The following is a 576,716-nucleotide window of genomic DNA, read 5'->3' on the forward strand; positions in this document are numbered from 1 at the left end:
TTAATTCATTTAGATTCAGCGAAATTGAATTGAGATATAATACTTAAAAAAATATATAAATTACATTCTAACCGAAAAAAATCCTAATGAAAGCTGAAACTTTTTAGATCTTTTTCCCTTAATTATTACATTTATAATAAGAAAAAATAAATCACAGCTAATGGTGTATACTATAGATACTAATATTCTTTTAGGATTCGCTCGTGGAATTGTATGCATGTATGAATCAAACGAAGGATCTATTCTCCGACGTATCGAAGCATGCGGCGGAGGACCTTGGGGTGTCTTGAACGTTTGCTGGGTACCCATCGGTATGGGCGTGTGTACTACAGCAGTCGTTGCCGATACTGGTGGATCCGTTTGGTTACTCCGATTCACTAGAACTCTTGGCATACGCGGCACAAAAGTCTCTTGCTTGTTTTCTGGAGCTCGTGGCGAGGTATGATTATATTTTTGTAAATCAAACAATTCAAGGAATTGACATCTTAATATGTTAAAGGTATGCGCTGTGGTGCCGTTGACTGAAGGTTCGGATAGATGGGGAGGAGTATTGGCATTAGCTACTCTATCACGCGTCGTTGTCGTATGGGGAGTCGGAGGCATCGGCGGATCTAGGCCTCGTGCTGGATGTCAAGCGTCTCTCGTGGGGCCTTCTGATAGCTTACCTCTTCTTGCTTGGCAACCAATAGTCATGGACGCCATAGACACGCCTAAAAGACAACGGAGTCCTGTGATACTCTGCTCCGCTAGGGGCCACACAATCCAGTTTCATCAAGTAGAAACTCATTGAATTATTAGTGTTTAAATACACACTTTATTTAAACTACATTATAGATAAAATGGGGATCATCAGGCCCTAAAATGTCTCCGATGAAATCGCCGAAAACTTTGACGAATAAGGTGACTGCAGTACGATGGTTGGGTGCTAGAAGACTAGCTATTCTTGATTCAAGAGAAACGTTATATTTATGGGAGACCGGCGCCAATGCGATAGTCGACTATCTGGATCTGTCAAATACTCAATTGGTTTATGCAAATGCTCATTTCAAGGTAATATATATCGGTTATTAATCCACGTTTTTTGAGGAGATGTAATTTAAAGATCTGTTTAGGGAGTGGCAACTGGCGGTAAAGTCTCAGAGGCTTTAGCTTGTGCCGGAACAGGCGCTTTAGGAGGATCCTTAACTAACGAATGCATCACTGGTGCTTTATTGCTATTGGGACGAACTGGATTGACTCGTATCACGGCGAGAACGACGTTAGCAGCCGCACATCATCACGCCGATATGGGTCGATGGGTTCAAGCTATAGAAACAATAGTGTACCGTTATAAAGTAAGAAAAAACAAAGTCAAACTGTAGATTGCTTAGCATAATTTTTAATTATTATGCTTATGTTTTAGTCTTTGGAAGGTTTTTCTAATCTACAATGTTGCTTAACCCAACGCACCAAATCACTATTCTCTCGTTTGGCTGAAAATCCTGTACATCTCACTGATCAAACTGTAGCTTCAGCAATTATCGACGCCTGTGTTCAGATAGAAGCTCTGTAAGTTAATCATGACATCTTAAAAAGTATTGTATGTGGAAATTGCTATTAAGTTTTGATGTATTCATGACTATGAAATCTAAATTAAAAGGATTTATGACAAGGACATATCCTTTCGCCGATTATACTTTTAACTTTATGGAGAGTTATAAGTGGCAAAAGCACGCAGTAAAAAAAAAACATAATCTTAAAATACAGGTCTCTAAAGTGTCTCCATCAACTTTGGATCTTTGGACTTTGTAGGCCCTTATTTATCGACTCATTAGTGACTAGCGCTACATTACGTTTCTCAGCCGTGACAGTGATTCACGTCTAAACTTCAACCTGGACTGTCTCAAATACGGCAGTGTTTACGCATCTGGTATCAGTATTTTTTGATGGAGATTGAAGAAAAAAATAAGAGATGCTGTTTCAATCGCGATCCCCATACCCCTGAGTGTCTTCATAGAAGAGCATACTTTTACCCCACTCTAAATCAGAATATGACAACTCACAGAGTTAGAATTTTGAAAGAATAATATTTAGTTTTGGTCAACTTTGTTGTTCTGTTAGAAGATAATAAAGAAAGTGTGTTTTACAGTGATGTTTTATGGGGACACATATGGGATGCATTAATGGCTGCTCGATGCCAAGAAATTTTCGTTCTGGTTGCCTGTAAAAAAGCATCCGAAGGCCTACTTCCATGGATCACTCCAGCGGCTTGTCAACAACTAGTTAATCAAATGAAAGTGGACGATCCGCAGCTTCTTGAAAAAGCATTACTCAATATTCCGATCAAATGTATGGATATTCATCAAGTATGTATTGTTCATATATTATATAAACAATTATTTATTCCTAAGAATATTTTAAATAAATTATTTTTAGGTTTTAAGTGAATGTCAAAAATTGAAGTTATGGTCTGCTTGGGTTCGTGTCACAGCCGCCACAGCTCCGGACGATCCTGCCTTGCCATTGAGAGACTTGCTTCCTCTAATTGGAGAGCATTGTCGAGATACGGATCACTCGTGTCCTGGTGATGTTTTATTGTTATATACTGCTGATTGTTTCGCTGGAAGGTTATTCCCGATGGGCTCAGTGTCGATCACGGATCGTCCGCATATCGGTCAAGAGGTAATCGTTAAATGTTATATAAAAAAAATAACAATGTTGCTATAAAACATACATACATAGGTATTGAGATGTCTGCTGTATGATCCCGTCGAAGAATCAGAGGCAGTGACTGTGCGACTTCCACATCTCCGAGCGCTTCTAATGCATGACATGGGATCGGCTCTTCGAATGTTGGAAATATCATTTTCTGTGGGTCCTTTCATTGGACCTTTGGGAAAGCAAAAGAGGCTTGCAATGGGACTTGCTTTGCATAACGTACTCGATACGTCGGAATCTGAACAATTTACTGTAAGCATATATTAATATATCAATTTAAATTAAAAAATTATATTAATGCTAATAAATTTGTTTAAAGGATGAAGAGATAGCCGAAGTTGTATCGTTTACATGTAATCGATTGATAAATGGTACTTTACCAGCAGACATTACACTCATAAATCATTTAAAAAAACATTTTTCGAGGGAATGTGAGAGTGCGAAAGCCAATAAACTGATGGAAACGTCTTGGCTTAATCTGCTGCATTCTAATAGTAATGTCACAAATCATTTGCCACACAGTGAGATGTTAGAAATGGCTAAAAAGCGAAACTGTTTGAAGATCATACGTTTTTTAAAAGAGAAAATGAGCAATTTTGAAGGCATATTAGAGACGTACGTAAACGATACTGAATCTGAAAATGAAATGTTTGGGTATCTAGAAAAGCACGCTGCTAACGAAGAAAGGATGATAGCGAAGCAAATAGTCTCTTTCGGAAAGACGATCGCCACACAATGGCCCGAGCACACGGCGCAGTTTTTATTGAACAATTTTCCTGAACTTATACCTAAAATATTAGCAACTTTAGAGCATGAAGCACCGGCGTTAGCTTTTACTGACTTTATTTATAAACAAGAAGCTTTGACCACGGACCTTGCATCAAAACATTTAGAGTTGTTATGCATTTTAGAACCTAAGTCTGTTTCCATGTTTTTGAACGATGCTCCGACAACTTTACTACCTGATATGGCTCTGAAGCTAGTTAGAAAGCATGGCATCACATACGCTGAACCTAAATGTTTGGAGTTAACTGGTGACTTAGCTAATGCTTTAAACATTGCCATAAAATTAATGATAGACGCTAATAATAAAGAAGATAGAGATCAATTAACTGAAGCAGCTTATGCTTTATGTATTAGAGCAGCTAAATTATCGGGACCTGAAGAAGCACAAGAGTTCTGGAGGCAATTAATAGAAACGATATCTAGTTTACCGGAACCGCCTCCTCCGCCATTACCTGCACTTTTATTGGAAGGAGCTTCTTATCATTTACCACTGCCTTGGCTTGTTGCCAAGCTATGCAGTCATGGAGGTAATACTGGAGCGCTAAAAAACGCATTGATTAATCTATTAGAAACTACAAGAGATAATGCCGAAGCGATGGCTGCCGCAACAAGACTCACTGGGACCGAACTGCACACAGCGTTAGCCAAATCTTTACGAGGCAGAAAAGCACTTCCTATCACGTCGACTCTCTGTGGATATTGCCACCATCCATTGCATTCTCATTCTTTGACTCGTGTCTATTGGTGCGGGCATGCTTTCCATTTAGATTGCGATCCAGTGTCAGATCAATGTGGTAAATGCGGTAAATCGGCTGTGGAAATTCGTAGCATTCCCAAAAAACCACAAACGGCACAAAATGAACCGCCACAAGCATTTCCATTGTGGATAATGGCACCTCCAAGACCTGATTTAGAAGGTGTAATTTAATTATAATATGTATAAGTATAATTGAGATTTCTTAAATATTCTTTTTAAAGTTATATGAATAGTCAAGATTGATGTTAAAGGTTACTATTTGAGATTTTGTGTTTTCCTTTATAACACCAAAAATAATTTATAACTCAATGCTATGTTTTGTAACATAAACCGTTATTGATTTTGGCAACTGATAAGAAATTTGTTTATTGTATTTATCATGACTTTATGATACATTGTAAATATGCAAAGTATAAATTGTAACTTATATTTATTTTAAATTGTGTATAATACAAATGTGTATAGCAACATATAATATACTTTACATTATTTTAAAGTACACTCTGCAATCAAACTATTATTAAACGTCCATAGTTACGATTAACTATTATATTGTAGTAAAATTAAAAATATTGTTGATGTAATAATCAAAATAATTAAAATATTTTATTTAATGTTTATTGCTGTAATTGTAAAAATATTATTTATTCGAAATATAAAATTGATTTATATTAAATTTATTTTTTCAATATTAACTTGCAGGTTATTTATTTACATAAAATAAAATAATGCCTTGAATTATATTTTTTATTGCTGTCAGGATTGTTATTTTAATTACTGATCTAGTGATGAAGTTTAAGCAAATCTGCCAATATTAATATTTCTTAACTTTATTTTGTATATTTTATTTTTGAGCTATGTTTTTCAAAACCTATCAGCTTTTTAAAGTTGCTATTTTTGTCGATGCTGAAAAATGCATGCACACGCATTAAAGTGTCGAACTGGATTGTAATTACAATCCAGTTCACAATTGTGATAGGCAAAATTACAATATAATTCTAGAATTTTTCCATAGCCCTCGCTAACGTCTAGGTTTCGTCGGCTATTGGCGATAACAGTGTCGATCTCACACTACTGTTTTTTATCTCTCGTGTTTTCAACACAACTCGTTGTTATAAACATCAACGCTACATAATTCAAGCAATTGGAAGCGAAATGCAGAGAGAAAGACCGCCGACTGTAAAATAATTTTAAAGCTTTGATCAGAAAGGTTTAACTCTTGTCCAGCTCGTTGTTTCAGTGGATTTATTTAAAATTGTTTAACTGATAATTTTGGACATTTTCGCGAAAAGGCTGAATCGGGACCTGGGTACTTGTTAATTATATCGGCGCCAAGCTCAGAAAGCAATGGTTATGAACGTTTGTTCTGTATAACGTATGTGAAAGTCGCCGACAACATTTTTTCTAAATAAAAATATTTTTATATATATTTCTTTATATTTCATTATGGCCGAAACTTGGCGACACTTAGGTAACACTGGACTCTCTTGGTTTTTCGACGTCGACGAGCTTACACGCCGCTAGTGCAAGCCCCGCGCTTTGATCACTTGTAAATAACATGTAACAACTTCGTACCACAATAAAATACTACTGCGGGTGCCCAATCTGCGTAATTGCCACCCGTCACCATCCCGTCACCAAATACGATTTTAAGTTTATTAAATTATATTGGTTTGCGCGTGTTTATTCTTCAAACAACAAGTATCCGTTTATCGACGACACTGATAAATGTTTGTTGGATATTTGTGGAATAAACACGCGCATGTTTTAAATTTTAAAACGTATTTTATAGCATGTCTGTAGCAACCTGGTGTCGATATAATTAACAAGCCTGAGCTCAGTATATATTAATAATTTATTCTATAATTAATTTAGTTTTTTAATAAATTTTGGACAGTTGGATTAAAAATAAATAAAAGTTATTTTTGTATATGGCAACTTTTGCACTGTCATGCTGGCGATATCTTTCAGTTGACACTTGGCCTCGAGCTGTCGTAGCGTTCTGTAGTTTTTAAAAATAAAAACATGAATGCAAAAGTTTCTTATTTTTTAGTGCTTATTACAATCGTAGGATATTCAAAAGTTGAAAGTTTATCAAAACTTAAAAATGCCCAGGTAATATATTTGTTGCATATGTTATTAGCTTAAAGTTCAATAAGTAAATATTTAACGCACCCAATTTTTTTTATTATATTTATATTTTTTTGTATTATTTATTTTATTTTATATGATTCAATGTGCTATTTTTATTATTTAGCAATCGCATCGATATGCAGAGTTATCGGAAAGCGAAACGAACGCATTAGCTTTGAAATCGAACATTAACGAATTCAATCGCGTGTTGAGCAAAATTTTAGTGCCGAGAGTTGTCGGAACGCCTCAGCATAAAAAAGTAGCCAATTTTATCTCGAAAGAGCTGAAAAGTCTAGGATGGCATGTCGAAAGAGATCAATTTAAGGATATAACACCAACATTTGGTGAATTGCAGTTCGAGAACATCATAGCTAAATTAAATCCCAACGCTGACCGATTTTTGGTATTGGCTTGCCATTATGATAGTAAATATATGAGAGAGTATAATTTTGTCGGTAAGTTACAAATAAATTATTATTATAAGACCTTATGTGTATTTACACAATATTATATCAGGTGCTACCGACTCTGCCGTTCCTTGCTCGATGATGTTAAACTTGGCCAAAGTGATGCAAAGCGAACTGAACAGCATTAAAGATAAAGATGATGTTAGTTTGTCGCTTGTGTTCTTTGATGGAGAAGAGGCATTTAGATCGTGGAGCGCCACTGATTCTATTTACGGAGCTAGGAACTTAGCCGCCAAATGGGAGAATATGGAATACCTAACAAAAGACAATGAAATTACAAATCATTTGAACAGAATTGTAAGAACACATAAAACCTTACATCATTAACATTGATTTATTTTAATGTATTTTTGTTTATTAGGATATATTAATGTTATTGGATTTGATTGGAGAACCGAATCCCAAATTTTACAGTTATTTCGCTGAAACTCAACCGTGGTACGGACGATTAGTGGATATTGAAGGTCGATTAGCCGATATGGGAAGACTGAAGAATTATAATTCAAAATACTTTGAATCGTTTAATATAGGAGCACATATTGAAGACGATCATTTACCATTCATGAAGAGAGGTATTTTCTATCAAAATATGTACATACATGACATATTAATTAAAAACGTATTTTTTAGGTACACCAATATTGCACATTATACCAACGCCGTTTCCTAAAAATTGGCACAAATCTACAGATAATCGTTTAGCATTGGATATGGATACTATTGAAAATTTAAATAAAATCTTCCGAGTGTTTGTAGCTGAATATTTACATATAAAAACATGACTAGAACCGGATAATGATGGCTCGGATCTAAACGATGAACTTTGATATTCTCTAAATACTCGAATTGTGAAAAATTTCAATAAGACATGTGCAATGAACTTTAAATAATAGATAAAATTTACAACTTGATTTAAATCGAAAAAATAATATATTAGTCGATTATGTAATATGACAATAACATATTTAGATGAACATTCAATAATAAATATAATTTTCAAGTAAAAATTAATGTAAATATATTTGTGTACGAATTTGAATTGAGTTTAGATTATTTTAGGCTTTGTTGTGTATAATAAAGACACTTTTTATGTAAAATTGTTATGTACATATTATCATATTTGTGCAAATTATTGTAATTATAAGTTTAACATAATCTATATATGTATATAAAAAGAATATTCCGACCTTGTATAAAATATAATATAAAACTAGTCTGATTTTGACAAAATGTAAAATACAAATTCCAATGTGATATGTAAATAACAAATTTATTTTTAAAGAAAAATTTATCTTTGGGAACATATTTATGGTAGTCTTTTAAGCATTTGAGTCTTAAAAAGTAATGCAATTTATTGGCGGTTATGAACTTTAAAAATATGCATAGCATATTATATCACAGAGAATGAAAATTTACTTAATTTTGAATAAGCGATTATAATACTATATCTATGTATTATATAAAGGTGTTGGCTTGTGAGCTTTTGTGTGTAAATAAATTTTAGCTAAAAAATAAATTCACATATATTTGTGTACAAATTATGTTTGTCATTGTTGTCCTCTTAATAAAAAATATAATTTTCATGGAGTTACCTATTGTTAACCGCAAAAAACGATAGCATAAAGCCATGACCTCGTGTATCGCATTTATTAGTTTTACTGAAGCAGACAAAAAAAATTAGGTTACAGTCAGGCTATTATTTTACTTTTTATAAACATTATCACAATTTGATTTATTAACTGAATGCGCCAAGAAATAATGTTATAATACTTTAAAATGCGAATAAAGTATTATTATTTCATAATGATATTTCTTAAATGTTGATGAGTAAAATAGTAAAATGTTGATTCAAAATAAATCAATTGCAGTTGTTAAAAAATATGTTTTGTTGAGTCCAATGAAAATATGGTCAATAAGTTGAGAATATTATCTTAGATGATTCAAAAATCAATTTATTTTTTATATTACATTCCTATTATTTTTTATGTTACATTCTTGATAAATAAGTATTTTTATTACTATTTTTATTCATATTACCAGATGATTGCTATTATGCTATGGTTTTTCGTTTAAACATCAATGAAAAATAAATAAAATTAGAATAAATAAACCGTGTTTTAAATTTATCATCCTATATATGTAGGTGCTCGAAAATATTGCAATTTACTAAAAAAGATACTTAATATCCGCACAATTGTTTTATTACGCGTAAGAATAATATTGTTGTATTTTATAAAATCAGTAATATTATCCTGCGATAACCACCAAAAGACGTGTAACTTTACAAAAGCTGTCGTATTGGCAAGTACTGTGTTGCCGAATCTTCAGCTGTTACGCAAAAACGTTCTTATAAGAAAGACAAAAAAATACCAAATCATCGCAATTGCTCCAAGATAGACAGAACCATAATACCTTTTCTATCTCGACCAGTGTATATAAGACACCTTCATTCGGAATACACTTTCATCAGGAATTATAAAGTGCTTTTATCAGATACTTCCAAATTGGGACACACAAGTGCATATGCGGACTCGCTTCCCACTTCATGTCAACCCGATCTTCAGAGACTAGAGGATTATACGAGTACATCAGGTATCTAAATAGTAATTAAACAAAATGTATGGGATACAAAAATTATAATAATTTATAATTCAAATAACTGCTTTTAATAAAAAAAAATAAACGCACGATAACATCAAAAATAAATATTAAAAATTATAAATTTTAAAACCATTAAGGGAGTAAAAATAACAATTATTAAAAAAATAATCAAAGTGAACAAAATTTTTTTATCAAATGCATTGTTTAAAAATAGTATTTATATAATAGTACTAGTAAAATGTACCTGGAATTAAGATTAACGCAAATAAACATGTGATTAGTTCGATAGAACGGTTCAGTTATATTTACATACATAGGTCTGAAGGCGGATCTTCAGAAAGAATAGACATATGAAAAAAAAACTTTGCTTCTTTTGGGATCAATTTTCTAATAGACTAGTTATAAAAATACTAATCATAGTTTGAATTTATAAACTGAGTAAATTTTGGGGTGTGTGAGTGCCTATGTTTTAAGCAGGATCTTAAAGTTTAACTGTTGTTTTATATTACGTATAAATTAAATTAAGTTTTTTAGTATCCTATACTCATAGTTTTGTAAAAATATATACAGCCATGGCCATAATAATGGGGCACTCTTTAAAATGGCGTGTATCTCTTTACAAGTGCATAGACTGAATTTGTCGTTTTTAATTGCTCGCAAAATATTAAAAACTTAATTTACTCAAAAATTTCTAAAGCAATGATTTTTTTAAAATAATCATACTTTTATAAATATGTTTTTTTAATTTTTGCGACCCCTGGTGTAGTACACGTGCATCGATGCGTAGCACCCAAAGTCAAATATATAACGGAAGCGTATGGTCTGGGGTTGCATGGCATTAGCAGGGGTAAGAAACTTGTACACTTGCGAAGGTAGTATGAATAGTGACATTTATATTTCAATGTTGGAATCTACTTTAATGGATTATTAGTGGAAAATATTTCCAAGAACAGATTACGCTACCATCCGATTCCAGCAAGAAAACGCTCCATGCTCTACTTCGCGAAAAAGCAGGAGATGGTTTGCGTCAAAGGGTTTGACGCGTTTATAATGGTGTCACAGTCAACAGACCTAAATACTAAAGAGCATTTAAAGGCAAAATTAAAAGGAGAGCTTGCCCAACACAACTGCAAATCCAAAATTGAGCTGTGAGAAAAATTGCAGATGAAATGGAAAAAATTGTCTCAGTCCATCTGCAAGTCATTAATTGACAATATGGCAAAAGGGTTGCAACTGTAATTAAAGTTAATTAGATGGGCTTACTAAATATTAAAAATATGCTTAAAATAAACCCTTTAACCTCCCTACCCATACAAACGTACGTGATACGTTTGTATGGCTATTATAAAAACAATTATATATAAGATTATTCGGCGACATCTTATGTTGAGTATCTCTGACTTGCAAAGGATACAAAAAAGGGTCATAAATGAGTATATTGTGTAAATTTTTCTGTTATATTGTAAACAAGTATTGTTATGGCGAAATGTTTTTTTTACCTACTTTTTGAATAATAACCCAAAGGTAGGACGTTTTGATCAGATTTTTAATTGTATTTTCACAATTTTTTGGGATATAACACATTTATTGGGGTGCCCCATTATTATGGCCAAACCTGTTTATATATATATACATTAGACGCGGGTGGACCGCATGCCCTTATCTCTCACTCACTCCCGTCACTTAACCCTTTAGGTGCGGCAGGTGTTTTTTAATAAGTCTGCGAAAAATGACAATAATCCATGCAAAAAAAAAGTGTTTATTTTGATTATTTTTATGATAATTTATTATTTAATACATGTTACTTAACCTATATCCATCTACATTTTATTTATTATTTGAGATAAAAGGGGGGGGGGAAATATAAAATTAGTAACGTAATGACAAAAAAAAATGTTGCAATATATGTATATCCTATAATTAAGTCATGACAGAGAAATGTATTGCATATAAATAATGCTACTAACAAAGATTTTTTTAATATTTGTGAGACACTGTATACAAAAACATTACAAAAAATAGTTAATAAAAAATAATACTGATTGGTAAGGCGAGACGTTTTTTATGGCCGTGACTATATATCGTTCCGCCGCACTCAAGAGGCATAAAGTATCGGAACGATATATCGTTCCACCGCACTCAAAGGGTTAACACGCGATCGATCGGAAGGGAAAGTATCTCACCGCTCGCGCCTGATGTATATAGGTATATATATATCTATATATATATATATATATATATATATATATATATATATATATATATATATATATCAGTGGCGTGCCATCCATACATGCGGTAGATTCAAAACGTCAACAGCATTCACGGTTGATCGATTATAAATACGATCATATGTAACGGCTGTCGCTCGCCATCAACCGTACATGCTGTTGACGTTTTGAATCTACCACATCTATGGACGGCATGCCACTGGTATATGTATATATTATTATCTTTAAACGTGGTTTATTACGTAACTAAAAATTACGTTAGATGCTAGATTTTTAAAAAATATTTTATTTCTCCTAAAACTAGAAAATAAAACACACAGTCCAACTAGATGCGATTTATTCAACATATCAACAAGGAATGTTTATATTTACATAAATATATTTCAATTAATTTACATAAAGGCTAGATAAATTTACATACTTTAAAATATTTTCTGAACTCACAAAGCTATTGAATCAACGCAATAGAAACAAAGCGTTTACGACATAATATACACAATGTCTGTAAATTAACAAAATGGACGTCAACAATTTCATGTTAAAAATAATTTGGAATTTTACTACTTTTATAAATATCATAACCAACAGTTAATCGCAACAATAAATGGATTGACACGCATTTTAATCAATATATGTATATATTTTTTTCTAATTTTATTTTTAAATAGAACAATTAACATTCATATTTATTAATTTCATTTAACACTTAACAACTACAAATGTGATTTTTTAAATATATATATATTTAGTTTCAAAAGCGTTTTCTTCGTGGAAAGAAATAAGCATCGTAATACATAATACTGATTTTAAATAATATATGAAACATATTGTGCATATTGTCTTTAAAAATTTTTCCATTTATATTACATATGTATGTTTGTAAAAGTTAAACATAATGCAGAACATTTATAACGGTTATACAACAAATATTATTTTATATTATTGAATCCGTACACATATAAAAATTACATATAGCTTTCCGCTAATATTATTGCAGTTAACGCAACAGTGAAACAATTTCATTCAGTCACACATTTAAACGATCAGTGAAATTAATAATTGATTGTTGTAGGATTATAAATATCAACACAGTATTTAGAATGGCTAATTTGTAATGACAATTATTATATAATATACAACAAAATAAATATATAATGTACTGTTTATGGTAATTTACATTTGCTCATTGTATCTTTCAAATTATACATTATTGTACGGGACACTCGGTAATTATCATTAAACTTTCGAATCGATCATATCGACGTTCAATTTATAATACACGTACGGGTAATAGTCTGCCTGGCCGAATCCCATTCCGGTCATATCGACGGCCTGAAAGCAATAGCAAAGTATACAAGTGAGTTAATTGATAATGATTATACGTAATTGAATGTTGATAATGTAAAGGCGGTTACGTCTTGTGCTGAATGACCGCCGCCATGATGAGCGGAAGCATCGAGGTGCTGGTAGAGAATTTGCAATGTATCACGAAGTTTCTTCGACGTCTTTTTGTTCGGAAGTAGCAGCATCGCTTGGAAGTTTACGGGCAACCCAAATCTATGATTCATTAAAAATAATATTACAAATTAGAACACACATTATTGTTTAATATTGTCGTCATAAAATCAATAATTAAAATTTGTTTTAAAAAAATAAGCTTTCGAGTTTAGCTCTGTTTAATTTCTATCATATTTCCTTTCTTGCATTAGCAAGGATTTAACGGTTGTGAATGTTGATTCATTTTCTACTTAGAATTTTATAAAAAAATCGGACCCGGTGCTAATTATTGTTGCAGTCCCCACTTTGCATTAAAATAAATTGAATTAAAGATGGATATTTTAAAAATAAACATCATTTTACTGTAATAAATTTAGATTGTTATATATAAATAAAGTTTGTAAAGCTTTAGTGTGTATTTTTGACAATAAATTAAAATAAAACTGTGTCTTATTTTTGAAGAAACACGACAATTAAATATCAATGTTTTAAAAAAATATTTAAGTTGTTTTTTTATTAAAAAAAAACCCGATTGTTTTATCCATTATCTTTCTTTATTATAATTATTATTTAATTGGCATAAAACATACTTTATTGATATTTAAAATTGAATTCACAACATTTCGATTACAATGTCCTTGAATAATTAATTATCAAAATTACATTAACACCATTTAGAATGTGTAAAAGCAATAATAAATAATTGGATAGTATTTCGATTTTATCTATGTATTCTGTTCTAGCATGAAAGATTGATAGTTTGTATTTAGTAAATCAAGTGCATAAATCTAAAGGGTCAGTTTTCATTATCATGTATTATCTTTCTATTTATATAAAACGTATTTTGACTTTTACGATACTTGAACCAGAACTTCCCCGAAGCCACAACTCACTACATCTATTACAATCTATGTACAAACCTGAGAACAGATTCTACGAAGACTCGTAAGGCTTTAACATGAATCCAGGCGCAGAAACATTCAGAGAAATTCACCTTCAACCATCTTACAAGAGGACCCTAAAAACAGAAAAATTGTAATTATTAAAAAAGATCCTCTAGTATTTAGATCAATCGTTACACATTTTCTTGGTTGATTTTTAGAAACCGATTGTAGTGTACAAGGTTAAAGATGATATATCGCAAAAGCTCGTTAATCTTTTAACCCTTTGCTTGCCGAAATATGATATATCAGCTTTTACTACTTGAGCGAAAATTGTCAGATTCTACGTCATCATTGAATTTTTTTTTAATCGGTTGTAAGGCACTTGCTTTAGGGGATAAATTACATTTTTTCATTCGATATAATAATATAATATTTTCACAAAACTCAGCAAAGAAAGAGTTAATGATATTTATTTAATGTAAATCTTCAATTGCAACATAACACTCATCAGCTCAATGCGTTACAATAATGTAAACACAATCAACAACTACTAAGTAAATAGTGAGACACCTATTTTGTTAATTATAAACTATTAATACAGCTTAGAATCAATAGATGTTACTATGCAGAATTAAGCTCAATTTTATGTAAATTATTTATTCGCGAGATTTGGAAAATCTAGGAAATCTTAATATGTGATAATCAATTGAAATTATAATTATATAAACCATTAATTCCGACCTAACTTTACAATTACAAAAGGAGTGCAAGAAGAGGATGTCTTATCACTGATTGTATTTTATTTAGAAAAATCAATTAATCCGAGAGTTAGAGATATGGATTCTATGATAATAGGAATACAGGGTTCAAAACATTTTAGAAACTAATACAAACAAAGCTATGTCGATTCAATTGAGAGATAAGTATTGTCGGCAGGTTTGGTAGAACCTTCCTAAGAAAGAATTCTTGGTAACAGAAAATAAATATGTTTCAATAGAATGAAGATAGAAAATTTTTTTTAATAAACCGCTTAGAAGACCATGACAATAGTCAATTGCCGGATTGAACTTATAGAAGCTTAGGACCGATGTAGTCTGATTGAGGCTTTAAATTAAAATAAAAACGCTCATACGAATTGCTTCTTTTTGTCAGTGAGGAGTTTGGTGATTTCGTTCTTGCCGGCTACCAATTCTTCTTCATTGTACGTGAAATCACGAACAACAAACTTCTTTTCTCTTGCGTGAAGTTTAAACTCTTCTACAACCTATTTAATAAATAAAATTGTTTTAACACATAATGTAATTTTCATAATACAAATATATAAAAGCACAACCTTCTTAAAAAGACTGACGGTGTATAAACCGTAGTCGTTATCCTGATGGATTAGCTGAGTGGACCTCGGAACGATCATATCGGTGATTTTCTCGTAGTTGACATTCCAATCAGTAGTCATTTGCCTATAAAATATAATACATCAGCAAACAAAATAACAATTTCATCAAAAATATATTATAAAAATAAATCATACTTGGGAACAATCACCAACAATGTTGTCAGATATTCACTGTCCAAGATGAAGTGCTCTTTCTTGACCAAATCGGCCAGATTGCGCGTCAGAAGACTTCCACTGAAGATATCAAGATACATTTATACATTATATTTAAAACTAAAGTATTTTAAAGTGTAATAGTTACGTTTGCTTCTTCTCCATGATCTCAAGGTTGCTCTTGAGGCTGTTGTAAGCCGATGATTTAGTCTTCAAGTCAGAATCGATCTGACCGACCTGTTTACATACATTTTATTTAATTATGTCGCATATTTATTGATACAATCACTGATTAATTTTAAAGCTACTTGTTTGCTGATAATGTCGGCGATGTTCCTCAAACTTTGCTTGATGGGATACTTTGCCATGTCCCATTGGAAGCGAGTGATGTACATTGGTAAATCACCTGAAAAACAACCACTTTAATATTTAGGCAAGTTATTATTATTTGCATGTTTATTTAAGATTCACGTGTGAACATAACTAGCAATAATTGTAACGTTGAATATATAAATTGCTTGTGGATATTTATATATGTACAATAGTAAAAGCGAGTGAAATAAATAAAATTAAAAGCAACTTAAAATATAAAATAAAATCATAATATATAATACATAATATAGAGGCAAAAAAACAGTATTTTTTAATTGACAATTGTAAAAGGGTACAAAAATGTTGGTCCACTTGTATGTAATAACATAAATAATAAAAACAATAATGTGTATGTAAATAATTTATAAAGATAATAAAATCATATTTTTATATAAATTTCCTGAAATACATAAATATGATAAGATTATACATTTTTTTTAAATATAAGTAGAGTTCATTTAACATTTTTTTTTAAATATATTTAATATAAAAATAAATTTAAAACCATGATATAGAGGCAAGTGTGTGCAAATGACATAAAAAGCCTTTACAATATTCAGTAAAATAATAATAAAAATTAAGCACAAGAACAAGTTCAACGAGTGGTCATTCTAGCAAATGAAAATTACATAAATACGTATTTACATACATACATAGATATAATACGTTGCTATACACAAAACATTTGTAAATATAATATATATATATAGACAATGACAAGTTTAGCGAAAATATCAGCAATTCCCAACCATCATTAATATAATATTTATAGTTATTAATGTTAATTAACGACCGTAAAAATATAACATAGTTTGTCTTATAAGATACAAAAATAACTAAGGATTAACTAATATAAAATAGGGTTGAGAAGAACCTTATATTTATAATAAAGCATATTGTTTTTCACATCATAAAGAAAAGTGCTCTGGTTATATCAGATATTGGATTAGAACTTCCAACTTAGAAGTGAATAAAAAAATTAAACGTAAAGACAATTAGAACACAATAGAAAGTTGTGTGGAAAATAATTTTTTTAATGAGAATTTCAATGAAATAGTTGAAGAAAAAACTTTCAGTTTTCTGGTTGAGTTTCAGCATTTCCTGAATTCAAGTGGATTACCACAGTAACTAACTAACTAACCCTCAAGATTGATAGTTCTATTATGCGCAAAGGAATTTAGATCCACGAAAACTAGAGGGCGACGATTTTGATTAGAACATTTAAAAATGAAAATTTACTTATTCCCAGATTTCTAGTGATTCAAGTGGAGCTGGCAGATGAAAATAATTAAAACATTTATGGTCAAGATTTAAAGGATACTAAGTAACTACAAACAAATCACAGACACAACTAGGAACAAAGGTGACAAAGAATATATAAAAAAATTTCATTAAAATAAAACCTTTAAGAAAACATATAGAAAGAGTACATAATGACTGTTGAGAGCAAAACAGCTGTTCACAAATGATCAAATTTACATCATTGGGTATATTGTAATCGGTTATTATTTTCCAAACAACTCAACATAGATTAAAGTGAGACATAAACCGTATCCAATAGTGATATAACTCGATCAGCACTCTCTTATTTACATTTGAGCAAACGTTCACTCCATGCACCTGGTTCGAGTGGAAACGTCGGCGGCACTGCGTGCAGGTCTTCCGGCCAGTGACTGGGCGATCCGTGGCCGCTGCTGCCCGGCGTGAATAAGCTCGACGTATCCTCCATGTTCTCCTGCAGGTCCCTGTCTCTTTCGCCGCAGTGACTTCCGAACGCGGAATCGCTCACTGCCGGACTCGGCGGCGTGATCAGCGACTCGAAACTCGAATTGTCATCGGAGGAAGCGGCCGCCCGGTCGAGCGGCTCGATTCCTCCGCAGCAAAACGTTTGTCACATGTGCCGTCTCTTCCTAGATATTGCTTTTAAAGCAGGATTCACCGCGTTCAGCTCCAACGAGTATTGTTTCCTGACTTGCGTTAACTTGGCGTTAAAAGCTTCGCCGGCTGAGGGTAGTTTTATATAACATGTTCGTCAATACAAAAAAACAGTGATATTTAAAATTGAATCATATCGCACGTATGTAAACATGGACACAAATGATGGTGAGACCTTGACGTAACATAATTTTTCTTATCTAATATAATAAATAGATATTAATGATTGTTGAGAATGCTAAATACATTAAGATGTTTGCCAAAATGATTGTTGAATACTGAAGAGAATGAATATAACCACTATAGATCTGTTCATATCACAGTTTTAAATAAATCGTATGAAATCTAAAATATGTACACATTTCTGATTATGGTATACTTACTGTTGTTAGCCAGCAAGTTCTCGTGAAGCTTATCACGCTGATCTTCCAAAACCTAAAAGTACATAAATGTGATTTAAAATTAATCACTCGAATTTTAAACAGATTTTAGCTTATATTTTTATTAAATATGTATGACATTTAAAATCTGGCAACAACTTTTTCGTTTTTATTATCTATTAGGTTTGATTTTTTGTTAATATATAATATTAAATTGAATAATTGACACTCACCTCGCCCAAGTATTGGGCCACTTTTCTGGTGATTCCCTCGACAAATCCATCGAGCTTTCCCAAATCATCAGACAGACCCACTAACTGATCGAGTGTTCCGACCTAAAATTTTACATAAGATTTGAATTATATCGACTAATACCTTTCAACAAAATAAGTTTTTTTAGATATCTACCTTAAGATCGGGGATCTGAAACTTGTAGTTCATACTCAAGTTGTTCTGTTTGGTGGCATTGTTGAGACTCTCCCAGGTCTGCTGACAGGTCTTATTACCCGGGGCGCTGATCAACCAGTATTCAGAGGTCATCTCGAGAGCTGTCTGCAATCGATACGAATCAAATATTAATAGAGAACGCGAGCTACACTGAAATTAGCGAGCGTTAAACGATAATCGAAGGACAACGAAGGGAATCGATTTGTACAAATGTCAGATTGCGGGGTGAAACGGACGGCGTCGGGTGGAAGGGTGGTTTTACGCGATGATTTTGGACAGTGTCGTATGGGACGAAGAGGACGCGGAAGGGCGGAGACCTGTCAGCCGCGAGAAACCAGCCGCTGTCACGCGCCGCCCGTCTCACGTGACGCAGTGCCGCTAGTAGCGCCGCGATCTGTCAGCTGATCGCAATCGACAATGGAACTGCGATCTAGTCTATGGCCGCTAAATCATTTATTTTCACTCTTAGACACGATATTACTGCTATTATGGCCAATTGCCAGTACAAAATGTATGTTTAAAAATAACTTAACTATGAATTACTATTAAAACATTATTATAAGTATTACGGCATTAATGTCTCACAAAAAAATAAAATCTCAATTTGTAAAACAGTAATCGTCCAATAAACAATTATATCCCATATGATAACTAATTACAATTTATTACAAAATTATCACATTCCAGTCTGTTCAGTCGGTAGTAAATATTGTTACACCACGGAGCAGCAGGGCGAAAAGTATGACGCGCGCGATCCAAAGGAATGGCTAAGGGAGGGGACGAGCGTCATGGTCAGATGGTAACAGGGTGGAATAGATTGGTGCTCGGCGTAGAAGACGGACGTCATTTTGGCACTGCGGCTTAAGCGACAGAACTACAACGAGACTCGACGAAAATTACATATAATAATATATTATAAATTACATTAAATATACATAAATTTATTTATATTTCGCAGTCATATTTTCGTTTTTCAGAAGTTTGCTCTTAAAAAGTACTACCTTATTTGCCTCATACATTCATATTCTCGATTATTGTATATAATTCCAAAATACTGAACATAAGACATAAAATGCCATCTCTTAGTAGTAGTCTCAGTTTTGGTTTGGAGGGCGATTTATTTGCTTACTCTGAAACTAAGTGCAATATTGGAAGCACCGCTGAGGTGGGAACAGATACACTTAGTTTGGTGACACGATTGATGAATGACTGCCGGTCGGTGCTCTCTGAGCATATGATATAACATATAATACAATCAATTATAAATCAATTTTGTATAGCGGCTAATCTGCGTCTCATTGCCAATCTGGCAACCGCCTATTCACTAAATAGCTTCATGTTTCATGTTTAAAATATTAGTAATCAAGGTTACGACACTATATGCGATATAAAAATATTGGCTTACAAAACCGCAGTCTTGTTCCCTGTAATGTTCATACTTTAAATTCAGTCGTAAATAATGCTGTGAAAATTTGTGCAAATATATATATTTTGTATTATTTAGGAAGATATATATTTTTCTGCTACTATATATCGATTGTATATTTTAAAAAAAGCTATTTCAAACTCAGCACTAAAATATCTTAGTGAGACAAATTCAACACTCAAACGCATTAGTTGGACGACTATAAATATTGAATCTAAAATTATCGAAAAAAATCTAAAGGATTTTTTCCTAATTACGTTTAAATAATGCCATTTTATTAATATTTTTTAAGATATGCATATATATATATATATATATATATATATATATATATATATATATATATATATATATATATATATATATATATATATATATATATATATATATATATATATATATATATATATATATATATATATAATTCCTATTATTCAATAAAATAGATAACCACGTAATTTATACCCCATAGACAATTACTTAAGATAACAATTTTAGAATAAAAAATTTAAATTCATTAAATAAATAGCAAATATATATATATACAGACAAGGGGTAATATCGAAAAATCAATAATGGCAGAGTTGCCATCGTTTTTTAAAAAAATTAAGATTCGACAACAGTGGAAGTGTTAAACTTTTATATTTATAATGCCAAAGTGCCGAATTAAAAATATGGCTTAGAAAGTAGCGAAATTTAATTTTATTATAAATAGTAATTTTGGGAGGGTTAAATAACCCCTTCAATGTAGGGGTTCTTTACATTGTGGTATTGGCGCATGCTTTCTGGATATAAGTACTAGCGCGGGGCTCTCAGGACTTCACAGAGTTATCAATAGTATATAAATTTATAATTTTGTTATTACCGGGTTTTAATTATAGATTATTGTTATTTTATTTATTAACCAATTTAATTGGTTTGTGGCAGCACTATCAAAGTGTTACATTTGTTAAAAATTAAAGATTATTTACACATGGAAAGTATTTTTGTGAAAACACGTGATCGAGAATTTCATAAATTAATGTTTAATAAACATTTTAACGATATTTAACACTTTGGCTATACCAAAACGTTAGTAATTATCTATCAATGTTCTTAAGTTTTTTATTCAAATCTTACTTTAATTATTAATTTTGCCATTTTAACCCCAAAATTGTGTTTTCAAGTATGGCTTGCTCTTCTGACACGTCCCCAAAAAAATGTGCGGAAATGAAGAGCTTATTATTGAACACTAAACATTCCCAAATGAAAATTGCTGCCATTGCAGGTTTTTAAAAGTCTGTGATTAACAGGATTAAGAAAAAAATCGACCAAAACTTGCCCTTAGAATTGGATCGCGTTGAGAAATGTAGCAGAAAGCAAGTCCCTACACCTCGTATTGACCGCAAAATCAGAGATGCCTGTCTCTAAAATTGCAAAGAGAGTGCGGCCCGTCTTACCTCGACGGTCAACGAAAAAGGCATCAGTCTCCAAAAGAACAGTCCAGAGGAGATTAGCTCAGGGGAACCTCATGTGTCATCGTACATCTAAAATACTTCGCCTCACGGTAGCTATGAGGAAAAAGCGACTGGAATGAGCCAAAACACATAAACACGACTAATCGGCTAACTATCATTTTAGTGGTTTTATAGCTTTTAAAAATTCCAATTTAGTGAATATGGTATTTTTTCAGGTGTGCTTGTATGACAAGTTCACGACGACGACGCCCAGGCGGGAAATTTTATTCGAACTGTCTTATGGAGACGGACAAACACAATCTCAGTATTATGGTGTGTTCAGACATCTTCTCCAAGGGAATGGGGTGCCTCCACATAGTGCAAGGGACTATGAGACAGGACATGTGGAAAATCGGTTTCTGCTTCAATTCGTAGAATGGTTCCCTGGTAGATAGGAGTATAAGTTTACGCTCGACTCCGCACTTTGCATAAAGCCAGGAGTGTCACTGCATTACTGGCTGAGAAAAACGTGCAGTTTTTGCATTGTGTGCCTTTTTCATGAAAGCTCACGAAGAGGAGGGAGGGGGCAAGGGGGTGATTATAAACAGCAGCTCATCGAAACCGGGTGTGGCATCACTCTCCTGAGCTAAGGCAAAATGCAAAAATGTGCATTGAGAGTATGCCACGACGTGTACATGCTGTAATTGCGGCAAATGGCAGTATTTTTTTTTACTTTTTATGCGATAATGTTTAAATATAATTAAATAAAAAAATGAATGCAGATGAATAACGAATATAGTGTTAAAATATTCCCAATTAAATGTTTTCAATAATAAATAATGATTTCTGTGCCTTATTAAGCTGTTAATATTAAAATACTTACATTAAGTAAATATTTTTTTAAAAAATATTCAATAATCATTCGTGAATATTTTATGTAATAAAGAAGCAAATTTGAATAATGCATCAATATTAACATGTAACTGTACTAAAACAGTTACGCTGTGAATAATCTCTCTCCATATTTTTCTCTAAATCTTTGAGAAAATAACTGCTTTTTCTGCTTAATAAAAAAAAACATTAATATCATGGAAGGCGTTAGGTACAATATTTTTTGTATAAGTATTGTGACAATTTAAAAAAAAATTGTCGAAAAATATTTGGAATAGGACTTAAGCCGTCCCCTTATCCGGACAGCTTACAGCGTGTAGTTTTTATACCTACCATCCGCTAATACTTAAGTTTATTTTAAACAATATTTCAAAACGTTACAATGTATTTTTATATTTAAAACACTAATTGTAGTCGGATTATATTCTATCAATTAAATTGATTTTATAAATTAATATAATTCTGTGTCTGTGACGTAACGTAAGGGGAAGGGAGTTGGGGGAGGGCATAATATGATACATTGTGACATTGGGAGAGGAGGTTAAAGTTCATGAAAACCCTGCGACATCATTTTTGAATTACCGCATAAGAATTAATGATTTGCTTTATAAAAAAGTAATATTCTAATATTTTTTTTTTAATTAAATAATAATTATTCATTTAACTGTGTATTAGAATTTTATTAAGTTATTGCAACTCACTAGAATCTTATTAGAATAGGATTTGTTGTTAATATTTTATTATTTATTACTCAAGTATTATACAACTATATGTACTTCAATATTATGAATCGTGTTTTATCTATCATATTTTATAAAATCGTGTAATTTTCTTATCATGCTCTTGTTAAAAGTATTGAGTTGCAATTTTTTGTGTATGGCAGCACCATAAATTGAAGAAAATCATAATATGACATAACAATTTCGGGTTTATTTATAAATTTGCGAAGTACGCTGCCAAATAAAAATACTATTATACACAATACGCACGTAGATGAATATTATTATTACTACCTATAAGAAATATATGTCCAAATAAATTAAATAAAGAGTTTATCTAACGAACATTGCTCACCTATCATGTGCAAATGCAATCATATCATCAGCATTGTTAAGCACGCAGTGCACTGTCCACCGTTTCATTATATAAATTCCGTTTATAATTCAATTTTGCACATGTAATAAAAATATTTTTATTTTAAAATTAGTTTTTAATTTTTATTTCAAATCAATAGCTTCTTAGTAGAAGCGGCTATAATTTCGTGTTTTTTTTATTTAGTTTTTATATTTGAATGTCAAGTTTTTAAGTAAATCCACTGTTACAATAACAATAATTTTAACTTTATTAAAATAATAAATATGGTTTAAATGAAGTTTTAAATAGATATTTATAAAAACTCGATAAAATATATTGTGACGTGGTTTTGTCGTCGTCAAATGTTCCACGTCATCGAATGTGTAAATCAAGCTTTACTTTTTCGCGTCCCTATATAAATTTCATCTACGCCTATCTCAACCACATTTGCTTTTGGTCTGTGGAGCTGAATCGAAGCTAATATTATAATATAATATTTATAATAGAGCATAACAATGGAAGCACTTCAAGTAATATCACCACATTTAACAGAAGATTTTTTAAGTCTACATCTTTCCAAGTGGTTCAATCAGGAAGTCCAGTATTCCAAACATGAAGTAAGATTTGTTTAATGTGTTCAATTTTTGTTATATAAATTTTAATCAACTCTTTTTTCTAGTTTGGTGAAGGCACCGGTAAAGGCGATTCTTACCTCAGCGATGTATATCGCATAACGTTCCACGGTAGAATCGTCTCCCCGACGAAAGGCGAGAATCCCAACGTTTCAATCAGAGTAATCGTTAAAACACTTCCGAGTAACATAGCGAGAAGGAAGACGTTCAGATCGACTGATTTTTTTAGCAACGAAATTAGTTTCTATGTTAACGTCTTGCCGAAGCTCATGGAGTTTCAAGCGACTAAAGATGTAACGGAACCGTTCAACTATTGTCCGAAATTATTTGCTGCAATAGCGGACGGCCAGAGTGACTTTTTAGCATTGGAAGATTTGTCTGTTTATAATTACGGATCTGCAGCGAGACAAGAAGGCATCGATTACGACCATGCTAAAGTTATATTGGAATGTTTCGCTAAATTCCATGCAATTTCATTCGCTTATAAAAATCAGCGGCCCCAAGAATTCGAAGAATTGAGCACGAAAGTATTTGAAGTGTACTATGATGAAAAGTATTGGGGTTGGTATCAAAAGTTTTGGAGGAGCTTATGTGCGTGCGTAATCGATGCCGTTGAAAAAGAATATCCCAACTCGATATACGTAGATAAGATTAAGGAATTCGCCAAGGATGAAACGTTTTTTAATTCTATCAAAGCAGCTCAAGCCGGCGATAAAACTGCCGTGTTTAGTCACGGCGATTCTTGGACGCCGAACTTCTTATTCAGATATAAACCAGACTGTAACGTTCCCGATGCTGCTAAAATGATTGACTTCCAACTTACGAGATGTGCTTCGCCTATATTGGACATCGGATTCTTTATATACGCTTGTTCAACACAGGAATTAAGGAAAGACTATTATCACAAAATGCTGAAATATTATCATGATATATTGACAAAGCAAATAAAAGAATTGGGCAGCGATCCTGAAAAAGTATATCCTTGGTCCTTGTTCATGGAAGAAGTTAAGAAATATTCATATTTTGGATTAGCGTTCTGTATGGAATCAACACCGACGATTATCCTCGATCCTGAAGATGCTTTTGATATGGAAAGTCTACAAGTAAGTAATCTCATCTATAGATCACTGTACATTATACACAAAAACATAATTTATAACAATATCTTCTTTGAAGGGTACTGAAGCTGGAGACATTACCGATGTATGGATTGTAAAACTGATCAAGAAGCAATCCGGAAGATTGAGACTCGCAGGAAATGTGGTCCATGCCGTTGATAATGGTTATATATGATTATTTTATGCATTATCCTATTTTATTATTATGTATATTTAATTTTAACTAAGAACAAATTAGATAAATAAAAAAATTTACTACTAGTTATTATATTTATTTATTATACTTTTACATAGTTATTATTATATGATTCTTTTAATACCACCAAGATTTATTAGGAACTCTATCCTCCTTTATACCCATTTCGGTCATTATGTCCATTGCAAATGTCTTCAACATTGGCTTAAATGTTATCTAGAAAAAATAAATATTTTATATTTATTTTCTAATTTTAATAATATTTCAAAGTACGAACTTCTTCTAAACATTCAGAAGTTGTATCCTTTGTTGGATTTTCAGGATATGTAGATTTTGTTTTATAATCTTTTGTCTCGTAAGCTTGCACGGGTATCGGTATGATGCGGTTGGATGCTGCTGAAACTCTAACCTGAAAAATGCAGTTAATTAACATTTGTAAGTATTAAAGATTATATTCAATATATAGTATCACTTTATCTCCGCTCTCTGTGAATCTCCATTCTACATCAGTAGGCTTTAGCGTTTCCGGGTCGATGAGTTTCACTTCGTTCGTCACCAATAGTGGCCTCTCTACTTGGATAAAAATACCAGGAAAATCTTTGTCTTTACCCATCTACGATCATAATTCAATATCTTATTAAATTGAATACATGTTTTCATTTGAGTAAAAAATATATTTACCAATTTCAACTGTGTATTTAGTCCTTCGACAATAACCCAATTTCGCTCTTGGAAAACTTGGCATACAATCCCCTGCTTTCCTTTGTCTTTTCCGACCATAATCTCTACACGATCTCCTCTGAAAATTAATAAGCAAAACGTAAAATCAAATCAAAAGTATACATACGAACAATTCAACTTTACTTAAATATAGACCATTCTCCGACTGGCTCTAAAAATATCTTCTGCCTCAACGTGCCGGGTCTGTTATTCTGTCTGAATTCAATACTCCACGGTCTGTACGTTCCGAAATGGTACTTCTTGCGCTTTATCTCTTTTTTTGTATAGTTGGGGTATCCTCTGGGTGTTCTATAGTACACCTGAGAATATTTACGACAAATAAGTTATTAAATTAATATATAACATCTTAATGTAAACACTAACCTGTTCCATGGACCTTTTTATATATGATTCGGGAAGATTGGAATATAGTTTAGTTATATCTCCCACTTTATTGAAAAGCTGGCTTAACAGACGCATCTTTACAGATTATCTTAAAAATATTTAATTTATCACATTAAAAACACACAATAAATCAATAAAATTATAAATAGAAGCCAGTTATATAGGTAAAAGATTATACTTGTCCGATTCAAGAAAAATGGCTCATAACCTAAAAAAATCGGAGGTATGACTGTTGTCTAAACACATTAAATATTGACCTATCCTAAAATTATTAATTATTTTCTGACTTTTTATTAATAATTTATTAAAAACGGTTAAGTGGATAATGAATCATTTATAGAAAAAAGTGATTCAAATTCCTAAGTATACGTTATTTTTTTTGCGGAAATAAATTTATTGTTGTAGTTTCGCAGTTCACATGATTATAATTTTAAGCATATAAAGATTTTTTATACGAGGGTGAATCAAATAAAAACCTTTAAATGGCAATAATTGTCCTGTAAATTACCATAAATGTTACATATACAGTAGGTTGCCATATTAATAGGAAAATTTATGAATTTTTTTTTCGCTTTTACTATATTCGTGAAAAATATATTTCTATGATTATTATTTATTAATAAGGCACAGAAATTATTATCTATATAATTTATGAATAGGTTTAAAACTTAGCTAGATAATAATAAATTATGCATTGTATAGTGAAATCTTAATATAGCGAAGCTCACGGAACCAATGAATATATTTCGGTATACTGAAAATTCGTTACATTGAATGTAAGGAAGATGATATATTTTTATTTTATTTTTAATTACCATATTACTACAGCATCAAAATAACCTCTTATAAGGTTGACAGATCGTTTTTTGTTCATTTTTAAGGAAACTGTATGAAACACAATAAAATTTGTAAATATAATGTTTTATAAAAAAAGTTTGAGGGTGAGCGAAACACCTGTAATGTCGCTTTTGAACACGTCTGGCACACGCCAAGTCAAGGACGAACTGAATTCGAAGAAATATTGTGTCAAGTTGTAACGTCATTCTTAAATTCGGATCAAAATATTTCGTTATACTGAGATCAGACTTCGTTACAACGAAAACATTTTGTATGTAAGTTTTTCGGGGACAAATTGAAGATTCGTTATACTGGGAATTTCGTTATTTCGGTATTCGTTACAAAGAGATTTCGTTGTTAATTTTATGAATAGGTTTGTAACTTAACTAAATATTAATAAAACAAAAAAATACTACAATGTTTTCAACATAAAAAATAATATTAAAACGTAACATTATGTATCATTTAAAAGTAGGTTTACAGTTTGAATAAATAAAAATAATAAATAGCGTCGGTTACAGATCAACTCAGAAATATTACTGATAATAAAATATATTTTGTTACACCTTACTGACGCTACAACACAATCGAACACCTATAGTTGGTGTAATGTGAGCGATTATAAATCATTGATTGTGATTTAGCGTATTTTAGGGGTTTGAGGGCCCGTTTTAACGCTGCAAATAACACAATTTTATCATAAATTTAAATTTTAGTAATAAGAACGTATTCTAGTTACACCATAAATTACTTTATAATTAAAAAAGTTTTTTATATGTTTTATGTGTAAATATAAAAGCCAGTTTTTAATTACATTTACTAATTAGAAAGAAACAATAAACTGAAAATATCAAGCACCTAATCAGTTACTTTAGACCAAAAGTGCGCTTTAAAAATATTAATAATTTTGAGACCTTTGTCTATTTTTATTAAAAAATATTTTGATTCATATGTTTTTTAAAGTAAATGTTTTTTCTGCGCAGCATTATATATTTTAACAATTTTTCACTTTACTTAAAATTAATAATTAACTAAACATATTTAAAATCTATAATAAATTAAGTGTATTTAAAATCCATAATATAATAAAAAATATTTTTTAGGTTGAGAAAAATATTTTGAATAAATCTTGAAATTTTATTCTGAAACATTATAATTTAAAAAATATTTAAATTAGTGTTATACAATTTTCTCTACTTTCCTTTCAAAAGCTTCAGTAAGAGAGAATTTTGCAACACTATGTGTTTAGTAGTTGATTGGTAGTGAATAGTATTATTATTATTTTGAAAATTTTCCCCCTTTTTGTTGAAAATGTTTTTTCAAGCGAAATTTTAAAAATACTCTAAAAACTATAACGTTAAATTGCCAACGTTCGCCAAAATTTAAGTACATATTTTTTCTGTATAGAGAAGCTTATACAAATCCACATTATTTATATTATATTTTAAATCCTGTATAAAATAAACATATTTTAAAAAATATTTTTTTCAGAACTTGATGATTTTTATACACATTTTGATAAGTGTTTTACAATTTAAATCGTTAAAATCAATTTTGTAGTTATTTCTCAAGCGCGCCCAAAACCGGGGATTTCCCTTTTAAATTTGCTTCCATGGGATAGTTCTTGTCATTTGGCAAGCGCTCGCTGCGCCAATTTATGTGCAATTAAATAAACAGTGAAATATGTTATAATCACGGCGTTTTTCTTACAAAGTGTCAATTGAAAATGATTGAAAGTGATGTAGCATTGGAATTATAGACAATATAATCAAAACTATAAATTATGAGTGGGACCGTAAGTGTTTGGTTATATGCATATTATATCACGTTTATTCTAACAAAATTACTATTGACTTTCCAGGATCTAATATTAAAAGACAAATAGCGGTGATTGGGCAATTAAATGTATACATACCAAAGTTAATTAAACATATTACAATGCTAGTAATAATAAAAAATCTCGTATTAGTGTAAACAAAAAGTAACATTTTACCCACTATATAGTATCGTTTACAGTTAATTTTCAGAAGCAATTAATGAAATAATATTAATATTATAAACATATATTGACGAAACAAATAAGAGAAATGGGAAACGATCCGGAAAAAGTATGTCCTTGGTCTCTGTTTATGGAAGAGGTTTGGAAATATTTTAATTTCGTATTAGCGTTTAGTATGAAATTGACATCGATAATTATTCTAGATCCTGAAGGTACTTTCGATATGGAAAAGCTTCAAGTTTCGTAGAACATGATATTAAATAATACAATATTTAAATATCTTTCTTTTGGAAGGCACTGAAGTCGGAGAAATTTTAAACATACAGGTTATAAGACCGATCAATAGTAAATCTGAGTGATGCGGGAAATGTGGTTCATGCCGTAAAAAATTGTTGCGTAAAAAACGTAGTTTAGTGAGAAAAAATAATTATTTTGATATGCAGTAGGAATGAATCTTATAATTACTGAGTTAATTATTACATAGAAATGCAATATGTGATGCACATGTGTTATTAAAACTTGATGTGTGATGTAATGTAGTAAAGATTAGTGTTGTCACATATTCATAAAAGAATGCACTTTATGTTATGTCTTAAATATTAGTTAACTGTACAGTGTACAAGTATTGTTTCGTTTGTTTTGATAAAAAGATAAGATGATGAGTATGTATCATTTTGTATAAATGATACAATATTTCATATACTACCACAATTAAGTATAATATGTACTTCAAGACAAAAAAAACAATTTTTGTCGAAAATAATTTACAAATAAAATAGACGATATCTAAAAAGTTACTTTTTTTGAAAAAATAACGATGCAGATTTATCTTATCATTGTGGCAAAAATTTTGTTGCATAAAATAATTATATAACACTATCTTTTATATCCTAATTTTAAATAATACTATAAAAAATCAGATGTGTTGTACGTTTTTTTATAAAAACAAACGCGTAGAATATTAAGGCCGAACTCAACCAGGAACATTTTTTTATTTCATAATAATATTCTTTATATTTTGTAAATAAGAGTAACATGTAACAGTGAATAGTCGATTCCAGAATAAGCTAATACATGTTAATAAGATGAGAAATAATAATGCATTGCAGTTGAACTATGCTGGATGCATATCAAAAATTTACCAACACTTACAGAATATTAAGGGCGAACTCAACACGCATGACCACCAGATATTTGCCTTTTGCAAATATCTGGTAGTCTTGCATGTTGAGTGTTGAGTCTTAATATACATATTTATGTATGCATTTTTGACTTATTTTGTACCAAGAAGATGGTACAAATCAGTAAAATCATGGCAGATTTGTAATAAATAAATAAGCATTTCTTCCATGGAGTCTCAGATTTATTTTACACGGTTAATAAACTGCAAACTATATTTCTAATAAATATAAAATGATATAATTAAATACAATAAATAAACCGAAGTTCTCAAATGGAATCAATAGCAAATTAAAATTATTTCAGTTGCCAAATTTGTTTAAAAGAAATTAATATTCTTTATTATGAAATACGCAAAGAAAGATAAGCAAATACTGGTAGCCAGGAAGCTGACACATTCCTAAACCTTTTTCCTATGTGTGTGGAAAGATACTTTTGACCTTGTGGTAGTTATTTTTTTAATAATGGTTAAATTAAATGCTTTTATCTTATTTACTAAGTGTTGAGGTAAATCAAATTTATAGCTATAGATAAGAAGCTGCGGATGCACAATAAAAGTCCTTCAAAAACTTTTCGAAACGTTTTCTTGCTATCGTTTCCTTTACATCATTTACCGAAAATTACACGTTTTTTATGACATTGCTAAATATGTTGTCTTGTGTTTTTTTACTATATCATCTTTAGGTTCGTCTCACAATATGTGGGCAAGGCGTCAGGCATATTATACTGTCAAACCACGCAATTTGTTAATAAGAATTTGCTATTAAATCGTGACACGCCCACGAATATTTGCAAATTTCCTGTTGTTTTAATAAAGTTTTGACAAATATAAAAAACGGTGTGGGGGCGACAACAATGAGACATTCGTAAACATTAGTTACTGCAATAAAAGGTCTGTAATTATTATTAAAATCCATGATTAAATCTAAAAAATGTGTATTTACATCACTTTATAATTAGCGATAATCGGTCGTAATAACCGCGCGTTAGTTAGTAATGGATAGACATTTAATTCGTTTCACTTTTACTTTTCGGAAAATCTTTGGGCAAGCAAACTGGTTATGTTTATGACGAATTTCACTATCAGAATCATTTAATACACAGACGCCAAGGCGACTGGAATATAGTATTTACTTTATTGTAGTTATTGATATGTGTACAATTTACTAAAACATAATTATGCGCAAATATAGCATTATGTTTGTAAATATTATGCTTAACACCAACTATTTATCATTTGGAAAAAATTATATACGCTAAGACATTTATATCTACATAGTGAAATAATACGTACAACGAACATAATTCTTTCATAATTGAAATAGTTTGTGGTACGAAACGCGGATTCCCATAGTAAATTAATTGGTATCGGACTATCCACAAAATAGGCTTAATTAATTATTCCTCATGTTTAAAGTAATATAATAGGCAATCTAGGGTAAAATAAATATGTATTTTTCATAGGGGTAGATATTTAAAGTACTATTATTTACAGTACAAACATAATTAGCGTGTCAATATTAACTTTTAATTTATAATATTAAAATTAGTACTAATAAAAGTCGTATAAAAAAGAAGCAATGTACAATATAGATAGTAAACGGTGGCTGTAATTGTAAGGGGGTATATCAAAAGTAGATTTACAATTTTAAAATATATTTGAGTATAAATTAAAATAAAAACATTTATCACTAAGCCACCAGAAACACATTTGATAATTATCACATTATGAAATACATAGATGTGTTTCATATATTTTATGTATATAGTTGATAATAATAACCTATTACTATAATTTTATATTATTTACAACTCATATTTATGTTATATATATTGCTTTAAATACAATAATTTTGATATTCATCGCTTATCAAAGCCAAACAACATTTTTTTTAATACTATCTAATAGAAAATTATTGTATAATCGGTCATCTGAAATTTTAGCAATATTTTGTAAAAATGATTATGGAATTGATTAAATCAGTCAAATCATAGAGATCAGTGAATTATTGCTAGGGTAAAAATATATTATTTGAAAACTAATAAAAATTGACAATTGCGTAGTCAATTAAAAATAATTTTTGATAGTCAAACTCGTTTTCTTCGTACAACTATCGGAATTCATATACGTTTTCTGGTTAATATTTTAATTAATTATGCGGCGCATTTATGATACTTAAAATATATAAATAACAATGTGCTGCTAGCTCGAATATATATTTGTACCTACGCCTATAAGAAAATATTCCATGTGATATGGGTTAAAGGTGTATTTCTATATTCATGCACACATGATGAGTAATGCAATAGAAGCTAACTACAAATCGGTCTGGTTTTGCATATCTGCGGGTTCTAAGGTTCCGTTATGTTCGCAGGGTGACCACGTTTTAATGATAGTTTCACTTTATTCAAGTATGATTTTGGTGAGTAGGTCACGATTTTTTGTATTCAAAATTGAGGCAATCCAAGATTTGAGGCCCAGCCTCAGATTTTACGCAATTCGCGAAGCCCTTGAACTACGGACGTCTCCAAATGTTTTCCAAGCGTTTCCAAGAGTACAGGTGGATGGCGGTCGTTTCGCAACCCGCTGTGCTCGACGTACCGTTCCAAGTTTGCGTCGAGTCCAAGAAAGTTTGTGTTCTCCCACTTGCTGGCGAGAGATACCTAGGTGTTCGCCGCAGAATGCCGATGAGGCAACCGACGCAGTCCCTCCTCCGGCCTCGGTGGCCGCAAACCACTTAGTCACCAGTCACCGGTGACCTCATGGTGAGGCTCGACGTGTCGACAGCCATGTGATTGAGGAACGGAGCTGGCGCCATCATCATCATCGTCGTCGTCGAAACCTGGAATCGATCGATGAGCGCAATTGTGCAAGGTGCTCAAAAAGTGAAATTATTTGCGTGTTGTTTCCGTGATAACGTTTCACGATTCTTTCACTGCATACGTTTACCAATTATGTAATTATCGCGCTTTTATACAGGCTGCGTCGATATAATGCAATTATTAAGCTATTTAAACGATGAATTCACTGATAAGTGGGTAGTGGAAAAATATTATTTGATTTTTTTGTGAGTTTATTTCATTTAAAAATGTATTTAAGTGCATCACCAAAAGTGTCTCAAATACTTGGTTGTCATAATATAATACATATACAAAGTTCTCATCAGAAATAAGCAAATAATACATGTTTGTGATGCCTTTTTATTTCGTATTTATTTATTTATAATTCGCCTTTTTTGTGAAAAAATATTTGAAAAAAATTAATATTTTTTTGTTGAATTTGTTATAAAAAAATGAATATATTATAAATTTATATTAGAATAATAAATATTATATATAACGTATTGGTCAAGTGCCAGACTATATTTTATGATTGCAAAATATCGATTTGGACTAAAGGAGTCGCTCAAGCATTTTGCTGTTTAAATAATAGGATACATTATTAACCGACTGTAGGGTGAATAGCATTTTTTATTAATATATAATACATTGATATTTAAATCGTTATCCCATAACGCTTGTTTACCATAAGGTTAATAATAATATGAATAATTTACAATTAATAATTACTTGTATTGGCTGGAATACTTTCTGATGACGCTTGTTATGTTACATCAATAATATAATCTATATACTGAGTGTTTCTGAATTTCCGGAGAGCTAGACAAAAAATCCGAGAATCAAGACTTTTGTTTGCTGTGTGTAAAAAAGCATACATATTAATTTATTAAAAAAAATGCAAATTTTTTATCATTTATAACCTACCGTTATGAATACTCGCTCGCTTTCCGTTGATGTTGGCTTAATTGCGAACGGTCTTTATCTTCTTTAGTTATTTCAGTATCCGATTATATTATCTTCTTTAGTTATTTCACTATCCGATTTCAAATCTATATTTGAAAAAAATCCTTATTATTAAAATATAATTATTTTGAGATCTGTTTATTATTTTTTTTTCTAAAATTGTTGATTTTAGCACTACGAACATTTCTAGTGATTATATTGTATTTCTTTTAGATAACTTTTTCAGTAGAAAATCTGGAGTCTCGGGTTAATTTTTTGAAAGTCCCGGGACACCAGATTGCACACAAGCCGAAAAATCTCGGGTTGTCTTGATACAGAATCCCTAATTAATATACACGCATAATGCAATTTTTTTAGTTAATTTTTCAAACCCTACTAATAACATAATTATTTTTCTACCTGCCCATAAATACCCCTTCCAATATAAACGTGTTATAATATAACATAGTTACACTCTAGGAACATGACAAAAAATATGCCAACCTTGTTCCTTTTTTCGTGTATAGGTAGGTATAGGAAACGTAAAAAAATAAGTCGACTATTATCTGAAAGATATGGTTTTAAATTTCATATGGACCGTATTTTTTGAATTTCTGTTGTGTCTGTCTGTAATTTCGAAATTAGTGAGTATAATATAATATTAACTCTGATCGATAATCACAGATAAGCTCTTTCTAGATTTTTAATCTTTATTAATCAAGATAAGTCATATCGATGGCTTAAAGTGTAAATTTGTTAACTCCACTTTTAGGTGAAAATGATTTAACAATGTCATCTTGTACCTTTAATCGAAATACACATCTCCAAAATCTTAATATGGTTATTTTAAATAGTGTATACATTTATATGTAAATATTTTTATAAACACTTTATATCGAGGCTCATGATCGATGAGCAAATAGTTATTAATGATGTAAGGAAATAAAATAATCTATCATATTTATCATAAAGTCTTCATTTCTGTAAAAAATAATTATACACTCGTAAGGAAAATTTATGTAAATTACATTACATTCTTGGTGCGTTCTTCTCAGTGCATTATTTTATGGATGAAAATTCAATTTTTACTTTATGTATAATCGTGTGAATAACTTTTTTTGGCACAAAGAAAATGTAGTTTAATTATTGATTTTAGTTATATCATTTTTTTTAAGAAATATTTTTTTTTTGATGTCGTCTTTTTTTTTCTTCGGATATTTAAAATAATCTAGAGTAAATATGTAACTAAAAATACTTTTGTGTATTGAAAAATTATGAATTTGACTAAAAAAATTCAATAATTATGGAACTAGATTATTTATCACTTTAATAAATGTTATTAATTTAACAGTGAATATTTTTAGCATATTTAGGTACATGTGTGTGCATGTATTATAACTATGGGCTATTTACTATTATCTAGTCTCGTTTCCACTCTTCAAATTATTGGTCCAATATTTTGATGATAAATATTTTATAGAGCTATTAAAATGTAATTTTCTATCATCATATAAATATTGTAATTAATACAATACCATCATAGCAATTTAGTCTCAAAATTGAATCGAAAGTTTCCACGATCGATCGAATCGTTCAATCCGTCAAGGCAGACCATGGAGAGAGCCAGGTATTTGACAAGGCGAATCAGTACATAACTGAAATCTAAACAACTTTTCGAACACACTGTTTCACTTTATAGATTTAGTCGCTTTTTATTTTTAACGTGCAAATTTCTCGCGCACTCGTGCGTTTCTCAGTGTCTCGTCCAGAATCTAAAGACTTAACACTGTGTGTTCAATCAACTTTTCCCGGGATATCTCGGCGCAGTTTTGCGCATTAATTGATCATTATTTGGCATGTCATTCACTGGTCTCGGGTTTTTATGACATAGCCAATTGCGTGTTAATTGCTCGAATAATCGAAGTGCCTGTTAAGAGTGTCAGACTGTGATAGAACGTTTCAAGGTTAAAATTTTTAGTGTTTGCCTAACAATGTACAGTTTAATGCTCTAAAGTAGAATAATGAATTTGTATTGCTACATAAATACGTGTAAGTTAATATTACTATTAATTTATAATTTTATTTTAGCAAAATAAATCCACATTTAATTCTAAGCGACAAAAAATACTAGCGTAATGTGAAGAAACTGTATTTTAATTTGATACCTTATTTATTAACACAGTGCCTCTCTACTATGTGTTAAAATATTTAAAAAAAATTGTCTATATAAATGTATCTATGTATTCAAACGTTATTGTACAAATGTGACGTTTTAAACCAATATCAAACATGTCCAATTATATTGGATGTGCAGTGTATAAGTAGAAATATAGAGCAAATGAGATATATCTATAAGAGTAGTTTAAAAGTTGTTATTTACATAAAAAGTTATGGCAAATTTAGATAAACAACCAATCAGTTTTGCTGTCTCAATATCGCCACTGGTTGTTATTTAGATTTTCTTCTATTAATACATATTACATTTACATATAATAAATATTAATAACGTATGTTCGGAACCTGGCAGTGCTTGCGTTTATTTTATATAATTACAAAGTTTTTTATATAAATTATTTATAAATCACTGTTTAATGGCTGATTAATAAAAGCTTTTGCTGAATTTACTCGTCATATACATTTAAAGTATTAAATTGTTTTTTAGTTTTTTCTCTAGTCATTCTTATTGTAGTTTGTATAAAGCTGGTAACAGCTATAGATTTTTCAGTCATTGTAAACTGGAAATATTATGTGTACTAATAATGAGTTCTAAAAAGGTGCATATTTGATAATAGTAGATTTCAGGTTCGTTAAAATAATGTTGTTTTTTTTGCCATAAACAGTAGTTCTGCTTTTATCATTAGGTTTAAATTTTATGTATGACTCTGACAATAAAACAATTTATAATTTTTTATAGTGATACGGATAAAAGGTCTTCTAAGAAAGTATTTTCACTATACACATACTTTAACCCTAAAGCTTTTACAGAAGTAGAAAATGACAATTAAAAACTATTTTTTTTAATTGGTATACACCCATACCTCGCTATACGGCCGCTCTTTATACGGCCTTTCGCTATAACGGCCCTCTTCAATTAAGGCACGTTTTCGATATACGGCCTAAAATGTTTCGCTATAACGGCAAAAAAAATTTTTTCGATGTCGATTTTTTAAAAAATTTAAAAATAGATTTAATTTGCAGAATTTTGAAATGAAAGGTGAAGCAGCTAGCGCCGATGAGGCCGCATCTAAGGAATATCCCAACATTTTAAAGGGAATTTTTGAAAGAGGGGTCATAAACCTGAACAAGTGTTTAACGTAGACGAAACAGGGCTATATTGAAAGCGAATGCCTGATTGCACGTACATTTCAAAAACCGAAAAATCTGCGCCTGGTTATAAGGTGTCTAAAGAACGATTAACTTTGCTACTTGGTGCAAATGCCGCGGGTGATTTTAAGCTAAAACCACTTTTAATATATTTGTCCGAAAATCCAAGGCCTCTTAAAGGACTAAATAAAAATCAATTACCCGTCATATGAAGATCCAACAAGAAAGCTTGGATGACTAAAGCTACTTTAGAGGATTGGTTCAAAAATCACTTTTGCACAGAAGTGAAAAAATATTTGCGAGACAAGGCTTTGCTAATTTTGGATAATGCACCAGGGCATCCTACTAATTTATCCGAACTATCTGAAGATGTCATGATTGAGTACCTTCCGAAAAATACAACAGCTCTGATCCAACCAATGGATCAGGGTGCAATAGCCACTTTTAAGGCATATTACCTACGCCGAACTTTCCGACAACTTATAAGGGAAACCGATGGTAAATCTTCAATTAAAACATTTTGGAAAAACTATAACATCAAGGATGCTGTTGACAGCATCAGTGAATCATGGAAGGAATTAAAATTAACAACAATGAACCATGTTTGGAAAAAAATATGGCCAGAATGTGTAAAAAGTACTGACGCGGAAGTTAATTGCCTTCCTGAAATTAGGCAAAACATTTTGGATCTAGCACATGATCTCGGCTTTGAAGGTTTGAACGAACGTGATGTGCTTGATCTACTTGAAGCTGATAGGGAACCCCTTTCATATGAGGAACTCATTCAATTGCAAGCAGAACCGGCATTTGATGAAGAGACAGAGCCTGTTGTATTCAAACAGCTAACATAAAAAAAATTGTAAAAAGCTTTTTCCTATTTCGAACAAGGAATACACATCCTCCGATCCTGACGTCGAACGTAGTGCTAAAGTTTCTCGAGGAATTAACTCAGCCATTAGCTGTTATTCATCACTGAAGAACGAAAGAGACAAAAAGGCAAGACAAACATCGTTGGGCAATTTTTTTAAGCCAGGCCCATCCTTACCAGCGAAAAATGAGAACGACAGTGATCTGAAGGTTACCATTTCTTTATCGTCTTCAGATTAAAGCCATTTTAAAAAAAATTATATATGTATTCATACACATATTTTATGTAACATGAAGTTGTTTCATTTTTGTTTATGGATTATTGTTGGTTTTTGGAGTCTGTTATTATTTTATGTACAAATGTATGTACTTGTTATGTATGTATTTTTAATTTAAATGAAATAAAAAGATAAAATTCATTTTAAATGATAAACCATGTTACATTTTTAACAAATATAGAACCGATCGTATTGAATTTGTATGAATTTGTATTAGAATAATTTATTCGTTATACGGCTTTTCGCTTAGCGGCCAAGTTTCGTGGAACGTATCTAGGCCGTAAAGCGAGGTATGGGTGTACTATTATTTTAAATATAAAAACGAGTGATGATGATCAAACCGATGAGTCACCCCGTATCTATTTTATCCTGGAAGCGATTTGTTGTGGTACGTGTTATACCTACGATACAATGTCATTTTATTTAATATGATTTATCATTGTTACATTTTATAAAAATATGATTTAAATATCTTGCCACTCGAATTTTTAAATTCTATGTATTTATAAACTTATACATTTTTTAAAACAAACTAATTTTAAAATTAAAATAAAAAAATCTTGAAACGTTTAATTTTTCTTTATGCTATTATTTTTTATTTCGATTTAAATTACCATAACACATTTAGTGACTTTTAATAGTGAAAACTAACTAGAGTAATATTTGATTATCACTTTTTTAAATGGTGGCATATTAAGATTATAATTTCCTACGTCTTATAACATTACTGATGAATATCAAATAATACTAAATTAAAATATATAATTTTCTGCTGCGCCTTCCAATGCCTATACTACGAGAAAATTATTGATTTTTTTAGAAAATTCAAAAATTTCTCTGCGCGGCCTCATCAAGTTTCGCTAATCACATGATTTAAAGTTAATTGATATATACCACACAAATTACTTATTTTCTTAAATTTAAATTACATTACAGATTGTATATCTAATTTTATAATTATTATAGAAAATGCATAAGATTTGGTTTTTTGTTTTATTATACTAGTTTTTTAATGCAAATTTTAGTAAAAAAAATGTACAATAACGTTTTTTTTTTGTTTCATAGAATAAAAATTTAATTACTTTGTAACACATATGCATATTGCTTGATGCTAGATGTTATCTTTTCTTGGTCTTTGTTTTTTTTGCTTCACGTTCTCACGGTTATATGTCACACCCAAGTTGAGTGTGTGCGTTCACTTAAGAGCGTTTGTGTAATTCACTTATATTTCTTAAATTTTAAAACGTGTTGTTTTACATGTAATTTTTGACCTCCAGAGGTCTTGGTCGAAGAATCTTAATTGATTTATTGTTTTTTTGTGATCCTGTTGCTTATGCATCAATACTAGTAAGTTAAATTAAAGAAAATTAAAACTAAATTTGAAAATGATTTTCTCAAATTGGGATGATATATATAATATACAGGCAGGCCCAAAAATTATATATTATATAAATGCTTCAAATGCCGCGTATTTGACATGCTTACGATAAAGTCTGGACGGTCTAATAATATTGTAAAGTACCGTAACTTGGTTGTAAAATCTTTATAGGTATTTTTATCTCAATGATATGTATGCTATTATATCAAAAGCCGTTTATTTTCATATTTTACAATAATTAAATTGTACGACTCGATACAATTAAACTGGTTTTGGTGTTTGAACTCTGTATTGATATATTTTGTTTTTTTATTTCAGTAGTAGTCGTCCACCTTGGGGCAAATGAGTGAAGATAATGAAATAAAAAAGGCGAAACCTTGCCGAAGGTTTCGGGTAAACCATGATTGTGGACTATTGTCGAAATTCAGCTTGGACAAGTGGCTGACAAACTTCGAAATGAAACCTATGAAACCAGCCATTAACCGGATATTCTGCTGCAGTGTGTTTGTGGCTTCTGCGGTAGTTGCAGTATATGTTTTGGTAAGATAACATCCTTTATATTTTGTAAACTGCTTCAAGTGCGTTAGATGAGGCAACAATCGTATTATATTCACAGATTGATTATTGTATGTGGACGAAGACATTATAATATGCAAAGTGATGAAAAATTAGCACCTACGTGCTTTAAAATGATGACTAAGCTAAGAACGACTTTAATGAATACTAATTTTTGAGGTCAATTAATAATGCTAAGTACCTACATATACGCAAAGTGAAAACTTGGATTAATTTCGGGGTTTAAATTAACTTTACCACATCAATTTTAGATACTGGATAGTATAACTAATTTTAATGGTGATATTTGTATATACACGACATAGGGAGTTTGTGTCATAGTTCCGCTTTGTAAAATCTTCAGATCGTCTCGAATATCGAGTTAATTTGTGATGATTCAAGATGACTACATGGTTGGACCAGATTTGATGAGCGAAGTGGACACGGCTGCTTTTCTCTGGATTTCAGTTAAAGCGAAGTTTCAATAGTGGCGAGCTCGGGGTCTGGGAGTATGAATTTAAGTGGAATGCCAAGTTGAAGTGATGTTCCTACGACTACTTTCTAGCTTATACATGATCGGGGAAGTAGGAATTTAACGATTTTCATCTTATCTGACTCTTTGATCAATCATGGGTGATATAGGGCGGAACTGATATTTTGTAAGAATATTCTAGCAGTTGACAGATACATTGAGTTTGGTGTATAATTTGGTGGGTTTGACCACATGCTTAGAGAAACGATATTTCACTGACTCTTTTTTGAATATTTGCGAAGTGGTCGGTTATATTAAAAACTGCACATTTCTTCGTTATTTGTGTCGCTTATAATATATCCCATTTTATTGTTAATTACGACAGAAACGAAATACATCACTGGTCCATTGCATTTAACATTTCTTTTGGACAGGTCTCTAAAACGCCATTGATGCACATTTATGTCAACAAAAAGTCCATGATTTATCATGTTAATTACAACATGATGACTTTTGGTGGTGAAGCTGCGCAGATGATTGGATATTTGGTTTTTATTTAAGGAAAATTACAGTTTAATTCTTACAGCGAAAAATGTGCTACGTGTTCCGGTGATGTACACTCAGTGTACATGTAAAAATACTAATTTAAAATATTAAATAAACAATTATTTCTTAAAAACAAGCTTTATTTTAATACTATTTTTATTAGGCCGCGCAGTGCGAAATTTTTGTTCGTCACTTTTAAATTTTACTTTATATGCACGCTTTTTTTGGTTTGTGTCATAAATTGTTCTCATAAAATGTATAAAAAACACCGAGACGAGTTTGGACGCGTATCGTATTTTTTTGGCATTGTACTCATAATTATATATTATTTTATTATATATTACTTTTACTTTTTTGTTAGAGTAATTCACAACTGAATTATTTTTGTTGTTATCTTATTAGTTTTAAGAGTTGGATACATTTATCATATATTGATAATATAATAATCAATAGCAAATTTAAAAGATCAATGTCGGACATCGTGTTTCGTACATTTAAGAATATTATTATTAGATGTTTAATATGGTCTGATAATAATAGTTATGTGCCGATTTTTTCCACACCTTTCTATGGTGCTGTTTTTAACCATTTTTACGCATCACTTTTTATAAATGAAAACTTCGACCACAATATTCGGTTGTATTTTTTTCGTCCTTTCAAAAAGTAACACCCCTTTACATTTGACTGTTCTTAATGCGTCACGAAACAAGCTCACATCCTGAATACCAATTCGTCTTCAAGTTTTGAATTAACAATTCAACTGTGCGTTCGTGGCGCATTGACCGCGTAACACAATATGAACCGAGTTCAAAAAGGTAAACCGTGTATCCGTGGTTATCCTTAAAAAGCATCAGTACTATTTAAACTATACTGTTAAAATAATTAACTGTTCTTTTGCCAACGTGATTCGTCGCCGTTTTGTAGCGATAATTGCGTATGTGAACGGAAGCAGGTGGTTTCCAGGGGCGATATTTTAAGCAATAGACATTGAAAACATGAAAACATACTTTCAGATTTGTTTCTAAGATTCTTGAATAAATGGTAGAATTTAACTACTCTTTATTTAGTATTTACATTTTAGCAAACTCTAGTGTCAATATAATGATTAATATTTAATCTTATCGCTCCATTTCATCTAAACGTTTTGACAGAAATGTTTGACATTTTGGCAGCTGTGTTGTAGAAAGCAAATTTTGTAAATATAATTTATGAACCAAATAATTTTTTTCGAATATCTAACAATAAAATGACATATAAACACAAACATAAATGCCATATATAGATACTCTTCTTATAAACTGTTTATTATTTATTAAAAAATATTATTAGAGCAACTTCTTTCTACTTTTAAGTTGTAAAGTTATAAATATGTTTTGTAAAATATACTGTGTTGGCTATTATTACATTTACAAATCTAGACTGCAGCTCAATAATTTAATGTATATTTCCTTCATAAATTCAGTTCAAGAAGTGTATCTGTCTGTTATTGAAATACTGTTAATCAATATCTTCTTTGTACTTATTGCATAAGTCATTTACAAAATTATTGATTTCCTCTTTGGCCATTTGAAAAGTACATTAGTATAATTTCACACTTTAGGTTGTAATTACTTACTATATATATTAATTTCCTGACATTAATATTGTGTCGTTATCTAACGATTCATATAGATAATTTGTATTCTTTTAATTCTATCAACAAGCAATAATTAATATAAAATATTCTAATTTTTTTAGGTTACATACACCATAGCATTCGCTTACGAATTATTATGGATATTAGAATCGGACGTTGGACTACCGGCGCCGGCTTACATCTTAGCAATATGTTATTTTGCAGTGATGGTATCAACTGCAGTTTTAATACACGGATTGGCAACGGTAACTATTACTATCTAAGACAAGTAATACTTTTAACTTAGTAAAACTTCTTACTTCAACATGCTTTTATTAAATTTTCAGAATAATCTTAGATGCATTCTCGGCTGGTTGATTGCAGTTATCCTATTGCTGATACCAGAATGTTGTTTTGTGTTTTACATGAGCATAGGATATTGGGTAATTATATATGAACACAAAATATATTTATGTAATTTATATATAATTTACTTTTTATAGGGTCTTCAATCAATCTACGGAATGACGGAGTTGATATTTTATCTTGTTAGACTATTAGCTATAGTGGTGGGAGTTGTAATAATTCAGTCATATTATGCTTCTAAGCTTTTAGAGATGCAGAGAATAAAGATGGCAATTGAAGGGTATGATAAATTATTTATTTCATTATTAGTGTACAACTTTTAGTCGCAAAGTAAAGATAATGTGATTTATATTTTTCAACTACATCTAGAAGGCCACCACTTATCAGGAAACAACTGATGTATAGTTTTACATATAAATTGAGTTATCTTATCTTTGTGGCAAAAAAGTCAATTCAATATGAAAGCAGTCTATAATTATAATATTTTTTAGAAATAATCAAATTGTGAATAATCTACAAACATTGACTGAGAGTGAATTCAATGCTAGTTCTTTCGTACCCACTGATATCAGCAAAGTACAATCTTTATATGCATATACTAATTATGGAATGATCAGAGAGCAAAGTTAGTATTGTTTATTGGATACCAATAAGTACAGAAATGAGTCTCACAAAAATATTTATTAAATGATTACCGTATTTCCAGGCAAATTCGCACATTCCATGCCCGATTTAAGAGACGAGTTCATCCAGAAAGCTCCGACGGTGGATTATTCAGGAAAAATGTCAAAATACTGGCAGCCTTCTATTGAGGAGGCCGTACCTTATCAATTCCCGGCTAATTATGTGTTTCCGCATTACACCAGAAGCTTGGACCGAAAGTGCAGGAAGAATAATCCTCAACGAGCCGGGTCTCTCCTTGATCTGCAATACCTGTCGGAAGTCAACAACAGGAACATGTATACCGCTTACGGCAACAATCTTCTCATGCCGAGGAGGTCGATGGAAGATCTCAAAGGTGACGTTTACAATCCGTGCATGCCGAGGGATTTTGTTATGTATGATCCGATGATGATGTACGGACCTGACGAGTTGATGCATAGGAGACAGTTGGATAGTAAATATGGCTCGAGTAAAACGTCAATGGGCAACGAATCTGACGATCTAACGAAATACAGAGACGTCGCATTGTAATGGTGTAGTGAAGCATTTATTGTGAACGGCAGTGAAAATAATACTTAAAATAAACGAAATCTAAGATAACATAGATATAATATTATTGTGGCCATTGCTTTGTGAGTTTATAAATTAATATATTTTATAAAGCAAATATTATATAGATTAAGTTTTATACGTTTGTAAAGAAAATATTATAATTTGTATATATTATATAATTAACATCTAATAAGTGAAAGTGATAATTGAGTTTGACGCGAAGAAACAGGGTGTAGATGAGAAAACTAGATATTTTTATGGCTATCTAGTTCTTGAATATTTATATAATGTGAAAATTTATGTATGTCATATATTTATGCATTATAATAACACTAGTCTGTTTCATAAAAAAATATAATACAATACATTCCCTCTATTTGTATATAAGACCAAAGATGATGGCTGATTGTATTTTGCATATCATGCATAATAAATAATAACCAATAAATTATGGTTACCATTTTACCATGTATTTTATTTAATTATTCTTATAATTTTAATTTTAAAGATCATAATTTTCAATGTTTGCCTTTGTTTTTTGTCTCAATAAAAATTATAAAGGCGAGAGTGTGCTTCTTCCCAGAATCTTATTGACATAAATATGCTTGTTGATCAATTTAATTAATATTATGTTGCAACACCAAGAGTGGAGGAAACGATTTAAATGCGAACGAAACACAGATGAAGTCGGGTATGAAAGCTGTGTTGAAATCGTTTTACTATCTAACTAGTTACACTTGTTTTAGGCCGGTTTCACACGTGCCGGGTGGATTTGCCCGGCACCGGGCTGGCGTTGTGTAGTGGGGGTGGTGTTGTATGGGCAGCGTCGGGCCGGCGCCGGATGGATTCATCCGGCACGTCTGAAATGGTAGGTACTAGCCCATACAACATTATCCCCATTACACGGCGCCAGCCCGGTGCCGGGCAAATTCACCCGGCACGTGTGAAACCGGCCTAGGGTGCCGAATTAAATCATAGACAAAACAATAACGTTTTTCTCTGTGTGTGTGTGTGTGTGTGTGCGCAGCTGCATCTTCAGAATTCGTTTGTTAAATTGTGTCGCGTCAGCGGAACGCCTTTGTAAAAATACATTAGTCTGACATTTAATGTATTTTTATTAGGTTTCTCTTGAAGTACATAATATAAATATTATAGTTATATTTAAAATTATAATATTCAAAACACATTGTAAAATGGGGACGTGCTATTTGGATGCCCGTTACTTTATGTGTAAGCGAGCCAAAGGGAGGATATATCACCACATTCGCATGATTCGTACGTACGTAATGCAAAAAATTATATGAATATTTTCTAGTCCCCCAACTACATGTACCCAAATAGCACGTCTCCAATTTACCGTGTTATTATCTAGTCACTAGACCCCCAATAACACGATAATTTACTATATTTTTGTGCAGTACACACTCGACAATGAAATATATATATATATATATATATATATATATATATATATATATATATATATATATATATATATATATAAAAGACACTAATGGACATTTAACAAATGCCTGATTTGCATAAGACAAATCTAGAGACATCCTCTTTACATTTTCCAGAGCTTAAAGCCTCAAGTTTGCAGGCTATATAGAATGAAAGATAATCCATTGTCTTAGTTCTAAGAGACAATCTAAGAGACAGTTAAAGTAGAAATTAAGTTATAGTATATTATTTGTAAAACCATACAATGGTAATAAGCTCGGGACTAGGTGGTCAAGGTTTTGCCCATTTTTTGCATGAAGGTGTAGGCGCCGCACTTAACATTTCGTTAGTGGTGCTGGATCTGAGAGATCCACGCTCCCATTTTGTTATGATCACTCCACGAGTTTATGTTTGGTGGAGTTTTCCTCTCTTCTATCTTCATACTTGGAAGACTGCTACATGCCAGTGCATTAGTTACCTCTGTGTGGTATGTTCCTTTTGAGCCGGTGGATTCTTGCCACCAAATAAGTAAATTCTCTCAATTATTTAGATTTTTTTATACCGTTGTGCATTTAGTCATTTTGAATGTTGTACATTATTTTGGAACCGTATGTTGGACTAGATCCCACAGATTCTATAAGAAATGAAGAAGATCAATCCGAGATTGATAGTAACGGCGAAACCTCATGCAGGATTTCCAGCATAGAAAAGCGCTGCCACCCTTGTTTAGAATTGAAAAATTGTAAATTATTTGGCCAATATTTGTGCCTGCTCTAATGACTGATTTGTGAGTTAAATAAAACCAGGAGGAACACTGAAATAAAAATTTAATCAAAAATATTCATAAGGAAATTCGTGATGTCAAGTGAATTTAATTTAAAGTCAATTTTTATTTTCTATGTCCAATTATTTCGTTTTCAAAGTAATTTACAAGTTTTTGTGCAATAATTTTTTATGGTAATTTGTGCAAATATTTAAATTTTTTTATTTTACATATAAAGTTTTATATTAATACATCTGATTTATTTCTTAACCTTTTCCCAAACGAAAGTATACGTATTTGTCAGTAAATGATCTCACAGATCCGTGCTACCATTGGTGTTACTATAGAGGCGCCACTAATGAAGTGTTAATTAAGTAACTGTTATAACTATCATAGGAATTAAAAATAAAACGAGGTCAAATTCATAAATAAATATTATTCATAGATCTAAATACACCCTTTTTTCACAATTATACATGTAGATTGGTTGTGTTTATTATTTGATTACAACAAATACAGATCATTATCATAAAAATGTAACACATGTATCATATTGGGAAGTGTTATCATCTTTATTAATATTTTTATTTGTTTAATTTTCATGTTTTTTTATTTTATCTAAAAACATCTATAATAAAAGGCTACATAGTTTCATACGAGTTAAAAAAATAACAGATCCGTTAATACGTGGATTACCATCAACAAAGTTGCCATCGTTTAAATATTTTGCAATACACAATAAAATAACTTACTAGCCGTTACAATAATATATATTTAATAAAACAAACAAACAATATTATACACATATTAGAACCATTATTTTGCAATTGCCACTATATAGGAATACGTCTCGCTCCTCTACCTGGTGCAAATCAGAGAGACAAATCAAAATGCCATATATCCAGGTGTAAAACATCTATGTGTTAATATTATATTTTATATGGAATAATAAAAAAAAATTATATGTATGTATGTAAATATTTATACGATTACATAATACACATATTATATAAATAGCATTGGCAATAACAAATGTATTAGAATGTATTTTAAAATTACAGAAAAAAATTAGCAAACTTCGTTATTAGTTAATTTGGTAGTTGTAAGTTTTTTTTTATATTTTTACACACATAAAAAATGATATGGTTTATTTGCGTTTGTAAGAAAATTACAATTATTTTTAAAAAGTTTGCATAAGAAGTCGGCAAAATGACAATAACATTTTAATATATCAATCTAGTGCACGTTGAACGTCTCCATTCGAAATTGTGGTCCGAAAATTTAAACACACAGCTTCAAGTTATCTGCAGGTACTATATAAACAACAATAGCAAATTTTATTCAATGATTATCTATGGTTTGATATAAAGGTATTTTATATTAATATATATTTATAAAAGGCTTCCGAGTTGAAGACGTTCAACGTGTATGCGGCCGATTATCAATTCGTATCTGGCTTAATCTACGTTCCACGTCGTACGTGACCATACAGCAATTCGCAAGCCACGTGTGAGTGGCATTTTAGCTTATCGAGATGAGCGGTCTCATGAAAAATCTACGTTCACAAAAGTACGATGGTCCTTACGAATACGATGCCTCAACACGGCATTCAGCAGTCGAATAAAATTTAGACTAAAAATAATACATAGAACCGTACGCCTTCGACGAGGATCGCTCGACGCTCCCATTTGGCCCCGTATGGCTCGTTCTTGATACGTAGAAGAGTCCATATGCCGGCGTACCCTGTATCTCATCCATCGTCAACTAACTATCGAAGACGTCCGATAATACATATCTGTTTAAATATAATTGTTTCTATTAATTAAGACTAAATTTATAGGTCATAAACATTTTTCCTTTGCCTGCATCATAACACAAACACACACACACACACAAACACGCACACTCAACAATATACCAAACGTTTGTATACAACAATATACTTAATAAAATATTTTTGAGGGATCAAGCTTTTTAGAGCATTTGATATTATTAATAATAATAATGATAATCGTAAAATAAAATACGTAACGAACAATGATAGTCGTTATTGTTGCAGTTTTCACCAATCATCTTTTTTATGCAATATTTATCACAGATTTTCATATTACATTTTCTATAATTTAACCACTACGATTTTTAAAATGTTTTTTTTTTATTTTCAATTGATCGAAGTGGTCCCTCTCGTATTCCATTTTGAAATTGATAATTATAGAAAATAAAATAAAGAAACAACACAAATATAAAATGTAACCGTTTACAATCATCATGCAAATGATTGATCGTCTATTGAATAACAAAACTATATGGGAAGATTGACAGAATGATATAGCTCATCATTTAAACTAATAAATAATCTAAAACTAAAAAAACATGAGTAATCAATATTATATATGAAGTATGTGCCAAATGATCCATTTTCGATTCCATATTTAAAGCAATTTCTGGAGGCCGTTTCAGTATTATTAATTTTAATCCTCATCACGTATCGGTCTTCCTTGATACCAAAGAAAATAATTCAAGCTTTATTAAAAATTGAGACATCAAAAAAAAGGTGATTTGACACTAAATCAGAGTGAGAAATGGAACAAATGAAAAATAACTACAAAAGCCGCAAAAGGTTGCAGCCAAAGATCTAGAAGAGCTATCTAATTACTATTAATTTAATTGTAGGCCTCTGTCTAAGATTGAGTTTGAGGAAAACAGTCAATATTTTCTATTTATAAAATTAAAAGCATGAGTGCACTATATATAATTATTTTATTTATAGCATACAAATTGGACGCAGTTTTCAGCAAACGGATTTCACAAGAACATTGATTACTTATGTTCATTAGATGAAATAAATTGATCAGTTCCAAATTAATAGTATTCAACTTTGAACACTGCTGCGTTTTAAATGTTAAATCAAAATTAATATGGACGGCGATAGAACTGAACGAAGATGTAATAAAAATATTGTTTTTCTTCAGCACCTATCAGCATAAAACTAAGTTTATCATTTCTGCATTTTTAGTAAATAAAACTCAGGTATTAATAAAAGTTTAGTATTTTTAGCATTCATGTCCATCAATCATACGCATTCGTAGCAACAATCCACTATACCATTTTTATTGTTATTGCACATATTTAATTGGTTCTCAAACATTAAAGAAATGTACTAAAAACAACAATATATAGATTTATATAGATATAGACACACATTTAACATTGACATTTTCAAGTTCCATTCAGATAACCACTGCATTTTGAGTTGAAACTATCGACAATTCATTTTTCTAAAGCTTTTGTCTCCGTAGTGAGACTATTGACACATATAAAAACACACATTAACAACGATACAATTACACATCTCTATTCGACTCTTTGAATACCCGAAATGCAAAAATCGAACTGGCAACCACGTGAAGCCTATTCATTTAAAAATGCTATTTTTATAAAGGTATACTCATAGACATATATATTTTTTTTATCTAAAAAGTATTGTTTTCAATATTAGATAGTCAAGGACATGAAAAATACATTACTTTCTATTTATACCTAAATGGTGTTTCACACATATTATCGTTGTACATATATCAACCGTGTCTCTGGTAGTGTTGTAAATTTGATACGCACATAAAATACGCTTAGGTTAATGGCGAAATCTGTATGTGTTGTCTTTTTAAAGCTATAACGACGAAATAAAAATCAATTTGTACTTTACTTTAAACAAAACTAACAGAGACAAGTTGTTATATGCATGGCGAATATTGTAACATTGCATAGGCATAGTGCCGAGTTCAAGATGACAGTTATTTGGTTACTACGGTACAATTACAATCCGCCACATATGTAACTGTGACAAAGCAATTAACATCGAGGAACACGAAGAGATACATTATTTTTTCGATAACATTTAGTAATTAATTATTTAAAAGCACCTGAATTAAAAATACTGACATTTATAAACACATATATTACGTAAGTACAATCGTAGACAGTGGACGACTTAATGTCGAAAATCGCACACATTTGTCCATTCGAACCTGAGTGGGTGGGAGCGGGGTGGGTTGTGGGTTCACATTTACACGCAAGGCTCACATCTAATCCGACTATGAGAATATTTTTAATAAAACGCTAGCGTTTGTGCAGACCGCTAAACTTCCCTTTAAAAAAGACCGTATTACATCCGTAATCAAACTTCTCTGCACACCGTATAAAATAATGGACATGCATTTTCATTTTGGTCTGATACGTTATCGACGCGATGCGACACTCACCGAAAATCAGATTCAACAATTCCTGAATTATTTAATGAAGTAAGTCAGTCTTTTCAGTTCAATATTTTTTGACAATAGACTATATATATATAAATTTTACATGTCATAGCGAGAAGTTGGTAAAACACGCAAAGAACTACCCGAACAATGCAACTAGCCTAAAGATTCACAACTGAAATTGTGCAAATTCACAAGGATGATCATTCCGTTCCCGCGTTACGCACAGAAAGCTATCTCGACTTTAAAACATCTATCGATTACCTAAAGTTTGGCCATTTTATGGCAATTCGTTAACCACAATACAAGTAACAATGAACAAATTGATTTATATAACTAGGACCAAAAGATTTATACATCTTAGTAAAAGTTATACATATATGAATCGTTAAAATTAATTATTTTATGGATTAAGATCATTGTAGCAGACAACCCCCAAATATATCCAAAGATTCAAAACAAATCTAATTAACGTAATTTATAAATGTTCTAGTTAGATTTAATGGCAATTCAAGCTTAAAATGTATTTGTGACGTCTAGAATCAATATCAGACATGTCTAGCAAATTCCCTTTTCTGAAAATCTTTTGGTATGAATTCAACATTAAAATTTAAAATGTTATCGTTTCAAACTATAATCAAAAGTAAATATGATTTTAGAAGTAACATATGGTTTAATAGAGGGGGTTACTGGCAAAATAAAATTTGTACTTTTGGTCCATCATGCGATATGATTAAAATAACCTGGATCTCCCTTTTCTCTATTTCGAAATTTGATTGAGGTATTTTATTATTAAATTAAAAAAAGTTAAATGGTAGAGGTCTCTTTCGACGTCGCTCAGAAGGACCTTCGTATCATTTCTCAGTTGAACCGATAGCAATTTACCGAATTTTCATTAAACTACGTTTGACATTCATTATCTAATGGATGGAACGATAAACACACAAACACTCTTATTTAGCATGCAATTTATCGGCAGCTGAGAGCTTCTATTTAGAAAATATAACGCACATCATACCATAACAAATATGCATAAAATGGTTAAATTATTATGTAGCCCTCTGCTGGCCTAATATATATTACATATATTTATTTTTAATTAGCAAATTAATATTTTGAATAAATATATATTTATATATTATTGCATATAAATATCAACAATAAATGAAAAACTAAAGCAAATAATGGTGTAACAAAAGATTATAGTTATAATATATATCATTAAACCATAACCATATACTCCTAAACATTTATAAATTCTTATAGGCTATAATTATGTTCCATACGTTTAAAACTAAACCAATTTCTTTGTTGCTTTCGTATAAAGTTAAAAATGACGTTAAGCACGGTTAAATTATTTAACGATAAATATCTTGTTTATATGTATATATATATATATCGCCGTTTATCGGCGAGCGGTTAGCATATCACATATATTCACAACATTTCATATTAAAATATGCATTAATAAAAAATAATATTAGTTAAAAACATTACGTGAATATCATCAATGTTACATTAATTGATTTAAAACACCTTTTGTTGTATACAAGACTAAAATAAGTAATTTGCACGAATGTTTATAAACTTGTTAATAACATGCAATATACGTTTATATATAACGTTAAAAAATACTATAAAGATAAACATACAGAGACTATTGACTAATTTGTCGAGAGGGTTCTAGGTGTGCTCGGTAATACGGGAATTGAACGATAGGCCTCCCTCTATTTCTGTCGCATTAAAATTATAAATTTATCAAACACTTTACAGAGCGTCCTATTGAAGTTTACGTTAAGACTACCACGAAAAGCACACCTATCCGAAAACAAAGTACTCTACACATAAAACTCTAGGAACAAAATTCTTATTAACGCGGGATCGCGCGTATCAAACTTACAAAAGGCAAGCGTTCCCTCGTCTGTTTTGTAACATAAAAAAATAACACAATAAACATAAATGCAGCTTCGAACACGCTTTGTAAATAAAAAAAAAACAAATACCCCACCGCTACACGCAAGCACAAAAATTTACGCATACATGCACACTTTGAACGTATATATTTATATTATTATAGATAATTAACATGCGCGCCACGCGCGCGGTTAGAATTTCAATACGCATTAATTAGAGAATAATAATAATAAAAAAACAAAGATTTCACCACATCAAGAAAAATCTAAAACATCATCACATTCTATAGACACCATAGATACAAAGGATCATATTAAGCTTCTACTTTTTATATAAAACTTTGAACTAATAACAATAAGCTGTTTTTTATTTGTTTTATAAATCTATCACAAGCGTGCGTGATCTTCATTTTTATTTATATCAAGAGCAGTTTAAGAAATGGGCTTTGATCGCGCACGTTTGATCTATCACATTAAATAAATCAATTGTAAGAAATTATGGCATTAATATTCCAATAACAAAATATTTGTATTTATTTATATCTTTAATTTATATATATATTTTTAGAGCACTAAGGATATTTTGTTATATTGGGTTTTTGTATACAAAATAATGCAAATCTTTAATACGAATTATTATTTAAAATAGGCGTTAATAGTTACTATCGTTATTACTCTGATTCCTCGTCGTTTTATTCGTCGACTATCGTAAACATGGGAATAGATCAATTTTTCTATTTAATTTTGATCGACTACTAAATATTTCACACTATCAAATTTGGCTAAATTCTCACAAGTGATTGGTCTTTTATCTAAGAAATAATAGGAGAGTCTTACACGATCAGATACACAGAGAGATATGAATTTATATAGGCTAAATATCTATGAAGAAAAACGTGTACTAATCGCGCCGTCGACGCACCCGATTAAGATAAAATTAAAATGCAACAATTCACAAACGAGACGAGTTTCACATTTTCATTTTTCAAGAACACTCGCGCGCATCTCACATCACGAAAAAGTATAAAACGATCTAATATATCTATATATAAGATATATAAATTTAGTTCAATATATTAATTAATATAATAATAAATTATTTCTTTTATCATTACATAAGCTCAATTTGCGATTATTTTCTGGTGCTTTTTTATTTAAAATTAAGTTAATAAAAATATTTTTTTAAGACTTTCTGCGCAAGATATGCATGCAATTTTGTAGATTGGCATTTTTTCAATTGGACTGATAAATGTTGCAAGTATCGCATTAATAGATTTAAGTAAATGCCATATTGTCAGAAAATAATTTGCCAATCATAAAAAGCTTGTTTTGAAACATAAAAACAAAAGCTATTGACACAAATCGCTCCGATGATAGAACGCGACATAACTAAAAACAGATATAGCATAACATAAATAATTTCATTAAAGTATTTCATAATTTTAATCATATGTAATAATATATAATTTTAAGCAAAAATCAGTTTATGAAACGGCAAGGAATCATAGCATAAATAATCCAATCTAATTTAAATAAGCAGGCTAAATCATCTCTACAATATATAGCCATTTTAAATTATCTATAAAGACATAACAACAGAAAATCTTTACATATGAGCTATAACATGATATATAAAAAAAAATTATATCTAAAATAATTAATATTGGCTCAAATTAAAAAAATGTTTCCAGTTATGTCACTATCAACGGAGCGAAATGTTGCATCTGTCAACAACAAAATAAGCATTTATCATGCATCTTTGTCAATAACACCGAAAAAGCATTAATGACATTATAAAATAATACCAAAGTTTTATGAGTAGTAAAAAATTAAAATAATAACAATTACACGATACAACCACATTCTAGAGGACAAATGCAACGAACGTTTACTTAAACTATACAAAGGCAGTAATAGTTTCTTTTAATAGTATGCAGGAGAAAAATAGTAATCATCAACTTATTGTCGATAAATAAATAATAAATATAACTAAGATAATCACTATAAACTAATTCTGTGCCACGATTTTCTTCATCAAAATCATATGTGTAATACAGCGCTCCTAGACAATCCACTATCTTTTTTTTTTGACACACGACGAACAGCACACGGATGCAACGCGCGAATTACGTGTCAATCGTGACAATAAACATTTTTTTCCCTCACACTATGAACACTAACATTTTATGACTTGCATATAAGCATATTTTCAGTCTTGATTATTACATATTTATATACGCGATGCCGCGATGCACGATCCGACACAACGATTATTTGCACAATCAATTATCATATCGTATTTATATATATTCATTTTAGATACATGTATATATATATACACACATAAATATATATATATATATATATATATTATTTATACATATACGTTACGCAACAGGGATTATTCCATTCCATGTTATCTATATTAAAATAGACATTTAAACATTCATATCTAAACTATTTTACTACTAGCGAGACTAAATTTTTTAAAGTTGAGATTATCTTAAAAATATATATATATAATATATAATATTGTGGTTCAAAAACGGTCAATATATATTTATTATACAAACGAGTGATCTTGATCAACACGAAGAGAAAAATTAGAATTTCACATAAGTGGGCCTGTCTAAAGCTGTGACATACTAGTGTTTTAATGTAAACACAATCGTTTAAATGCATTACTATGTACTAAATAGGCGTTTTTGTAGAGAAAAAATCCCTTTTCGGAACCAATCAATAAGAGAAAAAATCAAACATACATAACCCAAAGAATTAAGCTGCTCATGCCTAGCGAGTTAACGAAAGATTGAGTCAAAACTTTGGACAGCCCGCCACAACAGCAATGTCATGTTGAACGTATCGATGAAAAATATTCAATATAGTAATTTCAAGTCTTAAATATGTTTTCATTATAATGATAGGAGAGTTATCACAAGTATCAATGGGCTTTTCAGGAGTTATCAGTCATGGATTATACACATAAATAAAATAAAAAGGTAACAAACATAGTATCATTCGTCAAATTACATTGTCGCTACAGACGAGAGGAGATAAATGTGTTTATTTGATCGGCGACGCCACAAAGTTGAGATTGTTGTTTAAGTGATTGGGGATGTTGTTGAAGTGTCGGCCATGACTGAACTGGTTGCCGTTCTTGAAGTTGACGTTGCACAACCCGGGCGGGTTAGGTTTCCCCATTCCGTTTTGGTTGTACATCCCGTTTTTGTGTCTATAGTTGCGGTTGTTGTAATACGACATTGGTTTGTTGGCGTCGTTAGGCTTTGCCACCGAAGTCGCATTTGTTGTTGAAGTTTGAGCAGGTTGCGAAACCTCAGGGTTTGACTTTTCAGCAGAATTCTCCTTGCTCGAATCTGATGCGGCTGCTGCTTTGATAGCTTCAACATTTCTTGACGCGTCAGCAGTTTGTCCCGTAGTAGGACTCGGCTTGTTTTGCTACAAAATTAATCTTAATTAGAGTAGGTTCAAAATATTATAATAAAATTATAAACGCACCGGCACGTTGGATGCTAACGCAACCGTTAAAGTCAGATCGCACCACATTGCAAAACGAGCTTTCTTAGCACACCCAGATAAGACCTTCACGCTTTCAGCTAAAGTTGTAATTACTGCAAAGTAATAAAACAAATATATTTATATTACTTACATTAGATCAATAACTATAAATAAAAAACTTACATATCTCGTCCTCTTTGGAATTGATCATCTCCTGCCAACGCACATTCTGAACCTTTCCAATAGCAGCACGCCACAACGTCATCGCTTCCGATACTTCAGGATACGTCGTAACATTTATGTTGGATATGCTATTATCACAAACAAAACATAATTAATATACATGATCGAATCAAGATAAAGTAAAAATAAAATACTGACATTTGATCGATGGTTTCGTCGTGTGCTTTGTCAGCCTCGCCATTAGACATATCAGTGTCAGATTTAGCAGTGTCGCTTTCAGATTGTTTATCGGGTGACACTAAAGCTTCTCCTCGCTTTAAAACTGTAACGGGAGTCTTTAATTCTGGTATTCCTTCGCTTTTATTGTTTGTAGATGAAGCAGTGCGATTATCATTCTTGAGTATTTTGGTGATGACGACTGATTTTTCAGCATCAGGCGATTGCTTGGCGTTTGTAGTAGTATTATTTTGATTTTTTCCAGCGTCTGCATTATTTTTTGAAGTTTCTTCTTTGATGACGATCGCTTTTTTGGCAGCTGCTCGGAGAGATTCCATTTTGTTCATTAACGTAACCACCTAAATTTAATAATACACGATTAGATGATAATTGTTATTTTATTTATTTAGAATTTTTATTTGATTTAAAATTGCCGCCATGACCTAACAGGTCACCCCAATGCATCATGACAGCATACAAAGATAGAACTAAATTAAAAAATCGCTCGGGATAACTGAGGAATTTACTTTGAATTTTTTATAACCGTGAGTACATTGCATCACTAAGATTCCATAAAATGGACTTAGCTTCGACGACACTCTGTAACAGTGTCATACAGAACACGAATTGGCAATAAACGATTAAGTGACGCATGACAAAACTTCAATAATTGTAGCTAATCTCTACCTGCTCTTGAATGCTACACTCAAATCATTGATGGAGACGGAGAAATACGAAAACGACGATGATCATATTGCTTGAAAGCAGAAGTGGATAATAAAATGATGTTTATTGTAGGGGATTAAGCTAAATTATCAGCGTAGGATATCAAAGTAGAATAATATGCAGTATTTACGTATTTTTAAAATTTTAAATTGAGTAGAAATAAATAAATATTAGAGAGATAAATCTTTCGAAAATAGACCCGCATTTTTTTCGACATTGTAATGAATGAATGAAAGTGCAGAAATAAATGGGTTAAAAAGGTTTTTGTATACAGTCGTCTTAATAATTTTTATTAGTACTCGTAGATAACACAATAAAAGATCAGCATATTTTTAGAAGTACCTGAAGGAAGATTGTTTAAACACTTCTTATTGTTTGAAACATGAAATATTCATAAATAGTTAGACAGATAATTAATCATAAATATCGGCAACTTAAGGTAAAATTTGATCTGCTTGATTATTATATTTAAAAATAAAATAAAAAAAATAACACGAAGATGACAATAGTTACTACATCTTCATTCAATATATTCAAAGAAAATGTTCACTCTTGAATCTTTGGATTTTTTCGTAAAATTCGCAAGCATGTATTATCATTTAACAATATATTATAGCGTAAACTTAGCAATAAAGCATTCAGTTGACTTTGAATGAATGGACATCTATCAGATAAGCCGACTAAACAATGTTTAAAAAAATTAAGCATGAAAACTAGGTTGTAATTTAATTGTAATGTAATAAAAACACAATTCAAAATCAAACAAAAAAATTTCAAACATTGTAAGCATTAAAAGTGATAATGAAATAATAAAAATATTTAATATGTATATGGAAATAATAATTGGCGGGTATTACTAATGCTTTGTTTTTTAATAGAATGAGTATTTGGACACAGTATGGATTATTTCCATGTAAATACACTTCTTTATATTTGCAGCAAGTTGTAACAAAGGACGAGATGTTTATAGTTACTGTTAACACTACCAACGAGTCGAGTAATATCTACTCGCTTTGTCCGCTGCTGGTAATCCATGGGATGGGCAGTGACTACCTTTAACGACTTCTGATTTTTAAGGACGGATTTGGTAGTATCTACCAGCAGCATTTTGTGCTGCCAGCCATGAATCAATATATATATACTTTGGGGAAAATATTTCAATGCATAATTATTTTTATTGCTGCCACTGACTTCCATGTGAGGGACCATCAAAGAGCTCTTTGTTTAAAAAGGAGATGCTTGTATAATATGATCGTAAATCATTCTAAAAGTGTGACAAAGCTATAAATATAAAAATTTTAACCCATGGAAGACTGAAATATAATTTTAAATATGATTTACATAGTTCAGTGGTGCCCCTTAGGCCGGTTTCACACGTGCCGGATGGATTTGCCCGGCACCGGGCCGGCGCTGTGTAGTGGGGGTGGTGTTGTATGGGCAGCGTCGGGCCGGCGCCGGATGGATTCGTCCGGCACGTCTGAAATGGTAGGTACTAGCCCATACAACACCATCCCCACTACACGGCATGGGTGAATCTTTACGGCACGTGTGAAACCGGCCTTAGTGTTCAAACAAAATTTTACTCGGAACCATTTGTTTTATTGAGAAATGCATTAAAACCACTGATAAAATAATTTTAACATATATACCAATACAATTTAGAATTTTTGATATATTTTTATTTTTAATTCAGAAGTTTTCATATTTTTTTGTTACATATGTGTTGCGCAAAGTTTTCGAGAAACTGCCTGTTTTTGCAGAAAAACAACCCGTCTGTCAAGTGTTAATTAAAAACAAAAATAACAATGGTTTAACTTTAAATCAAACTATTCAATTCTAACCACTAAGCTTCTTTTGTGCATTTGGTGGAATGCGAGCGAATTAATTCAATTCAATTAAAAATTTTAAATTGCTAGAACCACGTAAAGCAATTATTGCAAATGTTTATCAACAATTATAAGTTTAATCAATAGAAAATGCGTAATACTTATTTATGGTAACTATGTTTTTTCTCGAGAAATTTGAAGGTTTCTCGAAAATTCTCATTAAATGTTTTTTTGTTAAAAATGAAAATTATATTAATATTTTAAAATGGTTTATAACCATGTATGTTGAATTCATAGCAGGTAGTAAGAAAAAGGATAGGTATTCCGAATAATCAATCTTAAATATACCTTAGTGTGTTCTCTCAGCATGTCGACAGTGAGACGATCAACACGCGATGGATACAGTGGCAGTCTAGGAACCGGCATGTTGTTAATTGACGACACCATACGTCCAGGGAAGGCTCTGGCCAACTCGGCTTCAGTTTTCTTGCGTTCGCGTTCCAATTGACGCCACTGCTCATAGCAGACATCCAAACGAATGTGTAATATGGCCGACGCTTGAGATCTTCTGAAGTCAAAAAAACTAACATATAATCGTAATCAAAATGAACCACATATGTTATATATTATATTACCTAGAATTCCTCATGTTTCCAGGGGAAAACGAATCCATGGAAGGCGATGGAAACAATCCCAAAGCTGGCGGCGGCGGAGGCATGTTCAAAGGCGGCAGTCCCACTGGCGGTATTCCGAAACCGTTCATGCGATTCTCCTCCGAGTGCATGTGTTGAGACATGTTCGGGTTTCCAAAGTTGTACCCGTATCCGTCTTGCATCTTTTTATAATTGTACGTCATTTCGTTGGGGATCGGATAAGGCGGTTTATTTGAATTTTGCATCATATAGTTGTAGTCGACGTTGCCTTGATTCCAAGACATATTGTCGTTTTTGTTGAACCTCGGAACGAAGTCGTATTGAGAAGGCATTCTTTTCATATTATTTGGAGCGTAATTTTGATTCATGTGATTCATGTTATGTCCGTTCATGTTGCCCGGCGAATGCTGCAAGTAGTTGTCGTATTGATTTTTGCTCATGCGCGGGGAATTCATATGATGGTGGTTGTGCTGATTCATCATCATCGACATGTCTTCATGATATTGCGAATTTGGATTGTTTTTGTGGATGTTATCGGACTTATTATTGTGATGATGCATGTGCTTATCGTTGTACATCGAAGGATCGTTAGTCAAAGACGGCGCATAGCTTCCGTCCGCATAGTTCTGCTTGGACGGATTCGCTCGGTAATTATTATTGTTAAGGATCGATTGGTCGAGTGTGTTTTTATTGAGAATAATCTCGTTCACGGGCTCTATTTCAATGTTCAATGGCAGATTGTTCATGTCGTAGCGAAGGTTCCAATCTAGATCGTTAAACGATCCGTTAGGATAGTTGGAATTGTGAAACATGTTAGATCCAATCTGTTTTCCGATCGACGACACTGTCAAAGGCTCGCTCAAATCCAACGGTACTAGTAAGCTTCTATCGAATCCGGAATTATCGTCATGCTTCATGGCTTGAGACATGTTAGAATCCGGCATTCGATTTTGATGGTTTAAAAACAAATTTTGATTTCCGTCGAACATGTCAGGATACATGTTTGGCATCTTGTTGTTCATGCTATAAGAATTGTTCAAGCGTACATGTTGAGTAGCTAACATCAGAAGGTTTAGATCGGCATCGGAAACTGTGTTGTCCATCGACTGAGTCGAATAGTCCATCATATGATTGTTCAAATCAAAATTTAAGTTGTTTGAATTATCGTTGAATTGCTCTCCATTTTGGAAATATTTATTCGAGTGATAATCGTTGGATTGTTGGTAGTCGAGCATATTTTTTCTCGGCGCGTTCAAACTATTCCAATTGATGTTATTTGATAGCGAAGACATGAGTGTATTTTCACCAGTCATCGACGAGTTCTTGTAGTCGGGCTCTATCTGATAGTACTGAGATGGCATGCATGATGATGTTGATTTTTTAAACGAACTGTAATTCGAACCACTTTCGGATGTTTTGTTTATCGACGATTTTCTGAAATGTTATTTTCTATATAATATAATATCGCAGACGTATGCACTTTTACAAAGAACGTGACTTACGAATTCGGCACATCGTTATAATCGGAATCGGTGGAGTCGTCTAGCACTTTCGTGATTAATTCGTGCACCAACGGGTTATCGTCCAATGAAATATTACCACAGTCACTTTGGTCAGGCTATAATAAAAAAAATAATTGCATGGTTCAAAACGACATGTTGATAATAGTAATTTGCATATTGGAAAAATGCATATGTGATTGGTGACACAATTTTTTGCATAAACATATTTTATAGCACCCTTTGAAAGCGAAGTGTGTTTAAACAGCAATATAAGGCCGCAAAAGTTGATTTTATCATATCGGGGTTAACAGTATATGATATTGCGAATGTGCAATATCTCCATATTTCGGGCGAAAAATCAATGTTTGACGTCTACAATGTCGACATATGTCACGGCGAAATATTCGAATTGAACTTTGATGTATGTTTACGGGCGCAATGCGGATCGAAACAGAACGAAGAGTGAAAAATATGAAAACGTCACACAACGTTAGACGCGCATATTGTGGGGGCGGGATGGAAACGAGGTCGAAGGCCCCCGAGGAGAACAGTCTTCGGGAAGACAAGACTCGGGGAGCGGGGGTCATCGGGGGCAAAGGTACTCACCCGTGCGCCGGTCGGCGGCCCGCGGCCGGACATTTCCGCCGCTCTTGACGTTTCTCTACGCCATCGCCTCGAGCCGCCCGACCGAGGTTCTAACAACGTTTATTTCGACCATAATCGATATCAACGTAGTGTTTTTTATTTCTTATATAGTAACAAAATAATTGAAAGATGCTTTAGATTTTAAAATTAAATTAAAAATATTTTATTTAATAAAAATAATAAATAATTCATTTACTATTAAATATTACACATTTGTTCAATATTACCCCGCATTAATTACATGTGCATGGAATTACAGCTGTACGTTAATGCATCCTACTCATAAAAAAATATACGTTTTTTTCGATCATCGTGACGCATTGGGCTAACCTGTTAAGTTACGATGGTCTCAATGATGGTATATCGAACGGTGTACTCTCGCACGGATTCGCTTGTACTTGTTTTTATGGAAAAGTACTTGGACATGTCTCGTTTTTAGACAAACGGCAAATTTTTAAGGCTCGTTTTGATGGACAACGACATTTTTTCAAGATTTGAGGAAAGTACAGCATATGTAAAGCAATAAGAACTATCGATTAGAGCAATATACCCATTTTCGAAAAAGTGGACAAATCTAGTTTTTAAAATGGAGTCTTCAATTCTTTTTCGACTTAACAAGTAAATTTATTATTTTTACTTCTTTAAATAATTTTAATATACACTAACTTTTGTTTAAATAATATTTATAGCGATGGCCGAAAGATATATTGATTCTGATAAACCGGATCTCGAATTTAAGGGTGTAGAATTTTTCTCGGATAATGATGACGTAATTAAAATGTTCGAATCGGGATCAAACGAAAATTATTGCAATTACGAAGTAAGTAGTTTTCATATACATTTAAAATTATTATTTTTCATAAAAACAGTAATAACAAATTTTCATTATTTATAGTTCATAACAAATATGTCAGATTCGTCGGAGTGTAATGAAAACACGGAACGTCCGTATAATATAAGTATGATATTAACATTTTGTTTAGATAAAAAATAAGTCAAATGTATATTGTTTTGCAGGTAACTTTATATATATATCAAAGTTGGTAGTCCTCTATCTTCGTCTTTAAATGCGGAATAAAAATTTGGGAAGCTCCCGATGCTGGATCATCTTACGTTCTAAAGCGCCAAGTATATTCAGGCATAAGAGAGAAGGCGAGAGAGTCCTCAAGGTATGACAGCAAAATATAACGGTACTAAGAGAAATATTATCACAAACAATTTTTTTACATCTATTCCTTGAGCTCAATGGCTATTACAAAACAATATATAATAAAAAATAAAATAATCAAAGAAATTTTAAGTGCTAAAAAACTGATTTTACCGTTAATTTCAGAGGCCAATTCTGTTACATCGACAATTATTTGTTTACACAATCATCTGAGCACGATTTAAAAATTACTCTTTAGTATTATTTTACGATTGAATCACTGAGTATAACGTTAAGTCTATAATTTGCATCAATTTTCTGACAATATTTATCCGATTCAACGTTTTATATCAAATTACAGCAATTTTAAATGGTATGCAGTAATTTGTCAATGTCATCGAAGGGTCGCCCAACTTCTTAAGTACCTTCGGAGTGTTGACAATGTACGTCACGTTCATGTCTTTTATTTTTTTTGTAAATTTTATTTTTTCTTTACACGATTTTGCCGCCCTCCAAATTAGTCGCCCGGGACAACCTTTAAAAAGTGAATTGGTTGCATTATTTTCCTAAGAATTATTATTTTCTTAAGAACTATTATTTGAATAAGTTAAAATAATATTAAAACTAAAATAATATTGGTATTCTATTAGCGCCTTAGTCGTATTTAGGCTGCAATTTGTTTCACAGCTTGTTTTAATTGGAATTATAGTACTTGCAGTAATACTTTGTAATGCTGGTTTTCACTTTGCCATTTATTTCAACCAGAATAATACATACATACTTTGTGCTTTTATTAAATTTGTAGCAAAAATTATTAAATTCACAATAGTGAATTAATTCTTGCCCCTCTGGATATTAATGTGGACAAAATCTAAATGGAATTTATTTTATTGAATATGAATCGCATTAATTATATTTTGAGATATATTTTTCTATATTATATCGACCAATTTATACTTTTTGTATGTTCTACTTTTAATGTACTACTTTTCAATTCAATTTTTTCATTAATACCTTTGAAGTAGGCTTTATGTTTTGCCAATTTGTCAACAGCAACTATACTTTTAATTTCGTTAAAAGTATAGTTGCTGTTGTTTAAATATTTTAAAGGCCCACTAAATACCGCTCGAATTGAACCTGGGTCGCGACTTAAGAAACCATATTCTTAATTATAGTTGCAAATTTTATTCACAGTCCTATTTTTAATTAGCAACTCGTTTCGCTTGTAATGACGATTATCGCAGTCCGCATACAACATTTGTAATATTCAAGTAATAATAATTTGCTTTGCGTGTTGGTCATAATGTAAACAGCTGGATACATGCTGTATTTGGGGTAAAAAAACTTGCAGCAAATTCCATTGTATTGACACCGACTGTATCGACACGAGCTGTATTGGTCCCTTTTGGCAAAGTGCTTCTGATCTTCAAAAATAAAAACGTATTGATACTCAATTGATTAAATGATTCTTAAGTTGGCATCTACCATCTAACCTGCGTCCATAAAGTATCTCAGAATCGCCTATTAGATGCAAGCGTGTGTTTTAAGCTCTTACTTTTTTAATAAACAATTCATTATTAGTATATAGTTTACTTTCAGTATAAATCAATAGTGAACTGATTGTGCGCGATCAATTACACGTACGCTAATGTGATGTTTACAATAGCATAAATATTTAATTCAAAATATAATAATTCAGCGCCATCTCGTAAATCTCACACAAATTATTTTAATCGTGTAAAACTCAATGTAGGTAAATAATATATTTCCAGATGCATTAAAATGTTTAGTATCCCTGACTTTCTTATCCCTTAACTGCGGCGCGCTGTGGGTAATTAAGGCAACGTCACATTCCATACACATGCATATGTATCATATAAAAACATGTCGCATTAATTTTACCGGTCATTCGGTGTCGCGTTTCGTTTGTAAACGGTTCACTTTTTGCGCAGCTTCTTCAGGGGTGCACGCTTAATCAATCAAGACTGGTGTTCGACATGTGCGGCAAGCGTCTGTGACCGAAGAAACTGGGTCCTTACGTGAGGAAGAAGATGATATTCAGAAAGAAGATGCGATTCTCGATATCAAAGTCTGCGTTCTGACTCATTTGCTACAGCGACTGTGATAAACGTTTTAAATTTCGTCATATTTTGATCAGGTGAGATATTCCGTTCTTATATTAAAAAATACATTTTCACATGTAGGTATATATGTGTCGAATTTGAGATTAGGCATGGCGCGCGAAATTCAAATGACGTGCGATTTGTTTTGGAGCAATAATGCGAGTAACAAATATTTATTTAATACATTTTTACTATCGCATGATTGCACATCATAATATGCTTATGTATATATTGACAAAGGCGTTCTTTGTCAGTTTTAATCATTTATAGTAGCAATTCTCAACCGGTGGTACTAAAAACAAAAGTATGCGAAATAGTAATAGGCCGACCAAAAATTCTTTAATGTTTTTTTCAATTTTATTTCAGTAATAATTTTCAATTTCAGATCTAAAAAAAATAAAATTAGCTCTAAAACTTTAAAAGCACGAGTTTAATAATTGAAATTAAGCACTGGTAAATAATTACAATAGTAACAAATCGAGTATTTCATAAAAATATATAGAGCATATTTTTTTTGTAAATTTTGGAGTTTCATAACAGAAAATATTTTGAAAATCTATGATGAACTGAATATTATAAATATATAATTCTGTATTAGGTGACTCTATATTTTCTAAGATGTAATACATAAGTTAGACAAGAAATCCACCTTGTTAAATTTATACATATTTCATGTGACAGAATATATAAAAATAATTTTAATATATTTTAAAATGAAATATGTTTTAGATGTCATTTTGCAGCAAGTATTTATGTTGAAACTGGGTTTTTCATGTTTTATAATGTGATAATATAAAAACTGGAACGCAATTTCCATTTTTAAAAATCTTTCATAATTTAATGTTCTGATGTTTTAAATATTACTTTCGTTAATATTTTCTGCAAATTATAATAAATACACATTTATATTATATACTACTCCATTGTTAAATAAATGTTTTGTTAGATATTATAAATTTCTAGTTGACATCGTTATATTTTTAAGGTAGAATAAATATAAAAATTACATATTATTTATATACCTAATTTTCTCAGTTTTTTTTGGTGCTTAGTTTCGGTAATACGCGTTAATATTAAGGTTAAAATAAGCAGATTTAGAGTAATATTCATACATATATGTATTTGCACAAAAAATGTTAAAGCTCTTAATACAATGTCACATATTATTAACTGTGTAATTGTTTCTTTATCCTGCAATTGAAACTAATTTAGCGTTTCAAAGTAGAGTACCGCGTTTAGATGGAAAATTTTAAAGGATCGCATAGCAACAATTTCTTCTCGTTAAATAGATCGCATCAATCTAAGCTTGTTAAAGCGATTTTGCTTCAAGGACGTGCATCATAATTAGTAAGATCGGCTTAATTAACTATTTATTATTATTATTTTTTTATATAATAAATAAAATATGAGCTGAAATCTGAAAATACAGATATACTATGTCCCACTTTTATTATAATAAAGCTTTTTCAAACTACAATTCAGAATTGGTAGTCTTTCCCTGTAATTTGCAATTTGAGCAGATTGGCACTTGGTATGCGATTCTGAGAATACGTAAATATATATGTTCATAAATATACACTACTAAGGCATGTATTTATATTATATATACGCGTATACACCTATGTACACACATAGCTATATATATTGTATCCTTAATATTATATATTCGAAGTGTTCATTTTATTACTCCAAATTTAGTTTTATAGACAGTAAATTAGATAGCTGTCATGAAAATACAATACATTATTTAATTTATTATTTTTTATTACTTTTTAAAATGATTCTGAGTAAAATGATTTTGTATTAACATAATTTAATACACATTACTTATTTCTTATTGACTTTCATTTAATGGTTATCACAAAGTTATTTAATTAAATTATTTCTAATGATCTTTAAAATTATTGATGATATGCTTTTAACATCACAATATTAAACAAAATTACCAAAATATTAAATAAATTTAACTTCCCCTGATATTATAAGTAAATTAATAAATTGAAAATTTTCTATGTAGGACATGCTAATATTTAATTATACGAATTCATTTGTAATTATAAATTCATAAAAGTTTAATTAAATCTTCTTTGGTATGATTAAAATCAGTGGACAGTTTTACAGTATACACATACACAAACAGATCAAAATATGTGCATAGATAGTCGTAATAAATTATTGAAATTAGATCAGATCACCTGAAAATCTTAAGGTTTTCATCGAAATTTGATAGTGTTACTTTTTCGAGGAATCCAATAGAATTAGAGGTAAATATATTATTTTATCTGTGGTAAAGACCACACTTTTATAATCTTACATAAATAATAAATATAAAAGTCAATGTTTACTTTTGATAAAATGACACTTTTTAATAACCTTGATCGCCTGTATAAAAATCTAAAACTTTGTATAAGTTTGCTCTTAAATAGTTAATACATAGTTGTATATGCAAATAAGAATATTAAATATGCATAGAATTATTATTTTGATTCTACACACATGTCTATATAATCCTCATCGTGACTTTGCAAGGCTAGCATTTATTTGTAAAACCATCACACAATCAATGAAACTCATAAAGGATGATTACAATTAACGACGGCACAAAAGTAAACGTGACTTATGAATTTTAATACTCTATTAACTCTATCAAAGATCAAAGGTGATCCACTCGATATTCGCCTTTAACATTTATGTGTAATTAATATACTAGTTTTAATTATCATACAAACAATATTAATAAACCGTTTTTATCGTTTATCACTCTTGGATCATCTTCTTTTAACGGTCATGGTTAACGCTCGGTATCTGGGTAGCATTTCTAGTTATACATAATCGAGGACAAGTTCACACTTATTGTTAAAACAAATCGCGATTCACTCGGAAGGCCTTAGGTAGTTAATACTAGTGTCATTGCAGATTGAGATAATTTTACTGTTTGGCATTGACATAAATAATGGATATTTTCGGGAGTTGTATTGTTGCAAAAAAGTAGTCATTTGTAATTCCCAGCTATCAACTTACGACCTTGATTCGATGTTATGTTGATGTAAAATATGTGTACAATAAGTTGTAAATAATGAAGCAGGATTTACGTTTGATGAATGGGTTGAGTAATTTAAAAATTCATACATTTTCAAAGTATCTAATATGGTGTTAAAATATCTTATGGGGAAAGTTGCAAAAATATATAAAAACGATTACTGTATTGCCTTAAAGCATATATGCACATCATTTATAAATGAAAAAAATGTTATATTAAAAGTACTATATTATCGTAATATGTGAGCCTATATAGTTATATATTAATATATTTTTTATTTTAAAATCAAACAAAATAACAATGTGCATAGTTATAGCAAAGTATAAATAATTAATAACTATGTATACATACATATATTTGCACGTCACGCCCGGTTGGTAATTAATTATTTTATTTCTCATACTTTGACAATATTATATTATTATATAATAATAATAATAAGAATAGAATACTTCTTATCAGGTACAGAGAAATAATATAACATTTGGTTTAACATTGTTATTGCTTTAATATCAATGTGACATGATATTGTCACTTTTAACACTAAGCGAAACATATTTTTCTTCGGCATCTGCTTTAATATAATTCTTTACATATATATCCATAATCACTGTTGGCAAGCGCTAGTAGACCAACAACACGGGTTTCGTCCACGTCGTTTCTATTGTGCCTTTCGAAGACAGTGACAGAATTTCTCGATTCTAAAATCCAGGTTGAAGTAGTCTGTACTGATTTTTTAAAAACATCCGACAAAGTTTGTCATGAGCTATTTATTCAAAAGTTAAACAACTTTAGTTTTTCAATTGGTTTTGTTAGCTTTTTACTTAAGACGCCGCAATGAATGAATGAACAAATGAGTGCAACAATTGGCTGGATAGTCGCTGCATATTTGTAATTCGTCAGCGAGTTTTGCAACCATTGATACTTAAGTTTGGTTTCCACTGAGGAGAGGTTAGACACGGTCAGATACGGCCCGAGGCCAGAGAGGAACTCCACCATACGAGCACTGCAGCGGAATGGAACCTCCTCTACACCGTCGCTGCTACAACTACAAGACCTCTGAAGACCATCATAGGACATCATCCCACCTCCAGCTTCTCCGCCACCACTCGGAGAATAACGATACTCACCTACCTTAGTTTGTCGCAATTAGGCATTCCAATTTCTCGATGATTTTCATTTCTCGAGAAATGAGAAATCTCGAATTCCTCTCGTTTGATGTTAGTTTAATCGACAACAAGGCTTCAAATAGGCACTGTAAATTATTTATTCTCTTGTCCGTCAATTAAAATATTTGGAATCCGTAAGATGTTGGTTTTCTTACTCTACTTTCTTTAGGCCGAAAGAAATTTCTTTCTCTGATTGTTGCGCCAATGATAAATTTTCAATTTATTCAATGGATTCAAATGATATAATTGGGTCGCGAGGGTCCTTAGAACTTGTACAGCCATTAAATAATCTATGAATAATTTCTTTCCCCATTTTATAGTTTTTTTCTTATTTAAGTAAAGAAGTCATTCTTTTTTTGATTAATGAAAGTTCTTGGATTTTAAAATTTTTAATTAACGACATCAGTGTTTGGTTTCTTCGATTATATAATATCTCTGAAATTGCCCGCTTAAATTTCGAGCTTGGCTCATAATTGATATTTTCTAATCGTTTAAAAAAAATTAAGGCCCCTACGGCTGTCATTAATAATCGTGAGACAATTGTCAATAACAGCTGTTGCTACTTTGCAAAAACAATATAAAAAAACCTTTTTGTATTATCAAAAAAGTAAAATAGCGCTGAATCGTTTTGTATTTTGACGATTTTCATGCGTGATTTATTTTTATTGGAGCGGGTTCTTAGATCACCAAAGCAAAGATAAACCGCCGGCTGGTAGGAGTAATAGAAAATCGCAAAAAAATGTTAGTTATTCAAATACTATCGATCTTCCGATAAAGTATGCATATTTTCAAACATCTGGCACAATCACCTTCGGAAAGGTTTCTTATCTGAGTGTCTTCTTTTATTACTAATAAGGCAAGTGCTAGTTTTAAAAAAAATGTGAACTTTTTGTCATTCTTAGACTCCTACTAAAACCTTTCAATAAATATTCGTATTAGGCATAAACCCGCCTTTACTTATGCAGCGTTATAAAAGGGGTAGTGGTTGTACACCTTTTAAAAATATTCGTACAAATTTAATTTTATATAATTAATAATGATTTATACAATTTCTCGAGAAATGAGAATTCTCCATTTGACATTTTTCTTTAGAAATTTTAAAGAAATAATTCTCGAGAAGAAACACTAGTCGAAATGTATGTAATATTATATAATAAATAATTACCAGTTTCTAATGAGGTCTTTCTGACTGCGAAGTCACACTCTTTATAGTTAATAAACCTTGAAGTGGTAGATCTCGACTTAATTTGAATACGTAAAGTTTAACACATTAAAAAAGCAAAAAGCAAATTGTTTCAATTTCTTGTTTAAACTTTGTTTTAACTATCGCTTAACATCTTTTCACGCATTATTTATATTTTAAGTAGTTTATTATTCACCATGGCGAACTCATTATCTATGAAAAACATCCATTCAATAAATTTAAATTAGCTTAAATTTTTCTATCGCACTAATTGGTTAAATAGACACTCTTACAAGCAAATACTTATAGAAATAATAACGTTTTATTTTCATATCAGTTTTTATGATGACTATTTTATGAATCAACATTTTTAACATCTGATGAGATTAGTGCTTTAGATAACAGTCTTACAATATGTATTATAGATAAGAGAACTTGATTTATGAGTCACCTCTTTTGTATATGTGCGTCGAATAATGTAATATAAGACATATTTTAATTTTATAGTAACTTAAATACTTTTAATGATAGTTGATCCTTATATAATATATTATAACATAAAGTTAATTACTAGCAACAATGAGATGATGTGTTGATGTTCCTAAACGAACTATGCACGTGTCCAGTTTTGTTTTGTAATTAAAATAAAAAGTAATAGTAATTATTATTGATGGATAGGTTAAAGTTGTACTATTGTAATATTGAAAGTGAAAGTAGATTTTTTTCAATGATGATTGAGAGACATCTAGAGGTCTTTAGTTTCAAAAGGCATTCTTTAACCACTGAACCATCGTACCAGTCTTGTTATAAGTATATAATCAATACTTTTAATTGGCAAAATCTGTATAAAATATGAGTTGTGCAACTGTGTGTAGTTATGCTCTGATTGAACATCTATAAACGTTTGAGTATTGAGATGCTCCGTTGCACTTTTCAACCGTTACTTGCATAAAACGATGGGCTTTACAGCGTGATTTAATTTAGTGCCTAATAAATGATTTTTCATATAAAAAGTAATATGATATATATTGAGGAAGCTATTAGTAATGCTGTTGTGATTAACACAATTCGACTAATCTGCTCTAATTAATAGTGCAAGTGTGTAATGACAACCTTGATCAGTGTGTGAAAAGTAACATTGCGATCGTTTATAGTCACAACATTCGATTATATATCATATATTATTTACGTGCTAGTACACGCATATCGTGTAATAGCTAAAAAGAAGCAAAGGTCAACATAGTAAGTGTCGATGGTCAAGTTCGTTTTAAAAGTGTGACAAGTCGAAACAGTGAAAACGATATTCTTTGCGTGTTACAGATAGTGTATAAAATATAATATTTTTTATTTATCGTACCGGAAAAATTCAAAACCAACATTATTCATATACATTATTTTATTTTAAAAATATTAACCTAATCCTAAATATTTATGAACTGCTCGAAAATATTGTTGTATTTCCTAAGAAAACAATGAGGTATTTTTAAAATGCGCTCAATCGATTGTGAGGCATATAAATAGCCATCTAAAAATAGTGTTACATAGGAGTAGTATGTATAAAAAAATAAAGATCCCAAAAATGTTCAATAACAGATATTAAAATATACTTTTTGCAGGGTTTTGAAGGGTAGATCTAGTTAATCGTTATCATTAAAAGTAATTAATCGCTACTATTTTTAATAAGTTTGAGGAACAAACATCACAAATTAAATAGTCTTTTTCACCTGGTTATTTTCCTTTCGATACATTTTCAATTTTTCACTTAAAATTTCATCGTTTCTTGCCTCGTGAAGACGTACGAAAGTCATTCTGGTATACAAAAAGTGTGATAAATCATACCGGAAACTTTTAACCCTTTAAACGCCAGCGACTTCTTTGTGAGTCACCTGTTATTTTTCCTCACGCGTCAGTATCTCTTTCTAAAAATAAATATAAAATACTTGGTTTACTGATAAATGAAGTATAGTACAATATTCTTTATTAATTAAAATAAAATTGTAAATAATTTTCTTAACTTATTCAAAAAAAAAAAAATTGTTTTAAAAAAATAATCAATAAGTGACTCACCGGTGAGTCATTGGCGTTCAAGTGGTTTGAAGCCGTTTGATATATTTTTCTCAAATAAATCCACATTCACTGTCAGCATACACTAGTGGACCAAAAACACGATTTTGTCCATGTCGTTCCATAGTTACTAACCTTTTGTGCCTTTCGAAGACGCTGACAAAACCCGTTGATTCTATAATCCAGGTTGATTTAGTTTATACCGACTTTTAAAAAGCATTCGACATGAACTTATCATTCGAAAGTTAAACAACTTCGTTTTCCAGAACGGTCTCGTTAGCTTTTTTCCGAGTCAGTATGTGAGCTATGGTAATCGTCGCTCCAACGATTATTTCGTTCATTTTGGAGTACCGCAGCGACCCAATTTAGGTCCTCTGTCTTTTATATTATTAAACTGAGAGCTCAGAATATTTATTATATGCTGATGACTAGAAAGTATTTAAGAGTATTCGCACAAATGTGGATTCGCAAAAGTCGCTGTTGAGGTAATTGAACAACAACCGACTACGCTCTTAAAATTTTTAGATCTCGTTTCTCAGCAAAATTCGCTTTCAATATAAGCAAAAAAAAGTACACAGTGACGTTCGAGAATTAATTGAGATATTCTATGCACAACCACAAAGCTTGCGATAAAGCGTTAAGAATGCTCGGGCTCGTTATGCGGAGCGCTTTGATAATTTATTGGCGATTCGCATACTGTACAATTGAACTTCCTCGAATATGGCTTAATTGTTTGGTTACACTCTTTTGTCACGTTCATTCTTATTATTGTCATGGTTACGGTGATTATGTGCGTGAGTTTCAAGAAGAACCCCCACAGGTATAATTTTACATTTACTGTGCGTTTTTAATAATAATAATAGGTATGTTAAAGTGTGTATGTATATGAGTGAATGTGTAGTATGTATGTGTGCATATGTATATGAAATTTTTTTGTGTAAAGACTCATGACTTAATCATTATTTAAATTGTTATTATTTCACTTGTTACTAATTCGGAGTATTTCTTATAATAATAATCAATTAAATTCATTTGTATAATAAAATATGATATATATGATACTATAAAAAAACATAAATAAAATATTTTTGTCATAAAGATAACACAACTGATTAAAGCCGGAATCTTGACTAGTAACCCAGGGGCCACGGATCAATTTTTTATTTATAAAAATGCGCTATTATTAAATAAAAAAACAGTCCATATACAATATAATATCTATTAATTATAAAATTTAATACACATATTAATTTATAATTAAATATAAATACTTACTTGTGGGTATTCATTAAATCTGATTGACTTACCCAGTTGCTACACTTTTACCCCGTTGTGACATATTGGACTTACGCCTATCAGGTTTCAACGGAAGATTAAAAAAAATATAGAATTATATACCGATTTCAATTAGTCATTAGTAAATTGTTTTTTTGATATTGTCGGTAAATTATTTTGAGCAAAGATTTTTTGATTGATAAAATACGTTTAATTGCATTGTGGTACATAGTTTTTATTTAAGGTTTAGTTTCTTAATCGGTGAAAAACATAGCAAAACATAAAAAAAATGTTTTATAATGAAGGCAAAAACAACATATATGATTATTTCAGTTTGTTTTTAATAATAAAATTAATATAAAAGTTACACAAATTGAGAAACCGGTTCTTACGTAATATGTTTTGCTTGAGACGCGTCGCTTAGAAAAATACTCATATATATATATTACATATATATATATCCATAAAAAACAACTAGACGTATATAGATAATATATGTATATGTACATATATACTATATGTTTCATTCATTAGACTAAGCCGATTTTTATTTATATTTTAATAAAAATAACCGATTAAGCTGCTAGGAACCGAATCAATTATTTTTAAGAAAATATAATAAATAAATAATAATGTGTTGTTATAGTAAAACATATGTTAAAAATATTATATATATGAATATCAAAAGAGCGATAAACTAATTGATTGTTTTATCTAATTAGAAAATAACTTTTAATGTTTTATATAATACGTATATAGATAAAATTATACGTATAATATATATAAAAATAAACGTGATGTTGACTTTTATTAAGAGGATATTGATGATCTAATTAATTTGCGTGTGAAGTTCTAGGAATAACTATTTGCGATCTCGTAATATGGAAAGTCCAAATGCATTCGCTCTATTGTTTATTAATTTGCGGTTGCTATTCCGGAAAATTTCATTTGATACTGAATTTATAGTTTTATAGTCTTTGATCTACGCGGTTTTCATCTAAAATTAGTACCGTTTAAGTGTTATTAGACTGCATAAATTTTTGTTTTCAAAACCAATTCAATAAGCTTTTAGATATGCCTAATATTCCATTTTATATACTTAAAAACTAAAAGGTAATTTAGATACAAAAATCACTTATTTTCAATACTGTTCCCTTGCATTTTATGTGTGTTTTATATTGTATAGGTATAGCATGTTTTTAATGCATATTTTACATATGATTTACGTATAATTGTATAGAATTATTAATGAAGATCTTCTCTCATTTAATTATGACACAATAAATTTATATAATCAGTTATGTTATAACGGCGTGGCCGCAGTAATTTAATTGATTAAAAAATATAATTAACAATACCGCAAAATCTCCACGGTTAAAGATTTGCAATGTTCAAGCACCAGATCATCCGCTGTACTTTATATGAATTGGTGATATCAGAAGTGTTCAACTTAAAGATATACAATAATACAAAGAGCATAATAAAAAAACTTGAATAATAAGTGGCTTATTGAAACAACTTGATAAATAAAAAAATAATAACAGTTTTCAATCATTGATTAAAATTGTAGTTATTAAATTGATTTTATAACATAATTTTACATCGATTCATACCGATCGAAGGTCAAGCTCATACGTATTTTGAACTCTTCCGAGAATTTATCTTGAGCGATTAAAAAATGTAAAATAAACTTATAAAAAACTTTGCAAGGTATATTTTTTTATATATCGATTGGCAATTACGCTGTTGAATCAGATGGCATTACATTTTTTTAGAAATAAAACATGATAAATTTGTCTAAAAAATATACTAGAAGTTGCAGAGCTTTTCAATTTGATTTTATAAAATTTAAAACTATTGAATATAATATCATTATGTCCAGTAAAATAATTTCGCTGCGTCTATCGACTCTCTACTTTTTTAAAATAATATAAATATTTATTTTGTTAAAAGTGAACAAGAACATAGCAATTTCATACAGATTTTTCCCAATTAATGCAAATATTAATATATAGATATATATGTATAGATGGCAAAACTTATCTATAAATTAATTTAAAATTATACATATCCATAATCTTTCATCATAAATCATAATTTTGCAAAAAAAAACGAAATAAAATTAGCAAGGAAAAATAAATTAAATTTTAAAACAAATTTTACATATAAATCAAATAATTTCATCTTTGTAAGAAAAAATATGTGAATCTCAAGTAATAAAATTACTGAATCGTAAACATAAAGTTAATCTGTACGTAATAAAATTTTTGGTCCAACAAAACTTTTAAGGTGTGTGTCAAGGAGATATTCTCTCACCATTATTGTTAAACACTGAATAATTTATGACGTGTGATTGAAATAAAAATGGGTATGAAAGTAAAGTATTCGCGCAGCGAATTGTGAAACGTTAACGTTTATTTATGATATCAAGGAAAGATAAACTGTCAAATATTACGAAAATACATATTTACAAACCCCTGACCTACGATTCAACGTCTTGCATAGGCTTTATCATAATTTTATGCTCAGTTACTGTTCTGCAGGCGGGACGAAAAGTTCTTGCGGCGGCAGTATGCTAGACACTGTAAATATACGTATAAAACATAATAACTAAGTATAGTTGAAAGTGAAAATTAAATAAGGTCGCATCTCATAGCTTGACCGTCCTTCACCTGCGGTACGTTTAGTACCTTCGTGTCTGATTTATAAACGCTGCTATAAAATTGCACGTCAATTGCTAATTGACTTAAAGATTCTAAAAACTATATTGTAAAGTACTTATGGGATCTTAATTCGGGTGTAAATTGGATAATTTAATTTACAACACTGTAATGAATATTTAAGTGTTTTGTTTGTTTGCTGCATGAAATATTGTCAAACGTGTTTTAGGATCTGGTGAGAAATTTGTGTGCACGGTAAACATGATTGTATGTCATTTTCAAGTTTATTAATAAAAATTATTAAAAACATTTTTAAAATAAATAATCAGATAATACTGTACAGAAATTTTGCATATTTTTTGTCAGATATGTTGAGAGTTAATTATGTTTATACATTTAAAAATCAGGTTTTCACTATAGGGTCTCGTATAGTTATAATTTTTCCATAAAATTGATTTATAAAGTAATAAAGAATCAATTAAATGCAATTTTAAAGTTGAAGAGGTAGTAATTTCGATCATTAAATCGTTACGAAAAAAATATACCTTACCATTTCTCACAAAATTTTTGTAATGAGTAGTAATTATGTGCTGAATTAAAATTTGTCATTAGTTTTTTTAAGACATGAAGTTTATATGTTATCAATGATTATATTAATAGAAAACAAATATAATATCGATTTTCAGCCCTATAACAGATACTATGAATCAATTTATATTATATTTATGGTAAAACTTTTTTTAGTGTACTAAAAAAATACGATAACATAATCAATAAATCAGATTATTTAATGACATTTTTACATTATCACGTGTAAGTAATTAGATTGATAATCATAATAATTTTCATAGAAATATCTCAGTTGCCTCATATATTAGTAAACAGTCCTCTTAGGGTTTTTAAGTCAAACACTAATAATATAAAACATTTGTAAAAATAAGATTTCAATTAAATTTAAAAAAAGTCGAAAGCCGCGTAGTGAGATAATTATGGACAATTTTTTCAAAAGCTACTATTTTAGTGAAATAAAATATCGTGCCGAATGCGCCGCGTAAAACTTGTAATTTGTATTAAAAAATCTTAAAAATGTAATTTATATGTAACTATTTGACGACCAGTGTATTACTTGTAGATTGTGATCTCATTTTGATACTCATTAACTATTTGTGGTTAGGAATGCTAGGATATGGATATTAAAACGTAGGTAGCATTCTCGTACTGTTTCAACAGACATACTTATAGATTCGCCATTAGTTGAGTTTTATACGGCTAATTATCTTTCAAAGGTTTATTAAGATTTGGGTTTACTTAAAGATTAATAAACCCAAAATTACTTAAAAGTAGTGATCACGGTAGGACCACTGCTTCAGAATCGCAAGGTTGCAATTTTCAATAAAATAAAAATATTGTCAAAAAAATATTTAATTTTACTTTGTATATTACACTATTAAAAAGTAAAAATATGATATATTTTAAGTACAGAATAAAAATATTCTTTTTAAATTGGGTTCATCGAGATTTTGTGCTACTTAAAGTTATTAGTGACCATGACAGGACCATTGCTGCCGAAACAAACTCATTACGATTTTCAATACAATTGGTTTCTTGTGTCAAGAAAAACTATTTGTATTTAAAATGTAAAAATATGATATATTCAATGTTTATAATACAGTTATTAGTTAATATACATAGGTAACAGTTTGACGTAATTGTACACATTTTAACTGTTCTAACCATTAACCTACAATTAAATCAATCATATAATAGAGCGTAAAAATAAGTTCGCCTATCAGATACAATCTAGAACAAAGATTTCACGTGTGTATTCTATCTGCAAAAAAAGTGTTGAAACATTAAATTGATATAAACGTGTTATACAAATGTCAAATGCGACTCACTCGGTCGCACTACTACTATTACTACTACAGTAGTATCGAAAGTTAAAATTTCAGTTTCAATAGTGTGACGACGATGGTATTTCATTTATAATACATTTTTGGGAATTCAATAAACTTTGAGACGTATTGTGTAAAGAGCATCTTTCGATAACGAACGCACAGATTGGGCAACGCTGAACAATTTCCCAATGAATCGAAGAAAGAAAAACATTATATAATGCTGGTGTGTGTAATATGATATGTTAAACGTGTTTATTTTTTTGTTACAGATACACATAAACAATGGGCCCTTTGACAGTTTGGAAATCATGCCTTCACCTTGTGTGGATCCTTATCATAGTACACATAGTGATTTGTGGTAAGAAAATAAAAGATTATTTTTATCCTTCAATTTAGTTTTTCGTGGTTTTATGGATGTGGTAATAAAATGGCCCTATTCGGTTATGATTATTGTTTAATAGGTCATAGATTATTTTAAAATTATACGCATATTTTGATTAAAATATAAACATAAGCTTATCTTTTAATATACACAAGTTCAAGGTCTTGAAAATCAGGTTTTGAAACTAGAATTGGTGTATATTAATTATCAATAAAACCTGATGTGCTTGATAATAGTTTTAGTTACCTTGAAAGCACGTTGCTTGAAGAGAAACATATTGTATTATATTAAATAATTATATATTAATACATATTATATATTTTTATTTTCATGCTAATTTATAGAGCTTAATGTATAGCTGTGTTAAAATATTAGCTAAACTTTATTAAGTTAGATTAGAGAACGTTATTTTAATTACATTTTTAATTTCATAGTATTTAAAAAATAATGATATAGAGCTTAAAAGAATTTCTCAGTAGTACAATTTAAAATGAAGTAAGTTTTACAAAACCTAAATAATTATTTTAATAAGATAGAGATAAAACTATACTAATAATTTTAACAACACGCAGAAACTCTTACCTGCACCTCTTAAAAGTATATAAGAAAACTGCAATAAATGTAGGGCGAGTGTCGAATACATGGGTATATATCTAAACTTAAGCTTAAATTTACTAAATTAAATTGAATACATTAAAGGATTGCTGTCATTGCAGTCTTTTTAATATAATAAATATATATTTTAGATAAGAAACTTTCTTTTTTTAATATAAAAATAGTGAATAACATTTGCTTGCTCGGTGTGGAGTAACACCAATAAAACTTTTTTTTCTGAACCAAAATCATTAAAAATAGAGCGATACAAATAATATATAACACACCTTTTTAATCGCCTTAAAAACTTCAGAGTTCATAGATTTTTATTACCATCAATATATGATACTGCCATAGTTATACTGAAAAGTACTCTACAAATATTACGTGAGACCATATTAACCCGAATATCTCCATAATCGGTGATTATGACAGTACTAAATTTAAATTTTAGTATAAACATAAAATGCTGGAATTAGAAATGTATTAAATGCTTTATTGCCTTCAGCTTAATAATAAATTTATGTATTTTTTTCTATTTTTAATTTTTTTTAAACGTTTTTGTATTTTCTTTTAATTTATCTTATCCAGTTATTCTTATTAACCTTATTTTATCCTTTTAACTTTCTCTTGTAAATTAAATAAAAGGTAATAAACCTTATGTAACTTGTACTTAATTCTTAAATTTATGTACTATTTATGTATTATTAATTTTGTAATAGAAATAAATAAATTAAATTCTAGTTTCGATGCGTCAATTTTGCAGCACAAATGAAAATTTATGGGAAATGTTAACGTTAAAAGAAAATGTTAATTTGTAAAAACATTTTTGTTAGGTATTTTTAAATATGTAAATGATAGATTTTTAGCTTTCAACTAATTGAAACCAATTTTTTTAGTTCACGCTTTAAAAAACTGTTATTTTATCTAGAGACTAACATAAGTTTTACATTAAAATTATATTTCTTCATTCATATTATTTAGATTCATAAGATGAACTAAATTGAGTTTATTTCAATTAATAACCTTGATTTAACTTGGTAAATTGAGAGGTAGAGGAGAAGACAAATATTATAATATTTATTTAAACGAAACGTGCAATAGTCATCTAAAACAAGTTATGAAATTGTTTGTGTTAAAAAGGTCTTCTTTGAATAAATTTCATAATATAATATGTTATAGAAAAGTAATTAAATATTATATTAGCATTTCTTTTCGTCATGTACTAAAGATCGTGACGCATAGAAGTTTTCTTAGTGATAAATCATAGTTTATTATTGCCTTATATACGGATATGTTATAGGATACGCGAGAATGTTTTTTTATAATATCATAATTAACTTATTGCCTTTTTTGGAAATAATCCCTAAATATTTAAATTTAATGAGGCAGTTATTGCTACAAGTAGATTTTTTGGAATATCATTTTTGCACCATTGCATGAGTATTTATTTACTGTGCAATTATTGGTCCAAAAAAGTTGACTTACAGGCTCTTTATATAGGCTTACTATATTTATGAAAAAGGACATCTCGGAATTTGTTGTCCATTTCGGGATGAGATATGTTGATTGGAATGCTGGTGAGAGCTAAAAAAAGTCTCGGAAATTTTGTGAAACCTGAACCGTTGGTTCATACCAACGGTTTCACAAAATTTCCGAGGCCATAATGGTAAGACTATCTTTATATATTCATTACTTGTTTGTTTTCAGATAGTATAACTCCCAAATCTATTGTGAACGCCACAACAATTGCTCCAGAATTCAATACTACTTCTGAACAAGACGACGGTTTCTTAGATGGCTCTGAACATCCGTGCTACAGAAAATGTGACGGCAGTGACTCTAAAATATGCTACTACCGTTTCGTCCTGGAATGGTACGAAGCAATGAGCAAAGCCTGCTTTAATTGTCCTTTCAACTTGACCGATTGTGACAGAATTGATTGCATACCAGCTGACGGCATAGGAAGACCATTGACTGTGATCAACAGGAAAATGCCCGGACCAAGTGTCGAGGTAAGTCTCGTTAAATTGGGTATTTCCCCTAAAAAAGCAACATGGCTTAGGGAAATCCGACGTAAACAACTACTTGGAACCTCTGATGATGGCAAATTGACATTAAGCCGTTAAACGATCCTTAATGATGGGTGATGTTGGTTGCGGCAATTAAATAATTGGCTCTTAAATTGTTACACAGATTTTTGTGCATCGCGTGTATATAACAATTTAATTTGAAGTGTTTTTAATTGAAATGCATTTTTTGTGCCAATCAAAGAGTACTTAATCGGTGGTGATGTGCGAAAACGTGATTCAAGAGCGAATCAATATCAAAAAAATTGGAATCCTTGATTAGAAAACTCGTTGGAGATTAGCACGTGTTGATTATCTACGATTTCTTAGAGATGTTAATTTATATTGATTATTGTCACGTTATATATTACTTTTAATCAGTAAATAAATCATATATAAAATAAAGATAGTGATGAGCAATACGAGCTCGCGAGTCCTTTCTTAAAATAATTTTATTATTAACAGACAACAGATATAAATTTTAGGACAGCTATTCTTGAAAAAAGAGCAAACCACTATATATTACAGTTTATCTCAGGGCTAATAATACTAATCCGCGGGTTTGATTCCCGCAGCAGCATCGAATTTCGATATATAAACAAACCATATATATAACAGTTGAAAACTATAAAAACAGTTATAAATAAATAATATAGATATCACCGATGCACAGATGACAATACTTACTTGCAAATGTTAATTGTTTCCCCGCTGTAACGTATTGGGCTAACGTTTATAATGTTGAATACTGTATTGTGACATACATTGTATTAACATCGTATATTAATTAGAAATGCTTAATAAACACTAGGCAAATAATATATAATAATAATATTCGTAAATGTACAAAAAAAGACAACGCCCACAATGTATAATATAAGGATCGCACGCCACGCAAAGAGTGATTTGAGATAAATCTTATTAATTTAGGTTGTGACCCCTTACCTCATGAAATCAGTAACAGAACGCAAAAATTGTAATTGAGATAACATAAGTATTTGTTGGAAACAGATGCACAACTAACATCTATACATGTTACAATTCTTTATTACTTTATATATTATCATACTCGTAATATTATTATTATACCAAAAGTGTCATGTATCAATCACCTATCAATGAAAAATCTAATTTATTCAATTTAAACTTATCTACCCATTTCTCGAATATGTTGTATTGTTATTGAAACAAACTTTAAATATTCGCCCAATCGAATGTTAATATGTAAGTGTAGTTGTATATTTTTAATCAAACTGTCTGATTAATCAAGTTTGTCCTCCTGTTTCTTTCTATCTCATAAAAACTCGAAAACTATATTTTTTTTACAGAATGTTCTGCTGCTAATTAAAAAATATGTTACAGTATGGATTTTTTAGGAACGTAATTTAAATAAATATTTAGGTACCTTCAATAAATAGGTTCAAAAACGAGCAATAAGCGATAATATTTTTTTATTCAAGATATGGTACATTTTACTTAACCGATAAGACATTTAATAAGAAAAGAGTGTTTAGTTATCTAGTTTAGTTCTTAAATTTCTTTAATTCAAGTATATTATCACAATACAAATTAATCATGATAAGGATTTGCATTCACCAAAACTGTGTAATGAAAGCTAGTTGGTTTGAAGACTTTGAACACATATTGTTTAGTACATTTAAAGGATAGCTATTTATTAATTATTTCAAGTGGCGTTACCCTATTGTTTCCGCCATTACAATAAATAAATCACATAGACAGTTGTTTAATTTGGGAGGAGTATAGTCAAGAGAGGAATGCTTCTCTCGTAGTCAATTTATGTCGCAAAGTCTCTAGCTAAACATATAAAACACATTTGTGCTGAAATATGTAAATAATTTAACAAAAAACATTTCATATAGGTAAGTCAAATAAAGAATATATAACTAAGAATAATATGAGGGAAAACTGGGAACAGAAGCTAATAAATATAAAATTAAATTAATTTATAATTCTTATACCTATGAGCAAAAATTAAAAGTTAAAATAACTGATAAATCAATTTAGTTAAGTTTTAAACCATTTATAAAATATTTATTATTTCACTGTATTTTTTCACAATTTATGCTAAAATGCTTGTTATCTATAATTTATATCAGAAATGATTATTTTTGTTGCTTCTTTACTCTATGTATGTAAATGAATATCTATAAAATCAGATATATTATTTCAAAACCAGGTTATTTCTTAAAAAATATATGAAACTCACACAAATCAAAATTATAATCAAATATTTTTCAGGTGTGTCTAGGAGATTTGATTGTGGTTGATGTCGAAAACACTTTGATGTCCGAAGGTACGACTGTACATTGGCATGGTCATCATCAACGTGGAACGCCATATATGGACGGAGCTCCATTAGTCACACAATGTCCTATCAGTCCAGGTTCCACCTTCCGCTACACCTTTACTGCTGCTCATTCTGGGACACATTTTTGGCATTCTCACGCCGGAATGCAACGAGCGGACGGCGCTTTTGGTACATATGTAGTACGCCAACCAAATGACCCTCATGCAGAACTATACGACTATGACAAGTATAATTATGAAATATGCATATTTAATATAATTATTAAGAACTACAATGTTATACAATCAGATTTTAATAAATAATTTCAGGTCCGAACACATAATGATAGTTATGGATTGGACGCATGAATTGGGCATTTCGGCATTCACCAGCCATCATCACTCAAACGGCACGAATAAACCGCCGTCTTTGTTGATCAATGGACGAGGAAGATTTAAAGAGTTTCAAAGAAGTCAACCGTTTTTCATACCGGCTACAAGATTTGACGTTGAACAAGTATTTACAAATTCCATTTGTGTTAAGTTTAAGAGTAAATCGAAAAGTGAAAACCGTTTTTGCTTAAAAGTAAAGATTTAGTTCAGTATGATTTTTAAATGTAGGTTATTTAGACGTTTGAATTTTACTGTAAAGTCCCTCGATACTAAAATCCAGGTCAACTCACAGTAAAAATATTTGATAAAGTTTATCAGGAACTTCTTCTTTAGAAGCCAATTGGGTTTCTCAAACAATCTTCTTTGCTTTTTATATAGTAACTGAAGTAGCTGCCATTAGTATGTGAGCCAGGGACGTCATTTCAGCTTTTTCTAGGGATAAGGGTGGGGGAAAAGGTAGACAGTCAATGGCCGTTTTTTTAATATTTTCATTTCATAATGATTCTTAATATTTCATTAAATGATATGCATTTTTCTGGCCAAATTCAAGAGGATCCCTGTTTAGAATCCACTTCAAAGGCAATAAAATCGTGCCATGGCCGTCACAGTGGAAACGCTCGGTTATCTAGTGTTTATATTAAGAATTTTTATAACAATAGTACAACTTAAAATAAGTGAGAATTGAATGAAGCACATCTAAAGTGAATTTTGACCAATAGGAGAACACAAAAAACAATTATCTCTTCTCAGAAATAAAAAATCCATATCAAAAGCCATAAAATCGTGCCAGCGCCGTTGCAGGAAGAACGTTCCGTACTGAGCGTTCCCACTGCAACGGCGTATGTATTTTGTGAAAATGTGTTTGGACTTCACTGAAAAATCACATTAACTGTAACATTTATACATCACATGTAAATAAATAATGATAAGTATGTAAATGAATATAAAACTACACATAGAAAAGTTAAAAAAAATTTCAGTGAAATGACATATTTAAAAAAATATTTTTAGGATAGCTTTATTTTAGATTTTCTTTAGGGATTAGCCGGGAATTTCTAGTTTAAAATTAGGAACGTCATTTCACCTTTTTCTAGGGTGAGGGCAAAAGTTGGCCCGGCCCGCCAGTGGTTATTTTTTTTTAAATTTCGATTTCATTAAGATTTATAGTATTTCATTAAATGACATGCATTTTTCTGGAAAAATTCAAGGGAGGGCAAATGCCCCCCATGTCCCCCCTCAATTGACGTCCCTGATGTGAGCTACGGTACTCTTCATTCTGACGAGTATTTTGCTCGTTCAAGAGTACCGCATGAATCCAATTTCCACCTTCTGTTCTTCCTTCACTCAGAGAACAAATGTGGATTACCGATAACAGGCTACCTTTCAGTATTATAGTATGTCATGTTCCTACATATTCCAGAACCTCTTTCCAGGGGAAATTCCCTTCGAATTTAGTGTGTTATAAGCAGAAATATTTCCATTGAGGGTATGGTGTGACGTTCGAGCAAAGATGGAAATAGTATGCACATTGCTAAAGTTTGTAATAAAGCGTCAAGGATGCTTGGCTTTAAAAATTATTGGCGATTTATTTTCTATACGATACTCTAGTTACAAAACATTTCGCATTTGAAAGTATGTGTGTCTATGTATATGATGTACAGTATGTGTATGTATATAGATATGTAAATATGTATATACATGTGTATGTATGTGTATGAAATGCTTGAACTATTTTGTATAAAGCTATAATGGACCTATTGGGTAAACCTATCAAATTATGATGATCACATTTATAATATTAAAATAAATAAATAATGTATACTATGTTTTTTCTTATGATGATCCAAAAATAGCAAAAATTTTGTGAATGTAATAACTATATAAATATTTTATTGTAGTAATTGTTATATTCCTCATAATATCTCATATATAAAATTATTAATTAATATCTATCATTATGTTAATGCGTTCATTATCATTTTAGGGTTACAGATATAGATTTAGGGTTATTAATGCGGAGTTTTTGAATTGTCCTATTGAGTTATCAGTCGACAATCATACAATAACTGTGATAAGTAGTGACGGATATGATTTTAAACCCATTGAAGGTATTTATATTAAGCGTTCAGAGATTATTCATATAAATTTTGTTTATTATAAAGTTTTCTATTATCATAGCTGCGTCGTTGGTAACATATGCCGGTGAAAGATTCGACTTTATAATAGATGCCAACCAAGAGATAGATAACTATTGGATTCGGTTTCGGGGTCTAATGGATTGCGACGAACGTTTTACCAAAGCTCGCCAAGTCGCCGTTTTACACTATGAAGGCGCTCTTGAAAAAGAACCCGACGGCGATCCTACGTGGGAAGAATCACACAAAGAAGGCTATGTGAGTATTTCTTAATTGTTTGCTTAAAGATAGTTAACAGCAGTAATAATACATTGTCATATTGTAGCAAATTAACGCATTGAACGTGGGAACTGGTCAAAATATGACTTTGAGTGTACCTGAATTGAGGGCTTTAGACCCGGACGACAAGAGTCTTAAACCCGTTCCTGATTTACAGTATTATATTACTTATGATTTTTATGCTAAGAACAATTTTCACTATCACAAATATCCGCATTATGGATATTTTCAAGGTAAATATATATGTGATTTTTATTATAATGAACAAATTAATATTAGGTCAGTAATAGTGCAGTGGATGAATGCTTTTGTTATAGTAGGATAAATCCTAGGTTTCAATTCCGAATCAGTAAGAAAATTAAAAAACTCTGTTACATAAGCGTTGCTATTAAAGAGACATTTTATTTTTGGAATTATAATTGTTGTATTGATCAAGCCTGCATGGGATATTTGTGTTTTGATACAGAATTTCCTATACCTGGACAAATTAATCATTTCAATCTAGCGCTTGCCTTTTATTTTTGCTTTCATTAGCTACTAAAGAAGTTTAGTGAATGTGTGGTAATGGGTTAAGACATCCTTTCGTCATGTCGCCAATCGCAATAGTATGTTTATATAGTAGCACTGGGCTAAAAGCTCTGAAATACCAACGTCCTTGAACTGCAGGTTGTAACGAAATATTGCACTAGACAGCATGAACATGTTTACATATGTTTCACTAGAAAGAATCATTTGAGTTACTATATAATAAAAGTATATGTATAACCAATATTATTATTTTTTGATTTTCAGTTAACGATACTGGATCGAGACTATTTACACCACAGTTGAATCATATCAGTATGAAGATGCCTTCATTTGCATTATTGCCAGGAAGGAATAGGATAGACCCGGACAAGTTTTGCAATGAATCAACCGTTTCTGGATGTGTGGAAGACTATTGTGAATGTACACATGTAGTCAATGTTCCATTGAATTCTGTTGTTGAAATGATAATGATTGATGAAGGTAGAAAATCAATGAATCATATTATTATGTTTGATATTTATAACTTTATTTAAAACTTTAGGGTTTGCATTTGACGCTAATCATCCATTTCATCTTCACGGGCATGCGTTCAGAGTGATAGCAATGGAGCGAGTTTCATCAAACATAACTTTAGAACAAGTTAAAAAATTAGATGCTGACGGCAAGATTAAACGCAATCTCAAAAGAGCTCCAATTAAAGATACCATAACAGTGCCCGATGGAGGTTATACGATAATAAGATGGCTTGCTGACAATCCTGGTAGGTATATTAAATAATAAAAAATTAGATAAATATTTATTTGGTGATGATTTATCATATTTTGATTTTTAGGCTACTGGTTATTCCATTGTCATATAGAGTTTCATGTAGAGATTGGTATGGCGATCGTCTTCAAAGTTGGCGAGCACTCCGACTTTCCACCGATACCGAAGAACTTTCCACAATGCGGTGATTACTTACCCGATAAAATAGGACGTACCAACCAAAAAGACAATGCGATCAAGCCAGTAATATCTTTTACTCAATGGTGGCCTTTAGATTACTTTAATGGATCGTCTTTTGCTATAAAATCTAAAGCGAATAGTCAATTGTTGTTTATTGTGTCAATCATTTTGGCATACTTAAAGAGGAATTTTTAGATTTATACCTCAAGTATTAGAAATTACTGTGTATAATATATTTGTAAATGGAAATACTTTTGACAAGATTATGTGTCTCAAATATATGTAACTTTTATAAATATATAAATATAAGTCGAGACGTTACACATTAAAAAGTACACATACTTGTATTTGTAAAATCTTGTACTTAATTACAAGAATATTTCATAATAATAATTGTAAATTTTTAGAATTTTAAATATATTAAGTCTAGTAATTGTGATATACATATATTTTATATTGATAAACTAAAATAAAAAAAACCGTATTAAAAAATGTTTATTTATTTAATTTATATGAGTACAGTCATTTAAAACAACTCTGATTCAACCAATTTTTTTTTTAATTTTAACCCTATATACATTAATGTTAACACTAAAAAATAGTAAAACAGCGATATACTGTAATCAGCACTTTTTGAGTTATGAAAATAAGTTGATATGTATGTAACGAAACCTATATAAGTTGTATATTCCATTGAAGATATTGTATTATAGGTAAATTCAGAGCCTTTCACGTCTTCCAAATGTTTTGTGTCTACATATGCTTAGAATGCTTAGAATGTTGCTGGTATATTCGGCTTTTAAAATTTATTTTAATACTTTCATTACAAAATGAATACAAAAGTAAACTTTATACAGGCAATCATGAATATGAAGAGTGTTACAGTTACATAAATTAGAAGTAAAAATAAATCTCTAGTATCAGCCTATATGGGAAATTTTAGGAATTTTGATATATATTTTGAATGGGTAAAAAGTTCTGGGTTAATAATTGCTAAATTTCGATATTATAGCTATATTTTCATCGTATTTAATTCAGAGAGATATTTTTGGTGACTGATTGATGAAATTGCACAATTTGCTATATATAATTACTTTTAATAAAAACAGTAAAGCAAGTGTATTTTCAGATCAATGTGTATTTCTGCTATATGACTTCATTTACAATGCTGTAATAAAATTTACTAACTCATTTTGCATACAAATGTTATAGTACAACTAAGATTGATCAAAGTTTTGTTTTATTAAAATTAGTTCAAAATTAAAATTATACATATAAGAAAATAATCTATAAAATTCCAAAATATGGACCATTGATATTAAAAAAATTCACGGTATATACAAATTTTTATCTACTGTTACGTCGTAAAGATCTCTTTACATTTTCCAATTGAATCAAAATTCTGTCTATTGTAAATCTAAGGGACGGTTCATGTTGCCAACAATTTACATAAATATTTTTGTAAGTTTGTAACGGAGATGATACTATCAACGTTTGTAATATTCTTGGTCTTAAACCACTTTTAACTACTCTATTAGCAATCATATCTTCTCTTAATGAATATCCGAATGGAGGCGAACGATGAATCATTTGCCACATTGTGATGCCTAAAGAATAAACATCGGAAGCTGTGAATAGATATTGACCGAGCAACAATTCAGGAGAACAATACTGGATGGCACCCTTGAACTGTAGCAAGAAATAAGTTAAAATATAGCAAATTTTAAAATACAAGTTATGTAATAAATATAATACCTTATGCATTACATTATCAGTGATTTTATCACCTGGTATCATAGACGATCCGAAATCAAATAGTTTACACAATCCAGACTGAAATACTAATATATTTTTGGGTCTTACACGCATATGTAAAATACCTTTGGAATGTAAATACTGCAAAGCTTTGCATACATCGATTGTGTAACTGAAACAAATATATATTTTTATAATTTATTTAAAATAAGCTTCAAAATTTCATTCTAACCTGATAATTTGTTGTGTATCCATTTCAAAGGAGCTATTATTGATTAGGTTGAGTAAATTTTTGGATTCATAAAATAGTTCCAAAACAACAGCATTGTATTGATGATCGAAGTTATATTTTGTCCATGCTATTGTTTTGGTTGTAACAATATTTAAATGCTTGAGGCCGAGGCCGTTCAGTTCACTTTGTAACGAAGAGCTTGTACTGTTTTTATGGTTCTTGATAAATTTAACACCAACTCTCTTTGCTATAAATTGTTCAATTTATAAACAATCTTAAAATTACACTATACAACAAGACGTTTGCCACAAAGATAACACAAATTATAAGTACATACGTATCCTTATAATTTATAGATAGTTGATTAGAAATTAACTTACATTTATATATTGTTTCAACAACGCATCCGAAACGTCCATAATTAAATAATTTATTCTTTTTTAAGGGTGATACATTTTTGAGCAATTGAAGAATGCTGGGTGATGCCAATTGTCCAGTTTTCGATTCCGTGTATTGAATATATAATTCACTATAATCTTCATTTGCATTTATCAAAGTGTCATTATAGTACAACGAGAATAGTATTTTAGGTATAGGCTGATTGGTCGGTATATCTATTTTTTGTTCTTCATCATTGTCATTTTTAGATTCTTGTAGTTCATCAAAATTTAGTTTTCTCTTGATTAATTTACATCTTTTATATAATGGAGTTCTCGGCGAGCTTTGATAGTAACGACCTTTTTTTTGCTTTTCTCTTTTTCTGAAACTGTATATGTTAATTGTGAATGAGTAATTGAATTACATACTGTTCTATTCATTTTTATAACCATTCAGCAGAATCAGAAGCACATGTTTTTTTGCTTTTGCGCCTTGAAGATCGTTTATTTTTTATATAACTTTTAATACTTCTTGTGAAATAAAGCAACACTGGAGATTTATCAGACAAGGGAGTCACTTGTACTTTTCTGTGTAAATTGGGCACTGACATTATTCAATAGTCGCTGGTAAAAACACAATGGTAACAATAAGCAATTATTTGACTATGATAAAAATAAAAAAATATGTTGTGTGCTTATGATATTATAATATTTTTTTAATATAATTACAATAGTAATTACAATGTGCAGGAGTTTTGCACTTTTTTGCTACAAAGATAGTTTACAAAATAACGTTGTTGGAAAATTATATATGGACATAAATATATAGGTATGTTCTGTTATGTTAAAAAATAGTCTTGAACCAGTTAATTAATTACCAGGGAGTAAAAATGGAATTAAAATAATAAACAAAGAATGATACATTGTTTGCAAATACACCTTTCTTATAAATTAGCGGTAACATCCTGTCGGAGAGGGTAAGTTTGCTATGTTAAGCTCTCACGACATTCACTCACGACACTCACTTTGATAGTTTGGCGTAGCACTGCGGGTGGGCGCAGCCCTACAGGATGCGGTGCCGCTGGGGCGCGGTGGGCGCAGCCCTACAGGATGCGGCGCCGATGGGGCGCGGTGCTGCGGGGGGCGCAGCCCTACAGGATGCGGTGCCGATGGGGCGCGGTGCTGCGGGGGCGCAGCCCTACAGGTTGCGGTGCCGATGGGGCGCGGTGCTGCGGGGGGCGCAGCCTTACAGGATGCGGCTCCGGTGGAGGCGCGGTGCAGCGGGGGGCGCAGCCCTACAGGATGCGGCGCCGGTGGAGGCGCGGTGCTGCGGAGGGCGCAGCCCTACAGGATGCGGCTCCGGTGGAGGCGCGGTGCTGCGGGGGGCGCAGCCCTACAGGATGCGGCGCCGATGGAGGCGTGGTGCTGCGGGGGGCGCAGCCCTACAGGATGCGGCTCCGGTGGAGGCGCGGTGCTGCGGGGGGCGCAGCCCTACAGGATGCGGCGCCGAAGGGGGCGCGGCGTGTCAACTTTGAGGTTATGATAGGCCGCGACCACGTGCGTGGTTCTCCGGGGGCCGGTGGGTGCGCGGTGGGGCTGCGGGGGGCATCTAACGGCGCTGTGATGTCGCTCCAGCGGGCGTTGGGCTTCGACCGGCGCCTATGGGGGCGCGCGGCGGGGCTCCTGTGGTCATCGGGCAATCGCGGCGTCTCTCCGGCGTGTCCAGGACTCTAGCGGGTGCTCGGGGGGCTCGCGATGGCGCTCCGGCGGAATTAGGCCCAAAACTCTACCTCGTAATGTCTGGGGGCTCTGGCTGTGAAGGTCTCGACGGTCGGCAGGATTTCGCCCGGTCAGATGGGGGCTCCGGCGGCGCTGCGAGGCGATGGGAGCGGATTCGGACAGCGTCCCCACGCCCGTCCGCCGAAAGCAGCGCTTTCGGCACGTCCTCTCAGCTTCGGGTCCCGTTCGGAATAGGCCGAGCTTTTGCGTCCCCAAGCGCGTTAAGGGATGGTTTTGGTCTTAACGCCGTGGTCGGTGAGCAGCGATCGGCGCTAGGGGTGCAACGCCTTTCCGGCCCGATTCCTTGTTATGTGTAGCACTAGGTCGCTACACCACTCCCCCCCTAGTGGTTTCCTCCTGGAATCCACGATTAATCCAGAAACCGAGCCGGAAAACGAACACGTCTCCCGCCTCTTGTCTGCGTGAGGTCTGTAGGAGTTTGTGCTATTTCTGACGGAGAGCTCGCTGGCGCGAGTATAGCTGGCTGCCAGTTGGCGCTGTTTGGCGTGGACGCTTGGGCGTCTGGTTTTGTATGGGTGTGGTCTGGCGTTTGTATATACGCCGGTTTTAAACGGTCGATGGAGATTGTCGTGTGGCTTCCTCGCACGTTTACAACCATCCATTTGGGTCGCCGTTGAATGACCTCATACGGGCCGTCGTAGGGGGAACTGAGAGGTCCCCGTGCTGCGTCACGTCTTACGAACACGTGCGTCGTCGTCGGTAAATCTTTGAAGATGAACGTTGGACGCACTCCGTGTGATCTCGGCTGGGCGGGCGACAGTTGCTGCATACGCCCTCGAAGTCGGTCTGCAAAATCTGGCGTAATCGTACTTGGTGCGGCTTGTCGCGGTGCCAGAAATTCACCAGGAAGACGCAGGTTTTGTCCATACACCAGTTCTGCAGGTGTAGCTTGCGCATCTTCTCGCCAAGCAGCTCTGATGCCCATTAGCACCGTCGGTAACGCCTCTGTCCAACGTTCGTCTTGATGGCACCTGAGAGCGGCCTTCAACTGGCGGTGGAGCCTCTCTATCATCCCGTTTGCCTGCGGGTGATAGGCTGTTGTTCGTTTGTGTGATGAGCCGAATGCATGATTCAACTCCTTGAATAGGGCGCTCTCGAACTGCCGGCCTTGGTCCGTCGTAATCCTAAGTGGGGTGCCAAATCTTGTGATCCACCCGCTGTAAAGTTTCCTAGCCACAGTCTCGGCCGTGATGTCTTCTATCGCGTAAGCTTCCGGCCAGCGGGTGAATCGATCGATGCATGTCAAAATATATTTCTTCCCTTCTGATACCGGGAGAGGGCCGACGATGTCGATATGAATGTGCTCAAATCGGCCTTCCGGGGGTCGAAAACTTCCGATCGGTGAAGACACATGCCTGGACACCTTTGATCTTTGACACTCTAAGCACTCGCGGGCCCATCGCTTGCAGTCAGAACGAAGCCGGGGCCAGAAAAACCTGTCGGCGACGAGCTTCATCGTTGGTCGGCCACCTGGGTGTGAAGGTGAGTGGCAAATGTCAAAAGCTTGCTTCCGGAACTGTTGTGGCAAATATGGACGCTCTTTTCCTAGAGATGTGTCGCACCAAATGGTGGTGCTGGACTCGGGTAGGCTGATGGGACTCAAGGCTGTCCAAGGAGTCTGTGGGTCGGCTGTTTGCTGACGCTCTAACTCCTGGTAGTCTATTTGTTGGCTGCTGACGATCTCTACTCGCGATAGGGCGTCCGCCACTACGTTGTCGCTGCCGGAAACGTGCCGAATATCGGTCGTAAATTGGGCGACAAAGTCCGTATGGCGGAACTGGCGCGGGGAAGCCTTCTCCGGCTTCTGCTGAAATACAAATGTCAGAGGCTTGTGGTCGGTAAAAATAATGAACTCCCGGCCTTCCACCATGTGTCTAAAATGTCTGACTGCTTGGTAGATGGCAAGGAGCTCCCGGTCGTAAGCGCTGTATTTGACCTGTGCCGGTGCCAATTTCTTGGAATAAAACGCTATTGGCAGCCATCCGTCTGAAGATCGCTGCTGAAGACTTGCGCCGATAGCGTGTTCCGAAGCGTCCGCAAATATTGCTAGGTCTTGACTTGGATCAGGATGCGCGAGAAGGGCGGCATTCATTAACCCTTGCTTGCATGCCGCAAATGCTTCCTCTAAGTCGCCGTTCCATGTGATTGGGTCCTTGTTCGCTGTGGTGCCTCTAAGCTGGTCCGTCAGTAACCGCTGAGCTGCGGACGCTCCAGGGATGAATCTTCGATAAAAGTTTATCATCCCTAGAAAACGCCGCATTTTCTTGACGGTGTCTGGGCGCGGGAAGTTGGCGATAGCGTCGACCTTTTCCGGGAGAGGGCTGGTCCCGTTTTCATTGACGCGGTAGCCGAGAAAGTCGACCTCCGTTTTTCCGAAAATGCTTTTCGCTGCGTTGACCAACACTCCATATTCTTTGAGGCGCGCAAAAAGTTGTCGGAGGTGATCTTTGTGCTGGGCGTGATCTTCGGAGGCTACTATGATATCGTCTATGTAGACGAAGCAGAAGTCGAGTCCTCGCAGTGCTGCGTCAATGAACCGTTGGAATGTTTGTGCCGCGTTTCTCAGGCCGAATGACATAAAAGGAAACTCGTAGAGGCCAAACGGTGTCGATATTGCGGTCTTTTTTATGTCATCCGGGGCGACCGGGATTTGATGATACGCCCGTACCAGGTCGATGGTGCTGAATACCTTTCGATTCGCCAGCGCGTGCGAAAAATCTTCTATGTGTGGCACCGGATAGCGGTCTGGGATGGTTCGCGCGTTGAGGGCTCTATAGTCACCGCAAGGTCGCCACTCTCCCGGCGTCTTCTTCGGGACGATATGCAGTGGCGATGACCATGAACTGTCTGATGGGCGGATGGTACCATCGCTCAAGAGGGTCCTAAACTCTTCCTTAGCGACCCTGAGTTTGTCAGGGGCAAGTCTTCGGGGGCGACTGAACACCGATGGTCCTGGTGTGGTTCTTATGTGGTGCACAGTGGTATGTTGCACTGGTCGCAGAGCTCTGTTTCCGGCGGGTTGTGTTATCTCCGGAAACTTTTTCAGGAGAGAATGATAGTCGCTGTCGATATCGGCTGACGATATCGACTTGATGTGCGGTGGTTCTTCTGCGACGTGCGGGCTACCCGGGGCCCTGAAAGAGGTTACTCCGTCGACGAGGCGGGCGTTCTTCAGGTCCACGAGTAGATTGAAGTGCCGCAGGAAGTCAGCACCGATGATCGGCGACTGCACGTCTGCAATAATGAATTGCCACTGAAACTCGCGGCGAAGTCCGAAGTCCAGTGACAATTCCTTCCAGCCGAAAGTCTTTATAGTCGATCCGTTAGCCGCAAACAATTGATATGGCACCGGACGAAGTACTCCAGCAATTTTCTTTCGTGGAAACACGCACAAGTCCGAACCCGTATCTACCAAAAACCGCACTTTGGATCTTTTGTCCGTAATTATGAGACGGCAACTGGTAGGGCTTAACACGCCGGCCGTCGTTGGCGGTAGCCCCGTTAGTTTTTTTTTACTCTACTTTTACAAGGTGGCGAGCACCTTACGGCTTTGGCCCCAAACTGCGTATGATACCAGCAAACGCCGTCCGTATGGGGTCGGTCCCTGGACTGGCTTCTCGGTTGGTAGCGGCTCCATGACGAACTTGGTTGCCTTGCTCTGGAGCTGCTCCGTGGGCTTCCTTCTCTGCCTCGGTATTGCGGGCGGTCGTTCAGGTGTTGAGTAAGCTCCATCCGGCGCAATTTCTTGCTCAGGTCCTCGACGGTATTCCGCAACTCCGCTACTTCGTCCTCTGACGTCCGCCGTAACGGTTGCTGGATAGCGGTTACTTGGGGTGCTGGTGGTGGTATTGCTGGAGCCTGGAGGGCGGCAGTCTGGAATTGCGAAATTTCCGCAATTCTGTCCGCCGTTGCAGCAATCCTATCCAGCTCGCAGTCCATGGATCCAGCAATGCCCGTCTGTATGTACGCTGGTAAGCGAATCTGCCAGAAGGTTTTAAGCATCGTTTCTGGAAAACTGGGTCCAGCAAGCCTTCTCAGCTCCCGCAAAAAGGCTGATGGCTTCCTGTCCCCCATCTCGGCTTGTTCGAACAGGCGCCTAGTCTCCTGCTCCTTCGAGGCTCCCGTGCGCGAAATTATAGCCGCCTTGAGAGCACCATACGCATATCCAACGGGCGCAGACTCAATAACGTCCTGGACCTCTTCCAACACGAATATGGGCAGACAATTGAGCGTTTTACAGTATTTCGCGTTATCTGCTGTGATTCGGTGGTGCTGGAAGAGCGTTTCTAATATGGTGAACCACAGTCGGGGGTTATGGGTGCAAAATGCTGGGGCTGTCATGGTTGGGACATTAACAGCCTCAACTGCTGGTGGTGGGTTCACCGGGGCGGCTGGTGGGGCATCCATTTTAGCAGGAATAAAAAATAAAAAAATTACCGGTAGAATAAAAAACGGGCTACGTGATCACGTCGGGGTCACCAATTGTCGGAGAGGGTAAGTTTGCTATGTTAAGCTCTCACGACATTCACTCACGACACTCACTTTGATAGTTTGGCGTAGCACTGCGGGTGGGCGCAGCCCTACAGGATGCGGTGCCGCTGGGGCGCGGTGGGCGCAGCCCTACAGGATGCGGCGCCGATGGGGCGCGGTGCTGCGGGGGGCGCAGCCCTACAGGATGCGGTGCCGATGGGGCGCGGTGCTGCGGGGGCGCAGCCCTACAGGTTGCGGTGCCGATGGGGCGCGGTGCTGCGGGGGGCGCAGCCCTACAGGATGCGGCTCCGGTGGAGGCGCGGTGCAGCGGGGGGCGCAGCCCTACAGGATGCGGCGCCGGTGGAGGCGCGGTGCTGCGGAGGGCGCAGCCCTACAGGATGCGGCTCCGGTGGAGGCGCGGTGCTGCGGGGGGCGCAGCCCTACAGGATGCGGCGCCGATGGAGGCGTGGTGCTGCGGGGGGCGCAGCCCTACAGGATGCGGCTCCGGTGGAGGCGCGGTGCTGCGGGGGGCGCAGCCCTACAGGATGCGGCGCCGAAGGGGGCGCGGCGTGTCAACTTTGAGGTTATGATAGGCCGCGACCACGTGCGTGGTTCTCCGGGGGCCGGTGGGTGCGCGGTGGGGCTGCGGGGGGCATCTAACGGCGCTGTGATGTCGCTCCAGCGGGCGTTGGGCTTCGACCGGCGCCTATGGGGGCGCGCGGCGGGGCTCCTGTGGTCATCGGGCAATCGCGGCGTCTCTCCGGCGTGTCCAGGACTCTAGCGGGTGCTCGGGGGGCTCGCGATGGCGCTCCGGCGGAATTAGGCCCAAAACTCTACCTCGTAATGTCTGGGGGCTCTGGCTGTGAAGGTCTCGACGGTCGGCAGGATTTCGCCCGGTCAGATGGGGGCTCCGGCGGCGCTGCGAGGCGATGGGAGCGGATTCGGACAGCGTCCCCACGCCCGTCCGCCGAAAGCAGCGCTTTCGGCACGTCCTCTCAGCTTCGGGTCCCGTTCGGAATAGGCCGAGCTTTTGCGTCCCCAAGCGCGTTAAGGGATGGTTTTGGTCTTAACGCCGTGGTCGGTGAGCAGCGATCGGCGCTAGGGGTGCAACGCCTTTCCGGCCCGATTCCTTGTTATGTGTAGCACTAGGTCGCTACAATCCTAATTCTAAATTAGTTTCTTGCAGCTTCTTACGTATGGGATGTATGAAAATTTCAAGCAAATGAATTTTTTCTTGTTATGTATAAAAAATTAGGTTAAGAAGTTCAGAATTACCACGATCATACGAGAGTGTCATAATTAACTATTTTACAATGTAAATAGCTTGGTAACAGAAATAAATTGCCAGTAATATTTTATTACTACATATAGTGTAGCTTAAATTATAAATACAAAAAATACAGGTAATATTGAGTTAGTACCGGTATTTCGGAACTGAAATAAAATAAGTAAAATTCAAAGACAAAATTTTGATGATGTAGAAAAGTCAACTAAGACTTATGTTCCTTAGAGAAAAAGCAATGATTTCCTATATATTATATATATATGGGATTTAAAAAGTGCATACCTGTTTTGAGCACACACTTTATTTTCACAAGGGTGTATAAATTATTTTTATGTTATAACCGGTGAAATATGCCTGTAAAATTATTGCAATAAATGGATATTATGAAGTGGAAGCGGCTGCTATACATTAGACTGCTATACATTATACATTAACAGAGCAGAAGTAAACTGAGAATAGAAGTAGAATATCAAATGGCACCTCTGAAGTGATTTTACTATGATAGAAGAGATCTTCGATTCATTTACCAATTGGATTACTTTAAGTTTAAACCAAAATATCTGTTTTTGAAATTTTATTATTTCATCAGACTTTTTAGCTTGAATTTTTCTGGGTTGGGTAAGTTTGACAACAGTAGAATTGATATCTGAACGAGTCTTAAGTTGAATGTTATTGTTTCTAACAATTTACTTTGTTTTGCTTTTGGAATTGCTATTCGCTGGCGTTTTATTGCCGTTTGTTCCCTTTGGGCGGGCCGCTAAAACGCTTTTTTTTATAAATAGCAGAAATAATATTTGACTCTTTGGCGGATTTTGTATGAATTATATAATTGCAACACGAAGATTATGAGAGGTACCGACAGCACTATGGATATTTTGTGACATTGTATCATAAAATTGTCAACGAAGGAAGTATTTATCTCTGAAATCGACATTGAGTTACTAACTGTATTTCTGCAGTTTAAAATGAAAATGTGAATAAATGATTTTGCAAATAAAAACTTTTTTACTTGAAATATGCTAGTTAGAATCGATGGCTTAATCATATAATTATGTGCTTACTGCCATTCCCAGGAGCATAATGTGACTACCAACCCTGAGAGTTGGTTAGTGCATTGGCAATTCACTTAAATTCAGGTTATTTAAGAACTTGACTAGATCACTGGTAGTTTATTCTTTCTACAATAAACAACTACTAAGTATGTAGTGAAATACCAGATTGAAATCAAAATCTGTAAATCAGAGATGTCTATTTTATTAATTATAAACTATTATTAAAGTTTAAAATCAATAGATGTCTCTATGCATGACCTAGCTCAATTGTATTTTAATTATTCATTATGATATTAGTCCGCAAAATTGATAAAATCTAAGAACACCTAATTTTTTTTATCGATCAAAATTATAATTATATGATAAACACTAATTTCGACCTTCTAGACACTATAGAAGCTAAAAAAACACTAGAAACCATATACGATTAGAACCAATGCATTAGTCACTTACATACTTATATCACCGGTATAAATATTTATATTGATAATTATTGTATTTTAGTTGATAGTGGCTGTTAAGTGAATACATTTTCACAATTTTAAACCAGAATACGGAAATGGTCACCTTATTTTCATAAGAAAATATTATTTAATATTAACCTCTTTGCCTCGGATTGTAATTTTGGCACCATTTATAGGTCGTTGTCTAGAAAACTGCATATTTTAATTCTTGTCAGTTTTATGATAGTATATACATTTAGTATTATTATGTATTAAAATAAAATAAAGCATTAAAAATATGTTAGTGGAAAGAGAAGTAAATTGCATGGTTTATATTAAATATAAGGTGACTATCACAATATTATTATCAGGATAATAATACTGATATATTTCTAAAAATAATGTATTCTAAAATGTCAATTAATGTAAGCTTCCCTTGTTTAGATTTTTTATTAATAGATTTACAGCATGACGTAAGAATAAGATATGACCATTTTCTGACATCTACTAGGCGAGCCACAAAGTTGCCGATAGTATTTCATTTGTGCGTAGCATGCACTCCATTTGCGCAACATTGTTTCACGCTGCTCCATGGCAACTTTATCATTTTTACGGTCCCGTTCTTGGCAAAGACTCGCGCGGCCATCGAATATATGGTGACAAATTAAAATGGAGATGCAAACACCATTGTGTTATTTAATTGTATCAAATGCCCATGCCAAGTGGAATATTGTCCAAATGTGACATTAAAACAACCATAAAATATTTGTACCGAGTCGGGATATTGACGCGCTTGCGATCTGGCAACACCGAGCGGCGCCGGTGCAGTGCTGCCACCGGCAACGGCCAATATATTACACTTTATGTAATCTTGAATGATGAATGTCTGTCAAGTGTACATCAGCAGAAGGCATTTTCATATAAACCATAAATTATATTCCAAACTGCCAATATGATGGTCGCTTTTATATTCAACTACACAAGGGTTCTTCAATAGTATTGAGAAGAGGGTGAGACTCAAATTTTGAAACGTAGTGTAGGGATTTTCCAGGAACGTCATTTCAGATTTTTTAGATGGGTGGGGAGGGGGGTGGCAAAATTTGGCCAGTTAGTGGTCGTTTTTTTAATATTTCGATTTAATTGCCATTAACATTTTAATTGAGGGGGAAAATGTCCCTCTCCATATGACGTCCCTTTTTAGAATTTATATAACAATATTACGACTTACAATAAGTGAGTGATACACCAAATTTTGACCAATAGAAGAGCGCAAAAAAACGATTATCTCTTCTTAGAAGTCAAAAATTTACGTCAAAAGCAATAAAATCGTACGCTCGGTACCGAGCATTTTTTGTATAAATCCATCATAAGTCATGACGTATTAAGGAAACCTGTTAAGTCATGAGAGCAATATTTTTAATAAAAATGTATCACTATTTTAATAGAGTTTGCTTATTCACTAATCAGATATTGAATGAAAGAATGCTGCTCCACTTTAGTGTATGATGCAAATGCGGCTGCTATTAGTGAATATTGGAGCATTGGTTACTTTATTAGATCAGTTGAGGTGCTGCGCTACCTCTGTTTGTGTATGGTCGTGTTTTGAAAATAGGCCAAATATCTATTATATACAATATGTGTGTGTAACCCAAGAAATCCGCTACCGGGACATTTAAAACTTAAACCGAACGTGGTTTGTAGGTGGCATTAACCTTTCTTTACCTAAGAGGTTCTTATTAACCTAAGAGGAACGAGTGAGCAAATGTTGTGTTAGCAGCGATGGCGAAAGATCGCCGATTGAGTGTCATGATGATTGCAGAATAAACAATATGCGAATGATTTGTGCACTCACACAACGCTTTCTATTCGAGTTTTTGGTGAAAAAATACGTGACCACATTTTCACAATCTCACTACGTGCGATTTCTACGCCATCTTTCTGTTGAAATCCAACCTAAAGGGTCTGACGTTATCGATCATTTGAAAGAAGTAGTGAAGTGTGGCTAAATGTGAAGGTCAAAAACGACGGCCTACTGTTGTGCTAGTCTCCTTTAGAGACCTAAGAAGCTGACACTAGGGCAAAGTAGGCTCTCTTTATGATGCGCGGTTCATCCTTCTTCGGTAACTAGTAAATTGTTACTGCCCGACCGTGGTGGGCGCTAGTCCACCACACGCTGAACTCCTGCCATCTATCAGTGTGGGAAAGCAAGGGACCCTTCTTGGGTTAAATCCCAAGCCCTCTCGGGCTGCCTATCTGAGGTAGAACGCGAGGCACTACCTAAGAAGAACAAAGCATGGCAAAGTAACACAAGCAAGCTAAAAGGCTCGGCCCCTACGGGGGTTCCGGGGGCTAAAGTCTGCGGCTGAGGTAGCATAGACACCCCCCATATACCTGGGAGTTGGTGCTATTACTAGGATGATACACAATGCAATTGCAATGTCGGTTAGCCAACGAGAGCCCATTTCTTTGAGCACTCGGGAGAAAAACTAATATATGTCCAATCAAATATTTAGTACTACGGGAGGTAGGGAACCGCTTACCCGGCCGTTACAAGCTGGGTGCCCACCCTAAGGGTTGGACTCGTAGGGTCTTATTATCGGTAATGGTAGTGGCGCACGTAATGGATACCTTTGCCCGACCGTGGCTGGAATCCATTATCCGGTGGAGGGATGGAGGTTTTTATACATTTATGAACATACATTAGAGCATGCTAAGATGCTAAAAATCACGTAAATAAAATAAACCTGACTGCTATCTTTAGTTTAGTCATAGTTTGGTCATAGTAAACAAAAATTCAAAGATCTTTTTGAATCTTGCTGAACAGTGCTTCTACCATATGCGAATAATTGTGTAAGGGAAACGCCCCTCTGGCGTTGTCACGTTTTAATAAATCGAGCTTTGGGCTATTTAAATAATTGAAAAGGACGCATTAAACAGATAATAACAGAACCGGAGCGTGTTATGCGTGACGGGACGCAATAATAACACGATTTTGCTTGTTACGTGCAACGAAACACGTAACAAAGCGGCATAACTTGGTGGTGTAATTACATCCATTTTTTCAAATGTGTGCTTATAGGAGTATAGAGCTTACTTTATGCATAGTATTCACAAAATTTATGAACATACTACATACTTGCATAAGGCATAATAATTGGGTTTGGAAAAGAAATGCATTATATGCTACGTATTGGGAGGTGGTTGGCAATCTACGGCTTACAAGCCTCAAGAGGCATAATAAAACACACAATAATCAGTTTAAAATATACCAACTCCTAAATTTTCTTTGACAAAATACTTAAAATTTGTGTAGTTTTAAACTACTAGCACATACATATATACGTACCATATGTATAGTACAGATAAAGAGTGCATAATTAATGTATTCACAGTTGAAAATTTAACTCGTAAGTTATACAGCTAACATGTACAGCTTTGATATTTTTACAGCAATGTAATCGTATAATTACATAATATTTAATCAGGAATATATTATTTTTTATAAATGCGTAGTTTTTTTGGAAATATTCTACTATTCATACAAATAACAGCGAAATTTTACATAAAAATAAGATTTCCTAATATTTGTACAAACAAAATGTTATCAAGGGCAATCTTAAAGAAATAATGCATCAAACTATCATTAACAATATTAAAATATTTTGAGAACCGGGATTCGATAAGAAAAGTTTTGATATATGTACATATTATACATAAACCGAGTAATCATAAATTTGTAGCAAAAAATATATTACTATAACTTTATAATTTATAATATTATATATATTCCTATATTTATAATCTGAAATATTTTTTTTTGATTCTAACTATATATACTTTTTTTGCTAACTCAACAAAAATAGTATTTCTCCATATTTATTGCAAAGACTGATGATAAAAATACAGATTTATATTCGTATACTTAACAAATGTACATTCGAGTTACATATATTCAAACTTTAAATCACATAATATATCCAAATCGAAAGTTCACCATTGGTATATAATGCATATTTTTATACGTCCATATTAAAGGTTTAAACTTTGACTTTATTATTTAAAACTCGTCGTTAAATCACTTTGCAGTCGCCGTTAAACTTAGGAATTATATATTTCCTTGGAAACTTTAAGCTCGGCTAGTATTTTATGTTATTCCAAGTTACGTATATTATTATACACGATGAATTAAGATTCGAACGCCTACTTATGCACATATCGGTGGTTGTATTTTATTTTTACAATGGTTCTAGTTCATTTAACCCTTTTAAGGGTATAAAACGACCGCCACTGCTATCTTGCGGGCATTTTAATTGAAGAGGGATCGCCTAATCGCCTAACCGCATCTTAATCGCCTTTGAAAACATTTTAGTGTTGGGATTATAGTCTTAAATGTGTGTTTGTACCCCGCTGGGGAATTGATTTTTTTTGATACAGTTTTTTTGCTAAACCAAATCGGGGTTGTTGAGGGTGTGGAGCGATGTGTGAACAAGGATATTATGTTAATTCGTTTTAACACAGTCTTGGATTGAAGTATGTTCATATGTGCGTGTATTTTATCTGTTATAGATAATATATAGTCGAAGAAAATTTATTCAGAGTTGAGAAGTGGATTTATAGTGGGTGAATGTTTTTGAGCAAGGGCAAAATTTAGGCGGAGAGTTGAGAGTCAAAAAGCAAATTAAAACTGTGAAGGTTTTTTATGTGCATATTATATTAATCAATCAATAGTTAAATATTAAAAAGTTCAATAATAATATTAATTAAAAGTTTCTATAGATATTCTAAGATTTATAATATACTTATGGTGTTGACGAAGGTAATCTACGGATTTAGAAATGGCAAACGAGTTGAAGAATACATGGTTAAAATATAACTTTTTACAATTTACACAGACATATAAATTCTGAATCTATGATAATATATATGGAAATGCGAGAATAAAGTTGTTTTTAAAAATTATTATTATTGATCACGAAAAACGAATAAAGCCGATTCAATCAATTACTTTTTGGGGGTTTAAGTCATTGGACCTTTGCGTTTAAGTCCGCAACGTTGGCCTTTGAACTATACTTATTAATTAAAGGTTTAATCCGCTGGTTAACGATCGGTTCACGAGTGTAATTTAAATATTCTTAGAACAATATTAAGCGCGTCACGTAAAATTTATAATTCGCATTTGTAGTACCATTTATAAAATTGATTTATAATGCTATTGCCTGTTAGATTTACTTAGATGCACTCACATACACATATGTAGTTCCAAAAAAATGTTATACAACGCAATAAACCAATATATTTATTATAGTATACGATTTATATCATTATATCGAATATCGGCTAGTAAAGCATTTTTTCCGATGTCAAATTGGCTTCGCTTCGATAAAAAGCAGATGAAAATAAGAAGACGTATTGTGTGGATTTGCTTATTGCTTATTTCATAATTTCAATACTTGAAGCCGTTTCCCTGAAAAGAGTTTCGAGATACCCTATTTTATTTTATTTCCTTCGTTTGCAAAGAGTCAATCGAAGTTTGTAAGGAAAATTTTGTTTTGTAATCATAATTTATGTTCTATTAGTCGACGATAATATTATAATATAAAGATTATAAAATATAAATAAAGATCTTTTTGTGTTGGATCAATAACAGTATATACATACATGAGCCATAGTCAATATATATCGTTGTTAAAAAAATTATATTTTTCTTAAACGTCTGATCTAACTATTGAAATATTTATATGCCCTTAAAGTCAAATAAAAGTGCTATTTTTCTGTTAAATAGCATTCATAAGAAAAAAGTTTAAAGCCATATTTATTTCGGGCCACCCTGACAATGAAATGCAAAGACTACAGTTTTTTTTATATTAATTGAAATGCTGGTGATACTTATATTTTCTCTACAAGATTAATCAGTCGTTTTTTTTTGTTTTTACCGACGTTTCTGTAAAAATCACCGCAAAGTGATAGATATTTGGTATATTTCCGTATCTCTATTACAATACTAGTATACAACATTAGGCAATGTTGTGTCAGAGTACTGTCGGATGTAGCTATAATTAATATAAGCGAATGGTATCAAAACCACAATGTATGTTTTTTTATTTTTGCAAACTGGATATTTTTTAGCTATATCCTATTTTTTTAATTAAGAATTAGTGGACAAAAATAATTATAATGAGAACAGGGCTGAATTAAGAAAAACGTTTTTTAATAAAAAAAACATTAATAATTTTAGTAACTGAACTTACAAGACAAGGATTTGATAAGCAAATATTAGTTCACATATCCTTCATTAGAGGATTAGATTATTCACATAAGAAAGATCAGGATCTTTATTTATATGTTATGATGACATATACATTCGTACATTTATATATCTAAGAATAATTTATTTTATATTGTTTAACTGTATAAAATTATTCTTACGTGCCATAGTCTGTTTATATAATATATAAAAATATTTTTAGTAGCGTATAAATATTTTGGATTTGAAGAATACTTAAATAAAATACTTTTATGAGCTCTTCGTTGATTTTATTATATATTGCAGACTAGTGTGTAAGAAATGAGAAGAATGGTGAGATAAACCATGCGCTTATTAATAAGGCAAAGGTGATATTATGTCAATTTTTTCAAAATGGCGACAAGTATAAAATTTTAAACATTCGTAACTCAGTAGATTTTAACGAAAAGATCGCTATACACGAAACGTTTAAAAGCCTAAACTACATCCAAATAAAATATAAAAAAAATAGTTTTTTGCTTCAAAACAAGCGATGTATAAGTTCGATCGGACCCCCATACGAGCCATTTTGAGACTTTCAGAAGAGTTAACGCTCTTAACTGCTTGGTTTTGAAGATTAAAAATTAAATTTTTAGTATCGTATAGAATTACCGAGCACCCTCTATACGTTTTGTATGAAAAACATATATAATTTTTTTTTATAAAATGGCGGCCAATGTAAAAATACAAAGTGTCATAACTTAGCAAAATGAAATTCTACTGAAAAATGTCTTATGCAAAAAGTGTTTAGAAGCTTAATTTGCATTTAAAAACAAATTTTAATTATTTTTTAATAAAATCGAGTATTACGGTATATTCACCGGGCCCCCGAACGAGCTTTTATGCGACTTGGCATATAGTTAACGCTCGTATTTGGTTCCTTTTAAAGATATAGACTTGAATTTTTGATAGGAAATAGAGCTTTCGAATATACTTACGATACAGTTTAATAAAATTAAAAATTAAGAAAAAAAGTTTTTTTTTTCCAAAACACGTTTAGTGTTTTGGAAAAACACTAAACGTGTCGATCGACCCACCATACATACGCTCATAAGACTTGCAATATAGTTAAGGTCAGTGTGAGCTTATTTATACATATTTAAAGTTAAATTTTTGTGACAGTATAGAATTCTTAAGTACCCTGTGTATGTTCGTTAGTAAAATCCAATGTGTCAATTATTTGCAAAATGGCGACAAGTATAAAATTTTAAACACTCGTAACTCAGTAGGTTTAAATTCTAACGAAAAGATCGCTATACACGAAACGTTTAAAAGCCTAAACTACATCCAAAAATAGTTTTTGGCTTCAAAACAAACGATGTATAAGTTCGATCGGACCCCCATACGAGCCATTTTGAGACTTTCAGAAGAGTTAACGCTCTCAACTGCTTGGTTTTATATTTTTCAAATCCGATTGAATCGAGTATGTATTGAGCTTAAGCTCGAATAAAAGGCTGCAAAAGCATGTCATAAGATATGCATGGCATTTTGAGAAGATATTCTAAAATTACTACACGAAAATGTGATAATGCTTAACTTAAAGATGTGCTACGTTTTAAAAGTAGTAAATAACAATCGTTATTTACAACGGAATATTAAAAAAGAGTAACATGTTAAAAGCTATCAAGAATTCTAACGAAACAATTCGATTACATTTACATTCATTGCAACATATTAAAAGATTATGATTCATAGATAAAAAAATGTTGCAAAAATTACAAAATAGGGCAATGAGAGTAATTTTAAATAAAAATAGATAAACTAATTGTAAAAGTATGATTGATAGATTAGAATGGTTGAATGTTCAAGAAATATTGAGTATGAATGTTTTAGTATTTATATATAAGTTAGAAAATAATATATTACCAAAATATTTTAATAAGTATTTAATAAGAAATAAAGATGTACATAAATATAATACTAGAAATAGAGAAAATTTAAAGAAAATTAAGTATAAGAAAACGAGTACGGCTAGGGGAATTATGTACGGAGGTTTTGATTTATATAATAGTCTTCCAAGAGAAATCCGAAACAGCAAAAATATAACGGGTTTCATAAATGGAATAAAAAAACACCTTCGTACATATAGAAATAAATTATAATATTAAGACTTTATTATTGTATATTTTCATTTTTTCTTTCTGTTATGTATTTTTTATATATTTTTATATATGTTTACTAAATTTGTTAGATGTAAAGATTAGCTATTAAGCTAAATAAATTAATAAAATAAAATAAAATAAAAAATAGATAAAAAAATTTAGCAATGAATAGATTTTACAGATTTGCTAATTCTATAGATTTTTTTCTACTTGCATAGGAAAGAAAAAAGGTCTTATACGAATAAACTGGAAAAGAATGGATATTTTTGTTCATCATACAACTATTTTGTATAAAGTAAAAGCATTAAAATTTAATTTTGTTTTTTCTGCTAATCATCCTGGCACCAATTAGTGTTTTTATGCCAACGTTGTAAACTCGATTCTATTTTAAAACTTGTTAAGACTTTATTTTACCGTTAAGGAATCTTTGGTTAAAAGCCTTAAAAAACTCTCTTTATGTTGTAAATTAAACAGATTTTGACTCCTGTCAAAACCATTTAAATCAGTTCACAGGAATCTTTCCAGAAAGATAGTATAAATCGGCACGAATTTATCTTACAACCTAAATATTAAATTAAGAATATTATATTTACGTTTAAAAATGCACCACGTAGTTCTGTCACTGAATACGTCTCATTACATTTCTGCCTTTTACACCTCATACTTTTTTTTTGTAGTTTGTCACATTGTCACAATTTAGAACCGATAGATTTGTAAAGGCGCCTCCGGAAGCTGTCGTCGTCCTCCGCTTCGTCGGAAAGCAGCCCGCTTTGGCCTAAAGCGGCCCGAAGCTGTCCATGTCCGCATCAGGGAAGGGGGCGCGAGCGATCATGCGCCCGCAGCATTCCCACTCGGGAGGCTGTCGCGCCAACACGTCGGAGCGATACGTGACGAGTCGGAAAACTTTTACGGCCCGCGACGCGGACGAAAACTTTCCTCCGTGAAAAGTTTTCAATAAAATAAATAAATAAATGAACATTATTTAACGATAACAACGGATTGTTTTTAATTTAAATCGAGTGTATTTTTTGTTTTTATTTTGTGCAGTGTTTTGTGACAGAATTATTATTGTTTTGCGGTGGGATTTAGACGTTTGAGCCAATTAGGTAAGTTCTCAATTATTGTTAACGCTAGATTTACGTTAAGTGGTTTATGAAAAATGTCTTATTCATTTTTAGAAAGATTATAAGAAAAATCAACAAAAGATAATAATCTTTTGTTGATTTTTCAAAAACGTGTGATCTGAATAACGGTTTTGCATTTTTATACTATGTGATTAGTTTTAATTAATTATCAAATAAGCCCAATTGATTTTAATTTTCGTATATTTTTATTAACATGGTAAGATTATTTAAAAATTAAAATAATATAAAAACTGTTTCTGATTTTAATAATTATTATTATATATGATATAATATGACAATTTAAATTTTTTGCTTTGTCAAGAAATTAAAAAAAAATTTGGGATACCTATAAATGCGCCACTGTAAATATTTAATGATATTATTAAAAATATAACTTAACGTTGTATTTTAAATATCTTTATTAATTTATTCAGTATATAAATATATTTTAAAAAGTCTTATTTCATATCAGAAGTTCGAATTTAAAGTCTTATTATTATAAATTATGTTTTAATATTTTATTATAAAATATACATATATTAATTGGTTATATCAATATTATAACATTCAAATTTAAAAAAATGTAAATACATTTTAATAATAATTGAAATAGGCGAGAGATTTTAACTTATATTTATATTTTATATAAATAATAAATATTTTTATACATCAAACATAGTGTATAGGCAAGAAAATATAACTATAATGCGCATTACATATAAAAATCTATGGTTTGGTATAAATTTCAGGATAAAAAATTACTAATATAAAACCCCTTACATATAGTTTATTATTTAATGCGTATAAATTTTTGAAGCTATCTAATTAAACTAAACTTTTTCTTTAGCTTAAGTATATATTTATAATATTGGTTAGCAATTAGTTTATAAATCTCTAAAAATATCGTTTTAATTTACACTCTCATAAAAATATGGCTAAATCGCAAAAATTAAAAAAAAATATATTGCCAATTAAAGTATAAGTTTAAAAATTATTTTATTGTATTAATAATAGTTAAAAATAATAGTATACGTGAAAAAAATGATTTATTGGTTTAATATTAGTTCTCCTGAAAATATAATTTATTGTTTACTTTAAAAATATGGCAAAACTACAAAGCCACTTATAGTAATTAAAAATACTTAATTACCATCTTTATATTTTTATTTTACATATCGTATATTTTCAATTACCGCCTTTAACATTTTTTTAGTTTTCTACGTATCTTTAAAATGCAAAAGAAAACTTTATTGTGCTTCCAAAATCGGTGATTACATTATCATCAATTTTGACAACCAATTTCCAATTACAAAATGAGCGATCGAGATAAATATACTTTGTATTCGAAGTGGGTCAGAAAAAATAATTCGCCATGCGTGTTTACATGGCTGAAAGTGAATAAAATGAAAAACTATATATGGAGAAAAATAGAAGTTGGTTTCGTTTTTTTGCACCACTTTTCGTATGTGCGCCATACATTTGTCACACATGCAAGTTATCATCACGCCATTTTGCAATTAATCGCTATGTTTTATTTTTTAAGCTAACGCACGGGTAGGTTTTCCACTGAATAAAATATCACCACTTTGATAATTCGATATTAATAATAGTTATTAGAGTATTTAAATCAATATATTGATTTTTTAATCTATAATATAATTATAGTCTCCAGCTAAAATTAAGCCCATATTTTTAAGATTACTTACGCATCTATTCCATTAAACCAATTATATGGTCCGAGTTGATTAAATACCATCTTGTTAGGGGTTTAGTAACGGTTAAACATTCGTGTTATTCTATGATTGGTGTTATTATATATTTTTTGGGCCGTCCTTACAATTATGCAATGTTTTCATAACGTAATGGAAATTTATAACGTTTTCTTAGTATAATTTATATGATAATGTGATTGTTTGAACGAATATTTAACAAAGAGTTTATTTCTTCTCTACAATAATCGTTATTTGGAATGAATTATGTTTAACTTTTATGTTGAAGGAACTTTTTAGGGCGCAGTCACTTACCACCAGGTGTCAGAATTCAGAACAACGAAGTGTATCGAACTGAAATTTAGATTCTGTAAATTCATTTCAAATACTTAAAAGCTGGTATTTTGTTGTATAACTTTGACAATGTCACAATTAAGCGAATATAAAATTTGTTCATTTCTGCTTATTGAAAATAATATGATCTGTTTTTTACTAGTGGAGATTTTAATAAATGGACAACATTGCTAAAAACTAAATCTAAACTAAATTTTGTGCCAATAGATCATTAGGAATATTAAAAAATAAATATAGCCCTACACATTCTCGTGCTGAAGCAATATTTGCTATATTTCGGTTTTAGCTACATAAATATAGACCAAGACCTTTTACCGACATCGAATATTTAATCAGATTAATGCTTTAAATTTAATTAAATAAAAAGTCAAGGGTTATTATGCAGCGCAGAGAAATATTTTTTTTTTTAATAATGTTTATTTGATAGTAAAGGGCAAAAATAAGTAATTTTACTTTTAATACTCTGGAAGTTGGTGTATACATATAAACTAAAAAATGTTGAGATTCTAATAATTTATTTTCAGTACTTTCGTGATGAAGTTAATTGAACTTCGGAATGAAATCTTATGTCAAAAGAAATAATCGTATTTTTTACCACTTTAATGTTTTTATTCTTACTTATTACGAATTATACACCAATGCGCCATAGCACGCATTTAGTTTATCCACCTTGAGATCTAATATGGAGCTATCGATTCAAAATATAATAATTATTTTTATAGCAAGTATAGCTTTCGTAGCAGACTCAATTAAGTATATCATAAACTAGCACGATAGACCAGTAGTGTAAGTCTGTGACTAATACCTAAAAGATCTGGGTCGAATCTCGTTAGAACCATAGTGTTTTTTAAATTAATAATGGAATAGATCATTGCAGATTAGGTATGTCAAGATTTTTATTATTTTGCAGATGAATGTCGTGTTAAATAATTAAAATTTAATCGAGCTAGGTCGTGCATTTTGACATCAATCAATTGCAAGCTGTAATAAAAAAATATGATTATTATAAATAATTGATGTCACTGATTTCAGTCTGATGTCTCCCTACTTAGCAGTTGTTGATTGTGTTTATCCTGTTGTATCGCATTGGGTTAACGCCAGTAATGCAACGGAGAGCTTACAATGTATAAATACATATTTTTAACACTGGAGTATAAGCGAGAGAAACATTATTATTGCATTTCACATTGAGTTTTTGTGATTATTTATTGTCCTGGCGAGGGCGAATTTGTAATTTGATTTGCTGGATTAAATCCTTCAACAAAATAATATATTATAGCTGCCATATTTAAGATTTAGTATGTGCTTTTGTAATACGATTTGAAGTCTCAGACTCCAGATACTTCTCGGACTTTAATACCTGACTGACTGCAAGTTATTTGTTTGTATTGTTGTAATTCTAACAATCATATCTCTATGCATCTTGTGAATCAATGCTTATACCAATCATCTTGTCAATTGAGCTTAGAAAACTTGCAGCAGATAATGTATATGACTAGTTTTTAGTAAAACAGACATTATTTAAGAAGCATCCTGTTATTTTAAAGAATATTTTTAGTGCAAGTAATCAAACTTTAAGATACTGTAATATGTAACTGTCTAAACATATAAAAATCTATACATTTTATTCAAAAAATAGTTATTTAATTTATTTATTTTAAATCTTTCGTTACAATGTGACAGGCATTAGCCCAGTGTGTTACAACAGTCAACTACTACATGAGTAGAAAGACACCAGAATAAAATTAGTGACAATCTTTTTTTATTTATAATGAACTATTAATGCAGATTAAAATGGCTAGGTACTTAATTATTTATTACGATATTCATCCGCGAGATTAGAAAAATCTAGAAAAATGTTTGATGATCGATCGAAATTATAATTATATTATTATTTTTAATCCTGATCTCTCAGACACAATACAATTAAAACAAAACAAGAATCCACGAGTGATTCGAACCGAGGTCTTTTAGGTATTAGTTAACAACTTATACCATTGGTTGAAAATGAAACAATAAACTCTTAAACGCGCAATTAAACCCTGTTATTTTCATATAAGAAAGTAGTATTAAATTATAATTAAATGCTACTTTTAAAAATATGGCAGTTAAAGTTAAATTCCTCACTGTGTTAAAATCACTTAATTTTATTTACTGTTTTTTTTAATTTTTAAGGGAGGTGGGAATTTATTTACTTGAAGGCCATTATTACTAGTTTCAATAGCAATTGTACCCAGGGTCTAACAATTTTATGTAAGATTTGAGCTTACTTAATTGGTAAATTATGCATTATATAACAAATTTATGATATTGATTATGAGTATATTAAACTATTAACCATGTTATGAACGCCTGATGGTGGTTCGCCGGGTTCTAAGCTTTTTATGGCTGTTTGCACTATTGCTTAATCGCACAGCAGTATTCCAGCGCGAATAAGTTAATCAAATACATTTAGGTAAATCTAGAACTCACAAAGATTTGAAATCAATGTCGTGTAAGTCCGCAAACTGGATTGCTATCACCAAGGTATATACTTCTAATCCTCTTGTCGTTAATTACGTTCGCCGATATGACGATGACGTGAACAAAAAATACAATCCAGCTGTTGCGAATGTTGGAATTTTGCCACCGACATCGACGAACAGTGATTGTGGGCTTATACGGGGGTCGAGAGAGATCAATCATGGCGATACTGGTACAACGGTGTTTTGTCGGTTGTTGTTGATGTTGTTGTTGAGGGGGCTTGCCTCGTATTTACGGAGCGCGGCACGCAATTGCAGCATACTCCAACGGCAATCAACGCTGGATTGGTGCATTTTGAACATGACAATGTGATCATTTGCCTGTTGCAGATTATCGTTTTTAAAGCTACTGTGACAATCTGTTACAATTGCATAAACAATGCTAAATATTAAAGTTAAACTTTCCAATACATCTCCCGAATTCATTACTTCGTAACCAGTAAGACTCAAGTTGGAATCTAGTTCATTATTTTTACATATGTTGCGACAGACGATAAATGGCAAGATGTTTTCTGCGAGCGGTGGTGGATAAGTTGGCGGATGGATGATGACAGCGGACAATCTTCAGAGTTCTAATTGGTGTGGCAGCGACAGCAAATTCTCTGAGCGATGGTGAAGAAGCTGGCGGCAGGATGTCTGCATCCATTGTCGTATGTTTTCCGTGGGCGGCGGGCGCTTGCTGGTTTCTTCGGTATCTGCTGGAGTCTGCGAGTGACTGCTTGTGATAGCCTTCTCCTCTTCGGAGTCCAGGCTCAAGTATCCAGAGCTGTAAAGCTTGCTGACCAATCACAATAATGCAGCGATCATCCAGCCAATAGATGTACTCGTTTATTAGAACAATGAAATAGGTACACGGTTTTAGAAAGCGACATTCGCTTGATGGGCATTGTCCAAGATCGTATTTAATTGCAACAGGAATCTTGTGGATCTGGTAATTTATTATATCCGTGACCGTTTCGCAATAAATAAATATTCTCTCAATGATGGAGAATATTTAACATCGTCGTAACAAGGGCTGTGTGGTCTCAATATTGTTTCCTTGTTGAGGGATGATCATTTTCGTCACAGTAAATTAACGCATTATAAAGAAACTTAATCTCTTACTAAATCATAAATTTGTTTGAGAAATAAATATGCTACAATAGGGCAAGTTTATATGTTGGCAAATCAATGAAAAAAAATTTTGCTCAGCCATATATACGAATTTTTGACAAAATGTGGCAGTGTTCTAAAATACAGATTTTTAATTATAAAATATTACATTAGATTAGACTCTGGCCTGACACACTGAGCTTGCAGCGGGGTGAATTAGAGTGTAAACTTTTGCTCTATAATACAGTCTATTAATAATTTAAAAGCTGCTATATACAAATAAATGTTTAATATAATAAAAACGCACTTTAACGCTATTCGCACGAAATCGAAACTCCGCCACGACACCTTGTAGATTGACTCAATGTTATTATGTGTTGACAAGTGTTGCTTACCTTGTTCATGCAAATAATTATGTCTGTACTGCGCACTTTGAATATAGATTTATTATTATAATAATAGCACGTAACCACAATACGCTTTTTTGGATTAATTAATCTTGCGTAATTAACCACGTATAATAAAAAATAAACACTACATTCGTATTATTTTATAGAATTATTATTTTACATTGCTTTTCCCTATTATATTATATCTTGAATATATTTTTCGGTAGGCGTGCTGAGAAAAAAATTGCTTCGCGTGCCGCGAGTTTGTGATCCTAATTTAAAATTTTCATAAAACGGAAACGCTCGCTTATTATTATTATAATATTTCTCGAATGTATTGTAAGATGCTTACTACGTTTGTATTACATATGTACATACACATAATTCAGCCAGATGTAATAAATGCAAGAACGTGTAATTTTAAATTATTTTCAACGTGACGCGACAGGAATGCTATAACTTTTAATTAAACTAAAATATTTAACACGTAAAAATGCGCGGATTGCGTAGTAAGCTTTGCCCGTGACGTGAATTGAGCTTTTACACGTTGAGTTGCAAAGTTATCTTATTAAAAATATGAAACAAAATTACATGTGATGTATTATATAATAATTTAAAATAAAAATGTTTTATTTAATGTAGGTGTGACAAGATTAAATTTTAATTATTTTTAATTTAATTCATAAGCAGAAATTAAGGGCAAGACAAGTTTTTAGATTTGTGGAATGTATATGATATAGTTAAACTTAACAAATAAAAAACAATAATGTTTGGTGTTGTCAAAAAAATATATTCAGTAAAGTATGTTTAATTCACAAAACTAATATTAAGTAAAACATATTATTGAACACTTTTTAGTTGAGATACAACTTTAATTTTAATTACATGTAAATATTAGTAAACATATGTAAATTATGGTGTGTGTATACAGAGAAAGAGAGAGAGAGAGTTGGTGATACTGTTACTACATGTATCGTATAACTTTATATTTTCTTTGGCATGTATTTTATTAACTTATGTAAGATATTATAATAGTATAATTAACTATTTAACTTTATTATTACTTTTATGTTATTATACTACATTTCTTCTCCTGAAACTCGTTGTATAAGAACCACTTTATTTTTTTAAATTCCTAGTAAATTTCAATACAATATAATATTTCCGATTATACAACGCTACATATAGTTATAATTAAAATGAAAAATGCTTAGATATATACCCAATTTATAAAATTACCAATAATATTTGATAAGATCAAAATATCACATATAATTCAACATTACATTGGAAATTGTGCAATTTAGAATTACACTTATTTTTTTCTTTACCATCCTGTATACATATAAAACATTTTATGTTCAAAATTTACCAATCAGATACGAACAAACATCCATCAGATAAGCCTAGAGTTTTCGCTCGCTTTGGGTCGGGAAGGCGGAAATTAACGGTGGGAAAATTACAATATTCCAGACCCCTTTACGCTTTTCTATTAACCGTGAATTATCAGCGGCGAGTTAGCGCGTGATTAATGAATGGTCTTCATTAGACCTTAGTTATAATAGTGGGTGTGTCATCCGGACACTTTTTGCGGTTATCGCGTGCCGAAGCGCGGTTAAATTTAACTGCGGTTTAATTTTTGTCACTACAGTCTACTTTAACCGCGTCGTTGTTAATTGTTTAAGCAGAAAATTGCTCCATTATTTATATGGTGTGCACTCTGCTTATACTTGGTTGGGAAAGTTTCGAGGCAATCCATGATATCGCCATTAGTCATCGTTTAAAAGCTGTTTCTTTCGAGTGCCTTAAAGTATGCATTAAAAGTTCTGAGCAGTTTCTTTTCTTATAAATTGCTTCGCCTGATAGTTCCTGGAATTATTCAAAGCGTGTTAATAATTAAAACTGAATAATCATTCTCAGTATAGATATTACTATTTATTCTCTAATTGCATTCAATAATTTAATATTTCAAACTAATATAGTGTTTAGTTGTATTTAAATAAATATATAATAGTAACATGAATGGAAGAATGTAGCATATCTAAGATACAAATATGTGTATTTACTCATATGATCACAAAGGTACACAATGCATTGGTTCAAGTGTTGAACATTAAAAAAATACCACTAAAAACCATTAGAATAATTTAATACGGAGTCCAACATGGACCTCATTAGAACCTTCTAACGGATTTTAGTAAATTTTGATTAGGAAATAATTATTTAAGTCAACTAACCGTTTAAGTGCAGTTACAGTTACTTGGTAGTTATTGTATTGTTTTATTTGTTTATACTTAGGTTTTGTAGGTAAAGCGTAATTAAAAAAAGTGATGTTAAAGTATCAATGAGTATTTTTATGTAATTCATAAAAATTGTGTTTATTTATTGTTTGGTTTATTTATAATATATTAGCTTTTTATATGGTTTTTGGACACATGGATTAACGCTGGCAACAGCAAAGTGGAGCGACGGTTATGGACAAAGTTATTTTTGGCGACGCGACGGAAGGACGTTTTACATCGGTTGGTGCTTCGCCGTTCTACCCGGAAATCATATATTGTACAACATAATTCTTTAACCAATACAATAAAACATATACAGTGGCTAACTCTGTGTCTAATTGCCAAATACTTACCAGACATTCGCCATATATTGGCTCAAGTTCAGCGTCCAGATATATCGTTATTAATTTATTGTAATGCTATATTAATAAACAAAATTTTTATGATAAACATATTTATATCTTAAAATTAAATAATTAATGTATGTTTTTAATACCATTTTCATTGCACAGTTTTGGTTGATCTAAATAATTTAAAAACATAACATTTAAGGTTTGATTGTGCTTTAGTTAAATAATTAAAATAAACGCTTTAGAAATGGAATTGAGAAGTTACTTTCATCGCAAGTTTTTCATGTTTAGCTTGAATATGTGAACTTCAAGCTAAGGACATGTTAACTACATTTTAGTACGAATAAATACTACAGTAGGATAAAACATATTATTATTTTTATAAATTTGTGAAAGAAATAGCTCATTATTAAATAATTTTAATATCTAACATGTATGACCTACATATATCGATTTTAATTAATCATCATGGTATTTATCCGAGATATTAAAAAAATTCAAGATCGAAAAATCCATTAGTTTTTATTGCGGACTATTAAGGAAGCTTGTACAAATTATTTGCAACACAAAGATTGTTTTTACACCTATGTATATTCTATAAAAAATATGTTTACCTAAAAATTGGCATATTTTTTAAAAATAAAGAAACTTTCTTTGGTAGAGACCGTATTTTTACTGCTTTAATATAAGCATTTCTTTATTCGATGTATTGTGTAGTTTATAACATGGCTAAGTAATATGTACTGTATAAATAAGATGTAAATTTCTTGTCTCGATGTGGGGTAACATTTTCTTATTTTTGTGATGTCACATATATCAAGATATAGTTCACATGCCGTCGAAACGGTTAAAAATATATAAATTACGTGAACGTACAGCCTCGGTACCAATGCGACCAAAGAGTCAAAAACGTAATATTTTTAAAACACGAACGACCCGGTTACTGTATGACGTACACACATACATACACACACGACCGCTGTTTTCATGAAAAGTTGCGAAATTTATAAATGTCTTATGAAACATAATTCCGTTAAAAAGTGGAACGGTGCTATTCGCCCGCCATTTTTGGCTAAAATCCAAAAACGCTCCACGAGACGCAGCGCGTGGTGTTTTTTTATTCTCACCCCGGCGAATTCCCAAAAATTCCCATTCCGAAAACCGGAATCAATCTTTCGACGACCGCTTTATTTATGTAATGTGTGCACAATTCGGTCGAATCGATATTAGCTGGAGAGAGCTTTTGACTGCACCTTGCGTCGCGTAGTGTTCGCGAAGTTCAATAAATGGGTCAACAAATAATGTGTGTTTGCTTTGGAGCATTTGCGCATCCGTTAACTTTGAAAATTCGATTGTTTGTGCCAGTTGGTTTTGTTTTCCACGTACGGGGCCGGATTGGATTTTTTAAATGTTTATAAAAATAAATCGGCAAATATCTGTAACCGTGCAGGCAATTTAATTACTCAAAAATATCTTTTTATTGTTAAACAAAAAATGTTGTGTATTGTTTATACATCTAAATAAAAATATTCACTGTGTATATTTAAAATATTTATTTTAATTAAAAAGATTTTTTTTTTAAATATCGCAGATTATATTCTAAAACAAGGTGGCGCAAAAGTCACTATCTATTTATAAAATTTAATAATTTTCGAATTGAAAAAGCATGTAAATCTTTCTTTAATTATGTTTTTGTATATTCTTAGATATTACTATAAAAAAATTGTGTAATATAATATCCTTCAAAAGCCGTCCGTTTTAGCTTCACAAAGCTTTTTCTATGCTGCGTTCCATGACAATTTGTGATGTTTCTGGTTCTAACGCTCTTATTTTTTCTCAAATATTATTCTTCAGCACCTGGAGTGTTTGAGGTTTGTTAATGTAAACTTTTTCTTTAAGAAAACTCCAAAGGGAAACATTCTGGAGCTGTCAGATCAGGCAAACGTGGAGGCTAATTAATTTCTGTTCTACGTGAAACTAGTCTGACATTAAATATATTATTTGCCAAAAAAGGTCTATTATATTTATATAAAACTTTATAGTGCAAAAAGGACAGTTGCTATATTTTTTAAAACCATAGGGCATATATAAGCATTATTAATTAATTATAGCTCGGCATCTCTCTCTTGTTATTCTTAACGCTTTACCTTCACAATCTGAAAGAAGTAGGGTTCAATAATTCGTTCTGATGTGATTTATTTAAGGGTATGTAACTGATGTAAACGTACAATTCATAGACTTTAAAACCCCTAAATTCTGCACTTCTGTCTATTAAAGAGACCATTTAGGTGAAAATGGGCTTCATCTGACATAATTAGTCTGTCGACAATATGTTTTTTTGTGAAAGCTTAATTGAATGGTTGTTTTCAAAATAAAATTGAATAATGTTTGTTCTCTACTCAGTCGTGTATTTTCTTTATGATAAATATCTCTGAAAAAAAAAGAACTAAAAAATATTTAAAATAAATATTTTGTTTTTAAAATGAAAACTAATTTTTGCACCACTTGTATAACACTGAAAATGTATACATGTGTACTAATTATATAAAAATTACAAGCATTATTAAAAAATATTTTAAATTAACCTAAACTTTTCTATTTAAACAGTAATAATATTTATCAACAACTAAAATTTTGTTCTATTTTGTAAGATGATATAATATTGTATTATATGTTAAATTATTATTGTTTCAGAGTCAAAAACTATATATTTAAGGCTTTTTAGCTTTAAGGGGTGTGACTTCGCAGCCAGAAGCACGCTGGAAACTGGTAATAATTTATTTTTGTATTATATATAAATAAACTATGGTGTATGTATATATGTATGAATGTGTATTTTCTCCGAGCGCTGGTGGAGAAGCTAGCGTAGAGATGATGTCCACCGGATGGTCATATGAGGTCTATTAATCGATATTTATCTCGTAGTCTGGCAATGTTTTTCTCTTTGTGTCACGTTCCTTTTGCTGTCTTCTGATGTCTGTTCCTCTCTTGCTGGGACTCCGTTCCTCTCTGGCTATTAGTCCCTACGAGACTTAAGTATCGTAGGTTCGGAAAGCTCTCTGTCGCAGTTACCATTCAAACAATCGTTACATTAATTTATTTGACCAACGAAATATGCCCACGCCTCTAGTAAGTGGCATTTGCTTGATAGACATCTTTCGAAAGGTGAATTGTGCAACGGGCTAAAGTTGCTAAATAGTGATTTTTTGTCGTCCGATGGTGTATTATTTCCGGAACCATCACACAACAAATAAATATTTTATCTCTTTTACTTGTTCCCTTTCCCCCCTAGATAAAACGAGGGTTATTGTGGTGGTTCATCCAGTTACAGTCTTTTGTCACGTTCAAAGAAGAACACCCACATATTTAAAAAGAGAGCTGTTTGAAAAGAAAATACATATTTTTTTACAATAGTTTACATACTTGTTAATGTAAATATTGTTTTTTTTTTAATTTAACCATAAACTTTGTGATAAATCTTAGGTGTGGTATTATATATACATAGATATTTAAGATTAAAAAAAAATAATACATTTTAGCCCAATTTAAATCTAATGTAACCATATTTATTATTTCATTAGCTATTACTCTAATACGCTATACACGGATTTAGATATTTATAATATTATTGAAATACTAATCTATACAATATCTCATATTTTTTAATTAAAACGCATGAAAAATATTTTCAGCTGCATTTTTATGATTAGATAATAATACAAAGTGCGATAGCTGTATTCTATATTAGAATATAATAATGTAAGAATGAATCCAAGTAAAATAATTAAGCGTCACGCAGCCTCTTTAATTTGACATCGTTTAAGCAATTTAAGAAAGTTATTTATATATTAGGTTAAATTTGCGTTTAAAAATAAATTAAGGTTGAATCCGTTAGATCTCTCTCAAAACCAATACTTTTCCAAAAGTAATTCGGTTAATTTTATTTTTGAGGAAGTTAACGTAAATATAGGTTAGTTTAGCAGTTATTGTAACTTAGAACATACCTAACTTAACTAGGTTAGATAAGATTGCCATCTAATCTAGTTTAGTGAGCGTTTTCCCATTTAGGTGATAACTGAGTTATTCTGCACATAAATCATAAAATAATATTATAAACGAAGTCACTTGCAAAGATAAAGAAAGACAATTTGCAAAAACGACGCTTGGACGTATGAACGGAATAATTAATCAAACGTCAAGGAATCTGTACAGGGCTGAAAATGTCATAATTGAGAATGCTTTCTTAATAGGAAAATGCTCTTTATATAATAAGATTGCAATGGTGGTATATAAATATATTATATAAAAAAGCCATTATATTATACTAATATTAAATAGGAATATTGATATTTAAAAGATACACATATTATTAGGGTAGTGTGTTTATTTTTAAACTTCGACATTTTGACACAATCGACTCGGTATTTTCAATTTCATAAAGTGCATTGGAAATGTAATACTGTGACAACGAAAAACATATTCTGTACTATTATTTCCTAATATAATATTTGTATAGTAAATATGTATTCGTAGCAGATACAGTATATTGTATAATTTAAACGAAACATATTTTTTTTTTTTATTACTAATAAATCTAATTCAACTAATTCGATTTTGTCATAATCTGTGACACTAAAAGAAATTTGATTTATATTTCAGTATGCATTAATTTGATTCAATTATATTTTTGTTTTCATATTATAGACATTTGCCAATATATTCCCAAATGTATCTAAAGTCGAACGGTCAACAATTTCGATGGTAAATTCCCACCGAATCATCACGGCATACGAGATAAATAAATAAATACATATATTTTCGGTTCGGTCAATAGACACACAGACCGTGGCGAGACGACACAAAGGGCAAAGTATTTTTTGAGCAAACATAAAAGACGGAAAAGAGGCATAATGAGTCGGGGTGGGCGGTGTATAGTGATACTGCCTTTTCTCCCCTCTCTTCGAGAAGAAATGTTTGTCAAATGGGTGTTAACCAAAAGCCAATAAATTATTCTGAACCTTTCCTTTCTCACAGTTTTGTCGAAATCGCGCCTTGGTTGTTTACCTGCATCTCCTCCGAGATGGCTTTTATCACCTGAATATCACGCCATTGTTATTATAGCAATGCCACAAGAATAATAGACACGAAATAGTCGCAATTAAATGTGCGTGGCCGTAAAAGCAGCCGAGTAGAAATAGTATGTGCCCATAAATTTATAAAGAATTTTTTATTCAGAAAAGTTTGCGAACGTTTGTGTTAAAATCGATTATATCTAATATTTTCGTTGGGTATTAAATTTAGCAAGAAGTTGTTTTTAAAAACAGATTAGATAACTCGTTTAAATGTAAACTTGTAAATCTTGTAAAAAAGTATTATAGTTTTTTTTTTGGCAAACCTTGACAAATTCTGACTGATCGCGTTTCTATAATTTTAATGATGATATATTTACGCCTGTCTGAATGTCATATAATATATAATATTATAGTCATAAAATAATAAAATAACACATACACCTTCAATCTATATTGTATTTAGGTACTATATGTACAAATTTTAATACATAAAGTTTAGGTAAGATTAGAACAGAAAGTTATATGATTGTACAAAGTAAATTGCTGGTTAGATTATTTTTTCATCGAGCTTCAAACGGTTCTTTGATCTTAGTTTCACTAATATGGTTGTGTATATGATCGTATTTTTTTAAATTATATGCAATCTATATTAGAGTTATTTTTATATTATTGTGAGGATAGATTATTAAAATAAAAATAAATAAAATATTATTTTATATTGACAACAGTCCGATATATTTTATTTTTCAACCATTAACAGCATTCTTATAATTTTATTATATTTTATTAGGTTTCATAAGCAACGAATTACATTTTTTAACAACCCATTTCATTATACGAATTATACAGTAAAAGCGTTGTGTTGTTCACATTTATTCCACACCCTAAAGCGTATTCAGGTATAATTATTATTATTATTATGTTTTTTTGTTAAATATAATATACAGATCGCGATCAATAAAATATTTAGAATTCCACTGAATCGCGTCGAAGAAGATAAATATTTGTACCGGTCGCTTTGGGACTGAGCAAAAAACAGACCCTCAAGTTGAACATAAAAAAAATATTATAGGATTCCATTGAAAAATGCTGTTTTTAATACTGTCAATTTATTAAACCTCCGCAGTCTCTAGAAATATTGACCGTGACGTTTGCCTCGTGCTTTTAAGGGTGCCGTTTATTATTATATATTATTATTTTTTTAGTTTTAAAATTTATGACGGTTTTATAGAGAGAACACAATGCAATTATTCAATTTTTTAGTATGTTTTTGTAATAAAAACGACACAACGCATTCAAATAGTTTTGAAACTATTTTTTATTCCAAATATATTTCAATGGACTGAATTTTTTTTTGTTGGTAAATAAAACAATTTAATATTATTTCTTATAATATTACGCATCACTTAGCCGCTTATATTTGACATCATGTAAAAGTAATTTTAAGTGAGGTTTGAATTTGTTCTTCAAATTAAGCTCACGTTTCCAAAATTATATTTTTAATTCGTTTACTTTGTATACTAAATTTTTTTCATCAGAAAAGTGATAAGTTTATTTTATTTTAGAAAAAGTTAACTTTTTTATTACTTGTCCGTATCCAATGCTTAGTTTTGCAGCTCTTGTTATTTATAATAGAATACGCCTAACCGAAGTTTAGTAAGATTAAAATCTTATAATCTTATTTGGTAAACATTTTCCCATTTAAGTGTTAGCAATTTTGCACATAAAAGATAAAATAATATTATAAAGGAAGGCACTTGCACTAATAAAGATGTAAAGTAATATTGCTGTTTGAGCGATAATTAGTATATTAATGACTAGCAAAGAAGCAATAATTGTATGGTAGTAAATACCAGCAAAATTTTAATTTTGTATAAAAATTTTTTTTCACTTCAAATAATTTTACATATAAGCTACAGTTAAAAAAATAAAATTAAATACGAGTATTTAAATAAAAAATAGGCTTTATCATGTGAGCAATATATGTATATGTAATATAAAAATACTTAAATATTTGAAAAAACGGCAAAACCAATTTAAATTTACACTGTATATAAAAAAAAATCTATAAATTTTGCTACACCAATTAAAAAAAATAATAGAAATTCAGGAAATTTAGCTAAACTAAAATTATGCTATGTCAAAGAAATTTAAAAAATATAATCCTATTTAAAAAATAAGTGTAAAAAAAAATTAAATCATATATTAAAATAAAAAAGCTTTAAGGATTCTATCAATATATCTTGCTATAGCAACAATAAAAAATATACTAGATTTTCTCAGATAAATAATTAACATTGGTATAAATCTAATATAAGTAAACATGTTTATTAAAAGCAGTCGGGTAGATTTCGCTTAATCGCAAATTTTTTTCACATAAATTGCGTTTAACAAGTTTTAAACAAAATTTCTACTATATATACGAGGAATAATAGGGTTAAAAGTCAATATAAACGTAGTTTAAATGATTCAAATACTATTTTTATATATCAAAATCTCCGGGGAATCGTTTCAAATTGATATATAATATATCAAATTCTATGCGAGCGAAAATTTTTCCACTTGAAAAATTTTTCAGGCATTATCATAGGTGGAACGTAGCGCTTGATCCCATAACGTGCAGAACACAAATCAAGTGGTTTTAAGAATACTGTCTGTAGACATGTCCGCGTGCATAAATTACAAGAGGGATTTATACGATATCCTCTGTGCGTGCTTGTGCGCCGCAGTACCTAGTGTAAATATTATTAATTTTTGAGGTGGTGTACTAGTGGGGTTGCCTATTAATGACTTTGCTTTAGCCCAATTAAAATTTAATTTTCACACCCACGAGTCGACAAATATTTATAATATATCCAACAGTGTTGTATCTATCTCATACCCCTGCGTACCTACCCAACCTGTTTGTCGGCGAGAAAGTGAACAAGGCGAAACATCCCTAAAATGCCACTCAAGAATGACGAGGATCGACCACCCACTGGTTGTTTGTAGTGTAGTCGATAATTTTGCAAAAGTACACAGGTATTTATGTATGTGCACAATTTATGGATAGTTTGTGATAACATTTTCGAAACAAAAATACTAATAATATAATATGATTTACATTTATGTAAAACCAGTTACCACTTACTATAAAATAAATTAATTAATAACACTTACTTTTAAACTGAAATTCGGCAAGATTAGTTTTCTTTCTGCAAGAACATAGTAATTGTATTCCAACGCCTCTAAAAGGAAGACACCACAATAACGGATAATAACTAAATATTTTTATATAAATTATCCCAAGAAGCTTTTTTAAACTTTTTAAATTTGGAGACAGTATTTGGTTACTCGAGGATTCTTAATTATATATTTCGATTCAAGAATACTGTGAACTAATGTGTCAAAGATCGCCAAAGTAAAATGCATTCCTCATAACGAAGTCAAGCATCTTGAAGTTTTTTTGCAGACATATATCGAGAGAATTGTGCTCTCACGTGATTCCGAGATATTTAGCGAAAGTTTCTATAGCCAGAATGCTTCCACCGAGATCATATGAATATTATGATGGTAAATGAGATGAAGAAAATAACACAATATGGCACTTTTCGACTTTCCGAAAAATCTATACAATTTCACAAAATATTATATGTAGAATCGCATATTGGAAAGCCTACTTGTTAACGGTCAATTTAATTCAATTTTATAACGGCACCGAAATAGGTCGTCGTAAAGCGAGTACAACAGATTAATCCACACGGCTCTTTTTGAGGCGTATGGTGTATACGGATAATTTCCTTGTGGAATGTAAACATTTTCTATGGGCGGGTAATAAAAGTGGACGTAGATCTTGCGCGGCTAAAGCGCGTTAAACGAGATTAAAGCCATAAAAAGAAACCAACGCTGGAGACTAGCCAGCCAGTTAATACTTCTCGAGGCATTCCCTGATGATACATTATGAGCACAAAATATCGATTTAATCCAATTAATACGTGATAAATCCGGCGGCAAGGAGACAGGCTTCAAACAAGAAGGGTTGATTTGATCATGGATACATAACATAGTTATTTGACTATTTATTCTTATGACGTACAATGTTTGATTTATTCATTTTGACATGAACGTGAGCTGATAAATTTATTCTTTTTCGATGTATGTAAAGCAACGATGAAAGATAAGAATATGAGCAATATGGACGCTAAGACGTGTGAAGACTTGTATTGGTAAAGATTGACGCTAGACAGTGCTACGGAACTCAATTTAAATAATGATTCTCAAATATTCACAGTTTTACGCCTATCACGTAAGCACATTCGCAGTATCACTCGATCCTCACCAAGGGTAGTTATTTTTATCTTTAATCCAATTTATTGCACCTATTTCAAAATGATTTTATACAAGACTTTGAACTGATAATTGGTTATAACCGACAGACTGTAAAATTTGTCTTGTCAATAGCCACATTCATATTGTATTTTATACTAAAACTTAATTGTGAACGATTTTTCAAAATTTTTATAAAAATATTTTCATTACGAAAGCTGATCTAAAAAATATGATCAGAAAAATGTTCTAAAAAATATAGTATATACATATATTTTGCTATTTTATATTTGCTACACTTCGCTCTGATATTTAAAATTGCTAAAAAAAACTATTTTTGTGAGGGATCCTATTCTTGAAATTCGCGCTAAAATCTGTGACCAAAAATAATCATTCATCAATAAGGATTAGAAGAAAGGGTTCCTACCCATAAATAACATGCATGGACTCTTCAGTACATTGAATGAATATTTCTGTTACGAAACTGTCACGGGAAACAATATATCACCGGAAGACAAAAAGCACCATAAGGCCGAAACATTCCCGTTGCACAATTCGACCTCGGAAATGTCCATCAAGCAAACGTCACTTTTCAAGGTGTATACATATTAAGTTGTTTTAAGAAGCAAGTGCAACAATTGGCTGGATGATCACTGTATGATTGTGATTGGTCAGCAAGATTTGCAGGCCAAGGAGGACCAGACAGATTCGAAGCCTCCGGCAGACACTCGAAGAGACACCTGCCCGCCCGCGAGCATCATACGGTCATGGACGTTCACATCCTCAGACTCCACCATACGAGCACCGCAGCAGAGAGGGATCATCGCAGGGAGCAATCAGAATTCTAAGGATCTTCCACTGACACCATCCCTGCGCCAGCTTCTCCACCACTACCGGAGAAAAACATCTCGCCCATCATAGTCTGTCGCAGTGTGTAATATAATATATAAAAATACATTTTTACTAAAACAAAAAGGTGGAATTATATTTATAATTGGAAATATATAATTTCACTAAAATAATTAAATAATTATTAACTATTTCTAAATTTTTATTAGACATATCGATATTTATACACTCATTGTTATTTGAAATGTATTGGTGAAAATAAAATTACAGTCTATTGCCAATAATCCGTTGTCAATCAACGTCGCTGTAGATTTCTGTACCAGCATCTAGCAATGGTGGTAATTGTTGAATCTCTCATTGTTCGTATTAATTGCGTTGTTTACTCCCGTTTGCCCGCTCGTTTCGGGGTCAGGAAGTAATACGAATGGAAATTGTACATTTGGACCCCGGATAGAGTTACTCTAATGCCGAACGCTATGGACTGAAACTTTGGCCAAACGACTCTGTTGTTGATCGTGTACTCCCTTAAGGGCGTCAATCCCTTGCGCACAGGATAGAACTCGTTAATCTCGTCTTTCAAAATTTAATTAAGAATTTTCTCTCTGCGTACACACACAGCATAATACGCATAACGAGTGTGCGAGTCTTCCTGGCGAAATTTTGAAAGTCATAGTTTTGACGGAAGGCATTACTAATTCGAACTCGCAATAAACTTTCAGTCATTCAAAGTTATACTTATTACATCTCGCGAATATTTTACGCAATTATATGTAGTATAACGTCAATTAACTTTTTGGGTCGTTTGTATTTTATGAGTTTAGAGAGCTTATATTGCGTTTAGAACAGTAAATATGTAGTCAAGGATCATAAAGTATTTATTATAAATCTGGCTAATTAGACGCAGGTGTAGAAGCCGTAAATGATAGAGTACAAAGTAGAAATTAGTTTTCATTGCTGGGCAACAGCAGCACTTACATACATTAATTAAAATTTTATATAATAATGAGAAGCTTAGGCTTTTTAATCACGCTCTTAACAAAATCGGCTAAAGCTGACCAAGCTGATGAGCAAATATTTTGCAAAAATGAGCTCACGATATTCCTATATTATTCAAAGAGCTGGACTTGTGATTTAAAAATGCTCGACGTATGGGAGAGGAAAGGTAACTTTAAAAATGTAGAGAAACTAAGTATCCAATTACCTCACTATGATACAAATAAAGATATAAATCAATACAAAAGTTAAATCTCTGGCTATATAACTGTGTTATTTTATTTTATGGGGAGAATTCTTGATGAAAACATAAAATAAACACGTCAGCCGATATCGTATAGAACACCTTTTAAACGAGCCATTTTATGTTAATGGTGTACCGTTTGTTTCGTTTTAACGCTATTTGTATATTTCTTATTATTTTGAAGGGAATGTATGAAAAAGTTTGTAGATTTCAATCGCGAATTTGTCACGAATAATGTGCGATATTTTCGGAATGGCGTTTTGTATTGGACGTTGAAATATTACGATGTTAGATTCAGATATGAGATTTATATTAAAAATATTTATGTGTGTAGTTTTATGATTTAACGTTGTGTGTACACATGTTTTGAAATCGGATCAGTTTATGTTTTAATAGGACTCGTTATGTGTAGTTCAAGTGGACATCATAAGAGCAAACCTATACATGTAATACGTGTGTATGTATGTATATAAAATATATATTTATATTCATAAACATAATGGGTATAAGGTTGTTTAAAATATTTTATTTTTCTCACGTTAAACAATTTAATCTTCATGCATATCGTATTCGATTTAACGGTTTTGTCTTTCATATCACATCAAATGGATCATAAAATACCTAATGATCGACACACCGAGCACCCGAGGGTCCGTTCGGTAATTGTTATAAAATAAAAGATTAAACAAATATGCGGTTCCTACTTACTGGACCCTCACGAATACCTCTCGTTATCAGCGTGACTCATCTCAGTCACCAAATTCGAGTAGCGAAGGAAAATATTGAATATTTTTATGATGATGTCCAAAAATATTGGGCGTTATGTGAAAGTTCACATTCGAATGAATGAATCTGTTTGTGGTCGAATATTTAGGACCAGATTGACCCCGACATCTGTCATCTTGAACTGTTGTAGAATGATCGAGGGTCATAAACGGTTCGACTTGCGCAAGAGCAACCAAACAAAACGAGCTTTGTGTTTTGATGCGTGTGCGCATCTATAAATCGAGTTTCTTTAAAAATAATAATGCTACTGGAGAATAAAAATAAATATGTGTGTAGTTTCATATAAAAAGAAAACGGGGCAAATAAAAATATACAGTACATATTAGTCTTTCAGTTAATAAGCTCTCTTTTAAAATATTAATCAAATAAAAATCAAATTAAACCCTTACTAAAAGCAACACTCACAAAAATTAGTCAGGGTCCAAAAAATGTTATAGCAAAAGAGTTGTGCAGGTGTAAAAAGTCTCCGGTTGCTCTCCGGTGTTGATTGAGTCTTGATCTCTCTAAAGTGAGTGAAAGTATGTGTCTTTTAAACACATCTTTGGACTCAAAATAGACGAATAGTAATAAAAAACGCTAGTTTAGACCAATTACCGTACTGTCAAATCCAGCTCATATACACTACCTCTAAAGAAAAACATTACGGGTGGCTATTTGAAGGCAAAAAAATAACAAATGGTTCTTTAAACAAAATATTTGAAGCACGATTTTAAATAAAGGTTCAGCTTAGATTTTGTTGCAGGCTTCGCAGGCACGTACGGTGAAACACATTCCCATTCGCTCGCTCGCGTGTTAAGTGACGAGAGTGAAAACCTTTGGAGTTTAAGACCTTAGTACCAAAGCAGCTCTTTGCTTAAGTAATCAGATTTTAAGTTTAAAAAATATTTACTTTTAATTCCGAACGTTCATTATAGATTGAATTTTAGGGTTTTGTTTACGTAGGGGTCACTACTTTCTCGTTTTAAGGCCCAAAAGGTGTGACTTTGCAGCCAAATAAACGGCAAAAAAGATAAAAGTTTATTTAATCGGTAAAATTTACTAAAATAGCATCGTTACATAAACGCAGCTCTTGAAGTCAGAGTGTCTGATGGAATAGCTGAGATTGTTATTGTGATGTCGTATTCTCGTGGTGCTCTATGGACGATCCGCTAATGTCTACCGTGTCGATCAGCGTTTGCGTTTCTGATTATTGTTTTTAGTACCGTAACAGGAAAATTGGACAACTTTCTAATAAGCACAGTTTTCTGACTTTTTAACCTTCTATCGGATTAGAAAAAAATACGACAATTTGAAGCCTTTTGTCTCTAGGTCGGAATCTCGTAAGCAGTCTTTTTGGTTGTGTATGTCCCTATGCCCAATGAATTTATTAGTTTACAGTTCTTTATTAAAATATTTTACGTGCTGATTTACTGTTTCGTAATTATGTATAATATGCAAACTGAGTGTATATTAACGATGCATGAATATTGTTTTACGTACAATTAACGTTTTTAAAAGTACAGGAAAGTGAAAAAAATGTTTTAAAAAACTTAAAGCAATATTAATAAGGAATGAAAATAAAAGATGGCAAATATGTTCGTCAATATAATTTTATTACAATTTTCAAAAACGTTATATTTAATTAATAACAAAATTGTCTACAAATGGTGAAAGGAAGATAAAATTTTGAATTGAATAGGATTAGTTTATGCATCCGCAGGAAGGTGGTGGTGGAGGATTAGCGCATACTGCAGGCGGTTCAGGTGGATTAACGCACGGTGGCGGTGGTGGTGAAGAAGAGCTGCAATCGCATGCTGGTGGAGGAGTAACGCATTTCAGTGGAGGAGGAGTAGCACAAGTTGGTGTCAGTGGTGGAATGTTGTCGCACTTTGGTGGATCGCAGTTACGTGGTGGTGGAGATGGTGGCGTTTTAATGCATGGTGGCGGCGGTGGTGGAGGCGGAGGAGACTCGCAGTCGCATGCTGGTGGAGGTGTAGCGCACATCGGTGGAGGAGGACTAGCACAAGTTGGTGGCGGTGGTGGAGCGCAGTCGCACTTTGGTAGATCGCAGTTACGTGCGGGTGGAGCTGGTGGAATCTTTACGCATGGTGGCGGAGGTGGCGGTGGTAGGGAAGGTGGAGGAGAGCTGCAGTCGCATGCTGGTGGAGGAGTAGCACAAGTTGGTGGCGGTGGTGGAATGTTGTCGCACTTTGGTGGATCGCAGTTACGTGGGGGTGGAGGTGGAGGCGTCTTGACGCATGGTGGCGGCGGTGGAAGTGGGTCACAGCAAGCCGGTGGCAGTGGAGGTGAAGAAGAGTTGCAGTCGCATGCTGGTGGAGGAGTAACGCACTTCAGGGGTGGTGGAGTAGCACAAGTTGGTGGCGGTGGGGGTGGAAGAGGAATGCAGTCACATGGGGTTGGGGGTAGCGGAGTAGGGCACGTTGGTGATAAAGGTGGTGATGAGCAACAACGAGGGGGTTCTGGTTCTGGGCATCGTGCAACACATGCCGATAGACCTCCCTATAATTACATAATATAAAATTAATAGATGATTTACATTTCAAAATATTTTATATAATATAATTATGTAGTCTTACTTGGATTGCTAGAATGACTAAGAGTCCGCGGAGAGCTTCTTTAAACGCCATCTTCGTAGAAGAGGTGAGAGCGGTTTGATGGATTTTTAATTTTTACTCCGCCTTTTATACCACTCAAAGATGATATGTGACGTATGTCATCGTGAAATAATGCATTAACAACTATCATAGAAACGATTGCTACGTGAATGTCTGCTATCAATTTGGCACGTATGCAACATTTATAGATAATTATTTATATTCGGTGCGTGCCGTACGTGATAAAAAAATTTGACTCATTTGAATGTAAATGAACTAATAATCCATCGCGGGTATATTGATTATTTTTTATTATGACTTTATAAATAACTTTAAATGAGTAGCTAGTTTCTACATTTTTACTCCAAATCCAAAGCGGATAGGCTTAAAATATCTTGGTCGTGGTTCCGCAGACGATTTTGATCTAACATTTACATTCGACACAAACATGTCAACAGTGTCAGTATTACTGGATATAAAATTTGAAGCGTTTGATGGAATTTACCATAATAGGATAATTCACAATTATGAAATATGTCCACATGGGTACAGATGATAATATACACTTTATGGTTAAAAAAACAATGATAATATATAATGTATTGTTTGTTGCGCGTCTTCTCATACAAAGGGTAGTATTTTGGTGGTAATAATGATGGTGATAACAACTCTTGCAAGTAACAAAATCTCTCGCTCGTTGTGTGACGTGTGGTATAAACTTTCGTAACGGGTTGATGCACGATGGAAGTTCTCACTTTTCGTTGTCCGTGTGGTCATTATGGTGAACTCTAAATTGTGACTAATATCGCATATGGTTGAAAGTGTCCACAAGGTATTAATAAATTTTTTCTAATATCACGGATGAACATCGTGACGAATAATAAAAATAAAATCAAGCAATTGGTTTGTGTTTATATTAGACTTTTATTTCAGTTTGGTATTGCGTTACTTACTTAGTGGTTGTTGGTTGTATTTACTCCATTGAAACGCACTGTCATGTTGCTATCAAAGATCAATAGAAATTAAATATATAAAATATAGCTTTAGGGTAATTTTACTATTATTTAATTTACAAAGTTAAATATTTTAAATTAAAATCCACCCAGAGTTATATTATAATATTTTGAATAAACTTGTCGTATCGAGTCTAATTTACCATTATCTTTATGAGAGACCTGCCTCGGCATTAAATTCGTCCTAATGCATCAGTCATGCGAGCTTATGAAACTCGATCGTTACACTTCGGGCCCCATTAGCCACAAAATTGAGACCCCTAATTTACGAGCTGGCCCACCTGGTCAGCGGTGTTTTATGCGTCCACGTGGGCCGCAAGTCTTTTTCAACATTTAAATCGAGCCTTGAATAAACAATAAAGAGACCCGAACGAAACACCAGAGGTCCGTTGATTAACAGCGGTGGCGCGGAATGCCACTGGCTCTCAAACTTTCGCACGGTACAGGGACAAAAGGAAGGAATTCCGACGGGAGTTTTTCAAAGTTTCGTTCGCCGATGGCGGTTTGTTCTTTGTTGGCTTATTGCATTACTTGCTGACAAGTTGTTAGCAACTAATAAAGTTACGAATATTGCATGTGGCTTTTTGTTATAATATTAAACAAGAAAAAACAACGAAAACTCTTAATTTTGGCTATTTATCTAATTATTTAAATCTATGTTTGATACAGATTCATCTGAGACGCACATAGGTTTAATAAGACCAGTTTTTTAAAACATTAAATTAAATATTTTATTTAAAAAATAATATTGACAAGGAATTTAGTGCGAATTGGAACATTGTAAAATTACGAGCTTTTGCGTAGTTTCATTTATTATATTAATAGAGCTTTTAAAAATAATTACAAATCTACTTTTGTATCACTCATTATAGTAAGGTTTTTAATACATATTTATTAAATTTTTGCTTAACCTTGTGATTATAACATTGGAATATTGTTGTTTATAATAATTATATTTATTGTAATAACAATAATAACACAAAATACTTACCATCATAAAAGATCCGTATAAGTTTATTATGATAAAGGGTCTTGAAACTTCATAATTGAGTTTCTAAAAATTAAATAGCAATATTGAGAAATTCAAAATTAATTCATTATAATAAATGATAAATAAATATCTAAGCTTATGACATCACACGTTTTTGTTCATTTTAAACTTGAAACTATTTTACGTGTGATATAACACCACTCGGCGCGCCTATCTTATTTTTTTATAATATCCATATATTGGCTATAAATCGACGAAATGGGCTATTAACCTATATGATAAAAACACGTTTTTTCTCTAGTCTATTGAGTTGTAACTAATAAAAATTAGTTTTATCTTCTTCCGAAGATGTATTATTAAAAATGAAGGTAGTTTTCTGATTGGAAAATATTTTAACTTTCATTAGTAGCTGACCTGAATGAGTAGTCAAAAATGCTCTTAAATTACCATTGTCTTAGAGTTTTTAAGAAAAATTTAACAGGGATTTTCAATATTGTTTTGCTTAAAAACTGTTTGATTTTTTATTTTGTTTATAATTTAATATAAAATGGCAATAAGCCCACATAGACGATAAACGGTCATTGTGTAACGATTTCGTTTTACATAATGCGTAAATCAAGTATCGTAGACAAAACGATTACGCTACGAAGATATATGAATGCAGTAACGCATTAGGATAGAACCGAAAGTGAATTATTCCTCATATTCGTGGAACGAAATTTAATGCATTTATTAAGTGTAGGTAAAATTTATTGTGATTTTATTGCCGGCAATGTATCATTTCGGGTGTGGTTTCTATATTTTAATGTCTCTTTGAATATCTGACAAACGTTTAATTTACGCCGGAGATGTGATGGATGGAGAAAGAATTATGTTCAATAAAAATATTTTTTATAAATACGATAGTAAAAAATCATAAAAAAGCTCTTTCATCTTTATGGTAAGCTTTTTTTAATATATATCAATATTGCTTATTTTTTGTTATCAATGTGAGGCTTAGAAATTGTTTTTTTAGTTAAATACGGGTTTAAAGATTTTTTAGTCATGAAAGGATTTTTTTATTGTTAACTTGACATCTTTAATGTGAGAAAAAAAATATAAAATACATTTTTTAAGTATTAAATATATTAATATTAATATATAAATAAATATTTTTACGTATTAGTAAATATTAAATATAGGTTGTGCTAGTCATATTATTATTAAAATAAAACAATAAGAAAACATATTTTTATATGGTGTTTTCAGAAACGATAATGATTAATAATATTATTTTCGAAATAAAATTTGGTCGAACCATCGTTGTTTGGTCGAATGAGATTTATTAGATTCTTGCGTTAATTAAAGCCTTCCTTATGCTTCGTAAGGCAATTGCCTAATTAATAATTCTCCTTAAAAGTTTTTAAGAATAAAATGTACTCAGCTTATATTATTATGGTTTCTGGGAATTATTATTTCATCCGCTATATTTTGCATTGAATATTATTTCTGCTATTAATAGAATTATCTTTTAACAACATTAAAGCATCATATCACAAAGTAGCACAAACAATTTTAAGTATTATAATCATTTTTCAGAATTCCATAAAATTTAGCAAGCTTATTTAATTAAAAGAGTTAAACAATCTTTTTTATATTTTTTTATTACCAGTTAATAAAGAAAATAATAATAATATCAATACCGGTAATACAGTTAAAACTAGTAATGACTGTGTTTTCTCTCGCTAATTCCGGTATTATTGGAATCTCTAGTTGTAACGCATTGGGCTTAAACATATCAGGTTACAATGGGAAATAAAAAAAAATGAAGGTCACGTGAAGGTCCTATAAGAAAGACAACAAATATAATTCAGTTGTGGGGTGGCACTGTGAGCTGCGTTTTTATGGTGCCTGTGACATAAAAGACAGCTTGATCTATTTCTTCTTCCGTTTTTAATGCTATATTAAGTCTGATCCTCTCCTCTACTAGACACCTGATTATGTTCCAATTCGTTTTTGCCCTTGCAATGGTCACTGGTTTAGACGTTGACACGTCTGAATAAAATTAAAAAATGGCTAGTATTCTGGATAATCAAGGCAAACGAGCAAAAATTTGTCCATGTGACATTTACCATGAAAAAGAACAGTTAAATAATATTATATTACCACAAGTATAGCTACATGTTTTTTAATGTGACTGAAATCTACGAAACACAAATAAGTATACGAGCACAATTACAAAAATTATATAGAGTTAATTTAATGCTATTTTTAATTCAATATACGCACACCTACCAAAATATAATAAAATCTTTAATAACTAAGCCGCACGCGGCTCGCGAGCCGCGCTTTACCGGTCATGAAATATGTTAAAAAAAGGCAACGAAAATATATTTAATAGCTTTCAGTCATTAATTTAGAGCCACTTTTTTCCCCATAAGGAATCGCATTTCTATGTTAAACTCAAAATCAATTAACAAGCCGCCTATCGATTCGCTCGCGGTAATTTTTTAATAGCGCCCAGGAAAATACGGGATCGCGTGTTCAAAACCAATAAACGAAAATTTATACTAATCTACAGTGAACGGTTAAAATTTACCACCGCGGTAAAGAAAAAACTTCTCTCATATACATATACACGCCAAGAATGCACCGTAGTAGGTAACGCAACGCATTGTGTGTTATAAATTATAATTTAACTCCTAAAGTCACTAATTGGAATATGATTGATGATGGCAAGCCGGGCGAGATAATTAACACGTTAAGGAACTGAGACAGTGGGCACAAAGGGCTTTTGTAACAATTTGAGTTGGTAAATCGAACCAGATTTGGTGGATGCGGAAAATTTCGGTCAAATTCCAAGCGACGACTGCGCGCGGAGCTTTAGATGTAAAGTGCTAGGAATGTGTACACTGCGTCTGTACAGAAACGCACAAATTCTCTCAGCAAATATTTTCAATCCATTAACAAGACAAACTAAGTTGAGTACAACAATTAACATTGTTTAACCATAGTAAATGTAATGCGTAGAAGTGAAGGCTTAAGTCATAAAAAACGATATGTCATCTACACATGATTAAGATCTGATATATTTTTTTTAATGTATACTGGACCAATAGAAAATTTTCGGACTTTTATATTATTTTTGAGAGATATTACATAGCATTTTTAAGCAGAAATGTAATTTTTGTCTCAAAATATTTATAACAATAATCGAAGATCAGTATCATTATCATAAATTGCACTAGCATTGACGTACAAGTTTAGCATTTTTTAACACCCTTTGTATGCACGCGTTAAGTAATAATAATAGCATAATATATTGCAATATCTAGTCATAATCTCAGGGCTTATCCGCCTAAGCGCCCGACCTTCTCAAACATTACTCGACTCAATATTTAATTACGTAAGTGTGTCTGTCTATCTTTGCACAGCGTCAAATCTCAGAAATTCATCTAATAACAAAACTACTCGCTCTCACGTATGTATATAAAACACACACATTATAATAATAATACAATATTCCGAGGGCTTTGCCGAATATAGTAAATCGTAATTAAGACCTTTACGAGCCGGCGGCAATTAAACATAGAATAATGACTGTTTGCGACTCGAAAATGTTAAGATTGAAATTAGGGCGCGGGTATCGCGAAAGTGTTCACTTTAACGTTGTAATTTCTCACGGCGATGGAACATCAAACACGTGATAATTTAATATCACGGTGTACATATCTTGATAATGTATCTAGTTCGAATTACTCGGAAACTTTAATAATTAAACACCAAAATTATTTCTGGTATTTAATTATTAAATATAACTGGTAATTTTCCAAATTTACCAGCGATATAAACCAGTGGTAAAAATCAGTGAAAAACATCGAAGGTTCGAACCTTATATGGACTCAATTGCTTTTTTTAATTTCAACCGTGTCTGTAAGAATGGAATTAGTAATTATTACACAGATTAGAATTTCCTAGATTCTCCTAATCTCACGGATGAATAATTAAAATTAATCCGAGCTAGGCCTTAGTGGCATCAATTGATTATAAATTGTGCTACTAATTTACACACTTTGAATTTAGTTCGTTGTGTCACTATTTATAATAAATTAATAAATAAATATTTCAATTCTACTGATCGTTCGACTTTTTAAGGACACCAACTGGTAATACACATTCACTGAAACATATATATATATGTTTCAGTGAATGTGTATTACCAGTAAATTTATATTTAAATTAGCGTTTCAGTGAAAGCCTTTCAGAACACATTTCACCAGAAAATACATATTACAACAAACAAAAATATAATTTAACTGATAGAGAATAGTGTAAATTATATACTGCTCTAAAAGCGATGAAACTCAATTTTACTGTTGTGAAACGTCTATTTTCTGTATAAACCCAGATCCAATGAAAGTTTAAACACAATAAAAAACAACTAAACCAATTAACTTACTACAATATTAACAATTAAAAAACCTACTTTTTAAGAATTTTTTTCACTATACTATATAAAATTATTAAAATCAAACCCAAACCAAAACCTAAATAAAATTAGTAATAATATGAATGTTCATTATTCATTAGGTATAAATATATATCTACTTTTGAAAATGTATTCAGAAATAATTTCACTAAAATACTCAGTGAAATTAAATTTAAATTAGTAAAAATAAAATTTCACTATAAAATATACTACATATAATATTTTTGTCAATGAAAAAAAAATGTTAATATGCAATAATTCAATGGATATTATTCTTAAACTATATTTTTACAAACTGTACGAAAATATTGTTGTATTTTATAAATACAGATCATTTAAAATCCACTTAACTTATCTATAAATGAAAAATAATAAAAACGATTAGAAAATATAATAAATAATAATCTTTATACACTTCTTATATCAATTTAATTTTTATCGTAAAAACTAAAATCACTGCATTGTTATAATGAACATAAAACTCGTTTCAAAAATAGGTCATAATTTGTTTATACATATGTATATCGTGAACTTTGAGGCTAATTTAAAAGAAAAAATGTTTAATAAAAGCTTACAGTTTCTTTTTATGCAATAAAAAAATTAAAAAGTATTTAATAGAAAATAAATAAAAATACTATAAATGCAAGATATCATTCTGTCTTATATACGATTTATTTAAATTTCGATAAAGTGTTATTTGTGTTATATACTTGTTTTTATATTTATTTCCAATAAGAGTAAAAATATAATGCGAATAATATTTATTTACAAATTGCAGTTTTTATATATGTTTTTTTTTAATTTTATCAAAGCACGTTATTTTATAAAAAAACATTTTTAACTGTGTAAGTTAATACTTTTTTTCTAGAATATTTTTTCTTTCAATTTGCATCAAAAATTATATCAATTATACCACATACATATGTACATATATCCATAATCATGAAAAAAGTGTCATCGAGAACGACACAGTTTTCCACATTGTTTCGCCTGATTTATACCCGAATATGTAGTAATCCACGATAAATAATTACCGAGTCGGAATTTGCAACCCTTCATTCGCATTTGACACACCGTGCGAATTTACAGCCCTTCTGACCCACATAAGGTCCTGGATGATATTTTCTCCCAAAAAAAGCCGTTCCGTTATTTTGCGCCAAATGGCGAATGAAGGATATAACACTATTGATCTCATACAGATTTTATAAGGAACAGTGCGGAAAAGGTTTCAAAAGGTCGCATTTGATGTTGTATTTTAAAATGTATAATTTATTTATCATTAGGTCTATTCGTGTAACAGTGGACATTTGCCGCATTTCCCGTTATTATAAAGCAATATGTCCATTTAATGGATTGGAATCCGCGATGATAAATCATGCAACTAAACGCCTATTCTAAACGCTCGACAAAACGTTTGCATTAATCATTCGTATCACATGCAGCTTAAGCATTTGCATCAGGCTAAAATATTCAGAGGTGTTCGGGTGAAAAATTGGCTCGTCACCGATTATCCGCAGAGAAACCCTTGGATATGAAAGTGTTGACGGTTCAATGTTTAATGTTGTAGAAAGACGTATATTTGGGACCATTAAAGGATTCCAACAGGTTAAGGGTCTCATTTTTGCTAATAAAAATGTCGCGTTTTTAAGATTTTTGGTCATAAAGTGTTATCCATTTAAACATTACATATTTAGTAGTAACATATCCTTCATTCCACTAAAATATATAAAGTTATATAATGTCTATCGGACATTGACGTGGCTGGTTATCCGACATGGACGGCTTTTATAAAAAGAGTTGCGTTCTAGAGCGTCTTAATATTTATTTTCTAAAGAAACTAAAAAAATAATTTGGTAACTAAAAAAGCCCAAGTTATAAGTAGTAATTAAAATTCAACAGTTTTTGAAACGTTTTGTCACTATGTTAGTTCAAAACATAATACTATACACATAGGGAAATTTTATGGCATATCTATAGCATTCTTCCTATTAGGACATTAAGCAATCTGTGTATTTGGACAATGATCAATTTTTATAATATATGTATAATATTTCATTCTCTCTCATTTCTTTTAGTAACTAAGTACTTAAGTAAGGAAAAATAAAAAGTACACGTAGGAGGTCTCATTTAATGACAACTGGTTTATAATAATATTTAAAAAATACTCTTTTGACCGTTTCTGATTCAAGTATGGGTTTAGATAAAATAAAAAAATATTTTTCATTAATCGGCACAGTTCAAAATACAATATGTAAAACATAAACATACGTATAATACAATACTTAGTTACACTTTTACTTTCGTCGTGCATATTACCCAAATTTTACATCGATTGAGTATGAAAGAATATTAAAAAAATCTTAGCCGATCCGCGCGACTAACGCGTTTCTAACATCCTGTAGGAGCAATAAATTAAAGGGGATACCTGATAAAGCTAAGCCTCCACCTCGGAGAGCAAAGCCTCGGCATTACAAGGAGACACTTAGCACAGTGGCCCAGGAATGGGGAATCGATTCGTCCTTTCATATCGCAAATATCCCGACGTGACAGCGCCTGCTGATATTATACTTCTCCCCTCCTGAATCATTTGTGCTCTTTGAATATGTATTTTTTACATTATGGATTGTTCCCAAACGTGAGATATCATTTATAGAGCTTGCGTGTTTGTAACTATAATGGTCAACGTGTTTTGGGACTAAATAACGTTTTTTTTAAAAGCTAATATGCATTCTTGACTTATCTTCCGCTCACGAGGCGACCCTCGTGATTGAGAATTAGAAAAAAATGGGTTGCGTTAATGCCTCGCTTGTATCGTATCAATCGTTTGCTGTACCAAAACAAAAAGAATAATAATTAAAATATATGGGTATCTAGAAGAAAACTGTGTTTTTGTTTCGTTTTGCTTCGATACTAAAATTCAATTAAGAAGATAGATAATGTCGTTTAATAGATACATAAAATACAACAATATACCGTGGAGCAAAAGTGCTTGTATGATAGGTAAAATTAAGATAAAGTATCGATTATGTAATTTATTGAAAAAAGTTTAAAAAAGTTAAGTTTAAATCTATATTTAAAATACAGTTTCTAAGAAGTAAATATTACATAAAAAATATGAATTATAAAACATATATTATAGTTCAACGCTAGTTTTGCACCTAAATCACGGTACAAATTTATGACAAGACGTACAAATTAATGGGCAATCGCGAAATCAGCTGTAGCTGGTTGTTCCTTTTCACGATGGCTTTGTTCAGGTGGATAATAGAGTTGCGTGACGCAACTTGCGTCCCAATCGAAAAAGTCATGTAAATCAGTCCACTGTTTCGTGACGTTCTTTTATAAACTGATGTGCCAATATCAGTAATAGGCAAGTAGAATCGTCAGAAAGCCCAGAGAGTGATTTTATACTGAATATATATACCGTTATTTGGTTGACTTAAGTCAGTATTATAGCGCAACTTCGCCCCCTTTTCTTTTACGATTTTGGCTCTAAAGAAGGGATATTACTTAAAATTTCAAATTTTACATCCCAATTAAAAAAATAAATTATCATGATTTATTGAAAATGGGATTTTATTTTCTTTTTGGCGTGAGAATCTCGGTTCAATTAGTTTTTGGCAAAGATTAGTTTGTTTCATTTAGTTATACTCAGAAAGACAATAGTTTTTTTATCCTGTACCAAGTGATTTTTTTTATTTGGTCAAGCATGATTAGGAAAAATAGTTAAAAGTTAAATATTCGTAGGGTAATTTGATATGGATTTATTATAGTCTGAGTCTGTAGTCTTTAATTTACATAGTTATTAATTGTTAGTTATACTGTATTTTTTATTTTAAGATCGATCGTATTGACTTTGGAACGAAATTTTGTGACTATTGTGCATTACAAGGTGTCATGCACGATTTCTATATAAATTGTTAATGCTTTTTGCTGTTAAAGGCCATTAATTGTGAGTAGAGTATGGTATAAATTTTTCATGCACGACAAAGCTATAGTCGTTCTTAAGATTTCTATTACATTGTCGTTTTTGGAATCTCCAAAATATTCATCAAAAGTTAAAAGCCATTAAATAATACAGCTAGCGAGAATAAATTTCACTCTATCAGGTTTTTCTTACTTATTATAGCAAAATATTATCAATAACAATCTTTGAAAGTTATAAAATTGAACTTTTTTTATGATAGCAATATTGATTTTTTCAGTTGTTTTCAACGATGTGGTTAAGCATAGCTTACATTTATTGAAGAGTTATTCATAATTTATATAGTTATACATGTTTTATAAAACTAAATAAACTGAGTTTCGAAACGCATAGGTGTACATATAACAAACCAGCTGACATTGAAAAAAAACCTGATTGATTTATTTATTGCTTTGGTATTATCGATTTAATAATAAATTAAAACATTTACAATATTAAAAAAGGTATTCGGATTAAAAACCCAACAAAAAATCGCGTTAGCAATTTTAATTAAAAATAAAATAATAAATATGATCAATAAAGCCAAGCTAGCGCGGTAATTTCACACAGTTTAATTTGACCCTTTTACAGGGCTTCGTTCCGTCTGTGAGGCTTTACCCTTTTTATGTGGCTATGTTTCTTTTCTTTTTATAAATACAACGTATAGTAAGCACTCTCTTTGTGATAGGTGTATCGTTATAAAAGTTTTAAAATTGCGCTAATTAAGAAGTTTCTTCGTTAAAATTGATCGATTTGGTTTCTAAATTAAAAAGTTTTTTGGGTTTATTAGTGAAATTAATGTGTTATTTAACCTGTTGTATTTTTCAAACTTAAACAGTCTTTTGCGGCGCTAACGGCCGTTATAACGGCGTTGAACAACATCGTCGGTCCATTTTAAAGCGTCGTAAATCACCATTTATTGTTTCCCGATAGGACGTTATTCAAAGAAAGTTTTTAATATGCAAAACGCGAGATTGTCGAAAAAAGAACATTAAAAGGTATGTTTCCCCCTTGCAGATTCGCGTAATTAGCACACTCGTTTTTAATACACAGTTAATAAATTTTCCTTATCGGAGAGACCTAATTCGAACCCTTTTTTCTTGAAACGGTTATTGCCCTAATGGTAACTGATGTTCCGGAGGACATTTAATTCTAAATGATTATCAAAATTAAGTTAGCGAAACAATTTCGAACCGATCAAATTTCGGACGCAATATTGCGTTATAATATTATTCAATTTTGGTAATAATATTAAGGCGACTACGTTACGCATGTTAATTAATCGTCGGGCGAACTAACGAAATTATTAACGGTCGTCTTTTGACAATATCAGTAATGCTATTATTATAGTATAATACTTTTCTAAATATGAAAAAATTGTATTAAAAAGTCTACATTATCGACCCTAAAAACATAAAAATGTAGGAATGGATATTAAATATACGGTATTCAAGTTCAATTTTTACTTAATATATTTAATCAATTAATCGTTATTAATTTCTGGGGCATGGTGGCAACACTACGGTCGGGGGGGGGGGGCAGTGGTCAAGCGGGACGCGGTGCGGGTGCGGTGCAATCGCGAGCTATCCGGGCGTTATGACGGGAATGTGCATTTGTGACGGCGAGGACGACGTTGTGGCGTGGTTCGCCATTCTGGAGCGCGTGCCATTATTTCCGGAGGGACGCGCTAGCACCATCGTCGACGCGCTCAGTGAGACAGCTCAGAACGACGCGGGCGCCATTAAAGCGGCGCTGTTCAAGGTGTTCGCGTCGACGAAGCGGAGATGGGATAGCGAACACCCAGAAGTGTTTATGGAGGAGATGCGGAAGCCCGCGACGGTCGATGGCCTCGACAGCGATGTTTTCTTGTCGCGCCATTTTGTCCACCGCCTACCAACCGAAGCGGCGAGCGCCGTTGGGATGCGCGACGGGAGCGGTACGGCAACCCCGTCGGAGTTGGTCGAGTTCGCGAGGCCACTACGAGAAGCAGTACGCGCTAGCGTCGGGGCGGCGGGTGTTGCTGTCGGCGGCGCGAGGCCAGCGACGCGCGGGGAGATGGGGCAGCAAAAAGTGCTTCCGATGCGGTGGCCCACATCTGCAACGAGAGTGGAAGACGTGCGGCGGTTCGGGCCATTTTCAACGCGATTGCCTTGCGGGAAAAGAGGTTGGGAGGTCCAGTGCGTCGGTGGGTCTCCCAAAGTGAGCGTTGCGGCGTTGCGGCGTTACCGAGTTACCTACCGATTGTCGTCCGCGCCGGTCGAAAGGCGCTGGCGAGTGCGAGTCGGCGAGAGACAGATTGAAGCGGCCGCGGCTTCGTGTAGTTTCACACGTGCCGGATGGATTTGCCCGGCACCGGGCGGGCGCCGTGCAGTGGGGGTGGTGTTACATACAACATCACCCCCACTACACGACGCCAGCCACCCGGATGCAAATCCACCCGGCCTTCGAGTTTGCCCCCGGCGACAATCAAAGGTCGCGATTTTAGCGCAGGCGAGTCATGGACGGCGACCTGGAACTGGAAAGACGGTCCTCCGGCAATGTTAAGGAACAACATCTCTCACTACAGCAGCGTCGAAGTAGAGGAACTTCAAGAGTGGCCTACAGCTTCGCAAAGCGTGCATGCGAAGGCGTGTCGTGGGAAGACCTCATCGGTCAACGAGCAGATAACGTTATGCGAGAGATCCTGGCATCCTGGCCAGAGTGGATGCAGTAGATCCAGTGCGAGGGAAGTGGAACGTTTCGCAAACGGAACAAGGAAGCGTTTGGTGCGACGCGAGCTGGGTCGCATAAGGTGTAGCGCTCGAAATCGACGGAGAGGTGGTGGAGGACGCAGCTTGGCTTCGGAAACTAGCTGTACACATGCCAGCACGACAGCGACGACGGCCTCGCTACTTTGAGTTCTTGTGATAAGGGCATTAGGAGGGCGTGCGGCATGGTGGCAACACAGCGGTCGGGGGGGGGGGGGGGTCAGTGGTCAGTATTTATATCATTAAAGTATATCTCAAACATATTAGTATTTATGATCTGGGAAATTTTATTATTGAACTTTTAGAAGTACTCAAATAAAATTTATATAATTATATATTATATTTAATTCGTTTTATATTTATCATAAAATTAATATATGAGAGAGTAAATTTGTCTTTGAAATATAAATATCACTATGTTATAACATGAAACTTGAGTTTCATTATGTAGAATATAAAAGCGTTGAAATGTGAACAGCATGTGCTTGGAAAAAATACCGGATATAATATTATAGGTTGCTATCTAAAAAATCGAGAGTGGTATTTGAATTTCTATATCTCTGAAACGTTTATATTTAGAATATACTATAAATAAAAAAGATAAAAATGTATTAAACAATTGATTTACAATTTCTCTGTTTAGTATCCGTAAAACTGTATTTCTTTATAAACGGATAAACTAATACGAGTATTTCCACATGATCTGATATATTCACAGAAATGTGACATCACTTCGTTCAAAAAATAATAAAATATTTTAAAATAAATTAATTGAAAGCTTACAAATTACAGTTAGTTTTAAAACTTTCATGAGGTTTAGTTAAGTTTCATTAATTTTTTAGGTTAGGTTTGGGCTTAAGCAGCAAATGAACGTTTCTTAACTGTCAAATTGAGTTTCATCGATATTTTAGAGCAAATTTAAATCCAGCTTATCTTGAGCACTGGTCAACAAGCTGACTCTGATGTTTCTGTGTGTGCTGTATATATACATATTATACCATATATGCAAATTTAGATGTTATTTTATTTTATTAGACATATAATAATTATTTATAAAATATTGTTTGTCACGTAGGCAAAAAAAATAAAATATACTTTTAGTGTATTAGTAATATCACTATATTTTCCACAAGTATGTATTATTACAAGTAATGAATAAAACAAAAATATTTTATACTATTACGATTGTTCGTATTAAATATTTTTAATCTATGGCTTCAAACAGCAATCGGCTGAACTACATTTTAATTTAGTATTTCCAGATTTAGATTGACACCTGAAATATAAAATATATGTATGTAAATTATTGTTTGTTTTATAATATATTAGTCTCATTAATATCTTACATTGTAGCTGAAGCCGTTTTCTTAAGAACGGCATGTCTCTTTTGCCTGATTGGTCTCGTTTCTCCTTCTTCCTCCCCGGTGGACCTCTTCACCAAAGTATTTAAGCTGCCCACTCTCGACTTAGACGTCTGAGGATTTAACTTCGAAAGTTTTAAAGGCTTAGCCGGCGGCAGGCCGAACTGGCCTAGCTTAGCATTGATCCTGTCAAATTTACTCTTATTATACTCGGACTTTGTATGTTCGTTCGAGTTTCTATTGTCGAACCATTCGCCGCCAGATTCATCATCAGATTCCAATTTGTACGTAAAAGTGGGTGGTGCGCCTTTTCTTATGTTTCCTTTCGTATCGGCTTTGGTTTCTTCATTATTTCGCTCATTTGCAGGTGACTCATTAGTTGCTCGATCGGCAAACAGCGTAGTCATATTATGCTTATTGATGTAATCGTTGAAGTATTTAACATATTCCTTAAAGTTTTCAGGCATGTTTTTAGTGTATTGTTTAGTAGCTGGATCATAATAGTAATACGTCGAGTTATGATTCTCAGTTTCGTTCAAATGTATATGATGCAAGTTGTGATTATTCATGTACCAATTGTAATAATTCGCGTAGTATTCATTATGGTTATGATGATCATGATTGTGGTGAGTCTCTTCCGATACGGTGGCTTGAGTTAATTGATCGTCTGATTGTTCCGCGGCTTTGGAAGCGGCGATTACATATGCCGTATTCCAAAAGTCGTTATATTTCGATTGTAAAACGTTCAACTCGTTCTCTTCGAGTAGTTTAGGTTCAGAATACGCAGAGTATTCGTTTGTAGTGCTAGTATCCATTTCGTCGCAATGATTCTTGTTGCATTCAAAATACTCGCTATTGTCCACATTTCCGTTGTTTTCTGCGTATGTGATCTTATTATCGATTTCGTCAAGTTTCGTTTTCAACTCTTGGATATGTATGTACAGCTTTTTGGATAAGTCGTACATTTCCCTCACTTCAGGTGTCCATTCGCTTTTCGATGGTTCTTCTTCGTTAATTTGCGAAGAAGCTTCGACCGTCATGTCTTCGATTTTCTCTTCGATGGGTATTTTAGTGTCCCTGTTCTTTAAAATGGTGGTCATTGATTTAAACTCTCCGTCGACTGGCACAAAAGTGGCAAAACACGTGTAACTGCCGTTGAACTTTGTCGCGGGCCAAGTGCTATTGGCAGGATAGAGTAAACCAGTGTCGGGATCTTCGCAATGCACTCCTGGAAAAAGAAACATTAGCTTTTAGTATACAATTTTATAACAATTTCAGTTAATCTTAAATTATAGAATAATGATATATGTACTTACATCTATAATAAATAATCAATATATTTTTTTTTATTTCAGTAGCTGATTTTAGGCGTTAATAATTATGGTGAGTGATTTGAATATACATATATTTTTAGGATAACGATTAATCAGATAACGCAATAAACATTTCAATATATTAATTAAATATTTTTTTCCAAAGTTATATGAATATTAAATAATTTAATATAGACATTATTAATGTCGAACTTTACATTATTATATTCAATCTATTAGATATGAGTAATTTAATATGAACCGTATACCGCGGGATCTAGGGGTTTATTGTGTGTAATTATATAATATCTGTATTATTATTAACAGTAAATATAGTACATATATTATATGTTTAATTATAATATAAATATGTTTTAATGATTTGATTTTCTAATATATATATTTCCCTTATTAGTGCGAGCGTTTTGCTTATTCAGTTAAAAAGATTGTTTGATTAGTTATATATTATAATATAGTTCATTTTGTAATATTTTTATTTGAGTCCATATGGATAAATAAAAAAATTCTAATTAAGGATTATTAAAAAAACCGAATAAATAAAATTTTTACTTCTCTTATTCATGAAAAGATTTTTCTTCGTATGCTTTTACTATTTTTAACAGTACATAATGTACTATACTATACATAAAATGTACTATAAATAAAATAGGAAAATCTCTTAAATTATTACGAAATTTTATATATTATCCAGGTTATTAATAATTGTAGCAAAAATACTTGTAGCTCAGTTAAATCTAAGTAAGATAAAATACATTTAATATTACATTTGATTGATAGATTATAGAAAATTATATGCTTTAGGAAATAATATTTACGATATTATACCATATACCCGAGTTAAAACTTTACATTTTGCGTCTTTACCAAAAATACATGTAAAATATATTGTATTTTAATAAAAGTATCGCAGTAAACATAATTTAGCAAGCTTTTTAAGCTTTGATATATTTCAGTCAGCAAATTTTTTTTTTTTTGTTAGAGGATACTTTCTTTAGACTTTTCTATATTGCTTTTTTAATTCATAAGAGTCCTAGCAAAAGTTCTTATTTGTAGAGATATATAAAAATCACAGCAGAATTATTACAACTTCTGATATATCCAATTATTCTATATTTTTTGTTAAAAAAGTACTATAGGTTTAAAAAAGTTCTTCTGTCAATTCTTTACTTGATTATTTGTTGGAAACAACTTCGGGAAATCGCTAATTGAATATTTTTTTGTGAAATTTTATTTATATGGCACTTCAGTCTTATATACCTTATGTTTTTAAATTTACTCTAGGGTAATTTTACGCTGTTTTCTGAACCCTGATATACATATGTATATTGTGACATGTTAGAATAGTTCATGAGAAAATATCTAAAAAAACAACTCTTATAATATTGTTAGTTTAATTTTATTACTAGTTTATTGAATTTTAACATTTTTAAAATTTATATCATAGCCAGATTTTAAGTATAAAGCAAAACATCTGTTTGCTGAAACAGCAAAAGCTCACATATAGTGAGCTCTGGTGTCATGTAATTTTCACAGCTTATTATGTACGAAATTTCTGGTTATTTCCAGCTTTCAACATTAAATACATAAACTATGGAGCTTTAAAATATTCCTTTAATTGTTTACCATATTGCGTAACATATTGTCTTTTTGAGTTGATTTATACTTTCTTTTTGGACTTTTAAATAATATAATTGACTGTTCTGAGCTATTAAATCAAATGAGCATATATGTATCTTTATATTTTAGTGCTATTATTTATACACTTCACAATTTAAATATATGTGTTATTTAGTTAAATATATATACATATATCGATTAGGAAGATATTTGATAATTTAATTTATATAATTAATATGTTTATTAGCAAACATAATTATAAAAATGCTTAAAAGGCTATGCAATATGGTTGCAATATTTCCATTCATTTTATTTATGATCAACTAAAAATATTGTGATAATTTTACAATTATATAAAGCTAGTTGTTTTTATTTACATGGTAGTAGTCTGTTCTACACTTGTGTTTAAATAATAATCAAACACAAACTCATCATAACTTTTTCGAAAAAAAAATCGCTCGTTTATTTGGTTATGTGAGGGTTATTTTGTGGTGTTTTATAGGGTATATTTTTGATGTTCTAAAAGGTAGTTCATATATTGTTTATATAATCTATTTTAATAAATACGTTTGTAGAAAAACGTTAAGCAGTTTTTATACCATTTTACCACAAAACTTCATACTGTAATCAGGCGCATACCGTGAGATACTTTCCCTTTCGCTCGTTAGCGTGTTAAGTGACGAGAGTGAGTGAGAGATAAGAGCGTGCGTTACATGCGTTACGCACGCCCTCATCTCTCACTCTCTCTCTCGTCACTTAATACGCGAGCGAGTGAAAGGGAAAGTATTTCAGCATACGCGCCTGCTTGTAATAAATTCTAAAATGGATGAAACACTATGGCCAACTTTCAATATTTATATAACTATTGGTTTATTTTGATTCTTACCTCATATTTATATCTTTTTTACTGGTAAGAAAAGTTCTAAGAACAAGGCGCGAGGTTTTGAGCGCAAAGCGTGATATTACAATGACGTAGCGCAAAACATTCGCTAATAATTATTAATATAAAAAATAAAATTACCATTTTATAATAATTTTAAAATATTTTATATAGCAAGTTTCGAAAAATAATTTAGCAATAGTATTCAAAAACAAATTAGAATATATTATAGATATATGATATAAGACATTTATTAAAAATAAACTAATTCGGATGAAATAAAAAAATTAAAATATGTTTGACTGCCATCTATAGTCTATTAAAATATAGTTAAACAAGTTTTAGGAACAGGACCATTTGATTCTTCATTCAAATATTAACTCTACTTTATTATTTAAGGATCTGGGATAATAGTGCTGCATGCATGCAATAAAAATGTTTATTTCTAAAAACAAGAAACGGACGATAAAATATAGATAACGTTTCTGGTATGTAGTTAAAAATTTATATCTTTTCTCGTGTTACTCCATGGAGCTCATTATATTTCGCGCGTTTGTCGCGTCACGTGACGCATACCGTATTTGTGGGCTAAGGATTTTATACTGGTCAAAACTTTATTTTTCTTTGTTTTATTGTACCGTTGCTTGTCATTAGTTACTAAACAACTCACATTATATTTTCCTCGGCGAAGAATAAGTATTCAATTTTGAGACTTATTTAATAACGCAAATACTGCTTTTGGTATTAAATATGTTTTTATATTTGTCTCACTTTAGCGCGATCAATCTTCAATATATATGATAATAAACATCGGAAAAATCAATATGAAAATGGTGTTTTATGTCGGTTCGTTGATGCTTTATATGGATTCTTAACCATTGTATATAAGTATATCTTACCATCGTTAACAGCAGCGACACTACTCCAAACACAAGCCACAAGTGCAACACACAAAAACTTATACATTTCGTATCAAAACTTTCAAAGATTTTTAAAACTTTGCTCCACTTACGAGTAGCTCTATTGGCTCTTCTACGTAGTGACTGACCTCCCTGCTTTTTTGTGTCGCCTTTTATAGTAGTTCATTGTTTTGGCGACACATAGGTACACCGATTCGTGTCATATTTGCTTCCTAGACAATTTCGCAAAAACAAAACGGAAAACAACAAACGATGACCTAATTAGTGATTTATTTCTCTGAATCGACATGCTTTAATGCACGCGTAAACAAAAACAGTGTCTGTGTATGTGTGACTCATTTAAAAAAGGCCGCCCGGGGTGCGAGATAATTAAAGGCGTTTAAATAACGAAACGTATCCAACAATTGTTTGAGATAAAATCTCATCAAGTGTCCGGACCGCCCCCGGTCAGGCTAAATAGGGTTAAGAACCGTGCGGGGTTAAATTAACCCGATAATCTAGTGAGGTCATAATTTATAACGCCCCTATGTTGTATGTGTTTTTCGGCTCGTTTGTGATACACGTTGACTTTGTGTAGAGATTGGCCCATAAAAATAGATATATATTTTAATAAGGATTAACAACACATATAGAATGGGGAAATATATTTTGAAGGGTGAAAATTATGTAAATTATGCAACGAAAATTATTATTAATAACCAGTTAAGAAATATATCGTACTTAAAATTTCTTGTTAAAATTATTTTTAGTTTTGTTTTAATCTGTAATTGAAATATTCAAGCAAAAAATAATTTAAGAAAAGCAATTATATCAACATTAACATATTTTTAATTGCTCAGTCGAATATATCCTCAAATTATACGACTACAAAAATGTTACTCCTGTGGCGTCCACACATAGGTGACCACGTTTGAAATGGTCTTTGTCTCAAAACTTGTGTTAATTTACTGTTACCAAAATGATCATCCATCAAAACACAATAGCGTAAAGCGTAAAGGATGGATCATATAGCCCTGGTTACGACCATAAAAAATCGCATAAATAACACGAGTTTTGTTCTTACAGTAAATATTCTCCGTCATTGAGAGAATATTTCTTTGTTGCGAAATGGTCACGGATATAATATATCACCGGATCCACAAGATTCCTGTTGCAATGCAATACGACATTGGACAATGCCCATCAAGCGAATGTCACTTTCTGCAGTGATTGGCTGGATTATCGCTGCATAATTGTGATTGGTCAGCTAGTTTTAAGGCTCTGGATACCTAAGCCTGGACTCCGATGAGGAGAGGGCAGTCACAAGCAGCCACTCGAAGAGCCCCCCCGCCCACATACAACTGCCTGCTACAAAAACTCAATCTAGACTAAATACTGATATTTGTTTTATGTATAATATAATTCTAATATAAACATGATTACCATAATTTTAATTGGGTAATTTATATTTTATAATTATCTCAATAGTCACAAATGTATGTATATGAATCCATAATTTTAATTAACGGGTTTCTACATCAGTGTACAGTATAACATCTACTACACGTAATATACCCACCATTAAGTTATGCCATTAAAGCTCTCTTCTCGGCGATACGCAAGTATTTACGAGTGACAGGTATAATCCCTCGAATTCGGCATCCCCGCTAATCCTGCAAACAATTTACGGATTAAGGCTCATATTTATGTTGAACCACTTGACAATGGCGTGTTAAACACAAGAACAACAACAACACCGACGAAACGGCTGCGCCACAACGACAACAACTTTATTAGCGCCATCCCCCGATGTGGGTACCTTTTCATTCCGCCTCATCCATAATGATACGGCGACTGTGTTTATAACTGAATTATGTATACATATACACACTATGTATAATATAGATGTTTCGTTGATTGTCGGAATATTAGCAATGTAATTAAATGTGTTATAAGATGTGCCAGTCTTAATATATCTCGCCTCAGTCGCAATACATCAGATACAGTCAAAATCTACGTTCAAAATTAAGTGGTATATTTACATATACATATTATACTTAATAAGAGTGGCTGCTTGTGACAGCCCTCTCCTTATCAGAGTCCAGGCTTAAGTATCCAGGGCTGCAAAGCTTGCTGACCAATCACAATCATGCAGCGATCATCCAGCCAATAGATGTACTCGTTCCTTAGAACAGCGAAATAGGTATACGCCTTTAAAAAGCGACATTTCCTTGATGGGCATTGTCCAAGGTCGTGTACTGCAACGAGAATCTTGTCGATCCGGTAATTTATTATATCCGTGACAGTTTCGCAACAAAGAAATATTCTTTCAACGACAGAGATTTACAGTAGGAACAAAACTCGTGATCATTATGGATTTTTTTATGGTCGTAACGAGGGCTGTGTGGTCCCAATCTTCTCGTTATTGTATTGTTTCCTTGTTGGTGGGTGATCATTTTGGTCACAGTAAATTAACGTGAGTTTTAAGAATATGATCCCACAAGAGTTTATATTTATATAATATGTCATTATTTACACACTGATTTTATTCCTGTATCTTTTTACTTACTTAGTAGGTGTTGATTTTGTTTACCCCTTTTTAACGTATTTGGGTAACGGCTGTAATGCCAAAATATTAGATTCATAATAAATAAATTTATTTTGTAGACACTGACTGCATTTATGTATGTAATTCCTATTTTCTCCGATCGTCATGTGTGTAAGTTTGTTTTGTAGCAAAAACTGATTTGAGCACTACGATTTTTTTGCTTTTAATTTGACAATTAATTCAAATAAAACATTTTTTTTATCATAAATTTAAACTACGGTGCTATAAAAAAATAGTGTTAATAGTTTAGTTGTCCAATAAAAGATTATATTTTGATTAATAATAATTACAATTTTATTATTTAATTTATTATTTTCTTAGCTTATCTAAAGAATATAATAATAAAGAAGCAAAAATGAATTCTAATACTATTGTACTATAATAAAAAATAACATTTTGTTATAAAATTAACATAAAAATATTAAATGTTAAAATATTTAGTTAAAAGAAAAGAAATAAGCGTACTACATTGTTTGTTTTCCACCTTTTTTGAAACCGCGTAGTAAATTGTAAAATATTTTAATTAAAATTAAACTTCAAAAGGGATATAATTAGTATTTTATTTATAGAAAACGGTTTTGTTTTAATTCATAAAGGGTTAATAAATAAATTTATGTGATGTATATATGTATATTTATATATATATTTATTTATATATATTTATATATATATATATATATATATATATATATATATATATATATATATATATATATATATATATTTATATATATATATTTATTTATATATATATATATATATATATATATATATATATATATATATATATATATATATATATATTTATATATATATATTTATTTATATATATATATATATATATATATATATATATATATATATATATATATATATATATATATATATATATATATATTTATATTAGCGATACAAACAGATACGTTTGATACAAATATTGATATTGCTTTTAATTCCTCGTCGCCGTGAATTCAATATATAACGTCCAACGAGACGTTCATGTAAATTTAATATATTGTATATTATATATTCTCCGTTAACCCAGATATGAAATATTAAGGTCCTTATTAAAGTACCGTGTCCTATTATATGATACTTCACGGCGCCCATCTTTTGGAATAAATTAGTTTAATAAACTAGTTTTTGGTAGCCGCAGGTATGCGCCCATGATGTATGGCTATTTGATAACGCTAATTGATAGTTGACACTGAACAAGAATCAATTTGTTCACCGTTCATAATCGAAAACGCTCTATATAATTTTATAAAGCAAGCTTCGACGTATTATCTTACACGGCTACAGGATGGTTTAAGTGTATTGTATTTATTTATGGAAAAAATATTTATTATTAACTCAATATGTATATTTATTTAGATACAAGCTATTTCTGTACGTGAAGTATGAATGTTATATTACGGTTCTCTTCCGGCGTCAAAACCGAATTGTGGGTTAAAAATTTACGTTTAATCCAATGTGCGGTTAAATTCATACCTGAATACGATTTATGTACATTTATTAATACGATATGTATTAAATTGTTAAATTCTTTTTGAACACGGTGCTTGCGAGAAGAGTACGTATCTTTTTACCTGTCATACATAGTTTGAGTTATAACACAATTTTTTTAACGAGACCTTAATAGACGGTGGGTTTTTAAAAGGAAAAATTAAATTGTTGAATGATAAATGTTGCATGTGGTTGAAGAGGAGTGTAATTAAACGGTAAAGACTAAATCAGACATTAATAATGAAATTTTAATATCATTGGATAAAAGTTAAGTAAAAAAGTCGACATCGGAATCTTGAGCTGAAATATTAATACAAATTGTTATATAATATAATAAGTATATAAAAGTTTTGATTCTCTCGAATTATCGCAAAAAGCTTTTCAAGCTCTTTTTTTGAGAGGAAATCAGAGGCACATATTTTATCTCCATTCTCTTCATTGTGTGTATTATTTATGTTTATTGTTCGCTCTTAGCGAAATGCTTCCTATTCCTCTCAGTTTATATTTTTCAAAATCCTTGTGAGTTATGTCATCATAATAAACGATTTAGTGGTTTATTTTTTACGTGTTAATAACATTAAAATTAATCTAAATTATAATATCATATAATATCTAACTTCGAGTTAATTCAAATAATTCAAAGAAAAATCCAACTAGTAAAGCAAAGTATATTACAATAAAAAATGTGAAACATATACAAAAAGCTATAAAAAAATTTCGTTAGATTTTTATGGCATATTTTTCGTTAATATTAAATGCTTGATTTTTAAAGTTAAGTTATAAAATTTAATTTTTTTATTCATTTTAATTTTTTTTAAAGGTATTATATTATCTTTTTTAAGAATCTTATATATAATTGTTATATTTAATTCATTGCAATGAATGTGCCGCATACAAAAATTTGATGATCTGGAAAAAATCTCTCATCTTAACATCAACTATTTCGAAAAGTACCTTCTCAATATTATAAATATCGTCATTTACAAAATAAATTAAATGATAGTAACCATTAAGCATAAGTTTCTTAATAATCTGGATACTAGCCACTGAGACACTTGGTACTTTAACGCAGTAGAGTGGTTAAGTCATGCTCTCAAATGGAAAACCTGCACTGGAAGTTGACAAGTGTCTGATTTAACATTTACAGTGTATATATCTGCTCATTTAAATTAACTGAACATACATCTCCAGTATGGAAATCAGTTAATGAATTGAATTTTTCAGACAATGTTGGCCTTTGAAATTAAACCTATCTGAGAATAAGAACAGTGACTTAATTTACTTTGTCTGAACAAAGCCACATAAACATAAAAATATATATACATATATGCGGCTTTAATTGCTGTATTAGTACATACATGACTTTCAGATTAGATTTACTTTTTTTTAAAAACAGCAATTGTATTTCAGTATATTTGCTCTATAAACTCTATATATGGGCCCTAATTTTTTTGTCGGACAATGCGGCACAGCAAATCAAAAATGTTAGACACCATTGTAGTAAATAATCACCAAAAATTATGTTTGTTTAAGCAATATATTGATATTATTTTGAGTGGGTTCAGTCTTATGCTCTTAGTTTTATAAAAAGTACATATCATAATTTGTATGGTGTAATATTTTCAAGCCCAAATCTCATAGCATTCTTAGCTTCCAAAATGGAGCATAACATAAATTTCATGCAATGCTCTTGAGTGCTTTGTGATTTATAACTTCGTCATGACAGTCTTTTGTCATTTGAGGTGAACAACTTGTCATACGATTCGTCTCGTTAAAAAAGGGATCACTGTAGCGATGACAACGCCGAAACGTCAACATTGAACTACGTTTGTTGCAGTAGAAATGCATTGTTTGTATTGCAGTTGAAAGAGGGTAGCAGTAACACAGGGATCCACGCTAATAAGGCACCGTCGAGGTTCAAAAGGATGCCTTCTCGTATTCTTCTCCTTTTCTCACATGCATATACATATATGATATATAAAATTAACGCGAACATTTGTTGAATGTCTAATTGTCTGATTGAAAAGTAGAACTGAAATATACGATGGTTTTCTTAGAAATTCATTGGCTGTGGGGTTCTGCGAAAAACAATATTGCCGACCAATTATTTTGAAATATTCAACGCGAAATTGAGCCGAATCGCGGAATGTTCAATAATGCAGCAGAGAAAGAGAAATCCTATCGATTCAATATAATTTAATAATAAATAAGCGATTGCTGCGCGCGAGAAAGTCTAGCAAGTACCTGTTATTTGCTAAATTTATAATAAAGTTTAGTCATAATATATTCATGAAGACCCCTAATACAGTTATTTAGAAATTTTAATAATTCCGCTAAGCATCTACTCTAATATTTATTATATAAAATAAAGTAGACGTGGTATATAATTAATCGTGAGAATTACAATATTAATATTAAATTAGCAATGTTGTAGAAAATATTTTAGGGCTAGTTATAAATACGCCACCCACACTTTAAAATGCAGGAAGGGTAATATAATATTTATATTAATAATATATACGCAGTAATATACATACACGATACCCTTATATACCTAAATATAGCTTAACCTCATAAACTGAAAGTCATAAAACATGATGGGCACTTGTCAAATTAACCGCTGGCTCAATAACGATTTTTGATCACCAATCAACTTGAAAAATATATATGCTTTCATGCAATATAAAGGGCGTGTCACTATTGTTTTTACAAGAGACATAATAAATGCGTAATTTTGTCTTTTATAAAAATTAGTGATACATTTTTTTGTAGACAATTAAGATTAAGCGCTACAAAGAAAACAGTAACGACGTCACATTCGCACATGTCATTTTAGCTACCATTTCTAGTTCAAATATGTAATTTACTACTTTTGTATTAAAAGTTGGAAGTTGGGCTGAACAGCGATGTGTTGATAACCGATTATGTGCTACTGCAATACGTAAAGACAAGATACTGAAAATCTTTTATGTAGCCTTTAAATTTGTAATAATAGGATAAATAAAATTAATTATAATATATAATTAATGAGTTTCAATTTATATCGGGATATACATATATGTACATATATACATACAACTTTTTTGCACTTGTGACAAATTAAAGCAATTGTGACATTTTGTCGTGATTTTTAAATTAAAAGTAAAATTTTATTAAATTTACTTTAAATTCAAATTACATTCACGCAGTGCCTTAATTAATGTAAAATACATATAATACATATTTTTCTAATATAATTTGAAATATTAAAATTTTAGATATTTATATTTATTTTAATATAAATGTCCACATTTTTTTCAAATGTGTTTTTTTTTGATATTATTATTACTGGACGGTTAAAGTCGAACAAATTTTGGGAAATTATTGCAGTTAGCCATAAATTAAAATAAATTACATTTACGCAAATAACGATAGTTACTGTTTTGTGCAGATGCGTCTAAAATAAATTATTTAAGAAGGGCATTATAATACAGGGGATATTCACACCTATTTTTATAATAATATTCGTGTCTCATCCTTTGTATTTACATGCACTATGTTACATTGAAAATAAATAACGGACTCTTATCTAATTGTAAGTAGAATTTATAAGGGCCATAGCGTGGAATTAATTCGATCCGGATTCGTCGTTAATTGGAATGATTTCTTCTCCTCTCACAGGATTTATTCCAAACATAAACATTACCTACTCCTACGTCTATCCCACGATTGCATGTTAAGTTTCATTAACGAATGACCCTAGTCATCACGGTTAAAATTCGGCGTCGGAATATACATAATTAGTGTCACGAACGTTTATGCCTATTTATGTGCTTACGTTTATTTTCGTTAATGAAATGCTAAATCGGAGCTATGCGGCCAGGCATTGCATAAATTAGACCTAGGTATAAATTTTACGCGGTATATGGAATATCTTGCGCGTCAATTGTCCGATAAACCGAGTGGGACTGATTAATGGGGATCAACCCGAAATCGATTCAGTGACAGCCAATTCAGCCGAGCTTATCTTACACCCTCGGTTAATAAATTGAATGCCCAAAGGATTCCTTAAGGACGCTAACCGACGAGGTTACGCAGGCCTCGTTACCGAAATGAATCATTTGGGGATTTAGCGTAAATGTAGATATAGGTATTATATAAAAATATCAGTAGCTGAGAGGCTAATGGTGCAATATCTATGATAGTAGTAGTGGGTTATTTTTATTATTATACATTTTACTAAATTAACTATATAATTGTGTATAAAAGTATTCGCCTAATATAGTATATTATTATCTAGTTATATTTTGTCTATACATGCGTATATAGTAATACAAAAAAATTGCCAGGGATTTAAATCTTACTATACATATAAACACCTTTGTTAAATACCCCTTTTGGCCAGATCAGTGATTTAGGAAAATATAAATTGGCTAACATTACTAAATTAAACTGTACTAATCAAATTGTCTCTGTTTATTATTAATTATAAAACGGTAAAATTCACCTTTCCAAATTATATATTTTCCCTACAATTTCAACAAACGTTATCTACTTTTAGGTTTAATTATAAAATTGTTTAACTATATCCTGTGTCTGAAAGCCGCGTTGGAGCCCTCTTGTTTGGGGAATTTCTGATAAGCACCTTAGCATGTAAATATTTGTAATGGGAGCATTTTAGAACTTTGCCAGTGTACATGAATGTCAGAAGCCAGAGTCAGTGTCAGTGGCGTCCATAGTAATACTGCTATATTAAAGTTTGGCTGTGCAACAGCCGCTGTCTCTAAAAATTAATTAAAATTCCACGATCGAAAAAATCGCGAGCCGCCCCTGCCACGCGCTAATCTATGGCGGACTGCGGTGTCGAATTTGCATATCAGATTCCGACGTAATTTACGACCGATTTTTTTTAAAATGGATCAGAATTCTATTGTATTAATATTAAATTTGTATGATACGCGTGCCTTTTATCTTAGTTAGAAACCCTTAAAATTATTTATTGAGTTTTGACCATTTTTTTAATATAAAATACCTCGCTAATCATTGTTTTTCAAACATTTACTTTGAAACATTATTAAAAATATTTTTTAATTTGATTATAATGTACGTCGATATATGTACATATACTAACTATTTCAGTAATTTCAAGCATAGTTTTAAGCTGTATAATATAATTATGAATTTTTTATTCAAAAATGTTATATTTTCTATATAAGAATCGCTATAAAAAAATATTTATTTATTTTTACAATTTTTTATTATTACTTAGAAACTCTAATTTTAATATTTTAATATTCAATTAGCAAATTATTCGTTTATTTATAAAGTATTTGATGTTGTAATATTTGTCTTACTATATTTTATAAATATATATATCGCACTTACAGCGTATTTCAATAACACAGATAGTCCAGGTAGCAACCACTCTTGGAAGTTGGAGAGTATTCGCTTGAGTGTTCAAGTTGAATTATCATCGGCTATTACTCTAGCGTTTCTTGTCAAATCTCTGGAGCTTCTCCCTTCACTTTTTTGTCTATCTATCCCTCTATCTGTCTGCTTGGGACAGCTCTGTTGAATCGCAGATGAGAATGTTACCGAGCCAATTGCATCGCCTCTTGGGCACAATCATGAAAGGTTTTTTAGGTTGTAAAAGTGAAACTCGGCGATCGTTGACAACAAGGAAAAATAACAATAGTCCTTTTCCGCAAAATAATTGTCTATCGCGCATCTCTTCTAAACAAATATTATTTTTTCTGGGTTATTACGAGTGATTAACGTCTTAAAAGGATGTACTCATAGGTAGTATATAAAATATTAGCAATTATAAATACATCATTGTCCCAATGCATCTTATTATTTTTGTTGGAATACTGATTAGAATAACATTTAAATTAATTGTGCAGGTAGTTGAAACACCCACAAAAGCATAGTAATAACATCAAATAAAATAACAAGTTTATATTTATAATAAGTCACATTTTTATTATAGAAAAGTATTTATTCATAAATGTTTTGCTTTTGATTCCAACAAAGTTCACTTTATAAATAATTTTACGGTAGAAAATAAGAAAGAATTCAAAAATAGATTCACGCGATTAAAATTCCGGTTATGTTAATGAAATTATTGCTAAGTTCAAATTAATCTATTTTTAATTTGAGAAATATCTACATTCAATAAATAAGTTGTTTTAAAATTATTGGATTATTAGTATTATTATAAAATGGCTTAAGAGGTGAATTTAGATACTGTTTCTAACGAAGACCTATCTTTTTCACAAAATCTACTCAATGTTATTGGTCTAATATATTCGTGAATTAAAAACAAAAATTGCGATACTTTGAAAACGGTAGTAAAAGTGTGTAATTTTTATTAAAAAAATGTTGAAATGTGGACAAAAAATATGAATAATAATTTCGTCCTATATTATTATCTGAAATTAAAAAATTATATGTAGAACAGTTGTACAAAAAAAAAATATATATTAACCAGCACGATAGACGAGTGGTATAGGTCGCTGACTTATGACATGAAATACCTGGGATTCTTACAATTTTTATTGTATCTGGGAGATTGTTATTAAGTTATAATTCCAATTGAGCATTACAGATTTGTTTAACTTATCTTTCTGATTTGATGAATAAATATCCTAATTCAAATCGATATTGAAAATTATCTAATAGGTAATATATTGTATATATTCAATACAAAAAAAATACTTTTCTTAAATACTCTCACGTTACTTAGTAGATATGTATTTGTAAAAAAGAAAAGGAACAACTAACAGTATCATCATTAGTCAATGTTTATATACACACACAAAAGTGTCTATTTATATAAAACAAACACTCAAAATGTACGCTTGAACTTTTAAAAACAGCGTTCTTAAGATCATATATCAAATATTTTTATGTTTTCGTTAAATTCTAAATAAAATCTGTTAACAGTTAAAATTGTGTTAAAAATAAAATTTAAGTTTATATTAGATATATTTGCTTGCGCGGCACAATTTTTTGGAGATTAATTTAAGAAACTGCTAAATAGACTATTATATGATTAACTTAGAACAAACGTTTACACAAAAATGCTAGAAATTAATTGGTTACTGTCGATATACATTAGTACTTTTTTTATATACATTTGTATTGTCAGTGATTTTAATATTATATAGCTGTATTCGATTTAATATTACTCAGTAATACACGAACTAGCAGCTAGCAGCACTGTTATAGATTCGGTAAAAATAAACACTGTGTAAGTAGAGTATGATGCAAATCAATTATTTGCTCACCAGGGACTAATCGAAGCATACAGGGTCAAGTCCCAAGCTTGTGAGCATTTATGGGGCAAGGTAAATATGTAAAATCGATTTAGACCGCATAGCAAATCTTATATGTACATATGAAAACAATAAACGTTTTCATACATACATGTTATACATATCTATGTATTATATATGTATGTACAAATGTGCTTGAAATATTAAAAAAAACTGTAGCATAGCAGATACAGATAAACTAGTATAAGAGGCCTTAAACATCAAAAGTATTGACGTTTTATCATGGCATGAAAGTTATTTTTTCAAGTGCCAGGTACGAACTGGAAAAATCTCAATAAAAGCACCGATATTTCATGATGTTGATTCGACATGGAAACTTTAAAATAAAATATTCGTATGAGTAAATATTAATGTTTAGAAAGAAGTAATGTAATAATTGGTGTATTTAGTCATTATCTTTAATATTGTTTAAAATACCTGTTTTATTATTTTTATTACTTTAAATATTATATGATTAATGTGTCACTACTATGACAATGATGTCATAGTAGTGACACATTAATCACATCAAATATTATTATTAGTCATTGAATAGATTTTCAATTAAAAACAAATAACATTGTTACTGTTTACATTCTGTACACTAACTTAATAGCTCAGCAGAAGCACGCTTACAATAATAACTTTATTAAGCGCTATATATTTACATTTTGTTCGTCATCATATCACGCCAAAAAAATGCTTTTATCTATGGTAAAATAATAATGAAAAATAGAAGCAGTAAACAAGCGACACGTTTTAACGTCGCAGTAAACGCTAATAGGTCACGCGCCGCCTCTGTTGCACTGGCACTGCTGCTGCGGAATTTTGCAATCGTTTGCGCACGTACCGGCATCAATTTCCATATTTCCGCGCAAATTTGGTACGGCGGCGCCAATTTCGCACGTAGATAGTCGCTATTGAATATATCCGCGTACGTGACGGCTACGATCCGTAGATGCGCCGTAGCAATGATGTATGCGAGTGACGCGTGACGGGACGATTCAGACCGTTTTGTGTAAATATGATACGACAACGAATACAATACACGTCGGAGCGATTGGCGATGAAAGCCCAATTTTGGGTAATGTTTCATGAAACGAAAAAACGCCTATTTGCTAATACACAATACATGTATACAAATGCGTAAACTAATAGCTTTATTAATTTTTGGTTGTATAATTTAATCTATATCTGACGACTACTTATCTTTGTAATTCTCAATTACCATTTTGATTTAAGTGATCTTAGGTCTCTTTCCGCAGGAAAGGAAACTTATGCTATTAGTTCTATTGAGTCAACTAATAGGGTTTGACGGAGGCGTAATTTCGGGTTTTTAACTTCTTTGAGTGGCATTCTTTTGTGCGAGTCTTTAGGAATAAGCTGTTATATTTATGGGATTTTTAGACGTGCGTTGGTGTTATGAGTATTTTATTTTATCATATGTGAAGTTGTTTTTGTGAAGATAATAATTTAAAAATAAGTTCTCCCATTTCTTTATATTATATGTCGGTGTTTTCTTGCATTTATTATTATTTTATTAATTTATTTAGTTAATATATCTATTTTTAAACTAAATAATTTTTAACTAAACATACATATAATACATAATATAAACATAAACAGAAAATAAAAAAAGATTTTATATTATTTAAGGGTTTGTTAACTCTAAGGGGGGTGACTTCGCAACCAGTGGAAACTAGTGAAAATGTTATTAGATTATATTACAAATATTGCGGCTACTATGATAGTGAAATCGTTATTCTCCGACCGGTGGTGGAGAATTTGGCTCAGGGATGTTGTCAGTGGAAGATTCTCAGAAGGCTTGTAGGTGGCAGTGACAGTGTTGCGAGGCTGAACCCTCTCTGTTGCGGTACTCGTATGGTAGTGTCCCTCTGAGGATGTGAGCGCCCATGACAGTATGTCGGTGGACGAGCGTCTGCTGGTCTCTGAGTTTCTGCCGGAGTCTGCGAGTGACTGCTTGTGACTGCCCTCTCCTATTAGGAGTCCAGGCTTAAGTATCCAAGGCTGCTGACCAATCACAATCATGCAGCGACCATCCAGCAAAATATGTATACGCCTTTGGAAAATGACATTTTCTTGATGGATATCTCCGATGTCGAAGAACTGTGAATGTGTAACGGGAATATTTGTCATCAGGGGATAGACTGTTTTCTGTGACCGTTTCATAATAAAGAAATATTTATTCAATGACAATGATATTTACAGTAAGAACATTTGCGTGATATTTATGTGATTTTTTCTGATCGTAACGAGGGTTTTTTGTGGTCCCATCTTTTACGCTATTGTCTTGTTTCCTTGTTGCTGGATGATAATTTTGGTCACAGCAAATTAACGCGAGTTTTAAGAATATTACTCCACAATTATAATTTATTTCTTAATGCACGAAGGTGTTTCTTTATTTCATTTCGGAAATCTGCTACAGTTTTAATAATGTAATTTAGTTCCTAGAACTTTCCAAGTTTATTTAAATTTATTTTCATCTAAGTCCTTTTTTTTCTAAATTTACAAATTTTGTTGTGAATTTCTACATAAGATGCTAATTTAAATTCACTAGAAAAATAAAATCAGTGTAGTGCTATAACTGACATTTTTAATAAAATAGTTAAAATTTAATATCTATTTGTATTAGTAAACTATTATTCATCATTAAATCAACAAATTGTGTTAAAAAATCAAGTGACCTTAATACGGTGATTAGATAGGTATTGTAAATCGATGTAAGTTTTCGTCGCCGTCGCGCCATAAAGCCAAGCATCGATTGTTAGAAATCAACAGTCTAACTGCCAAATTGAGATTGAGAACGTTAGTAAATGGTTTGCCGAAACAACAGTGGTAAAACTAAAGTCGTTAACGCCCGCCGGTAATTACCATTGTAGGAAAAAGTTTAAATGGACTACATCCCCTGAGCGCCCTTCGAGGATTACTTCGCGCCACTGTCGCTCGCTAGGAAAAGGGATATAAAAAAATAATAATTTTTCCCCACACAACACTTTGTAAACACGAATACACTCATAGGGTATAAAATTAAAAATTATCGCTGTGAATTAAATAAAAAACGGTCTCTCTATCGGCAGTAGGTTAAATCAAACTTTTTCTGTAAAAGTGGTAGTAAAAGTCTTGGCTGAAGCTAAAGCCGAATGCAAAAGCAGCTGGAAGTTTAATTAGTTTTCATCGGGCAGGTCGATATTGCTCTTCTCGGACCAGTGTGACGTTTTTTACCGCAAAGTTGCTCAGGAAGTTGGTGCATATCTTGAGGTATCTGTTAAAACGGTTTATTTAACATTTGTAATTGTCTTATTAAGTTGTTTGAGTACTTGTACTAACATAATTATTTGCTTTGTAGCAAAGCAAATAAAACAAAAATATTATTGATAAAGTGGCACCCATATTTTCAACTATGATAATATTAAAATATTTGATTTGGTAAGATGAGAAGTAGTGTTTTTCATAAAAGAATACATTTAATCGTGGAATAACGAAATCTAATACAATATATCAGCAGTTATATTTATAAAAAATATAAGGTGTTTAATTTATTTTCTTGCTTATTTTTTTTTTATTACAAATCTGACTATTAAGAATTGACAGGTATTCCCGACGCGTCATGCTAGCCATTATAAATCAATAATTGTACAATCAAACATTTAAAAATTAATAAATTATGTTGTACACCTAAAATAAATGAGCACCATCTCACATACATTTTTCTAGCTCCTCATAGCTAATCGCCGAAAACATCCTTGTGCTTGGCAAGCTCGTTGAGAAGCTGGGTGGCTCGTGTAAGAGAAGCGATCTCAAGCGTAACGGGAAAGAATAAGGAATGAAATTGCGAATCTCTAGGGCACTTTAATACTCGCAGATGAAAGTCGCGGAATCGATGTGAAAGAAGTATTAAATTTCAAATTGGAATATTTCACTTATTTTGACACTATTTTTTTGTTCAGCATTGTGCAATGTGAATAAAGAGTAATTTAATTTAGTCACTTAAAAACTATGTATACTGGTTTTCTCACTGCGTTTAAAATAATACAACTTAGCTTAAATATGCTGTATGTATGTACCTACGGCATCACATACAGAACCATATTGTATAGAATTATCTTATTTTTTTTATTGGAAGCGATGAGTTTCTTTTTTTTTGACGTGTTCTTTCCAATGTATAGTTGATTGGAAAACAATGAATTATTTGTTCATTGAGGTAAGCCATACAATAGTTAATGTGTCGATTAGTAAAATTCACATGCACTATCTCTTGAGCTCCATCTATAAGTGCTAGAAATTGAGATATTCAGTGTTTTAATCTTTGCTTTGATTTACGTGCATGTTTACAAAAGGCGCGTACGGTGAAGTACGTGCCCTTTCGCTCGCTCGTGTGTAAAGTGACGAGAGTGAGTAAGAAGAAATTGGCGTGCGGAAAGCATGTAACGCACGCCATTATATAGATACATTATCTTACCGTACCCGCCTGATATAAATATCGTGAGCTCATTTTTGCCATGTTTTTGCTCATCAGCTTGATCAGCTTTAGCCAATTTTGTTAAGTGTGTGATTAAAGAGCCTGAGCTTCTCATTATTATATAAAAATGTGCTACTGTTTTATTGTGAAACTAATTTCGAAACGAAAGGGAATGTATCTCACCGTATGCGCCTGGTTTACACGTTTTATTTGTTCTTCAGCCCTATGCTCAGCAATTACGTGAATTCTGTGTATATTTATTTTGTTTATTGATGACTCTTGGCTATAGTGATGATTTTTCTTTAGGTTCATTAACATTTAATAGTAACGATTAGTATGTTGCATGTGGTTTTTGAAATTTTTTTTTTTTAATTATAATGAAACACATTAGCTAGTTAGAACTTAACAGATATTATGACTTTATATCTCTGAATCACCTCAAAATTTATTAGCTTTATTGTCACTAAAAGCATCATTACATAAGCGATATGTAAACTCTGCAAAAAATGAATCTTATATTCTTAATTTTGCCTTTGAAAAACACTATAAAACCTAAAATATCTTACTATAATGAATTAAAGTACTCCACACATTTCATTAAAAGTTTATAATTATGGAGCTAACTAATTTAAATAGCATTAATGTGTAATTATTATTTTTCCTTCGCGTGTACTAACTTCTATTTTAGCTAGCTTATACAGTTGATTGATTTTGATTAAAGTTATATTTTTAATACTAGTCGATTGAATCATTAATTACGGTTATGGTGCGAAGTATACTATAAAATTGATCTTTTAAGAAAATAGGCGATATCTAAACAAAAACTCGCATAAAATATTTTGTCAAACTATTGCCGGCGGTTTTGTCTGAGATATCGATTCAGCGCCGAATAAGACAATTTTTATGACAAAAATAACCCCTCGCCTAACATTTTCCTTTCGCGTTGAACAATTTGAATAAATATGAGACACGATACAGAAGCTCGTAACAAACAAGAATACGCGAAAGGCAAAAAATACACATAGTCAAGTTTGCTCCCGTTTCATAGTTTCGACGCCGTTTTACTATGTAAATATTCGTGTGCGTGACGCCGATCCGTTACGGAATATTATTGTTTTTTAATGTGCGACAATCTAATTGGAAAAACTGCGTTCGGCCATGTTAATTATGATTTGAATAATTTAATATCATCGTTGTAACTAATATACATATATACATCTATAATTATTAAAAAAATATTGATATGTATTATTAAATTAAACTACCTAAATTTATTATCGTATTATAGTCACCCTTTATTCCAAAAGTCATTAATGTTAGTTTTAGGTATTTTTTAGTATTACTAACATTATAATAATCTAAGAATCAATCGAACATTATGTTTAAATTTTTATTATAGCCAGTTTTTGATGTTTGAAATTCTTGGTATGAAAAGTCAATAGATAAAATTCTTAACGTTGTCAACTGTATAAATTTAACTATAATTAAAATGAGTTCTTCTATCAAAATCTGTTTAAAAAAATTCATATCAAAAATAATAACTGATTATGTCAATTACTTTTATATTATTTCGTAAAAGCATGATAACATTAACTGTTCATAATTTGACAATTTTATTAGTATTATGCATTTGTATTAATGTTTTCTATTTTTTTTGATTGCTGCATTTAATTAAATGAAATATAATGACAATAAATAGCATTATCACATAATATAATAATTATTTACTTACATATATGTTCGTATGTGTATGTGTATAAACAGCAGATGAACTTTTAATAAGTTTCGCGTCAAGTTCCGCACCGTGGCATCGCCAATTTTGTAACCGTCTCAAGACTTCCTCACCTGTCACACTTTCGTGCAAGATTTTCGCGAATTTTCACCTGGGGGAACAGCCGTCGTGTATAATAAACAAATTTCACAACCGACAAACACTAACATAGCGAAAAAAGTGCGATTTTACACGGTGGGCGATTTCGCTTTTATGCCCGGGGGGTGACCTATGTATTGTGTGACATACCCCACACCTGAATACATGGAAAAGTTGGAAAATGACACTTTTTAGCAAGCGTCATTGTTTTCCGTATATAAAGGCCAGGTCTTATGTATGATACACTCGTTATACATTCATATATAGAGCATCTACATATATAATTTTAGAATTATCATACCATAGCGTGCTTATTAAGATGAAAGTCATAGGTTTCACGACGCTTTTTTATTAACCACTTATTATACATTCATTGATACCGAATTAACGTAAACGAATGCCGAATCAAAGATCTTATGTACGCTTGGTTAAATTAAAGGGAGTTTTCTTTCTCGCCTACTCTTGACGTGACAGCCAATTATGAATAATTGGGTTAATATTTAGATTTATTTACTTCTATCGTCTTTCTTATTATATTTTTTACGTCAGTTTGAACAGGTGAATATTAAGCAACCCCACACTCGTGTTCGCAATCCAAATGCTGGCTTGTCAACGCAATACATTATCTGGGTTTTTATCTTAACACTTTGGACGCGTTAATCAAAAATAATATTTAATTGTTTTTTTTTTGAAAAATGTAAATTTTACTTTAATACTGTGTTTAAATGTTCTGATTTTTAATTTTTTTTTATTTAAAATGAAATTTTATGTTTATTCACAAAAAAAGTTTTGCTTTATAAGCATTTTTTTACTGATTTTTGCGTAACTCAGAGATAAAATAATCAATTGGGTGACATTAGTCGATTTCCGCGTTCAAAGGGTTAAGGTAGCGAATGAACGGTGAATTCTTTTTAGGGATGCTAATCCGTCTGAACGAGAGCATTATTGTGCATTGCACTTATCCGCATTTATGTGACAAGTCTTTTTCTCACGGTCCATGCAACATTTTTAGGAAGCGGTTTATATTTCGGTAGTCGTCAAAAATAAAATAAAAAAATCTTGCAAAATACATCAGTCTCATTCTAGTTTTATTTTATAAAATAAACTAAAAATATTAAACACAAAAAAATAATGTCAAATACAGATAAAAATTGTTGATGACCTAAAAAATAAAATATTTAAATTGATTAAATCATTATTACACACATATTAATAACAGTTGGTAACATTTAAATTTCAATACTTGAAAATATTGGTAAAAAATGTTAAGCTATATTTCAAATTGACAATTTTATTACAGAATATATCGAAATACAAATAACAATTTTGCTTTTAAAACAGTTTGAATGCCGTAAGGACGCCGGTGTCCACTTACGAACGATGACATGAATGTCGCTAGGACGCGGGTGTCTGTTTTTAGTTTTATATATTTTTTTGTAAAATTATGAATAATTTTTTTTTTAATTTTTAAAACAAATAAATAAATATCGTTATAAAATGATTGAGTAATTAGTCAATATATAAATATTTTATATATATTGCCTGAATTTAACGTTTATATTATATAATATTAGTAATAATTAAAAAGTTTTGTTTCATATTTCTTATAATGCTATGACCAAAATATATTTTATTTTATGGCTAGCAAACAATCTTTATTTATTCTTAAAACAGTCACAATATATGTTAATGGATTTGATGATTGTAGGAATAAGTTAAAAAAACAACCGATTTACTCCCACTTCTTTATTCATCCGTATCCTATTGTAAATTGATGACATTATATTGTCTGTTTGTAAAGCTTAACATTGCTATAAATAGAGACAAATTAGCTATGAATTTTAGCATCAGTTTCTCAAATCGTAAAAAAGTCAAACGCTCTTAAAATCGATCAATTTTTAAATAGGTTCATCGGCGACAACTATGACTTTTCACTTCTTTCCTTGTCATGAACATTACTTCTTTCTGCTTTTCGTACACACAATAATTGTGATAAATTTGATAAAACGTCATTGCTATTAATAGAAACAAGGTGACGAGTAATTTCAGCTGCAGTTTCATCTTTTGCATATAGATGATAAGCGTATCGTGGGTCCTAAAGAAAACTTCAATGTAAAATAAATTTGCTTTCATTCTTTACTTTATTAATATTACTCGTGTATCGATATTTATAAAAATATTTAAATGTTCGACGTATGTATATATTTATATTATTTAATGAAAGTGGCAAGCTCGAAAGCTATAAAGCTGCCATAAAATATATTTGCTATTAATCTAAGGCCAACAAACACACACGTTTAACTAATTTATAATTCTCCCCCGAGCTGCTGCGGAAAAACCGTCAAATTCCAAGTCAAATTCCGATATATTCGTGCTTGTTGTCACGCGATTTTTTTTCTCGAGCGTCTCACAACTGCTTAGCATATATACATCGTGTGTGTAACGTGTACGGTATAACTGAATTTTCGAGAGAATGAGGAATGTATCAAAAAATCGATACGCGTGAAAAGATGCCAGGGGTGAAAAGTCGAAAAGATCGGAGAATCAATGAATAAATACATATAATCAAAGTTACAAATTGAGTTTCCACTTGTTTCGGGAAACTCGCCAAGTTTCGTTAATTATCTGAGATCTTGCAGCCAGTCAGTAACATGCTACATAACAATCTCCGTGTTCACCTTACTTTTGACAAGCACACTAATTGGATGCGAGGAGCACAAAATTCCATCTGTTTATAATGAGTAATATGTAAATGCGATATACACTTTAATATGTAAATGCTATTACATGTACTTTTGTTTGTTTTATTTTGATTTAATTTAATTTTTAAATCGTTGTTATGATAATGATATTTGTTTCTATAGATAAAGTTGACAATGGATTCTATATGAATGTTGTTGTCGTTCTAAAGCTTAATATAGCCTAATAATGAAAATCGTTTAAATACAATAATAAAATGTTATAGAGAAAATATTGATACAAATAAACAATGCGAAAAATCTTAACACAAACGGAGCTGCGTATAAAACTGCAATCTGTATCTTTGAATATAAATGTTTATTGTGAAAGTACTACCTAGAAAGTGTGTGCTTTTGAAGGCAATGTTCCGCTCCTTTTATTTCTTGTATGTATAAAAAGGACTGAAGAACCTTATACCTGAAATACATCAGTACATACATCTAAAACAACTGTAGCTTAGTTCAGATTCATTATTTGATGATTTTTTCCAGAGTCGGGCCCTTCAATGAGAATTCGTTCCTTATCCCCCCCCCCCCCCCCGTTTCGGCAGCCCTGTGTGATTAGTCATTATTTTATCGATATTGCTTATATTTACGATGCCACTGGTTGTTATAGGCAAGTTAGTTTTATTTTCAGACAAATAATTTTATTTTAAAAAAAATGTGTATTTTATAACAAAATATTAGAATCATTTTTAAAATCGCATAAAACTCTACGTTATATGTATGTACGTATACGAGTAATCAACATATTGTGTACGAACAAAAAAACGAAATACAAATGGGAAAGAAATCATTAAGGCCTTTTTGTACGAACTTGTTTTTATTTTGATATCTCCTTTTCTTTTTGCCTCTCGTGCCCATTGTTTGATGACACAAAAGTAGGTGGTGCAACAATGAATCTTTTCGTCTGATTCTTTTTCCACGCGAATTGTGTGTATTTTTTGTCTTATACATGAAAAATGGTGTGCGTATTATTTCAACAGAAATCTTCATGAACTCTTGGAGAATGAGAGAAAAAATATTAAAACACAAATAATAATTTAAAACCCCGCTCTTAATCATTTTGGTAACTCCAAACGAGATTATTTAACTAGGCGGGTAATATTTTCTCGTATAAAAACCATAGTCGTGCCATGTCGGACGATTAAGACATCATTTGTGATCGGTTTAAAAATTAATTTATAACCCCCCTAGGGGCTGGATCCCACCTCTGATGATTTATTGGCTGTCGGACCGCTAACAAACAAGGGTAACAAGCCGAAACCAAATTAAGCTCCGCGATGCTTCAATTAGCTCCGCCGAAATGAAAGGGTTAACAGATATTGCAGTTAACTTTGACCGCATACGGGTAATAATAACATCGGACGGCGACTACGCGCGAGCAGTAACAACAAAGTGGTTTAAATAATATCATGTGAGTGCGTGTTTGTTTGTTTGTTAAAGTGAAACGCTTTATCCGGTTAAGGTTAATTCTTTGATTAATCACTCTCGTAAATCATATTCCGGAGCGATTCCTTAGCGGTTGAAGTTTGGTCTAACTGTCACTAGATTAAGGACTTAGTATTATTTGCATTTCAAGATAATTTACCACAACCTTGACTGTGTTAAAAATGTATTTATCAATGAAGTTTAAGATGCATGTACCTTTTAACACTTACTGAATTAAACTGTAATAATAAAATGACTACTTTCACAAAGGTATGTTTACTGATTTATAATTAAGTACAATTTTTATTTTATTATTAAAGGCATCCTTTTCTCATAGTTTATTATGATAACATATAGTGCATTTTACATTTATTTATAGCTCAATTTTATTCTTTAGGCTATTGTGATTTTTCAAGTGAAGAAGTTATATACATTCAAAAAATGACAAAAAATAAAACAATTATTTTTGTCATTTTTTTTGTTATAGTATATTTTTATAATGATTGTGTATAAGTTTATCGATTAGCTGTATGTATTGTTTCACTTAAATTAAATTTGCTTAATATGTAAAACTATGCGATAATAGTGTATATTCAGTTAATTCGGTTATTAAAAAGACAAATTTTACAGACTGTCGGTTATTAACAATCATCAACATGAAAAAAATGTTGGAATTAAATTCAATAAAGATCGAATGACACTATGAATATGCTTACAATAGGCGTGCCGTGGATTATTAATAAGTGTTTGCGAAACATTTGATAAATAAATACATATAGACAACTTTTAGATATGGGTGCCAAAAACCCGTTATTTTCATACGTGTATGATACTAAATATATCTTACACGTATGAAATAGGTTAATCGATAAAATAAATTGGGCTGTTTTGGTTTGAGGAAGAGCGAACTTTCTAATGAGTAAAATGGATTTATACGGATCAGATTGGAAAATGTCTTTAGGTAACTGTGAAATCCAGAAAGCCAAATGATTTAGGAGTGCTTCTTATATTCCGGAATCGAAGGTATCTACTTTATTGATGAAACAGTAAAAGCGGTATTTAATAAAACTGCTCTGGAAATTAGTTTTTATGGACTTGATTGAAAAGCACGTTGTGGCAAATTTTAACTGCAACTTAATATATGCTTCTAAATCTTTGCGGCAAAATAGTTAGTAATGATTTATTTATTTATTTGATCAATGTCCTAAAAATGATATTACAAAATAAATATAATTAAAACTATATTAAAATATTTCAGAACATAACAAAAAATGTAGAAAAAATTGAACTGAACCTAGAATAGTTCTGAATTAAATCGAACTTTGGGCCATAATTAAGATAAAAAAATACGATTATACGACTCAATGTGTAAATAAAAACTTAATAGATACGATTAAAAGAGTTTGCCACGAATAATTAGATTACAAACTAGTGAAATCGTTGATTATTTTTACACTTTTTCGTGTTTAGAAGTATTAAAAGCTAAATGGGTTAGAACAACATAAAATAAGAGTTTTAAAAACTATCTTATATATAATTGTTCTAAGCCGTCGCTTCCGGACGCGCATAACTTTAAACAAAACATTCTCCGTTCAATTCTATACTCTATAAATCGTATCGCTTTGTATGAACGGTGTGTAACAATACACGTAAACAAAGGAATTATAATAATAAATAATAATAAAAATAAAAATTGAATTTGCTCCGATTGATTTTTGAGCCGCCGGCAATGCGTTCTGTTGTTTCGACCAATCAAAAATAAGCATTCAAATATTCAAATAGCTTCGACCAATGAAAAATAAGCATTCGAATTCAAATAGACAGTACCGTGACAACGCTTTTATTTAATAATAAAATTTTGCTACGCGACAATAATTTTCATTAATTCGTCATTTGACTGAATATAAATAATCGGATTGCAAATTAACTAGGTGTGTTATAACTATGTTAACTTAAATATATACATAATGTGTTGAGGATTAGAAGAATACATTGATTAAACTAGATAAACAATCTTCGTAATGAAATTTTCAAATTTTGAATTCCCGGCGACGGGCTCCGAAGCCGAAAAGTGAGTTTTTCCTTTTTTAATAATCGGATTGCAACTTAACTAGGTGTGTTATGACTATGAAAATTAAATATATACATAATGTGTATAGGATAAAAAGAATACATTGATTAAATTAGATAAAGAATGATAAAACTATCTTCGTAACGAAATCTTCAATTTTGAATTGCCGTCACCGGGCTCCGAGGCCGAAAAATGAGTTTTTCCTTTTACAATACATAAAAATTATCGTTGTTTCTGATTTAATGCACATATTCGTTAGATTTTACGAATTGCAAATAAATCCTTAGTATGTATGAGGATTGAAAGTTAATGTCGATCAAATCGGCGCTGTCGGAACGCTATATCAGCCAACGGACAGATTATAAATGTGTAGTTTCTTAGATGTTATCTAATAAACAACATTTTACAATGATTATAAATATGTGATTGCATACCTGGAATAATCGATAGCCAAAATATCTAAGAGTGGGTTATTTTTAATTCCGATGTGGCAAAATATGTGCAATTTTTGTTCTGTGCCTTTATTCCTCTTTCGGAATAGCCAAATTCAAGATATTCAGTTACATCAAACTTATGTAGTATGTTCTTTATAAAAAGATAATACTTGCTGACAGTGACTTCAACATGAGAAGATTCACTCTTTGTTTATATATACCAATTCTACGTTATAGGCATATAGGTCATCAAATTGCTCCATCATTGCTTCTGAAAAGTAATTAAAAAACAATAAGAGTAAACATTAAACACATTATTACTACTAATATAATGCATAAATTAAATTTGAACGACAACCGAAGAACAAAATTAACGGAAATTACTGTAGAGGATTAAACACGTAGATTGACATATCTTCATCTTCTTCAAAATAGTCGCAATATGTCATACATTAATTGTTTGCCATACGTAAATGTTATTAGATCTCTCATTGATTCTGGAAATTGACTGTAAACGATACTATATATGGGTAAAAAGTAACTTTTTGTTTACACTAATATGAGATTTTTCATTATTACTACCATTGTAATATGTTTAATTAACTTTGGCATGTATATCTTAAATTGCCAAATCACTGCTGTTTGTCGTTTAATATTAGATCCTAGAAAGTCAATAGTAATTTTGTTAGAATAACCGTGATATAGTATTCATATAACCAAACACTTACTGGCACTCATAATTTATATTTCGATATAGTCTATAATTCCAATGGTAAATCACTTTGAATCATCTTCAATTGTAACTTAGTAAGAAAAATGCTTTGTTTAATTAACATATTTTACTGTTTATTGAATCGCACTAAGCTGTATCCCGGCGCGCGCTTGACTGATGACAGAACTGTCAAATGTAAGCAACTGAGGGGATATCCCGATACATGATCGGGATATCACCGCGCGCTTAAAAACGAACTACGAAATTGATTTTAACGATTTAAATTGTAAAACACTTATCAATATATGTTTAAAAATCATCAAATTCTAAAAAAAATATTTTTTAAAATATTTTTAGTTTATACGGTATTTAAAATATAATATAAATAATGTGGATTTTTATTAGCTTCTCTTAACAAAAAAAAAATATGTACTTGAATTTTGGCGAACGTTGACAATTTAAATTAATAGTTTTTGAAGAATTTTTAAAATTTCGCTTGAAAAAACATTTTAAAAAAAAGGGGGAAAATTTCAAAATAAGTACTATTCATTACCAACCAACTACTAAACACATAGTGTTGCAAAAATCTCTCTTACTGACCCCTTTGAAAGGAAACTACACAAAATTGTAAAATATTTTATAACTAATTTAATTTTTTTAACTTATTTTTATTATATTTTTTAAATTATAAAGTTTTAGAATAAATTTTCAAGATTTATTCAAAATATTTTTTTCAACCTTAAAAATATTTTTTATTTTATTATGGATTTTAAATATTCTTAATTTATTATAGATTTTAAATATGTTTAGTTTATTATTAATTTTAAATAATGTGAAAATTTTTTGCACTTATTAATTATTAAAATTAATAATGCTGCGCAGATAAATCATTTACTTTAAAAAATATATAAATATAAATATTTTTTAATAAAAATTGACAAAGGTCTCAAAATTATTATTATTTTTAAAGCGCACTTTTGGTCTAAAGTAACAGATTAAGTGCTTGATATTTTCAGTTTATTATTTCTTTCTAATTGGCTTTTATATTTACACATAAAACATATAAACAACTTTTTTAAATTATTATTAAACTTATGGTGTAACTAAAAAAAGTTCTTATTACTAAGATTTAAATTTATGATAAAATTGTGTTATATGCAATTTATTCATTGGTTCCATAAGCTTCGCTGTATTGAGATTTCACTGTACAATTTTTAATTTATTATTATCTAGCTAAGTTCTAAATCTATTTATAAATGATATGCAATATTTAGATTTATCATTAAATATCTAAGTTTCAAATATAACGATAAAATTTAACGTTTCAAATCTAATAAATAATATAAAATGTTTTCTTCTGGAAATATTTAGTCAAGTTGTAAACCTATTTTCAAATGAATTGAAAATGTTAGTAGTTTTTTATAGATTAAACCATTTTGTCTATTATTGAAAATCCTAAATAATAATGTCCAATTTGAACCATTAATTTTTTTTTAAATATTTAAAAAAATCAGAACGAAGCAAAAATTATATTTAAAACCCAAAAAGTTGAGGGTCCGGTATACGCACACTCGCTAGCTTTCGGTACCTCACGATAGTGAGGTACCGACAGCTAGTTTTACTATATTATGCTTAGATATTTAATATTAAAGTTTTTTTAAATATTTATAAAGTTTATGTGTTTTTCATTAAATTTTGTTAATTTTTAGTTTAACAATTTAAAAAAAGTAAAAAGTCTTCAGTTAAAAGTGATGATTTTTTTGCACGCTACTGTATACACATGAGATATAACTAGTTTTTCTCATTTCTTTATTTTTTCTATTTCTTGAGAATTGAGAGATTGCTTTAATATGCACATATGAAAAATGTTTATGAATTACAGTATGTATTTATATTAGGGCTGTATATACAATACCAATGTACATATAAAAACTTTAACTTATTTAATATGTATGCATGAAAATTAACCTAAATAAAATATGAACAAACGCAAATAATGGTAAAACATTTATTAAAACGTAGGAGTTCATATTTATTAAATAATTTATTTATTTTTTATTATAATATAAGCTACTATAGTAATTTAATTTTAACTAAAATATCACGATCACATATCATTTTCCCTTGTGTTTTGCAAAAAATGATAAACATTTTATCATATGATTTACATGAAAACATTGACTCGTTTCATTTAGTTAGCAAACGAATTAATTGCAAAGACAGATAATATTATCATTTTTACATCCTTTACTTTTTGCTTCTGGAAAATTATTCGTGGAAGTCGAAACAAAATATTTTCTAATCATTATTCTAAGAATCTGTTATAAAACGTATATTGTCAAACAATGTTGTTTGAGTAGTAATCCCTGTCCCTTTAATCACTACCTGTTCTGAATGTATCTGTGAACATTTCAACGACTATTTTTTCAAAATTGCAGCAGTTGTAAACCAATAAAAATATTTGTATACTTTTTTTTAACAAAACAACATTTTATAAGAAATCTCAAAAAACCCTAAAATTTTTCGAAATATGAGAAATAATCTTTTTGTCACTTTCTTGAGAAATTATCGAGAAATATTTTTTTAGAAAAATATAATGGATGTAACGGTTTTTGTGTAAACGATAACTACCACTTTTATTAGATCGCCATCAAACTTTTCTAGATCAAAATCTTGTAAATTACTTGCTTAAATTTTTTATCTTGTTGCAAAATATGAGCAATAAAAAAAATTACAAAAAAATAAAATGATAAAAAGATTTATAATTCTATTTTTTTGCTCATATAATATGTATCATATGTTCATATGACACATATGTATGTATAATGTTCGTGGCATATAATGATTTTTGCGGCTACAATAACTGTCGTAGTTTTGATTAAATTTTAATAAAACTTTTCTGAAAAATTGATGCTTTAAATATATCTATAAAGTTAGTTTGCTAGCTTAATCCATCCTGTATCAAAATGACGGTTATCTAAAAAATAAAAAAATGTTTATCTGTTTTATAATATTTTATAATAGATAATAAATAAAAATTAAAACTTTTTTAAATTTAGTTGAATTACTGCAAAATAATCTACATATTGTATATTGATAAGAAGTATAGATTTATATTTGTTGTTTACTTAAATAATTTAATAGAAACAATATTTGTTACAAGTGATGTTACTATAAAATTGATTTTAATTATTTTGAACAAATATATAGTGTTATGTGGCAGATACAAAAAAAACTGGGTCGTCTTCGTTAATACGAAGGAAAAAAATGTATCACCTAAACCCAAGCTATGGCTTCTAAAACCCACCAAAGGGTTATTTTATGTTTTCGGTGAAATATACACAAAAGCCTTCTTACTGAGTTACTGCCAACAAATGAGACTATCACAAGAGGGTTTATTTTAAGTAAATTCCAATACAAATGCGGTATCCTTAAAACATACATTTGTTTATTTCTTTATAGTATCTCTAATTCATTTTACATGTTAGTTAACCAATTTTTACCATATACGAATCACTCACGTGGCAAATCGCCTGTATGAAAAATAGCCGATCGAAGTTTCCTTTTGAAAAATTTCTATCCGGGAAAATCCCTCTTTCCTGGGGGGCAAAGTTAAATTGCCCGTTCCGGATTATCCTAGATGATCAGATCAAATCCTGGGGCGCATCACTTAACTATCCCGACGCACAGATCCCCGACAAGATAAGTCCGAAAGTTCCGGTCGCGACCTGTGTGCATAATTTGGGAAAAAGGGAAAAACCGTAGTGAAGGGTGAAATGCAGATACCGTTTCTTTTTCATTCAGTGGTAGAAGTGCTTCTAATTTTCCCGGCCCTTTCAAATCGACCCTCGTGTTCTTCGCTCGTTTTGTGCATCGAGATAAACGATTGGCCGCCGGCGCTAAGCACGCTCCTTTAACGCCATGGGTCGGCAACATTTTTTTTACGTTTACGTGCTTGTTTTTCGAAAAAGGGGTGTGTAAAACGAATGGGCTGAAGGTAAACAGTAAATTATATATTTTTTATTTATTTTTATAGAAAACCATTATTATAATTTAAGGAAGGGTCAACCATTTTGAGCTTTACCATTATATTTGCATTTATTAATTGATTTAAAAAAATTAAAAGTGTATCAGAATTACAAAGTATTTGCAACTGTATATACTCTCTATTTAATACATAACTATAAGGTTGAGTGTTTCTGTCCCGCGAGAAACCCTTCTCAAAGCATCTCGGTAAACCTATTCAATAGACCCTCTCTATCTTCGCCAAGATAGACGATAATCAAAGCTCCTTTCTCTTGACGTTTTTAACTTGGTAAAAGAAAGCTGAAATAAGGTAGTTTACTGATGCGGACGAGAGATATTTGTTTTCCAAAGATCGTGACATTAATACTGATTAAATCATAATTAAATAATAATAAAAATCATGTCGGTATTTATATATGTATATTAAAAGCTTTACCCACCTTAACGTTGTTCGTCAGATTTTTCGGGAGCGATAAAGAAACATTCCTAAATTGGTATATTTTCGCGATAGCTATGCCGTTATGGCAATATTGTGGTAACGTAACATTAACCGCACTATTACCGGGTATTTAATAATTCTTTAATCGCTAAAACCAAACTGTGGTATTTCCGCACAGAAACATAGTTAAAAGTTTTTCGAAGTGGTGTGAATGAATAAAACAAAATGCATTGTGCAATGTGTTTATATTAGCTCATGTAATATTTTTTGCCATATTTATTACAAAACATAGTTAGTTTCATTAAGCAAATTAAGTACTTATTAAATATTAAGGACAGAATAAGCGTAGTCCGTAACGTCTGACTAGTAATTTTTAAGTTGCGGGCTCGAGCCCCGGTAGCGGCACTCGAATTTTTATTTATATAAATGCGCTATTATTAAATAAAACAGTAACATTTATTGAGTTTAAATTGTATAGCACATAATAATTTATAATTAATAATATAGATTTCACCAAATCCCAGATTTTCAGTCTGGTGGTTAATACTTACTTGTAGGTATTCATTATGTCCTATTGAATTATTCAGTTGGTACATATTTGCACGTTGTAACGTGTTGGGCTAACGTCTGTCAGGTTACAACGGAAGATTTAATAAAAATAAATAAGTAAATTAAGTGCTAGATTTAATATTACTGAACATATTTTAAGCATCTATCGAATAATGCACTTTTTAGAAAAAAATTGGCTGCTGTTTACATTGTGATCAAAATGTTAGTCAAGATTGCTTTTTATGAACTGTGCGAGATCACATTTTTTTTTATAAATCGCTATTAAAGAGATTCAAATATTCACAAGCGCAATGTAATGTACTTTTTCACATTTTTATTGGTGGTTAATATGCTAGACTATTCATCTCTATTGTTATTTTCCGCATCTTTACGGCCCTATAAAAATGTTTTAATAATTCATAAATTGTTTATTTGAACGTAGTATTTTCGTCAAAATTATTTTTATTATTTGCAACACTGCAAGTATTTTTTAACGTGGAATTTAATATAAAATCTTATGTCATTTTAAGAAATTATCAAGCGTGACAAAATGTGTTGTATACACAAACTATGTGTTAAATGTGGCATAAAATTATACTCTTTCACCATATAAAAATATAAATAGTATAGTAAATTAATTAGACTATAGTCTATTTATTTTCAAGAGTCAGTGCGCAAGAACATTGTTTAACGCGTAATCATAACATGCTTTTAAATTTCTGCCCTGTGATTGGTCGTTCGCCGTAAGATCAATCGTTTCATTGAGAACGACCAAGCACAAGGCAGAAATTTAAGAGCACATTTTGATTACGCGTTAAACAATGTTCTTGCGCACTGACTCTTGAAAATAAATAGACTATAGTACCTGAGTAGTCATTTAAAGCTTATTTAATTTAATTTATGTAAAATGAAAGTTTGTAATTAAGATATAGTTAATTAATTGTATAATAAAAATAATATTTACAGTTAAAATTATATCTGTGTTATATAAATAATTTTGTCTTATACATATCTCTAAAGTACCACTTATCGTACAAATGAGCTCTTTCGAAAATTTTGTATGTACTACATTATTTAATACTGTATGTATATTGTCCAATTATGATTGTTTAAGTTAAAAAAAATCTAGGCGTTTTTTTATAATCATAAAATTTAAATTTTATTTTATACACAGGAAATAAATATTCTTATTTTGGTTTAATATACTTTTCTTTAAAAATTAAATGATTAATAATTTAATGAACACAGTTATATATTGAAAATGTCATTGTTTTTAAATAGTTTGTTGCATGTTATAAAGTATTTAATGTATTATGTATATTTTTGTAAATAATGTTTCAATATTTTGTAATTACATTAACTGTTTATTTACAACTTTTTCAACTCTTATTATTTTTTACACACCAGTTATTCCCTAATTTTATTTTCGCGCATTAAAATATGTATTTTTAGCGAGTAAATTCGAAACGCGAACTTATGATTTAAAAGCAATTGCTACACACCTACGCGAAACGGGGGCTGCCTAGGGGTCAACCCCCCGCGGGCAGAGCCCTCGGTCTTGCTGTTTGCCCGCGGATGAATATTTGAGGAGCTTGGGTCTGACCCGGGGTATAAAAGACCCACGATGCTGTGATAACGCCGGCCGACCGGAACAATTTCATACTAACTACACACCTATCCGCGCACTTTTATTTGCCTAAATTATTTATACATCTCGGATATAGGGACATCAGATATAACTTGGTTCTTACTTCATTTTCTTATTTAATACTATGTTTTTATAATTTAATATTGGCGTGAATAGCAATGTCAAAATAATTTATTTTAGAAAGGTAATAAATGTACATATAAACTTTTAAAAATATTATATGGGACCATGACTTAATTTCAGTCTAACAAATAAGGTTTTTAAAACTGGATTATATAAGGCAATTCAACTCATGGATCTAATAAATATATTAAATGGTTGCAGTAAAGGCATAATATTTCTTTTTGCCTTTTGAATTTTCGTAAATTTTCCATATCAACCCAGAATAATATTTCATCTTTCTTTAGTCTAGTCTTTACTTAAAATATGTTTTTTCGGGTTTCAATTTGTTTTAATAAATATTTTGAATGCTTTATATTAATTTTCATAAATGAATATACGTATGGTTCTAGGACACTAACCCCCTGAACATATACCCCCCGGACAATAACCCTCCCGTCAATACCCCCTGGAAATTAACACCCCATACAAATAATCCCCAGTGCAAATAACCCCCGGACAATTAACCCCCCCCCCAACAATTTACCCCCCGTGCAAATAACACCTCTGATAATTAACCCCCGCCACGTGATAAAGATATTACAGATATTACTTAAAACGTTTCGTTACGCTCTATTATACTAAATAAAACATATACTAACGCCATGAACAAAGTTTAGTTGTATTATACATATTTATCTAGCCTAAGGAGAGACAAATACTGTTTTTTATTTTTTTAAAGCCACAATCTTTCTTTCCAGCGTAAATTACAATTTATATATATAATTAATTAGACTCTCTCTTTCATAAATTTGTTAGTTTTATCGATATTTTAAATATTCTGTATTTTGCTGAGTAAAATAAATTATTATTGATACTGCCCATTCATTTTTAACACTATTTTATTAAAATAATAACCATTTATTATAAATAGTAACAACTTATATAAAATACTTATCTTTATACGTGGCGGAGGTTAATTGTCAGGAAGGTTATTGGCACAGGGGGCTATTTAAACAGGGGATTAATGTCCAGAGGGGGTTTTGACGGGGTGGTTATTGTCCGGGGGGTATATGTCCAGGGGGTATTTGTCCTGATACCGTTGTATACATATCAACGTTCAACTTTCTTATTAATAATTTAAAATAGTTTGTAATAAAAGTAAATCAGTTTCTTTAAAATTATATTATTCCATATATAGTGTTTGATTTTATGTGAAATATTTTGATGGTATTTTAAATGACAGTGTCGCAAAATTTACCCCATTTCATTAGAATATTGTGTTGATCCGTATTTTATATAACCGTTAAGAAACAATAATTGAAATATGATCGTAAAGGTAATATCCAAATCCCAGTAATGTTACATTTATAAATAGTATAGTTAAGTATTAATTTACGCTGGGTAATTTCACGTTTCGTTGTATTTAATATTAATAGATTCATATGGTTATATTTGTGAATTTTTATTTGAAGCACAGCAAAATATTTTACACTGTAATAATTAATTTTACAATGAAATAATAAACTTACTGCTTTGCATTTATTTTTGAGTAAATATTTTGTATGTTTCAATATTTCTATGCTTGCGTTTTTTCGCACAATTTACGACCGACTCGGGAAAACTTTATTTTAACTTTTGACATCTGGCGTGTCATATCGTTTTTAAAATTCCCAGAAGGCCTTAACCACCTTTGGTTGAATTTTAGCACACTATAAAAGAAGAAATTCAAAGTTTGGCAAACACAGTATTTTTGGGTAAACACATTTCTTAAATAATATACTTATATAGACCGACAAGAACCGTTTTTCATTATTGGTAGATACCAAAGCAATTAAATAAAATAATCTAACATTTTTCGCTTATTTTTTTTATCGGAAAAATTACATTTACTGATATATAGATAAAACGAAAAAAGTAAAAAAAAACAGTTTCGGATTTTGAGATGCACACAGTTTATTCAGTGTTTATTCAGCTGAATTTTAGTATTTCGTAAACTGAGCGCCAGAAACATATTCTGCATGATCCGCCTAGGTCTTTCGCGTTTGTTGTTGTTTGTCTCGGTCTCGGTTTAGTTGTCTAACGTATCGAACCGTGTAGTTGCATCGTCTTGAATCGTGATCGTTTGCTTTCGATGCTTGTGGTCGTTTCTCGCCCTGAATTGTGTGATGGTCTCTGACCCTTTCGTCTCAAATTGCATAATTGTCGCTGGCTCTCTTCTCTTAAATCGTTTGAACCTCTTTGATAATTCGTTTCGAATCGTGTGATAATTTCTGGTCCTTTCGTTTCAAATCACTTGATCGTATCCCTTTTATACCTTTGATTCGAGATGTCTTTGTCGAATCACCTATGCAGATGTTGGTTGGCCATTTGCATGCTTTGCTATTCGGTCAACGAAATATGCTCACGCAAGATAGAACGACTTCGAAGCCCATTAATGCAAGGGGTAGATTAAAATAGCGGGTTTTACGCTATTGCACCATCACGTACAAAAATGTAGTTTTTATGGTGCTTAATGAGCGTAGATCACTCCTGTGTTTTAGTGGTAGTTTTAAATGTACACGAATAATATGTTTATACAAATGACTATATAGACTTACGTATATAGGGATAATTATATGTGAAAATCCATTAGAATATTGAAATGCTTGAGATTTCAGATAAAAAAAATATATATTTATTTTTTCCCCTCTTCCTGTGATCAATATGGTGTCTAGTCATTAAAAAGGCGTATTATACTTTTGTGCGTAGGCCTACCTTAGATAAAGCTTTGTGTCACACATCAAAGAAGAGTTTTTCTTTTTTTTGGTTCGCTTTAAAGGGTGAGATTCGAGCTTTCTGCTTCGGAGGTGATTTCTTTTTTAGTTCGGTTCATTTGTGTTCATAAATAATAAACGCTCTGCGGGCGTTGAAATATGAACATCCATCAAAGTTATCTCGGAGCTTTCGCTCAAAAGCGCGCGTGAGAAAGTACACCGAGTTGTTATGATTCTTCTTCGATGTTGTGTTCGTTAAGCAACACATTTAGTACACATACAACAGTATAAACTTTTTATATCAGAAACATATTATGTACAATATCCTCACATCTAAAATCTGCATATTTCAATACAAAGTTTTTAAAACGAATCATAACTTTCTCTATTTATATTTATAGTCTTTTTAAACATCAGTTTTTGTTCATCTTACTGCTTATGCTTTTTGAAAGGATTTTTTAAATCGCTATTTTATATAACACTTATTTGAGTTTCCTGCGTCTGAATGGTCTAAGATCGGTGCAATTCAGTGCGCTCTTTGCTTTTGTGGCGGAACCTTTGACGCTTCGAATGTATGTTGTTTGTATAACCCTGAGGCTGTTGGTAGGTGAAGACGTTCAACAAAAGTAAAAAATGTAGGGGCTTACAAATACACGAGGTATGAATTTAAAATAAAACACCTGTGATTTTATATTCCGTATCGACCGCCTCTGTACAGGCTCAGGTGAGGGTCGAAAGGGATAACGTTATTGAGGTCAACCCGAGAGCTTATATAATAATATATAAAGCACAGCAAGTATGTCAATATGTAGGATGATACACAAAAAATATGCATTGAGATACTTGAAGGATTAACATATTTTATGGTATTAAAAATCAGCAATAATCGATTACAAGAGTAGAGCTTTGTAATGTATTACAATAATGTATTATTTTTAAATAAATTGGTTTATCTTAGATTTACGATAAAATTACAATATTACTGTAACTAATCCAGAAGCAATCTCATAGTGCTCGTAACAAAAACAATATAGCATAGTAACAACGTGTATGCTAAGTATAACTCTTAAAGCTGCAAAAAATAAAATTATAATTTAACTAAATAAAACAGTTACCGTTGGAAGCTTGCCTTGAAACTTTCCTCTTAGTCAACGTTGTACGTTATATCCGGATCCAAGTTGGAGTGTTTTCACGTATTTTCCCAGCTGCATTATATACCTGCGCCACACTGCAGTCACAACTAAGGACCTCCCCGGGGAAGTTTTCGCGATTGTCCTTAAAGATTTCGCACACCTTAACGCCCTGAAATGAATCCCGGTGGCGGAAATTACGTTGTCGTTTACCTCGTTGAAAAGCGTCTATATAGCATAATAGATACTAAGGAGCACAAAAAAACGAGCTGACCCTATAACTTGGGATTCGAGAAAATGGAACGGTGGGAGGTCCGGATACTAAGCGTCTTTAGCGTAAAGATATTTTCAGTATTGAACTCATATATAGTACCTACTCCACCATATAGACTATCAATACCTTGGATTCCATAAAAAATGTACTTAAAAATAAAAATACATTCAATAGTTAACTATAAACAACTTGTAGTATCTTTTAAGTTTCTTCTCATATAAACGTTTTTGGTTTTATATGTGTCTCCATTTGCTGTTAACAGTAGTATAACATAACGGAGATAATCAGTAACACCATAGACACAACTAATTTATTTGTTTGGTTAAAAAATAATTTTCTTATTGTTTTTAATTTAATTTACATTTCTGCTGAGAACTAAATATATTGAATATTGCTTCAAGACCAGTGGTCTCCATTATAATTAAAAAGCGAACCGCAATGCGACTCAGGAGCTAAAAAAAATAGCCTGAATTTTCGGCCCATTTACACCCAGGGGTTAGTAACCTTTCAGACTCGCAATAGGTTTATTTTTCAACGCAGCTGAAAATGGTTTGAACTATTACTTTCTTCAAAAAATATGTTTAAAATATTTGAGTTATAATCTATTAATTTCATAGACGAAAATTATATTTAAGTGTTCAAGCAAAGATCTTTAAATAGTCGATATTTATTTACCGATGCAACTATATAATATTTCAATTAAACATTTTTAATGATATTGTTGAATTTTTAACATTTTAACACAACTAATACTAAATTAGGTAAATAATATCTAGATGCATTTATAAATTTGCGCTTCACATCCATAAATTGAAGATTTGCCCTTTACTTATTATTTAACTATAATATTTTCATTATATTAACTGTTATATTATTAGTAAATTTTAGACATTTTAGAAAATACAAATAACACAGATAATACTTACATATAAGAATCAATTTTAAGGATCGTGTTTTGTTATTAATTTTATAATATAATCAGATATTAAAAACTACAGTCTAGATTTATTTTTATATATATATATATATATATTTAAAAATAAATCTAGACTGACTACTTGTTATTGTTATTCGCTGAATAGCTTTGGACTAACGTGTGTTGTATTTCAGCAATAAATTAACGATAGTAAACATTAATTGCTCGCTCACAATAAAAAATATACTAGCAGTGATATTAAATTTATTCTATTTTAAAATTCTATTTAAAAAAAAACTTGTATTTTTTTTAATAAATGGTCCAAAAAAGTGTTTTAAAAGATGGCATATCATAAAGCAATAATAATATCAAAAAAAAATTTATTGTGTTGATATCCGAGATAATTCTGAATTTTAAGATATGTCAATGCTTTATAAAAAATAGTATTATATAAAAAGGAATAAATAAATAAAAGCTAATTTCAAGTATTTTTTTTGCACATCTTTCTTTATAATTTAAAAAAAATTGTGAAATATGACTGTGGATTTGAACTTAATTTTTTTAGATCTGTGTTAGATTTGTATACATATTATTGTAAGTGCATTTATTAAAAAAAGGGCTATTAGCAAAATAAAAAATATAATTTTCTAAAAACAGGTATTAATTGATGCTATTAAGTTTGAAATGTATTTAAAAATAGTCTATACATTAATGTAACTGTTTACTTCACGACATACATTTAAACAATTAAAGCGAATTTGTGCTTACAGCACCCATGGCACAAAACTGCTTCAAATGAAACAGATTTTGTCGAGGGGCTTTTCTCTCGCGTCAGCGCTCAATTTGTTCCTTCGAGATAAGAACTTTTTTTATCTAAATAAAATACTCAAAAATCTCACAATGCGCAACGTAAAAATAAAAAGTTTCCAAAGAGTTTTCGACCCACTGATCCAGCGACCCCCCGCAGCAGCATCCCTTACTAATGGCGGGGGTGTATTTGTAAGTCCTTACCCCACCCGCTTGTACCGCGCACCTTGTCTAATTTGCTTGGCGTGTAGCCCTTAATTCCTACAAGGCTTGTTCCACAGGTATCCTCGCGTTTTCTCTCGCCGGCAATATATTTTGGCGAAAATCTCCTGAAGGGGAATAATATGATGTACAGTGCGTTCGCTTTCTAAACATTTGTTTGCATTGTAATTTAAGTATGACGAACGAGCGCGTTCTTCGGGTTTTGCCTGCGCTAACCGAGAGGGAAAATAATTTTTCAATCTTGCGTGCTTGCGAAACCGCTCAAACATTGCTCCCATTATGTGGTTTGTATAATATAATATAAAACATAAAGGTAGTGTTTTTTTAAGGATGATACGCTGTATTATTTATTTGGTTTCGATTTTATACGAGTTGTTAAAGTGTTTTTTGTATAGAAAGAATATGTTTCAAATATGCTTGTCATTCATTGTATTGTTAACTGTATACTACCATATAATTTATAATATTGAAACCATTTTAAAATAGTTCACGAATAGGTAATACTTTAATTAAAATGATTTATAAAAAATGTCTTTTTAAAGAGCTTTTGTTGATAAATACTAAACGCACTTTTGTTTTAAAATGTCATTGCTTAAAAGCCCGAAATTAAAATAAAACAGCATTAGGGAAAATGATATTTTGTATTAATGCATGATGATGCAACTTTTACCAACGCAAGAATTTCTTTGTTAATGGATTTATAACACATTTTTTAATTTAAATTACTAAAAATACATCAGGATCTTCTGTGGTTTAACTAAGTATTGTTTTAAAGATAATAAACTCATATCTCATCCAGATTTGCTACATTTAACTCATAGACCAAAGAATGTTTTATATGATATTCTTTACTCTATGATTAAACTAGTACTTCAGATTATTTTTGAATTCTAGCGAAAAATAATGAATCACTTTCTTAAGTGATCCCAAAATTTGATAAAAAATTATATTTAATGCTAGAATTTATGAGACTATTCAACAAAGATATTTCGGAACTTTGTTTCTTCGAATAGTGCCCTATTTTTAACTAGCTTTAAGGTTTTTATCACAGCAAAGAATAAGTTTGAAGGAGAGAGTTCTTAATATTTTTTAAATCTAAAATTCTACTTAATAAGCGTACCTGATAAATTAAGTCGAGCTTATTTTTCTTTGCAAAATATATAAAATAATTATTTAAATTTCTCATAGAAACTATATATTTCTTCTATGTAGAGCAGCAGTTTCCAAACTATGCTACTACGCCTGCATAAAAAATGTGTTTTTTTAATAGATATAATAATATAAACACGTTTTAAATAATAAAAAAATATTTAAAAAATCTGAACACTAGAATAGAAATATACGTTATGGTATGAACTTTTATTTATTTCTAGATAGTATGCTATGAAAATTATTTTTTTATAAAAAAGTTTTGGCGCCTCCTAGTGTGGAAACCGCTGATGTAAAGGCATGCCTGAAAGATTAAGATATTTTTTCTGTTCTAGATAGTTACACTACAGAGCCACCAGCATTTAATATAATAGGACTCAATCAGAATTTTTCTATAACATCCTCTTTAGTTTTAACTTATTAGTGTGTTTTTGTGAGTGTCAGTAGCAAAACAGGATACGAATAACAATAGTTAATTTATATCCTACACGAAGTCAGAAAACAATTTTAGTAATCGTACTCGATTCAAGCTAGAACTGATTTGTACGCGGATAGAATAGTTTAATAACAATTAACAAAACTCGACTGACTGCCAAATAAAATAATGTAGGATAAGTTTTGACGTAGGTCGGAATCTAGAGGTGGAGGAAAAAAGTTTGACGTTCGCTGGATTTCGGTCAATTTTCCTGATCGGACCGACCCGAGATGAAAATTTAATATTTGGAATTAGAATGGCGCAGGCTGATATTGTTAAACAAAAGTCTAGACACGATATTATAATTTTGGGGTTTTATTGTGGACAGTGTGGATGAACAATGTGCTTGGTTTATTTCGTTTACGTGCCCAAATACGATTTGAACCAGACGCGAGCAATATAAAATATTGTATATTATAGACGTGGGCTTTTATGGTATGGACTTGTTTATATTGTGTATTTCTATTCAAGCTTATGTTTTATTAGCATTACACATCTGGTTGAATTTAATTTTACAATATTTTGATATTTTATTCCACAATTGCATCGCTTTAAATATGTTTGGACTTTCAAAATACATTATGATAATGATGTTAATATAGTTATTCATAATTTAAATTATTAACTTTTTGACAATGACGTTAAAGTAATTTTAAAAATATATTCAATTGAGATTGTAAAAAACGCAGATAAATGATAATGAATAATAGTGTTGTATTTCAAGCGCAGCTTATGTATGTATATAAAACATTTGCAATAAAGCTTCAAAGATATTGAGATATGCGCATCAATTAAAGAGCTCGAGGACATTGTGTTTAATTACATATTGCACACTACACTTGAGTATGTTTCCGTTTTAACTAACTTACCTTTATTTGTAATGTTTTCTTAAATTAATATTTCCCACAAATATATTACAAGGAATGCTGGAATATGATTATCTCGAGTTGCGTTGACGAGTGTACTTGGGTAAATATTTATTTAACCTGCTGGTAGGGAATATACACAATCCGGAATTTAAGGATGAACTTTGTTTTTGTGTGGCACTTAATTATCAGCGGTTACGATCCCGAGTATTATTTGAAGTACTGCATATCAGAATATTGGAATAAGTATTAAACTCCTAAACTAGCTTATCATTTTAATTTTCTTAAATATTTGTATTGGTTTCTTCTTATCCAAGTATTCGCAGTTGGTGATGTTATTGTTTTTAATATTTTTTGTGCTTAAATTTTATTTTTGTGAATAAAGCTGTTATGTAATACACATGTAATTAAGTGTATATACATACGTACATACAATATTAAGGAATTATTTTAGACATGGTATAAGAGTTGTCAAGAATTAAGCGCCATAAATGTTTATTCAGGAAAATATTTATATGGTTATTTTTTCAATACAATATGTATGTGTTTTTAACATTAACATTATCAAAGCATTAATATCATATTTTTGTTGTATAATTTATTCGTTCATTTTTTGAGAGTTTTTTTTCTTTGAAAACGCAAATCGTAAAAATATGATATAGCACTCATATGTGCCATATAAAAATAAACAGAAAAATCAGACACGTGGATGATTTTCGTCGAAAGCATATAAACAAAACAACGCTATCAATTTACTTTATCTGTCATTCGCTTTTCTTTTTCATCCTCTTTTTTGTCTTTATTTTCTCCTCGTCTCTTTCGACGCCGAATTCAATTTCCTTTTATGTGTAATGCGGCGAAAGTTTAAAAAGCGGCGATTCTCATGTTAAGTGTCTGTTTGTTCGGCCCCGGTTTGCTGCGGAGGAGAAAATCCGTATCATCTCGATACGGCGGCATCGATTCCTCGAAAAGAATTATGGCGCATTAAGATACAGGACGAGCCAAAAGTCGCAACCGAATCGCTGCGTCCGACGACACATACGCCCGCGCATAAATTTCTCATTTTTATCTAGATAGAACTATTCTGACAACTGGTTATTTTTCTTCGATTACTAAAACTATGCACAGTTGCAGGAAACAGCAATAACTTACTATAGTGCTATATGACTTCATAACAATTGATTAGGAAATGTGATACAAAGTTGCAATTTCAGGTTAATATAGTAGATATTGTAATTCCAGCTATTTGATTTTTTCATATGCTTTGTATTGTAATGCTAAAGAATACCTCTTTATTTACTGATAAAAGATAACTTTCTAATATTCGCTTAAAATCTACATAATAAAAACAATGTACTTCTTGCATTGGTCTAGCCGTGTTTTGATAATTAATTTTGAACAACTCTTAAAATAATATACTAAGAATAATGATTAACCATTTTTGGATTATTATTGGTCGATGAAATGGTAAAGGACAGTGTGGAATTTTAAACCACCTGTGCCATTAGTCACAATTTAAAGATCACCATAATGACCACTTAAACAACAAAAATAAAATTCTCACTCACTACACGATGTAGTGTGTTGATACCCGTAACGAAAGCTTAGAGCATATAGTATATAACGGGAGAAAGATCTCATTACCATAAAATAAGAGCGTAAGCAATTGAAAATATTGCATGGACCACCCGATAGCACAATCCATAACGAAGCTTTAACCACCTATTACCACCACATAAAAACTACCCTTTGTATGAAAAGACGCGTACCAGACAACACATTTGACCCTTCGTATATTACAATTGTTTTTCGAACTCCGAAATAGTTATCTGGACCGTCTTCTTTTAAGACGTGAACATATTTTAGAACTGTAAAATATCCTTTTATGGTGAACTCTATCAAACGCTTCAGCTGTTATATCCAGTTATACTGATCCTGTTGATATGTTTGTATCGAATGTATTGAGACACAATCATCTGCAAAAAGTACTACTATGAGAGATATTTTGAGAAAGATTAAAAATGCGCTATTATTAAAAAAACCGGCTCCAGCTGGCAGCTGACAACTATTAGGTATAAATTATATTACACAGCATAGTTTATAATTATTAATATATGTAGATGTCACCGATTCCCAGATTTTCAATCTGATGGTTAATACTTACTTGTAGGTATTTATTATACCTGATTAACTTTCTCAGTTGGTAGAGATTTTCCTTGTCGTAACACATTGGGGCTGTCAGGAAACGGAAAATTTATTAAAAATAAAATAAATTAATTTAAGAATTAAAACCGATTAGAGAATAGGTAAATCGCTAAGGATCGTTGTCTTAATCATATGTATTATATATGTTCTCAATCTAAAAGCTATTTAAAGTTATAAAGCTAGTTGTTTTACATTTTAATTTATTATTTTATCGATAGAGTAAAATGATTTTCATCATTGATTTAATCGACTTTTATTTGGATTGGTGCAAGCTCGTTTTTAGAAACTTTTCGAGGGCATTAATTTTTATTTATTTAATTTTAAATTTTAATTATGTATATTTTTAAAAGTTGTATTATCAACTAAACAGTTTGATTCGCAACCAAAATGCTCATACCATCATTTTCCACATAAATACAGTTATTAACGATTCTTTTAACTAATAATTTATGTTTTTGTTGTTGTTTTTATAATAATTGTTATATATATTATTGCAGTGGAGCAAGTAATATATATATAATATTAAATCGGAAGTAAATAATAATATTAGATCGCACTGTTCAAAAAATCGTCCGTCTGTGGATAACAGTTCTGATTCGAAAATAGAAGCACTCGGTCGTGCAAAATAGAACCATTGCGGAAAACCATGGCTTATTCTGAATAAAACATTAAATAACTTTTCAAGCTACTTACTTACAGAATATATTTTTAAATAAAGCTTATCTATTTTTATTATGCTTGATTTTAGTGTGTGATTTTGTGTGTGAATTTAAAGTTGAATTAGTAATAAAGCAATTAAGCGCCTTATTTTAATTTTATTATTTTAACTTATGAATGTAGCGGTATATATGTATGTTTACATGACTGTGTTTTTGCTATGGAATAATAGTGATTATGTTTATTTTTTAGTCACATAACGCAGCTTCATTTTCGTTTATGTTAGGAGTATACGTGACGCGCCCCTTTTGGCGACAGTTATACGCAAACTTTTATGAGAAACGATAGGATAAAGAAAACAATTCGACCGCTTAAAATTCAGGATGAAATCCTCTACCGTCCTAAGCAGCCGCAAAAGTTAAGCTTCGTTTTAAATAATTTGCTAAAATCGATACAAAGAAAGTGTACAGTGGCAACTTGTCCGATATATTGCAAACCCTGGGACATTAAATTGATACAAGAATAGTGGACAGTAGAAAAGCATGTAAAATACGGTTTGAAACGTATTGTCACGAGGATAGAATGTATCTGGTCTTAAATTGAATTGTGAAAGACGGAACGATTCACGTAAACACGACAAATATATATATACAAGTTGTTCAAAAACTAAAATGAAACTAAAAATAACACATTGCAAAATAAGCGGCATTGACATGTTTAAACCGTTAAAAACTTAATCATTTAAAAATTAATCTTCGCATTTTTCTGTAACTGTATTTTGCTCAATTAGATATCAATAGATATCAGCGGTATTTTATATATTGTTTTATTGACCTTAGTTTAAAATTTAGTGATTTTTAATTTATTTCATATAATTTTCAAAACCTGAATGGCATGCAAATATAAACGGTTCTATTTTTGGTGAGGTACTAATATAACGATGACATTCATTATGGGAACAGGTCGTGTTATTTGTCGTCGACAAGCCACCGGATCATTATTGTGTCACGGAACAATTGGACCAGGTCGCATGTGTTTGTTTGAATTATGGCTTATTGGGGATTCGGATAATAGTCATTTCGTTAATGAACACCCTGTGTTTACCTATGATAAGTGATTAAACAAGGCGGCCTCTGTGCGAGCGTTATATCGACAAAGGACACTGACTGAATTATTATTCATTTTTGTGTGCAAAATTAAAATTATCTTGCTGTGTGCACACGTCATATAAATTATTCTATTTTATAGCCATATTGTGAAATTATATAAGAGCAGAGTCAAAATTTATTTTGTTAATATGTTTTATGACTACTGACAGACATGGTATAAAATGAGCATTATCAATAATTGACAGACAGATAAAATAAATGTAAAATTACACAGTAAATTCAGATCAGCATATTAGGTTTTTTAGTCGCTATTACATTTTATGGTTTAATAAATATTGTCTTTTAATAAAATTTCCGTTAGTAAAAATACATGTACTAAGAAAAAATTAATATAAATCTACCGGATAAATATTTTTACGTCTCATAAAAGTAATATATATTTTAGGCATATTTAGAATTTAACTCACGATTGCTGCTATGGCAGATTTAATTAGATAAAATTTAAACCTTTTAAAGAATGTTTACTATATATACAAAAAAATATTTGATTAATTACTGGTTATATTTGTAAAGTAATTATTTTGTACACCATTTAAAATTGTATTTTTTTTCAAGGTTATTAGTAAAAATTCTATATATTTTTTTATTTTCAACAACAACTATACGTCTTTCAAAAAACTAATTTAATAAAATCGGAAGAAGGTTTTTATGTCTCACGAAAGTTTATATTTTTAGCTTAATTATAGTTTACGATTGCTGCTGTGAATGTTTTTCAATTGGATAAATTCAAGCCTTTTAAAGAATGTTTACTTGATATATGTATATAAAAAATATATTATGTATATAATTTTTGATTACTTACTGTGAATATTTGTAAATTATTATTTTAGTGAATCGTTTCTAATTTTGATTTTTTTTTCTGTTTCTAACTCGATGTTTTCGGTTCTTAGTATAGAACTTCTAAATTTAGTCAAGTTATGAAATATTATATAATACGTATTTTTATGTTATTAAAAACAATTAAGAATATCAAAACTATTAATTTTAATTTAAAAAATAATAATAAAAAATACCAATTTTTTTGAGAATGTTATTTTCAATATTATTTTTTATAGTATATATTTAATTTTTTCTTCACTTTAAGCTATCGTTTTTTTTAGACATCATTAATATATCAGTTCGAGATGTTTGCTAAGTAGAATCGTTTATAATCTAAAGCTTCGAGAGATTTTAAAAACTTTATCATGTAAATATCTTATTACTTTTGATTGATGATAATCTAATTTAAGAATATTGTAAGTAAATGCTCATATTGTATAATCTTTTGATATAGCTTGTACTCTTTTAGTATTTTATAAATCAGTATATCACATGCAAAGGCAATAAATGTTTTACTCACGGGTTCGCTACATATCGACAGATCATCCGAACATCATCCATAGGACCGGCTCGGAGAGAATTTATTGGTATCGCACCGTAAAAAATAAAACAAACTTGTTTTGTACGAATTCAACTGACAGGAAATGACAACCAGGGCCATAAACAGTATGGCGAGTGTTATAAAAAAATAATAACATCCAAACTTAGCTTGCACTATTGTGAAAAATAAATGAGCTTCCCGTTGAAAACTTTCACACTCTTAGCGTATTTATACATATTCGGATTTAGCATATTTCACCCATAAAAAAATTCACAATGAAAACAGTATGTGTTTTTAGCGAGCGTATTCTTATATTAAACTATAAAATGTATCACATTGAATATGTATGGAGTTCTAAAAATATAACCGTCCTTACGATTCACTGCACACATTCGATTATTAACACGTTATTGGCTTATTTGCCCTCGAGTTGTTCATTTCACGTGCGAATTCTCTTTGAGTACATACTAGTATATGCTTGAATACATATATAATATAATATATATTGACTATCATTAGACTTGTTTTTGCGATCCTTATAATGTAATTATTGGTCGATTGATTGGTTTTATAATTTATCAACACTGCGATTGCGATCGTATTTGTAAGTGTTCTATGTCTTCTTGAAAAGTTAAAAGATCTGTTTAATACATTGTTTTATTGCTGGAATGGTTATTTATATTAGTATATAGGTGTCAGTGTCAGGTGGCGGTGTTGAATGCGGAAGAGTTCAGATTGAATTAAAAAGTCTTGCAGTGGCTATGTAGGTAGTAGTCCTTGTTGACGCATCTCGAATTATGATTTCTATTATTTCTAAGCTCTGGCCTCTCTGATTCCTTAAATAAGAAATTTTATATTTATTTACAGAAGTTTGTGTCAATAGAAAAAATGGCTTATTTAGTCTAATGGCCGTATTTGTTGAACTTTAATGAAGCATGAGTATGTCTTCCGGGTTGCTCTTTATCAGCGAAATCATTGGGATCGCTTCTCGATGATGACAAAGAATAACGAATAAAATAAAATATCTCTATACATTATGATTATTGAAACCTGATTGTGATTAATTATTATAGTTTTTGAAAGTCTGTCGCTGTCTTTGTAAGTTAGCGTCGTTCTTGGGCGCTTTAATGCTGATTTCTATCTGGGGATTTGTTTAAAAATAACTTTATAAAATTAGTAATTATGTAGAATTAGGTGTTATAGTACGGTTGTTTCGGACTTATCGGTAAAAATGAATGACTGTTGTTTACTATTTAAAAATCTTGATTTTTGCTTATTAGTAGAAAAATATCAAGTATGGCACGAAGTGCCCTCTTGTTTTCAGATGGTTGCATTTATCTCAATATAAAGTATCATGAAAATTAATACTCCAGATTAAAATCCTATATTACGTTTTAGATAGATGTACTTATTGGATTTGTAATTATTTACTTTATACATTTTGATAAAAATCTAGCTAAAATTCTGATTATAACCTATTTTTATATTATTATATTATCATTTACTTTAAGTACCGAGTCACCCTTTTTGATCCTTCTGTTCATCGTTTGTAATTAAATGTATCACGACTTCATTTATCATATTCACTGAACCGTTTTAATGTATTTTAAACAGCGTAAAGTAAACACTTAATTTGCTGTTTGTCTGATTTAAGTTATTAATTAAATAATTTGTTTAGATCACGGCGGCTTGTGAATCGTAGCAGTCGTTATTGTGAAGTAATAGGATTGGTCTTGTAGTGATATTCCATGGCGCAATTTCGCCACCCATACTCAACAAATTTCCTATTATTGTTATGTCCGACGTTAATATTACCTCGTACAGTGATTGCATAGAAGATTTTATAAATAATTTAGGTTAAAACAATCCGATAGCGTGCGGTATTCGGGTACTCGACGCCAGACCAAAGCAATATCTGAGTGCGCCTCCTCCATTACGTGCGGTTATACACGCACTCTTCTGCGTGCGGATGGCTCCCAAGATAATATCCTTGTTAAAGATGCAAAACCAATTGTGATCTTGCACAAAATTCATTACAGGCATATTTGAGTCTCGGACGAATATTAAATTCCGTTCTGCGCAAGCGCGAGGTTTTATTTTCCTACACTGGAAACGCACATGAGGGAGCATGATTATTAATTTGTAATACCTTGATCTTCTCTTAAGAATTTTGAAGTTATATTGTTATTCATTTGGTCGATACTACAAAAAAATATTTGTTAGTATATTTATATTTAGAAAGAAAGATACTTTTAGATTATTTTCATAATGTGGTTCTTACACTGTATTAAATATGTCAGTGATTTGTTTATTATATGCAAGATAAGTAACTACTGCTGTATCAAAAAATCATCTGCAACTTGTTCATATCTATGGCTATGATATTATAACGAATGTATAATGGTGTCGTAAATATAAAAAATGAAAAATGATGTGTTTGCTAAAAATAAAGTTGAAGGTTATTAATCATTCGCTATGAGAACGCTCGTTGCCGAGCGTTCCCACTGCGACGGCGCCGACACAATTTTATTGCTTTTGACGTGAATTTTTGCCTTCTAAGAAGTGATTGTTTTTGCGCCCTCCTATTGATCAAACTTCGGTTTGAATACACTTTGACCAATACTCTCACATGAAAAGTCCGTATTAATATCGGTAAGGATAGCTTTCATATTTATAAAAGATAGTGTAATATTAAAATGTCGACAAACTATTTTTTTGATAAATTTTGAAATAAATAAATTTTTCATATAATTTTTTTATGCGTTTGTGAAATAAGAAAAGCTGCTTTAAATTTAATCTAACTGATATTTGAATATAATTTTCTTTAGTAAAATGCTTGACAAGAAGTGAGTTGTTATTTTTAAAATGCTCATATATAAAAATCAGGTCATGAATGTGAAATAAAACGAGCACAATCATTTTTGAAATTATTAAAACACCACAGCTAGCGCGTTGTGATAATTATCTTAAACTGTCACAATGCTTGCAATTTAAAATTCTGAAACGCAAAATGTTGCGAAGAAATTTAAGCTTAGCATATATGTACATACGTCATATATGTTAAAATAAGTACGTAAATCTTTATGTCATAACAGAAAACTTTTCTAACTTATTTATGAAAGTTATGTAACTTTTGACGAATGTAATGTTTCCAAGTTTAAGTTATTTGCACTTTTAAGCTTGTACATACATATGTATGTATGTGAAATAAAATACATATTTAAAATTAAATGATTGGTATTATATTTACGTGAATAATAATATTTATAAAATATTTTTTCATTAGCAGATGCTTTTCACAGCAACATTTAAGCGACAACACCGCAGACACACAAAAAGCATCGTATATATCGAGTGGGGTCGAGTTTTAATTTATTTCTAACATGGCTTATTTCAGCACGAATGTTTCACGATAAAATGAAATACATTCACATACGCAGATCCCTTGAAATATTTACATCGCTTATGCGAACAAACACACACAAACGAACGCACGCCCCGTTTATATTGTAGGGACACATAAACCGCAAGAATCGTATAAAAGTAATGGCGTTTTATGGATTTTTACGAATCCAAACGGCGAAAGCTCCCCAAAGACGTCCCACCACGTGCTTTTCACATGTGTGCGGTATTTATTGGGGAAATTACCTTATACCGTGACTCGTAAACGATCCACCGTCCGTCACGCGATCCACCAATCATACAGAAAATAAGATTCTTGCGGAAAATAATAGATTTGTGATTGAGCATGGTCGTTGGCTCTCTATATGTGTTTTGGCGCAGGATGCGCAGCTTCCACGGTCTGACATGATTTTAATTAATAATGGATATTGTGACTCACAAGACTCACAAGTCATTAGATAGGATTAAAACCGATGCAGCTAGAAAATTTGCTTCAGAAGGGATAAAATCAAGATTTGGCCATAAATGGTAATCTGAAATGATTTGCTGGTTTATGTGAATATTCGAAAATTATTTATTTTCGTGTAAGATCTTTGGAAATATTAGAAAAAATAACAAATAAGGTGATTATAACATAATATGTATTAATTATAATATCTGATGTTAATAATATAATAACTAAATTGCAAATAAAATATTTATAAATAGCTTCACATGAATATGGGTGTTTTATATTTATATTACAGAGCCATTTCACATGTGTGGCATTTTAAATTTAAAACAGGAATTTTTAATTATAAATAGCGCATTTGTACGGTAAAATTATACGCTTTAAATTAAAAAAATCCTTACAAAATCTGTTTTGAATACAGTTTATTACTATGGGAGCTAATATATAATATAATTTAAATATTTTAGAAACACATTTTTTTATATTTTATTTTAATGTGTATATGTCTCGGCTAAGTAACAGTTAAAAAAAATATCGTTACCGATTCTATTGTAATATTTAGATAATTAAATAAATAACCAGTTCTCGAGAATTAAATAATAATATTTAATTAAAATAATAAATATGATGTTTCTAAGAAAATAATATTAGAGTTAATAATTCTAGAATTGATAAAACTGACGATAAACTGAACCTGGATCGTTAAAGACTGTAAGAATGTTAAAACTATGTGCGATAAACAATGCGCTACACTCTGCGTAAACAAGTCTTTCTGTTAAGGCGTAAACATAATTCGCGAGTGGGACCAAAAAACGATGCAATTGCCCAACCAACATCCTTATCTGCGATTCGCTAGAGCTGTCTCGAATCAGCAATATAAAAGATATGCCTAATCCAGGCAGATGGACACCTGATAAGGAGTGGCAGACGAGGGAGGTACTTACCAATATCAACCTCAAGGAGTCCCAGCAGTAGGCACATCAGAGGATCGTCCAGCATCGTCACAAGAACATATTACGACAGATCCTCGCTGTTCTACGACAGATTACAGCCGACGATTATTCAACTCGACACTCCAACAAAGACGATTTTCGAGATAAATTATTTCAACTCCACCATCTGATAACGGCAGCTACACTTTCATATATATATGTGGTTTTTTATATATGCTTTAAAAAATAAATTATTTTGTATTTCTCTGCAATCACAACCCTTCAAAACATGAAAATTTATTTTTAATTTTAGTTGTGAATATTCCTGCCAATGATAATACTCGATAGCTTTCTGTTGATGTTGAATTAAATGTGAATAAAAAACAAGTAAAAAAAATAGATTTTTAGTCTGTTCTCCGGTTGGTTTCAGAATATTAAATTGTTTACTTCGTCTATATTTTTTTACCAAAAATTATTTTGGTAGTTACAACGATTTTATTAGTTTTCATTTAATTCGTTTGGCACTAGCTTCCATTTATCAAACATGTTTTAAGTTATTTAAAACAGTTTTATTACTGATGTCTAACATTTGTGCATACTCTCAGATTTTTGTGCGTTAGTTGTTATCAGCTGAAGAAAGTCGCCCGCAACCTTATTCGTTTCTGATTACAGAGTTTTAACATGCATGAGATTCAAGTGCAAATTTAAGCACTCGTTTTTATATCAATAGGATAATAAAAAACATATAGAACAGTTTTATAAACCACCGCCTTAATAGTTTTTTCATTTCGGAATATAAACACCCTCTGATTATTTGGCTCTCTGAATTTCGTACAAGTGCCTGAAGACATATTTTGCTGAATCTTTCGCGACCTTTACGACAAAAGATTCATATAAATTTATTTTACTTTATATTATCATCAGAGAGTCGACATTTCACGCGTGTTAAAAGACAACTATTAGATTCGTGGGCACAGTCTGTAAAATTTCAGACACGCGTATGCGAGATGTCTTTATTTATTTCTTTATAATTATATTATTCTTCATATTAATTTAAATTAAGTTATACTTTTACCAGTAAAACTGTTTTAGTGAAATCATATCCAAATACATTTTTACCAGTTGATATATATTTTTACTAGCAAAAATATAATTTGTTGACATTTATTTTCCTAGAAAATGTTTCGCAAATACTCACTGGTAATATTCATGCACATTCAAATCACTCGATATGTTTACCTTTAACTCGATTTATTTTACTCATTTCTACATTTAAAAAATCTTTTAGCTAATCATTGGTTATAACCATTGAGAAATATCTCTTTACTTTAATAACGTATTGGTGTTACTAGTAGTGTATAAACTAGCTACAACTTTTGTATTTATAAAACAATTAAACTAACAAAATATTATATCATATATTTTTTGTGGCATAGGTTTTTGCTTCCAGAGTGGTATTTAATTAATCCTGAGATTGGGGGTTGTCCTGATGAAATTTTAATAAGTTAATTGATTTCGGACCGCAATATAGCAGCAGCAGCCTGCGTCAAAATTAATATTTCGGCAGTATAAATAATCAGACTTGTTCAACGAGCGATCGGTGTTATTTTTATTTGTGTTGTTCGGATTTTTAAATGAAAACACGAAATTTCAAAACGTCAATTGTGTAAAGTTGAAGCAAATTTGTGTGCATTTGACGTGAGAATATTAACAACGCGTGTTTATAGCTGAAAACTAAAAAAGTAACCATACATTGGTTTTCAAACAATAAAAATAGATCAAACGTGTTTTATTAAATTTTTAACCTTTTTTAAAAAAATATTAATTTAAAAATTATTGAAAGACACTAAAAATAACAATGTAAACATGCTGCTGTAACATATTTGACATGTATCAATTATTAAAATGTAATATATTTTATATTTATATAGATAGAGATATATTTTTACATGAATTTTTGTGGAACGTATCCATTGTGTCTATAATATAACTATAACCTGTGTATTATTATAAAATCATTTGAAATTCCGCTACTGAGAATACCACTACATCGAGCAGTCCGCAAAAGTTTTGCTATCCTTATTATATAATATCCTAGAGCGAGTTTTAGATAACTGATTGACCGTCCCTCGAATAAAGTTTTCAAAACGCGCCATCCCTAATTCGAGTTATCGCAGAGGTGTTTTAATCTTTACAAACGAGTGTTTGCTCTGAAGGATCCTCCTGCAGAGCGTAACGAGAAGGCATTTATCATGTAAACATTAAACGTCGCAATTTGTCCCTCTCTCGTGACGAAGCGAATGATAATTACTATTCGAGTGTTATCGATTGTTCATCTCGCTAAGATGTGGCACTCGACGAAATCTGTCCATACCTAGGTGCTACATCCGACGGAGGTCGGGCCAGCCAATTAAGCGTCTCATGAAAAATGTATCGGCGTATACCTCTGTCGCTTCAGCGGCTAAAACGCTTGAAAAATTATCATCCCCTTCGAATTCGTTAAATAAACATCTCCAATAGGAAGCGGTCAGTAAGTGAATACAATATAATAAAATATATATTTTTTTCTCTCTCATATTAAAATATATTTTTATAAGGTATTATAATTCTTACAACCCACTCGCATAATATAAGTTATTTGCCAAAAAATGTGAAATTAAAAAGTATAGCTCGGACAGGTATCTTACATATTTATATATTATCGGTATCCAAAAAAGGGACGTTTTTTTGATTGAAATAATTGTAATTATGGCCAAGCCTGTATATGTGATTGAGGCAACGATCATGGTTAGTACATTTAACGTCAAGAATATGTAGCTACACAAATATATTATTTAAAACAAATGTTTGAAAACCCATGTACTTACATTTATAAGTACGTCTGTATTTTGATTTGAATATCAAATAAGGAAGAAGAGTTATTCCAAATAATTGAAAGGGTAAAAACACATTTAAAAAAGGGTTAAAGTAGCAGTGCGGCGAAATATAGGGCGATATACATAGTAAATTTTGGAATGATACCCTTGAGGAAGAATAGATGGAAAGAATAAACAAAATGTGTGTTTGCTGGATAAGACACGAAGACAGGGTAAGAATAAATGGGTCGGGATAACATATTACATGTATGTATAAAATATTTTAATCTTATCTAAAATCATACAAAAATACATCAATATCCAATTTTAACAAAAATACATTTCTAATAAATTTAAGTTTATAACATTTGTTTAAAATTCAACGGTCGGGTTTAGAAATATTAATTCTTATTAATCTTGGATTGGAGCAAATCAATGCCAATAAATTAAATTCATGAACCGTTCATTATTAATTGGATCATCTGTCTCCCGCACAACCGCGCAGCTCTAAATCGATCAAATTAATCGGTTGTTTCACTGTTATAACCCTTTAATACGTGCGTTTTTTGTACACTAGTGTATGATATATAAATGTGTACCAGTTAAATGGGCATACGTTGAAAGAAGTTTTAATCCGCATTGCGGCTGTATGCGAATGCTTCAAATGACCGTTCGTTCATATTAAACAGATATTATGTATATATAATATATTGTAGTACATATGTAAAATGTAGCTGGGCTAACATTTGGAGACCCATTCTTATGGAGATTTATTAACTTTAATACGTTACGCACACATGTTCAAACGGTCACGAACATCCGCGGTCGACGTAGAAAAATGAACATATCCTTAAAGTTCTCACGTGATTACGACTTTGGCGACGCTAAATTACGTTTACGTGAAGAGCGGGGAAATTAGAAGTTATGTTAAGATTTCGTAAGCATTATATTGATATGTAATTGTGTCCATCGCAATGATCATTTTATTACTCAACGCTGAATTGCTATTTATGGAAGAGCAGAGAAAGGAATTAGATTAAGATCTCGTGTTATTTATCGTTATTGACATAATATAGATATCTAATGGTGTCTTTCTAATAGCGCGTGTTTAGTTCCAACGAATTTAAATTGAAATGTTTATATACCATCTATTAATATTTACTATCAAACACTATTTGCTAATTTTATTTCCTTAATATAACAACGTATACAACGTAGATATTTTATATATATGAAAAAATGGTCCTAACCGTTAATTTAGTCTAAACTATGTCAGCTTGCAAAGTTTGAAGTTCCTAGCTGAAACGACATAGAAGTAGTTTCCAAACATACATTGTATGTACATGGACCATGTGGCTTTTATATATTTATAATATATGTATATATTGATTTTTACCAATAGGAGAGCGCAAAAAACAATTATCCCTTCTCAGAAGGCAAAAATACACGTCAAAAGCAATAAAATCGTGCCGTCGCCATCGCAGTGAAAACGCTCGTTACCAAGGAATCCCACTTTGACGGTGCCGACACGATTTTATTGCTTTTGACGTGAATTTTTGCCTTCTGGGAAATGATAATTGTTTTTGCGCTCTCCTATTAATCAAAATTTGGTTTAAAAATACTTTGATCAACCCTTTTATAATATAAATCCATAGTACCTAATATCGGTAAGGATAGCTATCATATTTTTAAAACATTGAGTAATATCATTGAGTTGGCTTAGTTTGTATTTTGGACTTGACCTAATCAAAGTTTTAAAACTATAATTAGTTTTTGAACTTTCATTTGGTTCAGTTTGGTTAATTCGTGTATGTTAGGTTTGGGTTTAAACAGCGAATTTATGTTTCGTTTCGCTAGTAGAAATATATAGATTTGGACTTCACTGGTGAAAATATAACTTCACTAAAAATGCAACTATTTATACATCGCGTGGAAATGAATAATTTGAACAGTAAATGGACGTTTTACAACTGTAAAATTGGGTTTCATAACAGAGCAGCATATTAGAGTTTATCAGTTAAATTATATTTTCGCTAGTAAAATACATATCTACTAGTGATAATGTATTTGCACTTCACTAGTGACATAATAATTATACTGAAAAATTCACTATATTTCATTTAAATAAATAACGATAAGTAGGTTAATACACTAGCACCTGCCAGATAACTAATATTTTTACTTTTAAAAAATATATCTACTAGTGAGAATGTATTCCGATACATATTTAAAAAAAATACATTTTTGGGATAGATTCGAGACTGTTTTTTCTAGATTTTCTTTTAGAGATAAGCACATGAGACTTATTATATTATTTATTTATTTTTCTACATTAAATCTAGTGGTCAAACTACCGATAATACAATCTATAAAAACATAAAATTTGTATAATTCGTTATTTCGAAAGAATTAGATCTAAATTTTCAGATCGAATAACTAAATTTACTGCTACTAATTTACATTCGTTGAATATTTTCTCTCACGTCTAATATTTTTTAAAGGTTCAAAAAGCAATAATTTGCAAACAAATTTTAACACAAAGTGGTTGCGTTTGAAGGCAATGTTCCGCTCCTTTTTTCATATATGTATAACATGTATAAAAAGGGCTAAAAGAACTTATACTTGAAACACATCAGTTTCATAACACATCAGGTACATCTCAAATAACCATAGTTTAGTTCAGATTCATTTTTTTAAGTCGGTTTTTACTTTTTTATTAATATATTCTTGCTTTGAATTTTTCTCTCGGCAGGCCTGGATGTGATATATAAAACCAGCAAAAAATCTTGTTTGGAGCGTCAACTTTCTAATTATTATTTTTATGTAGATTTAAAATAATAATAGTTTAATACACTTTTACAATTAAATTTTATTGGTACAAAATATAATATAATGATTTCGCCTTAGAGGTAAATCTTTGCCTTTAAGGCAACGATTTACCTCTAAGGCAAATAAATAAATATTTACGTTATTATTTCATCTATAATTTTTTTTTCTATATCTATTAAACATTTTGTTCGAATGTGTTGATCCAAAAAGTAAAAACTTTATCTTATTTACTTAATATAATAAACTTAAATACATTAAAATATAGTATATTCTAAAATGAAATATTTATTTTTTTATTTTTGAAGAAATAAATATTAAACGATTTTTATATATTTAGATACATTTATATAAATGCAAAACGATTTAACATGCTATTTAACACATTTCTGACAATAAAGCCCCCATCAACAGACACTGGATGAGTGTTTTTGGTATTTAAATTTAATGTGCTATAATTTTTTCAATTATAATAAATTAAATATTCCCTATACTTTTTATTGTTTTCATAAGAATATGTATAAAGCTGTTTTCATTATTAAAACTGTATATATGTTTCTTAACAAATTTCTTAAAAAAATCTACTTTATCAAACTGTCTCACAAACTATAAACTAATATTAAAACTTGACAACACACATAATTTAACCGTTATCAGTTAGCTGAAAATATTTTGACAAATATGCAAGAATAGCTTTTTTGATTATTTTAATCAAATTCAACGGAAGAATATATAAAATATTACAAGCTATGGTTCTTTTATCTTTTATAAAAAATAATTAGATTAATATTTAAAAATAACATGAATTAAAATTAATATTAAAAAAATCTCAACCAAATTGAAAAATTAATTAAATCATAATAAATTTTGAACGTATTTATTTTCGCAAGATAAATAAATCGGGCTGGTATCACGAGAACGCACGCGTAGCTTCTGAAGCCAAATAAAATAAAATATTTTATTATAATTGTTTTCGCAGAAATTTTATCCAGCCGTTTAGAAAAATAATGCTTTTTTATAACATTTTCAACTCGTGTACGAAATAAAAATGAACTATTTCCACAATATTTAGGTCGCCGACGCTAATAGGGCGAAAAAAGCAGTAGCATTATATTATAATATATAAATTTATATGCAAATTTTATTATTGATGTTCGCCTTAACAACTCGCGCACTAACATTACTTAACATATAAATTTCCCATTGTAACATTATTACATACACGTGCGCGATTTCAACCGAACGTAAAAAAATAAAACAATTCGCATACATCAAAAATGAATAACGAAAAACACACCAATAACTCAAAAAAAAAACGTAACGGCTCTATTGAACCTTGATCGGGCGCGTACTGGTAGTTAAAATTATACTGGTTAAATATTAACTGTAGAAAAAAAACAAGGCTGTATCGTTCCGATCGCCGCGGCCATAAAGCGTTGTTTCGTTTGGTTATCGCTCGGCCGTATTTCATTTCGGTGAATCACGTTTACTTAAATACTTAACTTCGTGTCCCTAGGGTACAGGGAAAGGTTTCAAAATCTCTGCTACGGACGAAAATTTTCACAAAACAAATAACAACATATATTAATCACTACCCAATCTCGTGCGCTCCACCTAAGCCATAATGTAAATTTTACAGTGTTGTTCTGCGCGTTACTATCTGACGTACTCATCAACTCTGGGATGTGTTTAAAATTTCAACTAAAACGTGTGCTAACAACCTAATAATAATTACTAATCGATATAGTTGTTTTGATTGTTCTCAAAGAAAGAATATAAAATAAATAATATTCGAAAAATGTTGTTTATTTTTTCAATTGTTTTTTTATTATAAATCAACTCGCAGATCTCAGGGTTAACAGTCTCATTATTAATCTATAAATAAACGTTAATTATATACTTAATATTATAATAACCAATTTTAGGAACTGTTTATTTCTTATTAACCCCAATTGAATAAAATTCACGCACGATGCAACACTAAAAATTCATTAACAAGCGTTTAACCGTAAAATTTAATCGACGGTACACACTGGTAACATCGAACCGGGGGAGTGTTTTCGAGTCGAAATAATTGCTGGAATTAAACGGCAATCCCGCCTAATCGAACATCACTTCCAAAACTTCCATTAAATGCTAATCCCGTGAGTTTCGTGTTTAGGCAACACGAGAGGGTGGTTCGGCTTTAGCAGCCGACTTGTGGGTGGCGGGTCAACACACAGCCATGTCATCACATGCCCCAGACGGCAAAAGATCCCGTGATCGTTTCGCTTGATCCCGGCTTTTCCGCCGAATGGCCTTTGTGTCAAGGGTAGGCAATTCCAGTTCTACGACCCGGTACGGTCAGCGCACGCCCACTAGCATTGTTTTACTGCAATCTGGTTCGAACTGCATACAAAGAGCATAAATTATTCCGATGCAACCAGCCTGTTTTCGTATCGATTTGGAGGACTGGGATGAAAACCGGTGGACTCGTCCTGTCCCATTAATCTTGGTTAGGCGACGCGATCTAGTGCTGCATGTCCACTCTGAGATGTGGTAGTGTTGAATAATTATCGCGCAGATATGCTCATAATTTATTAATCAATAAACTAATCTGATTCTGGCCTCGACACTTAGGCACTTTGGCATTCTGAATTATATATTTATATATACACAGCTTTCGTTACAGTAAATGTGTTATATCTTAAACAATCGTGAAGATTATTTTTAATATCTAGAAGCACACTCTAGCTTTAAATACAGCCGCAACCCTTTTTAACATACTGTCAACTAATGACTTGCAGGTAGACGAACACATTTTTCTTCGTTTCATCTGAACATTTTATCGAAGCTCAAGTTTGGATTTGCAATTGTTTTGGGAAATCATTCCTATAAATTTTGACCATATATTCTCTACATGAATTAGGTCTGGTGACTGTGTCGCAAACCAATCCTTGCTTTTTATCGAAATATGGCACTTAGTGTTGTCTTGCTGCAATCAGATGGTAGCTTGGTCTGAGCTTTGAAATATTTTCCAGTAGGAATATATTAAAATGGACTACAACATTGAAATATAAATGTTACTGTCTGCGAAAAAATTAAAGGTCCTCCTCTTGCAGAGACTTCAGCAGCCAGCTTTAAAGACGTTTTTCGACGATTTTTGAGTGATTCGCAAACCAACTTTCGATCTTCCTGGGCAGTTGTCTTTTATTTTCTTCTAGTTATTGGCTTTGATTTGTAAGAATCACATTCGTTGAACCGTTTCGAAGCATTTTGGCCAGCGTGTTATGGATAATTAATGTGTTTACTAATTTCTAATCGATTCAGTCCATGATAAAAAGTATTCGATCGTTGTGTTGAATTGTCACAATAATTTTTATTCGATCGTTTGATTATATACAGCATTCATATTTAAAAAAAAGTGTATATAAAAATATAAATAAAAAAATTCTCGTGATGATGCCAAAAATATTCTGGCGAAATAAATTGAGACTGAGACTCCAAGAACATTAACGCAATCTAAATCAAGAAGATAGAATTTTTTTTTAATATATTTATCGCGTAAAAATAAACAATTTTCAATATAAACAGTTACAGTACGCTCCTATCCGCGGGGCAGATAGGGGAATAATTATCAATTTTAACTATAGTGTTTTTTGCCATAAAAACTAATAAATTAGTGAAAGTGCAAATTCTAAAACTTTGTCCGTGCGATGTAAAAAAAGTGTATATAAAAATAAAAAAGTGTATATAAAAATAAAAAAGTGTATATAAAAGTAAAAAAGTGTATATAAAAATAAAAAATTCTCCTGATGGCAAAAATATTTTGGCAAAATAAATCGAGACTGAGACTCCAAGAACATTAACGCGATCTAAATCACGTAAATATAATATTTTTTTAATATATTTATCACGTAAAATAAAGCAATTTTCAATATAAACAGTTACAGTACGCTCCTATCCGCGGGGCAGATAGGGAAATAATGATCAATTTTAACTTGTGTTTTTGACATAAAAAATAATAAATTAGTGAAAGTGTAAATTCTAAAACTTTATCCGCGCGATGTAAAAAAAGTGTAAATTCTAAAACTTTATCCGCGCGATGTAAAAATAAAGAAAAAAAATATTCTGATGATCTCAAAAATATTTTGGTGAAATATATCGAAACTGAGACTCCAGGACATCAACGCGATCTAAATCACGTAAATATAATAATTTTTTGATATGTTTATTGCGTAAAAATAAAAGTTTTGGTCGCACTTGATTAGTAGATCCACGCGTAGGTGAAGGGTCGATAAGATATTGGAGAATGTGTTATCCCTTCATTTAAAAAATATTATATTATGATATTTTGGAATAGTAGTTGTCAACAATGTTTATTTTTATTATTATCTAGCTAAGTTTTAAATCTAACTTAAATAATATAAAATATTTTCTTGAATAAATATATACCTAAATTGTAAACGTGTTGAAAATGTTAAGTGGTTTCTTATAGATTGAATCATTTTGAACTATTGTTACAAAATCTTATATATTTGTCCATGAATTGCGAAAATTCACATGATAACGCGGTAATAGTAAAAAAGGCACTAGGATCAACCGAATATCTTTCGGACGCATACGTGCGATCTCATTTCATTTATATTAGAAATCTTATTTCAACCATTAAATTAAAAAATGGATTCCAAAAATCAGAACGAAGGAAAAAATATTAAAAACCTAAAAAGTTAAAGGTCCGGTATTCGCACACTTAATTAATTAGTTAAATTAATTTAATTTTTTTTTTATATTGTCTCTTCTCTTCAATCCAGCTCTGTGATTACTTGTTACTAGAACAACACTTCTCGCCCAACAATCTTTTTTAAATGTTAACGAGTTGAAATATAAAAAGTAAAATAATTATAAATTTACATACTTTACATAGAGAAATACAAACACAGCAATTACCTAGTGTCGTTTCTCGGAAATTCTAAACAAACACCGTAGCTTTGGTGTCGCGACGAAGTTTTTCGTTGTAGTCCACGAACAAGCTCCCATGAGACATTAATAATTGTAACGTGAACATTAACAAACTACGTTGGCTTGGAACGCTTTTAACGAATGAGCCATATATTAAAAGTTTAAAATTATACATTTGATAAAGTTTTAATTGTATTCTATAATATTTTGATTGTTATTAATGTATTTGTTTTCATTTTACAGATGGACCGGATCGAGCAAGTTTTCAGAATTTGTCGATTAAACAATTTGCAATTCGATTTGAGATGAAGGAAACTTTAATATAATAGATCGGAAAATAAACTTAATAATAGTCATTATCAATCTTTAATTTAAAAAACTGTGTGTGCGCAATTTTGGAAAATGAAGGTGCTCGGCATGATCGTCTTTCTGCATATGATGCTGGTAAGTTTATTTATTTTATTCTATAACCTTTAGATTTTTTAACTATAACATAGTATGTGCTGTGAATTTAATAGCTGAAACTTAAATTATTTTTTACTAAAATCATTCAAATATTTAAATTTCATAACCCATTCTTGTAGTTGGACTTTTCTTTAAATATCCTTTTACTTACGTTTGGAAATACTTTTATAAGAAAATATTTGCTCGATTAAATTTGTATATAAACATATAAATATCGTCGCTAACTTTCCGAATGCCCTATATATGATTTTATTTTATAGTATTCTCTTTATACACAAGATTTTCACTCCTTTTGGTGTGAAAAATTTTACACCCCAAAAATGTGTCACGTCAGATTATAAGTCTTTAGGGTTCTGCCGGTCCGTGACACCTCGTAACTTGTCGGTATTTAATGGGTAATTATGCAGGAAGGAAACGGCCACTTTGCTTTGCTCCGCAAAAATAGGGACGAGAAGGAGTTAAAAATTCGCGATAATGCATAGCCGACAATAAATATCCTAACGTGCAGAGGCTCCCAAACGAGCTGGCGGCATATTTTAAACCCTAAAAATTACAACCGGACCCAATTTTCGACCCCGTTTCGCCGGGGCGATTAATTTTCATTTTCTTCAACAAACACCAGCATGTTGATTTATTTATTTACGCTGCTGAATTATGAAAACGGCCCAGCGTGCATGTGTGTGCCTTTCCGATAAATATTATATAAATATGTGCGAAATAACTCCAGGGGCGACAGGATTCGCAAGGTCGCGTTTGAGCGGGTAGTTAATTTGGAGTGTTTTAAAGTTATAATTGACCGAGCTTTGAAACGTCTGAATACTCAAAAGAAGCTGGTGGGTTAAGAACGACTCTTACCACCTGTGAAATTAGTCGGGATTTAGTTATATTTTATCTTTTTTGCCTCGTTTATTTTTACTTAAATGTAACGGTTAATAAAAACTATATCGTTTTTCTGATAAGCTGCATACATACATGGATATACATTTATAAACATAATATTTGTATAAAAATAATAAAAATGTATACTTATTGATCCATGTGCCTCTTTGCTTGATGACCAGAAATAAGCTTTTGTTAAATATATCCTGATATACTGCGGCGAAGATCATTTACTTCTGCTATATTATGCTAAGGCGATTCCGCGTCTGAAAAAAATTTACACAACGGAAACCTAATTCTAATGCATAAAAACAAGCAATCGTACTCTTGATTAAAAAATGGTATTAGCTTTGCAGTTCTGAGTATTTTTTGCATGGAATCATTAAATTGGATTAAATATCCATGCCAAAATATATTTTTTCAGCAGAACTTTCATATCAATATAAAGCTTCTTCATTTATCTAATTATCTTCCAAATTATAGCAAATTAGAGGAATCCCTATTCAAAACTTTGTCAGATAAACAAAGAAGATTTCGACAGCATATTATTGCATACAAAGATTAGTTTGCTATTAAAAGGCAATTGTCTTCTTCGGTTTGTTTCATTTTGGGATAGTGTCATATCTTTAATAAGTTAAATAGTCAATATATGTATATATTTTTTAACATTTTTACAGTCCAATATATTAAAAAAATAATTATAAAGGAAAAATTTTACCATGTATTTTCTAAAAATGTCATTCTTGCTTGTGTCAGCAATTTAAAGCTTTTGAAAATAATCTTATTGAGTTTAACCAATTTTATTCATTGGCTACTATAAACAATTAAAAAAGGGATGATCTAATTATATATATGGAGCATTTCAAACAGCTTAAAACGATTTAGCGATATTCTAAATATAAATATACCGTATAGGGTTATTTATCCATTCAAGGTGAATGCAGATATTATTTAATTATAATATTCAAGAAAGTATCACAGAGCTGAAGTTATACAGGCAAAATAAAAACAGTTTCTTGTAATAACTAGTACATAAAAAAAACATATTTCAATTCCTTGGATATCTCACATCTTACTTTTATCATTATTCTTTAGTCAAAAGCCTAAAAGCATTAGAAAAATCGTAATTTGTTTTTGAATATGTTACAGTACATGTTTATATTTTAGTGAAATTATATTATTATTAGTATAAATATAATTTCGCTAACTAGGCTAGTGAAAATGTATTAAACAATTTGCTATTTAAACCCAAACCTAACTTGACTTAATAAAAGTTTAAAAATTATATTTAATTTAAAATTTTTAATGAGGTTCAGTTAGATTAGGTTAATTTGTTTAGATTAGATTTGGCCTTAAATTGTAATGTGTCGCCTTACAACTATTTTTAGGAACCAAATTCATTAGGGTGGCGGTGCTCTATAGTTATTTATATAATTTTTATTTTAAAGCACATCTATAAAACTGTATTATCTTTGTGTTAGATTGTAAAAATCAAGGCTGTGGAGTCTCGATCGGAGTCGTAAACAATCGACCGACTTCGACTTATTTTTATAATTTTAATTAATGTTTATATATCTTTTATTGTTATAATGTATACTTTTTCATTTAATGTAAATATTTTTAGTTTCAAGATATTGCTTAACGCAATTTTTAATATTGAATTTTTTTTCTAATTCTTTAATTTTATCATAATTATTTTTACTTTTATCAATTTTATACGCGGTAAAAAAAGCTCTTAAAAAAATGTTTAATTTGGAGATGGTAGATTATTAAAAGACTCCATAGCCCTGGTGAAAGTATGAAATCTTTTTATCCAAAATAAGTAATAAGTGGAACAACGTTACAACATCATAACTTTCGTTATTCCACAATTGAAAATGTTCATTCTTGACAAAATCCAATATCGTGTTATATATATACTAGTTACGTATGAAAAAACTTTCTAATGAATAAATTGTGAAATATAATATTATAAAGATCTAAAAATGAACGTATTTAAATCTGTAAATTAATTTTTCACCTCCTGTAAAGTTGACTATTTACGTATATAAGTTTTACAACGTTATTTGCGTCGCATAATCAGTTGTTAAATATTTCATTCTTTTAGTCTACGTATATGTGTATATTGTAATATAACATTTACACGCTATTTTAAAATAAAACATGTGTTGAAGATCTTTTAGTACATGAGTTAAATATAACAAAACGTTTATGTCAGTCTGGGGTTGCAGACGTGAGCGATTTTTTATTTATTTTTTTACTTAAGTCTACACCATATAAGCAAAAAATAAAAAGGGACAAAAAACCAATTTAATTCAGTCTTCGCATGTGAAACCCAAAATTATAAAATTACTCTACGTATGCGCAGGCATTACAGTTTATTTTAAGCGAGAGATAATTTCTTCTTAGAATTATTATTTTAGAATTATCCTATACGAATTATTCTTCATATTCAAATAAGTAATACGATTTAAATAATTTGGTATAAATGGATAACGCAATTAATTTTGCAAAGAAAATCTAATAATCCCTTTCTCGAAGCGCAAAAAACTCGAACAATAATCCTCGAGTTTGATTTTTTCACCGAATATTGAAATATCGAAATCTAAGAGGGGAATGAAATTTTCCGTTCGTGTAGGTTTTAATAATTTAATAAAATTTGAATATCTCAAAGCTTCCATTTGCATGTGCCACAGAGAGCGAAAGGAACAGAATTAAAGGAAGTGTGGGATATGAATGTCATTACTATTTCTCTTTTTTTTAAATAAATAAATGTATACCCATTATCAACTTTTCTGTGTTGAATAAACGATCAAATGAGTTCGGATACATGCAAGTTTGAATTTCGGCCAGTACCGATTCACATACAGTCAAATAATTTAGTGTTAGCTTTATAATATTTTTCATCTAAATTTATATATTACGTATATAATATCATATGTTAACTACTCTGATGAAAAATAGCCGCAAGACATTCGCTTAATAAATTATGTTATATACAATAGATAATAATATACAAGAAAATTTATTTAAATATGTGTTGTTACTATTTAGTAACTTAAGTAACTATCCTACGATGGTGTGTTATTTTGTCAGAGCAGTTTCCTTTTCATACTTTTTCTGTAGTTGAAGCAATCCAACGATACAATTCGCTAGGTTTTGGTGAGGTACTTTGTATGATTAACATAATAATCGCCAATCGCAAAATTCATTCTATCCGAAGCGCTAAATTCGTGTCACGATGTATACAGTTGTAAAATGCGATCGGTTCTCACGCATCTCGATTGCATCGTAGCGGGTTCGTAGCTCGCGGCCGTAGCCGGTCGTAGCCTCCGCGATGGGGGCGCCGCAGTGGCGCCTCCGTACGCTCGGATGGCTCTTGGCCACGGCCAGGGCTGCCAACTGCTCGAACGAGAGCATTAATTCTGGGACTAGAACGATACAGCCCGGAGACGAATTTAAATGGGACAGCCTGGATGGTATGGGCGGTCGTTGTCGGTGGATGAGAATGAAGGAAATGAAGAAAAAGTTATTTGCGTTAAGGGGGATTTTAAAGAAAATTATGGTCGTTGTGAAAAAAATACTTTTTATGTAAATATTTTTTTCTCAGCCATCTCTTGTTAAAGATATTTTTTCTAGTCATCTTTTTGATATGTTTATAGCTATATGTGTAATGCATAAAAGCCCATTTTTTATTAAACGTTTATTTCAGTATGATAAATAAATTTTTAACCATAAATAACATTCATTTTCATGTTTACAATTGTATTATTTTCATTCCATACAATGAGAATGAATAATAATTCGATTCAAAGAAACTAATAATTTAGTAATAGATTAAATACATTTAAGTAAAGATTGAAAACCATTCAAATATGTGTTTATATTTAGATATTAACTTATTTTTTTCGTAGTCTCAAATATTGTTTTGTGTTGTTTCTATTAAATATAACTCTTAAAAGTGTTACGAAATATCCAAACTTGTAGCCCAGGCTTATATTTGAGTATTTAAAGGTCGATTTTAATTGTAATCTACTATCCTGCGTACATTATAAATGCCGTAGCAAAGTTTGTTTTCGTATCATAAATATGACTGCCCTATAAAAATATTTATTTTTACTTTTCAAAAGTCACTCGTTACATGTATAAGACCGTACGTACCCGTAAATATGATTTTTTTATTTTATTTAATCTTCTGTTGTAACATGACAGACGTAGGACCGATGTGTTACAATGGAGTCAATCTGTACCAACTGGGTAAATCAGACATAATGAATACCTATAAGTATCCACCACTAGACTAGAAGTCTAAAAATAGAGGAGACATCTATATAATCAATTATAAATTATTTTGTGTAATATAATTTATAATCAATATATGTTACTTGACAGCTGAAACTGTTTTTTTACTAATTTAATATGTAACGCAAATAACGTTGTAAGTCGTAAATACGTGAATAGTTAACTTTACAGGAGTTGAAAAATTAATTTACAGTTTTACATACGTTCAATTTTGGATTTTTATAATATTATATTTCATAATTTATTCTTTAGAAAGTTTTTTATACTTAACTAGTATCTATATAAAACAATGTTGAATTTTGTCAGCAAGTATCTATGGATCATTTATAACGTTTGTTGAAAACTTATCTATTAATACATGATTTAAAAATTAAATATAATAGTGGTCTTTTAAAAAAAAATTATAAAAAATATTTAAAAACGATGAAATTTTTTTTAGAAAAAAACGAATTAGAAATCAAATACGTTACGTTTTCTTATATTTTGAATAAGTTGGTTAAAATCGCCCAATCACTTAAATAACGTTATTCAATCAAAATCTTAACTTGCTAAAAAATTAGACTTACAACGTTATTCGCGTCGCATATTTAATTGTGTATTGATATAAATAAAAATTCGAGTTTGCTGCCGTGGTTCGAACCCGTGATATCTGGATTACCAGTCTGAGACATTAGGGACTACTCGATTCCAACCTTTTATTTATGTTTTGTCATTGTACATACCTAATTTCCTATTTTTGTAATCTTATAACATCTTTAATATACACAATGAAGAGGAACAAGTAAATAACTCCAGCTGAAATTTTATTTGGTATCAAGTGCATATTACTTGGAAAAAATATAAAATTTGAAAAAACACCACAGACCTCTTCTCTTTTTATTTTTATATAAGCGCAAGAAATTCCCTTTTAGATATTGAGTTAATGTTCGTTATTAATTCCATATTACTTTTAAACGCTATAGGATTTTTTTACTGAAATTTTACTAAAATACAACAATAAACTTTTAAACTACGCGTTTAAACAGTAGCATCTTTATCAGGCTTCTTAATTAGATGTATTTTTTGCCCCTGAATTTAAATCATCATAAGAATTTATGACTATGGGTTTTAATATTGGTATTTTCTTTGTATTAATTCAATACATATTGTTAGATTGAAGTATAAAATTTAAATACTAATAATACACTACACAAAAATACAGAATCATACAATAAAAACAAAACAACTGTAAACATAACCTATATAAAATTGCGAATAGAAGCTAAGTATTATTTATTATGTCGGGATAATCTCTCATTACCTTAATTACTTCAGTTTTTCCTACGTCTTTATACTGGTTGGATGATTTATTTTTAAAGAATTTTATTAATATTAAACTCTTATTATTTTACAAATATTATATATATAACATTATTTACTTTTTAGTCAATCATCATTAGTTCATTATTGATTAGAAAAGACCGCAAATATTTATTTAGGGTGATATACCAGAACTAGGGATTGCAATAATACCGAAATTTTCAATACCGGTATTACCGATAGAGAAAACAGTATTACCGGTATTGAAATTATTATTATTTTTTATTTGAGCGAAAAAAAAATGATAAAATATCATAAATAGCTTATTCTATTTAATCCATCTCATGTCGTTAAAATCTCCTAGTCTTAATCAGTTAGGTTTAGAGTGTTTTAGGTGTGTCTGAACCAACGGGGTAGCCTTTGGAGAGATGAAGGGTGAAATAAGGATGGGTGATGGTGGCGGCGAGCGGTTTGGAAAAGTTTGATACAAAAGAAAATTCTTTTCGAGACCCTTTTGTGTGTTTCGATAGAGGATTACGAAGATTAGCAACAAAGCTGTACGAACTCTATTTGTAACCCTCATTGTGTATGTGTGCGCTCGTTCTCGCGGGGGTGAGTTTCGGCAATGGGGGTGAGAGAACGAATCAGTGCCGGCAATCAAAGAATAAATCTTCATACGTCAAACGCTCGTTGGAATTTGCTGAAGGCTGTTGAGAAAATTGATTTAAGAGATACGCGCGTGTCTTTGCCAATTTCGCGATTGGCGTGCGAAGGCGAAAAACTATTTAAAGGGAATCGCGAACGAAGGGATAAAATTAAATTTACTCCAATCGATTTAGATTTTTGTAAAGCTCTCATTTTTTATGATACGTAGGCTGTTCAAAAAGTTCCCAAATTTTTATCTAATATTTATTTAGTAAATTACATACAACTTATTTAATTTTTTCTCCTTTTCACTATTATGTTTTTTTACTTTGAATATATATATAAAAAATCAGGTTCTCCGGGAGAAATATGCTCAACGTTCTAATAAACAATAGGAATATTTGCATTTTGCTAGTTGTCATTAGATTCTTCATCTTCATTGTTGTTTAAATCTTATTACTTCCTGCAGTCATTCAAGCAATAGTGTTTGGTGATGGATATGTTTAGTCTTGTTCATTTTTTTTTGTTAAAATCAGTTTAATATTTTAATTGTACACATTTAATATATACATACGCCGGCTCTCTTAGAGCAAATAAATGTACTTTAATCACGACTTTGAGCTCCTTTGTTATCACAACAATAGGAATAATCCTCATGACCATTCTTTTATGCGAACGCAAAAAACTTTTTCAACGCGAGACTTAATACATGTAATATACTTTATTTGAACGATGTGTATACTATGTTTAGTGTGTATGGAATTTCAAACCAAAGTTTTAATAAAATGTATGTAATGGAGAATTTTAAAGTAGATATTATGGCTGGATTAATAAGATTTTTTTCATTAGTATTATATTAAATCGAAAAATATGCTATTTATGTTAGTAGAAATGTGCAAAAATTTATTTATAATAGACTTATGTAAAAATATTTTATTTAGACGTATATAATAAATATAAATACATCAGTTTATTAGTGATAAATTCATCAAAATAAATTAATTCTCAGAGTGCAATGTAATAGTTATCCACTTGGTATTATAAATAAATAAAAAACTACGTTTATACAGTTAAAAAAATACAGTTGGTTTTATAAGTCTAAATTACAAATTTTGTCGATATTTCTTGGTAATTTGCCGTCAATACTTTAAGAAAGGTTAAATTTGTGCCAAATAAAAGCTATATATTTTTTCACAAGTTTTGCAATAATACGTCGTTTCTTATCTTCCTTTGCGATTTTAGGGTTTTGGTCCTAAAATTCTGATTAAGATTTTTCAAATATATATTCTAAATAAAATACCCAGAATATTTAAAAAAAAAACTTTATTTTATCAAAATACAATCTGGAACAAAAAGTACGTAATCAAAAGGCTTCCATATTCGGAACATAAATAATTCCTATATTTATGATTACTCTAAGAAATGACATTTTGATGCTATATCTAATTGTTTTGTAACTTCATCTAAATTATTCATATAATAGTCATCATCTTTACTACATTCAAATTCATTTTTGATAGTTTAAAACATCCTTTTGGACTATAAATTAAAAAAAAACCAAATTGTAATATAAAATTACTTAATATATGATAAAACCATTGAAATTTGTGTTCAGTTAAAATTATAATGAATTACTGCAGACTATCGTACCAAGCACCCACTGCATCTGCCTAGCAATCCTAAGCAAACCATTAATTCCAGATGTTAAATGAATAGGTATTTGGTCGTAGAATAAAAAAACCTCTTTTTGAACTATTACCAGATGTTTTCAAAATAAAAAAATATTAAAATAGATTTAAATTATTTTAGAGACAGCTTGAAAAAAATTTCGAGTCCATCTCGACATAAATATGGGTTCAAAGGGTTAATATAATAGTTATTGAAGTGGTGAAAAAACTTTTTTTTTGCTATACAATCATTGCGATAGTATTTTCTTTTTATTTTGCACCAATTCCTACGTATGAAACTTATGTGCCTGATGTTTGTAACGTCACGATAAAGCTGCGACTAATATGTTTAAGCATATTATATATGGTGTTACAAGGGAAAACTATGACAATATCTATTTGTAAGATAGGTATGAAAAGTTTTCCAAGCAAGATATTACACGACCGTTACAAAAATCCTACGTACAAGTAGTACAACGTTTTTACAAACTATGTAAACTCTTGCTCTTATTACAAACGGAATGAATCTGCATAGTGCTCCTCTACACAGTTTACTTTTAACGTTAAGCTCCGCGTCATGACGCAAAGCTGCGACGACGTTTCGCATAGCAGCATCGCCGGGATTTTCTCTTCAACTTTTTACCCCATTTTTTCCCCTCTCTAATAAAATTACACGCCACCTCGCGTCGAGTTTCGAATTGCTAATCGAATGCCGTTCACATGGACGACGACAGAATTTGCACGAGAGAATAACTCTATAATCGCAATGGACCGGTCCCCGGACTCTGGTTAGCAATTTGCATACAACAAGCGTTTGCGAACTCCTTGCGGAATGTATTAAAACTACAATCTCGGTAATTTTCAACACTTAGACACGCCGTGTAGAGCTATGCAAATATGTTGTCGGGCGTTTACTGGGGTAAAAGTTTTGTGAACGCGAAAGGCGGTGTAATATTCTGTGTTATATTAACATACTGTATTTTTTCTGTATTCGAGTTTCAAGTTATTTATACGCATTTTGGATGTAATGCGATACTCGCATATGGCGAGATAGTTTTGATTTATATTTATTTTTGTTGTTTTTAAAGCATGTTATGCGCTTCGCCCGTAATACAGTTTTGACTTCTTTAAACTTTGTTATAATACAGTAGCTCGGATAAAAAAGAGAAACAGTTAAACTTTTCACTATTTTTATCTACTTCTATCTTTACCATAAGTGCCTTTTTAATGTGGTAAATCAGCGTATGAACTATTTAATTAAAAAATATTTCGAAAAAATATTGCGAGACCGATTTAACCATGATAAATATTATTTGGTATTAAATAATTTCAATATAACTTTAAATATTTAATGCGAAACTATCTTAAAAATGCACTGAAGTAACACTGCAAATAAACAAAATTAGTTTAAATATGATATTTTGTATATATATATAGATATATAGTAGATAATTGCATATATAAAATGCGCTGTATTTTAGAAAAGAGTATATTAGAGAGAATGACACAATATAATCCTTGATGCAACGAATCTAATTCTTAAAATCATTTTAAATGTACTTATTAAAATACAATTTATATGCTTAACATGCATAAAAATACTGTCTTTCCATTATAAGCTCATAGGTGTACCTTATATGTTAATAAGTCGACTATGTAAAAGATATTGTTGTACTTTTTTGTTCGTTTCAAGACACTATATACTTGAGCAACATTATCAAATATTATATGAAATAGGGAATATTACTCTGAATATTTTATTGTATTGTACATCTAAGTGAATATCTTGTTACAGTAACATAAACTTTGCGTACTTTACCATAAATTTTAAAGAGGGATGTTACATATATTATAGTATAATGCTTCAAAAAATATTTTTTAAATATGTTTTATAATATTTTCCTAGATTTCTAACGCAATACATTTAATATTTAAATGAACTTAGTTAAAATATGGGTAGATCAACTATAAAATAATCGTTAATATATCATTAGGTTTTCCTGATTATTTTGAAAAAAAATATGTTAAAAATAGTTTCAGTTTAATCAATTAAATTATTTATATAAACTCAAAAAGTTACTACAGTGCATCACGATAGTCAAAAATAATACATAATATATATAAAAATAAAAAATCGGACCGCCTATGGCTGTCACCATCCAGCTCCTTTAAGTGCAATGCCAGCATATAAAGGAGCTGGATGGTGACAGCCATAGGTGGGTTTGCTAATGTAGACGTATTGGCTTTAACGAGAATCAAAAGAGGACGCGATCGTGAATCGAACGTGAAAATCGTTTATAAATATGTATGGTTGATTTTTAAGTAATATAAAAATATTTTTAGTCAGATTAATTATTTATATTATTATTTATCACATATTTGTATTATTTTAAAGTATATTTTGTACGTATTTTTATTTTTCAAAAAATTAAATAGGTGTTTTATTTTTTACGTCGTTTTTGCACAAGTAGATACATTTTTCGGAGTGGAGAAAAACTGACAAATAAATAACAAAGCTAATTTTTCGAACTTGATTTTTGCGCGCACGTGCGCGTTTTTATTCACTCCTCCGTTTGCAAACTGTCATTCACCTGTCGCGCTAAGTGGATAATGGATTTTCATTAGAATTACCTTAGGCTCGGTGGCTACTTTAATATTCAAACCATGAAATTCAATCTGGTTAGCTAGGGATACGATTCCCGGAGCGAGATTGGACATGGAAAAAGCGATTGATGTTCGGATCGGCCGTGCCACTTATTGGGCGGAAAATTCGCTAGAGTCGATCGAAAATTTTCGCGAAATTTTCCTCGTCGATTATTCTTCGCGAGTAGCGTTGTAGTAATTAAAGCATATTTCTTGAGAGCTTTAATGTATCGCCAAACAAATTATTCGGTATACCCTTTCGCGAGGACTTATTGCGGCGCGCCTCGTTTAATTGAGTTTGTTCAAAGTTTGCCAGAGACTTTTTAACTTTTTGCGTTCGTACCGCGCATACAAATATATCAGTTATTTTTTAATTCGAATTTTTAGCTAACTTATAATTATCTTGTTTAAATTAACGCTGAGCACTGTGGTTAAGTTATTTGTGGTATAATTGTGCGGTGTTTGTAATTTAGTTTAATTATTATAATAATGGCAGATACTTAAAATATTTTATATATTTTTAACGAGCTAAGCAATATTTTAATTATTGCAAGCAAACGCAATATTTCAATTATTGCAAGCAAATCCGTGAAGATAATGCAATAAGTAAAGATAGTCCTAAAACTATCGTCATTAAAATATCACATGGGCTTCTTTTTGAGTCACGAATCGCAAGCACAATTTTCTTTAGTATATTATTTTGCCAACCAACTTAATAATGTATTGTCTAGAATTTCAGCGAAGGAAAGTGCTCTTTTTTTGATAAATAGAAATTAAATTATTTTTCTAAAATATATCTACAAGTTCATATTTGTATCCTAGTGACTTTTGCTAAAATCGCTGATTGCATTCTCGATGTAGCGTGTATTCAATTAACCACTTTGCTGAGGGGTGGTGTCAACAATCTATCGAGTGCCATAGTATATAGCGATTGCATCTCTTATTCTTAAAATTATTGTAATATTTTTAATTATAAATAAGTTATAATAACAGTTTTGAAAACTTGTTGGCATTTATCAAAATAATTGTTTTTCTGACTTTTCACTCATTTTTTAATTTTCAACTTCACTTCTTTGTATTTTAAATTTACAATTTCGCCTATTCATAAAGTCATTGTCAAAAACAGATGATTCGGGGCGAAACCAGACTGTGTCATTGTCTTATAAATATATTATTTGATTGTTTAGCATGCTGTATATGTGTAACGGTAGATAAAATCAGTCGCCATTCTGTAGAAAGTGTAATTCAGGGATGCTTTGTACCTGTTTGCACCACATTCTTTCACATTTGCAAGGTTAACAGTTTTTATACAAGTGCTTTAAAACTGTTAATGGGCCCAGCTTTAATACATGATATCGTCTCCGCAGACGAACTAAAACTATTTTTTTTTAAATTCAAAAAGCTTTATAAGATCTTTTGCGACAATTTTTTATGCAACGAATATTGGTGGTTCTGTTAGTACCTAAGATATTTTTTAACACTTAACTAGATAATTTTTGTGATATATTTTTTACTGTTGGCATGCTCATTAAAACCGTGTATGAATGGAAAGCAATTAAATTGCCATTTCATATTGGAGTAAAAAAATACATACATATTAGCTATGGAAATCATTGCTCCGATTAGTATTTCGTTCATTCTGGAGTACCACATGAATTCAATCTGGGTCATCTGCTATTTTTGCTCTTTATTAACGACAAACATGCAGCAATTAATAACTCTGAATATTTATTATAAGGCGTTGAGGATGCTCGTCTTCGTTATGCGGAGCGCGTGTCACTAATAATTTATTGTTAATTCACATTCTGTACGGTACGCCAGTTCGTAACTTCATTGCTTGAAATTCTTTTTGTTGGGGAGAATTCTAAGAAAAATTCTAAAATATACGGGTCGTATTCTTATTTGCATTCTAGTGCCTTTTTTATAGGAGCTTTGAGACACAATGCATAGCATTCTTGGCGTAGCGTCTATTAAATGAACCACTTTTTAAAGTTGTTAAGGGACGGGTTGACAACCCGTCCCTTAACAACTGCGAGCTTTAGAGTGCACTAAAGAGTCGCGATCGCGTCCCATATTCTTGGCCGTTGCGGCCAACACTTCTCTTGCACGAGTCATCCAGTCACTCAATGAGCTTACCGATTACAAGGTTGTTTTCGGCAAAAAATATGTGGGATAGCCCTCATCCATTTTAGGTGTGGACCATAACTGTTTTTTTTTTATATATTTTTGATGTTCATTGTTGTTCGTGTAATGGCCATCATGCCGTTTTGGGTAAAAAAAAATAAAAAAATATTTATATATAATAGTTGTCCTACATTAGTCAAACCTATTGATGGTCTGCTATAAATAGTAGTCTTTGAGATTTGAAAAATGTCTGTAGAAGTGACATCTTAATATGTAATAATTATTTCTTGTTTTCGTACAGCAGTATCGAAGATCTTTTTTAAAAATTACTTCTGATCCTTAATCAAAGTAGTTCAAACTGTTAATTTATATTTATTTTAATACTTTATTTAGCTAATTGTTTAATATGCTGCTATTGGTATATTTGAAATTATATATTTTTTAATAACTAGTATTGCTTCCGTTCAAAAAATCTACATTAACTACTATAGATAACCTCAAAATTTATTGCTGATTTAAAATATAATTTAGTCATACTACATAAATCAATTTAAAACCTTATGTGTCAAATCCCTAATAATATAAATTAATATTATTTTAACATTATAATATCCAAAACATATATAATGTATAAATAAATTAGAATTATTCTTGCCATTTACATTATGCGTCACACTTGAATTTGTGTGTTTATTTAATTATTAAATTCTATGGTATAGCAGTTTTTCTCGATGCCTTTTGGTGATCACGAAATCATTTATGAGCACTATAAATTATTTTATAAAGTAAGCATATTTTATAAATATATTAAATGTGTTTAAATATATTTTCTCTATATTATCTTCAACCATAATCAGTATTCTTGATTCAAAGCAATTTTAACGGATATAAAACGACAAGTACCTTCTCACATAAACGGATCGCTAGCACCCTCTCGCAATAACTAAAACGGACCGTGTAAGTTAATGTCACGTAGTCGTAAATTGGTTTTGCGGATACTGGCACTTCCTATCGCTCTTTGCAAGTGGTACGGGCCTATTAGCTTCCGCAGCTTTTATGTAGCGAAGCACTATATACGTATGCATAATACATACACCAGTTTGTATAATATGTAGGTGCGTCTGTAGATGCACCAGAGACCGCCGCCGAATTTATGCATATTCATAAAGTAATTTAATTTCCTTCGGTAACGGAATAGCCTTTCCATTAGCGTACGTCGAGAGTCAAAGAGGTCACGACAGTGGTCCAGAGTTACGTAATAATACCTAATATTTAAACTTTTGATTATATCAATACTTACTAAGATGTATAACATAAAATATGTCTTCTGTGGAACCATATTTATAAGTCCCTAATTGAATCTTTGCGACAAACTGAACGATTTATTATTAAACAATCGTTTATCCCTAATTGAATTTTTAATTTATTTTACTTCCTTCTTTAATTATTTATGCCATTAATAGAACGTGTTTATCGTTATTATTAAATTCGAAGGTTTTGTACACAATAGATGTTAAGGGAAACGCGAGGTGTACCTGCTTGCGTTTTATTTTCATGTATTTCTGAACTTTATCCACGATAACGCCCGCCTTTGATTAATTATGACGCCGAGCGATATGACGCTAAAGTTTCGAGCTTGAAGTTGGAATTGAAATTCGAGCGGTAACGGAATTCTGGGTCGGCAATGCGAATAATTCGAGTTGGCGATAGCGATTTTCTGCAAAGATGTACCGATTGATATGCCTCGGCACAGATACGGCACATAAACGAGGTTTACGATGAAAAATTTATCACATAAAACTAACGTAAAATGTACCTCTGTATAACAACCCTTGTGTAGATAAATAAATATGTATATAATATATTTCGGCAAGCTACATTGAAAGATTTCAATAAGCTAGAATCAAACATAACAGCAGTAAAATTTAAAGAAATATTTGTTTAATCAAATTTTATTTTGCAATGTATAATTTAAACACATTGCAATAAACTTATTTTCATATTGGTCGGCTAACTATTAAATGTATTTAAAAAAAATTAATCAAATTTTGGAAAATTCGTTTTAAGATTTAGGAAATTTTAAAATAAATACTTAGAGAAACTTTAAAGAAATTATAGTTATACTTGCTAATACGATTACAGTATCTGCTTACTTCAGTAAGTAAAATTCAGTAAGCAAAAAAGTCTTATTACTTAAACTATAAGCTGTAATATGTAACTATATGACTACAATAGTAACGTATATATTTTATTTATGGGATTTTCTTCGAAAATATATGTTGTAATGTTCGGAACCTTAATGATTTATTTTTCTCATTTAGGTTTGTGTTAAACGTGTGTCGATTTATTTAATATTCATTTGTAACTGTATTATACAACATTAAAGTATTTTTTCCATGTTCGCATTATTTTGTACAGTTCTTCTTAAATGAGAATGACATCAACGTTTATATAACAAACAATGTGAAATCCTAGTTAAGCCGTTTCAGTGAAATGTTCTTTCATCCAATCTAGTAACCCTTGCGAGATTATTAAAATAATATTAAGTTCAAGTAAATGCCTACATTAAAAAAATAAAATAATATCTAGTTATTATTTATTAACTTGAAAAATACAAGAAAATGAATAATAACTACATTATAAACTTAATCGTTTATTTTCAATATCGAGAAAGCAAAACATAATATAAATTAAAATGTCACATATATTGTATATGCACAAACTATGTGTTAAAGAAATGGTATCTTTGGTATATATTTGATCATTAATATTCACTTTTATAATAAGAAACCTGTGTTTATCTGTTTATATTCAATATATTATTCAGGAAACAAATTTTAAATATATACATCGGATTCTTATCGTCAAGTAAAATATTTTAGTGTAAGAATAAAAAATAAATTTATAGCATACTTATCCAAATATATATCAGTAAATATCATTTTAAATGTTTGATCAGACTGCATTATATCAAAATCTCTGGATGATATCCCATTTAATTATAAATTTGTGTTCAAGGGTAGAAAAATCATGTTCGGCTTTAATATTTTTATTTACTTTTCTGCTATTATAGCCATTAGTTAAAACATATTTAGATTATCTTTTGAATCATGATTTTTGAAGAACTTTGGCAGTTAAAGTAAATATATTTTGTCAAGGGCGTTACAATAATATGTTAAGCTATTTCGTGTAATAAAAATATCTAATACCTTTATTACAAATACTAGCGCATTGATTTTTGATCTACAAACAACAATAATGTTGATTGATTATAGTTATATATGTAGCAACATATTTATGTGCTGTTATCCAAATTTTCACACAACTTTTAAAAGATTCGGGAAGTACAGTTAGTGTACTTTTTTGTGGCACTATTAAAATCTTTGTTTTTTAGATCACATATTAGTCAATAAAACAATATCGACACAACATTGGCATTTTATTGTTTTATATTATAAATAAAACCATTATAAAAGCATTATCAGATTAGATGTTCGTAAGGTTCTTTCAGAAGAGAAACATTCTGTTTGCAAATTTTTATTTTGTGTTTAAACGCATTAACAAATCTTAGAGAAGTTATAATTACGTTTATTTTAAAATAGTTGAAATAATCAACTGCTAATGTTTTTAATACAATATTTTTTTACGTAACACGTCCTCGATACATCAACCTGCTTAAAAGTGGAATAAAACACATCATGGGATGTAGTACACCTAAAAAGTCATAGATAATCTTAAAAGATATTTGTGACTATTTTTCGTGTTATAATTTCTTCTTTTACACACTTTTTTTTCTTTGCTATCATTTTCAATGGAACATAATTAATTTATAAAAGATTCACTGATTTATCCTATAATAACTTTTTAATTTTTATGGAGCCATTTCTGAAGGATTTCGTTTACCGATTCATGCCTAGCTAATTAAAACTAACATACATATGTCTAATCATAAAAACACCATGAATGCAATATCACTGATATTTATTATATGCAAAGGCTGCCACTAAATCGAATTGATCTGGGTCATAATGGGATTCTGCATTTTTTTTCTTAATAACATAAATAGTAGTGTCAGAAGTGATAAAATCAAAACTTTGGCTAAAATGATTACCCTCAACATTGTAGGTCGAAATGTTGACATAAAATATGAGGGGAAGTTGCGTAATACGATAGATCTCCTAACTCTTAAAGTTATTCACATTAGCTAGTTTTATTATTATTCATAAACTAGTAAGTGCCATAAAAACGCAACCCTTCATATATTTATTTAATAAAATAATAATAAATACTCTTACACATCATTTATATATATCGCATATAAATAAATAATGACAAGTATGTAAATGTATATATTAATACGTTTGGAAAAGTTTAAATCATATAATTTTACTATCACCTGTTAGATAAATTATATTTTTACTGGTAAAAAAGTATTTCAATATGATTTCACTGAAATGACATATTTTTAAAGGTATTTTCGGGATAGAACCGAGATTGTTTTTTTTTAATTTATTTTCTTTAAGGGAAAACCCGAGAATTTCTGGTTTGGAATCAAGGACGGCTTTTATGCTTTTTTCATGGAAAGATTATCGACCCTATTATAAATGTGCTATAGCTGTTGAACTTTTCACACCACAATTTTTTTTCAAAAAATATTTCTCTTATTGATTCGAAAGGATTTTATTACACGTTGAAAGAATCAATTTTAAAAAAGATGCTAGATATATTGATTTTACTTTTTAGGCTCACATACTTGATTAGAAATATTGGCCTGAAAATATTAATGTTCAGTTGACATTTGGAGAGATGGAATTTAGGAATATGTCAATCAGACTACCATAAACGAAAGAAAAATGATTAGTGAATTTCGCGAATACTTTCTCGAAAAGACATTCTGAAAAAAAATTTGCGTTTGATATATGCTCTGAATTCTATTCCTATTTTTTTCAAGTGAAAGTGAACACGGGTTTTCGCAAATTAATCTAATTAATACCCCAATAAGAACTTCGTTAAAGACCAATACAGTTTCGGCACTTTTGTTCATCAAATTCGTCGGACCTCTTTGCTACTATTCGATCATTCAAAATACTCCATGGTTTCTCAGATTTCATTCGACTATAAACACCAACGTATGATAAATCTTCTCTCTTTTCAAAACGTAAAGAGAGAAGATTTATCATACGAGAATTAGAAAAACTTTTGAAATCACTATACAGACGAAACTTTGGAAATCAAATATATAATATTTTACAATTTTATTTTAAATTTAGTCTAGTTGTATATTTATATTTGTTCATTTTACATGTCAGAATTAAAGAAAAGTATATGATTAATTTTATTTGTTTTTTTTATGCCCTTGCATAGGAGAAGCTGCTTTTAATTTAATTTAAATGATATTTGAGTATAATTTTAAGAAGTGGGATTTGGCACTTTTTTTTGTTTAAAAAGCTCTGCTCATACATAAGCAATATTTTCGATACATTACTATAATTCACATTGAAAGCCGAAACTTGTACAATCGATATTTATTTAATTATTGTAATTTTAAATCTTTCGCTGTAACCTGACTGGCGTAATCCCAATGCTTTGCAACGGGGCAAATCTGTACCAACTGCGTTAGCCAATCAGACTAAAAGTCTGGGAATCAGTGACATCTTATGTGTAATATAATCTATAATTAATAGATGCTATTGCAGCTGGGGCCAGTTTTTAATAATAACGCAATTTTATTGAGTGCCGTTGCCGGGGGTCGAACTTAGTCTAAAACAATATTGGTATAATTTATATGTAATAATGGTAAAAGTTATCATTTATCTAAATCGATTTCATTTATATTCTTTATTATAAAAAAGCTTGAGGTTAAAAGTATACGTACACTGAAAATACTTTCTTAGAAAACCTTTTATGCTTATTATTATGAAAGTGTATAGCTGAGTAAAATATATTATTATGATATAATACATATAATAGAATACTTAGAATTTTAAATTGGAATACACGTGTTGTTAATAAATACCACGTATTAAAACCGATCATCTGAAGATGGATAGGTTGGAAAGGGTAAATTTTATACTATAAAAAGTATTTGACCAAATACCTTTCTTGCATCTCAATATTTTTAAGAACAATTGGTCATATATATGCACCTTCAAGAAAGAATATAATGGTTAAAAAGTTATTTTAATTTATTTTTTTGTTTGCCAAATGCTACTACTGGTGGTTAATACCCGAATCTATCTATCTATCTCTTTATCGTGGTGGCTAATACCTGATAGAATTGAGTTCGAATCCCATATGAACCCTAGTGCTAACTTTTTATTGTGTCTATGAGGTCAGAATTAGTGATTGTTATATAAGTATAATAAGGCTACAATATATTTTTTCTGTTTTGATTAAATTTATTCATATTTGTCATGCATTGACATAAACCACAATTTTCCTTTTCAAAAACAAACATTGTCGGCTTTGATTGTACCCATTCACGGATATAAAACCAATTCAATCATAATATCAAAGGTCAAACTATGTATAAACCAATCGTTTCATAGTTTCTAGAAGTATTAGAATTCGAATTATTAACCCAGTTTTTCATTTTATTTGAGGCATCGTTCTTGTCTATTATATTATTGGCGTTAATCGCATTACATATTTATTTCTTTCAGGAAAAATATGATTAGTTATTAAAGCAATTAGTACTTAGTTTCGTCCTTTTGCTCTTTATAAGGCATCTATATAATTTGTCATCTATTAACGACAACCAAACCTAATTTGTTCTTTCATTATAAAAAAACTCAAATTCTCGATTTTTATTGAGCAGATTCGCGCGTATCGAACCAATTTGAAATTAAAGTCGAAGGTCAATCTCAATCCAAACCCACCGGTGCATAGTTCCGTTTTATGCAATTGGTCGTATTAGGGGTGGCATATACCAGTGACCCAATTCGATTCTGCTGCATCCAACCGAGCCTAGGTGCTGTTATTGTAGGTAACGAGGTCGTCACGTGCGATTACCTTTCGGCCTTGCGTCAAAGTTGGTTAGCGACATTGACCCTTAGGCCGATAAATCTCGCGAAAGTTTTCGATGCACGCGCACATGGATTTAGGGGTAATATTTTCGAGTGACGCATTATGTTGCGTAACTCGAGTTTATGCGGGAAATGCGCTGTCCGGCGGCCATTGCCGCGGCGCCGTGGCGTCTCGACGCCCAAACCACGGGACTGCCGCGACGCAGCCTCCCGACGCCACCCCCTCGAGTGGGTAGTTCTCAAACGTTCAATTTGGATAAGAGTGAGATTTTTTCGTGATTAATTACTGCTAGTAATACTAAAATGATTGGGTTAATAGCTAATCGAAACTATATTTGTTTGAATTTTGCTGCATATCTAGTTGATCTAGTTGCTTATCACAAAGTAAGATAATTTAAATTATATGCAAAATGACATACGGATTATAAATTTAGTTTATGAAATAAAAATTCAAAATTCTTAAATAAATAAAAAATAAAAAATCAATACTTTTAAATCAATACTCTTAAACAAAAAAATTATTTTCGACTAGCAGAAATACATGTCGTTTCTTGGATTCTTTGGGATGTAAAAAGAATACAATTTTTTTAAGAAATATAATTATTACTGTATATAAAAAGATTCAATACCTTACTATAATGTATTATTTCCCATTAATTTACTATTATATAATATTTTATATAATATTAACATATTATAGTAATGTTTTAATATAAACAATATTTTTTGTCTGACATAAAAAATATTAGTATTTTCTCAGATGTGCTCCTTATAAAACAAGTCATATATATTAGCTCCTTATAAAACAAGTCATATACATTACAACGGAGTAAACTGAATCACCAACAACTAAGTAGTGAGGCACCGGACTATAATTAGTGACATATGTTTTAAATATAATAAACTATTATCACTTACAATTAATATATGTCACTATACACGTTCGAGTTCGATTTTATTTTTATTTTTGTCGCGATATTTATTATTGACATTTAGAAAAAAATTAAGAGAACCAAATCTATAACGATCAATCAAAATTAAAATTATATAGTTATAAATAATTTCAATCTCACTGAAATTCAAACCCAGCTACTTTAGTCACCGACTTATACAACTGGTCAAACGAAATAAAATCAAGGTAATTTAAAGTACCCCAGCAACTTAGGCATATATTTATATATTTATACAATATTTTATGGTCCTAATATATATTTATATATTTATATTCTTACCATGAATTGCTTATTGCTTAAATCTTATAAAGTTAAAAGACACGACAATCGTAATTCTTACCTTTACCATTGCATAATATTGGTAAATATATGTTTCGAAACAACATATTTGGGAAGTTGCTAATCATTTCAGTGATTCAAAAATGTTTAATGACATTTACCATTGGTCTATTGCTTTGGTAATTTAAGGTTTTGTAACCCTAAGGGGTGTGGTTTCGTAGCTAGTGAGACGCAGGAGAATCTAGTTAGTTTTATTAGATTATATTGCAATTGCGACAGACGATAAATGGCGAGATTGGTGGAGAAGCTGGCGCAAGGATGATCCTTAGAGGTCTTGTAGGTGCCTGCAGCAAGAGTGTCTGCAGGCAGTTCCTCTTGTTACGATGATCGTGTTCAATAGTCTCAGATCGTATTCCAGGCGGGATGAATCTGCTAGTCCTTCGAGTATCTGCCGGCGTCTGCGAGCGACTGCTTGTGACTGCCCTCTTCTCATCGGAGTCCAGGCTTAGCACTATCTTTGATTATTTTAGGGCACCAAAAGGAATCCTAATTCGGCTTATATAAATGTGACACCATAACAAATTCTCATTTAGAATCGTTGACGACAAATTCTAGGATAGTCACACATGTGATGTTCGTATTCTGAATTATCATTTTATGCCTTATGGCATTTTGCAAAAGCCGACAAAGATTTTGAGTAAATTTAATATTTACAATCGAAAATTTCTCATTGATATTTTATTTAATCAGTGCCTACACCAACTTTTATGATTATCAGTAGCGTAATTTTAGTAATATGACAATTTAAAAATTGCGATTATTTCGCACTTTTTTCAATCGCACGCAAAAGTGCGACGCTTTAGGTGTTAAAGCTGAAAAGCTTGCCGACCGATCACAATCATGCAGTGATCTTCCAGCCAATAGATGTACTCTTTTCTTAAAACAGTGAAAGCGATATTCGCTTGATGGGCATTGTCCAAGGTCGTATTCTGCAACGGAAATCTTGTGGATTCGGTGATTTATTATATCCATGACCGCTTCGCAACAAAAAATATTCTCTCAATGACTGAGAATATTTACCATAAAAACCATTTGATTTTTTTTTTGGTAATAACAAGGGCTTTTGTCTGTGGTCCTATTCTTTACGCTATTGTATTGTTTTCTTGTTGATGGATGATCATTTTGGTCACAGTAAATTTAAGCAAGTTTTGATAATAAGTCCCTTTCAAACATAGTTATTGGTGTATGGTCGCCACAGTAATTTTAGTATTAATAATATAAAGATAAAAGTTTTTAGCTAATTATAAAAAAAATCATAAATTATATGTCATGATATTTTTGGGTTTCTGCATATAGCTATTGTAATATATGCCATTTAGAGCTTCTATTAAGCTAATTAATAGTAATGTGCAATTATCTATTAGGATTCATTTAACCTTCAGAACTCACAGTATTAGAAAAAAATCCGTTTTTATCTGTAACTTTCAAAAATCAATAATTTCAATTTTTAAAGAAATTAGCATCCTCCGTTCTTAAAATATTGCATTAAATCATTTCTGGATGTGAAAATAAAATAGTCTAAAATACTAATAAGACAGTATTAGAATCTTATATTTACTTATAATTATATATAATTATATTTACTTGATACTTCTTATTTGCTTCATCAGCTGGACTATAACTAAACACAACTTTTGGTGGAAAAATAATGTGTGGTTATTTCTTTCTGCTTGCTAATAAACCAATTATTTTATTCTTAATTTCTAATTCAAATTTAATAAAATCTAGGAAAATCTAATCTACGATAATCGATCATAAATATAATTATATACTAATTACCAATTTGAAGGTCCGTCAGTTATACGACTGGTCAAATGTGAGAAAAGCAACGTGATCTCAAAGTACCCTAGCAACTTTAGCATATTGTTTTTGAGATATATTTATGGTAATAATTGCGAAAGCTTTATTATAAATTATATTTTTTTAAAGTTAAAAGGCACGTTGTATAATATTTTTTCATTTTGTCTTCTAAAATTATTGTTTTAATTTGTTAATAATGTGAATACAAGTTACAAAAATCATACATTGCATAAAGTATTTATATTGTATTATACATATATACCTACAACATAGTTCCATTGCATAAACTATATAAATCTATATTTTGAATTAGGATACATAAAGCTTGAAAGCAAATTTGCTATAATTATTGAGATTGACCATAGCAATTTAATATTTATTAAATCGCACAAACTAATTTAACAAATATTTATTTGTAAAAATATACTTTTTCCTATTCCCATAATTAGATATTTCCAAATTTAGATACCACAATAGCAAAATACTTGGTTCTAAATACATTAAATAATTATCATTTTTATTGTTGAAAATAATATTTTTTTGTTATAACAATCGTTGGAAAACGAAGAAATTATCCATAAGTTTTTATTAGATAAAAACCTAAACAATACATTTCAATAATAGATTGACACAATAAAAATTTTAGGAATTTTACAAAAAGGCAACATTTGTATTTAATTTAATTGATAGAAAAACGATAAAAATTATTAATTTTATCTTCAAAAAGTTAAAAATCATTTACGTTTAAATCATGAATTATAAAGTGCTGTTTATTGATAAGGCGCTCCGAAGTATTAGAATATTAAATACTGTTTCGAAGAACTTGAATAACTTAGCAGCACAAATACAGACTCAAATATTTACTTTAATTTTCGAACTGAAGAGAATATATTGAAACAAAACGCGTCTGTTATTTTATATAATATATTTGACAATCTCTGCATATGCACAAAGTAGTATGAAAACTATAACCCGTCGTGTAGTGGTCATTCTTATAGGCATTTTTTCCGTGGTATAGAAAGTATTGAGACCATAAACAAGGTTTCAACACAACAGTTTGAAAAGTGTCGTAAGGCCGAGAAATTTTTGGCATAGTTTCGGAACCATCCTTCGCAATATTTTCCACCCCAAAGACAACCACCCTTTTGCAATTGCTCTTGTGTATGCTTTGGATTCCGCAGAGTGGGGTAAACACTGCATTCTTTGCCAATCGAACATTGGCGAGATCATCCGCGGAATTTAGTTCAATCCCTTTTTGCAACTATAGTTTACTTTTCTGTATCTCAAGTTACTTTGACCGATAAAGTGAAATAAACACTCATATTTTTATTTATTTCTATACTATGAACATCTCACGTGTTAATGTTATTTTGTGTATCGATTCTTCTTGCTTACTGTCAACTATTATCAGATGCAAGACGACTTAATGCAATAGTAACATTCACACAATAAGGTTACAAGAGAATGCATTATAATGTGATAGTTTTCCATTTGCTTTTTTGTTGTAAGAGAATTTAACCTATGGTTTTTTAATATGATTCAATGATTTGATTAAACATATACATAAAATTCTTTAAATAAAAATATAATATTCTCTATGCTATCAATAATAATATAATCTAAAACTGAGTTTTAGATAGTCAATTTGTTACCAATTTATTTTATTATCTAATTATATATGACGTGTATAATATTACACAATATAGCATGCTTTACAATGAAGCCATGAAAATATTATGGACCTGTCAGAAACAATAGAAATTTATGATTGAATTTATGTTAAATTATGCGTTAATAATTGTATAATATATATTATATACAATTTAGTTACTACAAATTCCTGTATATATGAACATATCTATGGATTTATTACAAATAAGATTTATGTGTGTATAGATGAGTCTTAATTATACCACAACACGCAAGCTAAAGGTTCATAAATTAAACAATTTTTATATAAGAGCAGTAATGTTTTTGAAAGTTTTGTTTTAGTGTAATATATTTTTTATAAATGTTCCATCTATTTAATTTTTGTTTAACTTTAAAATAAAAATAATAAGCATCTTTATTTGCGCTTAATCATTAATTTTATATGTTCTCCAGAGAAAGCTTCAGTTACTATATTAACGTGATTCTAAAAGCCGTAATCTTATTTAATTCATAATAAAACTCATTGTTGTATTAGCGAGTGGGAGAAAATAATTATTTTCTCCATAAATTGGTCAGAAGTAATTGTGTTTAGTTATAGTCTAGTTGATGTGACAAGTTAAACGTATTAAGTAAATATTTTTATGTATAAAGTTGTGATATTAGCAACACAGCATAACTTGCTGTTTTTTTAAAGAGGGACGGATTCCAGTTTCAATTTAATCGAGAAACTAGCATTCTTGGTCCCATTGAAAGGAAATATTGCCGGAATAGATATTTATGAAGAATTGAAAAGTGTTCTGATTTAATATCTCAATAGAAAAGAATATTTGAATATCAAGAGATGGAGCAAGAGCCATACCTAGAATGAATATTGCAGTGTTAGGACTTTTATCCATGAACCAAATGCAGGCTACAATAGAAATCATCGTTTTTTATCAGGATAATTTGTGTGCGAAAATATTAAAATGGCAAATATTGTCACACTGATCATCAAAATTGTCAATTTTATTAAATTTCAATGGCTAAATTATTGTCTATTTAGATCATTTTTGATCGATATGTAAAGCTAATATGGTGTTTTTATATTACACACCAAAGTTCGATGGTTAAGTAGCAGTAAAATGTGTAAAAAAATGTACGATTTAAATATAAAATACAATTTATAGCCAAATATTGAATGTGTGATTTTGCTTTTTGTGTTGATTTTACACAACATAATATGAGAGCTTTTGAAACTAAACTTACTTTGTGGAATCGTCAACTGGAATGCAATAATATGGCACATTTTTCAACGTTAACAATAGAAAATCCATCGAATATATGAAAATATGCGGAAAAAATATAAAAGCTTAGACAAGAATTTGATTTTCGAATTTAAAATATTAAGAGTTATTTTGATATATTTTCAACACGCAATAATTTTCAGGTGCAAATAATTCCATCATAGAAATTAATAATAGTGGCCAAAAGTATATCATCATTAAACAATGTATTGCACTCATTGAAACGCTTGGTCACGAAGCAAAGGCATTGTCATATAAAAAAAAATGAGTTGTCCTCATCTATGTATATGCACATAATACCGTGAGACTATCACAATAAAAAATTGATGGATGGCAACACTGGAAAAAGTCTATATGATTTGTAGCACTAGTGAATTATGTTATTGGTAACTGCATCCTGAAATAGACCTAAAAGTTTTGACAAGGCGATGAAATGCCCCACGTGGGATTACAAATTACTGTGTTGCCGAATCTTCAGCTGTTCAAAGCGATTTTGTAGGAGAAACTAATTTTACCCCAAATCATCACAATCAGTTCAGGCTTCGACAGTAGTCAGAGAAAAAATATTGACTAGCGTATATAAGCGCACACGTACATCGGATATTTACATTCGGGATGCATTTCCGTCAGAAAAATGCATCAAAACACCAGATACTTCCAATTTGGGACAAATGCAAGTTTATTCTAAGCGGTCCCTCTTGGTCCATCTACGAGGTCCAAAATCTAGAGTTTAACTCGATCTTTGTAGACGATTAAAATATTAAAGATGCAGATAAGACTATAAGTACTTATACAAATTGTACGAGATTAAAAACTGTTGCAAATTTAATATATTTTAATGCAACGTTTTGACTTAAAAATAATCGCGTTTGTTGATCGCTAGATCAGCACATTTTATATGACCTAATTGGTCAGAATGAGAAGGAACATATTTAAGGGTTTTGCGATAACTAATTTCGAGAAGCATCAGCATCAGCTTTTTAACGATTAAATTGTCACTAAACGACTATTCTGCTTCATTATTAATAAAAATAATTATTATTTCACCTAGAGGTGTCAAAGTTTACACGAAAATTTCATATTTGTCATGTTTTTTTTTAATCTAATAATCAATATTTCTGTAAATAGTTCATGGCAAATATCTAAAGTTTTATACCAACTTTTTAAGGTCCGGAAACCGTATTTTATTGCAGTGGTAATATCATATGAGAAAACCTGTTCAATTACTAACTATAGCACATACAAGCTACAGAACATATGAACCTTGTTCAAGTGTTAAACTCATACAAATTCGAAGCATTTAGCGCAATGAAATCGATTTCAATTTCCCACAGAGAGACGTATCGTGCCGCTAGTAAGCCGTTACCCAGGATAACCCTTTCAGGCACAATGCGGCGGATAATTGATTTTATTTAATAAGCGGAGAAGCCACGGATTCTGGGCTGCGTTGTGGGAGAACAGTTCATTAGTGACCGCCTGGGGCCTGCGTCGGGATTAAGTTACTCCAGACTGTGTTGTACTACATGTAGCATGTACTACGCAGACCTTAAGTTGGTAGGTGTCTCAGACGCTTGTCTCGTTTAGCGGAACCCAAACTCTGGGTAATCAGTTAACATAAACACGGCACACCGATTGAATCCGTCGCTGTGCATGTTTACTAGACGTATACCATTCACCTGGAGATAAATCATGTACACACATGTAATTAGTGTGTTCATTTCCGTTTTAGCATTAATGGAGTAACACATATTTAGGCTAGCACTGATGAAGGAATTTTTGAATAACTCTGAAATTTTTGGTATAACTAATTTAAAATAAAGCCAACAAATTATATATAAATTTACAAAGAAAGGGTATAAAACAAAAAAAAAAGTAAACTCCTTGGAATAGGTTATTAGTTTTAAATAGACTTATGCATCGATTTGTTTCTATAGAGCTTAATGCAATTTGTTCATTATTTGTAAATGGGTTCAATCAATGTGTATTCGTTCTTAGAAAACAAGAAATTATGTTAGGTTAAGCTTAACGGAAAAATAAAACGAATTGAATTTACATCCTATATGTAAAGAAATATGCACGAGACAAGTATTAGTTTAAAGTTCGAATTTATAAAATTTATTTAAAACATTTTCCATAATGTGTGATTTTAAGGCAACGTCTTAACCCTTTGAACGCGGAAAGCGACTAAAGTCGCCCAATTGATTTTTTTATCTCTTTACGCAAAAATCAGTAAAAAAAATGCTTTTCAAGAAAAAACTTTTTTTTGTGAATAAACATAAAATATCATTTTAAATTAATAAGAATTAAAAAATCAGAACATTTAAACACAGTATCAAGGTAAAATTTGCATTTTTAAAAAAAAAAAAAAAACAATAAAATATTATTTTTGATAACGCGTTCAAATGATGCGTAGAAATCAATTAAGTAAATTTTGTTCCCTTTTCTAAAATAAATTTAAAATAATATAAAATATAATTAATATATTCCTGAATTAAACAATTTTATACGTATGACAGACGTAACCTTTATAGAGATTAGCAAAGAGAGAGATAATCCCATAACGCAAAGCAACGCAAAGAAGCTGGTTATTTTTGGTGTATTACAAATTAAAATTTGATCAAGCAATTTTTGAGATTCGAGGACTCCGTTGGGTGCAAACATAGCTCGTCCAAATCTCTGATATAAATAATCAAACATAGCCGGCCGAAATTGTTCTTAAAATTAATATGATGTTCGTTATATTTTTAAATATGTACAATATAATTATAATTTGAGTTAATATTGCACTAAACAAAGTTAAGACTATTCACAATTATAAATTCTTCAAATACCTATTTATTCTAGAATTATTTTTGTTTGCTCGATTGTGTAAAAATAATAGGTCATTCAGATGTTAAAACAATTGAATTATTCGTAATATTTTTGAGTATGGCATATTTGTAAAGCACAGAATCACATCAAAAATAAATTAAAATAAAAACAATACTTTGAATGGATTCGAGTCTACCAATTTCAATCTCGAACGGTACAGGCTACGCAACGCGAAATGATTGTTTTTCGTTTCTCATTTAATTTATTGCCGAGAATATATTTATTAACGTTGTACATTTGAATGCCGAAATACATGCGAGGGTGGTATTAAATGGAAAAAATCGAACGCCACACGTAACGGCGTTCGTAACCACCCGGTGAACTGCAAACAAATTTATGATCGTACACTTGGCAAACTGGCAAGCCGGTAGCCGTGAGCGAATTATTAACTGCCCGGTAGCTGTCATTAACGTTTTACACGCTGTAACTGCTGTGTAAAGGCCGGCGATAGCTTAGACTGATTTGGCAACTTACTATTTTATTTAGGAAAATATAATAATAAAAATAAACACACGAGCGCTTAACGAACGATGGAAAAACTTCACAGTTAAAGACAGATCTGCTCTTTCTCGCATATTTAATATTAAAGGTAGTAAAAAAATTAGAAGTATTTATATAAAACATAATATTTTGCTGTGTTACGCAATTACTGTATGTCGTAAATAAACACGCGTATTTTCCGGATATGGCATTTAAAGACGTGACATTACGAAAAACGACATAGCATGATGACCTTAGATTTGTATAAGTGCGCAATGACAAACAGGTGGGTTGCATACCAAAACCCGATGGTTTTAACTGCGTAGAATAGGAAGCTATTAAAATATATAAAAAAAATTAATTTGCTCAAATTTATTCTACAGAAAAAGTAGAGAAGTCAAAAATGTACAATAATAAGCATTGAAATCAAAATCAAAATAAATTGAAACGATTTATAACATTTTTTGTGTTATTTCTCTGTATGGGATATATCGGTTTTTGAGGATACAATAACTGTCGTAGTTTTTATCATATCGACATAAAAAAGGATCATACCTCGACTCATTTCGTTCATGTTTCAAAATGGCACCTATTATAAAATTGAGATAATTCTTACATTAATAAAAAGCTTGAATATTTAAAATAAATGAAATTAATAGAAAAAAATTTTGTTTTTAAAAAAAAATTAAAAATCGTTTAAGTTTAGGAAATCTATAAAAAAAGAATTTTTTTTGGATAATAAGTTAAAATAAAAATAATAATTTTTTACACTTTTTCTTGAATTGTAAATTGTTTTTTAACACTTTTTCTTTGCCAAAATTGTAAATAATAACACAAGTACAATGTATGGTTGTGAGTTTTACATTAAATTTAATTTAAAACTAAATTTTGGTTTCATATATTAAAATTACATTTTTAGTGTAAATCACCTTAATAATTTCTTATTGTGAAATCATAATTTGTTATTATTTTTTGTTATAATGTCTTAATCTATATAATACTTCTATTCTTAATCTATACACTATTTTTTAGTAAGTTGAAATGATATACTCGGTTATAACAAAAATAAAACTATATATGCAACTATGTATACTACAAATATGTATACCCAAAAAATAATAAAAAAGGCGATAAAATAAAAGTATAATTCATGTATATAAAATGTAGCAATTGTACTTTCAATTGACTTTTTTATGGTCGATTTTATTAATTGTTTTTTAAATTTACATGTATAATACATATAGTTTTATCTTTGGTATAACTGATTATATCATTCTACTAAATAAAAGATGGTATATAGGAAATAAGAGATGGAAAAAATTGTATATTTATTAGGCTATTTAATTTTTGTTAAAAAACATATAATCGAGTTTTATCAAGGAATTAATGAATGGTAGACGTAAAAGATAATAAAATCGCCCATTATAAAAAAACTGTTACAGCAATAGATTTTCTACAATCAATCAAAACTAAGATATTTTTAGTTGCACTTGTTAGTTTTTACTACTTTTAATTTAATAATTTTATAATGAATCTCAAACTCAACTATACTTTAAATGTATTTAAGTGTTATTTTACATTTGCTTCAAATTTATGTTTATTATTTATGTAACATTTACTGTTTTGTATACGCTTAAAATTATTTTAATTTTGCTATATTTCTCATTATAGTTGAAAATTATACTTAAGGAAAATATTAATAGATTTTACCAAAATAAGACAAAGTTTAAAATACGACAAAAACATTTAAAAGTAATTCAGAATTTAAAGCATTTTAATAATTACTCTTTAATCTCAAAGGCTAGCACGATAAAGGCTCAAGTTATACTCAAAGTAGCACAAAGCACTGGCGTCTTAAAATAAATGAAGTCATAATCTGTTGTTTCCCTTTAGCACGTCGGTCGGTCAAATCTTATTTACCATCCACGCTATAAATAAACATTAGGTAATCGAACCTCGCTCGGCTGAGAGACGTTCTTTGCCATTTATATTTATTTCGATACATACCAATTTGTCAGAGATTGTGGTTTTTATAGGTACGATATATGATGGAAGAAAAATACGTATTATGTATTTTTCGTGACGTATGTACATACATATTAATGTTTTACCTTTAAAGGTCAAATAATAATAACGGAGACCCTAGGCGGTATTAATTTTCGATTGAAACCTTCTCAACTTACAGACATGTCGTAGAATTTATTCGTTGACGTAATGTGTTCTGTCTTTACTTTTCCCATTTCTAAAATATCATTTTTCGTATGATTTTTTAATATATTATAATGCCTGAGAAATGATTGAATAAACAACAAACCTTCATGCCTTTGTGTTTGAACAATATTTTATTTGGTTTCCTATTTGGCAATACGTTATACCGACTTATGAATTATTTATATAATATTAAATTTAAAGATGTTTTATAATTTTTTTTATACTAAATTGAAATAAAATTGTTATATAACCGGTTATTTTTCAAACGTATTAGTACACATTAACCAAATTAATAATATCATATTATATTTCTTATTTAAGTGCTGTTAATCTTATTTTGCCGAAGTAACATGTGTGGTATTCCCTGAGAGCTAAATTTAGCTCTTTATTAGAGATTGCTTTAATGCTATCTATATCTGCACAATCATGGTACGTTTTATTGAGAAAATTTTTTTTATTACTTATTTTTTCAACAAAGTTAATAATAAATAATATACGTAATACAGTATTTTAAATTGTTTTTTACGAGATTTGCTTTTTTTTACAAGATACGGTATAAGTTAATCAACTTTGATTATAAATATCAAACACAACTTAATTTGAAGTTATTAAATTTAGTTACAAAATTTACATTGAAGAAAAAATAACTGGATTTATTTGAAACAGTATTATTATAGTTGAATCAATAACTTATTATATAAAAATATATATTACGTAAAAAACATATAACAAGATATACTAAATAATATTTTTACTCTGATTTTTAATATGCATAATTGAAATTGAAATGAAAATGTCACAGTTATATTTATGTTATGTCATATAGTTATACTGTCTAACGATTTCCATTTATTATTACTAAATGTAAGTAGTATGATGTTTAACTTTGTCATATCAATGAATATTTGATAATACAAAACGGATATTGGGTGAAATATTCATTATCAAAGTAAGTTAACAAACTTTATTTATATAACTATGTAATGTCCCTGTAGTATAGTCTAAATACAATACTTAAATTTATATTAACCTATTGCTAATTATAACACATAAAAATAACAACATACTTATTAAAAAAATTAAATATTTATAATTAGAAATTTAATATTATAACATAAATGTGTTTTATACTATGGATATTATTGTTTTTTAAAAACTTACACATTTTTACAATATTCATTTAGACATTTTTTTTTAAATTTAAAGCATCCCTATATTTATTATTTTTATTTTTATAATAATATTATTAGTATATTATATACATAATACAACAAAAAAATAAGCTTCTCAACAAGTACTTTGAATTTATAATTTTCGTAGTTATTTATTAAACAATAATAGTGTTTTTAAAATGAATTTGTGTGCATGTTATACTTTCAAAATCGAAAGTCACTCTAACTAAATAATCACACATTTGGTCCTCACTAATCTTTAACTAAATTAACTAAATTATAATTAATTAGTATATATTTAAAATTGTTTGTATATGTGTAATATGTAGTATCACTCTTATGGTACTTTTTATTCAAAGAGTAAATTATCTACTACTTTGATTCTAAAATTTATTTTCTAGATTTACATGTACACAGCTAATTCATCAGTTCTTATTTTTATTCCTAAACTTATTTTTCTTAACTTTTTTATATGCTCTATAAATATTTGTATATAAAATAATATTGTCATGTAATTTGAATTCAATAAATTTATATATTTTTAAGTAAATTTTCTTGTTTTTAAACTAGACGTTCAAGCTTAGTATTGTGTAATCTAGCTTAAATGTGCTACACACATATATACTTATTTTGAATAAACCCTCTTATAAATACTTCTTTACCACGGACAGACGGCTCGTAACATTCCCGTTTCTACCGACTTCAAAAATTCTCTTTTACGTAAACTGTGCAGCATAAACAATTCACCGTCCAACGACCTTTAAATTGATTTTTCAGCGCTGACTTAAAATTGCTCAGACAGTACGCTCGCCAGCCAGTAGTAGTATTATCATACCATCGTGCCATAGTCTTCATGGGACGTCGTTGCATCACCAACTGTCCGGAATGGACCCTCGGTGAAAGGACCTCGACGATCTTTACCGTAAATCGAAGGGCGTTCTCTTGGACATTGGCGAACAATGGCGATTAAAATAATCGGCCTCAGGGCGACTCGGTACGATGTTATAATTGGCCCCTGTTTTATGCTGTAATTGTACCGGAAGTGTACTGCAGTACGATGCGAGCATTTAAGAATCACAATCCATTAGGTAATATATATTTTCTTTTTTTAAATTGTTTTTCTAATAGTTTCAGCTTTTTAAATACATGAATAAAATTGTATTTACATTTTTTTTGAGTCGGGCTTTGAAATTGAAATTCATATAATTAATGATTTAATTCTTAAGACGTGATCTTTAGAAATGCACAAAATTCATAAGAATTCATAAAGAACTATAGATCAGTCGCAATGCTAGCAGCTCCTGCTAAATTCTTCGAAATAATTATACGTAGACACGTCTTTAATCACTTTCAGTATATTTTATTGTTTCGTTGTTATCAAACTTCTGTCTTTAACCAAAACGGTGACAAAATATTCGATATAGACAATTCAATAAGACGTTCTATATACGGATTTAAAAAATGGCCTTCGACAAGGTTCGTCATTAATTATTATTAAAAAAATTGTTAGACCTTGGTTGCTCGGATGATTTAACTCGGTTATTCTCGAGTTACTTGAGCGATCATCAACAGTTTGTAACCTATGGCGGCCGATTGTCGAAAGAATATTTTAACCCTACGGGGGTTCCTTAAGGATCCAAACTGGGCTCTCTGTTTTTTCCGTTATTTATTAATGATATAAATACGGCAGTTAAAAATTAGTTTTTAACTGCCTTTAACTGTTTTTAGTTTAAAGTTTTCTTTTGTATACAGATGATTTTAAATTGTTTGAATGCATTTGATCTGTTGCGGAATTCTCTACAGAGTTATTTAGATTACTAGGAGATAGGCTTTAATGTCGGAATGTGCCATACTGTGTCATTTTCTCGATCCCGTTCGTTATCAGATTATTCTTAAAATCTCGGTGGGAACGTATTGGAAAGAAAAGCTTCACATTTAAGAGTAAGTGGAAGTTTTCCGACGCGTGTTCTATATATTTAAAATTATTGAAAAAATATAAATCAAAATCTGCTACAAAATTTAAATATTTAATCAAACAAGTATTTAAAAACTTATTGTTTTTAATAAAATAAGGATAGCATGCTCATATTTAATTAGATTGTCAAAAGAATTTGCTTTTGAAAAAACTTTCAAACAAATCTGCTTATTATAAGTTACAAATATATACATATAATTTAACAAACGTTCAGCAAAAGTTTAACAAAATAATATTTATTTACATCTGAACTTAAAATTCTCAACAATATATTCCTTAAGCATTATAGAATAAACTAAGTAATGCCGCATTTTTATCAAGTATATATGTACACATATAACAAACAATTAGTAAGAATATCTTAATTTCATTTATTATATAATATAAAATTAGGAAGGATATCTACATTTCGTTTCATTGTTGGTTATAGCTACGTTATTTGTATTTTTGATACTTTCTATGAGTTTATGTATATAAACATACATATACATATGTATGTATAATAGCTTATTATTAGAGCACGACGTAGCTTGATTTTACTTATTCTTATTAAAAAGTGGTGTCATTTACATCTAATGCCTGTTCTCAATCTCATTTTTAATTTTAACTGTTGGTGGATATTATTTACCCTTATAAAACAGAAGGGGGCCCAGATATATACTATCTGCAGCATTTATGCACTTAAAGGCGACCAGTTTTTTATAAACGTAAACCTTGTTTTGCTAAAAGTATTTGAAAAATAGCAATGATATAATTCAATAAAAATATCTAAGAATTTCGACATTAAATGGTAATAAAATAACCTATTAACAAAACGCTGTGCTCGTATAACAATACAGATAGAGGGTCAGTGCTTTTGGGGTTGTCAGTCACAAAACGGGTTAACCGCAACCCTTGTCAACTCACCCCCGCGGTTCAGGGGTAAAAATGCAGAGCTCATATTTGCTGCCGAGACGCTGGCTGCCGGAAAAAATACGCCATGAATGAATGAAAATGATATATGACAATGTTCTAAGGCTCGTTATTTTATTTTATTCGCTTTATAAACATGTTTGGCCCGCGAGCTTCCGCGTTTGTGCGCTTACGTACCGACGCCGGTTTATTACAGACAAAAATGTTTAATGTAATACAGAAACCGAATTTATTTATACGTATGTATTGTATGTACCCCACGCGTGTGCTATGTTAGGCTTTCGTGGGTGAAAACGTATAGGCGTATAATTTTTCATTTTTTTCTGCAGGAATACTTTTATTTAGATTTTTTATTAAGGCGCGAGGTGGATATTTGTTCATATGTATTACAGCGAATTTGTAAAATTACCAATTACGTAAAATGAGAAAAATATCTGCCGAAAACGTGGTCCATATATATGTTACATTATAAATTCTTTACAAGTTGTATTTTGATGAGTTACTAATTAATTGTTGTTGTTTTGCACGCTGATAAATTTAATTTTAAATATTATCATATATAAACATTGCATAAATTATTTAAACTGCGATTTAAGTAAATGCTAAAGAGCAAATATTATTTTCTGAATATAATTAGGCTAAATCAAAGCAAAAAATAAGTGTTTTTACTTTATCTTTTTTAACAGATAGTATGCTAGGAAAAATTATTTTACAAACCTACCATTATATACAATACATGTTACTGGTTTATAACCATTTTTATGTTTACAATGTGTTTGATAAATTTGGGCTTGTAGTCTAGTTTCATTCTATGTTACTGTCCTGTTTATTTTAGAGATTCATTGGCAAAATTTTTGTTTTATTTTATGTATTTTAATTTTCTTCCTATCTAAATATTTATTACGATTTTTCGTAATTTATTCGAAATTGTTAAAATAGCTGTATCGTCAGCGTATATAGATAAACGCGTATTTTTTTTATTTTGGGATATCATTTGTATGCAAAGATAAAGAGAAACGGCCCGAGCAAACTTGTCTAAGGAACCTAGGTAGAATTTGACGCGGTATCGAGTGCTCATTATTTGGTGAAACAACATATACTTCTTATATATGAGCGTATTAAGCGTAACAGATCAAAGCTTTTGTATTTGCTTTGTTTATGAATCACATCGTCATGTCATACCGTATTAAAAACTTTTTTGTAACTAACACTAAAAGACCCATACACTTTCTCATTATAAAATTAGCGCATATTAGCTCCGACAAAATATGAAATTAATGATTTGTTAATAATTTTATAGAGTGATTTGAGTGGAACCCAAACTATTTGTTAATAATTTTATTTGTTTAAGATTATTTTAAACGCCTTAAACCTTAGACGGAATTATGGTTCCTCATCAGAATTTTTTATCGGATAAATTTTAGCGATTTTATAAATGGTTGGAAAATTCCAAAAATACATATATGCAAGCGGTAAAAATATTTGTTTAATAATGATTGCAAATTCTTGGTAGTTGTTTAATCAATTTGTTATTTTTGTTTTTATTTATTAAGTTTTTAATTACATTTAAAATATTTTGAGAGCTATTTTTGCATTTTTTCTTGTTGTTGATTTTATACAAGATATATTCTATGAGCTGGAGTAGCTCATTTTTTACTTATTTACTAATTACGATCTCTCAGACATGATACTCCATATGGCATTCGAATCCATGTGTTTCAGGTTAATAATCATAGACTTATACTACTCGTCTATCGTGCTGATATTGAATTTATAGTTTTAAGTTTTTCACTAATATAACTCAATTTAACTCTCCCTTTGAATGATTTCGAAAAGTCCTCTACCAATTAATTTCAACGTATCCAAAAGTTGTTGATGCAATATATACCCTCTTCATGTTAACACTTACTCTTATATACTAATACATATATACCAACTTATCAAGCACCAACTGAACCGTGACCAATTTAGCTACAAACAAGCTTGCAGCAAATCTTTTATCCACTCGACTCAAAACATTATACCTATAGTATAATATTTGCGAAAAATCCCCTGATGAAACTATCGACGGTCCATTGGCTTCGTTTGTCGCCTACACAGATTCTATATACTTCTGCCTTATGCAGGCTTATTTTAAATCGAATCGTGCCGAGCGCCTGTTTACTCTCGCAACTCGAACAGAGAGATAATTTGATGCACAAATCGCAATTTAACTCAAAATCCGATTTGAAGGAACTTGCCCGCCCCGTTGCACTCTCGAATCGGCCAAGGGGAATGGGCAGAACAGGAAGGACTTTTGTTGATTCAGTGATGGGAAGAGAAGAAGGAAATAGCGCATAATGTTTGCGAAAGGGGCATGCTCGATGCCACCCACCAATAGAACGTGTCTTTTCACTGGGAGGCTTTCGTTTAACGAGGCTAACGGCGCATCGTTAAGCTGTAACGCGCGTCGGGAGTTTACCGAGAAGCCGACGAGGAATTAAACGTTAATGTCAGAGATGGTTCGACATTTTACTATCATTGAAAGGTGAAGATTTTATATGTATAATTAGCAATAATGCTATCGCTTCGCTCGCATCTTGTTCTCAGTGTTATCGCATTTTTCAACATTATAGACCTACTATATGTTAATACGCCACATATTTAAAAAAAGCTTAGCGGCCTCTATGATTTTATAAAATAATTTAGGCACATTTTAAATAATAAAAAATAATGTGATTTACAAAAAAAAACAATATGTTTATAAATTTATTTTTTAATTGAATGCTATCACCGCAAAGTTTATCAAATTGTAGTGTTATCGATAAAAGTGATAATCAGGGTTATTTTGCTAATACAAAATAGGGTCAATATTCAAATTTAATAGCAGCTAATGAAGAAAATACCGTTTCGCTTAAATATTATGTTACAAACAGCAACAGCGTTTGTATAGCACTGTAGACAAAGTCTCTCAAAAACTATTCATTTCGATGCAATCAAAATTTATCTAGAGTTTCAGTCTATTTTTATTATTAAATGAAGTATCGCATAATTATATCATTGTTTGCTTTCGAAAGTTGACAATCTAAATGTATCATGTTGTTTATCGACAAATAGATTTTGTGCACAATGCCAACTTTGTGAAGTCATGATCATTGAAATAATGTAAAAACGGCATTAGTAGACCGAGAAAATGTTAGGTAAAAATTGTTTTGTTTACTTCAATAGCATTTCTGTTGCAAAAGTCATTTTAAAATAAAAGCATGTCGAAAATATATTTTTGTAGTTTTAAGATATCCATAGCTCTATTTTTTTATAATTGCTTACACTTCTTGTCTTTTTGAATCAATACATTTATTTATATAAAGTTAATTTTATAAAAAAAATAACTAAATAGGCTACTTTTAAAATAAATTTAGAGTTGTTAAATAATTTTGCTTTTTCCTAGTGGTTTTTCCCTACAAATTCGAATATCCCATGAATCACTATTGCACAAAATAGTCAATGTACTATACAATAGTATTTCAGTGAGGTGTATTAAACTTTCATATCTCTACATAACTTTACAAAACACCTAGTTTTTAAAGGACTGTTTTTTATGTAATTTATAACTTTGGTAAAATGTTTCTCGCTCAAATTTTTTGACACAAAAAATGTGTGCATTTAACTCACAGTTAATGTCCTGACATTGACTGTTAGTTCAATGAGTTCAATTTATCATTCTTACGAAAAAAATCCGATTGTAATAAAAAATTCATTGGAAATATCTTTTCCGGAAATTAAGTTTCGAAAATGACTTACATCTTCTATCCTCTCGTTAAAATATGCAATTAAATAAAAATATTTAGCTATGTGTATTTGCGTCATTTTCTTGTATTTCAAATATCAAAACTAACTAATGAAAATTTTGAAACTAAATTTAAAAACTTACTGATCGTAGAGACCTTCAGACATAATTTGTTATCAACAAGCAGTATCTATCGCTGTTCTACATTTTTCACCAAATCAATTACTGCTGGCAAAACAACTTTCTGTGTTTTTTACATATTGCAATTATGTAGAAAAAGCAATACAATAAACACAACAGAAACTATTTTTTTTATACGTTCGCTTTTGATTATTCAATCTGGTTTTGTGATGTTTTCGATTTCTCTAGAAATGAAAATTTTCATTTTCACTTTTTATAAATAAAAAAATATATGTAATATACATATATTTTGTAATTATAATAAAACAGTATATTCTAAACAAATAAATGATAATGGACGCGAAAATTTGAAGGATCAGAATGGATTTATCATCTTCTATTGATTACAGAGTATAAACGAATCGTAGAGAAAATTTTCAATCACAGCAGTTGCTTCTTTACATTTTTTATAATTTGAACAAAATGAGAATAAAAAATCACTTCGATTATTAAAAAAACGCGATTTAAGTTCGTCAACAGGCAAATATAGCGTTACTCTGTGGCAAGCCCCCCATACAATTTTGCAATCTGTTGATTCTCACGCAGAGCTGTTTTTATCCAATTATGTATGTGATTCCCAGACTACTACTGCAAATATAACGCTGATTAAAGTAGTTAAGAAAGTTGAAAACCGCTGCCATCGATTTATGGTATTTTTTTCTCTCCTAATTTGAAATTTTCTATTGAATTTGTCGTTCGTTACTATTTTTGCTCACTTAGGATAATTTATAACGCGTTTAATTTACTACGATAAAAATATATTATGTTTAAATAAAATACACGATACTAGTTTTATGTTTATAATTATACTATTGAAAATAAAAATTGAAAGTTTATGCAAGGGACTCTTTTAAACTAACTTGTATATTGTGTGTGATCCTGACATTTTTAATTCAAATATAGTCATTTCCCTATGTTCATGTATTTATTATAAAAAAATATATCATAATAAAAAATCTTGATTTAATTCCGCATTCCAAGCCATAAACCCACCATGCCGAATTTTTTTATTTGTTATAAAATTTTCGAAACGCGCACCTACAAAATACGCCTTTAATCTTTCGCCATATTCTACCACCGTATATTTATGACGTGACTATCGTGTGTCACAAACGCGTAAAATGTGACACGAGCCTTAGAATAGGCGCGTATTCCTAACGCACGCTTGTAAAAAGGTGAAATCAAGCCGTCGATAAGGGCCGAACTGGGGATCGTAAAACGGCGCCGCTTACTCTTAATCCGATTGCCGGGCGATGAGATCAAAACCGTTTGTCTTGATCGCAATTAGAAAGGGAAGATTTTTTGCTCTCGTTTGTTCGACTAGGAACTCGATAGGTCTTTCAATTAAGGACCAATAATGACGACGATTTTGCACGCAGGCGAAATTCTCAAATGATATTTTTGCTGATTTAATATATATTATTTTGTAGCAAACATTCGCAATATATTTATTTATATAAAAAAGTGGGACTGAAAATAACTTATTGATTGATACATATTTTAAATTATTTATTAACTAATTTAACCTGGAATTTGTAATTCTTGATATACAGTCTAATATATTTTTTAGCTTATTGCTTTAAGGGTTTCTTAATCTCGGGTGTCGATTTATATGTACTATATTATTTACCCTATTATTTTTCAAATTCGTTTAGAATTAAAGGTTAGGGCTAGAAATGAAAAAGTTCTATTTTGAAAAAATCATTTGATGAATTTGACTAGTGTAGAATAAAATTAAAGTTTTATTAGATAAAATAATATACCACATGGTAGACTTTGTCGAATGTTATAACTTTATCTAAGAACACTGCTCCCGGTAATTTTTGTGTATGTAACTATTATTTAATTTATTTTTTATTAATTTATTTAGCTTAATAGCTAATCTTTACATCTAACAAATTTAGTAAACATATATAAAAATATATAAAAAATACATAACAGAAAGAAAAAATATACAATAATAAAGACTTAATATTATAATATTTTATTTCTATATGTACGAAGGTGTTTTTTTATTCCATTTATAAAACCCGTTATATTTTTGCTGTTTCGGATTTCTCTTGGAAGACTATTATATAAATTAAAACCTCCGTACATAATTCCCCTAGCCGTACTCGTTTTCTTATACTTAATTATCTTTAAATTTTCTCTATTTCTAGTATTATATTTATGTACATCTTTATTTCTTATTAAATACTTATTAAAATAGTGTGGTAACATATTATTTTCTAACTTATATATAAATACTAAAACATTCATACTCAATATTTCTTGAACATTCAACCATTCTAATCTATCAATCATACTTTTACAATTAGTTAATCTATTTTTATTTAAGATTACTCTCATTGCCCTATTTTGTAATTTTTGCAACATTTGTTTATCTAATTTATTCAACATATTTAATAGTGTTGCACAATAATTAAAATGGGGCAATATTATACTATTGTAAATTAATTTTTTTGTATTTATACTTAATATATTTCTTAATCTAGATAATAAACCTATTTTTCTACTAATTTTTTTTAATATGTAATTACAATGTTCTTTAAAGTTTAATTTTGTATCAACAATTACTCCTAAATATTTTATATTATCCACTATTTCTATATTAGAGTTATTTATTACTATTTTGGTACTATCATCTAACACATTTTTATAATTAATAAACATACATTTAGTTTTATTCTCATTTAATTTAAGTACATTATTCTTTAACCATATCTCTAACACACCTAATTCATCATTCAAATTACTCACAACTTCTTCAATGTTATCACCCATGCAATAGATCAATGTGTCATCCGCAAATAGATGAACTTTACATTTTCTTACGTTATTAACTATATCATTTATATATAAAACAAACAACAATGGTCCCAATTTAGACCCTTGTGGTACTCCATAATACACTAACCTCTCTTCAGAACATACATTATTTATCTTAACTTTTTGTTTTCTTTTATATAAGTAATTATTAAACCATCTCAAAACTATATCACTTATACCTATACTCTCCAATTTCTTCAACATTATTTCTCTGTCTATTGTTTCGAAGGCTCTCTTGAAATCCAAGAAAACTGCTCCAATGATTTTGTTTGTATCCTTAGCCAACAGCCAATCATTTATCACTACTTGTAATGCAGTTTCAGTGGAATGCTTTTCTCTGAATCCCGATTGTTGTTCACATATTATGTTTTGAGAAGTAATAAATTCCTTTAATTGTTTGATTACTACTTCTTCTATTATTTTTTCTATACACGGGTAACTGAATGCTCTGTTTTAAATTTAAACTACTCAATAGGTGAAATATTGTTCGCAATTACGTGTTTTAATAATCTGGGTTAAATTAAAATCTTAAAGATTTTACTCGCAATGTGTAAGAGTAATAGTAAGCAAGAGACTAATTGTATTTCATTTTACAGCGATAATTTTACAAAAATAATCACTATTTACACAATACAGGCCGATGGCACAACATGAGTGCCATGGCTTGAACAGTTATTTACTGCCGATGGCATGTGTGCTATTTTTCCGCCATCAGTTCTATCTGGTGACAGAGCCCCTGTGTATTATTAGTTTATGGCACAATCTATTTATCGTTTTTTCTATTTATTAATTAAAGGTCTTAGAGTGATAACTAAGAGATCTTATTATCGGATCCTTGCAGCGGACTCGAATTATTATTTGTAAATTAGTATTAAAAAAATTTAAAAATCAACCTTTAGCTGCAAAGTAACATCTATTGATTGTTAATTTTAATTAAAATAATAATTTGTTATTAATAATATAGACGTCATGGTTATTGCTTACTTAGAGTACTATTTATGTATGATTGATATACCCAGTTAGTACTAGTTTACCCCGTTGTAACGCATTTGACTTTGCTTTACGCTTGTCATGTTACAATGAAATAATAATAATAATAAGCTTTATCGCAAGCCCAAGACATTTCATTCCGAATCCGATTTAGGATTTAACTAAAGTTTACTCTAATTAAATATTAAGTATAGCAGTATTATCTGTTTTAAATTCAGAATATAATTTTTTCACATCGTTTCTATCCATAAGGGCATTTCTATAAACATAATTATTTTATTAAACTTTGACACGTCACGCGGCTCACAGCGGAAACGTCAATAATATCTAGTAAGTAAAAAATGCTTTAATTTTGAAATATCATCTCGTCTATATATATATATAAAAAATAAGTGTGATTGCTTTTTCGCTACATTATATTTTTCATCTCTTCTAGATGTTGCAAGAAGATAATAAGAGACTCGAGAAAATAGTTGTAATCAGTTGTGCTGAGTACAAAAGAGTGAGAGCGAGATAATATTGCCTCTAGCCTGTGAAGCACTTCAAATTTCATATATGTATCTGATAATACACGAACTTTTTTATTTTGCGTGTCGTCCAGACGGTTCTCGCCCCACGTGCGTCAGTTTTAACTGCCTTTACAGACTTTACATATAGACCATACCGTTAGGGGTCCTCTAGACGCGTTAATCATAATAATAATCGTCATAATGGGTCGTGATTAACGCGGTCGAAATCTTCACAACAACGGACCCGGTCGTAGCTGCGTTTTATTGCTCCTAACAGGAAACTGTTGAGCATTACTGTCGTGCAACTAAATAATATATCGCCCAGCTAAGACGCTTTCGAATTTCGCTACCCAAACCCAACCCATTCGATTATAACACACAATATATTAACAGTATATCATAGTATTAAATGCAAGTCGTAAATTTATTTTCATTTGTGCATTAATAATTCATGCGATCTCATGAGTTATTATTGCACACGCTCGAAGTGAGATCGGCGCTCGGGAAGTTTCTGAATGTATATATCACTTTTTTTCTAATAAAAAAAATGTATATTACGTACTATGCACGTAGTACGTATTTACGATCGTAAAAAACGCATTCGACTGTATAAAAGTTTTTCAAAGTTCACGCCGTAAAGTTGTGTTTAACTATTTATTCGGATTAAATACTCTTTTTAAATCGTTTTGAGGCGAGCGTCTGAATTGTTAAGAGTTTTAAACTGTTTCATAATTTATTTTAAACTTTGCAAAAGAGTGCAGATGGATCATATTTTAAACCTGTTATTGGTTAGTTTTAGTTTAATTGTTTATTCATTGATATTAACTTAAATTGATAATGTGAATAAATTCTAATAAATTTATATTATAATATAATTCCAAAAGTTTGTTTTATCTTTATATATCTTGCTTAAACACACAAACGATATGATTTTAGTTGCAGGACAGCAATTTAGTATTGTTTCAATAAAAGGCTTTCAATAATAACATAAAAGTCAGGGCAGCCCAACCTTTTTGTAGTTGCGTTGCGATCTACTTCTTTCTATATAAAATCATCGCGATCTACTAATATGTAGAGGGGATTTAATATTATTTTAATAAAGTTTACAAAAGCATGCTGATTAAACTTTTCAGTAAAAAGAATACGATTTAAAATATAATCATATAACAAAATAAAGAAAACAAAAAAATTGAACTATCTCATTTTCAATATGAATGATCTTATTATTAAAATATTATAAGTGAGTTTTGGCACTATTTTTTAATGTTAGGATTGTAGGTTAAAAGAGGTTCATATCAGAAAATGCGGATTCAGACAAATATGTAGAGCCAAAACAAGACATTCATTTTTGTGCCGCATTTGTCAGGATAGGGTACAAATCTTTAGTGTATTTCCAAATACAATATTTGGATTTTAAATACAAATCATTTGAAAGTTTAATTATGTATAATTCAAGCTCATTTTGATTTGCTTAACATATTGTTAAGATTTGTCTTGCGATTTATTTTATGTTGATATGTTTCTGAAAGAAATTTGGAAAAAATAGTGTGATATTTTCAATCTTGAAAATATCACGAATCTCGCTTGAAATTGTTTTTGAACGACTTAAGACTTAAAATCACGCCGCGATCGACTGGTAGATTGCGAGCAACTGTTTTGAATAAAATAACTAAAATTGTATTTTTAAGTACTCGTGCAGTTTATTATCTCAATTTGTTGTTATTTCAACGTAAATGCTACCGTCAAATCGCCCACCACCTGTAAACGCGGTGTCACTACATGATTCTTATCGCATATTGGGAACCAGCGGTTAACGGTCGCTCGTTAAAATTTGTCAATTTGGCGAACGGGGGCGGATTTGCGCGTAATCCGATCCGCACAACCTAACCGCCCGCCCTTGGGCGGTTAAATTTTAATTGTCCTCGCGGAGACATCAAACGGTCCGCTCTCAACGACTAATGGAAAAGGTAAACGGTTCAATTTCCGAAAACACGTACATACCGAAAGTAATTGTCATTAATAATCGATTTAAGTGTTGTTTATCAATATATTTAAATGTAGCTAAAATATTGTTATTAACCAATTTTTTTTAACTTTGCTTTAATTGTTAGATTCCGTTACTATTTGTGCTGAAGTAATTTATTTCGGGATTACAATTTACAATAAAGTTAAATTTATTAAAATGATAATCCATAATTACGCTCAAGGTTTATCGAGGTGCTCGAAAATATTTTAATATAAATAATATCTTCTGGATTTAAGTATATAAGTACACTAATACATAATAATGGCAGGAGTAGCGTACAATTTGTTTAATTCTCAGATTTTAACAAAATGTAATATTTATTTATAGTAAAAATTACATAGTTAATAAACGCTTAGTAGTTGTCATAAGTCCCAGACTATTTTCACACAATTTTGTATTATTTATTTTATTGTTATTATACCTCATAAGGCATTGGACTTGTACTATGTACATGTGTTATTTTAATACTTCTAAATCAAGATTTCATTCTAAAGTTTAAAAATACTGATGAGGGCTTCGACCAACTGCACAAGTTGTTTTAATTTAGAGGTCACACTAACGACCATTTAAACAAAGGAAAAGAGAGATTAAAAGTCTCGAAAGTCTTCAGTATATTTACATCAGTGAAAGAAATATCTCACGACCAATCAAATTTGTACGTACCACCTAATAGGTCATCCGTCTCGAGACGTTATTCATCCATAAGTACCGATAAAACTACTCTATGCTTAAAAAAGACGCGAATTACACTATTGTTATTCTACCATTTGGTTAATGATCACCGGAGTGAGCATTTGTACCATTTATATTTTAAGGCTTAACACATTTTGTGGTTGTGTGCAAAAAGCGATGCAATTGGCTCGCAAACATCATCTGTGATTCACCAGTGCACTCTAAAACCAGCATTTTAAAACTTGGTGTCATAAAAAAAATGATGGCACAGAATCACGGCAGTAGAAACTGCATCGACACAAGAGACATCTGAAAATCATTTAGAAAACATTGCAAAACATATTTCGACATTCTCGCCACGCCAGCGAAAATTCTCCGACTTGCAAAATCTGCTATTTCAGCTCCACCGCCTCATAGCGGCATTTAAATTTCTTTATGTATGTAATAATTTATATATGTTTTTGAAATAAACTGTTGCCAGCTTTTCCGGTGTCTATTTTTGCTGCAAATCACTCCCATTAGGCCTTAAAACCCGAAATATTTATTAAAAATATTATTTTGTTATAATGCTATAACACTATTGCTTCACTTATATGCTAAAAAGTACTTATTATAAAAAATGAAGTTTTAAAACACGTCTCTTATTATTAATTATATTGATAAAGATTAAAATAATGAGTAAGATTGTATTATGGAATTGAGAAAAACAATAAAAAATAATTGTGTGTATTAAAAATAAATCTACACTCTAGTTCTCAGTGAGTCAATGCATAAGACAAATACATTAATAATTATTTTGATCGTTAAAATCTGAGCTAATTTAACATGTTTTTAAATAAATAAAAAAACACAAAAAATGGATTATAAAAATAAATAAAAAAAAAACACGTAGAGCAAGGCAAACTTATGTTATATAAAACACATATAACTGTAACAGTAAAGGCGCGATAAATTATTTTAAAAACTGTATCTCGAAAATGAAACATCAATCCTACCCTGTGTACTTACCAATACCGGGAGATCCCTCAGAGCCACTGACTAATGCAACAGTGCAGAAATTCAAATGAACGTGATTATTACGCATTGAATGATGATATTCTGACTGTGAAAATAAATATACTGTATATAGATATGTTGGACCAAATTGTATAATGCGTTACCAAAAACTTACATATTAATTTAGATATTAAAAAAGAGAAAACAATGAAAATTTTAATAATGCAATGCTGGAATTCATTAAAAAAATCCTAGATTATTTAATTATGCAAACGTTTTAGAAGTTCTTATTCCAGGGACAATTTCTATTGAATCACAGCAAAGTCGCAAAGATTCTATAAATATGTCTTCTAAAGTAATTTAAAACTTTTTAATAAAAAATTTAATTAATATAATTTTTTTTATTATCAACAGAATTAAAATTATATTTTTTTTATAAAAAAATAAGATAAGTTTGCAATCTAATTAATGATGTGACTTTTTTTAAATAAAAATAAATTGTATTGTTTTTAAGAATAGATTTTTCTAAACTTAAATATAAAAAAATACGATAAACCATATTGAGATAAATAAACTATGTCGAGAAAAAATAAAAAATAGTTTTAGACAAAAAAAAACAAATAAATATATTATAATAGTTTATTTTATTATACTTATTTTTTGGATAAGTAGCTGAGTGCCAGTTAGAAATCGGAAGTTTTTTTTGAAACACAATTTATTGCAAACAAATATATCATTTATACCGAAATATGTATGTATGTGTATATAATAAAATTGCATGTATTAGCATCTGGCGGTGATGTCGAATGAGAAAGAGTACCTCTGGTCTCTATAGTCACTCTGGTCTCTGGTTCCTTGTCAGCTGAGTCGAACTGGTGAGTGTAATGCTCATCTGTGAATTTTCATTCTTTTGACTTTTGATAAAACTTGTCGAATGAAAGATTAAAGTAATTATAACAAGTCGCGTAATTGTTTAAGTCCGTCTCCAGTATATTCCTAAGTGAAAGCGTAACTTTCAAGATGGCTAATTGTAGCAACTGTTGAATAATTAAAAAGGATATTGTAGCAAGATCTGGTAATTTGTAAAAGTAGGGTTAAAAAGTATTTTTGTTTAAGTAACAATAGCTTTTTTTTTTAAAATGGGTAATCTAAAAATTCGATTTTACTTCCTTTTTTAACCAAACATATGTTGCTGTAGCTTATTAAAAAGCAGTTAATTTTTATATTTCAAATTTAAATTCCTAAAATATCGTATTTCTGTTTAAAAATCTAAAACCCTGGAAATTCAGAATTTCTTATAAAATCAGCTTTAAAAAATGTATTATTATTGGAAAAAATGTCTTGTGCCGTTTAAAGCATTTAAAAAAAATATATATGAATTTTTATTTGTATTAAAAAATAAAAATAATAATACACCCCCACATTGAATATTAAGGGGAAAGGACGAAGCTTACTGGCGCAAATACTCTCTGGTAAAGGCAGGTTCTCTGGGTGTGTAGCCTTCATGGTTTAGCTTTAGAACTACAATATGTAAAGGTGCCAGGAAAGGCAAAGCCATGGCAGTGACTGCCCTACAGGGTGGACAATTTCATTGTCTACCCTGTAGGGCAGCTCAACTGCAACTGAAATATGATTCGGTTTTTTGAATAAGACTTATATCACTATTGTAATTCCGTTATTTTTTTTCTGTTTGCTTAACACAACTCCCAACATAATAAAAGTCTTATGAACTATCAATGCCAAAAAATATAGAGAATATATTTTTAACTTTGCGGATTTTAGTTTTTTTCATACCATACCAAATTTATATTTATTATTTTAGCTATATATTTTTTTGTGAGAGCTATGAACAATTTCTGCCAGTAAATATAATAGTATTCTACTTTTTGCGAATCTATTTTATCATTTTAAAATTCCTAAAGTTTTGTTGCATGAAATAAAGTAGTGTATCGACTTATTTATTTTTATTAAAAAAATATATATGTTTGATGAATATGGTGGTTGCTTAATTATTATAAAAATCAAATTATTTAAATTTATCTTGCGATATCATGGTAATACATGGTTTTCATGGTAAAAGTATTTAAAGTGTAGTGTTGAGGTTAGTGATTTTACAATCACAAGTGTAATTGTATTTTAGATACATAAAGCATTAACTTTTTTGTTATGTTTAAATGTGTATACCTACTCATATTTTTGTAAGCTATATTCAATTTTATTTTATTAATTTAGCCTTCAACTAATATAAATATGTAAATATGGTACATTGAATTTATAAATATTGTAGAAATTGACTAAAAATGAATTTATGGACCTTTTTATTTACATCGTTTTTATCTCATATTTATTGTGGTAATATTGTTTTCAGAGATGGTTTTGGTATCGGTGTAACAAAAATTACTTACTCATTTATTAAAAATACATAAAAAAATAGTAAAAGCGTAATCAATATAATATTTTTTAATATTATTATCAAATAATCTACGGACTTAAAAATTAATAACGGCTCAAAAGCAATTTTGAAATTAGAAACTCAAACCCTATTAGTAGTTTAATAAATAAATTGTATAGTGGTTGAAATGAAAAGTTTTCAGAATTAAACTTTAACAATTTAAAGTTCCGAATATAAAGAATGCGTATGTATTAAATATCAATTTGTGATAAGGTATAATGCTGAATACAATAGAATAACCCTTTTATTGTTATAATTATCACTTTATTTTATAGTATACAGTACTGTTTTAGTATTTATGATTTAAATACATTTCGAGATGTTTTTATACATACAAATATTATCCCTTTCAAGCTATATTTAACCTAATGACTTGAAGGTCTATCTATATACTATATGAATATACATGAATACAAAAGCATATTGGCCAAGCTGTGATATTTCACACGGTCTCCCGTCGGGTTTTTGATTTAATATGCGGTGAATTTGCATTTTATTGAAATCATTCATAAGTACTACTACGAAGTTCGACGCCAATAAAATCGCAATACAAAAGCTCAATATACAGAATAAAAGTGTTCTCGACAAGTTCTATGGATACCCGCCTTTGGTTCCAGAATATCTGCTTTATACGTAATTTATCACACAAACACGCGTATCGCACATAAATCTATTGACAAAGCGCGTGTGTGTTATTCATAGATTGTGTTTAGTGATTTAAGAGTGCTTATCGAATTTATAAGTGCATAATTCATATATGTATTATACAGGGCGAAGATCTTAGACAAAGTTAGATAATATCATTTTCAACGTAATTTAACTAGATAGTCCTTAGTACGTATTAATTACTCGGTTTAAGTGAACGGTTAAAATAACATTTTAACTACATATTTACCTTGAAGAATTAATGATGTAAATACATATTTTTTCAATTACTTTAATTTTTCTCAATAGATTTAATTCGGGATATTTTTTGTATAGTATATGATTGTTCACTATGAATTAATTTTTGCTATTCTATATTTATTTTAATTTTAAATAGTTCCTAATAAAAGTCACTCTGTATGTATAAGTGTCTATGAGCAAAATTATCGACGGTCGCTTTCGATACGCATTATGTTAATGGAAAAGAGAAAGAAATGTGTTAAAAAATAATAAAGAACGATTCTTCGTATTTTATTCTTCTGCCTTTACGCGTTATGCTAATGGAGGACTTGTAACTTTTTGATTAATGAATCGAAAAATATGTAAAACACACCAATTACACACAGAAATTTACGTCGTTCCGCGTGTAATGTAATCTTCGATCGGTTCTCAGGTGTTTTATATTTTGCCACAACATCTTAATAAATCATTTATATTTTGAATCAGATAAACTTATATAATATGGTTTATTGTGGTCTTTCGTCGACATATCGATGAACTGTAATTGATATGAAACGTGTTTTGTATAAAAAAGTAAAGGTTTATTTGATAATTCATTTATATAAAATTAATGATACAAAAGCAATATTTATAAAATATTAGTAATAATATTTCTGATACAGAGCAATTAGTGAACATTCTGTAACTAAAGCTGCAGTCACCCAGGTCTTACAATAATAAAAAAACAATCAATTAAAAGTAAAACTTTAAGATAAACATTTCAATCTTTCAAGAATGTAAAGAGAAAAATAAAAATTGTAATTGTAATAAAATATTTAGATCAGATTAGAAAAAACTAATTTATTTGGGATTTTTTCATTTTTTTTATTCGAATGAATTTCACATATACAATGTAAGTATTATATTTGTATATATTGTTTTCTATACTGAATAAAAGTAAAGTAGTTTATATTATTTATATGATATATTATAATTCATAATTATTGTATTAACCTTTATAACTAAAATAAGTACGTACATACAGTTGAAATATTCAATAAAATATAATTCTCGCGCGCCTAATTGACAATCAATCAAGCGCAATTTTATTGTCTTTTCAAAAAGAAAAATTAGGTCAAAAAAGTTAACTCGTCGAAGGCTTAGTGCCTGCAGCCACGCAAAGAGTTAATTTATTGCCAATTTATTGGCCACCAAAATCAAAGCTTTATTTCGCATACGTGCCCAAAAAAATAATTGGATCATAAACATATTTATAATTTTTGCGCGTGAGCCTTTATTGTTAAGTTTGAAGCTTGTGTTCAATAAATAAATATAATACCTGCGATTTTTTTACGAAACTTAAACTTATATATTAAAATCCTGTTCCAAGAACGTTTTCAAATATAAATACTATTGTATATATAATAATAAATACACGAAGAGTCTATGACAGTTGTTTAAAAAAAAATATAATATATTTTTCAATGCGAAATGTTTTAATAATTTCTCGGAATTATTAAGAAAATTGTACATGTACATATCAATCATAATATGATATACGACATATTTATATTAAACTTTTGCTTTTTCATATTGCGCCTGACTCATTCATATTTTAATTTATGAACGCCCAAAAAACAAATCACAAATTTTATGGCATAATTTCGCCAGTTGAACGTTTTTATTTACGTTATACGCTTATTGATTTCGTTTATACGTCGCTCCGTCTATTTCTATTATTCCCATTATATAAATAAGAAAGGGCTTTTGGAATGAATAAAAAGCATAATATATACGAAGTCGGAAATGTTGCGAATTCGTTTTATCAAAAAATTTAACAAAATATATATATATAAATTAGTTACACTTACTTATGTAAATTTAAATTAAAGCTTTCATATGCCGACAAAAATACTATAACTTATGTATATTATATTATCATAATTATTTTTTATTATTATCAAAAGTATAGTATAAGAAAATTAATTTTATTTGGGCTCTTCATTATTTTTAGATATATATCTATTTGTAGATAAAAACTTAATTAGGTGTTTAATAGATAATATTATATTAAATATAATACAAAAGAATTGTTATAAGTAAAAAAATAAAAACACAACAATATGTATAAATAATAACTATTAATGTCTGTTATAATTTATTTTATCTTAATTTTATTAGGTTTTTTCGTAATAATTCAACGCACTTTTGTGTTAAGTCTATTGTCTATTATTTCTTTTTCGGCTCTTCGCTGTATTCGATACAAAGCCAACAAAACAATCCAATGCTAAATTTAAATCTTCAGATTTTATTAACTGTTGTTATTAGGTATTGAAATAATTTATCAAATAATTAAATGCTATGTATAAATGCACAGCGAATATTTCTGAGATATTCATATTGCCCACTCTTGTTCCCTAGCCTCCTTTTTTGTCTGAAATTGCCTCTTCTCCCCTTAGATGAATTTAACTCACACGGCAAGTTCTATTCTTAACATATGGTTTATATAGTAGATATTCTGCACACGTCAGATATGTGACTGACATGTCCTTTTTTCGTCATTACGTCATCCTTTTTTTATTATTGTCCTATTATGAATATGTGATACATGTATCGAAAAAGAAAAATAATAGCAATCACCGACGGAAAAAATCTGGTGCTTATGTTAGATAAAACATATTTTTATAATTACAGACGTAGTAAAACTAATTTTAAAATGTAATTTTTGACCCACTTACGTGTGTAAATAAATTTGAAAATATATTAATATCGTAATTATAGGGTCAGCGTATGATGAAAATTTTCACAGCGCATACCGATTGATCGCTGATTAATTTTTGAATTACTGACAATTATTTTATTGAACTTTCTCGGTGGTCACGTAGTAACCGGCCGTAATAATGGGCCGGTTCATAAATGTGTAATTACAGGTGTGTACAAAACGTTTTATACTTGGTAATTGATTGCCGTTGAGGGCCTTTGTGTTATTGAAATTTATTAAAATCGGCGTCGCTGCTCAGACCCCCTTGATAAATAAATAAATAAACAATTTCGCGCTGGCGCCATTATTCAATTACGTATTTGCATATTTATAAAGTTTCATATGTCGCGCAAATTAATTTGTCATGTGCGGACGTTCCCCTGTTATTTACAATGTTGGAGTGATAATATATTAAATAGTTTTCATACGTGGAATAGGGGTAACCAATGGTTTTTAAATATTGTCACAATATATTAATTTGAATTAACATAATAATAATATTAATCGAAATCCACGTTCATGTTATATAACAGCTCATGTTTTTTTAAGTGTTTTTAAAACAATGCGAGCTTTTAAAGCTCTAGATTTAACAGTCGAACTTTGATCCTCTTAACTCAATTTATACTTCAAACGTTATTATAATAATGTTGCCAAACACATATATTGAATACATGCAAAAATACTTATAATGCTTGATGTATTATAATAATGATTTTTTTTTGTTTTTTATTTATTTTAATTAGTAAGAATAATAATAAAACAATACTTATGGTTAAGCCGTAGTAAAAAGTTATTCTTAAAGGTTTTTAAGTCAAGTCATTTACTTCGAAATTAAATAGCATTCGTATGCAATTTATTTATGATGATATTTTTTTGTATTTCAGTGTTAAAATTTAAATAAATTAATTAAGTGATAAATGGTAAATGTTTTAATATTTTTTATATTATTTTTCAAATATTAAGGAAAGCAAACCCAGAACTATTTAAAAAATTTAAGTTTAAAAAAATATATAGGTTCGTTACATAAAGTATTATGTTTTAAAATAGTTAGAGAACTCTTTAATTCGATGTATTTTGATTATACATACCAACTTTAAGCTTTCCTATAAATGCTTTATTTATCGAAATTTATTTATCGAAAGATTGAATTGGTACCATAATTATTTTATGTTCCAAGTCTAAATAGGTTTAAATAATTAGTAAATAGTAATGAGTTGCATTAACATTGTAGTTTAAAAATGTTTAAATCGTGGTTTATAAATATGTATAATTTTGATAGGAACGTTTTGATATTTGCATAAATAGCTAATGTAATTTGTCTACGTCCTTAAAGTTCATTAAAATGTCGGATTATATCTTAAAAGCACATTAAATCATTTAACCATTGCGATTTGTCAGCTCAGGTTAATTCACGTGCTTTTCATTCACAAAAGGTCTTTTCATCAAGGAAGCTAACAAAACGATTCAAACTAGACCATAGCTAAGCCATCAAACACTTTCGTACATTAGAAGCCTCAAATAATGGAAATCAATTTCGCACTTTTCTTTATCGTTAGTAATTCAATTAATTTATGCTTTTAGAAATGCGATAAAAATGTGTATGTGATATATTTAATTTATCTTATTTGCATATGTATTTATGAATATATTTACATATAATGAGTATTAAAGTAATTATTTATTAAGTGCATTTGCACTGTTGGTTGTCATGAATTTTGTCGTGCAAACTAAACTTAGCCCATAAAATACGCTGAGAAACAATTAAAACTATGTTTAGTGTGGCACGCTTTTAAAAGCAGTAATAATTATTATGTAATACCGTAGCGAAAATTTTGAGATAAAATTTTAAATAAATGATAAAAAGATCGTCGACTTTGCGAAGTAAAAGCTCCGCTTTTCCCTAAACGTAATATTATTCAGAGGCAAAGAGAATATTTTATTGCCCGTTTAAGACTGAAAACTTTGAACATAAATTGTATTGTAATTTATCTTAATGCACCATTTAGATGAATAATTACATACACAAGTTGAACTCGACAAGTACTCGAACGAGAATATATTATTATGTTCTATTATTTTATTTTATACAAATAAAAATACAACATAATCCGGTCTTGATTGACTGAGCTTATTAATGTTCGAATGTTGACTTTCGAACTCAGATTAATGGTTTATTTTAATCTTTTATAAAATCTAAGATTTATAGATGGAATAAATTAACGGTAGTGTTTACAGTGAAAATTTAAGCTGTTCAATGTATTATTTTAACTCGTATGAATGCTTTTAAGATGTGGTTGCTATGTAAATTTTCCAAAAGTTGAAGTAAATATCAAGAAGCGAAGCTGCAAATACGTATTTAACGTGAATTTTATGCGTATATTTTAAAGCGCACCATTTATTAAATATTTAAGCTTTACTTAGTAATATAAAGCAATTCATGATATTTTTAACCAAAATAATAATAATAAATAAAACATATATTTACATATGTGATAATTTTACTATATTTTAAATTTAATTTTTTTCTTAAAAAGTGTTATTTTAACTGTTTTTAATAAAAATAAATTTGTTAATTTTAATTAAATAAGTTGATATTTTTCATCATAATATACAAATAACGTTTGTTCTGTTAACTATTTTTCTGTAGGACGAATCACGTGTAGAAGTTAAAATTAAAGTTACATTTTTAATCTTCTATATTTATTAATTCGCTTTGGTCACATCTAAATTAAATATTTCTTGCAGATGCATCTCAGGTTAAGATCGAGATGTTTTTGTTAAGAATCTTGACGAATAATGTAACACGTGCAATTGTTAGATAAGGAAAATATTTTTAATATATTTTCTGGTGTGAAAATATGAATGATATTTTAATCGTTGATGTTTCTTTATATGGCTTTATTTTAAATGCCCTTTAGTTTAGTAAACTTGAAATCGTGCCTACATGTTTTTATGATTGCTTTTTATAATAGAAGTATTTAAAATATATATATACTTTTATTAAAAAATATAATTTCACCCTATTATATAGGCATGTAATTAAAGTACCAGATTTCTCGTTGGGCGTATTACATTTAAGATAAAAAACGGTAAACTTTTAATTGAAAATCTTAATGAAACACTGAACATTCAAATAATAATATCGCTCAATGAAATCATAACCGGGTGCATCGTTTCCGGTTGAACTTAAATTCATAACCATTACTTTCCGAATCGGAAGCACTTTCTATACAGCACGTTCCGTAAGTACAGAAGGCAGACGGGGTCCGCGCGTGCAGCGCCTTAATTGTTATTAAAATTTCCGCTTACTTAATTAAAACTTGCTTCGTATTTTTTGTTCGTCGCCGACAATTAGTAGCGCAAGAGTGTTCGAGCATCTGGCACTTTTTACGTAGTAGAGCACTCATTTAGAATTTTACGTATTATTCGCTGAAATTCGACACCAGTCTATCGTTAAGTTTAACGACGTGATTGTCGAAGTCGTTCCGTAATCGACAAAACCAAGTTTACACGGTCGACCACTTACTATTTACGGGACACGGTGTACTATGTATGTGTTTTGGTTTACGATGATTGATTTTCCGATTGCCGTCGGGGCTACCAGCGAAGGCTTAAAATTACACGAAAGTGGCAGACGACCTAAATGCACAAATCAATGAATTTTCGCATTTATAAAGAAAGGTCTTTAGGATTTTAAAAGATATAATTTGAAGTACAAAGTGGCGAAAATACTGCCATCTGATTTGATGTACTTATATTGGGAGAGTGTAAAAGTCTGAGATTAAAAATCTTGGCGACTCTTCTTAACTATATATGTAATTTTTAGATTAGGTAAAATTTTTAATAGTCGTTTTTATTTATTCATTTTATATTTTAACCGTATAATATTTGTTTACCTGATTTAAAAATAAATTTATGCACTAGTGTTTAATAGCATATTATTTTATGTTGTAGTTTATATTATCTTTTATACAACTTGTGTGCAGTTCTATATATTTTGCTATTCAAATAATTTTTTTATTATGTAAAATAATAATAATAAATATGCAAGATAAATTATTAGCTTAAAAATCAAAATAAAAAATTGCAAATATCTACATTATCTAAAAAAATTACAATATCTACCCTCTTACGCGTAAGAATCGACATTTAAAATGAACTATGCTACAAAAAATAATTAAATTAAGTTGTATTGTGTTAGCTAAAGCTTTGTTGTGTTTGCTAAAGATCTATGAATAATGATTTGCTATTAAAATAAAAGTCAATAAAAGTCAGTAATAAATCCCACTCTTAAAAACAATATTAATTTTTACACAATATTTATTATGCATTTATCTTTGTGAAACTGTATGTTAAATTTATGATTTACTTAGAAAAACTGTTACGTTAAAACAATTTTTGTTTTTAAATTTCTTTTAAACATTTCTTCGATATTTGTATCATCAAACGAAGAATTTAATTAATACATTGCTAATGTATAGCTATAGGAAGATTATAAAAAAATCCAGTATTTGAAATATTTATATATTATAAAAAAACAAACATTGTCACAAGAAATGGTTCTTAATTAATTTACGTCATTATAATATTTTATATGGTTCAATCGAGATTAAGCAGCGTTGTTGCCTTAAACTCAACCGAGCTTATTTTTATTTAATAGGAAAATAGTGATGTTTATTAGGTTTTTTTGTGTTTCTTTTAAACAAATATTAAAAGAAAACAATCACGCTCATATCTAATCTAAAGACTATATATCTATATATTTCTGTATACCATGTTGTGTTGTCATTTTAGTAGCGATTTTTATACAGATAATTTCAGTATTTTCTTTACTTAAAATTCATATTTATGTTCTTGCAACATAAAAAAATAATTTAATTATATAGCACTTCTTATAAATATAAAAATGTAATTAAAATATACTTGGAGCATTTAAAAAACAATGATTTTTTGTGAATAAAAAACTGCAAAATTGTTGTACAAGTTATTAAAATAATTTAAAGCAAAATATTTACTTATCCTATGTGTTATTAATGTGTTAAGTTTATACTTATATAAAAAATTGTAAAGCTCCACTATGCTGAAGCTTATCTCAAAAAACAATATTTAACTAGCGGCGCCTGTGAGGTCCGTTAAAGACACAATGAGCCGTTTCGAGGTTCAAAAAATAAACTCAAACGTAAATTTAGTGAGATGTTAATGATGGCGTCATGTATTGTTGAACTTTATCTCCTGGTTTAACGACCCAAAATTCCAGATTACGCCTCCCAAGGCAGATAAGATTGCTCGTCGTATACACCAAAAAAGACTGTTTAACCAAATCACTTGTACTATTAAACTTTTATACTGTACTAACGTTTTTTTTCTTGTTTGTTTCAGGTGAGTTCTGATTTCATTTATCCAATAATTGTTAAATGCAATGGGTACATCTACAAGGTAAGATTCTTATAATATAATTTGCATTTATATACAAAATAAACGTTTATAAAAGTGGTCCAGACCTTGCGCAAAGAATATATCGTTTATGGATTGAAAGGGAAAATGACTCATATATCAAATGGATATATAACATTTTATGTATATGTATATCATTTTACGTAAATATTGTAGTTATATTATAATGTTTATTAATATAAATGTTATGATTATGCTTTCTAAAATAATATTTATTTTAATAACAAAGAACTCTATATGATATTATATTAAATGATTATAATAATATGTATTATATATACTATTTATTATTAATCGAATTAAATAGTAGTGTATATTGGTTAATACATATCTAAACTGATATTTTAGTACAATGTGCTATTGTGTAAACTAAACCAATATACTGCAATCGTATTATACTAATTTAAATCGCATTTTAGGTAATTCAACGGCATCACACTGATCCGTATGATCCAAATATAATTCGTATTTAGTTTAATAGTGGTTTATATGTAGCAATAAAAGTACTTTAAAATGTTTAACCTAAAAAATCAATTTATTTTAAATGCATTAGTTAACCAATAAAAGGTTTTTAAAAATTAAAATATATTTTTTTGTAGTAGAATGATGTTTTAACATATTCTTGTCAAAAGTGTTTTGCTAGCAAATGTGGATTTTTTGTAATAGTATTTTTATTCACGATAATTTCATAAAATTATATAAATGATTGTATACATATGAGCCTTTGATTTTGAAAGTGTGACAAGTCCATATTATGTTATTGTTGGATAATTAATGGTTTGCGTTTGAATTGATTTAAAAATATTGGTAAGCAATAATAGACTTATTTTATATAGTGTACGTTCTTTTTTCATAAAAATTTTATATGCAATAATAATATTTGCGTTATTCAAACAGAAAACTTGTTTTTAATAGGGCCCAATGGACTTACCTCACTTTCGAAAGCAATGATTTTATGAAAAGGTTGATTTTCACCCACCCTGAAACAAATATATGGACGCGTTTAAACTTAAAACAAGTATATATTAACAGGTGAAATGACTGTTATATATATATATATACGCTATTAACTTGTGTGTGTACGGCATTCTCCATTCACGTCACATCAATCAGAATTGGCTTCTTGTACGATATAAGAATACAGTAGGAGATTTCGCTCTCCCATTAACGAGGAAAGTATAAAGAAATGGTGCGCATATTCTATATTCATTTATGAATTTTGTTTAAAATTTTGTCGCAATTTTTTAATTGTCAACGTAGTTTAAGAAAAATTCTTTGTGGGACTTAAGCTTCTGCTTCTGGTTTGTTAGAGGTCTGAATGAAATAGATTATTTTATAAAACAATGGTTTTATTTTTAGATGTGAATAATATTATTATTTTAGTGTCAAGTACTTTAATTATACGAATTCAATGTGAGGTATGAGATTGCAAATAACTCATTATTTCTTCAATGTTAGTTTACGCACTGTGGATATAAAAGTCAGGATTTCGCGTCAGCTATTCAGTACACTAGTATAGTTCAGCATAAAAGCAGGACATTTCACATGTTATCAGTATCACGACAATTAAGTTCGGCTCCAGATCTTTAGTAGACATTTTCGGAGTAAGCACCTGAACGCTACGCATTAATATCACAAACAGATATTTATGATATTCGAACATGTATATAATAACACCATGTAATACGATGATTGACTATAAATATCATAAAATTGTGTATATTATTATGGGTAGATCGAATTTATGTTCGCTTAGAATTGAATTATAATTATAACATACAAGGAATTATATCTGAACTGAAACGCGATACTCGATTTTATTAAAATATTACATTTTATAAAAACCTGGATATAAATATTGAATACATATTTTTATGTAATTACTGTTTTTTTCATATACATTTTACTATGCAAAGTTTTAAAGAAAATACTATTTAAAAGTAGTTTTTAAACTCGAAACTGTACTATATAGCCCATAAAAAGCGGTCATTAGGTACATGCCTTACGAGCTTACAGAAAAGCTTTGTTTCTTTTCAAATCACACAATATATCGCGACTCAGAAATCAATTAGAGCTTTCACGCCACGGCCGTCGAAAAGTCAACACTTTAACCGAAATAACGACTGCGGTTAAGTCCGTTAAACCACACTGTAAATAACGTGACACGCCGTTGAAAGAAAGCAGATCGATAATATATCCTCATTAACCAGACCAGTACGGCAACACTAATCGCATTACAATCTCCTGGTGACATCTTATCTCTAAATCTCTCCGCTCTCTAGGTGTGGCCGACGCTCTCCGAGAAATGGCCTTCATTAAATCTGACCACGGTCTGACTCTCTCGCCTGTGCCTAGGATATTCGGAATATTTAGAAGTGAGACAAGGATGGAGGTCGTGGCTGGTCGTAAATTAAGGAAACGACGCGATCATGTCGGTGCGGCTAGTTAAGGCCCGGACTATGTTCGGACCCGGTGGCTATAACTTCTTAATTTCGGAACTACCGAACGAAATTAACTCCTCGTTTCGGGTCAAGATCTAGTCCTACGTTAATGCTTGACGGGCGTGTGTTGGTCGGCAGTTTGTGTTTAACGGTTGTCGACTTGGGAAACTGCGGAAGATCCTTTTTATACGACAGTTTTGTGTATTTATTAGGTTCTAGGGATTCTGTGATAGTTAAATTATAATATGTCCTGCGCGAAATAAGCTATGTTTAATTTAATAAGTTTGTAATTACACTTATTTAGCTCTCCTCAAAGAGAATTCGGCGTTTTTTCTTTCTTAAGCGTGTCACTTTAATTCACATAGTAAGATCGTCTAATCGGAGCTAAAATGGTTTTACTTTTTGTACTTGTTCTATTTTAATCTTGTAACATTATATTATATATTTTCTCAGAACCGTATCAGAGTAGTACGGAAGCCAGTAGTGTAAAGAAAATCGTACGGGAGTTTTACAATCGTCATATGCCATAATAACGATTTATTTTAACGTACATATCTCAAATAAATCAAAACAAACCCATTAGTTATTATTCACATGCTAATGTTAGTATAATTATTATTGCGTATGTGTGCAAGTGACCAAAGAACATATTTAGCATGCTCTGTTATGGGAATTTAATCATGGGCAAAAAATTATTTAGTAATGGTTACAAAAGTTGCGTTAGTTATTTATTGTCAATCTTCAATGTGTTACAATGGGATAGATACAATTAAACATTCTGATTTCTCGATGATTTTTATTTCTTGAGAAATCAGAATTCTCGACTTCACTATTCTCAAATTTCTTGAGAATTCTCGAGAAATTTTGATAAAGGAAAAAATGTATGTATTACAGATACACTTTTATATATTATTCTTATGATAACCATTTAAAAATACATGCCATCTAAAGTAGAATCAAACATCCTCGTTCTTTTTTTGTTAAAAATATAGAAAAATCCCCTCGTTTTGTATTGATGTTGGTTTATTACAACAAGGCTTCAAATAAGCACTGTTTATAATCTGTTTTGATTAGAATATTTTTAATTTCCGTTGATTCAAATATTTTTAATTCTTTCTCCATTAATCTATAAGCTGTTCTTTCTCTAATTGTTGTGCCAATGATAAATTTTCAATTTTTCAATGAGTTTTATTGATTTAATTGAGTCATAAGGGTTCTTAGAATTCGTCGAGCCATTAAATAATCTACAAATAATTTCTTTCCCCATTTTACATATTTCTGCTTTTAAAGAAGAACTAAAAAAAGTCATTATTTTTTTGCTTAGTGAAAGATTCTGGATTTTGCAAATATTTAATTAATGACATCAACGATTATATAACTGCCCCTTGATAATTTCGAGCTTAACTAAGAATTGATATTTTCTAATTGATATTTTTTTATTGCATTCTGCCGATTTCCATGCGTAATTGATTCTTATCGGAGCAGGTCCTTAGATCACCAAAGCAAAGATAAATCCGCCGGCCGGTTATAGTAATAGAAAATCGCAAAAAAAATTATTGGTCATTCAAATACTTTCGATCATTTAAAAAAGTATGCATATTTTTAAACATCTGACCCAAACACGTTGCTTTAGAAAATTTCACTGAGAGAAAATGACACTTTTCTCGAGAAATTCTCAAGAAAAAACATTAGATAAAACCTTCCAATAAGTATTCATATTAGATATGAACCGTTAAAAAAAGCAGTGATAGTAAACCTTTTTAAAATATTCGCACAAATTTAATTTTATATAATAAAATGCTTTATAAAATTTGTAGAGAAATCATAATTTTTGATTCGACATTTTTCTCGAGAAATTCTCGAGAAAAACGTCGAATAACGCCAAGTACATACTAACGCTAGATACAATCAACATCTACACGTAGATAGTGAGACACTGGACTAAAATCAGTAACATCTATTTTTTATAATTATTTATAAACTATTATTACAGATAATGTTAATTATCGATCATAATATTACTCAACGAGATAAGAAAAATCTAAGAAAACGTAATCTGTGAGGAACGATTGAAATTATTGTTATAAAATAATTACTAGTTCCAATCCCCCAAACACGAAAAAAATTGAAAAACAAAATTTTTCATATAGGATTCGAATCCTGGTCTTTTATATATTATTTACCGACTATGCTACTGGTCTATGTGTTAGTTTATAGTTGACTTATGTTATCTATGCTTCAGTGATTAGCCTTGTTCTAGAAGACATGTGAAGTTGTATAATATATAGCGTATAGCTATTGTTAGATAATTGCTATAGAAACCCATTTTATCATTCATAGGCACCTAAAGAATATATGATATATAAATATAAAGTAACGACTACGAATTAAAAAGCTATTTATCATCAATGACTGGCATGCAATTCAACATATTTTACAGAAATCTCACTATCAAAGTTTTGATATAGATAAAGATTTAAATATCGTTATTAACAATGATAAGCACTCGTAATTTTAGCAGCAATGGAGTATTTTGGTACATGCTTTAAAAATATGGAATTTTACAGTAATAAAAAAAAGACGCGTGCAGTGAAATTTTATTAAAACCTCCTGGAAATTCACGAAATATATTTAATTGAAAGCTTGGCTTCTTGGGATTGTAAAAAAATTTGAGAATTTAAATCAGAATTTGTACTATTTTTATTAAATATAATTAATATTTTTATGTAAAAATATTGCTTATTGGATTTTATATTAACTCATCTTATATTATTATAGTAGGTGAGATATTCATTCAGTTTTCTCTGCCGATTAATTACTTACATCGCATTTAATCCATTATAATTTATATAATAAGTAAACTTTCAGTATTATATCTTCAATAAAGTATTGATTATCAGTTGTCAAGACAGTTTGAACGTGACCTAACAACCGAAAGTTCCGGATTTTGTTACCTACTTTTTTTTTCGTAATAACACAATAACAACGCCGCTAATTCATTCCGGTATATAAGACCATTTCAATGTATGTATATACATAGGTGATTTTAATTAAAATAGTCTTATAAATTATTGTTGAATTCTTCACCTTAACTGAGAACAATATAAAGTAGAAACTTTTGTTAATAACCTAAAATATTTTATTTGATAGAAAAGCAACACGCTTATTAATTTATTTACATATTTAATATAATAAATAAAAAATATTTTCATGATTAGGTTATAAGTTAGAATACATATTTTTTGTACTACGGAGTTCAAATGATTCGATTTGTAAAAATACGCAATTATTACAATTTTTTTATTTCAATTTTTACAAATTATAAGTTTTAGTTGCAGGTAGATTTTGATAAAAATACTATAAAAATTAACTTGGCAATTGTATTTTTATAATTCATTATTTTAATTCATAATACATATTATAGTTAATTTATTGTAAACTGAGCTTAAGACAATATTTTAAAAATAATAATTATTTCAGCATAAAACTTTTGCTCCAAACAAAACAATTCATAAAGTTGTAAAACTTACAGTTTTCGTGAAAAATTAAATAATTTAAGTGTTTTCTTCTCATATTATTGTACAATAAAATTAATAAAAAATATTTTTAGCATATTATATAGATATGCAAAGTATTGTCTACTTAACTAAAAAAAATAGCATAATTTTTTTTATTATGTATTGAATGTAAATTTTGTATAGGCATTATTTAATATAATTTTTATTTTTTATTTTAGGATTTATTTTTATTTTCAAGTTCTTGAAGCCATTTAAAATTAACTATGGATTAATTTTACAAATTTAGTTGTTATCTAATGCAAATATTTTTATTTTCTAATCCACCTTATTACTTTGTTATTAGTTTTAAAATGTTTATAATTTTGAATGAGTTTCTACGGCGTACAAAAAAATCATATTTTACTGCGTTATATTGGCTATGGTGTTTTCAGTATTTAACGAAAATGTTTTAATTAAATTAAAGCATATCAAGGTATTTAACGTTTGATTACTATTTTATACTACTACCCTGTTCACTTCAGAGAGGTGAAGGCAAAGCTTGTTTACATTTCGTTAATATTATGCTCTATATTTTTTTAATAAATCTCGTTTTCATGTAATTTACGTTAATAATTTAGACCATCAGTACTTATCAATATGGCTCTGACTTTGATGGAATTTCGGGATATCAATAATATTGACAAAATATGTTATAAAAAAACAACAGCTCACTAACTATACCATTTTTTTTTATATATAATCAAATATTTTAAATTCTGTACGTTTTCAATCCTACGCCAATTCTCAATCGTTGTTGCAACTCCCCTTCTGTGTGTATCGGATGCTGCCTGTCAGTCGCACACGTTCCCATCAGCGACTCACGCTGCTACGTTCTCCGAATATCAAACCTCCTACAGAAATTGATATCTTATGAAATATCAGAAATACAGAGTTTTCGCCAGATTGTGCCTTTGTGTGAGCCGCCAATTAGGTTTTTGATCAGTTCAAAACGTGACGGCCGAGATTTGGACTGTACTGAGTATGAAGCTGAATTCTCAAATATCTCAAAGTCATTCATTCAAGAAATTATTATGTATATTTTCTAACTGTGTAAATCTTGTCATTATAATCTGGATTTAATTAATAGTCAACTAATAAAGGCGGCCACAAAGAATGAATAGCGATATGAATCAAAGTTGGAAAAAGCCGACTGAGTGGAAAATTAAATTGTTTGCATTAATAAAAAATGTCTGCTCTTTTAATTATGTTTATAATGGTTTGACAATTATGTGGCTATATACATATTATTATATTCCTATAAAAATAATTATGTCATAAATTAAATTTAGCAACTTGTGAATACATAAGCCAACTTTTAAATACATTTTCATAACATCTTAAAACATGTTTCAACCCGGATCAGTGAGTTAGTCAGTTCAATGAAAACAAAGGGATAACTACAATCTAGAGAGCTATAAAGGTGTCCAGTGGGATAGTTGTTTACGACAAATCTAGTGTAGTGGTTTAAAGTTTAGAAAATTATACCCCCTCTGGTGGTTTATTTTTACATTATATCAAGTACTGCGAAACCTGATATGTTTCCTTTCTAAATAAAAAATAAACTTAAATTTCGTTTGAATTCAGTAACTTTTCCTAATGTTGTCATCACCTATTAGTTATAAGTTGTTCTATTTATTGTTACGGTTATTAATTTTGAGCATGCTTGATAATTAATTACTTTTTTGAATAACAGATTTTATTTTTTATCTGAAATATATTATAACAATAAAACAAATTTTTAGATTGAAATTAATAAAGTATAGATATATTAGCTATCTTAAAAAAATATTGTATTAATGTTCGAACAAAGTTTTTCGCGTATGCTTTTTGCAAGCCAAACATCAAATACAACGCACCTAATCCCATTTCGCATTCATATTCGCACGCATAACAAATACCAAATTGTTCAAAGTCCAACACTAACTTCCAACCCGTGTTTTAAACCTTTCGGGAATATAAAAGTTGCTGGTTTCGGGAAATTCGAACGCGCAAAATGTATTTAGGTATACGGATATATCCTTATTTAATATTGCAAAGCTGGACGAGGTCCTAAGCTGGCACCAGCATATATTGCACAATTCTACCGTGGATATTTTAAAAAATATGACCCGGAGGTTTATTTGTGACCCAAAATTAATGGGTTTCAACGATTCAACCCCAGCTCCATTTACTACATTAATAAGAGGCAGACTGTTGTGTCGGCCTGAAGCATTTTTTAATTACGCGAGCGGCGTTAATTTTCCACAAAGTTAAAATAAAATAAACCAACACAAAACGGTGGCTGATGACGTCTGATTGTTTATGAAAAGCGAATTTAATTTATTTTTGTTAACAATATTATTGTATCAAAGGCGTGATCCTTCGAATTGAATTTGAATTTACGTTAATTAAAAATATATTTTTAAGCTAAAAAATATTCGCATAGGTCCTATTAAACTTTCGTCTTTTGGTTATCGTTGTTTCGGATCTTTTTTTTCCTAAACGTGCGAATGAAAACGGTACTAAAAATATATTTTTAAGCTTAAGAGAGTTTTATATTTTAATATAATAACATAAAAACCTTAACTTTATACATTAATGTTAAAATATTTAATTTAAGAAAACATATATTAGCCTTTAATATCATACTTAAATATTTTTATTTGGTACAATAGTTTTAACTGTTATTCTAATATAAAACATTCATATAAACCATATTTTTTCTTGTTTGAAAAATTGTGTCTTAAACAGGCGTCATCTTTAGTCACATAATTTAATGTTCATATTATTAATTTAAAGCGGGTAAAGAGCGAATATAATTTCATAGCGAATTAAAGCAATATTTCTTAAAAAATATTGTTTTTAGTAAGTAAAATTCAGTAGATAATATACATTCAAATCATTACCAGAAATTTAAAGAAAAGAAATACCATTTGATACCTTAATATTTCAGCAATAAAAATTGATATTCATTATACATAATAGATAATTCGTGCCATTTCAAAACTACTGGTTATTCAATGTGCCAGTCAGTATAACTGTACCAAATCGAAGTGGAACGGCTGCCTTTCTCTAGATTCGAATAGTCATTCTAAATATGTAACGCTTGTACTATGTCAATTTGGCGTGAGCTCCACTGGTTTAGAGCTCATGTAAATACACTTTTGTGTATTTTTAGGTCGAAAGTAAAGGGATTTTTAGTGACTCGACTTCTAAAGTATGAGGTAAAGATAATAAGTTTAACAAATCGCCCGAATGATTATTTTTCTAAAATAATGGGTTATTTGAACAGTACTGATATTTTATTTTAGGATTGGTCTAGTACTATTTCGTTTTATATTCAGAAATAGTTTTCACGTATTTTTAATTCGTTTCTTGACTGTTGATTATTTTTTAAAAAATAATAAAAAAAATCTTAAATTTTATCAATAATTATTTTTAATCAAAAATATTTTTTTTTAATTATTTTTTTTATCTAATATTAATGACACATTCTTGAAGATGTAATAGCAACTCCTATTAATTAAAGCTTTCATAAGTTGGTATTGCTTTACATATAAATTCTCTCTTAAATATTTGATTTTTAGATATTTTTTTTATTAAAAGTGCAATATTTAAAAATATTTTTGAAAATTAATTTGCATAGTAACATTTTTCTGATCTTATCGAGAAACAACAGTAGGATATTAATTTAAAAAAATATTAAGCAGTATTTACATATTTACTTATTATTTTTACATATTTATGTATTATAGCTAAAATTAAAAATATGTGTCTTTTAACAGGAGTAGAAATTATTAAGATATTCTAAAAGAAATGTGCAACTATTAATAAAAAACTATATAAATAAATTACATCTCAATCACATAGATCTGTTTTTAGAAAAAAAAAACATTTACAATTAGCACTCCTTACCCATTAGGTTCTTTCGGAAAATCGTAACTGACCAAAAATAATGAATAACATAAAAATATTTTTCATTTGAATAAATTGGCCAGTGGTACTCTGGCTACTGATATAAAAAAAATAGGAGACATTCAGAAGCGTTCAATCAAAGATGATGATTTTATAGACTTAATTTTCCAAAAATTTAATTATCTGACAATATAGTAAATTAATTCAAATAAAATAATTAGACAAACCGGTTTTTGTATACAGTCTTATTGATTATTAAAATATTTTTAGAAGTACTTGAATGTAAAGAAGATTGTTTAAAAGCTTCTTATTGTTTGAAGCACGAAATATACATAAACATATGGATACTTGGTCATAAATATCGGCAACTTAAGTCTAAATTTGACCTGCTTATTCATTATATTTCTCAAAAAAAAATATTAAGACTAAAATAGATACTACATATTCATTTAATATCCAGGAATGTCATTTTAGCTTTTTCTAACATGAAATATTTCCATTTCATTATAATCATAGTATTATATTAAATGACATGTATTTTTCTGGCCAAATCCACGTCAAAAGTACTAAAATCGTGCCGTCACCACCGTAGTGGAAACTCTCGGTTGTCTAGCGTGCATATTAACACTTTTTATCACAATATTACGACTTACAATTAGTGAGAATCGAATGAAGCATATCTAAACCAAATTTTGACAAAAAAAGAGCGCAAAAACTTTGTTCAGCGCAAGCGGACCAATGAAATACCGTTGTGAAATACAAGATAAGCCTCAAAGTGACTTTGTTAGATGAAACGAAGTATAGAATACAATTACAGATACTACTCGTATGCGCAATAACACACTAATGTTCCAATTAAATTAAGGATACAAGAGCGCAACAAGTACTTCGACTGAGTATGTTAATTTTTGGACTACATTGCAATTAACTAGATCCGCACAATTAAGCTAGAAAATTCATTGAATCATGCTCTAATGAAAACTCAAACATTTTTTTTGTTTTAATAGTATTATTAATAAAATGTATCATGAAAGAGTTTTCTTATCTTTTAAGATATTGCCTCAGTGTGCACCTTACTCACGTATAGAAATAATGTTATATTATTAATATCAACATTTCATATGCTACCCGCATCAAGCGCACAAGATAATTCAGTTCGAATCCAGCACGAACTGAATCGAACTCGTAAATCTGCGCTAAAAATTTAGCGTTCGCACCGATTCCGTTGTAAATCTGTGTTCAAATAACTCAATGCACACACCTTAACATAACCGATTCTTATTCGCACCCTCAAGATTCGGCTAGCAGGGCCGTATCTAGCAATCCTGATTCCGATCCGTACCTTTTGCGGCCCGGGCGCATGTTTCACTTATGATTTAGCGCTTATATCGCGGGCGTGTCGGGGTCGCAAAAACGATTACTCCCGATCCGGGGGGCTTAAACCCCGGGCGCCGCGTATCTAAACGGCATTTAAAACAGCTCCACAAGAGCTTTTCGGGCGATAACAGCCGTAAAATCTGTTTCCACATTATTCAGTTTCATGAGATACCCTTTTTTCCGGCCGATCACGTACAGCCAGACACGTACGGCGCAGCGGTACCCCCACTCCATAGCTAAGGACACATCGCTACGCGTATGTCAAGAAAGTATGTATACAGTGTGGCAAGAAAAAAATGTTCGGTAATAATTTATTGCCTAAAAAATAAAAATTATAAACATAATTTGATCGACCAACATCATTATCAGCCTTGCCCTCGTTTAAGATTGTCCTACATCTCGCTCTATTTTGAACCACGCAGGGACAATTGCTGATGCCGATCGTTCGGATATCCTTCACTATATCCAGGCCTGTAAGAAGGGGCCCAAGAGGCCCAACTCTGGAAAATAATGAATCTGAAATTGACCACAAATAATGAACCTGAACTAAACTATAGTTGTTTGAGATGTACCTATATACTGATGTATTTCAGGTATAAGTTTCTCTAGCCTATGTATAAAACATATCATACAAAAAATAAAAAGTATTATTTAAAGGGACAATTTATAGTTTAATGACGCGACTACGTTTGTGCTAAAATGTTTTTGTAAATTATTATTCACTTCATTGCTTTTTGAACGTTAAAAAAATATTAGACATGAGTGAAAATATTTAATGAATGTAAATTAGTAGCAGTAAATTTAAGTATTCGATCTGAAAATTCAGATCGAATACCTAAGGAAAAAGCAAATAAATAACGAAAGAGCTAATTGTTTATTTTAATCGACCGTCTAATTGGCATTACAATACTATGGATTCATTGTACGAATAAAACATAATTGATTTATACATTTTCATGTCATCTGCTTAAAGCAAGACATTGCCTAAGGATTTTTTCTCAGATCAAAGACACGCTGGTCGCTATTTTGCTTGACACACTGTATATACAAGGGTATAGGGTACGCAAGAATTTGAATTCTTTGACGCGGTTTTCATTTGGTTTCAGTGATTTATTCGAAGAAGGAAACGTTGGTGGCGTGATTCGGATGACAATTCCGGCGGTGGTGGTATGCAAATTTGTTTTCACCGATGCTTACGCACTAGAAGGCGCTTTATCTTCTTCAATTTATCTCAAGAGTGTGTGGGAAATTTAATAGAAATAATTCGGACAATTGAAAATTGCGCGCTTGATATATGTATGCTTTTTCATGTATAAATTATCGAGCGCAACTGAAATTTTATGTAAATTTTGGTAAAAAATACATATAAAAAGTTAGATTCAGATCGTGTAAGAATATACTAATAGTGAGACAACCTAATTATTATTAGAATATATTATAGTAATAGGATAAAAAGCCATGTTGACCTGAAAGTTTAACGGATTAAAAACCTATGTAAATCTATCTTTATCTAATTTTAATTTCAGAAAAAAATACTCAAGGTAGTAGATATGGAATTCACACCCCAAATTTGAGCTTTATATTATAATTTTGTTTTTCAATGATACGTCTGAGTTTGGTCCTGTAGGCCAGTACAGCCTGCAAAGATGTTTCCTTTTGTTCCCAATATGAGTTTTCCGGGTCAGTCTTCTAAAGAGATGAATTCTTAGATATTTGTCAGATTTCCCTTGTGGTATCCATTTTCAGTTAAGATATACCTGAGGACTACAATAGTATATTTGTTCAACGCAAATGTTAATTGAATTAATTTAGTTTTATCAACTCTGATTCGCCATTTAGAGTCAAGATTGGACTTTTAAGAAGTCGGTCAATACTAGAGGCCATTACTGTTGTATCGTCAACAAGTGTAGCAATTCTTATTGAGTTCCTCTAAGGAAGATCTATCATGTATAACAAACACAGCATCGGTCCAAGAACGCTGCCCCGATGCACAACCGATTATATTTGTTACAGTTTTGTGTTCACTTCTCCGATCTTAATTTGTAAGTGTCTATATTTCATATATAAATATGTTGTGTGTGAAATCTCTTGATTTTGTAGAGTACTTCAGGGTTTTTTACACTTGGTCAAAACTCTGGGTTATAACTAAGAATACGGCTGAGTAGTATTTTTTATTTTTTGCTGATTTCGTGAGAGATTAAATTCCTTTTATATTTGATTATATTTAATAATAATTTTTCTTTTATTTTTAACTTAACTGATAATATAATTTTTCTTTTCCTGGTTTCAATAAAAGTATAATTTCAGCAACCTCCCATTGGGTTGGAAAACCTTTATTGAATTGATAAAAGTATAACTGTGTCGAATTAAATAACTTTCACCGGCAATTAAAATATTTCTTTACTGCTAATAAGGTCATACCTCTGTTTTCTTGGTATTCATATTTTCTTATTTCATATATTTTAACTATTTTATTAAGATTTTTTTCCATATGAAGAGCTGTACTTAAAATATTATAAATTTCATTGTTATTATTCCGAGTGTCTTCCTTGAGATTTAAATGTATTAAGTAATCGCCGAAAGCTTTAGCTTTTTCTCTATCGTCTCTGACGTATTTTTCGTTATTAAGTCCGATTGGGAGAGAGAATTGTTAAGGGTTTCGTATTCTATTTGTTACTTTCCAATGTAAGTATTCTGTGGACTGTGGCAGTAAAGCTATCAACGTTACTGCTTTGTTTTGGATTAAGCTTGATTACCATATATAACTGTTATTTTTTAAATTATTCCTTTTTCAAGGTTATTTTTATTAAAAAAGAGTTTTTTGATATATGATGTTTCATTTCTAGTGTATCTTTTATATTATTAAGTTTATTTTTCACAACTCCTTTTTCACTTAGTTTTTATATTTTTGCGTCCAGTTTAGATATGTATTTTTTATTAGGATAATAATATATTAATTGACGAATTAAAATACTTTGTACATAATATATTACTTAACTATAGTAATTTTTGAATTGCTAAAATGGTAAACAGAAAAATATAATACTATTTGCCGTTAGATATAAATTTGCCTATTTAATACACATCCGGGTCGGCGAATCGACCGTTCCATTAGATTGGCGGAGGCCGACTTCTTAGACTTTCGTGAACGTCAGATTCGCCGCCTTTTCGCCCAGTAGCAATGTGGCAATATAGTTTTTAAAGTGCAGTAATACTTTTCTAGCCAAACATTTAAGCCGTTTTGAAGGAATGTGTTCAAATAAAAAAGCAAACTCTTGTAGATATTATAACACATTTTAACAATATACTCTTTGAAGTCATAATTACTATTACCTTAAATTATTATAATATTACCTTAAATTATTATAATTAATATGATTAGGTTTGAAATTTCACGATTATCGCGATTTTCGCGATGGTCCAGGCATGGTCACAAATTATCCGTAATTTTAATACTAGCGAACCTCTAAAAATGTATATATATTATACAAAAAAATATGATATAGAGCAGAGTTCTTTGGCTTGTGTTCCACAAAATCCTTAAGTTTTGCAGAATTTAAGAAGGGTTCCTGGAAAACATATTATACTATGCTTTGTAATAAGAAAAGGCTTTACCTTAGTTAATAAAACAGTGCCAATGGAGGAACTACATCATTAAAAATGTGCATAAGTACGGAAAATTCTGATAAATAAGCAGTTTTTTTTTAATAAATAATAATAATAAACAAAATACTACAACATGATTCGCTGAACGGTCTTTGTGTAGCATTCAATTTTGGGAAAAAATACGCTGCTTCATAAACAAAATTAAATTAAATAATTAGACTTTATAAAAAAAACTGTACACCAATCTCTTTTTGCGTTGAAAAAACATATACAAAATTTTACAATTAAATAGCTTTTCAATTTATAAACAGCAAATTAGTGTGCCAAATTGATATATGTCAAATTGTAAAAAAGATTAGATAAAAGTAAATTATTTTTTGATCACATTTATGATATGATCTGTTTTTAATGACACATTTAAAACATCTAGTATCATTGTAAGAATCTAAAAAAATATTTTATGCTACAATAAAGATATATTATAAATATATTAAAATATTCTCCGTTATAAGTATCTAAATTAAAAAATAAAACGATTTTTTCCATTCTAACTGTAGTTATAATAATATTATTTTTAATAATTTTGTTGTAATTTGATTAATTAACGAGTTTACTAAATTTTATTAATTAATGGGTTTATTAAACAAATGTTTAATTTAACAATCAAAAATATATTTTTATAAATTCATTATAAAAATATGATATATATATATCTCTGTTTTTCTCTGAAGCGTATTCATTCACGATTGTCAACGAGGAACCTTTCCGTCATCTACATTGTAAATTATTCGAAAACAGACGCTCGAAACGGAAGGAAGTTTATATTAATTTATTCTCGAAAATAATTTCACAAGCTTGCAAAATATTTAATTAAAACTCCCGTAAAGGGCGTACCGATACGAGGAAACGGTGAGAAAAGCCCGTCCAGGCGGAAGAAGCAATTGCATAATTGAGCTTTTTGACCCTGTTTCATTAGAGAGCTTTTATACATACATATATTTGTGTGTCAGTGTGTATGTATTACTGTGCGTTATTTTACACTGATTGTTGTGTGTACAGAATCAAGTGGTAGAATTTATTTTGACGGGCAAATCCCCCGACCGTGGAGAACTTTTGCCGGCAAGGAAGCAGCCAGAGAGAGCCGGCTTAGGGATATATATTTTTGAAGAAACTTTTCACGCCATAGTTTGTAGACACGTCAAAACGCCTTGTGAATACACAACTAACACTTGACTTCGAATAATGGAAGCCGAGATAAATTACAACAACAAACTTTGCTACAATGTCTTTGATACGCGTTCGCACACTACACGTGTAAACCTTTGCATAAGTATAAGGATGTGTGTACGCACGTGGCCCATTTCTTGTATATACACTATTAAAAACTTACATTATATCAAAACGCAATGTATATTATAATATTAAAGGCGTGAATTAATCAGTAAAATTACTTAATTTTAGGCGCTAGATATAATATATAATCACACAAGTTGAAAAAGTATTCCTATTGCATCTATTTTAGGATTGACTTGTAACCCATTTTGAACACCCTAAAAATATTTTTTAAAGTAACAACGCAATGTCATTCTTACAATGATATCTAGTTACATTTATCTAGTGTGTCAAAATTTTCAATTGCAATCAATTGTATTTTCCATGAAGTTTACTTCTTAATGTGTTTATTATAATTAAAAGATTTTTTTAAAATTAGACCGCAGTACTATTGGGTTCTTATTTCATAAATCTATACAACAAATTTTTCAAAAATATCTTGTGGGTAACTGTCAATAATGTTGAACTTTTAACATATCAAATACTGCACAGTTTGTCTTGTTCACAAGTCATATTGATTTTGCGAAAAGAAGTTCGCAGAATGTAAGAATATTTAATAATACTTCATGTAACGATTTACAATGGCATAGGAATATATACATTTTATATTACCCTTATGAATTTGACTGATTACTAAACAATCACGAAATAAACCCGTTTCCAGCTTAGCTAAATTAAACTATATGTTGTATTTATTATTAAATAATAAATTTTAATGCATACATACTATATACATAACAATTGTTGAAATATCTCACAATAGAATTGAATATTAAATACATATAACATTAAATATTTGGCTGAGCTATTCAGATTATCATTATCTGCGTAATATTATACTACACAATTAATAAAATAAATACATTTATAGGAATTTTTAACTAATGTTTTATTTGAACACACAATCTCCATCATTGTTTGAATGTGTATTATATGTATGTCTAATACAAGCACAAACACATATAATAACAAAAGGATATAAAAGGCACACCACCAATATTTTAAGGGTAAACTTTCAAAGTTGAATCATGTTGTTTGCAAAAACCTTGGACCATAAAACATTTCGCTCGTAGCGGTGGAGAAAGCTAGTTTGTTGTTACAAGTTGGCGCACAAACCCTCTTCCTTTTATATGTGTATTTGTATAAAACTAACACCGTTCCACTTACGTACTATACGTGCGAGAAAAAGGAGGTGGCTTGCCCAAAGTGGGTTGTGTTTCTCAAATTAACTGCCGGGCCAAAGTGATCATCCAACGAAAGTGGGTGGTTTGGGAGGGTTTACAGCCGGGAATAAACGATTGCCAGTGTTTTTTCCTACTCTCTTTTGCTATGGTTAACCCTTAAGTGGAGTAGTGGATTTTAGTTAGGTCCTACGGATCCACCTCTATGTTCCTAATGCTACCGTAGTAAAGAATTGAAAGATTTTAATTAAAAAACTAATAAAATATATCAAATGGACTCCTTGAAAATTGTACACGAATATTTCATGATTTTTATTTAACTCTCTAGTTGTTCTAAATATGAATTATTTGTGAAGCACACTAATGATGACTCGTGACTTATGTGTGGACACATTCTGTAATGAATAATATGTTTTTGTCAAAAGCAATACATTCTAACTCTCATGCATGTGTAACATTAGATATTTTTAAAGAAAATATTATTTTTTTTAGAATAAGTTTTTATTTAAATACATGTACGTATATTGATACTAATAGTCTTATGTATGTTTTATGTATTGCAGTAATACTTGAGAGTTGCTAAATGTCCGTCTGCTGTTTAAACTCAAAACTAATTTAAACGAATTAACCCAACCTAATTTGACCTAATAAAAGTTTCAAAACAATAGTTTGTCTTAGAACTTTTTTTTAGGTCAAGTTGGGTTTTGGTAATTTGTTTAGGTTAGGTTTGGGTTTTAACAGTTAATGGACGTTTTGCAACTATTGCATTGAATGTGTATTTTTCAGTAAAGTTATATTTTCTCATAACTATTATATAATAACTAGGGCAATTGAAATTATTTTTTCTCTAATCAATGTGTCACCTTAGAACTATTATTCGAAACAAAATTTTGTGGCGTTCACAACTGTCTTTTGAGAACCACTATTTACATCACTCTTTTCATGTTTCAAACCTACCGAATGACAGTTTAGAGTAGTATTTAATTTCATTAGCACCCGTCAGATAAATTATATTTACAACTGTAAAAATATATATCTGCCGGTAAAACTGTATTATGATATGATTTCACTAAAATGTCAGTGAAAATATATTTAACGTATATATTATATATATGCAGGCCTGTCGAAAGGGGGAAGGAGAGAGGAGAAAAAATTCTCGGGGTCCGTTCTCCTTGAGGGGCCCAAATCTGAAAAATCATAGCAAGAATATATTTATAAAAAAAATCGACCTCATATAATGAATCTGAACTAAACTATGTACCTATATACTGATGTATTTCAGGTAAAGTTCCTTTAGCCTTTTTTATACATATTATACAATACACTGCCTTCAAAAGCATCCACTTTAAATGTGGTATTTTCACAATAAACATTATTATTTGAAGGGACAGGTTGTAATTTTTTGACGCGGCTTCGTTTGTGCTTACATTTACCATAAAATACAGCGAATGTGTATTTTATGGTAAAGTGATATTTTCACCAGTAGATATATATTTCTACTAGCGAAAATATAATTTCTCATAGGCACTAATATGCTGCTCTAAAATGTCTATGAAAGTCAATTTTACAGCTGCAAAACGTCCATTTGCTGTTAAAACCCAAACCTAACCTAATGAAAGTTCAAAATTAATTATTATAACTTTTAGTAGATCAAGTTCAAAATACAAACTAAGCCAGAACATCTCTCAGATGAAAATAAGCGAAAGAATAAGTACAGACAAACGTCGCATCTCACATATTGCACCACAGTTTGTCTGCATTTTGATATTACACTATGTTTTAAAAAAGTGATAGCTGAATAGGAGAGCGCAGAAACAATTATCACTTCTCAGAAGGCAAAAATTCACGTCAAAAGCAATAAAATCGTGTCGGTGTCGTCGCAGTGAGAACGCTTGTTACCGAGCGTATCCACTGCGACGGCGCCAACACGATTTTATTGCTTTTGACGTGGATTTTTGACTTCTTCGAAAGGTTACTTGTTTTTTTCGCTCTCCTATTGGTCAAAATTTGGTTTAGATGTGCTTCATTCGATTCTCACTCATAATATTGTTATAAAAAGTTTTAATATAAAGACTTGATAATCGAGTGTTTTTACCGCAATGGCACGATTTTAATGCTTTTTACCTGGACTGGAAATTAACTATATGTCAACACTGAGCAGCAAAAAAAATACGATAAGCTATCAGCTAAATATTATGAGTAGATTTTTTCTTAACAATTTTAATACCTAATTAAAATATTTCGCACAAAATATGTCGGTGGTTAATTTATATATTTATTTGTAGCATAGAAAGGGTTGACTTGTACCTATTATTATTTATTTAAGAAATTATATTACGATTGTACAAAATATATAAATTGACATTTTTGTCATGATGTCTGGAATCATTGTTTTCCCAGGGCTTCGCTCTCGGCGGCCCTGTATATTATATATGTAGCCCTGTATATATAATATGTTTATACGCTATCTATACTTTACCCGAACCTAGACCAATTTTTTATTAATTTAAAAAAATACTCAGTTGCACTTCAAGACCCTGAAGAAATTATATATATTCCTAACTTTTTATTTACTCTTTGTCCCTTTTGGCCATACTAAATTTTGTTTGTAACAAGAAGGAAAAAATAAAACAAAATAGTTATTTATATTAGGAGTTATTTAAGAGGAATAGTTTAAAATTTAAAATATCTTTGTTGTTTAATGACGAAAAATTTTTTCACTATTTCTTAAGATATATATTTATAAATATATAATTCATATATTGACTTACTTGAACTAATCAGCTATTAGTTAATTAATAAAAGTTACTTACCTATTCGAAATACCGTGTTCCATTTTTAATACATATTTTCCGTGCAGTTAGGGTTAAACTGCAGAAAACTTTCTCAAGGACTCGGGGTCGAAATTGGTACGATTTGAATGAAAGCGAGTGGAAGTAGAGTGAGTGGTTAACGCTGTTGCGTTAATTTAAGTGGCCTAAGTTGCATCATAAAACCGTGTCGCCGAAAGTTTCGGAACTGCTGTGTCGGTTCCCATCGAGAGTTTTGGTTTCAGCTACCCTGTTAACAACTTCCAAAAAGAGACTTTACACCAACATAGGCGGTCTAGTACGTGATACCTGCAGTGACACTATGAATAATTATTTAGTTTGCGACGCAAACTTGGTCCGCTTGCCGGACGTGATCTCTTGTTCTGTTTGTCTTTTTGATTCACTCCTTTACTACACGCGTGTTGTGGCAAACAAGCGTTTCGCGTTGGGATGGGATTGCTTTTATTAATTAATATTGTTTATTAAATATTATCTTACGTTTTTATTTGTTCTCATATACATATTACTTTTCCATTGCTCATTATTTTATAATATATGAGAATCAACAATCAAGTCAAAACGTTCGCAAAAACATTAATAATTGGCAAATGGACGAGATATTCCTTATGTTGATTCAACAAATTACAGTATTTTTTTTATTTAAAATTCGAAATTACGTATATTTTTGTTGTAAAAAGCATGTAAAATTTAACTGGATTTATTATTTTAATTCGTTACATCGCATCAGTCAATTACTTGCTTCGAGTAGTACATTGTTCATCTAGATGACGCTCGTTACAAGTCGCCGCGCCGGGCAAACAGTCCATGCAGACAAATGACGGATAACCTCAGGCAAACAGAATGTAGTCCCCAGGCATGAATTTAGCCGACATTTGACGAGACTTCAGATCTACGAGTACTTACAACACGCCAACGCTCTCCCAGAGGACGAGAAGTTCAACCCTCGGGCAACTCGGGTGAATTATGTCGGATTTGGTCGGTGGACGCTAAGTGAGCCTTTAAGAGACGGCAATACGTCAATCACACAACACGTGAAAAATCAACGAGATGCCGACTAAAAGGGACGATGATATATTACGAGGGTCTTGAAAGTTTTATTAAGATACATCACGGTTAATTACATCATAGAATTACAGTTATGATAACGCTAACAAAATCGTATTAGCTTAGCAAAGTAAATATATAAGCAAATTTTAGGCTAGGGTTCGTTTAACATACCTAAATTTACCGTGCCTAGGAAAAAATAAATAACATATTTGTAATTAGTTCTTTCTTTAGCAAGTTTAATATTTGTAAAATAATGCACGCTACAATTAGCCATAAAAATGATTAAACCTTTATAACAAAAAAACTACTTTAGAAACAATTTTATAAATTATCGTTTTTAATACCATTATGGTTTTTCACTTTTTTAACAGAGTGACAAATTACTTTTTGCCATAGCACTAAAATTAATATTTTAACGAGAAATTCTTGAATTTTATCCTGTTTTCGTGCTTATTTTTCATGTTATAACCTTTAACGATATCGGTATTTAGCACGAGCTAAAAATAATTTAGCTGGTACAATTTAAATACATGGCTTTAACGAAGTTACAAAATAAGTGTTAAAAAATATTAAATTTAATACCTAATATGTTTGATATAAATAGTATATTATAATTTATTTATTTCAACTAAAATCTTAATGGATTATGATTTTCATCTAATTCTTTCCATACAAAATTAAATAATTAGTGGTTCGAGTTTTTATTAAAAAAAATCTTTCTGTATATCCTTGTATATTATACTAATAGGTTTATATAAATGTCACGCCATCACGAATTATCATTTAAAATCGATGCCGATAAATAATAGGATAGTCACACATGTGGTGTTCATATTCTGAAGTCTTATTTTATGCCTAATATTTGACATTTTGCAAAAGCCGACAAAGATTTTTTCCATTTTGCGTAGATGGAATATGTATGACCGAAAATTTTTCGTTGGTATTGTATTTGATGAATGTGTACACCAATTTTTATAATTAGCAGTAGAGTAGTTTTAGTAATGTAACAATTTCAAAATTGCGTTTATTTTTCACTATTTTTTTTACGCAAAAGTGCGGCACATTAAGTGTTTCTTAATAAACTTGTATACTTTTGAACATCATTTCCCTTCTAGTGCTTATTTAATTATTTTTATTCCTAAATTATTCTGACATAATTGTTTACATTTATTTTTCATACTGAGTAATTAAAAAAATTGTTTTAATAAATCCTAATCTAATTAAAATAATGAGACTAATATATCTATACATGTACGAGTATTTTATATGTACATACATATTCTCTTCCAATTACACATATTAAGTCTGTTTAAAAAACATACATCATCGCTTTGTTACGTAATAAATGTAACTTTTTTAATCTTTTCCTTTCTTGTTAAAAAAAGATTCTTCATATTTTGTAATATGTTTAAGAAATACTTTAACTCTATATATGATTCATAATTAATGTTTCATATTATAATAAATATATAGAATTAAGTTATATAAATATCTATTTGTGTTATCTATTATATTTTACACCCATCGAGTATCACTTTTACATATTTTTATACCATATCTTGGGTGACGGTGGATCAGAAGCAATTCAAGTCTAATATTCGAATACTTCTTCCATTTTTCATTCAATATTCGAAAAGTTGAAAACTATGAATAACTGAGAAGCATATATACAACACATACTGATGATAACAAATATTTATCTTTAGAGGCCCAAGTAAACATTTTAATCGTTCTAGATATTTAGCTTAATATATTCTAATTTAAATTTAATTTATTGCTTCTTCTTATTATTTTTTTTTAACTAGCATTACGTATTCCATTAAAACGTATATTTATACAATTATTTATCGTAGTCGAGTAATCGTTTTATGTAAAAAAATCATGACTTATTATTTGTATATGTAAATTTACCTTGAAATTTATTGAAATTATATTAAAAATAATATTTCTCAATTATTTTATTAATAATTTGAGGAAAAACTTTTTTTTAAGCTCTATATTTTTTTTAATTTGCATGTAGCATGTTTGCGTAGCTACAGCGCTACAGTTGTAGTATAATATACATAGTCGTATCTGTCGCGTAAATATTTACCGAGTCGGGTCTCCTCAGCATGGTCGTCATACATTATTGTTGAAGTTTTCCCTACGTTAACCCACGGCGAAAAGGCGTCTCTGTCTTGGACCGTGGTAACCGGCACCGGAACAAGAAACAGAGTGAAGATTTAATAGGGGTCCTAACTCGGGGTCGGTTTATCGACCTCGAAGAAGAGACGCTGAGCATTTTTAATGCGCCATAACATAACTTGACGTGAGTGGCTGGAAAATTGTGCGGTTGGCTGGAAAATGCCGTAACGGATAACCACCGGCGGTAAATATGAAACGGCGCAGGTATAAATACAACCGATTGGTCGTGTGTTGCTTGGTGGAATAAACAGCATTAGGTTCTGGGATGTTTTACGGCGTCATGGCGTACAGGTTTAGACAAAATGATCTAGCTACCTCATTCACACACAAATTATATTTAAATAAACACAATTACCAAGTACATTATATACAATTAATATAGGTGTAAATGATTCATTAATACATAAACAATCAATCTCTGTCTTGATTTTATTAGGCTTCTCTGATTAATAGTTAAAACTATAAGGCAAAAATAATCTAAATAAAATCACAAACAAAACTAATTATAAATAACGCGTACCATAATTTTATTATTATTGGTATTTTAGTTAATTCAAAAAACGCATTTTTTAACTTAATTTTATTTTGAAAATATGATATTATGTGACAATGTTTGCAGCGGATATTTTTTATCTAGACTCTTCTAACACAGACAGATGTTTGGGTCTGGGAATCCACATATTGGCGACTTTTGAGAGTTGCGATCGCGTCCCTTATTCTTGATCGATGCGGCCGGAAAATCAGCGCTTTTGTCAATAAAAGTAATATTTTGTTAAAGTTTTTATTATATTATAATAATAATCATTAGGAAAGTCATGGTAAAAATAATTTCGACTAATTTAATAAATAGCATTTTTATCTGAAACGTGAGGGAAGTTTTTATTTTCGCGTAACATTAAGCTTATAAATATATTCTAGTTTACTATGTATATATTTAAAAGGTTACTATTAAATGTAGATTAAATGTCTCTGCCTACAGCGAAATGACGGTTGTAAATAGTAACCTTTAAAATATGTTATTTTGACCTCAAACCGAATATGCAAAGCCCACATAGCTATAAACATTTTTTTTGAGATATTAAAATTATTTAAATATGTGTTACACATCAAACATTCGCGGTTAACCAGCTAACGTCATAATCGACCCGTTATGTTTGATTGTATAACCCGATTTAACTGTTTGTTTAATTTTAAATAACACGCACGGGTACCTATAAAAAAGCTGTGGGTAGCGCAAACCCTACATATACCCTTTTATTATCCATTGTGAATATACATATATTTCCGTCTCGGTTATCACAAGCCCTACAGCAGTTCTTGGTGTGCAAATAAACGTGTCCATCAGCCGGGACTGGTCGGTTTTGATTCGTTTGTTGAATTTTCACCAAATTCCCTCCAGAGATGCAGGGCCGCACGTGTGTGGATGTCCAACCGACACTGTTAGCTTTCGGTCCGGTTACCTACTATATTTGTATTATATTTCATTGTGCCCTGGCTGATTGTTTTACCAGCGCAGAACTAACAGGGCCTTAATTAGTTTGCTACCAAAATAAATTTTCCGCATCGAGTCACACTCGCCAATATCAGCTGCGGTACTTGGACTGAACTTGACATTTGATTTAGTGCCCTTTTCGCTTTTTACCCCAGTGTGGAATTGCAGGGCCGGATTAAACAATCTGCAAGGGTTTGCATTCGAATTAAATTGAAACATAACCATAATTGCATTTTAATTTTTTTTTGTTGAAATTGTAGTATACATATAATGTAAAAAAAATATTTGCTCCATATAATTTAATTATAAACTTTTTGCTTAAAAGTATTGTGAAACGACTGATTTGTCCTATTTTATACTGAAGTTTTTTATGTATTGTATAGAATTTTTATATCATCGATGGATGGTTCCATAATTTTTCTACCTAAACCGATTACAATTAAAAAACTGTTTTTAAAATAGTTGTATCCGATGTTTCACAAAAACAGTTTTGAACAAAACAGTCCTTGTTAGTGTTTTATCTAGAGAATTAATTCTCGAAAAAAATGCCAAATAGAGGATACTCATTTCTCGAGATTTTGTTGAATTTTTGTAATTTTAATAAACCTTCTATTTTTGTTAAAAAAAAAAACGAATATTTTTAGAATGTATTTTTAGCTGAATTAGAAAAAGTAAGGTCGTGGCAGATAATAAAATGCATGCTTTCTTGGAATCTTTTGATGGAAGTCAGTATTTAAATGTCAATTTATTTTTTACGATTTTCTTAACTGCTCTCTAATTGATTTTATCTTTGCTTTGGAAATTAATTCTTTATTACCATAGACTTTATTACTAAGAACCACATTAATAATAAAAAAAAAATTCTCGTGGAAATCGGTAGATTACGAAAATATATGGGCTATTCTGTTTACCTGTCGGCGAACTTATATATATATAAATATTTAGATACTTATTATTTTTTATTTGCATCCGATGTATAAATGTTATAGTGAATGTGTATTTTTTGATAAAGTTATATTTTCACTTAAATTCCAAATACATTTTTACCAGTATATATATTTCTACCAGCAAAAATATAATTTACCTGATAGGCGCCAATATGCTGCTTTAAAATGACTATAAAGCGCAATTTGACAGTTGCGAAACGTCCATTTGCTGTTTAAACCCAAACCTAACCTAATGAAAGTTCTTAAACAAACTAAGCCAACTCATCTTTCAGGAAATAAGCGATAGAATAAGTACATACAGACATCGCATCTCACATATTTCTCCATAGTTTGTCTGCATTTTGATATTTAACTACGTTTTAAAAATATGATAGCTATCCTTACCGATATCACTATGGACTACTAATATAAAAGGGTTGATCAAAATATATTAAAACAGAATTTTGGTCAAAAGGAGACTGCAAAAAATAATTATCACTACTCAGAAGGCCCTAATTCGCGTCAAAAGCAATAAAATCGTGTCAGCAGTGGGAACGCTTGTTATCGAGCGTTCCCATTGCTATGTGTCCATAATGTCCCAATTACCAATATTCAACACTAGTTAATTATTAATTAGATGTGGTTGATGGCTGGCTGAATAAAACTCAAAACTGAAAAAAGTAATTTGCTGATATATAAAAATATAGGGAATAAAAAATAAAAAAATAAGTATTATGATAAAAAGAAATAGAATTTAATTTTTTGATTCATATATAAATATCCATCCTACGTTAACATTCTAAAATACGTATACATGCATTTACATTTTTAATGAAAAGCTGTTTTGAATATTGTAAAGCAGTGTCTTTATTATACTTTGATATTTCTTAATCTGCAAAAATGCTTGACAAATGTTTGAGTTTGAAAGAAAGTGAGTTAATATTTATATTAAATTGTATAAAGTAATAATATTGAAATATTTTTTAGTATTTATCTAACTAGAATTAATAATGAATAAACCCTTTTTAAAATGATTATTTCAATAAAATTAAAAATTATGTTTAATACATTAATACGTTAACCATTGATGGAAAAATAATTAAAAAATCTTAGGCGGGAATCAATAGGGTATATTAGAAAAATATCAATATTTATACTAATAGAAATATAAAAAAAAGTTACTTGAATTTAGGTATGTAACAAAGTAGTTAAACCATATTTTTAAAAATGCTTAAAATAAAATAATAAATATTTAATATTCTCAAGTGCTTTTCATTTTGAAACAAGATGCATTTAACTTTCATGCGATCAAGGTTGTAAAAATTCAACACCCATTTAATTAAATTAGTATGTATTATTTTGCATAATGCTAAATAGTTGATTTTCGCAGAATCAATTTCTATTTCAAAACAATGTTATTATTTTAGATAACACATTAAATGTAACGCATATTTATTTTATGCGTAAATTTTCATAATATTTCATATAAGTGTCACAGTTTTTGTAAGATGTACCATAAGATGATGATTTTACAATAAATTATGAATGAACTTTATCTCGCTCAAGTAGCATTTTGAAAAGCAAGTCTCTAAGTCTACTAACAAATTATTGTAACTATCCTTAGTGATTTTTAATATAATTTAAAAAATGAAATGCCACAGTAAATGCGACAAACTGTGCTATTTTTTAACATAAACTGCCAGACAATATTGAATAAAACGACATACTTAGATTGTATTTGATTTTCAGTATTACTCGTTTTAAGAAATATATTTTATTCACACGAAGCTCACTATTACTCGTTTTAAGAAATATATTTTATTCACGACGCAAAAAAGTATTTATAACATTATTGATAAATATTGTTTTTTAATAAACACAATTAACAATTAGTAATTAAGAAGCGAGACACAAGACTGAAATTAAAATTCTGTTAAACAGTAACATATATTTTAATAATTATAAATTGTTGCTACTACAGCTTACAATATTATTAGATGCTACTATGCATTAGCTGGCTCTAAATATATAATAATATCTATTTTATGAGCCTATCTTTATTTTCAAAATTACTCTATTGTTATAATAGCGACAATAATTTCCTAGAAATGAAAATGTATGAATACATTCCAAGTCATTCGATACCACTCATCATTATGACTCCTTTCATTCTAAATAGCACCTCCTGCTTAAATACATTGACATGTTTGACTTATTGTATATTAAAACATGCGCGCGCGTTCATTGAAAATACTATTCATGGCTTTGACAGCCATTGTTTCGGTTATATTGTTTGTGTGCTTTCGACATTCGACGCAAAACATATTAGCGAACTAATTTTAAGTACAATAAAGCATTATTTTTGTTATAGGTAAATATTTAAAATCAAACTAGCGAAAAGTATATATTGCGTACACTTTATGTGTAGTATTTGGCGAAGGTCCATCTCGTTATCGCACGAAAGCGAGTTTTCCCCAGGTGAGGTCCGAGATTGCTTCAGAGGTCTGAACAAAAAAAACCTGACATCGGCACAAATCTTTCCATTTTTTATACGCGCACATAAATATAAATCATGCTGGATTTGCTATATGTATATTTTTAATTCTTTGGAGCCGTCTAAATGATTTATCATCTGCCATAATGTCACACTGGCCCCTCATCCATCCTCGAGGCTTTTGCCGAGGGGCGGATGATAACTTTTCGCACACGCTCACTTGAAAAAGCGCCTCCTTATTCGAAAGTTAAATAATCATATAAAATCTCCTAATTCTCCGCCCGTCTGTCGTCTTTCTTAATCTTCCATGCCTAAGTAACTCCGAGAAGCGAATATTTATATTGAATTATATCCGTCCCACTTGCTACGCTCCGAGCATAAAACATTTAAGGGACACTCGTTGGGTACAACCAAGATAATTCATCAGATGTTACTAGGGATTCTGATTCACGGAGCTTTGAAACATTGGCATCGATACTCTCACTTTAATAAAACGCAAAACTCGTGCAAAATATATTTTATATAAGCCGTATTTTTTTTAAATTTTATATAGAAGCAATGTAGTTAAAGTGACCTGAAAATTGCGCTGTGTTACCCCATCAACTTTTTCATATTACTATAAACTTATTTGAAATTGGTACAATATGGGTGAAATATCATAAATAGTAATTTATTATATTTTTGACAGGTCGTCGCCATGTCTAACATAATCGCATGTTAAAAAAACAATATTCTAAAGCTTTTGAAATTTAGTTAAGCTACAAAAAAAAACACCACTGAAATATAATCTATTTAACGCTTGCTTTAAAATATCTGTTACTGAACCAAATACGTCGATTACTATAGTTAATAGACGTAATAATATAGATTTTTTAGCGAAATTTTCTGTAAAAGAATCATTTGTAAACAAATATTTTGTGCCAAATTAAATTATTATTATTATCACATCAAAAATTATTTTTTAAATTTATTAATAATATGCATAATATATTGTTTTATATTATAGTATTTGTATACTGCGCGCATTTCTTAAAATAAAACCGGGTATCTTTATCCAGTCTGCAATAAACAGGTTGAATTTCTGTGCTTTTCGAAAGTTGCCCCAAGATCCTCAGTAATGGAAAGTCTGTGTAAAACTTATCTGCCGAGATGGTATTCCACCGGTATCGAGGACCTTTAAAGTTGTGTGACATTTCTTGACACTGAATGGCAATCAATTATCGGAAGGCAAATTTCATATATCAGAAGTTATTACTCTGATGAAAATGTTTGTAGTTAACTACTCTTTATTTCTAGTCCCTATGATATTTTCTACCGCTTTTCAACCATCTTACATATAGTATTCCAAATAGATTTTATTTTTATCAATATAGAAATATTTAGGCAGCCGGTCAAAAAAGCGTGCGTCAAATGAGCGCCGTCATATAAGCGTTGCATTATAAGCGCTGCGTCATAAGAGCGTTTAACAAAATAGCGCTATCACAAAATAGCGTACGTCAAATGCGCAGAGTCATATGAGCCATTAAAAAAAGAGAGCACGTCATAAGAGCGCAAAAACAACTTGATATATATCAAGTAATGAATATTTTAGGAATTATGTATACGAAATTATGTATATAAGTAATTGTGAGAAATTTACTAAGAATTAAAATTCACGAGATATAGGCGGTAAAATTAGTATTTTATGTGCCAGAGCGCAATGATGATTAAATTGATTAGACAATAAAAATATTATTATTTATTAATTTTTACGTACATACGAAAGTATAGCTCCCCATCCCCGTACATGCGATATATGCATATCAGTGTCGTGCGATAACTTTGAAACAGGGCATGCGGTTAGGGGGAATAGGAACAAAAACTATATTTTTAAATTTATTACAATCTAGGTGAAACTCGTAAAATAGAGGGAATAGGAATAAACACTATATTTTTAAATTTATTACAATTTAAGTGAAGCTCGTAAAAAGTACGAATGCTCTCAACCTCACATATACGCTACTATACAAATAAAAAAAATTAGTAAAGAAAATCGTATCGGTGATTTCTTCAGTACTTAATTTAAAGCAAATGTCGAATTAAATAATAAGAAAGTTACTGCAACCAGATATATTATTTCCAAATTTTTTGACGTGATTTGCTTTTTATCTAAACAAGAACTTTCTTTTCGAAGACACTCTGAAAATAATAATACCGTAAATGAAGGCAACTATGTTGAATTATTGTATTTTCTAAGCAAATCAGACACATTATTAAAAAAAGTGAGAATAGATTGTCAGCTCTTGCATTAATATCAATCGAAAAAAAAACATTTAGACAAATTAAAGAAAGACAATATACTGATTATATAATGCGGTTATTGCTGACTTTTGTAAAAAGGAGCGTCGAATAAAATTAATTTTCAATAAAAATAAATACATAATATGTTTATAAAATAAAGAAAATAAATTTCAAAATATAGTTTTGTTCAGCCTAACCCCCATATTATCAATATGTAATAAAAGTATATATTTTTCACTAGTTTAAACGAAAGAACGTCATTTGAAAATGTCGTAAATTTGGCACATATAAATTAGATTTAAATAATATAAAACTTGAAATCATCGACATTATACTTTTAGAAGGTCAACAAGTCAACAACAATGGTGACCTTCGTGTCACTCTCGCATTAAAATAAATCGAACGAGAGATACATATTTAAAAATAAACAAACAACTTGCATTAAAATAATTCGAATTAGAGATAAATATTTTAAAAATAGACAAAGAGGTGAATGACATTTGTTATTTTTAATGAAGCATAACCTTGAATTGTCTGGATGCATCTAGAAATATTTTAAAACAATACCAGTAGCTATGCGACCACGGTCGTAAACGGCCGAATAAATTCTTTTGTTACATTTTTCTCGAATAAGTGTTCTCGTTCATATTTTTTATAATAATATCCGTTTCGATGTTTTTAATTATAAAGTGATAGTGTAATTTAGTGTATGTGTTAGAATTAAGCAGTGTATAATTCAAATTAGTGTTGTTACTATGCAAGGCACCGTTGCACCAGTGTTTTTCCATGGCGTGCAACCGCGCGATGCGACGCGTCCTTTCCCCAGCCGGCCTCGCGGGGGAAGGGACGCCGATTGACGCCGAAAGCGCGATATTTACAATTCTAGCCATCATGCGGTTGACAAGGTAATGTCTGGAATTTTCTGTGTCATATAGGTAACCCTTTGTACTAGTAACTCAACATCGTATTCCAAGCGTTGCACTCAAAACTTTCAATGCATTTATTGGCTTTGTGTTGAAGCTAATTTTGCCAATTTCAATTTATTAATGGTAAAAAAGCTTCTGGTAGACACAGTTAAGTAATATTGAATTCTAAACTTATGCAAATAAGTCAATAATCTTAAATTTACTAGTGTAAGTTTATTGTAAAATTTTTCATCGGAATATGGCCGAATCGAGCTGCGTTAAGACCGCATAACGCTTACTTGACAGTTTTAAGTTATTAATTATTCCTCTTAAACTGTTTTTTTCCTACGAAGGTATCTATATTTTTATGATATGTGATGAAACGGGATTATATGCTCTAATTGTGCATAATTGTTACTTAATATTGTGTCTGTTATGAAATAAAAGGATTAGAAAAAAGCTATTTCGCTCGCACTATTAAAATGATCGATTGACAACTATCGATCTGGGTATCGACATTTTTATCCATATAATTACGAATGACGATATAATAATGGATGTTTAAGAAAGTGACGATGAATTTGATATTAACTGTGTGATTATTACTGTGATAGTAATAGTAGTGGGAATTATATTTAACTACTGAGGGGCCGTATACCTGCCCTATTATACGCATTCATTTAAAGTCGAGTCGATAAATAATAATATTTTATTAATAATTTAAAAAAAATATTTTTAATTTATTATTTAATTAATAATATTAATATTTGTCAATTTAATGAAGCATTATAAAACAAACGTAATGATAAATTTTAAATCAGCGTTTCATTTTAGTACAAAATATATAAGTATATCGTACGTATGGGAGTGGGGAGCCATACTTTCGTATGTACGTAATAATTCATAAATAATAATGTTTTCATTGACAAATCATTTTAATCGTTAATACGCTCTGGCACATAAAATATTAATTTTACCGCCTATGTTTCGTGAATTTTTATTCCTTGTAAATTTTTCACAATTTACCTATATTTTGTGTACCTCATTCCTAAAATATATATTATTTAATTTTCTTCAAGTATTTTTGCGCTCTTATGATGTGCTTTCTTTTGTCAAACGCTCATATGACTGTCTGCGCATTTGACGCGCGCTATTTTGTTACAGCGTTACTTTGGTAAGCGCTTTTATGACGCAGCGCTTATAATGCAGCGCTCTTTTGACACACGCTCATTTGTTCGCGCTTATTTGTGACGTTGCCAAATATTTGCTTATTATGTTATAATATTTTTAGTTTCTAGTTGTAAGGGAGTTTAGCACAAAAAACGTAATGATTTATTACACAAGTGAAATAGAGAAATTTTAAAATATAGATTCGAATTAATTTATCGAATCAATTGCGAACGGATTCTATCGTCGGTTAATAGTTAAACATGGAGCTTATCTGAATGGCCGATCGCGGTTAAATAGTTTCGCCGGGCTATTGAGCTCCGGGCCATAAACGCCACTACATCTGTTCGACTACAACTAAAAAACCCACCACTATCTTTACCCCCAAGTTGTTGATTTACAACAAAGGCTTTTGACCTTCGCCGTAACTTCAATTTACAATAATTTGTAACAGCACTCATCATAGTATATTGATACAACCTAGATATAAACGTTTAAGTCGATATAATAATTGAAAAGGTATTATTAGCGAGTTTACGACGCCCCTGGTAACATATAAAAATGTTGATTTCAAAGTAAAGATTGTACGCAGTTTTATGCCCTTAATTTAAAATTTATAGTCCCCTTGAGCTTATCCAATCGTTTGCAGCATATCTTTATGTTGTTGTGATTGAAAAATAAATCTATTCTTTCAATAAAGGTGGCTCGATTTTAACTGAAAAAATGTGAAGTATCCATAATAATACCCTTCGCTTATGGCTGTTTTTATATTATTTGAATATCTATAATACACAAGCAAGCGTTTTTCAACTTACCTCTGATACAAATACTTCGATTTCTAGTAGGTTTATCATAAATCGATATTGATGAAAATAATTTACTTTCTTAATAAATTACAGATAATACATCGTATATTTTTGTCAGTAAATTAAATAGAAATAATTGATTTTAAGATGAACATATTGATTGAATTTTAAATATATTTTTAAAAAGTTATTAAGCCTCACAATTGAACATTTTTTTTATTATTGTACAACAATATTTTCAAGTAGATCATTAGTTTACCATTCTGAAGTAAAACTATTTTTCTTGCGCTCTAATTATTAGCGTGTTTTAAAATATATATCAGAATATACTCGGAAACTGTTTCCCAAGGGAAATTAATGCATACTAAGAAAGATTTTTTTATAGTAAGATTTAAAAATGTAAATGTAACCTTATAAATGCGATTAAAACGCAGCTTGAATATTAAAAACGCTTCTAAGCACAACCATGATATATATGTAGATTTTATCTGATATTTAAAAGTTCGCATTTAACCCAATAAATGCGAATAAAATACTAGCTGAATATTAATAACGGTTCGAAGCACAATCCAGAAATGTATTGCAATATAAATTAAATATGATATTAGATTTGTCACGGTATAATAATTTTCGGAAAGACCGAAGGGAAAAAGTGGAACGGCCGTACTTTACGACAATCGTGTTTCTATACAAGCGTGTTTGTAGGCTTGGCAAGGTAACCCGCCTCAAGAGGAGAGTGTAGGGACACGGGATAGTTCCCCCGGGACCATCTCCTAACTATATAAATCCTCGAGTCCCAGCAAGGGTACACGTGAAATGGAATTCCCAGACGAAACGGTATGAACAATATACTGCCGTCTCGGACGCACAGGAATTCTCGACTACGTAGATAAACTCAAATATACGTAGTAGGAATAGTAATCCCCGCCCTAAGCTCGATAGGGCTTATGCGCGGTGTTTTGGTAATTAATGTTGGGAATCCGCGGTTGACTGGGGATATTGATTCCCAATCCCATCGGATAAAACTTGGCGCAAAGCGTTTATCGCATTGAAAACTCTCAGCTTGGCAATAGATGCGTATCGTTGGATTTAGACGTCGGGGTTGGCTGGTTGGTTAGGGATAAGGGGGTGAAGATCTTAACCCATTAACCCGCGTCAGTTAACGATAACGGATGTTTACGCAGCCGGCAGCCACCGGGTTAAACGCCAGGAACGCACTGCTGAACATTATCAAAGCAACAACATCACTCAACTCATATCTAAATATACATTTAATACAATAAGATTCTATGTCCCTAAATTATGAAACATAAGGCAAGATTATTATGCAAAGTTGTGGGGTAGAAATTGTTTGAAAATGTGCTTACAGATGAATTCAAACTAAATATATACTAACTAAACTGTTGCTGAAAAATTATATTATTAGATCAATAAATTTTAAATGTCCGATTACATAAAATATTTGATATATTTATAAAAGAGGCAGTACAACTACGGTTTTTTTTATTTTAACGGTGCTCGTTATCTGGCTACAAAGAAGTAAAGATTAAATTCGCAAAAGGTTAGAAATGTCTTATTTTGTCTTGCAAAATGTAGTATATTGACTACAAAGAATGGTGCAAGGTCTATTAAATATGGTGTGAGATTCTAAGTACTACTCGTGTAGTTTTAGCAGCTTTATTTGTGTGATATGTTATCAAATGTTGCAAGAGGATTAGTATGTTTCTATTGACGAATCTCAGCTGCTATGTCAAATTGGTTATAGCTAGGTATTCTGGTTTCTCGATATTTTTAATTTCTCATTTTCACTTCTCGATTATCTCGAAAAATTTTGATAAATAAAAAAATATATGCAACATATTACTATATATCACTGCAGATATTTTTATAATATTGCTAAACAAACTTCAATATAATGAGGATTTGTTATAATGAACGCAAATAATCAAAGGACCTAAACGAATCAATTTATTTTCTTCGATTGATTACAAAACGTCGCGCTATGAAAATTCGGGCTTCCGTATTTATGTTAAAATCATAAAGAAAATTGTTTATTACAGCTATTACTACTTTAAAATTTTCATATTTTAAATAAGATAAAGACAAAAAACCTTTAGTTTAATAAAAAAAAAAAAGGTTCGCCGCAAATTATATGGTGTAATTTTGTGGAAAGCCCTCATACATTTTTGAAATCTGCTGATTCGCACGTGAAGCGATTTCTTTTAATATAATTGTAGGTGGCCTATTTATACAGGTTTATTATGGCCAAAACTTGGCGACACTTTGGTAACACTGGCGTGATGGATTCTCTCAACTGGCAAACTCCGACGGGCTCGCACGCCGCCGTTGCGGGCACGCGTCTTGTCTTTTTATTAACTATGTAAACAACTTCTAATTTCAATAAATATAATATTGCAGCGGCTCAATCTGCGTCTAATTGCCACTCGTCACGTCCCGTCGCCAAATTATTAATAATGTAGTTCTTAGACTACTAAATCAAATATAAGTACTTGTGAAAATCGTTTTTCGAAAAGTAGTTTTTTTCTATTCAATACTTTTCACGTCTATTAAAAGCTTTCAAGAGAGCATACATGTTTTTTAACATCTGGCACAGACATAATATCGCGAAAAAATGAATGCATCATTTATGAGTAATACTTCTAGCTGCTTGAAGTAAAAATAATGATCATTAGGAATATAGGCCTTTATATTCAAGTAAATGCATTGAATAGTTTTCTCAGTATCAATATTCAAGTTTAAGCTGTAATACTTTGATTTGGAAATTTAAAGAATTACACCGATTAGCTGGTAGCTTCTTCATATATAATATTGATAATTCAGTATGCAACTGACAAATTTTATTAAATCGAATTTTTTTAATATTATGATATATAAATTGCGTGACTGATAATTTTGCAGCATAGTATAAAAATACATCGATGAGTATAATATTTGAGGTATATTCAAAGAAACAAGTTAAATATAGAAGTGACGTTTTATTGTGTGTTAAACAATTGATGAACTTCATGAACAATATCAAGAAGTAGTTTAAACAATTTTTTTTAAATGTTAAAAAAACTGCAAAATATAATAGACGTTGAATTTAAGTAACCTTTTCTCGGGCTAAAATAAAATGCAAGGTATACTAAAATAAAATGCTTATAAAATAATTCCTGAACTATCCGAATATCTCTCGTAGATTAGAATATTTATGGAGAAAAATTTAGAACATTAAAAATAAGTTCAAACCTTGTAGTAATAATTGCGCCCTTATCTTTATTTATGTTTTAATGTGACGTTGCTGTAGGAGAATAATTATATCATTAGTAACGATACTGCCAATTTAAATGATTTTTTCTATCGCTATTTAAAAAAAAATGACCTTCATATTTTCTCAATGATAAAAATGTTAAAGTTTCGCATTCAGATTAAGTCTGAAGCAAAATTGTTCAAAAAAATCCCAAAAACAACATTTATTAAGGTCTCTATCTCATCGCATTAACTCGTTACGATTATGGCCCATTAAACGCCATCCAGCTTCTTCGTCTGAAGGCTTTGCCACCGTTATCGTTACGATACGACCGTTATCGCCGTCCACCGACGATTCAAATATAAATTTAATCAGAGAGCACACTTAAAAGTTTCTAGTCCAAAATTTATATTATGATGATCTAGTCCGCATCAACTAATAACGAGCCTCGTGCAAAATGCGAAACTCGCATCAGAACGTTAAACTTTCGCCGTTTAACGGCGGCGGCGCTATCGTTCTAAGACAAATTTAATTAGTCTCCGTAATAATAAGCCGCAATCGTAAAAGCAACGACGACACACAATGTCAACAAGAAATAGTATTAAATATACGACTATAATATATAAAGAAAGCTTTATTAAAGTCGTTATTACACGCTCGTTGAACGAAATAGCGTGATATGATAAAGCATTTTATTTTTTTCGTTGAATAAAATAATATAATAACTACAATATTTTAAACAAGCATTACTTATATTATATTAACTTATGAGAATATCAGCTTGAATTTATATGCAGGTATTAAATCATATTTTATGTGACCTAATATATTTATCTAAGTAAAATATGTGCAAGTAGCGGTTGTATGATTTAATAATGTATCTCAAAGGTTTCGACTGTCTTTATATTAAATATTCTTCCGTTGCTTTCATAAGAAGCAAATTGGCTTGCCTAATATTATAAATTCTTAATTTAGAAAGATAAAATCTGGATCAAGTATATTTTGTCTCTGAAAAGGAAAACGTTGAAATTTAATCAATGCTAGAAACGCAAAAGAAAATAAATTGAGTAAATAGACTTTAAATTATTTTTCGTTTTATTTTTATAATTGATTAAAATAGACTACGGTACATTGATATATTTTAGATTATTTTTAAGCTAAGTTTTTGTATTTTTTTTTTTTTTTAAATAAGTAGTTATATGAACAAAAATCATGTGTATCTTGACAGCTATATATTAATTTTACTTGAGAAAAGAATAGATAATGTTTATATTAAAACATATTAATTATCAAAATTTTAACTATAAAAAATCCTAGTTCAGAACTTTACAACATTGCGCTATTGAACTGGTGTTATAATTAACATTATATACCTAATATCATCCAAATTATATAAGTGTACTAATTATTTAATTTCAATCATACCCCATTCATAATGCCAATTAAACATTCCAACAAAAATCACATTTCAATTTGTATATTAATTTACCCCGAAGCCAAATCCGAAGCATTGTACCTTTTCAGCCGTTAATTAATACGTATCATAATTAATCAGAAGCGCAATTATTAACAAAATCGCATGACGAGCCCCGCCCAAGGGCTCAGAATTAATTGTCAATTACCGACGGAGTGTTGCCAGATAGACACATTTTTCCCGAGATTTTTTTTCCGCCAAAAGTGGTGCCAACCGAACAAAAACCCAACGTATCTAGCGAGCGATGCGCCCGCCCCGGCTGAAATTCAATTAAGCCGGATTTTATCTTACGTTTCGCTCCGTCCAGCCGGCCCTGGATCTCCATGGGTACGAAATCAATTTCTATCGCCAGCCGAGACCCGGCCAAATTGAATTCGATGACCTTCATTAACCATTAGACGCCATTTATGACGAATTTTTACGACACCGCACACAATGGCACTTAAGGCGACTTCGTTTTTTTTAGCTGTTGACAATGTGTCCTTAATAAGTTAAAATATAGAACATTAGATCAGCTTTAGTAGATTTAATTTAAAATTAATTTCATTAATAAAACACATATTTTAATAATATGAATCGTATAACGGCTGCACTTTATTGCCTATGTTCAGAACGCATACGGATGCGTGCTTATTTGCACACTTTATTCATGCGCCAGCGATTCCACTGAACAGCTCCAATGATTGACACAAATTACATACTGAAGTTAAAAACATGCATTTGTGTAATACGTACGTTCATGTTTTGAGATTTACTTAGTGTTTGGATTACATATATTTATTAAAATATACTTATTTTAGAATTTACATAACTCTCCATGGTTTTTCATATAGTTATAAAAAATTGACTTTTATATTTAAAAAAATTGATATATATTATATATTCACAGTTTCAAAAAAATGTGTTATTTGCGTTCTTGCTCGTAACAATTAAAAACAAGTTAATGATTTGGAAACTCATGATTTTAACTCATTATGCTCCATGTTCTGTGGGATAAGACCTCTTAAGTTTAGGTGTCGATTGGCGTATGAATTGCACCGTCGTCCCAAGCGCGCATTTGTGCACGCATTGCATTGCTGAACTCAGCTCATAATGACTTGCTGCCATTGCGGCTTAAAATCTATATTTAACAAAATAAGCGCATTATTTAATTAAAAGAAAATTAAATTATGTAAACAGCTATTTAAATCGGTACGCTTGCTCGGTGTGGAGTAACACCAGTAATTAATTTCGACGCATTCGATATAAATTGATTAAACATAAAGTCACTGGTTTTCTTATACACGTAATATGCTCATACATAAAAAATTAGAGCAACGTTGTTCCCCTAAATTTAATTGTGAACGCAATGTAATTTGTTTGTGCCGTTACTCTTCATTATATAATATATACTATTGTCATTCTATGATATACTAATGACAATTCAATTTTTTTATTATAAAATACTGACTTATAAATTAATACTGATGACAAAGCCGGTATAACTAATTTTTACGGGCTTAAACCAATTGCAATAAGTAAATAAAAATCACAAAACCTCAATAATTTTTTTTTAAATAAATATAAAATAAGATTTGCCCTTAGCTCTTAAAACAAAACAAGGGAAGGGTTATCTGCAAGCTTTTCGAATATCATTTGTATTATGTAAAAAATATAAAGACAATATTTTACAAAAATACTAAATTTTTATTGGAGTAAATGGAGGATATTTGCAAGATTATTCGCCCATCCAGTACAATATAAAATCTAAAGAAAAACTTTGTATTAGATGATCTCCGAGATAAGCGATTCAAAAATTACTAAAAGGCAATATCAATTAGCCGGCTGCGTTGAAAATCTTGGAGATTTTTAATCTTACGCCTAAGTTGCAAAGTTCTCCGGGCGGCCGGAAGGCGATTAGCAAAAAATGTCGCCAAATTATCCGGGTAAGGGCGCGTATGAGCTCAGTCCCGAGTGAATAATTAATTCCGAGCTGGGTTGAGAGTTCGGAAACGGAAGGCTTTCATAACCGTGGAAATTTCATTATCCCCGCCAGAAAGTCAATTTTCCCACGACCGAGTGAAAGCCCGCAAAGACATTTTTATTTGTCTTTTGATTTAACACTTTAGGCTTGAATTAATTACTAAACGAGGTATATTATTTAAACAAACAGTCTTTATATAAAACAAACTGTAAATAAACTACTACTTTCTCATCTCACTTTGTACATTGGCCTCTCGGTTAAATTTATTTATGATTTAACAACTAAAAAATATTGTATTTTAATTTCATTTTTTATATCAATTTCACTTTCAAATTATGGATATATGTATACTACTGACGTCTAATGAAATCCGCAAGCATTATTTAGTACAAATGGTTTGCCATATGTCGTTCACAGTTTTAACAATACATTTTTTTAGCGTACAATTTCAATTTTATATTTCCCGGGTTGAACATAAAAACTATGATGTCTCTCTCATATCTGTTGCTATTATATGGCAAGTTAATAAGATATGAGCGTAGTTTGGACCTGAATGGAATAATCCTTGACACTAAATAATAGTGTCGGCTAACAACTCGCTGAAAGCTCTAACGTATGCATATTACAACGTACATATACATGGTCAGGGGTGTTCAACTAACGAATGACGTGCGTCAAATATAGCTTTTTAAATGCGTCAAATAAAGCTGTTAATGTAAGCTAATGTAGATTTTGAGAAATGATAGGATTGAGATTTATGAAGATTGCTCGGTACATCACATAGTATGGTTTGCGAATGTTTCGCGCTGCTGCTGTCGGTTTTGTGGTTTGCTTCGTTACAACGCGCCTAATGAAGTCATGTCGTTATGCGTCGCACTTATGTATGTATATTATGTACTATGTGATATCAAAAATTAGCATCGCTCATTGAAGGTACGTAGCGTTGGGTTTGAATTAAATAAAAAATCGAGAGGTGCTCTATTTTATAATGTATACGTGACCTCGTTGCTTTTATGGGTCAAATGGGGTTTTGTAGCTTTTGTATTTTCCAGTGCTGCCGGAGATTACCGGTTAAGGCCTGGCCACAATTTAAAAAGTTTTGTATGAAATGTGTGCAAGCAAGTAATAAGTTTTTCTTTTCATTAAATACTTGGATAATTATTTTTATTGCTCTTTATAACATATTTATTTTGCTTTAATACAAATTTAATTTAAGAACAGTTTGAAATATTCTAAAATTATTTTATAAATATAAATAATCTTTATAGATTATCGTGAAATCGAGTGAAAGTGGATATTATCCGTGTTTTGACTGACCGTTTTATACAAAATCGTACAAAATAAACTTTCCCGTGTATAATACATCATTAGGCAAATTAGACTTTTTGAAATCAAGAAAAACGTCTTGCTTTGTCTTTTAGTTTAAAAACAACTATGAAGCGCTTATTGCTAATCAAATGCTCGTTGTCGGGAGAGTGATCTTTGAACAATTCCATATACACAACATTACAGACTTATGTTTAAATTTAATTGTGTTTTATTGGTAATTTTAATTCAAAGTTACAATTGCTTTTTACAATATATATATTATTAATATAATTAAAAATATAATAAAATTATTGCATAGCTGATAAGTATTACTATTATTATTTTTTATTGAATCATTCGCCGTAACCTGACAGGCGTAAGCCCAATCCGTTACAATGGAGTAAATCTGTACCAACTGAGTAAGTCAATCAGACATAATGATTGCCCACAAGTTCGTATTAACCACCAGAATGAAAGTCTGCGAATCGGTGACATCTATATTTTAAATTATAAATTATTATGTGCTATACGATTTATAATCAATAGATGTCACTGCAGCTGGGTCGGTTTTTTAATAAAAACGCATTTTTTATAAATAAAAATTCAAGTGCCGCTGCCGGGGCTCGAACCCGTTACTTCAGAGTTACTAGTCTAAGATATTACGGACTACGCTATTCCGTTATGTAATGTTAAAGAAGTTGTAGATAATATAAATATTCAAATGACAATAAAACTAGATGTATGCTAAAATAATTAACAAATTAATTACGTAGATAATATAAAATACTTGGGAGTTTTTTATTCTAATGCGTCATTTTTTTTATTCAGTAGTACATTTTCTAATATTTTTTCTTTGTCTTTTTGAGCATTTGTAATAATAAAATAATTAAAACTAGTCATAAAAATATTTGTTATTTTTTATTAATTGTCATAAATGATCCTAAAATAAATTGATAAAGTACGAACGTTATGCTTTACTTTATTACATATATGCTCTCATTAATTATTAAATTTTCATGAATCCTTCATTAGCCACTCTCGTAATGCCGTAGGTGTCAAAAATAATGGATTAAATGAAACCTTTCCATCATGTCAACACTTGAAATTTATTTTATTTTAACCCAAATATAAATGTTAAATATTTTATCGAGCTTATTTTTGGTTTGTTTTAAAATAAAAATCATTGGTATAGTTTGTTTGCTTACTTAACTTAATTAATAAAATGTTTTTACTCTCACATTTTTACACATTATACACATAATTTAATCAAAGGTAAATAAATTTTATTGAATAATATTATCTTCTATGTTATTTTTTTTTATAAAACTAAAAAATATATAATGTAGCTTCACTGGTATATATAATTTAAATTTTCTTTTTAAAAATGCTAATTCTAAATGTAAATTATTCATTATTTAATTATAAAATCTAGATTGAAAAACAACTGCACACTATTCTTATTTCAGATATTAAGGACGGAATAGCGTAGTCCGTAACGTCTCAGACTAGTAACTCTAATGTTACGAGTTCGAGCCCCGGCAGTGGCACTCGAATTTTTATTTATAAAAATGCGCTAATATTAAAAAAACCGCCCCAGCTGCAGTGACATTTATTGCTTATAAATTGTATAGCATAATAATTTATAATTAATAATATAAATGTCACCGAATTTTAGACTCTCAGTCTGGTGGTTAATACTTGCTTGTATGTATTCATTATGTCTGATTGACTTACTTAGTTGATACAGATTTGCCCGTTATAATGCATTGGGCTTACGCCTGTCAGGTTACAACATAAGATTTAATAAAACTAATAAAAAAATATCGAATTTTTAATAAAATCCTATATAGATAAAATAGTTCTAAGAATTAAAACTACTACATCTAAACAGTATCCTTTTCAATATAAAATTTCCATAATATATATTTCGATATACGATAACTCCAAAAGTCAATTATCGTAAAATGAAGCTTTTTCCTTACTTGAACTTAGCTGAAATTATAATATTCAGTCAATTTATTTTCTAGATTGAAAAATAATGGCAAACATTATAGTTTTTAGTTTACGTGTCAAACTTTCATGTAAATCCTACATAGGAAGAGCAATTCTAATAATTTAACTTCCACGTGTAAATTGTATCCTCTTCTATGTCATAACATAAATTTTAATTCTGAAAATAAGTTACTAATTTATTCATCAATAACAAGATCAGTATTTTTATATACTTTTTCGATCTCAGTAATAATCATAATTAGATGCTAATGCTAAATATAACTTGAAACTTATCAAATTATTAAAAAAAAACACGGTTTTTGCTTTTTCCGTAATTTTTTACTACATATGCTCACATGTTATACTCGTTTTTAAACAATTGCGCTACAATAAGCCATAAAATAGAATTTATAGAAAATTATCAAAGTTTGTATAATTCTAATCAATATAATAATTTTAGATTGTTTTTCTCTTCTGAAAATTATCCAGAGAGCCTTTTAGTTATTACTTGCGTCTAATAGTGATTAGTCTACGACTAATGTTTATTGATGATGTAAAATTTCTAACTAATTCCCATCGTTAGTTAAGCCTTCGAACTTATGTCGAATTGGAAACATCATACTAAATACTAACAAACACGCTTTCGTACTTTATCGTCGATTGAATTTTTCACCATTTTCACGAACGAACACACGCGTACCTACACTTATATGCGGCTTAACCTCGGCGAATACTTTCGTGACAATTAAAATTCCAAATAACGATAATGTGAAAGGGAAAAGTCATTTTTCGTTTTCGGATTAAATGAAGGGCATCGATCGTCATGCCGTATGGGAAGCTAACACGCACAAAGAACGTTTTGTTTGCCGTCAAATAAAAAAAAAACATAATATACCGTACGTACAATAATCCGATTTCAATAATTGCCGTTAAACGAACCGTTAATAACGATCTGCCGCTCGGTATCCCTTTTCGGCTCGAGATGGCTACGTTAACGACCTATTTCTCGACAAATTTGCGGAAGACGTCCTCTGCGAGAGAGAAAAAATCTCTCGCTAATTGTTTACTCGACAAATATTCGGTAAATATTCAAAGGGGGTGCCTTTCCTTTATTTGGTAGTATCATTCTCGACCCCTGATGCGAAAAAAGGAAAAGCAAATCAGGCGTGTGCAAGAATTACCGTCTTCTTGCGGATGTTGAGAGCCATCGAGATATTCTCATAAAAAAGCAGATTGAACGTTAAAAATATTGCTCGATGCGGTTGATACCTTTGGGACAGCGTTTGAGATTTTCCCTTCTTTCATCTACCCTGTTATCCCTTTGTTCGTGAAGCACGTGATTTTGAAAGGTATGCCTTTCAGCGGAATCCTAAGCCTCTCAGAGAATTGAGAGATGTTATTAAGTGTAATTATCTTGTCGATATCTAAACTATGCCAATAGAGCCGCAAATAAAAAATACTCTTATATATTTATTAAATAATATATTTTTAAATAAAAAAAGTATTTTATATATACATATATAAAATATATTTTTGTACATTTTAATGTCTTCTAATATTGTATCAATATATACAACATAAAGTACTTAAAAATAGCTCTATTTTTTTTCTACTCCAATTGATTTTTGAATAATGGTTTATAATTAAAGTAAACAAATCCAATAGCTTGACTGTTCAACTTATTATTCTACCTAAATGAGTATATGAATTGTTTAACTTTAAAAGCCCTTGAAACTTGGTATTATAATTAAAGTTATTTGCAAGGTTGATTTCTGGCTAAGTTTGATAAGATCAAATCCTATTTTAATTGTATAGCTCAAATATTATTATATATCTATAAATTAATTACAATGTATATCAAATATTTTCCATAGAGGTAAGATCGATTTATATGTAAAATCGCAAAAATATATTTCATCTAATATTAGGTCTCGATTTTAATATTTCATCGATCATATTTATGCAAAATTGCTCGTTTTTGTAGTGAATAATTAATTTGCTAAAAATTGTTTTTTGCGCTGTACATAATTTTATTTTTACTGTTAGGCAAGTAATTAATTACTCGGACTAATGCGCTGGTTTACGAACTAGCTTGACTATTAGTATAAATTTTATTGATAAAGGATTAAGTACTTGATTTTTTTAAGAACAAATAAATCTATTAAATATTAGCAATACTTTCAACAAATATATTTTAATAGTGCAAATTGTTGTACGGGTACATACATACATATATAGAGTTTTGAGTCCACGATCTACATTTTTCACAAACGAACCATTGCAATGGTGTTTTATGATGATGCATGCCCTCACATTGTCGGCGCATTAAACACCACTTTCTGTAATAAGTTTTCCAGGGTTCAAGAACGTGCCCCAAACCCTCGACCTCCCGTTCGGGGATAAACAGCAATAAAACCCTCCTGCAAACAGGGTGTATTTGCCGTCTCCTCGATTACGGCTGTGACAGTGGTTGGCAGTGTTTGAAAAAAGGCCATAATGCGAGTTCATAGAACTTTGAACGATCGAACGGCGGAAAATCCACCACCGGTCGGAAAGAAACAATTTTCGCGGAAAATTTTCCTTGGCGCGCGAATGTATAATTTGGTCGGTAAACGTCGAGCTTTGTATCGGCTGTGAAGTGGGTTTGGTTTTATGGTAAACGACTTCGATGCAATTTTATAGCTGTAGTAATAGTAAACACTTGGGCAAATTTTACTATTGCGCTGTTACTAATATTTGTTTTTTTTATAGATATAAGATTAAATTTTTTTATTCCACTTTTTAGTTTTATTATTTGCTCAAACAAGTAAATACCCAAACTCTTAAATAAATATTTACCAAATAGCTAAATTGCGCCTTCACATCTACAGCAAGTGCATTATTTCACTAAAATCTATTATATTATTATTTATCATTTAAGCTTTCTATTAATGAATATACTTTTTATACATTGTATGTAGATATTCCAGGACGTAATAATATATTGGCAAGGTGCTAAACTTATATCCCAATGTCGATTCCTGCAGCGGAATCAAAGTTTACCATTTAAAACTAGTCAAGTTATTTAAAAGTTGAAAAATCAACAGTGAGTGCATGAAAGTAGTATGGAAAATAGTTTATCCTGTAAGGTTGTATTTTTGAAGTCTGTTCCTATTCTTATCACATTTGAATATAAAAGTAGAGTATTTTATTATTTTTATGTACTGTATTTTATATGACAGCAATCTAGTCCAACTTCTTAGTTAGGTTTACATATAAGGTGCGTTCAAACATGTTTCATTAAGGTAATTGTAATATTTTTTTTATCTAATTACTTGTAACTCACAGATTTTTTTATTATTATAATTTAAAAATAGAAGCCAGGTAGGTAGGATATCAAAATAGATTAATATTATCCTTAGATGGCTGAAATATCAGCCCACCCAACCTCTGCAAAAAATCCCACTGGCTGATATTTCTGCGCAAATTAAAAAAAAAGAATTTAACGTGTTCGATTGTTTTTAATATATGCGTAACGTGTCAACATAAAAGAAATATATTTGATTTATTTTAGGCAAAACTAATGGTACATAGCAACTTTCTGACAGGAAAATTCCCAGCCATCATAATAGGGATGGCTGGCGAAGTGAAAGCAAAAGCAAATATTGAATACACGAAAATTGTATCTCCATTTAGACATATTTTTACCCAAATACTCAACGGAATATTATTGTTGTTGTAATAGATGATATAATTGAAATAAGTATTTTAAAATGTATTTACCGGTGTTTTTAAGTAAATTTTTTGTTTTCGTTTTAACAACTAAATATTCCTTTTCATTACCTCATAAAATTTTTTAATTTATTTTTATAACATAATTTAAAAGAAATGCAATTCAATGATTTTTCTCAAAAAAACAGTTTTTACAATTTTTGTTATTTTTTACATGAGTAGAAATAAATAAATATACAATTTAATATGCAATAATTAAAGTAAAAAAATATAAATAAATCACATCTTATTCACACAAATATCACAATCATCAATCATATAAATATGTATTTTTTTTTAAATATGTCGCATTCTGAACAAACTGATTTACAATTTTCTACACAGTACTTTCTTATAAGTTACGAATATTCGTAAGTGACAAAAAAATAATGAGTAATATATTTTATTAGAATAAATTTCCGAATGGTGCTTTGGTCCCTGGTATAAATATTTGAGAGCCATCCAGAAACGGTCGATCAAAGACGATATTGTCCTAGATTTATTGTTCAAAAAAAAATTCTAAAATATTTTTAATTAAAATATTAAATATATTGAAACAATAGTTTCCAAATTATTCAAGTGCTATGGTTTTGCTTATTGATAAAGTGGTGAATCATGTGAGCTGTACAATAAAATAATATAATAATTATAATGTCAATACTGGTAATACCGGTTTTTTTTTCTCTCGGTAATACCGGTATTATTTTATTTTTTTATTATTCCAATCTTTATTTGTGCCTAACAATTATATATTAAGTGACTGATGTCAGTGTAAAAGTATCAATTAAAAAGCTAAATTAACAATATTTGCACAGATTAAAAAGTTACCTTAACATACTGGCAAGTAATCTGCTAAAATACAATGGTATAACTAAACCTAGGCACTTAAGCGTGTAAACATATAAAACTAACAAATAGGTCAAATTAACATAAGCACTACCATGACCACTAACAAAAGTGCTATACTAAGATAGTATAATAAGGTAGAGATTAAATTATAATCTAGCCTTATAAAACGTACTATATTTTTTTGTTAACTCTTTTAATAAAGCTTCTAGGATACTTCATGCGTGCTATTTTACCCCTAAGTGGCTAGTTTCTGAGAGAAGGTAAAAATAATAAAATACATTTTAAAAGAATTGCTTATTGTCAAAAACGACAGTTTCTAAAAATTATACTGTTTCAAAAATTATGTTAAAAGAATGTGACTCCAACAGCTTTCTTTTAACATATTATATATTGTTAACTATCCTATGAGTCTTATTGATAAATGTAAATATTGCTTTCATATTATTCAAATAAATCGAATCTATCATTATTGGATCCGCCCACTGCTCTACTTTTTGTAATATACAAAGACTTTTCAAAATAAGGTACGACAACAATAATGACTTGTCTCCGTCAAAGAATAAGCAAAAATGTAATAACAGGCAAAAGTATGCATTTATTTTACGGTCATGCACAAAGCAATACCACTTGAAACAAGTGTTTTCTCGACTCTCCGCAGTTCACGTTAATTGTCAATGCGGACGCCAGACGTGAAAAGTCCTTCTTTGAACAAAATGCAAAGACGCCAAAACCGACGTCGGCGCCTCTTCCGGCCGAGAGACAATGGCCGACGATAAATTTAGCGTACACGAGAAGCTGCTCGCTTTTGAGTATTGTTCACTTGGAGATAAGATCGAGATTGTTTCAGCGGCTGAAATAAACATGAGCGGACTCAAGAAGCTGAAATATGTATATCTGATTTACACACGGCCGGCAGGAGCGCTGCTTATCTCTGAAAATATATGGACCGAGGGCGAAGCAAATTGCCCTATGCTGAAGTGTTAAATTAGTCACGTGGTGATTTTCAAACGCTTCAAGCCCATCACCAGCAAATTAAAATTATATTAGATCATTTATTAATCGAATAAATATATTATTATATCAAATATTGAAAATAATAATAAATGTGACAAAGTACATCTGTTTGTAAATGACCCCTATAATGTATTATATCAGACATTGCTCAAGAGTATTCTTCAATCGAAATGTTAACAATACTATATGTAATAAATATTATTAAAAAATCTGTTAGATAAAAATGCTAAACTATATAGTTATATATACAGAATTCAATTGTGTCCTTATACATAACATATAAAAATCCTCATTTTTATAACGTTATATAAAAATAAGTATTCAACTCAGAATATAATATGCATAAGTACACAAAATTAAATGTTCAAAATATCTAGCAATAAACGTGCGTATGATTAAACACAAACATAAATATTATATATTTATTATAAATATAGATACTACTTTTACATACTAAAAACTGTTTATATAATATTATAAATTATAAATGTAGCAATTTCTTTTTACATTATTTTAGTTGTGTAATCATAAACTATTCGCAAGACTTGATTTGAAATTTGTAAAATACCATTTTTTATTAACATAATATATAAATTACTTTGCCTTCTGTTGATATTAAAAATAAAGTAAACATACAATAATATTTATTTACATTTAGTAATGTAGACGTTATTTAATAACTTATACATTTGAAATGGACAATTTATTAAAATTTGTAATATCATCTTGTTTCATCAATAAAATATTGTTTATCAATATCGTTTCTGTACTTATTATTGCTCAAGTCTTTTGCTATGTTTTGATATAAAAAAATCTCTAAAATATACATTTCATTATTATGATTGTCACATTTCTTCGTTATTTTCTAATAAGGGTGTCGTTTATATACAATATTTTAATCACCTTTAATTATTCTCATAATTAATTATTCTCTGCCTTATCTAAAAACTCGTCAAATTATATGTTTCTTCTTCCCAATCTTTGCCTGTTAATTGATTTGCTATTCGTTCTACAGCTGTTTTTAGTTAGCACTTCAGTAATAATATATTTGAAAGTGATAGTGATTTATCTTATAACACTGTTTTAAGAGCTATTCTCAGATGTTTTTTTTTTCTTTTTTTAATTGAACATCAGTTCAATTAAAAAAAAAACATTATAATAAAATGAAAAGAACCGGGTACCCGTTACAATTACCCGGTTCTTGTTTTCTCGGGTACCCGGTTCCGGTTCTTACCCGGTTTGGAAGCACTACTTACGGCATTAAAAAAGCACCCATTTCAACGCATACTATCATGGTTTTAAATGTATATCTATGACAAGTGCTTTAACAACATTTTTTACTGGAGTTCCCTATATATTTAATTATAAATTTTAATTTACCATAGAATAATAAATCTTGAAGAATTTTCTTAAAATAGTTTTTAAAATTCTGGTAATAATAGCACATTTTATTTTCCTTTTTATATAATACTATGCACGATTTGTAAGATTTTATCGTTTTTTCTGCCTGACGTTTTTGATTGATATATAGATAAAGTTATTTATCATCGAAGTATTATGGTCCGAAATTTGCGATGCAACAAACTATTTCGTAGCTATTTCAAATTTAAAATGAAAGCATTAAACAATTTATCATGCAGCGTCGAGTGTTGTGGAAAATCTGAAATATTGCTTTAGAAATCGCTCGTGCATCACCACATAATGGCCGCAACCCGAGAATGCAACGAATGTGCTTGAAATGAAATTTACAACACGCAAAATCGAACCTGCTGGAAAGGAATTTAGGTTTCCTTTAATAATTTTAACCGATTCGTCCCTATGGATAAATCAACCCTAAAACGACATCGGGCGTAATTTACGATAATACATGTATTTATATTCGATTATGAATTATTAATACTGACCTTAATAACTCACATGATTTTTAAATTTAAATCATTTAAATTTTAATTTGGTATATTAGGCATACGTCAAGACTTTATAAAAATATTTTTATACGATAATCTTATTAATCAAACGAATTATTATTAGCCTGATGAGCAAATAAATATTTTAATTATTTTATTTCATTAAAGTCAGAGAGCAAATATAATTGACTTAATTTACAAAGACTGAATTAGAGCAATATCAGTAATCAAAATAATTGTGCAAATCACACCGTCCAAATTACGTTTAAATAGCTCAGTGAATATACAATAGTACATACAAATACACAGTCGTACTAATCACAGAGAGTATCTGCATTTAATTAACGCTTAAATTGCTGAGTAATTTGCGCTTTTTATCTCACAATGAGTTATTAGGACATTTAATTAAACAATTATTTATTTAACAAAATATAATAAAACATTTAATAGGGTGTTTTATATTTTTTCAACGTATATATTTTGAATTATTCTTTGCTTTTATTTTTATCTTAGCCTGGCTTACAATAATTTTTCACAAGTCACGATGCTGTGCTATGATATTTCAGTTTTCTTCAATTTGTACAGATCGTCGTTGACTTATAATAGGCATATAGCATATGAAGCATATGTTTGTCTTAAAATTAAATTTTAGATGCGACGCTCCAACCACTGAAACATTTGTGTAGCGATAATAATTCGCCCCTGCAAGATGTCGGTGAATTACGCTGACAAATAGGCGACAGACGTATCTTCCCGTTTCCGGGGTCGGCACCGGAAGCGGTTCTATGCGCCAACTGCTGCCAACTGCAGCGAACAAACTAATCTCGCGGCGGCCATTCGACCCGCTTCTGTGAAGAGTCTTCTTTCATACACTGTGTTGCAATCTGTCTTTGCAATTTTGCCTTCCAGAGAACTTAATACTCTTACTTTTAAGTCGCTGCAGAAGCTCTCCATCTCTTCCCTGTACGACCATAAGTTCATGTCGATAATGAGAAGTTGTACCCTTGTTTTGGTAATGAAACGATCGCAGGTTTAAATTATATAAATAAAATACTTTATGCTCTATAACATATTATTTAGTTTTAAAAAATAATGAACATTACATTTCAATTCTAAAAATATGAATTATTTTGTACAAAAGGAATTTGTTATTTGTTTTATTAATTAGTCAGCCTTCTTGGTTTCAAAAGTTTCATGCAAGTACAACAAAACAAATTCGATCAATTTTCGATAAAAGTTTGTTTAAAAGTATATGTAAAAATAAAATGGTCTTTTATATACATATGTATTTACTTCACAAATCAAAATGTAAAATAAATTTTTGGTAAGTCAAATACGTACAAAATATAAAAAAAATCGTTCTTAAATGTGTTTACTGTATTTTTTTTTCTTTAAAAATTAATATATAATATACAATAACATCATTTACTGCTTTTGCAAAAAATTTTCGATCATATTTATATATGAAATCTTGGTTAAAAATTGCTTCTGTTGCTTATTTTCTTGTTATTATTCTGAAAGAAAAGTATTTTTTTAGATTAAGATTCAGTTCTTTGGACATTTTGACTAGTTTGCTAATAACATAATCTACTTTTTCAATCAGCCTATCTTATACCAAGTAGAGAGTGGCTTGATATTGATTCATTTTAAGCATTACCTATATTTTGAACAGCTTTTTAAATGTCATACTCTTTCCAAATTTGTATTAATTAAAAATTCGTCGTTCTATTCATCAATAGTTTTAACTGCTTACATAAATGTAGTTCGTATGTATAACTTTTTAAATATATGTACTGCACCTTGATCCATTGATTACATAATGAAGTGTGTACTTAGACGAAGGAACAGTATTTTTTTTTTTCATTATGATCACATAGCGGAAGACCTGTTTTATTATCAAATAACCATGAAAGTTATTACAAAATATATTTGCCAATATTTAAAAAGCTCTTCGATTTGATTTATAAATAGTAATTTTCTAGAATTGTCCTTTAAAATCCCTGGATTTTAGATGTAGTAAATTAAAAATGGTTTGATTTTACAATTCCTAACAGCATTTCCATCAATTGTAATCTTTAGATACTATTTGGAATAAGTATGACTGATCTGATATTTTTTCTTTTAATCTTTTATTATCCAAGTCCTACTATAGTGTTATATTAAAGACTCACGTACTATTTTATAGAATAAAAAAATATTTTTGATCTAAGTAAGTACATTGCAAAGACATAATTTTTTATACTCGATTATAATCCTATTATTATTTAACTTAAACTTTCAATATTCCATTTACGAATAAATACATTTTATTAAAATCGTAAACTACTCAGAAAGCACAAACTATGTGAGTTACTTAATACTTCAGTATACTTGATTTTTTAGTGATTATTAAATAATATTAAAATAAAATAAATTTTAATCTAAGAATTATGTTATTATAAAAAATAGTAACATGAGTATTAAATATATTTATTTATGCATAGTGCTTTACTGTCGAATTGTATTTTCATCGGATGCAATATAGACGATAATTATGTTTAAAAGTGTTGCGTTACCGATACATGTATGTACTTTTTTCTAAAAAAAAGTTTCGTAAGACGTGTCCGTTTTACTGACATTGTTCAATGTGACAGTTATTGGACAAAATCCTATCCTACGCATTCTGCGTTTTTATTTGTCGTTGAAAGCTGACGCGATACTTACCGTAATTAGGAAGAATGTAAGTATACGAATATGTGGGTGTCTTGCATACATTTTTTCGAGTTTCGACATGCATTTTATCATATATAATTTAATTAAATAAATACTGTTGAAAAGCAATTATTTTATCAGAAGTCATAGTAGTGTATTATTAAGGAACTTGTATTGTATTTGTTGAAACATTTATCTAGATAATTAAAAATATTAAATGAAAGACCTGATAAAATTAAATTAAATAAAAATACTGATTCTAGTTATATATGAACTAATGGAATGCTTAAATTTAATAAGAATCCGCCTAATTTATTATTGTATATTATTTAATTATAAATAAAGATATACTATCAATATAAAATGTATTTAACCACATTTTTCAGTTAAGATTATATGTAAAATTTACGCTAATAACGATATTTTTCGCAGAAATAAAATATTCTGTATGATGTATGATTATGTACATATATTGTTCTGTAATCTTTTTTACTGATAATATGATAATATAATGCTTAAAACGAATCAATAATGATACTTTTGCATTGGTAAATACGCAAAATAATATTTAAAAAAAAATTGCATTCATTGTACATATCTCATTAATTAAAAACATATTTTTTGGTTAATTATCAAGTAGTAAATATGTTCAAAAATTTATTTAGTGTAATAATTACTACAAAAGTTGATGTTCTAATATATTTATTTTTATAATTAATTTTTCAAAAATACGTGTATTTACTACAAAACATTGTACTTACAATTATTTTTAAGATAAGTATAGGTTATTGATTATAATTTTAGAAAAAGTTATCTTTTCGTTTTGAAAATCGCTAAAATTATCAGTTAGTAATTAAAAATAATAATTTGTGTAACTGACAACTACATATTAAATATTTTTTGTAAATAGTTTTCTGCTGACAATTATTATTGTGAATTGTATAATTTGCTGAAATTAAACTTAAACACTTTTTAACCACAAATATTACTAAGATGGTGTTTGTAAAATATGTTAATTTTCGTGTATAATAAAAAAACATACATGGTTCCAAAAACTAAGCGTATAAATTAATATAAAAATATTCATACAATATAAACACTCATAAATTATAATATTGCATCCTTGTGACAAATAAATATAGCTTTGTTTAATCTCATAATATTTACAAGTTTATTGTAACCATAAAATTATATAATTTATTTTAACATAAAAATTACTATATACAATAAAAAAAATAGGAGTAATAATATATTTCTTAATTTGTAATACGTAAAATTGTTTTTTCTATTTAACTAACAACTAAAGGTTTATAATTATGTTACTGTCATAGTAACAATGTAAATATATTTATATATAAATATCGTTAAACAGTGTTATTATTTAGTGCTTTGATATTATTTTCACCGCATTCCAAGAAGGTTGAATGGTTAATAGCAAAAGTACATAAGGTTAGTTTTACTTTATAACAAACATCTTACCCTATTTATAAATATCTCTATTTAATATAAATGTTCGTGTTTACTTGTTATAATGAAATTAAGTAATGGGAGCATCTAACCCAACTAAACATAATATCTTTATGTTTCTTATTTTATTAATGATAACAATCTTTAAGCTTCACTGAAATAAAAAATTCAAGATTTTTTACAAACATTTTGTATGTAGATCCATAGATTAACATTAATTGTTCCAAGCCAACTTGGCTGACAATTAGACGTCCTTTATTGGCCAATTCCAGCACCGTGTTCAGAAGTGACAAAGAGAAATGTGTCCTCTTGCAATTTCCACGCGAACCAATATTCGCACACAAACTTACACAGAGCACACAGTGAAAATCGGGTCAGATTAAAAAATAAAAAAATCTTTCACAAAAAAATAGAAAAACGATGGTACCTAAGCTAGGCGACTTAAAATCCCCGCAAATATATAATATACACATACATCAAGCGCGCTGCGTTTTTTGTGTTGACCATATACGAAAATGAAGAATTAGGACCATTTGTAAGGGCAAAACCTCGGCTAGTATATTTTGTATTTTTCGTATGACGTATTGTACGTTATATCTGTACGAAGAACGAGTGGTCGGACGCTTTCGTCAATCGTAAATCATAACCCATTAAAGGAACGAACAACAAAGCATGCTCGCAGTACTCTACTATATTATGGTATGTGCAGTCACACAACGAGACGTTATCAATCTTCCCGAGACCACTTGGACTATTAAGCTTTCATAGAATACAATATGGGATGGCAAAGAAATGAAAGTGTATCGTTAGGTTGTACATTTTTTTAGTCTTGCTAATACCTTGTTTAATGTCGCTATGATAAAGTACTTACAAAATGTGAAAAGCAGTCCAGGAAATCAAATAATATACACATAAGTTTAAATCAAGGATTATCAAACTTTTTAAGAAGCAATCATGGCAAGATTATTTTTTAGAGTGAATATAATGTTATAATCCACTTATATAGAACATTCCTTCATTTTTTTAATAACCATTGATTTAATAATATTAACTTAACAATATCAATAATTAACTTATAACAGATGCTTCGCTTAGTAAAACTAGTTTTGTTTTAAATCAGACCTTAGGGCTGCAGCATTTCGATGATGATTAAGCTGTTTGAGGTCGGTCAAAGAGAATATTAATCTCTGTCGATCGACCATTTGTAAATTTGCTTATAAGTATGGATCCAAAATCAGATGTAGCTCGCAATCTCAGAATTAAAGCAGAATTATACGTCATATTTTGTGAACCCTAGATTGAGCGATGCTTACAATTTGTTAGCGGCAGAGAACATAGAAATCAGAATATCTATAAAGTAAAATTTTAACAATAATTTTAGTCGTAATTATGTTTCCAAAGCAGGTAAACGATTAACATTCTGAATTTTATAATAATCTTACAATTTCGACTCTTCCGCAAGGTTGAAAATTTTATATTCCAAATTTAATAGTAAATTAATTTGTGACATATCAAATACAAGATTGAGTTTATTTTTTAATCTTACTATTTAACCTTAAAACTCTACATATTTAACATATGTATGCACTAAATATTATTATTATTTAGCTTATATTTATTTAAATGTATTTTAATAAATTAAACATGAAAAAAATAGTATTAAATTAACATTTACTTTCTTTATACTTAAATTGGAATGAGCTTATTCGAAGATATTCCATTCCGGTCCTTGATTACATTTTAGAGGTTTCGCTACTCGAAGGTTAAGCGTGAGAATCTTGGTTTAGATTAGTTTTATTTAAATATACCCATAAAAGACATTGATTTTGAATTGCACAGATTCCGTTGTTTAAAGATTATGTCTACATAAATATGTATAGATAGGATCATATATTATATGGCAATATTTTTAGGAACGTTAATATAAAAAAAAACCCAAAAAAAATTTTATGCATTTTTTTTGCTTGATAATAAAAATTCAGACCGTTTAAATATGTGGTTAATTCTACAGAAGTTCTAAAATTACTAAAAAATAATAAATTTCATAACATAAAATATACTATAAATCATTTACATACATATGGCTTGGCCCAAATAATAATGTAGCACCCAAATAAATGTGCTATATCCGAAAACTTTTGAAAATATAAATAAAAAACTGATCAAAGTTGTTTAAAGTGTTTATTTTAAGCTTATTTTTAATATTTAATAGACTCACGCCTAGCTATAATTATAGCTGCAACCTTTTTTGTCATATTGACAACTTTAGACTTGCAGGTGAACGGAGACAATTTTCTCCATTCCATCTGAAACTTTACTGGCAGCTCAATTTTGAATTTGCAATTGTGTGGAGCAACATTTCAACCATAAATGGTCTACAGGATTTAGGTCTGGTGACTGTGCAGGCTATTCTAAAAGCATCAAACCAACCCCTGCTTTTTCGCGAAGTATGGCACAAAGCATTGTCTTGCTGGAATCATATGATAGCGTGAACTGTGCATGAAAATATTTTTCTGTATGAATCCATTAAAGTAAATTCCAACATTAAAATATAAATGTCACTATTCACACTACCCCCGAAAGTGTATTGGTTTCGTACTCCTGCTGCTGTCATGCAACTCCAAATTATACCACTTCCGCCACAATATTTGACTTTGGATACTACGCAATCAGCTTTATATTCTTCTTCGACTCTTCAACGTACGTATACCACATCAAGGGTCGCAAAAACTCAAAAGAAGTATGGTTATTTTAAAAAATTATTGCTCTGGAAATTTTGGAATCAATTAGGTTTTATTTTTTTTAATATTAACTAATATTAGTTTAAAATTACCTCAAAGTTGGATTCATCGGACCAAATGTCCCAATCTTCATATGTCTGATCTCGGTGTTTTTGGGCCCACTCTAACCTTCGAGTTTTATTTATTTCTGAAAACCGTGGTTTGTGTCGGGCTTCACAACCTGTGAGTCACTCGTCGTTGAGCCTTCTTCTCACCGTCTTCAGCAGCCAGCTTTAAAGATCTTATTCGACAACTTTTAAGGGACTCTTCCTAGGCATTCGCCTTTCGGTTTCTTGCAGTTTTTCGCTTTGATTTGTAAGAACCATATTCGTAGAACCGTATCAAAGCATTTTTGACAGCGTGTCGTGCACAATTAATATGTATACTAATTTCCAACATATTCAGTCATCAATATGCAGTATGTGAAAGCAATAAAATTATATTTGGTATGTTAACTTCACTTAATTCGCGTTTTTTTAGTTGTTACATGCATAATAAATTATTCAATAAAAAAATGAAATGGAACAATGGTCACTTAAGAATAATTAGACCTGCAATCCCTTTTTACAACTCAAGTGCGCAATTAAAAACGGCAAATTTCTTTATATAGTTCTCAGAATTACGTTTAAAACTACCTGCTAAAATATTTCGGTCAGAATATGCACTTGTAAAGAGTTATACACCATTTTAAGAGGTGCCCTATTATTATGGCCAGGCTGTATATATTACATTATAATAAAGCATAGAAATTTTAGAAAGCCATACATACAAAAACGCTATATATATTTTTTTAAAGTAAATACACAGTCTAAGCATCCTAATGTAATAAAGAGAAGTTGAACGGTAAAATGTCATAATCACGCTAAAACAATAAATAATGTAATTGTTTAATAATACTTAGCATTGTTTAATAATACTGAGTCATTATGTCTGACCACACCTAATAAGCATGATCAAAGCTTAATGAAAATTACCTCTCAGATGCTATATTATTTTGCTTGAGGGACAAACCAAAGAAGGTAGATCTCACCTTAGAAACAATTTACAAAAAAAATCACAAAATTCGTCAGTACTGCTGGGTCAACGATCATATAAAAAGCCTTTTCGCGAACACATTTGAACGTCACTTTATTTACATATTTTAGGTAAAGCTTTTTACTATATGTGTCACTTTTAAAGAATACTTTTTTAGATTATATATGTACATATATATACAAGATTTTAAGTAAAAATACTTCATTTAAAAAGATTCGAATCATTTCAGGTAGTAAAATTATTTTTTTCTCCTTTTCGTTTTTTTCTTCCGAGAGATTGATTAATTTTTTTAGTGACCGTCTTTCACGTGATGGTTTGGCTCCTCAATATTTATAAATTGTTATTATCTTATATACACACAAATATGATCTATATAGAACTAGAGTTTCAACTCTTTATTAGATGTGTCACGTTTGCTTTAGCACAGTATCCAACAATAGTATATATTCATCAGAATAAACAAAAATATTTTATTTTGATTTTATTTCAAATTCACTTATATAGTTAATTTTACATTCCTTAACAACATGACGGATTTGGTGGCAGTTTAAAATGATTGTTTTATATTACCTGATTTTTTTAATTAGCGGACCTAAAGAGAGCCTTCGAGACAATAGACAGAGAAATAATGTTGAAGAAATTGGAGAATATAGGTATAAGTGATATAGTTTTGAGATGGTTTAATAATTACTTATATAAAAGAAAACAAAAAGTTAAGATAAATAATGTATGTTCTGAAGAGAGGTTAGTGTATTATGGAGTACCACAAGGGTCTAAATTGGGACCATTGTTGTTTGTTTTATATATGAATGATATAGTTAATAACGTAAGAAAATGTAAAGTTCATCTATTTGCGGATGACACATTGATCTATTGCATGGGTGATAACATTGAAGAAGTTGTGAGTAATTTGAATGATGAATTAGGTGTGTTAGAGATATGGTTAAAGAATAATGTACTTAAATTAAATGAGAATAAAACTAAATGTATGTTTATTAATTATAAAAATGTGTTAGATGATAGTACCAAAATAGTAATAAATAACTCTAATATAGAAATAGTGGATAATATAAAATATTTAGGAGTAATTGTTGATACAAAATTAAACTTTAAAGAACATTGTAATTACATATTAAAAAAAATTAGTAGAAAAATAGGTTTATTATCTAGATTAAGAAATATATTAAGTATAAATACAAAAAAATTAATTTACAATAGTATAATATTGCCCCATTTTAATTATTGTGCAACACTATTAAACATGTTAAATAAATTAGATAAACAAATGTTGCAAAAATTACAAAATAGGGCAATGAGAGTAATCTTAAATAAAAATAGATTAACTAATTGTAAAAGTATGATTGATAGATTAGAATGGTTGAATGTTCAAGAAATATTGAGTATGAATGTTTTAGTATTTATATATAAATTAGAAAATAATATGTTACCACACTATTTTAATAAGTATTTAATAAGAAATAAAGATGTACATAAATATAATACTAGAAATAGAGAAAATTTAAAGATAATTAAGTATAAGAAAACGAGTACGGCTAGGGGAATTATGTACGGAGGTTTTAATTTATATAATAGTCTTCCAAGAGAAATCCGAAACAGCAAAAATATAACGGGTTTTATAAATGGAATAAAAAAACACCTTCGTACATATAGAAATAAAATATTATAATATTAAGTCTTTATTATTGTATATTTTTTCTTTCTGTTATGTATTTTTTATATATTTTTATATATGTTTACTAAATTTGTTAGATGTAAAGATTAGCTATTAAGCTAAATAAATTAATAAAATAAAATAAAATAAATAAATAAATAACTGTAAGACTTTAATAGATTACGTATTGGAAACAGTCCCAAAATAAATGTATTAATTATATAAGGGCTACCTTAATCCAAACTGTCCAACAATTGAAACTATACTGAAACAATTAAATATAATTTTAAATATATTTCTGGATATGTGTTATTATGAAACTCATTTATGAGATAGATTTCCGAACCAATCACCTTTCAAACTAAGCCACATTCATAATTGAATAACACAAATGATATAATCGTGAATGAATTTTCCAGCTGTACGTCTAGTAAATTCATTAATATTTAATCAGATAACGAGCTAAACACTCGAAAATTTCTGCGGTTTAGCGATGAATTATCCATTTGCGAACCTACACGGCTATTGTTATGAATTATTTTACACAGCAGCATTGCGCGCAAAGAGTTTTTATTTTGGTCGATGTGATAGTGTGTTTGCTTTGAGAGATCGAAGGCTTCCGAAACCCGACGTTGGTTTCATATAAATTGAGCGACTTTATTGGACCGGGTTGAGGTTGGACACACATAAGAGGTGGAGATTCAACTTGCACAGTTTCAACACACCGATAGACCCAACAGTTTCAGCTTTTCGGCTGACACGAATAAACTCAGCTGACAAGTAAACCCTTCTCATGCGGACGATTTTTCGCTTAGGTTTACTTACACACCGGGAGGAAAAGCGATTGAAAAGAAGAAAAAATAAAACCAAACGCTCAACGGGTAACTTATACTATCTGGGTTCCCCTTATCGGATTTTAGGTTGTATCTTGTCAAGACTCTTTATTGATAAGGACCTTAGAATTTATATGCTTTATTAAATGTTTTTATATATAGTTTTATTTTATATTTCATTATCCTATATATGGAATGGTAATAATCGGGAGAGAAAATTATCCTTACGATGTTTCCAAATATAAATAGCAATTATATTTATTCATTGTAATATTATTCTAATACATATTTTATATAGGATTGTTTTTACAATCCTAGAAAAAAGCTAGAAGTTAATTTCAATTATTTTCTCAGTATATTATTTATATGTTTTTTATCATGAAACAGAGCTAGCAGCCATGCAACACTCCGCCTTCAATCTTCACCGCGCTGTAAACTTCTAAAGGAGGGGTGGATAAAAGATGCAACATTATATAATAAAAAACGATTCAGTATTTTGCATATTAGTCAAAACGCGATAATTTAATCCAATAAAATATATAAATTCTTAGGTTATAAGAATTTCAACATATCTGGTAGTTTAAAGTAAAGTGAATATTTTTAATTAGGCACGACTCTAGGCTACATCCTGAGCTTTGTGTCAAATTGAATTAATCGTCATCAACGGGGATGGTCTTAAAATTCGAACATTCAGCCCCGGGGCAAGATTGTGACCGACGTTGTGCATATTAAGTTCATTAGAGCGAGTCACCGCTGCTGCTTTGCAGTTCTGCAGTTGTGCAACTGCAGTACGTACTATAGTTATGATGCATATACAGCGCGGGTTGCAAAGCAAACAATCCGTTGCTACAATTCATCAAATGGTTATTAAATAAACGAACTAAAACGGCGAAACAACGTGAAGTGCTCACATTGCTACATACTATATATTCGCCTCATGTGTGGCTACAATTTTTCAAGGATTAAAAAATATGGCACACAAGCGAGTAACTCTTGTTAAAGCTAAATGGCAAAAATTATATTTTTTTATCCTAAATAAAAATTCATTAAATATTTATTTCAATAAACGAAATAAAACACAGAAACAATGTATAGTACTAGCAAGGGAATGACATAATAAAGTAACTTTTCTATAAGAGTCATTTTTATTGTGCTGATGCAGGACGATCCGCTGATGTAACTCGTGCGGCTATGTCTGCCTCTTTCTACCCCGTTGTAACCAAGTGTCACGTTTTTAATATTGCTAATTCGAGACGGCTCTAGCGAATCACAGATAAGGATGGTATCGAGCCAATTGCATCGCTTCATGGAAACGCTCATGAAATGTCTTACGCCTCAAAAGTAAAACAGCCGGATGAATGTTTCGGCTATCGTTAACGAAGGGGAAGAATCACAATAGTATTTATGCATCCTATTGTGCATTTATCGCGCATCCTTTCTAAACAAAGAGTAGTTTTTTAGCACGATGGGTGCTTACGAGCGATAAATGTTTCGAGACGGATGTTCTAATAGGTAGTCCGTGAAATATGTATAATTATTAATACAATTGCTTAGTTCCAAAATTTCTTTTCTATTGCTATATCTTACTTTCGAGACAAGTTGATATTAATTTTATATGTTTTAAATGGTCGCTAGAATGACCTCTAAATTAATTAAGTAGGGGCTTGATACCGCCACAAAACTATATGAACATATTTAATGCTAACAAAAAAAAATGTATTATATTTTAGTTTTAAGTAAAAACCATGTCAATTGTCAAGCTCTTATACGTATGACTGTGTTTGCTTCAGGATATTATTTTTTTATTTTTAACTCATGTGTATTGTATGTACATTTTTCAAGGGTTTAAAAAATAGAACATATCGTTCCGTTGTTTTGTACAACTGTGCTAGTTTTTTTATAAAATATTTAAATGGTTTCAACAGCGTATTCCTATACGATTGTCTGAATATATTTGCATGACCTTTATAAACCTGTTTTGTTGCACCTATTAAAAACGTTCACAACAAGCGTTCTCTGGTAATATTTTTCCGACAGGTACGAAAAATGCTTATACAATGTAGTACATACATATATTTGTTATGTGTTTAAAGCAGTAGTACCTTGTTGTTTTTATTTGTCGTTGCTGAATTTAGCACATGGTTTGTGAAAGGTGTGTTTGTGAAAGGCGACTGGAATATACGACTGTAAATGGAAAATGATTTTTCCGAATCGAAAGAGTTTTCCGAATGATTTGGCGCCAGTCGGCTGGCGATGTCTAAAAGCGCTTTACAGCCACTTAGTTCTTAACACGCGATCGGATAATCGAGATTTCGGTTAAACGCGTTTTTTATTTTATATAAAACGCCGAGTTCATTACGGAACATTTAACCTATCACGAAAATATATAGACTCTAAAGCAAGAATATGTTTACTGACATAAATATATGATTATACATCAACCAATATCAACAACGCATTATTCTACTGATAACATGACACCGTCAATCTTATTCATAATTTTAATCAAAGCTAACTCTTGATTCTCTGGAAGTCACTGTAACTAGGTTCAGTATTCGGATCAAAAAAACCTTTATTGGTTCATTCTTAATCTAATAGATTAATAGGTAAACATATTTGAATAATTTCTTGAAATTAATGTATCAAATTTTATCAGAAATAACTAACAATTTATTCGGGGTCTAGAGTTGTAAAATTAGCTATTTACCAAGTTCGTTCGTACGCAGCTCACGTAATTTCTTGTGCGGTTATTAATCGCGTATAAAGATATATGTAGTATCACATAATAAAAATACCACTGGTTTGTGTTTCACACATAAATTTTTGCCTAAAAGAAACATCGCTCTCGCTCCCAGTAAATTTAATTTGTACTGTATATTTTATGTTAATAAATTTAATTTGTACTATCACTCGGGTGAGATTTATTTTCTTCTCTTATATAGCAATGTGCGGTTTTTGAGGTCGCGAATAAATTAAACGGTTTGCTTCTGAGACAATATACATAAAGTCTTGTATTCATGCGATCAACAACAGATCAATAAATACTGAATGGACGAATAAAACGAGACTTTTTTAATTTATCCATTTGCTTAAGTTCCGATAAATATTTAAAACACAGAAAGTCATTTAAAATCACACTGTATTCATGAAAGATAGTATTTTCACAACAGAAATAAAATATATATAGTATAAGCTGTTAAATTATTATTTTCAAGGCAGCAAATTAACGCGTCATTAAAGCGATTGCGGCTATTAACCCATTATAAAAAGAATACAAAAACTATTTTTTACATAAATATCCTACATAATATGATTGAATAAAATATCCGTACCAAGGCGTTAATAACTCGTAAGCACCTAGAAAAATCTACTGTTTGTTTGAAAAGGATGCGCAATCGATAATTCGTTCTACCATGCGCAAAAAAACTATTGTAATTTTTACCCCTTTGTTCCGCCGAAAATAACAATCTAACAGTTTCATTTTAAAGGCGTAACGATGTTTCGTGGGTGTGTTTTAGAAGCGATGCAATTGGCCTACCAACATCATCATCTGCAATTCGCCAGAGCTGTCTCAAATCAATGATATACAATATGGACATAGAAAGGCAGATGGACAGACAAATTGAGAGAGAGAGAGGGGGCAGACAGAGGAAGACACTTTAGAGACACTACCCTAAGGAGTCAAAACACAGGGCACATATATCATCATCGGTATATAGACACTCTGACTTTCAAGACCAGCTGTTTCAACTTTACTACTAGATAATGGCAGTTATTTTTTAATTACATACATAATTTGCTAAAGTGACACGCGCTCCGCATAACAAAGCCGAGCATCTTCAATACCTTATCTCTGCTCGAACGTCACTCCTAAGTCCTTCCACCTAAACGTTATGGGAATCCTGTCGGATAGAGAAATTTGGTAAATGTAACAATGTGACAATGGAAATGCTGAAATATATAGAATTGTTACAATATTATTATCGGGATCTGCCATTACTATTTACAAAATAGTTGCTTAATTCTGATGATATTATTATCAAATCGCAATTCAGCGATATTAAGGTAAAGTACTATGAAAGTACGAACCTTAAAAGCAAACACCTCCCTCGTTACTACTTAAAAAGACGCGGTAAAGCAATTAAATATTTATTTATATCTACTATTTCCATCGTTGACAATTAAATAACAATTGCTCGCTTTTAGAGCGACGCTTCTCAAATAGAATTACACTGTTTCGCAGTACGATCTTGTGCTGGAACTTTGTTCAATTGATCCACTTTGAGAACAATTGTCGAGTAACAACTTATAACAGCAGTTGTATTGCGGGGCAATCGAGTAAGGGCTGTATACCGGTTAATGCCTTGAATATATTATTACACGGAACTACGGGTAAACTGCAGTAAATAACTACGTCTAGGACCGAACGAAAGATATAATAATAATAAGACACTCCATGCGACTATTTGCGCGTATTATAATTAGATTGAGGACATACCTACCTACCTCGAAGGGACTATAAACGCGAGACTATAAAAAAACTAGCCAAATTTCGGTGTCGGGCCGTATACCTTTTTATTGCGCACGCACGAGCTCACGAGGTGTGCTCCTTTATGGTTGAAGCCGGATAAACAATGTATTCTAGAGGTAGATAATCGAGATTTTCGCAAAGACAGTCGCGAATAAAACCTACACGTCAATTTTTTATGACGGTATTGCTCCACAGAGAATGGAAAATTATAAATTTTCCTCACTAATACGAACTTTGTGCATAAACTAGAAGTAAAATATTTTTTAGCGCTGTACTTTAAGTTTTACCATAGCATATGTTATGGCTTTAAAAAAAGTATCAAGCTAAATTAGGTTTTACGTGAAGAGGGAAGCAGTTGTTCGTTTGATCTTAGTATAAATATTTCGTTGTTTTAAGAAACTAGTGCAACAATTAACTGGATGATCGCTGCATGATTGTGATGCGAATTTCTTGAAATTTATAACCGAGATTTATTAAAAAAATATAATAACATTTGTATTTCTAAAAGCATCCTTAAAGTGTTTTGTTTTTGGCAATTAAAAAAAACCTGAACTGCTATTAGGATGCTTTTATTTTTAATCCGTATATTGTCACGTACGTTCTGCACTGAGCGGCATAAAAAAATGTCTCACAATCGATACAACACCTAAAAATTAATAGCAGATACTTTAAGCCACACCTGTTGATATGATACAACCCTAATGTGTTGTAATGCTGACGGACTTAATACATAAAAGGTTTTAGTTCTTAAGCGCAATGTGTCAATTTTACTTTTAGGCTTTTAGAATTGCATTGTTTTGGATTTGTCAATATAATCTGTAGATTTGCAGGTAGTCATATGATTCAAACCCAAAAAATACTTGTTACATCAACTTAATGAATAAATAAAAAGATAGCAAACTGAATTGATAACAAAAAATGTACTGTCACATCAGAGTTAAACTATAGCACACACTTCAACAGTTGCAATGACTTTAATTCGTGAATTTTATTGTTTGTCCTAGCACGGCTATATTATATTATTTAACAATCAAACATTAGATAAAACTTGAACAGTAATTTAAACAAAGTGAAGAACAATCTCTTGAATCTTTTTCTTAAAATATGTTAATATATGCACTTATGCATCGGGAAAAATACTTTTTGGCTTTATTTTGTTTTTCGTATGCCAATTTAAAAAAACAAAATACAATATCCATTATATCCAATATATATGGTGATACCATATATAACACGTTGTTTACCACTATAATAAAAACCTATATACTAGAAACGATCAATGGTCGAGTTAATTGGCGTTTTGCTCCAATAAACATCGGCGTATCGACTACAAAACGGCGTAAGCACCCTAGGGAGCCTATGACGCAAAAGGCTCTTGAGGTCGACCGTCGAAATGGACAACTGGGGTCCAAGTTTCCTCACTTGCACGTTGTTTGGGGACCAAACTTTGACCCGGGTTAACTCTGAAGCCCAGATGGACGAGGTGAATATAACACACTCCATCAAGTAAAATTTGTCCGCAAACGACCCGAGCTTTTTGTGTCACTAAAAACCTACACGTTGACAAGCTTTAATTATGTCGAATGTTTTATTATATAAAACTAAATATTTACAAGAGAGTAATTTGAAGAATATAAAAAAATACCTATAAATAGTCTTTTCTTAAATGTAAACATATTGTGCATTCGCCTAATTTGTACTATATCAGTACAAAAATACTATGACTGAGAATCAAATTTCAGGGGCAGTTAATCTTTATATAAAGAATTTGTTTAGAGATTATAGTAATACCAAACGTTTTTAAACCTTAAATGCATGATTTTTCCAAATTCAAAAATAAAAATATTTGTATACTAAAATTAGGATGAAAATGACTGCAAAAATATTTAGGTTTATTTGTGGATTATATTTATAAAAATTGCTTGTTGTAAATATACAACATCAAGCAGAACGTGAACAAAGTATATTAAAATTAAAAATATACAAAAAATATTTACAAGTGGAAATTCTTACAGCAATTTTTTTTCTTAATAAAACATAAGACCACACCACATTTTTCCCACATTGTTTGTGAAATTCCACTGCATTTCGGTATTTTGCATTTGTTCCTCTTAGTCAATATGGGCCAGTGTCTACAACTGCTTGTTTTGTTTATTGTATGCAACTATTACAAAAAATAGAAGTCAAAAATAACAATGATAGACTAACCTTTTTTGGAGTACATAAATTAATTTTATTTTGTTTTATATCCACTAGCACCAATGAAAATAAATTTGCACCCAACGATTTTTTTAAATGGCATTATCACGCGTACAGAAATATCTATCGGAATAATTTAAAAACACAATGGCTCGGCGTTTGCTACACATATGTATGTATAGTTCCTTTATTGAACGTAGACTGAGTTATAAGCGCTTAAATAAATCGTTGCAAATTTGCAACGCCATGCATTTAAAGGTTAAAGCAAAATGTTGTAGAATTACATTTTTAAATAAGATTTACCTTAATGTATGACACATCACTGACATGTACTTAAAATAAACATTATTATATTTATTTGTTTAAATAAAAAGTAAATAAAGGTAATAAATGAATACAAATATTCAAATTTACTCATATATTATTACATTGCGTACCGCGTTCATATGCATTAGTTAAGTTAAATACATTTACAAGTTTTTTATTATAATTTTGATAAGGGTATATACATAAGCTAGCAAAAATGTATAAAAAAAATATTTCTCATATAAATATACCAAGAAAAATATTAATTTTATGTAAAAATATCAAGCAATATTTTTTCAGAATTTTTTATGGGGAAAAATAATTTTCTACTTAAAAAATCATAATTCTAGATAAATACAAAAAACTTTGTTTTAAATATAATAAATATGTACTGTGTATTATCATAAACAATAAAAATGTAATGAAAAATAATTTTTGTCATATATTTTTTATCAATAATTTTCCAAGGAAAAAGGATGTGAACTAAAAATAGAAATATTATATGGAAAAACGAAAGATATACATTAAACGCGTTGTTTACAATATACTAGACTATTCTTTTTTTATTTATTTATCGATAGCTGTTATTTTTTTTAACTATTTGATCGATTTATCTAACTTTAATTTATTTAATATTTTTATTTATTGATAGCTGTTCATTTTTTTTAACGATGAACAAGATTTTTTTAATTAAAAAATCGTGAAAATACCACATCATATAAACGCATCTATTGTTTTTTATAAGCAGAAAATGCTAGTATTTTTGTATTTTTCCGAACAAGTAATAAACAAGTAATAAGCACTAATCAGATAATTAAGAAGAACGTAACGAGATCGATTTAATTTTTTATTTTATTCATTGTAATTAATTTTATTCATCCTAATATTACAAATTTAATTAAATACTTAACTATATAAAATCATTTTATTATATTTTGTTTTAACTATTGCAGTAGCAAGTAATAGGTCGTCAGCACGCCGCTGTCCTGCTCAACTATTACCTTTAAATATGTTAAAAGTTAAGAATAACACAGTTGATATAGAAATAACAGCCAAAATTATATTTGCAAATGTCACGTCGCTACTATTTACCTTTTAGGAGAATTTCTAGTGATAGACAGACACGTATATTTTCTGTTTTATAATATAGGTTTTAAATCCCAAATACTCGTATGTTTATTTATCCATCATAGTATTTTCATCACTTTAAATTCGGTCGATATAATAGTATTTTCCGACTCAACATACACTGAATGATTTGTAGGCCTTAGAAATAATTTTTATATTAGGATAAAATAAATAGCTGCGTCTTTCATGCTTAAAAACTATAATAACTTTGCAGAAATGTATCTATTAAAACTATTTATATCGTTTTTACAACTTATTTTTAGTTCTGAAAACAGTGCTTTTATATTCATTTTTAATACGTTTTGTGTATATGTGTCATATGATCTTTTATTTTGTTTTGACTCAAGATCTCTATTCAATTTTATTGAATTAAACCTGATTTTTAATTGCAGAGTGCTTAACTTCTTCGTTCAGCGATATTAAATCATTTGTCTTACTTTTCATACATATTTAAAAAAAATAAGCTGTTCTATGTGCTACTGATCATTGACATAATATAAAGCCTCACGTTACCTTACTGTATAATTAGGTTGTTGTTTAGTAATTAAAATAAATATTAAAATGTATTTCTCACAATTTATTTACATAACAATGTGGAAAGCATAGAATATGATATATATTTGTAAATTAAAACACTGTAAGCAAACTATTGTATGGTATGTATAATTGAATTCAGCGCAATTTTATTTTTCTGGAAAATTTAATTAAAACTAGCAAATAGTACAGAATACAAACAATCGAGTCCACGATATGAAATAAATATTTGTTTAATTTTCTACATGCCAATATTATTTAGATATAAATTACATAGAAACTAATTTATATGCTAATGGATTAATTTTTGAAAAACGATGTTCCACGAAATTTACAAGTATAATGAACGATATTTTATAATGCCGTTAAACAACAATAAATTTCATTTATTGCGATAACTTGCTGAATAGTGATAGTAATGTTTAACCATTAAAATTAAAGGAAATAAAAATAAATATTTTCTCCCTACATACACACGACCAAAAACCGTTTTGGGGCGAATGCAATTTATTTTTTACACGAGTAACATAAATCTGACCCGCGGCGGCGAGGCTTAACCGAAAAAACCAATTGTTTTAATTAATGTCGTCCATAAATTCGGCATTATGTCAATATTAAAAGGCTTAAACGGGGGGACGTGCCAACACTTTGTTGGATTCACTGGATAAGTATTATTTATTATTTTACACGTACACGTAATATATAGGGGTGGAATCGTCCGTTACATATGTCAGTCGGAGAATTTATCATGAAGTAAATACTGTTTTTAACTAAGTATTCAAGAATACAGTTCATTAAAAGATGGACCTATCAAAATAAAATAATATATGCTAAAAATTTAGTATTATAATATTAATTAGTTACTAGGATAAATTTATTATTGTGAATATATTCCAAGCTCAAAGGATACAACGAATAATTCAATTAGCTGCATCGTTAACTCTGAGCTCATTCAAACTGAAAAGGTGACGAGAGACGATCACACGATTCAAGATGAAACTATTAACCAATTCGAGACGAAACGATCAAACGATTCGAGACAATACGGTCAGGGACGATCCAACAGACATATGGCATCCTAGGCAAACCCGCATCAGCACTTCTCCACCAGCACTCAGTCTTCAAAATAAAACTCGATATTATTTCTCTATGGTACAAATTGTAACTAGCATTTTCTTTGGCTGCAGTCATACCCCCGTCTTTAGTCTTATCATTAGACTTTCTATTGCCAATTTAATAAACACAACTAACCAAGATTGATGAGCTAATTAAACTATTACTAACAGTTCATTAATAACTTGGGGTTTGTTATTTGAAAACAATAACATATTATCAAATTACAATTGATGAAAACTTTCCATAAGCTGATGCTGTACCACAGCATTGTTCACATGGTGAGATGTTGTTCTGTAACATAGAAGCAACGTAGAGAGAGCAACTCACAAGATAAATGATGTATTTTTGACGGAGATCCATTTACTCGTTTTTCTCTATTTTGTCCGTTGCTATCCCGCTAAAGGCAAACGTGCATGAATTGCTGTAACAACGGGATAGGATAACGCCTTCAGCTGTTTTATACTCTATAACTTTAACACGTTTTCGTTGCAAAAGGTTCACCATCAACATAAATAACGCGAATGAGATAAGTATATTATACGAGTATGTTGTACGTACTAAAGATCCATTATATTAAAAAATAAACACATTTTGTTGTTGTTTTGGCATAATTGTTAATATATAGCCGTAGGAAATATTTTATTATGCAAAGTTAAGTGCGTTTAAAAATACCTCATAATTGTTTTTATGTTTAAATGATATTTATAATACAAAATAAAAATAAAATAAAGAAAAAAAATAAAGACATGTTTCTTAATTGATTAAATGTTTGCTGGTCTTTTAAATAAAACAGATACGCGTTAAATCAAATGTTAGATAACAAATTTTCCAGGAAGGCGTTTTTTAATTTTTTATCTAATCTAGCGATTTTTGTACCATTTTATTTTTTCATGTTTTAGTAGCACTAAGAATTTTAGATAAGCTGACTTTAATATATGAATCATTATTTATCTGGGATGCTTGTATTTTTGATGCTGTTCTTTTAAATAAGATCGCGTTTAAAAAACATACTAATTAATGCACTTTCCAATATGTTATTTCAAGTTTTATTTGATCTATCAATTTCCTAATTATTTAATTTTTTTATGTTTTTCATGGTACTCAGAATTTCAGATAAGCTTATCTTTATAATAATATATATCATCATCAACTTTGGATGTTTGTATTTCGCGTATCACTCAAGCTACTTTTTAATGTGTTTTTCTATGTGAATAATTTTGTGTAAGCTCATACTGTCATGTATTTTTATCCCACAGTCCTAAACAAATTTCAACTAAATTACAAAAATCCCTGAAAAACCTAAATACACACTTTAAAAAATGAAAAATTAAAGTCAACGAAAACAAAACCAAAGCCAATATTTTCACAACCCCGCCGACAACCTTTACCTCTACTTTTCAAAAGTGAGGAAGGCACCCTTATAGTATGGAGAAAAAGCGTTTAATACCTGGGCATTCACCTGGATACCAGTCTTAAATTTAACACGATAAAATAACTTTGATCATAATGGGTAACCACAATCAAAATAAATCATTAAAAATAATATATAACACCTCATTTTATACTAATCTTAAAAGCTACATCACGGATAAATAGTATAAAAACTTTCCGAGAACATATTAAACAACTAATATTTAGTTTCGGTTAATGGAACTAAAATATAAATACCTTATACATATATAATGGTGCTAAGCCGCTTCTGCTTCCGGACGCACTCGATTTAAAATGAATTTCTCTACGTTCAATTTACTATTCTGTAAATCGTATCTAATACAAATTATTACTACTAATATGATCCATGAAAGAAATATCGAATAAATTTTTTTTACCGAAGTTACCGTAGAGGATTGAACATGTAGATTGGCATCTCTTCTTTAACTGACATGTTGTCGCAATATGGCATATTTTAATTATTTAATTAATATAGTGGATAATCGCGATAAATGTAACTTTTAAATATATTTTTTAACTTTAGTTTATGAGGGATTATTAACATTATATAAATAATGTGGATTTGTATTAGCTTTTCCATACAGAGCAAAAGGTGTTATTAAATTTTAGCGAACGTTGTCAATTTAAAACAGATTGTTTTTGATTTTGCTTTAAAACATCATAAATAATATAATCATAGTAAAGATATTCCAACAAAAAGAGGCAAAGTTATTAAAATATATAATACTACATGCAATTTTCGTATGTGTGTACTCTATAGACTCAAAAATTATTGTACCGATTTCGCTGAAAATTTTACACTTTGTTTTTACTAGTGCCGCAAATGTTTAGAAAGCAGTTTGAATGAAATCCGACAGGTAACGCTGTTGTTTTTATAGTGTCAAGCTCAAACATGCTTCTGATATCACGATGTCACATCGTTGCCGTCATATATATATTTTTTGAACATATAAATTATGTTTCTGATGCTCACTGCTGTTCTATTATGTTGACAACTCATTATGACTAACATCACCGCCGTCGATTTTTCTTTGCTTAAATATATCTTAATTTAGTATTAAATATTCAAATCCTGTCACATACAACCCAAAAATTTAGTTTTAGATGCTCGCCGCAGTTTTAATTATTATTAAAATGTAACTTAAATTCCTAGTATAATGTAGTTCATATAGGTCAAACCCGTGTAAAATATTATAATTGTTTATGTATAAATACGGTGTAATAAATTGAACAAAACACATAACCGTTTAGCTAGTCGGGCGAAGCTAAGCTATGATTTTGAAAGTATATTTCATAAAATAATACATTTTTTTGCTATTCAATTGTTGAATATTAATTGTTATAATTGATATTAGGTTCTTTTGTTGTCGTTGTTACATAAAAATGACACCAAAACGACAAAATATTGGTCGTCGCACAAATATCAAGATTTACGTCATAAAAACGAATAGCCATTCGGTAGTGCGCTAATATAATTAGCAGGTATTTTTCGTTGGACATTAAAAGTGTTTAAAAGCATCAAATTTGTGGAGACACGTTAATATAATACATTTACATTGACGACAATCATTCATGTTCAATTGCAAAACAATTATTTGATATTTGAGGCACTTAAATCGGTACAACTGCATACTTTGAACAATCTCTGGGTCGCTCTGGTAAATAAATAACAATATTTGTACAATATATGCTTTTGAAATTTGATTTTCAATTCGATTTACCTCTATTAAATGGCATCAAAAAGGCTTTGATCTATCAAACCTGTCAAATGTAACATCGCCCCTAGAATTGAATAAAAGTTAAATTAATTAAGTGTAACTGATAGAATGTTTTTGGTTTGCTTTCAGGTGTGCTCGGCCATGGGGGGAAAGAGCAGTTTTCAACAGGCAGTGTGGGGCAGTTCTACTCCCTCAGGATACGATCAATCGCCAGCATCGCCCGGATACGGAAGAGGAGTAACCTCATCTTCCGGCCAAGGCGAAGAAACCAGTCACGGAAACAAGGTAAAAACAAAATTTTATATTTTATTAAGATATTTGTAGGTATGTAAATATTTTAAATACTGGTAGGCTCATAAAAACAGAGCAGCATTTAAAATACAATATTGAAACAGTAAAGCTACAAAAATATTATATACATATCCTGACTATATACAATCTGACAATTTTTCAAATATTCTTAATGAATTATTGTAAATTATCCTTTTCATTAATATAGCATCTGTACATTTATTTGGAGGTCATATCCCTCCCGAGACTATAAAAAATTCAAATATTCTTCGAGGCGAAAATACTCAATTGCCGCATGTCTGAAATTTCGCGCTGAAAAACAAACCCACCCCATCTCACCATCATCATGGGCAGCCGGTATCTGACATCAATAAGGCGAGCAACTGCTTTCGTCGCGATATCCTTTGCACTGGAGGAAATGAAGTCGTCACCAGTCCGGCAATACTAAATATTTGAAACGCAACACAACGACGGCTCCATCAGCCGGCCGAGCTCGTTTTCTCTTTCTCTTTCTCTCTCTCCACGAAAGCTCGCAATAAAAGCTCACCCTCCGGCCCAACGAGATAAACTAAAAGATTTCCCCGTGGGTTTTCCGCAGCGGCAATCAAATTTCTCAAATAGGTATGACCCCGGCCAAAAACCGACAGACGACGATCCCCATTTCGACCAATATACGTATTACAATCGTACTCCGACCATTGACATTGCTTATTCATTAATTCCGATGGACGATTTAAACGCTTACCCGGCATGATAAATATGTCTGGGTTTTTAAACTCCACTGTGGTTTTGTAATTTTAAATTTAAAACTGTGTTGTATAAATTTATTCTTGAACTATGTCTCAGACAGTTTTTTATTTTCATATTTTACTACCACAATTTTTATAAAAAATGTAATATACCGCTTTTTTAGCTAGCATTTAAAAACTGATAATGGTAATGCTATATCTATGGCTTATTATACATATATGAATGTATACAATAACTAACCATTTTATATCTTTTTCTGATAAGCCGAGCTTTTAGTTATAATGGTTTTAATTAATATTAGAACTGTTGTCAATACAGTATTTAATTTGTTTTTGTAATTTATAATAAATATATTTTTATCTGTATCACTATTTTTTTAATATAGTTGTATAGACAAACACCGTAAATTTTTCTTACTTCTTTATACTTGATTTATATCGAATAAATAATATTTATTTATTATTTATAATACACATTTTCTTTATTTATTTTTGATCAAAGTTTTGTATTGACATATGATATTCGATAAGTGTAATTATATTTAAGTGACAGTGTAACATTAAGTTAACCACGAAAGTTCTTAGTAAAATATCATAATGTTTTTAATATTAATTATGTGCCCCTATGCCGGGATGTATACGAATTAGCAAATTTTATTTAATTTACATTTTCCTTCCTCAGCATATCCTTATACATTTTTTACAATTTTCACTGTCCTTATGTTACAGTACATTTAATTTAAAATGATAAAAAAACTTTTTTAATTAAAAAAATATTTGCAGTGCTTTTTGTGCATTTTTAAGTGACCAAACACATTTCGAGTTTATCTATCACACTATTGTAAAATAGCTATGTATTTTATTATATACACCGCAACCGATTTAATTCTATTTTCATAAATACCCATACTAAGTGTAATAATATATGTAAAATCTTATATAAAAAGATGCGTTAATTACACAATATAGAAGCCCAAAATATTAATAGCTTAATCAACAAATCACATTTCTCAAACCTTAAAGTATAACATAGCACAATTTGATTCCAGAATTTAAATCTAAAGCCTTTGCTAAATGCGTGTATATGATAAAAATATTAAGATTAAATTAACGATTATTATATTTAAATCCTAATAACCTGACACTAAAAGATAGTTATTAGATCATAACTTTATATGATATTTTAAAATACATTAAAAAATTGCAGCTAATTTTCTCAAACCTACAGTTAAGTTTGTACTGTATATCCTTAGCGCCACATACATATGTATCGGCAGCCGGTCAAAAGAGCGCTGCATTATAAGCGCTGCAGCGCTCAGCCCCCCTTAACCCCCCATATTATCAATATGTAATAAAAGTATATATTTTTCACTATTTTCAACGAAAGAACGTCATTTGAAAATGTCGTAAATTTGGCACATATAAATTAGATTTAAATAATATAAAACTTGAAATCATCGACATACTTTTAGAAGGTCAACAAGTCAACAACAAAGGTGACCTTCGTGTCACTTTCGCATTAAAATAAATCGAACGAGAGATACATATTTAAAAATAAACAAACAACTTGCATTAAAATAATTCGAATTAGAGATAAATATTTTAAAAATAGACAAAGAGGTGAATGACATTTGTTATTTTTAATGAAGCATAACCTTGAATTGTCTGGATGCATCTAGAAATATTTAAAAAAATACCAGTAGCTATGCGACCACAGTCGTCAACGGCCGAATAAATTCTTTTATTACATTTTTCTCGAATAAGTGTTCTCGCTCATATTTTTTATAATAATATCCGTTTCGATGTTTTTAATTATAAAGTGATAGTGTAATTTAGTGTATGTGTTAGAATTAAGCAGTGTATAATTCATATTAGTGTTGTTACTATGCAAGGCACCGTTGCACCAGTGTTTTTCCATGGCGTGCAACCGCGCGATGCGACGCGTCCCTTCCCCCGCCGGCCTCGCGGGGGAAGGGACGCCGCGCCGATTTACACCGAAAGCGCGATATTTACAATTCTAGGCATCATGCGGTTGACAAGGTAATGTCTTTGGAATTTTCTGTGTCATATAGTTAACCCTTTGTGCTAGTAACTCTACATCGTATTCCAAGCGCTGCACTCAAAACTTTCAATGCATTTATTGGCTTTGTGTTGGAGCTAATTTTGCCAATTTAAATTTAATAATGGTAAAAAAGCTTCTGGTAGACACAGTTAAGTAATATTGAATTCTAAACTTATGCAAATAAGTCAATAATCTTAAATTTACTAGTGTAAGTTTATTGTAAAATTTTTCATCGGAATATGGCCGAATCGAGCTGTGTTAAGACCGCATAACGCTTACTTGACAGTTTTAAGTTATTAATTATTCCTCTTAAACTGATTTTTTCCTTCGAAGGTATCTATATTTTTATGATATGTGATGAAACGGGATTATATGCTCTAATTGTGCATAATTGTTACTTAATATTGTGTGTCTGTTATGAAATATAAGGATTAGAAAAAAGCAATTTCGCTCGCACTATTAAAATGAGCGATTGACAACTATCGATCTGGGTATTGACATTTTTAGCGGCAACTCAAATAATAATATTAGTCTTTTCGAGCTAGTAAATTACTAAGTCGCGTAAAACAGAATTAGTAATCTGTGTTTTAATTATTTATAAATACATATATTGATTTATTTTTTTAAATTATCCATATAATTACGAATGACGATATAATAATGGATGTTTAAGAAAGTGGCGATGAATTTGATATTAACTCTGTGATTATTAATGTGATAGTAATAGTAGTAGGAATTATATCTAACTACTGAGGGGCCGTATACCTGCCCTATTATACGCATTTATTGAAAGTCGAGTCGATAAATAATAATATTTTATTAATAATTTAAAAAAATTATATATAATTTATTATTTAATTAATAATATTAATATTTGTCAATTTAATGAAGCATTATAAAACAAACGTAATGATAAATTTTAAATCAGCGTTTCATTTTAGTACAAAATATATAAGTATATCGTACGTATGGGAATGGGGAGCCATACTTTCGTATGTACGTAATAATTCATAAATAATAATGTTTTCATTGACAAATCATTTTAATCGTTAATACGCTCTGGCACATAAAATATTAATTTTACCGCCTATGTTTCGTGAATTTTTATTCCTTGTAAATTTTTCACAATTGACCTATATTTTATATACCTCATTCCTAAAATATATAATATTTAATTTTCTTCAAGTATTTTTGCGCTCTTATGACGTGATTTCTTTTGTCAAACGCTCATATGACTGTCTGCGCATTTGACGCGCACTATTTTGTTACAGCGCTACTTTGGTAAGCGCTTTTATGACGCAGCGCTTATAATGCAGCGCTCTTTTGACACACGCTCATTTGTCCGCGCTTATTTGTGACGTTGCCATATGTATCGATATATCTTCATAAAGTACGCTTTATATATACATAGTGCTGGTATCAAAATAAATAAAATTAACATATTTTTATATTTTAATTAAGCACTAAAATTCTCCTAGATAATATTTTTTAATGCTTATTACTGTCAAGCTTTTAATTCAAAAATAAAAATATAAATGAATATAAAAACTAATTGTATTCATATTTACTTACTTTTATTGATGATATATTTCGTACCGTTTTTAAAATTTTATATATTTATTTTGATATTCATATTATTTTTTCATCGCGATAATAACTGAAGATTTTATATTTCGGCAGTGATACTCTTGTAATAGTCACAAATTTTTAGTAAATCTCATACCCATATATGATTTTTTTTCACTTAATTATAAAATATACAAATAGCCTTAAAGTTAAAAAAAAATATTGTCATATAGAGAATTTTCTTCGCATACTAAATATTATATGTAGTATGTATATACATAATGTCCATAAATAATTATCTGTTTTATTTTATTTTTGTTCAAATTTTAGGTATACATACTTAAAATTAGACTAATCGAGTAAAAATCGACAATAAGTAGCTAAAATGAGTCAATGTTGAAGGTAGTGTGTCAAATGTATCATAACTTTGCCATAACCTCAGACGATTACGTATGAGTCGAATGTCACAAATAAAAATAAAAATATAAAAATGCAATAAACAAGCATTTTCATTTTCAATCTCGCTTTTAGTGACAAGTTACTTTAGAACCGCGAATATTTTATTGATACTGTTACTTTAAGATAGCATTATGCGTATATTTAAGTTCAAATCAAATTCTTCTTTGAAAGTATTGATTTATTTGGATGGCTTAATGGATTAAATCATCCAAAAAGTTGTTTTCTTGAAAAATAAACGATATTTAATTTTATCGCTGTTTACGTCTTATAGAATAACGATGTTGTCTATTAAAACAATAACAAAAAGTCTAGTTCTGCCTCGAAAAATTAATATTGGTTAGAGGCCTGAATATTGGAAAGGGCGTTGAACTTATTTAATTTATTTAAGGGTATATAAGCTATTTTTGAAACACTTTAATTAGGAACTTGCTGTATATAATTTAATAATTTAAATCATGTTCGATTTGTGTACTTACTAGAATCGCTGATCTTTTTTAGGGTGTGTCTCTTAATATTCGGGGGGGGTTTAAATTTAAAATAATTCTCGATTATGGCAGCAAGTTATGACTTTCTTTAAGCGACTGCCATTGAGTATTTGTTATGCACGTTAACACAATATTATTTTTTTGCTCTGCGCTGGAAAGGAAATTTTAGCATCATCGCTAGTCCGTTATTCTTAAAAATGTTTGTTAGATGTGTGCTCGAGTATGCGGAGATAAAAAATATCTATTCGTTTATATAATTTCTGGTCGCATCTTCAATTTAATTATTTATAACACGTCGATATAATCTAGTAAATATATACAAACATTAGTAATTCTAATAAATTAATTTCTTATATTATTTAAATGGCAAAAGACACATGTTTTCCTTTACCATTTCTCACTAGTATAAATATACTTTTCCAAAAAAATAATCATAGATCCTTAACACTTTTTTACCCTTTGGCCAATAACGTTTTCGATTCGACCGGCCCACCCTTAGCCTTGCAGACCTTACACATATACACACACGAAACAACATAATTTATTATATATCGTACAATTTCGTTATTTTATGATCGTTGCAGGCCGATTCGAGAAAAAATAGTGTATAGAGAGAATGAGAAAGAGAGAACGGGCGCACAATCTCGACAATCTCGAACGAATTGGCGTCCCATTTTTATTGTAATACATCAATCTCGATTTCGCCGCTGGCGAAAATTCAACCCTCTATGGTAAAAAAAACTGAAAATGCTACATATGTTCAAGGGAAAGGTTAATGCGAGATACTGGCTCATATAAATAAACAATGACGCGGGACATTAAGAAAATCGCATGTGAAATTTTTGGTCATAAACGAAAATGCCGCAGCGGCTGGGAGAATCCGAGCGCTTGACCTTTTCGTAAATTATAAATTTGCTATGCTATATTTTTGCGTGCGTATTTGTGTGTGTCGGGGCCGCGATTTGAGGGTCCGAATAGACCCGAGTCAAATGGCATTATACGCAAGATAAGCAGGTAAAACTGGACCTTTAGCTAAAGCTGCGTGCATTTTTCATATGCCGATGTATCGAAGAAATCCAATTATTCAATTATTAAGAAGTATATTTTTACATCTTAAGATTTCATTGCATTTTATAGTTATGATTATTATTTTATTGTTTTATATTTTTATTTAAAATTTGTTCTTTGTACTAATCATTAGTATTTATAAATTCTAAGTGGAACATACAAAGAATTACACAAGATATTTGTTACAAAAAAATCAGCAAATTATTCTGCACTGAGGTTTAAATGTTGTCTATATTTATTATCCAATAATAATATAATATGTTACAATGTATGTGTATTACCAGTATAGCTATATTTTTACTGGTGTTTTAGTCAAATTAAATCCGAATACGTTTTCATTGGTAGATATATATATATATTTTTACTAGGAATAATATAACTCAGCTGATTGGCCCGAGTGAAATTAAATGCTACTCTAAAATATCTCTAAAATTCAATTTGACAGTTACGAAACGTCCATCTGATGTTCAAGACTAAACCTGACCAAATTAAAACCTAATTAACCGAATCCATCTTGGCCTGATGAAAGTTCTAAAACTAGCTGTATATATTTAACTTGTTTACAACAGATCATCCGTTTGTAAACAAATACAGTCTTACTGATTCTGAGCAGTAAAATTGTAAATCAATCGTTTGGTACATTTTAACTCGCTAAGTTATTGAAATTATATTTATACTAGTAAAAATATAATTTCACTGGTACTATACGTTCACTATTACATCTATACGTTATGAACTGCTTGAAAATATTTTTCTGTATTTTTTCAAAATAAACAGTCGAATATATAATTAATTGACTTTTATAAGTTAGAATAATATTGTAAATATTATATAAGATGTATGTATGTATTTATAAACATAGTATATTTACTTCCAATACAAACGTAATCAATATATTATAGACCTGTGATTTGTTGGCTGGACCAAACTTGAGCATCGAAATGAAGCGGTTGTTTCTCTGGACTTTAAAAATGTTGTGTCAATTCGGCTCAAGCTTAGCTCGGCTCTTTTTATAAGGTTCGAGTAGTTTTAATGATACTTAATAAATGTAATTAAGAGTGTTACAAAAATATTATCTAGTCAACTATGTCAGATTTTGTTAAATACATGATTGTAGTTTATTAAAAATATACTTCAAATCAAATCAAATATCTCGCCGCTAAAATTTTATCGTTAACGTCATTACAAGTTAATGCTCTAAATTTTACAATGCGATAAAAGCATATTTTTACCTGCGTTTATTTTACGACCCGCCGTCGAAGAAGTTTACGTTTCAGATTCGAGTGTATTTTTTTATATATATCTGGCTTTAGCAAATCCGCCCTTGCGCGAGCGAGGGGTGCGTTTTATTATTCCATTAAAAATTTTCTTTTGCAATATTTTAATATAAATAAGCGTGGGCCCCGGGCAGTCGATTTTGGCAACATTCATACACGGATATACGTCAAGCAAAACGGATTTAGGGGGTCTAACCCATATATCCATTCCCATACACGAGAGCTTTGAGGCTGACTTACTAGGAATAGAAAGAGCGTTTCACCCCCAAATCTCTGCCAAAAGAGTTTACAATGCCAGTCTCGAGGTTTCCTTTAACTTCCAAAGCACTTTTCCGATGATTTACTTTTATATCGCCCGGAAAAGGATACTAGCAAAAATAGGTGTAGATGTACCATTAAAGTATATATTTATTGAGAGTTTATCACGGACATTTTTTTTAATATCAAAATAAAAAATATTTACCACAGTCAATAGTTATCGGTTATTGCGATTGGATCGAGAGCGTTTTATTGCGTTATATAAAATTAGTGATCCTGTAATGAACGCTCTGAAATTTACGATAGTAATTTTCGAGGGCCTGAATAGGACTAAAGTTGCAATAAAATTTAATATCATTGTAAGTGGATTTTATTTGTTATTTATTTAATACAAAAAGAATTTTTAACTAAAAATATTACGTAAGTATATAATCATACATTAGAATAAAAATGTATATGCAAAAAAACTAATAAATAAAAAAAGCTATTTTTAAATAATATTAATTGCAACTTTAATATCTTTATATTGTTTAGTAAATATTAATAAGATTTTTAACAATTAGAATAGCATCTTTTTTATTTTATTAAGTAATGTAAGATATTTGCTTAAATGTTTAAGTTAGGTAATATTTCTTAGTACAAAAAACCTATTTTTTGTTATTATATAAATTTTCATTTATAATTACTTATAAATATTTACACTGATAACACTAGCTAACAAATATTTTGTAATTAGGATTTGTAATAGATGCCTGATTTGGACTAAATTTATCATACATATTCAAAGTCTCTGTGATGACCATGATGTATCACGGAAACTATTGATGTTACAGTCTAATTATTGTTTATATTGACACCATACATTAAACGTGTACCGGTGATTGAAACCTATATGCTATTCGCGTTAACACAGTCAGTTTGAGACTTCATTATTCATAATTGAGATGGCAAGCTTGGGTTTACACCCCTACTATTAGCTCTAAAGCTATCCGTGATATTCTTATCATTACTCCTGTTTTTCTTTTGCACAAATTTATAAAAACTAAAATCATTACTTTATTTTTTATATTTATCAATCAATAGGAGTTGTCAATATTACTGTGTTACCAATATAAAAAAATGTTTGAAACAAAAATGTGCAAAAATTAAAATTCATAACTTACATATATATTGTAGTATTATATTTATAAAATATATATTTCTATCTATAATTAAAAAATCTGACTTGCTAGTGTTTTTGTTTTCGAATTTTTATTTACCTCTGCATAATGCATTAAGATCAGGTATTGTTATGCAAGTTATAAAAAAAAATAAAAAATGTTGGTCAGTGTAATTATTTGGTACCATATATCTCGTTCTATTGAAATAAAAAAACGCTCCAATATTTGTCAATTCATGCGACACAAATCCATTACGTTTTTATGACATTTTGAGAATCAATCATGTACAACTAATTGAATCGCGTCGATCATGGTTGATCCCGACAAGAGCAAAGATAAACATTATTATTATTTTTAATTTCATACATGTATGATATTCTTTGTGAGCTGAAGTAGCTTTTTAAATTAAATGTACAACCTATCTCGTTTTATTTATCATCATTTGCGAGATTAGGAAAATATTGATAAACTGGATCTGTAATGATTGATCGGAATTTAATTATATAAATATCACTAATTCTGATCTTCAAGACATGTTAAAAATATAAAAACACAATAGTCCATATGAGATTTAAACCCAGGTCTATCGGGTATGAGTCACCGACTATACTAGTCATGCTGGTAAATGATTATTAGCTGGTCGTCAATAGTCGATCATTTTGAACCAATTGAAACGATTATTTATAATATGTTGCGTTTTTTGCCACATTAAAAACGTAACGATTATCTATGAATGTGATTATAATAATTTTATTTAAAATTATTAACAGTAAAAAAGTAATATAATACACCCTTAATCTTTATTAATAGAGTAATATAGATCAAATTAATTGTTATTCCTAAGCAGGACAAAGTTTTATACCACTGGAACGTATTTTTGACATAATTGAGAAAATAAAAATATAATATTATGCTTATATACCTTATCAAAATCAACAATAAAATAGTACATGGCAAACACGCTACAATATAAAATATAGACTAATTGCCAAATATTGATTTTAAAGCCTAAAAAAGTGTAATTTTGCATGTTTAGTTGTTCAGATAAAATATTTGCTTTAGTTCGTATTTTAACTCGCATAATTGATATAATAAATGCTTTCAGATACGCAAAACATAAAATTCGACAATTTTTTAGATGTTGATTATTTGTAACAATTTTTTTTTTAATGTTTCACTCAAAGCTTTGATTAAAATTTCTCAGAAAAAAGTTTAATTCTAAAAAAATATTCATGCTTTTATTATATTTATTAATAACAAAAAATCTGGAATAAAACAGGTATTCTTACCATAAAATGAAATCAATATAACTCTTTACTACACTACCAACCCTGTAAATTGTGAGGCTATATATAATCGATTCAGTCTAAATTACTACCCTTTATGAAATATGCGGGCGGACAAATTTTACGCGAAGACATTTAATAAATAAAGGAACACATTCTTACTAAGTTTAATTAATGGCCAAAGGGAAGCATTCAAAGTATCCTTATTGTTCTAGGAGCGACCCCTGTGCCGTAAGCACTACGGGAGATACTTTCATAAGTTGAGTCGCATTTTACGTTTTGAAAATGTTCCACATTGTGTTGCGTGTAATTTTGTGTGGCAGGTAATCTTTTTGCGATAAAATAAACCTTTCTTACTTCGATCCGACGGATTTTATAGAGCAAATGCACATTGGACCGACGGAAGGTTACTACTGCGCTTGATCTCCTCCAACAAGTTACATCCTTCGGATTTATTGCTGATATTCGACTTACAAATGTTGCTTTTGAGTTATTAATAGAACAATGAAATAGCAATAAACCAGTCCATAAATTCCTGGTGGTTTTTATTAATAATTTAATATTTACATTGTCTCCAGTTTCATAAGCATGAGCAATTTATTATCGATTGCGTTGTACAACATATTTGTATTATTTTGTTACAAGTATTACTTTTTGTTTGTGAGTCTGTTATATATTTTATACTGCTACGTGTCATTCATATTTTAAGCTAGTAATTAAAAAGATGTATACCACGTAGCATTAAATAAAGTTTAAATTATTTTCAAGTATACTATCAGTACCAATTATTCTAAGATATTGATAGACAAAAGACAATAGTTGTTGATAAAATTAAAAAAATAAATAAAAAGTAGCTTATGATTATTTATTAATGAGATATAAGATTCCTTATATCATCATCCAAATATGCATGAAAATTGTATCTATGATAAAAAACGGTCACGTACTTAAATCGAAATTGGATTAGCACGCCAATTAAAAGAGGACGAAAATTAATCATTGTAATCAAAAATTTTAGGAGGACCCACTCTAACGTGATTATTACACGAGCGGGAATCATCAGGGAAAGCGGGTCAAAAATTAGTAGTCGCAGAGGAAATCTCGGGGGTCGTAAACGGAGAGTCTCTTTCTCAATTCGAACCGGCGAGGTCACACATAATGAAAACACAATTTCGTCGCTGAACTCTTAAATTAAAATTATTGCGCGAGTCAATTTTTATTCATGCGTTTTTTTAAGATGTTGCGTAAAAAATCAGAGGCAATAAAACGATTCCAATTCCGGCGGGAGTCATTCGACACATTTTCTGAATTAAGCTTTTTTTTAAAAAAACCTCATCAATGTTACCTGAACAAAAACGTTAATTGGGTAGAGTTCGCCTGTTCGTGAAAATGAACTTGGAAGTTTTAAAAGTTGGTACGTAAGCTCTGTTTCGAAGAAGCAGTTTAAAAGCGTGTTTTTTAAACTAAATTTCGTTAAAAGCATTTTTAGTGCACTGAAAATTATTGAGAATATTTAAAAAAATACATAGAATCACTTCTTTAATGTAATTAGTAAATATATAATTTATTTTAATTTTATTTTAGAAAAATAACTGTTCCGATTCTATAACTACGTTTAATTAACCGTTATTTACTAAACATATTAGCATCTGATTTATAACAATATAGATTAATAGACTCCTCATAGTCATTTTTGCAAACATATTGAATGCTTTTGCTTTTCAATTACAAGAACTATTTGTTAATCTTTATATTATAACATATACATAAAATGCTAATTATTTTTGATTTTTCAACTTTCTATTGAATCAAAAGCAAGTTTTAATGTAATATAATATATATATTATGATACTTTAATAGCTATTTTATTACATGTCATTGATATAGATTTTAAAATTTCAGTAGACAGCAACAACAGTTCAGTATATTTGCTGCGCTATTTTTAGTTTACATCGACATATTGGCTGTCAACTATGTTTAAATTTCAAATCAGATTTGTAATTTCTAGAATTATTTATTTAAGTGTCTTTATTACAAATATGTTTATAACTGCATTATAAAAAATACTTTGCCCTCTAAGAATATTCCATGTATATGACGTTTCTTTTGGAGAGTTAGCTTATTTTTTCTCGTACGAAGCATACAAAAAGTATAATCAAACAAAAAATTTTGGCGAGCATCATTAAAATACTCTTGTATCGCTATATCCATTATTGAGAAATATATAATTTCACTACTCAGTGTTCACAATAAGGATAATATGTTAATATATTGTGTGTAAAAAGTAAAATTGTAATAAACCCATTGTAGAAAATAAATATTAAATTCTTTATGCGTCCCATAACAATTTTTGTCGGGCAATATGGCCCAGGAGATCCAAAATGTGGGACACTATTTTTTTAAGCGTGTATAAAAACCACATCAACAACCTTCTTAACATTAAAAAAATAGAATTATATGTTAACCAAACTTTCAATTTAATTAAATAAATTACGTATAAAATTATACTTTAATTAATCCTACAAATTTATTAAATGTTTTTAATATTTGTCTAAGCAGAAGAAAAAACTTAATAATATTTTTTTTAATTCAAAAACGAAAATTTATTAAAAACAATATTGTATACATTGAAATTTTATTTACTTTATTTTTGTGACAAAATCTTGTATTACAGTGATTTTTTATACATATGATATATGATAAGTAGCTCAATATAGAATTTTTTATACCTCATATAATATGTACAACTTAGCCCGATTTTAATTATGTTAAGTAAGATAATAAAAATCTGAGTAATCCATTTTAATCAATCAAAATTCTAATTAATAAATAATCACTAATTCTGATCTCACAGACAATAAATTTAAAAACATTAAGGTGCATATGAGATTTGAACTTACTAGAATTAGTCATCAACTTATACCAATGAGCTATCTTGCTAGTTTAAAGATATTAATATAATCATAACTAGGAAACTAGCACTAAACTGAAAACAATATCAATTGTAGCTAATTAAAAACTAATAATAATATGACGAATAAATCAAAACCCGTGTGTTAAGTAAGGACTTGTTAATTATTACAATGGAAAAGTTTCCCAAGAAGCACCTGACTGCCCTTTGCAAGTTAAGTTTTAAACGAATTTTCGCGACGGAAAACGCAGCTCTAACTCGTTTATCAAATCTGAAACTTTTAAGCTCAGGCAATTTGTCAATATTACGTAGCTAAAAAAAGAAATTCTATACATATGTGAAATTGCCCCCACGGCGTGTGGGTAACTCTCATCCGTCGGATTTTAATAAATAATTGCATCAAAAGAGCGATTCGGCGTTATGCGAGAGAAAGAAATTGGCCGTGTGATGGATTACAGGTGATATGAAGGGGAATACGTGTCTTTTGTCTCATATCTATCTATCTATCTGTCTTCGAGTATTTGAAAGGCTTTGAATTATTAATGCGCCTAGAAGCGAGGTAACATCTTTCAATACGAAAAGCTGTCCTTTGCAACTTTGGTTTTGCGGCGCCGACTTTAACAAAGAGTGCTCTTTGCTATATATGTTTGTATATATATTTATATTTTTTGCGATTCGCGAGTACATATGTATATATTTTTGAAACCAGGTTTATATTTAATCTTAACAAACCTTACTCGACTAAAAAATAAACGCTTTAAAATTAATGATACATATTCAAAATCATCGTATATTTTTTTTTTATATAAATCAAAATTTTAAATCTGTGTGAATATTACCATTCGTTATTTTTTCTAGTTTAGAAAGTATAATATATACATATATACGTGCTTATTTTCGCTGTATAAATCATCCACAATGTCGGATTAAACTCTTGGGATTTAGGTGACTGCTTGGTTTAATCTGATCGAAGTAGAAGGCAGCTGCTTTTCTTGTCATGATTGAAACGTGACGTAGCTTCATTTAATGTGAGTTTCAAAAAACTCTTTTTTATTTCAAGTCGGAAGCAATGGTTCTGTATGAATTTCTTAGAGGAAGTATATTCTTTATAGAAGTTCCTAGTGCAAGTGATTTGTTATGGTCGTTTTCATTCTTATACTTTCTTATTGTGTATTTTTTTATAATGACATATAAACCATGCACCCAACAATGGTGTGGTTTAAAAATAAGTATGATTAATCAGAAAAACCTAGCCTAAAAATTCCCCAATCTAATCAACTTACATGTGTCGAATATTTTATAACATAAAAAATAACACTAGACTACTTGTACTAGTTGTAGACTATTTTTGTAAATAAACAATTAATTTTTAAGTTATAAATTATGTTTTTAAAAGATGCAATAAAATAAATATAAATACCCAAGCAACGATTTAGTATCGCTGTTATTCCATTTTTATTCCTCTTTTCGGTACATAAATAAATGATTCGTCTGGCCTGTACACTGACGTGACAGCTCACGTGGCAATCACTACAGTAATGCAAGTATATACTCACACATATTAGATATATACACCTACATACACACACACACGCCAAGCGTGACACTCCACGTCTCTCACGTTTGACACTTTACTTTGACAATGTTCTGGAACACTGACAAGACACTTTGATTGTCTGGTTCCATTATCAGCAACAAACGTATAAAACGATATAGATACATGTATGTGCATATCAAAGAAATTGAAAATAATAATACAAAAAATATATGCGGTTATTCTTTATGCCAGGTTACAAGCCACTCGTTATCAATTTTCCTGTTTCACTGTATAATTCAGGCTCGTTAGCGATATGGATTGTTAGGAAATGGTATCTCTTCAACGTTGTCACAAGGGTCATTCAAATGTTTTAATTTGAGTGCCTGCAATCAAAATGTTATCCTCGTGTTTAATGTTGTTATTATTTGCATCGATTTGTGGGTCTTCTCAATTCTTTTCATTTATCTATAATATATACAACTCTAGTGTCATATATGAACCATATTAAGGATGTTCGTATTTACTTCATTAAATGTAATTATGGATTATTAACTAAAAAAATTGGGTTATATATTATGGAGTCAGTTATCTATACGAGATGTGTATCAAGATTCTTTGATTCAAAATTAGTTAGTCGATTGTTCTAATTATAATCTTTTAATATCAACGATTTCAATTTAAATTTAATTGCAGCAATATAACACACAAACTAATTTAATACTTTAATGTATAGCATACTCTTTTATGTTTCAACATAAACGAGTACGGGTATAAAGTAAATTAATAGCGTAAAGATTGTATCAATAATAATGAATTACAAGTGCAACTCATTAAAATACAGAATAGTGAGGCACATCGCTACAGTTTAGCAAAAACACAGTTGTGTGTATTCTGGTTGTTATATAACAAAGCAGTTAAATATATTATTTTTCTTTATAACACAGACATACAGAAAATTTCAAAATACGCTGCAAGATGACCTTATTTTATATAACGCCAAGATTTGATTAAATTTTAAAGCAATGGTTCTCTCCAATTATATTCAATATTTTTTTATGACCAGAACTTGTGTCTTGCAATTAAAACTATTACACAAATATAGAGTTAACTTTAAAAGAGTTATAAAACAGTAAAAACTCGGTAGTTGATTACAAATAATATTCGGGAGATTTTATTAGATTGCCTACACTGCTGTTTCTGCTATGAACCGTGTGACGTGGCATAGTTTATATCACATAATCATTGCTAATTGTTTTTCCGTTTTTTGCAATAACATTATAAACATAAAATATGTGACAAAACAGTGTCGATAATTTAAATCAGTAAGAAGTGACGTTCATAGTTTTGGACTTTGTATCTTTATATCATATTTTTCGGTAAAATTATATGGTATCATGTAATTTTTTTAAATTAAATTAAATTACTAAGCCAGTTTAATGTAGCAATCAATTGATATATAATTTCACTGGTCAACATCAGTGAAACTGTATTTTACACGTACGTTCAGCACCGGTGGTGTGTCACTCTACTGTCGTTAAAACTTAATTTGACAGTTGCGTAACGTCCATTTGCTGTTTAAACCCAAACGTGGCCTAAACAAATATAATAATGGTTTAATGATTAAATTATTTAAACAGTCAAATATACGTTTAGAGATTCCAGTGAAAATATATTTTTACTAGTAATACACATTCACTATAATATAAATAAAAATCATAAATTAGATTATGTTTATACTAATAAAGTATATTTGTTCACTAACTTTTAGTTCATTGAGTTAAATTAAGTTCATGAAAGTTCACTGTTACAGCAATATTAATAATAGAAAATAAATTATTTCGTTTGATACTACTTACAAAATAGAATCGTTTACTAGAAACTAATAAATATAATGCTAATTTTAACAAGTAACTATTATTGAACCATTTCTAGAGGTTATCTATAACATAAAAACATATTCAATACCGCAATTTATTTAAAACTTATTTTTGTATTATCAATAAAAAAATCAATTTAAAATAAATATAATTAAATAAAGTATGTATTTTGTATGATACATATATTAAACATTTTATGTGCTACATAAATTGTGTTTCTTTTCATCGAAAAAATCTGGGGATTAACACTTAAATGCCAGATTTTTTTATACCTACTTTTGCGACATAATGGCTTTATAAATCCAATTTAATTATCAACCTGCTACATATTCGATGCGATTTTTTTTATAACTATAAAAGAAGTAGCTGGAAAATATCACTGTTGGCAGATTATTGTATATCAAAATGGCCATTAATTTAATTTGTCGTCATGATTCTTATTCGTTGAACTCGTCGCAGCTAAATCAGCACCTTTAGCGTTACATTGTAAAGGTTACATCACAGGAGCACAATGCGAAAGCCCTTCCTCGATAGGAGAAGCAGGAGGGTGAGGGACATCTTTTGCCCACTCTCCTGTCTTGTGTGTCTTTCTCATTATGCCTGCGGTGATACATCTTGATTCTCGACAAACACCTCGTTTTTAAAGAGCCAGCCTACCCTTACACAAAGGGGCACCCTTGGTCCTTTGAGACTCTAAAGGGGATAGTTTGCAGACGAAAAGGCTTCTGATCGCGAAAAATCAATGTTGTATCACATCATGGTGTACAGCGTATGTAAAAATACAATTATTAAAATAAACATTCAATAATTATTAAATTAACTGTAAGTACATGTACATATATGCTATATGTAGTTTTTTTTAAATATTTAAAATCTTGAATGTGTATCTAATATTCTCTACACTGATTTTATTAGTTTTATCCAGTAAACTATCTTTTTTGACAGATTCATATAGAAAATTGTAGAGTTATCTTTTCATATTTTTCAGTATTGCTTTCAGTAGCAATGTAGACACCAGGCGCGTACGGTGATATACATTCCCATTCGCTCGCTCGCGTGTTAAGTGAGAGATAAAGGCGTGCGTTACATGCGTTCCGCACGCCCACTTCTTCTCACTCAGTCTCGTCACTTAACACGCGAGCGAGCGAAAGGGAATGTATCTCACCGTACGCCCTGGTAGGCACTATTTTATTTTCATATGATTTTCTTAGATCTAAGAATTGTATACATATTTATCGTTGCTATAAAAACTTCATCTTAAAAAAAAATAATAGTGAAGATGAATTTATATTTATTGTTATCGATATGTGATAAAATAAGTAAATAAATGTATCTAAATTTAAAATTGTTACATATTATAACAATCGCATCATATGCGGTTATGATTATTGTTTTATTTAACTAATTAGTATTACATACTGTTATGATGATTTGAATACGAATAAGGGTAGTGGTATCGCATTTTCTTTATGATACACATACATATGTACATTTTTTTTATATGATGTACAACGTAACAAAAAAATAAATTTGAAAAGAAACTCGTTTACAATTCAACATGAAATAGTTTTGGGACTTTGAATAACAATTCCCCATAGAACACTCTCACATTTTTGTATGAGAAATTTGTTTTAAAATTCATAAAATGTTCGCTATTTTCGTATTAATTTTTAATCAATTCAACATGTGAGTTATCAATTATGTTTTTTTAAAACAAAATAGCCGTTTGTAACGTGTTATGTGTAAATTAAAAAAAATATTTTGATACACATTTCATTGGCAACAATTGCTATATTTTTTACCTTAGAATTAAATATTGAAGACTCAATATGTGTTATATCCATAATAATACTAAATTTATTTATTTTTGTTCTGAAAAGTATTTGCTTTTTATACAGTATAAAGCCCATGTTCGTTAATAAAACTTAAAAGTTTACTATATTGGTATCATGAATAGCAATCTATTCTGACTGTTAAAATAGAAGGCTTAACACAAATAAACATGTATGTAAAATCAGGCAATAATGGAGGATAATGAAGCCAGTGAGGTTGGATCGTTATATTTTATTCTGGTTCCTGAAGTGTAACTGAGAAAAAATTTAAACGAGTGGCATTTAATAGAACATTTATTTATATTAGTCTAGGATTATAGAATTTATAAAGCAATGCTTTTCAATCGATGTGTTGTAGTAATAATATTTTTTTACCGAAATTTTTGCAACAAAAACTATTAATAGCAGATATTGTGTAAACAATTAAGCAAATTCAATTAAGTTTCGTTTAAAAAATACCTTAAAATATATTTTTACACTAAAATCTATCCAATTCTTACGACCAAACATACTGTTTATCTGTAACAAAAATAATAAGTTCGTAAAACAATATTTTTGAAGCAAATAAAAATACAGAAAAAATACTTTTTTAGTTTAAAAAAAAGCACGAAACATAATTTTAAAATTATAAAATTTAATTTGTGTTTTTAATAATAATAAATAATTTAAAACGAAACAGAATCTAATACAATAAAAAAACTAATTATTATTCAGATTTTTTTATCGAATATTCTTTTTCACGTATATTATTTTTGTAACGAAATAACTGCAAAATTGTTGTTTGGTAATCTGTCCATAATTTTCTTTATCTATACATTTATAAATCAAACCAAATTTTAAATTTGCCTAGCAATTTTTTTTTTGCTCTGCAAAATGTCGCCCATCTTTTCTATAGGTATATTACAATTTGCATATATTTTCTTACACAAAAAAATCTACATATTTGTTAAATCTAGTAGTGAAAATAGGAAGTTACATATGCTATATTTTAATATGCAAATTGATTGTGTAATTAATATAGCCGCTCACCGTATAAGAACGGAACACGTACCCCCCGACATTGCGGGAGACTAGAATGCTTACGCGACAAATTAATGACTCTAAGTGGTCCAGAATGGTCCTCCCGTTCCAGCTTTTCCCATCTTGTGCGGAAGTGGGTAACGGTCTCTCTTAACTTGGTTATTTCTAACTTCATCAATTCCTCCTTGTACCATACCCCGTGGAAAGGCAATTACGGCCGGCGGTCGGTTAAGCGTCGAATCGACTATTTTATTATCCAATAAATTTATTATTGACCATATTCAAGGTCTGGGTTGCTCCCATGGTCATTATAATACGGTTTAATGTGCTAATATAGGATGTGTGTACATTGGTATAACTTGACTAACGATAACGTGCCTTTTGCAGGGCCCTTGGTGGAGCGGATGGACTCAGTGGTCCGAATGGTCCCTGTGCTCGAGATCTTGCGATGGTGGTGTATCTAGACAGCTGAGGAGATGCATTGCTAGAGAAGGCTGCAACGGGGATCCACACCGATACAAGATTTGCAACATGCAGGTATTTATCAAAATATTTATTAATGAGGTGTAAAAGGTGTAATTAAAAATGCATATATTGCCATCTCTATATACAATTTCTAACCCTCTAAAATGCGTGAATTAACTTAATGTGTTAATATGGGTATGAATAATTGTTTGTATATCAGGATTTTAATTTTTTTGGTAATCGCGCTTTTTATATTATCGCGGCCAACGGGCCGCAATGGCAGCAAGCTTTTTAAAGCACATTCCAGAATGTGTCTATTAAATTTAAAATTGGAGTCCAGGTCTAGTTCCAAGTATTTACCACTTGATTTTCATTCTAAGTTACTGTCCTGTTTACTTTTGAAAAGCGGTGGAAAAGTTTGTCTAGCTTTCATAAATATATTTGACTTTGTTTATTCTGTTTGATTTTAATTATCTGAATTACATATTTATTTTATTTTTCAAAAAAATTTGTTATTTTTTCGCGATAGCACTTGTTAAAATATCTGTGTCGTCAGCGTATATAAATAAACGTGTGTTTTAAAATTTTAGATGTTCATATACAAGATAAAGAGATACAGCTCGAGAAAACTTTCCTTAGGAACTCTCGCTGGAATTTTACGCGGTATCGAGTGTAAATGTAGCGATAGTCGGGGGTTTTATATTTGTAAAGTTTGTAAATTAAACCATCATAGAATACCGTGGCAAAAGCTTTTTCTATATCTAACATTAAAAGGCCCCATCAAATTATTAAGTCAATGCGTGGTCAAGTAATTTTTGCGGAAACCAACAGTTTATTAAAAAATTTTCCCAAGTGATTTTTTTAAAGGATTATTTTTTCAAATGTTTTACTTAATGGTGGCAATAAACTGATAGGGCGATAGCTAATTGGAATTGTGGGATCCTTATCAGATTAATTTTAACTGTTTATTTATACAAAAAATCTAATAATCGTACTTAAATCTAAAATTCACTATAAGTTTTGCTTAAACAAGTTTTCCTACCCTAATCAGGAATAATTTTCAAGAGCTTAATCTGGACTTAATTAATAATTGTACATTGACTCAAGAAAGGTTTATTTTGCACTGACTTCCTGAATCATATGAGAATTCTCAATCTGTTCGTTTCTCGAGATTCGAGAGTGGCGCCGCGAAACTTTCAAAAGAGCTCCTAAGGAATGAAGGGTCATAAGTTCAAATATAATGTAGATTGCATAATCGTTGAATAAACCGTTCAGTTGTGAAGTATGAAAGCCTGAAATTGCACGCTGCAGCCGTGCACGTAGGGGCTTACCGGGAGTTACAATGGCAACGCCGCCATGAATATGTAAATAACAGCAAAGAAAACTGGCTGCGGAGGAGGACGATGAAAATTTTGTACTCGGCTTCCCCTAGCAAAGCCCTAGCGACAAGGGCGGAATTATTAAAACGCGTAAATCTACCCACTACTACCCGAGAGTAAGTGAGGTCGGGACGCTGCGGGATGTGCTACTACCGCCACTAGGCGCTACCTATTCGAGCCTGTGACGATGTAATGTGATGATCGTGCGATAAAAAAATCCAGGTTACGCGCTCTAGTCCTCGGAATGAATGGAACTTAGGCACTCAATTTGTGATGCTTAAAAGTAAACGACAACTATGAATTGTATTGTTGTTTTTCATTAATTCTTATAGTAACTGACCAAATTTCTTTTTTTTGATTTTGATTGTGAACACAATTAAAACTTTTTTTAATTTGCTAGTTGAATGATATAAAATACACAACACATAACAAAGAAGTCAGCAATAAAAGTATTTTAACAGGTTATGGTAAATAAAATAAATGATACATTCTATTAGTATAATACTTACAAAAAAATATACTAAAACAATTCACAAAAATATAAGTAGGGCTTTCAAACCGGGTAACCAGGCATCCAAACTTTAAAAAATAACCGAGAACCGGGTAATTTTTGGCGGGTACCCAGTTATTGCCTTTTCAATAAATTATTTAATTTTTCCAAATATTAACATTTTAATCTTTTGGTTTGGACTGGTAAACAAAGTCGAATCCTATAAACGCTTTTTCTGAAAACCGAATATTCGAACGGTCTCTAGTTGTATTGTTTTGTTATTGGTAACAATGTACAATACATTTTAATTATAATAAATAATTTTAGATAATTCATTTTAGTTTTTACGAGATAAAAAAAAGCATTTAATATGTGATCTTTACATCACTCTCTAGTAAAACAAGAATATTGTTTTGCTTGAATCGTTTAATAAGTATCTTAACCAGTCTTATACACATTTTATAGTAAAAGACCAATGGTTACCAATCGCCGGAATGGCGATCTAGACGGTTTCACTTTTGAGGAGTGAACACATTTCATGGGTGTGTCCAAGAAGCGATGCAATTGGCATGCAAACATCCGCATCTGTGATTCGACAGAACTATCTCGAACCAACATTATAAAATATGTGACACTTATTCACATAATTTATAATGCTGGTGCCAAAATACTGTGTTAATTTATATTTCTTAAATGAACTAATACCGTTTTTAGTCTCGCCCCTTTGAACCTCAAAACCCAAAGATCATATTATATTTTCACTAACAACTCTAAAAGTTATAGGGAAGCAATAATTTTAGAACCACTCGAAACGCCATCTCTTATTTCAGTCTATTTCTCTAGAATCTTTGGAATTCTAATCAATTGAATAACGTTGCAAGTCTGAATTGAGATTTTGATTGAATATCGCTATATAAGTGATTCTGCGAATTCAACCAACTTCTTTAAAATATAAAAAAATTAGAGTAGGCAAAATACCTACCGGTAAATGAAAAAATATTTAATATAAAAAATGCAACGTTTTTAATTTCTAATTCGATGTTTTTTTGTCAAATTTTTTATTAAAATCTTTTTAATAGACCAATTTTAAATTTAATTTTAAAATTATGTTCTAGTAGACAAGCTTTCGACAAGCGTTATAAATGATTCAACTTACGTTATTCCACAATTGAAAATGTTCATTCTTGATAAAATCCAATATCGTGTTATATAGATACTATTAAAGTATAAAAAAACTTTCTGATTAATAAATTGTGAAATATTATAAAAATCCAAAAATAAACATATGTAAATCTATTAATTAATTTTTCACCTCCTGTAAAGTAGAATATTTACGTATTTAACACTTACAACGTTATTCGCTTCCCAAATTCAATTAAATAAATAACGATGAAGCACCAGTTACAGGGCAAAATAACAGTTTTAGAAATGCTAGTTGATATGTTTGTATATCATTCCAATTTGCCAATCTTGCAATAAATAATTCTGTACTAATAATAAAAAGTGTATTGTTAACCTTTATATAGTTAAATACACAGTATAAACAACATACCACTTAATTTGATTGAATTTTCGACTTCACCAACAAAATACAAATGTCTAAATTCTAAAAACCACAAGCATTAGCTCGCAATCAAACAGCAAACTGTTAGATTGAAGGTCTGATGTCAAGCGGTAAACAACGTCATGTGCAGAGCGTATGCTACACACAACAAAGTTCTTCACTTTTTAGAGTTGAGAGCTTATGAAACAGCTGGAGTTGGGCTTTGCACCAGCTTTCGGACCGCAAAACTGTGGCTTCGAACGAGGTGTCTCGACAAAACTAAACCGCATACTAACCAAGCCCCTTTGGCAGCTTATGTGGGTCTAGAATTTAGATCCACGAAATAACTTAATTATTGCCAATATTCATGTACAAAAAAATATATAAATAATTCTCTAAAGAAACTCAGATGAATAAAATAGCCTTACAATTAATTCAAATCTCATTCGGATACACGAAAATCGAATAATAAAAGTTAACGTCTATCGGTTCCCAGAAAATATTTTTTTCGGAATTGCGGTTCCTGAATGGCTTAATATTTTTATATCCGTTCATGCGGAGCGTCCTATGAAAATTTGTCATTTCGTGTTCTATTTTCAAAGAAATTGCTCGAGATACAATTTGTGAAATAATATTATTTAAATAGAAAAAGAAATGGTATATATAATATTTTATTGTACATATATAAAAAAAATTTAATGTCCCCGAAGCAAAACTTATAATAATTTACAAGCTGTGTGAAAATTAATAAAGACATACCATCAGTCTCAAATGTAATTATGTTAATGTTTGTGTATTAAAATAATAAATTTTAAGTAAATATACAAAACTTAAACATTAACAGACTTTATGTCATTATACAGACATCTATTATAATCAATCTCTGTTACGTTGTAATTATAACAAAAATCTGTTGTTATTTTATAGTTTCATAACGGCATATAGTTTCTTATTATTTTTCAGACACACATCATGATGATATGTTTCGTGGTAGTATTGTTAAAAAAGAGATATCAATAATAATTAAAATCAAGAAAACTTTACTGTCAAAGATTTGTAAACTTTAAAAGCTTTGTTATCAAAATTTAAAATAATTCATTAAATAACAAAATTTTTCTTTCATAAATATGTATATATTTTTTTATACGTACATATATATGCGTAGATGTTTATTTCTGTACACTTTTATTTTATTTTCTTAAAAAGTGCAAATAAACATGTCCATAGACATTTATAGGTAGTATGTATGGCATTAATAAAAATGTGCTCAAAAAGCATTACATCACAGCTAACACGCTCGCGAGTTCTTTTTCAAATTATTTTTAAAAATATAACTAAAATTTTATAAACAAAGTAAATTTGTTCATTTTTTATCATGAAACAATTTTAACAACTAACAAACAATAATTGTATTGCTTTGTAATATCCTAAAAGGTAGACAGTTCCAAATTAATATCGGAGAAGTAAAGACAAAACTGTACCAAATATCATCGGGTGTGACTCAGGACAGAGTGAGTACTTTTTGGCATCCATTGCAAGAACCACTGCCGTTACCAGTACTAGGGCTCTATGAGTCCAACCCAATGGGCGGCATCCAGCTTTTAAGGGCTGAATGAACGGGATCCACCCCCCGTAGTACTAGTGTTTCTCTCGAGCGTTCTGGGAAACGCTCTTCTGACTACTTGCAAATCAGTTGCATAGCATTACCTTTGCATGCTATTGCATTTCGATGCGCTTTATCCTTGTACATCACTTTTAGTGATGCCTCAGTTCCAGCCTTCGGTCCTTAAGGGCTGAGCCCTTTGACCAGCTGGCGTTGAAATGCAATGCTTTGCTCGTCATTGGTAGTCCAAAGGACGCTACTTTGGTTGGGCAGTCACAGAGTTTACTTCCTCTTAGGAGCTTGGGAATTCAAACTCAGAAGAAGTCCCTCACTCTCCCACACTGTTAACGGCGAACTCCAGCGGGTGGTCGACTGGCGCCGAAGTGTGACTCAGAAGAGCGTTCTTAGGCCGATTCTGTATTAACTGAGTCGCTAGAAGCTCGAACAGATCGGTTTAAGCTTCGCCACACACGCAAACTGTCTGAACTCGAACATCAGTGTTTTTTTCGCGTCCATTTAAAACGGTTGTCTGATGTCTCTTTGTCATAAAGTAATAACAATTTATCACCAAAATCTTATGTTATACGTTTATTTTATATTAGACCGATAGCGGCAACTTTGACATAAATTAATAAAGGCGAGCGGAAATGGGCCGGGTCATAAAATCACCTAAGGGACACATTTTAACAAAAAATACTGTTAACCCATCGGGTGCGGGTGCTTGGATCTGCATGTCCGTATCCAATCCGTTCGTTTTGAGCACGGACAAATCTGTCTTTTCTTACCACACGCGATCGGATTTGTTCGCCGGGCACCCGCGACGGACAGATCCGCGCGTGTATGGCCAGCAGGTTATTCGCAATAGATCTTACTCAGTCGAACTCAACAAGAATCGTTTCATTTGCCAACGACACTACAATAATGGCGTCTGATACTGACCCAAAAATTGCACTGAAAAGACAAGAAAATCATCTCCCAAAAATCCAAGCTTGGCTAACTAAATAGCGAATCAGAGCTAATGAAACTAAATCAATCCATACTACATTTACTCTGAACAAATAAATATACTTAACTTCCGGTATCCCTTAACGTAAAAAGGATACCACAAGGCAACTCCGCCAAATATCTCGACAAAAAACTAATCTGAAAAACACATATTAAGAATAAAATAAAAAATCTGGACCTTACTGGCTCACAGGACAAATTAAGACTTATAATTCGAAAACAAAATTATTATACATAGCTTTATCATAAAACGAGCAGATTTGTGGTCTGACCTCTTTATCAATATTCTTGAGAGATTCTAGAATAAATACCCCAGGTGCTCCTTGGTTTGTACCTAACAATTATATATTAAGTGATTGCAACTGTGTTAGTATAAAATAAACAGTTAAAAATATAAGTGAGCAATATTTAAAATATTGCTCATTTAATAAAAACAGTATATATATATATAATATAAATTTATATATTATCCCGCTTCGTGTATATACAAATTCGGAGTTGTAAACATTTTATCATTTGAAAGAAATAGTCTAGATAGCATATAACCATGCGAATATATTATTTCTGGCGTTTAGCTTTAAAAAAGGCTTAGTTTTCCCATGTATGCTGTTATCGCTGGTACATATTTAACAAACTAACAACCGCTAAAAATACCTATGAATGGTTTAGGTTGGATTTTAGTATAGGTTTATTTATGAGCCCCAACTTTGGGCGAACCTTGCATCAAGTTTACTGCGTTCTATCGTGCACTTTTACAATTCTCCGAATCTTTCGATCGCACATTAAAATTTATACACCTTTCCCATTCACCGACATATTTCCTAGCGAGCGAATTTTTACGGCCGTTGCCGATGAACCTTTTGTCGGGGATTTATTATATGAAAAATAAACGACACCGAGTCCGTCTCTGTGCGTTATAGTCGTTGCTTTTGTCCGGTCGTAACAAAAGGGCTCTAATGTTTTTCAGACGTTCGGCAATATTGTTTTTTTTTCTCTTTGCCTCATTCGTACTCTTTATTAAGGCGCGTAAACTCTTTGAATATGCCCTTATGCCCATATGAGCAGACACACTCGGGCAGTGTTTCACAAACTATTGTACGTGGCACTGTGTATCTATCGATCCCTAATGAATATATTGATTTTTTTGAGAATTCACAATGTAACTTAATGTAAATTTAAAAGGTAAAACCAACTTTAGTTTTGAATGTAAATACGATTTTAAAATTATATAATAATTATAAAGCTTCAGATATAGCTAATATAATTTCATCAATGACAATGAATGGCTCTCATTTTTGTCATGAACTTGACTAATTCACGACATTATTTTACCTTACCATAATATTATTTCAAATGCAACTCGCTAAGAGCGGGATTAAAAGTTGTCATAGTTGACATTCCCTTTAATATATCGGCAAAAACATTATTGTGTATGCTAAGCTTATTAGAAATCTGCAGATTTACACGAGAGTGTAAGTTGAAAACTCGAACGCTTATGTCATGGCCACAGTGGTTAAGAGAAAAGGACGCAATTGCACTTCTCTAGAGTACTCTATTACCTACAGATGAAAATCGACGCCACCTCTTAGCAACGGCATTATATGTGTCGCGTTCATCGACCAAATCAGCAGACAGTTGAAAAAATACAAAAAAAATTTTGCGCGTAAGAAACGCTTACAAATCTCAAATCCTAAATCCGAATATATTCATACAAAAACAAAGAGCCTTTTTGTTAAATTAGAACTCGTCTTTAGATGCATTTTTTGCTTATTACGTTATTAAGTCATAAACGTCGGCAGGTTGACATGGTTTTTAAGTATCTGACACAAAGTTTTATTTATATCGGCGCCTAAAAATAGATTGCACATGTTGAAAGGACCCGTCAGAAATGCAAATGTTATTAGCAAATAACAGTACTTGAAATCTTTATTGTATTATATGCAAAAACTATGACTAAAAACACTAATCCGGAGTTTAAAGATTTTTGGGAGACGCTGTACTCAGGTATTATATTTTTCGCGTGTATGTATGGAATTATAAATATAAACATGCGTGTGGAACGAGAGAGAGAGACTTTTTATATATCGCAACAATAAAAAGGGCAACAATTGCCGCTCATCTCGACCGAATGGCCGGGAAAAATTCTCGTAACACACATATAAAACTCTTCTTGCCCTTATTTATTTAACCCATTTATATATAATACATATTTTGTGCTTTCTGATGCGTTGAATTATTAAAGATGCGAGCACGTACATTTATTAAATTATTAAACAATTTATGAAATTAATAATGCACTTGTATTCCATAAACAAACTGGCATTTATTTATAATCAAAGTAAAACAGCAACACATTTAAAACGAGTATGTAAAGCTTGTGTTTGTAGCAACACTGCCACGTTAACTGACGTTGAAGGGAATATGAAATGAATCTTAATTCTTCCCTTTTCGAATATCTCTCGTTATAAGAAATCTAGGGCTTTAAAATGCATATTAATTATGTACACTCTATTCTATATGAAGTAATTATTTTAATTCAGATTCATGCCAATGATCAATTACAATGCAATGGTACCAGAAACGGATATAGATTTTTCTAAATTATAATATTATTAAGCACATAACCAGTCATATTATATAAATCACATTCCATTTATGTTATTATCAAATTTATATATATATATATATATATATGTTTATGTATTATACATATGTATTTATATTTTTGCCGAAGCTCAGAGCATGTTAACAAAAATCCAAGCAAACCGCACAAACATACGGCACATTTTCGAATCCCAAAAGTCGTATTGTTTTCACAGCAGCTTACTGCGGACGTAATTCCGTCGGGATTGCGGATTCCGGTCAGTCCTGAATCCCCACACCCCTAAAACCTGAGGAGATTCCCTGGACCCTCGGCGCGAGATATTAGGCCCCTTAGACAACTAAATAGGCAAACAGGCGCACAAATACAAGATTATTAATCACCTGAGATAATAATTAAAACATGAAGTCAGGAATAATTAAAGCAGTAGCCTTTAGCTTAACGCCCTGTATAGGATGCACACTAGAATCTTTCAATTAGAAATAAGTATTTTGTTGAACAATTCTTAAAATTATTAATATTTGTCTATATTGAAATCTGCTTTCTTGCGCTCTCAGAAATAATACACTCAGCAAGTCTTTTGAGCAAAGGAGCTTTAAAAAAATATTTGGAGCTATCAAAAACGAATGGAATTTACAATAGAAGAATAAATCAAGTGCTAAAGGAGCTGACTAAGCATGTAAAAATAAAAAAACTAAGATGGGCAAGGCACATAGAAAGAATTTAGATCCTCTAAAACAGAGCCACAGAAAAAAACAAGCTAGGAGATGACCTAAAAAAATATGGAACGATTGCTTCAATGATGATCTGTGAAAATTAAAAATAAACTGTAAGACTATGGCTTAAGAAATTATTGTGAACCAAGCCAATAACTATAAAATACTATTAAATAGAGCCCTTGACGCGTACTTGTGATAGAAGCCGTTGCATCCCTTTTTGTATTTGTGTGTTGTAAAAAATAGAGAAAATTCAGGACAAATTTTATTACTCACGTAATTCTACTCTTTGTCATTGAAAAATATGTAAAATAATACGTGACTGAATTACGAATTACAAAAGCAAGAAATGTATCAATATGAAATATGGGAAAATACAAATAATTTGATTATGACTATAAAATTGTACCTTTATAAGTTATAAAAAGTAATAATTAATAAAAAATACTTATTAAAAGCACTACTAATATATAGTACATAATTTTGATAACATAAAACATTTTTTTTAATTGATATTTTTATGCTTATATTTTATTAAAATATATATTTTTACATTATATATAGAAAATTATCAGTAATATTTATAGCAATAATAATATTTGTTTAGAAAATGTAAACATTTGCAATTTTTCAAATATGGGCTTCAATTAATACAAAATTAACTTCCTAAATTCGTTTGCATTGTTTAAGATTTACAAAATATATTAATTTAAATAATTCTAATATGTAAGTACTACTCTTACTGATAATAATAAATAAAATCGCTACTATGCTCTAAACAAAATTATTAATAGCATTTAAAACGTTGTGGTTATTGTGCAGCACTGAGTATCTAGCACGATTTCTATATTCTTTATTGTGCTACATTTTTTTAATGTCAGATTTTTCTTTCATTTCTTAAAGCCACTTTTTGTTAAGATTTATATTTCATTGCTATTTTTCCTTCCGGGATCTTGTTTTTAAAGCAAAAAGGAAAATTACTAGCAATCTATGATTATTAGTAAAAACACGTTGCGTCAATCACATACGAACTCAGCTTTAATGGATCTAATCTTTGGGTACATTACAAGCATTGTGGTTCATTTTTTGGTTTAGATTAGGATTTGTAATACCTGTAGTACCAAAACTGATATTGAACCAAAAATCTACCTTTGATACTCCCTATATTACATTTAAAAAAATATATAAATAATAATATCTTAATCACATAAATATCACCATAAAAACAAACTCAAACTAAAAATTAAATTAAAGACATTCACATAAAACAATACGTTCGACTTCCCATCGAATACCTTTATTCTTTGGACTCATTAGCAATATGGAGCTGCTTTCTTAGATTGGCGTCAGTGTATAAGGGTTTTTTTTTACATATAACGCAATTTATTTTTAATTATTCTTGTCAGTGATTCGTCAAAGCTTCCTTGAACGATTTTAAAAGGCGTGACACTTTGTCATATCGATAGAAGACTGGAAAAAACATCAAGAAAACATTGAGAGCATCACGACTACCACATCACCGGCTGATACAAGCCACGAGAAAAGCATCGACTACACCTGAATAAACGATTGCCAGTCGACACACCAGCGAAGACTCTTGGACTTTCAAGACCTGTCATTTCAACTCCACCTCTTGATACTGACATTTACAATTCTCTGTTACCAGCTTTTCCGGCATCTACGTGGCTGCAAAGTCATACTTTTCGGCCTCAAAACCCGAAAGATATAACTGGAGTCGAACGAACCCCTGTTCGAAAGCAAGTATATAAATAAACTTCAAATGAAAAGTGAGGGATAATCAACATCAGAACAGATTCAATATAAAATGATCTTCAAATCACGTTGAGATGCTATTTATAACGAAGAAGTACTAAGGTGGAAACAGAAAATAGTTCTTTCATATGTGTATATCTCTATCGACGGATTTAAGCGTCTTAAGTGAAAAGAGTATTATATCTAACAAACTATGAAAATCCGCGACTTTTATTTGTGGAAATATTTTTGCAAGTCTCTATTGTTGATGTTAGAATAAAGCGTAAAATAAATCCAAGAATTTAAATTTCAAGCAATAAACTTTTTCATAGTTTTAATCTAATATAATATCGCTTTTATTCTTTGAAAGCAAAATGTAATACATATGCTAACTAAAGTTGATATATAAATGATCCTTTTGACATTAATTATGTTTTTCTTCACGTAAAGTCGGTTCAATCCCACTGTGCGATGAAAGAACTATCACACGACCTCAGAAGAAATGGCAGAAGATTACCACTTAATTCCGTGGATGTAACATAACGTACCGCGTGCACGTGACGCATTATTGTGTTTTAGCCGAGAAATTATCGCGCATAGAGTATATATTATACATATTTTATATACTGTTCTATATGGCGTTGTACGAGACAGTAATTATAAGGATTATGCGTATAAATATTAAATGACACATTACGCCGCTGGCTTTTGCCCTCGCTAATTATGAATGTTAAGTATTTAAAAGCGTGTATAGTGAACGAGATTGGATTGGTGGGTTAATTTAAGGTCGCTAATCGACTCTGAATTATTTACTAGTTTATTAATCTAGGTTGTTGTAACTAAAGTGATGGAGGAATAATATAATATACCTAATCGGTTAACGACGCAATTAAGGCTTATAAAATTTTAATATGAAATTATATAATTTTAAATAATATATTAGATAGCGCACTTTTACACTAAAAATCGTTAATGGCTAGTAAATTCCTGATCCCGCATGGTGCAATAAAATCGGCTTAAAGATAAAACGCTGAATTTCATGGGCAGTAAATATCTGAATATCTGACGCATGTCTTCACTTCTTGTTATTTTAATGGCTTTTACAAATTTGTGGTTATTGTGCGATACTAGGTGTCCTGCGCGATTTTGACATTTATTGTCGTGCTATAATTTTTTGTATAGGCTGATCCTTCTATCGTTGTTTAGTCACTTATTATTATTTGTATAAGCTCTACATTTATCACAGACGACAATGCTATTGTTATCTTTAATTTTTTAATTCATTGTTAAGAGTCATTCACTGTTTCCGAGATCTCTTAATTAATGATTAAAAACTACATAATATTAAAATGTATATAAAGGCATTACAAAATCACAATTTGAACTTTACAATTATCTTGTATTTAATTATATTCGTACGTAACTAAATTCCAGTGACGTCAAAGGACCGAGAAAATTAAACACGCCCACGGTTGGCAGCCCCTGGAGTAAACTATGCAGGCCAAGTGCGAGAAACCGTCGTAGCGGTCTACGATAATGTAGAGACGGCGGAATTGTAGTAGAGAGCCAGCAATGTTTACACGTAATTTTATTGTAGAGGTTATATAGGTGGCTTCTCCTCTCCTCTCTCTCATTCCGTTCATGTACTGCTAACCGGGTCGTGATCTGACCAAGGATGCTCAAAATGTCAAAGCGATTACCCACTTATTTATTTTTATTATACGGCACGCCGTAAAACGACGCGTAAACCCTTTAATCGAATGCTTCGGTACGATGCGAATTTGTACTTATAACCTATATCAAACTATATTTTATGTGACTCGTGATTTTTATTCATACATAATGTAGATGGTAGTATCGTTGAACTGTAAAAATCTTGTCTATATAACTGAAAGTTTAGTGCTTTCATTTTAAATAAATATGATTACAATTTTCCTTTACATACAAAGTGAAAATCCGCTTCCTTGATTTTTTTCTGTCTATTTCTCAAAAATAAAAATAAGAGATAAAAAAATTATTACAAAAATCTAGCAATAGAACAGGTTACTTAACAGTTAAAATTTATTATAGTTACACTATTTATATATTTGCCAAAAAGTATAAAACCTATTAATATGTAGAATAAATTTAGCTGCATAATACAAATTATATTTATATTTTAAATATGGCAACTTTTTCATTTTTTGAGGGGAATTTCAACCACCCGCACAATTTGTTATAATTTAGAAGTCATTATTACGATCATTTCAAACAAACTGAAACATGTTTGTAAGGCCACACTTGAGTTATTAATAAAATTTGTTGCAGACCAACTAATAGCACATAGCATGCGCGCTAGACAATACGTTCTGCCCTGCGCATTATACTATTGTTAATCTACCCTTAGTTGCCGATCTCCGGAGCTACCTTGACCGTTTCTATTTCAAGGCATAAACACATTTCGTGTGCGTTCAAGAAGCGCTGCAATTGTCCCTCAAACATTCTTATCTGCGAAACCTTATTTTATACATCAATGAAATCGACTGTTTTAATAAATAAAGACTTTTTTTGTCATCGTTCACTTTGAGAACACACATTTATTCAGTTGGTCCACAACATCCGCATCCTTTTATGTGGGCTCCCGCATATGGTTCCGGATAAATATCCAATGTGTACCTGGTTCCGGTGAACACGTGTAAGGAAAAATGATTCGGGCGTAAAAAGGCAACGACGGGGCAGGGTACGCGTGAAAGGATTTTTCCTTGTTGCCTCATAAAAATATTCGACAGGATTTTCTTATATTTCATTGTGGAAACCTTTGCCTTATTTAGCTTTATACCGCAACCTCGCCCATGCCTGACCGGGATAGACTCAGAGAGAAAAAATATCATTCAGTTTATGATTTTGGATAAAAGCGTATTAAATTCACCGTTGATATCATGATAATATATATTTTCGACCATTATCATATTTTAATATAAAAAATGAACAGCAAATACATTAGTGATATATGTACATACATCGTTATTTAACAATTTAAAGGTTGGGTGATCAAACCAATATTAGTTACTAGATTGTGTTGTATCTAATTGATTAAAAATAAACTATTTGATTAGTTTGGATAAATAATATATTGTTGATAAGCTATGTAAAATTTTAATTTAAAATCAAATGCTTTATTAACACTTCACAACAATTTTGATGTAGAAGTTTTTACCTAAGAATCTATATGTTTACATTATGTTAGCATATATAATAGCATATATTCTGAGTATACGAAAAAAATAAAGACAGTCTACTAATATAAATTTATTTGCATAATGTTAATAGTAGAAAATGTATTTATGATTCAAAAATTGCTTACACAAAAGCAAATACATAATTTATTGTAAATCTTTTTCTGAAAAATAATAGGTGTTAGCCCAATGAGCTACGACTAATTAGGCATTCTGGTTTTCTGATGCTTTTTTTATTTTCCGTGAAATGAATATTCTCATTTTCACCTCTTGAATTTTCCGAGAATTCTTGAGAAATTTTTATGATTAAAAACATATATAATTTCGAGCTTTTGCTTTTTTTTAATTTTTCATATTTAAAATATGATAAAAATAAAATTAAAATTAGATTGAAGTATGCCGCAAATATTAAGGTGTAACTCAGAAAAGCTCATACCCATTTTTGCATTCTACCGATTTTCACTACAAGCGGTTTCTTGTTACCTAATTATTAATGTAGTTCTTAAATTACCGAAGCAAAAATAAGGCCATAAAAGAAGTTGGGAAATGTTTCTGACCTCTACTAAAAGTTTCCAAGAAATCATGCATATGTTCAAACATCTGTCACGGACCCACCTTTTTTATGCAGCTAGTTAATTTAATATTTTTAATACAAATTTATTTTTTAACAAAATTAAACTTTTTAAATTGAGATTTGGCATTTTTCTCGAAAACTTCTTAAGAACCTTAAGCACCAAAGGCTCTTAGTAATATATCAGTGCCATCTAATTTATTAATTATAAATAATTATTACAGCTTAAAATTAATATATGTCACGACCTATCTCAATTTTAATTTTGATTATTAATCCGTGAGATTAAAAAAAACTAATCTGTGCTGATAGATCAGAATTATACTTATATAATAGTTCTTAATTTCGATCATCCAGACGCGATGGAAATTAAAAAACACTAGGTTCGTATAGGATGTTAAAACAAAACAACCTTTATTTATATAATATATATATATATATATATATTATATAAAATAAATATAAATAATGTTAAAATATATATAATTCTTATGGTTAACATTATGTGTTTAACCCACCTAAGATCATTGATTCTTTATATTCTAAGGTACCCAATGTATTGCCAAGTTTGTAATTTGAAATATATTCTTATATACAGATATGTATATATTACATAATAAAAATATTATGATTTTGTAATATGAATCGTTTTCATTTAACAATGTCCGACCTTTATCATAAAAAACTTGAAAACGACTCGTTTATACCGAAACCAATTAGCGATTCTGGTGATGCTGAGCGGAAAAAAAAGTTTGTAATCTCAAAGTCGCAAAGTCGAACATCGAGCAATTATCCGATAATATAAAAAGGGGAGCTTTTGCACGGGCAACTTTGCAAATATACTTAGCCGATATTATATTGAACGCGGGGATGTCGATTTGGCGGCTTTCGGCGAAAAATTTCAGCATTTATCACGGTCAATCAAGGAAATGAGAAAAATCTCGAACCGAAAGAGAGTTTTCCGACGGCGGAGATTTTTCCTCCGCAGCAGCCGGAATCTGTTGTTGATCTGAAAACGTCGCGAGATTTTTTCTACACTTTTTTGTGGAAAATTCGAATCGCGAATATTGCCTTTGAGCGATTTTTCCCGCGACTGCTTCAATCATCCCATACGTATTATGTTTGAAGGATATGTATTATATATAATAAGATATTACGTTCAAAGTGGAAATACATATATAAGAGGATTACATTTTGTAGCAAACGCTATACAAATTATTTAATTGGTATTGAATAAACTGAAAAAAAATATAATCTTTCAGTTGTAGTCCGGGTTATAACAAAAAAACATATTACTAACGTTGCAGAATAGGGATATAAAAAAAGATTTATTAATTGTTAAAGTGTGTTTAAATCTTTTGCCATGATGAGTGGGTCATTATTTATAAATGCTCACAAATTGTTCGAAAGAGCACCATTATTTCGTTTTTAAACTAATGCACCATCAAAATTCTCTGAGCATCCCAAAAACTGAAGAAATGACTTGACCCGCTAAAAGACCAGCTTTTGACTTCTTAAGTTGTCTATCAAATCTTTGGGTGAACTATTGCAAATGATTTTTTAGCTTGACAATAATAATTAATCAGTAGTCACAAATGTATTATACAATGATGTACTTTTTATTACAATAAGTGTAATAAGAATTATAACATATTTAAATTTAATTGAAACAGACTTTATCTTGACGATATTCCAAATCAAGCCCTTTAAAAATATTTATTTTAGTAACCAAACTAACTCAACAATCCGTTTTTTTAATGCGCAACATATTTATAGGTAAAAAAAGTTTTTAAATGTATTACTAATTTAAAAAAAATAGCATTCATACAAAACAAAAATATTTATATATTTTACAAAAATATTTGAAGTGCAGTTAAAAATAAACTAAGACATATTTCTTGCTTAAATCTTTCTAGGACGATAAACAATATTATTGATATGTAGCTTCTAAGAACGTTTTAAAACCTCTTTGTAGAATTTTTTTTATGGTCTCTGATTAAACTGTATTTTTTTTGAGTTGCGAAAAAATACTTTTATAATATTTTTTTTATTTAATACTAAATAAATACTCTATTTTTAAGCTTTAAATTTGTATTGTTACTGCGTAATAATGTATCCAATAATATTAATAATACGAATTTATTTATTTAAAATAGTTTTTGTAACAAATACTAGATAAATTTTGATAATAGTATATTTTCCCACATCACCGCCAATATTTCACGTCTCAGCCAGAACACCTCTTTTCACTTTGGTCCGCGCCATATATTACCTCTAAGGTACTGTATGAATTTTCGCGTTTCGCCCACCCATTAGAAAGCTATTTGTCAATTGATTTTGGCGCCCGCACCATACACGCGTGGAGGAAAATTCGGAAAATTGTCACACGGGACATTAAGCCTATTGGATTGAAGAAAGAAGGGCGAAGCCGCAGCGTCCCGGGGGTGGAGGTCCCCCCCCCTCACCCCACATTGGGGGCTCACGCGCGACCCTTTAGGCTTTTATATCATATTTTATTGGCTGCTTGGTACGGCCTTACCCCTTGGAAATGGTATTGCCTCCAGTCTCGTCGTGCGCTGGAAGGAACACACGTGATTCGCCGGACAATGTCTGAATCAAATGGGAAATCTCTATGAAAAAACATGTTTTCATTTCGAATCTCACGGGGCTCGAGGCAAATTTTCCACAAGAAGGAAAAACCCTCAGCGCTATTTATTCATAAGGACGTGATGTCGCACTATTTCGGCATGGAAATATACGCACTCTTCGTTTTATTTTGCGGCGAAAAAAACTACCAAGGGAAAAAAATATAAGTGTATTGCGACAATTTTATATTTTCAGTGCTTGCAAATCGCTATTACCGTTATTACGCGAATAAGCTTAGTCGTAAAGTAAATTCTCAGAAAAAAATACAGTACGACTGCTGGAGATACATATATATGAATGTATATTATATAACGAGATAAATAATGAAAACATTTTTATTTTACTTATATTATAGCCTACATAATAGTAAGTGTTACGTGTATATATTTTTTATTTGAGAGCTAGGAAAAGTTTATATTTTGGCAAATTTTGTATACAAATCATTACCGTTTCCGCTACGATCCGTATGACGTGGCAGTGTCTTACATCAACAATATGTTTGAAGTGTTTTGAAAAAGACCGTTTTAAGTGTAAGTTTAATTGTTTAATTTTTTTGTTGCTAAAGTTCATCGTTTACTTTAATGACAATATCTTAATGAATCAGCTTGTCGTGAATTAAATCGTTCCCGAAATAAATTAAAACATTATTATTGGCATTAATGATCTCTGGTTTTATTTTCACTATATTTAATTATTAATGAAATTAATAATGCGTTTCGTAGCATTAAATGCGGTGATCCCGCACGCGATTAGTGCAGGTGTATCAAACAAAAAAAAATGTCCAGAGACCAACTTTATTGTTCTTGATAAAGAATCAATTTTTCGGATTCAGTTTACTAATCTCAATATTTATAACAATCGTCTGATATCCTGGGATTATATTCCTGACTCATATGTAATAAATATATTTTTAATTACATATTTTAACTCTCTAAGTAGTGAGTTTTTTTTAATTTGTTAATATAAACCTGGGAGCGAATTAATTTGACATATTTATTTCTGTTTCTATTTTATATTGAATCTGTAGCACAAAAATCAGTGATTCTCAACATATTGCCTTTTTTGTATTAGTATGTTATAAGTAATTTAAACATTTGTCTATTTTTAAATTTCGTTAGTTTATTTTACATATATATTAAATATTCTTCAGCTTTCATGGAACTTTTCTTTATGTCAATACAGACGCGTTCAATATTTTTTATAGAATTAATATAAAATAAATTTTGTTATGGTGATTTATTTCGTACTCTTTATTAGTATTAATTTCTATAGAAATCATTCACATTAATTCAAATTATTAAAAAAGTTTTTTAGTTATTATTTGATTAGTTTATTATGTAAATATATAATTATCTGGTGTACCTCAATACAGTGAAAGATTACCTACCGTACATGTACGGCGATACTCCTCAAAGGATTAAAACGATCGTTTAAATGCAATAATCTGACTAATAATATAAATTTAAATGACCCTGATAAGAATTCAATTTCGAATGTGTTTTACGATAATACACATGAACATAAGCTATTTCTAGAACGTAACAAATAAAAAAATAAAAGACATAAGATGGCAAAAAGATCAATATAAATTGGGTTTTAATGGAGGAAAGTGTTCCTTTAATTCAATTGACAAAATCTGATAAATTTTATTTTTTGCAGATTGTCCTAGAAATATATTTTTTGTAAATTCCTACCTTCGTACAATATGTATGTATTATAGATCTACTATAGATCCCATATTTATTTAGCTTTGTGGAGATGTATTGCTTTAAATGGCTGCTTCATAATTTTTCAACAAATTCATCATCTGAGTTCTCTTTTTCACACATATTTTCAATGGTTTTTTCACTTTTAATAATCGTTACATAAAATATAGTTTGCTTTTTATGTTTCTACAATCTTTGTACCATCTTTCATCCAAATAAACATTCCCTGTTCTGACCCTAAATTTACAACATATTTGTTTGTTTATAACGGCATTATAGTAAAAAAAAGTTGCCGATAAGTTTCGGTAGTAGTTTTCTTTTCATTAGAAACGAATTACTGAACTAAACTCGCTCTTGCCGAAGTTAGGATTTTTAATACACTGCAAACAAATCGCCGCATAAACCAATCTACCAATCATAAAACCCCAGCAGAAACAGCAGTACTGCTAATTTAGTATAATAACTCGTTAAGAGCAGAACGCCAGCTTCGCAGTTCTTTAGACAGATAAAAGCTGTGTATCTTGAAAAGTGTTATTGCTAAATTTCTATTTCAATACTATGCTTTTAATATTGTCATTTAGCTGATTTTAAATTACAAAAGATTTAGAACGAATCACTGGATTTTACCAACTTTGTAGGAATATATTTTTTCAGGCCAAGGAAATTAGCATTCTCGTATGCGGCTCGGCTAAATCTCTATTGAAAAATTCGTTACGGTTGAGCGGTCGGGCCGCAATCATTACCATCCGGGACATGGCCGCAATATCTCCCCATTTTCGCCGTGGATTGTTTGCATTGTTTTCTGGCCAATCGATCCGGCCCACTTTTGCCCCCGAAAACAGCTTCCGATTGGCCGTAACGACTGCATAGCTTCCCACCGAATGCATTCCGAAACACCCTGTGCTCTATATTAAATTTTTATTTTTGCTTGTGTATTTTGTTTCATCACGTGTTTGATATCACGTACTACCGTAGTTATTAAGCACGTGCCGCTGTGAATTGGAAACTTGAAATTTAATCCACGGATGGATAATTAATTTCTGCTTGATTTCAAGAAAAAATCTTTAGAATTTGAATACATTTTTATAAGCAAATATCGCACCAATTGAAAAACATGCATATACACAATTTTCAACGTCAGAACTATTTAAATGCCAAAATTTTTTAGGCTACTCTACAATTTTAGCAGTAGAATTTATATGTTCTATATAATATGGCAAATTCAATATTTAAAAAATATTACATTCAATGTAAAGTATTGTATTTTTTTAGTCAATCTACCGCCAATTTGGAGTAAACTGCACATAATTTCACAAAATAAATATGTACCATTATATTGTCAACTTGCAAATTTAGCGAAAATCGTCGCGTAAGAGAATAAAGATAAACAACATAATGGCGGTGGCAAATATAACTGGCCTACATTCCCCACTGTCGTTTTATGCTACTGTCGTCGTGAAGGTGCTATGAAAGCGGAACGCGATATTTACGGTGCTGAAGAATTGTTTTCGGGGGACCTTTATTCTCGCCGTGTCGCCATTATTACTGTGAATTTTTAAAAGTCAACCGCCTCCCGTTTTTGCCAAATTTGTATAGCACTCTTAATAAGAAATGTATTATTAGCATTACAAAAGTGGAAATTTTCACCACTGAACCATTTGACCCCATTAGCTTGTAGAATTATATTTTGTTTTAAACCAAACCAATGTGTGGAATACGCGTTGATCAAATAATTATTTATAGTATTGTGCTATTGGTCAAATTACTGGATCGTGTTATAGTTCTGCATAGAAAAGTAGCTGGTGCACGGATGAAATAATAATAAAGTCTCCCTTACTCTCTTTTTTCATCGTATCAGCAACCAATTGCTAGTAATAGAGAGTCAATGCAACATGTCTTACATTTTTTTTCTATTGACCCCTTTGATAGTCAGATGAAAGCAACCGATCCCTTCTCAAAATAAAGCTATTTTTGTTCACTTGAAGAATAACATAAATCTATGGTGTAAGGCAAGATTTTTGTGGATAAGCTGTTGCAAACGGAATGAAAACTTTAGAATACTTTTAAGAAAATAAAACTTTGCAATATAAAATATTATAAATAAATAACGACAGAATAATTATGGAAACATATATAAAATTTACTCACTCCCAGATGTATACTAACGAAATAACAAATGTTTGTAAATTAACTCACTACTTAAAGGGTTAAGGAATGCGTCAACATGGTTTTCTGCAATAGTTTTTGTGTGCCTAATTCTTTCATAACAAAAAATAGCCTTTTTACGCTGCTATTGTACTATATTAGCGAGTCGTTTAAAATCGTACACGATTGCGTTTCGGAAATCTGTGCAGTATCGAAGTGTTTTCTCGTTGACGGGCTAATTTTTGTGTGGCATGATTTAAATGCTACTATAATATACTATTTTTTGATATGCCGATCTTTTATTGGTTTTATAAATTTATTTTAGAACTCTTTTTTTTAAATTAATTTTCTGCAATACTTTGCCTATGATTTTTTAATTGTCTAGAACTTTCACTGACCTGCTTTTTACTGAGATTCACTAAAAATCTTGTATTTCACTTTCTTTATAATTATCAATCGTATTCTTACCCATTTTTGATAGATACACACAGTATTTCTTAATTTATTTTGCCACAAAAACTATCTGTAAGTTAAATTTCTAACATAGATAAAGTTCCTGAAAATTATATAATTGAGCTTAAGATTGCAATAGTTATTATTTTTAATATGATATAAAAATGTACTTTTTATAGTATTTTTTAAATATAAACCCGTTGAACAATCAACATAAGGTAATTATTATGTAGTAAAAAATGTGTATAAATATATTTTTATATATTACATAATTTAGTTATAAAAATAATAATTTAATTCAGAAAGATCATTTAAATTTAATTTTAATCGGTCAAATAATATTTGATTAATTATATTAGTAAATATTTAATTCTATCAACAAATCTGATACAGAAAAAAAGCACTGTATGTATTTATTTATATTTAAAAAAAACGTTAGTCCTTACTCTTGATTTGCATATGTATTTAAAACATAAAAAAAATTTATTTCAAAAAAATACAAAATAGTCTGTCTTAAATAAGCTGCGTTATAAAAATATTGCTTAATTTTATAAATTTATATATTAAAATTTAATTATTTTATACTTGTTGTATGTGAACTAACATATTTATGTTATAAACAATACATATTTAAATATTTATGTCTCAAAATATTTTTGTGTTACATATGAAAATGTGTTTAATATATTGGGTAGTACTAGTTACAAAAATCAAAGGAGAGTATATAACAGTAGTATTAATAAACTAAAAGGCTTTTTTAATTTTCATCTATGATAAGTATTATTTTACAAAATACCGGATATTTAAATTCCGCCAAATTGAATTTGACTCGTAAAAAAAATATTTCCAATATATAAAATTACATTTATTATAAAAGAAAATTTTTTAATCATTTTTCAGTGCTTTTAAAAATAGAATTATGTCAAAAAACTACAGCAAAAACAATATTTAAATATGTATTAAAAACTAACCATTATCTTGATGTGATATGAACTTATCTGCGTGCTTATTATAACATGTTAAGTATGTAGTAGCATTCCGTTAAAAAATCAATATATATACATATATTATATAAAAGTAGTAATAGTAGAAAAATTATCTATTTTTTTTTAATTTGTATCCATAAAAATATAATATATTTATAAAACATAGTCAAATTTTAAAAGTTATAATCTTATCCTAAATATTTATGAACCGCTGTTGTATATAATAAAAACAGATATTACAATATTATATCTTAATTATATGTCCTCACTATTAATATAAAATTTAATCATTTTTACATATATTTTAAGATATCTTTAATTTAGAATAAGAAGGAAATATTGTAAAAGTTTGTAATATAAATTAGCTAAGTTGAGCTTACTTTATAAATTAAAAACGGATAATCTGATATTTTTTGTATTTTAATTTTTTTTAAATAATGATATAGTTAAAATCAGTCCGTATTTATCTAAATAAATTATTGTGTACCAATAGTAAATATAATGTTGCACATTAAAATAACTTTTGTCAGATTTAAGTTATTGTCCTTTTTCATATATTACTTACTTTTCAACAACAAAACACGATAAATACATCCGAAAAGGCCGTTTACAGGAAGCGGTGGAATAAAATGTGCCGCTTGACACGGACTGAGTGTTTACCGAGGGAAAAACGAAAATGATTTGATTTCCATCGATTTGGTCGTCACGGTTCCGCGATAGAGAAAAGGGAGCACATAGAAGAGGAGTCTCCCAGTGTGGTCCCCTGGGACCTTACGACGTCGTGGCGACCTTAAAAAATGCTTACATTTGAGCGTGCATTTGCCATGCTCCACCCTATTTACCAAGAAGTCAACACTATTACGCAGAGCCCTTTTGTCTTCATTCACTTTGTCCCTTTATTTCGATCTGACTCACACTAACGTCATTATTTTTTTATGATTAATTCAAATAAAAAAAAACTATAATTTTATATCAGAACCTGAGAGAGTTAGTTACGCAAGGCGCGTAGTTAATGCAGTAACAATCTTGGGTAAACTCGGGTTTTACTACTATCATATATCCCTAGATATGTTTATGACTACCGTACACTTTACCGTCGACGAATTATATTACACGAGGAAATTCAGTCACTATATGTGTATAACTAACTAGAACATACATGCGAGAGTTGGTTCATAAAATTATCAAAATTGGATTAACACTTCACCGCATATGTTATTATGACATTTGTTGTAGATATGAATTTCATTTGAATAAATGTGTGCGATGCTGTGGTTAATTTATGCTAACTAAACAAATGTAGCAGTGTATAAATAGCAATGCAATTTTTATAAATATAATATTAGTAAATAGATAATACGTGTTTTATCTATTGTACATTACCTTAATCTGACTTATTTATTTTTGTAACTTCGGATATGACTGATAATTTAAAAAAGAAATACATTTACATATGCAACTATATTTTTATTTATTATTTATATTTTAAATTATATTATTTATTTTAATATAATAAAAATTGAGACCTATGGAAGACAAAAAATTCCATGTAGGAGGTCTCCCACTGGAGACTTCCTTTAAATAATTACTATAAAATTATAGTATGTTTAATTAAAATAAATTATAGGAGTAATCTTTACTTTATCTTATTATAATATCTCTTTATAGGCTTATTAATAGTACTCTTGTTAGTGGTCGCGATATTGCTTATGTTAATTAAATCTATTTGTTAACTTTAGTCAAATTACATAATATTTGAAAAATTATTTTAGCAATGTTTTAATGAAACGAATGACTTAATTAATTATTTTTCGGGTAAAGAGACATTATAAACATTTTATGATTCAAGATTATTATTAGTAATGTACTAAATAAAATTCCAATATTTTAAGTACTACGAACTTGATATTGAAAAGTAAATTTGTCATAAACATACAATACGTTGTGTTAAAGTTATACTGATATTTAATCTATGGCCCGATTTATTAATACTGTACATAACACTTATTACATTGATAACTGGCAAATAAATCATAAAAAATAATTTATAATAATTTAATATTAAAAAGGGTAAAGACTCTCTTTTAAAAGGACTTGAATGTAGTCTAGCTTTTATATACGTATTATTTATATCGTAAATAAATAAATTGGCAAGAACTGTATTTGTAAAAAGCTTATTAAATATTATTAAATCTATGCCATTTGCCAAATATGAGTATCTACTTATAAAATGTCAATATAATTAACTTGCAAATATTCCAAATAAGTTTTTTTTATAATTTCACCCACGTAATTTAAATATAAAGAACACATCTTACAATGGTTTATTATATGTTTTTTATAGATACACGTTTTTATATTTATTTATTATTTTTCTTTAGTGTTTCATTATAATTTAAATCAACAATATCTGCGACTGATAAATTTATCAAATACACCTACAATTGTTTATTTATTTTATAGAAAATAGCATTAACATATTTAATTATAGTAGTGGTGAATCTATTACAAGATTTAGCTCCGTTCTTTCTGGCGATGTTTTGAAGGTAGTTTATAGTCTAGCACTTTTATCAAAACCAGATTAAACTAGGATTCATCCAATGATTGATTTTTTTAAATCAATCATTGGATGAATCTAGATTTTTCTATGTTCCTTAAAAATAATATGAATAAATAATCAATCTTAATTTGTTACTTTTCAATAGTTTCATAGTATTCAATTCATAATTAAAAAATATATTTGTGAACGTCGTGTCATGAAAATGGGCGAACTGGGATATTTGAAACTTTGCAGTTTTTCTTATCTTATAACTTCATCTCTCCCGGGAGATAAAAAAATTACTGAACACTTGAAAGGGCTTTTGAGAAGTACTTCTCGAAACCTTAAAAAATATAATTGGATTACAAATCGTTTTAGAGACATATACTTTAGGATAGGTAAAATATAAATCATAGAAGACTTGATTAAATTTTTAACTGATGCCTTTTAAAATCGTAATTCAGCGAAAACATATTATATATTAACAAAGAACATGAACAGTTTTCTGAGAGGGCGTTTATGTTAAATATGCTTTTTATAAGCACATTTCAAAGCTTTATTAAAAATAAATATCTTAATCGCTAAATACATTTTATTATATAAATTAAGTTTGATTTAAAATACGATAGCTTACCTTTCAATTATATGTCTGTATTATTTTGTATATTTATTTAATTTTATTATTTTATTTATATAAATAATATTAATTTTCATAGCCTGAATATTTCATTTTTAAATTATATTGTTATTCTAACATAAACATTCATCAGAGCTCTGGTGTATAATTTAATAAAACAATTAAAAAGCTTTGTTTAATAAGTTTTAAATAACAGCAAGTAGACGAATAACAAACAATTTTATTATATTTTGGTTGTTCTATTACGTCGGGGTCAACAACTTTCGGGTTTTAAGGCCGAAAGGGTGTGACTTTACAATCATAAACGCCAGAAAAGCTAGTGACAGCTAATTTTATAAACATATGTATATATGTTTATAAATAACTATTTACATATATAGACAGAAATGTATGATCTATACGACTTTGGTATATTAGTATCATTTCCCGGTTTTGGTATCAATATTATTATTATTTCTGTAATATTTCTGTAACTTTCCGTTGATCCGAGTAGTATGCTACTCTTTTTATAGCATTAAATGTATATGTAATGAGTTTCATACCGTTCTCTAGCAGTTTTTTAGTATTTAGCTTGTAATGCGGTCATACCCTGGTACTTTTTTTGAGCTTAGATCCTTCAAAATTGTTCATTTTAAAAGATTTTATTTGGAAGGATGCTTCGATATATTTGAGTATTTCTTAATCGGCTTTCGTCGGGGAGTTCAGATGTACGTCGAGGTTTGAAAATATCTACTAACTAGTAACTTTTTGCACCGTTTTAATAAAAATAATTACCGTATAAATTTAATTTCATTTATTTTTATTGCTACAACAGTTGTTCTTACGCACAAAAACGGTCTTGATTCAACATAAACATACATTCATATCTGTTCGGTTGAGAATAGTTGATATGATATTTTATGACGAGGGGCCCCTTTGATAGCCGTTTGGTGAGAAAATTTGAATAAGGCGTGATGATTACATAGGCGTGTCGACCCCTTCGGGCCTTGGGCACTCTCTTCGGCAAGGGTCAGGAGGCTTCGACGGTTTGGCTATCAGATCAGAAGAGTCCCAGGGGGCGACGGGCGGTGACAATACAATAATATGTCCGGCCGTGTCCGACCGACTATGAATAATAATCCGACGGTTTAGCCCGCGGGACTTTGAGGGTTTAAATGAACCGTGTTGACTCGGCGAACGAATTTGCCATTGTGGTTATAATAAAACTGCCATATATAATATTGTTTATTTATACGCGACAAACATACGCCGAATTATTTATTTTTTATGTATTCTCTTCATGAGAGATGAATAAATAAATATTTACTTTAACAACGACACGTGTTATTCGATAAGCTTCTAAAATTAACTGACGAACAGACGTCTGGTTACTCTTTCATCTCTCACCACGGTTCGGTAGCGTTTTTAAGATGATACAAGTCGGCTACAATGAAGACATTATTTTTTTTTTATATTCAGTATATTAATACAAATCAAAAATATTGCCTAAATCGATATAATCAATATTATTTGCAACCTTTATTTATTTTCTTTAAAACAATGGCGAAAATTTTATTACATACTTTCTAGTTGCGTTAAACCATGTTTTTTTTCAATTTTATAATCGAGATTTATTGTACTAAAACTTAAAAATCAACAAAAATTAAATAAGTAAATGTTAACTACAAGTTTATTTAAAACTACTCACATTTAATTTTTGGGTATTCAAGCCGAAGGGGTGTAATTTTGCAGCCAAGTATACGCCAGAAGAGTTGTTAACAGATAATTTTATAAATATATTTAAATTGTCACATATCTATAGAGAAATGAAGATGCCGCATTCAGGCAGTGGAATTGAAACGGCAACACTTTAAAATCGGATAGTCTTGCTCGCGTGTCGAGTTGTATTATTGTCGGCTGTGATTTCAGTAGAGCGGCTGTTATTATCGTGATGTATATGCATCCATTGCTGTATTTAGAGTTGCTTCTGTTTATGTGACTCCATAGCTTCTCTCTTCATCTGATTTTTGCATCTCTCGTTGCATTTCTGCTGCGTCTTCCCAGCTCCCAGCCTGTTTAAAACAGTCCTGGCGAATCCAGATGAGGATATCTGCGAGCCAATTGCATTGAGTTTTGAACACGTTCACGAAATGTATTTACGCTTAAATATAAAATCAATCGTGATGATCATTTAGGTGATCTGTAACCAAATGATAGAAAAACCGTAGTATTATGCGCAGGTTAGAATTTAATATCTAGCTAGCGCGCGTTTTTTCCAAACAAATGAGTACATATGGGTGAGTAACATCTCGGAACGGATGTGTTATTATGTTTTCCCTGCAATATTTTAAATTTTTACGCAATTGTTTGGTCACAAGATTTCTCTTCCATTGGATGAATAATATTTTGTGGTACGATACTTCTAGACGTGCTTTTATTTGTGAAAAATTATCGTTAGAATGACCATTAAATTATATCAAATTGTGCATGTGGTTAAAACCACCCACTAACCTAAGTATATTTTTTATTAAAATATAACGAATGGAAATATGTTTAAATAATGTTTTAAATAAATAAATAAAACATATTTTTTTCATAATTTAATTACTAATTGCACATTGCATAATCATACTTTAGCGTGACCAATTATTCGCCTTGATCCGTGATAGTAACACATAAAAAAGCTAAGAGACGCTTATTCAAGTATAATTAAATAATTTTATTTAAATTCACAGGTTTGTGGTATTAACATGAAATTGAAAAAATCACCTAGAAAACTTGTCTTAAGCTTCCACTTTACATCGCTTTGAATAACCACGTCGATTTTTATTTTCGAACAAGCGCCAACCGCAACTCATGCAGACGCCATTCACGAAGTTTCAAACCATAAGACTTTGCAAGGTTTGCACATGACTATATATATGGATAGATTTCGCTAAAGCCTGATTTAATCCCACCGTATACATGGGTATAAATTTGTATGTACATACAACATATACATATATTGCACATACTGTTAGCCAATGTTACGCTATTAAAATCGAGCTTCTAAATTTCATTTTCTAAAAATGTAATGAAAATACTTTTCATCGCAGATTAAATTTTTTTTAAAACTTCTTAGTTAAATTTTTTCAACGTAAAAATACAATATAATAATAGTTTATATGAATATTTGTTATCAAAAAATGCTTAGTCAGTAATAATTCTACATCAGCAAATCCCACATTATGCTCACAAGTTTGTTTTGCGAAATGCAAGGTATTTTGATAATGTGGTGTTGTTTCAAATTTTATGTGAAACGTTGCTGCTTAAAACATACATAGATAATATGGAATCCTCGAACCATATTTTATTTATTACAAGTACGAACATTTTTTTTAAATATTACCATCTAAATAAATAGGTATATTTTCTAATATTCATGAAAGTTTTTGTAGATCTAATTAAAGATTTCTTAAAAGGCTCATCTTGCATTTATAAACTTTGTTTTATTTTATTATATTATTACAGTTTGTTTTAATTTATTGGTCAACAATAAAGTCCATATTATAGTTTATAAACGCTCGGGCACCAAGCGTTCCCACTGCAACGGCGTGTAGGTGAAATTGGGTTCTTGAGGAAGAATATGAGACTAAAGGTGAATAAAGATGATATTCAAAAAAATTACCATCAAAGAACGAATAGATCTGCAATGCGAAAAACATCATCTCTCATGAACGGGAGCCACCAATTGTAGGTAAAATTGTATCCTTGAGGAAGAACATGAAGATAATATTCAAGAGTTGGTAGAGAAACAACAAGAAAGCCTGACAACCAAAAAACAAATTGATCTGAATCGGGAAAAACAGCACGAGGCTACAGAGGAGATTTAGTCTGAGAAAAAAGAGAAAGAGACTGAAAAAAGCCTCATTTCAAATAAGATTAGGGATATGTAAAGAATGTGGGAAACAGTGAAAAATTTTGTGGAAAAGTGCCACCTAAATAAGGCTATAGCAATGTGAGCCATAAATCTATTCGATGGTAATGCAGTGTCACAAATCCTTAAAATGGGACAAAATGTCTGCCAAATTCTTAGACAAATTCAAGTGTCATTGAATAGATTCTTAGTTAAAGCTCTACAAAATAAAAAAAAATATTAACTTTGAGATTTCATCAGTGATTCTAATATGAATAATTAATAAATTTTTATATTTTTGGTTTTGGAACGAATCAACTCAAGTTTACATCATTTCTTATGCAGAATTTTTCTATGATATACATGTGCTTTCAAAAATACGAGCACGTTTCTGGAACGAATTATACATAATTTTAAATGTATCAGGAGTCGCTCTCGCGTGTAATAATAAATTATAATTTGTATTATATAGAATTATAGATAAGTCAGTAAATATCATTTAATAGATTTTTTATTCATTTGGGCCATAATGTACAAACACACGACATCACCACACAATCACTGTCAGAGCTTGCATAATATTCATAAATAATATCGTTACAGCGTCGCTTTTTTCTCCATCGCCATAAAAACATCGGCGAATTTTCCGCGAGACTTGTGAAAAATGGCGCTCTATCTCTCCGGCAGGATCTCGCATAAAGATTCACAAAAGGCAGTATTATATAAGCTTTCATCTGACGAGAGAGCGCACACAAAAAAAAGTAAGCGACGGAAGAAACGCGGAATGATGCAGCGTTAACCCGATAATGAATAAGATCGAAGATCCACGCCATTCCTTATTATTGTATGGTACATTCGCTTATAATAAGTTTTGACGATCAATCACGGCGCGAACTTTCACGGGGCCTTATACAAATATTATTACTCGGCGCTTTTCAGAGCCACTTTTTTTTCTTCCTCTTTCGTTTGGCGCACTGCAAGTGGAAAAGCTCGCTGAATGAGCTCAGACTCCAATCCATTAGGCCAAGAAGCGGCTGGCGAGAGGAAAACAATGAAAGGAATTTGAATAACGGGCGATGGTCCTGGGGAAAGCTCCCCGTACAAATAACAGGATCCGTGAATTTTCACAGCTAAAGTAAAGGAGCAATCGTTTATTCTGCGCGAGTCTCCTTTGAAGGAACACAGCAGCTTTCAAATCGGTCAGTGTATTATAAATCATAGATTTCAAGCTGTGGAAAACCCGTATTTTTATTCGATCATCGCGTATATCTATAATAATATTATTTACATAGTACAAGTATTTATGCAGTGAGAAAATTATTATTTATTATATAAAAAATCGTACGTTTAATTATAATTTAAGTAGCGAAGTGATCTCTAATATAACAGTGTATATTAAGTGCTCTGAATTTTTTTGAAAAAAAAATACTACCTATAATGTAGTACCAGAAATTATTTTTTTTAATAAGTTTTAAATATACAAATGTAATTAAAAATATTTTTCACTAATGAAAAATAATAAAAAAAAAATTTAGCAACTAGGTATATTGCATTTTGCCTAAATATAAATATTATCGCTAATAAAAATACATTTATTTTTATAAAAATAATTATTTGATATTTATATTAAACACTAGAACCATATTTTATTTAAAAATGTTAAAAGTATTACATATAAACATTAACTCCTAGATAATAAATCTTACCATCTATTAATATTATTAATGGTACAAATTGAAAAGTAATGGCTTTTTTAATTCTCTTAGATGTTCAATTGCATGTATGATTTTCGAAACATAATATTGTTATAGATCTCTAAAAACCGCTATAACCTTGCTTTGTGAAGGTGAGATGAATTTTTTTCGGACATTTATGTATAATAAAAGAAGCGGTTGGACCCTGAAAAATGATTTATCGCCCCTCTTGAGTTTTTTTTCGAGCCATTTCGACTGCACAAACTTTCGGCACAACTTTGCCAACAACTTTCAGTGGGAAAATTCTTCCCCAAAGTCAACAAATTATGCAAGACGATCAACGAACTCGGACAGCAGGGATAACGTTGTTCGACTACGTGTTTTACATTTCGTGTCGAATAGTTATGGTAAAAAATCAGCTACCAAAGTATGCAGAGAGTTTCTTGAAATGGATTTAAAAATGCATTTCATTGTCGAATCTGCTACTTTAAATGCATTTGAACGAGTGCCAGAAACATAAATATTTTTTATAAAGCCATTTCGTGAATAATTTATTATACATACAACCAAATTGTATACACTTTTAAAAATAATAATATTTTACATATGTATTTGCAGCAATTATATTATTATTTTTAAATTTTTATTAGACGCAAACTTTGTGTCTACCCTGTACATAGCGAACATCGTTTACAGTTTCTTGGCAAACAAATATAAAACTAGCAGTTCTTCGAAAGCATCGATGTGTATCGAAATGTGTACGTAATTCGTAGCTTTTTTGCTATATCGTTTGAGAAAAAAAATATCAAAAAAACTATACTTTTTATCCATTTACTTGTTTTCCTCTATTTTACAGATTTTTCCTCATTCGTTTTAACTGGTTTTCTTCTATGACACTAAATGTGTAAAATTGTAACGTTGCCAAAGTACGAAATTGTATCCTCTATACGTATTTTTAATTTTTATACAATTCTACCCTTGTAATAAAAATTTAAAATATATTAAAATTTTATTTTGCCTTTATATTAATATTATTTCTATTATCAATGTGTAAATAATTTACACGCCTCTTATATATTACATATATTTTTTATATTGATATTTTATTATGCAACATTAATTTGTTTTGGTTGATACAATTTAACAAGATCAACGCCCCCGCGAATTTCACATTGAACCCTTCAAAAAACTCCCATATATGTATGCATTTATATATAGTATTAAATGTTTTTTATCAAAGCCTTGTATATTTTTCCGGTTGCGTTGTCAACGACACGCGTGCCGAAAGTATCCGTCATGTGCCAATGGTGTGTTTATTTGATGGAAGAAAAAATAAATGATGTCAACCGAAATTGGTTTATACGCAATAATGTCGGTGAGCTTTAAAAATATACATATATATATTTTTTAACATACATATTTTCCATGTGTTTTTGTATAATATAACATTTGCATGCGATTCATCATTGTTCTTCGAACGTTTTTTTTTTCTTTCATTTAGTCCAATAACCAACAATATTTAGAAAATATATTACCTTTATATAATATATTAAAACACAAATATCACATTAATTCTAGTTTTAATTGCTTCGGTTATGTAAAACCATAAAAGTCCTGCAGCAGATAAAATATACAATAATGTTTTAATATATATATTAGCCTCAGAAAGCAATGATATTTTAAACCATATGTTATTTTCCAACAACATTGCAAACTAGCGCTTCTTAAAACCAGAAAAGATCACATTATCACTAAATTCTAATGCTTCACTTTTAATGATCCGCATTTTTGATGTGATTACGTGACAAAACCTTCAAAGTTTCAATCAAATAAAAAAAAATGATAATAGGAGTGCTGCAATGAATCATTATCGGCCCCTTTTTATTCATTACTACGTATTCATCATGAATTCCGTAGGATAAGTAACTTAAGTAGTAAAAGCAATCTCTTATATGAATCTTATAAATTAAACATATGGATCTCATTTATGGATCCATCATATTTAATAGTTTATTTTGAAAAAAATTGATAATTTAAAATAAGTGATTAGGAATTTCCATTAATGCTTATCTAGGACTATCTGAAAACAACTTCATTTACGGAGTGGAAATTTTTAAACTAAAAAAATGCTAAAAGACAAATGTTCAACTAGAATAGAAATATAAAAAGTCCTGTCCCATTAATCCAGGTGAATACAATTTGTATGACTTACCATTACATAAGTTACCTAAACACATCTTAATTTTAATGATCTGCGCCCAAGCAATTACTGCAGTGATACCTGTAAGTATTAGTAAAAGTAGGAACAAATGTTTCGCAGAAGTCGATCGCCGATAGCTCTAGTACTCATTTTGTTAATTGTAAATGTAAATCATTTAAGCCAAGAACAATATAATTTTTGTAAATTAATATTGGTAATTTATGTTATTTTATCAGCTTGTCAAAGTTCAGTGTTGCAGCCAAAATAGACTATGGAAAGCTGCTCACAATTTATTTAGTTAATTTGTACATCCGTTGAGGTTTAGGTCGCCTTAAATCGTGTTTCTCTGCTTTCAATATGTGTGCTTTTGTCTTTGACCCTCTCGTCTCGAATCGCAAGATTGACTCTCGATGTGTCAAAGTATCAGACCTTTTATATTCTTTATTCGAAACGTCTCCGGCGAATCACAACATGCATAAATCGGTTGGCCAATTGCATCACTTGTATATTCGATCAACGAAATATGTTGACGCCTTGAATAAGGGAAATTTGCAAGATGAACATAATCCGAAAGTCTTTAATGCAAAGGGGTATATCACAATGGTGGTTTTTACGACGGTGACGCATTGTCTATTCATCATTTATGCACAAAAAGGTAGTTTTTCTGGTCATAACGAGCGTTTAATTAGCATGCTAATGGAAGTCTGTTTAGTTACGCAACTGTGTGATTTAATAATTTCCTCTTATTAGTTTGCCCTTTTGTCCAAACGAGTCACTATTTTCTTTTCTTACGTTAAAAAGTGCCTTTTAAATAACCTTGGCGCTAACTGCGCAACTGACCGTCTACATATTTAATAATATAAATGTATAAAAATAGCAAATTCGCAAAAAGGATTTTATTCGACTTGGTTGCTATTTTTATGTATTATTATATATAACTATATGTGAGATTATTTTGAATATAGGGATTCTTTAAGTTATAAATAAAATCCCAAGTTTTTATAAATAATACACCATTTATTTGTAAAATATAAATAGGTCGATTACTTTGAAATAACTTATTATTAGTATTATATATTTACGGTGCTATACGTTTCAATTAAATAAATACATAAATTTATGGTTGTTTCTTTGATTTTGTCTGTTTTATAAAATAGGCATTTTTTGGATTAAAAATGAATCTAATTAATATATTTTTTAAAATCGATATTATTATACTTTAATTAATCTTGTAAACTTGCTTTTTACTAAAACATTTTTGAATATATTTTTTAGTTAGTCTTGTGAAAATATGTTCTAATTTCTTCTCAAAAATCTAATATACTATATATGATACATATACTTCTCTAAAATAGTTTTTTAGTGCATTTAATGTGATCGATAATATTGTATGTGTAAATATATAATAATCTTATCGTATTTGTTTCAAATTAAAGTAAAGCAAATAAAATAATAATTATAATTTACCTATTAAATAAATTATGAATTATTAAAAAAAAATTTGGCTTATTTATAAATACAACATAATATTTTTTATTTATTATTAATATCATATGATTTTAATTATATTCCAATCATTTTTTAAAACTACTCGAAAATATTATTTTAACTATGAGAATAAAAAATTGTAAATTTTATTTTATTTTACTTTATGAACTATATATGTACATATATACAATAGTACATGCACATTATAAATAAATACGGTTACAAATTAACAGATGTTATCATCAATTTGAAAGTAAGACGCTGTGCTTTTATGCATATTTATCGATATATAATAATTAAAAAATAAAATACTATTATTTTTATTTAGGTGTAAAACTCACAACTACGTGAAAAGTCATTCTAATTATCTTATTTGTAGTGTTGAATCTATATATTATTTATCTTATATATAATTGTTCTATTTTAATAAATACTTCATATCTGAAATACGCCAGTAAAACACCATTTTTAACTCATAAAATAATACAATTACATTTATTCAATTCCCAATACATTTCAAAAGTCATTCCATTCCAATCTTTTAAACACACTTAAAATTGGCAAATCGATATTTTTAATAATAGCCTATTAAATCTCATTATAAAACAACTACTTTGCATTTGTAAATTGAGGCCATATAATGCTATACTGTTTTTTTTTTATTTTAACTTATAATTTTCATGTAAGAAATTCAGCTAAATTTTCTACCATTTCAGTTTTATTATAAGATATGAAAACAGTGATTTTTAAAATGTAATTACTCATCAAAAATCATTATTTATATTATCAACATTTAGGCATATGATAGTACTTAGGCAATATTCGATTATCTTTTTGCAATAAGTAGAGAAGCTTATTTCTAAAATAGTTGTGATTCACATAGATTCATATTAAAGTTAATGAAACAATAAATGAATAAGTGCAAGAAATATACTAATACTTTAGTTTTTAAATATTCGTTACATACATCCAGTAAAAAGCGTTTTCTTTGTAAATAAATAAATCATTACACGAAAAATTCTAACAGGCATTTTGTTTTTTTTATTAAGCCAGGGTTTGTCATTGTTTTTTTTTTTTAATTTATTTCAAGCTTCAAGATCAACGACAAAAATTTGGAAGTTCTTAATAGAAAAGGATAATTTATATTAAAGAGAATTTTTCATCGCCGACTGGAAGTATTATTTCCGGCAATATTTCCATTAAAAGCCTGCGGAAGTCCCACGCCAAGAGTTTATAAGCGGAAAACAATAATAAAAGTCCCCTTCTTTCCGAAACTATCCCGCTTTGGCCAAAGACTATTTGATTTATGGCACGGCTCGGCTGCGGGGCCATTACACGTTGCTCAGGTCTCTCTTTCCTTTTCTCGGAAATGCCCCATATGTATGAGGCAGATTTTGCGGTGGGAAAACTTATAACCGAGCGATTCCCACTTGTTTATTTTGTCATAAAACCTAACCTAGACATGGAAAAAAATTTCCCGTGAGATATTTCACTTTTCGGCCTTATCAAAGTGGCGTTTCCCAGCGGTCTTAGCCCGCCATGCAAATTAGCCAAAAGGATGGAAAGTTTTTCGGGGGAAAAATGGATGCTAAAGACGAAGAATACTAAGTGAGCGGCGGCGTATTCAAAGCAAAAACAATAAATCAACGGAGTAAAGAAAAAATAAAAGAAAAATATCAAAGGGGCTTTTGGTCCTGCTCTTAATATCGTGGTCTGAGAGCGTTTGAGAAACTTGGCAACGAATGCTAAATCGCTATGAAGCTCTTTGATTATTGTTTTCGTTAAAATGTTTTTAATAATTCTCCGTTTCATTATATTAAACGTACGTTGTATATCTGCACTCCTTATCATAAAATAAATTATTTCTGTAATGGAAAAACTGCTTTAAGATTGATCGTTAGAAAAGATATACCATCTGAAGTTGAAAGATAAAATATACTTTTACAATTGTATGATAAAATTAAATAATTCTTTTCCGTAAAGTAGCAATATCACAGGGGTAACATGTTAATTGACTTAATATAAGTTTCCCTAAAACTTACTAATTCAAAACTTGTAAATGCTGTTTAAAAGCATGCGACGAATGACACACTTGCATAAGCTTAGCTTTGATTTCAAGAAGTTATTTTGCTGCAATTTGCGATACTAAGATTAATACGTTAAATAAAAGTACTTAAAAAATTCAGGGACTTTTACTAGTAAATGTGCTTGGTATCTTAATTTTATACTCCACATTGATGTTTCAGTAAAAACGCGATGAAAATAATTATGAATAAATAACCGAACCATTTTAACAAATGTGGAGATTTGAACCACCAACACAATTTGTATTAATTTAGCGATAATGTTAACGAATATTGTAAACAAACGTAAACAAGTTTCGAAAACACGATACACGAGATCCGATTCATCGGAATCATTATATCTTTCGACCATCGCTAAAAATATTATTTCAATTAAAGTTTGTTTATATAAAAATATTAAATACACTTGTTAAGTGGAAAAATAATAGAGAAGAGCAGGAATATTCTGCGCTGCGACGTAACTCTCCCGATGACAGGCAAAAAAATACTGACGCACGATTAAAACATCGCCTGATGCGTACATCAAAGCGAGTCAGAGCGTAAGACACCTTGCCTCTCTCGCTTCGTCACACGCATTTGTGCATCTCGCTCGCAGACGCACAAGCGAATCTGTGCTAGAGAAAAGGGAATATACTAGCCCATCTCTCTCTTGGGAAAATATCTGACAAAACGGTATGGTATGGGCGCGTAAAAGTTAACATTATTTAATTAAATTAATTAAATAATGTTAATTCATAATTTACTGCAATAGTGGATTTTATTTCGATTAAGGCAAACGGCAGTTACTAATACCACTCTCTCATATTTATATCACTTTTTTATACTTATCTGCTGTTATACTACTTCTATTCTTTTTTAAATCTTAAGCACACAACAAAGCTAAACACATCAAAAACAAAATCAGTAAAATCAAAAACTAAATTAAAAAAATGATGCTAGTTTAATAAATCTGCTGTTCCTGTTCTATTGTAAACAAAATATGTATTAATTTAAAGATTATTGCACTTACGATCTTGTTTACAAATAATTAACAAACATCTGTTCTCATTCATTACGAAGCATCGACGGTTTTTTATTTGTTATTTTTTTTATTGTCATTTAACCATATAAATCTCATTTATTACTTATTAGTACAGCAATAATTTAAAAAATATATATTTATAATATTAATGAAAACATATTTTATATTTATAAATAGTAAACCGTATTAGAGTATATATTGGTAAATTTAGTGGAAAGCCAAAATGATAAAACAGTTTACTTGTTAAAATTGGAATAGTTCTAAACTATATGGTTGAACAACTCTTATGTTATAGACCTTTTATGAACTCGATAAAGTAAGTTTTAATTTGAAAATATAATAAATTTTGTCAAATAGAAATATAAAATGTATATATACTATTTAATTGTTAAAATGGTACTTCTAAGGTTTCTAACTAGTCTAGAAACAACCTTCCCCAAAAAGCTCTACGTCTCCGCCCGAGCTTAGAATAATTACAGATCGAAAGATCGTAAATAATTTTGGTGCGACTTGCCCAACAAATTCCACCCTTTGAGCTCAAAACTTCCAACCCTTATCTCGTCCAGTGGAACTTAACAGCGGCTCAAGGGTTGTTAGCAAATAAAAAAACACATCAAATAATCTACTATTTAACACAGCTCATTTAACTCGTTAAATAGCATTTTTAACCGTACTTTTTTATTTCATTTTTTTGCTACACTAGGTATTAAGGGCGTAGTGGTTATTGCATGTGCTAGAATTAGGTCGGTTCATTACGGCAGTTAAAAATTAAGTACGCGTAACCTGCGGTGAAATTTAACCGCGAAATTGTGTCAAAAGTTTAAGTTTTTTTAGATAATTCAGGATGAGATTATTTTAATAAATTATTATGATTACTCTAAAATTTATTATATTCCAGAAAGATTACATATACAAACTATTTTCAGCTTGATAAAGCTTTTATGAAATCAAACTTGTTGCGAAATATGTTTTAGCGTCTAAATCTAATCGCTTTTTAACAAGTATTTTATTATAGCATGTAGCGTTCGAGTTTCTATCTCGATTCATCTGGAAAAAAATCCCGGATATTCCTGGAATTTTTGTGTACCGATACCCGGAATTTTTAATCTCAAGTCACAAATATTTTATATTTTAATCCATTAACTTATTATTAAAAATATTTCACAGTAAGTCATCGTTCTAAATATTATAGATTAAAGCAGATATGCATTAACTTTTACCATTTTACTAATCAAAGACTAACCGATACGACGCCTTTTATTTCAACTTTAGCAACATTTAAAAGCTGGATTAAATCTAGAATAAATTAATTTTTATGGATAGGGTTTTATTAATATGATATTTTTATACATATTTGAATTGCAAATATATTCCTAGATATTTTTTGTTACTACCTATGAAGCGAGAAATTAAAAATTAATATTTCTGGTAATTTCGGAAATTCTGATAAATTAAAAAAAAAGAAGAAAAAAAATTGCGAAAAGTAAATTAATAATGTTTAGTATTTTGCTTCCAATTGGTGTGGGCTGTACAGTCAGCAAAGCATTCATAGACTATCGCAGATATTTTATAGATTTTTTTCTAGATTTTCTGACATTTCTGTTTCTATTTTTTATTTTTAAGTGCTGCATTGCTAGCATCAGCCAAACTATCATTTATATCAAGATCTTACCTATTATATTTTTTGCATAAACCTTTACGTTAAATTTCCTTAACATAACAAGTAATTGAAAACTTTGATGGTAAAGGCAAATCTTCTATAAATACAATTAACAAAACTGGTATTCAGACAAATTTTGTTATAAACACAATATTCTGGTTTCTTCGTTAGAATTTTTTCACATTAAGAATCCGCTATTAGACGGTGGAGTTGAAATGACAGGTCTTGGAAGTTTGAGTTTTTGCTGGAGTGTCGAGTTAAATTATTGTCGGCTATGATTTCGTAGAGCAGCTGGAATCTGTCGTAATGTACTTTTATTATGATGCTGCATAAGCAATTGATGTGTCTCGTGGCGACTCTCAACGCATCTCTGTGCGCTTCCTCCTCTGTAACTAAGCACATTTATATAATTCTCATTTGAGACTACTTTAACAAATCATAGATCAGGATGTTTGCGGGATAAATGTGTTCACGCCTAAAAAGAGATACGGTCAAGATAGTCACTCCTACGATCATTAACCAAGGATAGAATAACAATAATCTTATGCGTTAGGTAAAAAGTATCGTGCATCCTTTCCACACAAATAGTAGTATTTTACGGTATTTATGAGTGATTAACGTCTCAAGATGGTTATGCTGTAAGGTGGTCCGTGAAATATTTTCAATTAATAACGCAAAATACTGAATGTTGTTTTCGTTTATTTTAAATAATCTTTAAATTAAAATAAACTGTGTTGGAGGCTAAAACCTCCACAACAATCTTACCAAAAGCCGTATCTAGCACTTTTACCATTTTACTAGATTTTTTCATTTTCAACGCGAAATATAATGCAAATTCTTTGTCTTGTCATTTTCAAATCACAGTAGTCGAGCGTAACAAAATGCGTCGTTAAAACGTGGCTGTCAAACAAACTACACATCGAATTTGGCATACTATGTTTATGAGTGTCGCCGTCACGTTAGTGTTTCCAGAGTGCCGCCTAGCTTATGGCCAAATAAATCGGTCCCTCGCGCTTGCTTTCGGGTTTTACATAATACGAGAAGTTTCGGTTAGCCTCTTTTATTTTATTTCTTGAATTATTTTTTTATTAATTGTATTGCACAACTTTAGTTAATATTATATCGGTGTTCATATAGTATGAGATTTAAAATAAATGGTTTTCCAAAGATTTTCACGAATTTCACTATATTAAAAGCTCTGTCGAGTGTATAATAAGCGGTTGTGTATATGTGCATAGAACCGCTCGCTTGCAATTTAGCAATGCGATGCAAAGTGCATTTCGTTGTTGGACGAACTATGAATTGTGACCGAATGCACTGTGTTCAGAAATGCTCCCTAATGCTGCCAGATATTAAAATTTTATACGAAATACAATGAATAGAAAAATAATTCTTCTCATATGAGTTACATGAGGTCGTTTTAATATGTTTTAATAAATAAACTCGCCGTCGTTATGACACAGAAGAAAGTGAGATTTATTGACATAATTTAATCATTAAAAAAAATATAATTTAAATATATACTAATAGTTCTAATATTGTTGTAATTCGAAAGAATAAATATGAACCACTCCTACTCGTTTAATTTATTGTAGAGAACTTTGTCCTGCTTTTATTAGTATTGTATGTATATCAGGATCTATATAATTCTTGAAAATAATATTAATTATTATTTTTTGGAACTAATTTCAGGTCATTCTACGTAGAACAGGATGCTTTTATCATATAAAATATTTATTAAAATGCTTGTCATGGAGCTTATGCAATTATTTTTTTCAGACTAAATTGATTTTAATAAAAAATATACATAAATAAACGTTTGGAATCGCTTGAAAAACAGCCAAATCGAGGGCGTGGGGCCAAAGTTAAGAGAAACAATTTAATTATTGAAGATAATGGAAAGTAATTCAATTACAAGAGACGGAAAGATAGCCGTCGGTTTGAAGTGATCCGAGAAGAGGGCCTCGAATTGATGAAGTCAAAAGTGAAACACGGAGAAAATGAATAATTAATTATGACGAACGCGTCCGTAAGTCGTGTCTTCTTCGTCTTACCTTAAGATGTTTCATCCGCCGTTAATTTTCACCCGGTATGGTGTAAAAATATCTAATTAGGCTAATGACCTGTGCGGCGGGTTATGCATATATCTAACATACATAAAAGTTTTATGGTTCGATTTATTGGTTTTATTGGAACATTTTTTCTGACACATTATATATATTTTAAGGTCGATTAAATCTTAATGGATGTAAATTCTATATTTAAATGTGATAATTTTATTGATATATAAATAATGTATCTAAACATAGTTACATAGTATAATGTAACATGCTAAAAAGGTTGTTTTACAACAACATCATATTACACAAGAGCGTCACCTTTTTACGTGCCTGCACCACTCCGAAATGATTCTTCCCTTAACACTCTGAAAACGTGATAAGCACGTAAAGGTGGGACAAACGATTATTGCCTTGGCCTCCGCCGCTCACGGATGTAAATTAACCCGAAAGATCAAGTCTTTTGTTTCGCCACTGGGAGAGAATATGGGGAAAATGCTAACTAACAACGCCAACAATGGCCCGTAATTGCAAAAAGGTTTCGAGCGATTAATTACAATACTTTTTCTCTCGCATTGTTTCAACTTTTGAGTTATTTCAATAGAATTTCGGCGGTACTAATTATATGGTTGCACATAGTACCGTAACAGGTGCAACTCATGTTCAGAGCTACAATAGTATTTAAAAGATTACAGAATCTGTATCAAACATATTTAAAACCGTGTTAAGGTTTCTAACTCATTCTTTCAAATTCTCACCATTATTGAAAGTTAATTCCTACGTTAGGTGACAGTCCGATAATTACAAATAATATTTTTTCGACGCGAGATCATCAGTGTTTTTTAGATTGTTGTATATATTAGTACACTTATTAATTTATTTTTGTATATATTAGTGCCGTTTATTTCGATACAAGATAAGATATTTATTTTTATATATTGATTTTGTGAAAAAGTTTAAGTCACATCAACGTTGTCAAAATTGTATAGTAATAATGTATTCGCGAAGTCATTTTGATTTTTATATAATTTGAGAAAATGTTTTTTCACATATTTATATATAATATATACATATGTATATACTACTTATTTAAACAAACATTTTCTCAAATTCTTATATGGAAAGCAAACATCGAACAAGATTTAGAGATTAATATTCACTTTTGTATTGGTATTGATTTTATTTGATTGACATAAATGATAAAGTACCAAACGTCCCTAAATTATATTGCCTAAATTATATATAATATATATATATAAATTCGTTGTCTACATAGACAACGAATTTATTTAAATAAACGTTTTATTATTTTTATGAAAGGAAATGTTTCATTCCAATGTTTTATTGATTTTCCAAAAACAAATGAACAAAAAATAAAAGCTACATATAGCCCTGGTTGCATGGCTCCCCAAATCGTTAATCGACCGAGGATTGAAACAATTAATCAGAGGTCTCGCGAGCGAAAGCTGAGATGAACTCGAGCTTGAAACTTATATTATTACTATTTTCCTGTGGAGCCATAATAACCGCAAAAATAAACCTTATAATCTTAAAATTAAACTCTCCACGAAACCTCCTTTAAATGTAATTTTTCTTTGGTTTTAGCCCTGTACAGACAGCCAGGACTTTAGAGCACATCAATGTTCGGCTTATAACCAGGTACCTTATGAAGGAGCTTTGCTCACTTGGACACCGCATTATGAAGAGTCTGAGCCGTGTGCTCTGACATGCAGAGGATTGTCCGAATCCCATCCTCAGGTTTGTGTTATGCTAGATTATATTTTTATTGAAGGTAATTCGTTTTTATGTTAATAATTTATTATATAATTACAGGATATAGCCGTGCAGTTGATAGAAGCTGATGAAGAAGCTGTTGTCGTAGCTCAGCTAGCCAACAAGGTTCAAGATGGCACCAGATGCAGACATGGCAGTCTTGATATGTGCATTAATGGAAAATGTCAAGTAAGTGTCTTAATTTTTTTTATATTATATAAAATATATCAATATTTATTTTTATTAGAGATAATAAAAAATACTGAAAGTTATATTCCGTTTGTATATTAAAATCATCAGCCATATGAAATTTATTTATATTAGTGTTATATAAATATTTTAATCATTGTTAAATAATGTAATTTTTCAACATTTTATGATTCTTTAAGTTATATATTTTATAGTAACCTTTAAATATTTTTTAAGACATAACTTGTCAATTTTAATTCGTCAATGCGTTATAATAAAGAGTTTTACCTTTCCATCTATTTACAAAAACAATTCGTTATTATATATAACATTAAACATCAGTAGCGATTTGGCGATTGTGTATATTACACAAGACAACATATTATTTCGTGCCATACGCACAAAACAATAATTTGCATGTTGCGACCTTTAAAACATACAATACGTTGTTCGCAATCACGTTACCGAATATTATTTCTGGTTGATATACCACAACATAATGTCGAATTCACACGAGCCCGTACCCTAAGGGACCTCTCCGCAATTAAGTGAGGTCTTGAAAGCCCTTAATTTCATATATCCATTACATGATAGGGACCCTCGATTTCCTTGAACAATATACACGCATTATGTTGTATATACATTATATTAGATACATAAACGCGTTCTTGAAAGAGATCTCTCCGTATTATGTTACAAACAATGAAAATTTGATAGTCGATTTTAAAGGCTTCGACGTGTAGGGTTATTGGACCCGAGCCAAGTTGCAAATCAAACGTCCCGTCGTATAATTTTGAAAGCCTGCGTCTTCGAAAAGAGAGTAACGAACTGAGATAATTTTTTTGGAACACTGTCTTGTGTCCATATAATTTTGCGCGCAATTTTATCGGATGTATTTATGAAGCGTGGTATGTTTCCAGGCTGTGAAATATAAATTTTTTATATGTCATTCGTGACGGAAGGCATAAATTTTGGGCACTGTCTTCCTTTGGCTGTAAACTCTCGCAGAGTAGAGGATAAATCTTTATACCAAGGTGAATATTATACGCGTACTTATGTTTTCGAATACTATAAATTTTATTAAAACTTATTTTTATATAAATTAAAAGATGTTTATGTTTTACTCTAATGTAAAAGTTACCTTTTTCCACTATTCTGATAAAATATATCAGTTGATATTCGTATTTTCTCTTAGTATTTAATTACCGCTGCAACTTTTATTTGCATACTTTTAGCTAATAATTTTCAGATATACCGATACAATCTTAATTCGTAACATATATTTAAGGACGGATTAGCTTAGTCCGTAATGTCTCAGACTAGTAACTCTGAGGTTGCGGGTTCGAGCCCCGATGCGCTATTATAAAAAAATGGCCCCAACTGCAGTGACATCTATTGGCTATAAAATATATTATACATAATAATTAATATAGATGTCACCGAGTCCCAAACTTTCAGTCTTGATAGTTAATACTAGTAGGTAATCATTATATCTGATTGACTTACGTAGTTGGTACAGATTCACCCCGTTTTAACGCTTTGGGCTTAAGCCTGTCATGTTACAACGAAAGATGAATAAAAAAAAAAAAAAAAGTATGTATTAGAATCAGGTTTGGTATTTTAATGTTTTTCTTGATGGAACCTCAGATTGCATGTTAATATCTCTGCCCACTACATCGCATCATACCATGAACGTTATAGGACTGTATCAGGCACTAAAGTAACGCTGCGAATATTACCAACGACCACAGCAGTCGGTTGTTGTTTACTTTATCCTTACTGATGAATGAATGAACAGATTAACGCGAGTTTCAAGAATAGGTTCCCCACGCCTGATTTTCGACACGGGTATACGTAGGTATACAATTATTACACAATTTTTACTGCCTTGTCATTCGTGTCAGGGGTGCTTATTTTTGTTCTTAAGATGAAATTTATTGTTATTTATGTTTTTGTGCAACAATTATTATCGTCACGTACAGTTTATACATGCTAGTTACACGTGAAGTATTCCGTGGGTGCGTCCGTAGGCTCTGAGCGTGTCCAAAGCGGTTTCAGCTCTGGATTCCAGGTTCGTCTTTGAATAAAGCTTTTAGAACCTTCAATGGTCTTCTCTAAGTTTTAGTTCGTATAAAATGAATAAATCTAATATGGAATGAATTTTTTTACTCCTTTCAGTAGAACAACCGATTATAAAAAGGTAGTCGTTGATTTTTTTTATAAACAGATTGCCGTTGGTCGCCAGAGTAAATGGTAATCTCGAATACATTTCTTAAGACGTTTGCAATGGATACTTTTTATTTATGGCAGGTACTTTGACTTAACCCGCAAAAAGTTTTCTCATGGTGGTGTCCTATTTTAACAAAGAAAGCTCTTTTTTTCTTAGACGTTTAAAAACCGTATTCTTATATCACATGCTGAAACTGACTTTATCAGCTAGGTTTATGATTTATTAGCATAATATTTGGTTTCCCACAACTGTAAATTATACTTAAAGCTTTTCGACCCTTTTAAAACCTGCCGATTTAATCTTTAAATAATAGGGTAGTTTAATTGCTGGATTCAATATATATTTTCAATTTAAAAAATCAGAGAGCAAAAATATATCAGAGTACCAGCGCAAACCACGTGCTAAAAAAATTCAATCAGATTATACACCTTTGAATAATTAAGCATTTATAAATTGTGCCTCGCTGATGTGGCCATGGAAGCAAATTGGACATAACGCTGGTGAAGCTAGTGCTCACTGTTAAATGTAATTCCCGTAATAAATAATTATTCGACTACACACCATATTCAACACCGCCAATTAGTTTCGAAATCGATACCTTTCGTTGTCATATTTGGCGTGTCTATATAAATCACGTTCGCTCGTTAAGCGCCAATTAGCGACGCCCTTAATCACAGAAGCAACGGCCGAAACGGCGTTATGATATAAAACAAAATTGATGACAATTCAACGATACTTTGCTCCCTTGTCTCCTACGACTCTTTCTTCTTATTTATACATTGTTAATGTGGAGCTCATGGTTTTGTCGGCTCACGTTTTCGGGGCCTTACGTGACCGTGACAAAACATAATTTCGGTGAGACATCAAACATGGTTTTTTAGAATATTTTTTGATGAAATTTTAAATTATACTGCATATAATATATAAATAAACAATTATGGTTTTTATCTCTCTTTGATCTTACAAATATTTATACTTCTCTCAGTCACTTAAATTATAGGTAGAATTGCAAATATGTAGTTTAGCTTTATGCATATTTTTTTTGGACTACAATTTATGAAACAGCATGTTCAATGTATTATAATTTAATATAATACAATCAATAATAAATATATACTAACGATGCTTTTTAAATATTTTGTCGAAGCAAAAGTGTTGAAAAATAATTAAAAATTAAAATAGACGATTTTAAAAAAACAAGATTAGACTGAATAAAACTATAATTTAATAATATAGTAAAAATCAAAGAGTAATGAAAATAAGTTATTGAATAAAATTTAATTTGCCCTAAACTGTTTTTAATTGGGTTACATTTTCTAAAATATATTCAACTCAAATATTGTTTTGACTCTCATATTATTTCATAATTGGGGGGGACAACAAAGAACTGAGAGGGTATCACGGATGCAGGCACACAAAGTGTAGGGTCCTCGAGGTTGCCCGCAATCGAGTCGGACCTCCGATTCCAATGATTAGCACAACAAAGTAGAAATGGTTTTTATTTTGGTTAAATTTTGTATTCGGTAAATGCATGCAAATTTATTTGGGGCGCGTCGTTAATTTAATTCAAACTCGAAACCGTCGGGACTCCTGGAATATCCTCGAGCAACAACCAAACAGTCATCAATCACCCGCGGATTTTGTGTCTCGACATGACGAGAATCAATTGTGCTTGTTTCGCAGCGTAATAAATTTCCCCGATGGAAATTTGTTTTAACTCGTAGTTTGTTTGGGTCGTAAATCACAAAAAAAAAATAGAAATGAGCACAAAAAATTACTATAATTCATAGTCGTCGCGATGCGGTTCGATCGGGTCACGTTTAAGTACATGTGTTTTCGGGCAGACTCTACATATCTAGATGTTTCTTTATGAAAGTTATTCTTCCTTTTTTTTACATTTCTCTCTCTCTCTCTCCCTCATTCTCTGCTTGTGAAAAGTTTTTAAACGTGAAAAATCCGAGGTTTTCCGCGATTTTGGCACGGCGGGCACGTACAGACTGCACCGCGAAGACCCGCATTGGAAAACTTGACTTTGGACGAGAAAATGGAGTGAAAACGAGTGCCTTTACAATATTTATAAAGGATTTAACCAATAAGTGGTTTTGTGTGATATTATATTTATAAATGTATCATTCTAACTTGCAATATACAATCATATATTATATGAATATTTAAAACCGACTAAAACTGCATTTTTTTCGGCTGATACCAAACTGAATATTGAGTTCGATTGTAACGTTTTCTGAATACTATACAAATAATAAAAATTTATGAATAAAATACGTATTTATTGTTCGGCACGATCAGAACGCCAATTGTTGTGACCGGTAGATAAAGTGTTAATATACGATTTAGTACAAACTGAGCTCATATATTTATAATGTTTTATTTCTTTGCTCTCCACTGATATTTCAGTTGATGTTAAAAAATAATATATGTATTTTTATTAATCTTTAATGTAAAAAGCTTTTATAGCATTTGATAAAAGACGTCATTTCGACGCCCGCAAAGTGTTATTCCACGAAAGTATGTTTTTATAACAAAAGCTCCAATGTTCAACGATGCAACGTGACAATAAAAAACATTTTTTTTATAAAGCGAACTAACTAGACTATATAAAATAAGTAGGTACATACACTCCAAATTGGTATAGCTAGGTGTATATAAAATTACAGCTCCTTAAGTCTGTAACATAAGAGGGTATGATAATAGCGGATTTAATATACAAAGTATAGCGACCTCTTTGAGATGAGATCTCGCTCAGATGCTCTTCTTACATATTCTAAACTAATAAAGGTTAAAGGGTTTTGTTGAGAAATTATTCATCATATGATGTTAATATGTGCATTATTCCTATAATAACACAATAATTTACCTATACATATTTATTAGTATCCTTTAACAGTATCCATATCCATAGATGATGTTTTATGAAATATAATTATTTTAATGCCTGTTTTAGATTTTCTAAATGGCCCATGAAAGTTACATCATTGAAATGTATCTACATTTCAATGATGTAATATTAGTTTTTATTTTTATTTCTTAAATAACCTAATATTTATTGCACACAAGCATTCGTCCACTACTTTATTTCCTGCCCAAATAGATAAATTAGGGATTATAAAATAAAAAATAGATTCAGTTTAAAGCGATAAAAAGACGGCGAACGTTTCGCGCTACAAGAAAAGTACATTAACGCGTGACGAAAGAAATCTCCCAAATGGAAATTCGCACTAGACCATTTTCGCGTTACTGTCGTTTTTGCTTTTCTCTATGGCCACTAACAAGAGTGAGTCTAGGTGAGCGATAAAAAAAATCAAGCGTAAAAATTAAGCGTAGACAAAGAAAAATCCGTCAAATCGCGTAGACGCTTTTGCATTTTTGCTCTATTGGATTGGTTGTAGGGTGTGAGAAAACGATGAAAGATACTTGAGCAACTTTGTGGAAATCCGCAGAATAAGCGAGATGATTTTTTTTCGTTGTTTTCTCGTCGAAAAGTCGAAGTGATTTTTATTTTTTTTATGTCGATCGGAGCGCAAGAAATGGGCGATTCCAATAAAAGATTGATACCAAAAATTATTATTTATTTGTATTTTTTTGGTTATACATATATGTACGTACATATTTATAGACGCTTTCTCGAGACGTAATAGATGGTTTTTGGCTATATAGGAGGCTTGTCCGGAATGCGATCAAAACTTGGTTTAAAACCCTCTTTGGTATGCCGCCACGGCGAATACTTATCAATCAAGCGATGTATTTTCTCAGTCGAATGTCAACAGGACGTTAAACTTTTTCGGAGGGTAGTAAAAAAGCGTTATTTTCGAACTAAGCGATTTTTTTGCACAAAAAATTAAATAAACGCTGATCGACTTTTACTATTTTCTTTAAAAGTTACGAAGCGCAGCGTAATGTAAATTAATAATATAAGAATCTTATGAGTATGATATAATAATTTATCTTTCAATGTTATTTATTCTTTATATGTTAATACGCAATAAAAAAATTCACAATTTATAAAATTTAACTTTATACTGAATGTACGTTTATATTCCAGTTTTCATAATAACGTCATTAAAACTGTGTAAATTTTCTAGGGTAAAAAAACGAGCGACTATTGTCCCTCGGCGTACATAAAACACATACTTAAACCAACCCGAGGCCATTCACGCATCGGTAGTATACATATTTTCAGCGAACATAATATTTTACTGTATTGCCCTCAGACGTCATCCAGAAAATAGTACTAAAAATGTCCCCAGGCACTATATTGAATTTCCGTCCGCTCGGCTTCTAAAAAGGCAGCTTTCAGTTGCAGATAAAAAAATCCATAAGCTTGGCAACAAATTCAATCTAAGTGTATACAAGATGATTTATATCATGCTTAATGCATTATTCATGAAGAACGCGTGTGCTCGGAGCAGAGGTCCGAGTTAGTGGTCCAGCGACCCGTTCAAATCCAACATCCGCTCGATTCGTACATATTGCGTATGCAAATTGAAAAACAACAAGCTTCTTTGCAGGGTCTTTTTTCGGTAGATACATTAGGGTCCCTATAAATCAAGGATTCTTAATCTATGTGGTTCGCTTCTCCGCGTGAGGTATGGACAGATTTTATTGGAGGTGTGCGTATTTGTAAGGAATTTATAAAACAATGAATAGTATTTGGAATTCAGTTTCACGTGTTTTTCGAGTATTAATTTCAAAGAAGTATAACTTTTCAGCCCAATTTTCGATACCAGTTAATCTCTCTTTTAGTTTTGGAATGAGATTGTTAGATCTAAAAGTCGCTAATGTATAGTGTCAACTAGGGATTTCAATAATACCGGGCTTTTCAATGCTAGTATTACCGAGAGAGAGAAAAAAGTCAATACCGGTATTAAAAAAACGAAAAAATAATTCTAATACTGCTTTATTTTATTTATATCAATAACCCTTACAATGTCTACTAGTAGCACTGGTAAGAAAAACATCATCTTTGACAAAATATCTTCTTGTATCAACCGCTTTAAGTTTTTGTACCAAAGGCCAGAGCACCACTGGCCAATTAATTTTAATAAAATATTTTCCTATTATATTTACCATTTTTTGTCAGTTACGATTATTGGAAAAGACCTTGTGAGAAAGGAGTGCGTACAAAATATGTTTGTTTAAAATGCGACATGTTTTTTCCTAAAAACAGATTTATGTGATTGATGATTGTGTTGATTTAATAATTGCATATTTTCTATTAATTTTAAAATAGCATAATAACATTTATTATTAGAAGATTTATATCTCGTATATTTATTTGTTTTGTAATTATATTTTTAAAAATACGTGAATACTGCATAATATTATTCTACTTTGATATCCTACCCCGATAACACTTCTTAGATTAATCCCCTACAATAAGCATCATTTTATTATCCGCTTCTGCTTTCAATCAATATGGGCATCGTCGTTTTAGTAGTTCAAAGCCATGGAGAATCTGTTTCCAAAAAATTTTGATTTTTTTCCGGTACTATCGATATTTTATTTTGTAATACCTATAGTATATAGAAAGTCGATTTTTAACCCAATATTGATACTACTGGTATTGCAGTCCCTAGTATCAACTTTTTATACGCAAGTGCACATGCATTCTTAAGAAACATATTTTGTTAATTTTTTTGCAGTAATGAAAGACCCCAGATAAACAAATTTATCAACTCAATCAAACTCAACATCGTCGGATGATCTAACCAAAGACGATAATAAGTAGTAGAATCCATGAGTTGTTCATCAGTCATTGTCTTGGTTGATTGAGTGTGTCAAGTTCATTATACTGGTACTTGTATGAATGGGAGAAAAGGCAAATTTAAGAGCAATAGCATTTTTGTTTAGCTCCACTTCCGATATATTCTTTGGTGAAAGCGTAACTTTCAGGTAGCCATTTGTGTGTGACTATCTGATAATAAAGGATACATCGAATAATTTTATTCGATGCGAAGCCAAGAGTATTGTTTCTGTGATACTGCTATTTTAGTCCTTATATACAGTAAAGGATCGCCCTTTTCATTTATCAAGCATATCACTCGTTGCTTCCAGTTTTGCTATGATTGGCAAGATATATAACTTCTCACTTCGATGAGCTTTCAGCGATAACTTAAAAGTCATAATGAAAAAATCATTTTAGATTTGTGTGAATTTTTTTATGTGGGAGCATTGTTAGTTAAATCTTAGGATTTTATTTGTATAAATATAAATTTATAAATATATTTTATATATCAATATTATTCTCTTATTAAATTAATTATTTTTTATTTAAAAATATGGATTGAAAATTTCTCTTTACTCGCTTTGGCTATTCTTATTTTAAATATTTTTTAGCGTTTTTTCTAACATATTGTAAAAGTTTTTATTTTATGTTTTTGTTATGTAATACTTATGTGATTCAAATACTACATATTCTATAACTTACTGCAGTGAACTGCGTGACGAAATGTTTTACTCGGCCATTCATATAAAACTCGATTTCAAATAAATGTTCACTATTGCCGTTTATTTTTTTCAGTGGACCATTTTTGGTCCAACCGATCTCATGTAGTGTCTGTTTGGTATCTCATAAATACATCTATCAGTATTTTCAGCGCTCTTTTTATACTTTTTCGTAAATAACTGAACCTCCAGATTTGGAATGCCATCCTTTTCAAGGTTGTTTGCTGCCAGAGATTGCTTATCTGCCTAATCAGTTACCTAAAACAGAATATACAGAATTCACAACACCGATGAACTAAATAATATTTTTAAATACTCCAGAACCTATTTATTAAATTAATTGTGTATACTGCTTAGAACTGAATAATCAATGTGGATAAGAGTTTATAAATAATAACAAGAGTAGATGCAAGACTTTATTTTGAGACGAAGCTTGATCCCAGTCTCTTTGAAAACATTGCGGTCGATGTTGCATATGTTGAATAAAATAAAGGGATATTATGAGTTCGATTTTTTTCTGAGCTTCGTATCTTTACCTTTCGATAATCTTTCATATTATGATATATCCGTATCATCCGAAGCGTCTAAATGCGTCCTTATCTGCGCAGACTCCATCTCGACAGTGAGCGCCCATAAAACGGATAACAATACGTTTAAGTGAGTCGCAGTCGAAGGCGAAAAAAACACAAGGGGAAGAGGCAGGCACGTAATGTGAAAATTGAATCAGGAGAAAGCTCGGCTGGCGCTTGAGCCTCGTAGGAAAAGGCGGTGGGAAGAGTGAGAGAAAAACTTGTTAAATGAACCACATGGGAAGTGCTCGCGACCTACCGCCCATTGTTTAAGAGACCTTTTCGCCAGCGATTTTTTTCTCGTTCCGAATGGCACTTCATGCTGGCCGTAGGCGAACGTTGCATTGTATGGTGTGCTATACGGTACTAGGTACAAGCAAATATGTCATTAGGGCGCGCGAAACGTGGGGCGGAAAATGGAGCGATGCGCTGACTAACCTTAATGAAAAAGAACGTACCCTCAATTCGCGTTAAACAATTGTGCGAGATAATTAAAAGCGTGGCATAAATGATGATTATGGTTAGTTTATAACAGATCACGCGTAGCGGAGAATGGGAAACTTTTATATAAAACATCATGTTTAACAGAATAAACATGTTCATACAATAATATGCATATATAAGTTACAGTTTTCCAACCAATGATATAGCTTGTACCTAAGATAATTAAATAATATTTATGTTGACAGCGGTGTTTTTATTTAAACAAAACAAACATACTAAATATAATTAATACAAACATAGTCATACATTATATTTATTTATGTTTAATACATGTGTATTGCACATAAGAAAAACCAATACGTATTAACGTATATTTACTACGATACACGAACGTATATCCATATCGTGTGCTTTAGAGCTAACAGTAGACGTAAACCAAAACTTGCTATCTCTTTCTAAATTATTAATAATGTTGAAATGGATAGCTCTCGAAATGATCATGCTAACGCAATTAGAGTATAGTCATAACTTCTGTATTTTTCGAGCTATTTAAGTCGCCGCCGTCAGTATATGGGCTATGGCATCGTCGCTCCAAAGAGTATTTCGCTTATTCTGGAGTACTACAGGGATCCAATCTGGTTCCTCTGCTTTTTTGCTCTTTATTACCGACATAAGTGCAGAAATAAATAATTCGGAATATGCATAAATTCGTATTCACTCTCTTTACATAAAGACTTGAGTCGCTGTTAAGGTGGTCGATCGACAAGTGTCAGTACACAAGTACACAGTTGACAAGTGTTGCGGGCAGTACATCAGCACTTGAGAATGCTCCTCTTTCACAAACCATCCAGATCAACGAGCTTGCCAAATACAAATATGTTTTTGGCGATAGCTATAAGGAGCTGGAAAAAATTATGTAAGATGGTACCCGATAACTATTTAATTTTATAACGTCCATCATAATTCATTGGAGAAATCCGTTAAGTCAGATTTGTAATAAAAAATAAAACAGCTTAAATAAGTGTTTTCCAAAGTACACTCGTCATGTAATCAAATCCCAGCATACCTTATTGGTATTTTATGGTAAATAAAAATGGATAGTATTTATATTGACATATGTATTATATATACAGATATATAAGAAACCTTTTTTGGACGTTTTCTATTAGAAGTGAATCGATTACATTATTTGGCAACCAGAGCAGAGAAGCATGCTCGAGCTATTTGCGCAGTAGGTAATTATACAAGGCACGCGATGACCTCGAGCCGCTCAATTGAATCGCATATCGCAAGACAAATCACAATATATTTGTTGCTATATTTCTTATGCTGATGAAATGTGTAGTTCTCTTGAAATATGAAACCTTTATTTTAATAATATAAATAATTTTACAGACATACTTATTATGGTTTATAACCATTTTAATGTTTACAATTATTTTCTGTATTTAAAAGCTAATATGCATTTCTTAAAAATTAATATAACATGTATTATATATTTTTTGTATAACTTTGTTTTGAATGACTTTTTTTAATTTAGAAAATATAGTATTACTCCACACCGGAAAAGCATATGTTAAAATGGGTCTAATTTATTATTTATAGAATAAAATTTTATTTTTATAGTAAGCGCACTTTTTTTATTAAATAGGACTAAGGGCCGCAATCGCGGCAAGCCCTTTACAGCAAAGTTCCAAAACATATTTAATAAATTTGAAATTGGAATCTAGGTATTTAACGCTTGTTTTCCTTTTTAGTTATTGCCCTGTTCCTTTACGGGAGGTTGTGGCAAAGTTTATCTACGTTTTGTGAAAATAACTGCATATGTGTTAATCCAGTTGATTTTAATTTTCCACCTTTCAAAATATTTATTTAAGATTTTACAAGATTTTTGTTATTTATTTGCGATTGGTTTAAAACTATAAGCACTAAATGTAATACATTGCTATCCATTTTATAATAAAATTTAAATAGTGTTTTTGCTCTAGAATATGTCATGGAATGCCTTTTTTGCTGCTAACTATTAATCTGTTAGCAGTACAACCCTCAGTGAAATGCTTTAAAGTTATCGGAAGAAAGTAATAATTTTGATATACTTTTTTATTTTGATGAATTTGGATTTTCGATGTGGTAATGTATTCAGATGATTTGTGTTGCCCATATTTAAGATATTGACTGTTTCAAAAAATATTATTCATTTTGTAGAGAAACCAAAGTTTAATTTTTACAAATTTAATTTTTAGCAAAAAAAAAACTATGAAAATGAGAACTTTCGATTTGGTATTTTTCTCAAGAAACAAGTATTCATTCTATCAAATATATGTTTCGTTGCGCGCTGAATTGACGAAGTTTTAAAAGTTTACAGATCGCTTACTATGTTTAGCTCAATGCTATTAAAATACTTAGCATGAGACTCTTATTATTATTTTTGCTGAGCCAAGCAACGAGTTGTAATTATCCGATTTAGTGCTCTTTTAAAATTTATTGAATATTTTTTTCCCTTCATTATTTTTATAATTTCTGACAAAATTTATTTCATATATGATTCGATCGGTGTTTTTTTTTTGAAATTTCTAGAGTGAAAATCTAATATTTAATTAAAATTTACATTTAAAACACCTAATAAAGATTAAATAGAGTTGAAAATATTACAGTACTTTAAATTAAAATAATAATCGAGAAGAGTGAATGCGGGCGTATAATAACTACATGGAATTTCACAAAAGTAACACTGCAAATTAGTGAACGTTTACAATTATTTCGTAAGATTCATAACGAACAAAATATGCTTTAGAATTCAGACAACATTCATGGAATTCTTCCCGAAAGCTTTAACCCGCATACATATTTTCATATATTTCACATAAAAGTACGTTCATTTCTTCACCACCATCTTCACAGCTTGTAATAAACATGTTGATAGCTTTGATTTTTCTAATGTCCTTGAACTACAACCAGATTTTAAAGTATTCACTTTCCAAGTTTGTACACTAATTTACATTGAAACTGATTTTTTATGACAAAATAAGATTTGCAAAATTGTCAAAATTGTACAAAAGAGCTTTAATTTATTAGAGAAATAAATTATTGTACTACTTCAAGGCTTACATTTAATCAAAGGATTAAATACAAGCTTTTTGCATCCTGCAAGTCGGTACTCTTATTTTGATAAATTCCTTTAATTAATCCTTTGTGGAAAAAAGCCTTATACATTTTTTATTTATTTTATTTCAACAAACACAATATTTACCATTCAAACGTATTTTTGAAAATAATTTGAGCAATAATATTTTTAATTGTGTTTTTTTGTTGTTATATATACGTATATATATATATATATAATGTGCTTAAACAGCTTAGGCCAATTTTCTTAAATATAAGAAGAAGCTTCTGAAAAATTTGCGGCACGTGCTGAATCCTGTTTAACGTACAAAATAGCTCACGTAAGTGTAGAACACTTTTGGGAATTTTTCGTAATATTTTTATTCATGTTTAAATACAAGAAGAATTTTTTTTACATGAAGTTTGCTAAAGTTTACTATCAACTGGACTGTTCTTTGAAAATACGACGATTCTCTTCTGTGGTCACGTAACTCGTTACGAAGCTACTGTTACAAAAGTGAAGCTATTTGAAAGTTGGGAAGGAAAAAAGTTATAAATACATGCTGTAAAATATATAGCTCAAATTTTGTATCAGTAAATAAAATGTTATTATTTGAGTAGATAATCCCATATTACCTTATACAATAGATTAAAGTTTAGGTGAAAATTCTATAATATTATGTAACTATGTCGACGTCAGTGACTTAAATATTTAACGGACTCTCGTGACCCATTATTATATAAGCTAGTGGTGGAGGATAGAGTTTTTTTTACATTTATCGTCCTCTCGTGTATTTAGTTATGTTTTTATAGTGTATTGTTATTGTAAATTTTTAATTAGCGGCCCGTTCTCGCGGTTTAATTAAGTCTTGGCGAATGCGTAGCCTGAAATGAAAATGCGAGGGAAAACGACGATGAAAAGTGTCAACGGTGGCGTGTAACAAATGTACTTTACGTGTTCGAGAACGAAAACAATTGTCGCGCAAAGCACAATAGAGCCGGGAAAAGTGGTTGGGAAAATAAAGATGAAAATTTTCGCGGAAAGAAATCGGCTTTTCGCGAAACTCGACGCCACGAAACTTTTCGCGGGTTCTGGTTAGAAATAATGAAAAATGAAAACGGTCGCGTTTAAGTTGTGAAATATTAAAAAATCGTACACTATATAAAGACAGAGATGTTATATAAATAAATGCAAAGTTTATTTTTTTTATTACACAGAAAAATATCGAACATTTTAAATATAAAACACTTAAAAATAGAAATATTTTTGATGAGAGTTCGTTTTGTGACAACTGTTTTTAGATGTCTTAAATCTCTAAAGCCATGTGAAGATGTTGTAATTTCTGGTGGACCTTTATTAAACGCAATTCAATCCTCAAGCAAAATATATATTATTACACCATTTGATTCATTTACTAATTACATTCATAAATTAATATTGCTGTGACACTGTTTTTAAAGCGATTTCATAAGCTCCTGCAGCTCAAAGGGCTGTTCAGATTCTAGCGGCTCAGTCCTTGGGTCACAGGCTCTCTGTGAGGACACATTATTTTCTTCACCGACCAAAAACTCTCACTATAGTAACCGAAGTACAGTCAAGTTTTGAAATGCTTGTGTTCGAATCTCATATTTATTTTATTGTTGATAATACGTACTTGTAATAAATTGCGATCGATCGTCATATATAAGGGTTTTTCTAACTTCACTGATAAATAATTAAAAATTAAATTAATCAAGGTCTTCAATAGCGACATATATTGATTTTAAATAGTAATAATAGTTTAAAATTAAAATTAAACAGATATCACTGATTTACAGACTTTGATTTTAGTCTAGTGTCTCACACTTAATTAGTAGCTGTTGATTGTGTTTACCCTGTATCAATGGAAATTTGTTACAGTATTGCAATAATAGGCGCGTATCAAGAGAGCTGATATTCACATTTAACATGATTTAAAATCACTAGATTTTTGTAGAAATATCTGAAACTAGTACATACAATAAGCATACTTTTAATATAATATAATTTTAATATATATTTTTTTTATATAAATTAATATTTCATAAAACATTAGAAAAGGTTAAAATGCCAATTTATTAGTGTATTATATGCGTAATGTAATTTTGTTACAGGTAAAAAATAACCCATCTATGTATATATCATACTTTAATTTATTTTGGACGATAAATTATTTAACTCAAACTTGTTGAAAAATATAATTCGCTTTTGCAAAAACACAATTGAGTTAATACTTTTCCGAAGCTAAACGATATAACTTTTAATTGATCGCAAATTCAACACAGAAATAACAAGAGTTTTCTTCCATACCTATAGAATTTAGTATGGAGTAACTTAAACCGTGGTTTGATAAAATAATATAAAAAACTTTTACTATCTTAAAGTAGGACGAAAGTCCTTATCAGCTAATACAATACTATTTTTTTCCACATCTATGCTATGAAGCTTAAAATTATCAGTTTTATCATAAAATCAGATATACAATTAAGTATTGCAATTAATTTATATAAAGCAAAAATCACAATAACAATTATTTTGTACACATTACTAATATATATTAAAAGTATATCCGGGTATAATATTCTTAAAAATATATCTATATCAGTATATCCTTTTTGTTGATAGCTATAAGCTTTTTTAATATTTTTATTCAAATTTTATGAAGTATAGCAATATCATAAGTAAGCAGATTTTAAGCATTTTTTTAATAAGATAAAAGTCTTTAAATTGTAGGATTTTATTAATTATTTTTAAATTGAATCATGCTATATTTTTTATTGGTAATATATATAATATAACAAAAATTATTAATTATATTATATTTTATTATTTGTACGAGCATTCCATACCTTCCAACATTATTTTAAATTGTTCATATTTACTTGATATATAACTAAGGAGTAGCTTGTGAATTTTTACCCTTTTTTTCTTAATGAAGCTCGTTTAACATTAAAATTATTTTAATACAAATTTAAAATTATTTTCTAGTAACAGTTAGGACTTAAAGTAAAAGGATGCGCTTAAAAGTAGGTCGAGAGTTTATAAATACGATTATGTGGAAACAAATCAAGTTGCAAAGGCACAATGCATAGTAATTTTCCGGGGGTCTCGTTTGTTTCAAGGCGCCAACAATGGCTGGCCATTTTTTCCATTTGCCACGAATAATGAAAATTGTCGCCGGCCAGTTTTTTTCCGATTCAATTAATTTTAATTAATTTCCAAATCAGAACTTCCTCCCCGCACATTGGGGTAGAAAGAGTGGCCACCCGCCCCTCTATCCCCTTTAGCAATTAATTTTCATTGGCGATCAAATTCGGTTCAACCGGTTTACCTTTATGCTTGGCCTAACATTTTTTTATTATTTATTTATACAACGAATTTGATTTATGAAATGATTGAAAAATAATGATGAAAAACGACCAAAACGCGACACAAAACCTTTATTACGAATGTATCGTGTTTGAGGAGAAAAGTGGGAATTAAACGCAGAAATATATTATGTTTTAATCGTATAATTATTAATTGAAATTTATGGGCATTTAATTAAATCTGTTCAGTGTAAATAAATCACTAGCTAAAGTACACATTTATAAAAAAAAAACAATCCCATTTTTATTAGTATTTTAAAACTCATTAAATATTTATAAATTTCTAGAATGCTTAATTAAAAAATTCTAATGTTTCAGATAGATATATGTGTGTAAAGCTATTTTTATTTTTATTTCTTATAATACATATGTTATTGAATAAACAATTTTTAGATTAAATATTAGAAATTCTCATTTACAACTTTTTTCAGAATCTAAAATATTGTTTAGTAATACAAAATATTTTTTATTTAATATTTTACATATATTAGATTATATTTTTTTACTACAATTGTATTAATCTTTTACCAACGACTTAACAATTAATGAATGCTTTACTTATACAAAAAAGTTTCCGCGCAATTTAACAGTTTTGAAATTAAAGAATTACAAGAACACTTATTTTCTATTTTTATGTGATGTCTCATAGTTTTTGTATTAAGTTTATTCGGTAAAAACCAAAACAATGTTTGATTTTGGCTTAAAATAATATTGGCTCCTGACATAATAAGTTTTGTGTTGTAGAGCTTATAGCTTTATAAACTTCTGAATGTATAGAAATGATAATTTAACAATTGTTTTTTTTTGTTTCAGAGAGTTGGCTGTGACCTCCACATCGGCTCCAATAGAAGGGTAGATGAATGCGGAGTATGTGGTGGAGATGGATCATCTTGCTCTCGTCCTCTTTATCAGTGGGACATAACCCCCATGTCACTATGCTCTGTTACCTGCGGTGGAGGTAAAATGCTATTTTAAAAAATACCACCTCTAGTTAAATATTGACGTCTTTTATCCACTAGGTTATAGGATGTCTAGGCTAGTTTGCCGTAATCGAGTTTCAGGAACGGATGTCGAAGAAGAATTATGCAACGCGTCACAGAGGCCAGAACCGTCCGTTCAGCAATGCAACAACCATCAGTGTCCACCGAAGTTAGTAAAATAATTATTACATTATCAGAATCGCGTGTAGTAAACAATACTCATTTTGCCGACATTGTTACTCATTAACCTTATCATTATAAATTAAATAAAAATAATAAAATACTTTAAGTATATGTATAGTAAACGTACTTGAGTTTAATTTCAGCTACAACCATCTTGGCCTAATATCAACTAATGACTAAGAAATTCTTTACTAAAATGGAATAATAATAAAAGTATTATTCTCTTCTCTTCGTTCTCCATATTAATATAAAATAAATTGAATTCACTAGTTTATATATTAGTTAAAATAGATAATGTATAGCTGAAAATATTTACAAGTATAAGTATATAAAGAGTTAAAATCTTCCGTAACAGCAGCTATTAAAGTGCCACTTTAAACTATAATATTATCGGCAATGAATCTGAAACCAAAATATATATATACATATATTCACATTTATTGCATTACAAAAATAGAGAAGATATATTCTTCAGTATGAAACAATGATTCGTTAACAGATTGTTTTGTAGCATTGATCAATTGTTCACATAGCGAAAACACATAAATAAAGTCACTCATTAAGTCGGCGCTGCTTTATCGCATCGCAGCATCAGATTTACTGTTTAATTTGCACGTCGATAGCAATCCATTGCGGGGTTCAAATGCGCTTTTAATGGCCGTTCCTGTGTTATAGTAGACGTAGCTCAACGATATAGTAATTGCTTGATAAACCATAGTGCTCAAGTTTGGTTATATGTTTTTGATAGATGGAACGTTGGAGAATGGGAAGAATGTTCTGCAACCTGCGACGGTGGAACCAGGACGAGGATAGTTAAGTGCGCGGTTCACTCGTCAAACGGTACTGCAGAGATGGTCCATGAGGAGGCGTGTGCTGGACATAAACCAAGGCATATTGAAACTTGTGGAGAGAGAAATTGCCCTCAATGGTTAACATCTCCGTGGTCAGGGGTGAGTTATAAAACAAATACTATATTTTTTTAATTTTTCCTGGTCATTGTCTATCTCATCTAAAACACTGGTGATTCTGAAGTGAGTGTTCTGCTGATAATTTTTAGTCCAATATAAACATATTATGTCTTTCCAAGCTCACTTGGTCAAAATCTACTACGAAGTGCTTCAAAAACAAGCAATATATTTATAAATTTTAAGGTTTTGTAACCCTAAGGTGTGTGACTTCGCAGCCAGTAAGACGCAGGTGAAAAGTAGTGAGACGTTTATTAGATTATATTACATATTGCAACAGACTATGATGGGCGAGATGTTTTCTCTGATAGCGAAGGTATTGTTGAGTCCCTCTCAGAATGTGAGCCTCCATGACCATATGTTGTCCGCGGGCGGGCATCTGCTAGTCTTTTTGAGTGACTGCCCTCTCCTCAATGAAGTCCAAGTTGCACTCGCTTCTTAGAACAACGGAATAAGTATACGCCTTTAGAAAGTGACATTTGCTTGATGGATATCTCCGAGGTCGAAGAATTGTGTAACAGGAATATTGTGGCCTTACGGTGCTATTCGTGTTCTGATGATATATTGTTCATTCACATATATACCGAAGAATCCTTACGTGTTATTTATGGGGGAACTATATAGGTCTAGTCGTAACGAAAGCCTTTGTGAGCGATCGCATAATCATCAAGTTTATCCTTCTTAATGAATGTTTATTTTTGGTCACAGTAATTACAAGAGCCTGTGTGTTCCCTACAAAATCATTTTCATAATTCAAGAGACATTTTATTTGTAATTAATATAAAATGGATATAGAAGTGCCACTTAATTAGTTTAGTTTTTAAAATACTTAGATCTAAATGGATTATCACGGCACTAACTAATGCTTAACTATGTATTGAAGTTAAAAGGCATTAAACAAATATGTGATTGATTGATTGACAAATATATGATTCTAAAGCGAGAATGTGTTTATTTCTAAATTATTCGTTATATTATATTTATAGCTATTTTTTTAATTTACCTTACCTTCGCCATAAAAAAGACAAATTATAACGTCATTCAATGGGACAGAAATTCACAAGAAAGTTTAATTTAGATACATGTAAATGCTGTCAGGTAAAAATAATTGTACAAAAAAGGAATATAGCAGCCTCAGGCATTTATTTTTTCTGACGCATTATAAATATATGTATGTAATGGGGCGCTAATTAAGATACTATTTTTAGACTGACGAAATTATATTGCCAGGAGTGCTTATTTTCAAGTTTAAATTACAAAAGTTTATAAATTATTTAGCAGTTGAAAATTTGGTAAATAAATGGATGTTATAATATTTTATGAATTTGTCGTTTGTGTTGATTCGGCAAAAGCTCCGCTGTATGCGAGTTCACGACTGAATCTAGATCGGAATTTAAATTCGAGTGAATGTGACTTTTCTATGGCAGTGTTACTGCGAAATAATTTTTTCGGGTTTTGACTCTTTGCAGCCAAAATAGACACTGGAAAATTTGGTAATAGTCTATTTTATAAACATATATAAATTACCACATATATAGAAAAATATACATGCCGTTTTTAGGCGATAGAGTCTTGTAAGTCTAAGTGTCATCGCTGGCATGTCAAGTTGTATTATTGTCGGCTGTAATTTTGTGGAGCAGCTGAAATCTATCGTGATGAATCTGGACTGCATGGACACGAGACGCTGATATGTATCGTGTCCATGCAGTGTTCTGGCTCATCTCTGCTACTGTGACATCAGTGCATCTCCGCATGTGCAACCAAGTCTCACATTTTTTATAATGCTGGAAAATCGTTTTTGGATCAATTACATTGCACTTTTGACACACTTATGTTAACGTCTAAAAAATACACGGTCCAGATTAGCAAGAATGTATTGTCCAGCTTGCATCTTTTCCAAACAAAGAGTGGTACAAAATCTATTTTTCATTGTTGTGAAAATATTATGTTTGTCCTAACTTTCGAGCATTTTTATCTCTTTTTTGTTTTTTGAAACAGGCGATAGAATAGGCTCATTTTTTTAATATACAGGTGGTTGAAACATCCACAGATTTTTCTCTATCCCGACTGCTTAAAAGTTGTGCAGCGCAAAGATCTCACTTTGAAAGCCGCAAATGTCAGCCATACATATTAACCGAATTGTGGTCCATTTGATTAAGAAAAGATCAGCACACAAATCGAGGTCGGTCGACAAGAAGATAAATTTATTGTTATCCAATCATCTAGATTTAAAGTCTAGTGTAGTTAGCAGCTCGAAAATTAAATATGACTGGACCTCATATATCTTCTGAATATCTTCTCCGCTTTTTTTAATTAGAATATAAAACAGTGTATATCGTTGGTCTCCGCATTATAATATCTTACAAAAATATTCCAGTAGTTTTAATTGAGTTGTTGCGCCTGTGGTTACATAAATCTAGCAACAACCAAAGTTTAATTATTTTTCATTTTTCAATATTTTTATACTTTGTGTTCCATTAAGGTAAATTTTAAACTTCACGAGTCTCACGAATAAACGAATCATCATAAAAATATTTACAGACTTTTATGACATTAAAATAATGATATTTATGCTCAGATCAGATCATGGTCAAAAATATATTATTTAAAGAGATATTCTATATTTTTTTTAAGGGATATTCTAGGTATTTTTAGCTAAAATGAAAGCTTTGAAAATATTTTATGGTTTCTGATTTTTTTTTTATTTTTAGTATATTATAAATGAAAAAATAAATACGTACTTGCAATCATCACGAATAAATATGCCGACGAAACAAAAACGGAAGCTTAATTAAATTTGGAATCCGACCACACAAAATAATGATTTTGGTGAATATTAACATCGTTATAAAAATTCAACAAATATGATGAATCTTTTCAAGAATTTTTAATGATATTTTTAAATTAAAAAGCACTTTGATCTTACAGTTATAAATAATAAATTTGTGGCAATCTTATCAGAAAAAAGCAGCTAGTAATTTTTCAAACAGATTATGTCAATATTGTAACAAATATGTGAGATATGTATATGTACTTTCATATGCAGGGGCTATTATTGGAATGCTATCAGACCCTAAACATATTCTATTAAAAACATAAATCACTCAGATCATCCTGTACATCTTTACGCGGTCTTCAGCAACTATCCTTGCAAAAGGGAATAAATTCCTTTCTCGCGTACGTGGCTCGCGTTAGTACGGTTTTCTTTGTTGACACGTCGCACACGTCATTTTCCGCAAGCGTTGTTTACTTTCGTTGTACGCTTTCTGTTTCGTGTCTTTCTTTCTTTCTTTCTCTCTTTAGCTTACGCTGCTGCTTCGACTACGTATTTTCCCTACTTGGTTTTTCCATAAACAAAACGAAACACGTAATCTTCGAAAAACGTCTTTGCCCGCCCGAGGCCTTCGTTTTCAATCAGCTTTCCGCAATGCAGGCCTTAGGTTTTGCAATCTTTAAGGCGGCCTCGAATGCAACGGTGCAGAAAAGATTATGCCGTATTGTGCGAAGACCACTATTACGTAATTTAATTACAAATATTGAAGAATATATGTTTATAAATATAATATAACTCTTATTCAGCAAGTTTGTAGGAAGATCAGTATATTTTAAACGTAGCACCACTATATGTTTTTTGTATAATTATTACAGATTTTTTCAATTGAAACAATTCGGCATTCTCCTGATCAACTTTTTACATCACGATCGAATTCAATCTGATTGGCTTACTTATATTTAGTAATCTGCAAAAAAACAATATGCAAATTTCCGTCACCCCTCGAATCATCAATTTCTTGTACGATCTTTCATATAAATGTCGTTTTGAATATGTAGTTTGTGGTCGTAATGTCGTGTGGATCTTTTGTCATGAGCCGTTGAGCCAAAAGTCTTTAAAGCTTTTGCCGTGAAACCCATTTAAAAAGAGTAAAAATCGCAATGAACTTTCTAAATATAAAGAAACCCGCTTAAATACATTATCTTACGGTTTTATTTGTATTAAAGTAATGATTATTGCCACCAACAAAACAACGTTGAAATCAATCACTGCAAATAATTGTATAATCTAAAACATTGAAAGACATCATTAATGAATAGGCAATTCTTAATGAATTAAAAACCGTTCTTTAATTACATTTAAATATTTTTAATCCAAGTGATATTAAAAAGACACATAAAAATAATTGTGTATATCTGTGAAAATATTTATACTTATTATATTCATATTTATAGTTATACTGCACATTTTCCAAAAATATGCCTTAAGTAAGTCTTCAATGGGAATGCCCGGCCAAGGACGTTAATTTGGCGATAGGCACTCAAATTTTCGTCCTGATTATTGGCTATTGACATAAAAATCTAGGTTCAAATATCATATTAATCTTAGTATTTTTTAATTTCTCACGTGTCTGGGAAATCAGAATTAGTGATTTTTTATAAATATAATTTAATCGATTATGACAGATGATGTTTACTTGGATTTTCCTAATGATTGAATATCATGATGGTTAATTAAAATCGAGCTGGGTCTTACATATTAGGTATTAAAAATTCCCTAATAATGAGTTACTTTAGCTCATAAAAAATATATTATATGTATTATATTTAAAATAGGAATATGAAATACAATTTAGGGGAGAGGAAATGAATTAAGTGGTTATTTAAGTACATTTATCTGGAGATCTGGAACCATTAATACGTGTTCTTCAGCCTCTTTAGCGACATGTGCTTTAATTTTTTGTGCTTATATTTAAATTTGAAGTCGTTTTAGTCGTAGTCTCCGATACATTCGATTAGTGATTTAGTTTGGTTACTCAAAATATACTTATATTTTCTGCTATCAAAATGGGAGTATTTTTTAATGTTTTTATTTAAAGTCTTTTAATCTTTAGCATAAGTGTATTAATGTTATAGATTTATTTCAGATAACTTTCAATTTATAAATAAAATACAGTATTACTAATGTTACTTTGCACAAGATAGACATATTTATTTAAATTAAATTATGACCATCGTAACCTGAAAGGTCACGATGATCGAAAACAAAAATTGTATTATTTCAATACACAAAAAAATACATATAAAGAAGCAAGCAAAAATATCATAAAATATCAAAATTAAATGATACAAACTGGACCAGCTTCCCGTAGCTGACATTAAACAGGTCAATGTGCAATGCCAGCTTATTAAGGAGCTGGATGGCGACAGTCATAGGCGAGTCAGAAAGTACGGATGTCATTGCCCCAACGCTCATCAAAAAAGGACACGATCGTGATTAAATTATCTTGGGCGATTTTAATTTATCTATGAACGTTAGCGTCAATATTGACATAAGTTTAATAAGTAATATTTTTAATTTAAAACAAATAAATTGTGTCAATAATAATTTTGGAGACAAGTTAGATTTAATTTATACAAATTTAAATAAGTATGATTAAGATAATTATCACCCAGTGCTAATGATAATGTTAAATGTAAATAAAAATATCATAATTACGAATGAGGTGGAATGCGTTAGCGATCGGAATGTATGCGGATGGTCGTTTGGAATTGTGTACATTTTAATTTATTTAATAATTTTCTTTTAGGTATGTTAAGATGGGTCTGATTTATTATTTGTATAATATTTTATGGTAAGGGCATTTTTTTCTTTAAAATATCGGTCTAACGGTCGCAATTGCAATAAGCTTTGTAAAGCAAAGTTCCTCGGGTATTTAACCCTAGATTTATTCTATAATACGTTACCTGTTCACTTTGGAGAGGCGTTGGCAAAGTTTATTCACATTTCGTTTTATTTTAATTGATTTTATTTTCACCTGTCGCTGGCCAAAAGTATAAAGAAATTCTGGCGTGTGCTGCTTTCTCCATTCTGGTCGACGACCAGTAACAACTCTTAGAGCTCTTAGAAACATGTGTTTAAAACGTTTTAAACAAACGATTTTTATTTATTTTTTAAACACTTTTTTTTCAAAAAGAGAGAAACGTTGATAAACAATTTAAAATTTAGTTTTTAATAAGATTAATTTATCTTATTTACCAACCGGTCGCCACAAAGCATTAGTTAATAATTTATAATCGTTCCAAAAGTATGTAAAAATACATTATAATTAAACCATATATTAAAGATTAAAACTAATGGATTAAAATTAATGAGTAAGTTATATGCTTATTTGATTTATTCAGTAATTTTAATAAAACAGTGTTCATATTATAGAATATAAAATATCAATAACTAGCCATAATTGGGTACTGTAAATATAAAATAACTTATAACATATTTTATCATTATAATCATTATAATTAATTGTTTTTCCATACTATTACTTTTGAACTACTGAACGTTAATTGATTAGCAACTAGTTAATCCAAAAAAAATGTTAACATTGATTTTCAATAAATATTGTATGTATTATAATTAGTAATGAAACTGCTGTAGTTTGATAAAATAATAATTATTAAACTTGAATATGAATCTTTAAAAAGAGATTAAAGCTTAAAATATGTCAAATATATGTAAAATAATTAGTACTGAATATTTGTTATTTTTAATGTTTTTACAATATACCTTAAGAATTTATTAAATATTAATATTCAAATAAGTTTATATTATTGTATAACTTATTGATTTAATAAGCATTAGACTGGAATAAATGTAAAATAAGAGAAAATTTATTATAACATGAACCTAAATATTTTCACTGAATATTAATGATAAAACGCGATCTATTCAAAACTAAGTATAACCTAATATACCGAATGTTTCCAATATCTGAAATTAGTTTTTCAGAAAATATAGTTATTTTTATTCGTATTATATATTTCAAATCAAGGTACGAATTGATGTATCTTTTTATTATGTGTACTTTAACTTTAGTTTTCTTTAGATGAATTTGTAGGATTGGTTTTTTTAAAAATAAAATATTATTCTATAGACAAAACTATTTTTAAACTTCTTTATTGCGAAATATGAGCTATATAGCCTATTTATAATATATACTGATAAATAAATTATTCCATCGTGTTATTATATATTTTATTTCGTGTTTTCTTTGTGGTTTTTTAATATGTATTGAAAATAAAGATAAGCCGAACATAATATAAAATCTTTTCTCCCGTTTCTTAAGCACTTTTATAATAATATAATAAAAAGCTCAAACCCAAATTAAGCATGTTTTTTATCACTTTATGTATTTATATTCTAAGCCATTCGTATAATCATACAGATGGTGTACAAACACTTTTGTATATTTTCTATACATGTCTCTTTTAATGTTTTCCGACGAACAAACGGCAAATCCCTTTGAAGTGTTCTTTTTAACCTCGTCGTTCGCCTTCCAGATTTCCCGGATTTCTCCAGCATATTTACGGAAGAGGTGTCGATTTGGGCAAAATCTAACGCTGATTTTTCACGAGGGGTGCCTTTCCGGCGAAAACTCAAAAGGAACACCTCCGACGTTGAGCAATCACACCCACGCGCGCCTTTCAAAGAGGCGAAAAAACGACACCGCAAAAAAATTGTTTCGCATAAATACATTGCTCGGCTTTACACAGAATACCCCCATGGTCTGTGTGTATACTCCTCTCGTGACACACCGAGAAGAATTAGTTCGAAATTAGACGTCTGCCTAATGGAAGTCGTATTCAGGGAGCGTGACGTAAGTCGAGATCGAACCGATATTGGAATTACTGTACATTGTGGCAAAGTATATATGTATTTTTTAATGTTATATAAGAAAAAAAATAATGAGATGTGGTACTCAACATATGAAGGGGGTGTAAAACCAAAAGTTTTCTAGCTCTTAACATCATATAACTAGTACAGTACGTTGCAGTGGTTGCTGACGCTGCCATGATTTTATTGCTTTTGACGTGAATTTTTAACTTCTGGGAAGTGATAATTGTTTTTGCGCCCTCCTATTGACCAAAATTTGGTTTGAATACACTTTGAATAACGTTAATGAATCAGAAGTCCGTAGTAATATCGTTAAGGATAGCTATCATATTTTTAAAACATTAAATGCAGACAAACTATGAAGCAATATGCGAGATGCGATGTCTTTCTATACTTCTTCTGCTTATTTCGCTCGGAGAGATGAGTTGGCTTAGTTTGTATTTTGGACTTGAACTAATGAAAGTTCCAAAACTATAACTAGTTTTATAACTTTCATTAAGTTAGGTTTGGATTTAAATAGCAAATGAGTGTTTCGCAACTGTTAAATTGAGTGTCACAGACATTTTAGAGCATATTAACGCCTATCGATTAAATTATATTTTCGCTAGTAGAAATATATATCTATTGGTAAAAATGTATTTGGACTTAATTAGTGAGAAAATATAACTTTACCAAAAAATACACATTCAAAAAAATACAATCTATCCCTTTGAATAATAATGTTTATTGTAAAAGTACTACCTAAGAAGTGGGTGCTTTTGAGGGCAATGTTCCGCTCCTTTTATTTATTGTATAATATGTATAAAAAAAGGCTAAAGGAACTTATACCTGAAATTAAATAGGTACACCTCAAACAACTGTAGTTAAGTTCAGATTCATTATTTGCGGTCAGTTTTTTTTTATAAATATATTCTCGCTATGATTTTTTCTAGAGTTTGGGCCTTCGAGGAGAACGGGTCCCAGGATTTTTTTCCCTCTTCTCCCCTTCTCGGCATTCCTGACTATTTTGAATCATTTAGCAGGAGCCGATATATTTCGAGCTCTTGATGAATAATTTGTTACTTTTTTTTTAATATGAGCGACTTTTGTGCATTTCCAAAAATCAGTAAATTATGACTTCTTGAGAATCAGATTAAAAGTAGTGTTAGAAGAGCAGTGAGACTGATTTCGCAACCTTTCAAAATCAATTTAAAAAGCAAATTAGGGCTAAAAGAACATCTCATCTTTAACTTCTCACAATGCCATATTTAGGATCTGAGCGCTCAATTGCCTTAATTGATAATCAACGCTGAAGACCAAAAACAAGATACAATACAGAAGCGAAAATTTTATAAATCATAAATGTATATATTACAAAAATGTGCTATATTAAAGTATTTTACTATTTGGCTCTGTAGTATTTTGCATGTTATATTTTATTGAAAATCAATTCAGGAGGGGGAAAATATGAATAGAACTTTTGAACAATAAATAAAAAAGTCATTTTACACAAGCACATTCTTAGGTTAAATATATTAAATTCCATTCTGTATCATATCTTCAAATCTATAATAAAATTAATTATTTTAAATTTTGCTTAGGTTGGTATTCAATGAACCCTTTTTAAAAATTCTAAATGGTGGTGTCAGCAATCACAGTATCGATTACGTACTGTTTAGGCCAGAACATCGGTTAACGCTCGAGAACGCTGCACTTGCACTACCTATCCAGCTCCACAATGATATTTTTTTGCGATGGAACAAATTATGCGAGATGATGAATCTCATTTGGGTGTGCGCCACTATTATTTTTTGATTGAACGAATTTCAAAGCCTGTATTATTTCGCATGGTCGAAAATATTTTAGTATATTGATACTATGTTATGCGCCCTGTTGATTTTTCAACTGGTACGGTATTGGTTTATAAATAACAAAGTAAAGATCGTCTCATGTGTGGGGCTCTTTACATTTCGAGCGGCTGCTGTTCATTAATGCATTTTTCGCGTTCGCCGCGGGGTGGTGTACATTTTTTATGATCTTTTGCAAACACCCAGATTTACTCGTCAACATTCGCGAACATCCATCATGCAAGACGTGTATTCACGGCTTGGCTTATTGTCTCGCACAGGGTAGTCTTATTTATTCAAAGCACTCCACGTTTTTTTCCATTTACTTAGATACTATTTATCGCATATGGAGAATCAATCATAACCCCAATACGTTTAAACGATTTATATTATACATACAAGCTATACAAAAATAAACTCACATAGAAACAAACAAGGATCTACTGTCTTTCATCTTTACAGCAATCGTTATATTCTTTCAGCTCATATATTATCTTTACACATAAAATTAAATTAATTTTTAATTAGTTTCCATTGAGCCTAATTGTTTTTATGACATTCACAAAAAAATAAAATATTGTGAAGCATTTAAAAATGTTGTTTTTGGACCATCTTGCATATTGATAATGAAAATAAATATACAGAATATTAAGCTCGGGTCACAGGGCAGCTTGCTTTCATAACCTACCGCCCGCTTCAATCATTTTTACGGACCTTTTACATTATACTGTTTATATTATAATAATTAATGTAAATTCATTTGCGTTTAACGACCCGAAAAGACCGAATCTCATTCCGGCAAGACTTTCATATTAAAATTACCAGCCGCGAGACTGAGGATTTTTAGCACCTTGTAAAGCGAAATGTATGCACTGTCACGGTTTGACCCGCCACACGATGTGACCTCTTCGTTATTCATATTCTTCACCCCGCAATTTTATTTTTAATATACGCCAAAATCTGAAGATGTCTCCGTAATTGCGATACTGACATGTGTCGAATCGTCAAAACGTAATAATGTATACATTTTGATACGACGAAACGTCCGAAGAACGATGTTTCATCTGTCAAATTACGATCGAGAGACGTTTGTGTATTGTTTATGTCACTATCGACCTTTTGTCCTCAAAGTGTCTTTATACGGCGGATAAATAACGTCAATATATTTGAAGCAATGATTGACTGGTTCGTTTTATACGACATTGTAAACATAATACGTTGCTAGTTCTGTAACTAGCTTTTCATGAGTCATATGCAATGTTTTATTTTTAGACACAATATTTTATTTGATAAATATTTTTATACAATCAAAATATTTATAAATAGTATACGTGAAAAGAACATGTTGATTTACTATTGAACTGTAATTATTATACATAAAGTTGGTACAATCATTTTGGTCTTGTAATCGCATTAAAACAATTCTTTAACTTTAACTTGCTTCAAATTCGAGCAACGTTGCTATTTTAATATGACTTGGATCAAGCTAATTTGCAGATATAATATTTTAAAGCTTATAAATTCATAATTAAGCTTGTGAATATTTATTTAAATATTACTAATAATTATTATTTTACTTACGACTACTTCTATATTATTTATAAATCTCTATGAATCAATTAGAATATATTTTTACTTGTAGGTCCGTTTATAGTGTATATGTATATTGGCACAGCTTTTAAGAAATTGGCTGTGAAGTTAATCTGGCAGCATTTCGCGCGTCGAATCCGTGGATGTAATAAATCTGGTTAATGACAGGTTGGATTAAGGGATGCTAGCTGTGAGGTTAACCATCCCTCTAAAGAATGTTGTTAACCAAAAACCTTTTATTTGAGGTTATTACGTCGGTTCAACATATAATATGAAAGTCAAAATTTAATCCAACAAGATTTTGATGTCAATTAAACCTGATATTATTTGGTTTAATTAGGTCTTTAAAAACCGTCACTTAACTCTAAGAAAAGTGCCACATAATATAACTGTTTTATTGTTTTTATATTATATGATTACATTATATTTATAATACAATGAATTCTATGTGGATTTAAGAAGGGGTAAGAAAGCTATTAAGGTGGGATAGAAAAGAGCTCAATATGATTTATGAAGGTGTGAAAAGTAGGTTTTAAAAGTATTAAAAAAACTACCGTCTTTGATAAAAATATGACTTTGCGAAACTGTTAATGCATTAAATTATAAAATACACAGTAAAATAAAATTAATATTTTTTGTGTATATGTATATAGTGGATGAATAGAGCATCTTATATTTACAATTGGTTGATACAAAAGTAATAGCCGTATTTTAATAACAATTATATTTATATTATATATATATATAACTTGTCCACCGCATAATTTATAAATACTGTTTCTTTAAAAATCATTTTATGCGATTTCCATTCTAAATCTCATAAAGAGTCGATAGTTTTTTTACCTTTATGTTTTCTGAAAGTGTCTTGAGTATGCTATGTTCGTTGTTGTTGACCGTGAATAATATCCGGACGGCGGCTTCTGTCACATACAGCCCGCATATTTGCGCGCGATCAAAAAATGTGCCAAATAATCGTAATTTTTAAATTGTCGTATTATTAAAATTACGCTACTGATAATTATAAAAGTTTGTGTTAGCACTCACCAATACAAATCAGTGAAAACTTTTCGGTCGTAAATATTTAAATTACGCAAAATCTTTGTCAGTTCTTGCAAAATGCCATAAGGCATAAAAATGATACTTCAGAATACGAACACCACATCTGTGACTATCCTAGAATTTGTTGCCATCGATTCTAAATAAGAATTCGTTATGATGTGACATTTATATAAACCGATCATGAAAATACATAATTCGAAACGAATTTTTTGTAGCAAAATCAAGTACCACTAATTATTTAATTTTATATGAAAAAAATATAATAACGATATCTGTTAGAAGAATATACTATCAAAAATATAATTAATCCCTTTTGGTGCCTTAAAATATTCAAAGATGTCAGTAAGAGTCTGTTGAAGTCCCCGATAAGCATGTGGTATTATAACTTTACCACGTGACCACGATGCAGCTCTCGACATGCGTGTTGACCATAGGACGCCTACGCGCATACTGAAATTGAACCGAGTTACTCAGTCTATCTTAGTTTGCAAAACACCATATCATTATCTCTCTCACTCTCGTCACTTAACACGCGAGAGAGCGAAAGGAGAAGTATCCCACCGCTCGCGCTCGAAAGAGCAGCTCCGACTTCTGTCCTTTTGCCGACAATGTTCGGAAGCGCTCGAAGCTTGCTAAGTCGACTGAATTACCTCCACTTTACCTCCCGTTCTCAGTAACCTCGGACAACTTCCGAGAGATTTTAGAGCGGACAGAACCGAACTCGACCGAAGTAACCCACTTGGGCAACCTTGGCCAACTTCCAGAGAGTGTAGTGCAGGCATTATATTTATTATATCACATCGACACCAACTGTTCCTTATTAAAGTTAATTTTCAAGTGGCCCTAATCCGTATAAATCTCGAATCGTCACGTGTCTTGTATAACGTCATTCTGCAAGTCGCAAATACTTATAAGAATAAGTTTTATTACGCTTTTAACGAATAGTTGCGACAAATTTTGATCTCATGCATAACGAGTAGTGCTGATAAAACTGTTATTACAACTTACAATGAGAACGTGTCACTATAGAACTCAAAACAGTTTAATAATAATGTATTATGAACCCAGCACCTTAAAGACTGCTATTACGGTCTATATTTCTTCCAGCTCATGGTCTGGAATTTTATGTACAATATTCACTGAACCGTTTCATTGAATTTTGAAAAGCGTGCCATGAACAATTATTTCGTTTGCTTATGTTGACTCGATTTTATCCTTTATCTAATAAAATTTAACTTGATATTTAACTTACTAACTACGTTTGTGATATGTCTTTAAAAATATATATTGAATAAATTATTTGTATATATATAGGAATATCAGTTTAACCTATTTACTAAAAATGTTGATGAAATTATGGACTTATGATCACGAAATAAACTTGTTTGATTGATTGGTAGTTTCTAATAAATTATAAACGAATCGAGCAAAAAATCATACTGAATTGTAGTGTCGCATCAACGCTTTAATTTTTCAATCGCAAACATTGATTGAACGCAGTTTATTTTCCGGCTCATTCGATTAAATAATAAAGTAGCGTGGTTAAATGCGTACGGTTCACTTATCGTCCCACCCGCTCGCAAAATTTTACGGTATGGGGGTAGTTGGCAGGTGATGGAATTTTGGAAGGGGGATGAACCGACTATAACAATATGGCCGCTGCTGTGATTTCCTGCGCCTTCCCTTACGTCATGCAAATTGAGATTGATTCCCACCGACTCGGCAGAATGCCGAAACCTTACGTGTCTGTAAATATCAAATTTCGATATACATACATAATATTCTATATATGTTTCGGTTTTTTTTCAGTGCTCGGTATCTTGCGGCAGCGGTCATCAAAACAGGAATGTCCAGTGCTCTGAGGGTCCGAATCAGGAGATGAATCATGAAATGCTAACTGTACCGTGCCCTAAGAATATCAAGCCGAAATCTTCTCAAGACTGCTCTACGGGGATCGTATGTCCGACTTTCCACGATAGCGGCAGTGAGGTAAGTCTTTGGTTGTTTTTTAGCGCATGTAAATCTTCGGATTAAATCTTATACTTGGAATAACAAGAATTCGGCTCTTGTTATTCCAAGCTGGGAGCGAAGTGGTCAAGTTCTGATTTAAGTTTTTGAGATAATTAGTGTTCTAATGTTTCTTTTAGTCCTCGATCTTCTCTCCGATGCCAATGATTCGAAGCAGATTCGAACTATTTATTTTTATCAGATTATTTAACATATAGATTCAGAATCAGTATATTTGGCTACATCGCTATTTCCTGGAATGTGTAGTTATAAAGTGTTGTACTTTTTTTGACGGAAATATTTGCACCGACCCCTGTTTTTTTGTTGATTTGCGTTCTAACGCTTTCAGTGCATTTCTTATAAAATAGCATTAAAGAACCTCCACTCGTATCTATCATTACTTTATGCTAATGATATATTTTAAAACATTTTGAGTGATATTTATTAGTTATATTGCATAATTTCGAGGCAATGATTACGGATAATCTCAATTAATTGCATGTTTATGCTTGATCTGTGTGTTAAAACAGCAAAAATTATAGTACAGTGTGCTCTGTAATCATGAATTTTAAGGTTAATATTATTATTTTAAGCTCATATCATTTCAATCGTGGGCTACAGAGCTTTTAAATGTCCATTAAACTATCAAAAATATGACACCATATTGCGCAACATATCTTAAACATATGCGGTCTTGATAACTCTTATCTATTTTTCTTACAAATAATATTGACGAAATCCAAAAGTATATACACACAAGAAAATAGCGTATAAGATATAAATATAAATATGTATCTGTTGAGTAAACGAGTTCAACAAATCTTGAAAGAGAGGTCCAAACTTTTTTTGTTGTGAATAAATGAATAAATTACTCCCAATCTTGGGTTTTTTATTGAGCTGATTAGGTTTTTTAATCTCAATTACTCTTGATTCGCAGGATGACATAGAAGACTTGATACCGGGGGTGGTGTATCACACTCAACCCTTAATCCAACCCTATCCACCGCCTCAAGCCAAAGCAGAGAAGCTAATCGGGGATCAGGTCGTGCCTTCGGAAGCTACGTAAGTTCAAGAACTGATTTACTTTTCGTCTTAGCCAAAGAAATATCTAATATAATATATAAATATAGAGCATCATCATTCACCCCATCCATTTTATGTGTACTATATGAAGCTTGCATCATCATTACCCATATAAAAAATATACGGTTATAAAATAGAACCTTTTCAGGTTTCATATAAGGATTCATGGGTAGTCAAAACTTACGTGGAAGGGGTAGTTTAAATTGGATTAACTTGACAACATCAAAACACAAAATTATTATTTCATGCACAACCCTCGAGAACGTGCACAATAATAAAGCACATATTTTTTATATTAAAAATATATATTATATAATCATCACATAATACAATATGTATAATCTTAGATTTGATTCAAATCGACAATGCACTATCTGTATTGTATTTTATTTATGTATATTTATTTTTATATTAATTTTACATATATATATATTTATACATATCAAATGTTATTCGTGATCAATACTTCTAATATATCTGATACATTCTACCATGAAATCTGAAAGCACAGCTACACAAAATATAATATGACATTTCATCACAAAAAACTAAATCACATGATATACTTGACAGAAATATAAAAACTGAATATTTTGTCCTTTTCAGCAATTACAAAATATTCTTTGCTTGCGGCTGGTTGTACGTAAGGTATCCAAAAAAATGATAATTACATTGCATCTCTACAAAAATCAATTCCTTTATATATTATTTAATATATATCACACCACATTTGTACTTAATATGAGTATGACTTAATGAAATGCCCCCTTTTTGACATAAATATATTGATCAACTAGTTTTATTTTTTTACATAATTGAGTGTAAAAATTAACAGTTTTTTGCCTGCTAGTTAAAAAGTGTGTTGCACCTACAGACTTAGTTATTAATACTCCTCCCCAAAAACAACCGTCACACAATTTTATATTTAAATATATAAAAACAGGATGATGCATTAAGAAGAATCAATATAAAAAAATCAATAAAATAAAAACATATTTAATTTCAATGAATTTTATTGATATAAATATTTGCATCATTTAAAAATTTTGAATGTGTAAAACATGTATTGAAATTTAAACCATAACGTTATTACACTAAAAATGATTCTTCTCACTTTTTGCACTGATATTTTTTATTATTGTACGCATTATTTTATTGTCTCCTTCTAAAAATACTTAAATGCGTTATTGTCTTCATTTTTAAAAAAAGATCTGATTTATTCCAATCTAAATTTATACTTGATTTTGACTATAAATATATCAAAAACAGTATGTGCTATAAATAATCCAATAAAAAATATTAGTGCAAAAATTGAGTGGATTCGATAGCTAAGTGTCTTGCAAATAATTATAGAAATAAAGCTAATTTAAAATAAGTTGTCTTTTTATTTATTATTTTAAAATAATTCATTCTTAATGTATCTTGTAATTCATGAGAATTTTTTCATTAAAACCAACAAATATAAGTGGTGTTTAAATACTTAATAATATAAAATAAAAAAACAAAGTAATCTGATGTTCAATAGAAAAGCTTGTATAGATGTTTTATGGTGAATAACATAATACTGAACATAAATATTGTAAAAAATGAGTAGTGATTACGGTTTATTATATATAGTTCACTATAAGTAAATATTGTGTTATTTGTGTGTATTTTTAGTTTAACTGTTTTTATTTATATTTAAGTCACAATTAGTGCATTTGAACGGCCAAGTTAGTAAAAATAATAATAATAGTTTAATTATAAGTCGACAACCGCCAGAATAAATTGATACGTAATGTATTTTATTAAAAAAATTTAAGTTTTGATTCAAAAACATTGTTAATTAGTATTTTTTAAGAAAATAAGCCTAGATACTTTCTTTAATAAAATATAAGCGCATTAGTAAAATTTTAGTTAAAAATTATGAATAAAATCTATAAATTAAAATACATTACTAAGCCAAATATACCTTTACTCTTCTTCATGAATTTTTGATTATATGTGTTATCTTATAATCCACCTATTAAAAGCTTATTAATATCCTAATATAATAATGAAAAAATTAAAAAATCACTAATCAACTAATAGTAGTATAATATTATTTATGCACAGGTACTCCTTGCTTAACGACCATGCTCATGCACTGAACTGGTCAAATTTTCTGTAGTTATCTCTCCATAAACCGACCAGGTTTAAGCATTAAATAAAGAGTAAACGACAAATTCACTTGAACATTTCGGTTTATTCGGTAATCATCTGAGTTCTAACCGGTAATGCAGGGGAATGCCCTTTCTCAGTCAATCTCTACACAAAGCGTTTGCGATCTCCAGATTGTACTTCATTTCTATGTACTTTATTGTGCACTCTATAATACTAGATGTCAATGAAAAGAAAGAGCATGACTTGATTTGGATGATGCGCCAAGAATCGAAGGAAAGCTATCGATCTTGAGATGAAATGAAAATCATAAACAACTAGGAAACACGTGACTTTAAGCTGACGCATTTGACCGTTTCGACTATCTTGAAAGATGAAGTTAGAGTGAAAGAGGCAGTGAAAGCATCGACAGGATTTAAAGCCATAATAAATAGGCAGCAGAAAAGCCTCATTCAAGAGACGATCTGGTTTGATTACTAAATGCCAAAGAGAATGCCGATAAGCTTTTTAATAATTCAACCCAAGGCACGCAGTATCTTTGAGACTTTGAAGGCATGCGAAGGCGAAGAATCGATGGAATCATTTACGGCAAGCCATGGATGGTTTTAATGATTTCGGCAGAGATTCAACCCGCATAGAGGCAGCGGGAAAAAATATTAACCAATTTGATGAAATTGCGGAAAAAGATTTTGTTGGGGGAAAATGCCTGAAAGGTCACAATTAAGCTAAAGAAATGCCAAGTTTTTTAAAGACAGAATCACGTTATTCTTGCAATGAAATATCGCTAGATTCAAGTTAAAGCCTTTCCTCATCTATTGCTCCGAGAATCCACATGCATTGAAGCAGGTTAATTAGCACACGCTGCATGTATAAGAATGCATGGATGATACAAGCTTTATTTGAGGATTGATTGATCAACTGCTTCATACCCTCGGTCAAGCATTATTATCTGAAAAAGGGCGTTACCTTTAAAACTATCACCCTGCTCGATAATGCCTTAAACCACCGCCAGTTAATTGATGATCTACACCCAAATGTAAAAGTAAAGTGTATCTGCCTAAAAACACGACTTATGTCATACAGCCAATGGACCAGAGGACTATAACTACATTCAAAGCGTAATATTTGCGCACGACTTTTTTCAAAACTAAAAGTGATGAAGTAGCCCTTCGTGATATTTTAACATTTTAATCTGAATAAAAAACATTGAATTTGCTTGGGAGGGAGTGACAGAAAAGTATATGCAAAAAATGAGTAAAACGTTACGTAAATCATTTCGAAGGTTTTGACAAAGTTGAGCAAATTGATATCATACATCAATAAATTCTGGGACTAGCCAATGTGCTTAATTTAGATGTTGAAGCTGAAAATATTAAAGAATTAGTGGAATATACTGATGGAAAGCTAACTAACGAAGTTCTAGCACGGCAGCATTTGGAAAAAGAAAAAGAAAATGTGTTGTTCTCCAAAATGAATACGACTACATGAATGCGACTACGTCATTTGAGGGGGCACCCCTTGTATTTGCCCAGAAAAATTCATGTAATTTTATGAAATGCTATTAATTTTAATACAGTCTAATTAAAAAAACGACCACAAACTAGCTAAATTTTACCCTCCCCCTCTCCCTAAAATTCTAGTGTTATTTTTAAATCTAAAAAAGTGGGAACGCTCGTTACGGCACGATTTTATTGCTTTTGTCGTGAATTTTTTTACTTCTGAGAAAAGATAATTGTTTTTTTCGGTTTAGATATGCTTCATTCGATTCTTGTTTATTGTAAGTCGCAATATTGTTATAAAAAGTTCATTTGATATGAACGCTAGATAACCGAGCGTTTCAACTGCGACGGCATGGTTCTATTGCTTTTGGCGTGGATCTAAGCAAGGACGTCACTTAGGAGAGCAGTGGGGCATATTTTTTCCCTCTTGAATTTGGCTAGAAAAATGCATGTCATTTAATGAAATTTATGAATCTGAATGACATCGAAATAGAAATATTAAAAAAACGATAATTGACTAGCCATCCTTTGCCTCCCCTGAAAAAATCTGAAATGATGTTCCTGTGCGGTTATATCAGAACTAGAGGCTACGGTAAACGGCTTAGTAAAGTGGAACGGCAAATGAATGAACTTTTAGGACAATATCATGTAATTTATCAAGAAAAAATAGACTGCATTAACGAGATTCTTTTCAAATGCCTTACACAGGATCTGTACCTCTAAAAGTACTTCCATTTTCTTGCCTTTTTATCTTCTACCCGGGACCCTCGACAGATCCTTATAGCCCTACTGATAACTCCGATGAAAACACTGAAATATCCGATGACTAAAATGTTAAAATGCATGTATTTTTAATTAAATTACTTGGTACATCATTTTTATATTTTTTTTCTAATTGTATTTTTTTTTGTTAATCCCTATTCAGAATAAACAAAGATTATCGAGCCAATCGCTTAATGACCTAGTCATAGGAACGAAGGTCAGTCGTTAAACCAGGAGTATCCGTGTTTAAATTTTAATGGATATGAACTAATATTTAAATAATATAAACTAGATATAGACATGATAATGCCTTTAAAAGTAGACCCGAATATTGTGTGCTTTAAAATATTAGCTTACTACAATAGTAAAACAAACGTTTTATAAGTACAAAAATGTTTTATATAATATATGTATGTATTATACTATTTAACTTGGCTGTTCTCTGTGGTCCATATTTTCATTACTTTAACAACAACAAAAATAACGCACAGTAGAACTTGGTTAATAATAAAAAAGTCGAGCACCTCTGATACAATTTTATAAATTTATTCTCCATAAAAAATGTCATAAATTTATATACGGTGCAATGGATACTATATGAAAGGAAAAAATATTAAAAACTCTGTATTATATATGTATAATAAAGAGCTCCGCCGTTTTCATTAAACTTTTTTTATTAAAAATCAATTTTTATCATACACTTGGTGCCAGACAGTGTGTACAAAAACGAGGGCTTCAAAAAAATAAAGTTAATTTAAAAAATCTCAATTTTCGCCGTGTTATCGCGCGCTTACCTGCGCACAAGTTATTCCTAACTTACGATGCAATTTGGAAACTGCTACTCTGCGGGTTTATAGGAATATATACAGCGTGTTCCACAAATTCCGCTTTATACACCACAATATAATAAATATCGCATTTTTACGCCTGCCCGTTTTGTTCTTACGATTTTCTCGGACGACGCGGAAAAGCGCGGCACGAAATTTCGATTTAACATTTCCCAGATATTCGATATTGGATGGGGAGAGAGAGAGAGATAAAAAAACATAGCGGTGATATTTCGCTTATCCTATTAGTGCTTTATATTATATAGGTTGAGAAAAATATGATACACAATACATAAATTATATATTGGCTTGTTCGAAAAATAATGAGCAATTTCCATCAATCCGATAACATTAACTCACTGAATAAAAGCAATATATATGTAAATATCTCTAATTAATAATAAAATATGAATCATATATGAATATATTTAGAAGAGAATACAAAAAAAAAACATAGATATTTATAGTCGAAATTAAATTATTTTTATATTTACTTAGGAAAGAATAAAAAAATAATATTCTTTTTATATTTAGATCTCAAAAAATATTAAATATTTTAGATTTTTTAATTATTATAAACGAAATAATTTCATTAATTCATCACCATCTTAAATATTTTTTTTATTTCAAAATAATAAAAAAATATATCGTTAATCATCAATGCTACAACATATACAAGGTGTGATAAAAAGTGAATGACAATTATTGCATAATAGTTGAGCTCATATTTTTTTCTCATGTTTGTACAACTATCTTTGATACGTGAATCAATAGTTGGACATATCGGACGCGTAGTTTGTGTTTGACGGTCAAGTATTGACGACGCTTGGATATTTTTTGTTATAGAACATTTAAAAATTTATCTTTAAAATTTAATCAAGTGCAGTGAAGTGTTGTGAATGTTGAAAAAAGCTTTAAGCAAATATGTTATATCCAAACGATGGGCATAGGAATGGTACAAACGTCTCTAGGAAGGACATGAAGAAGAAGATGTGAAAAATGAGGACATTGTGCTTAATTATCACTGAAGTGAATAAGAGCCAAATTTGTTTAAACTGTTGAATTCTGACTATAAACAGCACCGTAAAGAAATAGCTGAACAATTGTTTTATGAAGGCGCTGATGATCCCGATTTTTTTTAGACAATCGTACTAGGCGCGTACGGTGAGGTACATTCCCTTTCGCTCGCTCGCATGTTAAGTGACGAGAGAGAGTGAGAAGCAGTGCACGCCCTTATCTCTCACTCTCGTCACTCCCGTCTCCAAAAAAGATAGTGATGCCGGAGACCATCAGTAGATAAATCGCGACGGTCTACCCGTCCAGGTCGTTCACGTGACGACCTAGGAAGGAGGCCTGGTCTAGCGCCTGTATGCGCAGTATGCAGGCGCGAAAGCCAGGCTAGGTACATCCGGTCGCTCATGGGCCGAAACTCCTGAGCCTGATGCGACCGTGGAAGGAGGGCGTGGGCCCATGGACCTTCCACTCTCGTCACTTAACACGCTAGCGAGCGAAAGAGAATGTATCTCACCGTACGCGCCTGATTAGTAGATGTATAAACTCATAGATGTATGGTTAAAACATCAAAATAAATGTCCAATCGTCTCGATGGAATGATACTAAAGAGGCAACACTAAAGAAGAACGTCAAATACGATCGAATAAAAAAGTTTTCCTAACTGTTCTTCAATTATAAACGTAAAATTAAGTACATTTTCGTTACTAATAGTCGTATGATTAAGAGTCCTATATTTTAGTTTTATGCTGTTTTTGCAATCAGAATAATTTGACCAGAAAATGTTTAGCCAAAAACGAGACCTCTCCAGTAATGTCCCTCTTTTTCTTATTCTTATTCTGCAACGATAGATAAGATTAAAGCAAAATCGCTAAGAGAGTTTGAAATACCATTTAGAATAGTGCATTCCACAAATGTATTTCAGATAGTTTAAAAAGCTTATAACAGTTTATTGTACAATATATACAATTTATCAAAAATATGTACAGAAATATTTAGATACCAGTATCTAGCGGTACACTCGAATTGGCTCTTGAGAATACTCGTTGTGGTCATCGATGATTCGATTGATGATAAAAAATTCGTATCTGAGAGTATGTACTGTAGTCGTCGCTATTGTGAATGTGATGTGACTGATTTATTACATATTTTATATTAGTCCTTTTAGTAATCATGAATGTATAGATAGATGCCAATCAAGAGCCAATCGCATTTGGGTCTAACCACACCTTCAAAAATCATCCCTTTTAGAATGTTGGTTTTGAAGCCGTTAAACAACCGTCTGATAATTAAAAAGGGTAATTCCAAACAGTCTTTATCTTATGCAAGGGCATTAGAGTTGAGAAATCTATTTATAAAAAAATCTTTGTAATGATAAATGTGCATGGCTATCGTGCACTTTTGAGTATTCTGCTGATTTCTAATGTCAGTTAGATAAACCATTGTCATTTTGATGTACAAAAGCATTGTTTTAACCCCACAATGTCCAATGAGGACTATTAGAAGAGCAGAATAAATAAATTACTTTTAATTAAAATTTAAACTGTCGTTATTGTGTATCACGCCTTGTATATTTGAGCTTTTCATCAATAGTACACTCCTTTTCTCCATCAATATTACATAGACTCGAGTTTTTTTTCATACTTTCCATTTTTGATATTTTTCTATGATATCCATAATTTTTACACTATCTTATTTATAAACATATCTTCGAATGTTTGATTTTTACAAAATATGTAATATTGAAATAATCTTAAATTTGAAGCAAGTATTATTTATCATGTCTATTTTTATTCTCGCTCATTCATATACATAAATATTATTTTTGTGCATTGAATTATCTGTCGAAGACGATATATTAAGATTTGTTAAAATGGTAATATAATAAAATCACGATGGATACTTGTACTTTGGGAAATCAATTAACTAATTGGTATATAAGGGAAATCCATATTCTTAATAATTTGTATAATATATTAATCTGACGGCTTGTTTTATCACCTGAAATATAATCCAATCGTGCCATTCATATTTTCTCATCCTATTAATGCATAAAGAGAGTAAACTTTTGATACGATCAAGATGTAAGAATGGCCTATAGTTTTTTTATTTGATTAAAATACTTTAATGGGTCATTATTTTTAAGTTATTAATTGACATTTATATAATCGAACAATTCAATATATATTTATATGCGTAAAATACTATTAATATTTATATTTTATGGCAACATATTACTGATATATAAAATACACACACGATCAGACCGAACTCAATTACTTAAGAGATACTTATAAGAGATTATGAAATATTAAAGTTTCCACATTAGCCTCATAGGAAAAATTGTGATGTTGTATATCTATAACACGTCTATACACATGATATGCATTAACACGCTCATGCAAATACACAGATACAAATACATACATACACAGTGAAATACTCTTACAATGATGACTTGCACAATCTTCTGATACTTTCTTGGCTACGTTTTTCGTTCCTATTATTACTACTGTTTTTCTTTATCTATCTATATATACTACATATACTATATTACTAATTATTTCATATTATATTAATTATGTATACTTTCAATTAATCACAAACACACACATATTTTTCAGAGCACTCGCTTCCTATTCGTGCACAATGATTTCTATGGAATAAAAGCACAGATATGAGCACAATTGGTTACATTATTATATTAAATACAGAGCACAATATGCATTTACTATTTTTAATATGGCTTGCCGTAGATGAACATGTCATGTTTCACTTTTGATCATTGTTTATTATGGTTACGATCAAAATTGATATATACAATGATAAATAAATATGAAAATAATACATTAACGCACACAACATATTTATATAAATGTATGTTTTACTTTAATAATATTTATGACGGCAGATGGTTCGGTATGAGACGATTTATCGAAATTCGTTTAGCATTTTCCATATGGATTAACTGCCAGTCTAGACTTGGCTTAAAAAGCGATTTAAAATTTAGATTGAGAAATAAATATTTTCAGTTAAATGCTCAAAGACTATAATAAATTCAATATAATATCATATATCAGCGTTGAATTATTACATATAACAGAACTTTTGCTAGTTAAACGAAAGATCGAACGTCTTATGGGTCATTAGTGCCACAAAAAGCCGTATAAATTTTACAATAAATTAAATTAATGTCCATGCACATTTTTAGAAGCAAAATTTTTGGGCTAATGGCGTTACTGCGTGATGGTGAATTATTAAATCGGACGGATTTCACACCTTTAGGGCTGCTAAATATATAAATTTAGGGCAAAGGACCAAGGCCTTTGCGCACAATTTAATATTCTAATATAAAATAATCTAATTTTCAACTAAAATATTTGCAATAATTATTTTTGAAAGTCAAACTCGTTTACATTTAAAATTATTCTAAATTATTCTAATCTGGTGTGTGAGATTAACTGGAAATCCGAAGCTTAATTAAATATAAAGTCACGCGCACACTACATAAACGTTAATGTTTTGCTGCCTTCGTTAGCTAAATTAATATACTTAATGCAATTTGATCGAACGCGTTAGAAATGTTTGTTTGTCGTTTAACACGCTACAAAGTCTAATTTGCCACAGTTAAAAGTAGGCCCTATTTTATTAAATGTTATTTAAATTACCCCCTCCATGAGAAATCTCAACATTATTATTAAAACTCAGCAGTTTTTATCAAATCGAATTGTTGGCAAATAATAAATTACAATTTATATATTGAGTAATAAATTTCAAATAAAAAATACGTTTGAAGATGATTTTTTGTAGAAAGCACTAAGCTTCAATAATACTATTAAAATATAACACAGTTTATACTTAAAATAACGTTAACGGATTTTAGAAACAATAAATTTAAAACATTAATCAAATTGCCTGAATATTAAATTGAGACAAGTCTGGAAAGAAGAACTTTGGATTTTGGACGTCTTAGCTGGACCAGGGTTGCTGTGAAGAGGGAAGCGGCTGCTTTCTTGACCTTCGAAGTCTCATGTGATGATTGGCGTAGCTCTTCTTAAATATCAGGGGAAAGTTCTTGTCAGAAGTTAATTCCAAATGGAAGTGTATTATATACTCTACGTATGCATTTATGACTAGGGAAGAATTCTTGTTAAAATATTAACGTAACCATCACATCTTGAACAGTTTGAGCTTTGGTAACCCCATATTCCTCTTGTTGCGTTTAACAGTACTATGCAATAAATTTGTATTTTATATAATTGTAAAAGTCTCGTACCATATCATATGGTTTTTAGCTAATCCCTCGGATCCCTGAGCACTTTTTATTGCCCTTGTAACGCGTATATACATTATGCTAATACTTGCCCTATGATCGCGACAAATACATATCACAAAAATAAAACACTGGTGCTACTGGAGATGCAATATTCAAAAGACACGATATCTAGGGACGCAGATCCTCAGCGACATAATTCCTATAGCTGAGTTAACTGTGGTGCTTCGTCGATCATCTGGAGGACGTAGTAGCGCTGGCTCTTGGTGTTTTGTTTCCGGGTCTCCTGAGTAAGTCTCTGGGGGCTAAAATTGAAACTCCTCTTAAGAGATACCTCTATATGTGCAAAGCCAGGCGTAGGCCTCTCTGTGTATCGCGGTTATGTCCTTCCTCGGCGACCGCTCAAACTATCTTTTCCGACCGTAATCTGACCGAATCTGGTGGAGGGAAGGGGTTTCTCAAAACCAAAGATTTTTTCGCTTCATATCATTTTAAGACTTTTTTTTTATTTGGTTCCGATAAGTGAATTGCCTTTATTTGGAGGCCACAAAAACTATTTTTCTGTTTTATATTTTATTATCCAAGTTATGATTATTGGTAAGTATTAATATGTATTTTTAACCCCCCTCCTTGAACCTTTTTCTCCCATTCCACTGTTCCATATCAATTTTGTCTCCAGAAATTATAATCAAACACCTGAAAATATAATCTAAAAAGTACCTTTTAATGGTTCGAAAATATTTATTTGTACATGTATACTTGTATATTAAAAAAATGATTTAATATAAAATAAGTAAATGATTATTCCAGTTAAAAAATATATTAATATTTAACTATATGTTATTTATACAAAAAAGTAAACTTATTCTTTAACCAAATGAACCGCAATATTATTTTAAAGTACCTTTTAAAAACAGTTTAGAAGGACTAAAAAATCCATTACACAGTTTGGTTTTGATATCTGATTCTTAGTATAATTTTTAATTTACTAAATATTTTTTTATATTTTTGGCAATTATGATATATGTTTAAAAATATAATAAAATGAATTTCAAAAAGAAGTGAATTTATAACCCCCCCCCCCTTCCCTTTCTATTCTGATTTTCTCTTAGGGAATTATGGTCAGCCCATTGAAAATATTTATTAACTAAAAAATAATTATCAATTTTATATACATAAATATCAGTTGTACATAAATCAGTTTAAAAAAATATTTGTTATTTACATAAAAAATATTTTTAAGATGATAAGATCCACTCAAATGTTGTGAGTTTAAAGTTGGTATTGATATCATTGCTGATTTATAGAAAGCATATATTGTATCTATATTACTCCATATTAAACTAAAAAAAATATTTTCCCGATCACTATCTTCCAAATATTAGCCTTTGAAGCAGGGCTGTGGAGTCGTTGTAAATTTTTCCCGACTCCGACACCGACTTTTTTACAAGGAACAATTAAAAAATATTGATCGGGGTGAAAAGGGTTAAAAAGGAGTCAGAGTCGGTCGATTTTTTACGACCCCGACTCCGCGTACAATGCTACGACTCTACAGCCCTGCTTTGAAGATATTACATTTTTATTATTGAAGGTTTTTCAAAACATCCAGATTTGGATAAGATGCTCTAAAGTTAGTCGCGAGTGAAATATGTATTTTAATAATGGTTTTAAAATTGACTTAATTATTTATGTTCATAGATTTATATTTTTGTAGAAAAAAATTAACTGGTACGATACAAGTATATATTATTTATGTAAATTTTCCATACCAATTTAGGATCTAATTTAACACAATTGTGCATAATTCAATGTTTAAATTTATGTAAAAATCATAAACTTGAGCAAGATAAGGATCTTCTTACAAAAGTGATTTATATGTTAAGAAATGTAACATGATGTAACAATACGTTACATAATAGCATATTAGCGTAAAGTTAAAGCATATGAAGCACTGTGTACAATAATTTTATTTTTTATTTCATTTTTCATTGACTATTTTGGAAAACAGAAAACTTGCTAACGTGCAAAGTTGAAAGTTGAATTGATCATAGAGCTTGCCGCCTGTTTGCGTTTAAAGACATTTTTTCAGCATGTGGTGCAAAAACCGTAGGTCATACCAATGATATTTCAAACAATATCATGCATGTTTTGAAGCAAAATACAGATATGAATTAAAAAATTGGTTTAGACGGATAAGTTCAAGTATTATTGTGTAAGATAATATAGATTGAAAAAATTGATAGCTAGTTGATAGATGATCAAGTGTGTTTAGGTTTATGAATAATGTTTAAAGTAAGGTAAATCGGTACTTCTGTATTTTTCGCTTTTTAATATCGGCATTTTTACGTAAAGACGTATTCTTATTGGCTTCTGCAATTGTACTGAATCACGCGTTTACAAAAATCAACGTAAGGAATGTAAACATTTTGATGATGTTTTCAAATTATAATGAACATAATTGCTTTGTATAATTGTTTGGGCGTAATGATTTATAAAGTTATACTTCAGAAATATAACAATAGCTAATCGATCACCAAAAAAATTGATACTAATATCGCTTTAATCGCTTTACAGCTTCATAAAGGACGCCGATTGGGGACCGTGCAGCGTCACGTGCGGAGAGGGCATAAGAAAACGCGAAGTGCACTGCAAAATATTCTTGGAGTTCAGCAGAACGATCGCCAAACTGCCTGATTATAAATGCAGCGGTGCGAAGCCTGCGGAAGAATCAGAAAGATGCGTAATGGAACCGTGCTCGATGGCTTATGGAACTTCTTACGGAGATTCAAATCAACCTTCTTTATATGCAAACGAAAACTATAGGTATTACAAATATATCAGTATTGAATTCATAACATATTATTAAATATAAATCATTACAGAGCGTCAAACTATGGTGATCCCATCAGAGTAGCTCCCGGTACACCGGGTAAATCTTATTCTTGGAGAGAGCAAGGATATACTCATTGCAGTGCTTCTTGTTTGGGAGGTGTACAGGTAACAATTTTTGACTATAATAGGTTGAGTACAAAGTCATTTCCATATTTGATTTTAAACAATTTAGGAGAATAACTGGTCTATAAAATTATTTCAAGTATTTTTTGTGTATACATAGTAGGTTTTTATATCATGAAAAAATATATTCTTATTCTTTGTATCTATCCTTATCGACATCCAAAGTTTCTTATAATATGCTCTTGTTGATTATTATCAATTCGTTTACAAAGTACTTTATGATCCACTCAAATATACGCTTCTGACTCCAGGTATGTCAAACGCCAGACCTTCACTATTAATTGTAGTAGTGAGTGTCTTCTTCACCATAGCTATAATTTTCAGTATTTTTATAGAAAGACAACATCTAAAACACATTACAGATGTTTTGCAATTTTCATAATTACAAATTAAATAATATCGGTGATGACACACATTCTAGTCTTGCCCCTTGTTAGGTTTCAATACACGATGATTTACTACTCAACCTGATATTAAATATATAATTTATATAATAACATTAATCAATCTGTAGGAATTGATCATCAATTGTGTACGAGACGATACGCAGAAGATTTCTACGCCGTATATGTGTTCACCAGAAACAAAGCCCGAGAGCCGAATCAAGACTTGCAACGACCATCCTTGTCCTCCTAGGTATGTCTAATTATATTTATACTGTTTTATATGTTTGTATATCACCCATATTTATTATTATAGATGGAATTACTCCGACTTTTCATTATGTACTCGATCATGCGGAATTGGAATACAAACAAGAGAAGTTCACTGCATACACGAAGTATTTATAATTTATTTAAGCATTACATTATTATGTTATTACTTAAATTATTCAATTAATAAATTGTTTTAGGTAACAAGAGGAGGAGGAAATACAGTGATCGTACCGAGCAATATGTGTCCTCAACCACCGCCGTCAGATAGACAGTACTGTAACGTTTTGGATTGTCCTGTGGATTGGGAAACGTCGGATTGGAGTAAATGTTCAAGACCATGTGGTGGAGGGATAAAAGAGAGAAAAGTAATATAATATTATATTTCAATGCTTATGTATGTTAGAATGTGTTTAATATTTACTTTTATTAGGTTGAATGCAAGCAAACAATGGCACAGTCGCATGTCGTTCAGAAACCGGACTCTGCATGTTCTTCAAATAAGCCGCCTGCTACTAAGCCGTGCAATAGAAAAGGCTGTATTTTGGATACAAGAACTCCGAATATCACAGTGTCAAGATCTTCTTATGTTCAAAACGATCCTAATAAAAAGAAGGTAATTATTACTGTGTGAAACAAATCTGCATTTGAAGTAAGTCAGATATTTTCCATAAAATATATGGAAATCAGAATGCTACTGCCCTTTAGGGTGATCAATGATTTTAGTTTATGTGAACCCGGAGACAATTACCCTGATTATTTTATTCATTGCTTTGTAAGTGGATTATGCAGTAAGCTGTTTAAAAAATTTTAACAGATATTTAAAAAAAAACGTACAGGAACGCGTTCCGGTCGTGATAAAATGTACTAGAACGTTGCTCCGACGCGTTCTAGACACCACTGCCTGTAGCCCAATCCATGACCGTTAACCTCGTTAATGCAAACTAACCATTGACTTCTCCTAAAACATATGACAAAGAGTGTTGTCTTGTTGGTATGGGATTGTTACTTCTATTCCAACATTGAACTTTAAATTATACTATTCATGTGAACAATACGCATGAACACGACTTATTCCAATGCTTCTGCCATACAACTTTTTTATACTCTTCTCTGATTATGCACTATTAATAATTATGTGAAATTTGTTACACTTAAGGTGTTACACTATTGTATTTATTATGTAGAAGAACAGAGAAGGGTGTATGGAAAAAATATATTACTTCATTTTGAAATATGATATTAATTTGAAATAACAAAAAAGTATAGTGTTATGCTCATTTAGCACCCTGCAAACTAAAGACGTCATTTGGGGGGGGCAGGTGGGAGTATTCCCCCCCCCCCTTGAATTTTTTCGTTTAAATAAATATTATGAATGTTAATAAAATTGAAATATTAATAAAAACGTCCACTGACTGACCAACTTTTGCTTCCCCCCCCCCTCCCCGGAAAAAGCTGAGATGACGTCCCTGATTCTAAACCAGAAATTTTCGGGTTATCCTTCAAAGAAAATCTAAAGTCTCGAATCTATTCCGAAAATATTTTTTTAAATATGTCATTTCAGTGAAATCATGTCAGAATACATTTTCACTGCTAGATATATATTTTTAGCAGTGAAACTATAAGTTATCTGGCAAGTGCTAATAAAATTATATGACTAACTATATCATACATGGTAATATATACATTTACATACTTATTATTATTTATTTACATGCGATTGTGTAATAAATGTTACAGTGAATGTATATTTTTCAGTGAAGTTATATTTTCACTAGTGAAGTCCAAATACATTTTTACTCGTAGATATATATTTCTACTAGCGAAAATATAATTTAGCTGATAGGCGATAGTGAAATTATATGCTGCTCTAAAATGTTCATTTGCTGTACACACCCAAACCTAACCTAATGAAAGATCTAAAACTAATTATAGTTTTAGATATGATAGCTATCCTTACCGATATCACTATGGACTTCTAATATATATACATATATCTAATATGCTGATCAAAGTATTTTCAAAACAAGTTTTGGTCAATAGGAGAGCGCAAAAACAATTATTACAATTGTTTTTTGCGCTCTCTTATTTGTCAAAATTTGGTTTAGATATGCTTCATTCGATTATCACTTATTTTATGTCGTAATTTTGTTATTAGTCTTAACATGAATTCTAGATAATCATGCGTTTCCATGTGCGACGTGATATGGGGGGCAATGAGGGAGGGGGGAATTCGGTCAAAAAAATGCATGTCGTTTAATGAAATACCATGAATCTTAATGAATTCGACCACTGATTGGCCAACTTTTGCCCCCCCCCCCCATCCCCCACTGGAAAAAACTGAAATGCCCTCCCTGATGCAAGGGTGCTCTAAAAACAAATTACCTTTGTTGTAAACATCTAAAAAAAGAATAAGCAAAATCCACACAGAAACTTTATACACAACTCAATCAATACGTTTTTATTTTAGGTTACATTAAAAGTAGGTGGTTCGGCCACAGTCTTTGCCGGCACACAGATAAAAATAAAATGTCCTGTTAAACGCTTTAACCGGACAAACATACAATGGGCCAAGGATCACAACTATCTGACGAACTCTAAAAAGTTTAAGATATCTAAAAAGGTATAGTGTCACATATAAAATACAATTAGATTATAATATATGGATAATATGAGTATTCGTATTTATTTAGGGCGCTTTGAGGATCACGGACTTAACTCATCGTGACGCAGGAGTCTACACATGCGTAGCCGGTAAATCAACGGCTAATCTTAACTTGACAGTGAAAAACAGACAAGGAGAGTTTTTGAGTTCTGAAGAGATAGAGAGGCAAAAATCTAACCCTTTGGATGACCCAAACTATTCAGTTGACAGGTGAATATCTCACTGATGTTGCTAATTTGCTGGTTTTTAGGATTATATGGTATTTTTTTAAATTTGTTTTTAGATTATAATTTGTTGAATGGTTATAACAATAGATTATATTGTTTTAATTATTTTTAATAAATACGTAAAAGACATTGCATTTCAGAAATGACGGGAGGTACAGACCATTCATAGGCGGCATCGGCATCGAGGATCAATCTCACGAGCAAAGGCCTGGTTCAGATCAATCTAGTATATATAAGTTAAAAGATAAAAATAGAGATAGGTTAATTAAGGAAAGGGAAAAGGAAAAAGAAAAACAGGTTCGTAGTACAATTTTTCATATTAGTCATAAGAAAGTTCTTGGACTTTTTAAAGATAAAGAAAATAAGCAGTATTCTCTATAGACATACAATGAAGAGACAGTGATTTTATTAATCTGGTCGGTTCATAATTTAACGGGCCGTTTTCTTGCTCTTATCTATATATAATATTATATATATTTCAGTATATTTAAGATACATTATTAATGGATGGATTTGTTAATGGGTCACAGTCCACGGTATCCCAAACATTTGACTCAAATTAGTCTAGTATGTTTCTTTCTTTTGCTCTCATTTTCCATGATTTAACTATACAACTCAAATTTAGATTTCTCATTTGCAACTACCATTTTGCGATATAAGAACTCAGGAAAATATAAGTATTAACCTTAAAAATATTATTGAGAGCTTTGCTACTTTTTAATTATCTGAGTGATAATTTCCAACTCTGACAATTTACATTACAATTTATATCATTTACAATTTTTAACCTATCTAATGCATTATTTCTTGAATCAAGCAATTGCTTTCATCGATTATTACATTGATGTATATACATCAATAAATAATTATTTAAATTACATTCTATAATTGAATATTTATGTTAAAAGTAAGAAAATATTAGAAATATCACGCTAACAAGAAATTACCAGCAAAACCTTTTGATAACTTACATAGTCCAAGAACCTTCTTTACAAAATATATATGTAATTAAAATAAATTTCTGAAGCATATATTGTATATCATTTTAATAATAATTTATATATTTAGCTGAAAACAACTACACAGATGCCCGTGAGATACAATCCTCAACCAGATGACGATTATAGCGATAAAGAAAGTGGATCGGCAGAACCGCCTGTAAGTTTCACCGTAACTAAATTACACTAATAAAAGTAAATGTTCCAATATATTATAATATCGAATTAATAAACGTTTGAATGTTGTCAAAGTAATAATTATACTTAATGTTGTTCTTCAAATAATATGATTATATATTAATCGTAATCGTAGATTGAGCACTATTATCTTAGTTTGTACTAACCTCTACTTTAATCACTAATATCAACACTAATCACTTATGATATTATTACATATCATTTTAAATTGTGCTAACATAACTGCTTTAGTCTGTTGTTATAATATATATAATATATAATATTATATCATTGTAAAACCTCACTAACAATATGTAAATTATATATAAAATGTTGAAAGTCAATAAAATATATTCTTAAAAACCAAATACGTATTTGCACTTTTGCATCCAATTTAATAATCAACGTAACCATATTTTGTATAAATTTGGTTTTATAAGAGGAGATAATGGAGAATTGTATAAAAATAATGGCAGCCGTTGATAGTAATAATTTACATGTTCTTGTCGAGACTATTTAACTTAATTCCTATCTAGCATGAATAATATTCCAAAATCACTACATTTAAACTTCCTAAGCTTTCAATGATAATAGAAGGTCTAATAATTTTTATTAAAAAATGTTTTTTTTTTATCTGACTTAACAATCACATTTAAGGTACTTTTGTCAATTGGTTTTAAAGCTCTCTATTGTGTCTAATACAAAAAATGTGATCACTTTTTATGCATAATCGTTTTGTTTTTTGCTGCTCGTACGGAATCGATTCTAAAATAGGACGACGCAATTCCAACGCAAATGTCGGTCGCAAGAGATAAACCTGAAATCCAACTACCAAGTTCTGCATCCAGGCCGATGCCGATAACCTTAAGGCTATTGTCAAACCTTCAGGTGAGAAACACCTGATTTGAGAAGTCTTCGGTCATCAACAACTATGATTTATTTATTTACAGTTTTATTTTGTTTTGCATGTTGTCGATATTTTTGTTATGTTCTGATATATAAGTCTAACAACTAATTCTATCTAACATATTAGTAGGTTATTATGTAATTAAGTAGACGTGCACAGATAAACCTTAATTTTTAACATTAGATGAAGACCTCATGGTAAGAACGGATTAACTGACATTTTTAACATTTAATGTTCCAACATGATATATAATTGCAAATATCAAATACTATTTTAAATGCAGTCTTCTATGAGAGCTAATTTATTTAATTAAAATGTAACCTTTTCCTTCTACAAAAGTATATAAATTAACCGCTGAATGTCTTCGTAAGACTTATTCATTCATCAACATAATCACAATAATTAATTTTGATGAAATTACTGTAGCTTTATACAAATGAATAAAAATGGCACAAATCAATCAATAATGTTTAGCTAACTCCAAATCTCTATTTGAACTTGATTGATTAACTAAGTTTATTAAAATAATAGTAGTTTTAATACTTATATAATATATAGTCAGGGCCAGCTGGAGATTTTGCGGGGCCTCAGAAAAATATTATATGCGAAGCCTCCTGAAACAAAATATGTGATACCTGTGAACAGTTGGATAAACGTCGCAACATGTTTTTGTTGACTGTCAACTGTTATGTTCGCTGCACTCACCCGTTGAGTTATTATATGTTTGAAAAGATGCAACCTTACGGCAGTATGCAAGACCTCTTTATGTGCAGGGCCTCGAGAGTGATCCCTAAATCCTGACATCTGAGTCCGCCCTGTACATGGTTAGATAGCAAACTTGTCCAATTCATATATTTGTCAAATAAGTTTACCTAAAACTAAATTTGAATCAACTAGGTATAGTTAGCTTGATTAATATTATCAATTTAGTCAAATAACAGTCATTTTAGTACTAACGTAATGCGATTTTAGATATCAAACTTCCCAAAGTCACGCATGCTTAATTTTAGCTAGTTTTTATAAACTCAATTTGAGTTGAATTAATGTTTTAAAATAATAGTCGTTTTAGAACTACAATGAAATGTGTAGGAATATAGCTTTAAAACTACCCTTATACTTTTTTAGATATAAATATATTTCCAATAAAGCCATAATTTATTTTTCCTTATGTAAATAAATGTTCTTCATAGAATATTAAATAAATGTTATTGATGATACATTATAATGAATACATTATTATTATATTGTAGATCTACTAATGTCACTTGGCTGACATAATCCCAGTGCATCATTGTGTGTAATTTCATATACATATTAATAGTCAGACTGAAGTCTCTAAAACATACACATCTATTTTTATTTATTATTATAAAGCTTTACTCGATTGTCAAATATGGCAACATGGATGAATTAAGGAATTAAATTTAATATTTGTAGATATATACTTACCGCATAAATATACTTGAACAAGCTCTTTCGTGTTTCCATCTATTAAGTCTTATTTTATTATTAACATGGGGTCTTCATTAATAAAAAAATGTTTATCTGTTTAGATATATTGATCATAAATATGCAATAATAATGTTATAAATATATCTTTTGTGCAGATGTTCTGGCCTTTTCAAGTGTTCAGCAATTCGAGGGGACAAAGAATGATTAGCGACTTTAAATACGAGCCCATCTTAGAGAATAAGCTGCAAAATTTAACTAAACTTAGCGATGTTAACTCTATATTAGAAGAGAGTGTTAATTCAACGGAAATAGATACCGACTTAGTCGATAGTAATATTAATTCGTCGTTAATTAATGATTTACGTCAGCAAGAAAATGATGTCTCAGTGTTAGTATTACATGGTTTTAATATTAATCAATAATAGTGTAGATTTATTCGTTATTTTATGTTTTTAGAGATGATGTTAGAGAAGATTATACCACTTCGTATGATAATTCTAGTAGCTTAATTAAATTCGATTGGATCATTACCGAGTGGTCCAAGTGTTCGCAAACATGCGGAGGAGGCGGATTTCAAATTAGAGCCGCCAAATGCATGGCATTGTTAGAAAATAGTACACAAAATGTGGATGTCTCGTTATGTGAAGAGGCAAACCTTGAAACGCCTATCACTATTCAGAAGTGCGGTAAAGACGATTGTCCCAATTGGAAGGCCGAGGAGTGGTCGTCTTGCGACACGTCTAGGTGCTTCGAGTGGAACACAGGTTTGACTTTTATTATATGATAATAATATATTAAAAATGTAATAAATTATATAAATGTACTATTGCTTATATTTTAGCAATGCAAAGGAGAGAAGTCAATTGTATCGGTAGTAATGCTATTGTATCACCGATGCAATGTAACAGTCGCGAACGACCATCGCACAGACAAGAGTGTTACAACGATAAATGCAAAGGCGTTTGGAGAACAGAACCGTGGTCTGAGGTTAGTTGTGACTATTTTTTTATATTTCTGCTATAACTAATTTCTGACACAATTTTGTACCAAACATTCAAGCCTGGCTATGCCTATGTTTTATTTTCAGTATATTTATATTGTATCTTGTCTTGATTATAGTGATAAACATATTGTACCCTAAGTTCTTGTCTATAAGCCGCGGCTTATCTAAGGAAAAAAGCTGTGAAAATGCAAAAATAGAATATCGGCTTATACATAAGTCCGGCTTATACACAAACTCAATTTTATTAACAAAAGTTATACATTTTTAAAAATTAATTTTTATTAAAAAAAGTTATACATTTTTAAAAAATATTTTTTATTAAATAAAGCCATCAAATTCTTCATCAGATTCAGTATTAAACCAGTCAAACATCTCGTTAAAGAATTCTGGAATTTCATATTCGATTTGATCTTCTGTTTCTTCTTTAGATTCTTCTTCACTATTAGTCACAGTTGTTAGCGCTTCGGTTGGATATTCGCAGATATTCGTGGCTTTAAATCCATTTTTAATGCAATCCGCGGTTACTTCACTCCAACATTTGTCGATCCATTGACATACTTCAGCATAAGAAGCCCTTTTGATTGATCCAGACTTAGTGAACGAATGATAACCATTGACCATCCAGTCCTCCCTTTTCTCACGCATTTTGGCTTTAAAAGATTTATTAACGCTTAGATCCAGTGGCTGTAATTTAGATGTCAGTCCCCGAGGAATAACAGCCCACTGTGAATACTTTGCCACCCTTTCTTTGACTTCTTTTGTGATTCGAGCCGAATCGTATATTAAAACTGATTTCTTGCAAAAAATGAATTCTTGCGTTTACGCCAAATGTTTTCTAACCAATAGCTGACCATATCCGCGTCAACCCATCCTTTTTCGTTTGCTGTGACAACAACTCCTTTAGGGAAGACATCTTTAGGTATTGTTTTTCGTTTGAAAATCACTAAAGGCTTGCATTTTTCACCACCGGCTGTAACACACAAGACAACAGTAAAATTGCACACTTGAAAGTGCTTAGTTATAGTAAGTTCGGCTTATCCATGAGTCCAGCTTATCTATAGGTCCGGCTTATCTATGATAAGATTTTTATTTTAAAATTCTTATGGTTTTTGGTCTCCGGCTTATAGACAAGAATTTAGGGTATTTTAATATATCTTATTATTGTTGCGCCCCTCCCCCTCCCCAACATTTACGTGACATCTAAAATATAATATTCAAAGAGTCACAGTTTTCTCAATTATGCGTTTTCTTGTATAAACAAAAATGTAAATAAAAATCATTTCATAATTTTTTCATTGTGACCTAGAGACAGTGAGAATTGTAAAAAGTCTAAAATTAATAGATAAAAGAATGGAAATCCAGTACTGTTACTCAGACTTTAGAAATATTTATTTTATTCAAATAAAATCGCCCAAATTTCTAATAAAATTTTCGCAATTTTTCCACTACTCCCCGGTAATTTGCACTGGCTGGTCCCCCCCCCCCCCCATCTCATCGGGCCTGATCAGAACATATATGTGTTTTTGATTATTCACCTGGGAAAATTAGGGATTAAAAAAGGGAGTACTATAAAAAATCATAAAATAAGCATGCATTAAGTCACTTCTTGGCATATTGAATAAGTGTTCTGGTATCTATTAAAGCTCACATATCGGGTAGTGGTGTCAAAAAACGATATCCACATTGCTGTGAGCCGGGTGGTTCCTTCTGAAGTGAGTGTTTATATGAGAAAATGCCAAGTATTTTATGTTACAAATGACTTATTCGCAATAAAGATCATCTACAAAATTGTTTTTTTTTGAGAAATCGAGGAAATATCGATATCGTGTTAAATAGAATTAAACGGCATCCTCATTAGGAGTAAATGGCACCCCTTTTAGGGCTGGCGCCTCGAGCGACCACCCGTATAGCCCGCCCCTCAAGCTGGCCCTGTCCACATGGTCCACACTACCAGACAATGCAAACACAGCCGGGTGCAAATGTGAGGTTCTTGTTCCCAAGTATCCACTTTTCTTCGAGGAGCAGCTGGACATTTGCTTGATCATCTTACCCTTAGGCATAACCCTAAAATCTCCGTATTTCAATAACAAGTCTTTGCCTTCTCTTTGCATCGCTATTCCGTTTCCTTTGTTATTCGCTCATTACATACAACACAAATGCAGTAAGTAATGACAACAGAATGTAAAATACAGACCGATGGAATCTCTCAATAAAAAACTAATTCATGAATAATTTGCTTTCTGCAAACATCATTCAACTATGCATCAACTAAACAGACTAACAGAGCACATATCTGACAATTTTAATATGAAAAAAAGTTCTAGTCTTTTATTGTTAGATATAGAAAAGGCCTTTGATACAGTATGGTATGACGGATTAATGTATAAACTTTTAAAATATGGACTTCTTATTACATATATTATCTTAATTTTACGTACATACTTGGACTCCAAACTTAAATTCAAAAAACATATAACTGAACTTCGGTTAAAAGGATTGGCATCATTGTGGCTCTTAAATCAATATTTTATAGGAAAAGCGCGCTAGCTAAAAGAAATAAAATTCTAATCTATTATATAAACAATTTATCAGACCTGTTTTAACTTATGCTTGTCCAGTGTGGAGTAATGCGAGTAATACTAATTTTAATAAACTTCAAGTTATCCAAAATAAAGCCGTAAAAATAATACAAAATACACAGTTTTATTCTAACCTTAAAAAACTAATTAAAAATCATTGCTGTTATCAAACTGAAAAATACTATAAAAGTATCTCGCAATACCATGCAAATCCACTAATCTCAAGAGTCGGTGATTACGACAAAATAAAACTTAAATTCAAATGCAAATAATAAAACGCCTGAGCACATATTGCTTTGATACAGTTAAACCTATTGTAATGTCATTAGTTACGGATAATTTATTTTTCTTATATTATATAACTTCAACAATTGACACTCGGAGGTCGCCTCTTTACCAATGTCGCTAGTGACTTATGTATCCCTTGAGTTGGCTCACCATATTCCCTCTAGCACCAGCCTTAAGATTTTTGCTAAACCAATATGTCTACCAACCTTTTACGGAGGAGTCCTAACACTATTGGCAATGATGATTATTTTTTGACCACCTACTCTAAATCACCTGCCTTTTAAAAAGCAAGCCGGTTAATAAGCGGAATGGAAATTTCCGACACCGTGTAATATGGTGAGGCGAATCTCAGAACACTTCTACTCTGCACTTAAGCCAACTTTCTGCTCACATAGTGAGTGGAAAAGTTACTTTATGCCTGCTCGTACAGGGGTAGTAAATAAGGTGGATTGGACCAATTTATTGTAGTCTTCTTTTTTTTTAACTTTGATCCACCAATGTAAGGTATCAATTTAGCAAGTTCTCCGACTGCGTATGTGTGCTGCCTTTCTGCGTGCTTCACAAAGCGAAGCTTTTCATGGAGCTGGACCCTGAGATATCACATTGATCTGGAAAACTGAACTTTGGAGCCCTCGATAATAAGCTTTGACAAAAAGATAGCTTTTGTTTTATGGTCGGCGAGCTCCAGATGTGGTCTTACCAGTCACTAAGACGGCAACATTGTCTGCGAAGATAACCATGCTCGCTTCCTTAGACATGAGCACTATAAGGGCACTGTATATATTACACCTTTTTGAAAGGATCCCATTTCGTTTGGCTTCTAAGACTAAACCTTCTACTTCCGTGAACACTCACATCTGGCGAATATCATAATCCTGGCATTCTCCGAACTATTTCTGCAATCAATACAAAGACATTATAAAGAAACTATATCTGACGGTAGTGTCGCTATGTTATTTACAGAAACAATGCAAACTTTTACATCACAATACAATTAAATTCTTTATTTTTTCTGTTTTCAGTGTAACGGACCTTGTGCTGAGCATGGTTCAAGATACAGAATTCTGCAATGCGTATGGTTTGGTACAAAAAGACCTGCAGGCAATGCTTGTAGACACAGGCCGAAACCGCTATTCGTTAAACCCTGTATGGTATCACCATGTCGTCACAAATGTTAGTAAAATACGTAAATTATTAATTTATTATTGACATAATACAATAATCAAACATTACTTTCAGACGCTGATTGTGAAGATTCCTCCAAGTACTGTTCGAATGTCAAGTCGATGAAAATGTGCAAAATCCAAAAATATCAAATACAATGCTGTCAGTCGTGTAAAAAACTTTAATACAAACATACGGTGCATAATTAAATAAATAAATAATGCAGTATTGTAACGATTGATGTCGAATCAATGTTGTTAGTAGTAAAACGATGTCTCGATTGAGACGTCTAATCGAACAACACACGAGCTCCACAATGTGTACATAAATATAATCTTTTTATATATATTATATATATAAACATAAAAAATAAAGAATTGTTATATACCTACGTAAAGCGAGTTGAGTGCAACTCGTTGCGTAAGATTTGTAATTATGTAATTAATATTAAATTTTGGAACGATTGAGGAAAGAACTACATTCAATTATATTTAATATATTTATTCCAAGTGAATCTCATATGTATTATTATAATATACATATTTATGTATTTACAATAATTTTACTAGGAAGTTAAGGCTTTACGACCAATATCATGCGTTTATGACTCAATTATGTTTTAAAGTAAATATTGATTTATTCCATTGTAAACTAATCGGGGTAATAATACGGCAATTTCAACAAACTAGAACCGTGTTTCTCAGTTTGTCGTACAGTAAGTCAAGAAAAAAAGTTTTCCGGGACTAAAATTTAATGGTGGCTCTTCAGAAAGAGTAGATAAATATAACTTTACTGTTTTTTAAGCTTTGTAACTATTTATTTTGAAAGCAAACTTCTAATAAACAAAATATAAAATGAGAAAAATATTTTGAGTTGAATTTAAATAAATGCTTATTAGAATTACTTACTCTTGTTTCTTCCCTAATGCATTCAGTACAGATAAAAAGAGTGTGAGATGTCTAAGGGGGTTGAGTATAGTAACTATATTTTCCTCAGAGTCCTAAAGTGCAACTGAGTAATTGAAACAGATAGCAAATATTAAATGCTCTACTGTTTTTTCTGCACAAATAGCAGTGTCATATATGTATCGGTAAAAATTATTCTGGACACTTTTTCTTGACATACTGTATTTTAGCACAACTTCTAAATCTTCCGTCCACGTTATGTTAATCTTCCATTAAAAACAGTCTGTGTCTTATTTTTTTTAAGTTGTTTTTTAGATGTTTTAATGTTTAGATTGAAATTGAAATTGCATATCATAACTCCCTTACGTATTGTATATTATTATATAAACGATTAGGTCAAATTAAACTAGTCAAACTTTTATCTAGAAAAAATATTCAATTATTTATAAACTTGACAGCTAAATGTTGCAATGTAACGTCTATATTATTTATATAAATTAATTAATTAACGCTTTCCTTAAAACTGCTAAATTTATATCGACCGCTAATAAAATTTCAATAAATAATATAATTAAACATAATCATATTATTTGTTACGGTCAAAATCTTCATGATTTTTTTTCTTGATAACGTGGAGGTTCTACTACACAATTTACGATCATGAAGTTTTGAACCAATCTGTATTAATCTCTTTCTGAATCTTTAACATACTGCCAAATTATAACAATTTTTTTCATTAATCTGTATTATTTTATATATATTTATAAAATAAATTATTTGTAAATGTAAATGGAAAAGACAAGATTAAGAAAATATTTGTATATTTACTATAATGTAAATTAAGTGATTTGTAAAATATTTTGCACTGACATGATATATTTAATTGTAAAAATGGCGAATCCGCTTATAAAATTGTATTATAAATACTATTGATATTCGAAACCAACTCGCATAACAGTTTACACATACATTTCGTGATACGACCAATTGTTATTAAACCGTCCCCTCGAGTGCTTGACCCTAACCTCGATATTTCAGTTGTTATAAACAATTATCTCGTTCTAACAAATACTTTAGTTTAATTCATAAAAAAATATCTCCAAATTTGTTAAAAATACATACATGATTTATAACACAAGTGTCGTATCACTATTGATAATTTATGATTTTAAAAATTATAAATTATCCGACTATTATTATAGGACTGTTTATTATTAATATGAATGATTAATAAAAAAACGTTTAAATTATTAATATTCATATGTAAGGAAATAGCTGAGTCCTTATAAAGGGTATTTGCAATAATTAAATGTTTAAATGCACAATTATAATTGTTATGACTCATAATATATATAAAATATATTAAATTTAACGAATATATGTATATACATATATATTAAAAATAAATGCCACATTGAAGCTAGATGTTATTATAATTATTTTGCATCATATGTATCATGTATGTATGTTATTATAATTTGTACGATATTTTTGTGAAGGATGTTGATACTCGAATGAAAATTCTCTATGATATACATACATATATAATCGCGTACATTAAAAATTGTACGTTCAATTTTTTGTACATATTGAAAAAACGAAGAAAATTATTAATCATAATTTTATATGAAATCTAACTATGAAATACATATGAAGTTATAAGAACCGCAGACGCTAACTGTTACCTTGATTACATAGCAATAAATATAAATTATTATTATATCATTTCTCTCTAATTTTATTACATTCCAAACCAAATGTACATAATGTGTATCAATTAATTATAATTTTATATAACAGTATCGATAATGGATAGCAATCAATAGCAAAAATAAAGTTCAAGTATGTACTTTCGGATATTAAACAAATTAAAAAGTGAATCTGTTACGTTTACAATTATAGTTTATTTTACTGGAAATAAAGCTAGAATGAATATGAGTGTGTTTTATTTATCTATTTTCAGCAATCTCAGTGTATTGTCGACGGAGGCCAACAGTTATAAATAATTGCCGGTGTATGAAATAAGCGTTACTGCAATTTCCATCCACATTGATGGAAAATTATTTAGCAACACAATATGTAGTATACATACATTTATGTATCTGTGAGAAATGATATAAGAGATAATTTGCATCCAGAATGAATCATGGATTTTCAAATACTTTTCTATATAATTACAAAAAAATTACAAAAATTGTTTTTTAAACAACAGTTGTAGATGAAATATGACCATACAATTAGTGTAATAATGAATATACATACATACATACATGTTTGTTCCCACTGCAGTATAACGTCACACAGTCTCGAAGTTGTATCGAAGTTCGGATTGAATTCTTGGGATTCAGGTGGCTGCTTTTCTCGGTTTTTGGAGGATCTTTAAAATCTATTCCGTGTAACTATGTTTCTGTAGTGAATTTGGTTTAACTCTCGACAGAAGCGAGGTGGTAAGTGTTGAGAATTGCAGGTAAATCCAACGTCCTTCATCGATCCTGTAATTAATGTCGATGTCCCGGGGGGAGGGGGGGCAGACTATTTAATATTATAGTCCAGGCATGGCGAACCTAGGGCACGCGTGCCCGAGGTGGCACGCTTGAGAATTTGGATTGCACGCGAACGATTTCCAAGTTCAAAAATATTTTTTAATTTGAAACTTAAAAATGAAAATCTTGATTAAATAACCCGTGAATTATTAATTTATTTCATTTTATTAATTATCAAATGTTTTCTAAGATAAACGACAATCGTTTTAAAAAAAATATTTATTTATTTTTTCTATCTTCGTAATTTTTTTACTCCTTGGGCACGCCACACAATCGAGATATAATATTTTTTTTTTTTTGGAGGATTTTTGGCACGCGAACCCAAAAAGGTTCGCCATGCCTGTTATAGTCTAATACAAATCCCAGCAACTTTTAGTCGTTTATAACTATCAAAATAGTAAGATATCAGTTTTACCATAATACATACTATTTAATAAAATAATGGCTATTTTTTATATTGATTATACTATTATTCAGTCAGAATTTCATTACGGTTGTGGTCAGAATTTATATTACATGGGTCAGAATTTATATTAAAAGGCTAGAATATAAATTGGACTCGTCAGAATTTATATTAAATGGTAAGAATTATTTTGATAGATGGCCAGAATTTATTTAGTTCTGTATTTATTATTATTGCTCAGAATAGCTCATTGGTCTTGACTCGCAACATTGTCAGGTGTCAACACAACAAGCCGAACGTGCTCTCTGTCGCCGCTCTGTCGTTATTCCCGCTTCGTTCGTCACACTGAATATCTTCGCGTCCTACATACGTTATTCAATGTTCTGATTAAGATATTATGGGAGCCGAATTTAGATGTGTTATGGCCAAAACTGGTCGGCGCTAGATTGGCATTGCGTGGCGTGTTTTCTCTCTCTACCGGCAAGCTTGTAAGGGTTCGGACGCGTGCCGTCGCGCGTCCGCCCCATTCTAACCATGTAAACACCGTTAACCGTTAAATAAATATTACTGCAGCGGCTCAATCTGTGTCTCATTGCCACCCGTCACCAATACACCCTTAAAATATTTTATAAGATATTTATTTTTAATTTATTGTTCATTTATATTTATAAACGAAATAATTTTTGTTTTTAATTCACATGAACGTCCTATATCTTTATTCTGACCGCGTGTTATTTTTATTCTAACCATTTGATATTTATTCTGACCCTTAATAATATAATTATTACCATTCATTATTTTAGTTCTGATCGTCCTATATTTATATTCTGACCACTTAATATTACAACAAAAAACTTTTATAAAAAAATACAAAAAAATATTTATTTTATCTTTTAAAAATCATTAATTATAATCTAGGGCGTAAATTATTTCAACATACATTTACTGATACATACATAATATATGATATTTATATAATAAACAAGATTATGGATGTGTAAAAAAGTCAACCACGATTGAAATAATAAATAGTTGCATAATAGGTAAATTTAAAACTTTATTTACCCTGTTTCAACGCATTGTATAAAATTAACGCCTGTCATGTTACAACGAAATATCTATAATAAATACATAAGTTAGAATTCAAACCCGGAGCTCGCCACCAGTGAAGCTCGCGCTAAATCGACACAAGCGACCTAATACGAATTTAGACATTAAGGCCGAAACAATCCGGAAAAAAGCAACCATACAGATTTTTCACTTCAATTGTCAGAATTGGTCTAATCTCTTCTGAATTTACAGGAATAAACTCGAAATTTGAGATGTCTGAGATTCTGCAACATGTCTAGTAGACAGCAATATATTGCACATTTTTTTTAATAAGTAAAATATGCAGCATATTTTATAATAATTAATAATAAAAAATCATTTGGTCAAAAACATAACATACAATTAAACCCATTTCCGTTACTTTTATTATTTTAATATATTTAACAATCTAATTAAACTTTGATTGTTATGTGTTTATCAGATGTACTGAACCTGAATAAATTATTATAATAATATTGTGATATAAAATATTAAAAACTTTATTTTTATACAAAAATATTACTGCACAGACTTGGGTATCGCTGATTGTGAAAAAAATATCATCAGTTCGGTACAGTTGCATTTCAGTGTAATCTTAACCACTTCTCGGTAAAGACGTATACTTTCAGGTAACTAATTTTTACATTAAAACAAACATTACATAATGTACGAATAACATTCGCATGCCTAGGGTGAAGTTAACCCTTATCTTATCGATCTGTCAGCTTGTCTGCTGTCTGATTCATATAATAAGCATACTCACTTTGACACATGGATTACATGCAATCAGATTTTATAACTTGACACAATCATAAATAAACAAAGGCGAATCTTCTTTTTTATCTAATAGATAATAATACTCAATTAATGTCTAAATAGTTTTATCGTTCATCATTATGATTTTTTAACATTTATTAAATAAATAAAATGTGATTGACTTGTTTGCTATTTAATGTAATTTTCTTTCATTAAATAGCACGCGCTCTGTGATTGCTTCAATGACAATGGCAATTGAATGGACGGATGTGAAATCTCGTATTTTATCTGACCTGTTAATTTACGATACACTTTTGTTAGTTACTGACACTTATGCTTTATGGAGAGGTGCAGAAAGGATGTGGGAGTTTCGCGTACTTAATTGATTTCCGCTCAAATTATATAAGCAGCAGCTATCATACATAAATTCAATAACTTTTAGCTCAAGTTGCAAATTAGAAAATTTATAAAAAATAAAAGTTGCATTAAGAAATGTTTTATTATTAATGTTGTTTTGAATCATCTGTATTTTGTGTGTGATAAAAATAATAATACCAACACATTACACATAACTGTTACATTTCTTTGCGATTTAGAATAGTTTTGGGAAATAACTAAACGTGATCTGAAATGACTTTAAAAGAGTTGGGTGTTGAAAGGGTTAACATCTGTTTTTCTTTACTGCATAAAACGGGTACTGCGCAAATAAACAGATATGTATAATTATAAATGTCAGTATCATCAAGACAAAAATAACACTAATTTATTTTTCATTACATACAACTCGATTTACAGGATTATATTAGCAACGCATATTAATATTCTTTGTTAAAATACCAACATTCGATTAAAAGTAAATCTAACATTTAATTAAAAACATAACAGAGCATATATAATAACAGGTTATTTGTGAATTACTGACCATTTGTTAAAAATACTGAACGTTTAATTAAATTACTGACCCAATTATTATTAATTCTGATCTTTCTGCATGACATATTAGCATTAAGTTGCTTTAAATTAAAATACAAATGACTTTATGACCGTTTATTAAAATTATTGACAAAAACAAATAAGTTTTTTGTCCAATAAAATATTGTCTTAATTTCCATTATTTTTCTGCACTAAGTATAATATTTATTTTTGATGTTGTGTATATTTTTTTGATATATATTATTTGTATGTATATTCTATAAGTGGATAATTTCATTGAAGTGGCTATTTACTCTTTTAAAATAAATATTTAATTTAGAAGATTCGTGCTGTTCATATTAACATACCAACACAATTTATAAAAAACTACAACTCATAGTTTGTTTTGTGGTACAAATACTGTTCTCTAAAATGTAAATGTTTTGATACTTTAAAATAAATATATTTATATTTACATATGCTTACTAAATAAGCATATAATCAAACCTAATTTTAAACTTACTGCTTCATTGACCCTTACATACAGATATAATAATAATAGCATTGCGATTGTTACGAATTATCTAATCTGTTCTTGTCAAGCTGTTCGTATTCAAGAAACAACTATTTAGTGTCAGTCATTCGTAGACCTCCAACAGAGCGCTTGTAATAGATTTTATTTTAGGCAGCAAGATGGAAAAGGGAGAACTATTAACCGGAGAGATTATTAAACCGATAATGAACTTGGAAATGGCATCAGCACTCGCCGAAAGGTTATACGGAATAACTTGTTTGGACATCGTCGAGATTAACTCCTATGACGACAAGAACTATAAAGTCACTGAAGATCTGACAATGAAGAATCCGTTAATTACGAACCATTGGCCGCATGGATACGTCTTAAAGATCATGAACTCCAAGGACTCCGAAAATCTTCCGTTGGTAGAAGCTCAAAACGAGACCATGATATTTCTGAGTAAGTGATTTTCATTTGTGAGAATTAGCGACTGTGTGAAAATGTACGATAATAGATTTTGAGCACGAGTTTGCTGAGTATAGTAAATATTGATGACATACAATAAGTCAGTGTATCATAATGCTAATTTATTGTATTTACGAATGCTTATGTAAGATGATGAAAAATATTTTTGGATTTTATCTCTAAAGATTATTAATTTTTACAAACTTATAGGTAATCATCACATCAATTGCCCAAAACCTATCAGGAACATATTCGGACACTACTTCTCGATCGAGAAACTGCCATCTGGCAAAAACCATGTCATAAGATTGCTGGAATTCCAAGCTGGAGAGATCTTGGTGAAAGTTCCCCATTCAGAATTTTTGTTCTACCAAATGGGAGAATACGTTGCCAATATGGACAGACTACTAAAAGTATTGAATCAAATAATATTTTAATAACAAAAAACCTTGTTTATTTCGATACTAAAATAATTTTCTCAGAAATTCTATCACTCTGGATACTCAAACCACAGCCACATTTGGATGATGGATCAAATCCCTTCAGTGGAAAAATTCAAACACGCCATAGAAGACCCAAATATTTTGAAAATAATCGACGAAGTTTTGCAAGCTTTCAACCGAGATGTCATCCCAAAAATACCATATTTAGATAAGGGAGTCATTCACGGAGATTTTAACGAACATAACATAATTGTCAATTTGAACGATACAGAAAAGTATGTATAACACTTTTTATTTATTTAACACTTTCACTATAGAACAAGAGCATCTGTTAAGCCTGAAATCGGGTATATTGATTTCAATGTTATAGAAGTCTCGCGCTTACTCTTTTTCTCTTCCGACACCCTGACAAACATTACTATATCATGTAGACCCTAACGAAAACAGCAGTATTGCAAATCGATGCCTAGTATCTTTAATTTTCAAATATCCTTCTTGTGAATTTAAACTAATAATAACTAAGTCGCCAATAAAAATATATACTTATAGAAAGGATGACTGGAGAATAACCGCCATTATTGACTTTGGAGATGTTAGCGTATCATGCTACTTGTTCGAATTGGCTATCACCATGTGCTATGCGATGTTGATAAGCGGAGATCTAAAAACAGGGGGATTCGTACTTGGCGGATACTCTCTAGTTAGAATCGTTCCGGAAAAGGAAATTAAACTCTTGAAGGTATAACTATACTTTCATACATTATCAATTGTATCCAACTTAATCCAACCATGTTGTTTTATAGACTTGTGTAGCTGCAAGACTGTGTCAAAGCTTAGTCTATGGTGCTTATAATCACAAAAAGGATCCCAAAAACGAATATCTACTTGCGAGTCAGAAAGGGGCTATGAATCTACTTCCTCTACTGTGGAATGAACCGGACGATGATGTAATAGATTTGTGGAAAAAAGTAGCAGACGACTATTTGACGAGGAGCTCTAGATAAAGTCAAATGTTACGTGCAAACTAAACCTTAAACAAATTTGCACCATTTTGAAAATTAATCTTATCTACTTTATTTACAATTTGTATGAAAGCATCTGATGTGAAATTGTTATGAAATATGAACGCTTATGTAATGCAGTTGAATATATATCAATGTAAAAACAAACGGTTTGAGTATTTATTTTTAGTGTATATGGAACATTCATGAAAATGTAAGGAAAATGTTCTGGAATTATATACAATAAATATTAAATATTTAATGTCAGAACCTAAAAATTCTCAATCACCTAAGTACTTAGTTACATTAATTTTCAACAGATGTCGTTACTAGTTTATTTATTTAATTATTCAATATTTGTATATATATCCTTCAAAAAATAGTATATATAACATATATTTAAATGGCGTTATTTAATAATATTTATTTTATAGGTATACATTTTTTTTAGTCACTACTAAAAAATATATTTTTTGGTTTGAATATTAGCTAAGAATAGTTTTGTTAAGTAAAAAGTTATATGAGTGATCAACAGATCGCTTTACATTTATTTTGATTAAAATTAAATTTTTATAACTAGAAGAAATATGCATAAAGATATTAAACTTATCGTCAATGAATTATGTGTAATATTTAGATTGAAAATAACTATATAAAATGTTTAATTATTAGCTAATGATTTTTTACTTGATTTGTATAACACATATTTTATTATACATATTATAAAAATATTTATTTTATATTGACATTTGCTCCATCAAAAATACATTTTATAATATATAGGTATCTTACACTTTTGTAGGGACGAAATTAGAAGACTTACTAAAAGCTTATAAAAATAAGTGTTTTATTTTAATATCGTCGGTTTTATTCAAGCGATTAAGTATCTAAGTGAAACCTATTAAACAATAAATGAATTTGATTATCTGAACAATGCGATGGTCAGTACCAAATAAAAAATGGCTTAGATTCCATAAAATTATGTCATTATCGGTCTTACTGATTTTTTAACCACCGCTACATCTATGATAATAAGATTTTATCAGACAATAAAATATAGTCTGTTTCAGCCTCGAATCGTCGCTTTGGCGAGTCGATTGAAATTGAAAGAGATTTTGAAACTCAATTATCAAGGGTATCTAAGCTCTATAGCGTATACTTATATCAGGAATATACTCCCTTCAGTCAGAATTTGACACAAAATTAATACTTTGCTTCTGAATAAACGAAAGTTCAGCCAAACTCATCCCAGGCGGAGAACCGTCAAATCGAGCAAGACGACATATATAAAAATTCAAGAAAAAGACCGCTTTCCTCTCCGACTGTCGACCTGGTCCAGCTAAGCAGTAACCTTAAGTTCAACTCGATATTAGAGACGACTTAGAGACGCAGTACTACGACGAAAAAAACACGTATATATTGTATATTCACTATTGCGCAAATTGAACGATTAATTTCAAAACAGTGATGAAAAAATATACAATTAAAAACTTTGTAATTTTTTTAGTATACAATCGCTAAAAACATCCTTGCATACTCATTGAGAAGCCGTAGCTGGCGTCCTGGCAGCGAAAGTTAAGAAAAAGAGATGCAATCGCGACCTTTTAGACAATATTATTTTATGACAGAAAAGGGCCTGATATTTATATAATTTAAAGTCCATCCAATGCTAAGTTATCTCATTTTTTTATCATATTGTTAACTTGAAATTTTTGTATTTTAAATTCAATGAAATTATTATCATACATAAATAATTTCAAGCCATTAATATTTCACACAACAATCTGCCATACGAACATACAAATTACGAGCCAAACAATAAAATAGAGGTTGCTTAGAAATATAAAAGCCTCTCGAGTCAGGGCTCGTTTGTTTTCCTTTTTTCTTCACCATACCTATGCACATAGGTATATATATTATATCCCGCGTATAATGTATACATAGAAAAACTGGCGCGAAAAGCGTTTCACTCCCGTTCCACTCTTGGCTCACTCCCATCGAACAATATGGAGACAAACGGTTCCCCGTTCCCTGTTTCCTGTAAAAAACACATTCTTGTATTCCCCCAACGCTGGTATAATTATTTCCAGACGTGTTACCATTCACCAAGGCGTACCGGTATAATTGACATTCCATTCAAATATATTGCGAGATATTGGCGCGAGACTATCAACACTCACTTGATCTATAATAATATATAACAAATACACACATATGTGAAAATGAGGTGCGACACAAAACAACAAAGACTGAGCATGAATAAATATTAATTTATTAAGAATAATATATCCAAATGTGTTTTTACAGTTAATTAATATTGTATTTTAACGAACTATTTTACATTCATCTATAACCTAAATTTCTTTCAAAAAATGTATATAAATAGTGTGCTTTATGATACTAAATAATTATGTTTATTATGAGTAACTAATCTAATTTTTAGTCTTTAATTAAATAAAAAAATGTCAGTGTCTCAAAAAAATGTGATCTGGCAACCAACGAGGACCACAGTACCTACTCTCAGACACGAATCATTTTATCATCAATTGAATCATTGACGACTACGATGAAACAACTACTCAACGGACTTGCCAATTCGAATCCAGGGCCGCTGAGAGCGAACACAGACTCTGGGAAAACAATATGACAAAAATGGCATTTTATACATTTTTTTATATCGTAATATAATTTCTAGAATAAATAATAGGTACGAGTTAACCCTTTCTATGCTACAAATAAATATAAAAATAGTCACCGTTGTGACATATTTTCTGAAATCATATTTTATCCGAAATATATTAATTAAAAATATTTACTCATTATATTAATTTGTATTTTTATTTGCTGCTCAGTGTTGCCATATAGTGAATTTCCAGTTCAGGGCAAAAGCAGTAAAATCGTGACATCGCAGTGAAAACGTTCGATTATCAAGCGTTTATATTATGACTTTTTAAAACAATATTACGAGTGAGAATCGAATAAAGCCGCGACGGAGCCGTCGCCGTCGCACTGCGACGGCTCCGGCACGATTTTATTGCTTTTGACGTGAATTTTTGTCTTCTGAGAAGTGATAATTGTTTTTTACGTTCTCCTATTGACCAAAATACGGTTTGAATATATTTTGATCAGCCTTCTTATATTATAAGTTCATAGAAATATCAGTAAGGATAGCTATCATATTTTTAAAACATAGTGTAATATCGATTATTTTAAAACTTTCTTTAGGTTTAGTTTGGGTTTGAACAGCAAATTGCTGTTTCGCAACTGTCAAATTGCGTAATCATTTTAGAGCAGCATATTAGCGCCTATCGGTTAAATTTTATTTTTGCTAGTGAAAATGTATTTGGACTTAACTAATGAAAATATAGCTATTATTATGCAACTCTTTTTATAGTTTTGCATAGATTAAATTATTAAATCAAAAGCAACCGCTTACATTATATTTATTCAACTAATTACAATATAATTTAAGTAATATGGATGACAAAAAAAGCATTCCTCGTTAATCGACTGGGTCAGGGTCGGTATATTGAATCGCTGTTCGTTCGGAAAGTGGATCTTATAAAAAGAATGATCTCTTCACGATGCCATCCCCTTAAATGGGAATGAAAAAAATTCAACCCTCGCGTTACTGTTGTCGGGGGTGGAAAACGGGGATCAAAGATCTATTAAAAAAGAAGGGAATCTATTACGGTGTCAAAACCACAGAATAATTGCGTGCGATAATATAATTTGATTCAACACAACGAAAACATATTATTTTTTTATAAATTTTGCTATTCCTTAACTTAATTTATTAACATAGTCTCTTACATTTTGTATTAATTTACATTATCATTAAAAATAAACATGACTTATAAACAAATGAATTGAATTTTATTATTACTCATATTAAAATATCATTTCAAATTATTATACGTATCAAATTATTATTAATAAGTAAAAATTGTTTGTTTAAATAATTAATATAAATTATATTTATTGGGAAAAAAATTATGTCTGTGTACAAATACTAACACTAATGTGTATTTAATAGAGTTACCACCTAAATGTATTACTTGTGAGCAACATACCCTTAAGAGGAGCTCACACCCCCGACATTTCGAACCCGCAACAGCCTCCGGCGACTCATTTCACACCCGACTGCAAACAAACAAACTCTAATGGGAGACGCTGAACTAAAAAGGTAGAGCTGCGAAATTGGCTTTAAATCAGAGAGCAAGATTTATTTATCATTAATAAATTAAAGTGATACTACACAACGTATTTATTTCACTAATTTTTTTTATTAGTTAAAAATAATACAATTAAGTAAATTTAAGTTTATAAAGTGTCTTTCCATTTATTTAAAAAATATATATTTAGCAGAACGAAATCATAAAGAAATTCTCAGCGCAGCTTAATTTGCCTGTACATGTTATATTTATTTTTAAAAGTGGTCCACTATTACACATCCATAAAGATATAAGTAGTTTTGGATATTTCTCGTCACATTACAATAGAACTAACTTGTGTAGCAAAACGGGAAATCGTTAAGAAGCATTTTGTAAATAAAAATTAATTCAATTTTGCAAATAAAAACAATAAATTATATTTTAATGCCAATTAAGTTTTGTATGATCTAATTTTCTTTGCCGCATAATATGGCTACCAATATTGAGTTTTAGTTTATGCCAGTATCAATCCACTTTAAGAACTCAACTAGAGATATTATAGCTTCTCCTTCGTACAGCATCTTGCACCAAATTTATGCTATACAATTATTGTTTCTCATGCCAATTCCCTAATCTAGATTTTGTAGGCCTTATATGTATTTTTGGTGCAATCTTTATTAAAATTTAATTTATATGGCAAGTTTAGTTTTTTTAGCCTTTAATTTCAGATCGTATTTTTTACAAACTTAAACTACCAGCTATGAAAAATGTTAATTTTCAATAATTATTTCTCGAGAAAAACGCCAAATCAAAAATTCTTATTTCTCAAGAAATTTTCATGAAGTCATTTTTGTTGAAAATTAAATTTGCACTAGGCGCGTACTGTAAGATACTTTCCCCTTCACTCGCTCGCGTGTTAAGTGACGAGAGTGAGTGAGAAATAAGGGCGTGCGGAACGCACCGAGCACGCGCCCTTATCTCTCACTCGCTCTGATCGCTTAACACGCGAGCGAGCGAAATGGAAAATATCTCACCGTACGCGTCTGATTTGAACGAATATTATTAAATGTTTTACAACCATTGAATTTTTAAATATCGCTGCATAAGAGAGGGTGGGTCTGTGCCAGATGTTTGAAAATATGCATGTTTTTTTTTTTTGCTTCTAATATATAATACATGGATCGGAAGTATATTATTTTATTTTATTTAACTTAAATTTAACTTTTAATATATGTATAATACATGGATAGCAATAAATTTCTAAACTACTTTAATCGGCTTTATTTTTGCTTTAATAATCAAAGAACTACATTAATAATTGAATAAAGAGAAACCACTCCTAAAAATGAAAATCTGCAGATTGCAAAAATGTATGAAGGCTTAACGTAAATCTCGTATTTTCAACAATCCATAAGAATTATAAGCAGATAATTTGTATAAAAAAAATCCAAAAAATCCAGAAGTGAAAATGAAACATGAAACATAAGTAAATATCAATGTTCCCAAACATTTGCGGAAACTAAACTGTATTTTTAACTAAACCCTAATCTTGTGGTCAATATAATAATTAATCGTTGGAACTTAATTTGTATATATTTGCTATTTTGACAAACATCTATTTTAAAACACATTTATCAATTAAAGTAACACTCAAATCCTATTTATATTTGATAATTTTAATACTTCAGAAACAATTTTTTCGAGACCTTTAGCTCTTGTGATTGCTCTTTCAACTTCTTTTCTCATAATCAACGAACTTTTAGAGGCAATTTCCATTCCACAAATTTGGGGTCGATCAAAAGCTAAATAACTCTTCAACATTACTTTATCGATCACTTAATTTGAATTACATTTTAAAGAAAAATATCGTAGACAAAGAATTGTAATTGTGTCTGTTTTTAACGTACAATACTGAAATATTATCTAAATATCTAACGGTTACTTTTATAAAATCATCGCCAGAGTGTATCTTTCATCATATTTTTATTAAGGCAAACAATACTGATAGATATTTTTAATCCTACTTCTGCCAAGACTTGACTATACGTACATGTAATTATGATGTACTTTTACTGCTATATTTATAACTATTTTAAAATCTCTAATAAATGTATATTTAATATCATATATATTAAAGAAGTGTAAAAACGACTATAGTGTATTTGAAAAAAAAAGTGTAGCAATACCTTCCCATAATATGTGATAAAATCATGTTAGAAACTGATTCAGAGTAATATGCAATTGAAGAAAGCAAAGAACAGAAGTGGAATCACTTATAAATCCTAGTGTTTTTAAATTTCTAGCACATCAGGGAGAGATTTCCTCAATCCCACGAATGAATATCGTGATAAATAATCAAAATAATAACAAGCTAGGCTGTACATAGTGGCATCTAATTATAGATTATAAGCTGTAAAAATAGTTTATAATTAGTAAATTAGATGCCACTGATTAACAGAGTGTAAATAAATTCCAAAACATAATCATGATAAGCTAATTATTTTATAAAATTGATTATATTCAATGGCTTTCATTTCGAATCGTCCTACACCAAGTATGGTTCGAAATTGGAAGAAGATTTCAAGACGTTTGTATCAGTAACGAAACTCTAAAGTAGATTCACTTTGTTGTTTGCACGCTTGGTGGAATTCTAATCGTTATATCCGGTCCAGAGGAAGTTAAGATGTCGTATTTTGCCGTTCGCTTCTGAAACGCACAAATACTAATTTAGACAGTATATATCTTACATATAATAACAAATAAAACATATTCATAATATTTGTTTTGATCACATACAACAACAGATAAAATCAACATGATTTATATTTTTATTGTGCATAAAGAAAGCGCTCGCCAAACATGGGGTAGATGGTTAACTGTCTACCCTTAAAGTTAACTTAACCGAGAAGCCCGCTTAACCGCGGGTTGATCTTTTGCATTCAAAGGGTAGCTCGAATGGGGGAAAAAAAGCTCTATTTTTACACAATTTATCCTTTTAGTTGCTTTTTTAATAATAATAATAATAAATATAAATAATAATAATAACAATACTTCCTGGCTCCTTATTTATTTTATTTATATATTATACTACGATATTTTTTGTTTGTATATGGAGGCATATTCAAAATGGCCTCCGAATGAATGCCTTCGCGAAAATGACAAAAATAAAAATTTTCTCCCTCCGCCGTTGGTTGGTTGAATGGTTGAAGAAAAAGACCAACCGCCATTACGTTTTAACAAGGCGACATGGCTACACAAAGCTACGCCAACTCTACAATGCTCTACATTGTAAGGACATAAGTTCCATATCTAGATTTATATTGCCGACGCTTTTGTTTAAGGATCTTGGGTGGAGACTTCTTAAACTGTGGTGTGTTAATATATTTTTTTAATTAATTAATTTAAATTATTATATAATTTTTTTCATATAGTCAGTTAAACTATTTTTTAATATGTTAAAGCATGTTATTAAAAAAATATTTAGTTACTTAGTATATGTAAAGTATACTTTTAAAAAAATATTTAGTTATAACTTTGTATATGTAAATTGTTTAATTTATATTTGTTACATTATAAATAATATAACAAATATAAATTAAAGATGTGCTTAATGTTTAAGAAAAAAAATCAATACACTAAAAATATGTATTGGAGTACTTTGCTACATATATAATATTTTTATAGAGTAATTTTTGATTTAGAATCAAATATAAATTCCTAAGATTGATTTTATTACGTAGCATTTTTTTATTATGAATCAACACTACATAATTTATCCAAAATGAAATTATTTTCGTGATTTATAACATGCTAATTAACGAACCTTGAATTATTCGAACGGTACAATATAACACCAGCACCGATGACTAATGCCTAAAAGACATGCTTTCGAATCCCTTATAGATCCTAGTGTCTTTTACTTTAATCATCTATCAATTTTTATAAATAAGATCATTCCTTTAATAATATTATTATGAAATTAACCTCAACGCCTCTTATTTTTGTTGATTTTTAATTTAGTCTACATAAAAACATCCTCAACGGATTCAATATTAAAATTCACAAATGTTAAAAATATAATATAATTTTGTTACGGTCTGCGTGAGATGGAGAGCCGCCAAGTCGCCCTCCTTCACAAAGTACACAATATTGTGGATTTGTGTGCGAGCTCCTTTCTCTGTGTGAGTGTGTGTATGTGTGTGTGAAGCAGTCACAAAGAGAAATCTCTTATTCTTGCCGCTCGGTGTCTTTTATCAACACAATATGTCCTTTGAAGGTTGGAAATTGTTTTAACTTACGACGGCCGCTTCCAGCTTCATAACTTGACAAGTGCGCACTTTGGCGAGTACAGACGGCGCAAGGAGAAGCTGGTGTTTGATAAAAGCACAAAAATACCCTTGAAAATAAACGACAAGCTTTGATAGTATTCTATCAGCACTATTTTCCATTTCAGTAATTTGCAAATTGTTTTTCTAATCAGTCCCTTACCGAGAATTTACTTATAAATTGCAATAATGAATTTGTCGGAATCCACTAAATCACTTTCTGCATTATAATTTCGAACTTAACATAGATTTAACATTGCACAAAGATTCAGATTATCAATGCTATCACTACAGAATTTTTTATAATCATATTCTTCGTTGAAAGTGTTTTTTAGAATACCAGTAAGATATTTGTGTTTGATTGATAAAATAACTCTTCGGTCCTGGGTTTAAAATTAAAGATGCAACATTTGCTATTAAAAGTTTATCATCTGTTTTTGTCATAGTTTTATTTTAATGAGGAGCATTATCTAATATTAAAACTGCTTTCTATGGTGAGCTTTTACTTTTTAAAAATTCTCTCACCCCTAGCTGTACTAAGCAGCAGGATAATTTTTAAATTTCAGTTCTCTTGTAAATATTTTGCTGCTTTTGCAATTAACAAAAATTCTAGTTCGTTCTCGCAATTAATGATTAGATGACTTATATAATGGAATGGAATATTATTTGGACAAGTATCATAGATACATATTGCCTTAAATGTAAATTTCATAAAAATCAACTCACTACTTCCGGATTTTTCTGATCTAAGAACAAAAATATGATATATTGCAGTGTAACGTTTAGTAACAGTTTTTCTTTTGACTCTTTATATTCGCAACTTAAAAAATATTAAATTCTCATGGCATTTGTATAAGAATTATGAAAGAAAAGTGATATAATTAAGCGATTTTTACTAAAAAATGATCCAATTTACAATATTGACATCATTAATTTTTTTTAATGCATATATTATGAAACAATTTTGAACTTTTTACTTTTTTCTCTGTTGTTTTTAATTGTCACCATTTTTAAACAAGATGTTAACGAACTTAACCAATATCTTTTTTAATGTAAATGATATAGTTTAATGAAAATATTTTAACTACATGTATGTCTATCATAATATATGCTCTGGTAATAACGTATAATTTTAAATACACATAATGTTTCTTTAGAATATCTCAAAAAAATGCTAAATTGAGAATTTTTTTTTCTCGATAAATTTTAGAGAATTTTGTTAAGAATTAAATATGTTCGAATACTTGTTAATTTTTTTACAAACACCTTAATATTTAAAATGCTGCATAAAAAGGGTGGGTCTGTACCAGATGTTTGAAAATATGCATATTTTCTTCGAAGCTTTTAATAGAGGTCGGAATTATTTGAATTACAAAATATTGTTAACAATTTCCTCGACTTATTTAATTGGCTTTATCTTTACTTTGATAATCAGAGAACTACATTATTAATCAGATAAAAATAAATTGCAAAAATGTATGAGAACTTTCTACAGAAATACGCCATAAAATTTGACTATCGGCAAAATTATTTCTCTTCATCTTGTTCATAGCACAAAAAAATGTATTATAACCACATACTATATAATATATTTATTACATACATTTTTTTATTAAAATATTTCGAGAAAATCAAGATGTGAAAATGAGAATTAACATTTCTCGAGAAAATAAAAACATTAAAAAAACAGAATATTTACACAAACATAATCACTGAATAATATTTTTAATCTAATCTCTATGGCAAAATAATACAGTGTAAAACTTAGCTTAAAAAAATGGTAAAATCAAAAATGAAATTATTGTAAAATTTAATATATAAATATATTTTTGGTGTCATTCCATAAAGCGTCATTAAATAGCTATTAAATCTAAAACAGTTTTTTTTATCCACCAAAAATAAGCACCTCATTAATAAATAACCAATAACCCTTTACGCCAGATGACAATTCGTCCTCCTTCCCATGTGCACATTTCGAATATCCTTTTACACAGAAAAACTGGATCAACCGATGGGGTGTGCATTTTATTGCCTCGGAAAAGAAAACATCCTTAGGTCGATAATGTCTCTTTAATACTCTATAAAAAGTGTAAGACTTTTTAATGCGCACCCCAAAAATTTCCAACCCCAATAGCTATTCCAAACGATTGTAAATCAGGTTCACCCATTTAGTTTATTACATATGGCAAGTTGTGTATATTACTTACACGATTCTTTGCTCTTTGCCAAGATCTTGATTTATATTGGAAGACGATGTAACGTATACAATAAAACTTGTAATAATGTCACTGTGAAAATGACACAGGATGGTTCCAAATTATTTTTACTACCGTAAACTTATTTGAACCCTGTTATATGGTTGGTTTTTACCGTGATTTAATTCATATTTAATTACGATATGCTAAAATTTAAGCAATGATATGCTTGTTATGGAAAAAAAATATAAATGTACTTTTATAATCACTTTTATAGTAAATTAAAATAATGATTATCAGATGACGATATAATACAATAAAATCAAAGTAAATCCTAATGATGTACACCTATTTTAATAAATACATTCTGCATATACTACATATTTTTTATTAAAATAAATAAAATATGTTTTTTATATTTTTTATGTATTAAAATATATAAAACATTTTTGTTTGTATTTACCCTATAGTTTCAAAAACGCAATATGTATAAGAAAAGTGTTCGTAATAAAAGCGGAAAAATATTGTTTCGCTTGCCATTGTCACATTTTCCAGAACGTTTGGAAAATAGTATTTTATTCCAATAACTTCACTAGTATCATAAAAAATATATCTAAACATAAATCGAACCTTCAAGAAAATACTACATTGAAATTTCAAACAGTATTTTGAAATACAGGAAAAGCTCAGTTCATGACTAAATTAAAATAGTATTTTTTTACCGATTTGCTTTAGTCCTCTATGCAATATTAATAAAGCTTACAATTTATCAGTAGCAGGTTTATTATATACTAAATCTTAATTAATGAGTAAAACAAGATAGTCGATGTATCTAGTTATTTTATATTTTGATATACTGATTAATTAAAATTAAAACCACAGATAACTATTAGTAAAGAAATATAATAAGCATTAAAAATATCATAACCTAACAGATTTAATATTTCTGGCGGCTAAGATTAGTAAATTATTTACGTTTGGATTGATCATACATATTTGTACTGAATATTTCTTAAATATGTTTGTATTATTCGTTGATAGATTACTGTCATATTTATGGATTATAATGTTAAAATATTAAACAATTTTATTTATTTATGCATATTATATACACACTATTTATTTGCTGTTAGCTGAAAATTAAACTAGCTTTATTAGACTTGTTTATAATATAAAATAATCTAGATAACAACCAATGGCGATATGCAAGCAACTATACTCAACAAAACACCTGTTGATCACGTGATCGCTTGCTTTTTAGGTAACGTGCAACTGAATAAATTTAAAATTATATCTAAGTTCTCATATAAATTATGATTTTGCATATCTAAAGCAGAGGTTCCCAACTTATGTTAACAGTATTAACACTGTTTCATATTATTTAATTAAAGGTATCAATTTTTTAAATATATTCAACGGAGTATTACAATTTTATTGGATATAATTACGAGTGGTAATTATAATATGTATCATTAGATGTTCACGCTTAGAACTTAATCTGAAACTCAGATTTTATAGAAATCTTGTGTTTTAATATAACTCTAGCTAATTTAACAGCGAAAGCTTTTTTCCCTCTACAATAAAATATTACTACCATACTTTTACTGTGATTTGCAGAACTATTTTTCAGTCATAATAATTTTATTTTTAAATATATAATAATAAATATATAATATAATATCGGCATAAGCCGAATGCGTTACAACGGGCAAATCTGAACCAACTGAGTAAGTCAATCTGACATAAGTAAGTATTAACTAAGAGACTGAAATTCTGGGAATCGACGACATCTATATTATTAATTATAAATTATTATGTGCTATTCAATTTATAATCAATAGATGTCACTGCAGCTTTAACTGTATTTTTTAATAATAACGCATTTTTATAAATAAAAATTCGAGTGCCGCTGCCGGGGCTCGAGCCCGCAACTTCAGAGTTACTAGTCTGAGACGTTACGGACAACGCTATTCTGTCCTTTTATGTTGTTTTATGTAAGTTACTTAAATATACAAGATTTTAAGTACAGTATTACAAAATAAACAATAACCCTTTACCTTAGGAAAAAAATTAATAAAAGATTATAAAAAAGTAAAGAATTCACCTCAAAATATACTAAATCGTTTTTTGCCTGCCAGCAATTGTTCACAGTATCACATATTAGACGAAATTGTAAAATCGTTCCGTCGCCGCTGTAGTGTGAACGATCGGTCAATGTAAAATCGCTCGCTGATCATATTTCTACATGTAAGAAATGAATAGTATATTTATAAAATAAATAAGACTGTAAACACTAGCGGCCAGTGTAACAGTGCAGGAATGCGCCGTTTTAGGTAAATAAATATACATGTGTGTTCGGTTGGCGGCAGTGCGGACAACTTCAATGGGCGCGACACTGTTTGTGTTGGCTACAATGCATGAGCCGGGCATAGCCGGTGTTTGCCGCCGTGCGGGTCAAGTGCTGCTCGTTCTCCGGGCCCGTGTTTGCCCAAGTATCGTTGTTGCCTGTCCGGACCGTCGTGTTTGAATGCCTAATGCCCGCCGAGTGCCAGTGTTGCCATACACATAGCCGATGTGGCTATGAATACCGAAACGATACACACACTCGTTCGGGTGCCGAATGATGAAGTTGACGGTTGAGGGCCACTGTTTTTGATGTGAAACATATTTAGAGACGGTTTAGCAGATAAGTGCCCTCAGGTTCAACATCACAAAATTTTAAGTTATTTTAAGTCAATCATTGTCTACAAAATAATCATTAAATAATATTTTGTTCTGAAACATATCACGATAATATATAGTCGTTGACATTTTTTAATTCTATCTAGAATTATCCGGAAGATCAGAATTAGTAATTTGTATATGGGGTCTGGAAAATATAACGTCCGCAATTCGCAGCTGACAATTGATCGCTAACAGTTTACCGCTGCGTCAATTGATCGCATTAACAATTTATAGCAGGGCTTCGAACCGGAATTGAACCGGAAATACAGTTATTTTTGTCGTAACGAAAAACCGAGCTTAATCAAAAAAAGGGTCGGTTTATTTCGATTCGGTCCATATTCAAGCACACAGTCACAGAAAATGCATGCTGTGCAACATTTTAAAAATATTTAGAACAAATTATAATTTAAAAAAAAATTAATTTCAATCTCAATAGAACAAGCACGATTTTTTAAAAAGGAAAGAATTGGCAATAGAAAGATGTGAACATTAAATGTTTATATATATTGTATTATTGGTAATTTGACGACTTTATTTAATGCAGCAAAATAAATAAATAATAAATTTAGTTTAATGTGAAAAAACAGTCTCGAAAATATTTTTTTAAATATGGCATTTCAGTAAAATCATACCGAAATACATTTTCACCAGTAAATATATATTTTTACCAGTGAAAATATAAATTATCTGGCAAGTGCTACTTATCATTATTTATTTACATCCGATGTATAAATATTACTGCGAATGTCTATTTTTTGGTGAAGTTATATATTCTCTAGCTAAGTCGAAATACATTTTTACCATTATATTCTACCAACGAAAATATAATTCGACTGATATTCTGCTCTTAAATCTCTATGAAACTCAATTTGACAGTTGCGAAACGTCCACTTGCTGTTCAAACCCAAACCTAACCTAATGAAAGTTCTAAAATTATCATTCGTTCAAATCCAAACTACGCGAATTCATCTCTCAGGGGGAAATAAGCGGAAGAATAAGTACAGACAGACATCGCATCTCACAAATTGCTCCATATTTTATCTGCCTTTCGATATTACACTATATTTTAAAAACATTATAACAATCCTTACCGATATTAGTTAAGACATATAATATAAGAGGGATAATCAAAATTTTTTTAAACCGAATTTTGATCAATAGGAGAGCGCAAAAACAATTATCACTTCTCAGAAGTCAAAAATTCACGTCAAAAGCAATAAATGGCGCCCCCGCAGTGGAAACGCTCGTTACCGAGCGTTTCCACTGCGACGGCGCCAACATGATTTTATTGCTTTTGGCGTGAATTTTTGACTTCTGAGAAGTGATAATTGTTTTTTGCGCTCTCCTATTGGTCAAAATTTGGTTTAGATGTGCTTTATTCGATTCTTCGACTCGTAATATTGTTTTAAAAATCCTAATATAAACGATTGATAATCGAGCGTTTTCACCGCTTTGACACAATTTTATTTCTTTTGACCTGGACTGAAAATTCACTACATGGCAACACTGAGCAGCAAAGAAGCACAACCAATTATCAGATAAATATTTTTTTCGCATAAAATATGATTTCAATGTAATGTAAAATTCAACAGGTTCTATGAATATTGAACTTAAATGAGTATAACAGACAGTGGCGTAGAGGGCGGGCCGCCCCGGGCGGCACTTGCTTGGGGGCGGCATATTTGCGATGGGATCGTATAGTGTGGTTCTTAACCCTGAATGCACTAAAACATATATAAATCCACGAATAACAAGATCATAATAATAACCAATTTATTATTTTAAGAAATGCTGATTTTATGACCTTGTAAAAAATGTATGGGGGGGCGGCAATTTTAAGGATCGCCCTGGGTGACACATACCCTAGATACGCTACTGATAACACACATTTATATATACGAAGCTTATGTTTTTTTAATCTTAAGCAAAATAAAATGATTACTACTCTTACGATATTAAAATAGAGCATTAAAATAATACTAACAATGATTTTTTCTATCTGAAATTCTAAGAAATTCATTTTAAAACGTCATTACTTTCAAGGTTTTCTAAATCATAGTTATGCATTTTTTATATTATATTAATAATCTGACGCTTGGCTTTTTAAAGCCAACACAAAATATAAAATATATTTGTGAATTTTACATATTTTTTTTATAATTTTATTATCAATTTTAAGTTGCATTCTGATACGTTCTAGCTGGCACATTTGGATAACACAATATCTAGCTCTCATGAAAGCGGGTAATTAATTGTGTCCCGTCTTTTATACTCTGCCTTATTCATTCTGCTCAAGATGAAGCTCGCAGACAGCGCGGGCTGTACGGATACGAATCCATAGCTCAAAGGGAAGGAAACGGACCGGAGCCCGTATAAAACTTTTCCACCTAATAAACCTAAAATTTACTCTTCCTACATATTATGTACATAGATTCTATTCAAAAACTTATTTTCAACGTTGCTCTACTTTTGTGCCAGTTGTTAATAATATAAAAATTTTATTAAATTATTGTTATTTTAAAATACCCATATTATTTTACAAGTTAATGCTTGAAATTCAACATGAAACCATGATGTTTTTTAATTTATATCGTATCCGGGAAATATCCACAGATTAGATTTTCCTAATCTCTGTAACGGGATCATTTATCAATATCTAATTAGCTGTATTTTAAAGGCAGTCAGAAATACTTGAGCTTTCATCGCAACAAAAACACAAGATTTTACAATGATTTATCAGATTTTAACTATTTCATACCTAGTGTTGATTATTATGCACTGACTATTTTTATTTATCAATACATTTTTACTTATTTAATAATTTTATTACGATTTATTGTCTATATGCAATAAAAAAATATAAAGTTCATTTTAAAGTGAGCATCATAAAGTTTTTTTCACGCTGAAAGAAAAGTAATATTTTACAAAGCACTAATGGCGTACCCATTTTCCATTATTATTTTCCCTTCAGCTATGTGAAAATTTTCCTTTTCCACTGACTGTCTCACAAATCGTTTCGCTAATAGCCGACAGAGCGATAACTTCCAATCCATGAATCATTTTTACTTCATTGATTCCAAGAGACTAACTTGCTTCGGGTCGTTTATAACAAAGCCATCCATTTTAATTCAACCCCCACGGACGACACCCCACACCACCCCCTACGGCATGGTGTGAACTTAATGGATTTTTAATAAAGTTGTGTTCGACAGTCTATTAGCGTTCTCTTTGCCTTTTTACAATTATAATCGAACAAATTTATTCTTAAGAAAAAAATAATACCCTATATTCATAATTTGTATAATTCATACAATCGACTTATCATTTATTTTTAACTCTTTCCTGCTGACAATAAACCAAGCATGAACTATATGATTATATCAAAAAAGGGTTTGAGTTTGGGTGTATTTTATTAATTTATAAAATACAATTAATAAGAATAGGTGAAATAAATTTGCTAAGCAATTCAAAGACACTTGGTGCAAATTTTTCGCAAAAGTGTTCCAGTTTTTTTTAGGGTTTGTTTTTAATTTTTTTGTCAGTTTTTACTGCTTTTTTTACTGCAAAACATTCTAATGTTAATTGGCATTGTTATGCAAATTTGCAGAATAAAAACGTTCTGAAACTTTTTTGATTTGTGGTGTTAAATTTGTATATTAAATAAAGATACAAAATAAGCCAGAACAGTTTTCTTTTGAATTATTTTTTGGTGAATTTCTTTGCAAAATTATAAATTTATTACTATTTCAAGAATTTTTATTAATTATTAAATTACTATAATAACAGTTTTTATGCTTGATATATAATTAAGTTGTATAACTATAAATTTAACTGTTTTATTTATACTAATATTTTACGAATTAAAAGTATTTTAAAAAATTTAAATTTATATCTTTTAGTTTTTACAGACTTCATTATTGATACAAAATTGTTGAATATTTTATACTTTTACAAATACAAATTAGTTACATTTTCCCGAGTATTTTTATGATACAATACGATTTTATCACTGCCACCGCTGCGTTTGCACATGTACAGGAACTAGGGATTCTGTGTCGAGACAACCCGGGAATTTATTCCCGAGAATTGAAAGATTTTTTGCTGTCTCGAGTCCCGGGAATTTAAAAATGAATAACCCGGGACTCGAGACTTTCCGAAGTGCAATTTCACATAAATATGTAAAGGGCGAATTTGATGTCGAGCTTAATTTATGTCTCGATATGAAGACAAGGTAGAATTCCTTATTACCCATGATCTCGAGATTTTGAAAGTTACGAAATTGCATTAGAAAATCATTAATTGATCTTGGCATCGGCCAAATTTGGAATGAATCGAACATTCACGTATTGAAAAATATTTGTGATGTACTCACTTCTATAAAACTGGCAGTTGAAGCTCTAAGTCGTCGAGATGCCACTTTATTAACTTCCGAAATTATTGTTAATTTCCTTTTAAAAAAAAATATTTGAAATCAACACAACTCTGTCGCACGAACCACCAAAATATTTCAACGACTAGAAATAAAAAATTCAACTTTAAAAAGGAGTTTCAGATATTAGATTCAACTATCAAGCGAACTCCGAATCTAGAGCTTTTATTCAAATCATTGCTTACAATTAAGCCAACATCTACAGAAAGCGAGAGAGTTTTTTCTACATCTGGAATATTTGGCACAAAAACCAGGAACATGCTATGTGATTCATCATTAAACGCCTTGGTGTTTTTAAAAACATATTTTCCCTTACAAAAGTAAAGGTTTTAACTTAATATTGATATAAATATTTCGATTAAAAAAATTGTAATAAATTAAATTTAAATAAATATAAAATAAAGTGTTTTTAAATTGCTTAAATAAATTTTCACCTATCGTACCTATAACACAAATAATTTAAGTTAATAATAATAAATTAATTAAAGTTAATAATAATAAGTTAATTAAAGTTAATAATATTAAGTTAATTTTTTAACATATTTTTTTCGTGATTATACGAAAAATAATCAAAGTCTCGAGTCCCGGGAATTCCCGGGACTTTAAAAATTTGGGTCTCGAGTCCCGGGAATCGAAAAAACCCGAGACTTCAGAATCCCTAATAGGAACACATATATAATGAAACAATTTGGCCCATGCGCAAAAGTCAAATTAACACTCAACTGACAGACGCGTAATATGTGAAAACAGCTGTTTCGCGAAAATTTGGGCAACAAAAAAATCATGTTAACTTTTGAATATACATTCAAATTTAGATTCAAAAAGTCGATAATATAATCATTTTTCCTTTCATAAGTATTATAATACATATATAAAAGCAACTCTATATACCCATAGCAACAATAGATTTTCTCAAGAATTTAAATAATTTCCCATTTCCTCAAATGTTTTCTAATTACATCATCGCTTTGTAAATTCCATTAAAACAATCATATTTTTGAATACATATTTGTTTGATATAAATATTATAAGCATAAATTGTGTTATTGAATTTCAAATACATACAATATTTTCAATAGCACAATAATAATTAATAATACCGAATTGAATACAATAGAGCAATATTATTCAAACAAAAATAATTACATACTCGAGAGAGTTCACAGAATACACATTGTGTGCAGGCATGGCAGAAAAGTCAATCGAAAATACATCAAGTTATATTTGTATATCGATATATGTATGTATGTACATATCTACGCGTATATTTATACATATATATAATAATAAAATGTCGTGAGTGATTTTTTTGCCCCGCGAATATTTTAGCATATCTCAACACCGCCGGGGCACACTTACCAATCCGTACGCCGGAGGTATTTGTAAATGTGGTTTCACCACTGGCTGGTGGTTGTGGTGATGGTGGCGGTGGTGGTATCGAGAATTAGATTGGATGTGTCAAACGCAGGGTCGACGGCTAATCCGCAGACAGTGTCGAGTGTCTGAAGGTGGGTGGGGTGTGAGAATCGAAACGTCGTTGGTGTCGTGTTGTATTGGGAGTGTGAGGTTGGGCGCACAAAGGGTTGGCTCGGTGAAAAAATATTAAATTAGGTTAATTTACATATGTATTGCAATATTTTATTAATGCAGAAATAATAAATACCCGTAATATAATTCATATCAGATCTAAAATAAAAGTAACTAGAGCAACTGGCTATAAAAAAAAAGTAGCGTTAGATTTCATAACATTATGAAATTACTATTATTAGTTTTATAGATGTATAACATTATGGTGTAATACATGTGTTCATGTATGTATGTATATGCATGCAATTCGTTTATATTACAAAAAATAAAATAGATTGCTTTGTCGAAGATAATAGAATTGTACGTAGGGGAAATTGATTTATTCACACACAAACTTCCCGACCCAAAGATGAGATTGTGCACAACCAATCGTCAAAGATAGAGCTTTATACCGCTTGAATACGACCTTCTGTCTCTGCTTCTTAGATTGTTTATGGTGTGAGTTTCTAGAAGCGGTATAAGATTTGGCAAATTTGATAAATGAAGACGAATGGTTCTCGATTCACTGACACCTCGTATCAGTAAAAAATAAATACTTAACGAAGATCACTTAACCAATATATTTTTTACTTCAAAAAAACATGTAATCATATTTATAAATAATATTTAAAATCAATGATTTGTTTTTAAATTAAATATTATAGAAATATATTCATTTAATTAATATACAATTGACTAGTTTAATCTTATAAGACGTAATTCATTTAAATATTGTGAATTTTCCGCTGTAACATTACAGACGTTAGTCCAATGCGTTACAACGTTACAAGTAAGTATTGACACACCACACTGAAATTATATTATAAATAAGTGAAAATTTCGTAAATCTATTTTTTAACACACAATTATTATGTGTAATTTAAAATTAATTAATATATGTATAATAATACACAATTAACATTTATTAATATATATATAATATTTACAATTATTATATATATTTTTTAGCACACAATATGCACGACCTAGCTTAATAATTTATTTGAATATTTCATCACAATATATGATCTGTGAGAAAATAAAAATAAAAAATCTTTTATGATCGATCAGAATTAAAATGATATAAATATTACTAATTCAGAACTACCAGGCATAGTAAAAACACTAGGATCCACACGGAATTTAAACCAAGCTAATCATTAAACTGGGCTTAAGTTTGTATTTATATTGCGAATGGAAAACGACAACAGGTGAGTAGTAGAATCGTTAAAAGAACGAGAAAAGGAACACATTCAAACCCAAAATAATCTACAATGTCATAAATTGCCATTTAGCCATGAATAGCAGGCGTCAAGTGTGCTGGAACGCATCTACCTGCAGATTTCCCACATGGCACCAAAATGGAAAATCCAGTCTGCAACAACTGCGGAAGGATTTTCACCACCATGAAGGAAAGAATGTAACCAGAAAAAAATAAAATCAAACGTGCTATTAATAAAATAAACATCACTGAATCCAGACCCATTAGCTGGGGGCTCTCCAAAGCAGTAAAAATGGGAATCCTAAAAACATCGGCTAAGTCGACCGCAACCACTTCGATTTCAAATTGCGACAATAAACTCATAATACAAATTAAAATTAATAAACTAAATGTGCAACGTTACGGCTTAAAAAGATTAGCTTGGAATGCAAACGGTCTTTGAGAGAGACAGCATGAATTTTTAATAGATGAATACATATATATAGCTTTAATATCTAAACTCATTTAAAAGCGTCCATAAAAACAAATTTTGATAATAATAAATCACATGGAATGATAATTTTATTGGTTTCATTGTGATTTATATTCGTAAAATAAAATATAAATAACAATAAACCTACTCAAAATAAGTACATAAACTCAAAAGTTACAACGATAGAAGTGCGAGTTATTGCTAAGGACTAAGGCCGACGTTCGCATCAAAGGACTTTAACTTAAAACATCGCAATTGAAAAAGAGCGACAAACAAAAATGGTTGAACCTTACACAAAATTATAATAAAAAAGAATATAAACTTAGAAGCTAAAAAATCACCTACGCATTATTCTACATGCGGTGCATCCAGGGCCGTGGACCCGGGAAAAACAATGATTCCGAACCTCATGACAAAAATGGCATTTTATATATTTTCAATAATAATAGGTACGAGTTAACCCATTCTATGCTACAAATAAATATAAAAATTAACCACCGTTGCGACATTTTTTCTGAAATCATATTTTATGCGAAATATTTTAATTGGACATTAAGCTAATTTTCAGTTTCAGCAAAAGCAGTAAAATTGTGCCATCACGGTGAAAACGCTCGATTATCAAGCGTTTATATTAATACTTTTATAACAACATTACGATTGAGAATCGATGAAGCACATCTTAACCAAATTTTTACCAATAGGAGAGCGTAAAAAACAGTTATGACTTCTTAGAAGGCAAAAATTCACGTCAAAAGCAATAAAATCGTGTCGGCGCCGTTGCAGTGGGAACGATCGGTAACGAGCGTTCCCACTACGACGGCGACGATTGTTTTTGCGCTCTCCTATTGACCAAAATTCGGTTTGAAAATACTTTGATCAATGAAAATTAATAAATTAATAGAAGTGATTAATAAAAGTTCTTAAACTATAATTAGTTTTAGAACTTTCATTAAATTTAGCTTCGGTTTGAATAGCAAATGAACGTTTCGCAACTGTTAAATTAAGTTTATTAGACATTTTAGAGCAGCATATTAACGTTAAATTATATATTCGCTAGTAGAAATATATATCTACTGGTGAAAATATGTTTAGACTTTACTAGTGATATCATAATTTAACATAAAAATACACATTCATTGCATTTCATGTAAATAAATAATAATAAGTATGTAAATATATATTACTACATATAGAAACGTAAAAATCATATAATTTTACTAGTACCTGCCAGGGTAAAATATATATCTACTGTAGTAATTTATATTTTCACTGGTAAAATATATATCTACTGGTGAAAATGTATTTCGATATGATTTTATTGAAATTATAATTAAAATAGATCCCTTACCAACCGATATAAAAGATTTATTACAAAATAAAAAGCAAACGGAATGTCAATTGGCAAAAATGTTGCAAAAAAATAGTGAAAAACGATTTAATAAATTACAATACGAAATAAAAATAGCCATTGCTAAGCATAATAATAATTTTAAGAAAAATAAACTTAACAATTTAAATCCAGAGGACAATTTTCTGTGGAACATGTTCAAAATTTTTCGTCAAGAAACCTCAAAAATTAAAAAAATCGTGAACAAGTTATTGTTTATACCGTTAAATAAAAAGCTGAAACTATTGCAGAAAGACTCCAAATTAATGCACAGTTGATATTAAACAAGTTTAAAATTAAACATTAAATAAAATTGAAAAGTAAATCAAAGATAACCTCACAAAACCCTTGAACTAGCTAATATATTTTAACGACTTCCTAATCGCAAAGCCCCCGGAAATGACTCTATTCCCAACAGAGCCCATAAAATATGTTATAAATTCGTCACTTGCGTAAAAGCAAGCTGATGTAATAGTTATTCGAAAACCGGGTACGGACCCTACGCTTAAGTTAAGTTTACTGCCTGTTGTAGTTAAATTTACGAAAATATAATTCAAATTTTAATTCTAAACATGGTAACAATAATAATATCTTGCCCGATGAGCAATTTGGCTTCAAATGTTTTCATTCCGCCACTGATAAACTACATTGAGTTGTGAAATATATCCAAGAGGGCCTTGACAGAAAAAATACTACAGGATAAGTGTTCTTGAACATTGATAAAGCATTCGATCACATGCATGCAATATATCTAAACTAACTAAATTAAATTAATAAACTCGTTTCTACACGGTAGTCTATAAAACTGAAAATTTACAGTTTATGCCTAAACCATGAGATGTATGGTTTGTAAGATCTGTATAAATTATATTAGTGGGTTTTTATATTTATCAAGCCTATTTTTTGACTAGTACTACCAAAAAAACTACAAAAACTTCCTGAAACATCTCCCATAAACCCACCCTTCTAACGATTGATTTTTCATCGAGCCACTGCCATTCCAAGGGATGAAAATAAAATAATCGGAGCTAATTCTCTCCCGCGGCACCCCGGGTACGTTCGTGGCGATGCATTGTTCGACAAATTGGACGTCGAATGTTTTATTTCTGCGCTCGCCCAGCGGCAATTGAAGCATTATTAACATATATCTGGCAAGCCACTCCAGATATGGCCGTCACGAGACGGGGCGAAAGGGGTGAAAGCCGCCCCCGTCGCGGAATGGGGTGACGTCTGCCAAGGGCCGCACCAGTTGCAGATTAGCTGAACCAAAGTGGTTAAGACACATTTTTACCCTAATTATCTGTGACGTATCTAATCATTACACCGATCTGATCTATATTGTATACACAAACCAAACAACCCCTTGGGAAGCAAGCGCTTAAAAAAATCACAGTCTTTTATACGTCGTTTTAATAATAAAAATAATATTTTCAATATATGTACAATATTTAATTTAATAAAAAAAAAGTAAAAATTTCAATATGACAAATATAAAGCAAAGTATAAAGTAATAAGATATTTTATTAAGGGCAAAACAATAAAAACATAAGCAATGACATAAAATAAAATCAAGAAAAGACAGCTTTAAACCGAATCAGTAATGAAAAATGCTTACATTTATAATACCGGTATTTTTAAAATATAATACCGGTATTGGATTTTTAAATTTTATAGAAAATAATATTTATTATAGTAAAACTGTACATAATTAATAGCTTCGCCTCGGATAAACCAGAACACTGTCGTAATGAACCACTTCCTTTAGTTAAAACTATACACAGAACTACCGACATGGAACAACGAAACCTCGGCTTAAATCGCACCAAGCGGAGCTACACCGAATCAACTGAGACGACCATTAGTAAATAAACGTATACACCGTTTTTTCTGTTCCAAAAAGAGAATTTTTTATGTTAAGAATAAGTTTTATTCTGCAGTTACTACTTAAATGGCAGTTAACGGTGAGATTGAGTCATATGTATGCAATAAAAATAGCTCAAAGCAAGTATTATGATGCTTTCGAAATAGTTTGTTGTATTTTTTACAATAATTTAATATAAAAAATATTTTTTTAAATAATTTATTTAATAGTTTAAAAAAAATCTGGACTTTTTTTCAATGAACTTTCATAATATATATATATTAAATATTAATAACATGTTAAATATTTTAATATTCTTATTTGATAATTAATAGCACATTTAACACTTGTCATAAAATCTTTAAAAATGGTTGTTACTCAGCAATTTGTATATTTTTTTTAGCTCATTGTAAAAAATTATGTGTAAGTTAAATTATTGTAGCAAAGTGCGACATTATTAATGTAAAAATTGCATATATACAAAATCTCGTTTATTTATTCTGTTCATTATAGTTTTAAGTAACTTTTAAGTATATCCTACATTTATTCGTTAACCCTTAACGTCCATAAAAAAAACACTCGTCGTCGGTTTCTTGGCGCGCGCTCCTAAGAGCTCACTCAAGACCCTCGTTTAGGGTCAAATCTCTAGGTCCACGTAACGAGCCACGGTTGTTATTATTATATGATTATTAAGGTCGGGCATTTAACAATATAATATATTGGCGCAATCGGGCGTGTGTCCCAACAATGGAGTCAACAGTGTTTTTCGCGGCGGTAATAATTATTATTGTCGGGAGTGAAATACGCGGACCTCGAGAGCGCGCACCGTTCGAGGGCACTTTCTCATTGTGTCCCTTTGTTTTCTGGTTATTGTCCGGAGTTTAATGTGGAACAATCGGCTTACAAATATAAATCTCCGACAATCGTCAGGATACAAAGTGAAATTGAACAAAAGCCACACTGTTTTTGAACGGCCAACTTTTAACAAAAGCGCACCAAACCAAACTAAACACGAATCAGACGTTTAAACTCGAAAGCGATTAGTTATTTCAAGTTTTTCTGGGATAATGTTTGTTAATAATAAAAATTTACAGGTGCTCTATTTGCATGCGAGTGAAGAAACTAGTATACCTTAGCTATCTAAAGCCATGTTTATTTTTTAGGATTGAACGGTAATATTTAATATTAGTTATTACGTAAAAATCAAAACAGATTTGCTTTAAAGCAGTGGTTCTTAACCGGGGGTGCCCACACCCCTGGGGGGCGGGAAGGTATATTGGAGGTGCGGGAGAAGCCCGTAACAATATAAATTATTAAATATCATTTATTAAATTTTTGATAATAAAATATTTGAAAACTACAGTACTTACCACAATAACGCGAAAGTCGGGATTGTGGTATTGAAGCTCGTACAAAAACTGGGGTTATGGGTTTTTCGCAAAAAAAAAATATACGTGAATGAAATATTTCGTTGCTATGCATGCGATCACCGACACATACATAGGCAGTCGTTGATCATTGTTACATCGGGCACGTATTGGCAAAATGTGCCGATCACTAGCACACACGAGGACATAATAAGTGCGAACGAGTTAGGTAGATCTCTCCAACAAAAGATAGTGATGCTAGGGGACCATCAGTAGCTCCAGATCGGGAAACCAACCGCGGTCGTCCATCGGGGCGACCCAGGTTGATACTAGAAGCGGACCATCGGCCCTGTCGATGGGAAACATGTGCTCAAGTGCTAGGGTCGCTAATGAGCCGAATTTGGCTTACACACGACCTGAGGAAGCGGGTGAGAGCACCCGGGGACTGTCGTCCTCCTTTCTTACTCTCTACCTAAGTCTACTATTGTTTCTGTGTCACCGGGAGTTTGTCGAGAAACCTCTTGAAACAAACACGTTTACGCATTTATACATTGAATAGGATACATTGATAATACAAACGTAAGAATTTTTCTCACTAATTTGAAATAATATTTTGTTAATTTTTTTTTAACGTTATTTCTTAATAATTTAATTGATTATAGTGAACTTTACTATGTAAAAAAAAATGCCAATAGAACGACAAGTATGCTGCTTATGGATTCACTTGTAAAACAGAAAAAGATGGTACGCATCAACCTTAATGCATCTTATGTTCCATAATATTTTCAAACTGCAATCTCAAACCATCAAAGTTATTAGAGCATTTCAACCATCTGCATGGTGGTGAAGGTGGGCATAGCATGAACAGTTTGAAGTAAAAAAAGGCTCGATTTGATACCAGTGGTACTATCTTAAAATTATGCGAGCCAGAAATTCAAAAGCCCTTGTTAGAAGCGTCCTATCAAGTGTCATATCTGTGTGCAAAGAAAAGAAAACCTCACACGATCGCTGAGAAATTAATAAAACCCTGTGCATTAATAATAGCTAAAACTGTATTAGATGCTGATATAATTCGATCGCGAATTCAAGATCTCAGTGAAGATATTTTACTGCAAATAATAAGACATAAAAGTCAGTCCACTAAAAGTAAGCATACAACTTGATAAGTCAACTGATGTTGATAATTGCAGCCAGCTTTTGGTATTTGTGCGATATGTAAAAGAAATGATATAAGAATTTCTATTTTGTGAGCCACTGGAGTTGACTTCGAGAAGAATTGATGTTTTCAATTATATCAAAGATTTTTTTCTATAATATCAATTACCAATGAATATTATTGTCTCAATATGCACTGATGGGGCCCCAGCAATGTTAGGCAAAAATTCCGGATTTTTTTCACACATGAAAAGAGAATTACCGCAAGTTACAATAACGTATTGCATGTTGCATCATCATGCACTTGCGTCAAAAGCTTTGTCAGAAAGTTTAAATCAACACCTAAATACTGCAAATAATATAGTAAAATATATCCGTGAACGACCGCTAAATCATCACAATTTTCATGCCTTTTGTGTAGAAATCGGTGCTGCTCATACCGTGCTTCTATATCACACCGAAATACGATGGCTCTCTAAAGGCCGCATGCTTAACAGAGTTTTTGAATTGCGTGAAGAAATTATTCAGTTCCTGACTAGTCAAAACTGTGATTTAGTAAAAGATTTTGAGAGTAAGGATACAATTCTGAGACTAGCCTACTTAACATATATATTTAGTTATTTTAATGAATTGAACATATCAATCCAAGGATTTGATAAAAATAATATGATAATAGCTAGTGAAAAATTATCTTTATTTATTGGAAAACTAGAAATTTGGATACGTCGAGTTGAAAACGGGAATTTTGCAAACTTTCCCTTGCTCGATACAATTATTGTGGAAAATGAAAAAAATACAATTATACCTGACATTGCAATACATTTGAAACGATTGAGCGAATCATTCAATGGATATTTTTCTACTAGAAATATAATCAAAACTCAGAGATGGATACTGGATCCATTTCTATATAACCTAAATTCGATGAATGATAGTGATTTAGAAAAAGACGATCTTTTTGAAATGCGAGACAATGGACATATTCAAATGGAATTTGAACAATTAGAACTACAACAATTATGGTGTACACAGTTAGAATGTTATCCACAGTTGGCGAAAGAAGCATTGCAGTCACTTCTACCATTTGCCACCACTATCTGTGGATTTTCATCGCTTTTGCATATAAAAACTAAAGCGAGAAATCGCCTAAATGCAAGTGATGATTTACGCGTGTCTCTTTAAAAAAAAGACTCGCTTCACAAATATTATAATGAACAAGCAACAGCGGCCTATCTATTGATAAAAATAATATTGTTTTGTATTTGATATATAAAATTCAATTTTTTTTAAATAAACAATAAATTTCGCAAAAAATGTATTTTTCTAAATTAAAAAATCGAAGCACATTTTTCAATGGGGTGCGGAGACCAATTTTCAGATTCAAGGGGGTGCGGCTCACTTAAAATGTTAAGAAACACTGCTTTAGAGGCATACATTTTTATTTAGTAGTTCCAAATCATAACTTTGTAAATGGGATTTGTATTTTTTTAAATATATCTTAATAACACTAATGATTTTGTATTTTTGTTAAATATAAAATTGTAATAAACCAGTGACACTAAAAAGTTAAAGTTAAACACAAAGTAGTTTCGAATATATAATATTAAATCAGCATAATTATATTTTACACAAAACCATAATTAACCAACCATTATCGTTTTGAATATACGTTTCAATTGCGTAACATAATAGGTTATTATTAAATATCATTTCTACTTCGAATTAATCGTTTTATATAATTGTGTTGGTTTTTTCACATACACTCAAACGTTATTATACGTTTCGCGAAAATTGTCCCGAGTGCACTCAATTTCAAAAGGGCGTCCTTCTTTCGCGTTCTCAGAATGAAGCAAAACTGCCTCCATTATAATTCAATCTCGAACAAATTTGAGATGAATTGATTCTATGACAAGAATGTAGCGTGCCTATTCATTTCAATATCTAAATAACGTATAATAATAATACATATATGTGTGTATATATATTTGGCAATTACACAAAAGCTTCGAATAAAAACGAGAACCGCTCTTCTGATATATGAAAAAAATATAGTTAAGGGTTAAATAGAACCCCATTATGTCTATTCATCGAGAGTAAACATTATTTTTTTTTGGTAGAAGTGTATAAAAAATGTTATTCGATACACCTTCATCAATGCGGTTTTGTATAATACAAACGTCTTGATTTTAATAAATGGTTACGCATAATAATGTATCTATTACAGTTTCTCAATCTTATTTTATTGTAATTCAATGAAAAGTATTTAGTCTATAAATACGTAAAGGGTAGTAGTTTCCATAAATAGATTTGTCGGACGAGAATTAGATAAAACTTTGGAATTTACTATGAACATTTGCCTTAAATGCAATAAATTAAATTTATGTTAAGAATTAAATAAAAAAATTTAAAAATATGTGAGCTCCTACAGCTTTTTTCATACAAAAAAAAACTGATTTTGACTATGTTAAAAAAGCCAATAAATATTCTAAAAATAAAATGTTTTCTGGACTTTATTTTCTTTACTTGTCAAATATTATTTATAAATGCATTATTGAAAATAAATCGTACATCTACTTATTCGTTTATTATGAATAAGATATTATATCTGCATTATTTATTTTAAACCACTCTAGTAAATCGTATTTCAGTATTAAAGCAAACTAGCAATGACTAAATAATGATATTCAGTGTCAAACCCATCATTATATTTAAATAAATTGATTATAAAAATAAGCTGTAATATAAATCTTATATGTGAAATCAGACGTATGAAATCCCTAACTTTTTATACATCCTACTTTTTACTTCAACTTAAAAGACTTCCGGATCACAATTGCACAAAAATATCACCAAAACACTTAAACGTAGGATATGCGCACTCGAAATGTAAAGTGTCGTGCGACATATCAGATCTACTTTTTAAGCCATAAAAAATCTGATTAAACTGTATTTTTTATATGCATATTAAGATTTTAACCGAGTCTGCTACTCATCCATTGTGCTATCACAAAACATATGCAGGTAAACAATTATACATAAATTGATCTTGCAACAAAGGAAGATCTCACCGGGATCTGTTTCAAGAACTCTTCTTCTTTCCTTTGAGCAGATATGAGTCTTTGTATACATGTTATTCTCTCGCAAGACAGAGGTTTTGCGGTAAGTAGATAAGGGTCTCGATATACAAAAGACTTATCTTGAAAACATCTTAAACTTACTTGAATACTATATGAGAACGGGGGAGGCACCTGTAGTATCTAAGTGCTGTTGTGATTCCCAATTAAAGTGTTGCTTGGAATATAAATTATTATATATGTACATTACAAATTTAATATTAATACTGTAAATTTGCCTATATATTTTTACTGTAAAATAACAGTATCATAAATAATTTAATCGATAAATAAAAAACAATATTTATACAATTATTTTAAGTGAATTTGGATCAACTTTCTAAGCTGAAATCAATTTATATTATATTTATTTGATTAGCTAATACTGCTTCTCACAACTCTAACATAGTAATTTTCATGAAAACGCAATAGTTTTTGCTCGGGATAATCCCACCATGTTATTTAACTAGTGGTTTAAAATATTACGACAAATAAAATCTTTTTATTATTTACTAAATTATTTATATATAAATTCAGATTCTAAATTTTACTGTACTCGACTATCTAAATAAAAAAAATATTTAATATATAGTTTGTGATTATAATAATACAGTATATTATTATAGATATCTTAATAGTATTAATGAGCAGGGAACTGGATGATCGTTGAAGAGAACAAACTTTAATAGAGTGATAAGCAAATAATCAAAGAATCAGAACAGATCGATCTACATCAGTTGATTACAAAGCGTCGAATTACGAAGGAACTTCAGACTCCCATATGTATACCCAAATCGTATGGAAAATTCTCAATAACATACATATGTTACTATTTATACTTTACGTTTTCTCTTTGGATTATTGAAAAAATGAAATTAATGCTAGACGAATTTTATGGCGTAACTTTGTGGAAAGCCCCCATACATTTTTGCAATCTGTAAATATCCACACAGAGCGATTGATTAATAATGTATTTTTTTATTTACCACAGAAAAATAAGGACTAAAAGCTTTCAAAATGCATACATGTTTTAAAACACATGGCATGAAAGCACTGTTTTTTATGCAGCGGTATTAAAAAAAATCAGCGGTTGTAAAATATTACAAATATTTGTACCAATTTAATTTTTAACAAAAATAAGGCTATGAAAATTCTCGACAAGAAAAGAGTTCTTCCGTTTATTTTAGAATAGCTTTTAATTGAAAATAGAATTGTAATAGTATATTTATATACTTAAATTCTCTATTTATAACGTATCATGTGTATAATATAAAGGAAAATACTTTCAACCAGTGAAGCTAACGTTTGGGTTATAAATATGGACCCTTAATGGTGTTTTTATCTCTCTTAATACTACAATTTATTTATTGTTAATATTTTTTTTAATTAGGCAGATATAAAAGTATATATTAAACTGTATATATTTTACTCCAAAGCAATTTTATAAATTATGTTCATGAATAGTGCTTTATTCGTACAAAAAAATGCAACCTATTACTACACAAACCATATACAGAGTTATAGTTAAAAAACTATAGTCATTGGCAACACCATGAGCGTTGAAGAAGAGAGGGGGTGGATATAAAATGAATTCAAATAACTCATCTCGCCGCCGTAAAATGTGGAGCACAAAAACACTTCCATTATAAAGTTATCCGTACTAGATTATTGTTCCCGGTGGGGAGGCGCGAGGGAAACGGACACTGGCGGAAAATTCGCTAGTCGGAACGAGACGGAATAATATATTTTGCGAGCAGAGACATCCCCTTCAAAGTTATACCACACGCTTCTTTGTAGTTAGATTCTCATTGTAATAGATGCGTGTGCAAAGGTTTAAGTGCCCGGTTTGGAACATTCGGATGAAAATGAAAATTTTCCGGATGCTAACAGGAATACAATTTTTTTATATTTTCAAAGAGTAATTGTAAATAAAAATTTATATTTTTTTCAACTTGGAAACTTTTTTAATACTTGGTTGTGGTCAAGTGAGCAATAACGCTTTAAAAGTTAAAATATAATTAGTACAAAAAAAAATATAAATTAAGTAAAAATTAATTAACGGGCAAAATTAAAATTGTAAAAAAATATTTTTGCTACATCTATTAATAATACAAGATAAATTAAAAAATATATAATTTTTTGATAATAGCATAGTAATATATTATTTACCGGTATTTATTCTAAAAAAAGAGTTCAAAAGTGATCAAAGATTTTCTATTCCGACCGGCTATAATAATCGAACCATTTTCTTTTCTGTTAATATTATAAATCTGCCTAATTATTGCCTTCAAAATATATTTTAACATCTAAAATTTGTCAAGTAATAATTTTCACTTTCTTTGTAAATAATATGTTCAAACTTTGTCACATGTAGTTTGTTCTTGCTTTTGAAGAACTTAATTTTTATTGTTGATAAAAAAATTAAATCATAACTACATTTTATACCATTAATTCATTTTGAAATATAATATGCTTATTAAAATCATTTGACAATTCAACAATGTTATTGCTATTTTTGATATGGATATACATTACTTTAAATTTCATCAATAAATCCTTAAGCTATAACCTTGTCTTTATATTTAACATAATATTGTGAAGGCACTTACATAATATCACCACGATAGACTACACAGGCCTGTCGAGAAGGAGGGAGAGAGACGTATTCACGGGGCACGTTCTCCTTGTGGGGCTGACTCTAGAAAAAATCATAGTAAGAATATATTAATATAAAAAGTAAAAACCGACCGCAAATAATGAACCTGAATTAAACTACGCTTGTTTGAGATGTATGTACTGATTAGGGATTATGAAGTCTCGGGTTTTTTCGATTCCCGGGACTCAAGACCCAAATTTTTAAAGTCCCGGGAATTCCCGGGACTCGAGACTTTGATTATTTTTCTTATAATCATGAAAAAAAATTATGTTAAAAAATTAACTTATTATTATTAACTTTAATTAACTTATTATTATTAACTTTAATTAATTTATTATTATTAGCTTATATTATTTGTGTTACAGGTACGATAGGTGAAAATTTATTGAAACAATTTAAAAACATTTTATTCGATATTTATTTAAATTTAATTTATTACAATTTTTTTAATCGAAATATTTATATCAATATTAAGTTAAAACCTTTACTTTTGTAAGGAAAAATATGTTTTTAAAAACACCAAGGTGTTTAATGATTCATCACATAGCCTGTTCCTGGTTTTTGTGGCAAATATTCCAGATGTAGAAAAAACTCTCTCGCTTTCTGTAGATGTTGGCTTAATTGTAAGCAATGATTTGAATAAAAGCTTTAGATTCGGAATTCCCTTGATAGTTGAATCTAATATCTGAAACTCCTTTTTAAAGTTGAATTTTTAATTCTAGTCGTTGAAATATTTTGGTGGTTCGTGCGACAGAGTTGTGTTGATTTCAAATATTTTTTTTAAAAGGAAATTAACAATAATTTCGGAAGTTAATAAAGTGGCATCTCGACGACTTAGAGCTTCAACTGCCAGTTTTATAGGAGTGAGTACTTCACAAATATTTTCCAATACGTGAATGTTCGATTCATTCCAAATTTGGCTGATGCCAAGATCAATTAATGATTTTCTAATGCAACTTCGTAACTTTCAAAATCTCGAGATCATGGGTAATAAGGAATTCCACCTTGTCTTCATATCGAGACATAAATTAAGCTCGACATCAAATTCCCTCTTTACATATTTTTGTAAAATTGCACTTCGGAAAGTCTCGAGTCTCGGGTTATTAATTTTTAAATTCCCGAGACTCGAGACAGCAAAAAATCTTTGAATTCTCGGGAATAAATTCCCGGGTTGTCTCGACACAGAATCCCTAGTACTGATGTATTTCATGTATAAAGCCCTTTTTATACATATTAGAAATAAAAGGAGCGGAACATTGCCTTCAAAAGCACCCACTTTCCAGGTAGTGCATTCACAATAAACATTATTATTCAAAGGAACAGATTGTATTTTTTGACACGGCTCCATTTTGTTCAAATTTGTTTGCTAATTACTATTAACTATATTGCTTTTTGTGCGTTTAAAAAATATTAGACATGAGAGGAAATATTCAACGAATGTAAATAAGTAGCAGTAAATTTAGGTAAATAAATAATGAAAAATAAAAAAAAATAGCACCAGCTGAATTATTTATATAAATTTAATGTTTTTATAGATTGTATTATCGACAATTTGAGCAGTAAAATAAATAAGTAATACATTCAATTTCATATGCTTATTCCTATAAGAAAATCTAGAAAAAACAGGCTCGAATCTATTCCGAAAATATTTTTTAAAATATGGCATTTCAGTAAAAACATATCGGAATACATTTTCACCGGTAGATACATATTATTGATAGTAAAAATATAAATTATTAACTTTGCTGTATGTAGTAATATATATATATGTACCTACTAAATATTATTTATTTACATCCGATGTAAAAATGTTACAGTGAATGTGTACCGTAAGAAGTCACAAAATAAAAACATAGTGGCTGAAGAGAAACATGCAATGTTGTCCATCAAAAACAAACTAGTTCACAAAGTTGCTTTTAAGAATCACACAGTGCGAAAGTTGTCAGTTCTAGCATATGTTTATCTTTGCTTATTAATTATATTTTTGGTCACACGCTAAACACAGTCGAAAGTACCCAGAAGCGGCGAGAGAAAGTATTGAAACGGTGAAATAAATTAAAAGTCTTTTCTACGCTCAGAGGAGGAGGAGGAGAAGGAGGTTGGGAACATTTTACGCGCGGGCGCGAATTAAAACGAAATAAAATAAAAATAAGTATGGCATTTAATGTGTCACCCGCAGCAGTTTCAATTTGTTGGCACGCCGACCACTTTTTATTGAAAATTTATAATTCCAATTCTAATTTAAAACGACTCGTGGCCGTCGAGTACCGACGCCCGCTACACCCTTACCATGACGTAACGATTAAATAATGTGATAACTAAATATACAATGGGCCCAACTCTATATATTTATAATAAAAAAAAGTAAGAACCGACCTTAAATAATGTATCTGAACTAAACTACAGTTGTTTGAGATGTACCTATATATTGATGTATTTCAGACCTTTAGCTTTTTTTATACATATTATACAAGAAATAAAAGGGGCGGAACATTGCCTTCAAATGCACCCACTTTCTAGGTAGTACTTTTACAATAAACAATATTATTCAATGAGACATATTGTAGTTTTTTTAATGTCATTAATAAATATCGTAAAAAGCAGAGGACCCAGATTGAGCCTCTGATGAAACACTGAAGGAAATATGGTTCATTGGTCGCAATGACTGGGAAGTTCTGAAGGTAGAGGCAACCGTGAAATCAATGTGGTTTCAGACAAATCAAATAAATTGAGGCATACTTTTGTACAAATTTTAATACTTTCACCAGTGCCGATAAAATCGATTTATAATTTTCTATAAACCATCTATTTCTTTCATATTGTGTATGTTACAAAAATGTGTATTACCAGTGAAGTTATATTTTTACTAGCGTTTCAGTGAAATCATATTCGAACACATTTTTACCAATAAATAAATAATTCTACTAAAAAAATATAATTTAATTGATAGATACTAATGAAATTATATGCTACTCTAAAATGTCCATTAAACCCAATTTGACTAATGCGAAACGTACATTCCCTATTTAAACCCAAACTTAATCAAAGCCAACTATAGTTTTTGAATTTTAATTTTGTTAATTCCTGTATTATTTATTTTAAATATTGTAGTATTTTGTTGAACAAAGATTCACAATTTCGTGAATCATATAGAAATACGCGTATCAAATAAATATAATTTTACTGATACTGAGCAGTGAATTTATAAATCAATTCTTTGATAGATTTGTGATATTATATTTATAATAGTTAAAATATAACTTCATAGGTTCGCTGTAACCTATACATATATCTTATAAATACATTAGTAAATCTTACTTTTCAACCACCCGGTATCATTATTTGCAAATGCGTACTTCCGGCGCGGTACAATGTGGTCTTCTTTTTGATGGTCCACGATTTGTTTTCACCGCCGCGATACATCGTTTTGTTATACATGTTTAACAGGGGGCGGACATGTTAATAATGAGGAGTGCCCTCTGACGCACATTACATATTCATTTTTGTTTAATTTATTCCGGGGGACATTAAGTGGCTCCTGTCACGTACTGCAATTCCAAAAAAATCAAATTTTGACATATGAAACCATTTTTTCATTTGTTTTCAAACATTTTTAACATGTCAAAACGATTAATTAAAACACGGAAATAAAATTTAAATTTAAAAGAGTAATGAGTGTAGCTTGATTTAACCTCCCCTATCGTCGCCGAGCCGTGGGGATAATTGTTTTTTTTTTCTTGAAATTTTGAGGGTCACTGCAATAATGGCAGAGATTAATCCGCCATGGGGGAGTCGGTCCAGCACGCTCCCGAGCTTATTATTTTGGCCACAATTAATACGCTATTTTAAAACGCAGCTTTGAATGCACTCCCTGTTTGCTAATATACATACATATGTATGAATGGATATAATACGGTGGTTTATTTTATATTATTTTATTTGCAATTGAATTGAATTAAAAGCGTCCCAAACATTACAGCATTAATAATATAATATAATGCTCTGAACAGTGGAGTATCAAAACTAATAAAAAATATAACTTAATTATAATGAAAATGAAATCACAGACTGCTCTAACTAAAAGCGCTATTGCCCCATTAAACACACTTAAATATTTTATTATTTATTTTTATTTTTAAATTAAATTAAGATCATCGAGGCCTAACAGGTTACCCCAATGCGCCACGATGGTCGAAAACAAATTTTAAATTTACAAAACAAAAAAACGTATATATACTTAAATAGAGCAATACTTAAAAATAATAAGCATAACAAAAAATTATAAAATATCAAAATTAAATGATACAAACTGGATCAGTTCCTCGTAGCTAACATTGAACAGGTCAATGTGTAATGCCAGCGTATTAAGGTTCTGGATGGCCACAGCTATAGGCGAGTTGGCAAGTGCGGATGTCCTAGACCTAACGGCCATCAAAAGAGGACGCGATCGTGATTCTCAAAAATGTTCCGGAACCCTCGAGAATAGCTGGATTGTCGACAGCACCTTTTAGTAATTTGAAAAAATGCTTAGCGACATACAACTTTCTGCGAGAGCTCAGCGAATCGTATCCCAACGCTCATAAAAGAAAGGCGCTGGGATATATGTACGGATAATAACCAAATGTCCTTTTGTAAAGGTATCTTAAAAACCTTTATTGATTTCCACTAAAAGGGAATATTTGGCTATTCGGGGATTCCAAATTATAGATCCCGATTCAAGAATGCTACGAACTAAGGTGTCATAGAGGATGCGAATAACTGACGGATCGTCAAAATGAAAGGCATTCCTCATAACACAGCCGAGCATCTTGGAAGATTTATCACAGACGTCGTGTATGTGTAGAGAGAACCTCCATTTGCTCTCGAAAGTGATTCCGAGATCTTTAGTGGAAGTTTCTCTAGTAAAAATGTTACCACCGAGATGGTAGAAATAAGCTGATGGCGAATGGGATCGAGAATCGAGAAAATCTATGAAAGTTAATGGATATTAAAATATCGAACTGGAATGTCAATGAACAATGAAAAACAAAATACTTTTTTACTGACTTAAATAACAATTCTTTGACACTAAAGATTTACAATATGAAGCTGGTTAAACTCTGATGAAGAATTAAAAAATGCATTCTTGATGCTAGTGAAATTATTGACAAACAAACCTTGTCGAATGCCTTTTCAATATCCATATATGTGACGTCTACTTGAATTCTTGCATCGAGAGATTTCTTCAGCGTTTTTCTGAAAAAAAAAGGTTAATATTATAGTAAAACGGACGAAACACATAATTAAAAATTTGCTTTAAAATATATTATTTATCATGAAACAAATAAATTAACATAAACTACTGACAGAATACAAAATAAAAGCGTTAAAAATAATTAAGGAAAAATAGAATTATCAAAGAATACGCTGATTGCGATTAAATTACAATATATTATAATTAGTACCTACCAACAAGTATTGTGTATTAATATGTTGAAAATTAAACCGCTTAAAGAGGCTGAATCACAGACTACAATATCTTGAATCGGAACATTTAGAAAATTTCTATAATCTGGGTATATAAATATGATATATTCGTATTAGTTCAATGGCTATGTAATCAAAAATATTGTAAAATCATCTTTATATCAATTAAAAATATTGTGGATTTTTTAGTTACCAATATATTCGACTGGCTTTGTGATTTTGCATTTTCAGAAATCGGCTAAAATCGGTTTTGGATTTTACCAAAAAAACTATGTAATATTCATAAAACCTATAAATATATAAAATAATAGTTTTGTAGCGTATGTGGTTCTTGGGGCTACGTAATTAAACGACCTTTTTTAGAGAGCTGGCGAGGACCTGGGGTGTTAGACCGTTGTTATATGATGAGTGAAAAAAAGAAAAGAATGTATATTTTAACAAATAAAAATTAATTTAAAAAACACCCGCTTCACGAATTGAACGGTGGTGTGGCAACACTGAGAACTGTCAGAACGCCGCCACAGTTTAATACCATTACGAAATATATAACATTACAATTCGTTTTACTTAATGTAAATATGATCTACTGACCGGTTAATTAATCTTGCTCTTAATCTAGACACAAAATTACTTCAGATAAAAATCTCACTGACTACTAGATTTGTTTATTTTTTTGCTTTCATGACAACACAATATAACACTATTTTTTTGTTCTTTTAATAATTGCTTTGAATCTTTGAAAATCAGATTTGAAAGTGCTTCTTTATATACATCAAGAACCATATTAATTGATGACTTATTTTAAACCATTGTCCTGATTAGTAGTTTCTCAGATTTATTCATTATCAGAATCTGAATACAGTATAAGCAATATTTTTCTGGTTTTGAAGTTAAACCCATCTTTCTTCTCTTCTTCTATCCTTTTTTTATAAACAAATTCCTATTTAATAAAACGCGAGTTGTATTTATAAGCTGAGTGAAATATAAACTATTAAAATAAATAAATAATTCCAGTAACGTTGGTTATTGTCCGTTCGGTTCATATACACCAACAAAGCACTTTGAATCGTATAAAAAGAGTAGGTGCTCAATTAGATATCGAAAGGTTTTGGCATACAATCGAAGATGATGGCCCGATCAGGTGACCCTCATGGATGACGATGAAGGGCCACGTCGAGGGCCTGGCATTGCCCGCTGGTCAGACAATGGGTGCTGTCACTATGCCGAAACGCAGGTTAATAAGCGATCGTCAATCGGACCCGTGTGCGGCTTATCAAAAGACCCTAGATTCAGTCTTTGTTTGCAACGGATATTATCGGACAGATCACCTAATAACGAATCGGCCGGCAATGTACAGGTACGCCCATAATCATTTCTCAAAAAGTGTCACCTTTAAAATCAGTACTCAAAATACTGGCTTTTATTTATGTTACATGAACCTTGGCCCTGGGAAAACAACATGACAAAAATGTCATTTTATATATTTTTTAACATTGTAATATAATTTCTTGAATAAATAATAATATGTATGTTAACCCTTTCTATGCTACAAATAAATATAAAAATTATCCATGACCGCATGATCATATGTCATGCAAAATATTTTAATTCGGCATTAACAATTATTAAAAATATCTACTCATAATATTTATCTGATAATTAGTGGTGTTTTCTTTACTGCTCAATGTTGCCATATAGTAAACTTCCAGTGCAGATCAAAAGCAATAAAACCTAATTGCGCTGAAAATTTGCTCATGAACAGGAGCAGCCAATTGTCTCTTTGGGGACAACATGAGACTGGAGGTAAATTAATAAAATATTCTAGAGTTATTAGAGAACATGCACAGGAGCTGACCACAGCAAGAGGGTGAACAAATTCAATTCAATTTGAAATGAGGGGTTATATCTGTAAATGTGGGAAACAGTAAAAATTTTCGTGAAAAATCACCACATGGCTAAGGCCTGTTAGTATATTTTGTATTAAGTTTTATAATATATTAATATTTTTATAATTTAGAACAATATATACTGGTAGATTGAAATATTTTTTTATAAAGCCTGATAATAATGATAATTTATTATAAAAAACATGAACGTGTTGCTTGTATTAATTCTAAATGAATTTTTACTTTTTCTCTGTAAAAATATAGTATGAGGTTGTATATGTATGTCAACTCGATGATATATTTTCCGTCAGACAACGGGTGAAATAAAGAGTGATGCATTTCAGCGAAAACACGTCTCAAATGCAGTGTGCACCCCCATAAATCAGGTGGTGGGCCTTTGTAGATAGGGTTGACATTTGTTATTGGTCAACTGGTGGGTAGCCAAAGCACCGTTACGTCAACCCCAGCTAGAGACAATTGATGTGTGCGCAAGAGGACGACTACACTTCCACATTCGATATAGTGCTACCCCAAAAATTTAATTTAATTCAAAATATTTCACTGTTTCAAAATTTATTTTCTTTATTATAAAATAATTACATATAAACTACATAAATAGTAATTATTTATAAATAAAATAAATTATATGTTTAAAATAAAACAGAGAGCATATAAAGTAATATAAATTTATCGATTCTAAATCCATTACCCATGTATTATAGATTAAAAGTAATTAATTTAATATTGAGAGTAAAATCAGTCATAATTAGGGATTCCAATCCCGGGCCAAAATTTTGATCCCGGGATTTCGGTATTGCAATTAGTCGATCCCGGGATCCCGGGACCAGTCCCGGGATAATTTTCATGTTATTTTATCGATAAAAATAATTTAAAATGAATAATACAATATATTTTTACATCTGTTTTTTATAACGTACAATGTATAAAGTACGTATAATTTTAGTCTTGGACTTAAAATAAAAAATAATATAATAAAAATAAAAAAGGACAGGTCTTATATATTTATTTGAGAAGAAAAAAATGAACTTTTGACAATGTATGTACATACCTATGTACATTCATAGACAATTAATTGAAAACATTATTTTGAATAAAACTCACGAAGTAACATCAAAGCATCAAGTGTTTTATCATTTAGCTTTGATCTGATTTTGGTCGGTACGCGACAATTGGGCGACGGACAAATGGGCGATTCCAGTCAATTGGGCGACGGTCAATTGGGCGATGGTTATTTGGGCGACGGTCATATGGGCGACAGAAAAAACTTGCACGCTTTGCTTTATTGTAAATATTAATAAAATATACATTAAAACGAAAAGTATATTAAATGCTAAAAACAATTTTATTTTCAAATTATTAACTCATATTATAATTATATGCAATACCATGTAAATATTCTATGATATTTTTTCTATTGTACCTCAAAACTTTTATGAAAATTCTTTGGTCTGTTCTTTTTATAAAGATATCCATTCCAAACATATTTTTCCTTGTCTTTTTGACTTAATATGACTGAATTATCCATTTATGAAGAATATAAACTGTGGTAACTCAAATTAGTCGTTCTCAACAATGATCTATAAAAACCAATTATCTATAAATAGCACATAAAATATAACCCACATGTGAATAAAAAGACACATACTTATTTTCTTGCTGTACTGAATTTTTTACCAAAAACACAATGACACTGTGACAGTGTTTTAAAACCACGACAAAAATAATTTTCAAAGACGCAACGAAACTTTTTGCGAACATTTTCAGTCAAAATTCAAAAGTATACTGAGCGCTAGTTATGGGTTTTTATATTTATATATAACTACCCTATCTAGTTTTAAATAGATAACTGTAAAATATGCGATTTTTGTGAATTCGCAAAGTTTATTCTCACACTAATTTCCAAGGCGCAAAACATAAAAAAAATCGCGTTAAGGGCAAAACCCACGATAAACATTTATCAGCGCTAGTTCTAGGTTATTATATTTTTATATAACTACCCTATTCAGTTTAAAATAGATAACGGTAAAATATGCGATTTTTGGAAATTCCAAAAGATTGTTTTCACAGTAATTTATAAGTCTCAAAACATAAAAAAATCGCGTAAAGGGCAAAATCCACGATAAACACTTATTAGCATTAGTTCTGTGTTATTATATTTATATATAACTATCCTATCTAATTTAAAATAGATAACTGTAAAATATGCGGTTTTTGGAAATTCCAAAGGTTTGTTCTCAGAGTAGTTTCCAAGGCTCAAAACATAAAAAAAATTCGCGTAAGGGCCCACTATAAACATTTATCAGGTAGTATACTTATAATAAAATTACCGACTTAAGCCGTGTGTTTTAAGTGTTTTATGATATCGGGTAACTCTCTAAAATTCTTGAATAAAAAAAATCACTGATATTTTATGATTAAATAAGCACAAATGATAAGTAAATATATACATACTATATCTTATGTAGGTATATTATATTTTGTTTAGACCAAATAATGTTTTCATCTTTTAATTCTATTCTAAAAAATATTACCTATATTTTCGTGTTTCGTATATATAATATACATATATATATATATTTTAATATGTATTAAATTATGTTAATTATTTAATTAATTATAAGATCATGATTTGCATCACATTTATTTGTAATGCATTATTATTCTATCGCCCAAAAGACCGTCGCCCAAAAGACCATCGCCCATTTGTCCGTCGCCCATTTTGAATCGCCCATTTGACCGTCGCCCAATCGCCGTCGCCCAATTGACCGTGTCCCGATTTTGGTTCCTAAGCAGCCTGCTGCTGAAAAAGCACGTTTAGACTCACAGCCTCAAAGATTCACAGATGACACGTGCAACTCGCGCAAGTTTGTACACGAAATATAACGATATTGTCAATGATAATTCGATTGTGCTTGATAAATCAACCAATCCGAAAAATTCGGGATTATGTTTTATAATCCCGGGACTCATCGGGTATTGAAAATCGCATTTATTTCATAAATTAATTCACCAAATTAGTTGTATTGTATTGGGTAACCCTGAGAAGAACGTCGAAACAATAGGGTTATTTTTATTTCAATGTTTCAGAATATAATTTCCGTCTAAAGATATAATCTTCCTACGCCTCACAGTCAGTTTTTTTATTCCATTAGCATAAAATATTTGAAGCAAAATATTCCGATTCTGCATTTTGATTTTTTCTGTCTATGAATCGAAATAAATAGCAGTCGGAAGGAGCAAGGTCTGGAGAATAAGGAGGATGAAATAAAACCTTCCAACCAAATTACTTGATTTTATCGAGAGTCAATTTCGGTACATTGTCGTGTTTTAGATCTGTTTTAAAAACTGTTTAAAACTTTATAATAAAAATAAAAAAATATTTCAGGAATATTTGGAAAGTCCATAAAATATTTCTACAACATTTTATTTTTGAATTAACATTATTATTTTATCATTTAACGCCTATAAAATTATTTTTATAGTTTATCAGCAATGATTTTATCAGTTACAAATTACGACCTTATTGCTTATTTAAAATATACACTAATTATTGTTTCAGGAAAGCAATTTCCCTGTTCAAAGAGCCATTAGCAATAACAGAAGCAATAAAAAAATGAACCATGCACCTTTAATAATTTGAAATCGCTTACCCTGATAAGTATGAAATGTCATTTTAAACACACTTTGAAAGCAGAGCGGTGCTGCGATGAAAACCTGGTATCTGTGGCACGTCATGCGTAAGCTAGCGAAAACGATACTATTATTTAAGCGCGTACGGTGGGATATATTCCCTTTCGCTCGCTCGCGTGTTAAGTGACGAGAGTGAGTGAGAGATAAGGGCGTGCGTTACATGCGTTCCGCACGCCCACTTCTTCTCGCTCACTCTCGTCACTTAGCACGCGAGCGAACGAAAGGAGATGTATCTCACCATACAAAAATAAAAAATAATAGTAAAAATTATTGTATCCTTTAATATTTTTCACAAAACTTTTGAAAAATTAAACATAAAATTGAAGCTGGATTTATTAATTTTATTTGTTATATATCTAATTCATAAATTATTCCACAGTTTGTTTTACATTCAAGCATAAAATAATATGTATATATTTATGAGCTTTTGTTGAAAATATTATTAGTAAAATTTACCCCATAGTTTGATAGTTGCAGGCTCGCTTTCGAAGAGAATTCCCGTTGATTCGGCAAACTGCAAAATTATTGTCGTTCATGGCAACGTCCTGTGTAAGTGCTTCGACACAAATCAAAAGTGACCAACGGGAAAAGGACAACTGCCCGATCCAGCTGAATTTGAATAAAAATATGATTTTTATTATTTTTTCTGTATTTATCCCAGACGAGTTATGTCCGTCGATGCAGTCAGCTTTTTTTGACGTGCGATTTATATCGAATTCTTCCCATTCGAACATCGTACCGTTGTTATGTGCGCATATGTTATAAATAAATTCTACTGGTAATCAAAGAAGCAGTATTAAAAAAAATATTATCAATAATAAAAAAGACAGCAGCAATATAAGCTTGATATAGCGTTTGTAGTTTATAAAAATGATTCGATTTTACGAGACTAAATAAATAATAGATGATTTTTACGAAAATTTAGAGTAGTCTATTTAGTCGAACTGAAGAAAAATGTTTACTGAATTGCCTATACATATATGATATATTTACCACAATATATGTAATTCTTAAACTTGCTGTTACATTTTTATAATATATATTTTTTTATATAATTTAAAAATATAAATATACTAAAATAAGTATATAAATCTATTGACGCGAATTTCTTAATCATATTATCTAGATTAGTTTTCATTATATTTTTTTAATTTGTTTTGAAAAAATGTGCAAATAAAGCTTATCCAAATTTTAGCTACATAATAATTTTATAACATAATAATATTTATTAAATATGATATTACTACTTGATTATACTAACATCAAAACGTGTAATTTTAATATATTAGTATACTAAAAATATTACGGTATTTTTATTTGTCATTAAAATAATTATTATATAAATAAAACATTTGTTTGGTCAGTAATTTATTTTTTGTAATTTGCTCAGTAATTTAATTTATTGGTGAGTAATTTTAATAAATGCATAGTAATTAATAAACAATATTATTATACTGAATATTTAGTTTTTAAATTATATATTAGTTATATAATATCTGAATGGTAACATTTGATAAATAACTATAATATTCTTTGCTTCTAAAAATACTAAAAAATGTGTGTCTACTAAAATCTCAATATTACGAGCTTAAGAATAAATTTAATGAAAATATAAATAAGTTTTGGTATTATAACCAATTATAAGCAGTAATTTGAGTTTTTCTGATCATTTATAGAATATTAACTAACCTATATTAATTATATAAATAATATTACTGACCATTTCATTTAAAGGTTTTTGCCAATTTATACACAAAAACACTGACCATTCAATTTGTTGTCCATAAAAAAATATTTTTTTGTAATTTTTTTACCCAAGCATATATTTTTAAAAAAATGTGATTAATGGACCTCATCCGTATTATAAATTCACATTATTATAGAATTTTATAGCATTATATTATTTCATTACATTTAAAAGTTTTGTCAATTTATACTGACTATTCAATTGGTTGTCTATAAAAAAATACAAATATCCTTACAGTATTTTTTTGTTATTTTTTTACCCAAACAATAGGCAAAAATATATTTTTTGTGCTTAATGAACGTCAACCATATCAGTTTTATTATTAAGTCATAATAAATTAAAAGCAATTTCACGGTAAAGAATTTTGAAGCATTCTATTATACAAAAAAATAGATAATCTATTAATATTATCTCAAAATTATTATCACAAACAATTAATAATCTAAGACTAAAGCAACGTGAATTGACATAAACATAGTTTTATAATATTTAGACGTTTTCAAATTTTAATGCAGTGGTACCTTGATTTTCATGAGGAAACTCGTAGCTCAAATCACTCGTATTTAAAATCAATTTTTCCCATTGAAATGGATAAATGGCAATTGCAATGATAAATACCTACTAATAAAGTTTTTTTTAAAAGTACGTAATTTGATTTTTTGTTCGTATGTCGAGTCAGATTAAAAAAAAATGCTGTATCTCAAAATACTAGTAAGGCAAGTTCTCCGTAATTTGAGGTTCCACTATAATTAATAACACAAAAAACCAAAGTTTATTAAAGGTATAATAATGTTTATAAATTTGGAAGGAAACTGTAGTTCTTGTTTATTTTTTTGATAAACATTTAGTCTTCTCTTTCGTTTATTTTTAATTTAAAAAATGCAAGAATCAGATGATTAAAACAATTAGAAAACATATGTAAATATTATTTTATTGTATATATTTTCATCAATAATATGAATTAAAGGGTTAGGGTTAGAACGATTTTTATATTCTCTTAAAAAAAATATTTTTATATTACAAAATATTTTTTCAACTCGAAAAAATACTAAATAAGGGTCTGTACGTTGATTGAAAATACAGTGCATATGCTTTTTAAGAAATGCGCCCTATATTTAATAATAATCGTTTGACAAAAAAGGGAATCAAAATAATCAATAAAATAACAGTATTACTTTTAAATGCAATTTTAAAATATATTTTCTTTTGTTAAAGAAGTTTAACGTAAACTATAACAAAGACAAATGAATTATATATAATAAAGTTAATCTATGTGTTTATATATATTTAAATATTCTTCCACCAAGAAATTAAACGAAAATTTTGACCCCAAGTAAGTTACTAGATATGAGGAATAAGTCATTTTAGTTATAAAAAATAATATATTAAAAGCAAACGTTAGTCATAAAACTTTACTGGTAAAAAAAATATCATATTATTAATAAAAATACTAATAATCATAATGTATATTTTTATTGTATTTATACAAATATTTTTTTAAAACAAATTTACGAAATATAGATGACTTATTTAATTTTCATTAGCCTATATATATTATGTATATATATTTTTCTATATAATTATTATTTTCATTTAAATTGTTTTTTTTTCTTATAAATATATTAATTTTAAATGTATATGCGTATATACATTCTACATAAGTCCATAGTATAAATCCAGAGCGGTAAAGCCGCGAGAAACTTTGTATAGAAACAAGAAAATTAATTCCATCCCTGGCGTAGATCTGAAATGTACGCTGAAACTCGCTGAATGCCACGATGGAAAGTTTATAATTAAATATGACAGAACGTGGATGCTGGGACTTTTCTCATACCTGCTCCTCCTATCTCTCCTCGCTTTATTCCAATTATAATTATTTCCATTCTGATCTCCGAACAACACTGTTTTCGGTACCTACCTTTTGTCGACACCTAAGAACGATGATAATTTACTCGTAGAGCTATTTACATACACACCTCGATTGTTATATAAATTTGCATGGAATATTTTATCTACATCAAATAATAAAAGATTTTAAATGTTTCAGTATAATATATTTATTTATCATTTTACAGTTCATATGAAACAAAAATGACATACAATCTACTCAATGCTTATTAGTTTCACTAATCAAAACTAAAAACCTTAAGTGCTAAAAATAATTCATTATCTAATGCACTTTGTACACGAAACAATTTTCAATACCTAATCGACTTCGATAAAAAGCATTTTTTATTATATAATGTGAAATAAAGAAAATATGTATTATATCATAATCATAATCTAACATACCGAAAGTTTTGAATTGCTTATAAGAATAATTACTTACATACGAAAAATGGACAGATTTTTCATACTATTCACGATAGAGACTTACTAAAGAACACAATTTTATTTTATGTGTTTGACTCTTTTTTTATAATAATAATAATCATAATAAAACATTACAAAATTAATACAATATGTACACACATTACGGACGTTTCGCAATACATTTTTTTTTTTTTTTGGCGAAAGCGAATATCTTAAATGTCAAGTTTGTTTTCTACTATAAAGTATAAATAACTCTTACACAAACATACTTTTCTTTTTTAAAACAGTCACAAGATTGATTTTCTCATAAATTATTTATAATACAAACGCGCGCCTATCTTAAATACCTACTGACTTCAATGGTTTATTATTATTATTATAATAATATATTTATTTAAACATTTTATAGAGATAAATATTGATCATATTTACAATTTGATGTTCATTACGATTGAATATATTTATAATATTAATTATTGTTGCTCGATAATCACATTGATCTACTACTAATATTATGTTTTATATAATATGTACAAACGCATTTTGAAATATCCAGCACCGATTTAATCAGAAAATCCATCGTTATTGGCATGATCTGATCTTGGAGATGGTGGAGAGGCTCTAGCTCGTCTTGATAGCATATCAGGAGTTGGAGGTAAAAATCCAGCTAAATATTCAGCAGGAGGTCTTATTACAGTTGACAGATAACCAGTTCCAGAGTAAGGTGGTGTTAAAAATCGCCTAGATGGAGAGAACTTCATATTTTGTCCGCCCAATGGAGAAAATGCTGATTTTCCTTGATATCCAGGTAAAGAATACGGAGGTGAGTCTTGCGTCAATCCATAAGAGCCCAAATTTCCTGCTAAAAGAGTGCTAGCACCTCCGCTTAGCATTGCCTCCATAGCTAATACTACATCTCCTTTACACTTTGAGAGCAAATGTTCAATTTCTGATCTTCGCCTCCCCGGAAAAACTCTCAATAGCACATCTACTGGTGATCTATTGCCTGGACTTCCGTATTGCGGCGATATCTTATCGCTCTCGAAAGAATTGTCTAACTGCGTTTCGTTGATTGTATCACTTCTGTTTGGCGAACTGTTATCAGAGTCTACGACCGTCGATTGCTGTGGTAAATCTGGAGTATCCGAACTACTGCTCAAGCCTCTCGCTAATTTCCTCGGAACTGTATCTCGATCATCTCTGATTGTTGATAAGTTTTGTATTTGATGCGAATATTTAGATGGTGGACTTTGATTCGCCATATATTGTGGATCGTCCATTCCTGGCCACTTGTCGTGGACATGCTCGTGTTTGATAGGAACTAAGATGTCGTCGTATTGCGTGGATCGCGTTTCTTTCAGGGATAGATTTTCAGGCGCTCCTACCGAGCTTTGGTCAGAATTTTGGTCTTCTTCTTCTTCAACGTTTAATTCGTTGTCTGAGTTTGGCGTTTGAGGTCTAGGCGTCGAAGGTGTGTGAGAAGGTGATATTCCATCGTCAATGTCGCTGACCATGCGCGCTCGTTTCTGCACTGGAAAGATAAACAGAAGAGGCATGTTTGAGTTACTTGTTAAAAAAACATGGTCATGTGTTATATGTAACGGTGAGATAAATGTTTGCCGATAGAATTAGATTGAGAAAACAGTAGGCGTGTCACTTCGGAGGGAGTAGACCAATGAACGTTGAGCTTTTCATGACACCACATATACTGTGTGGTTTGTGAATAACGAAACGATAGGGAGTTTAAAAATAAAATAAATAAAGACCCGTCGAGCATGTACAATAGTGACAGCGCATATGCAAATTTACAATGGGGTATGTACTCACATATTATTTATACATGAATGTATAATGTGAATGTATGCATGAATAATACGAGGGTTATATATTATAAGAAAAAAAAGGCCATGACTGACATTTTTCATAAAACACAAAATAACCCAATTGCTCAATTAGACTATAGGTACAAGTTTACTGCTACTATTCTAAATAATATTCAATCAAATATATTTATTTATATTTTTAGTCTTATTATAAACCAAATATTTACATTTAACAATAAAATCGTCGTACCGCAATCGTTTGATAATTTATTGTGTAGTGGGTGATGAGGGTTCGAACCCATTGTTGAATACTTGATATAAAAAATAGTATTTAATATATTTTTCAGTCGAGCAAAAAGGGACTGAATGCGCAATGCTCTGAATGGCGGCTAGTTTAGTATAATATAAACTTATTAACATAAAGCATATTGTGAACAAGTCTGGAGTACTACAACAATGGCGCACATTGTTGAAGCAGATAATACTCGGTCACTATTTCAATTTATATGCAATTCAAACTTTAAAGCTCTGCCAAAAGCTCCAATATTGTAAACTTGATTTGATGTAAATAATAATAACTTTAATATAATATTTCTTTATTACATATAATGGTTGAACTATATAATATAAAATAAAATACAAATAATCTGAATTATATTTTTAACTATAGAAGAAAATATTTATTTAATATGCGCCATAAAAAAAGTATTACAAAATATGCACACATAGATAAATAAATTATATGATGGTAATAATAAGTAAACTATAATAAAATAAAATGCAACACCACAACAACAAAATTAAAATCTTTGTCCGCAAAATATAAAATATATATATATATATATATATATATATATATATATATATATATATATATATATATACGAATTAAATGGTGTATTTGCCTTTGCATAGGTGAATCAGATCATTGTGCTAAACTGCAACGCATGAGCGTATTTAGGGGCAAAAAGCTATTTTATTTGCTCAAATATGGATCAGCAAAACTAGAACTTATAGATAAATATAAGTAATCCAGAGGCCGCGGGTTCGAGCCATGGCAGCAGACTCGATTTTTCATTCATAAAATGTGCTTTTATTAAAAACCAGACCCAGCTGCAAAGTGACTTTTATTAAATATAATCTATAATATACATAAAACTGTGGTAAACAATCGTTAGGAATTAATGTTTGTGTTACTCATTATTTTTGTCTCAATCTCAAACATTTACCATGGACTCGGATCTTTCAAAACATGTGCATATTTTTTTTAGCAAGAAATCAATGATTTATTTTGTGTTATTTTAATACTTTTAAGATTTGCTTGTTTTGGAAGCAGTTTTAGATACTGATTTAAATTTTGAAGTGCTTAAGAATTAAACTTATGTAATTAGAAAGTCTATTTTTCAATTAATTGCACATATTTTTTTTGTAATAAATGTAGTTAATAATAATAAATATTATATATTATTCATATACATTTATATTAGAATCCCCCTCATTCCAAATTAAAATCCATTTCTGTCGAAACAATGGCAATGAAGCTTTCGGCAATAGTTCGAGAAGGGTTGTTATTGGGCGACTCGGCGGGGGTCGGGAATCCCGCCGCTCCCGGGATTGTTCCCGACATTCCCGGCCGATGATTTAAGTGATATCATGCCACGACACAGTTTACGCTCCAATTAGACTAAAACGCTTTACAATAAAATGCGAAAGTGAAAAATGAAAGAGAGAGTCAAACCATTAACCAATTAGATTATTCAAAAGAGACCTCTCCCCGTTCAGACAAGAGCTTTTATAAGTGAAACTGATTTTTTTTATATATGATTTCCATGAAGTTATATAACACCATTTATATTTGATGCAATAAGATGCTATATGTGGTTTTTAAGCTTTTCATTCAATCAATCAATATTATAAATAGACTGAATGGTGTTAATTGTGTTACCTTTTGTGCAACGTATTTTTTTATTTCAATAATTTCACGTTAATTTTTGTTATATTTTAAATGCACGTGCATGACTATGAATGTGCATATGATACTAAGAAGCAAGATTTTTTTGATAAATCTAATAAATTTCAAGAAAAAAGGCAAAGTTATTCCTGAACATTTGATTAAAAGGTTAAAGTTATATTTTTATTAATGATTAACACGATTACGTAATTTTATAAATAATGATTAGAATTGAAAGAAGTGGGTTTTATTTATAATAAACAAAAAAATCTATAAATTTTGCTATTAATTTTAAGTTAGGTCACTATGCTATTAAGTGACACAAAAATAAAAATATAAAACTTTTCAAAATATAAAACAGCACAGTTCCACAATAAATATTTACCACAATAGTGCTAGATAACATTTAATATGTAGCTAGGCTTTAATATGTAGTGGCGTAGCTAGGGTATGTGCCGCCCAAGGCAATCCTTAAAATTGTCGCCCCCCCCCCATACATTTTTTGCAGGGTCATAAAATCAGCATTTATTAAAATTATATATTGGTTATTATTAAGCTCTTGTTATTCGTGGATTTATATATGTTTTAGTGCATTCAGGGTTAAGAACCACACTAGACGATCCCATCGCGAATATGCCGCCCCCAAGAAAGTGCCACCCGGGGCGGTCCGCCCCCTCCGCCCCGGAATATAGAATAATTGGTGAATCTTACGCGAATGATAATATAAAAAAACTTTTCATATATGCATAGTTTATAAATGATCTTTACAATTTATGTAAGAAATACATTTAAAAGCCATGAAAGGCTTAGATGTGTTCATATAGAACGATTTCCAAGTTCAAAAATATTTTTTTAATTTTTAAACTTAAGAAATTAAAATCTTGATTAAATAATCCGTGAATTATTACTTATTTCATTTTATTAATTATCAAATGTTTTCTAAGATAAGCGACAATCGTTTTAAAAAATATTTTTTTTTTCTATCTTGGTAATTTTTTACTCCTTGGGCACGCTACACAATCGAGGAATAATATTTGAGGACTTTTGGCACGCGAACCCAAAAAGGTTCGCTATGCCTGATATAGACTATTCACTAACTTTTATAATATTTTTGCTGATGAAAAGAAAGCAAATTTCCTCTTACCCTTTTCTTCCATCGACTAAGAAGCCGATTATTTTTGATGAAGCGTCAATGAATAATTCAGTGCAAATTATGAAGAGGGGGGCGGGAATTTTAAGGATCACTCCGGGCGACACATACCCTAGCTACGCCACTGCTTTCACTTACTTAGCGATATTACTTCGTCCTTTAAATGTCTCAATTATCTGAGAGCGCAAAAAAAATCACAGAGGGTATACCTGTTGATTGACTACTGCAGCATCACGACGATATAATTTTTAGCTAAAAAATGTAGTGAAATGCCAGTGCAAAATCTAGGGGTGGTCTATCCACAATTCTAAAAAAATGTTGAGATTGCCTCTTAAAAACGGCGTTAAACTGCGACGTAAATACACTTTAAAATACACAAAAAAAAAGTTATAAAAACTTTAATTTTCGATCGAACTGTGCGTGCTTTTTTAGTATTACATTTTTAGTACATTTCCATTGAAACGATTAGATATATGTTTTGATGGCATAACATAATTCATTAATGTTTCATTCAACATTTTTACGATAATGTTTTTGCTAAAAATTCGACAGTTTTAGAAAAAATTTGGATGCTACTTGTTTCAGTCGAAAAAGTTAATGCATGAACTGTATGTGACACTAGATATTTTTTAGTAATTTCATTAATATTGATCCAGCGATTACTAAGCAGAAAATCCTTATTTTTTAACTTTTTATCTGTGCCCAATGTGCTTGGCTGACCTTCTCTTTTTTAATCTATGACGTTTTTGCAGTACTCACTACTAAATAGTAGTTACAATTTATTCCATTTTTAACGCAAAAATTGATTAAAATTCTTCATCATTTAAATAAAAAAACTAAGCGTGACAAAATGCGTCAAACACAAACTACGCGTCCAATATGGCTGATAATTGAAACGGACATCGACTTAACTGAAATTATTGCGATTTTTGAGCGCACTTCTAAGTTTATTAAGAGCTGCGTCAATGATTTTAATGGAACATATTGAAAAGGAATTCAATCTTAAAGTCTGAAGGCGTCGTCATACGCCGATTGTTTTATCGGCACGTGTGACGGTACAAAGTTGGCCAAGTGTGTACAGCGGTGGCTGTGTGTTGCCGGATGATGAATGTACCGCAGCATCATTGTGCCGGCGCCTTTGTGTCCCCGACAATAAATTGAGTCAATGTCTACGGCAAGTGCTACGGGGACATCACGCCGGGGCCGGACCATAAATTACAAAATTAACACTGCACACAATCGGATAATATAATGAAACCACACATAATAGAGATACATGACGTTGAATCTCAGCCGAACGGGGGCGAACATAATTTCGGCTTGGAAAATAGGAAATTTTCAACAATGACTTCAACAGATGCCGTCTATCACTACATACTAAATATGACAATAATTGAGTGAATATGGTGAATGTCTTCTTAGAACATATTTACTCTCAATAAAAGTTATTAATCATCGATTATACGTTCAACAACTTAATGATTTTTTGATTCACGAATACCTATAATACAATAATGTCTCATTTGTTAAAGAATCTACATTTAAAAATAAAGATCTTTCGTGAAAGCTTTAAGGAGCTAGTCCGATTCAACGTGAAATTGAAATTTTCTGCAATCCTCAATAGAATCTATTTTAAAGAATACTTCATAATAATTTGTATTTGTGAATTTTTATCATTACTATACGATTTACCAAATTCTTTAAAATCTACATTATTAATCAGATTAAAAAAAACCGCGCCGTGCGAGAACGGCAGATTTCAAAAATGTATGGGGGCTTTCCACAAAGTTACATGAATGGATAGAGATAACAACATCGAGGAATTCACGATGTATTCAAATGACTTGTTTATCCCAAATTGAACATATTGAAAAGATTGAATAATAAAAATATTTTTTTTTATGAAAATCTAAACTTATTCATTTGTTTAAAATCAAACATAACACACTATCAAAAACTTTTTTACTTATGTTTGCCTATATCGAGATTTTTCGTCACTACAATAATAAATTAGAGCAGATTCATTGCTTCTTATATGTAATAGAATCGACCATAGTTAGTGGGTTTTTTCCTTGAGAATATAATTTGTATGAAAATGTATAATGTTTTACAACCGCTGCATAAAAAAATTAGGTCCGTGGCAGATCTTTAAAAATGTATGCTTTTTGCAAGGTTTTAATAGAGGTCGAAAGCATTTTAATAGCAAAACTTGTAAATGGTTTTATTAACTATTTTAACTGGCCTTATCTTTGCTTTGATAATTTAAAATCTACATTAATAATCACATAAGAAGAGACCGCCCGCACGGGAATCGGCAGATTTTAAAAATATATGGGGGCATTCCACAGAGCTACGCCATAAAATGTGCTTGTTGATGAACTTAAACCTCGTTTTTTTTAAATAATCCAAAGCATTTTCATTAAAATTAATTCAAATATAAATACGAGACCAGAATTTTTGATAAAATTGAGAGGTGAAATGAGAAGTCTAGTTTCTTGAGAAATAAAAAACATCGAAAAATCACTGTAGTTTAAAATGGTCCTACTTATTAATTTAAACAGAACTTTTGTGATTATTTTTTTTTGAGCTCAAACGGTGTGAAAGTACTACCATCTTATGAATTGTATATATGTATTATATGTTGATATTATATGTGAAACTAAAATATGTTATAAAGCAACAGAAATGTGACGCATAAAACCATAATAACGATGGAACAATACATAAAGAAATTTATCAATACATTATTGAATTACTAATTGCTTAATAAAGATTGTATAAAAAGCCGATTTATCAATGGCTAAGAGAGAGACCTAAACGTTGTTATATTAAACACCTACATATATTATATTTATACTGATATAAACAATATGTAATTTAATATAGATACCTCTAAATTGACAAGTGTAAAACATGTGAGATTTAATATCTTAAAACTATTTTTATAACATACACCTAACAATGTATTGTACAATATATCATCAGACACTGAATAAGAATACTGGTTTATTTAAATTGATTTATATATTATATGTAAATTATCAATAATAATCTTAGAAAACTGTAGGTCAATTGCATAAAGTATAATATTTAATATATATATATATATATATATGAAAATAATGCTTCTCATTAAAATTAAATTATTCCTTGAATCACATATAGTAAAAATATTTTTTTATATAATATAGTTCATGCAGCAAAAATATTATCTTTAATTCCGGTTTTTCTAACGCAAATGGATTATTCCTTAGTACGCTATTTTATTATAATAAAAAAAGAGCTTCTTTATATTGATTTTAAGTTAAATATATATTATATGAAAAGAAAGTCTATTGATATAAATTTTGTTATTTTTATATGTATGTTTATTATATAAAAATAAAAATGAGAGGTAAAAATATATTCAATGAAAGGTCAGACAGTATAGATACTCAGTTATGGGATGGCGAGCCATAGGAGGATTTAACAAAAGCACCCTTAAAACGCCATACCGACTTGCGGCCGCTGAAGGATAGTTTAATACAAGCACGTGTCCAATTTGGAATAAAATCATGGGGTTCCTCGAGAGGATCACTCGAATGGTGCACCAACATATTTAAAATACGCAGCTTTATTAAATTCGTGCCAGCACATATACATGGCAGATCCAATAATAATTAGACAATACGAGGGGGTGTGACATCCGCGTCTGCGTTACAAAGTGAATTCATCAAATCTTATGATACACCCCCCGCGTCGAGGGGGTCATCCATTCAATTTGGCAAATAATTCATTTTCATCCAGCCCAGCAGTCATACAAATCACCCCCCGGGGTCACCCCTCACTTGACTGTATGTTATTCACAGCGTTTTTCATACGTCTTCCCGCACCCTAATATCATATTAGCAATAGTCTCCTGATATTATATACAAATCTAGGTCAGTCTATAAGGTCAATTTGGATCGATTAAAAATGTGTGTATTGTATTATTTGTAACCTGACACTCTTTGGCGAAGTGATACAGTATCGGTGAAAAGAGCAAAAAAACGCAATAATAAAAAGACACTGTCTCGGATGGCAATAAAGCGTCTTCTACGGTATTGAGAGCGAGTTCACGTTACATGGAAGCAAAAAGATCGTGTTTGTATATACTGGATGTATAGATACATGCCTTTGGTGTGTGTGTTTGAGAATGGAGGCAAATAGAGCTAATGGCTTGTTGGACCCGAGACGAGAATCGGTTATCTTTGGGTAATACGACACGCATCTAACAATAATCTACATTTAACAAAATTGAGTTTTTTTGAAACGATTGAATACAATCTAACAATACTCATTCGAAAAATATATTATGACACCATGGCAAAAACATTTTAGTCAAAAATTATTTATAATATCCAATTTTTCTAGAGCAATCTTTAAAATCTATCTCTAATACGGTCCAAACATAAAGCGATCAATTCAGAAATAAATTTACCCCAAATTAAAATATATAGTTAACACGTTCTTGCTCCTACATATTCAATATTTAAGTAGCTATTCAAATAGTATTCGTAGAAATTGTTAATTAAATATTTAGCAAAAGTAGAAATATTTTCTGCGTTCATAAGCTTATTTATAAGGTGAAATTTTAAATACCTATTTTTTAAGAACAAAAAGACCATTTGTCTAAATATTTTTTTTAGATATTTGCGTAATTTATTTATTATGAAATAACATTCTATCAATTAAGCTAACATCAACTGCTTTCGAGTGAGTGTTTTTAATAGCAGGAACAATCAAGACAATGTTAAGGAACGATTGTAAATACGAAACGTTGTTATTTTTAAAATACGTATTTACCAGGAGCATGCGGAGAGATAGTTTTCCTCTCGCTCGCTCGCTTGTAAGTGCCGAGAGTGAGTGCGAGATAAGGGCATGCTCTTATCTCTCACTCACTCTCGTCATTTAACACGTGAGCGAGCGAGAGGGAAACTATCTCATCGCACGCGCCTTGTATTTACATAAATATTTTAGAATTGCAATAAATATGAAATTGATTAATTGCAATAAATACACAGTTTACTTATGTATAATATGTTTTATTTTTTATATACTGTTTTCATACTATAAAAACTATTAGAATATTTTTAGTTTTACTATTCGATATATTCAAAAAGTTATAATGTCGAATAGTTTCTCGTTTACTTGTTTTCATAAATGAGTTCAGAAGAAGTTAAATGTTTTTTTTCTAATTTATAATTATTATTTATATTAAATTTTATTATTCTAATCAAAATTTGTGTAGTTAATAAAATTCTATAAAAATTATATTTCATATAAGAAAATGAACAAACTTAAATTTTAAAAAATCAGTTTTTTTTTTTAAAATTAAAAAAAAAAATTCTAAACATATATTTTTATTTATTTTTTATATTTTTTATTAAATTTTCTAAATTCATAAATATAAAGCAAATTTACATTTGTAAAACTAATATTTTAAAGACAGAATTAGTTATTTTATTTGTAAGCTTAATGTTAATTTAAATGCAGATTAAAATGATCTCTACTTTAAATAGCATGTATACAATAGATTACCTAATAATACTTTTTTTGTATTTAATCAAGTTATTATTTAAGCTATTGTATTTTTGACAGTATGATTTAATAAATACATTACTATTATTTTATTTTATAAAGTTAAATCATTAGTTTTATAATACAATATTAAATATTTTTTTAATATAATAAATAAATGGCAATTTTTTGCTTATAGTTAAACTTTTCCTAATAATTCAACTATCAAAAAAATAACTAAATTATATATAAATATATATATATATGAATATTAAAGCCTTTATAGATAAATTAAAAATATATTACAGAGTAAAAATCGCTTTTTTAATTTTTTTCATATAAATAAAATTGCAACGAAATAAACCATTATCTCTTTTTTAATCCTTAAACAACATTAGAAACACGTATTTTTTTTAATAAAATTATATTATAGCTACTCTTATATTAAAGAATAATACAGTTTTACTGTATAATATATTGTTTAAAAACATCATCTATAATAATAATATGTGTTTTTTATGTATTATTCCTACAGTAAATAAAAATCCGAAAAATATTTAAAGGTATATAAAAATACATCAATATCACATATAATACGAAGAAATACACTACTTTATTATTATATATAAATATTACTGAATTTTTGACAATACTCTTTAGTAAAAAAATATCTATATTAATAATTTTATAATAATTTAAACAAACCGTTAGTTTACGCGTTGTTTTAATTCAATTTATTTCAATGGAAATCATGACAGAATTATGATATAAAAGCTTTTAAAAACTTATGTTGACATAATGAGATACAATAGCTTTTGTGGATACATAAACAAACAATAAATTTTGCAGACTGCAATATTTAACAATAAAGAATTAATAACCGATTTTACGTCAAAAATTATTTAATGTTATAGTAGTTTTATTACAATAATTTAAATAAAATGGGAGTAATATTAGAGTATTACTTTCTAAAGGTTTCATCGTACATCTAAATACCATTAAAGATAATACAGCTATTTAATTTTGTAGAAATTAATTAAGAGAAAAAATCGTGATATTCGATCATTGTAGCCGTAATGAAGCCTTTAAACGTATTTAATGCTGGTTCAAAACTTTTTTATGCTTTTGCGACTTTCTTTTAAAAGATAGGGAGGCACTCGTATATTTTTACTTATATTTCAATTTCTTTATATATCCATGTATGTATAATACACAAACGTATACTAATATTGCATAATTTACTTGCGATTATATTTCCTGTGTATTCAAAATACACAATAATAATATACTAGCGTATTTAAATTAAATTCGCTTAGCAAAAAACGGTATAATAGATGAGGGCTGAGTATATTTTCATCAGTTGCGGATTAGAAGGGCACACAATAGTTTGACATTGTGTACAAATAACAAAGGCGCCCTTGAAGTTGCTATGGTATCACTGTCACCTGTGTAATTTGATAATTTCTGAGCGAGCTTGCTCCATTGTCATAATGCCTATATCCAGAGCAAATGGGGCTTAATGGTTATTCAGTGGTAATAATTTTATTATTACATTCGAATTAAATACATGTACCAAAACATTAAGTAGATAGGACAATAGTATAATAATCGCATGATTAAAAATTTATTATTTTTTCTAAGAAATATTAAGAGTTAATGCTACATTTTTTTTAAAGCTTATAGAAGTCTCAGAATTAGTATATTATATACTATACATATATAATATATACTTATACATGCATTAGGGTATAACACAAAGTAACCTGATACTTTTATTTGATTACAAAGCCAAATAAAAAAGAGTATACAATATATTGCGAGGGTGAACTTTTCAGAATGAAATTCATACTTGCGAATAGAGAGAGAAAAAATGCCGTAATTGTTGTTCACTCAATTTGACACAATATAATTATTTGATACCTTATACTTTTTTCGGGGATCCCTTCACGGATCACCACTCCCTTTTTGTTACGAAATCGGTAGGAAACGGTCACCGTGATATATTCGCAGATTCAGCAGGGGCAACAATGCGAATATATTGCCTTTCAAAACACTTTTCGTAATTCAATTTATCTACATCCACATTCATCTTTGTTCGCTTCTTTTTTGTTTTGCCTGTTTATATTGCCGTGTACTGCTTAAAAATGAACAAGAAGTATTGCGTTACCGATTGTAAATTTATATGTTTACGTTATGACAACACGATATTACCGAAGCGTTTCAAAGGAAGTATTCGAAATGAATTACAGTAGACGCCATTCGTATATTCTTATTTTTGTAATAAAAAAATATTTATATATACATATAAGGTTTCTTTTATCCATATACATAATTAAGTTAAATAATATAAAAAGATAAAGACCGTTAAAAATTAATGTAATCATATTCCGATATACCTTGTGAATATAGAATAGCTTATATTTAATTTATTTTTATTGTTATAAAATATATTCCAATTATGAAACTAATTAAAATAATTTAAAACAATATTAACGATAAACATAATTATTATTTGCTTCATTGCAGTAATAGCTTTTTTATAAAATCAACAAATGTTGAGAATTTTCATATAAATCGACGTCTCTAGCTTATGTGCCAGAAAATGATTATTGTATGTAATGCACCTGAAATGATCAACAGTTTTATTGGTGCAGTTTTAACTGAAAATACACACAATAAAACAGTAAATGGATTTTAAACGTAGATGAAAAAAAATACGTAAAGACTTCGATATTTGGTTAAATAAAAAACGTAAAGAACAATTTATACTCATTATACAATAGCGTATTCTGAAAAAGCTGGGCTCGTCTGCGTCGAGTGCGGCCCACAATTTTTTATGTAGCCATAGAAATTATTATATTAATGCAAAATCAAGCGTAAGTTTCCAAAACGGCATTTTTAACAGATCATTTGAATAAATGCGAAATAAAAGTTCCGTTTTACGGCCGAAATGAAAACTTTGCTTCAAAATGGCTTTGAGCTCCCAAAGCTTTGACCGGGAGAACTTTTCATACATTAATTACTTTCAGGCGCTCACACAAAGGGGGGCGGTGGATGAAATATAGAAAATAAAAACAGAAAACACAAAAAAATATATTTATTATATAGCCCACAAAACCACCGGCCAAATGAATTGCTCCCAAAATAAATAAAAAATATATATGGAAGGAAAGCACAGCGCTAATTGCCCAAGAGTGGGGTTTTTATATTTAAATATAATATAAATATATAAAAGTTAATCTACAGAAGAAATATTAACTGGGAAAGTCTTTCTAATATCCGGCAATATGTAATGTATGCACTTATTTATATGTACTTCGTTAATTTGATTAAAAATTACTTAATGGTCTCTTTGACTTATGTGTAAAATAATTTATAACCAATATATGACACTGCAGCTCAGGTAATTTTTTTTAATAATAGCGCATTTTTTTAAACAAAAATTCAAGTGTCGCTGCCGGGGCTCGAACCCGCAATTTCAGAATTATTAGTCTGAGACGTTACGGACTACGCTATTCCATCCTTACATAATTTTTACTCATATGCAAAGTTTCAGTGCAGCTTTTTTAACATTGTGTAACATTTATATAAAAAATTATGATTTAATTCTAAGAACAATATTTCACATAACAACTTAAATACTTGTAGTCTAATCCCATATGAACCGTAGTGTATTTTATATTATACAATTACAATTACAATTTATTATAGCAAATTAGATGTTTCTTGATTTTCCAGAACTTACAAATGAATAATTAATATTGGCTAGCTCATGCATGAAAAAAATCTCAAGCTATAAGCTAAGATTGATTAAATAATATCACACACATGTATAAAAAATATAAGCTTATAATATCAAAACTGCTAACTTCAAAAAAGTCCATAAAAATACGTGAATCATAATACTTAATAAATATTAAGTTTGCGACGTTTTTTTTTTATCCTTATACATAACAGTTATATATTTTTTAATAAAATTCATCAGAAAATTATTAATATGTACACATACATAAAAAAATGAAGACTTCATTGATTCAATCGATAGCTCTCAACACTTTTCAAATGTAAAAAATAACATTGTGCCTTAAATGGCCTTTAAAATGACCATACAAATGTCTAGTTCTATTGAATTATATTTAAAATGATTTGTCTTTAAATGTCAAAATTCCTCCCTGTGACGATAGATTTGTAACGGGCGCTATTTTGGAACAACTTAGCGGAGATTAAGAGTGACTAGGCTAATTTAAAAAATCTAATAAAAACTACGACAGTTATCGTGTATGAATTAAACATCAATTTTCTCCCTTAGTAAGGGAGAAAATAAATCCCTTTATATTTTTTATGTAAAATTTAAATATGATAATATCTTATTAGAATAAATCATACACAGCAGTAAAAGTGTATCAAGCAGTGATGAACTTTAAAACAATAGTTATCTAATAAGCAATGCTCTGTATAAAAACAGTATATGTAAATATTTTTATTCTATTATTATAATATTCCATATGACTAAATATAAAATGCGTAATATAAATTATACTTTAAAAATAACAAGAAAAAATATTTTTGCTCTCCTGTAAAATTTTTGTGACATGTCTTATTTTTCGTATTCAATTTTTAGAACATGGTGCTCTCAAAAAATGTAAGGAATTGCTTGAGAATACATAAACATGATTTTACTATGAGTTTAAAAGGCAGTTAGTTGTACTTAGCCAAGCACTGATAAGTACTATGTAGTACTAAAAATCTTCAGGAGTCATACTTAAGTGTTTCTACTGACAAATGTTGAAAAGACTATGACCTCTTCTATGAAAAATTAATTTAAATTACCTCAACAAATTAAACACATTCTGATATTTGATTCCTCAATACGTTCAAGACTATACATATTTATATTGCATAATGCATGTATGTATGTATTAAATATCAACTAAATACACATATATAATAAATACGTGCAGTATTATTTTCAACGAAGAGTCAACCTCAATCCAACCATATAATATACATATTCTTGAAATAATTTCGTTCAATGGAATGGTACAAATGATTCGTTTTCCTCGAACACTCTCCATGTTCAAGTGCGCTGGTATCCATTAAATAACGACGAAACTTTTTTGCACGGCCTTTTTTTAGATCACCACACATACACACTCTATATAAATATGATTTTTTTCACCAACATTTTGCTCGTGGCATAATGGGTTCGATCGTTATATGGAACCTACATAATATAAAGACAGGCAGGTAAGGTATATGGGGGCGAGCAGCCACCACGACCGCCACAAGGGTTATTCGTATCGTATCTGTCCGTTGTACTTGTACAATATCGGTACAATATCCATACAATTCTATTCGACAATATCAACTACACATCCCACTCACATTTGGAAATTGGAATCGTTTATATTTCGAGTGGACACTCAACCAGCCCTTGCTCTCTGTATATATCTTTCTCTCTCTCTCTCTCACCCGCTTTGGCTCACCCTACGTGTAAACTCGAAATATTATACCTCGAATCAAACTGCGAATACTCTTCGACGAGGATTATAAATGCGCGTATACATGTTTACCATAAACGTGTGTTATGTACAAATAAATATATGTACATTAGAGTGGCCCTTATTTTTAAAAAACGAATTTATTTTAGGACGCCCCTAGAATTATTCCACTTACTTCAGAGTATCAAATTAAACATACAAAAAACACGTAGCATGTCTGATGAAAAAAATGTTCGTCCAAGATAAGATAACTTATTTCATACACGGAAGATTCTGTTTTTGATATTAAAAATATTATTGATCAAATTAAAGATTAACAACTTTTGAGAAATAGTCACGAAACGAATTAAAAAAGTAAGTGAAGATGTAATACATCAACTAAAAGAAGACATAAATATAGTCATTTTCTTTCAGTATTTGATGATACACATAATTTTATATAAACTACCTTAATAATAATAAATTCTCTACGAGATAGTGCCTTTTAGAAACATATATTTATATTAGAAAATGAGTTTTTTTTTACTTTTATTGCACACTAATGTCAGTTTAGCAGGAGTCGATTCCTCATGAGATTAGTGAGTTTATTAGAAGATATAATAAATTATTTCTCTGATAAATATTATAGTTAACCGCAATCAATACACAAATAGTGATTATTGAATTTATCATTTTAATTAGACCTCAGCTCAAAACTCAGTTAATAAATCATGAATTACAAGGCAAAGTAAAAATGTATTATATATGATAGGCTCGACAACTTATAATATTTTTTAAGCATTTTTTGTGCACTGAAAAATATTTGTGTATTTATCTTGATATAAAATTCAACCCAAAAAAATTATTCTTGAAATTTAGATGTTGAAAAACAATTTCAGGCGAGATTCAAAGATTTTGGAAGGATTGAAATTTACTTTCGAAAGATATAAACACAGAATAAATCGCAATTCAAATCTTAACAATCTTCAAAGCAAATCAATATAAACTAAAATTGAAAATAATTAGACTAAAACTTAAAGATTGTATTTGGAAATACACTAAAGATAAATACCCGATTTTGATAGGTTCTGCATCTTGACCATTGTTTATGCTTATCTCTTTCATCGTATAATCCTGACTGAAAATATTGCTAGATCTGGACATTGTCAACGTTCTAATTAATAATATTTTATCTAATGTAGTATTTACTATGTTTCTATTTTATTATATTTTAAATTTATTTTTTTATAATAAAATGTATTATTTCTCTCCTCCATATTGGTAAATCGCTATAATTTTTTTATATAAATAAAAGTAGAACACAACTACATAAATGTTGGGTTACCCTGATATATGCAATATGAATAATTCATTTAATAATGCAAATTTTGTAAGTATATTTTTCATTGCATAAAAAAATAACAAACCAGATTATTGAATCTATAAAAATAATAACACGATGGTGTTTGCGCAATATTTACAGTTAAAAATTCCATAAATTTATATGAAAAACTAAAACTAATGTAATATAGATATAATATGTATTTAATTGTAAGAAAATCATCTGAAAATGGGTACATAAATTATTTTGCTTAGATTTATCTTAATTTTAACCGCAATTTTTTTTGTAAATAATAAGATTAATTTAGCCTCAATAAACACTAAATTATTTATTACTTTATTTGTAAAAAATGTAAGTTGCAATAAAAAAAATATTTTTACTGCATATATTTATTCTATAGATAAATATAAATATGTTTTAAATTAATACAATATATATTACACATATACTATAAAATATTGTTAAAATACAATTAAAAAGTAAATAAATAGATTGCAAAAAAATTGTAAGTGAAAAAACTAATGACAGATGTAAATTAGCAATGAATTAAATCTTTGTGGCAATTCTGATAAATTATATTTACATAAGTTATATCATAAATAACACAAGTTCTGGTCATATTTCTTGAGACAATTTTTTTATGCGAGCTAAATGATCGATATTACTTAAATCATCAATCAAAGTACATCAAATGTAAACAGTATTATTTACTAAAATAAAGAAAGCTCTTCACATAATGAAAGCATTAACTCATTTTTTACATAAATATGTAAAAAATATATATTTAAAAAAAATGTATTATAATATGCTATTAAAATATATTAAATATACCTGTATACTATTTCAATTATAAGTCGTAGATAATAATCTTAATGTAACCTCATTTTTTTTTATATTATATAAAAATATGTTTGGTTGTATTTTTATTTATGCCTTAACAATTAAAATTTAAAAAATCTTTAAGCTCATAAAACCAATAACTAAATTGGTCATAAAAGTTGAGTATCAATATATTTTAGATACATTATCTGCTAAATATTAGCTACACTCCAAATTGTAATTATTTTATTTTAAGTGTAATAATGTAGTTTATATTATAATAAAAATATTTATATTTATGTAATGTAGAGGTTTTTGCTATAGTATGTTAATAATGTCATAGGAATCTAGCTTAATATGCCGACTAAAATATGTAGAAATTAAACACAGTATACAAGTGTTTATGACGCCATGACGAAACGTGTCTTGAGGGTGTCGGGAAAAGTTTGAGCTACTTGTAAGTGGGCTTTCCACAACAATGTGAGGAATGCGAAGCATCTCGGATGGAGCTTTTATTACTTCATATGAAAAATTCCACAGTATCATTTAAACGGCGAACGGTTATTGTGTTCCACATAAAGCCTCTCCAACCGCATTATTTCGTCACGTACTCAATAAACGGTTATTTATGCTGTATCTTTGGATTATTTTCTTCACTACCTTCTTTCGAGTGTCTCGCTTATAAGTTAATATGTATATAATATGATTCACTTATAAATGTATATGTCCATCTACAGTTTTTTCCTGGAATTTGAACTCACTTTGGACTTTTAAAAATATGATAGCTATAATATAATTATAATATAAGAGGGCTGTTCAAAGTATTTTCAAACCGAATTTTGGTCAATAGGAGAGCGCAAAAACAATTATCACTTCTCAGAAGTCAAAAATTCACGTCAAAAGCAATAAAATCGTGTCGGCGCCGTCGCAGTGGGAACGCTCGGTAACGAGCGTTCCCACTGCGACGGCGACGGCACGATTTTATTGCTTTTGACGTGAATTTTTGACTTCTGAGAAGGGATAATTGTTTTTTGCGCTCTCCTATTGGTCAAAATTTGGTTTAGATGTGCTTTATTTACTAATCGCTTGATAATCCAGCGTTTTCACTGCGATGGCACGATTTTATTGCTTTTGACCTGCACTATATGGCAACACTGAGCAGCAAAAAAATGCGACTAATTATCAGGTATACGCCGAATTAAAATATTTCGCATAAAATAATATTTAAGAAAATATATCGCAACGGTTGCTTATTTTTATACTTATTTATAGCACAGAAATGGTTAACTTATACCTACTATTATTTATTCAAGAAATTATATTACGATGTTAAAAAATACATAAAATGCCATTTTTGTCATGAGGCTAGGAATCAGGGCAATCTACATACTTTTTTTTTTAATTTTTGATTCATCAATTTCTTTTTTATTTTACTTACTATAAATAATATAATTGCCATGATTAAATAATAACGCAAAAATAAAAGCAGTGAAAATCTTTTACATATAAAAAGAAATTATTTATATACATATATTTTTTATTAATCAAAATTTCTCTAGAAAATCATTTATTGAGAGAAAAACCATAATGCTTAGTAGCATGTACTTTAGTACGATTAAGAGAGATTGTTAAGTTCCTTTTTATTGTATTTATTTGGTTGTCCATATTATGATTATGATTGAAATTGCATATTTATTTCAGAAAGAGTTTAAACTTTACATCAGTATAGTGTTATTATTTTTTCTTTATCATTATTGCTTCATAAAATATTAAACAGCAATTTTATATAAAAAAATAGCTGTATATCTAGAGAATTAAGACAAAAAATTGGTATGAAGAAAGCACATATAAACAATTTATTTATTTAGCATGAAAAAATAATATTTTTACTATGTATTTTAGCATGAAAAAACAATATTGTTTACTATGTATTTTAACATGAAAAAATATTATTGTTTACTATGTAAAAATTCTTAGTTAACAATTCTGATGTCAATATGTTCATATGCTTAAAATAATTTAAAGGTGAACAAACAACTCTAAAAATCGAATCTTATTAGAGTTTGTATCTACTATAAAATATAATTATTAAAAAAATCCTATCCCTATATGTTTGTAATTGACTAAAATCCAAATCATAAAATGATTAAAATAAATGATATTTTACATATAATATACAATAAATAAGCATGAAAAATTTGAAAGAACAGTTTTTATAAAAAATGATAATTCTTTAATATTCTAATAAATTTATTTAGATGACACATATTATATTGACTGATTATGACATAACCATAAAATATACTACATATGAATATACAATAGATATATTGGATTCCTCGGCGTATCAAGGTTGACACTTTACAAAATTTAATCTCGATCCTACGCCCCATTGTATGACATATAAAATTTCACCACCGCGCACACAGTATTTCCGAATAGACATTTAGACGGTCGTTTTTATATTATATTATTGCCGTATATGCGGGCTGAGGAATGCGGCTTTCCGCTCGATAGTCGAGCTTTAAACGAGGTCGTGCCAAGATGGCAAGCCGAGTATCGACGACCTTCACTTGGGGTGTCAGGGGAACTTTGGGCACCGGCTAGGGTGAAACGAGCACTTGTTGGATTCCCTTGGAGAATTTTTGGAAGAGAGAGAAAAAAGTGAAACGAGGGTGCGCTAATTGGGGGTTGATTTTTGATCGCTTGTGAGTGTAACTTTTGAGCGATTAAGATGATATGAAGACCGATAATATCAAAAATGAGTTATAACGTCAACTAAACGAAGCTTGTTGTGTACTTAATATAATATAAATATGCGCATTACAATTGCTCATAAGCAGCTAGATGTCCTTATTCAACAACTACGTGATTTTATTTCACTGCGCTTTTTCTAAAAAAAATATATTTCTAAACTAGATTCCTATTAATGTATAAATTAAATTCTTATATGATACATATGTATATCTAAAAATAAGTTTAAAATTTATTATAATCAAGAATCTTATTAAACAAATCTTACCAAACAATAAAATGTACACACAGTAAATTCTCGGTTACGGCGGTTATGCTTCCAAATATCAGTTTGTGGCGTATGGTAAACATCCATACACACAAACATATTCGATCATTATAGATGGAAGAAGACTACCACGAAGTTTCTTCAGTCGTCCCAAGTCAGAATAAATATTGATCAAAAGACCGGTGTGTGCTGAAGCGAGACGTGGCGTAATAAACGAGGCCGTGACACGAACGTGGCCTTTTCAAAGTAAATGTTATAAAAATAACATATATATAAAAGACGTTTATTTAGTTAATGAATGATAATATTAGCGATTTTTTACAATTGAAAAAAAACAGGCGAAAAAGTTTGAGAAACTGTGTTTTATTTGCACGATGGAAAAAACACGCGCACGCGTTTGATACGAAAACATTTTTTTTTTCTTAAACTTAATAATCTTAACTAAAATAGGTTCTATATTATTAGCAGTCAAGAATTACAGTTTCGAATTGTATTATATTTTATTTATTTTCTAAGAAAATAAATATTATGCAAATAAAAATAACATCTAACACCTAAAATGTGAATGTTTACCAAATAAGAGTGCATTATAAAATTACACAAATCACTATATTCTGTAATAACAAATATTGAAAATATACATAAATTATCAATATTGACTATCCATAAGTATTCTAAAATTATATTGAGTGTCTTATATTTAAATTTAATAGTTTTCCTACTTTATACAATTATGTATTTTTTATGTAAATGGATTTTATTTTTTTTTACGTAATATGCTAATTTTTTAATTAAAATATATGTTAAAAACGGTTTAAAACTTTTAATAATTTACCTAATATTAAAAATACAATTAATTAATTTTTTTTGTTAGCAAAACTATTTTGATTTAAAAATTATTTCGTTATTTTAATGTTATAATTCAATACACTATATTAAAAAATTATAATTGTATACTACAAAGATCAAATAATATTTTAATGTACAACCTAACAAAAAAATATCTTGTTCTTTTAAATATTGTCAATTTTGTTTTTCATATTTTATAGAAAAAAAAATATTTGACCTCCCAAATTACCGTGTTATTGGGGACATGCTATTTGAATGTCTGTTACTTTATGTGTAAGCGAGCCAAAAGAAGCATAAATCACCACACGCGCCTGATTCATAAGTACGTATTGCAAAAAAATGTATGAATATTTTCTAGTCCCCCAACTACACGCACCCAAATAGCACGTTTCCAATATACCGTGTTATTGTGTGGTCTACTGTATATCAAATACATTTGATGATTTGTTTTGGACTCATAATAACAACATTTTTTTTTTAAACATATGTCATTTTATTTTTTTTAGCAAATTTATTTTTCTCAAATTCATAAAAAGCTTATTTTTTATTTTCCTTTTTTTTAATAAGGGCAATTATTACAGTGTTGTTTTTTTAAGTTAGCAATGCTAATAAAATCCTTGCAGTGAATGTATTGTAAAAAATACAAATAATCATAAATTAATATTAGGTAATTCTAAAACGAATGTATTTTTTTGTAATGAATAAAATATTTTCATTTTAATCGTTCAAAATATAATTTCTTTTGAAAAATATATTTTTAAATTCCATTAGCGTATTATTTTTTTTTAATTCCATAATGGTAATTTTTTAATTCCATGATGCAAAATTTTAAAATATCACATCGTCTGCATTTTGATTTTTTTTACATCTAGGAAGCGTTAGTAATAAACAAAGAGCAAGTTCTGGAAAATAAGGTGGATGAGTTCTTTGATTTCATCGAGGGTCAATTTCGCGCATTCTCGTGTTTTAAAAGTACTCAACTTCTATCGACAAGTGCAGTCCTCGTACAAACGATACAGCTGATCACAATAGAAGCTCTCTGTTTTTGTTTGGCCAGGTTTAAGAGTTTCATAATGCACAATCTCTTTACATATACATAAAATATTATTTTATAATGGGCCCAAGCATCAAGATAAGTTTTGCTACTTTGCCTTTTGATAACCACTATCTTTTACGATTGTTGTCATACAAAACCCATTTCTCATCTCCGTTATCGAATGATCGAAAAAATGCGACCAGCTTCAAGATTCAGAAGCAACAAGATACGCGCTCAATTCGCTTGGAATCCATACACTTTGACTCCAAGCCTTCCCAATCTTTTAATGTGTCTATACCCTATTGAATCGGACTAGTTAAGTTTTGATATTTTGAGTAGGATTTGCTTGCATTTTTGCAGCCAAGATCTGAAAGACCTGGGCTCGAATCCCATATGGACCTTAGTGTTTTTAAATTTCTATCGCGTCTGGAAGATCAGAATTTGTGATTATTATATAATTATAATTACGATAGATAATCACTGAATAGGTTTGCCTAAATTTTCCTAATCTCGCGGATGAATATTGTAATTATTGCTTAAAATCATCTGGTCATATATCCGGTATTGAAAATTCTCTAATAATGAGTTGTTTTCAGCTCATAGATATTATCTTATATGTATTAAAATAATAATAAAAATATCGCAATTTCCTACTTAAGAAACACCTACCAATTTATACATATTTTTAGTGGTCGTAGTTGCCATTTGAGAAACTCATAAATTCTGCCATAGCAAATTTTGAGGTCTAATTTTTTTAAATATTAGAATATGTGGAATTCAGATATGCACCAACACAGATACAACAAAAGACGTATTAAGGTTTTAACGGACAAATCACGACTGAACTTAAATTAAAAAAAAACGACATTTATTTTAGGATTACCCAATAAAATGAATTTTTAAACCTAAATATAACGTCCACTATAATTTATACAGCCATAACACTACAATATACTAATAAATTAAGTCTCTTAAATTTCATTCTTGTCTGGAAGATCGGAATTAGTGATCATTGTGTATATATAATTATGATTGACAATAACAGATTAGCTGTTTATTTATATTCTTAAACTCACGGATAATTAAAAATGATAACATAATTCATTATTGTTAATTGTAATACTAGATTATACTAAAACTTAAATTAAAAATTAAATGCTTTGCGCTAGATTTGCACTGAAAATACAAATCATTATTTAACTAAATTATTTATATTTAACTATAAAAACATAAGATAAGAAACCTATAAATATCAGGGTTGGGCATCGTGTTTCGTACATTAAAAAAAATTAATTAATTTAGCCCGTTAACACCACATGCCATACATATGCTCAAATGGGCTACATCTATAAAACATCATATCATAGATAGTTACGAGAAAAAATTCCCCTTGATATATATCTATGCAATTAAAAAACCAATCCACGATAATCAATTAGAATGTTAATTAAATACATTACATAATTAAGATATCTGCATTTATCCGTCAAGTCAATCCATAGATTAAATATGATAATAATTTACTATTTTTATTTAATTTAGTTACTTTATTGCCATAAAATCTGAATTACATGTTTTTAAAGTGGTTCAAATGCTTAATTAATATGCGTTTGGACGCTGAAATAATTAATAACACAAAATTTCCCCCCGCGGTGAAAAGCGGGAAAATTAACACTAATTGCTCGGCTACAAAATCCGAGAACATAACGAAAGTGTACACTCTTATAGCCAGCAAACCGTAAAAATTACCGTTGCAGACCAATTATTATCGGAAAAAGTTAGATTGTATACCGGAAAACGGGGGAGAAACGGCCACAAATGGGGAAATGTTGCGGAAAACGAGACTAGGGTTGCGAACGCTCTATTTCTGCAAAAGCGCGAATAATTAATTGCGAGTTAAGTTATAATGAAACGTGTAAAAAACATGTTAAATTAATATTATTTATTATTTAAAGAAATTTTCCGATGGTAATAAAATTAATATGGACCAAAAATCATTATTCACTCATATTATCCCCCGAAGTTATATAGCATATATAGATTTAATATTAGTCGTACATTTTTTATATGTACTTTGCAATACATGCAAAAGTCTAGAGCATTTATAGATTAATAAAATCATTACATTTTCATCATAAAAATATATCTTCTAAACTCTCGCCTTTTTTGCCCTTTCGTATAGACCTAGTTGATAATCGTATCAATATTTTCAAATGCCTGTAGATTTAATAGCATATTGGTATCAAACACTTCATCATAAACCTAAGCGGGAAAATCTTGGAAAAACCAAGCAGCAAATATGTACTAAAAATGGTTAATTGATAAGCCGCAGAGCTTCGTGACGCAAACTGACCGGTTTTACCGTTCGCGAAATCCCAACCGCGCATTTTGGAACGTCCGATCGGTGAAGTAGGCTTTCGTTTTTCCTAATAGGTAGTAAGTGAATCAATATGTAAAATCCATTAGCGCTAGGCGACAGTATAAGAGTGGTCGTGTTTGAACAGGCCATAAAGATATTTTAAACAAACACGCCGCACTTAAAAAACTCCAATAGAAAACTCCGAAATGTTTTGTAACTAACCGAGGACAAAATGTCACTTAATAGTCGGTAAATATTTGAATGTTAAATTTAAGTAAAAAATATATATGTGTGAATGTATGTAATATCTATTTCTTTATACGCACCAATGTATTATTTTATACATACATGTGTTTGTGTGTATATTATAATAAAATGTAAAACGATATAACCATACAAATTATGCAAACAAGCTAATGTAACCTATTAACCGAGCGCCGAGAGAAATCAACGTTTTTTCAATGTATTTGTTGAGAAAAAAATATTTATATAATATGTCAGAGGTTTAGAATTTATAAATAAATATAAAATAATATATTTATAGAAAAAAAAAACTGATGTTTTGTGATTATCGTTCATATGATATATTTTTTCTTTAGAAATTCTTGCTTTATTTTTCTCTAAAAATTAATATAAGATTTTATCGCGATTATATCTACTTATAGTGTGAATTATATTTGCTATCATGATCGTCATTTTTAGGGTATATCAGTTTTTTAAAACTATGCTAAAAAAAATCTAATTATTTTGATAATTTTAAAACAGATTTCAGATTCTAGTATTTAACTAGGTAAATATTATTTTAATTAAATTAAAATAAGAAATGCATATTATCATATTTTGATTCGGAATAAAAAATATACACCAATTCAACATATTCGAATTAATTTTTATACATTCTTTAGTTTTAGAAAAGAGGAATTTTAAACTAAATCTGTTGAGAAAAGTACGTCTTTTTTTTTTTTTGTTTATCTTACATAATACTATAAGGGGTTATCTTATTTTTTATTTTGTAAATGATAAATTAAAATGGTAACTAAAAAAGTCTTTATTTGAATTAGCCTCAGGTATAAGTATTCGAAGCTTTAAGTATGTCAACCCTTTTTCATATTCACAAAATCAAAAGCCTTAAAACCCAAAAATATTGCCTCGAATTATTGCTATGTAATAGATGAAAATATTTATTTTTTATTACAAATCTGACAACTATGACTTGACGGATTTTCTCAATGCGTCATGATGGCAGTTATTAATTAATATTTTGGAGAATATATAAGAGAATTTCTTTAAAAGAAACCATAAAAAATCAATTAATATGCTTTTTAAGAAATTTTAATAAATATTTTTTCAATATTTGAGGCAACCATTAAAAGGGCAAAAAAAAGTTTTTATACTTGCTGCCCTATATACGATAAAAGCAAGGTTTCTTGTTTCTTTTCGATAATTATTTCTTGATAATTTATCGGTAAATATATAAAGTGATGATTTCTTTTTTTTTTATAAATTAAAGGTTTTTTTAGAATTCTCATTAACAATATTTTATTGCAATTTAAAAATAGTGTTTTAAATCCGCTAGATTTAAAACACAGTAATTTCCAATTAACACTCAAAAAACATTATTTTACAATATGTTTTATGACTTACTCTAGAAATTAGGAAACATTTTGTGTCGAGCGATTCTTTGACAAAATTGTTCGCCAGAAAGAATGTTGTCATTTTTTGCAAAATATAAAATCAAATATCATGAAATGGAAAGTGTTACTATAATATAATTCACATGCATAAATATTGCCCAAAATTTTTCGTGAATTCCCAAATAAAAAATAGATCAAAAACTCAATTTTTTATAAATGACAAACATCGAAAAATGAGAATCACTAGTAATGAGATATTATATAATATTTCAGGTAAGTAACCTTTTTTAAATCATATTTGCTAATGTTAAATATTTAATTTATATTTTATTAATTTAGTTTTGTATAAGTTTTATTGATTTGAATATATGTATAGTGCTAGACACCCAAGAATGCCGATTGCATTAGTACTAGTGTATCTGTGAATCTGTCAACTTATTGGTTCCTGTAAAAGAATTAGTAAATGCATTGAGCTCTGATTGGTCAGCTCTAGCACAGGATTGGTTAAAATGACATCATCGGGGATAAATGGGCAAAGTCAGTAGTTGATTTGGTAAGGAGCGGAACGGTTGTTTGTTTAGTTTGTGAAATACACGGTGTTCACCAACTAACGAGATGTCGGAGTATAGTAAATTAGGAAGAGGAAGACCATTATCGGGGCAAACAAAAGAAGTTGTTTTAAATTTGTATACATATTTAAAAAAGCTGTATGAAAGCAACGATTCGGTAATTATTTTTAAAATAATACACTAGTCAAAATATTTGTAAATAAAGCAATATGTGTATTTTTAGGTTGTACCTATTATGGACCAGGTAGCCGAAGCGACAAAGCTGTCGGTCAGAAGGATACAAGCAATTGTTCGGGAATTTAAAAATAACGGAACACGTGCGGCTTTAGGTTCTCCGAAAAAAACTAGGATTTGTAAAAAAATACTAAAAAATTTGTAAATAATAATACTAAAAAAACAAACACAAAATTAATTAATAACAAAAAATGTAAACATTTTTTAATCACCCGGTGACGCACACTAATGCAATCGGCATTCTTGGGTGTCTAGCACTATACTTTCATTTAAAATTGCATAAAGCCTAAAAAATATTTAACTTTTGATACTTCAGCGAAAATTTTCGTATCCAACGTCATTATTGAAGAAATGTTATATTTTAATGGACTGTAATGTATTTGCTCCAAAAAAAAATTGAGCGTTGCGACCGTTGCTCCGCAAAAAAAAGAAAACAATGTTTCTCAGAACCATTTTAAAATCGAGAACGTTGGCTTATCGAAAGAAATTTAATTGATTCACACCTTTGAGAGTTTTTCCGAGAAATTCAATCCCTTCATAGAATAGTGCACTTCTTTTCTTGGCCCAACGCCGGATTATTTAACCCTTAATTTATTGGGGCCTCATACATTTATGCGGAAACTCCTAACCGGTTTTTATCTTGATGCTTAGCTTTTGCCTTTGCCCGATTGGACCCATATTTTAGGGGAGGGATTCCTCCTTTGTAACCCCTGAGACTGCAACATTCAGAACTGCATCCACAGAGAGATGCCTACGCTTTAGAGTCAGACAGAATTTTGCGTTGTTACTAAGATAGTCATAAAATGAAATACCTTGCCTCTAAATTATTTTTATCTTTTCTATATTTGACCTACTTTATAACGCGCAAAATTACGTATTTTATATAAAAACACAATTTTGAGTAATATTAGCAATGGTATTCTAAAATTAATTTTACAATAGGCCACGTAGTGAGATCTTATCGATTTTTCAAAAATAAAGTAAAAAAGTTTAATTCTCCAAATTAATTTTAAAAACTGTTCCAATTACTTTAGTTTAGTTTAGTTCCAAAATTTATTGTATAAACACGCATAAAAAGAAATGTTTATTATAATAAGATTTTAATAAAATTAAATAAAATGCTTCGATGCTTAGCCGTGCAGTGAAAATCATTTACTCAAAAATAATATTTGATAGCTTTTCAAATCAGATTATGTGAGGAATGCTCGAAAAAAAATGTTGCTATCTCAAATCTATTTTTTTCAATATTTTTTCTTACGGTTTATTAAATCATTTAAACTCACTTGGAGAATCGTCGTCCTTGTAGATTCTGCGCTGAGACCCTTCGGAACCGGACCCCTGAGGCGGAACCGAAGCGGGCCCCTGGCCGGACCGCGGCCCCGCGTATAACAGCCCCAGCTCTCTAGCTTCGCTCTCCTCTTGAGCCTGCTGCCGTCGTAATGCCACCTGAGAGCGTTCAAGACATAACAACAATAACTAATGGATTCGTTTAAAAAATACCACAGTTTCCTTATTTACTCCGTGTCTATGTGCATAATACATTTTATCAGTAAGCCATGAATTATTAAACTAATGTATTTGATATCAATGGGTTCTTCATTAATTTCAATAATAATAATTAATATCAATTTATATTCATATTCGTATATTGTATTACCTTACACACAATTTTAATGGAATTTATATTTAAAATGTACTTAAAAAATTGTAAATCGTCTCACTAACTAAAATATGTATATAATAATTATCTAACAAGATATATTTATGAATAGATTCATAAAAAAATATACCTAATGTTTTTTTATGTGTAACAGTGTATTTAAGATGCATAGTGGCCCAATCGCTGAAGTACCTCAGTTTTTATAGTTTCGTGATATGATCGTCATATTATTTTATGACTAACTAACCTGTGCGGCCATGACGCGTTGTCTTTCAGCAATCAGAGTGCATTTAGCACAGACGCAGTCTCTCCATCTGCAGTACCTCTTGTGACCCTTCAGGGCAGACACTACGCCGTGGTTCCTGCACCTGGCGCACTTTGGAGTTCTCTGTTTGTAGAAAAACAACTATTGTCGATAAATGCGTATGTGGTTGGGTTTAAGGCGTTTGATTATTTGGTTATGTTTGGTCGGTAATAGTTATATCAAACCGCGGGTGGTTGGTAGACTGTTGGGAGCACCTGATATCGCTCAGAGGCCCGCAGGAAGAAGGCGGGGGGCAGAGCGCCCAGAACGGGGTGCTGTGCCACCAGCTGGGAAACGTCTACTCCGCTAGGCAGTGACATCTCCATTCTTCTTTGGAAATCGATTTTTAGTTTGGTATAACTTGCAACAAAAATGATCGATCTGGTCGATCAATGGGGCATGTCTGGGTGATGGTTGAACCTTTAACAATAATATAAAAATATGTATAAAATTATGTGTATGTCTTAACTAGCATTAATAGAACAATCGTCAACTCTTCATAGTTTCACCTAGATTTAAAATTTATTAATTACTCAATAATGCTATAAAATAATTTGCAACTCATTAAAGGTTCTTCAAATATTTTTTGTGCGTAACTATAATAATAATAAAAAATATGAGCATTGTATAAAACGATCATAATATTAAATACTGAATAACTGACCAACCGACGGTTGCCAATTTTCCTTTTAATGTTATATATGAAACTCGTGAAATAAGAATATTATACAGAGCTATTTAAATAAGTATTTGTATATATTTTAATACCAAAAATAAAGTATGTATTATTAATATACTTAAAAATAATACTTTTATGACTCAAACGTATTACGTGTCTCACGACTTCAACTGATGTTGAATGTTTATTTTATATAAATCACTAATTGTATATTCATATTCATTTTCATTGGGTTTGGCGTTACAGTGGTTCCTTTGTAACCGAAATTTTAAACAAGAAACCGATACAAATGTTCGTAATCATATTATCGTTACGCGTTAAATTTTATTAGTGCAATTATTTTGTGATTTATAGCCCTAAATATGAAGAAAAAAATTATAATTAGTATTATGTACGTAGAAAAATAAACGCATGATATATAAAAAAATATAAAATACCAGCTAGCAAAGGCAAACTTTGCTCGAAAATATTATTGTTGTATTTTATAATTACGTTAATATGAATAATGTAATAATAATTTGTTGGTACATTTAAATTTATAAACTGTTTTATATCCCTGATTATCAATATATAAGAGTACTATTGATTAAAAAAATATTTAAAAATCAAACAAAAATCAGTAAATATTTTTTAATAAATCAGAATGTGTTTATATACAAAGCCTTAAACATCCTGAATCATGGAAAAAAAATCTCAGTCAAAAAGATACAGTTTCATACCATCATTACTTTTGGTAAAATCATATTGGATATTATAATGTGGAAATTATTGTTAAATATTTTTTAAACAAAACGCTAAATATAATAGATGCAAAAAATAATTTAAAATTTAATTCAAACCTAAAAACAATAGTTGAGAAACACATACAATTTTTTAGAACAACTTTTATAAACCACATTGTCACACCGCAATTCATATTAATTAATTTATACTATTTAAACTAAACATTGCAAAATCATTTTCACAACTTTAAAATCTCTATACCTGATCTTGAAATTATTATTTAAAATCGCAATATTTGTTGGGTAGCAATGGAATTTAAGATGAGACTCACGTAATTTTAAAAGAGCTTTTTCATGTCAACTCAATGTATTTTTTATGAATTTTGTATTTTTTTTATCAGCTACAATATAAATTGCATCCGACAAAATTTTGTCTTTAGTGTTCTCGAAAAAAATTAATGAATATTTAATCCTTGATTATTTTTTTACATAAGCTTTAATTGTAAATTTTACAATAAACACGCAAGCTAAGATTTTTCAATTGTACTTATTATATTATTAAGCATATATTCTCTTAAATAGTAACAAGCATAACTATTATTTGTAGAACTTCCCTATTTTTTAAAAATCACAGACACGAATAAATTGATTTTTTTACTGATCTAAGATTATTTTTAATATCAATTATATTTCTAAAACCACTTTTGCTTTGTGAATTATTTTCGTAAAAACATAGGATTTGTTACAAATAAATTCGTTATTATAAAACTAGCTTTAACTACTAATTCATAATTTGAAAAAATTCTATAAAATATGCCTTATTGTTGTTTAATGTAAATACATATATTTTTATATATTGATCTCATTAAATGTAATAATATTATATATTAAATATGTATCTATAAAGTATATTTTTATTTATAGATTTTGAATACAATTAGCACGTTTTAAAAATCGAAGCAAATAATGTTATTTTCTTGCATTTTTATTTGTTGTTAGCTTTGTTATATAAATTATAAGTGGTATACTGAAATATTATCACTACAAAAATTTGTACTCCTATTATTGAATTAAATTATATATATTTTACTTAATCTTGAATTATAATTTAAGAACTGACACAACAGATCAGAACGTTGTAAATTGAGTTTAAAAGCAACAAGAATCAGTTTGTATATATAGATTGCAATTTCACAAAAGATAGATAAGTAGCCACATATTTCTTTAAAATACTACAAATCTTAAATTATATTTTTAAATGACAGTCCTGTAATGAAAATAATAATAAATGCAACTCATTGCGGGCCGCAAATTTGACATGCCTGCACTACAGTAAAATTGTCCAAATGCAAGTTTTACTTTTCGGTTGTTAAGAATAATAGTTACTATATTATTTAAAATACATACATTTTGCTTATGAACATTTATATTTTGATTGTAGTCAATGTTATTATTTAGCATAAAATTTATTTAATTTAAGAAATAATGTCCTACTAGTGAGCTGAAGAATATTTAAATACTGTAAGATAAATGGTAATGAAATTTGAAAACAAAAACATAACACACCACTCATTAGACTAAAATTTAAATAATAATTAGTTTTTGTTATTAAATCAATTATTTACTTGAGTCGAATTAAATTAAAATGTATCAAAGTATTATATCATACATGTCTAATAAAATAAATATGTTACTTTTTATAAATATAAATGTTCTATTTAATTTGAATTTTTATAGTCTTTTGTTCATTTTTTTCTTTACATTGTGCATTATTATGAAATGATTATATATCACTTTTATATTTTCTAGTTATAACACATTTGATACATGAGAATAATATCACATGAAAATAATCGGAAAAACATACGTTTTTGTCAAGTATCGAGAATGCCGGTATCCAGCGCTGTCAAAATGTGTCAGCGCTAAGGAGCGCGCGAATAGCAACTGTGGCACATGGCGGACGTTTCAAACTGAGTGCGGAAAACGGCCCGCTAAACGGCGCAAGAGAGAGACGGAGCTACTAAGGCTGCGGCGGACGGCGTATTGCGGCGTCTCGCTCCGACGAACGTGAAACTGTATAAAGGCAGCGAGACATTGTGGCCACGAAGCGACCAATAGCGTCGGAGGGCGTGTCGCGGCGCGTCGGCCATTGGTTGGATAGATCCACGGTGCCAATTTATTTACCGGTTTTGTAATTTTTTTGATATTTTCGACTGTCATATTGCGCTTTTGTATATTATATCATTTCGTATTTATTTTAAGTAAATAAATGAAAAGTTTTTTTTTATTTGAAACGGTCTTAAACACTACGCTGTTTTACTGCATTTGAATCGAATTTTAAAATTCACCATATAAATATAAACACCTTTCTTAGCAGCAAGAGACATTTTTAAATTCACAAATAATTAACAAATGAAAAGAAAAGGATGCATCCAATTTTCAGACGTTGATTATTTGTTTGAAATATTGTTACACGCACGCTGCTAACACTTTCAGATCACGATCGCTATAAATTAAGAAATAAAATAATTATAAAATATTTTACAATGACAAACTGCAAAAGAATTTTCCCTAATAATTATTTTATTATTATTTATTAACATATTTTCTGTATTAAAATTAACGAAATCAATCAAACAAAAATAAAAAAATTAACCAATAAATTATATAGTCAGTCTCTTTGAAATGAAACAATATTGTTATTATAAAGTCAGTTACTTTGTCAAAAACTATCATTAAAGCGGTCGCGATAACATACTACATAAATAATAGCAATTTTTTCCCCTAAGTTAAGTTTTGTATAATATATTTTTGAAAAGTTTTTTCCAGTTACAATTAATTGAAAATTAAAAATCATTTCTTTTAAAATTACGGAAGTTTATTTAAATTACTGACCATCTATTAAAACTACACATTATTGATCAAAAGCAAAGAAAATAACAGACCTAATAAAATCAGAACAAAAACTTATCTGGACTGTTACCTAAGTAGAAAATTATTTACTGTTCTTAAAATTTATTAGTCAAATAAACGTATGTAATATTTTTTAAAATATAAAATTTAAAAAAAATATATTTTGTAGCTCGTTAATAAATTAATAACAATCATAACTAATAAAATATTGCAACCCCTAGAACTTCTTTACAATATATACTAATTTAAAACACATACTAAATGTATAATATTGTTAAGGAGAAAAATATAATAGTGCTGTCTTTAATATAAAAAATAATACTTTTAAAGCCGAGCAGCGAGATTATTTTATTGTGCAACATTTTTTTAAATTTATCTATATGTTTTATTGAAAAAATATTTACGTTGTTCAAAAAGAATTGTTTTATTGACAGTAATATATATAATATTTATGAAATTTATTATAAAAAATATATTTTGATTTTTTTTTCTAATTTCAATTCACACAAAAAAAAAAACAGAAAAAATGTCTTTTTAATTTAAGAAATGGAAATACCATAACTTGAAATAAAAATCAAACTAGTTTTTTAAATGATAATAATATTAATAGAAAAAACTCACTGCTTGGCTTTAAATGTTTTGTTATAAATATTTAAAATTTAGTACTATTATACTATAAAGTTTTTTTGAAAACATTACTATTTCATTGACCTTCCAAAAATATGTGTAAATTTTTAGCCCTACTGCTACATATAAATGTTTTGTTTATTTAAATGCATTAAAAATGATTTTATTATCTTATATCGTTTTTATATCAAAAACATAAAAAACAGTCGAGCTACCATTAGACATCTTACAGTGACAATGAATTAGTCAAATTTTCTTCATGCGATATTTTATGATTATTTGCTATTTTAGAGATGTGAGATTTTCAAAGCATATATATATATATAGTGTTCGAAAAGTGACTTTATTACGTAATTCATTTAAAATGCTTTTAAATTTTATAAGATTAAATATAAATTTAACTAATTTCAAAATAATATAGATTTTTCATAAAACAAACCATTGAAAAAAATCTCGCTACTCGGATTAAAAATAACGTTATTTTTATATTAAAACAAAAATGATGATATATATAAAAATAAAATCAAAAACGCAACATTTTCATAGTTCAATCGATAGTCTTAGGATTTTAAATTCATAATTACAGGAATGACATAAAACTATATTGTTTACTCTAATTCATTGAAATGGTCTTAATATTTATCTGGTTCTTTATATCATCTCTATAAGTTCATTGAAGTACTTTTTTTTATATTTTTCAGAAGAAATTTCAGTAACAATGAAATTGTAAAATTTTCTTTACACAATATTTTATGATTTATTTGAGGTGTGAGATTTGCATGGAATGTATTATAGATGATTTTATTAAATAATTTCATTTAATAGATATTTTACGATTACATTCTATTTTAGAGATGTGAGATTTTCATAGCATATACATATATTGTAAAAAAAAAGTGACTTTATCAAGCAATTTCTTCCAAAACTCCACTGAAATTCGTATTTATAAAGTTAAATATAATTTTTAACAAATTTAATTTCAGTGATTTTTCTTAGATAAATCACAAAAAAATCTTGTTAGTCTACTGTTGTTTTTATATTAAGATCAAAATGGTGATGAATTAAAGTGTTTTTTTTTTTTTGAACTAGCGTTTTCATAGTTAGATCAAAAATATTAACTTCATAATTACAGGAATGACAACAAACTGTGTTTTATATTATAATTTATTTAAATTATTTTTAGACTTTTCTGGTTCTTTATATAATATATTATAATACTATCATCTATATTAAAACATCTAAATACTCATTTTTATTTGTTTGTCCTTAATTATAACATGATATGCGTAAGCTCAATGCGTTACAACGGGGTAAATCAATCAGTACGCAATCTAAACCAACAATTAAGACACTATACTAAAATCAAAGTCTGGGAATCGGTAAATCTATTTTATTAATTATAAACAATTAATGTAGTTTTGAATCAATAGATGTAATTTTTTGTATCAAATTCGCAAAAAAGTTTTGGGAGTTAATTTCATACATTTTTCAGTGTTAATATTTAAGTAGAAATTTAATTGCCAAATATGCTATTTTATATATGTGAGATTAAAATGGCATGTATTGTATATAAGGTTTAATGTTTTTTTGTAATTCGTCTTAAATTTAAAATCATTTTTTGTGTTTAGCTTAGAAATTTAGATACACATTATTATTACTTAAATGAATTAATTTAAGTTTGACAAAAAACGAGTATTTTCTGATTTTATAATAAGTTATAAATATTATGAGTTCAATCATCGACTTTTTAACTCAAAACTAAATTCATCAATAAGACATAATAACAGTAAAAAAAAAATAGAACACCACAGACAATCGCTGTAAATCTTGAAAATATAATTCTATCGAATAAATAAATATATAATGTATTTATTACAACAAAAGCTTCCTTCGCGTAGACGCTCCCCCGGTTTTTATATTTTCTTTCTTTCACAAAAGAGTCCGTACAAAAGCCAACATAATGGACAAGTTACCAGAAACAAAAAGTAAATGGAAAGAATAAAACAAACGAGGAGCGGAAAGGAAAATATAAACGCTGTATTAAATATCAATTATTCTTTTCTTTCCCAATGTTATTATATACCACTGGAATATAATGTACAGATATACGTATCTAGATTTCTACACAAATATAATATATAGTATTATATAATACAATTTAAATTATACAAGCTTATCCATAAATTATACACCGTCTGAGTTGATCTGATTAATATTTCATCAATTTCGACTGTATTACAGTAGAGAGGAGGTGGCTCTAGGGGTGTCGACGCAGGGCGAATGTGTTTAATTCAAATTTAATGAAATTCCTGACGTCCCGGCCTTTGTGGGGTGAAAAGGTGGCCGTGGGAGGGTGGGCATGTTCAGGAATTCCAGAATTCCTCTATCGGTAGCTGCCTATTGAGACGCATCTGGCACAATTCAAATGGCGCATTTGTCATAGTATATAATATTGCTTATGTACCTACTCTCTCCATCCGCCCTTGCCCCTAAATGGAGTATTAAATTAACCTTCAAACGACCGCGGGGTTCAAAGTCAACTGCTGAGCACGAATATCAATCGCTAAATATTATTCTAATAAACTATGTAAGAAAATTAGTTATAATATCCAGTAAATTACATTTCGTGTTCTCTTTAACTGCAATTACCACCCACATTGCTTGAAAACTGCAAGTATATATAAAACAAGTTAACTACACTTTTCAAATGACATGATTCTGTTTCATGAATCTGTAGAATTACTTACATTAAATTTCATTGAACTGAAAAATATTAATATTTTGGGTTATGTCATATATGACCTTTATTAAAATACAGTATTCTGCTCTTGTCATTTTACATTCAACTTGCAGTGTTTGTCAATACATTACAATATTATTTGTATTTTAAGCACTCTGAACGAACATTTAAATTACTTTTAGCTAGACAAAATGTACTTTTCTGCTTAACAATGCAATTTTTCGAAAGGTGTTTAAAATCTATAGCTTTTTTATTGCGCTTTTAACGCGTATTGCTATAATTTTATTTTCTCGCGACAATGCGTCAATTTCAAAAAGTGTTTCATACCTGGCCGATGGTCGCCATAAACTATTTTTATTAAGTTGGTGGATGAAAACCGCTGTAATAGCAATAAAACAGCTTCTGTGTAAATGACAACAAACATTAAAAAACATAAGAAAATAAAAAAAATGTTTAATAAATCAATTTATTTTAAATTTAAACGGGTGTTGCTCGATTTTGTTTTAGTTTTAAAAAATCGGTCGACTATGTTGATGTGATAAAGTATATTTATACTCTAAATAATAAATTATTACAGCAACAGATGAGCGTAAATGAACGAGTTCTCAACATCAAAATACAAAAAATGTATCGTCCCTTTCTCCCGCTTTTAATCGATGAGATTTTTGTCTCCCGTATGCAGTGTTAAAAGTAATGAACAAAGTTGGAATGCAATTTTTATTGCTGCCGCAGATTAAGATTCTGCTAGACTTAATGAACCCTAAAGTTTATATAAAATAAAATTGTATAAAGTAATTTATTTACAGATTTTTTTCAGTATTTCAATACTTGTGTTTAACCATTTATAACGCATTGTGTTACGGCCTGTCATGCAACTAAAGATTTACAATAAATTAATAAATAAATATTATTTTCTAAGAAAAAAACAATTAATTAATTCGTAAAATGTATTAAAAATAGAAAAATATCAGCAAAACATTTAAAGCAAAACACAAGCAATAGTTTTTTCTTTAAATTAAATTTTTTAACATTAAACTTATGTTACGTTTGCAAACTTTTCATTTATATACTTATGTATTACGGTTACTTTTCATCTTTACGTAATTTTTTTACAATATAAACTAACCAAAAATGAATTTATTATTTAAATTAGATTACGTGGTTATAATACCACAATTATATTCATAAGTGTATTCCAAATGTCATACTATAATTATTATAACACAAAATATTGTAGTTCAAAACCAAAACACAGCTCCGAAATTATCTTGGAAGTTAATAATTTCAATGCTTAACTAATATTTGCTTTCCTTATCTTACGTATGAATATCAAGGCTAATTAACTGGATTAGCGCAAGCTATATATATGATTTAAGATTAGTGCGATGCAACAGGCAGATATCAAATCCAATATTTTTTATATATAAATTGGCTAACTTCACTTTTGGATAATAAGTACTTATATTTTCGATTCTGATACATATACTATGAATTTTTCACATATGGATGAATATCTCACAATTAGATAAATATTACTTCTCTTCAATACATCAAATAAAATCACACAATTTTGTTGTATATCCCTTGTACTGTACTTAATAATATAAAGTTAGTTAATTTACCCCTAAGACCATCGAAGTATATTAAAATAATATTAATCAAAAATCTCTTTATGCAACAACTGTCGAGCCCTCTCTCTTGCTTTTTCGCAATTCTATACATAAGTAAATGAACGTAGCTCCTCCTCAAAAGCCTCCCGATGCGCATGTCTACGAAAGATACAAGTAACCAATTTGTTGCCATCCATCCAGTAACAGAAGAGTAGCATTGTACGGACCAATCGTAGCGAAAAGGCTTTGTGGGTGGCGTTCTCATTGGAAGACAAATTAACACCTATTCATAGATACACAAATAATTAGCATTCTTCTGCCATATACAATGTTGGTTTAACTACAATCTCATATTTTTACACTTATATTGAATTAATTATTTACTCTTTAGATAATATTAAAATTAAATATAACTAATAAATAATTTAAATTAATACATATTAATTTATATTTATCGAGACAATTAACAATACATTCACGAGAAATTTTATTTGTAGGAAAATTGTTCTTGTTAGATTCTTATGGTAAAATTATATGAGTGAGAATAGAGTTTTAAACATTTATTAAATTAATAGCGATATTATAAGACACAATATTTTTAATAATTAATTATAAATTTAAGACAAATTTATTTATTCAACCTTAATAAAAATGTACTACACAATACTATTAAAAAGGTTTGAAACTATACTAAAATAATTAGTGGCATCTATCAGTCATATAGTTTATTTAAATTATATAGCCCTACTCCTATGCTTACAATTTATTATTTATAATTAATTACTAATATAAAATAAAATAGAACTATTATAATTATAACGTATACATATTTCAAAAAAATTGGGAGATAAAGCACATATATTTTTTTAATGATATTAATAAAGCATATATAATTTGGTGGAGTAGGGACAGGGCATTACTGCACCTCGACGGGAAGACAACAGCTGGTGGTATCTAGTCCACCGTTCACTCGCAATTTTTCAATAACAAACATGTAAATTCTATATAGTTTTAAAAAATACTGCAGTGGCTTAATCTGTATGTAATATCCACCCATCATTATCAGTCTTTAATTATGCGTCGCCCACTTATTAAATGTATGATTTGAAGGAAGATGAAATAAATAGGCATATAAATTACTAATTGGCAAACGACAGATTGTGAAATAAAGAAGTAAACAAAAAATCAAACAGAAACTGTTTATTTAAATAAATTTTTAACATTAAAATAGTAAACAATGTTATAAATATTGTGTTAATATGATTTTTTAAACAAGTGTTTGTACATAAAATCATTTTACTTTTTTTTAAAGTGCATGGCCGAAAAAATTGTTGCTAAGACCGCAAGCCGTCATTTCGTTCAAATCTAACTACTATCCGTTATGGGCGAGTCATAAATCTTGAATACTGAGTACAATGTTCGAACAAAACAAACTGCCGCACGACAATTTCATGTTCAAAAAACAAGTTCGTTTTAATACGCCATCAAAAAGTGACCCAAGACTATTCCAATCTGAAGAACTACCTCCAAAATATAATCACGTTTCATTTTCAAACCAAAATCAGTCTTCATACTTTCCCCTATGTCAAACTGTTAAAACGACCGATAACGTAAATTATGCTCGTGAGAGCACTCCGAACGTATTGCTTCGACAACGTGAACCACCGAATAGTGCATTTTTTAACAGTTCCTTTCCCAGACCTGCCAATGAGCTAGAACTCAGTGCTTTGGATTCAGATCCAGACGTATTTAGCACTAAAACACTAAATTTTAATCGTAATAAACCAATGATAGATCGTTCCATGAAAGAAAACGCTTTACCGAAACCGATACATAACAATGACGATATGCCTTACAAGACATTACATAAAAAGATGCCGTATCCTATATATGACTCGGATAGACTATCAAATCTACACAATTTTTCTGAAGGTAATATCAAATTGAATACTGGTAATATAGTATTGTTATATCATATAATAAGTAATTGTTATTATTTTAGAAACTTTAGCAAAAGCTATCAGCTCTAAGAAGGAATTCGATATGAACGGAAGTCACATGGATTTTTTCACTAAACCGAACACTGCAAGCAGATTCTCTAACGATATTTATGTGAAACAAATCAGAGATGAAGTAAAATCATCCAAAGACAAATTTCAACAAATTCGTAATACGACAAAGAAGACGTCATCTCCGTTATCTGATTATAATAGACGTTCTCCGATTCAAAAACGCATCTATGTCGACGATTCTTTAGAAACATCCGAACAAGAATCGTGTAATTGTAAATGCACAAAATCGAAAAAGAAACCGGTACCGAAAAAAAATACCAGCTTTAAAATACAAGACGGATTGGAAGAAAAACGTAAGGCTCTTCTGAAGAACAAAAATCAAACGATCAACAACCGCGACTCAAGCGATTCTGATAGCGAACAGATTGTTAAATCCAATAATAATGATATTCCAACAGTAGCTGATCTTTACAATATAATAAAGGTGCAGAACGAACAATTACAATCGCTACAGCAGAGAGTCGATCAGTTCATTAATATGAAAGTTAAGAATCAAAAAGAATCTCACGTCATAAGACAACGCAACATTGAGATATCTGAAAGTAGCGTTCATTCGGTACAACGCAAATGCGTAGAAACTGATCGGTTGAGCGAAGAAGTTCATAAGATATCCATAGGTGTAATGACAAGCTTCGAGCTTGTGATGAGCTCTAAAGAAAAAAAAGATAAATATGTAGACGAGTGCGTTCAAACTTCTCGCATATCAAAACAAAATGACGATAAAATTAGAAGGAATCGCTTGAGTGATCTTGCGAAGATCGGTAATTGCAAAAATGCTCGTTTGAGTGATCTTGAGAAAATTGTTAATCGTTATGATGCTCGTTTGAGCGATATTGAAAATATTGGTAATAGTTCACCCGTAAAGATTGTGCCTAATAATTTAGAAAAAGATCTAGAGACAAGCTGCGTGATGACGGAAAGTCTCATGAAAAAATTGGATAAGTCTTCACCGCCAGTTTCTCCTCCGCCATCTCTTCATATAAAAATCGATGATTATAGCGAGTTTGTATATTTTATTTCTATATGGGTTGTTCAAAAAGTTACTTTTGCTTTTAAGTATGTGTATATATCGCTCATCTATGCCATTTCAATTATATTTGAATCGGTCTTAATAGATTTATGCAAATTTTGAAACTCAAACATCTCGAAAATCACAGACATGAAGATCAGGTATAAACTACTTACAATATAATGTCGCATAAAATGACAGGTTACTATAAATTGCATTTATGAACTAGTATATATATAATTTCAAGCATAAGAACGTTTTATACAACCTATTTAAGTTCATATTATATTAAATTTATTTTTATATATTTTATTACACTTTTAGATCTGAAGATGATGAGTATATGCAACCTGGTGTCGAATGGACGTTTTATAATAATGTCATGGTAATTTTTATTTATTAAATATAAGTTATAATAACACTATACAACAATATATTTACCTCAAGGATAAGACAATTAAATTTAAATGTAATATTAGAATTGATTTCAACTATATCTCTAGTTATCAAAAGTATTTTCTGGACTTTCAAACTTTACTACTCTAGTTATATTAGATTATAATTCAGTTCCCCCTTTTTTAGTTGTTTTTTGCCAGCATATGTTAAATATATGCCTCTTCACAATGCCTAAAAAGCTCCTGGAAGTTTTTCTGTTTCTAACAAGATAAAAGAGCTCAACCATGTGGATTCTTAGCTGGAGCTTATAATATTCTTTAACTTATATTATAATATCTTGTCCCTCAGTTTTGCCATCAATTATTATTTATAGGATCTTAAGTGCATGGCTTTGAATCGTTATTTTGCTCCAACGAACAAAGTTAATCCAACCTCTTGCAGCGTTTATTGGCTACACTTCTTTATTATTTGCAATAATATATTTTCTATTCATTACTTATACGAAGGCGATATCAAAAACAAAAACTCTGTCATCATAGAATATGTTTAATAACGAACATTCATACATTTTATGTAATTTTTAAAATTAATATATATACCCATTTTAAACCTCTCAAGCTTTTAATACGTTGTCTATAAAGATTAAACTTCTTATCAATAGACAGAATTAGACATTCTGACTTCCCGATGATTTTCATTTCTCGAATAATGAGAATTTTCGACTTCACGCATTTCTGCTTTTAAAGAATAACTAAAGAAGTCATTATTTTTTTGATTCGTGAAAGATTTTGAATTTTGCAAATATTTAATTAATGACATCAATGTCTGGTTTCTTCGATTATTTCATTCCACTTTAATTGTTCTTTGAAATTTTGAGCTTAGCTCAAAATTAATATTTTCTAATTGTTTTAACAAAAAAATTAAGGCCCCCTTCGGCTGTCAATAATGTGGTACTCTACAGTAATCTTTATTGGCTGTAAAGTCTTCAGTAACCCTTCAGCAATAATTAAATACTCTTTGTTCCACAGATCACTGAAATTTAGGTTACTTAGTGCATTTTTAACTTATTACTTAATTGGTAAAAAGCAGTCTAGCACTGCTTCCATTGTGTACCATCTGATTTTCACGTCTAAAATGAGGTTCAATACATACTTTTGTAAAATGGTATTTCAAATAAGTTATGTTGGTGCAAGTTTTAGGTTAGTGATTTCTTTAAACTCATCCGCATCTAGATAGTTTAAATATCACTACTATAAGTGTAGCTTCACACGTGCCAGATGGATTCGCCCGGCGCCGCATATTGTGGGTGGTGTTGTATGGGCTAGTACTTACCGTTTCAGACGTGCCGGATGAATCCATCCGGTGACGGCCGGGTTGTCGCCGGCCGCGCTCACTACAACTGTCCGTCGCCGGGTACCGGGTTGAGTGTGATGTATGGAATTATACTGAAACTCGCACACAAACTGGGCCGGCAGTCAGTCGTTCACAGTGATTGTGGTATATTGTAATAAAATTATTAAATATATTCCTTGTGCTTAGGCAATAGCGGAAGAAATTTTAATTATATTAGTAGAATCTCGCCCCGTCCTGTTGATACATACAAAAACTATTGATACATACAAAAATAAAATCATAACGCGAAATGCGTGGAAGGACTTATGTGAAGCCGTTAATCCTAAATGACTGGCATCAGTTGACAGATTGTAGGCAGTGTTGGGAAGAAGCCAGCCAGAAACCGGCACGTGTAAAGCTACACTAACTAAATGATAATTTTGTGAAAGAACACTGAGCATTTTTCATAGTAATTTTCCTTTTTTTATTTTAAAAATCCATAAATAAATAATGTCTTAACTGATCACTTTTTTAGAAAACGATAAAATTTGTAATTGTGCAGTGTAATTTATCTTAAATTGTTATGATTTCAGAATCGCGTCAATCAAGTGTTGTACAATTCTCCGCCTTTAGAAAAAGATTCACATAGACATAAATTTGTTACCGATCAAATGAAGCAGAGATGTGAACTGACTGATATTAACGTGTCTAAAAAGTAATTGTTGTTTTTAAAAGCGTAACAACGTTAATCAGCAAAATATCTAATTCAACTTAATATTGATTCAAGAGTAACATTCAACGATGCAGTAGCTGCTCCGAGGCAAGAAATGAAAGCTTCTTCCGAGACTAGTTTGCATATGAAGAAACTCGCTGCTAAATATCTCGGACATGTCCAAGAAGAACCTCCGACTACGCCAGCCGCCGATTTTGACATTTTGACAAACCTTAGGAATGAAATGTCTTTTGCTACTTTACAGTATATGCAAAAATATAACTTGATATCAGGTATTTAATAAATAATAAAACTAATGTAAAGTAATAAAATTATAATGAAAAATCTATTTTAGGTCCTAATTACAACGTATTTGATGATGAATTCAAGCGAAAGATCAAACTACATAATACTCAAAAACATTTGAGACCAGCACGCAAAGCGGCATCAAAAATTTTAGATATAACTGCAATAAAAAATCAACCAAAATTAATTTAATATTGTTTTTGACTATTTAAATATTTATATTGACGATAATAAAAGTATATAGTAAATTAAAACATATTTTATTTTTCAATCAACGATACATATTAAAAGAAACATCAAACATTAAAAATAAATGTCAAATAAGCTCGATACAGCTTTCTCGTTATTTTTATATATTTCCCAATCGAACGAAACGGCTAAACCGCACGGTTTCTGTGATGCACTTCTACAAGCATTGCAACTATCTATCAGAGCTGCACATAATGCAGCAGCTTTCAATAAAAACTTTTCGCTGTCCACCTCGAAAAAATCGTCCAAGTCGTTCACTATGATCGTTTCCGGCAAGTTCCTCCACTTGTGTAACGTCGATAATTTTACTATAAGCTCTTCGCAATCGTTGGGGTAGACGAACGTTATTCTTCGCAATATATCCTTTTCTGTCCGGCCGCTGGATTTCAAGTTTTCGGGTAACTCCTTGATTATGCTCTTCGAAAAGAATACGACATTACCCTCTTCAGCTACCGCAAAAGCTTTAAATAATAATGCTGAAAGCCTTGCTTCTCTTTTTGCTATGAACGTAGTAGTACTTATTCTTTCCGGCGCCATTTTGATGCCCACGTTTGACGTTTACGAACGGTCAAATTTAGCGCTATTAGTACTTTTTTAATTTTGGCCATAACCAAATTTAAATTAAGCATAATATTACATTTTTGTAAGATATTAAAAATAAATCTGAATATATTAAATGTATATTTATTAAATTTTAACATGCAAAGCATCATCCCAAATACGCAAACTTTTTTCGGTTTAACGTCGATCAGAAAAGAGGGAAGTACTAAATGGAAAATAGTATAATAAAAACCCGAAATTTCTTGCTAAGCTGTCAAATAAATTGGACCATTTTAGTAAAATAAAATAAAATTTTGTGAAAACAATTTTCGTGCCACATTTAAATCATAAATCTAGGTAGACTTTTTGACTTTTTCAAATTAACCTCATCAATACTGACAATCTTGCCTTCGCTCCCATTCAATATATGGGATAATAAAACTATCAGTATATAAGTAGCTTCTCAGATCGTTTATATTTTTGTAGCTCCCATGCCTATTGGGCTAAGCAACTTCTAATTTAAATTATTATTATAAATTTGCGAGACTCCGGTATAAGAATTTTATATTTAAATTTATTTCATTTAAATTAAATGTTTATATTTTGTTTTGTAAATTTTGTATCGATTGCTGCTTTGAAAATCTGGTCCTTAAATTTAGACTGAGAATTGATTTGCGACTTAGTCTCCACAGCCCAGCTTAAACTAGCACTAAAGATATTTTTATGTGCGCTATTTCACATTTTTCCAATCTATTTTGATCCATAACCACCCTACAAATGAGATATTTTGGCTTTCTCACTATATTAAATAAATTATTCATCATAATATCCTTTGTTAATAAAAAAAACGTTATCAATTAAATATCTTAATATTATTTTCAAATAAACCTTCAACATCGACAAAAAATCAGTTGGAATATTTAAATCAATGGCCTGGCAACAATAAATCAATTACACTGTTGTCGTGCGAGAAATCAAAATTTATTAAAAAATCAGTTTGATATTATAATAACTCAATATCATTATTTATTTTTTGCGTTTTAGTGATAAGACAAGTAAATTAGTTTCTGCAATTCCATCACTAAATGCTAAATCTGTTGTAATATATATATTGTTTTATTGGATTCCCTATTCACACAAACGTAGACATGTCAGTAATTTTTCATGCGTTAAGCTAGCGCTGTCTTTAATTTGTATGATTCATGCAGGGAAATGCGCTTTATTTTATTCGGTATCGCTTGGCAAATTTTTAAGTCTGCATTCAAAGTATAGAGACAAGTACCGAATTTGACAAAATGATGATATTTAAATGAACAATTATGAATAAAGTTGTTATATATTTTTAAGCATAAATATTCTATAAACATTTAATTTAGACGGCTTCTATAAAGTATGTTACAGGTTTTTCCTAAAAAGTTTACCCCTTTTATGTGGCAGATGAAACATTTTGCCAGATTTCTTTTAACGTCGCAATTTCGTTGATCTCATTACCTCTTCTAAACTAGTGATATAATTTATAGAAACCGTCTTAAAATAAAATAAATACAACAAAACAGAAAGTCTAGCATAATTGCTTTAAATCCTAAAATATACACTTATAGTTTATTATGATTATATTAAGTGATTGTTATTCATGATAATAACAAATATTTTATTTATAAATGCATTTTACACATGGTAGGAAAATGCGTTGTTAAGGCTACATTTAAAAAGTACGCCGCTGTCAGATTGCCGTCAAAATGGCTAGCGACCGGGAGGTACTGAGAGAAGTATGGGAGGGGCGTTTACCGGCGTGTTTTCAGCTTCATCCGGATGAAGTCGTAGGCTTACAACAACCGGATCCGTTCTACCTAATGATACCGCGCCTCTCTTATTTTCCAATCGTCACAGATAAGGTTTGCATTTTCAAGCGACGGATCGATAACGCGAACCCCTCGCTTATTCCGAACGTTTGAATTATTTCAGGTCAAAAAACATTTTATGCGATATATATCTCAAGAAAAATCCGACAATGAAATGTGGTTAGAGTTTAACGGACAACCTCTAAAGTGGCACTATCCTATCGGTCTATTATATGATTTGTACGGATCCGGCGAATTGCAATTACCCTGGACGCTCACTGTGCACTTTGA

General features: G+C 30.3%; 14 protein-coding genes and 1 long non-coding RNA gene across 30 annotated transcripts in view; 8 read left to right on the forward strand and 7 right to left on the reverse strand.

The window, feature by feature from the left end:
• The first annotated feature begins 6,185 nt into the window (after positions 1 to 6,185).
• isoQC (iso Glutaminyl cyclase) lies at positions 6,186 to 8,378 on the forward strand. The gene is made up of 5 exons (XM_088200092.1): positions 6,186 to 6,355; positions 6,498 to 6,828; positions 6,890 to 7,137; positions 7,202 to 7,412; positions 7,471 to 8,378. Exons 1-5 carry the CDS (start codon positions 6,266 to 6,268, stop codon positions 7,620 to 7,622), a joined length of 1,032 nt encoding a protein of 343 aa, XP_088056218.1. The 5' UTR covers positions 6,186 to 6,265; the 3' UTR covers positions 7,623 to 8,378.
• A 3,614-nt stretch (positions 8,379 to 11,992) lies between these two features.
• Vha44 (V-type proton ATPase subunit Vha44) lies at positions 11,993 to 19,152 on the reverse strand. 2 transcript variants are annotated; one of them, XM_088199706.1, is made up of 12 exons: positions 19,051 to 19,152; positions 18,695 to 18,838; positions 18,520 to 18,621; positions 18,290 to 18,341; positions 15,908 to 16,005; positions 15,748 to 15,836; positions 15,582 to 15,680; positions 15,387 to 15,510; positions 15,186 to 15,317; positions 14,090 to 14,187; positions 13,088 to 13,229; positions 11,993 to 13,004 (listed from the first exon to the last, which is right to left on the reverse strand). In XM_088199706.1, the coding sequence occupies exons 2-12, from the start codon at positions 18,824 to 18,826 to the stop codon at positions 12,909 to 12,911; spliced, it is 1,164 nt and encodes a 387-aa protein (XP_088055832.1). In that variant the 5' UTR covers positions 18,827 to 18,838; positions 19,051 to 19,152; the 3' UTR covers positions 11,993 to 12,908. The 2 variants fall into 2 exon arrangements, with proteins under 2 accessions (XP_088055832.1, XP_088055833.1); XM_088199707.1 differs by having other exon boundaries at positions 18,942 to 19,152.
• Positions 19,153 to 23,343: 4,191 nt separating this feature from the next.
• Positions 23,344 to 25,569, forward strand: LOC148228321 (uncharacterized). Of its 4 annotated transcripts, none has more exons than XM_088200207.1 (4): positions 23,344 to 23,471; positions 24,067 to 24,177; positions 24,240 to 25,295; positions 25,369 to 25,569. In XM_088200207.1, exons 2-4 carry the CDS (start codon positions 24,076 to 24,078, stop codon positions 25,483 to 25,485), a joined length of 1,275 nt encoding a protein of 424 aa, XP_088056333.1. In that variant the 5' UTR covers positions 23,344 to 23,471; positions 24,067 to 24,075; the 3' UTR covers positions 25,486 to 25,569. The 4 variants fall into 4 exon arrangements, with proteins under 4 accessions (XP_088056333.1, XP_088056332.1, XP_088056331.1 ...); XM_088200206.1 differs by having other exon boundaries at positions 23,374 to 23,475; XM_088200205.1 differs by having other exon boundaries at positions 23,375 to 23,434.
• Positions 25,569 to 26,885, reverse strand: mRpL24 (mitochondrial ribosomal protein L24). The gene is made up of 7 exons (XM_088200208.1): positions 26,810 to 26,885; positions 26,611 to 26,719; positions 26,371 to 26,546; positions 26,188 to 26,305; positions 25,979 to 26,119; positions 25,784 to 25,915; positions 25,569 to 25,722 (listed from the first exon to the last, which is right to left on the reverse strand). The coding sequence occupies exons 2-7, from the start codon at positions 26,704 to 26,706 to the stop codon at positions 25,624 to 25,626; spliced, it is 762 nt and encodes a 253-aa protein (XP_088056334.1). The 5' UTR covers positions 26,707 to 26,719; positions 26,810 to 26,885; the 3' UTR covers positions 25,569 to 25,623.
• Positions 26,886 to 33,312: 6,427 nt separating this feature from the next.
• Rcd6 (Reduction in Cnn dots 6) lies at positions 33,313 to 45,510 on the forward strand. 4 transcript variants are annotated; one of them, XM_088200355.1, is made up of 7 exons: positions 33,313 to 33,521; positions 40,598 to 40,816; positions 43,587 to 43,730; positions 43,812 to 43,907; positions 43,968 to 44,110; positions 44,322 to 44,455; positions 44,537 to 45,510. In XM_088200355.1, exons 2-7 carry the CDS (start codon positions 40,619 to 40,621, stop codon positions 45,022 to 45,024), a joined length of 1,203 nt encoding a protein of 400 aa, XP_088056481.1. In that variant the 5' UTR covers positions 33,313 to 33,521; positions 40,598 to 40,618; the 3' UTR covers positions 45,025 to 45,510. The 4 variants fall into 4 exon arrangements, with proteins under 4 accessions (XP_088056481.1, XP_088056480.1, XP_088056483.1 ...); XM_088200354.1 differs by having other exon boundaries at positions 33,314 to 33,521; positions 40,595 to 40,816; XM_088200357.1 differs by lacking the exon at positions 33,313 to 33,521 and adding an exon at positions 36,372 to 36,393.
• A 10,913-nt stretch (positions 45,511 to 56,423) lies between these two features.
• LOC148228324 (uncharacterized) lies at positions 56,424 to 62,742 on the reverse strand. 3 transcript variants are annotated; one of them, XM_088199094.1, is made up of 8 exons: positions 62,652 to 62,742; positions 62,046 to 62,161; positions 60,526 to 61,977; positions 60,239 to 60,455; positions 57,321 to 57,697; positions 57,123 to 57,250; positions 56,940 to 57,052; positions 56,424 to 56,879 (listed from the first exon to the last, which is right to left on the reverse strand). In XM_088199094.1, exons 1-8 carry the CDS (start codon positions 62,682 to 62,684, stop codon positions 56,487 to 56,489), a joined length of 2,829 nt encoding a protein of 942 aa, XP_088055220.1. In that variant the 5' UTR covers positions 62,685 to 62,742; the 3' UTR covers positions 56,424 to 56,486. The 3 variants fall into 3 exon arrangements, with proteins under 3 accessions (XP_088055220.1, XP_088055218.1, XP_088055217.1); XM_088199092.1 differs by having other exon boundaries at positions 60,239 to 60,458; XM_088199091.1 differs by having other exon boundaries at positions 60,239 to 60,473.
• A 2,998-nt stretch (positions 62,743 to 65,740) lies between these two features.
• Positions 65,741 to 89,373, forward strand: LOC148228325 (multicopper oxidase 3-like). Of its 2 annotated transcripts, none has more exons than XM_088200016.1 (11): positions 65,741 to 65,995; positions 79,519 to 79,607; positions 81,936 to 82,240; positions 84,554 to 84,849; positions 84,932 to 85,118; positions 86,979 to 87,102; positions 87,173 to 87,387; positions 87,455 to 87,641; positions 88,201 to 88,416; positions 88,478 to 88,696; positions 88,769 to 89,373. In XM_088200016.1, the coding sequence occupies exons 2-11, from the start codon at positions 79,532 to 79,534 to the stop codon at positions 89,074 to 89,076; spliced, it is 2,133 nt and encodes a 710-aa protein (XP_088056142.1). In that variant the 5' UTR covers positions 65,741 to 65,995; positions 79,519 to 79,531; the 3' UTR covers positions 89,077 to 89,373. The 2 variants fall into 2 exon arrangements, with proteins under 2 accessions (XP_088056142.1, XP_088056143.1); XM_088200017.1 differs by lacking the exon at positions 65,741 to 65,995 and adding an exon at positions 77,219 to 77,275.
• A 7,173-nt stretch (positions 89,374 to 96,546) lies between these two features.
• LOC148228326 (uncharacterized) lies at positions 96,547 to 98,665 on the reverse strand. The gene is made up of 2 exons (XM_088200316.1): positions 97,588 to 98,665; positions 96,547 to 97,436 (listed from the first exon to the last, which is right to left on the reverse strand). Exon 2 carries the CDS (start codon positions 97,384 to 97,386, stop codon positions 96,547 to 96,549), a length of 840 nt encoding a protein of 279 aa, XP_088056442.1. The 5' UTR covers positions 97,387 to 97,436; positions 97,588 to 98,665.
• A 10,858-nt stretch (positions 98,666 to 109,523) lies between these two features.
• On the forward strand, positions 109,524 to 474,940 carry nolo (ADAMTS-like no long nerve cord). 3 transcript variants are annotated; one of them, XM_088200097.1, is made up of 29 exons: positions 109,524 to 109,786; positions 121,197 to 121,271; positions 149,245 to 149,272; positions 214,162 to 214,362; positions 348,731 to 348,886; positions 368,827 to 368,976; positions 412,576 to 412,728; positions 412,804 to 412,932; positions 429,940 to 430,084; positions 430,146 to 430,275; positions 431,038 to 431,239; positions 445,205 to 445,384; positions 446,340 to 446,464; positions 459,571 to 459,819; positions 459,879 to 459,993; positions 460,526 to 460,647; positions 460,711 to 460,792; positions 460,865 to 461,032; positions 461,098 to 461,280; positions 463,135 to 463,287; positions 463,358 to 463,539; positions 463,697 to 463,853; positions 464,625 to 464,714; positions 465,506 to 465,619; positions 467,246 to 467,478; positions 467,547 to 467,854; positions 467,932 to 468,077; positions 471,983 to 472,133; positions 472,200 to 474,940. In XM_088200097.1, exons 4-29 carry the CDS (start codon positions 214,321 to 214,323, stop codon positions 472,307 to 472,309), a joined length of 3,975 nt encoding a protein of 1,324 aa, XP_088056223.1. In that variant the 5' UTR covers positions 109,524 to 109,786; positions 121,197 to 121,271; positions 149,245 to 149,272; positions 214,162 to 214,320; the 3' UTR covers positions 472,310 to 474,940. The 3 variants fall into 3 exon arrangements, with proteins under 3 accessions (XP_088056223.1, XP_088056226.1, XP_088056224.1); XM_088200098.1 differs by lacking the exons at positions 109,524 to 109,786; positions 121,197 to 121,271 and adding exons at positions 145,338 to 146,481; positions 146,633 to 146,754; XM_088200100.1 differs by lacking the exons at positions 464,625 to 464,714; positions 465,506 to 465,619; positions 467,246 to 467,478; ... (2 more) ...; positions 471,983 to 472,133; positions 472,200 to 474,940 and having other exon boundaries at positions 463,683 to 463,850.
• LOC148228328 (uncharacterized) lies at positions 147,871 to 149,133 on the reverse strand. Its single transcript, XM_088200215.1, has one exon. The coding sequence runs from the start codon at positions 149,131 to 149,133 to the stop codon at positions 147,871 to 147,873; it is 1,263 nt and encodes a 420-aa protein (XP_088056341.1).
• On the reverse strand, positions 176,811 to 178,417 carry LOC148228329 (uncharacterized). The gene is made up of 4 exons (XR_015811653.1): positions 177,781 to 178,417; positions 177,635 to 177,714; positions 177,437 to 177,560; positions 176,811 to 177,323 (listed from the first exon to the last, which is right to left on the reverse strand). It is a non-coding gene; the product is annotated as an uncharacterized LOC148228329 (long non-coding RNA).
• Positions 474,941 to 477,608: 2,668 nt separating the features above from the next.
• LOC148228330 (hydroxylysine kinase) lies at positions 477,609 to 481,326 on the forward strand. The gene is made up of 6 exons (XM_088200282.1): positions 477,609 to 477,693; positions 479,418 to 479,708; positions 479,925 to 480,127; positions 480,197 to 480,432; positions 480,707 to 480,896; positions 480,961 to 481,326. The coding sequence occupies exons 2-6, from the start codon at positions 479,426 to 479,428 to the stop codon at positions 481,159 to 481,161; spliced, it is 1,113 nt and encodes a 370-aa protein (XP_088056408.1). The 5' UTR covers positions 477,609 to 477,693; positions 479,418 to 479,425; the 3' UTR covers positions 481,162 to 481,326.
• A 47,646-nt stretch (positions 481,327 to 528,972) lies between these two features.
• On the reverse strand, positions 528,973 to 562,045 carry LOC148228331 (doublesex- and mab-3-related transcription factor A2-like). The gene is made up of 5 exons (XM_088199679.1): positions 561,946 to 562,045; positions 558,893 to 559,097; positions 558,621 to 558,761; positions 557,997 to 558,159; positions 528,973 to 530,438 (listed from the first exon to the last, which is right to left on the reverse strand). Exons 2-5 carry the CDS (start codon positions 559,001 to 559,003, stop codon positions 529,471 to 529,473), a joined length of 1,383 nt encoding a protein of 460 aa, XP_088055805.1. The 5' UTR covers positions 559,004 to 559,097; positions 561,946 to 562,045; the 3' UTR covers positions 528,973 to 529,470.
• A 7,253-nt stretch (positions 562,046 to 569,298) lies between these two features.
• On the forward strand, positions 569,299 to 574,049 carry LOC148228332 (uncharacterized). Its single transcript, XM_088199534.1, has 6 exons — positions 569,299 to 569,900; positions 569,971 to 571,042; positions 571,374 to 571,434; positions 573,371 to 573,492; positions 573,565 to 573,782; positions 573,845 to 574,049. Exons 1-6 carry the CDS (start codon positions 569,384 to 569,386, stop codon positions 573,985 to 573,987), a joined length of 2,133 nt encoding a protein of 710 aa, XP_088055660.1. The 5' UTR covers positions 569,299 to 569,383; the 3' UTR covers positions 573,988 to 574,049.
• A 2,236-nt stretch (positions 574,050 to 576,285) lies between these two features.
• Atg5 (autophagy protein 5) overlaps positions 576,286 to 576,716 on the forward strand; it is an 8,343-nt gene continuing 7,912 nt past the window's right edge. For all 4 annotated transcript variants that reach the window (XM_088199183.1, XM_088199185.1, XM_088199182.1 and 1 more), the window contains exons 1-2: positions 576,286 to 576,479; positions 576,550 to 576,716. The exon at positions 576,550 to 576,716 is cut by the window's right edge and continues 39 nt beyond it. In XM_088199183.1, the coding sequence (XP_088055309.1) occupies positions 576,324 to 576,479; positions 576,550 to 576,716 (323 nt within the window). In that variant the 5' untranslated portion in view covers positions 576,286 to 576,323. The remainder of the gene's footprint in view (positions 576,480 to 576,549) is intronic.

Source organism: Plectrocnemia conspersa, unplaced genomic scaffold (assembly GCF_051122295.1).
Source record: "Plectrocnemia conspersa isolate PC_06_02 unplaced genomic scaffold, ASM5112229v1 ptg000012l, whole genome shotgun sequence".
NCBI lineage: Eukaryota > Metazoa > Arthropoda > Insecta > Trichoptera > Polycentropodidae > Plectrocnemia > Plectrocnemia conspersa.

Coding starts and splice junctions, on each gene's coding strand:
- isoQC (XM_088200092.1), top strand. CDS start 6,266: ATGAATGCAAAAGTTTCTTATTTTTTAGTGCTTATTACAATCGTAGGA. Junction 6,356..6,497: donor CAAAACTTAAAAATGCCCAG/GTAATATATTTG, acceptor TTTATTATTTAG/CAATCGCATCGATATGCAGA. Junction 7,413..7,470: donor TTTACCATTCATGAAGAGAG/GTATTTTCTATC, acceptor CGTATTTTTTAG/GTACACCAATATTGCACATT.
- Vha44 (XM_088199706.1), bottom strand. CDS start 18,826: ATGACCTCTGAATACTGGTTGATCAGCGCCCCGGGTAATAAGACCTGT. Junction 15,837..15,907: donor CCGACATTATCAGCAAACAA/GTAGCTTTAAAA, acceptor GTATGTAAACAG/GTCGGTCAGATCGATTCTGA. Junction 14,188..15,185: donor CTGACAAAAAGAAGCAATTC/GTATGAGCGTTT, acceptor TTCTGTTTTTAG/GGTCCTCTTGTAAGATGGTT.
- LOC148228321 (XM_088200207.1), top strand. CDS start 24,076: ATGGAAGCACTTCAAGTAATATCACCACATTTAACAGAAGATTTTTTA. Junction 24,178..24,239: donor TCCAGTATTCCAAACATGAA/GTAAGATTTGTT, acceptor TCTTTTTTCTAG/TTTGGTGAAGGCACCGGTAA. Junction 25,296..25,368: donor TTGATATGGAAAGTCTACAA/GTAAGTAATCTC, acceptor TCTTCTTTGAAG/GGTACTGAAGCTGGAGACAT.
- mRpL24 (XM_088200208.1), bottom strand. CDS start 26,706: ATGCGTCTGTTAAGCCAGCTTTTCAATAAAGTGGGAGATATAACTAAA. Junction 26,547..26,610: donor TAAAAAGGTCCATGGAACAG/GTTAGTGTTTAC, acceptor AAATATTCTCAG/GTGTACTATAGAACACCCAG. Junction 25,723..25,783: donor CTTCTGAATGTTTAGAAGAA/GTTCGTACTTTG, acceptor TATTTTTTCTAG/ATAACATTTAAGCCAATGTT.
- Rcd6 (XM_088200355.1), top strand. CDS start 40,619: ATGAGTGAAGATAATGAAATAAAAAAGGCGAAACCTTGCCGAAGGTTT. Junction 40,817..43,586: donor TAGTTGCAGTATATGTTTTG/GTAAGATAACAT, acceptor TAATTTTTTTAG/GTTACATACACCATAGCATT. Junction 44,111..44,321: donor ATAAAGATGGCAATTGAAGG/GTATGATAAATT, acceptor AATATTTTTTAG/AAATAATCAAATTGTGAATA.
- LOC148228324 (XM_088199091.1), bottom strand. CDS start 62,684: ATGTCCGGCCGCGGGCCGCCGACCGGCGCACGG. Junction 62,162..62,651: donor GGCCGCCGACCGGCGCACGG/GTGAGTACCTTT, acceptor TTTTTATTATAG/CCTGACCAAAGTGACTGTGG. Junction 57,251..57,320: donor GACGAAACCATCGATCAAAT/GTCAGTATTTTA, acceptor TTGTGATAATAG/CATATCCAACATAAATGTTA.
- LOC148228325 (XM_088200016.1), top strand. CDS start 79,532: ATGGGCCCTTTGACAGTTTGGAAATCATGCCTTCACCTTGTGTGGATC. Junction 79,608..81,935: donor AGTACACATAGTGATTTGTG/GTAAGAAAATAA, acceptor GTTTGTTTTCAG/ATAGTATAACTCCCAAATCT. Junction 84,850..84,931: donor GAACTATACGACTATGACAA/GTATAATTATGA, acceptor AAATAATTTCAG/GTCCGAACACATAATGATAG.
- LOC148228326 (XM_088200316.1), bottom strand. CDS start 97,386: ATGACAGCCCCAGCATTTTGCACCCATAACCCCCGACTGTGGTTCACC.
- LOC148228328 (XM_088200215.1), bottom strand. CDS start 149,133: ATGTTTCTTTTTCCAGGAGTGCATTGCGAAGATCCCGACACTGGTTTA.
- nolo (XM_088200097.1), top strand. CDS start 214,321: ATGAAGGTGCTCGGCATGATCGTCTTTCTGCATATGATGCTG. Junction 459,820..459,878: donor TATGCAAACGAAAACTATAG/GTATTACAAATA, acceptor AAATCATTACAG/AGCGTCAAACTATGGTGATC. Junction 464,715..465,505: donor GTGGATCGGCAGAACCGCCT/GTAAGTTTCACC, acceptor ATTCTAAAATAG/GACGACGCAATTCCAACGCA.
- LOC148228330 (XM_088200282.1), top strand. CDS start 479,426: ATGGAAAAGGGAGAACTATTAACCGGAGAGATTATTAAACCGATAATG. Junction 480,433..480,706: donor AATTTGAACGATACAGAAAA/GTATGTATAACA, acceptor ATATACTTATAG/AAAGGATGACTGGAGAATAA. Junction 480,897..480,960: donor AGGAAATTAAACTCTTGAAG/GTATAACTATAC, acceptor GTTGTTTTATAG/ACTTGTGTAGCTGCAAGACT.
- LOC148228331 (XM_088199679.1), bottom strand. CDS start 559,003: ATGGAGATGTCACTGCCTAGCGGAGTAGACGTTTCCCAGCTGGTGGCA. Junction 558,762..558,892: donor GGGCCTCTGAGCGATATCAG/GTGCTCCCAACA, acceptor TTCTACAAACAG/AGAACTCCAAAGTGCGCCAG. Junction 530,439..557,996: donor CAAGGACGACGATTCTCCAA/GTGAGTTTAAAT, acceptor TTATCTTTCCAG/TGCAGAAACGAGCGCGCATG.
- LOC148228332 (XM_088199534.1), top strand. CDS start 569,384: ATGTTCGAACAAAACAAACTGCCGCACGACAATTTCATGTTCAAAAAA. Junction 571,435..573,370: donor CGTTTTATAATAATGTCATG/GTAATTTTTATT, acceptor TTATGATTTCAG/AATCGCGTCAATCAAGTGTT. Junction 573,493..573,564: donor GATATTAACGTGTCTAAAAA/GTAATTGTTGTT, acceptor TATTGATTCAAG/AGTAACATTCAACGATGCAG.